This window comes from Equus asinus, chromosome 3 (assembly GCF_041296235.1).
Source record: "Equus asinus isolate D_3611 breed Donkey chromosome 3, EquAss-T2T_v2, whole genome shotgun sequence".
NCBI lineage: Eukaryota > Metazoa > Chordata > Mammalia > Perissodactyla > Equidae > Equus > Equus asinus.
The window spans coordinates 80,250,339-80,827,054 of record NC_091792.1 but is presented as its reverse complement, the minus strand read 5'-3'; the positions used below and the strand labels follow the sequence as shown (position 1 = coordinate 80,827,054).

Below are 576,716 nucleotides of genomic sequence, written 5' to 3'. Positions count from 1 at the left end.
TATTCTCTGTAGTCAGAAAGCAAATAACCAAATCAACCCCTGAAGTTTTTTACAACAGTTTTCTAAAATTTCTCTCTTATATTTTTAACCAGCAAATATTTTCTGAATGCCTCCTACATACAAGGTTTTATTAGACACCGAGGGAAATGCAAAGATAAGAGAATCATCACCCCAAGAACTTAGAGTATAGAGCAGTGCTGTCCAATAGGACTTTCTGTCATGAAGGAAATGCTCTCTATCTGCACCGTCCAATGCACTTGCTCCCTGTAGGTGTTCGACACTGGGGATGTGGCTCCTGTGATGAAGGAATTGAATTTTTTATTTTACTTAATTTAACTATAAACAGCCATCGTGGATACGATATCTCTATTGGATAAGTCAGGTCCAGAAGGTGAGAGATACTGCATACTGCTTTTTTTTATGACTTAAAGACTTCCAGCGTTTGTCAGTCAGTGTTTCTTTCATGCCATACCATGGTACTACTGTATCTCTTGCGCGTGCACACACGTGCACATGTACACACAAAAAACTCTGTTTTCTGTTTGGTGTAATGTTCATCAATTAAACTGATTTTCCTCGGCGCTGTGATGATCAATTTGGAAAAATGAAGCACAGCACGGTTTCTGGAGTGAAGAAGAGAAAACAGCTGCATAACAAATATTATAATTTTATAATAAGAAAATGAAAAAATACTTATATCCAAACTGTGGGAAAGTAAATTGGAGGATTGTTTGGGGGATACAGATGGTCCTCAGCAGAAAGCTGGGCCTGCTCACAAGGGAAGTGTCAGAATCTGGGAAGGACTAGGGGAGAGGCTCTGAGATTTTTATGTTGAACTAATTGGTGCATGAGTTTACTGACTTTAAGAAATACTACTTCAACTTAAAAACAGCTAAAACACATTGCTACCAAGGTGCTGAAGGGTCTTTTCAGCACATAAGCCAGTATGCACATAACCATTCTGTCAACAAACATCAGAAATTCACTGAGTTTTCTGGGGAACAACAGCTGGGTGGTCCCAGTGCTCTCCACAGAGTTGGTGACACAATTACTAGTTGTGTACATTGGAAAATATAATGTAGACTTTACCTTAATATTCTTAAATGAAAAAAAGGTGTTAGGGATGTAGTTGTGAAAAATTGGTTTTATTCAGAGTTTAACAAAGCACTATGAGTAAATATTATACGTTCAAAGTACAATAACAGTAGAACTCATTCAGGACAAATAATTAAGAAGTTTCCCCTTTTTTCCCAAATTCAAATCTATAATTCAATAAGAGTATTTTACAAGTAAGGGATAATTCTAATTCCCCTTACTTGTAAAAGTAAGGTAAATTTACTTCAGGTTGGGTAAATTTACTTCTTTTTTCAAGTTATTTTGTGTTCATCAAAGATGGATTTCAGATTCAACTATCTTCTTTGTTGAACCATTAAATTGTTTCCCTATTCACCCCAACTTTTTGTGCTTAGCTTGAACAATACCAATGTTGCCACCTATAGGTCAAAATGCTTTTTGGTTTCTTTTTCAAGATAAAGACTAGGAAAAACCAAAAACCCTTGTAGAATGGATCGTTTTGGGTAGTTGAGTTTGACAGCTTCTCAGGATTCATGCGTTTACCCATCATTTTCCTTTCTTTTTCTTTTTTTTCTTTTTAGTAATTTTGGATGCAAACCTTTTTCAAAGTTACCGTATAATTCCCTGACTCTCAGTTACCACACTGAAAATTATGAACATTTTTTGATGACTGAGAAGGGTCATCATCAGTACGAAGTACAGAGCTAGATTATGCAGCCCCAGGCAAAGTCATCCCGGACTGTCGCATCCTCTGAGAGTTCCACTCAGCAGAACATGCAGTCACCCGTCTGGACCCTCCACTCACATTTCACTGCTAACAGTATAGCATGTTGTTTAGTCTCCACATATTTGTCACTTTCCCAGCTTTTTTCTTGTAATTGATTTCTTTACAGCATTATGATCAGAAAAGATGCTTGATATGATTTCAATCCTCTTAAATTTATTGAGGCTTGCCTTATTTCCCCACATACGGTCTATCTTTGAGAATGTCCCATGTGCACTTGAGAAGAATGTGTATTCTACTGTTTTTGGATGGAGTGTTCTATATATATATATATGTGTGTGTGTGTGTATGTGTATATATATTTAAAGTCCATCTGGTCTAGCTTTTCATTTAAATCAACTATTTCCTTGTTGACTTTTTGTCTGGATGATCTATCCATTGATGTGAGTGGAGTGTTAAGGTTCCCCTACTATTATTGTGCTGTTGTTAGTATCTCCTTTTAGGTTTATTAATAGTTACTTTATGTACTTTGGTGCTCCTGTGTTGGGTATTTATATATATTTATAAGTGTTATGTCTCCTTGATGGAGTGTCCCTTTGAACATTATATACTGCCCCTCTTTGTCTCTCATTACCTCTTTTGTCTTGAAGTCTACTTTGTCTGATATAAGGATGGCAAAACCTGCTTTCTTTTGTTTGCCATGCGTTTGGAGTTTGGTCTTCCATCCCTTCACTCTGAGCCTGTTTGTCTGTAGAACTGAGAAGTGTTTCCTAGAGGCAGAATACTGTTGGTTCTTGTTTTTTAATCCATCCAGCCACTCTGTGTCTTGATTTGAGAATTCAATCTATTTACATTTAGAGTGATTATTGATATATGACGGCTTAATGCTGCCATTTTATCACTCATTTTCTAGTTCTGTCTTTCCATTATTTCTCATCCTGTGTATTTCAGACTACCAGTTCAGTTTGGTAGTTCTCTATGATGGTTTTTAGTTTTCTCTTTATTTATCATTTACTTCTCTTTTCTGATTATTTGTTTAGCGGTTACCATGAGGTTTGTGTAAAAAAAGTCTCATAGATGCGATATTCCATTTTCTAACAGTCTCTTATTTCCTTAGACTGCATGTTCCATCCCTTTCCTCTTCTCCCTCTAAGTTATTGTTGTCACAACTTGTTCTATCTTGTTTTGTGAGTTTGTGGTTAAAATGATGAGATTGCATTTATTTTTAACGTTTTCCTTCCCTTTATCTTTAATGTTATAATTAAGTGTTTGCTAACCTGTTATGATAGAGAGCTATAGTTTTCTGGTTTTGTCTACCTATTATCTCCTTGCTCAAGGCTTTGTAAACCCTTTCTTTTTTTTCAGGTACGAGGGCCTTCTCAAGCATTTCTTATAGGGAGGTTCTTGTGGTGATGAACTCCTTAGCTTTTGTTTATCTGGAAAAGCTTTTATTTCTCCATCATATCTGAAGGATATTTTCACTGGATAGAGTATTCTTGACTGAAAGATTTGTCCTTCAAAATTTTGAATATATCATTCCACTCTCTTCTAGCCTGTATGGTTTCCACTGAGAAATCAACTGAAAGCCTGATTGGGGTTCCTTTGTAAGTTATTTTCTTCTGCCCTGCTGCCCTTAATATTTTTCTCATTGACTTTTGCCAGCTTTTCTACTATATGACTTGGAGAAGGTCTCTTAACATTGATATAATTAGGAGTTCTCATAGCTTCTTTCTCTTGTATTTCCAGCTCCTTCCCCAGGTTTGGAAGTTCTCAGCTATGAATCTTTGAACAAGCTTTCTGCTTCATTCTCCTTCTCGACTACCTATAATCCTTATGTTGCATTTCCTTTTTTTTCCCCTCATGGTCAATTTATTTTTATTGTAGTAACATTAGTTTATAAAATTATCTAAATTTCAGGTGTACGTTGTTATATATTTCAGTTTCTGTGTAGATTACATCATGTTCGGCAACCAAAGGCTAATTACAATCCATCACCACACACATGTGCCTGATTACCCCTTTTGCCCTCCTCCCTCCCCACTTCCCCTCTGGTAACCACCAATCCAATCTCTGTTTTTATCTGTTTGTTTGTCTTTGCTTTTGTCTTCTACTTATAAGTGGGATCATACAGTATTTTACTTTCTCCCTCTAACTTATTTCACTTAGCATAATACCCTCAAGGTCCATCCGTGTTGCCACAAATGGCCAGATTTCATCATTTCTTATGGCTGAGTAGTATTCAATTGTGTATATATACCACATCTTCTTTAGCCATTTGTCCCTTGATGGGCACTTAGGTTGCTTCCAAGTCTTGGCTATTGTGAATAATGCTGCGATGAACATAGCGGTGCATGTATCTTTATGCATTCATGTAGTTCATTTCTTTGGAATAAATACCCAGCAGTGGAATAGCCGGATCATATGGTAGATATATTTTTAATTTTCTGAGGATACTCCACACTACTTTCCATAGTGGCTGCACCAGTTTGCACTCCCACCAGAACTGTATAAGTGTTCCCTCCTCACCACATTCTCTCCAACACTTGTTTCCTGTCTTGTTAATTATAGCCATTCTGACTGGAGTGAGGTGATATCTCACTGTAGTTTTCATTTGCATTTCCCTGATAGTTAATGATGAACATCTTTTCATGTGCCTGTTGGCCATCTGTATATCTTCTTTGGAGAAATCTCTGTTCAGATCTTTTGCCCATTTTTTAATTGGCTTCTTAGTTTTTTTCTTTTTGAGACACATCAGTTCTTTGTATATTTTGGATATTAACCCCTTATCTGATATATGGTTTGCAAATATCTTCTCCCAATTGTTAGGTTGTCTTTTCATTTTGTTGATCGTTTCCTTTTCTGTGCAGAGCTTTCTAGTTTGATGTAGTGTGTACTGCCTATGTTTTCTTCCAGAAGTTTTATGATTTCAGGTCTTACATTCAAGTCTTTAATCTATTTTGGGCCATTGTGCAATTTGCCACCTTCCTCTTTCCCTGCAAACAGAAACTGAAAGTATGTTCAAGGTGGAGCCTGGGTCAGCCTTGGTCAGAGAATAATAATGATGAGCGAGCTCCCTTCTACCTACAAGAGGTGAAAAGTGAGCAAAAAATAACTCTTTGTGGATTTTAAGCCTCTGAGATCTGAGGATTATTTGTTATGGTAGCATAATTTAGCTCATTCTGAAAGATACACTGGACTATGCAGCAAAAAAACTGAGAAGTATCAAATGAGTTACAAGATTCCCAAGATGAATAACAGCTACAGAAACAAATTTTAATGGGGTTCTGTAGCAGCTTTTCCTTCTTTAAAAATCTTAAGCATCTCAATACAGGAAAGGTGGATACATTAAGAACATTCACTTGGTGAAATTACAATCAAGCCAGAGGACCTCAGTAATGGTTAGACTGAAAGCCTGATGGTCTTGCAGGCATACAAATGCGACAGAGGTTAGCAATTATCTACTCTATTGGCTCACCTCCACAGCTGCATTTCTTTCTGCACACTATCCCCACCACAGCAATTTTATATTATTTCTGCTACTCTCATAGGATTAAGCATTCCTCCAAGTACAAGTAGGTCTATGAACTTGACAAAGAGGCTGACGTAACGTCATCATTGTTTTTCCTGAAACTAACTCTCCCCCTTTGCTTTCTGGACATTAATGAAAAGACTAAATTAAAAAAAAAAAAATTATTTTGATGCTCCACTCCCTAATGTGAGTTCAAATTTCTCTACTCAATAAAGTAGAAGTAAATGGACTTTAATCGTAGACTGAAGAAGAGACCATTGATGCTATGTGTGAGGATACCAAACAGCTACTCTTTCCTCCTAGGAGCCAAGTTTCTAATTAAAGAAAACGTCACAGCATCAGTTTACACTTTTATATGGTACTGACCTTTTCTAACACCATAGTAAGAGAAAACTCAACATGAAATAATCTCTCAGTTGTCAAAACCACATTTCTGTGGACTTTTTAAGCCACCCAAGTCTTTAATCCATGAACTTTTTTTGCCTCAGAACCCTGGAAAAACTGAACTGGTGACACAGTTTAGATCAAGCTAAAAAGAATACGAGCTTATTTTCTGCTAAAATGGAACAATTTTCCCTTGATTTTCTCAGCACTTCTGTAGAAACATTAATTCTCTAGTCTTCTAAAATTTGCTCATTCCTTCATTTAACATTTGCTGAGTAGTGAGTCTTCACTATGGGCCGGTTATTGGGCATACAAAGAAAGTGGTCAACACATCTCTGTTTTTAAAACAATTCAAAATTTTCAACTTTACTTTTCAATACAGTAACCACTAACCATGTGTCACTATTTAAATTAAATTAACTAAAATTAAAAACTTACTTCTTCAGTCACACAAAACCTATTTTAAATCTTCAATAACCACATGTAGCTAGTGGCTATTATATTGGACATTGCAGATGTAAAAAATTTCCATCATCACACAAAGTTCTAACGAACAGTGCAGAGATAAAACATTAACATCATCACAGAAGGTTTTACTAGGTAGTACAAGAACTAGATAATAAAACTGACATGTTTCTAAACAATAATATAGTGATGGCAGTCTTAAGTTAGGAGCACATAGTGTCAGTAATATATAACTTTGTTTGGGGAAATTAGAGGAATGCAAAGAAGGTTAAGTAGAAGATGGCCAAGAGGACAAAAGGTCATTCTAGAAAGAAATGTCAACATGTGTCAAGGCTCAGGTGCTTGACATGATGTATATTTTGGAACTAGGAGGAAGCTTAGTGTAGCTAGAATGGAGAATGGATACAAGGAGACGGTAGGAGTTGAGGCTGTGAGCTTCATCAGGGGTCAGATCTTGGAGGGTTTTGTGTGCTGTAATAAAAGTTATCAACATGAATCTCAAGGAAAGCCAAAAAACATATTTTAAGCAGAGGTGTAGCTTGGTCATATACTTTCTAGAAATATAATTCAAAATCTGCTAAAGATAGATCAGTAAGCTGAGGCAAACTTATGATTCAAATGTGTGGGAATGATATAAAAGAGAAGACCAAACAAAACCAAACCAAAATGCTAGATTTTAAAAGAATATATGCAATTTTGTGGACTAAAATAGAAAAATAAAAAGGAAAAAATGGAGAGCTTGGCTGAAGCCGTTGGTTTGTGGGGCTTCCTACTAAAAGTGCTCCAAGTCAGATGAAGACAAGACCTAGACTGACTACTTGAAGCCAGGGCCAGTAAAAAAACTCAAGCCATTTCCTTCATGCATGAGTAGGTTTGAAATACCCCTAATATCATGCAGAAAAGAAATAGCCAGAACTAATGGAGTAAGATCTTTGAATTTCTGCAGGAAAATAACTGTCAACCTAGAATTATAAGCCCAGTTATACTGTTATTTAAAAATCAAGTCAACCTGACTCAGCAGTTGGTCACTTGGCTCATGGGCAGAGGAAGAATGCCGCTAGTGTGAGAATTAATGTGAAGTACAGGACACACTGATCGTCAACACTTTGGACACACCTGAAGCCCTGGGTTCTTCTTACAGCTATGCCAAAAAAAAAATTCAAGGAAAATAAAGATATTTTTAGATATTAAAATAAATCAATAGATTTTACCACCTGGAGGCCCTTATTAAAAAATTAATTAAGGGATGTACTTAAGCAAAAAGAAAAGTTGAACCCAGAGGGAAATCATGAAATACAAGAAAGAATGCTGTGCATGGAAACTTAAAAATAGGTTAGTAAGCTTAATTAACTATTAACTGGAAAAAAGCAAATGGAAAGAAAGCTGTAAAACCTATTTTATTAACTATAAAAATGTAAATCCAATATTTTGTGTTAAAAATAAAATTAAGGACTTCCAGTTTGCAATCCAGCATGTAAAGAGCTTGGAAGACAACATACCGTCCTAACAAGTAAAAAGCTGAACAAACTGAAAATCTACAACTCTTCTTAGATTCATCAGAAAATTGAGGTCATGGGGCAAACCATTGTCCCCAAAATTGGAGAAACAGACAGGCATACACAGAGAATCACAACTTATTGTTGCAGAAAGCCACAAACATCAACCCCCACCAGAACCACTGCTGTAGTAGAAAAACTTAAACTATAATTTGGGGAATTATACCAAACATTTAAGGAAGGAATTATACTAAGACTCTATAATCTCTTCCAGAACATAGAAGCAAAGATAATGTCTCCTAACTCATTCTATGAGGCCAGCGTTACCCTAATACCAAAAGCAGACAAAGATATTCCAAGAAAAGATAACTACAGATCAATATCTCTCATGAACATAGATGCAAAAATCCTCAACAAAGTATTATAAAATTGAATCCAGCAATGTATAAAAAGAATTATACACAACGACCAAATGGAACTTATTACAAGGTATGCAACATTGGGAATATGGTTCAACAATTGAAAATCAATTAATGTAATCTACCACATTGACAGGCTAAAGAAGAAAAATCCCATGATCATTTCAATAGATGCAGAAAAAGCATTTGACAAAATCCAACACCAAATCATGATAGAAAAAAAATCTCAGCAAACTAAAAGTAGAGGGGAACTTCCTCAAATTGAAGAGGAAAATCTAAAAAATACCCAGTAGTTAACCTCACACTTAATATTGAGAAACTAGAAGCTTTCTCACTAAGGTCAAGTACAGGGCAGGAGCGTCCCGTCTCTCACCACTCCTTTTCAACATCGTGTTGGAAGCCCTAGCTAATGCAAAAGGCAAGGAAAGGCAATTAGAAGTATATAGATTGGGAAGGAAAAAATAAAACTCTTTGTTCACAGATGACATGATCAACTACATAGAAAATCCCAAAGAATCACACACACACACACACACAAAATCTGGAATGAATAAGTGATTATAGTAAGGTTGCAGTGTATAAGGTTAATATACAAAATTTAATTGTTTTCCCATATGCCAGCCATTGGAAATTAAAAACACAATAGCACTTACATTAGTACTCAAAGAAATGAAATACTTAGATATAAATCTAATGAAATATGTGCAAGATCTATATGAGGAAAATTACAAATCTCTGATAAAAGAAGTCAAAGAAGAACTAAACAAATGGAAAGCTATTCCAGGTTCATGAATAGAAAGAATAGTGTAAAGATGTCAGTTCTTCCCAACTTAATCTATTGATACAACACAATTCCAATCAAAATCCCAGCAAATTATTTTATGGATATTGACAGACTGATCCTAAAGTTTCCATGGAGAGGCAAAATACCCAGAATAACCAGGAAAATATTAAAAGAGAAGAACAAAGTTGGAGGACTAACACTACCTGACTTCAAGACTTACTATAAAGTCACAGCAATCAAGACAGTGTGGTATTGGTGAAAGAACAGGCAAATAGATCGATGGACCAGAATAGAGAGCCCAGGAGTAGAGCCACACAAACATGGTCAACTGATCATTGACAAAGAAGCAAAGGTAATAAAATGGAGAAAAGATAGCCTTTCAACAAATGCTGGTGAAACAACTGGGCATCCACATGTTAAAAAACGAATATAGAGACAGACTTTACATCTTTCACAAAAATTAACTCAAAATAAATCATAGATCTAAAAGTAAAATACAAAACTATACAACTCCTAAAAGATAACATAGTAAAATTTCTAGATGACATTAGGTTTGGCAATGACTTTTTAGATACAATACTGAAAGCACAGTCTCTGAAAGAAATAATTGATAAGTTGGACTTTATTAAAATTAAAAATATCTATGAAAGACCCTGTCAAGACATTGGAAAGACAAGGCACAAACTGGGAGGAAATATTTGCAAAAGACATATCTAGTAAGGAATTTGTATCCAAAATATAAAAAGGATTCTTAAATCTCAACAATAAGAAAACAAACATCCTGGAGCTGGCCCAGTGGCATAGTGGTTAAGTTCGCATGCTCCTTTCAGCAGCCCAGGGTTTGCGGGGTTTGGATCCCAGGCACAAACTTACACACTGCTCATGAAGCCATGCTGTGGCAGCATCCCACATACAAAATAGAGGAAGACTGGCAAGATGTTAGCTCAGGGACACTCTTCCTCATCAAAACAACAAAAAAAAGAAAACAAACATCCTGACTGATGAATGGGTCAAGACCTTAACAGACACCAAAGAAAATATACAGATGGCAAATAAACACATGAAAAGATGCTCAACCTCCTATGTCATGAGGGAATTGCAAATTAAAATAATAATGAGACACCACTACACACCTATTAGAATGACCAAAATCCAAAACACTGACAACATCAAATGCTGACAAGAATGTAGAATGATAGGAACTCTCATTCATTGCTGGTGTGAATGTAGGCACTAAACAAGACTGTCGTACTTAAGACAGTGTGATCTGGGCATGGTGATGGATAAAGAAAGCTCACGAAATACTATGGAAAACCCAGAAATAAACCCATACGAATAAGGAAATGTGTATACGTAAAAGATGACATTAAACTAATAAGGAATGGATAGGCTATTTAATAAATGGTGCTAAGACAACTGATTGTCCATATGAAATAAATAAATAAAATTGGAAAATTAAACTATATACTAACATTAGTTCTAGTTGTTGTGAATTTACAGTAAGACAGAACTGCTTAATCAAACACAAAAGATCAGATCCAAGAATGAAAGATTAATAAAGTTAACCACATTAAAATGATAAACACCTGTAAAGCAGATGCTTTCATAAGCAAAGTTAAAAGGCAAACCACAGACTGAGAAAAAATACTTGTAATGCATGGATCTGGCAAAAGATGAGGATTCTCATAAATCCTATAAAGAAAAGAATTCCTACAAATCAATAATCTGATAAGAAAAACAGGAAAGGATATAAATAGCCTCTTCACAGAAGATAAACCCCTAATGCCCAATAAATATGTACAATGATTCTCAATTTAACCTCAATAGTAATCAAACAGATGCAAATATGATAACTGGCAAAAATTTTACAGCAAGACCATGCTGAGATATTGGTGAATGTGTGAAGAAATAAATTTGTACAACTATGTCAGAGAACAAATTTTCACTAAATTTGTTGCAAACACGCACGTCTATAGTCCAGCAATCATACTTCCAAGTGTGTATTCTTAAGAAACTCTTACACGTGTGCACAAGGAGATATGCACAACAATGTCCATTATGGGATTATCCATAATAGAGAATGTCTTCAAATAATTTAAATGTCCATCGTGGTGGATAAATATGTTATAGTATATACATAGAATGATATCGAAGTGAATTCTATATGCCTGATGTGCAGAGTAAATGTTAAGAGTAATAAAGAATAAGTAAATCTGTCTCTTAGCAGCTAAAACCGAGATAGCAAATAACAAGATATCAATAGTAAGTCAACAAAACCCTCAAACTTGTTGATCACATCTGCACTCGTGGTATTTGAAATGTGCTCTTTCAAGGCGTCTGTCAACAGAACACAAAGAATAAAGTAAATGTCTGATCAGCACTTCTGGATCTCTGCTATAATTGTTCCAGCTTAAGGCAAGATCGCTAATTGAAAAGTTTAGTTCTGGCGTTGCCTTCTTTAAACCTTGACTTCGTCGTTTTTTAAAGTTCCAACTATTACGTCCCTTATGACACCAAAAGTCCTCTTTCTTAATACAACTAAGCACAGACAATACATCTCTTGTTTACCACATTATTGCCCTATAAGACGCTGTTAACCCTATTGTTAATTCTAAAATTGAAATAGGGAAATGCAGTCACGAAGGACTATAAAAGACTGTTCCACTTATAGCCATTTCTTTGCCCGGGAGAAGACTTACATCACACAACTGACTTGCATTCATTCCTAAATTTAGACATAGATAACCTTTTATCCTTTGTGACTAAATGAAAATAGCTTGTTTCCTTTTTATGGGGAATAAATCATTTTAAAAACATACCAAAAAATTCAGGGCTGGCCCAGTAGCACGGTGGTTAAGTTTGCACGTTCCTCTTCTCGGCGGCCCAGGGATGGCCAGTTCGGATCCCAGGTGCGGACATGGCACCGCTTAGCAAAAAGCCATGCTGTGGTAGGCGTCCCACATATGAAGTAGAAGAAGATGGGCTCTGATGTTAGCTCAGGGCCAGTCTTCCTCAGCAAAAAGAGGAGGATTGGCAGTAGTTAGCTCAGGGCTAATCTTCCTCAAAAAAAAAAAAAAAGAGAAAACAAAAAACAAAGAAATAGTAACTAGAAATTTTTTTACAGGGCACTTCTTGGTTATTCCCTGTCTCTCTGTCTCTCTCTGTCTCTCTCTGTCTCTCTCATCTTAGAACTGCTGACCTTCTGTTATGACTTTGTTAAATTAACATTTGTTAAGTGGAGCACGGGGTGCCAGATGTGAACCAGAGTTTTAACAACAGACCAACAAGAGAAACTGAAAAAGTAGAAGAGAGAAGTTTATTAGTCATAGGAGGAAGTAACTGAACACCACACAGGCAGGTCAAGGACCTGGGGCACAAGCCTCTATTAGGGTCTATGGGTGGAGTGCCTTGAGGTCCCCAGGCTAGGGCTAGATTGCTCGATTTAAGTCAAAAGACTGGGGTTTGGGTAAGCCTCATGGGAGTGTTATCTAAGGGGCCTATGAGGCATGCGTGTGCTGGGAAGCGGGGGACACTGTTGATCACAAGGGCTGTTGGGGAGTCATCTCGGGAACTTACATTTTCTTGTGACTCTAGGGGCTATCTAGGGCATGCACTTGCATGAGGGACTAGTGTCAGTTTAAGGCCCCTGAGGGCCGCTTGACCAAACAAAGAGGACATCGAGACACCTTCAGATGTGAAGAAAATCTAGGCGTGACCCTTGCAGCACTGTGAGGACCTGAGGATAGATTTGCTTCTTCAGTCTGGAGAGATGGTTTTCCTCTTTTTTCCTTAAGAGTTCTGTGTTCATCCCACCTAATTGCTGAACTTCCAGCAGCACATTATCTGCCAGGGTAATTCAACAGCTATAAGAGAAGACGTTATCAGTGCCCCTGGTCTCAGACCCAGAGTTCACCTCTCCATACATAGGCCATTGTGACCTGGCACTGGTCACTGAGAGTTTGTTTGTTTGTTTATTGAAGTATAATTGACATACAACATTAGAGTTTTATCATTAATGCACAGAATGCCTTACAGTGTAAAGTGCTTGCCTACCAGTGTCCTTCCTCAGCTCTTCTGCCATCCTGGATCAACTGGGTCTTCAAGCCTGATCAATAAGAACAATGAGCCATATAACCGAGATGCAGAGAGGAAAGCGGGTTGTGATCCAAGATCAGGGCATGCCATAGCTTTGTATGCACTAAGAGGAGATGCTGGGTCATACAATAGACTGAGCAAGGTCATTTTCATAACTCTAGTCAGAAATAAGGCAGAACAGAGTAGGAGCCCGGTCCAATTCCTGGGAAACGGATCTGGTGGGAACTAAACAGAAAGTGGGTTCTCTGCTTAATGGTCTGGGTTTTAATGCAGTGGCCTTCCTGTCCTTCCAGTGCCTCTCAAATATTTAAGCACCAGTGAACCCAAGACCCAAGTAGAAAGTGGCCAGATGGAGACTGATTTCTCTGAGGAATTATACTGCTCTTTCACATCGAAGTGCCTGTCGTGTTCTCCGTATTAGTAAGGGCAAAGTAACATTAGCTATCGTAGTGAATAACCCCAATCTCAGTGGCTTAACATGTGCAAAAACAAGAAAGTTTATTTCTTGTTCTTGACACAGTTCCATGTAGGTCCAGCCCTCTCCTTGAAAGAATGACTCAGGGAACCAGCCTTGTTCCATTGTGTCCCTTGGTCGTCTCGGGGTTCTTCTCTTCCAGTCACATAAAAAACAAGACTGAGCAGGAGTCGAGATCATGCAAGCTGTTTGTGAGGCCAGACCTTTGGGTAGCATACATCACTTTCGTTCACATTTTATTGTCCAGAACCCAGTCATATAGCCCCAACCTATTGGAGGCTGTGAAATGTGGCCTTTCTGTGTGTCCAAGAAGAGGAAGTAGGATTGGTGAGTACCTGGCAAGCCTCTGACACACTATCTTCTGATTAGACCAAGAAGGATTTTTCCACTCACTGGCACATGCAGTAAAAGCTGCTGGTAAATTGACCAGAAGCATTCTCATTGTTTCTAGTCAGCAAAAATATGGAGGCTGAGCTGGGTTAGGTGTAAGGCTAACTATATTTAGCTGTTGCTTGAAGGCTCAGCACACCCAGAATTCTGAGACCAGTCCTGATTCCGTTCAAGTCAATTTTGGAAATCTAGGTCACTGAGCAAGTTATCAGCAAGAAGCGAAGTGTTCTCTTACTACAGCTGTGATCTTTGCCTCTTAAAATGGTGGATCCCGGGGACAGACGGCCTGGTTTGCTTTCTGGATTGCTACCTATGTAACTTTGGGCAAGTTACTTCATTTCCCTTCTCTATAAAATTGGAATAATATACATAACACCCTGGGAGTTCGGGAGAAATAAATTTGAAAATCCGTGAAAAGAATTTCACACAGTGCCTAGTTCCTGAGCCATTATTATTACCATTATCATCAATATTTACCAATGTAAAGAACTGGGTCCTTGTCCTATTTCCCCAGAATCTGAATGACTGTCAATATTAATCTTTGGGTATGTCCAGGGAAATGCACTCTTTGGGAGGGCTTGGGGAAAGGGGACAGTGGTGGGGAGACAGTTCAGAGAGCGAGACAATGAGAGCAATTGTGAGTGAGCAGAGCTCCCGTATGAGAGCTCTTGAAGCACCTACAGCAAAAGCCAGCAAACAAGAGTGAGTCAAGAGAAGATGATCCAGCACCAACTCCAGGACTCAGTTAGCCTCCAGGATCCAAAGAATCGCCACTGAGCCTGGAGGGCAGGAGGGTTCAGGATTGAACAGAATCAAGAGAAACGCAATCTGTGGCCAAGTTGGATCAGATACCCAAAGAGGTACAGGCGCCATGAGCCTGTTGCAGCAGCGTGAGTGGGTAGAACAAAAAAAGCGAGAAAAGTGGCTAGTAGGAGGGACAACAATAACAGAAATAAAATTCTTGTATAGAATTAGAAACAATTTTGCTGAAGCTGCCCTTTATTCATATTTGACGTGCTGCCCTGTCCTTCTGAAAGCCTCTGCCTCAGCCTGTCGTTCCATCTCTGCATGAATGAGGCCCTGCCTTGTCTGATCGGTAATCGTGCCTCTCCGCCTCAGTCCCTGAAACTATTCCCTCTAAGGCTGCCGCGTCCCTGGTGTCCGTCAACTCTCTGGACCTTGGCTTGTAGCGTTCTAGATCCAGCACCTGTGGTTCTAATCATCCACTGACTCACCTATCTGATGATGCACCAACATTTATTTTTAACATCTACTTTTTGATGCTGGAAAAGTCTAATAATTTACAGATCTTGGACTTTCTGGCCCTGGCTAGTCCTGCCCCTGCCTCTGCTCTTGTTCAGGAAGCCCTCTCTCTAAGGAAGATACGTCATATTAAATTAAAGTTACATCAAGAACTCAATCAATCGATTGGAGGACATTTCCTTTATTGAAGCTTACTAGATTTTTTTTTAAAATTTGAGTTAAGCTTTCTCTTAAATTCTCTGGCATCTCCAAAAATAAATATTGGCATTTCTTTATTAAACAAGGTTTCACACTGAGCATTTGTTTTCACAGTTTGAATCAGTAGGTTTCAGACTAGGTCGGGGTTCTCTGGGTAACCCTTCCCCATGTTCATTCCTTGTGTCCCAAGCAAAACCTGCTTCCCTCCTCAGGCGGCCTGGAGATATGCCACACGAAAGGAAATTCTGAGATCTGAAGCATTATCAGCAACTGTGCTTGGTTTTTAAAGGGCTCCTTATACACACTTTCAACATGACTCATAAAGAGAATAGAATCTTTTCTCCCTGTCTCTAGGTTAAATACAAGGTTTATTTGGGCTGGCCTGGTGGCACAGCAGTTAAGTTCACATGCTCTGCTTTGGTGGCCTGGGGTTCGCTGGTTCAGATCGCAGGCGCAGACCTACACACCACTTGGCAAGCCATGCTGTGGCAGGTGCCCCACATATAAAGTAGAGGAACGTGGGCACGGATGTTAGCTGAGGGCCAATCTTCCTCAGCAAAAAGAGGAGGATTGGCGGCAGATGTTAGCTCAGGGCTAATCTTCCTCAAAAAGAAATAATAATCAGGTTTATTTCCTTTGAGGGTGTGGAGACAAAGACGGAGACTGCTGAGCAAGTTCCTTCTTTGAGTAATGATTTCTTAATCAAGACTTCTAATCCTATTTCCTCTTTGAAATAGTTTATTAAATATTTTAATCTACCTAATTACAAACTAGACAAACTGCTTTGGTAAAAGGTAGCAATGTCTTCGCACACAAAGTATTTTGTGTCTTCCCTTCACATCACCACTCACAAGCTTCGAATCTCGCTTCTTGTTAGTGGTTTAACAACCTCTAACATTAAACTGCATTTTTAGGATAATAAATAGAGACGAGGCCAAAGATATATTCCCAGTTGAATTTAGATTACACTGAAATGTAAAATTTTCCATAAAGAACAGTAAAATGCAGAAGCAAGTTTGAGTTTTCAGATTTCTTTATTAATGAATATAATTGATAACCAAAACAATGAATTTTCCTTGGCTCAGATTTTTTATGATATGATTTTACGTTGGAGCACAGTGCATTTGTTTATAAATTATAATTTTTAATTTAGGCATTGAAGATGTGGAATTCCTAGACTTGACAATGAATTAACATTTATTTTAGACTTCAGTAATTAGTATTCAATAAAATCAAAGAAAAAAATATATTAATCTCAGACAGTAGGTCTCCAACTTACTCTCCTAATGGAGAAAAGCACCATGCGTTCATTTCCATTGCAATTAATATGTTTTCTTTTAAATAAACTAAATATAATTTTACTTATGCATACATATATTGGTGATAGAAATATAAGCTAGCATTACCTCGAAAGAAAGCAATTTGGCATTATCTATCAAAATTAAAAATTCTCACATCCTTTGAGCCTGCAACTTTACTTTTAGGAATTTTCCCTAAAGATACACTGTCTCATGGGTTAATCGGTGTGTGTACCAGGATGTTCTTGGCAGCAGAGCTTGTAACAGCAGAAGACCATACACAACTTTAATGCCTATCTATAGGAGACTGGCTAAATAAATTTTGTCAAATGCGTGCAATAGAATAAAATGTAGCTATAAAATCTAATCTGTTCATTCAGTAAACAAATTCAAATATTTACTGTGTGTCTACTATGTGCCAAACACTGTACGAGGCACTGTAGATGTGTGCAGTAAATGAAATAGTAAAAAATATTTACTCCCTTGTAGTTAACATTCTAGTTGGATGTCAGAAGCAATAAGCAAATAAATGATGGTGATTAGTTCTGTTTCTAAAAAGAAAGTAAGAGAGAGAGTGCGGGGTGTTGAGCTATATTTAAAATGAAGAGAGATCGTCAATACTCATATGAAATAACTTCTAATTTATGTCGTTAAGTGAAGAAAGGAATATACATAACAGTATATAAAACATATGCATACACACAACCAGCGAGTGTTTGCTTATATAAAACATCTCTGAAACATACCAAGAAACTGGTAACATTAGTTAATGCTGCAGAGAAATATCGGGTGAACAGAGGCAGGAGGGAAACTTTCAGTTTACTTTTTCAATTTTGTAGCATTTAAATGCATTTATTTTAAAAATTAAATAAACAGTTGGTACAAAAAGTAGGTTTGAATTTTCCTGTACTCCTAAAGCCCTAATGTCAGAAGAGTCATTTTACACTTACAGGAAATATGAACAATTGCCAGTTTGGGTAAAGGATTTCTGATTGTAAATATTTGAACGATATAAAGAGAATCTCTCACACTTTTTCTGGAAGCCTGCTCTCCGGAATGCCTTTACCTGGCCAGACCCATGTTCCAACAGGAAAAAAATGAGATAAAAGAAGAATGATGAGGACGTTTTACATACTTCTTTTATCCCATGAACACTTTGCTTAACACTCAGAATGACTTGAGTCTGCACTGTCATTGGCACTTTGAAGATATATTCAATATTTTAATGGCTCCAGCCCAACTGCATGTCACATTTGAGAATTTGTGGGATTGGTGAGTAATGCGCAAGCGACTCTTTAAGAGCAGCAACAGGGCATGTGCCTCTCATGAACTAGAGCTCAGGGAACTGACTCCCCGGACACTCCCACAGTGCTCACAGGCTGGGAACGTAAGACCCCTCAGGTTCAAGCATGCTTTTCCTCTAAAATTAAACATATCTGCCTTTGGTTCCTTTTGTTTCTTTCTCTTTTCTCCTGAGAGCAATTTTCTCCCCTCCTCTGTCTCTGCCATTCTTAACTTTGCAACTTCCAAGGGGCTTGAATCTGTGGTAGATTCCTGGTGAGAATGAGAATAAGACTCAAAATTTTGCTTTGCTTCCCCAGTGAGATATCCGGTGCCCTTTTCGTAAGTCCTTTCGTACTCCACTGCTCTCCGCAATCCTTAGCAAGCTCTTGTGCTGCTGTTCCAGCAAGTACCCCTCAATGCTCTCAGATGTAGGGAAATAGAGCGCCCTGATATTGGTGTAAACTTTCCAGCTTATAAAGCTTCACATATGGCTATTCCTTTGGCTGTTTATGATTGTAAGCAAGGAGATGGAAATCCTAAGACAGAGCCAAAAATAAATGCTAGAGACGAAAAACTATAACAGAAATAAAGAATTCTTAGAAGCATGTATTCATACACTAGATACAACTGGAAACAGAATTTCTGAGTTAGAGGATATATCAACAGAATCCTTGAGAACCACAAAGCAAAGAGAATAAAGACTCAAAAACACAGAACAGAATATCCAGTAACAGTGGGGCAGCTACAAAAGCTGCAAATCTTCATAATGAGAATACCAGAAGGTGAAGAAAGAGAAGGAGGAACAGAGGAGACATTTGAAACAATAATGACTGAGAATTTCCCCAAGTTAATGTCAGACACCAAACCACAGATCTGGGAAACTCAGAGAACACCAAGCAGAAAAGCGCCCCCAAAATTATACCTAAGCATATCATTTTCAAACTACAGAAAATCAAAGACGAAGAAAAAATCATGAAAGAAGACAGAGGAAATAAACATTTTACTTAGAGAGGAACAAAGGTAAGAATTACATCCAACTTTTCCTCGGAAACCACGCAAGCAAGAAGAGAGCGGAGTGAACTATTAAAGTGCTGAGAAAAAAACACCAACCAGAATTCTGTACTCTGTGAAATTATCCTTCAAAAGTGACAGTGACAACCAGGATTTCTCAGACAACCAAAATTGAGGGAATTTGTTGTGAGTAGACCTGCCTTGCAAGAAATGTTAAGGGAAATTCTTTAGAGAGAAGGAAAATAATATAGGTCAGGAACTCAGATCTATATAAAGTAAGGAAGAGCATCAGTGAAGGAATAAATGAAAGTAAAATAAGAACTTTTATTTTTCTTGCTCTTAATTGATCTAACAGATAACCATTTGTTCAAAATAATAGTTCTAACAATGTACTTGATTATGTATGCTTATCTATATATCTTATGTGTCTATATATAGATATATGTTTAGATAAAAGTGAAACAAATGACAGCAATGATACAAGGGATGGGAGGGAGGAATTAGGATTATTTGGTTATTATTAGGTACTCACACTACCGGTTAAGTAGCATCGTGTTATTCGAAAGCAGCTTGGGTTAGCTGTAAAAGTATAGTGCAAACTCAAGGGCAACCACTAAAAAAAGTAAAAAAGAACTAAAAGTGAAATGCTAGGGAAGGAGAGAAAATGGAATCATATAAAATGCTCAGTTAAAAAGGCCGTGCAAGGTGAGTAAACTGAGGGCCAGAGAAGGAGCACCATGGAATTCATAGCCAGACGCTCAGCCAAGACTAGCATCGACTGTCTCCTCGGGTTCAGAGGCTTTCAGACGTCAATAAACCCCAGCCTCGCCATGCATCTACCAGCTCTATTGCATTCTTCAACATAAGGTCCCTGGCTGTTTCTTTTGCTCTTGTACGTCTGTGAATTACCTAATTTCACAATTTTGGTCATTAATGCCTCTATGGATTAATATGTCCTCCAATATATTAAGAAGTCTATAATCAAAAACAACTACCACCATTTCCTGTGATTCTACTTAGAACAAAGTTGGCTTGATTTACGCTTCACCAGACATCAGCCATGATTCTGAGTCCCGGCTGAAGGGTGGGGAGGGAGCACCATCATTATTTTATCTGGAAATTAGCATGGCATCCACATATAATAAAACTTCACATGCATGTGAACAACTTTTACTGCAATGATGTTTGAATATTGTCTTAGGTCGGCTTCCCAAGAAGAAGACAATGAGATAAAGATTTTTGTGCCAGTGATTCAGTGCAGAAGGGCTCCAGGAGAAACCTGGAAGGCATGAGGGATGTGGGGCAAGACAGAAGAAGACAAGCAAAGACACAACTTCAGGCAAAGCCTCAACCTCAGGCTCATCCTCTGGGGAGCTCTGGAATCTAGATTCTACTCCAGATCTTATCCCAACTTGAGGCAAGTTTGCTGAGCTTTCTGTGCCAGTCCGTCCTTGGTAAGAGCTATCGTGAGGACACGTGAACACCCATGGACCTGGCTGGCTAGGACTGCAGGAACCAGAGCACCAGTAGCTCAAGAGCCATCTTCCAAAAAGAGTCACAGGTGCCAGCCTCTAGGTGCTAAGCACACTGAAGCCAGGGGATGGGCACACAGAAACAGTCAGAGGGAAGTGAGGGGAACTGCTGGAGTACTGACAGCATCTCTTCACACGTTGTTACATTATCTATCCCAGATAGAAAAGATGAGGGTGCGATTAATCACTGGCATCTATTATCAAAAGCCAAGTCTTTCCCTAGGAAAACAAACAAATACTAATGATATTTGCTTTCCATTTAAGCCAAAGGCTCAATACCACTATATACATATATTTTTTTCTATAATGCTAACCTATTTTTTAGAATACCTCTGTATATAGATATAGAGAGATAGTCTAGAATTATACAAGCATTTTTAAAGGTGTTTGCATAAGTAAAACATTGCTCTTGTTCAGTCATATTATTTCATGCCCCCCCAAATTTTCCCTAAGGATTCATTTCTCTGTCTTTAAATCCAATCAACTCATTCACAGTCCTGATGATTTTACTAGAACATGTGGGAGCTCTTATTTTAAATACTTTCCAGTTTATAAAAAAATAAATGGGTAAGATGACCAGTTTTCTCCTCTATTGGGCAAGAAGTAGTCAAGGCTTTTGTACATTTGTCTACTCTTTGGCATGTTGTTAAAATGCTTTCCTCCAAAAAATTAAAGTAAAATGAAAAGTTTGAGCAGAAGCCTACCAAATCTTTAGCCACTGGAAAATCAGTCAAAGAACTGGAGAGATCCTCACTTCTTAACTGTACTATCCTCGTAGCTTTGAATTTTTCCTACATTATAGCTCAGGATTATCAACAATGAGAAGAGAGTAAGTTTAAGGGGAACAGTTCACTCATGACACAGTTTAGTTATTCCTAATTTAAGGTTTCAGAACCTCAGGGTATATAAATAAATATCAAAAGCAAAAAGCCTTGTGAAAATCATACATTTACTTGGGGCATAGATACATGGATTAAATAAGAGAGTAAGTTTTTCTGAACTAAAGATCACATAAACCCAACATGACAATACTCATCATATGCTCATCAGAAGCTCTGTTGGCAGTTACATCTGCTTGACTAAAAGATCAAAATATGCAAATAAATAGTTGCTTAAGGAATTCAATTATTTTGTTGGACCAATTATCTCCAAACATAAACCGTATGAGTGAAAAACAACTGTGGGAATTCTTCCTTGGTGAGAAAGATTGAGAACACCTTCCCCTCTCCTACCCATCTCTAGGGTGGGTCAAGTATCTGAGGCTGATTATTAATTTATCAATAATACTGGTCTCTAGATAAAGTTGTACATAAAACCTTCTGTAGACTTATTTTAGTGCTAGCCATTTAACATCTTAATGATCAGAGCACCCACATGCTGCTGCAAAGCTTGTGTGCTATATAATAGCACCAGGCTGCAGGGGGCATGGGGCTCAGTTCCCCCCACACCCGGAGCCCAGCTGTGCTCGCAGTGCTGCACCTACACTGAGGACGGCCTTTTCTTAATTAGCAAATGGCGCCACAGAGGCTCATGCCAGGCCTGTTCATCTTACTAAAGTAAACATATCTCACCAGATATGTTTCTCTTTGGATCTGAAAGGTTAGCCTTCAGCCTAGAAACACTCTCAACAACCTAGATCCAATTATGAACAAGTAGTTATGTAATTTACGGAATGCTCCAAACTTGGTTTCAAGCTGCTGAGGGAAAGTTGTGCAGCTTCACACACACACACACACACACACACACACATACAGATATGTTTATATATAGATAAAGATATACTCGGCTAGAAAACTGATTCCTACGGGAAAGAATATATTCTTCTTGTATGGGTCAGGTAATTGATCTGAACAGCCACACTCCGTAAGAAGACATTTTGTCATATACAATGAGGAGATTCTCAGGGTCAGAGAAAGACAGCCTTTATAGGTTCTGTGATTTCCTTAAATACTCTCCTGGCAACACGAATAGGATCTAACATTTGGATTTTATGACCCAAACAAAACTATCCCTTTAGGTTCTAAAATTAACCTAACTCTTTCATCAGATATTTATGACTAGTGTTTTGTATTCATTAAATCCAGATGCCACAATGTATTTTTAATAAATAAATATAAATAACCTAACCCTAAAAATATCCAAGCTATCTTCTGTGTCCTCAGGGAGCTTATACAGCTTCTGCCATTATAAATTGCGGACAGGACAAAGCTGTCAAGTATTTACCTTTCCATTTTCCATTTTCTAATTTCTTTCCATTGCTTCATTTACTAGATCTGTTCCAAAACTCAAAAATATCATACTTAGTAAAAAGGCCCCATTTTGTTATCCAAAACTTGACTTTTCTTCCTTGACAGAAAAAAGTGGTTTTATTTCATTGACTTTTTACTCTATCTCCTATTGGAAGATTCTTAAAGGTTTAACTCTTTCCTTTCTGACCGCTACCCAGACCCTTATCCAAATAACAGTCAGTCGTTCAGTCTCTCAATTTCTCTCTCTCCCCATACCCCTACAAACACACACGCACGCACGCACACTTGCACTCATGCACACACACAGGGGCTAGAGAAGACGTCTGCTACTCTGTTTACTCTTGCAAAGACAGGACTCAGGTAAATCGAAGGGTTCGTTTTTAGGGGGAGACAGGTAGAGAATAGAATGATGCTATGAAGAAATAATCTGGAACTATATAGGAATTTTGAAAAAAGATTATAAGAAAATAAATAAAAAGTAATTAACATCACCTAGTATGTGCCTTGAACTGGGCTGTCTCCCATAGTAGCTAAAAAATAATATAGTCACGTACTTAGATATCCCATAGCTTGCTATCTACTAATTGATATAACGTAATAACACCTGAAACTATCAGAGGACATTTTTGCGCTAACTAAAAGTTGAAACAGAATTCATAGATTCAATGGTTTGCAGAGGTTAGGAAAGCTTTTATGAATGTGAAGTGGCTTGAACTGAGTCTTCAAAGGAGTAAGATTCAGGTGGGTAACAAAGTGGAGAAAGCCATTCCTGGCAAAGAGTATGGCACAAAGTCCAGGGCAGAGGAGGCGAAGAAAACATTTGGGCAGGGAGAGGGAGACGGAAGGAGGAGACTAAACCAGCAGAAACAAAGGGAACATTCCAGAATAGAAGGTTGCACGCTTCAGGCAGGTACCACACTCCATGCTTGCCTGCTTATCCATCTTACAGCTGAAATTAGAGTATCCTTATTTAAAACTACAGATTTACATTTTTTCCCAATTGTTCTTTGATTGAATGGCCCGCCTCCAGCCCGGTTTGCTATTGGCAATTGCTCAGAGATGGAGATGGAGAAAAAAATATCTAAATAATTCAGTCCTCATTTCAAAATAGGATTTTTCAAAATGCACAAGCTGTTTTAAAAATACGGACACGAAGCGATCATCATTCTACTTTATTCAATGGACAATGGCCATCCTGTGGCAGAAAAGGGGTGCATGTGTCTAGGCTACCAAACGTGGAGGCCACAAACGCCACTCCTCCTCCAGAGAGTTAGAAGCCCGGCCTGTGCTGAACTGTGTTCCATAGATCACGAGTCCAGTCACGAGACTCGCGTACAGTCAGCGGGAGGCCTCTCATCCCTGGGGGAATCAGAGATGGCTCAAAGGCCAGCCTCCATGAGCCTATTAAAAGTGGAGCCCCATTCTTTGCCCTCTCAAACTGCAAATTCAATTTCTGTCTCCACCTCTCAGTAACAGTCCCTCTGCCCTTCAAAAAATGTGCAGCAAATAAGTCATCCCCACTATGCACAACTTTCTGGAGCTGATCCGGGGACAAGGTGACATTTGCTCTGTATTAGTCCTTGTGTTATTGACAACGATGTCTCCATCTTGTGTGAACTTGAATAAAACCAGGGCATCTGAAATATTGATGCTAATGATAACTGTGGAGGCACCTGGCATTTGCCCCCTGGTCTTCTGACATTTGTGTTTCCATTTTGATTGCTTTGGCTCACGCTCAGAGCTGGATTTTCTTCGTGGCACCCTGCTTGGCAGGAGGACCTTGTCTGATCCAGTAAGAGTGACACTGTGTTCTGGAGAAACCTTTGCAGGCTGTTGGATCAAAGGCAGCGATAAATGCAATTCTTCCCTCTGTTGGAGCCAGCATTGCTCCCTGCTGAGACTTTCAGTAGGAGGGACCCCACACGGCTGGGGGCATGCTGCTCGGTGGTGATGTGCACCACCTATTGTCAAAGCTGAGACTGGACACGACATCATCCCAGTCCCAGAATACATGTGAAACCTGCAAAACTCGTCATCAGATCAGAATAAACAGCACCACCTTTGCTGTTTTTACAACTATTTAAATTTCAAGGATGTCTTTTATTTCTTTCCTCTAGAAGGGGTATGATTTTTTAAATGTGTTGGTTCTATAGAGGTTTTTAGGAATGGTTCCTGGATTAAAAGCAGAGTGGAATTAAAAAGGTAAAGAACTTGGTTTTGTGAACCAGACCAGAAGAAGAAACGACTTCACTAGTAAGCTCGATAACAGAAGGAACTAAAAGTAGTAATGATAGCAAAGAAGAAATAAAAGGAATATAGCAGAATTAGGACTTCATGAGTACTTACTGTTTGTTCTTATTGATGTGTTTTCAAGAAATGCAATGGTCAACAATAGAAGATTTGAAAAAACATTTCATTGAAATTTATTTGAATTGCAAGTGAAGAGAAGAAAGAGTTAACCAAAACTTGTCTCATGTCAGCATTTGTGCAGTTTAGTGGGACCCCTTTGCCACTAGAGGCTGCCTTCTCCCCCCTCTCTGCCCTGGTCTTCCTGGGGGGCCGACCTCTGGAGACTGCATCGGCAGGCTTCTTGCTTCTGGTTGGGTTCAGCCCTTGCGGGGCAGGGCATTAGAAGGCTGGAAGAGAGGAAGGGCAGGACATTTCCTCCCGGACTCCTCCCTGTTTTGAAGCTGTACCTCTGGCTCTGGTTGCCTTCTCCACACGCATCAACTATAGCCCTTACCTGATAGCCCCGCATCCAGAATCCCAGCACTTCTTGGGCTCTAGTAAGTATTTCTTCACCTCCTCCCTTTACACGTAGGGTTGGTAAAAGTTTTCTGTATTGCTCGTGCCTCAGCAACTCGTCATCATTTGTTTGCTCACGATCTGAAAGTTGTCTTCCCAATGCAGTCTCTTTATTTGGGCCATTTATGGCAAATTCTGTCCCCTGACAGAAGCTTGACTGATACACCATGAGAGAGTGCTAGAGCTTGAAGGCATCCTGGGGAATGGACTCCAATATCTTCATTTTAAAAACAAGGGAACCAAGGATCTGAGAAGTAAAGTGACTGGCCCAAGTGCTCACAACCAGCAGCTAACCAGGCTAAATTGACTACACTTCAGGTCTCTTGACACATTGTCTGGCTCTCAGTTCCTTCCACAGAACCACGTCAGTTCCAGCATTGTTGGCTTGTAGAAGGGAGAGTAAACTTTAACTGAACTTTAACTAAACTTTAACTTTAAACCAAAGCAGTAAACTGAAGCAAATCAGATTGCAATGCAAACTTCATGTATAAATTGGTTTTGTATTTATTGATATGTACAAAGAGGACTTTGACCTGTGCATTAAATCAGATGGACGGCCACTCACGACACAGAGCAGAGGGCTTGTTTTCACTGTGGTGAATTCCTTGTGCTAATGTTACATTTCAGCATTCCAACTTTTCTACTCTGAGTATAACACTTTTCTAAATGACTCAAATACCTCAATTTTCACAAATTGTAATTTACTGATATATCCAGTAAGATTTTTTGAGATGCAGTGATATGGCATTTGAATCAAAATTGAAGGGAAAAGGAGGAAGCATTTTTCATCAAATGGACCCTGGAGTGACTGGAGGGGATCTGAAGCCTGAGTTCCAGCCCCAGCCCCATCACGGACTCAATAGCTTCCTTCTCTGGCTGTCACTTTGTACATCTCTAAACAAAGGGAGCACTCAGATGACTTCTCACATTCTCTTCCACCTCCACTGCTCCATAAGTCTATGAAAGAGAAAACGAACAGTAACCCCTCCTCCAGATCTGTACTTAGTAAAAGGAAGAAAAGAAATTTCAAATAATTTTTGGCTTGCCTTTTATATTTTTATCTTTTTATTTTAAAAATACAAAAATATGCATAATTACTGTTTCCCCACTAATGCTGGAGTTCATGGGAAATAAAGCATTGAAAATGGAGTGCTCTTGTCTCTTAGCTGGGCTGGTAAGAATATGACTATAGAGCAGTTTTTCTTATTGTTTTTAGGTCATCAATACTTTCCGGATCTTCTGGTGTTGTCTACATTTCAGGGGTTTCACAACTAAGACATCCATGGACTCAGGTAGAAGTTCCCTTTTTTCAGCACACAAATTATTTGATACATTTTATAGTTAAATTTCCATTTCCAACCTTTCCCCAATAGTCCTTTCTTATAATTGCTGAATATTTAACGTGGACTTTGTGTGAAAATAGGGGGTAATCCCAGTTCTGTTTCTCCCTACTTGGTGAGCTTGATCAAATTACTTGATTCCTTATGTCTCCATTTCCTCATCTTTAAAACAGAGTGAGCATTTTGTGTTTGTGAGATAGAAGGAGATAACATGAGGAGAACTGCTCTGAACACAGTAACGGGTTTATAGAAAGCGGTCACTGTTCTCCTGGCACCTAGCACAGTGCCTGGCCAAGTAGGTGCTCAGAAAATGTCTGATCGATGGATAGAAGGCTTGAATGAGTAAACAATAACCATTTCCCTTAGAACCCTGCTGAGATTTAGATTGTTGTCATGGGAGTCTGTGTTTATCAATCTGGATCTTCCACTTGGAAGCTGTTCATTGCCTTAGTTGCCTGTGTAGTAAAGACCATTGTGTTAAAAGATGCTAACGGATGTATGCTACTACAAGTCAGTTTTTTAAATACTGGAGTAGCCATAGTTTGAATTCTTTGGGCCAATAATTAGTAACAAGGTAATGAGCTGTTATGAAGCACCTGGCAGAGACATACAATAACCTCTAAATAAAAGCAGTGTCCTTTCTTCATTCCTTTTTTTCTTTTCCCTAGAGAAGTTCACAGTTTAGAGATGAATCAGTCAGCATAGTTTAATTAACACTGTGGTAAAAACGACTGTAAGATCTCAGTGTCTTAAAACAACTAAGGTTTATTTCTGACTCATGATGTGTGTCCATCATGGTTCTCTTAGGAGACCTGCTCCTTGTAATCTTTTATGGGCCCAGGTTGATAAAGCAGGTGTCGTCTCAAACATTTCTGGTTGCCGTACCAGAGGGATACAGTTCTGGAAGGTCTCACGTCAGCAACTAGACACACCAGCCCAGAAGGGACATATACCTCGTCTGCTCACAACTCATTGGCCGGGACTAGTCATGTGGCCCCACCCAATCACAAGCAGCCTAGGAAGTAGAATCCTACCATACCCCAGAATGCAGAGAACCGGAAACCCTTGTTCAGCCATACTAAGGACTAGCATAGTAGAGGCATAATTTGTGCTTGTTTGGGGCATCTCAACCTATAGTTAACTCACTCAGTCACTGAGAAATCTTGCTTCAAGCCAAGCGAAGTCTTCCTCACGTTTATTCTGAGGATAAAGAGAAGCAAGAGATGAGGGAGCGAGATGGTTAGGAAAAATGGGGAAAGGGAGGGAGAAGAGAGATGAGAAAGATATAAACAAGAAATGTCAGGAAGGAAAGCAGGAAGGTAGGAAAGGAGCCAGTCAAAGAAAATATAATTATTGCAGAACATTCATCATCAATGAAAGGGTACATTTAGCTATAGCATTGAGACTCTAACTTCTGTTAGAAATTTCCAGAATTACTAGAGTTCTTAGAAGGGATTTACTGTTTCCTGTTTCACAATCAGAGAATAATTGCAGCAAAAATTGACATTTGAATGTTTAACCATTTCCAAATTGATGTCACTGACGTCCTCCTGCAGGATGGTTACTATTAGCCCCATTTTATAAACCCCGCCTCTGAAGCCCGAGAGGTCTAATGAGAAGCTGCTCCACTGGAGAGTGATTTAGCGGGGAGGCGGGCCATGGGGCAGAGGCGTGCAGGTGGAAGAAAGGGAAGGAAGGAGGGTGAATAGAAACACAGGGGAGATGACACGGTCCCAAGAAACTGGCCCACGAATGAGGAAGCCCTGACTCCCAGGATGGGAGGGTAGAGTGGCAGAGGGGTTTCCGTTTGTGAGGCCTCTGGTCTTTTTCAGGAATGGCTTCTTGCACTTTGGATGATGCCCCAGATAGTTTCAAAGCCATAACAATAATCAGAGCAAGTGGTCAAAGATGGTGAAGTATGAATCAAATTTTCCCAGGACTTGTTCAGAATGCGGGGTACAGGAAAGCAAGCTGTGACAGAGCTGCCTGTGCCAGCACCCTGCTAGGCGAGCCTCGAGAACCAGGTGTGGAAGAGGAACCTCAACCTGCGGCCTTGGTCGCTGCCAGGAGCAGCAGATGGCACCTGCCGGACATAGATGCCCAATAGCCTGGGGTGCCTGCTCATAAAGGACAGCCCAGCAGCGTTCGTTATTACTCTGTGGATTCAGCTCCTCTGGGCAGGCCCAGGAGGCCCAGAAATCAGGAAAAAAATATTATATTAGGTTCAGCACTCTTTGCCCAGTGCAAAGAAGGTTCTTAATTCCATGACGTATGTTTTTCTAAATCTGTATTTTATTTTTGCATCTCCACTTTTCCTAAAAAATTTCCTTATAATCCTCAAATATTTAAGTATTTGAAGTAAACTATTATTTTGAAGGTGAGATTTCCATCTTTTCCTGGACAAAATCTTTTCCTGGGAAGAAGTTTTTGGCAGCTAGTCCCTTGACAAACAGCCCAAGAGCCAATTGTTGCATGTAGTTTTAAAAGTTGAAAAACTAATGATGATTTTATGGGTTCTTTACCCTTGTAGCAGTGTTGATGTGTTCTCCCCAAACTCGAGGAGTGGGTGGAGAGGCTGGAAAGAGAGTTCCTGGGAGGCTCCCAGAGGGAAAGTCTCTGCGAACATTTCCCCAAGAGCTGCATTACAATTCAGCCTGGGGCGGAGCCCCGAAATGCTGGCACAGCTCAGGGGAGGGGGGTTCTGCCCCATCCCTCCTCCCCGTCCCATCCCCAACCCTGCAGCTCCTGCTGAGGGCCCTGCCTCAGGTGGCTGTCAGAAAATCACACCTTTCCCACCCACCTAGGGTACCACCCACCTAGGGCAGCGCCAAGGCCTGCCAGATGCTGTGGGGTCCAGGAAAGCTTCTCTATCTAGGACTACGAAACACAAATTCTCTGAAAACTCCATTGTCAATATTTCATGGAGCAAATTAGCTTGGGGGGTTAGGTCTTCAAAATTCTCTGCTCATTTCTCGGCACAGTATATCAGAAAAGGACAGATGGGTGGGCATTTAAAATGTCATTGTTGTATTCTGGCCAGTTTTCTCATAACCTTGAGATACTACAGAGCAGAAGAGAATGTTCTCTCAGCCGCGACACTGTGTGGTAAATGTCTATGGGCCTGGGACCTGAAGTAGAAACACCTATTTAAATTGTTGCTAGATAATTTTTTAGATGGTAAAATTCACTTGGAGGTTGCTACACAAAGTGTGATCCTGGAACCAGCAGCAAGGACAACACCTGCAGTGTGCTCAAAATTCGGAATCGGAAGCCCCAGCCCAGGTTTTCTGAACCACAACCTCTATTTTGACAACATCCCTAGGTGATTTCTATACACGTAAACATTTGAGAAGCGATGCTCAGAGACACATTTCTACCCTTTGGAACATAAGGGACAATTGAAAGAACAAAGGATTTGTGATCAAAATATGGGCTCAAGTGTTCAGTGAGGGTGGCAGGACAAATGTAGTCCCAGAGAAGTCCCAGGTGAGGGAAAGAAAGAAAGCACCACAGAGGCCACAGAAACGGGGGCTCAGCAGACTGCCCGGTCATGCGCAGAGCCGGTCCTCCCCATGGTGAGAGCAAGTAAATGTTCTCAAAACTTACTACTGTGCTACCAGCTTAAGTTACTTTAGTGTATTTGACACCATACAGCACTTCCTGTGTGCCAGGGACAGTTCCAAGCACTTGGCAAATGTTAACTCATGTAATCCTTACAACGGGCCTGTGAGGCAGGTCCAGGAATTACCCTCACTTTACAGAGAAAGGGACTGAGACCCGGGACCTTCAGTAATTTGCCCACAGCCACAGTCAGGATTCAGCAAAACCAGGATTCCAACTATGCAGTCGGGTTGAGTCTGCTCTTGAACAATAAGCTGAGTTACTTCTCAAATGGTGGAGAGAATGGAAACTCGAGGCCAGGCGTTCTAAACTGACGTTTTTTGAAGTGCTTTGTGATATATTTAAAAATGTGTGCCACTTTTGCTTTTTATTTCATCAGACATCCATATTTGTTTTAACATAAAAGTTATTCTTTCAGTTGCCTTCTACTGGATAAAACTAATGTTTCTGTCACGTAGCATCACGTACAGTGTGGGGGACCTGAGGTGCCTGAGAAGCACAGACCAGTGCCAGCTCCCTGCAGCCGCGGGGCTGAGTCCTAGTCCCATAATGTGACGCCCTGAGGGGGTTCCCAGGCTGAAGGAAGGTGGGCAGACCACAGCTTTCAGTTGAAATCCCTGGGATTTAAGGGAGAATCCAGCTGAGAGCAACTGCAGCTGGGCAGACCTCGTTCCAACTCGGAGAAGCTCGTCAAAGAAATCCTTGCTTGACATTGTTTATATTGTTCATAAAATAAAGTATGAATTTATGCCTCCAGTATTCATGCAAATACAGCTCCATGCTTACAGTTTTCAAAGACAAAAGTTTTTTATCAAATATTCAAATATTTGATTTAATCCTCGATGATAGGCAAAAACCAAATAATAACTATTATGAAAGATTTCAGAAGACCTCTTAATGGATAATTTATCTTCTTCAATAGAAAAGTGTACACAGATTTTCCATGTAGTTTCTTATAAATGCAGGCGTAATGGAACGGTCTTGTTTGCTGGAAGTGTCCTCTACTTGCAAGTACTGAGCATAGCTAAGTATATAAAAATTTCTTAGTCAGCATCAGAACCAAAAGTGAAGATTAGAAAGGTACTAAAGAAAGGGCAAGACTGCTGCTAAATTCATTTCTACAGGTTTGAATCCTTTGGCCTTACAAACGTTAGAGAAAAATCAAAGTCCCCCTGTGTGCGTAGTGTAGCCTGGATCAGGGAGCACGCGATCGATGCGTAAGTAAGCTTGTAAAAAGTACAGGGACATCACCTTCTTCCACCTGGACAGCCTGGGGCAACTTTAGCCTGCTAGTTGAGAGCACGGAGTCAGGCTCAGCCAACCTGGCTACATGACTGATTTTCCCACATACTAGTTGGGACTCTAGAGGGTCGTTTGAAGATTAAACAAGAAATGCTTATAAAACATTAAACATTGCCCTGTGGTAGGGGCTCAATAAGTATTCCTTATATGGCTGTGTAATTTCTCCTGGATTCATTAAATGGTACTCCCCATTTCCCAGCCACTCAAACACGAGCCCTTAACAAAAGACTTATCAGTGCACAGTCTTTAGTTTCACTGAGCAACCACTTGGACAAGGAGAGCCTCAGTTAACCATTTGTGTCACATAACGTGGCTTTAGAACTTCTAGGTGAGAGCATAGCGAGGAACCACGGGCACTGGTGGAGAATGCTTAATAATTGTCCCCTTTATTGAGCCAACAAATATTTACCGTGCACCCACCATGTTCACGCTAGCTCGCTACTGTCTGTAGAGGATACAAAGATTCATAGCTCCCGACTCCTAAGACCTAACATCCTTGGGAATATAAAACATCTAAAACAAATCTGTGATTCAGGGTTTACATGCCAATTGCTGGAGGTGTATGTCTGTGAACGTTCTAAAGAAGGTGAGATTCCATTCATGGAAGCCAACGGGAACAGCTTCAAAGGGAGGCAGAACAGAGCTGGGCTGGGCTTCCCAATAAGGGGATCCAAACCTCTCACCATGGCTCGCCAGCCCGACTCAGCTTGGCTGCTCCCTCTGCTGTCACCTGGCATCACCCTCCCTGAGCTCACTCCCCATCTTTCCCTGCCTCCTCCCTACAAGTGTGTTCAGCCTCGGAGCCTCGATAGTTGCTGTCATCCCTCCTGGAATGTTTTGCCCCAAGTTCTTGATATGGATAAGTCCTTTTAGTCAGATCTCAGGCCAAGCAACTGCTTGATTCAGTTCTCTCTCCTCGTCACCAGCTGGCTTTCTTTGCTTCCTCACAGTTTCTACTCATCATGACAATGTCCGGCTTGTGGTTGGACCCGGTTTGATATGGCTCCAGCTTCGGCTTGTTGCGATCCTTGTTCCAGCCACAAATTCACCTAACAAGTCTTCTTGTCTCTTGGCTTAAATTCTCAAAACTGGCCTTCCTCTCTGGCCTTAGACTATGTACTTCCCTGGCCCGGTTGCTCAGAGTCATGAGGTGGGGGCTACAGTTGAATATATTATAAAAGAGCCTATAATGAGGGGAGGTGATAAATCTTGTCCAATACTTTTGTCTAATGAAGTATTCTTCTGATTCCGTTACTAAACTGTTTTATTAATTCTATCAGTTTTAAAGTTTGCTCCTTTGGGTTTCTAAATATTCAAATGTATCATCTAAAAATAATAATAATTGTGTTCTCTTTGTGCCTTTCTTGATTAACCAACTGGAGACAAATAATGATACCATGCTCCTGGTTTGTTGTGATGCTTAACTGAGTTCACAGGTGCCGAGCCCTGAGGACGGTGCTCAGCACAGAACAAACGCCCGACAATTACTGGCCATGGCTGTTATTATTATCATTAATTTTCACATCATGATCTTTTGTAGGACTTTAAAATTTGGACTAAGACATGGGGGTTGGTAGAGAAAGGATACCAGGTAGAAGAAGTCATCAGAAACGCGAAAATATAAGACGTGATAAAATTTTTAAATGTCAAGTTATATGCAGGTGTCTTGTTAGACACACTGAAAGAAATATTAAATTTAAAATCCAGCTTTACACGTTTCCCTAGAGCAATATTTCTCAAGACAATGTCTGCATCTTCCCTGGGCTGCTTCTGACCATGATGATCAACACTCTGTAAGCGTCGATTGCTTGCCAGGCCTTAATGCACATGGTAGATGTCTTAGATGGGGTTCCCCCAGAAGCGGACCCTGAGATAAGGGTATGAGTGTAAAGGGTTTGGGTGTATTTGATTGATTCCAGAAAGCATCAGTAGGGACGTGGGAAAGCAAGACGGGGAAGAAGGGAGGCCAACAAAAGGGGTTGTTGGTGCAGGTTCCTGCTCTGGGCAGCGGGCTCACTGCCACAGGAACCCTGGGAGGCAGTGTGGAATGTGTCTCAGAGCAACTTCAATCCAGGGGCAAGCCTGCTGCTCCCGGGAGGTGCCACCTCCTGGGCACTTCCAGCCTGTCTGGCACGTGGGCCAGCAGACTCTGGTCACCAGATAAAGCCACAGACCAAGAGGCAACCATGCTGGTGGTTGGACATGCTCAGGTGGACACGCACAAAAGTTAGGGCCAGGAAAATGATGGCTTCAGCTACAATAAGGATTCAAAGATGGTTCCTCTCTTCAAGATACTCCTGGCTCTGCAGAGAAATTAAAAAGAAAAAGAATTCTATGAGGTACCTAATTGCATGTGACATTTTTTTCTGCAGAGTATTTAATAAATTACCTAGACACTTTTATAAGTTACAAATAAAAAGTGAATGATGGAGGCCAGCCCAGTGGCATAGTGGATAAGCTTGTGTGCTCTGCTTCAGTGGCCCAGGGCTCACCAGTTTGGATCCTGGGCACAGGCCTACATACCAATCATCAAGCCATGCTGTGGTGGCACCCCACATAAAACAGAGGAAGACTGGCATAGATGTTAGCTCAGGGCCAGTCTTCCTCAAGCAACAAGGGGGAAGATTGTCAACAGATGCTAGCTCAGGACCAATCTTCCTCACCAAAAAAACAAAAAGTGAACCATGAAAAATAGCTACTTGAACAGGTTACTGAGTCTGTGGGCCAGGATTATATAAAATTTAAGATGGAACTGATTTTATTTCAAATTCTTTACCATTGCAAATATTAGCTATCACTTATGCTTGTTTTGATGGTTAAGTTAAAAAAGATATGAAATGCTTAAGATAGTGCTTAACACATGTAATCACTTAATATGTGTTATAAAATCTAAACTTTCTATATATCCATAGTTAAAACAATAAAACAGGGAAAGTGAAATAATACTTACAAGCTATATAAGGTAAATTGTATCATTTAAAAAAAAATATTTGCTGACCCTTCCTAATAGGAGGGTTATACTTCAGGCTGACTACGTGGCTGTTTTGGTCAATGAAATGGGAGTGGAACTGACGTGAAACCCTTTCAGAAAAAGGTTTAAGAGGCGACGTGGTCTGCCATTGCTCTTTTCTCTCTGCTGCAGGCTCGATGCATCCCAGACCAACACTGCTCTTTCCTCCCAGGGCTCAGCAGGAAGACACAAGAGGGCCCCACGCCAACCTGTGATGGTCACGTAACAGCAGGAACTTGCCTGTTACGGAAAGCCTCTACAGCTGGGGCTCCATGTCACAGTAGCATCCCTCGGCCCCAGCTGAGTGATGGAACGGGAATGAAGACAACACAGCCGTGTTTACAGGCAAACATTCTAAATTCTCTGACTACGAAGGGAAGTTAGAGATCATCAAGTCAAACTAGAGGGTTGTGACATCCTGGAGAAGAAAAAAACCAAAAAGTAGTTACAGACATAAGGTTTAAATCAGTGGTTCTCAAAAGTGTCTTAATGTCCTATTTTAGAAAAATCACTTCTTTAATATGTTGAAATGAAATTCATATTCTATGACCCAATAACACACATAACTTTTTAAAATTCTAAATATATCTTAACTATTATAAAAAGGAGAAATACAAAAAAGTAACTTATAAGGTAACACATATTTCAATGTTTTTATAGTAAGATAACGTACATTTTGACATGTAAATGCACAGACATGACTATACTAGATGCACCTACATCCTACACAGAAGTGTAAGAAAACGAAAGCACAGAGACCCAGGAGGCTGCTGCAACACAGCAGTGAGAGGACACACCAGCCAGTATGACAGAGAGAAAGATAACCTGGACTGAGGTAGTAATAACAAGACAAGATAAATTACAGACTGTCCAAAGGAGAAAATGCAGAAGTATGGTATTTTTCACAAATAAGCTGGGCCTTTCTTAAAACTCTTACAGAAAAATAATTCACCTTTTATAACATATAGTAAGAAAAAGTATCACTGAAAACATATCTCATTTTAAAATCTCAATACGTATCAATGCATAAATTTCTTATTTATAAAAAGACTTGATCATATAATGGGATACTACTTAGCAATAACCAGGCACAGACTATTGACAGATGCAACAATTAGTTCAATCTCAAAGGCGTCGTCCTGAGTAAAAGAAGCCAGTATCCGGAATTCGTCCAGGCGAGTCAATGTACATGCGGAATTCTTAAAAAGATGCAACTACACGGACCTTGACAGAGGACAGATGGCTCCTTATCAGAGGTTCAGAGTAGGGGAACAGTGGGGCTGCAGATGAGCCTAAGGGAGTTTTCGTAGTAATGAAACTATTCTGCATCCTGATCGTGGTGGTGGCTATATGGAATCCATGCATGTGCTAAAAACTCATACTGCTAACACCGAAAAAAAGGGGGCAACTTTATTGCATGTTAATTGAAAAGAAAGACCATTGTATTAGTCATAGTTCTACAGAGAAACAGAACCAATAGGATGTGTGTAGATATACACACATATACATACAGAAAAAGGTTTCTTATAAGGATTGGCTCATGGTGTTAAGGAGGCTGGCAAGTCCAAAGCTGCAGTGCAAGCCGGCAAGCAGGGACACATGAGAGTCAACGGCATAGGTGAAGTATGAAGACAGTCTGCTGAAGAAGTCCCTCTTGCTCAAGGAGGCTGGCCTTTTTGTTCCATTCAGGCCTTCAACTGATTAGGTGAGGCCCACCCACATTCCAGAGGGCAATTTGCTTTACCTAAAGTTCACCAATCTAAAATTTTTTGTTTTTGAGGAAGATTAGCCCTGAGTTAACTGCTGCAAATCCTCCTCTTTTTGCTGAAGAAGACTGGTCTTGAGCTAACATCCATGCCCATCTTCCTCTACTTTATATATGGGATGCCTACCATAGCACAGCTTTTGCCAAGCGGTGCCATGTCCACACCTGGGATCTGAACCGGTGAACGCTGAGCTGCAGAGAAGCAGAACGTGCAAACTTAACCGCTGCGCCACCAGGCTGGCCCCCCAATCTAAATGTTAATCTCATTCAAAATCACCCTCCAAGTTGACAAAATTAACCATCATGCCCATGGAAGCCACATCCTTCAATAAGCAATGGGAATTGATGGTAGAACAAAAAGAAGAAAAATAATATGAGGTCGTGGTTAAGTCAAGAAGCATCCCAATCATTAACAAATAAATTATTTTGATGTAACTTCAGATTTCTTATCATTTAACTTCAACATTTAAAGAGTATGTGATGGAAAATAAAAAAATTTTAAAAACAGACTTTATTAATGAAATTTAGTAATATTTTTGTGTTTTGTCTGTCCATGCATTTAATAATACCAATTCTAAACCAGACTGTGAAGGAAATTTCAAACTATCAAATCTTTTTCATTCCAGGTAGTCCTTGCTTTACACAGTACTGTGTTAACTGAAATGATGCATTTCAGAATTGCACAAAGTGAGGACACGGCTCCGATATGCACAGGTTTCAATACACACGGGGCCGCGCGAAGCAAGGAGCGCCTGTGCGTAGCCGACTGTGCCAGCCGCCGCTGCAAACTGAAACAGGCGGACAGGCTAGCAGCTCCAACACCACAAATAGCACTGTTGTCAGTGAAGTGCACTTCTAAAATTGTAAATTACTCTTGGTGAATTTCCAAACAAAACAGAGAACAATCTTTTCTTGGTTTTCATGGTGTTTGCATTCCTGGAAAATTTAGTATGTGTTAAAATTTACAAAGATCCTTTATGCATATCCCTAGATTTCTGTCTGCTAGATGTCTGTAGTGAGCCCCTCCCTTTGTGCTGTGATAAAATTCCCACAAACTTCCAAAGTTTTTCTAAAGAAGCTGGATATATGGAATCATCACCTACAGCCTTAAGAACTTACTGAAAGACTACCCACTAAAAGCTCTACTACAACTAAATTTCAGGAGACTTTTTTTTTAATATGATGATTGGACAAAGTAAGCATGCTAAAGCTTAGGAAACTCTGACATTTACCCCTCAGGTTAAAATTGCCCATAAGATCGTGTTCAATGAGCAGTTCAGACTGGGAGAAAGACCTCCTCGGTTCCTCGTGGATAGCAGGTGCTCAATAAACTTGATGCAATACTAGGGCAGGTCAACTTGGTTTTGGTTAAAAAATATTATTGGGATTATTAGTTATATAATTCCTAAAGCTGTCTTTAGTAAGATGGGAAATAATTCACTCAAAAACAGTAAATTTTCTTTAGTTTCTTTGGTTACTATTAGTTTTCTCATTGTTGCTTTAGATCAAAAGCAGTAACCCCTGTAAACCCCATTCTTGAGGTAAGAGGAAAAGGAAAATCATCACGAGAGGCTGTCAGACGAACCGGCCCAGGAACTGGCAGAGGCTGAAAACGACGTCCTTGGAGTCACGTGGTGGGAGCCCACGTGATTCAGCTCAGGGCAATCGACATGCTGTCGGGGTGTTGTTTTGTTTCTTTTAATATTTTGCTTGTAACCTAAACTTCCATAATACATTGCCAAGACGGTATAGTTGTGACCCATGTGAATGTTCTGGTAACTCACTAAAATGACTATTTACTACTTCAGTCATGCTTCTGATAACATGATTCACTTTGGATCATTCAGTTAGTAAAGACATCGAATTGGGGTCTTGATTATAAGATACTGTCACTATTTCTGAAAAAAAATAAAGCAATGTGCTTCTCAATGATTGTTTATCACTTGATAATTAAAGAGCCTTTCAGCTATTCTCTATATTTCAAGAACTCCTATTTTTTTCTCAGGATCCAGCAGTTCTTTGTTTTAATTTATTCTTCTTAAATGCCTCCTGCTATTTAAGCAATAATTCCTTCTAAGTCAATTGTTAGCAGCAGTTAATGACCAGTTGGTTAATTAATAGCTCAAAGCAAGGCTAATTGTGTTCCCTGTTCTAGGAAACCACTAGATTGACGAGGGTGTTGTCATTCACGCACCCTGGAATCATCTGCTTCTCGCAGCCTTTCTGCCGCATGTTATTTCATTGTAACTGAAAAGGATGAGTCGAGTGGGAAATAGGCGACAGCGCTGTAAGATCGATCATAATAACACGCATATCTGTAAATTACTTGCATGTCCAGATTAATCCTTATTTCCATAGGACATGCCGGTAGGCACGGCATGAAATAACAGCTGTACGGTGAGGAGCCTCATTTAACCAGAGCATTTCCTCTCTCCAGCCTCCAGGGCTCAGAGCCTGTGTGGCTGCAGCAGCCTCATGGCATTCTGCCTCATCTCTGACCAAACCTGCACTTAGGCGCTGCGCTCCCTGACGGCGAAAGGAGAGAGACTGTGCAGCACGTTTTCTGCCTGCTGAACCTACGGTTGGCTTAGCGACGGCAGAGATGCCTTTTGCACAGCTGATGGAGAGGATGCGTGCTTAATAACTAGTGCAAGAAATTAAACATCAAGAGTCCTCGGGTCTATTCCTACCAGCTTCTGCCTTGATCTCTGTGATCACAGGGAACTAATTTGGCAAGTTTGTCCTTCTTGTGCTAATAATTCTAACAATCAGCTAAAATTAAAGAGAAGATGAATATTCATCAAGGTCAGAAAAGAGTCTAGAGGTGCTACAATGCCCTGGAGTTTTTCCTTTTCTGGAAATATATTTATGAACATGTTGCATGAAAATAAAAGTAAGACAGATATTTCGTGATTTACTAAAGTAATGCTTTCATTTTCCCATGCCCTCCTTTTAACCAGGAACTCCTTGACACGGTATTGGCAAGATAGCTTTGGTTATATCATCCAATCCTCTCTGTGTATTTACAAGACATTGAGATACCAAGGGTAAATAACACTGTGGATGGTTAGGGTATGAATATTAGTCAATGTTTTTCTTCTATATTTCAATGTGATGCCTATTGCTGGATGAAATGGGATATTCCCATGGAATCATAAATCTCAAACCCCAACTTCAAGAATTTGCTGCCAACATGGTCCCTTGAGCTTTCATAGATGATAATGGAGGAGACGAGTTGATGGATCTAGAAGCAGGAAGGAAAAGTATAGGCTATTAATGGATAGGGAAGACTCTGAAGGGAAAAACACATAAGCACTAGACTGTCTCTAGTAAAAGAAAGGTATTGGCAAATGCACGGCCAGTAAAGGTCACGTTGTGCACTTAGTCCTGTGAGAACCACAAATAGTGCTTTCGGCTGAGTCACAAAGGAAATAAGAGCCGGAGCCCAGGTCCCTGATCTCCGACAGGATCTCAAGCTTGGTTTGCAGGCTGTTGCCCAGATTGTTATTAAAGGTTACTCACTGGAGCTCCATTCTCTCTCTGTTTTATTATTTTCATGATTTCTAAAATTTCATTGTTCACTGAAACTGCCTCAGATTGCCAGGAAATGCAAAAACATATCCATTAAGATAATAAATTTCCAACAAGCTCCCAGTCTACAGAGATGATTAACAACATAAAAGATCAAAATATCCACAGAAATGACTTTTTGGCTAAACTGTTCTCCTGAGCGCATGGTCTTCCATGAGACTACCTACAATGGTCTAAACTTTGAAATACGAGTTTCCTCAGAGATATAATAAATAAACTCTTTTCTCTGCATCAATTTAAACAGCCTTCTCAGATTAGGGAGAACATATTCAAATTTTGGTAGGGGATTATTTTCTTAACTTTATCACTACTATTAATATTAATGAAAAAAATATCTTCTGCTTGCTGAGTTTCTAGTCTATTCTAGGTGCTGGACCTTATTTCATTTAATCCTGACAATAAATATGCCTGGTTAGTGTTATTATATACATTTTATTGTGCATACTGAAGACACGAAGGTGCAGGAATGTTAAGTAACTTGCCCAAGTTCAGCCAATTAGCAATTAGCAGAGCCAGGGTTCAAGCAACAGGTCTGCCCGGCTCCACCACTGCCATTTCCAATGCATAGCACTCATTTCAGAACCCACATCATCTCTGAATCACAGTGTGTGGCTTATGATCAGAACACAATCATCTTTTTCATCCTTCAAGTTTCATTTTTGTACCACATTTGCGTTATGTTTTCCTAAAATTTATTTCCAACCATAGAATTATCTAGAGGAAAAAAAAAAAGAATGTGAGGTCATTCTTGCCTTCTGAAGTCTCTTGATTAAAATTATATGGCTGACCCTGAAACAGAATTCCTCACCTCAAAGCTCATTTTCACGGCTGAATGGAAATCCATGGGCAAGCAAACCAAGTCTGTGTTCCCAGGACATAGACCCAAGGGCCGTGGGAGCGCTGGGGATGTTTTACTGTGGTCAATAGGCTTTTGTGAGAATCAGCCATGGGCAAGTGTGCTTTCTGGGGTCCTCCAAGGGTGCTCGGTCTGGTAGTTCAACTGAAGGCAGCCTGACCGGCTCAGGAGTGAGCATAATACAATAATGGGAGAGTCAAAAGCAACCTTTGTACTTCTAAATGATTTGCAATAATTATAGCTGTGGGTCTAGAATCAACAACATTACTTCCACATTTGTCAAAGCAAGAGGAAAAAAATCCCTGTGCAATCCCACTCACGTCAAATGCAGAATTTCTTTGTTAAATTGGCTTTTGTTTCAGGCCCACCGCCTAGACTTCTCTGCCTTAAGGCAGGCTGCTGTGTAAGCCTATCACAGCTATTACTTAGTGATGGATTGAAAAGCTAAGCGTGATCGATGATCCTATGGGTCTGGGACAACCTCGCAGTAGATTACATAGCAATATTTCAGTCGACTGGGCTATGTTTGCTTTATGTAAGAAGCAATAAGCCATGCATAAGAAATTGATTTCTCACACACAACCGAATGAACATATTTGTCTTTTAAGCCACACTAATTATTCACATAGTTTGGCAAATATTCAAAATACTGCAGCAGTGGAAACTAATGCAAGAAAAATAATTTTCACACATTTTCATTTTCTGTGAAAATTGTTCTTCCAATTCCCTAAGTGTTTTCCTTACAGTTCATCAGAAAATGTTTAATCTCCACCAAACTGTCTTCAAAGCAGTATATTTTCTATTCCTTTATATTACATCACTGGTGAACAATAATCCGAGAAGGCGGGGTTGAAAAGTAAAGGCAGCAGCCTGGGGTCAGCATTTGGCTCTTCAAGCTTCGGCCTACGACCAGCTTCAGAAAAGGAAGTGAGGAGTGAGACCTCCATCTCAGGGATGCAGGCGCTGGTTTGGGTCTCAAGGACAGTTTAAAGGGTAGCCAGCACTAAGACGAGCCATCGAGTGGGAGAAATGCTGCTTGGTGAAGCCTGCCTCTGTCTGACTACCAGTGAGCGCCCCAGCGAGTATGGGAAGAAAAGAGAGGAGGCAGACCTCAGGGAAAGTCACGTCCTAAACTCCACCAGAGGCATTCGGATCCAACCACTGCAGCAGCTGAGAAAGTCAGAGCTCCCTCTCCATCGTTATGTGTAAGCAGAGGAAGAATCTATTCACTTTATCCTGTCGTTAAGTGAATAGCTGCTATAGACATCCAAATTATCCCTCAAAAAAAACCAAAACTGGCAAATATTCTCAGGGAAGTCTTCATGATTTACAGCAATATGAATTTCACCCTGACAAATTGTTTTTTCCAAGGCTTGCCTTTCCTAATGATTATTGTCCAAAGGTTATGCAATGATAGCCAACAGAATACTCTCTACAGAATTAGAGAAAGGATAGCATTCAAGAGCTCCATTTAAGTTCAGATGCATCTAGGCTAAAGCAGCTTTGTGCTAGATTGATCTCCAGACTTTTTCAGTCGCTTTTGATTCATTAGAATGTGTGGAGAGAAAGGAGGTTACTTGTAATGACAGATGGTTAATCACACTTTTTTCTCTCTCATTTTGAGGATGACCCATGTGGACAACCTTGGCACAGGCCTATCTTTTGCAGACCCTGAGACAAAAATATGAACAGAGCTCAAATTATTTAAAACGTACAAATCAAGCTTATTTTAAAAAAACACTTATTAAATAAAATATATTCTATCTTCTTATCTAGACAAACATCCTCTGAAACCACCTGGAACACCAGATTGAAATTTGGAGTTCTCGGATGTCTCAGAGTTGCATGCTGGGAAGGCAACAGGCTCAGGATCTGTGTCCTGGGCTGTGAAGCTGGTGGAAACATTTTCTAAATCTGCTCCAATTTTCCAACATTACTCCCAGAATGTGCAGATCAAAACTGAACAGAATATGCTCTGCTTCAGAAAGAAAGGCAATGTATACATATTTTGGAAAGATATCTATCCGAAATAGTTTGAGGACATAAGAGAGAAGTTTGATTTGCCTGAAAAAGCACTTACCAGAGTCAGCTCCCAGCGGAAAGTCACCAGACAGATGCGAGCGAGCTGCTCTGCAGCAGGCGCGGGCAGACGGCGACAGGGAAAGGCACTTTCTTGGCTCTCACAGGTCCTACCACTGCCACATCCATGTATCGGTTACATTTTATGGCACTGTCGCGGCTTGGTATGGCTGACTGAAAGGCTTTTTTTCCTAAATAGCTTTTTATATGAAAAATTCAGAACCCAATTTTTCTTTTAGTTTATTTAAATATCTTTTATTATTTTTATCTTCTATTCCTTAACTCTTTCTCTCAGCACCTATCATTTACTGGGTGTTCTGCCAGGTGTAAGATCTACAGAGATAACAAAGATCTCTGCCCAGTCAAGGGGCTTCAGGTGGCCTCTGGCCTAGCTGGGGTGAAATGTTGATCTCTGATAACATGATCTGAGCACTTTGAAAGATACTTCAACATTTTCTCAAGGCAAACTAAAACAGGATTTTGCAGAGACCCCATAAAGTAAGGCACAGTGAGAAGAGTCCGGCTCCACACAGGGGAAAGCAGCCTTCCCAGGCGGGCTGGCAGCCCCTCCGGGTGCCCCTCGCTGCTGTGACCGCTGCGGCCTGCCTCCCCTCCTAGAACTAATCTGTATTAAGTGCTCACTATAAGCAATTCTCATGTTTGAGTTCATTATCTCATTTATTTCCCGTATAAAGGCTCCAAGATCCACACAGCATCAGAAGCCTCCGGCCCTCCTCATAGGAGAGCAGCATCTGAGGCCAGCAGCTTTGGAAAACTCTCACGGCTCCTTAAACATTACTTCCTGGCTAGAGAAGGGTCTAATTCTATGTTCTGTACAGTGTGTAACTCCATGTTGGTGCTCGATAAATTAAATACCAATAATAACTATGGTGGTAATCAGAATTCCTTTTGATATAAACTAGTTTGTCTCAACTTTGTTTTTACCCTGTGTTTCCTAGTAATTGCCTGGCATTTTCCCTGCTGTTCTTGTCTTTTTTAATTACATCCTACTGACATGATTCTTAAAGCATCTTAAAGCAAATGGAAGAAAGGCTTGATTCTTTCTACACAAGAGGAGCAGCAGGCAGCAGGTGCCTAGCAGTCGAAATAATAAACTCAGAAGACACGGGCAGGGTCTTGCGCTCTTTCCTCACAAATACAAAAGGGGAGGATGGGCGAGAGTGAGTGCATGGCAGGAAGGAGAGAGGAATTAGCTGGCACGAGTGCGCTGATGAGGGCGAGCGTCTTTGCTTACACTTTAGTTGTATTGGGGAGAGTTGGTGCATTACAGCAATTCACAACACAAGGTATTTGCTCAGGGTTGGAGAAGGAAGATGTGTGTATAAAGTTACTTATTGACAGTAATTGAGCATCTATGTCACATAAACCACAAGTTTGTGGCCCAGTGGAGAAATACAAAGTTGACTTCATCTCTATACTTAGTGTTCATGCTGCTGATTGAAAAATCAGGTGTTTTCAGAGACCTAAGGCTGTGGTTGTGGGGCCCCAGCACCCTGGATTTCGGAGGTCCAGTTGACCCAGGATTACTGAGGTTTATGTTAACTGCTAAAGGACCACTGAGGTTGTCTTCATCTAGTGGGCAGTAGCAATAGCTTTCGGATAGGGAAGCTTATCATATGGATTGCTGAGATGACCAAGGAGCTGCCATAACTGTCCAGGGAAACACGAAAATAAGAACATGTATCGACTGCCTGCTATGTGCCCCCTTGTTTATGATGCTTCCTGTGATCGCGATGCCAACTCTACAAGGAAACACTCCCATCTTCATTTTTCAGTTGAGGAAATCATGTAAGAGAGGATAAATAACATTCCTAACGTCTTAAGTAGCCAAGCCAGGATTGCTTCCTAGTTCGATCTGACTCCACATTCAGCATGTTTCCTGTGGACAAGTGCTGGTGACTGATTTGAGAAGAAAAGGAGACAAGAGTGAAACGCAAGTCCATCCTGTTCTGGCTCTCGTAGGAGTAAGAGGCACAATGTGACCCTGAAGAGGCTCGGGAGGGCGGGATCTTGCTAAGAAGGGGGCAACTTGTATTTGATGACTGCAGATGGCGTCTTCTCCTTGGCCAACCGTGTTACAATTTCTGTAGACTATCATAAAGGGAGTGGGGCCAGCAGGAATGGACAGAGAAGTACAAAGCTATCAATATCGATGGAAAAAGTGACCTAAAGCACAGGACCAACTGTGGGTAGATGAGGACAGTCTCTGTAGGACAGCACCTCAATACAGTGTGATCAAGCCATTCTCCCTCATCTGGCCTGAGGAATATCTAGTCTTTTTCCTAATTGCTGGCCATTGACTAGGAGACAGCACCATCTTCCCTCACTGGGGCACTCACACTGATACTCTGTCTATTTTCCTTGTCTGAAATAGCTTTCTTTCACATTTTCCCTGTTTATGATTATCCTTCCAGCTGACCTGTGCCTGGTCTTCATTGTGCCAGCAAAATTAATCATCCTATTATCAAATTTTTTATTTACTCTCCATTATATATGGACTACTTATTAGATAATTTCATAAAGAGGTTGTTAAATCTATTTCTCCCACTAGATTGTGAGCAATTTGAGATGTCCAAATCATCTTTGCATCCCTAGCTTTGGGCGCACAGCCTACCTGGTACATAGTAGATACTCAGTATGTAAAAGAAAAAAAGAATAAAATTCTCATTGTAGTTAACTCTGGTTTAAGTAGGCAAGTCATGGAGGCCCATTCATCAACGACAGCTCTGTGCTGGTCTGGCTGGAATGAATAAGTTTTTTTTCCTGGTTGCTTTCTTGAGGATAGATGTTTATATTAAAAATAGTATCATTTTGGGGCCAGCCCAGTGGCATCGTTGTTAAGTGCAGTTCACTCTGCTTCAGTGGCCTGGGTTCACAGGTACAGATCCCAGGCATGGACCTACACCACTCATCACTCCATGCTGTGGCTACGTCCCACATAAAAAAAAGAGAGAGATGGGCACAGGTATTAGCTCAGGGCCACTCTTACTCAAGCAAAAAGAAAAAGATTGGCAATAGTTGTTAGCTCAGGACCAATCTTCCTTACCAAAAAAAAAAAATAAAGTACTTTCATTTCCTCAAAAATCAAGCATTAGGCAAGATTCTTCAGGACCTTCCAAGTTACGGATAGAAGCCCTAGCAAATTTATGTAATCTTCCAAAGTCAGTATATAATGTTAACCCCTTTGGTACATTTTTTTCAAACCATATTTATTAAGTGTCTATGTTATATCTAAAGAACTCATCAATGAATAATGACAGTCCCTGCTTTCAGGAAGCCTACAGTGCAGTGGGGAAGACAGAAATTTTATAACCTGCAAAAATATTTATTAAATTACATGTGTAGAATATAATTGGAAAAGTTCTTTATGGAAGAGTACAGGTGGCATGTAAGCATGTAACAGGAGGAACTCATTTCTTTGGTGAAGGCAATCTGAACAAATAACATGAGCGAAAGAAAAGAACTAGTCCGTGAAAGAGGTCATGTTGACTTAAGCTAGGGTTGCGACAGCACATATGGACAGAGTGAACAAATTTGATTCATATTTCAAAATTTAAATCAGTAAGACTTTGTGGTTGGATGGGAAAGAGTTATGAAAAGAAAGAGATAGCAAGGGTGACCCGAGTGAATAATGATGGCATCCACTGAGATCAGCAATAATGATTAGGGATAGTGGATAGATGGGGAGCAGGCATGAATGAGAAATTCAATTTTGGAATGTTTACATAAAGAGAGTTTATATGAATCCTAAAAATGGAAATGAAACTATATAAATAAGAATTTTTTCAGCCTTCAAATAAACTTTTAAAGCAACACTGTCCCTTATTCTTGAGAAGACCACATAGACCACAGTGAACTCCCACATCTACGACGATCTCTCCACATTTTCATAGCTTCCTATATTTTGAATCCTATTCTAAGTTAAAATTTAAAAAGAAAAAATATTTTCCACACTCCTTTACAGTTGGGTTCAAATGTGAACCTTAAATTCCATCAAGCAGATGTACCTGCTGAAACTTTGATTTGAAAGTGGGCTGCTAAAAGCAAGAAGCTAAGCATCCATTTTTTGGGTGTGCTGGCATTGTTTTGAAGCTGGTGGTGGCAGCAGCGACCATATCAGGCCGGTTAGAAACAAGGTTCTATTGCTGTTCCGGAAAGCTTAAAGCCTGTTTCTCCAGATCTTACAGTCATTCTCTGAGCTGGGTAAAATTCCCTAGTGACTTGCATTCTGTTTAAAGTAGCAAGAGTTGGCATCTTCAACTCAAACAACTCAGTCTGATAGATGCACAGAGCAATAATATATTAATATATTGACATATGTATTGAATAACAATACATATTGTTCTTAACAACTTACTGTTATCAACAATATGCATTGTTATTAACAATGCATATTGTTATGTGTTGTTATTCACTATGTATATTATACATATAATATATACTGTTGTGCAATATATAACAACATATATTATATGTTATATATTGAACAACACATCTACTTAAAGTGTGGACATATCACACAGAGATGCTTCTAAAAAGTAACCTAATAATTTTAAACTTAATGATTAAGTTCATAAAATGTAAAAGAATGCCACAAAAAAGAAAGTAAACTTCAAAAACTGCAGGAAATTAACATAAAAGCCAATTCTCAAGGTATATTTATAATCAGCCTCTAGAAGACAGAAAAGAAAAATAGACAGGAAATCTTTGTATATAATTCTAAGTCAGCAGATGAAAAGTTATTACATAAGAGGAATACCCACCCTAGGCTTTCAAATTTTCAGTTTACATTGAATCCAGAAAATGCTGCCATAGAAAAGTCATTGTAGAAAAATCTAAGAAACTTTCACGAAAGCAGAAAGTTGGCTGGAGCTACTCTTTTGCTATCTCAAGTCGAGATGCAGACTGTCTTAAGGAGAACGAATATTTATCTAATGCAATCTACATGCCGGGACCTGAGTTAGGCACTTGCCTCACAATGTCCTACAGATGAAGAGTATGAGGTTTAGGGAAAATTGACATTATGTAGCTGGTAAGGGGACAAGTCTGAGATTCAAACAAATTGCCTGGCTCCAGAGCTGTGCTGTCTCCATTCTATCATATCATCTCTATCAAACGGGAAGCATCTAGTGGCAGCCTCTACCCCTGCCAGTCAACACGCTTCTGACCAGGTCTTTCCCTCCCAAGATTGCCCTCTTCCCCTGAAAACTGGATGTGCCAGAAAAGCCTAGTTCCGTGATTCATTTTTCCAGTTGTGGCTTGCCCCACATCCTTTATTTCTGCCAGAGTTGAGCCCTGTGTTCAATCTTTTGGACTGTTGTCAGAACTCTTCTGCTGAATCAGTTCAAGTTCTCTACCTAACTTTCCAAGAATGTCCTTTCTGTATTTCTGTGCTGTTTCCCACCTAGTCCATCCAATCCAGACCCTCCTAGGGACTGTCACTCTTTCTTAATCTATTTATATCTTGAGGGACAGGGAAGGAATTCTTGATTTGACTCTGATTTTTTAAAATTTACCTCTAACAAATTCCTTTCACTTCAGCTCTGAATCAAGTGTTACCAGAATGCCAAACCAATAGGGCCAGTACTCGTCTTAACTACTCCAGAACCGGTTGTTTAAAAAAAATACATTGAAGAAAGGGATCCTGAAAGCAATTATATTATCATGAACAACAGCAAGTGACATTTCCATTATTTTACCCATTACAAAGCACTTGCGCATTCCTTATCCATTTCAAGGTTGTGAGTACGTGTATTAACCCGTCATTACAAAAAATTAAAATAAGGATCCTAAATATTAAATGATTTACCCAATGTCACAGAGTTAATTGATGGAGCTGGGTCTAAATCTAAACCTTTTATTCCAAATTCCATCTTTCTGAGAAATAACAGCATTTATGACAAATAAACCATCCAGTGAAATCCATTAAACCTTATTAGTAAAACTGATAATTTAACTTCAAGGAGTTTTTAAAATCAGGTATGAAGAGAAGAAAATAATGCCACTGTAGGTAAAAAGTTATTAATTCTTCTCTGAAGTGCAAATCACCAATTTCAGTGTTTTTGAAGAGCTCTAAATGTTTCTTGACAATTTGGGGATTGATTTGTCTAAATTGGCAATTACATGTAACTGAGGCTGAGTTATTGACAGACATGGGGGCCTAGAGATATTTACACAAACATATGTAGGTCTAACAACATTCTATCTCACTGACATGCAACAATTTATTCCTTTCTTTCTTCAACATTATGGGCCACACTATCAAATTCATCCCTGAAGAAGCTTATAGTAGAAAATATAACTAACAGCATACGGCCGTAAACTAGAACTAAATAGGTGGTTATGAAAATAGCTGTTAGTAGTGTTCAGAGAAAGGAAGCGATTGCTGTGATGTGGAGCAGGGGTCAGCAAACTATCCCCAGGGGCCAAATGTGGTCCACCACCTGTTCTGTAAATGAAATTTCGTTGGCACACAGCCACACTCATCCATTTACACATTTTCTATGGATGTTTTTGTTAGAGTTGAATACTTGTAACAGAGACTTGTTTAGGCCCACAGAGGTTAAAATATGTATCATCTGGTCCTTTCCAGATTAAGTTTGCTGACTACTGGTCTATAGTCATTGCAGGAGCATTTACGGGAGTAGAAGAAGAGCCAGGCCTAGGTCATTGGGAAGAATGTGGAGAACATTGAAAGGAGGCAATTCAAGCAGAGACTCTAGAAAGAGCAGAGGCATATCCATAGGATGCGCCTGGGAATGGTCACGTGATAGCAAAAAGTATGACTTGGCTCAAATAGAGGACTGATGCTGGGAACTGAGGGGATGTAAATATGGGAGGCTGACACAATTTGGGGTCTTTTATGCCAGGCTAATTAATTTGAATTTCTCCTGAAGGACTTTAATAGCAGTCTACTGAAGATGGAGCCCAAATAAATCCCAGTTCCCTCATAGCCCAGTTCTGAATAGAGTCAGATTCAAAGAGGAGCAGTTCAGAAGCAAAACACATAAAAAATAAAATGTAAAGGAATTCTATTTATTTGTATTTTTCTAAGAACACCAGAGGAGATCCCATTTGCAATGAAACCAACACTTCTAAAAATCCTCATTCCTTGCCTCTCCCGTTTTCTTATCTCCCCCTCCCTAGGCTTTTATCTTCTATTTCCTCACCCCAGCTCACACCACGCTTGACATTTTCTTCTCCCCACTCTCCTACTTTCTTTCCTCCCTGCTCCCTCTCTCCCATTGTCTTTGCTGCCCCCTTCTCCATCAATCCATCAGCTCTGCTTTGTGCACTCTTGAGGAGCCTGGAGAAGACTGGACTCTCCTTATAGCAGGCGCTTGTGACGTTTTTTGTGCCACTGAACTTGTTGGCAGTCTGATGAAGCCTATGGACCTTATCTCAGAACAATGTTTCTAAATGCCTAAAATAAAATACATTAGACTACCAAGGACACTCAATATTTTGAAATCGTGGACTAAATGTTTTCCTTAAATTATGTCCAAGTAATATATGTCTTTTATCTACACATTAATAGCAAGATCTAGTGAAAAGATTAATAACTGCTATAATTACAAAGTAGTGATTAGTGTAAATGATAGTTTGAGATATCCATAACAACTAAAATATGATATATAAATACCTATGATTCCTATTACTAAAAAGCCTCAAGTAGTATTAATATTACCGTTGTTTGTTGCCACTTAAATTCGTAATTGAAAATGTTTAGTTTTAATTAGAAATTAGGGAAAAAATGATGGAGGTATTTACCATCCTAGTTAGATGATCTCCTGAAACTTAGTTGAAAACTGATTCTTAAGAGGATGAAGGAGGAGGAATTAAACAACAAAGACCACAGTCATTTCAGTGGGTGGGGAAGGGGGGACGGCTAGGACCTCTCCTGTGGGAATAATTGTTATGCCACTGGGATATTTGCGGAAGGAGGAAGAGTATAACCACAGGACTTTAGAAAGATTAACTTGATGGTAGCCAAAATCTTTCAGGAAAAACGCAAATGTAAATAAACCAGTCAGAAAGTTCTTGCAACCGTCAATGCATGCGGTAAACTATATTGATTATATTATATTTGGAAATAAAAGGAGAGATCTCACTTGAATTTAGAAAATTGTTCACTTATTTAGCTGCCACACTTAAATCAGGGGTAGATGAGAATTAAGCAAATGTTTTCAAAGAGTATTGAATATTTTGTTTCAGAAAATAGTTCATTCTCCAAACTGTAACACTCACACACACGCACACACTCAGAAGCATGCACAACTAGGGAAATTAGTAAAGTTGTTAGAAATATGATACACTGAAATTATTCAACAGAAAATTGATAGAAAAGTTCCCCAAATACAGGCATTTTAAACAATGGTGTATCTGTACGGCACAGAATAAACGTTAGAGCTGGAGTTTAAATTCCCACTCTGCCACTTGTTAACTGTGTAATCTCAAGCAAATTACTCTAAGCATCTGTGTTTTGCATCTTTAAAATCAGAACAATACTAATGACATCCACTCCAGAGGGCTATGGAGAGAATAATTGCTCCGAATATGCAGAAGCCCTAATCATAGTATTGGATACATCAATATATGTTGATTGTATTTCAAAATAAGAGTCTACTCGATCCACAAACTGAGATGCTATCATTTAAAATCATCTCCAGATGAAAGGTCTCCTATGCTCCCTCTTTCTTCTTGGCTAAATCACACGTTTGTTGTCCTAGAAGGAAAACTGTCATTTGACTTCCCATAAAATGTCCTTGATCCTGAGGTAATACTGGGGCTATACCACTTTAGCGTTCAGGGTATTAAAAAGTTGATTATCTAAACAGAGTACTTTGAAAGAATTCTGATTACATTGTATACTCCCATCTTATTGCCTTGGTACAAAATAATTATACTCTTTTCAACGCAAAGTTTCCGTGCACCAACCCAGATTTCTGAAGCTGTGCAGTCTCTGGGCAGATAGAGCTGGATGTTTTGAAATGTGGTTTCTCCTTGTTCTCTTGATCACAAAAGCAATGGCTAAAATAAGGAATTCAAATCCCGGGTCATAGCTGGTAATTACATGGGTGGGGGAGGGATGTTTAAACTCTACAAAATCCACTTGAAGATGTGCTGGGTTTTCTCGGAAAACAAAACAAAACAAACAGTAGCTTTCATACTTGCTGTCTCGGAAGGAAGGTGAGGCGTTCTTCTGCTGGAGTGGAAAGAAAGGACGCACACATCAGCCATTCGAGACTCTGTCCGGGGAAGACAGATTTTAACAAATTAATCCTTTTTAAAACTGTATCTGCATTTTGTCCCAAGAGAAAATGTTGGCTGTGCCCCCTTGATTGGCCTGAAACATTTTCTGAGTCAAGCTTGCATTTATATTAGTTTTTCTGTTTCCTCAGTCTGGCTAACTGTCTTTTATACCTTCCACATTTTATAAAGTCATCATTAGCTTCCTGTCCGTCACTTCAAGTGAGCAAGACAGGACTACAGAATCGAAAATTTAAGCTAAGATGAAAGAAAAGTGTGATTTGTCTTGGCCCACTTCTGGACGTCAGCTTTCTCCCCCGGCCCTTCACTAAGTTTTCCTGAGAGGCCTCCAAGCCACAGCTGGTCATTTATGTGACCCCTTTCTCTCTAAAACCACGTCAAATCCTGTTCTCTGATCTTACATATTTCACGCCCCTCTGCTTACTGGAGTAGATTTTCTTTAAAGATCACTCTTGACTAAGACCCATGCTCAAAGATTTATTACTTTCTGCATCTTCCTTTCCAGCTTGCATTTCGAGAGTATCCTCATGTTCTGTCTGTAGCCCACACACTGATAGAGAAGCATTTTTTTTTCTGCTCCCCAAAGTTTGCATAATTGCCAGATCTATGTGGGAGCTGTGTCACCATGCTGCCACAGGAGGAAAGGGAAAGGCAGTTTTTATAATTCCGCTGCCACTTAGAAGCACAGCATTTTAAAAATGCAGAAACAGGACCTCAAAGAATGTGTAAGACAGAGGCCACCAATTCAAAGGCACTTTGAGTCCAGGTAGGTAAAATTATGATGTTGTGTGGCTAAATGTAAGACGATAGAGTAGTGTGACCTCTGATGAATTGACTTCGTCATTGGAACTAATTAAACAATTTGCTATGCAAACAAAACCCATAAATGAGCCAGATTTCACCTTTAGCATGTACCAGTTTATGATCCACAAGTGGTCAAACAGCTCTCCTACTGCTTTCATCTTCGCAGAAGAATATATTGTCTCTGTCGCTTCTTAAATGACAAAGTAGTAAGAGGACGTGATAGCTAAGAACACCTTTCCTGCTTTTCACACCAAATATTCAATCTAAAGAAGGTTCTGCATTTCTTTCTAAAACACATCTCAGACATAATCATTTCAGTTTTAAAGACACAATTACAGTGAAGACTGTGATCCTCTTGTATTTTGGTCTACCACAAAACCCTTCTTACTGATATCTCTACCTTCATCAATCTATGCTGCACGCAACCGCAGAAACCATCTTCCTTAAAGATGTAATGCCAATATTGTTTCTCTGCGTAAAACCCTGCAGCAGCCTTCGATAGTTCCTTATGCTCATTCTAAACTCTTGATAATATGACAGTTCTTGTTAATCCATCCGTCCATTTTCAATTAAGCTTCCTCATATTTTATTCCCATTTAAATCCATCTTTTGTGTCAAACAAACTTGCTCATTACCTCCAACACTCAGTCCAGTTTCTGAATTTTGCGTTCATCTGCCTCTCTCCCTTCTCCCGGGATTGTCTTTGCCACTCCTTTTTCATCCAGCTATGCTCCCTTCCTCTTTCAAAACATCCCTCAAAACACAAGATCTCAAGGAAGAAATAGCAGACAAACCTCAAAGATTTTGGTCACATAATCATATAAGCATCATCTCAGCACCCTGGGACACGTAGAGAGTTTTGTATTTCATAGTTAGTTGTGCACAGAATTATAGGGACCATACAACTACAGTATGGAAAGGTAGTTACACAGGCAGGAACTGGAGTCAGATTAGGTTCATACCTTTACTCCTTACTAGCATGTGGTTTTAGGCTAATTAACTCATCTGACCTTTTATTTTTGCCATTTGTAAAATACGAAAAGCATCATGAGATTCATTCACTCAACAAATGTTTACCAAGCATGTATTCCCTGAAAGGACCTGTTCTGTGCTAACGATACAACACTGAAAACAAGAGACAAAAACATTGAGCCTCCTGGAGCTTAGAGTCCAGTGGATGGTGGGAAGAATAAAGAATATTTAGCATAGAGTTTCTCTCCTGGTAAGCACTAAATAAATGTAAGCTACTAATAATATTTAAGCTAAAATTGGTAGTAACTTAAGGGAATTAGGAAATGTTTCATGGAGAAAATGTAATATGGATTTAGGACAACCTCTGCAAGACTTTTGTTAGGAATTGAACTAGATGTTGCACTTTAAGAACTTAGACAAGTGCTTGTGTCATGATTAACACAGCGAATAGTAACTGTTGATATCGCTGCTGCTGTTGTCACAAATGAAAATGGTCAAAGCGCTCCTGTCCCTAGCGTGGTGTGAGAAAGTTTGATTTGCCCGGTCACTCATTTTGTTGGGGCAAATACCTTATGCTCCCTTAGAAAAGGAGATGTTCCACAGAAATCCTAGGTCACTGGTCTCCCCGCTGCAGCCATCTTTGTTGCTGCCCCTATCTTATAGCCACCTTTTAAATCTAATCATATAATGAGAAAATTCTAAATCCTTTCTTTAAAATGCCAGTGATTACGTATCTACGGCAGAATTCACCTTCCCTGAAACACATGGCAGAATCTCCAGAAACAGCGAAGGAGCAGGATGGAGGAAATTCGTTCCAGAGAGGCTGGAAACACTATTTATTGGCAATTCTGTCTAAATCTGATTTGTTTGAATCAAAAGAGAGTCTTGATATCAAGTAATTACTTCCTTTGAGATAAGGTAACTGAGAGAAATAGCCTCGGCTTTGAACTGCAGAGTAGAATGAAAAGTGAGCTGCTTTTCCATGAGTGGCCTACAGGCGGAGGTAGATAAGAGTGGTCCAGGAGAAGGAGGGGCACAGTTGGCCCCTGAGGCTTTTATGCCAAACGCCCCTGGGCACCACCAGGCCAGAGAGGAGCTCTGTGTCTCAGGAACTAAACTGCCTGAACACAATCTGAACAGAGATTAAACGCTGTTTTCAAAACACCCTCTTCCAAATTGTTCTAAGAGGACCTCAGAGATCACCCAACTCTTTCCCTCTCTGACTCAATTCACTCGGTTTTCACTCACATCATTAGAAAGAACCTAATAATATTCTCTCATTTACTTCCCACAAAAAGTCTCATTTTAGCGATGAAGAAAATGAAGTTCAGGAAAAAGATGTTTCTTAACTAGCAAGTTGGTAAAGTCATAATGCAAACGTTGGTGGGTTGAGTTCCAGAGTCAACGCTTTATTCTGTCTTTTTTTGCTGAAGAAGATTTGCCCTGAGCTAACTTCCTCTTTTTTTGCGTGAGGAAGATTAGCCCTGAGCTAACATCTGTGCCAATCCTCCTCCACTTTGTATTTGGGCTGCCACAACAGCATGGTTTGATGAGTGGTGTAGGTCCCTACCTGGGATCCAAACCTGAGGACCCCGGGCTGCCGAAGTGGAGCATGCAAACCTAACCACGATGCCACAGGGCTGGCCAGGCCCTGCTAACACTTTATTCTTGTTGCTTATTATGAACATGTTAACTACTGCGGTTTGAGGATTGGTTCACAAGTATGAGTATGGGGGACCTTGCTGAGCTTCCGAGGATCTGTGCTCCTTTGCTAGAGTTTAAGTGCGTCATAGGAGGATGTCTCAATGGTGTCCATATGGGGTAAGTCAGACGGAGATAGAGCAAAGGCTCAGGATTCTAATGGCCTTGACCTCTGTTGAATGTCACCGGTCAAGGTACTGGTTGCTGACAAGGGGAAGAGTGGACCAGAGGGGAAGGTAATTTGCCCTGGACTCTTGGATGAGTTGAGGGTTGGTATTCTGTCAGTCTGAAGACATTTGAACAGTCTGCAGAAGACGATTCAGCTCACACACAACTCCTAGGTACTCCCTCTGTCCAGGTGGCCCATTCAAGTCCAGCAACACTCTATGCCATTGTCATTCTAAGCTTGCAGTTTGGTATCACCTGGGAGCTTAGTGGAAATGCAGAATCTCTCAGGCTCCACCTCAGACTTACTGAATCAGAGTCTACATTTTAACCAGATCTCCAGGTGATCCTTACATTAGAGTTTGAGAAGTATTCCAGTATGTTATTTCTATACCAAGCTGGAGACAGAAGAAATCTTTGTCAGGCTGTCTATGGTCTTATCTGCCTGGGCCTCCCCATAATCGGTCATTCTAACTGCCTCCCTAGGAATCTGCTTAAACAGACCCAGGGTTCCTCTCTGTGGGACCCATCAACCTCTCTATTCTCATCACCTGTCCTCCTGTCTCCTCTGCCCTGGCCTCAGGAATTTTTTTCTAGCTGGGTGGACCCTATCCTCTTTCTACTGTCTGTCCCCATCATTTTATCTATCTTCATTCAGGTCCACAAAGGGCTTAAGAGCTTTTGGAACAGAAGAGCCTAAGAAGCTAGGAATCTATTTCTGACTTCTACCTTGCCTCAACCCTGAGCTGAGGCAATTAAATAGAACCAACTCTCTGCTGGAATTAGGAAAAAAGAACAGAGTAAGTGGAAGGGTGGTTGACATTGGTTAATTATCAAAAAATTATTCTACCACACTTACGTACGATACATTTGTTTGAAGTGTATTCTCAATAGTGTGTTTCCGTCCACGTCATTGCTGTTTGTAGATTCCCAGAAACTAAGGCCTGTTCCTGTTTTCTACCTTGACTCTACATAGATTTTAGAAATATTTCTGGATAATTACGGTTGATTTAAAACATCTCTGGCTTTGAAATTACTGAGCTAGAAAATGAGCCCATTTCCTTACAGTCTGAGCACATGGGAGGTCATGAACAGTGTGAGCACTGATATCCAACTCTGTCACTTACCAGCTGAGTGGCTCTGGATAAGTCTCTTAATACCTCTAACCTTCTTCTTCTTATGCATGAGTATAATAATATTATATCTACCTCAGAGAGTTTTTATAAGATGAAGTGATAAATTACATGTAGATGTTAACGCATTATCTGGGATATGGTATGCCTCATAAAGTTGAGCTTCCCTTATTATTTCAGAATTACCCTCCATAAAAAGTTAATATTTACCCATGGCAACTGTAAAGTTATGAGAGATTTGAATCTAGACTCCTAGCATTGAAAATTATTTTTTAAAAATTTTCATCAGAACCAATATTATGATAATACTAATAACATATTTATTGAGCATTAAGTATGTGCCAGATTCTCATACATTATCATGTGTAATCCTCACAACTCTTGTGAGACAGTTTCCATTTTCATCTTTCTTTTTTGGGGGTGAGGGGTGGCAGTAGTTAGCTCAGGGCTAATCTTCTGCCAATCCTCCTCTTTTTGCTGAGGAAGACTGGCCCTGCACAGAAAGGCTTTTGCCAAGCGGTGCCATGTCCGCACCTGGGATCCGAACCTGCGAACCCTGGGCCACCGAGAAGTGGAATGTGCGAACTTAACTGCTGCACCACCGGGCCGGCCCCCTATTTTCATCTTTCTCTTTGACCTAATCACCAAACCTATCTCCTCTTTCCCTGGGCTCATAGCTGGGGATTAGATGGGCAGCTGCCCTCACACCTAGGTGTTGCCATGTAACTGAGTGGAATGTAGTGTGGGGGGCAAAGATTATGCTGCTTCTAGGCTTGGCCTATTAAAACCCACCATATACCATCCCCCGTACTCTTTCCTCTGCCATGGCAACCTTGAAAACTATATGCTGAAGATGGAGGATCTGCAAGACGGAGGAAGCCTGGGTTCTTCACTGCCTCTTAGAGGAAGTCACCAGCAGATCAAGAAGAACCATTTTGGATTTTATATAAGTGAGAAATAAAACTCACCACTGTGCTACATTTCTGGCATGTGTTTGTTACAGCAGCTAATCTGACCTTAACTAATTCACTTAAGAGACTAGTTCACTTAAGGACACACGGCTTATGATTACGACCAGGAATTCTAGATCAGTTGAACCCCGAAGCCCTGGCTCCCATCCATTGAACTATACGAGCATTACGTTTTCATTGAAAGCCAAGGAGTGGCTTGGTTTAGCCACCTATCAAATTATGCCAAAGAGGAAACACTAGAAGGGGGGGAGTCTGAAATCTAGAAACACCTGAACTGGGTTGTTTTCGGAAGCCAGTGCCTGAATCAGCCAATTCGTGAGCCCTGGGAATTTCCCACACCTGTCGTCAAATGTTCTCAGGCAATACCAATTTATTAGGAAAGCAATTTTGCCTCAAGAACTTGTCATTGATTTTCTGAAATCTGTTGTCAGTTGTACCTCTCCCTCTGTGGGATATTAAACTAGTGACTTACACATTTGGAGCCTCTGATGAGGTTAGTAACGGTCTTACAAACTCTCCATGGAGCTCTCTCACCTCTAATTGAGAACCAGACTTGGGATTGGCCAGAGCCCAGGGAATATTCTCAAAGTGTATGCTCACGGTGGCAACTGTTTGCCCAGAGGTCTCACGGGGACTTCTCCCAACCACAGCCTTAAGGAATCGGGGAGGGCATAACTCCGCCTGGTGGAACAGAAGGTCTATAGTGAAGCAGAAAAACAAGACCTATAATAACAACAATAAACTCTTGCATGAGACATACAGATAACAAAGTGTTTGCAAGTGTAGAGTCTCAGTGTCAATAGACATTGAGACGATCTCCATTTTATCAATGAGATTCCTAAAATCAGTGAAGTGGCTTGCCAAGAGCATAGTAAATAAGGTATAAACATTGGCCTTCTAATTCTAAATCCATCACAAAACTATTCCAGCTCTCTGTATCTAAATTCTCCAAGATCCTGGTAAGCTCGCCAAGATAAAAATCAATGGGGCTGACTCACACTCTTTCAGAGGCTGGAAGCTGACCTATCATGAGACAATGGGTCTGTGAATGCGAGTCTGTTCAGGCATCACGCCTGCCCACCCCCTTCCACTCAGGCCCTGACTGGTGGTCACCTCCGCTGGGCTTAGGACCCCTCAGGCTTCCCAGGCACGGCTGCTTGGTCTTTACAATTCTGTGGCTTCTGTGGCAGTCGATACGGATTGCATAATTAATTTTTCTAGCTCCAAAGTCAGGAAGCAGAATTCTCCCAGGGTCTGAGCTTTTCCCTTCTACTCAGGCCATAGCCTAGCAGAAGCCAAGTGAAAGATCCCTGGTAAGATGGTTTTCTGCTCAGCAACCCTCCCCAAGGCATATCCCAAGAATATTTACAACAGCAAAAGGGGGCATCGGTTTTACATTCAAAACGCTCGTTATCACCAGTTCTGTCTCCTCAGTGCTGAGCTGTGAGTCTGTCTCCTCTCCTTACCACGGTATATGGTTAAAAAAACACCCGAAGATGGGCTAAGAATACCTGAGCCAAATTCAGCACTGCTGTGAGAGGGCTGAGCGCCTGGAGACACCCACGGTAAAGACAGCACCACCTTAGCTACCAGTCACGTCCTGATGAGTTAACTGCCCCAATGGAACATAAGTGCAGTGGAGGAAAAGGGTATGTTCATACATGAGACTTGACGTTTTCACGCAGATAATCAAACCCCAAATGGAGATTTAACATCTTATGAAAACTTGTGCAAAGATAACTTTTAAGGAGAAAAAGAGCTGCTCAGATTTGTAGATGAGAATATCTCATGAATAAAAGATAATCATAGTTCATGAGTTTTAAAAGAGAAAAAAAAGACTCTTTAGCACAGTTCTGTGTCCTTCCCGCTCAGCGTGGATTAGTGGAAAGAGTAAGTGCTCTAGTCAGGAAGGCCTGAATTTCAAATCCCTCTGACCTCCTCTAACGGGTTATGTGGTGATGACCAAGTTTATTAACTTCTCAGTCTTGGTTTCCATCTGTGTGACATTGGCGATAAAGCCTATTTTTGAAAATCGAATGAGGTCACACATACGCGCGTGCGCATACACACACACACACACACACACACGCAGTGCCTGGAGTAGTACCTAGTACACTATAGGTGTTTAATGAATATTGGCCCCTCCTCCCCACTTCACTGAAGGGGCAGAATCAAGAAATGAGTCAAAGAAAAAAATATAGAGACACTCGAAGGTAAGATAGAAAGGCATTATGAAATCTGGCCAAATGTAGGTCAAAATATTGAAGAGGAAAACAAATAAAGTTCCTGCTCCTCAAAGCTTCTTCAAATGAAAAATGAAAACATTGTGGAATTCATTGTATTTCTCACTGGCTGAATTCTACGGACCCACTGTATGTGACCTCAAGTTACTACTAAAGGCAAGAACAGGCGGCTATAAAACAGGTGATATTAATTACTTTGACCAAATACGTGTCGATGTTGCTTTGGAAAATCAGTAGATATATAATACCAATATTTAAATCATAAAAACTGAACATAGAAACATTCAAAATCAGTGCGGTGGCAGAAATAAATTCTTACTTCTACTGTTGTCACTTAGGAAAACCCACCTTGGTTGGCTATTTTTTTTTCCTGTGAGGAAGATTGGCCCTGAGCTAACATGTGTACCAATCTCCCTCTGTTTTGTATGTGGGAAGCCTGCCATAGCTTGGCTTGACCATTGGTGCTAGGGCCATGCTGGGGATCCCAACCTGTGAACCTCGGGCCACTGAAGCAGAGCGCACGAACTTAACCACTATGCCACCAGGCTGGCCCCTTGGTTGGCTATTTTGATCGTGCACCAGTGTGTGGCCAAGGCAGGGTCTGCAGGGGCTAATCGACACAGAGGAACCTCAGGTGCTCAGCACACTTAATCAGGAAGCTGGAGCTGCTTGGGCATTGCTGAAGGATAACGAGGGACAGGTGGTCAAACTACAAAGACGAGGAAGGGGGAGATACAAGGTAATGTCTGTGAAGATCGCCAGGGTCAGAGAAAAGTCTCTAGTGGTGATGTTGGCTGAGGGATTCTTAAGATCTGGGATGTCTAATAGCACATGTGAAATTGGGCGCTGGGGTACCTGGTAATCCTTCACTGCCTCCAGCCTTTAGAAAAAGTCTGTTCCAACAACTGCCTTCTGATAGTGGATGCTATGTAGAAATAATTAAAAGAGCACAGAGCTCCGTTTTACAACTGGGTTTCCTTTGGATACAAAAAAAAAAAGGCAATCTAAGCAGAAAGATGAAGAAATGCAGGAAGGAACAAGAACATCTCTAGAAGTAGACACTGGAAACTGGAGCAAGAGGTGACTAGAAGCAAAAAGAACCCCCTGAAAATTGGATTCTTGCTAACTGTGGGCCAGGAGCTGGTGTCGGGGTGCCCAAAACCACCCCTAGGTTCAATATTTTGCTAGAAGGGCTCACAGGACTCAGCATTATCCAAGTTTCCGGAGACCAGTCAAGTGCCAGCCTTATAAGCAGGCTTTCCTAAGGACAGCTGTCTCAGGCCTGCTATGCCAGCTCTTCCACTCAGAGCTCAAGAGGGTTTTTAAAATGTTTTCAGAGAAGCATGACCCTCAAATCCTGGAAGACTAGAGATGCCAAGTGTCTTATATTTGGGTTACACCTGCATTTTTATAGCACATTTTACTGTAATAGACACTTTCATAGGTATATCAGTTTATTTTATGTTTACAACAATGCATTGTCGTCTCATAGACGGTGTACCCGAGGTTCGCGGAGTTTTAGTAACTTCATTATGGGCTCACATTCAGTGTGTTGTGGAACTCTGCTTCAAACTCACGTCTTCAGACACTCTCCTCTCTTTTTACATGATTTTAACAATCAAACAACAACCAACATTTAAACATATTTAAACACTCCCAATTTTACTGGACTCATTTAATGTTGTATCTTAGAAGAGATTTTTCAAAAAACCTACGAAACAAAAATGTTTTATTAGTAACTATTAATATTTTGTTAGGTACTATTAAAACATGCTGAAATAGCCTATGTTAAGTAGATTAAGCTACTTATTATTTGCCGTTTTTTTGTATCAGTGTCAGGTAAATCAGTTTTCGTTTTCCTGACTGGAGAACTCAACATCATCTTACGTACCAGTAAGACTTGTGGATTCTTTCTTCATAACACTTTTCACATATATTCTTTTTTCCCCATTTCTACCATATTGTTATTGTCTAGGTTTTTAATACCTCAAACCATGCCTTTTTCATAATCTCCCATTTGATCTCCATCATTCTGGTCCTTTTTCTAATCTATCTTCTAAAATTATTTCTGGTCAAGTACATCTTCCTGAAAGACTGCATACAATGCAATACCCCTGGCAAACAAAAGGAAACCATCACCAGATCCCTTCAATGACTTCTCATGCCTGGAGGATAAAGTTCAGACTTTTAAAATCCATTCACCCACCTAAAGCATTTGCCAAATGGGCAGGAAACTGCTGAAACTCTCTCCCAGGTCAGAGGCACCAGCGAGTGCCATTTTTTGCATTTCCCTGCCACCTTGACAGCGCATATGGGAACATGGTCGAGGTGATTAGCGGACCTGTCAAGGCTGCCCCAGTGCATCCAGGGCCCCCGGTCCACATCACTGCAAAATATGCCCAAATGGATTTTCTTAACTTATCTCTTTGGGGCATGGACTTTCTAATAGATCGAGATTTGCTCTCTGATCCCCAAATTTGTCTAGCACATCAAAACTTGTACATCTTTTGCTCATCATCACTAATCATCAGGGAAATGCAAATCAAAACTACACTAAGATATCACCTTACACCTGTTAGAATGGCAAAAATATCCAAAACAAAAAGTGACAAATGTTGGAGAGGTTGTAGAGAAAAAGGAAACCTCATACACTGTTGGTGGGAATGCAAACCGGTGCAGCCGCTATGGAAAACAGTATGAGATTTCTCAAAAAGTTAAAAATAGAAATACCTTATGACCCAGCCGACCCACTACTGGGTATCTATCCTAGAACTTGAAATCAGCAATTCCAAAAGTCCCATGCACCCCTATGTTCATTGCAGCATTATTTACAATAGCCAAGACGTGCAAGCAACCTAAGTGACCATCAACTGATGATTGGATAAAGAAGATATGGTATATATATATATATATATATATATATATATACACAATGGAATACTACTCAGCCATAAAAAAGGACAAAATCATCCCATTCACAACAACATGGATGGACCTTGAGGGTATTTAAGTGAAATAAGCCAGATAGAGAAAGATGAACTCTGTATGACTCCACTCATAGGTGGAAGTTAACATATAGACAAAGAGAACTGATTGGTGGTTACCAGGAGAAAGGGGGGGCTGGGGGGAGAGCACAAAGAGTGAAGTGGTGTACCTACAACATGACTAACAATAACGTACAAGTGAAATTTCACAAGGTTGTAAACTATCATAATCTTAATTAAAAAAATCTTGTACATCTTTATCTGTTGCTTTTCATCTAGTTTTATCAAATGGGGATTAGGATGTTCTGCAGTGCTTGTTCCCAGAAGAGGTCCAGTGATGGGGCTATGAAACCCTTACTGACAATATAGGGAGTAAATGAGCTTTAAGGAAAAAAAGCATAAAGCGAAAAGGAATGAAATTTCCTGTACATGGACCGCTCAAATTGTGGTCTACTTGGGGAAGAAATGGAGACCAACACCGAGCGCTAACCTGCAGAATGAATACGACTTATCAGACAAAGAAGATGCAGAGCCAAGATTGGGGGCTGTATTAGTTTGCTGGGGCTGCCTTAACAAAGTGCCACAGACTGAATGGCTTAACAACAAAAATTCGTATTCTCACAGTTCTGGAAGCTAGAAGTGCAATACTGAAGTGTCAGCAAGGTTGGTTCCCTCGGGGCTGTGAGGGAAGAATCTGTTCCAGAACTCTCTCTTTGCTTTATAAATGGCTGTCTTCTCTCTACATCTCTTTACATTGCCTTCTCCCTATACACCTGTCTCTCTGTCCAAATTTTCCCTTTTTAAGGACACCAGTCATGTTAGATTAGAGCCCGCGCTAATGATGTCATTTGTACTTGATCACCTCTGTAAAGACCCTAGCTCCAAATTAGGTAACATTCTGTGGTACTCTGGGAAAATATGTTATAAATGAAAAGAGACAGACAGATAGATAGATAAAGAGTTGCATTACTTACACTAAATAATTTCTATTATTCAGTCATTTTAACTTCTTGTCTCACATGCTAATTTATGATGTCAGCCACTGTTGCAAATGACAGTAATCTTAGATGTTTCCTGCTCCTGGAAATTTAACCAACAGCTGACTTCATCACCACTTTGTTTTCTGCCTTCAACTGAAGTAGCACAGGTTCTGAAGAGAAGACATGGAGGGGGAGATAGAGGGGCTCCTCCCAGCAGAAATTCTAGGGCCAGGATGAGTCATATTCTTGGCCCTTCTTGCAGCCACAAATAGCTGTGAAGTAAGAAAGGGATATGAGTATGTGTAGTGGAGGATTGTGGAGCACAGGAAATGGGTCAGATACAGTGTTCACCTTTGGTCAGCACGAATATTGCTTCTCACTGCCCTGAGTAAAGTAAATATCAATCTTGTTCTTGATTTTCCTTTCATGGGCACACAAAGTAGAAACAGGGAGGAGCTGAAAACATATTGAATCAGGTTACAGGACTGTAGCATAGAGTGGAAAAAAAGCAACACAGGATGAAATATTCAAAGACTGTGCCAAACCTCTAGAAATTCTATAGTTTTGAAAATAGTAATAATAAAATATATGCACACTGTGGTAAGAGCTATGTGATAGCGTCTTGAAAACAAGACTCAGTGGGGGTAGAAGTGAGAGTGGTATGGGAATTTTACTGCTATATAACAAATAAACACAAATTCAAAGGCTTAAAATAACGCCTATTTATTATATCTCATTTTCTGTAGGTCAGAAATTGGGTTACTATGTGGATAGTTGAAATCAAGGTGTCTGCTGGGCTGTGTTCGCATCTGGAGAACAGGGTCCATTCTGAGCTCATGCAGGTTGTTGGTAGAATTCAGTTCCTTGTTGTTGTAGGACTGAAGCTCCTGTTTTCTTGCTGGTTGTTGGCCAGAATTGCCCTCACTTTCTAAGAGTTGCCCTCAGGTCCTAGCCTGTGTTTGTTTGCAGGACCAGACAATTTCACAGGTGAATTCTACCAAACATTTAAAGAAGAGTTAATACCTATCCTCAAATTATTCCAAAAAATTCAAGACAAAGGATTGCTCCCAAACTCATTTTATGAGGCCAGTATTACTCTGATACCAAAACCAGACAAGGACACTACAGATACACACACACAAAATTACAGGTCAATATTCCTGATGAACATACATGCAAAAATCCCCAACAAAATATTATCAAACCAAATTCAACAGTATGTTAAAAGGACCATACACCATGATCGACGGGGACTTATTCCAGGGATGCAAGGATAACACAACACTCACAAATGAATCTGCATGATACACCATATTAGCAAAACAAAGGATAAAAATTGTATGATTATCTCAATAGGTGTTGAAAAAGCATTTGATAAAATTCAACACCGACTTATGATAAAAACTCTCAACAAAGTGGGAATAGAAGGAATGTACCTCAACATAGTAAAGGCCATATGTGATAAACCCACAGCTAGTATCATACTCAAGAGTGAAAAGCTAAAAGCATTTTCTCTAGGATCAGGAATAAGACAGAGATGCCCACTTTCACCACTTTTAGTCAACATAGTTTTGGAAATCCTCGCCATAACAATTAGGCAAGAAAAAAGGAATAAAAGGCATCCAAATTAGAAAGAAAAAGGTAAAACTGTCACTATTTGTAGATGACATGATACTATGCATAGAAAATTCTAAAGACTCCACCAAAAACTATTGGAACTAATAAATGAATTCAGTAAGGTTGCAGGATACAAAATTAATATACAGAAATCAGTTGTGTTTCTATACACTAAAACAACCTATCAGAAAGAGAAATTAAGAAAACAATCTCAATTGCAATTACTTAAAAACTAATAAAATACCTAGGAATAAATTTAACCAAGGAGATAAAAGACATCTACTCTGGAAACTATGAAAAATTGATGAATGAAGTTGAAGATTACACAAATAAATGAAAAGATATACTGTTCTCATAGACTGGAAGAATTAATATTCTTCAAATGTCCATACTGTCCAAAACAATCTACAGATCCAATTCAATCTCTATTAAAATATCAATGGCATTTTTCACAGAACTGAAAGAAAGAACCCTAAAATTTTTATGGAAAACAAAAGATCCAGAATAGCCAAAGCAGTCTTGAGAAACAAGAACAACACTGGAGGTATCATGCTCCTTGATTTCAAAGTATACTATAAAGCTATAGCAATCAAAACAGTGTGCTATTAGCACAAAAACAGATACAAAAAATCAATGGAATAGAATAGAGAACCCAGAAATAAACCCATGCTTCTATGGCTAATTAATCTATGACTAAGAAGGCAAGAATATACAATGAGGAAAAGACAGTCTCTTCAATAAGTGGTGTTGGGAAAACTAGCCAGCTACATGCAAAAGAATGAAATTAGACACATTTTGTGTCTTACAGACACAAAAGACATTTTGTCTGTCTTACATCAGACACAAAAATAAATTCAAAAGGATTAAAGACTTGAATGTAACATCTGAAAACATAAAACTCCTAGAGGAAACCATAGGCAGTCAGCTCTGTGATATTGGTCTTAGCAATATTTCTTGGGGCAACAAAAGCAAAAAATAAACAAATGGGCCTACATCAAACTAAAAACCTTCTGCACAGTGAAGGAAACCATCCACAAAATGAAAACACAACCTACTGAATGGGAGAAAATATTTGTAATCACACATCAGATAAGGGGTTAATATCCTAAATATATAATGAATTTAGGCATATTAATATCGAAAAGGCAAACAACCTGATTAAAAAAATGGGCAGAGGACTTGAATAGACATTTTTCCAAAGAAGACCTACAGATGGTCAACAGACACATGAAAAGATGCTCAACACCACTAATCAGCAGGGAAATGCAGATAAAACCACAATGATATATCACCTCACACCTGTCAGAATGCTATTATCAAAATATAAAAAGTAACAAGTATCAGGGAGGACATGGAGAAAAGGGAACTCTCATATACTGTTGGCGGGAATGTAAATTGCCGCAGCCACTATGGAAAACAGTATGGAGGTTCCTCAAAAAATTAAAAATAGAACTACCATGTGATCCAGTAATTCTACTTCTGGGTATTTATTAAAAGAAAATGAAAACTCTAAGTCAAAGAGATATATGTACCCCTATGTTCATTGCAGCATTATTTACAATAGCCAAGATATGAAAGCAACCTAAGTGTCCATCGATAGATGAATGGATAAAGAGATGACATGGTATGTATAGACAATGGAATGTTACTCACCATAAAAAAGAATTAAATCTTGCCATTTGTGACAACACAGCTGAACCTCGAGAGTATTATGCTAAGTGAAGTAAATCAGACAGAAAGACAAATACTATATGATTTCACTTATATGTGGAATCTAAAAAGCAAAACAAAACAGAACAGACTTATAGGTACAGGAAACAAACTGATGGTTAACCGAGGGGGAAAGGGTTGGGGAGGTCAGCAAAGTAGATGAAGAAGATTAAGAGGCACAAATTTCCAACTATAAAGTAAATAAGTCATGGAGATGTAATGTACAGCATAGGAAATATAGTCACTATTACTGTAATAACTTTGTATGGTGATAGATAGTAACTAGGTTTATTATGGTGATCATTTCATAATGTATATATATTGAATCACTATGATGGACACCTGAAATTGATGAGGTATTGCATATCAATTATATTTCAATAAAAAAATCATATGCACAGAATTTAACGTTTTTTTGAGGGGAGAGATGTTCACTGTTTCCTTCAGAAAGTAATAGAGAATGTCATTGTTCTTTATATCAAGAAAAGAACTTAATTACGCTTACTTTGTGTTAACTGAATAAGTCCTCCTCTGGGAAATTCTGCCAAGTGAACGTGTGCTCACAGGCATATACACACTCACAGTCACACATTTATACAAGTTTTCCTAGAACTGTATTTTAAATGACTCCCTTCTTCAGTCCTCTTCAGGAGTACCTTGAGGCATAGCAAATGTTCAATTATAATCTAAACAGTAGCCATGAATCCATTCACCCCCCCTTATTTCTAAAGAACCAAATTTAACAATAGCTAGACTGCCTTAAGGTAGAAGCCACAGGGTGGGCTTTACCATGAGAAGACAGTCTTGGCTGACCCTCTCAGATTGAAATCAATAACCTAACATCATTAAGGATTTGCTTAATCATGCAAGTCCTTGCTTAACATCATGTGAGTCCTTATTCATTTTCTCTCTATCACTTTCTTCCCTTGGATTCATTTGGTGCAAATAAAATGCAGAAGTTGACAACTAAAGAAAGCAAGAAAATGCTACACAAATATCAAGGGGAATTGAGGACTTTGAAAAAAAGGCGTAGACTTTATACCTGGCAAACATTTACTCATGGAAGTGTAAACATCAAGATTCTGGACATATTTTGAAAGGTGTCACTACTGGAAGCGTGACAAAGCAATGTAAACCCCAAAAGTCATAAAATAATCATTTGTTATTACATGACATCCCGAAGTGTCAGATCATTTGGATGTTACTTCCCCAGGCACAAAGTTCCAAGGTTTTTGCAAACTTTTTGACTCAACTCCATATCTCAATGTAGGCCAGGCCAGCACAGGGCTTACTGCACTCTAGAAATGAAATTCTTTTCACTTTAGAAGAAAAAATATGAAAAGAAACAGCCTTTGAAAAATGCTGATGAAATGTAACTTTTCCCCCCAAATAATTTTCTGGCGTTTATGACAAAGATCCTCTGTTACTTACAACTTCCAGTGAATTTCATTCTTGGCTTAGTAACAACCTGAAAAACTGACAGGGCAGGGATATTAATAAACCTCTGAGCAGTGAGGGAGCCGTTTTTCAAGTAAGACTGAAGCAACAAGTGTTTGGAGCCCCTCATACTTCAATGAAATCTAATTTTCTCTTATAGATTTCATTCAGTAGCAAGAAGGCACTCTTATTGCAAAGCATAAATTCCAACAGCATCTCTAAAAGAGAAGAGAAAGACATTCGCAATGATGTTTAAGAGTTTTTTGTTACTTGCAAATGTCCTTTCATCTTGTCCCGCTCCACTGAATTCTAACCAATGAGGCAAGACCTCAGACTTCAAATGATTAGTAGAGAATTATGTTACCAGTAGTTTTACATATTCCTCATGTCTGAATCCTCAAGGTTTTGTGGAAGCACACCACCAGGGATTTGCTGGCACACTGGGAAAATATTTTATAGCAAATGATTGGATGGTAGAGAAGGAGAATTTCAAAAGGGTGATATGGCAGGTAAGATTGGAAATATGGACATTTTCTGGTAGGGAGACATGAAAAGGTTCAATACGATTCATGGATTCAACAAATATTTAATATGTACCTATCGTATGTCAGGCCTTCAGACAGCTCCCTGCCTAATCATGAGGTCACTCCAGTCTATTTGCAGAAATGGGAGTTGGAAAACCTTTAAAAGTTTTAAACTTTCTGTTAAATCTTTGAGATACTGGGGAGAAAATCAAACATGAAGAAAGTTGTTTACAGTCATTGAGTTATTTCAGCGGTCCGTTCTGAAACCTGCCACCATATGCCAGAACTATGGTCAGGGGCTTTCAAATCTGAGAGAGCTCCCAAACGCCTCTTAGATTCCCTTGCACATGGATGAGAGTTACTGTTGTTGATATTGTTTTATCAATTGACAGAAAGCCAACCACACTTTTAAATATGGGAAGAACTTGGGAGAACATGAATCTCCCTAGTAAAATGAGATTCTCTGTTCAGAGGTTAGTGCACCCTGTTTTAGACCCCAGGTTTAAGGAAAGATTTGAAGGAAGGTCTTAGAAGCAAAGTCTTGGTCCGCTTTCTGAAGCCTCCACAGTTAATTACCCACAAGTATGTGCTACGTTCATTAAGGTTTTACTGCAGGTTTTAACATGGCTGAAAGTTAATAAAATCTGAATTTCCTTAAGCCCAAAGTGGGGTCTCAACTATTCTCTGTATTATTTCTAAAGCTCAGCTCACCCCGATTGAGGGGTGAACCTCAGTTCATTTATTTGGCTATTAGTCTACGTTAGACACAATTTAACCACTTTATATAACCTTAGTAAATTCCCACAATAACTCTAGGAGGCACAGATTATTCATGTCCCTGTTTTAAAACTATGTAAATTAAAGCCATGGTCAGGCAGCTAGTTTGTGGTCAAGCTCGGATTTGAACCCAGCAATGACCTGTTGACAGCCGATTTTCCTGCACCTGACGCTAGAAAGCTTGCTGCTCTACTAGCAGTAGAGTCTGTGGGACAAATCATCTCTATTAGAAAGGGAAATTATACAAAGACAGTGAAGGTAAGATCACCAGTGGCATCTTATCGTGGAAAATAAAGGCCACTGAGTCACAGTGAGTCTAAAGAAACTTTTCCCAGAATTTGTGAATAATCACACATCAATAGTTCAATCAAAAATTGACCAAAATGCACCATCTTCCACTAGCAGTAATCCTGCCACACAGCACATGATGGAGTAACTGTCTCTTCACCCGGACCGTTGAGCATCAGCAACAGAGATGAATATCAAGGTGATGGTTTAGTCTGTAAGTCTCTTCAAAGCAACAATGACTATTATTTAATTTTGCAAAAAGATTTAGGTGTTCTTTGAGAGAATGGAGCACTTGTCATTCTGACTATTTTGTTTGTTGTCTTTTTTGTTTTGATTGTGGTCAAGAGAAATGTTGATAATGGCAGATAAAAATAGCAAAAGTCTGCGGTTTAATCAATAGAAGGATGTGCGGCTCTGTGTTTGATGTGGTTTTTCCTTTTTGGCATATGAGCATTTTTTAAGGGTAAACTAAACAACACTTTCCTCTCCCTACAACTCATTGCAATTCCTTCTCTTCACTTCTTCCTCTCCCCAGCACCACCAAACTGCTGGAGGGATGACTAGGCCACTAGATCTAAATATACTCAGCTCTAATCGAATTACATCAGAAATTGAGCTAGTAAAACTGAGCTGTAACATATTAAAAACATCCAGAGATTTGGCTCTCAAGGAAACCGTGTTTTCCGTCTTCTGAATCTCAAGGAGGCTGCAGGAAAGCAAAAGAAAACCTGCTGATGCAGAGACTAAAGTACAAGTAGAAATGATAACGCTTTTTCTCCCTGGGGAAGAGAACTTGTGAGTTTTCCTCCTACAGAACAGAATGGCGTGGGATTCGGGCTGCTCAGTCCCTCCTTTTCCTTAACTTCTTCAGGAACTTTGTGTTCCTACTAAAGTGTGTGTTACATAAAACAGGGTCAATTGACCTGCCTATAATGGTTGCAGGAGTTTGTAACTTTGCTTTACTAATCAGTGTGTGCACTCAGCCGAGGATTAGCGGAAGCTGTTAGCTTTATTAGCATTGAAACTGACCTTCCTCTATCACTAGGGAACATAGCAAAGTGATGCTCACGAAGATGCCTTGATCTTCCCTTCCACCTCCACCTCCACTCATTCACAACGCCCTCTACAGTTACCAGCCAACTGTGAAATGGGAACAGGTGCTCTGGAAGTTTCTTTCTATACACACACACAATTTTCTGCAATAGTATCCCACTCTGGAGATCAACAAGAGCTATCACACCATTGAACAGAGCCCCTTCAAAATGGGAGATGGTGGAAGATAGAATTGCTCTACAGTTTCTGAAAGAATCACTCTCTAAGACATGAGCTGTGCTCTAAGCCAAGGATGATTCCATGTTCTTTGTGCCATGACTCATTTTCCAAATGGAATGTCATTTGTGCTTGACCACAGTAAAGCCATGTATAGCATTATTCACCTTGCTGGAAAATCATTACATCTTCAAACTCTGGGTGCCAAGGAGGACTTCCTCTTGCTGAAAACTGCAGCAACATGGGTTCACCAAAACTGGCTCTGCGCAGAAAAATAGAGTCCACATAAGAATCTTGGAATGAGGAAAGAGATATATTAAGGTTGCTAAGACTTTGATGAGAGTTGAGTAGTTTTTCAGCCTTTGCATGATCTGACAGATGGCTAGAAACCCTTATGGGAGCTTCAGATGCAGAGATTTCATCAGCAAAGATCTAGTTCTGGCAACCATTTTCCAATCCCACACTCACTTACATGGACCTCTTGTGTTTTAATTGTAAATTATCAATTTTGATTTCTTGGATTGTTTTGCATTCTCATTTGTTACAACCAAATATTTGCATTTCAAATACTAAAATAATAATAATAATAATAACAACACAGAGGTTCTTAGCTCATTCTAAATGAAATTTCTAGGTTTTTATAATGCAAATTTCTTTTGTGGTCCAGCATGCTAATCAGGAATGTCAGTGTTTCAAAATGATTCCAATTTTTGTGTGTGTGGAGAGAAGTTTATCATATTCTATTCTCTCTGGACTTGCTCCTGGCTTTCTTTTCCCCGAGGTTGAATTACATTCAGCCAAAGTTGAGAAAATTTCAATACTGAGCCCATTTGTAAATTGGGAATTGCCTGCCAGTGAAACCCACATGTAATCTCAAATCCTGACTTTAATCAGTAGTTTCAACTTTTTCACTAAGTAAACTTTTATGCCAGAATGCTCCTGAGAAAATCCTGAGGTGTCATTAGCATAACTGTGCAGCCCTAGGGATTCAGAGGAGGACCGATCTGGGCGCAAGTCCAGCTCTGCCACTAACTAGCTGTGTGACCTTGAGCCGGTGGCTTCATTTGTATGAACCTCAGGTAGCAGCCCTCTCATTTAACTTTTGTGAGGACTAAATAAGCCAAGGCATGAAGAATGCATTGTGTAATGCCAATATCGTGATGAGCACTCAATAAATCTTACCTAACGTTATCCTTCCCCCTAAGGATTCCCTAGAAATTGAATATACACCTCTTACAAAGGGATTAAGCTAGACTGGCACCAGACATCTCACCAGAAAGACTGAGGCTAATAGACAGTTAAAGCAATACTTTTGAAGTACTGAGACAATGAGATTTTTAACCTAAAAGTCTACATGCAGCCAAATTTTAAGCAAGCTGTGTCAATGTCTACAAGTCGAAAACCACTGGAACATACCTGTAGTTGAACAAGATCGGGTTTATTGATTTTTGCTGCGGGAAGTCAGGCCTCCCCCTGGGGAAGCATGAGTGTCTCCGTAGGAGGGTGGCATGACAGTGCTTGCTGTAGGATGTAGGCTTGTGTGGGATGATTTTGGAAAGAGTGCAAAGAAGTAAGGTTTGCTTTCATCTGAGTGCTGTAAGGACGGAGGAATGAAGCAATGATTAGGGATCTTAATAATTTTCATCTAGAAGTCAGCAGAAATGGGACAGGTAGGGTGAAGCTTCATTGGTACAGAAGCAACAGTCACTCATGTTAGCTAGGAGAGAGAATGCTGGGCATTTTTAGGGTTTGCTCTGTGTCCTTGCTGTTTTCCATAATCAGACACCATTACAGAGTCCTCCTGTTTTTTATTTGCTCCATCATGGTTGCAGACTTACCTTGTCCGATGTTGGTGTTCTTTGAAACTGTTTACATTAACAGGGAGCATCACTTTGAGTACCAGGCCTGCCAGCAGCTCACAGCACTTGTTCCTTCTCACTGAAGGGAAGAATCAGGACGTGTTCAGACATGCAAGGAGTCAGATACTATACCTTACATATACTCTTTCATAAGAAGTTACTTGAGGATTTGCTAAAGCAAAAACATTGGAATGAACCAAGAAAAAGGAAGATTAAGAGGCTGGCCCAGTGGCACAGCAGTTAAGTTTGCACATTCCACTCTGGCGGTGGGAGGTTCACCAGTTCAGATCCCAGGTGCAGACCTACACACTGTTTGTCAAGCCATGCAGGCGTCCCACATATAAAGTAGAGGAAGATGGGCATGCATGTCAGCTCAGGGCCAGTCTTCCTCAGCAAAAAGAGGAGGATTGGCAGCAGATATTAGCTCAGGGCTAATCTTCCTCAAAGAAAAACGAAAAAATTCTACCAATCCTACAAGGCCTTGTCCAAATGCTGTTTTCTCCATGAAAAATATTACAATCTCTACAAGTGGAAATTCTCTGTCTCTCTTTCTGTCTGTCTGTCTCTTTCTCTCTCATCATCATGACTGTCATCATCATCGTTATCATCACTGCGACCATCATCATCATCATAATTATCATTATTTTTGGAATATTTTAATAGTTCCAGATTCATGCTGGCACCATAATTATTATGTCTGTATCCAACACCCTCTCCTACATTCTAGAATATATGCATCATCAATGTTAAGCTAGCAAATGATAATCTTTCTCCTTTCCTCTTCTCTCATTCAATTCTGCAAGTGATAAAATGAGATGGAAGGATAAAGGGAGTACGGATTAAGAAAAGCAGAGCATACCAAAGAGCCAAAGTCTACTTTCTTTTTTTCTCCTCATTTGTAAATTCATTCTCTCTCTCTATGAATACTCCTTTGTAGGAAGAAAATAGTAATCTCAAGGTGGCATTTCTTGAAGAGAAAATTAAGGTATAGTATGTAAGATTGCAAGAAAAAGGAAAGCCACCATTTTCCAGGTTTTTCTTGTTCCATAATTCATTATATTCTCCATTTTCTACAGGAAGTACTAGAACAAGGCAAAACTATTCATATTTTAAAAGACAGATTGAATTCTGTCTTCTGTTTCCAAGATGAAACGAGTAGAAGATCAGTCAACCAGCCAGCAGGCAAGGAGGGAGATGCCCCCCACCTCCTAGCATATGCCCCTTTCCCTGAAGTGGCTCCTGGTCGAATGGGACGATGGTCCTTCCGGGATCTATCAGAACACACCCACCTCACCACGTACGTGTGTTAGTACAGTGGAATAGTCAAGTCAGTCAGTTCATTACAAATATTCCTCCACTGCCTACAATGCTTCTGGAAGATTGCAAGCCCCTGGGGATTCAGAGGAGAACCAAACAGGTGGCTGCTGCCCTCACGAAACTTTCACTCTTAATATTGCCAGCAGACTTCGCCCAAATAGTTAACCGGAAATGTACAAAGTGTTATCTGAGAAAAGCACTACCCACAGGTGTTGCAGTCAGTCTCTGCCACCCATGTGTGAGTGACCGTGTGCAAAGACACCCCCACCGAGCACATGTTTATTAAACACTCACTGCTGATGCTGCATTAGAGCCCCTTACTGCAGCGTGGGGCACATCCTAAGTGACAAGGAACATATAAATAGCCCCTTGTTAAGAAATTATGTGTAACTACTTTTAACTTCCACTTCTCAATTCACTCACATTAGAGTAGGAATATTATAAAAGGTACTCCACTTTACAGTGTTGGTGTACCATCCCCCAAAATTGGTGTACAAAGTCCTTAGTAGTGATGAGAATGTCTCCTCTTTTTTTCCCACTACCCACCCTATACAAGGTCTCTGTAGGCTCAATGCCCGGCTTATGACAGATGATAAAGCAGCAAGCACATGGGTTGAGAGTGAACGAGACTTGGCTATAAGCTGTGCTCCACCAGTGATTGGGCATGTACACCTAAATTATCTGTGAAATGGAAATAACAATATTTGCTGCAAACAACTTCTAGGGGCCTGAGATAAGGGTGCATGTAAAAGGACCCGTGAAGACCACTGACAGGGAGGGTTGGGATATTTGAGCTGTTCTTTGAGGACAAACAAGATTCAATTTTTAGAGGCCATAGATGCCAAACCAGCCATGCACTGATAACTTCCAAAGGTATCAGTATGGGGGAAGGTATTTCTCCATTTGTCCTAAGCACATTCCAAGCACAGATGCAAAACAGTGACTAACTTTCTACTAGCAAAGTGGCTCACGGAGGAAGACTGGAGCCGTCTGCTATGGCACATGTTAAAATACTCAGATGGAGCTGACCTTCCTCCTTGGAGCGCAAGTCAAACACAAAGTCATTTCAAGAGTGGACCTACTATCCCTGTTTCATCGATAGTTAAATGGCAGACCCTGTTGCTGCCTTACATACTGTCTCATACCAAACCCTCAGCTTCGGTGTCCTTTATCATAGGGCAGTCTCTGAATTGCTGTGCAGGATTTTCTGAGGACTCATCTGCGAGAACATCGTGGGCTGCTGGATATGTGCATACATTTAACACGAATAAGTACTGGAGAGCTGGCTCAGGCAGAGAACTTATACAGTTTTTCTCAAAGGACATATTTGAGCATTAAAAACAACATATTCCGTTCTCCTGCTAGCAGAATAATGAAGCCGCAGTGTTGCCTTCCCAGCAGCTCTCACTTTTGAATCATGCAAAGCAGATACAATCCTCCATTTGCAGGCAGCAACAGCCTCCAGAAGCTGTGGGAACATGGCCAAGAGCCCTGAAAAACCTCCACAGCTAATTGGGAACCAACTCATTAGTGACACTTTTGAGAGTCAAGTTGTCATTGAAGAAAAACGAAGGAGAACACGGTGGGTGCTGCAGCCTGGAACTAGGCCGTGGGAGGGAGGCTGATTCCCGCTCCTGCGGGAACATTGCTCTCTCAATTTCTCAAACGCTGCGCTCAACTGGCTTGCAAAAGCCCTGGATTTCGGGCGGCTGCAGGCAACACCTTAGCCCCCACACTCCTTGAGCGCTGCCCCACACCACGTACATTCAGAGAGCTCTGTGGCCATTTCAAAGGTACCCTGATGGAGTTAACACAACTGAGATACACATCTCATGCCCTCCCAGCAGCCTCTTGAACACAAGTCTACATTTTTTGTGTAGCTCACTGAAAGTGTTTTATTTCACAATCGTTGGACAAGTCCAGTAGCAAATAATTCCTAAGTTTTTGTGTAAATATTAAAAACTCACTAAAGAGAGAAATGAGTTGAAGAATTTTTAAAAATTTTTTAATTAACTTGTCAAAATACCAGTGAGAGCATATTCAGGAAGCATCACAAGAAATGAATACAACTCGTGCTTTCAACTAAAATCCCTAATTTATGTTTTAAGAAGGTGATTGTCATGTCAGGCCAGCCCCAGTCAAGTAGAATGCCATGTCTGGAGTGCCGCCTCTGACAAAATGTTGCTCCGATAACAAACTGGGTTTCTCAGCTCCCTCTCCACTGGGAGGATGCTGCCTGATCTGGATAACATTTCCTAACTTCTATACTAATATTCTAGCCCTCACCCAAAAGAAGAAAAATTAAGGAGAGGAATCTGTGCCATGGTGCGTTCTCAAGGAGAGCATGCGCCGTGGAAGAGTTTATGCCACTCAGTGACATGCTCCCTGCTGGGCGAATCCATAGGATCTGGCTGCTGCCCTGGCAGAAAGAAGGAAGCCTAGACCCTCGAGTCAACCCCTGAGTCTACACTGCCTGGAGTCTACAGCCCCAGGGAGCTTTCCTGATAGTGTAGAAGTCTGTCTGAGCACAGAGACAGGCAAGTGGAAGCGCAGCCAATGGGCACCCATTTGTGGCCTCACTCCACTCACCGCCTCACTCCTCCCTGCCAGCAGATTCACTCTTCTCTCTTCATAATAATGACGGAGCCTCTGCACATCCCCTTACCAACCCCACCTGAGACACAACGGGTCCCTAAACCTTAAGGTAACTCCATTTCCCTCTCTAGCTCCTATCCTTAATATCACACATACATACATGCATACCCACATCCACACACACACACACACACACACATCTACACACACATATGCACACATACACACCCATGTAGTGGTACACAAAATTGGATTAATTGCCTACCCAATAGTTGCACATTTTCTCCTCCTTTCTTCTTTGCTAGGACAGTTTGCCTCCTGCAAGAGAACCTAAAATATCAATTATCAGAATTCCCAGTTACCTTGACGGTAACTTCCCGCCTGGGAAGAGGTGGTGATATGATATAGTTTTAGGGTGGCCATTGACAGAGTCTTGTAGTGGCAATGTGACACAGTTGTGGCATGAAATGTGATAGAGTCCTGCAGTGGCAATTTGATGACGTGACACATTTCTGGGGTGTCTGTGACAAAGTTCTTGGGTGGCAAAGTGACACAGTTCTGTGAAGGCCATGAGGCACTGTTCTGGGTTGGCCATGTGACATAGTACTTGGGTGGCAGTGTGACACCATTCTGGAATGGCCACGGAAAAATTCCTGGGATGGCCGTGTAACACAAGTGTTGGCTATAGCTATATGACACAGTTCTGGGGTGGCTATGTGACACAGGAGATGATCATGTGAAACAGCCTCAAGGATGTCTGCGAGGAAAGGTTCCTCTCTATATAAAGAGGGAGATGGAAAAAGACGTTTCTCACCACTGGGACTTCCCCTTTCTCTTCTCATCTTTGAACAGATTTACATAAGCATACAACGCTTGGGGCTGCTGCAACAACCCTCATGCTGCAACCATGGAAGACATTTCCTCCACTAAGGATGGAAGACAAGTGAAAAGTTCCTGGAACTTTGATAGCATTTTGAGCAAGTGAAACAATGCTTGGCCTGTCTGCCAGTAGGTGTCTTCTTAAGTGACATAATAAACAAACTCCTGATATTTATATCACATGCACATGTGCACACACATGCACTGTTTATTTTTATTGCATATACCTATTTTATTGCATATACACAATTCTGCTAGCATAGGAAACTATAAGTATTTCCCTGTAGAAATCAAAATTATTTTTGTAAGCAATGATACAAGTTACTTTGATAAAAGTTCAGAACAAAAAATCCATTTGAGACTTCATACAGAATAGCATGAGTAGTTTCCTTTAGTTACATCAATATGAGGCAACCAAGCTCGCGGACCCAGAGTAAAGACACAGAACACTTTGACTGACCAAGTTTTGCGCTAAATACTTTGTGGTAAGTAGCTTTAGGGAGTGAGTGGCCAATTTGCAGGAGAAGCTCAAGGTCTTCTGGGAGATTAAAAGTCTCCCAATTCCTGCTCCCGAAAGTTCAAAATAAGGGAAATAACCAATTTGCGCTAAGGTGGCCATAGCCACCTGCAGTAAAGTGACCTTGGTCAGGGAGATACTAGGCTCACCATCCGGGGTCAGTGTACATCTAGCTGGAAGTTCCATGGATTTCATATCAGCAACTGCGATCTAGGAAACAACAGCTGAACGTGAAATCTAGAAACCACAGTGTCTATGTGAGGGGACCACAACTAGCAGAGGCATGCCAGAACCAACCAACAAAAGATAGCGCATGTCAATCTGTGCAGGACGTGGAAGGAGTGGCAGCGGTGGGATTACTAGATGACAACTCCCAGTTTGATTTTTGTGCATGCAAGTAGGCCGAATCCCCTTCCGCAACTCACTTCAACAGTATGGGCAAATAGACGGGTTCTTGGACAAATCGGGACTGGGGAGGCCTGAAGGAGGAATTAGTGAAATTCCCACTGATAGAAGTTGTGAACGTCAAAGCATTAACTAAAAAGGAATGAATGAGGGAATGAAAGCGTCAGTACTCTCACGTTATTGAGGTAGTGTATATAAACATTTGAGTCCCACGTATACCTACTTCAATATCGAAGTTAAGTAAATGACAACTTCTGATTGTCCCAAGATAAAAAGAATAATTAAGCACAGTTTTTATTTCCTGATAATAGTCTTTCTGGGTTTTGCCAAAATGTTTTATTCAGATAGGATTTCCTAACATGTTAAGAAATGTTTTTCAAGCAAGTTTTCTAAGGTCAAATAAGTGTGGAAAACAGTCTTTACACAAATTAAACCTGTAGTTTTGATGCAGATCTTCTGAAGCCTTTATAATATGCAGTGCAAATATCCAAGAGGTGATAGAGAAAATATCTCCTCTAAAAATTATGTAACCACTGATGCCTTCTTCGCAAAACATCTCCTGAGACGAGTTTTTTGCAGAACATAATTTGAGAAACACTGATTTATGGTTTTAAACCCAACCCACAGATAATAAATGTTTAATTTTTTCATATACTTCCTTTAAATTAAAAATATTCAAATTTACTATAATTATTTACAATTTGACCTTATGTTCAATTGCACCTTCACTCATCAGCACTCTCTTCCTGACTTCACCACCCTGAAGCTTCTAATGTTAATGCATAGCTTGGCCTATGGCAGTAGTTTTTTAAACAAGTTTTCCAGAGTGGTTCATGAATAGTACATTTTCTGGTTTCCCCACCCTCCCCCGAATATGTGGAAGCATTTTTTCTGTTGGCCATTTGTGTCACTTGATCTTGCCTATGTACAAAATTACTGGGTCCTGAAACCACGCCCTCAAAAGACAAGGCACAACTTGGTATCATTAAGAAGTCAGGAGCAGCCTGAAATTGCTCTTTTGGACCCGACTTTGTTTGGGGGAGAAACATGGGGCTAAACCTGGATACTCATAGGCTGTTTGTTTGTTTTGATTCATATTATTTAAAATGTTTGGAAGGATGTGTCTGGTGCGAATATACAAAATAATTTTTAATGAAATTTGCAAAACACTTTTATGACTATTTTACTATGCAATCTCAAATTGTTGGGGTATAAACATCAGAAGCATTCTTTTGATCCAATGCTTGGTACCTTCCGTGTTCAATAGTACCTCGTTTCCTACTGGGTACCCAGCTTCCTGCCTGGCATCTCAGTTTGACTTGATAAAATTTCATTTATTCTAGAAAGTCTCATTTCAGTTATTAAAAGACAAAACAAACATGTTCTTTTTAACTTGTAATCTATTAAATTCAAAGTTTACCCCTACTCACCCCATCTCCTTTCCTCAGGCTAGACTTGTGGCTCTAGGGTCTGAGGTGAAGAGGTTTGGAGTGAAGCAGTCGGAAAAACAGGAGGAGACAGATCTTTGTGTTGCTAACACTTGATGGTAACTCCTTTTGCTATGTGCTTCCTAAACTTGTTCATATCACACACTCACGCACATGTATGATTGTTTTATTTGCACAGAACACTGAGGAAAATAGGAGTGAGGTTGGGGTCTCTATATGACTTGGAGAAAAATATGAAAAGCAAAATACAAAATATTGAGATTATATTAAATATTGAATTTTCTTAACCCTTCCAATAAAAATTTGTCAGTGCTTTTAATCAGCCACTTGATCTTATTTCCAGGAAGAAAATTTTCCTTTAATCAGGTTTATTTTACAGCTTTTATTGAGGTATAATGGACATAAAATAAACTACATGTATTTGATAAGTTCTGACGTGTGTACACAACTGTGAAGCCATCACCAAAGCAAGATAATAAACACAGTCATTCCCCAAAGGCTTCCTGGGGCACTCTGTAGTCCTTTCTTCCAGCCTCTCCCCCGCCATTGACAGGCAATTACTGATCCGTTTTCCGTCATTTTATACGCTTGCACTTTCTGGAATTTTACGTAAATGGGATCATACAGCGTATACTTTGGTCCAGTCTTTCACTCAGCTTAGTTGTTTTGAGACGCATCTGTGTTGTTGCATTTATCAATACTTGATTCTTTTCCATTGCTATGTAGCATTCCATTGTGTGGGTATACCACAGTTTATTTCAGCATTCACTTATTGATGGTCAATTGGGTCGTTTCCACTTTTTGGCTATTATGAATACAGCTGTTACAAACATTCACGTACACATCTTCTTTAGAACACAGACTTTCATTTCTCTTGAGTACATAGCCAGCATCAGAATGGCTGGATCCTATGAGAAGGGTATGTTTACATTTTTAGAAACTGCCAAACTCTTTCCCAAAGTCATTGTTTCATTTTGCTTTACTACAAGGAGCATTTGAAAGTTCCACTTGCTTCACAATCCTCACAAGACTTAGTGTGGTCTTTTCATTTTTAGCCGTTCTAATGGGTGTATGGTGACAGATATTTCATTGTGGTTTTAACTTGCATTTCCCTAACAACTAATGATGATGAGCGTCTCTTCATGTACTTATTTGACATCTGTATTTCCTCTGTGGCGAAGTGTCTGTTCAAATCTTTTGCCCGTTTTATTGAGTTTTCTAATCTTATTACTGAGTTGTAAGTTTTTAATATTTGAGATGCAAGTCTTTGTTAGCTACATATTTTGTAAATATTTTCCCTCAATCTGGGTCTTGCCTTTTCGGTTTCTTCAGAGTTTCTTTTGAAGGGCAAAGTTTCTTAATTTTGATAAAGTCCAGTTTTCTAATTCTTTCTTTTTATACTTTTTGTTTTGTTGTTGTACTTAAGAAATCTTTGCCAAACCAAAGAGCACAAATATTTTCTCCTAGTAGTTTTATAGTTTTAGCTCTTACATTAAAGACTATGATCTATTTCAAGTTAATCTTTATATATCGCATGAAGAAAAGAACAAACTTCATTTTTCCAAATGCCTATCCAATTGTTCCAACACTATTTGTAGAAAAAGATGATTTTTCTCCTCATAGCGGTTTGGTAAAAGTCAATTGATGACATATATGTGGGTCTAATTCTGGGCTCTCTGTTCTATTCCATTGATCTATTTTTCCTGTCTTGATGCTGACACTACACTATCTTGATTACTGTAGCTTTATAAGAAGTCTTGAAATATGGTAGTGTTAGAGCTCCAATTTGTTTCTACTTTGTTAAAGTTGTTTCAGCTATTCTTCATCCTTTTGCAGTTTCATATAAATATTAGAATCAGTTTGTTAGGAAACAAGGCTACTGGGATTTTCATTAGTCTTACATTGAATCTATAGATAAAATGGGGAAAATTGTCATCTTAATATTAAGCGTTCTGAAACATCAATAGATCTATCTTTCCAATTATTTAGGTTTTTAAATTTCTCTCAACAGTGTTTGTAGTTATAGTGTAGATATATGCCTTTTGTCAAACTTCTCCCTAAGATTTTCATATTTTTTATACTGCTGTAAACAGTACTAGTTTTTAAATTTATTGAGGACATATCAGTTTATAACATGTAATTTCAGGTGTAGATTATTATATATCAGTTTCTGTATAGATTACATTGTACTCACCACCAATAGTCTAGTTTTTATCGGTCACCATACTTATTTGCCCCTTTACTCCTTTCGCCCCCAACTCCACCCCCTTCCACTCAGGTAACCACAAGCTGTTCTCTTTATCCATGTGTTTACCTTCCACATACAAGTGAAATCATGCAGTGTTTGTCATTCTCTGTCTGACTTATTTCGGTTAGGATAATACCCTCAAGGTCCATCCATGTTGTTGCAAATGGGATGATTTTGTCTTTTTCCATGGCTGAGTAGGATTCCATTGCATATATATGTATATATATATATACACACCACAACTTCTTTACCTACTCATTAGTTGAAAGGCCCTTGGCTTTCTTCCAAGTCTTGGCTATTGTGAATAAAGCCGCAATGAAGATAGGAGTGCATAAATCTCTTTGTATTATTGATTTCATGTTCTTTGGATAAATACCCAGTAGTGGAATTACTGGATCACATGATATTTCTATTTTTAATTTTTTGAGAAATCTCCATCCTGCACTCCATAGTGGCTGCACCAGTTTGCACTCCCACCAGCAGTGTATAAGGGTTCCTTTTCCTCCATGTCCTCTCCAACACTTGTTTCTTGTCTTGTTAATTACAGCCTTTCTGGCAGGTGTAAGGTGATATCTCATTGTAGTTTTGATTTGCATTTCGCTAATAATTAGTGATATTGAACATCTTTTCATGTGCCTGTTGGCCATCTGTATATTTTCCCTGGAAAAATGTCTGTTCATATCCTCTGCCCATTTTTTGACCAGGCTGTTTGTTTTTTTGTTGTTGAGTTGTATGACTTCTTCATAGATTTTGGAAATTAACCCCTTGTCAGATGTATGATTTGGAAATATTTTCTCCAAAGTGGTGGGTTGTCTTTTTGTTTTGTTCATGGTTTCCTTTCTCTTGCAAAAGATTTTTTGTCTGATGGAGTCCCATTTGTTTATTTTTCCTTTGTTTCCCTTGCCCGAGTGGACATGGTATTCAAAAAGATGTTGCTAAGGCCAATGTCAAAGAGTGTACTGCCCTCTCTTTGACATCGGTCTTAGCAGCATATTTTCAAGTACCATGTCTGACAGGGCCTGGGAAACAAAAGAAAAAACGAACAAATGGGACTATATCAAACTAAAAACCTTCTGCACAGCAAAGGAAACCAGCAACAAAACAAAAGACAACCTAACAATTGGGAGAAGATATTTGCAAACCATGTATCAGATAAGGGGTTAATTTCCAAAATATACAAAGAACTCATACATCTCAACAACAAAAAAGCCAACAACCCAATTAAAAAGTGGGCAAAAGATCTGAATAGAGATTTCTCCAAAGAAGATATATGGATGTCCAACAGGCACATGAAAAGATGCTCAACATCATTAGCTATCAGGGAAATGCAAATCAAAACTACAATGAGATATCACCTCACTCTGGTCAGAATGGCTATAATTAACAAGACAGGAAACAACAAGTGTTGGAGAGGATGTGGAGAGAAAGGAACTCTCGTACACTGCTGGTGGGAGTGCAAACTGGTGCAGCCACTATGGAAAGCAGTATGGAGTATCCTCAGAAAAATAAGAATAGGTCTACCATATGATCCAGCTATTCCCCTGCTGGGTATTTATGCAAATAGCTTGAAAACACAAAGGCATAAAGATACCTGCACCCCTATGTTCATTGCAGCATTATTCACAATAGCCAAGACTTGGAAGCAACCTAGGTGCCCATCAAGGGGCGAATGGATAAAGACGATGTGGTATATATACATAATAGAATACTACTGAGCCATAAGAAATTATGAAATCCAGCCATTCGTGACAACATAGATGGGCATTGAGGGTATTACGCTAAATAAAATAAGTCAGAGGGAAAAAGTCAAATACTGTATGATCTCACTCATAAGTAGAAGATAAAAACAATGACAAACAAACACATAGCAACAGAGATTGGATTGGTGTTACCATAGGGGAAGGGGGTAGGGGGAGGGAAAAATAGGTGATTAGGCTTACGCGTGTGGTGATAGACTATAATCGGTTTTTGGGTGGTGAACATGATGTAATCTACACAGAATTCGAAATACATTACAATGTACATCTGAAAGCTATATAATGTTATAATCCAATGTTACTGCAATAAAAAAATAAATAAATAGAATTAATTAATTAATTAATTAAGTCCTGAGAATGTAATGTACAGCATAGTGACTACAGTTAATAATACTGTATTGCATATTTGAAAGTTGCTAAGAAAGTACATCTTAAAAGTTCTCATTACAACAAAAAAATTCTGTAACTATGTATGGTGATGGATGTCACCTAGACCTACTGTGATCATTTCACAATATATACAAATATTAAATCTTTATGTTGTACATCTGAAACTAAGGTCATATGCCAATTATCCTCAGTAAAACAAAAGACATCTCTGATGATAATAAATTTGATTTTTTAAATATTGTAAAAAAGAATAAATTTAAAAATTTGTTTAAAAAGAGTATACTGCCTATATTTTCTTCTAGAAGTTTTATGATTACAGGTCTTAGATTCAAGTTTTTAATCCATTCTGAGTTAATTTTTATGTATGGTGTGAGATAGTGGTCTACTTTCATTCTTTTGCATGTGGCTGTCCCATTTTCCTAACACCATTTATTGAAGAGACTTTCTTTTCTCCACTGTATGTTCTTGCCTCCTTTCTTGAAGATTAGCTGACCATAGATGTGCAGTTTTATTTCTGGGCTTTCAATTCTGTTCCGTTGATCTCTGCATCTGTTTTTCTGCTACTACCATGCTGTTTTGACTACTACAGCTTTGTAGTATATTTTGAAGTCAAGGATTGTGATGCCTCCAGCTTTGTTCTTTTTTCTCAAGATTGCTATAGTTAGGGTCTTTTCTTGCTCCATATAAATTTGAGGATTCATTGTTCTATTTCTGTGAAGAATGTCATTGGGATTCTGATTGGGATTGCATTGAATTTATAGATTGCTTTAGGTAATTGGACATTTTAACTACGTTTATTCTTCCAATCCAAGAGCATGAGGTATCTTTCCATTTCTTTATATCTTGTTCAGTTTCTTTCAATATTGTTTTACAGTTTTGAGTATGTAGGTCTTTCACCTCCTTGGTTAAGTTTATTCCTAGATATTTTATTCTTTTTGTTGCAATTATAAACAAGATTGTATTCTTGCCTTCTCTTTCTGCTAGTTTGTTATTAGTGTTTAGAAATGCAACTGGTTTCTGTATGTTGATTTTGAACCCTGCAACTTTGCTGTAGTTGTTGATTATTTACAATAGTTTTCTGGTGGATTCTTTAGGGTTTTCCATATTAGAATCATATCACAAACAGTAGGAGTTTTACTTCTTTCCCTCCAATTGGATACATTTCTTTTTTTTTTTCTTGCCTAATTGCTCTGGCCAAAATCTCCAGTACTGTGTTGAATAGGAGTGGTGGTAAGAGTGGGCACCCTTGTCTTCTTCTTCGTCTCAGAAGGATGGCTTTCAGTTTTTCACCATTAAGTATGATATTGGCTGTGGGTTTGTCATATATGGCCTTTATTATGTTGAGGTACTTTCCTTCTATGTCCATTTTGTTGAGGGTTTTTATCATAAATGAAGGCTTTATCTTGTCAAATGCTTTCTCTGCATCTCTTGAGATGTGATTTTTAATCCACATTTGGTTAATGTGGTATATCACATTGATTGATTTGCAGATGTTGAATCATCCCTGCATCCCTGGAATAAATCCCACTTGATCATGGTGTATGATCCTTTTAATGTATTGCTGTATTATATCTGCCAATATTTAGTTGAGGATTTTTGCATCTATCTTTATCAATGATATTGGCCTGTAATTTTCATTCTTTGTGTTGGTCTTGTCTGGTTTTTGTATCAGGGTAATTTTGACCTCATAGAATGAGTTAGGAAGTATTCTGCCTTCTTCAATTTTTTGCAATACTTTGAGAAGGATAGGTATTAAATCTTCTTTGAACACTTGGTAGAATCCTCCAGAGAAGCCATCTGGTCCTGGAATTTTATTTTTGAGGAGGTTTTTGGTTACTGTTTCAATCTCCTTACTGGTGATTGGTCTATTCAAATTCTCTATTTCTTCTTTATTTGGTTTTGAAAGGTTTATGATTCTAAGAATTTATCCATTTCTTCTAGATTATCCAATTCATTGTCATATAGCTTTTCATAGTATTCTCTTATAATCTTTGTATTTCTGAGATGTCCATTGTAATTTCTCTTCTTTCATTTCTGATTTTATTTATTTGAGCCATCTCTATTTTTCTCTTGGTGAGTCCAGCTAAAGTTTTGTCAATTTGTTTATCTTTTCAAGAACCAACTCTTGGTTTCATTGATTTTTTATATTGATTTTTTTATTCTCTATTTCATATATTCTCTATTTTATTATTTCCTCCCACTACTGATTTTGGGCTTTGTTCCTCTTTTTCCAGTTCCTTTAGGTGCACTGTTAGATTGTTTATTTGGGATTTTTCTTGTTTGTTTGGGTAGGCCAATATTGCTATAAACCTCCCTCTTAGAACCACTTTTGCTGTATCCCATAGATTTTGGCATGTTGTATTTTCATTTTCATTTGTCTCCAGGTATTTTCTGATTTCTCCTTTGATTTCTTCATTGACCCAATCATTGTTCGATTGCATTTTTTTTAGTCTCCACAAATTCGTGGCTTTTCTGATTTTCTTCCTGTAGTTAATTTCTAGTTTCATACCATTGTGGTCAGAAAAGATGCTTGGTATTGTTTCAGTCTTCCTAAATTTATTGAGACTTGTTTTGTGGCCTAATATGTGATCAATCCTGGAGAATGTTCCATGTGCATTTGAAAAGAATGTGTATTCTGCAGTTTGGGGATGGAATGTTCTGCATACATCTACTAAGTCCATCTTGTTTAGTGTTTCACTCAAGGCCAATGTTTCCTCATTGATCTTCTGTTTAGATGATCTATCCATTGGTGTAAGTGCAATGTTAAAGTCCCCTGCTATTATTGTATTACTGTCTGTTTCTCCTTTTATGTCTGTTAATAGTTGCTTTATATATTTAAGTACTCCTATGTTGGGTGCATAGATATTTATGAGGGTTATATCCTCCTGTTGGATTGTTCTCTTTATCATTATGTAGTGCCCTTCTTTGTTTCTTGTTACAGTTTTTGTTTTAAAGTCTATTTTGTCTGACATAAGTATTACTACCCCAGCTTTTCATTGCCATTTGCTTGGAGTATCTTTTTCCATTCTTCACTTTCAGTCTGTGAGTGTCTTTAGGTCAAAGTGTGTCTCTTGTATGCAGCATATACATGGGTCTTGTTATTTTATCCAATCAGCCACCCTACGTCTTTCAATTCAAGCATTTAGTCCATTGACGTTTAAAGTAGCTATTGATAAGCATATATTTATTGCCATTTTGTTACTTTTTGGGGGGTGTTTTAGTAGTTCTTCTCAGTTCATTTCTTCTTCTCTTGCTCTCTTCCCTTGTGGTTTGATGGCTTCTTTTAGCATTATATTTAGGTTTGTTTCTCTTAACTTTTTGTGAATTTATTATATGCTTATGGTTTGTGATTACCATGAGGTTCATATATAATAATCTAAATATGTAGCAATCTATATTAAGTTGATAGTCTGTTTAGTCTGACCTCTTTCTAAAAGCTCTACTCTTTTACTCTCCTCCTCCCACATTTTATGTTTTTGGTATCATATCTAACCTCTTTGTGTGTGTGTGTGTATCCGTTACTCTCTTTATCATGGAAATAGGTAATTTTAGTACTTTTGTTTTTTGACCTTCATATTATCTTTCTAGGTGGTTGATCTGCTACCTTTACTGTATTTTTTACTTTACCAGTGATTTTATTGGCTTTTTTAAAAGTAATTTTCTTATTCCTAATTGTGGTCTTCTCTTTCCCACTTAAATGAGTTCCTTTAGCATTTCTTGTAAGACTGGTTTCTTGGTGATAAACTCCTTTAATTTTTGCTTGTTTGGGAAACTCTTTATCTCACCTTCCATTCTGAATGATAACCTCTCCAGGTAGAGTGTTCTTGGTTGTAGGTTTTTTTCCTTTCAGCACTTTAAATATACCATGCCACTCTCTTCTAGCCTGTAAGGTTTTCTGCTGAGAAGTTGGATGATAGCCTTATGGGATTTCCTTTGTATCTAACTTGTCGCCTTTCTCTTGTGGCTTCTAGGATTCTCTCTTTATCTTTAATTCTTGACATTTTAATTATAATATGTCTTGGTGTGGGCCTCTGGGTTTATCTTGTTTGGTGCTCTCTGTGCTTCCTATGCCTGGATGTCTGTTTCCTTCTTTAGGTTAGGAAAGTTTTCAGTTATTATGTCTTCAAATAGATTCTCTGCCCCTTTGTCTCTCTCTTCTCCTGCTGGGACCTATAATACGAATGTTAGTGTGCTTGATGTTGTCCCGGAGGTCCCTTAGACTGTTCTTGCTCTTTGTAATTCTTTTTTTCCTTTATCTGTTCAGCCTGGGTGATGTCCTCTGATCTTTTGTCCAGCTTGCTGATCTGTTCTTCTGTATCATCTACTCTGCTATTGAGTCCCTCTTGTGAATTTTTTATCTCCTGTATTGTATTCTTCATTTCTGATTGGTTCTTTTTTATATTTTCCAATTCTTTCTTGCAGTTCTCACTGAGTTCATCCTATCTTCTTCCAAGGTCAGTGAGCATCCTTATGACTTTTTGTTTGCACTCTTTGTCACGTAGGTTGTTTACTTCTTTTTCTGGAGTTTTGTCCTGCTCCTTTAGTTGGTACATATTCCTTTGCATCCTCATTTTGCTTCTTTCTCTGAGCTTAGATCCATGTATTAGGTGGGTCTTCTGATCTTGGAGAGGTTGTCTTATGTAAGAGATGCTTTATGAGGCCCAGCAGTGTGCTTCCCTCCTGTCACCAGTTCCAAATGTTCCAGGAGTGATGCCTGTGTGGGCCACATATGTCCATCTGTTGTGGCAGGGTTGCCCTTGATGCAGGTGCCCAGGGAGGCTAGGCTGTCCCCTTGACTGGCTTGATGTAATGCTCAGTTGCGTGTGGCTGCTATCCACACTTCAGTCACTTTATTGGGCATGGGGAGCCCCAGCACAGTTGGCTGCAAGGTCTAATAGCACATTCCTGTTGCAGCTTTTCTGTTAAGTGAGAAAAACCCCAGCATGGCTGGTTGCTAGGCTCAGGGCCTTACAATTGCTGTAGGCCTCAGGCCTGCAAGCCTCTTGTCAGCTCTCTCAGTATTGCAGCTGAGTGGGGCTGGCCCCAGGCATGGGAGCACCCAATTGTTTCAGGCTTGGGAAGGTGGAGCTGACTTCATACGTGGCTGTTTGAGAAGCACAAGTCTTCTTCAGCTGACAAGTCCCACCACCAACAGGGCCACATACACCATCAACACAGTCCTGCCCCACACACATGTCCTGACCCCCTGAAGGGGACCCAGTTGACCCACTGCAGAGCCCCACACACTCCACCAGTGCCCCACACACTCCACCCACTTCTTGCCCAGACCCCGTCCCACAGAGGTGGACCCACTTGACTGGCTGCAGAGAATCCAGGCACCCAACATATGCAGGCCCACAGGTTGCTTGAGGGCTTGCTGTTGGGTGGGCCAGTCCCTAGGGCAGGCTGCCTGCCCTGGCTGAGCTGGATTAAATCAGGGCTCTAGTGGGTGGGACAGATCCTGGGCTAACAGGTCAGGGGAAGAACTCTAATGTCATCTCCCAGCGTCTATGTTAGCATGTCTCAACTAGATCACAATAATGACTGCCACCAATATCTCAGTCCCTGCAGAGGTCTCACCTCTCACTGAGATGCACCTAGAGCTTATCAGGGGAGTCTGTCTTCACCAAAGGACTGTGCACCTTTCTTTCTGGTGATTTTAGATTGCTTTCCAAAACAGGAGAATTTGTGCATGGGCCCTTTAAGAGCTTGCTTTTTTTCTTATGTCTGATAGCTTTTGTAGGGGTGTTCCCCGAGGTTGTTAATAGCCAGCAAAGCCATCTCAGTTGTGCTGAGTCTAAAGGATGCTTATAGCCCCAATGCTCCCACGCTCAGCTCCCCAATCCTCCAGGGAAGGCTGCATACCTTAGGATTGCTCTTGGCCAGAGATGAAGTGCCATGACTTGTGAAGGTGGCTTTTTTTCTCTCCAGAAAGGAGTTTCTGCCTCTTCCACCTCAGTCAGGACTGACCCTTGTTGCAGGGGTTCTTTTTATCCAGCTTTCAATTCTCTCTCAGGGGTAATTGTTCCCAGAGTAGTTGTAAATCAGTTGTGTCCATGGAAAGAGATGAGTTCAGAGTCCTCCTATGCTGCAGTGTTGACACCTATTCAATAAATTTCTGATCTGATCTTCATTATTTCCTTTTCTCTGCTTACTTTGGATTTAATTTGCTTTTGTTTTTCTTAAAGTGAAAGTTGAGATCATTTATTTAAAAATCTTTTTTCATTTGCAATTAAACATTTTAAGGCTATACATTTTCCTCTTAATATTGCTTTAGATTATCCTACAAATTTTTGTGTGTTATGGTTTCATACTCATTCAGTTCAAAACAATTAATTTTTATTTTGATTTCTTCTTCAACCTAGGAGATTTTTTAAATTGTGTTGTTTAATTTTCAATGTTTGGATGTTTTCCAGATATCTTTCTGCTGTTGATTAATTCCAGTGTGATTAGAGAACATACTTTTTATCATTTGAATTATTTTAAATTTATCAAGATTTATTTAATGCATCATAATTTAATCTATCTTGATAAATTGTCCATGTGTATTTGGAAAGAACATATTCTAATGTTAGTGTTCTATAAATATCATTTAGATTAGTTATTTGATGGTTGCTGCTTAAGTCTTTTCTATCATTACTGATTTTCTGCCTCCTTGTTCTATCAATTATTGAGAAAAGACTGTTAAAATCCCTAACTAAAATTGTGGATTTGTCCATCTTTTCTTGCAGTCCTATAAGTTTTTGCTTTCTTTGTTTTGGAGCTCTGTTATTAGATGCATAAATGTTTAGAACTGTTATTTTATTTTGATGAATTAATCCCTTTTTCATTATGAAGTAAACATTTTACTCTTGAGAATATTCTTTACTCTGGACACTACTTTGTGTAATACTATTATAGCTACTGCAACTTGCTCAATACTAGTATGGTATATCCTTTTCCATCCTTTGACTTTTCATCTATTTGTGGCTTTGTATTTTTAGAGTTATTTTCTGGTAAGTATCACATAGGTGAGTTTTCAATAGGTTTTATGCTTGAAATGGCTATGCATAGTCTTGACCTAACTTTTTAATGAGAAACTTTTCTAATTTCATCCACAATCTTTTGTTTTAAAAGTAGATAATAAAAGATTGGCATCATTATAATTGTTTTCAAAAGTTTAAGTACTATTTATAGTATTTAACAGTATTTATTTTATTGACAAATATAATATGCATTATTTAGAGAAGATACTTTGCACCTAGCTTGAATGCAACTGAAAGATGGATCAGCCTGAAATGGACAGAAAAATCCAATATATGTACAGACAGAGATTCAAGCTGCCACCATTCATTTGAGTGTACAAAATCTTACTTGAATGTATGAAATATCAACACTTCCAGACAATCCACAATTGTGTAGTTTATGACAGGTAAGGCCACTCTCTGCAACTGGCTGCTCAAGTAGATGTCCAGTTGATAGTACACCTCCTTGATCACACTCAGCACATAGTAGTTGAGCATTAATTGCCAGCTTCAAATCACTTATACTTGCTGGGCTAAGCTATCAGGCCCTGTTCCATTTGAGCCACCCTCCAAAAATCCCATGACTTGACCCATGTGCTACAACTATCTCAGCTGTTCTGTTGTTCCAGTTGAGATTCAGCCACTCCCAGGTGGAAAATGCTCCCATACTCAGTTTCATAGTGATGAAGATTCAGTTCGTGTTTGACCTCTTCTGATGGATCGCAACTCAATACCAAAGACATTCCTCCAGTTCTTGTTTTAGGACCCCCTTACCCCGAAGATGGTCTTCTCTGAAAATTATCAGAAATCTAAAGAATCTATGTTGTCTACCAGACTCACAGACTTACATATTAAAGAGTGGGAATGTAGGCTGCTCCCCTCCCCTGCATTAATTCCTCAACTTTGTCATTTCTTTTCTGTCCCTTTTTCAAGGTGCCTGCAATATTAGCCCAATTTAGTGACTTGGACCTTGCAGATAAGTGTTAAAGCAGGGTACTCCCTCAGTTTTATTGAGTGGCTGTTGAATATGTAAAATGATTCCCTAATTAAGCCTTGTTGGTCAGTGGCTAGCACTCAAGATCTGGTTTTACTCTGGAATTAGCATCCCTTGTTCTTAGCTGAAGGATTCAATAGCCAATTTCCAGACAACAGGAAAGATGCTATTTGATACTTCATATCTTGTTATATCATCGTGCACTGATTTTCTTTCCTTTATCACATGAAATTCTGTGATTTTCTACTACCATAGGAAATAGAACCAGTGTTCTATTCTAATTATTTTTTCTCTCATGAGGAATAACTAACTTCCCTAAGGTAAGGCTCTATCCTCTCTCATTTATTCATTCATTCATTCATTCAAGTATATACTCAGCAAATATATACTAAGTAATACCAGGAACCATACTAAGCATAGAGAATATAGTGGCTAGAAAAATATACATGCTCTACTTTCTCACTTTAAAAAGCAGAAGAGAGACTGGCCCCATGGCCCAGTGATTAAGTTCGGATGCTCCACTTTGGCATCCCAGGGTTTCATGGGTTTGGATCCTGGGCATGGACCTATCACCACTCATCAAGTCATGTTGAGGAGGCGTCCCACACAGCAGAACTAAAAGGACCTACAACTAGAATATACAACTATGTACTGAGGGGCTTTGGGGAGAAGAAGAAGAAGGGGAAAAAAAAGATTGGCAACAGATGTTAGCTCAAGGCCAATCTTAAAAAAAATTCAGAAGAAATTACCGGTAATTAAACATACAATTCTATTAAAATATGATATCTTAGGATGTATAGAGGGCACTAGGGAACAATAAGTCAAGAGGGCTCAAATTAGGCCTTCAAATCAAAAAGAGTATTAGGTATTAGTCAGGCAAGGAGGTAAGGAAAGTGTTCTGGGCAGAAGAAGCAGACTGTTGAGAGGCCTGGAGGTAAAAGAAATTAAGTGTAACATATTTGAGGAATTACAGAAATTCATGTTGAGTCTACTAGTGAAGATAAGGGCAGGACAGTGGCCCGGTCACTGTGGGTCAACTCAGGCAGGTTATGCACTATAAATACTTGAGACAATGGGAGGTCAGCAAAGCATGTGAGCATGGAAATGACACAGTGAGATTTTAGGGAAAGCACCTGGCTGCATTGTGGAGCTCAGGCTGGAAGGTAGAAAGCCTTGCATCAGCACATCTCTCAGGAGATGTTTGTAGTGACCCAGACTGGAGCAGATAAAGGGCTGGACTGGTGAAGTTAGTGGCAGTGAACATAAACAAAAATGCACGAACTTCAGACATGGTTAGCAGGCAGTTTCAAAAGAGCGTAGATTGCTTCATTGTTGATGCCTAGGGTGGGATATTGGATGAGAATGGAGATGTCAAAGATAACTTGGTTTCTGTTTCTAGACAATTTTAGACCTGAAGTCTATGTCCGCCTAAACTCCAATGTTGAAGCCTTAACAAGAAAAAAGATCATGTGAGCACACGGCAAGATGGTGGCCTGCTACAAGCTAAGAGAAGAGGCCACAGACGAAAACGACCTTGCCAGTCTCTTAATTTTAGACTTCCAAGTTCTTCCAGCACTGTGAGAAATAAATTTCTGTTGTTTAAACCACTCAGCCTGTGGTATTTTTCATGGCAGCCCAAGCAGACGAATGCACCTCCATAAGACTGTTCTTGCTTTGGACGCCAGCCACACTCTAGGAATCCCTTCTGACTGACTGGCTATAAATTCAAGGGTTTCTACAGCCCCCTAAGGCTCAATAATTCACTTGAATGATGTATGGAGCTCAGGCAAGCACTACCTATGAGGGCAGTGTTGCTATAAAACACGCACACAGGATGACATCTGGGAGGGAGTACAGAGTTTCCATACCCTCTCCTTGTGCAGTCAGAGCATGTCACCCTCCTGGCATCAGTGTCTACAGTTTTATCAGGACTTCATGATGTAGGCTTGATTTGTTGAATCATTGGCTATCATCTCTAGTCCCCCTCCCCTCCTTGGAGGTCAGAAGGTCAGCTAACATCCTGTGGCTCAACACTCCAACCCTATAATCACATGATTGGTCTTTCTAGCATGGCTTACCAAGCCATCATGAGTCATCTCATTAACATAAGCTATCTAGGGGCCCACCACAAGTCACTCATTAGCATAAACTATCAGGACATACTATGAATAAAAAAGATCCCCTATCACTCAGGAAATTCCAAGGACTTAGTGAGTCCCTTCCAGGAACCAAGGACAAAAGCCAGACAAATATATACATATATATTTTTTTATCGAAGTATAAGTGACATACAATATCCTATTAGTTCCAGGTGTACATCACAGTGATCCAATATTAAAATGTATTATGAAATGATTACCACAATAAATCTACTTACCATCTGGCATCATATAAGTTATTACAATTTTATTGACTGTATTCCCTATGCTGTATATTACTTCCCTATGTTGTATATTACATCCCTGTGACTTATTTATTTTATAACTAGAAGTTTTTATCTCTTAATCCTCTTCACTTATTATCCCCCCCAACCTCTCCCTACTCTGATAATCACCAGTTTGTTTCTTTTATCTATGAGTCTGTTTCTGTTTTGTCTTGTTTGTTTGTTTGTTTTGCTTTTTAGATTCCACATATAGGTGAAATAATATGGTATTTGACTTTCTCTGTTTGACTTATTTAGCTTACCATAATAACTTCTAAGTCCATCCATTTCATCACAAATGGCAAGATTTCATTCTTTTTTACGACTAATATTCCATTGTATATATATATATACCACATCTTCTTTATCCACTGACATTTAGTTTGTTCCCATATCTTGGCTATTGTAAATAATGCTGCAATGAAAATAGGGTGCATATACCTCTTCAAATTAGTGTTTTCATTTTCTTTGCATAAATACCCAGAAGTAGAATAGCTGGATCATATGGTAGTTCTATTTTTAATTTTTTAAGGAACCTCCACAGTATTTTCCATAGTGGCTGCACCAATTTACATGCCCATTAACAGTGCACAAGGTTCCTTTTTCTCCATATCCTTCATGATGTTTGTTATTTTTTGTCATTTTGATGATAGCAATTCTGACAGGTGTGAGGTGATATATCATTGCCATTTTGATTTGCATTTCCCTCATGATTAGTGATGTTGAGCATCTTTTCATGTGCCTGTTGGCCATCTGTAAGTCTTCTGTGGAAAAAAAAAGTCTGTTCAAGACCTCTGCCCATTTTTTAATTAGATTGTTTGTTTTTTTGATACTAATATGTGTAAATTGATTATATATTTTGGATATTAGCCCCTTATCAGATGTTTGGCTTACAAATATCTTCTCCAATTTAGTAGGTTGCCTTTTTGTTTTGTTGATGGTTTCCTTTGTCTGCAGAAGCTTTCTAGTTTGATGTAATCCCATTTGTTCATTTTCGCTTTTGTTGGTCTCGCCTGAGGAGATTGTTCCAAAAAAATATTGCTGAGACCGATATCAAAGAGTTGACTATTTTCTTCTAGGAGTTTTATGTTTTCAAGTGTTATATTCCAGTCTTTAATCCATTTTGAATTTATTTTTGTATATGATATAAAATTGTGGTCCAGTTTCATTCTTTTCCATGAGTAACTGTCCAGTTTTCTCAATATCATTTATTGAAGTGACTGTTTTTTTCCCCATTGTATATTCTTACCTCCTTTGTCATAGATTAATTGACCATTGGTTTATTTCTGGTCTTTCTATTCTATTCCACTGATTTATGTGTCTGTTTCTGTGTCAGGCCCATACCCTATTGATTACTATAGCTTTGTAGTATAGTTTGAAATCGGGGAGCATGACACCTCCAGCTTTGGTCTTTCTCAAGTTTGCTTTGGCTATTCAGGGTCTTCTGTGGTACTACAAAATTGTAGAATTCGTCTAGTTCTGTGAAAAATGCTGTTGGGATTTTGATGGGGATTCAGTTGAATCTGTAGATTGCTTTGGATAGTATTGACATTTTAACAATATTAATTCTTTCAACCTATGAGCATGGTATATCTTTCCATTTATTTGTGTCATCTTCATCAACGTCTTGTAGTTGTCAGAGTACACATCTTTCACCTCCTTGGTTGAATTTATTGGTAGGTATTTTATTCTTTTTGATGCAATTGGAAATGGGATTGTTTTCTTAACTTCTCTTTCCGATACCTCATTATTAGTGTATAGAAACACAATTGATTTCTGTATATTAATTTTGTGTCCTGAAACTTTACTGAATTCATTTATTAGTTCTTATAGTTTTTGATGGAGTCTTTAGGTATATACAATATCTTTTCACTGGTAAATAGTGACAGTTTTAATTCTTCTTTCCAGTTTGAATGCCTTTTATTCTTTTCTTTCCTAATTGCTGTGTCTAGGACTTCACATACTATGCTGAATGCAACAGGTAAGAGTGGCCATCCCTATCTTGTTCTTGATCTTAGAGGAGAAGCTTTCATCTTTTCACTGTTGCATATGATGTTAGCTGTGGGTTTGTCATATATGGCCTTTACTATGTTAAGGTACATTCTTTCTATACTTACTTTGTTGAGAGTTTTAATCATAAATTGACGTAGAATTTTGTCAAATGCTTTTACTGCATCTCTTAAGATGATCATATGATTTTTACTTTTGTTTTGTTAATGTGGTGTATAACATTGATTGATTTGCAGATATTGAACCATCTTAGCATCCCTGGAATAAATCCCACTTGATCGTGGTTTATGATCCTTTAAATGTATTGGTGAATTCAATTTGTTAATATTTTGTTGAAGCTTTTTGAATCTATGTTCATCAGGGATATTGACCTGTGATTTTCTGTTTTTGTGTGATATCTTTGTCTGGTTTTGGTATCAGGGTAGTACTTGCTGTGTAGATGAATTTGGAAGCATTCCTTCTTCTTTAATTTTTTGGAATAATTTGAGAAGGATAGGTATTGACTCTTCTTTAAATGTTTGATAGAATTCACCTGTGAAGCCATCTAGCCCTGGACTGTTGGGTTTTGGGAGTTTTTAAATTACTGATTCAATTTCATTACTTGTAATTGGTCGATTCAGATTTTTCTACTTCATAATTCAGTCTTGGAAGGTGATGTGTTTCTAGAAAGTTATCCATTTCTTCTTGGTTTATCAATTTGTTGGCATGTAATTCTTCATAGTAGTCTCTTATGATCCTTTTTATTTCTGTGGTGTCAGGTGTAACTTCTCTTTCAATTCTGATTTTATTTGTTTGGACCTTACCTCCTTTTGTTTGATGAGTCTGGCTAAAGTTTTATCAATTTTGTTTATTTTTCAAAGAAATAGCTTTTAGTTTCATTGATCTTTTCTATCAGTTTTTTAATAGTCTCTCTTTCATTTGTTTCCACTCCTATTTTATTATTTTCTTCCTTCTATTAACCTTAGACCTTTTCATTCTTTTTTTTCTAGTTCCCTTAGGTGTAAAGTTAGATTTTTTCTTTGAGATTTTCTTCTTTCCTGAGGTAGGCCTGTATCACTATGAACTTCTCTCAAAATTGCTTCTGCTGCATCCCATAGATTTTGGAAATTTGTGTTTCCATTTTCACTTGTCTCAAGGTATTTTTCTTTTAAACTAGCTGCTTTCATTTTTTCTTTTTAGTGAGTAAGATTGGCCCTGAGCTAACATCTGTTGCTAATCTCTTTTTTTTCCTCCCCAAGGCCCTAGTACAAAATTGTGTATCCTAGTTGTAAGTCATTCTAGTTCTTCTATGTGGGCTGCCACCATAGCATGGCTTGGTGAGCAGTGTGTAGGTCTGTACCCAGGATCTAACTCAGCAAACCCTGGACCGCTGAAGCAGAATGTGCAAACTTAATCACTTGGCCACAGGGCCAGCCTCCTCTCAAGGTATTTTTTAATTTCCTCTTTGAATTCTTCATTGACTTATTGGTTATTTAGTAGAATGTTGTTAAGTCTGTATGTGTTTGTGTTCTTTCTGGTTTTCTTCTTGTAATTGATTTCTAGTTTCATAACATTGTGGTCAGAGAAGATGCTTGATATAATTTCAAACTTCGTGAGTTTATTGAGATTTGTTTCTATCCTAATATGTGATCTACCATGGAGAATGTTCCATGTGCACTTGAACAGAATGTGTGTTCTGCAGTTTGGGGTTGGAATGTTCTGTAAATATCTATTAAATACATTTGGTCTAATATTTCATTTAAGGCAAATGTTTCCTTATTGATTTTGTGTGTGATCTATCCACTGATGCAAGTAGGGTATGAAAGCTTCTTACTATTATTGTGTTACTGTGAATTCCTCTCTTTGTGTCTGTTAATATTTGCTTTATGTGCTTATGTGCTCCTATGTGGGGTGTATAAATATTTATGCATGTTATATCCTGTTTTGGGATTCAACTCTTTATCATTATGTAATTCCCTTCTTCGTCTTTTGTTATAGTCTTTGTTTTAAAGTCTGTTTCATCTGATATGAGTATTGCTACCCTACGTTTCATTTTTTCTGATTTGCATGTAATATCTTTTTTCATCCTTTCACTTTCAGTGTGTGAGTATCTTTAGGTCTGAAGTGAGTCTCTTGTAGACAGCATATAGAGGGGTCTTGTTTGGTTTTTTTTCAAATCTATTCAGCCACCCTAAGTCTTTTGATTGGAGCATTTGGTCTATTTACATTTAAAGTAACTATTGATACATATGCACTTATTGCCATTTTGTTAATTATTTTCTGGTTGCTTTTGCAGTTCTTCTCTGTCCCTTTCTTCTTCTCTTGGTCTCTTCCTTTGTGATTTGATGTGGTTTGATTCAGTGTTAATTTTGAGGACATTTCTCTTTATTTTTTGTTTATTTTTTGTGTAGGTTTTTGATTTGTGATTACCATGAGGTTCATATATACTGATATATATATCTACTTTAAGGTGATAGCTGCTTAAGCTTAAGTCATTTAAGATTTTTGGTTTGTGCTTCCAATGAGGTTCATATACATCGACCTATATGTATAGCAATCTCTCTAAAGGTGATAGTCATTTAACTTCAAATGCATTCTAAAACTCTACATTTTTACTACTCGCACATTTTATGTTTTTGACGTCATATTTTACATATTTTTATTTTGTGTATCCCTTAACTACTTATTGTAGTTACAATTGACTTACTACTTTTGTCTTTTGACCTTTATACTAGCTTTAGCTTTTTATGTGGCTGATCTCTGGTCTTTACTAAATATTTGTCTTTACCAGTGAGATATTTTCCTTTGTGTATTTTCTTATTTCTAGTTATGGCCTTTTCCACCTAAGAAAGACCCTTTAACATTTCTTGTAAGGCTGATTTAGTGGCAATGAACTCCTTTGGTTTTTGCTTGTCTAGGGAGCTCTTTATCTCTCCTTCAATTCTGAATGATAACCTTGCCAGGTAGAGTATTCTTCTTTGTAAGGTTTTTTCCTTTCAGCACCTTAAATATGCCAGCCATTCCCTTCTGGCCTGCAAAGTTTCTGCTAAAAAGTCAGGTGATAGTCTTATGGAGATTACCTTGAATGTGACCTGTTGTTTTTCTGTTGCTACCTTTAAGATTTTCTCCCTAACGTTTGCTATTTTAATTATAATATGTCTTGGTGTGGATCTCTGAGTTCATCTTGTTTGGAACTCTCTGTGCTTCCTTAACCTAGATGTTTGTTTCCTTACCCAGGTTAGGGAAGTTTTTAGGCATTATTTCTTCAAGTAGGTTTTCTGCCTCTCTCTCTCGGACCCCTTTAATGTGAAAGTTAGTACACTTGATATTGTCCCAGAGATCTCTTAAACTATTTCATTTAAAAGTTTTTTCTTTTTGTTGTTCTGATTGGGTGATTTCCACTATACTGTCTTCCAGACTGCTAATCCTCCCTTCTGCATCATCTAAAGTGCTATTGATTTCCTCTAGTGTATTTTTCATTTAATTATTGCATTCTTCAGCTGTCATTGATTCCTATATTTTTTAACTCTTTGTTGAAGTTCTTACTGTGTTCCTCCATTCTTCTCCCAAGTTTGGTGAGCATCTTTAAGACCATTTGAACTCTTTATCAGCTAAATTACTTTCTCCATTTCATTAGGGTTTTTTTTTTTCCCTGAGGTTTTATCTTGTTCTTTCATTTGGAACATATTCCTTTGTCTCCTCATTTTGTTTGACTTTTTTGTGTTTGTTTCTGTGAATTAGGTTAAACAGTTACCTCTCCTTGTCTCAAAGGATTGGTCTTATGTAGCAGAGTCCCCTGTGAAGACTGCATGTGCCATATGGCTTTAGCAGGCCAGTTGGAGCCTAGTAGGCACAGGCTCGGGGCGGGGGGGGGGGGGGAATTCTGCACTGAGGCTGCCTTGGTAGGATGGCTGGAGTGGGCTCAGGTTGAGGTGAGGTCCTGGGGCATTCCAAGCTGAGGCCACCTTGGCAGGGGGTCTGGGGCTTGGGCAGGCATGAGTGGGGGAATGCAGGATATGCTGCACTGGGGCCACCTTGTGGGAACGGCTGGAGTTGGTGTGGGCCTAGGGACCAGGGCATGCCAGACCATCCTTAGCATGTTGGCTACAGCATTTAGACCATGCTACCTCCCACACTATCAAGGTGGAGGGGGAACACAAAAAATAGTGCCCACTGGTGCCTTTGACCCCACAGAGAGTTCCACAGTTGCTCATCTGTTTGGCAGAGGTTCTATGGTTAGTAAATAGATTTCATTCCAATATAGTCTAGGTCCTGTACAGAGTTCATTGACCCCCTCACCTTTCAAGGACACTGGGCCTGGGTCCTACACAATGGAATGTGTCTGGGCTCGGGGCCAAAGATGGCCACTTTGGCCTTGACTCTAAGGCACAAGTTACAAAAAATATGTCCTGCACCATGTTCCTTGTCTGAGCTGGCCACCATGATGAGCACCTGACAGGATTTTAGAAACATCACATCCATGGGAACAAAAAAGATAAAAGCACCCCATCTGTGGGAACAAGAAGAAATAACTCAAAATATCCAAATGTCTAAAACCCTGAGTCAAAACCCAGAGAAACCTTAGGATAAAAGGGAGTCACAGGCATAGAACAATTGGGAGTCTCAGGGAGGAAAGGACACTTTGCCTCAGACCTGGACCATCGGCAGTCCCACCTGCCATACAAACTATTGGGACTTCCCCAGCTGATTGTGGTGTGGATGTTGTAAGTACCGATTTGTTGTTCCCCTTTATCCCTGCTCCTTGTTCTGTTTCCCTTTATCATTAAACTTTGATTGCTTAAACAACCAAGTAGCCTTGGTGGTACCTGTCATTCCTTGCCCTTTACAGCTGTGGGCAACAGGTGCCCTTTAAACCTCTGTTTCTTTTCTGTGCCCCACAGTGGGTGATCCTGTGTGTGGGTCCCTCAGTGATATCTCTCTCTGCTGCAGGTCACCACTCCAGGGGTGAGGTTCCCTTCAATACTGTGTCTCCATCTCTCCTACCTGTCTTTATGTGATCCCTCTATTGTTTGTTGTCCAGAAGCTGTTCAATCAGCTCTCAATTCTTCTTCGGGAGGAATTGCTCTATATGTAAGTACAGATTCTATGTGTGTGTGGGAGGAGGTGAGTTCAGGCTCTTCCTATACTGCCATCTTGGACCCTTCTTGACAAATTCTGTAACATAGCACCTCTTCATGTGGAAACAGTTGAATCTCCTTTGATCTAGATCTAGAAGGAGACTTGTTGAGTACTAGTAATTTCTCATTTATAGTGAGCATCCATTTGGTATATTTTTCACACTAAGAATCTTTCTGTTCCCATTCTCTGATCCTCTGAAAAAAATGGAATACATTGAAAATATATCCTGTTCTCAAAAGACACTGCCAAGAGAATAAAACAAGCCACAGACTGGGAAAAAATATTTTCAAAAGACATATCTGATAAAGGACTTGCATTCAAAATATACAAAGAACTCTTAAATCTTAACAATGATAAAACAAACAATTTGATTTAAAAATGGTCCAAAGACCTGAACAGATACCTCACTGAAGAAGATACACAGATGACAAATAAGAATATAAAAAGATGTTCCATATCATATGTCACCAGAGAAACGAAAATAAAACAATGAGATACCATTACACACCTAGTAGAATAGCCCAAATCCAAAACACTGACCTGACAACACCAAATGACGGTGAGGATGTAGAGCTATAGGAACTCTCATTTATTGCTGATGGGAGTGCAAAATAGTATAACCACTTTGAAAGGCAGTTTGTTACTTCCTTATAAAACTAAATACACTCTCACCATATGATCCAGCAATTGCGCTCCTTGATATTTATCCAAAAAAGCTGAAAACTTACATCCACACAAAAGCCTTCACACAGATGTTTATAGCAGCTTCCTTCATAATTGCCAAAACTTGGAAGTAACCAAGATGTTCTTCAATAGATGAGTGGATAAATAAACTGTAGTACATCCAGACAATGGAATATTACTTAGCACTAAAATAAAATGAGCTATCAAGCCATGAAAAGATATTGAAGAAGCTTAAATACACATTACAAAGTGAAAGAAGCCAATCTGAAAAGGCTGCATACTGTATGATTCCAACTATATGACATTCTGGAAAAGGCAAAATTATGGAAACAGTAAAAAAATAAATCACTGGGTTCCAGGGGTTAAAAGGGAGGGAGGAATGAACAGGTGAAGCACAGAGAATGTTTGGTGGAGTGAAAATACTGTGTATGATACTATAATGGTGAATATTTATCATTATACTTTTGTCCAAACCCATAGAATGTACAAAACCAAGAGTGCACGCCAATGTAAACTGCGGACTTGGGTGACAATGATGTGTGAATGTAGGTTCATGGATTGTAACAAATGTACGACTCTGTCGGGGGTGTTGACAATGGGGAAGGCTATGCACATGTGGAAACAAGTGGGAAATCTCTGTACCTTCCACTCAGTTTTTCTGTGAACCTAAAACTGCCTTTAAAAATAAATTCTACAGAAAAAAAAATGTATCATCAGCATACGTTACTTTCTTCCAGAATTCTTTACAGTTTTTCTGAAAGCTGCAAAGTCTAAATAAATGTAGAAACATGAAGGAGGAATAGTACCTTGCAGGAGAAGACAGATATCCTTGTTTTCTGGGTAGACACAGACCCTGAGTGCCTGAATGGAAGATGAGGCATGGGAGAAGCACACATGTCATGTTATCTTCTTTCAATGAAGTGGAATATTTTATTTCATGATTTTTCTCCATCCTGATGAATTAGCTCTATTTTTAATAGAAGTTTCCTCCAAGATTCTGGCAACAGGTTGTTAGTCAGTCTTAGTTCTCGGGGTTGGTGTGAATTTTTCTGTTTTAGTAAAAGTTGGGAGACTCTGAATAAGAGGAGGGGAACCAAGCACCATTTCAAACTATAAATCCAACCATTTCCTTTTAAATCACTCCTTTAAAAAATTTCACACTTAATCATATATCATTCCAGGTTTTTGTATCCTTTAATTTTTAACAACTTTTGGCTTGTCTTTTACTAGAAAAAATCCATATGGCAAAGTTGGCTGATATAGCTGCATCACGTAGACACTCTCCACATGTACAATTTGCTGTGGAACTCAGATAGACGAAATCTACACGCATGTGAGTTGCAGGCTTTCTCTCCACAAGACATCAAGGTTGTACTGAACAAGAGGCTGTTCCCTTATATTCTTTTCTTGTTTTTGTTTTGTTTTGTTTTGTTTTGTTTTTAATTAGAAATCTCAATTCAATACTCTATATATACATCAATATCTGAGTGCATGCGAAAAAGATAACCACATACCAACCCTACATCAATCTAACATTCTCCTTCCAGAATCTAATTCTCCCCTGAACTATCCTTGGAATTAGCTAACAACTGGTGTCATATTCTGTTCAGATTAACCCACTGAATGTCACCAATTTTGCATCCTAGGAGGATGAGTTTGCAGTTATGCATTAAGTATTTCATCAGGTTATGTAAAGCACAACCCATTGGGTTTAAAGGTGAACTGTCATCTCAAGCTATCACCATGAACTGTCTGTACCTTATTTTCAGGAGACCATCAGGGAAAAACATTATGCACAAAAATGATTTAAACAACATCTGCTTCAGTCACTGTTATAATCCTCTCAGAGACAAGTGAAAAAATAATCATTTTTGTCGTGTGAGAATACAGTGTTCTATTCTAAACGGATTAAGTACCCGTGGTAGCAGAACACAGACGAAAGTCAAAATGGGAAAATATGAATAGAAGATGATTTAGCTTTTAGCCATACCGACTTATTTCACAAAAATAACAAATTAGTCCACATAGAAACTTTCTCTGACAAGTTGTGAGTAGGTGAACCAACCTTGAGTCTTTGAGTCAGTTCCCTGGGCTGCGAGACACTAAAGACCCTCTGCTTTCACTTTCTAAATCCAAAATAATGCTCATCCCAAGAATGTGAGCTCCATGAAGGTAGGTACGTGTCATTCCTAATCTCTGTTTTATACCTGATTTTTAGCACAGTAGCCAACACTTACTCGGCCCTTAATCAATAGTTATTAAATCATTCACTCATTCATTTAGCAAACATTGACTCCCTTCTACGCACGAAGAGATACAGGTGAGCTACATACCACCAGGGCTATCACCAATTTAGTGAGAGAGAGCAGGGAAAAGAAGGAAACATAAACATAAGCAATTAGGATAACCTTCCACAATGAGATATGTACTGAGTACCACAGGAGCACTGAGAAAGGAACCACTCATTCTTCCTACAAGAGCTGTAACACATGCCCAAAGAAGCTGGTAAGAACTGAAGAATAACTGACATTGACCAGTTGGGGAAGAATGAGGCTATTACAGACTGAGGAAACAGCACATTCAATGACCCTGAGTAATGAAGAGTTCATGCTCATGCACCACCTGACGTTCCTTGTGCAGCACAGTGTGTGGGGAAAGAATAAGAGGAGAACGTTTTGGTAAGGCAACCCTGGGCCAAATTGTGAAGGGCTTTGTGTCTCACACCAAGGAGTCTGGCTCTTATCCAGTAGGTCATTAGGAGCCATACGCTTTTAACAAGATCAGTATCGTGGTATTGAAAGATAATCTTTGCGTTGAATGGTTTAGTTTAGAAAGTAGCCCAAAAAAAAAAAAAAAGAGAAAATTCTGGCATTAAATCACTCAATAAGTGATGGGGATATATACTAAGGCAATACTAGAAAATATATACAAATTTGAAAGATATTTAAAGGGAAGAGTAGTTAGGATTTGATGATTGAAAGATTATTTTTGATTATATGCCACACACTGTTCCAGGCCTTGGGGATAAAACAGAACAACATTGACAAAGTTCCTTGCTCTTGTGGAACTCATAAAAAAATGAAGTAGAGAGATGTGGTGGGTGCCATGGTGATGCTATCAGCTCCTCTTCAGGTCTTACCCATCCAAATCCAAGCTGCACAGAACATGACTGCTGATGCCCTACAGCTGTGGCCCTCACTGTGCATTTCCCTCACCCAAGGTTAAGGCCCCTCCCAAGGGGAGATCGATAACCTAAGACTATTTGGTAAAGGGATATAAGGGTCCAGCCCTTCCCCCCACTTCCCTCAGTTTGGAACAATGCCAAAGCTCCAGAGCTCCCGTAGGAGTAGCTAAAGCCTCCAATGCAGCCCTATTACAGATGAGTTTCCCTCTGTGCAATCCTGCCATCCTAATTCCCTCGTATGTGTATCTCTCAACCACCAGTAAACAATCTGCACCCAATCTTCCACGTTAAAGTTATTTCCAGGGAACACAATTGAAGATAGTGCCAAGAGTTGTCTCAGGAAACGAACTTTAAAATAGAATTTGGGAAGTGTATAACTAGCCAGAACCTGGCAATAAGAATCTCATTACTAGTGGTATGGGTAGGAGTATGGATAGGCCCTGGCCTGCTGTAACAGTGCAGTTATTAAAACAATCACCAGTGGTGATCTGGCATGAGACACAGAAGGAAGGGGGCACAGTAGCTGGTGAAATAGCTCTGGCACTTTAGAAGAATGAGAGAAATACTCATGTACAGACAGTGGAATTAGATGGCTGTTGTTGAGCACCATTAACTCATTGGAGAGAGACAATGACAAGCTCAGGATGATTAATCATCAATCAAGACAATATGTGAAAGCCATGGTGCCTTCTTGGTCGCATTTCAAGTTCCTGACTTCCTGAAGTTGGAGGTCAAACAGAACTGAAGTCCAAGTTCTATACTCAACCAAAGTACAGCAGAGTTTCAGCGAAGGAAGGAATCTCGGTTCTGAAAGTTCTCTTATTCCAAGGCCAGAATCCTATTATGGAAAGAGTAAGACATTAAAATTTGGAATGAGAATATCTATGAGAATGCCGAAGAATTGTGAACAGCCACAATCCCCTGAAAGCATTCAGCCTGCAGTAGGGGCCCACTCACCCTTGTTGGAAGATAGTGGTCCTCTCTTGCTTGAAGATCATGCAAAGGCTTCAGATGATGCAGGTGACTTACAAAACAATGCTTCTTCCCCTCAGGAGCTAGCCTCCCTGCTGACAGTTAAACTAATAAGGGTCAAATCCTGGGCTCAGGCATGCTGTGCCTGCTAAGGAACGAAAAGAGCTGCAGGAATCTGCCTAATAAGAACTGCCAAGAGCTGGTACACCATATGTGGACCTTGGCCCTGAGGATGCGAGATACTGTACATGAACTGGACCCTGAGGATGCAAGATACTGTACATGAAATGGACACTAAGGATGCTGGATCTTGTACATGAACTGGACCCTGAGAGTGCTGGGCAAAAAAGAAAACTGAGGAAGGGAGAGTTTATCTGATGGGGGCATTCTATAATGTTACAGAATTTAACACCCTGGCAAGGAGCTCAAGTGGACGTGTGAATGTGCTGCAAATATGACACTTGGAAGCTTGAAAAAAGTGATGGTTGCTATAAATGAAGCAGAAATGCCAGAATCGCTACGGGAGTTCATGGAGCAAGGGGTTCAAAGGCTCAGAGCAATGGACATGCTGGATTGGAAAGCCCACCAGGTACCTGTATTCTTTAGCAGGTCATGGGGGAACACTCCATCTACCAACTCCTGTAAGACACGTGCTGGTGAGAGAAACAGCAGCGTCAGTGAGAAGCTCGCTGTGGCTGTTATGTATAGCCCAGGACTTACAGAAGATGCTATTATAGAACTGAGTTACCTGATAGTGAGGAGCGTGATAGGACCAGGAACAACAGGTGGTGGTACTTAACAGTCAGAAGCAAGGTGAGTGCAATTATCACCACTAACAGCAAGGTCAGAGTGGCTGCCAGGAGCCCTGACACACACAGAACTGTTATGGTGGGATCCCAGAGGCAAGATGTATGGGCAGCCAACAAGGGACTGCTTAATTTACTCTACCAAAAAAATCCAGGTGGATGAGCATGAAGCTGAAAGCAATTGCCTCATGAAGAGTCATGATCCTGTGGCCGGTTTTTAGATATGGCCAGGTCTCAGATCCAGAACCCTGAATGAAAGAGAGGCTAGGTCCCTAGGATAAAGGAACCCCACAGTGACACTTCAACAAGCATTCACAATAATAATTCTCCTATTTTTACCACCAAAGGGACCCACGTCTATTTATTGAGAAGACCATGCACTAAGAAAAAAAGCATACCTGGACCTTCCATGGATTGCTGAACACAGGGTCTAAACTAACATTAATACCTAGAGATGCAAGATGCTGTCATGGCCCCCTTTTAGAGGAGACAAATAGAGACCTGAGGTAAATGGAGCCCGGCCAGTAGAAAATGATCTCATAGTGTCTCATAGTGGGTCCACAGGATCCATAGGTAGTCCCTGACGGTCATATCCCTGGTCCCTGATGTGTAAGTGGAGTGCTTGGTTGTTAGCAGAACTATTACATTGGTTTGTGGGCCTGTGGAGTGAGAGCTATTATAATAGGGAAAACCAAGTCAAGGGCTCTGTACCCATCCCCCAGGCAAGAGTCAGTCAAAAGTTCTACTACATACGTGGGGAAGGAGAGCTTGGTGGCACCCTCCAAACCGGAACTGCAGGAGTGCTGGTCGAAATGGAGGCACTTTCAAAGGAACCATGGGAGTAACAGCTGACTGATGTGGGTTCAAGAGAGAATGAGTATAGGCAACTTGTTTTAGGAGATTTGTGTAACAGCAAGCAGAAAAAATGACTTTAAATGTGGATTATAAAGGAAAGGAAAGAAAAAAATCAAAGTCTCTAACTTGGCAGATTAAGTATGTGTTAACACCATTAACCAAAATTAAAAATAGACATGGGAAGGGCCAGACAAGTGGCCCAGTGGTTAAGTTTGTGTGCTCTGCTTTGGCAGCCTGGGGTTCGAGGGTTCAGACCCCCAGGCGCAGATGTATGCACCACTCATCAAGCCATGCTGTGGTGGCATCCACATAGAAGAACTAGAATGACCCACAACTAGGATATACAAATATGCACTAGGGCTTTGCGGAAAAAAAGAAAAGGAGGATTGGCAACAGATGTTAGCTCAGGGCCAATCTTCCTCACCAAATAGTATACTTAAGAAAATAAAAGTATGGGGGCCAGCCCGGTGGCATAGTAGTTAAGTTCATGCTCTCTTCTTTGGTGGCCCAGGGTTCACAGATTCAGATCCCGGATGCAGACCTATACACCACTCATCACGCCATGCCATGGCAGTGTTCCACATACAAAATAGAGGAAAACCAGCGTGAATGTTAGCTCAGGGACAATCTTCCTCAAGCAAACAGATGAAGATTGGCAACACATGTTAGCTCAAGGCCACTCTTCCTCACCAAAAAAAAAAAAAGAAAGAAAGAAAGAAAAAGTTATGGCATAATGACTTTGAAGATTTGGAAGAGGAAATTGATGGGTTTGCTTTGGAGACTATTAGATTTGAATATAGAATTACCTAATCTAGCCCAGAATCAGGAGCTATGGATCTCAGAACAGAGCCACCATCTGAAGGGCTAAGACAGGTGTAAGAGAGACTGGGGCTTTCCCATAGTAGCCAGAGGGGTGCAAGGGATTTGAGCACTGGGAAGAGTAATATTGGTATCTTGAGCAGAACATATTTGGCGGGAAAAAAGGGAATTCCAAAAGGCTCAACACAAAGGAGAAAACATAGGGCAAATTGCATTCAGAAACAAGGTAAGAGTCTCAAGTCGATTTGGGAAGCAAAGCTCTGATTGTCGCTTACAGAGTGGTCCCCAGGAATGCCAACGGCTGGATCATGGGAAGGATGGAATGCTGGGAAGGGCAGAGACATGGGAAAATACAATCATTTCATGGTACACAAATAAACTATAATTATCTTCACCTCCTATCAGCTTTTCATTCTTCTATTCTTATTAATTTTGGTCTATTAAAAGTCCAGCCTAAACAGCCCTTGGGTTTTTCCAGCAGTTGGTGAACCTCTACCTTTGTCTTTGGTGCAGAGATGAGACTAGGGTACAGGCTAGGAGCAGAGCGCAGACACCTTGGAATCCAGAGACATAGCTGGAGTAGGGTCTGCCTCCCACCCGTCTTGTCTGAGGTGCAAAGGGAATTTAGAATCTGCGCAATCAATGGACATATGATGAGTTCCATATTGGACATGAGTTTGAATACCTGGCCAAATGCAGATGCAGGTTTCAAACTGAAGAGCTATGTGGTCAACAGAAATAAAAATTACTGGTGCTGCTTTGCCCCTTCCCACTTCCCTCCTTCCGTGCTTGCTCAGATTCTCACTCACGTTCAGGAGCTGGGTGATGAGCGAGCTCCAGGAAAGGGAACATAAGACCAAGAAGTCAGGTCAATCTACACCTTAATGAGCTCGGAGAGCAGGGTAGGAAAATCGGGCGGGCTGGACGCTAAAGCGATGTTAGGCGTTGGAGCCGAGAGTGGAAAATGGAGTTTCAGGGAGCAAGGCCTGTCTGCTGCAGGATCCCGAAAACTAAAAGACCAAGGCAACCTCTAACCTGCGTTGTGCCCAGAGAGCGCTCTCAGCTTAGGCCTTTCCCTGAGAGGCTATTTCAAAGATGGAATAATTTTAGTTATCTTAGAGTTAATTAACTAATTTTTTTAATTCAATACCTTTGCTAAACAGGTCTGCAAAGGGTCTTTATTTTAATGAATATATATTAGGTGTTTGCATAAGCATATCCTAGACAGTTTGCATGACCACATTATGCTAGGTGTTATTTGTGTGAGTTTAATGTCAAGTTTATTCTCCTGTTACCACCAAAAAGTGCTCCTTTAATTGTGGGCTAATGGAGGGAGGACAAAACAAAGCAGAACTGGACATAACACACAAAGTTGGATTTGTGCCAGGTGAAGTATAAATGTGACTACAATAGCCTCAACAAATAGAAGTTTCGCAGAGGTTTGAAAAGAGAAAAGTGGGTGAGAAAATGAGTTACCATACCTTCTATAATAGACCGACGTCCAGTTTAAAGGGCTCATGTCTCAGCATCTTCACCACATTTCTCTTTCAAGCAAGGACATAGCAGTGTCATCAAAACAATATAATCTACTACATTACATTAACACTAATTTTAAATATATTATTTTAAAAGTTTGTTTATAAGTTAAAATTTTGTACTTTTTTAAGGTGTCAATTTGTGCCTGAGTATGTTTAAGATTTTCACTAAAATAATCTATGTTAATAGGGGAAAACAAAAAGAATTTTGCCTCTACAAGTGGTCACTTTTACTAACTTTGACAAACACTCGGAATACAATGAGCCATTTGCCAGGCTGGATGAAAAGTGCTCTGAGACAGGAACCACCGTGGAGGGCAGCTGGTGAGAAGAGAGGAGATGCCAGAGCAGTTCTAGAGAGGGCTAGAGTGCTGGGGAACGTCCTATCAGATCCACTGAAATTCTTCTCACAGCTAGCTTTGTGAACTTCCGATAATAATATCTCAGAGTTTTAACTCAATAATACCCATTTATGACATTTTTCACCATATCACAAATTTACTTAGCTGCCCCAAATCATAATTTTGTGTTTTCTATGAGTGAATACTGCATTCATCAAATGTGAGAAGCATCCTGGTCGCCCTGGTGACCATAGCCTAAAATAACGGAATCCCATTCTAAACAACGTGCTGACAAGTGACGTAATAAAGGCATTATAATGTTGTTATGGCAATGGGAACATTTCAGTTAAAACACACATGGATCCATACTTCTGAATCACACCTAAGGAACAAAGATTGTATTGATACGTAATCTTATTCTATCATTTCTCTTCATTTTTGAACACTTCTTGCCTCTCTTTAACTCTTAATTAATTTGTCACTTACCCCATGTGAAATTTTGAGCAGTTACAGCATTTAAATCTTTAGTCTGGACAGAATTACAATGGATTTTGTCCCTTCCCTTCCTGACACTTCCTGTCGCTGTGCTTCCTCTTATTCAAACTAAGCTCCAGTCAATTGAAATTCTTCCATTTTCTGAACAATGAGATCTTTCTAATCTTAAAAATGCCTCTCAAATGACCACATGGAGTTCATCTCATCCAGCAGGTATTTCCCGCGCCTTAGATAGGGTGCCAGATTCAGCAAATAAAAATACAAGGCGCCCTAGTAAATTTGAATTTCAGATAAATAATCAATTGTTTTTTACTAGAAGTATAGTCTCTATGTTGCATAGGACATACTTATACTAAAAATGATTTGTTGTTTCTCTGAAATTCAAACTTGCCGGGTGTCCATTTTATCTGGCGACCTGGCGACTAAGAGGACTCAGTGCTGCAGCGTGGCGTCCAAACTGTGGCTCTAGCCAGTCAAATAGGAAAAATTGGGGAGAAAAGTCCTGGTCAAAGCGACTTCCGCTTCTTGAAACGGCTGACCGAGAATAACCAGAAAACTTGGAAAAAATATAAAAATCATTGGCTTAAAAACATTAGGAAACTAGCAAAGTATGAGAAATTTTCTGGAGCAAGATGTGGGAGAAAATGAACTCCAGAGATGAGCACTAACATCTGGGCTACTTTTGCACTTGTGGCACGTGCCATTTCCGGAGAGAGAGCTGAGAAGCTGAGTAGTGCCTTTGACAGCTTAAATGGTGAGGGAGGTAAAAGTTGAAGGCAAGGACCCACCAAGGTAGGGGACCTGGAAAACACCCCACATATTGGTTTGGGAAACCAAAGAGTCACATCTGAGGATTAAGGGTGAGCTGGGATGAATTAAACAACCTTCAAAAAGACTGCGACCTTACTATTTTTATTACCTTATCTGGGTGGCCCAGAAAAATCTCAGTTTCAGAAACTAGATTAAAATGGCCCAAGATTCCTTGCACCCTTGTAAGCTGTGGATGTGAATAAAAATTCTCTCTAATAAAGGATGACATCACCTGTGGTAGAATATTAGTGCTTCTCACTCATATTCTCAGTTCTCTTCTAGATACAAGGAAAAGATTGCACATCCCACCCATCTGAATTTGGGAATAGCCGTGCCACTTGTCTGGGCAGTGAAGTATTAAAAACCCAGTGAAAAATTCTCCAGTATTTCTTGCTGGCCTTCTATATATGGCCAAGAAGGATAAAATAAAGGAAAGAGCCTCTCAGAGGGCATGGCCAAGGATGACAAAGAACAGCGGACTTGGGGAAGCCTTCCCAGGGAGCAAAACTGTCTGAGTCCTCAGAACATGGGGCTATTGAAATGTATTCTCAGGATGATCAGTATTACCATGGCCCAGTGACATCTAGATCCTCCACTCTTTCTCTTTCAGAGTGAAAATGCTCGCTGTAATTACCCTGTCCCCGTTCCACCCCTACGTGTTGGTATAAAGACTATCTCACACCACACCCTAATGGAGAGACTACCATGCACACCAAAAGACCTTGGATTTTCAGCTCAGTGATAATATTGGAGGGGACTTGAATTAGTCACTTTCGGGGAGAGGGTGGGTGTATTTGACATGCAGGAAAGATAGAGAGCCTAACATTTGGTGATGAGAAGAGCAGTCTGTGCTTCTCGCCCCTCTTTCCAGTCCTCCTCTCTTTCCAGGCCAGTGAGGATTGTGTTTTCCTGTCCCCGTGCTTTAGCCAATGAAAAGTTAGTAGAAGTGATATGTGCACTTGCAGGTGGAATTATTTATAATACAGTTCTCCAATTTTTCCCCTATCTTGGCAATTGTAGAAGCAGTTGGTAATATGAAGATACTGTAAGATTAAGCAAGCTGAAATGCTAAATTGCTAAGTCAAACATGTGAATGATAGTGACACCAGAGAGTTACCTAGTCCCCCACGCATGAGAACAGAACAGCTTCTTTTTGTTAAGCCTCTGAGATTTTGATGTTGTTACCACAGCCTAACAAAGATTGTCTGACCAAGGAGCCAGCCCCATGGCCGAGTGGTAAAGTTCACACACTGCACTTCTGCAACCCATGGTTCACCAGTTCGGATCCTGGACGCGGACCCACACACCACTCATGAGGCCACGTTGAGGCAGCATCCCACATAGCAGAACTAGAATGACCTACGACTAGGGTTCACAACTATGTACTGGGGCTTTGGGGAGAGAAAAGGAAAAAGAGGAAGCTTGGCAACAGATGTTAGCTCAGGGCCAACCTTCCTCAACAAAAAGCATACTTAAAAAAACAAAAACCCAAAAAGATTATCTGACTGACACTTTCACCTAGACCCTAAACTATTTCTCAATTCCCTTGCAAAGTAATATTTTTATAGCATCTATTTTTGTTCTAGTTATAATGATAGTATTTGTCCACTGAAGAGAATTGGAGAAATCCAGATAAGATAAAAGGGAAAATCCAGATTTCCCACAGCCATCACTACGAAGTAATTTATCAACATGTTGACTTCTATTTTCTGTCGCCTAGAGTGGGACAAGTGAGCGTTTACAGATGAATGGAAAGTTATAGACGAAAGACTTCCAGTGGTCAATGAAGCATTATTACTAATTAATGGCCACAGATACAAAATACAACGAATTATAATAATTAACCATTCCTCCACAGATTTAAAGTATTTGTGAAGCTCAAGAACTACCCTTCAGCCTGCGTGTTTTTCTTTGAAGAGTGTCTGGTCAAAGTTTACTTTCCACTTTCCAGTAAAGCACTTGGCTTCAAGTGAGTTCTTCTTTACATTCATGACTTATTAATATTTTCTCTCTCCAAGGGTATTTTCCACATTAAATAATCAATCTTGACAATGTAGTAGAGTAGACCGAATGTGTGGTGAGTTGGCAGGAGCAAATCCACTTGGTTTTGAGTCTTCCTAACCCTGTAGTAACAGCATCAGGAGCAGATTAGGAGTTTAGAACGCGATTGCACTAGTTGATTTTTCTAGAGCCTCTTCACTGACGTGCTATTAGAAATTAATCTTTGAGGGTTAAATATTTTGCCCATGACTTAGTACAATGCCTTTAAGTTATATATTCTAAATGTATATCTTTTGCTGCTAAACCTATATCAGGGGGCTTTACTTAACCTGAAGATGCACTTAGCAAACCAGGGGACGCTTACTGAGTAACTGTTCTGTGTCTAACACTAAGGAAGTAAGAACACGGGGACAAAGGGTGAGTTGCTATGTGGTGCTGGAGTTGTTCTTAAAGAAAGATGACTCCTCTGGCCACATGTTCTTTCAGCCACATCTTACAAGCTGCTGCTTGTATACAGCTTTTCCAGAGAAGAATGAACAATTTATGCATCCCAATTTTCTTTCAGCCAGACTGAGAGCTCATATGCCATGCAGAGACTGAGAAATATAGATGTGTATGAATGTTCCAAGGATATGCTTGAAAACTGCCCTGGACTGTATGTTCTGACCTGTCCTTAATCTCACCACAGCCCCATTTGACCCTAAACTCTTGGCTCCACGGGCTCTTTCTGACCCCACCTCTGGCAATTTAGACTTGGTGTCTGTAATTGGTCTCACCGGGGTTAGCTTCTCACCTCTGCCTAAGAGATTTTGGTCTAAATTCTGATTCTCTCCTTGGTGTGTTGCCTCAGGGAGTATTGCCCATCCCAATCCTAGCCTCTCATGACTTGGCAGATGCCCAGCCAGACTCACCCTGGGACTGAAATGACACACTATGCCCCCTTTCAGAAGTCATGATTACTGCACAATATTCACTTCTCCTTCTGCTCTTCTTTGTGCCCCATATAGGCATACAAAAGCCACACATGGCTTAGGAAAATACAGTGAAAATAGTGTGTAATAGCTTTAATGAGAAGCTAGTTGGAAAAGTAAACTTTGGAGTTTATTTCGCTATTGAAAACACAGAGCTCATAAGCAGCGGCTGAGATGACAGCATTCCTGCCACACGTTGCCTTGCATTTGTTTCGTGGTGCTGAGCATGGTCTCACTTCTTCCAAACGAAGAAAATCACCAGGCCTCCCCGCACTTGGTGCCAATTTAACTGAGCACATTCAGTTCCATTATTACATAAAGAAAAGTGAGCCTACTGTTTTCGACAGGGAGCTAGCCTTATTTGGAGGCTACATGAGCACATTTTGCAGCCACCTGTCTTAAGAGCCAGCAATTATTAACCTGCCTTTTTCTATCAAAATGCTTAGAGTGAGATGGCAATTATGAACAGAAGAGTTAAATAACACATTTCTCAGAGCTGTTATTAATCACATGCAATGTCACCAAATATATAGAATGGACATTCAAAAATCGTTTCTCGTCCTTCTTTGCATAAATAGGTTTTAGGTTCAAGAGCTTCTACCATCTTTCCTATAAGAGAATTCCACCTATCCTGACTTTCACCAGAGCCTGTAAAGCTGGTGGAGATGGTCCTTTATGTTCACTTAAAAATGAGGACACAGAGGCACAAGAGTATTCAATATCTTATCACCATCAGAAAGAAAGAGGCCAAGGGCTGGCCTGGTGGCGCAGCAGTTAAGTTCGCACATTCTGCTTCTCAGTGGCCTGGGGTTCCCCGGTTCGGATCCCAGGTGCGACATGACACCGCTTGGCAAGCCATGCTGTGGTAGGCATCCCACATATAAAGTAGAGGAAGATGGGCCTGGATGTTAGCTCAGGGCCAGTCTTCCTCAGCAAAAAGAGGAGGATTGGCAGCAGTTAGCTCAGGGCTAATCTTCCTCATTAAAAAAAAAAAAAGAGGCCAAAAAAGAGAAGAAACAGACCAGCCCATTGTGAACTGCAGTGGCTTGGTATTGGCAGAATCTAGGTTTGACACCTGGTTTTGATCTGAACATGTTGTGGGACTTTGGGCACCTATCTCAAACTCACTATACTACAGTTTTATCATTAAAATAGGATTTAAAAAACTATATCACAAGATTGTTGAAAAATATTGAATAAAACCATGTGGTTAACACTTAGTAAGTTATGAATAAATGGTAAGTGTTTCTATTGAACTCTATTTTACCAAGCCTGCTTCAAGTCAATCCTAGAAACATCCGCCAGTAGACCTGAGTACTGAAGCGGAAAGAGGGTCCTTCCATCATGAAGGAGGTGAGCAATTACAGCACTGGCGTTATAACACCGTTCGGGCTGGGTTTAAGGATTAGAATTTGGGAGTGAAGGCTGGATGAATTGTGAAGGATATATATGTGTGTGTGTGTGTGTGTGTGTGTACAATGATGAGCAGTAGAGAAAAATCCCTGAAAAATGATTTTCTGGCTGTCAATGGAACCAAATATATTTCCCTGGAAGAATGGCTCTTTCTACAAATGCTGCCATTGACTCAAAATCATCTGGCTCCGTGGAATTTAAAGATGATTCTATATTCACTTGGGTTATCTACTTTGTGCTAAGTGTTCACATCCACAAACTCACTTAATTTCACCATGACTCTGTGAGGCATTGCTTCTTTCATACAGATGAGGAAAGAGAGGCTGTAGCGACAGAGGCAAGGAAACCCTGGGTCTGTCCTGCTAGAAAATTCAAGTTCTCACCATGCTACCACGTTTCCTCCCCAAGAACCAGGAGCTCGCCACCAACACCACCAACAAAAAAAATATATACATTCTATTTAAGAAGGAAATAAGATATTAAGAAAGTGAATGTGTTTGCTCAGGGACTCATTGTCCCCCCAACACACACACACACACACACACACAAACTCGGATATCATAAGATACCAGAGTATTTACTCAGAATAGGTTATCTGAGCAAGAGGAAAGAGAGAAGGAAAATTAGCTTGTAATCTATGAGAAAACAAGAGACTGTGGGGCTAAGCTTGCAGACTCTTTTATTGCCATATCTTTGTTGTCATCTTAGGATGATGAAGAGGGTCACTAATGTGTTTCCTATCTAGATGCTTCTAACTGCTATGGAGTTAGGTTTCTTGAATATTTTTCTCCTAACACATTTTCTAATAGCATCATTTATCACCCAATTATGGACTATGTGAACTATTCATAACATGTATTCATGTTTTCTTTCACAGAACAAGTTCAAGGATTTAGATTCTCTCTGAGGAAAAAAGAAAAAAAAAGAGAGAGAGAGTGATGGATTATGCAGGTTTCTGCGTCTCTCTCTGAAATTCTTTGAGCTATGTAGGAAGAAATGTAATCGATCACATAAGAAGGATCCATTGAGCAGCTACTGTTTTCAAGCGACTTTACTAAACAGTAAACAGAAGGGGAGAAGATAAGTTCCTGGCCTTTAATAAGTAAATAATCTTTATTGTAAGTGCCAACGCAAAGGAATCATCTAACTGCAAAGGCACGGAGGAAGCACGGCGCCTTTTGATCTACCAGTGTTCCTGATCCTCTGCCAGCCGGTCCTTCCTCCCCCAAGCCTAGGAACACCATTTACCATAAAACGCGACAGAGCGTCTCCATAGGACAGTACAGACCTTCTGAGAAACCTCTTCCTTTCCTGATGTTTGCGCCACATACCGAGGCCCAATTTTCAGAAAACATTCATGCCTTCTTTACAATTTCATACAACTTTTTGTGAGCACTTACTCTTTACCAGGTATTTCTCTAGGAAATTCCACATCCATTATCATATTTACTTTTATAGTAGCTTATGTTAATACAGTCACCTCCATTTTTACAAATGAGGAAGTCAGAAATGTGAAGTAAATTGCCCACGAGCACGCCACCAGTGCCTGGCAAAACTGAGATGTAGACCAAGGGTTTTTAGAAAATCTGGGTTCAGCGCTCTTTTCACTGCACTACTTGGTACTTAAGGATAAGTGGTGGGTCTCATGCCCACAGGCGGGGTCTCCCGGGAAGCAGATTCCAAGACGGAGATTTCTGCACAGAAGGTTACTGGGGAGTGAGCTCAGGACCGACGCGACCAGCAGAAAGGAAGGAAGCTGAGGAGAGTTGGGCGGTGATGCAGTCACAAGACGCAGACAATAAGACCTTGAACTTGCACGTTGATGAGGTGTTGGATGTGCACTCTCTCAGAAAGAGGGTTTAAACCTGGGTAAAGTGGTTCTCTGTGGTGAGGCAGTTCCCAGAGAGGGCTAACAAACAGCTCGAGCTGTCAGTCACATTCCCGGCAGCAGAGGGGGGGACACCCTTCAGTCTCCAACAGGGGCTGTGAGTGGCACAGAACAGCATTCACACCTTAGAGCTTTGTGGGTCACACTCCCAAACTAGTTTTTGGGGGTCTTTCAACTATTTTAATCCAACCATTCGCCACTGCAATAGATTAACTTACAGGAAAATATTTTATTTGCATGTTTTTCCGGAAAACACAACGCCCAACTAAATAAACAAGAATAAAATGAAAATGAGAAAACGTGGTCCATATTCAGTCAGAGCCACAGAGTGCCTGAGGCTCCTCTTCAGGTGATTCCATATTCGAAACCCTTTCACTCTCCTCAGTGACAGAAACACTGAAGAAAGGAGAACTTTATTTAATTTTTGCATCCGGTTACCAAAGATTCCCTCTAGATTTCACTCCACACACAAGATTCCCACTAATTTTCAGAGTTCCCTCCTCCAACAAATTTTACAATACGAACACAAAATAATACGATAAAAAGAAATCCAAACTTGTAATCCATATAATAGATTGAGCTAACATAGTAGTTTTTTACTCGAATTATAAAAAATGCTAGATAAAGTATAATAAAACATTTTAAATGCAGTCATGTTCAAAGTTGAGTAAACTTCCCAATGCCAGAAATAAACAATTCAAAACCAGAACAACAAGTCAGCCTTCCTTTTCCCCTTTTCTCCACATGGGTATCAGAAACAGATCTCACCTAAAAGGGCTGAATGTTGCGCTTTGTGGACACAGGAATCATGGCCACAGTTCCAATGTCAAATGCTGTTCCCGAGCTCTTTACGTAAAGTCATGAATCAGGAAGGGGCGACCCATCCTTGAAAAAGACATTACAAACCCTACCACTGCAACAAGGAGGGGCATGGAGGCCACTCCTACAGACAGAGGGTGAGACATGAGAGCCGAGAGATCCGGAACCCCGTCCTTCAACGTGCAGAGCTAGGAAATTCCAATTTGAGAAATTAAGACAAAACTAATTCAGTACTGGCAAAACTCTTAGAGCTCAGGCAGAGGCAACCAAAGAACCATCCCACAGAGATGCCTTCACGTGAGGCACGAGAACTTCCATGGGAACAAGTTCTTCAAAAAATGAATTCACAGTCAAACCGACAAAAAAGAAGTGAAGGAACAAACTGCCACAAAGCATAGTCACAAAGGCAATGCACTGGGGAATTCATACTACAGAAACAACAAATAACAGGAAAATGCGAAAGAGATCTTAAAATAAGTATGTTTACAGCGGTCAAATAGATAATAGTAACAGAAATCGAAGGCAAGAATAAGATAGTACGGAAATGAACAGACAGGCTTTATTTAAGTGGAACTAAAAGGAAATTCTGAAATGAAAGTATGGAAATCAAAATTAAGAAAAATAAATTTAGGTTAAATGGCTTACTAGTTGCAGCAGAATTAGTGAATTGGAAGCCAGATTTGTAGAAATCATTCTGAATGCAGCACAGAATGATAAAGAGATAGAAAATATTAAAGGAAGTTAATAGATAAGGAGAAAAGAAAGAGAACATACATCTGACTGACATTCAAGAGGAAGTAGTAAAGAATCTGGGGGATAAGCAATACCCAAGAAGAGAAACTCTTTAGATTGGAAGATTGAAGCACTAATTAAGTCCCAAACAGAATTCAAAAGAAAAAAAAAATCCATATTAGAGATTCACTGTAGTGAAACTGTAAAACCAGCAAAGAGCGGCGTGGATAATGACGTGCAGGGGAAACGGCCTTCCGAGCATGGACGCTGGGGCGAGAAGGCTTTGCCGCAGGAAGAGAAAATGAGTTCATCAGGTCACAATGAGTACTTCAGACAAAGTTGTCTCCTCTTTTTACAAGAAGCAAACCCTCTTTTGAAAGCCTGCTTAATTAGAGTTAGGGAATGCAATGATACTAGATTAGGAATTTTTGGTCTCTATCCATATGCATTCACCACACCATCCTACTCTGTATATTACCCTCCTAATGGAAGAGGATGCCCTGGGGCTGCCTTGGGTTCTTTTTTTTTTTTTTTTTTTTTTTTTTATTAATGTTATGATAGATTACAACCTTGTGAGATTTCAGTTGTACATTTTTGTTAGTCATGTTGTGGGTACACCACTTCCCCCTCCGTACCCTCCCCCCACCCCCCCTTTTCCCTGGTAACCACCGATCAGATCTCCTTCTCAATATACTAATTTCCACCTATGAGTGGAGTCATATAGAGTTCGTCTTTCTCTGACTGACTTATTTCGCTTAACATAATGCCCTCGAGGTCCATCCACGTTGTTGTGAATGGGCCAATTTCGTCTTTTTTTATGGCTGAGTAGTATTCCATTGTGTATATATACCACATCTTCTTTATCCAATCATCAGTTTCTGGGCATGTAGGCTAGTTCCACGTCTTGGCTATTGTAAATAATGCTGCGATGAACATAGGGGTGCAACGGACTCTTGAGATATCTGATATCAGGTTCTTAGGATAGATACCCAGTAATGGGATGGCTGGGTCATAGGGTATTTCTATTTTTAACTTTTTGAGAAATCTCCATACTGTTTTCCATAGTGGCTGTACCAGTTTGCATTCCCACCAACAGTGTATGAGGGTTCCTCTTTCTCCACAACCTCTCCAACATTTGTCGTTCTTGGTTTTGGATGTTTTTGCCAATCTAACGGGGGTAAGGTGATATCTTAGTGTAGTTTTGATTTGCATTTCCCTGATGATTAGCGATGATGAACATCTTTTCATGTGTCTATTGGCCATATTCATATCTTCTTTTGAGAAATGTCTGTTCATGTCCTCTGCCCATTTTTTGATTGGGTTGTTTGTTTTTTTGTTGTTAAGCAGTGTGAGTTCTTCGTATATTATGGAGATTAACCCTTTGTCGGATAAGTGGCTTGTAAATATTTTTTCCCAATTAGTGAGCTGTTTTTTTGTTTCAATTCTGTTTTCCCTTGCCTTGAAGAAGCTCTTTAGTCTGATGAAGTCCCATTTGTTTATTCTTTCTATTGTTTCCCTCAACTGAGGAGTTACAGTGTCCGAAAAGATTCTTTTGAAACTGATGTCAAAGAGTGTACTGCCTATATTCTCTTCCAAAAGACTTATTGTCTGAGGCCTAATCTTTAGGTCTTTGATCCATTTTGAGTTTATTTTGGTGTGTGGTGAAAAAGAATGGTCAATTTTCAATCTTTTGCATGTGGCTGTCCAGTTTTCCCAGCACCATTTGTTGACGAGACTTTCTTTTCTCCATTGTAAGCCCTCTGCTCCTTTGTCGAAGATTAGCTGTCCATAGATGTGTGGTTTTATCTCTGGGCTTTCAATTCTGTTCCATTGATCTGTGGACCTGTTTTTGTACCAGTACCATGCTGTTTTGATCACTGTAGCTTTGTAGTATGTTTTGAAATCGGGGATTGTGATTCCGCCGGCTTTGTTTTTCTTGCTCAGGATTGCTTTAGCAATTCGCGGTCTTTTGTTCCCCCATATGAATTTTAGGATTGTTTGTTCAATTTCTGTGAAGAATGTTCTTGGGATTCTCATTGGGATAGCATTGAATCTGTATATTGCTTTAGGTAGTATGGACATTTTAACTATGTTTATTCTTCCAATCCATGTGCAAGGAATGTTTTTCCATCTCTTTATGTCATCGCCTATTTCTTTCAAGAAAGTCTTGTAGTTTTCATTGTATAGATCCTTCACTTCCTTGGTTAAGTTTATCCCAAGGTATTTTATTCTTTTCGTTGCGATTGTGAATGGGATAGAGTTCTTGAGTTCTTTTTCTGTTAGTTTATTGTTAGTGTATAGAAATGCTACTGATTTATGCACGTTAATTTTATACCCTGCTACTTTGCTGTAGTTGTTGATTATTTCTAATAGTTTTTCTGTGGATTCTTTGGGGTTTTCTATGTATAAGATCATGTCGTCTGCAAACAACGAGTGTTTTACTTCTTCGTTACCTATTTGGATTCCTTTTATTTCTTTTTCCTGCCGAATTGCTCTGGCCAGCACCTCCAGTACTATGTTGAATAGGAGTGGTGAAAGTGGGCACCCTTGTCTTGTTCCTGTCCTCAGAGGGATGGCTTTCAGCTTTTGTCCATTGAGTATGATGTTGGCTGTGGGTCTATCATATATGGCGTTTATTATGTTGAGGTACTTTCCTTCTATACCCATTTTACTGAGGGTTTTTATCATAAATGGGTGTTGGATCTTGTCGAATGCTTTCTCTGCATCTATTGAGATGATCATGTGGTTTTTGTTTTTCATTTTGTTGATGTAGTGTATCACGTTGATTGACTTGCGGATGTTGAACCATCCCTGTGTCCCTGGTATAAATCCCACTTGATCATGGTGTATAATCTTTTTGATGTATTGCTGTAATCGGTTTGCCAAAATTTTGTTGAGGATTTTTGCATCTATGTTCATCAATGATATCGGCCTGTAGTTCTCCTTCTTTGTGTTGTCCTTGTCAGGTTTGGGGATCAGAGTGATGTTGGCTTCATAGAATGTGTTAGGGAGTTCTCCATCTTTCTCAATTTTCTGGAATAGTTTGAGGAGAATAGGTATTAAGTCTTCTTTGAATGTTTGGTAGAATTCTCCAGAGAAGCCGTCTGGTCCTGGACTCTTGTTTTTGGGGAGGTTTTTGATTACCGTTTCTATTTCCTTACTTGTGATTAGTCTATTCAGATTCTCCATTTCTTCCTGATTCAGTTTGGGGAGATTGTAGGAGTCTAGGAATTTGTCCATTTCTTCCAGGTTGTTCAATTTGTTGGCATATAGTTTTTCATAGTATTCTCTTATGATCTCTTGTATTTCATTGGTATCTGTTGTGATTTCTCCTCTGTCATTCCTGATTTTATTAATTTGTGATTTCTCTCTTCTTTTCTTGGTGAGTCTGGCTAGGGGTTTGTCAATTTTGTTAATTCTTTAGAAGAACCAACTCTTTGTTTCATTGATCCTTTCTATTGTCTTTTTTGTTTCAATATCGTTTATTTCTGCTCTTATTTTTATTTCCCTCCTTCTACTGACTCTGGGCTTTGTTTGTTCTTCTTTTTCTAGTTCTGTTAGGTGTCATTTGAGGTTGCTTACGTGAGCTTTTTCTTGTTTAGTGAGGTGAGCCTGTATTGCGATGAATTTCCCTCTTAGGACTGCTTTTGCTGCATCCCAAATGATTTGGTATGTCGTGTTCTCATTTTCATTTGTCTCCAGATAATATTTGATTTCTTCTTTAATTTCTTCAATGATCCATTGTTTGTTGAGAAGCGTGTTGTTTAGTCTCCACATTTTTGCACCTTTCTCTGCTTTTTTCTTGTAGTTGATTTCTAGTTTAATAGCGTTATGATCAGAAAAGATGCTTGATATTATTTCAACTCTCTTGTATTTATTGATGTTTGCTTTGGTTCCCAAAATATGGTCAATCCTTGAGAATGTTCCATGTGCACTTGAGAAGAATGTGTAACCTGCTGTTTTTGGATGAAGTGTTCTATATATATCTATTAAGTCCATCTGGTCTAATTTTTCATTTAATTCTATTATTTCCTTGTTGATTTTCTGTCTGGATGTTCTGTCCATTGGTGTTAATGGTGTGTTGAGGTCCCCTACTATTATTGTATTGTTGTTGATGTCTTCTTTTAGTTCTATTAAGAGTTGCTTTACAAATTTTGGTGCTCCTGTGTTGGGTGCGTATATATTTATAAGTGTTATGTCTTCTTGGTGGAGAGTCCCTTTTATCATTATATACTGTCCCTCTTTATCTTTCTTTATCTGTTTTGCTTTGAAATCTACCTTGTCTGATATTAGTATAGCGACACCTGCTTTCTTTTGTTCATTATTAGCTTGGCGTATTGTTCTCCATCCCTTCACTCTGAGTCTGTGTTTGTCTTTGGGGCTGAGGTGTGTTTCCTGGAGGCAGCATATTGTTGGATCTTGTTCTTTGATCCATCCTGCCACTCTGTGTCTTTTGATTGGGGAGTTCAATCCATTTACATTTAGAGTGATTATTGAGACGTGGGGGCCTACCACTCCCATTTTGTGTCTTGTTTTCCGGTTTTCTTCAGTTTCCTTTGTTTCTCGTCCCATGGTTTAATCTGTTCTGATGTAGAGCTGCTACTCTCTGTTGTTGTCCTTCTACTTATCTCCTCTGCTCTTGGTTTTGTAGCCCCTTTCCTTTTTTGGATTTTTCAGGAATGAGGGTTTTCCTGAGGATTTCCTGAAGAGGAGGTTTTGTGGCAATGAACTCCCTTAATTTTTGTTTATCTGGGAAAGTTTTTATTTCTCCATCGTATTTGAAGGATATTTTCGCTGGGTAGAGAATTCTCGGCTGTAGATTTTTGTCCTTCAGATTTTTGAATATATCATTCCACTCTCTTCTAGCCTGTAAAGTTTCTGCTGAGAAATCGGCTGATAGCCTGATGGGGGTTCCTTTGTAGGTTAGTTTCTTTTGCCTGGCTGTCCTTAGTATTTTCTCCTTGTTTTTGACTTTTGCTAGCTTCACTACTATATGCAGTGGAGTTGGTCTTCTTGCATTGATAAAGTTTGGAGATCTATTGGCTTCTGTCACCTGAAGATCCATCTCCCTCACCAGATTTGGGAAGTTCTCAGCCATTATTTCTTTGAATAGGTTTTCTGCCCCTTTCTCCTTCTCTTCTCCCTCTGGTATACCTATAATCCTTAAGTTGCATCTCCTAATTGTGTCTGATAATTCTCGGAGAGTTTCTTCATTTCTTTTAAGTCTTGCTTCTCTCTCCTCCTCTGCCTGCAACAATTCTATATTGCCATCTTCCAAATTGCTAATTCTTTCCTCCATATTATCGGCCCTACTGTTCAGAGCATCTAGATTTTTCTTAATCTCCTCTATTGTGTTCTTCATTTCCAATATTTCTGTTTGGTTCTTCTTTATCGTATCAAACTCTTTTATGACATAGCTCCTGAACTCGTTGAGTTGTCAGTCAGAATTCTCTCTTAACTCATTGAGAATCTTAATGATGGCTGTTTTGAAGTCATCATCATTTAGGTTATATATCTCATTTTCTTTGGGATTGTTTTCTGTGTATTTGTTACTTTCTTTCTGTTCTGGAGATTTAATGTATTTTTTCATATTGCTTGATGTTGTTGATTTGTGCCTCCGCATGGAGCTAGAGTTTAGTTGCTCCTTTCACTTGTTTCAGCTGCTGCGGTGGGGGGAGCAGCTGTTTATACTTCACCAACCAGGAACCCTGTCCGTAGTTGCTAACTGGGCCTGGGCCCCTCTTTGTAGCCACAGTGGCCCTTTGGATTCCCTCCTCTGCCGTGGGGGCTGTCACAGGGGGGCTTCAGGCTGCAGGTGCCTACTGTTGCAGCCCACCTAGATGTGCTCTCTCCTTGGGGTCTGCAACGGTGTTATGGGCTTTTCCAGCGGCCAGGGGTGGGATCACTTATATTTGTCGCTCCGTTGCTGTCGGCACCCACCAAATCTCACTTGTCCTCTATGGGTCGCAGGAGAGCTATTGGCATCTTCTACAGTCTGTGGTTAGTACACCTAGCTATGCTGCTTTTGCCCTGGGGTCTTCCAGCCTTGTGGCTGGTGGCTGGGTGCCTTCTACTGGTGCTGTGCAGAGGCTTTCCCTAAGGCTGCTGTGAGCCTGTAGGGTTTCCCCCTAGGCTACTAAGCTGGGTCTCTGGAACTCTCTCCAGCCCCAGTCCTCTCCGAGATCTCCAGCAATCCCTAGTCTCACAGGGCGGGCAACGGCAGCTGGGGGTCGCCCCGCCCTCTGGGCTTCTCTCTGGGCCTCTCCCGGGAGCCCTGAATGCTGGGCGTGGCCCCTCTGCTAATGGCAGACAGAGAGTTTTGTCTGCTGCCTGGCGGAACTCTGGCGCTTCCCCTCCGGGTCGCAGGACCGGCCTTTGAAAGTTCCCCCCACCCCGGTCCTCTCCGAGATCTCTGGCAATCTCTAGCCCCACGGGGCGGGCAACGGCAGCTGGGGATCGCCCCGCCCTCTGGGATTCTCTCCGGGCCTCTCCTGGAGCTGTGAATGCTCGGCGTGGCCCCTCTGCTAACGGCAGACAGAGAGTTTTGTCTGCTGCCCGGGCGGAGCTCCGGCGCTTCCCCTCCGGGTCGCAGAACCGGCCTTTGAAAGTTCCCCCAGCCCCGGTCCTCTCCGAGATCTCCGGCAATCCCTAGTCCCACGGGGCGGGCAACGGCAGCTGGGAGACCTCCGTGCCCTCCGTGACTCTCTCTGGGACCCTCCGGGCGCCCCGAGCACCAGGCTGGGTCTCCCCGCCAATGGCGGGGAGAGACTCTCCCCGCGGGCTCAGGTGTGCAACTCCAAAGTTTCCCTCTGCATTTAGGAGTAATTGCGGGGTGTTTAGGTAGGGTTCTGGTCACCTGTTTCCACCGTCGCTCCTCTGTTGTGTTCTCGCTCCTGCCCTAGATGTCTGTGGATCCTCTGGGGGCGTCCGTTGGAAGAAAGCCGCTTGCGGGTACTAGGCTGCCCGTCGGGGTCGGAGAGTTTTCACCTATTTCCACATCCTCCCGGAGGAAAGTCCATCCGCCTTCCGATGTATAGTCGCGTGGGTGTCTCAGACGTCCTGAGATGCTGTCTGGATATCCTTTGTCAAGCGATAAGTGTCCAAATAATTGTAGACTCAAAGGGCGAGAGACAAAGAGGACTACTCACGGCGCCATCTTGGATCTTCTCCTGCCTTGGGTTCTTTGACCCCTGTGTTTATCACATGGAAGCTAAAGAAGCCACCCTACTGGCTTTCTCACTTTTTACTTGAAGGCTCTCTTCCTTTTTTACAGAAATCACGGAGTATCACCCAAGTGAAACTGCAATTCTGTGACAAGCCGTTGAAGCACATGAGGTGTATCTTTGTATGCAGATTCTTGCATCTCATGAAATATTTGTATATGTCCATCATTTTTAAATTGCATTGACCTTCTGATATACAAACTTCAATCAGTGAGGAGCGGAATATTGTATTTGATGAAATTCCTAAAGATCTCAAAATTTTCAGCAAACATAAAACAGGAGATTGCCTCTCCTCTCAATCCATTTCATTATTATTTTACTCTTATTAGACCCTTATCAAAGCAGTGTTAATATTCCTTTTGGGGAAGTAGTCTGACATTTTAAAGAACTACTGCTTTTTAATTATTGGTGTGCAAATAAAGATGACTTTATTTTTAATTAAATGACTTTTTCCCAGTACAAATAATACATAAACAGCTCAGCAATTCTCCCAACTTTTCCTAAATTCTCTAAATATGCAAAGTTTCAACTCAATTATCTCAGAAGTAAATGAATGAAGCTGAGTTAAAAGCAGGTAGCTTCTAGAAATTTTTATAATCCATTGTCTACTACAGATGAACAAATTGCCCTTCATTATCTCAACATTTTTCTTGCTTGTCAGTGTGCAATATTTCTCCATACTTTAACATTGAAGGTGCCTTCATTCATTGCAAAGCCCAGAAATCCTGCATTTTTACTCTGGTCTTAGTTGCACAAAGATTGCTCTGTAAGGATAGTCTCAAAAGTGATGGATACACAACCAATGTGGTACACAAAATGACGCTGGCGTACAAAAAGCAAACACGAGGACCTTTGTTTCTGTTTAGCTTGCTTTCTGAAAGACTGTGTAGTGCATCCAGCAGAAGTGGCAGAGGCCCCTCACTCAGGCAGAGGACAGCACGCAGAGGGTCGGTGCCTCAGTGTCCAGGAGGACCACCAGCTCCCTCAGGCCAGCAGCAAGGGCTCAGACAGGTGCGTTTACAGATCATATCTGGTTTAAACTAAACTAACCCTCACACAATAGATGAGTGCTTTAAAAAGATTCTCGAAAAGAAACAGTTGATTAAAGGAAATGCTAATATTACAAACTTCCCTAACATGCAATACATCTTTACAGTTTTTTCAGCAATATTTAAAAATCATGCGATACTCAATTGAGTAATTTATAAATATTCACTAATCATAATGATAAATCTTTAAATACATCTTTTGGGGTTTCTTGCTTATTATCAAAACACAAAAATCTTCATACCTTTGAGGAACATCTTTCTGCTGTGGCAAAAGTGACCAAACAATATAAATAAATCAACACGATAAATCAACATTTATTCCCCTGTTAGCAAATACTCTTTGAAGATACACAGAAACGTAATTAAAGGTTTAAAGAAACAGGTATTAGAACTAATTAAGTATTGTGGGAAGTTTGCTATTCAGTCAGATCAAACCACTGATGTTTCTACTATGCTGACTTTATGGTATTTACTAGATTCTCTTTCAGTGACAAAATCCACGTAAAACTACAATTTGTGAGCCATTAAAGGACAGAGGTACTGTGGAAGAAGTTTTCTCAACACTAAATGACTTATTTACCTAAGTAAATAATCACCTTATCACCATAATTTATGAGACAAAAAATACTATATAAATTAACCCCTGTTATAGTAATCACTTTGGGATACTAAAAAGGTTCTAGGAGAAGGTTGCAGAAATAGCCAAACATCTGCAATACAATCACTAAGTCACTCGTGGACAAGCCACTGCAACGAGGAAATGAAGCCAAAATGCTTGGAGCACTGCTGTCTCCACCATCAGGTGACACTTGCCTTTTTTTTTTCGATGAGACCTTTACATAAAATGCTATCTTTACAATAGATGTAATAAGATGGGGAATGACTATGAAAATTCTTTGTTCCACAGAGAGATTTACTTGTTTTCATGTGACAAAGCACACAGAGCTGCAGAACTTCAAGACAACTTCCATATTTTTTGCCTTTAAAAAAGAGAACAGTGTTCCATGTTTCTTCCCTTCTGTGCTACAGAGAGGCTGCTGAATGATAGCAGATAATTAAACAGATAATTAAACAAGCCTGTGTCACCTGTCCTGTATAGGTAAAGGTGGCATTTTTAGAATGAATGAGAAAGTAACCTTTTATGAAAGAAAATTGAGCTAAGGAGAGAACATTTGCAATGGAGAGTTGAAAGTATTTCCCTCATTTCTTTGGCAGGAAATAACGAGTGTCACGTTGAAAACCCCATCTACGCTCTTTAAAAATGTGTTAGAACTTTCCAAATGAAGTTTTAACAGGTTTTGAATCCGTTTGTTAAAAAAAATTTTAATGCAACACCTTTCCCAATTAACCTGCAAGAACCACTGACTTACATCTGGGAGATGGGATGCTAAAGAATTTTTTTAAAACAACAGCATTTTGCAAAAACAAAACAAAATAAAATTTTGAGTGGAAGCTACTGATTTGGTGGCCACACAGAATGTGCCTCACTTCCATTTTCATTTATGGTTTTTTGCTGCAGTAACATTTTTAGCTATGAAAGCCATTGGAATGCTTACGTTTATTTAAATAAATTTTAAATAAATGAAACCAAATAATCACTTTCATATATCACAATGGGTTAAACCAGGACTTTTCTTTAAAATAGTGAAGGATCTTCCTTCACCTTTCTCTCAAAATATTGCTTTTGGCACCATTAATAAAATGTTATTTTTAAATTAATATTATTCCATCTTTATATTTGAAATGAATTTTGATATGTTTTATAGTATATAAACTAGTACTTGTACATAATATATAAATACACATATATTGTGGCTAAAGGCTTAAAAATTTTTACTGATGAAAGTCTGAAATCCAAAAGAGATCGGCGATAACTTCTTTCCCCTGGAGGCCTCTGCTTCATGCTCCTTTTGGGATGTTCGTCTTCTCGACCAGAAGGTGTCAATATCTGGAACTGCGGCTGCCTTTTTCCTGCTGGCAGAATGGAAATCTTACCTCACACAACAGGAAAACTCCTCTGCTCATTTAAGAAATGTCAGTAGCTTGAGTCTGTTCCCTGGGCAAAAACAGGGTAGGGCCTATTTCCATTGAGCAAAGATGGCAACCTGGCAGCGCATCTTTGCGTTCACATCTACTATATGGGTTTTAAGAAGAAGAGAAGTCTTATTGGAGTGCAGAAGGTACTGAAGGACAAAGGGCGCTGGAATGCCTGGCCAGGAACCCTATGGTTCTGTGGCGGGCTGGGTGTGGTGGCATGAGCACGTGCCGTGGCACAGGAGATGCCAGTCCTCTTAGTAGTGACCTTGTGTTCAGTGCCTCCGGCAACCCATCTGTAAAATATGCATAATTATTTCCAAATCACAGGTTCATCGTCAGGATTGCAGAGAGTGGCATGAAGGAAGTATCCACGGTTCTGAGGCCCTTTACACACTGACGTTTCAAAACTAAAAGCACCATCAAAATAAAGACTGATTAACAGAGTTATTTGCCTTTCTTGTTTTGAACAAGGAGCACTCAGGAATGAAAATTAAGTACTTCAATAAGCATGCATTCCAGCATCCACGGATCTCTCTCTCTTTCTCATTTACCAATCTATGTACACACGCAACTTTTCTAAGGTACAACTGACAAGCAATAAATGGCACCTAGTTTAAGTGTACAATCTTATGACTTTTGAACTATGTATACACTCATGAAACCATCACCACAATGAAGTTAATGAGCATATCCATCACCTCCCAAAGTTTCCTCATGCCTATTCATAATACCTCCTTCCTGCCCTTCCCACTCCCTCCCGTCACCAGACAATCATTGATTTGCTTTCTGTCACTATAGATTTTTTCGTATATTTAGAATTATATGTAAATAGGATATACAATATGTACCCTTTTTTTCTGGCAGTTTTTACTCAGAGTAATTGTTTTGGAATTCATGTGTGCTGTTGTTCATCCATTTTTATTGCTGAATAATATTCAGTGGCACAAATGTACCAAAATTTGTCTGTCTGTTCACCCGTTGATGCTCATTCAGATTCTTTCCAGATTTGGCTATTACAGTAAAGCTATTCTGAATAGCTTTAAGTCCCTGTGTGGATATGCGCTTTCATGTTGCTTGGGATGAAATGACAGTGTCAGATGGTAGGCATGTTTATCTTTTTAAGAAACTACAAACTGTTTTCCAAAGGGGTTGCGCCATTTTACATTTCCACAAGCAGTGGATGGATGATGAGAGCTGACATCCTTAGAAAGAAGTCTGTCTCTTTTAATTAGGAAGTGAGATGAAGATTTTTCTTAAAATATCCCTTTTCAGATTGAGAAATTTCTCTTCTATTCTTAATTTGATGAGATTTTGAATTTTAGCAACTGTTTTTCCTACGTCTAATTGAGATAACTGTGTGCTGTGTGTGAGTGTATCTGCTATTATGGTTCATTACACTGATTTTCAAATATTAAATTAACCTTGCATTTCTGGGTAAACTTCACTGATTATCATATATTATCCTTTTTCTATATTGTTGGATTTGATTTGCCAACATTTTGTTAAGAATTTTTGCATCTTTTGAAATATATTGTTCTTTACTTTTCTTGCAATGCATTTTTCTGGTTTTGATACCAAGATAATTCTGGCTCCATAGAATGAATTAGGAAATATTACTTCCTCTTCACTTTTCTAAAGGAAGGTTTGTATAACTGGTATTACTTCTTCCTTAAATGTTTGGTAGAATTCAACACTGAAGACATCTTGGTCTGAGATTTTCTTTATGTGAAGGTTTTTAACTTAAATTTTAAATTATTAAATAGACATAAGATATTTGTATTACATATTTGTTTTTCAATAAACCTTGATAGTTTGCGTCTTTCAAGGAATTTATCTGTTTCATCTAGGTTGTAGAATATATTGACGTAATGTAGTTCATTTGATTCCTTATTATCTACCGAATATCTGTAAAACCTGTATGACGTCACCTCTCTCATTTATGATATCGGTGACTTATGTATTCTTCTTTTTTCTTTTTGCCTGATTAGTTTAGCTAGAGGTTTATCAATTTTATGGATCCTCTCAAAGAGCCAGATTTTGGTTTCATTGATTTTCTCTGTTGTCTTTCTGTTTCATTTGTTTCTCCTCTGACTTTTATTATTTCCTTTCTTCTGCTTACTTTGGCTTCCATTTGCTCTTCTCTTACTACTTTCTTAAGATGGAAACCAAAGTTTGAGAACTTTTTTCTTTTTTAATATAGGCATTTTGTTCTAAAAATTTCCCGCTAAGTAGTGCTACATTGCAAATATATTGATATACTCTGTTTTAATTTTCACACCATTCAAAATGTGCCAATTACCATTTTGATTTTTTGTTAACCCATAGTTTATTTAGAATTGTTTTATTTTGTTGTCAGATTTTTGGGGGTTTTCAAATGTCTTTCTATTATTTCTTTTAAAATAATTCCATCGCGGTCAAAGAAGATACTTTGTACGACTTGAATTCTTCTGACTTTATTGAGACTTGTTTTATGGCCCAAATATGATCTATTTTGGTAAATATTCCCTGTTCACTTGACAAAACTGTATATTCTGTCATTATTGAGTGGAGTGTTGTATAAATGTCAATTAGGTCAAGTAGGTTGACAACGTTGTTCAAGTCTCCTATATGCTTACTGATTTGATGTCTACTTACTCTGTCAATTATTGAGAGAGGACTATAGAAATATCTGATTATCATTGTGGATATGTCTGTTATTTCTGTTTGCAATTCCACCATATTTTGCTGAATGGATTTTAAAAGTCTTTTACTAGATTTATAAATACTTAAGATTGCCAGGTCTTCTTGATGAATTGACCCCTTTATTATTACGAAATGAGCTTCTTAATCACACTGGTCATGTCATTTTCTCTGAAATCTACTATGATAATAATGCCTGCCTGCTGGTGGTAAATTCTTTCAGCATTTATATATCTAAAATATCTTTATTTTGCCTTCATTTTTGAGATTTTCTCTGGGCACAGAATTCTAGGTTAATAGTTTTTTCTTTCATTACTTTAAAGATCTTGCTCTACTGTCTTCTGATTTGAATTGTTTCTAATGAGAAATCTCCTGTCATGATTGTTTTATTCTTCTGTATGTGATTTAATCCAACTCTCCACCCCTCTGGCTGCTTTTAAGATTTTGTCTTTATCTTAGGTTTGAGGAATTGATTATGATGTACCTTGGTGACTTTTATCCATATTTCTTGCTTTAAGATTTGGGGGGATACTTTTCGAGATTTTTTCTCTTTTAGCTTCATGTACCTATGTACCTGGGCTTATTGTTTTCATCAAATATGTTTCTGTCTGTGTTTCCCAGTGGCCAAACCCAACAGAAACCCCATGGCAAGGAGTCCATGGAGGCCAGCCTTCCAGGGCACAGAGTATAGAAAATAAATTTAGACAGTGGATCTGAAGGAGCAAAGAGAAGAAATATTACACCAAAGGTTTTTTTTTCACATCAGCATTTGAGAAGAATTTGTGGTCACAGAAATGTCAAGGAGATTGAAAATACCAATCACTTGGAAACAGTCCAAACTAGTTTGCAAACCATCTTTACTTTGAATATTTTCATGAGCCCTTTTTTACCTTAACTCTCCTTTTTAATTTTTTTTACCACAAGAGAAATGTCTATGTTAGTAACTTTTCATTAAGAAGATATTGCTAATGCAGTAAAGTAACAACAGGATCCAATACATACTTGTATTCCCTAGAGATCTGACATTTTTTCACATTCACCAGAAAGGACCTTTTGATTTATTAAAGACTGTCTTTCTGGATGGAATAAAAAAATCGATTCTGAGTGTCATGATTGAGCACTCAGAGCAATTTACCTAAGTTTTGTCATTCAGATCTAAAAATGCCACTGTCCTATTTGCAATCTCAGGCTGAGGAATATAATCTGCACAGATGACAGAGCAGACCTTTATGCTGTCTTATGGAACCCAGGGGACTCACTTCATATCTCACAAGCTAAGCATTTTGTTCCACCTCTCTCATTTATTGACTTGGTTTACCCTGATCAAAACAATTTGTGGCAGCAAGAAGGTGGTAGGGTGGGACCATTCACTTTTCCTCCCTGTTTTCAGGAATGCTTAAAACTTCATGCTAATCCTTTATAGTTTCAGATTGCAGAGTAGTACACTCAGATTTTTCAAAATAAAATTGTTGCAGAAATACCATGCAAACATCTCTTGTGTTAATTGCTTATCCCTTGAAGGTTTTTTAAATGGCTGTATCATGGTGAATTATGCTGGCAATAGAAATATGGTTCATTTATAAAGTTCATATAAATGATGCATTGGGAAAAGGTTTTTTTGTTCTGGTTGATAAAAGTTAATCAAATGCAAGATGGCATAGAGCAATTCAGCATAAATCTTCCACGGAGCGCTGCTTACGCCTCCTATCTCCCAGGTGGGGAGACCATTTATCTGACTATTTTGAAACTGTCCTAATAAATCCTTGATTTAGAGAACCGTATCCAGGTAGCCAACTAATGACTTGTGTTTCAGAACTCTTCTAGTAAATATATTATAAATGGCATCTCAACTCTTCAGTAGCCTGAAAGCAGAGACATTTAAAACTTAGGTGAGAACCACAAATGATTCAAAAGGGGAAAAGATTTTCCTCAGATGCAATTTTCTCTTGATACCAGAGAACCCTGCTGTTCAGGTTCTGTGACACTATCAAACCACTGGGTTTCAGCTCCTTTAAGGCCTGGGTTGAATATCAGATTCATTAGTGGTGGTGTTTATAAGCTCAATGGCAAAAAATCTATTACTGTTCATTTCAGATACCATCCGAAGTCTGAGACGAAGCATTGATTTCAAAAGGAATGTTCTCTTCCTCTATTTGTAACCCTCAAAAGGAAAATTACATTCTCTGAGTTGAGCAGGCTTAACTAAACGGGAGCAAATGGCTGCTGTTTGAGACAGTAATACCTACCTCTACAAACTAGTTTCTGCCTCAGACAAGACGGCCTTGGCCATGCTTTTCTGCCTAACCACATGATGCAAAATTATCCATGTTTTAAAAACTTTTCAGTGGGCATTTTGACATCGTGTGTGCCCTTTCACACACAACCATATGAATTGAACTATGCTCATGATGTTTAGAGAAAAATTAAGATTTCTACTTCTAAGCTTTTTATTTTTCAGGATTAGAAACTTATATGACTACTGTTTATCACAATGCCTGGCAATCAGGACCCATTTGTCCACTTTCCTCTTCCTCTCCTCCACTATTCAGATGCTCAGTCCAAATATTCCGAATGTGTTTATTACAGCCTAGCACTTACTGAGAGTTTTCTGTGTGCTTAGGATTTCTCATCTGTGATTGTATGTAAGCCACACAACAAGTCTTCGGGCTCAGTACCACTCATCTATTGGTGAGTAAACCAAGATTTAGAGAGCTTAGGTCACGTAATTGAGGTCATAATATCTGTAAGTGACTGATCCAGAAACTGAACTGAGTTTTGTCTAAATTTGAAACCCCTGTTCTTTCCATTGCTTCTTTCTTATTAAACTGCTAAAGCTACTAGGTTTTAAGATTTTGGATTCCACATGTAACGAAGCGCAGCAATTAAAGAGCCTCAGCCAGGAGACTGGAATTTAGGGAGACCGATCAAACGTCTATTTTAAAAACATGAAAATTTCAGAAAGATTGTAAAATCCCCTCAGATCATCTGGTTTTTTTCCTTCAGTCTGATGAAATAGACTACGTGAAATTACAAATCCTAATCTGTGGATTCAGACAAGATGGCCCCAGTATGTGACTCTTAAGATGCTCTTCCCCAGGCCACAGCCCCGCCCACCGTGGCAATTGTTTGTTTGTTTTTCAATGTGGAAGAGAGAAGTTAACAAAACATAAAATCTTCTTGGCACTTGTATTTCATTTTTTTTAAGCCATCCTTCTTTCTATGTGATTTACTCAATTTTAAAAATGTTGCTTACATTTTGAGGACTAACTACAAAGGAAAGGGGCTAAAGACGCTAAAGGGTCATGATAATAAAAACAAATACCCTTATGCTTGCATTGCATGGTATGACTGCACAATAAGAAATCAAGTAACGTTCCTTGCTTGTCACATTTACAGTGGTTCTACGAATCTTTGAAAACCAGGACAACACTTCCCCACTTTTCTCTCTCCCATTGCATTTAATTAAAATGTGATCTTTTCTAAATTGACTGAGTCACTTGGCTCTGCTGTGTGTATTTCAAGCTCCACTCATAAATTCTTTACCAGATTTCCATTTGGGGAAGATTAACCATTTTGCAATCTAATTTCCTTCCAGCAGAATGCCTCTGGTTCTTTGTCATTATTCAGGGGGAAAAATTGAGATCTCCAAGAGTTTAGCTCTCTCCACACAAATGAACTCTCAGGTTAAGCTTGTTGATTACATTCTCCTCCCTTCACCCCCACCGGGCGAGTTTACATGTGGATGAGTTCTTCTCAGATGGATAAGGATTGCACACTCTCATCCCCCACAAGTTGGCCTTTGCCACCCATGGCTTATGCCAAATTTCATCAGACAAATTCAAATCTCTAGGCCAGAGTTGCAGTCCAAGGGATTTTTCTCTTGGACAAGAATCTGGGCTAATGATTTCAAACTTCAATCTCATTGCTTTCAGGCGCCTTAACTATTTGTATTGGAAAACTTTAGTGATCGTGCAGGCCAATGTTCTCATTCTTCAAACAATGACACTGAAATCCAAATAGGTGAAATAAAAATGTCACAAATGACTTAATGGAAAAACCTGGACCACACCCCTTATAATGCATCACCAATGATTTTTCTATATAACAGTGCTGCCTCATACACAATTTTTCTCATTTTAAAAAATTTTTGATATTCACATTTAATCCACTGAGGTCTGCTAACTGAACAGATATTTTGATAGCTCATTAGCACTGAGACATATTTTTCCACCTTTTAGCACTTCCAAGAGAGGGACGAGTCTTAGAAGCAATGGAATCTTACTGAGGCTGTTAGCCGGGTGTCAGTGATGATGTAAGTGTCACTGCAAATTCATGCACAATCCTGGTTGATATTCTGGTGGCATTAGTGGACAACTGCAACCCCTTGACATTTGGCTAAAAAAGCTCTTTAAGAACTTTTTTGAGGAATTAATGTAAGACTTGGCTGTTGAGTTTCATTGACTTTTTATGGTAAGATCAAGAAAGAGCCATCATCATAACTTGAAAAATGGGTATCTATGGCTTGAAAGAAAATCCCCAAAACAATAGAGAAGCACTCTTGAAAGAAATGCTATGTCCTCATTGTTCTCAATAGCACAGAGAACCAAGTTGTGGGAAAGCACAGGCTTCCACAACAGTCAAAAATGATTCAGAATAGTCAGAATCTGTGAAGTTTTAGGACTACCTTAACTAATACACTCAGCTTATGTATTCCATTTCACATGTACATAAGAGTGTTGTATAATCCAGAAACTTTTGAACAAGTCTAAAAGTTATTTTCAGGGGCCAGCCTGGTGGCATAGTGGTTAAGTTCACATGCTCCACTTTGGTAGCCCAGGGTTCGTGGGTTCAGATCCTGAGTGCAGACCTAGCACCGCTCATCGGGCTGTGTTATGGCGGCATCACACATATAAAATGGAGGAAGATTGGCATGGATGTTAGCTCAGGGCCAATCTTCCTCACCAAGAAAAGAAAAAAAACTATTTTCAATAAATTTAAAATAGAAATTCTAAATTAGAGTTCAATTTTCAGTGTTTTTTTTCTTTTTTAGTGGTAAATAAAACAATGGTATACCTTACAATGAATGGCAACTTGAATTCAATAAAATAACGTATGCATTTAGTTTTGTGTTGAGTACTTTAGTGACTGAAGAAAAGATCTAAGTCATATTCTTAATCTTAAAAAAATCTCCTAACGAGGAAAGATAAATCCAACCTAAGAAACATTCAGAAAGCAAGACAGAATATAACCAAAAATTAAATTTTATGATGAGAATTGTATACACGCTGTTCAGCAAATAGTACATTTTGAGGGCTGGTGTCCTCTTGCAGGAAGTAAGTTGTCAGCAGGGCCATGAAACTTGGTTTGGATTTCAATGGGCTGAGGGTAGATTGGAGGAGAAAAATAAATTCTCCTCAGCAGGGGCCACCCGGTGGCATAGTAGTTAAATCTGCACGCTCTGCTTTGGCGGCCTGGGTTTGCCAGTTCAGATCATGGGCTTGGACCTACGCACCGCTTGTCAAACCATGCCGTGGCGGGTGTCCCACATATAAAATAGGGGAAGATGAGCATGGATGTTAGCTCAGGACCAGTCTTCCCCAGCAAAAAGAGGAGGATTGGTGGCAGATGTTAGCTCAGGGTTAATCTTCCTCAAAGAAAAAATTAAAAATTCTCCTCACCAGTCAGGTCAACAAAATTGCCCTGGGATAATGGATTGGATAGGCCTGCCGTATGCCATTGTGCAATTTATATGCTGCACAAAGGCCCCCGGCAGAGGGAGGGAGGAAGTGGGGGCCAAAATCCAATTCTCACTTGTTTATCAAGCCAAGCATCCTAGCAGGGAGATGCAATAGTTTGAGGAAAGATGTGCTTTTATATAATCGATCCATCCAGCAAGGGCACATTTTTGCAGTGCCCACAAAGGTGCAAGATATGCTGGTGGAGGCCAAGGATGACAGATATTACAGCCAATCACCTTTCCATTCATCAGGGAAAAGGGGAGTGTGTTACAGAGTGGGTAGAATCTGATCAAAGTTTTGACAGCAGAAAAATGCATGGCATATTTATAGGACCGTGAGAAGGTTTTCCGGGGGAGTCAAGGGGCCTGAGATTGGAGAGTAGAATGGGGTTAGAGAATGAAGAGTCCTGAAAAGCAACCCTCTGAGGGAACAAGACTGAAGTTTTAAGTCAGGGGCTCTGAGTCATTCCCAGAAATAATTATTTGAACTGCAAATGAAGCCCAGAAATTAGAATTCGTCTGATGAAATCTGGCACACCCATGGTAGCACAGGCCGGACCCAGGGGAGAAAAGAGAAGGCAGTTCTCATGCAATTCAGCCAGCTCTAGAGACAGAAGGGAGCATTTTAGGCTTTGAGTATGGGAATGATATCATGAAACAAACCATGCTTACACCGGCCAGCCCCAGGGGCCTGGTGGTGAGGTTCAGCGCGCTCTGCGTCAGCAGCCCAGGTTTGGTTCCTGGGCGTGGACCTACGCTGCTCTGTTAGTGGCCATCCTGTGATTTGCTGGCAGCCCACATACTGAAAGATACAGGAATATTTGCCTGGATGTTAGCTCAGGGCAAATCTTCCACAGCAAAAAAAGAAACCAATACTTACAGGAAAAGCCCATCAGAGCATGGAGTGGAGGGTGGTGAAGGAAAGGGAAAGCTGGAGTCTGGAGAGCAACAGGGCTGTATTTCTGAGTATCTGCTCAGGGCGCAGGCAGCAGTAATCGAGGATGAAGGAGAGGGATTCGTCCACGATGATTCCCATCCTTTCCATTCTGGGGGACTAAAAAGTCATAGCATCGCTGATGAGAAACTGAAGGACACAAGACAGGCTGCTGAGAAAGGAAGAAAGACTAAGTATTTACTAAAATAGAAAAGCCTCATATAAATAAGTCTTTCAAAGGTCTATGAAAAAGAAATCCCTCAATCTCTAGCTGAGGCTATTTCTAAAAATGAAAAGAAGAATTATTCCTTATAAAGGAAATCATCAAGCTCAGGATGGGTGAAGAAAATGTTGATGGTTAACCTAAACAGATTAGCCATTCCATAAATGTTAAAGAAGTGAGAAATAAAAATGTGAACCACGGGTTTTCTCTGTGTGTTCTATATTATGCCACAGCCGTGACTGTAGGATCTGCTTTTCTCTCAATGGGAAAGACTGCAATCTCCTCTGAGGTTGAGGAGGGACCTAGTATTCTCCTAAAACAATGGCAAGGTGCACTTCACCTCAAGGACGTGAGTGGGATCAAGCCCGCTGCAGGAGACCCGAAGCAGGATCCATCCTGTGAAGCAGGGCAGACGAAGGGGCCTGGGGGGGACCTGAGGAAGGGAGATTCTGCTGCAGGTACCAGGAGAAAGCCCAGCCCAATTAGCACAGCACAGTCGATAGAAGGGAAGACAACGCACAGGTAGTACCAGGAAGTCTAGTGTGGCATCAGCAAATTCAGGAGGAAGGAAAATGCCGCAAGCAGGCAGGAAGCCAAAGAAGCCTGTCAGCAGACAGAAGGGGCGCCGATTCCTCCAGCTAGAGGATGCACTACCCAGAGGAGGCACAGCAAAATTAAAGCAAGACCCAGATTACAGGTGCCAGGTAGGCTAAGGAGACTCAGGCACACAGAAGGAAAAAAGGATCCAGCTTCAAGAATGGAAACAGAAGCACCGAGCTTCTGGAAGAAGGCAGCTGTAACAACTGGAGTATAAGGCACTGGAACTGAATGTAGAAGAGAAAGATTGCACGGCCTTCAGGGAAGCTTCTGTGATGGAAGCTGCTCCCTGATAGGATGAAGCTGTTTCATCTCTCTGCACTTCTGCGTCCTCACCTATAACATGGTAACAGGCTTTCTTCCCTCACGCTGGTTCCAGGATCTTTTGTTAAGTGAAAAGGAAAATCACAGAATTGTATTTATGATCCCATCTACATTAAAAGTCTGCATTCAAGTTTCTGTGTGCAGATAAGCACACGCACATGCAGTCTCACACACAGGACGTGGAAGGAAACACGTTCCACTGTAGTCAATGGGAACCCTGGGGCGAGAATGGGAGAGGCACTTTCAGTTTTATTATAAACAATCCTGTTTCTGTAAATATTTTACAACATGCAAGCATTAATATATTACTTTTCGAAGAAAACAAATTTTTAAATCTCTAATTCAGAGGGTTATCATGAGGTTTTAACAAAATAATACTTGTTTCTGAAGTGTGTAACACAGGGACAGTCACACAGTTAGACCTAGACAAATGCCAGTGCTGTTGTCATTGTCACTTTTCTTGTTAGAGGGGAAAGGCAAACACCCGCAAAATTCATAACCACACAGCAAAAGGAAAACGAAAGCAAAAGCACAGATCGGAACATAAACAAGCTACGTTTAAACACAGTGCTGAGAACGTGAAGTGACTGACGCATGTTGAGCAGTATGGAGGCCGCCTGGGAAGGTTCCGCGGAGATGAAACAGATTGAACTGAAAGCCGAGGGTGGGAAGAGATGTGGTTGCCAGTGAAGCATGGCGTGAAGATTATAAAAGTGGGTTGAAATTGCTAAAGATCTAATGATGCCAACATATCTAAGGCCACTTTTAGTTTCATACCCGTCAGAGCCTTTCTTTTCTGAGAGGAAAAGATCCAGCAGGCAGCAAGAAAGGTATATATGGGACTTCCGGGGGAAAGGCACACCCTGGATGTGTTCCTAGAGACTGCCATCCTTTCCCAAGTGGCCCGGGAAGAACCAGCATTGTGGGAGGTGAGCCAACAGGAAGTGAGTCCTTCACCTGCTGCAGTGCCTTATACGAAATACCCCAGTCACTGGGGCTTGATTCATGTAGAGTTCAAAATAATTCATCCAGCTACTCCTCACTTCTATCCTCCTCATGGGTAGCAACCTTGGGCCATGCTGCCCCTAGCCACTGGCTCATTGCAGAACTCCATGCATGCACTATGTGGCCTCACTGCCAGTTCCCTCTGCTTCCCAGAGTGGCTCTTCTGGGCAGGCCTAATGTGGTACCACATGTTTGTGTCCTGCCAAAATTCACATGTTGAAACCCTAACCCCCAATGGGATGGTAATAGGAGATGTGGCCTTTGGGAGATAGTTGGTCATGTATGAGAGTTCTCCAGAGAAAAAGAATATGTTTGTATATATATATGAAGAGAGAGAGGGAAAGAGAGAGGGAGGGAGAGAGAAAGAGACAGAGAGATATTGATTTATTGTAGAAATTGGCTCACACAATTGTAGAGGCCAAGAAGTCCCACAATCTACTGTCTGGTGACCACAGGAGCTGGTGGTATAATTCAATCTGAGTCTGAAGCCCGGAGAACCAGGAGTGCCAATGTCTGAGGACAGAAGATGGATGTCCCAGCTCAGGCAGAGGGTGAATTTGCCCTTTCTCTGCCTTTATGTTCTACTCAGGCCCTCAACGGATTGGATAATGCCCACTCACATGGGTGAAGCCATCTTCTTTACTCAGCCTACCCATTCACATGCTAATCTTTTCCAGAAACATCCTCACAGACATCCCCAGAAATAATGTTTGCCAGCTATCTAGGCATCCCTTAACCCAATCAAGCTGACACATAAAATTAACCATCACAGGTCCTGAGGGTGGAGCCCTCACGACGGGATTAGTGCCCTCATAAGAAGAGACACCAGAGAGTTTACTTCCTCTCTCTCTCTCTGCCATGTGAGGATACAGCAAGAGAGCCATTGACAAATCACAAAGCAGTCCTCACTAGACACCAGATTTGCCTGCAACTTGATCTGGGAATTCCAGCCTCCAGAACTGTGAGAAATGAGTGTTTGTTGTTGAAGCCGTCCAGTCTATGGTAGTTTGTCACAGTAGCCCCAGCAGACTAAGACGTGGTGAGTATGGGTTTCTGCTCCTGACTATCCACGGAGGTCTTCAGGTTTACACCATCGTTCTCAGGGTCATACACGGGGCTTTTGGGGCCTACCACCTATGCCTCCAGCAGAGTCACTAACAAAGTGGTAGCCAAGGCTCTCTGGTTCTCCAAAGCCAGCTCCAGTGTGTTGTTCCCTTTACTGATCATGAGTGTGTCCTGTGAGCAGCGAGCTTGTACAGCTTCTTATTCACACTCTCTTCCATGGAGCACAGTCTGAGCCATGGCTCCTCTTCCCCGCACTATCTGAATTTCTTAACTTCCCACCTCCCAGTTTCCAGGTCACTGGCAGCTTTTCCTGTGTCGGCATATTGAGGTCCTCACGCTGCGTGCATAGCAGGGATGCCCATTCAGCCAAGAGATCTGCGTGGGCGTCTGTCTCCCACTGCCTGGTGCTGGGTGGATTCCTCAATACACTGAGCTCCTCTTGGCCAACAGCAGCCAGAGTTTGGGAACCCATCCCAGCAGACTGACCAGTGCTCTTTGAATCCACAGATTGGCTTTTTCTACTTCACCATACCAACTCCCTTCAAGCCCTTGTTGATGGCTTGGAAGAAGACACGAAGAAAGGTGGCAAAATGCCTGTGGGACCGGGAACTCTGGGGTCCCAGTCTCATATTACGCAGGCCAAAACTCTCAGCACAACCTTGTGAGGCAGGAAAACGTGAATATCAGAACACTCCACCAAAGCTGGTCAGAGACTGCTACAGAATAATAACACAGGAGGGAGCGTGTATGCACCAAGCCCTGATTTCCGGAGAAACTTGCGGTGTGAAGTTGAATCCCCACAAGCAGGGCTTTGGTGCGAAGGAAAGGTGCTTTAGGCATTGCTAACACTGTCCAGCTCTGTGATATTACATCCTAGCTAGCAGAAGTTAGCTCAGAACTTGGCTAGTCAGCTTTCACGAGCCTAATGCTGAGGAACAAACCATGGGCCTTAGAGTAGTTTGCTCAGGTTGCCATAAGACACTACCACAGGCTGAAGGCTTAAACAACAGAAATGTACTTTCTCAGAATTCTGGAGGCTGGAAGTTCAAGATCAAGGAGCCAGCCAAGTAGGTTTCATTCTAAGGCCTCTTCTCTTGGCTTGTAGGCAGCCATGATTTTGCTACACATTCCTGTAGGCTTTCCTTGGTATAAGCACACAGAGAAAAGGAGAGAGCAGGGTCTCTGGTGTCACTGCTGAAAATGCCAACCCTGTTGGGTCAGGGCCCCACCTTTATGGCATCATTTAACTCTGATCACTTCCTTAAAGCCCGTGTCTCCAAATACAGCCACACTGCGGGTTAGGGCTTCAGCATGGGAATTTGGGAGGATGCAAACATCCAGCCCGTAACAGGCTCCTCAATAGAATGAGCTCTCTCAGGAACTTGTAAGCAATACTTGAGAATACCTGGAGGAAATTTAGAACTATTATTTGATTATTAGCATAATATGCAATATTTGCTTTAACCAACAGAATACCAGGGAGAAGAGGCAGACCATCCAGATAGGTCCACCTTCCCTAAGAAAAGGAATCAGGGAAACAGAAGAAAACAAAAAATGGGACTACATTAAACTAAAAAGCTTCTCCAAGGCAAAAGAAGCCATTAACAAAACGAAAAGACAACCTACCCACTGGGAGACGATACATGCAAATCCAATAAGGGGTTAATATCCAAAATATATAAAGAACTCATACAACTCAACAACAACAAGAAAACAAACCAATTAAAAACTTGGAAGAGGATCTGAACAGACACTTTCCAAAGATATACAGATGGCCAACAGACACACGAAAAGACATTCAACATCACTAATTATTAGGGAAATGCAAATCAAAACTTCAATGAGCTATCACCTCATGCCCACCAGAACGGCTATTATTACAAAGGCAGGAAATAACAAATGTTGGAGAGGACATGGAGAAAAGGGAACCCTCATACACCGCTGGTGGGAGTGCAAAGTAGTCCAGCCACTGTGGAAAACAGTATGGAGACTCCTCAAAAAATTAAAAATAGAACTACCATATGATCTAGTTATTCTACTTCCAGTATTTATCCAAAGAACATGAAAATACTAATTCAAAAAGATATTTGCACCCCTATGTTTGTTGCAGCATTCTTCACAATAGCCAAGACTTGGAAACAACCTAGGTCCCACCAAGGGACGAATGAATGAAGAAGTGGTATACATGAACAATGGAATACTACTCAGCCATAAAAAGGATGAAATCTGCCCACAACATGCATGGACCTTGAGGGTGTCATGCTGAGCAAAATAAGTCAGTCAGAGAAAGTCAAGGACCATTTGATTTCACTCACAAGTAGAGGACAAAAACAACAACACACACACACATGGCAGCAGAGGTTAGATTGGCGGTTACCAGAGGGGACAGGGGGAGGGAGGAGGGTGATGCACATGTGGACAGGGATGGATGGTAGTTAGTGTTTGGGTGGTGAACATGCTGTAGTCTACACAGGAATCAAAACACAATGACGTACACCTGAAATTTATATAATGTTACAAAACAATGTTACTGCAATAAAAAATTTTTAAAAAGCAGCACTGCTCTGGAGCAGGAATTGACGAGCTATGGTAGGTCAGATGCAACCAGCTGCCTGTTTTTGTATACAAAAATTTATTGCAACATAAAAAAATTGTAAAAGTAAATAAATGACATAGAAAGCGAAAACTTTAACTGTACTGTTAAAGATGAATGAAACTAAACTGAATATATTGATTTTAACACTAGTCACCTTTATAATGAATGTGCCTTTGGTCAATTTAGAATTTAGAAGATCCGGAATGTGAACAAAGTGGAAGGGGAGGATTTAGATTGCTTACTTTATTTTAAATATGTGTTCAGAGAGTTTGCAGTCTCTCTCCCCTCCCCTCTCTCGGCTCTCTCTCTCTGTTAACCTGTCCACACCAAACAGAGGCAATCAATGTCCTGCACTGACTTCTTTTCTTGGGGGTGGAGTGAGGGTTGAAATTTAGTGATCGTTCAACACTAAAGATGAAGGAGAAAATCTTATTTTTGTTAATGTTTCAATAATGTTTTTATTTTTTCAGCTTTATGGAGGTATATTTGACAAATAAAATCGTAAGATGTTTAAAGTATACCTCACAGTGATTTGATTTGCATGTCCATTGTGAAAGTATTCCCCCCATCTAGTTAATTAACACATCCATCACCTCACATATTTATCCTTTGTGTGTGTGTGAGAACATTTAACTTCTACTCTCTTAGCAAATTCCAATTACACAGTGCAGTGTTATCAACCATAGTCACCACATTTTACATCAGATCCTCAGACCTTGTTCATCTTCTAGCTGAGTTTGTACCAGCTTCACCCTATTTCCCTCAGTCCCCAGCCCTGGCAACCACTTTTGTAATCTCTGTTTCTATGAGTTTGACTTTTATTATTATTTTTTTAGATTCCACATATGAGTGATACCATGCGGTATTTGTCGTTCTGTGTCTGGCTTACCTCACTTAGAATAATGCCCTCAAGGTCCATCCATGTTGTCGCAAGTGGCAGAATGTCTTTCTCTCTCATGACTGGACAATATTCCACGGGACATATATACCACATCTTCTTTATCCATTCATCTCTTGACAGACACTTAGGTTGTTTCTAGGAGAAAATCTTTATATCTGATTTTGTGTTTTGAAATTTCCTACCTCACCATCCAAGGACAAAAGAAAATAAAAATGCAAACTTTATTAGTCAGTGGAATGCACTTCTCATTATAATTTTTTTTAATTTTACACACTTTTTCATACAAAACAGTCTATAGGAATCAAACTGCTGTTCAAATATTTCATATGTCTTACACAATTATAGAATCATAATATTTAAACAGAAGAATATTTGAAAACTGCTAGATTCCTACTGAAATTTTGATGTGTTATTTTTGTATTGACTAATTATTTTATATTGAGAAAGCTAAAACCTGTGGAGATTGATAACTAACCCAAAGCCATAGATTTCTAGGCAGTAATAAATGATATTAAAATCTTATACACAAAGATGTTGCATGTTAAGAGTTCCCTACTGTAAACATATTCCATATTAATTATTTCTTCTTAGACAATTCTTAATTGAGATGTAATTCACATACCACACAATTCACCCTTTTAAAGTGTACATTTCAGTGGACTTTCATATATTCACAAAGTTATGCAGCCATCACCACTATTTAATTCCAGGACACTTTCATCACCCCCAAAAGAAATCCTGTATCCATTGGGAATCACATGCCATTCTCCTCTGGCAACCGCTATCTACTTTCTGTCCCTGTAGATTTGCCCACTGTGGACATTTCATATAAGCAAAATCTTATAATACATGGTCTTTGTGTCTGGTTTCTTTCACCTAGCATGTTGTTTTCAAATTTTATCCATGTTGTAGCATAGACCAGTACTTTTTTCCTTTTTATGTCTGAATAATATTCCATTGTATAGATGAGATGTACCACTTTTGTTTACCCATTCTTCAATTGATGTACATTTGGTTGTTTGTTTACACTTTCTAGCTGTTATAAAGAATCCTGCTATGAGCATCACGTGTAAGTTTTTGTGTGGATATATGCTCAATTTTCATGGGTATATACCTGGGAAATTGCTCAGTCATATGAAAACTCTTTGTGTAACTTTTTGACAAGCTGCCAAACTGCTTTCCAAAGTGGCTGCACCATTTTGCATTCCCATCAGCAATGTGTGAGAGGGTCCCCATTTCTCCACATCCTCTCCGACACTGGCTGTTATCCGACTTTTTGATTCTAGCCATTCTAGTGGATGTGAAGTAGTATCTCATTGTGGTTTTGATTCGTATTTCTCTAATGACTAATGATGTTGGTCATCTTTTCATATGCTTTTTGGATACTCGTATATCTTCTTTGGAAAAAATGTCCGCTCAAATCCTTTGCCTAGTTTTTAAATTAGGTTATTTGTATTTTTGTTGTTGAGTTGTGACGGTTCTCCATATATTCTGCATACTGGTCCCTTATTAGATATTTATGTTTGCAAATATTTTCTCCCATTCTGTGGGCTGTTTTTCACTTTGTTGATGGTCCTTTGAAATACAAAAAGTTTTAATTTTGATGAAATCGAATTGATCTTATTTTGGTTGCATGTGATTTTTGTGTCAAATCTAAGAAATTGCCTAAGTCAAAGTCACAAAGATTTACAGCCAGGTTTTCTTCTAAGAGCTTTATAATTTTAGCTGTTATATTTAGGTCTTTGACTCGTTTTGAGTTAATTTTTTAATACGTCGTGAATTAGGGGTCCAACTTCATTCTTTTGCATGTGGATACCCAGTTACCCACATTTCCTGAAAAGATTGAATTGTCTTGGTACTTGTTAATTACGTTACACTGCGTATTGGACCTCAGCCGAATTGCCTACTGCTGGGGCAGTTTCCTCTTCTGCGTCTGTGGTCCCTTTCTTCTCTGGCCTCAGCATTTGAGTCCAACCACAGATAGCAATCATTCTGGCAATTGCTAAGGATGCTTTAAAAGCCACTTTAAAGCATTGGATTTCTCTTTTATTCTTTGCTTTATTTCTCTGCCCGGCTCAGTATTTGTTGGTGAAAGGTAGCTGTCAGGAGACTGGAACAAGGAAACTGCAGAGTGCCTGCACTGAGCTACGGTCGCCTTTCTTCCCCTCTTCCATTTGCCTCTAATCCTGCACAGACAACCCTTTAAAGAATGAGGTTGTCACGTCTCTGGACAGGTCATCCTGCACTCTAACACCCAGAAAAGAGGTCAGCAGGAGAAGGCCCAAAGATCCACTGAAGCCACACAATTGTCCTTTCCCAAAAGCAATTAAAACAGAAAAAAAAAAAATTGTGCTTTAACTTCCCCATTTTGGTGCAAAGACAAATTTTTCTAAATGAAATTACTTGAAAAATGTTAATGACCCAAGAGTATAAATTAGTGTAATCATTTTGGATACTAACATTATAAATTAGAGCTAATCATATGGCTATTCCATGACTCAATAATAATTAGTTCATGTGATCACCAAAAAAATGCACACAAATGTTGATAGCAGCTTTAGTCATAACAGTGCAAACTGGAAACAACCCACATGTCCAAAAACAAGAAAACAGCAAATAAACTGTGTATGCTCACAAAATGGAATACTACACAGCAATAAAGAACAGGTTACAACCACAGACATGCAACTACACAGTCTCCCAGACATTATGGTGACAAAGAAATCAGACAAAAAAGAATGCACATTGTCTGACAGTATTTATATGAAATTCAAGAGCATACAGAAGTAATCCAAGATGTCAGAAATCAGAGTAGCGATTACTTTGTTGGGGTGGTCCTGACTGGAAAATGAGGAAACTTCTGTGGTGTGGGAATATTCCATGTCTTGAGCTGGGTGCGATTATACAGGTGTACACATAGGAAAAGTAAATCCATCTGTGCATTTACGATGAGTGCCCTTTCTGTACTTTACTCATACGTGTGATAAACTTCAATAAAAATAATTTTAACAAGGTGAGGAAAGGGTCCTAGGAAAATGGAGAACTTTTCAAACTTTTTTCAACATGAAACAAAGAGCTACACTTCATCCACCCATAACACAAAGACAGAACGAAGACTAACGCTGGGGCACAGTCACATGGTTGGGCAGAAAAAAGAGGTGTTAAGACACCAGATATCAATCCGTTTCTCTACCGCTAATTTGAGTCCATTGATCCTTCGACTTCAACCAAGAAATAAAAAGATAAACAAGGATAGTCTTCTACAGAGGCAACTGAGTTCTTAGATGAAATTATGGGATGTTTCAAAAAAACAGATGCTAAAATTTCTAGAGTTCATTTCTTTTGTTCTCCCACAAACTCACTTCATATCCAAAGAATCAATCAATATTCAACTTCAGCCACACTAAAGTAAGCCATATGTTAGTTCAATTAGACTAGAATGGCTTTTACATAATCCCTAGGCAGGGATGTTGTCAAAATCTTTGCTCAGTACAATTCCTAGGACACTGATGACATTCAGTTGATAGTGTATATTATAATTAATATCATAATAATAATACATGAGGAAAATACATACCTCCTGCAGTTTGCAAAAATATTGGACTACAGCTAGCACAGAATTTTAATTCAGAATCAACAATGGAAACATAGATGAGAGGGCAGCAAGAGCAACTGGACCAATGAATTTGCAAACTCATCCTAAACTGCAGGAAAAACAATACTTATTAAGCAAACTTTCCTAGGGAGACAGTTAAATTAAGCAAGATAATTCACGTTCTTAAAGCATTTACTTGACCATGGTGAAGGTTAATGTCTTAGCACCTAGCCCCAAGCCTTCTTCTGAAGGTGAAAGGTATTGGAAGTCCGTGCATGTGTGTGAGCATGTGTGAGTGTGTGCATCTATGCATGTACATCTTTGTGCACTATATATTTGAAAATGTTTGAAAGTGTTGATGGATAAGGTGAGAAAGGGAGAAACAGTAATACAATCCTTTTGTGACTGAAAAAGTTTATTTATCTAATTAAAGAAATGAGTTACACCTTTAGCACTTCAGTCCCCCTATGAGGAACTGCTTGTATAACGAGGATTAATAAACCTTCCCTAAAGGTGTAAAGTTGCTGATTTTTTTTCCTTTGTAGAGCAGCCAACATCTATCTTCCAACCCTCAAATCAGGAGAACACATCTAACTTTGCCAGAAAAAAAAAAATTCTGCCCTGCATTTACAGAAACACCTCTCAAGAAAGCCCCAGGGCACAGAGGACTTCCCCCCAAATCCAGGTTTCATCTGAAAGGCTCCTTTTACAGTCTCTAACCAGTGATGTTCCAGATGTGGTCCCCAAAGAGCACCATCAGCATCCCCTGAGCACTCGTGAGAAATGCAAATGCTCCTGCCCCACCTCAGACGTACCCAATCAGAAATTCCGGGTGGGGCCAGGTAATCTGTGTTCCAACGAGCCCCCTAGATAAGGCTGACACATGCTCAGGTTCAAGTTGTTTCTCCTCAGTTCCACATCCTGTTCCACCCCCTCCAAAAGGACTGACCCAGATCTCATGTAACTGCTGCAAGTTTCTCTTTCTGCTCCATTATTTTTGTAGTTAACTATCCTTCATGGTGGAGTCATATTTTTCACTTGCCACTTTACACAACATTATTCAAACAGAATATGCTCTCCCCACTAGAAATCATTAAAATACCAGGAAAGCATTGTCTACCCCAAACTCTTGCCAGTATCTATTAAATTGTATTAGGGCCCCCACAAAGCACAAGAGAACTCTGTGACCCAATCCTAAGCATCATGGTCCAGAGCATCCCACCACAGCAACACCTCACCCCCAAAACACAGTTATCCTACATAGTATATGAATTTGCATGTAAGATTTCTGTGGCCATTTTACTGATTTCCAGATAATAAAATGTGAAGGAAGTAATTAAAGTGCACCATTTCTGGGTCAAGACTTTGAAGAAGCAGGTGTTCCTTTTTCCTATCCACTCACCTGATGCAAACAACATGGGGCTGGAGCTGTGGTTCTCAAACTTCACCTTGCCTTAGGATCACCTGGAGGCCTTTAAAAACTGCTAATTGCTGGACTCCACCCCTAGAGTTTCCAATTAAGTAGGATGAGGGTGGAGTCTGATTTGTATTTCTAATAAGGTTCTAGGTGGTGCTGATGCCGCTGGTCCCGGGACAACCCTTGGAGAACTACTGGCCTACACAATTGGCCTAGAGGATGGCAGAGCCAGAAGAAGAACTTTGCTTCCCTGAGTGACTGTGTAGAGAAGTGCTAGCTGATCAAGAACATCAGCCTCATTCTGTACATGAGCAAGAAATAAACACCTGTTGGTTTTGAGCCAATGTGCAAGGGCCTATTTTTTACCATATTTTATTCTATTCCTAACTAATAAAATTACCTAGAGAAATAGATTTCAATATCTTTGAGATCGTATATAAAAATTTATTTATAATATTCTATCATATGAAACAATAAAGACACTAAACAGAAACAAAAAAAGACAAAAATGAAATTTTAAACATCTTAAGTGAGAAATAACTGATTTCTATTTTTTATCTTTTGTTTGTTACACATCTTTTAAATTATTTGATTGAGGTCACATTGGCTTATAACATTGTGTAATTTCATATGGACATTATTATATATAGGTTTTTGTGTAGCCTGCATCATGCTCACCACCAATAGTCTTCTAGTTTTTATCTGTCACCATACATGTGTTCCCCTTTACCCTTTTTGCCCTCCCCCAACCACCTTCCACTCTAGTAACCACTAACCTGTTCTGCTTATCAGTGTGTTTGTTTGTGTTCTACATATGAGTGAAATCATACAGTGTTTATCTCTGTCTGGTTAATTTTTCTTAGCATAATACCCTCAAAGTTCATCCATGTTGTCACAAATGGCATGATTTCATCTTTTTTATGACTAAGTAGTATTCCATGCTGTATATATACATATATATAAAATCTCAATCTCACATCTTCTTTATCCATTCATCCATTGATGGACACTTGGGTTGTTTCCATGTCCTTACTGTTGTGAATAAAGCTGAAATGAACATAGGGACACATAAATCTCTTTGAATTGTTAATCTCATGTTCTTTGGATAAATACTCAGTAGTGGGATAGCTCAATTGTATGGTGTTTCTATTTTTAATTTTTTGAGAAATCTCCATACTGTTTTCCATAGTGGCTATACCAGTTTGCATTCCCATCAGCAGTGTACAAAGGTTCTGTTTTCTCCATATCTCTCCAGCATTTGTTATTTTTGTTTTGTTAATTATAGCCATTCTGACAGGTATAAGGTGATATCTCATTATGGTTTTGATTTTCATTTCCCTAATAATTCGTGATGTTGAACATCTTTTCACGTGCCTGTTGGCACTCTGTATATCTTCTTTGGAAAAATGCCTCTTCACATCCTCTGCCCATTTTTTTTATCAGAATACATATTCTTCTCAAGCACACATAGAATATTCTCAATGGTAGACCATATGCTGGGAAACAAGGACAGACTTGATAAATTTAAGAAGATTGAAATCATATCAAGCATCTTTTCTGACCACAGTGGTATGAAACTAGGAATTGACTACAAGGAAAAAGCTGGGAAAATCACAAATATGTGGAGACTAAACAACATACTACTGGACAACCATTAGATCAAGGAAGAAATCAAGGGAGAAATAAAAATACCTGGAGACAAATGAAAATGAAAACACAACATACCAACTCTTATGGGATGCAGCAAAAGTGGTACTAAGAGGGAAATTTATAGTAATACAGACCTACCTCAACAAATAAGAAAAATCTCAAATAAATAATTTTAAATTACACCTAGCAGAACTAGAAAAAGAAGAACAAACAAAGCCAAAAGTCAGCAGCAGGAAGGAAATAATAAAAATTAGAGCAGAAGTAAATGAAATAAAGTCTAGAAAAACAACAGAAAGGATCAATGAAACTAAGAGCTGGTTATTTGAGAAGATGAATAAAATTGACACACCCTTAGCTAGACTCACTAAGAAGAAAATAGACAACACTCAAATAAAATTAGAAATGAAAGATGAGAAATTCCAACAGATACCACAAAAATACAAAGGATTATAAACTAATATTATGAAAAACTATATGGCAACAAATTGGATAACCTAGAAGAAAGGGACAAATTAGACTCATACAACCTCCCAATACTGAATCAAGAAGAAATAAAGACTCTGAATAGACCAATCACAAGTAAAGAGATTGAAACAGTAATCAAAAACCTCCCAAAAAACAATAGTCCAGGACCATTTGGCTTTTCTGGAGAATTCCACCAAACATTCAAAGAAGATTTAATACCTATCCTTCTCAAACTATTCTGAAAAATTGAAGAAGACAGGACACTTCCTAACTCATTCTATGAGGCCAACATTATACTGATACCAAAACAAGACAAGGACAACACAAAAAAGGAAAACTACAGGGCAATATCACTGATGAGCATATATGCAAAAATCCTCAACAAAATATTAGCAAATCAAATAGAGTAATACATGAAAAGGATCATATACCAAGATCAAGTAGGATTTATGCAAGGATGGTTCAATATCTGCAAATCAATCAATGTGATACACCACACAACCAAAATGAGGAATAAAAGTCACATAATCATCTCAGTAGATGTAGAGAAAGCATATGACAATATCCGACATCCATTTATGACAAAAACTGTCAATAAAATGGGTATAGAACGAAAGTACCTCAACATAATAAAGGCCATATATGACAAACCCACAGCCAATATCATACTTAGTGGTAAAAAACTGAAAGCCATTCCTCTGAGAACAGAAACAAGACAAAGGTGCCCATTCTCTTATTCAACATAGTACTGGAAGTTTGGGCCAGAGCAATTAGGCAAGAAAAAGAAATAAAAGGTATCCAAATTGGAAAGGAAAAAGTAAAACTCGCACTGTTTCTGGACAACATGATTCTAATATAGAAAACCCTAAAGAATCCACCAGAAAACTATTAGAAATAATCAACAACTACAGCAAAGTTACAGGGTACAAAATCAACATACAAAAATTAGTTGCATTTCCATACACTAATAACAAACAGAAAGGGAAGACAAGAATACACTCCCATTTATGATAGCAACAAAAAGAATGAAATATCTAGGAATAAATTTAACAAAGGTGGTGAAAGACCTATACAGTGAAAACTATAAGACATCATTGAAAGAAATTGAAGAAGACATAAAGAAATGGAAAGATATTCCATGCTCTTGGATTGGAAGAATAAACATAGTTAAAATGACCGTATTACCTAAAGCAATCTACAGATTCAATGAAATCCCAATCGGAATCCCAAAGACATTCTTCTTGGAAATAGAACAAAGAATCCTAAAATTTATATGGAACAACAAAAGACCCCAAATACCCAAAGCACTTCTGAGACAAAAGAACAAAGCTGGAGGCATCACACTCCCTGACTCCAAAATAGACTACAAAGCTATCCTAACCAAAACAGCATGGTACTGGCACCAACACAAACACACAGATCAACGGAACAGAATTGAGAGCCCAGAGATAAAACCATATGACTATAACAGCTAGTCTTCAACAGAAGAACTAAGAACACACAATTCAGAAAGGAAAGTCTCTTCCTTAAATGGTGCTGGGAAAACTGGGCAGCCACATGCAAAAGAACGAAAGTAGACCATTGTCTCACACCACACAGAAAAATCAACTCAAAATGGATTAAAGACTTGAATGTAAGACCTGAAACCATGAAACTCCTAGAAGAAACATAGGCAGTACACTCTTTGACATTGGTCTTAGCAGTATCTTTTTGAATACCATGTCTACTCAGGCAAGGAGAACAAAGAAAATAAACAAATGGGACTACATCAGACTAAAAAGCTTCTGCAAGTCAAAGGAAACCATAAACAAAACTAAAACCCACCAAGTGGGAGAAAATATTTGCAAATAATATATCTGACAAGGAGTTAATTTCTAAAATATGTGTTACAGACTTTTTCAGTGTTTTTCTCCCCAAGCGTTTCAACAAGATACTTAAGAACTAATTTCCCTTAGTACATTAAGACATTTTGTACTGTCTGGTTTTCCATCAGTCAATACCTTTTTGTGAGACCACCAGGACAATATTGGGTCTGATTTATCTGAACTTTCCTCATGCCTACCACAGTGCCTGGCACAAGGTCGAAATTCAAAAACTACTCTTGTGAGATCAATAAAAAAATAAAGTAAGAAAAATGGACAAATGAATGATGTTTTTAAAACTTAGTTTTGTTGGCTACCAGATCTTAGGTTTCCTTAAGTTCCACAGATGCATTCATTAAATGTTTCTTAAACATATTCCAGGCACTGTTCAGATGCTAGGTAAAAAACAGTGGACAGAGAGTCAAGGTCCCTGCTCTCAAAGAGTTTAACTTCTATGAAAAAGACATAAACATGTAAACATTTTTTAAATGGAAGACAATCAAATAAAAACAAAGCAAGTAATGGTGAGTGTTAGATTCACTTGGAAAATTAAAATAGGATGCTATTCTCTAAGATGCTTGACATAGACAAAAGTACTGAGCAAACTTTATTTGGCACAGAAAATGGAAAAATCTCTGTTGTACCAGTAGGTAATACTTACTAATAGATTCCTGTACCAATAGCTTTCACTTCATGCATGGTTAGTTTGACAAAGCACGTAGGATGTAGCAGAAATGCTGACTTGACTGTCAGCCTTCAGTACAAGTTCTCCCTTCCGTGAACTCCCAGAGTTGGAGGAAGACGATTTCAAGCCCAGTTAACATTGTCAGAGGTTTGTTAAATCTCAGTAGGCTACACAGTGAAAATGTTGTCCCTATTTTGTGATCTGGTATACCTTCCATTTCCCCAGCATCAGTTTATTTTATAAATACCTTGACTGGAACGATGCTTGATTAAGAAAATCATATGGGCTATAAGCCCCAGTTTTGGGATCAAATAGACCTATTTGAAGCCACTCAATTAACTACATAGCAGTGGGTAAGTCTACACTGTCTAACATTTCTTTACTCATTGAATGAGATAATAGTAGTGACTATTTCATATGATTTGGGGGAAGATTACATGAGACAACTGCATGTAAAACATTTATACAGCAAATAATCACTAAAGTTGTGCGACTCCAATGAGAACAAAGAGTATATTCGGTAGGAGCGAGAAAATAAGGCAGTCACAGCAAAAGAGCACCAGAATTTAAGACCATAGCGGTAAAACCATTCTGGATTTCAGAGTTTTACGATGAGGCTACTGTGATGAGTTGTTGAAATTAACTTAGACGGAATAGAGGAGTATAGAAGTCAAGAAACTGAGAGTTGGGGTGTTGGATGTTAAAGAGAACAAGGATGATGCCAGAGGGTAGAAGTCAAGTGCTAAAGTTATTAAGAAAGTGGAAATGCAAATCAGTAGATGACTCTCAAAGAAGTGTTCTTCAATTAGATTCCTCTATTATATGCCGTTATAGCACCTAGTATTTTTCCTTTGTGACTCTCATCTAAATTATAATTAATTTATCTGTTTGTTAATCTCCATTTTTTGAGGTAATAAGCTTCGTGAATGTTAGGACCAAGCATATCTTGTTCCCAAGCAATTATATTCACTTGTAAAATACGAAGCCCAGCAGAAAGTTTAATTAATCTTGGATGGATGGATGGATGGATTGATAGATAAACAAGTAAGAGATGTTAATACAAATAAATGACATCAAGATCAACAGAGGAGAGTTTTATAAAACAAAATTACACCTAAGAATCCAGGTTTTCTTAGTGATGGTTTATTTCCTGTCTCTCTATTTAATCTCCACTTCCTCTTTCCCAGATTAATAAAGCACATCTTTAGAAACTTATTTGATAACTAGTAACTAGAGTAATTATCCTTATAGCCCCACCAAGGATACTCCTAAAATCTCTCAGCATCATTTATCGCCTTGGCAATATATGTAACAATTTAGAATGTGCATGACTTTGAACCAACAATTCTATTTCTAGAAATTTATCCTACAGATATACTCATTCAAATATGTATGATATGCATACAAAGATTTTTCTTTGCAAAATTATTTATAATATGTAAAACAGGGGGCGGCTCCGTGGCCGAGTGGTTAAGTTCACGCGCTCTGCTGCGGCGGCCCAGGGTTCGGATCCTGGGCGCGGACATGGCACCGCTCGTCAGGCCATGTTGAGGCGACGTCCTGCATCCCACAACTAGATGGACCTGCAGCTAAGATATGCAACTATGTACCGGGGGGCGTTTGGGGAGATAAAGCAGATTAAAAAAAAAAAAAAGAAAAACAGGAATGATACTAAATGTCCAAAAATAGGAGACTTGTTAAATAAATAAATACATTCATGCAATTGAATTTTACGCACCATTAAAATTGTCCTGACTTGTAAATATGTCCATGATGTGCTGTTAAATAAAAAATATGTATAAAATATGGAATAATCCTTATAGGATGACCCCAACTTTGAAGTATATAAATGTGTTGGGTGTGCCAACAGTTCTGGATGACACTTATGAGGTACTCCAGGTTCCTCCAGTTCTCCAGACCCTGTCCTCTTTCTCTCCATGACACCCAGATACTCAAGCATCAGGGTTTTAGTGAGAGTGACAGGGATGACCAGGGTTTCATGGAAGAGGAGAAGGAGAGTACCAGGGCAGGTACTCTCTGCGAGGGAAGGGATCTCTGTGATATCCCAAGTGTGGTCTGTGCGAATGGATAGGTGACAAGAAGAAAAAGTAAAGCAATGCTTTGCCCCGCACTCTGGACTCCAGAGGTAAGTGTGTCACTACCAGTCCAGGTGCTCCCGGCATAGTGAAGGGATAGAATGTGTACATTTACATATATGATTGCATATGCAAAAAAATCTTAAAAGAGATTTTAGCTGTTAGCATCATTTGTTTTTGTGGAGTGGATAGTTTCACTTCGGTGAGGGAGGGGGAGGCATCGGTGGGATGCAGATCATGAGGGAATGATAAGAGGGAACGTCGTAAACTTCCGCACTGTTTGCATGGTTTATGGCAACCATGTTCCATAAAAATGAAAAGGGCATTATTAAAAGAGATCAATCGAACCTCAGCTTGCTTGTGTGTTAATTAGGTCTGAGCAGGAGAAAGAGGCCCTGTTGTCAGTTTGACTTGCCTGAGGATGGTCCATCTGCCATTAGAGATGCCCCAAAAGTTGGAGTGAAATGGTACAGAAATCTGAAATTTCTGAAACTAGAAAAGCAATTGTTCAATCTTCTTGGAAATGACTATTTGGCTGCTCAAACAAATGAGATAAATATATCATGAGATTTATGATCACTTCCACCAAGAGAAAAAGAAAATCACATACACGACACCTGCCACATCCAGCACTCTACAGATTAGCCCTGTTCACTGACAGAGCGCAAAAATTTGGACTTTCTATTACTATCTAATTTAAATAGCTGGAGTTCTTTCAAAATAAGAAATTCTGTGATTATGATTTTCAAAGACTCCCAGCTATGTAGTGAACAAATTGCTCCTTTTACATAAATTGACTCACAAGGCTTTAGACATTAAAGTCACAAAGATTACCACTTTAGCTATAAAACTGTATATTCCTATTTCCACACTAGAACACAAGTGATTAGAAGGCCAGATGGAGTCTTTTTTTTTTCAATTTCCTATAGCACCAAGTAGAGCACATTACCAAAAGCAGACACTTGCTTCAACCAGGTAAGACTAAGTTCGTCACGCAGAAGTGACAACCAACCGCTCTTCCTTGGGCTCTCCGGCCATAACTTTTTAGTTTGTCCACTGACGAAGTGTAATGTTTTAATTCTTCTGTTCCTACGGCACCTGCTTTTTGGAAGCCTAATTTATTAGGACACCCACTCCATTGTGGAAAGAGGAAAAGAGTTAAAAACTCAACTAACAGATTTTGCTCTTATAAATCACTTTATAGGAAGGTTGGCTGGAGATTATGTGTTTAGTTCGTGGCCCCCGAGATTGCTGCCCATTAGACTGTGGTTAACCAAGGCTCTGCTATTGTCAGGAACTTCTAGCCCTCTGCAGTCTCCTTTCATGCTTCACCTGGAAATGACCCTGATGTTGATCCAACCAATAAGCTGGCGCCTAACCACAAAGTCACGGAAAATGGGTCTCATTTGCTCTCATGAATATTGAAAGAGCTCTTATCAGATTGGAGTTTTAAAAAATATTTTTTAAAAAGACTGGAATTTATGCATTCCTGTTCACTTCAATATGTATTTGTGTTCCATTTTTTCTATAAAACAGCTTTCCCATACTTCAGCCACAGAGCATGACTCTAAAACGAAAAACTCGTGACTGGGTGTGGGAGAGAAAAGACTAAAATTAGAGAGACCAACAAGTTCTAATATTAGGGATTTATTTTGAAAATGCCACTTCTATTGAGAACTAACAAGGAAATTATCTAAACATGAGTTTACTTCTTTAGTATTTGAACTTTCGTCCTAACCTAATGGGAGAAATAGATGGCCTTTCTGCATTATTTTTGAAGATATGTAGTCAGATTCAGAAAAAAAACTTCATCCACTTAATCATGTAGAGAAGAAAAATTAATATTTGGTCTAAAGAGAGAAGAGACAGACCAGGACAGAGATAGGGCAAAAAGAAAGAAACCTTGACAGAGACCCTTGATCGGTCTGTCTCTGGCTTCTAAGATCCTCCCCATTTTTTAACTAAATTGTTAGCACAAAAAATTAGGTATGGCATACCGCATTTAGAAAGGGTACTGTGTCACCATGGTAACGGTTCTGCTTAAACATAGCTCTGCATGCACATACAGTCTAAATTAGCTACAGAAGACATATCACATAAATATTCCTGGAGTCTATATAAAATCTGCCTATCTGTTATATTTTCCTGAAATAGGGTATCCGACTTTATCTTTGTAAAGACTTTTTCTTTAGAATTTTCCTTTCTAGGTAGAAAGTCTCTGATCACTCAGCTGTTATGATCCTGGAAGCCATATCATGGATAAAATTTCAGGTGATAATGCACATGAGAAAAGAGAAATTTATCCGAGCTGGCTTCTGTCAGTAAGTTCTTAGTACGGGGAATGTGAATTGTATAACCCACCACTTTAGCTTCCTACCTTTCAAATGCTATTTCTCTTGGCTCTTCCTTGTGGAGCATTTCGGATCACTTTTCTTGAAAGATTATCCCCAAATAGCATTCTCACCTCCACTGACTCCTCCTTATGATAAAATTGCTAAGAAAACAAATTGAAAGCGAATTGAAAGAACTCTTAAAAAGAAAAGAAATTACCACAACATGGTATGCAAGCAAAGAAGCATCCACAGCATTCCTCTAATAATTTGTACTTGAACTTCTACCAAAAAGAAAAGAAAAGTAATTTGTGGATTGGACTCCAGTACTTGACACTGTAAAAAGTATGGGATTCTTTGTGCTTTTCAAGCCTCTCTTTCTTTCTTTCTTTTTTCTTTCATTGTCTGAGAAGAGAATTAAATATGACACAATTTGGGAGAAATTATATCATTGGCTGGTTTACAGTTTTCAGGGCCACATTGATTTTTGTACTAAAATGGCATAATGTCTGTGGTGTTAGTGAATATTTGTCTGAAAGGAGAGAAAATTAATCATGGTATTTCCCCTGCTGAACACCAGTGAAATTATCCTTCTGCTTTTGGCTACAAGATGTATTCACAAAGTTGGTCCAGTGTTTGTAGCTGTGTCCTCAATTTTCTAAGGAAAATAGCTACCATTTAACTGAGCCCTAATTACATTCCAGTCATTTGGTGGGAAATTTAACACGCCCTGTCATTTAATTCTCACAAAACCTTGTGAGGTAGATGTCATTATCTCCACTGCAGATAAGGAAACCACTGCTTAGAGGGGTTAAGTTATTTTGCCTGTCTTACACAGCTTCTAATTTGGCAAAACTGAGATACACATGCAGATTCCAGAGCACATTTGCTCAGAAGATACTGAGCCCATTTCTAACGGTGCTACTACTAAGCGTAGCAGATAAGGGCTCATGTGCCCTTGATTACTTTGGATCAGCTGTGATATTTCATTAGCACTCATCCCTCTGTCGGAGGATCATTACTACCATCTGCGTGGAGGACCACTGAGAGGCAGAAGTAGTGTGAACCCAACACCAGACCTTCAAGTAGTCACCACTGGCTTGTACGAGTTGGGGTCTCCATCTCTGCAAGGAAGTGAGTATGTAACACTTTCTTTTTTTCTTTTATTATATTTATTTTTATTATTGCAGTAACACTGGATTATAACATTATATAACTTTCAGGTGTACATTGTAATATATTTCGAATTCTGTGTAGATTACATCATGTTCACCACCCAAAAACTAATCGTAGTCCATCACCACACATGTGAGCCTAATCGCCCCTTTTGCCCTCCCCCCTCCCCCATTCCCCCATGGCAACACCAATCCAATCTCTGTTGCTATGTGTTTGTCGTTGTTTTTATCTTCTACTTATTAGTGAGATCGTATGGTATTTGACTTTCTCCCTCTCACTTATTTCCCTTAGCATAATACCCTCAAGGACTATCCATGTTGTCACAAATGGCCAGATTTCATCATTTCTTATGACTGAGTAGTAATCCATTATGTATATACACCACATCTTCTTTATCCGTTCGTCCCTTGATGGGCACCTATGTTGCTTTCAAGTCTTGGCTATTGTGAATAATGCTGCAATGAACATAGGGGTGCAAGTATCTTTACGCATTTGTGTTTTCAAGTTCTTTGCATAAATACCCAGCAGGGGAATAGCTGGATCATATGGTAGACCTATTCTTACTTTTCTGAGAATACTCCATACTGCTTTCCATAGTGGCTGCACCAGTTTGCACTCCCACCAGCAGTGTATGAGAGTTCCCTTCTCTCTACATCCTTTCCAACACTTGTTGTTTCCTGTCTTGTTAATTATAACCATTCTGACTGGAGTGAGGTGATATCTCGTTCTAGTTTTGATTTGCATTCCACTGATAGCTGCTGATGTTAACATCTTTTCACATGCCTGTTGGCCATCCGTATATCTTCTTTGGAGAAATCTCTATTCAGATCTTTTGCCCATTTTTCAATTGGGTTGTTGGTTTTCTTGTTGTTGAGATGTATGAGTTCTTTGTATATCTTGGAAATTAACCCCTTATCTGATATATGGTTTGCAAATATCTTCTCCCAATTGTTAGGTGGTCTTTTTGTTTTGTTGCTGGTTTCCTTTGCTGTGTAGAAGATTTTAGTTTGATGTAGTCCCATTTGTTCATTTTTCTTTTGTTTCCCAGGCCCTGTCAGACGTGGTACTTGAAAATATGCTGCTAAGACCGATGTCAAAGAGCGTACTGCCTATGTTTTCTTCTAGAAGTTTCATGGTTTTGGGTCTTACATTCAAGTCTTTAATCCATTTTGAGTGACTTTTGTTGGCTAACGGTGGTAAGATAATGGTCTATTTTCATTCTTTTGCATGTGGCTGTCCAGTTTTCCCAATACCATTTATTGAAGAGACTCTCCTTTCCCCATCATGTGCTCTTGGCTCCCTTGTCGAACATTAGCTGTCCATAAATGTGTGGGTTTGTTTCTGGGCTCTCTATTCTGTTCCATTGATCTGTGTGTCTGTTTTTGTGCCAGTGCCACGCTGTTTTGGTTACTATGGCTTTGTAGTATATTTTGAAACCAGGGAGTGTGATACCTTCAGCTTTGTTCTTTTTTTCTCAGGAATCCTTTGTCCTACTCAGGGTCTTCTGTTGTTCCACATAAATTTTAGGATTCTTTTTTTCTATTTCTGTGAAAAATGTTGTTGGAACTTTGATGGGAATTGTGTTGAATCCATAGACTGCTTTAGGAAGTATGGACATTTGAACGATGTTAATTCTTCCAATCCAAGAGCACAGAATATCTTTCCATTTCTTTGTGTCTTCAATTTCTTTCAACAATGTTTTATAGTTTTCGGTGTACAGAACTTTGACCTTTTTGGTTAAGTTTATTCCCAGGTATTTTATTCTTTTTGTTGCAACTGTAAATGAGATTGTATTCTTAATTTCTCTTTCTGCTACTTCGTTGTTAGTGTATAGAAATGCAACCCATCTTTCTATGTTGATTTTGTATCCTGCGACTTAACTGTATTCATTTATTATTTCTAAAAGCTTTTTAGTGGATTCCTTGGGGTTTTCTAGATATAAAATCATGTCGTCTGCACAGAGTGACAGTGTCACTTCTTCTTTTCCAATATGGATCCCTTTTATTTCTTTTTCTTGTCTGATTGCTCTGGCTAGGACTTCCAATACTATGTTAAATAAGAGTGGCGACAGTGGGCATCCTTGTCTGGTTCCTGTTCTTAGAGGGATAGCTTTCAGTTTTTCTCTATTGAGAATGGTAGTTGCTGTGGTTTGGTCATATATGGCCATTACTATATGGAGGTATTTTCCTTGTATACTCATTTTATTTAGAGTTTTTATCATAAATAGATGCCGTATCTTGTCAGATGCTTTCTATGCATCTATTGAGATGATCATGTGATTTTTATTCATTTTGTTAGTGTGGTTTATTACGTTGATGGATTTGCAGATGTTGCACCATCCCTGCATCCCTGGAATGAAACCCACTTGATCATGATGTATGGTCTTTGTAATGTATTGTTATATTCGATTTTCTAGTATGTTGTTGAGGATTTTTGTCTCGAGGTTCATCAGTGATATTGGCCTGTAATTTTCTTTTTCTGTGTTGTCCTTGTCTGGTTTTGGTATCAGGATAACGTTGGCCTTGTAGAATGAGTTAGGAAGCTTCTCCCAATCTTCAATTTTTCAGAAGAGTTTGAGAAGGATAGGTATTAAGTCTTCTTTGAATGTTTGGTAGAATTCACCAGGGAAGCCATCTGGTCCTGGACTTTTATTTTTTGGGAGGTTTTTGATTGCTGTTTTGATCTCCTTACTGGTGATTGGTCTATTCAAATTCTCTACTACTTTTTGGTCCAGTTTTGGAAGGTGGTATGTTTCTAAGAATGTATCCATTTCTTCTAGATTATCCAATTTGTTGGCGTATAGCTTTTCATAGTATTCTTTTATTATGTTTTGTATTTCTGAGGTATCCATTGTAATCTCTCCTCTTTCATTTCTGATTTTATTTATTTGAACCTTCTCTCTTTTTTACTTGGTGAGTCGAGGTAAGGGTTTGTCAATTTTGTTTATCTTTTCAAAGAACCAGATCTTGGTTTCAGTAATTTTTTCTATTCTTTTTTTAGTCTCTATTTCGTCTATTTCTGCTTTGATTTTTTTATTATTTCCTTCCTTGTGCTGATTTTGAGCTTTGTTTCTTCGTCTGTTACCAGTACCTTTAGATGCACTGTTAGATTACTTATTTGGGATTTTTCTTCTTTGTTGAGGTAGGCCTGAATTGCTATAAACTTCCCTGTTAGAACTGCTTTTGCTGTATCCCATAGATTTTGGCACATCATGTTTTCATTTTCATTTGCCTCCAGGAATTTTTTGATTTCTCCTTTGATTTCTTCATTGACCCAATCGTTGTTCTGTAGCATTTTGATTAGTCTCCACATTTTGGTGGCTTTTCTGGTTTTCTTCCTATAGTTGATTTCTAGTTTCATACCATTGTGGTCAGAAAAGATGCATGGTGTTATTTCAATTTTCTAAAATTTATTGAGACTTGTTTTGTGGCCTAATATGTGATCAAGCCTAGAGAATGTTCCATGTGCATTTGAAAAGAATGTGTACTCTGTGGTTTTTGGATGGAATGTTCTATATATATCTACTAAGTCCATCTGGTCAAATGTGTCATCTAAGGCCTGTGTTTCCTTATTGATCTTCTGTTTGGATGATCTATCCATTGGTGTAAGATGAGTATTAAAGTCCCCTAGTAATATTGTGTTACTGTCTATTTCTCCTTTTATGTCTGTTAATTGTTTTATATGTTTAGGTGCTCCTATGTTGGGTGCATAGATATTTACAAGTGTTATGTCTTCTTGTTGGATTGTTCCCTTTATCATTATGAAGTGACCTTCTTTGTCTCTTGTTACAGTTTTTGTTTTAAAGTTTATTTTGTCTGATATCAGTGTTGCTACCCCTGCTTTCTTTTCTTTGCCATTTGCATGGAATATCTTTTTCCATCCTTTCTCTTTCAGTTTGTAAGTGTCTTTAGGTCTGAAGTGTGTCTCTTGTAAGCAGCATATATATGGGTCTTGTTTTTTTGTCCAATTGGCCACCCTATGCCTTTTGATTGGAGCATTTAGTCCATAGATATTTAAAGTAGCTATTGATAAATATGTATTCATTGCCATTTTGTTACTTTTTTTTTCTGGATGTTTTAGTAGTTCTTCTCTGTTCCTTTCTTTTTCTCTTGCTCTCTTCCCTTCTGGTTTGATGGCTTTCTTTAGTAATATGCCTGATTTCTTTTGTCTTACTTATTTGCTTACTTATTATAGGTTTCCAATTTGTGCTTATCATGAAGATCCTATATAATAATCTATGTACATAACAATCTATATTGTGTTGATAGATTCTTTAGCTTGACCTCTTTCTAAAAGCTCTTTTGTCACTCCCCTCCTCCCACATTTTATGTTTTTGAAATCATAGCTAATCTCTTGTTTGGTGTGTGTCTATCCATTACCCTCTTAGCATTGAAATAGGTAATTTTAGTACTTTTGTCTTTTAACCTTCATATTATCTTCACAGCTGGTTGATCTGCTACCTTTACTATATTTTTACCTTTACCAGTGATTTTATTGCCTGGTTTTTGCAGGGTTTTTGATCATTTTTATTTAAGTCAAAAGTATTTTTTTTATTGAGTTATTGATAGGTTACAATCTTGTGAAATTTCAGTTGTACATTAACGTTTGTCAGTCATGTTGTAGGTGCACCACTTCACCCTTTGTGCCCACCCCCCACCCCACCTTTCCCCTGGTATCCACTGTACTGTTCTTAGTCCATAATTTTAAATTCCTCATATGAGTGGAGTCATACACAGATTATCCTTCTCTCGCTGGCTTATTTCACTTAACATAATTCTCTCAAGGTCCATCCATGTTATTGCAAATGGAATGATTTTGTTCTGTTTTGCAGCTGAGTAGTATTCCATTGTATATATGTACCACATCTTCTTTATCCATTCGGCTGTTGCTGAACACTTAGGTTGCTTCCACATCTTGGCTATTGTAAACAGTGCTGCAATAAACATTGGGGTGCATAGGACTTTTGGGATTGCTGACTTCAAGCTCTTTGGATAAATACCCAGTAGTGGGATGGCTGGATCGTATGGTAGTTCTATTTTTAATTTTTTGAGGAATCTCCATACTGTTTTCCATAGTGGCTGCACCAGTTTGCATTCCCACCAGCAGTGTATGAGGGTTCCTTTTCTCCACAACCTCTCCAACATTTGTTGCTATTAGTTTTAGATATTTTTGTCATTCTAACAGGTGTAAGGTGATATCTTCGTGTAGTTTTAATTTGCATTTCCCTGATGATCAGTGATGATGAGCATCTTTTCATGTGCCTATTGGCCATCAGTATATCTTCTTTGGAGAAATGTCTGTTCATGTCTCCAGCCCATTTTTTGATTGGGTTGTTTGATGTTTTGTGGTTGAGTTGCGAGAGTTCTTTATATATTATGGATATTAAGCCTTTGTCAGATATATGACTTGCAAATATTTTTTCCCAGTTAGTGGGTTGTTTTTTTGTTTCCATCCTGTTTTCATTTGCCTTGAAGAAGCTCTTTAATCTGATGAAGTCCCATTTGTTTATTCTTTCTATTGTTTCCCTTCTCTGAGAAGGCATGGTGTCCGAAAAGATCCTTTTAATACTGATGTCAAAGAGTGTACTGCCTACATTTTCTTTCAGAAGCCTTATGGTTTCAGGTCTCACCTTTAGGTCTTTGATCCATTTTGAGTTTATTTTGGTGAATGGTGAAAAAGAATGGTCAATTTTCATTCTTTTACATGTGGCTTTCCAGTTTTCCCAGCACCATTTGTTGAAAAGACTTTCTTTTCTCCATTGTATGCCCTCAGCTCCTTTGTCAAAGATAAGCTGTCCATAGATGTGTGGTTTTATTTCTGGGCTTTCAATTCTGTTCCATTGATCTGCGCACCTGTTTTTGCACCAGTACCATGCTGTTTTGATTACTGTAGCTTTGTAGTATGTTTTGAAGTCAGGGATTGTGATGCCTACCGTTTTGTTCTTTTTTCTCAGGATTGCTTTAGAAATTCAGGGTCTTTTGTTGCCCCATAGGAATTTTAGGGTTCTTTGTTCTAATTCTGTAAAGAATGTCATTGGGATTCTGATTGGGATGGCATTGAATCTGTAGATTGCTTTAGGTAGAATGGACATTTTAACTATGTTTATTCTTCCAATCCATGGACATGGAATGTCTTTCCATCTCCTTACATCGCCATCCAATTCTCTCAGAAAGGCCTTGTAATTTTCATTATATAGGTCCTTCACTTCCTTAGTTAAATTTACCCCATGGTATTTTATTCTTTTTGTTGCGATTGTGAATGGTATTGTATTCTTGAGTTCTTTTTCTGTTGGTTCATTACTGGAGTATAGAAATGCTACTGATTTATGCAAATTAATTCTATACCCTGCAACTTTGCTGTAGTTGTTGATTACTTCTAACAGTTTTCCAATGGATTCTTTGGGGTTTTCTATATATAAGATCATGTCGTCTGCAAACAGCGAGAGTTTCACTTCTTCCCTCCCTATTTGGATTCCTTTTATTCCTTTTTCTTGCCTGATTGCTCTGGCCAGGACCTCCAGTACTATGTTAAATAAGAGTGGTGATAGAGGGCATCCTTGTCTCATCCCCGTTTTCAGGGGGATGGTGTTCAGTTTTTGCCCATTGAGTATGATGTTGGCTATGGGTTTGTCATATATGGCCTTTAGTCTGTTGAGGTAGTTTCCTTCTATGCCCATTTTGTTCAGAGTTTTTATCATAAATGGCTGTTGGATCTTGTCAAATGCCTTCTCTGCATCTATTGAGATGATCGTGAGGTTTTTATTCCTCAGTTTGTTGATGTGGTGTATCACGTTGATTGATTTGTGGATGTTGAACCATCCCTGTGTCCCTGGTATGACCCCCACCTGATCATGATGTATGATCCTTTTGATGAATTGCTGAATTCTGGTTGCCAAAATATTGTTTAGAATTTTTGCATCTATGTTCATCAGTGATATTGGCCTGTAGTTCTCTTTTTTCATGGTGTCCTTGTCAGGTTTTGGTATCAGCGTGATGTTGGCCTCATAGAATGTGTTAGGAAGTGTTCCATCTTCCCTAATTTTTTGGAATAGCTTGAAAAGGATAGGTATTAAATCCTCTCTGAAAGTTTGGTAGAATTCCCCAGGAAAGCCATCTGGTCCTGGGGTTTTATTCTTTGGGATGTTTTTGATTGCTGTTTCAATCTCTTTCCTTGTGATTGGTCTGTTCAAATTGTCTACCTCTTCTTGAGTGAGCTTTGGGAGATTGTAGGAGTCCAAGAATTTATCCATTTCCTCTAGGTTATCCATTCTGTTGGCATATAGTTTTTTGTAGTATTCTCTTATAATCTGTTGTATTTCTACAGAGTCTGTTGTTATTTCTCCTCGCTCATTTCTGATTTTGTTTATTTGAACTTTCTCCCTTTTTTTCTTTGTAAGTCTGGCTAGTGGTTTGTCAATTTTATTTATCTTCTCAAAAAACCAGCTCTTTGTCTCATTGATCCTTTCTACTGCCTTTTTCGTTTCAATAGTATTTATTTCTGCTCTGATTTTTATTATTTCTCTCCTTCTGCTGACTTTGGGCTTCATTTGTTCTTTTTTCTCTAGTTCAGTTAGGTGTGCTTTAAGGTTGCTTATTTGGGATTTTTCTTGTTTGTTAAGATGTGCCTGTATTGCGATGAATTTTCCTCTTAATACAGCTTTTGCTGTATCCCATATGAGTTGGTATGGCATGCTATCATTTTCATCTGTTTCCAGGTATTTTTTATTTCTTCTTTAATTTCTTCAATGATCCATTGCTTGTTCAGTAGTGTGTTGTTTAGTCTCCACATCTTTGTGCCTTTCTCAGCTTTTTTCTTGTAATTAATTTCTAGCCTTATAGCACTATGATCTGAGAAGATGCTTGTTATTATTTCAATTTTTTTAAATTTGTAGAGGCTTGCCTTGTTTCCCAACATATGGTCTATCCTGGAGAAGGTTCCATGTGCACCTGAGAAGAATGTGTATTCAGCTCTTTCAGGGTGAAGTGATCTATATATGTGTATTAAGTCCAATTGTTTTAGTTTTTCATTTAGCTCCACTATTTCCTTGTTGATTTTCTGTCTGGATGATCTGTCCATTGATGTGAGTGGGGTGTTGAGGTCCCCTACTATTATTGTGTTGTTTTCAACATCTTCCTTTAGGTCTGTTAATAGTTTCTTGATAATTTTTTTATCCCTATTTGTGGTCATCACTATCCCACTGAAATAAGTCCCTTCCCATTTCTTGTGGTACTGGTTTCTTGGTGTAGTTTTTCGTAGAACTCCTTTAATTTTTGCTTGTTTGGGAAGCTCTTTATGTCTCCTTCCTTTCTGAATGACAAGCTTGATGGATAGAGTGTTCTTGGCTGTAGGTTTTTCCTTTTAGCACTTTACATATTTCATGCCATTCTCTTCTCGCCTAAGGCTTTTGGCTGAGAAGTCTGCTGATAGCCTTATGGGCTTTCCTTTGTATGTCACTTGCTGCCTTTCTCTTGCCGCTTTTAGGATTCTCTTCAATCTTTAATTTTGGACATTTTAATTGTAATGTGTCTTGGTGTGGGCCTCTTTTGGCTGATCTTGTTTGGAGCTCTCTGTGCTTCCTGTTCTTGGACGTCTTTTTCCTCCCTTAAGTTAGGAAAATTTTCACCTATTATTTCTTCAGATAAATTTTTTGCCCCTTTGTCTCTCTCTCTTCTCCTTCTGGGACACTTACAATAGGAATGTTAGTGTGCTTGATATTGTCCCAGAGTTCCCTTAGACTGTTCTCATTCTAATTCTTTTTTCTTTTTTCTGTCCAACTTGCATGATTTCCTCTAGTTTTTCATCTAGCTTGCTGATCTGTTCTCCTGTATCCCTTCCTCTGCTATGGAGTCCCTCTGGTGAATTTTTCGTTTCCAGTATTGTATTCTTCATTTCTGATTGGTTCTTTTTTATATTTTCCAGTTCTTTGTTGATGAGCTCACTGTGTTCATCCAGTCTTCTCCCCACATCTGTGTGCATCCTTATGAGTTTTTGTTTGAACTCTTTGTTGGGTGGGTTGCTTAGTTTTGTTTCATTTAGTCCTTTTTCTGTGGTTTTGTCCAGACCCCTTTGTGGGGTCCTTGTATCCTTCTGCTGTGGCAGGGTTGCTCTTAATGCAGGTATCCAGGGAGTCTAGTCTTTCCTTCCCTGGCCAGCTGTTTGTAAATCCAGTTTGGGGAGCCTCAGCACCATTGGCTACAAGGTCTAAGAGCACACTGCTGTTGCAGTTTTCCTGTTAATTGGGTTGGTGCCCAGTATAGCTTGTTGCTGGGCTCAGGGGCTTACAGTTGCTAGAGACCTCAAGCCCACACGGCTGTTGTCAGTTCTCTCAGGAGTGTAGCTGGCCCTAGGGTCCTGAGCACTCAGTTGTTTCAGGTTTTGGAAGGTGGGGCTGATCCTTTTTATGGCTACTTGTGAAGCACACATCTTCTGCCACTGATAAGCCTCACCTCCCCCACACAACCTTACACCCATCAAAACAGTCCTAGTCCGTACACACTACCCAACCCCTGGAGCTTACCCCAATGCCTCACTGCCGAGGCCCCCATCTCTCCACCCTTCTCCCCCACAGTTCACCTGGTCCTCACACAAGCCCTGCCCCACAAAGGCGGACACACTCTCCTGCCTGTAGAACATCAAGGCACCCAGTCAGTGCAGGCTGACAAGTAGCCTGAGGGCTTGCTGTTGGGTGGGACCAGTCCCTAGGGTGGGCTGCCTGCCCTGGCTGAACTGGATTAAATCTGTGCTCAAGTGGGTGTGGCAGACCCCTGGGCTAACAGGCCAAGGGGAGAACCTCAATGGTGTCTGCCATGGTCTGTGTCAGCATGCCTGGACTAGGTTGCACAATGGCCACCCCCATTGTCTAGTGTCCAGAGAGGTCTCCCCTCTCACTGAGATGCTCTCAGACTCTACCAGGTGAGTCTATTTTCACCAAAGAACTGTCAGCCTTCTCTCTGGTGATTTTATGTTGCTGAAATGAAAAGTTTGTGCGTGGGCCCTTTAAGGCCTGGGTCTTTTCGGCTTTCATCCGATAGCTTTTCTGGGGGTATCCCCAGTGCAGTTAATAACTGGGGAAGCCAGATAGTTAGACCATTGTCTCAATTGCATTGAGTCTGAAGGATGCTCATAGCAGTATTGGGCCCCCACTCCGAACCTCACTCCTCCAGGGAGGGCTGTGTACCTTAGGGTGGATCCTGCCTGGCTGACTTGGAAACTCTGCTGCTCCTGAAGGTGGCTTTTATCCTCTCCAGAAGGAATTTCTGCCTCTTCCACCTTAGTCAGGACTGTCCCTTGTTATGGGGGTTCTTTTTGTCTAGTTTTCAGTTTTCTATCCAAGGTAATTTTTCCAAAAATAGTTGTAACCTGGTTGTGTTCATGGGAGGAGATGAGTTCAGAGTCTGCCTATGCTGCCATCTTGATGAGATGATCTATAACTCTTGACAATATCCTTTATTTATGACTTTATGAAAACATTTTTCCTTACCTATAGAACTCATCTACATCTGTTACTATACACTTAATTGTATATATGATTATTTCACCATTGCCCTCACTAGTTTTTTGCTCAACATCATAGTATCCTCCTTGTCTAGCTCATAACCAGCATATTCAAGAACTAAAAATATTTGACAAATAATAAATAATCCCATTGACCATTGTAACAGTCTCTCTCTCTCTCTCTTTTTTTTTTTTTTTTTTTTGCAGTGGAAAATTAGCCTTGAGTTAACATCTGCTACATTGTGTATGTGGGATGCCATCACAGCATGGCTGAGAAGCGGTGTAGGTCTGCACTTGGGATCTGACCTCGTGAACCCAGGCAGCTGAAGTGGAGCATGCAGAACTGAACCATTAGGCCATGGGGCCGGCCTCAACAGTCTCTCATTTTGTTTATTGGTTTTCCATCCCACCAATAGATCATTTTTCAATAATTAACTGCCTACAATTTCTCTTCCTTCAGATTCCCTTACACACTGTTTCCAAATAAACCTTTCTAACATATATCTCAAATCACATTCCATCAGTGGCTTCCATTGCTTTGAAAAGAAAATTAAAACCTCCCAACTTCAAGCCCCCCTTCCCTTCATTTTCAGCCTTTCCTTCTCTGTATGGATAGTTTCAGATCAAGTGTAAATTTTATTAGTAAAGAATTTGTTTCATTATACTGGTGACTAACACTTACTTAAAACAAACAAAACTTGGGTTCTGTGGTGTGATATGGTTTGTATAATCTTGAGAGAGACTCAGGATTTGCCTTGTTTATATCGTGTCATTTCTTAAAGCACATCATCGCTGTTGAGATGGACAGCGTACATAGCACATGCATAGAGCGAGACCATTAGGCATGTGTCCTTGCTTTGCTGGAATGTGATTCTTTTTGGGAACCTCTCTCCTCTTTCAGTGTTTACCTCCATTGTAGCAATGACTGAGGAGAAAATTCTTTACTTACTCTATGACTTGAACATATTTTCCTTTATTCTGTGGTTTATGTTTTGTTTTTCTATGTTTTAAACCTAGTAGCTCTCACTTGGTGTGACTTGATATTGCACAGAGTCTGACAATAGGGTCATACCAAGAAATGCAAAGCAAGCTGTATTGTTTGCTGATGGGGTCAGAGTGAGACAATGTCTCTCCCACAGTGTCATCTGATGATTAAAATTTTGAAAACAGTCTGCACTATTTAAAGGTTGTCACTTTTCTTATTTGAAATAAAACAAACCTTATTTAGAAATTTTAATGCACTATATAAATTTAGAGTGTGATCATCATAGTCCTTCATATTTTTGTAAAACTTTACAATGTACGAAACATTAACATGCAAAAGTTATTTTTAGATATCTCTTAAAGTATGACAGGCTGTATTTTAATGTTTTACAAGTAAAAACCCTGAAGCTCAGCCAGGCTGTAAGTGGCGGAGGGGAACACTGGCCCAGGTGTTCTGTCCTGAGAATTCATACTGCACCACAACTGTTCTCAACACAGTATAACCCTGTAAGTTCTTTTAATTCTGACTCCTTTGTCACTCTGCAGGTCGCTGTTAGGAGCATGGGGGAATAAAAATGTAGAAATACAGGATTTTTCAAATATATGTACCTAATTTTCCATGTTATCTCCCTTTGATTTTTGAAGTGGTGAAACAGTTCTGCTCAAAAGCTAGGGTTGTTGATCTGGCATAGGGTCCACTCAAAAGATACTTATTTACCCAGAGGATTCACAGAAAGTATGAGTTAACCTGAACTGCTCCTAGCCCACATGGCAACTTTCTTCTCCTTCTGGGTCAATGCAGACTTGGACTGAGTGCATGACTTGGTGAGTGAGGTCTGGAATGCAACTGAGCCCCGACTCACCCTCTCTCCCAATGCCATTGTGCAGGGTACCCCCAACTCGACTAGAAATACTGGTTCTGCCTTTAGGCAACATTAAAGGAGAGAAAGGTGTGCTTAGAATCAAGCTGGGTCGTTCCCTGGGAACTTAGGACTATTAGATCCAGAGGGTCACTCAAGTGTAGACTTAATATTCTCTTCATCATACACAGCATTGCAGAAGTGCTGGAACTATCTTATCCATGGAGTCATATGAAGTGGAAATTACCCAGGCCCATTTCTAGGAATCTTCATAGATGTTAAAGAAATCGCTTGGAAGTTACCTGGCTAATATAATTGTACTGCAGTTTTCTGGATGCCTAAGGGAGTCACAGATAACCAACTGATTATCCTGAGCCTTACCCAACTGATTATGGAAATTATGTCGAGGGATCCCATCGTGGCTCTACACAAAGCTAACACCTGTCTGGCTATGTCTGAACAACTCACAAGAAGCCTGTTTGCACAAGGGCAGAAGAGCTTCTCAGGAAAATTCATCCTGGGGAAACAATGACCCAGGCTGGAGCTTGGGTCCTTCTTTAATCAGAAAGAAGTTGTCACTTGGATGGCAGTGGTGATCCGAGTTTGATTTGCTGGCTGTCAGTTGAATCTATCCTGGGACGCTCCTGGAAAAAGATCTGATTCCTTGGCAGAAATAGAGTGGTAAATAAAATCAAAAGAGTATTCTACTAAGAACTTTGTAAATTTAGGGTGATGGTTAAAGCAGCTTAAAGATGGGACACTTTTAATATAATATGACATGGAGGGGGAAAGGCATTAAGTCTTACACATGCTTTAATATCCTATCATAACATTTCTCCAAGCTAAGATTGTATGCGGCTGGAAGAGGAGGTCTCTGTGCTTCTTTGCACGACTGTGAGCAAGCACATGCACAGTGAAGTGCTTCCTAGCCCTGCGGGATGAAGAGGTAAGGTATCAAGGAGGGCAGCAGTGCTTCTCTGCTTAGTGAGCGTCCCGGCCAATTAGTCTGAGGAAGAGATGAAGCTGCCTCAGCTAGTTACAAACGCTGCTCTCTCATTCCAGGAATCTTAAGCTAATTTCCAGTCTCATGTGGTTAATTTATGCTTCTAGTACAAGCATATTAAATACAAGGCATGTGTGCCCTTCTCTCCAAACATGCAGCCGTGGGAAATGTGGCTGATCCATCATGAAACTGTTTCCAGAGCCTGGACGTGCACTGAGTAATCTCCTTGACACAGTGCTCCAGGAAGTGACTAGAAACTAATTTGCACCCCGGTTCTAATATATTTTGGAACAAAAATATGGTAAGCTCCTGCCATCCAGGAACATAAGATCCTTTATTGGAAAGGAAAGTTGAGTCCCAGGTCACGCGTTATTTACACAGGTGACATGTTTAAGGCAGTAGCTCTCTACAAATAGGGAATCCTTGCAGGAGGAAGAGTCCTTCCCGAGCCCAAGACCCCATCTAAGTATAGCTGAAAGTTGAAAGGCACTAGCCTGCCCGTTCAGATTACATTTTGAAGCACTCAAGACACTGAAAGCTTCTTTTAGCCTGTAGTTGCTAAAGAGATATGTTTTGTAATAACACAAGTCAACACACTTTTGGTTTTCAAAAACACACTGAATAAAAGGGATTCAGTATACTAAAGACTGTGTCAAATATAGCAGAGATACAAATAAGGGGCCTCCCTGCCACAGCCTCATTAGATCCTTCTTAGAGGAGGTTCCAACCCCAAGCCCAACAAATGTGTGTCTTGGAATGCAGCCAGCTGGAAGGAAGTGAGTGCCTGTTCACCGAGGGGCATAGAAACCACTCTCCCTAGGTGAATGGTTTTAAAGTAGTGAGATGATTTTAACACTTTCTTTAGTCTGGAGCATAGTTTCTATTAGTTCATTCAAAAAACGCCATAGCCAATGGCTGTTCAGGACAGATACTGGACTCATCTGTCTATTAGTTATTGAAAAAAAAGGTAAAAAATTCTGTTATTAGCAGCAGAACCATCCTTGGATGGCATTACAAGTGGGCAAAAGAGCAGGAAGGCGGAAGGTAGGTGGCACTAGCAGGTGGGGTGCTTCGCTGGCTGGGCAGTTCCCAGCCGGGTGGGACAGTCTGGCGGGTGTGGAATTAGAGCTACAGGACGAGTGGCACATTGATCAAAGGGGTGAGGGAGGGAAGTTCCAAAACAGATGCGTATTTTTGAAGACTATTAAGGCCTTATCACATTTTTGATACTCAGGTAAGTGAGTTCCCTGGCGGCTAGAGCCCCCCTGATTTAGGTGTGCAGTCTGCAGCAAACAGAGACAACTTTCAGACTGACACACCAAAGTTTTGTCATTGTTAACTCAAAATCGCACTCATCTACGTCTTGTCCTTTTAATATTCTCCCTTGTGACAACATGGATGATCTCTGATGGCAGAGATAATGATATAGGCAGCATTATGGGAGAGAGATTGAGCAACATAGAGTATTGACGTGCAAACACTGAAATCAGGTACCCCGCACTTACCAGTGGAGTGACACTATACTGATGACAAACCTTGCTAAGCTTCAGTTTCGTCGTCGGTAAAAGGAGGCCAATAAGAAGAATAAAAATGACCTTATGATATTTCTGTGAGGATGAAGCACACATTTTATATGTATCTTCAATAGGGCTGCCAGAGAAAATACAGAACATCCAGTTAAATCTGAATTTCAGATAAACAATAACTTATTTTTCTTGTATAAGTATATCACATACAATATTTAGGACATACTTACATAAAACATTTATTTGTTGCTTATCTATCATTTTTATCTGCTAAATCTGAAAACTCTAGTCTTAGAGGATGAGTGGGCACAAGAGCTGCGCTCCCGGCAGTGTCGCTTCACACGACTTTGGTGCGCCATAGCTGCAGGCAGTGCCCCAGGCCGGCGGTGGCCATAGTGAGTTGTCTCTATGGGGCCTTCAAGATTTTAGTAGCCTTGGCAGCAAATATGCAGAGAGGAATCTAAAAGTAGAGTGAAAGAGCGGAAAAATGGTGGAATCTGCCTGGTAGCAAAAAATGCTCTGTTTATGACACATCGATTAGACACTCACTGGAGACTCACAAGATTGAGAGACTGGAAAGAGAATGGAGATGCCACAACTAGCTTGGGAGTCCCAAATAAGAGAAAATATTGTTTATAGATTAAAAAAAAAATCCCCAGGTAATGAGGCCACCTAGGGAAACACAGGGACGCAGGAAACAGTTTTCCTCTGTGTGGCTTTGTGGACAAACCCTAACTCTGTAACAAGCATAGCAAAATCAGAGTGCTGGGTGAGTATTTCTAACAGAAATGCAAAGCAACCCTGAGCTTCCAATGAAATTTAAAGTGGTTAACTCATTGTTCCCCTGTGAGGAAGAGGTAAGATTTAATAATTAGTCTACAGGCTGCCGTTTTCCCTGGTTCTGTCCTTGTGGAAGGCAGTCAGCAACAGGACTCCATCCTGGGTAATGTTTGAATTTAATTACATTCAGGGACTACACAGAACACATCAATTCATTAACCTTGTTTGCTTCAAGATACTAAATTAATGCACTTATTCAAACAAGGTGGTTTCATATACTCATCCTAGGCCACTCGCATAAGAAAAACATCATCTTTAGCAAGTAATTATAGCTCCAAAGGCTACAATAGGAAATGAGGCTTTAGAGAAGTAATAAAGATGCCATTAGCAATCTGTCCTGGGAGAACCTGGGGGCTCGGCTGGCACATTTTGAGCAGGGTGACCAACTGTGGCCCTCAGTCAACATGGCCCACATTGGCAGCCCACACTCTCAGTATGGCCCACGTGTGTTAGATTTTCAAAACTGTAATTTCTACCTCTGAGAGATGAACGATCAGCCTGATAGACTTCTAACAAGGGGGGGCCGGGGGACGAAGGAATTGTTTTCCAACAATCTCAAGAGAAAAAATTGCATCCACACAAAGTATTATTTTTCTATATTATTTTGCCTGTTTCTCTAGAAAAACCTCAAAGTGCACAAAATCTCTGATTCCAGTCACTTTAGGGGAGCTTTTCCAAGTCAGGACCCCTTCTCATCCTTTCTTCTGTAAGAGCCCATCTTGTAAGCGGCTTCCTTGACCCAGCTATACTTCTAGAGCATCTAAATCTTAGTGCCAGACATATGGACTCTTGGTGAGTCTAAATCGGCTGACTCCAGACCTCTGGATTTTCTTGAGAAAATTGGCCTAGATCATGTTTTTCTGGGTAGCTTAATTTAAAATTCACTTTTGTCTCAAGACTAAGGTTATTACAGGAGATCACAACAGCACTAAGAAGGCTACACCCTGTGAAAACAAAGCCTAATGGTTGAATGAATGCTAAAGACGGCAGGGGACACCCGTCAGGATACACACAACATGTTCCACCTAGATTGTTCCTTTTCCAACTTCTTCCTGAACTTTCCTCTGCTTTTTCTTCCTTCAAACTGATAACTTCCCCAGTCCATCGCACCAGTCACCGAGGCTCTGCAAACAGCCAGTTCTGTACTAAGTAAAATCTTTGCAGTGAAAGAAGGGGACAGTATTTTTCTCCACTCTCCCCCATCAGTGACGGCTAAAACATGTGCACAAAGCTGGGGCTCAGTACTTGTGTCCCCTTCTCCTAACACCTACATGGCCCAGGGCAGCGAGGAGCCATACCTGACATCAGTGCGGTCACTCTAACCACATCTCCATTCCTACACTCGTGATATTTTTCCCTGCTGAGAAGCTTCAGAATTCTTCTTCCCACAGCACTCAAGACGTCCACGACCTAGTAGAATTTCCCTGCTAGATGAAATCGCCTCTAAAACCAGAATAATATCCATACTGTGGGAAAATCACACAAGCCACCTCACTCCAATGCTGCATCCTTCTTTTAAAGTCCGATCGCACTGTGAACAATAATAAAAAAGTCTGGCACGAGCCACACATTGTCTCTAATCCTCACAATAGTCCCTCAGGCATTTACAGAGAAAAATGTGAGGCCCCCAAAGACTGAAGAACGTGGTCAATGGCAGACAGCTAGGAATTGGCCATGCTGGATTCACACTCAGGAATGTCTGGGTCCGAAGCTGCTGCTTTCTCTTCTAAACCACTCTGGTGCCCCAAATTATGGAAATTGTTTTCTTAGGAACACTTTGCACATTAATTTGCAAAAGAGAGATTATTTTGTCTTTTTCCTGCCCATATAAAGAGCCAGAGGGCTAGTTCAAGTATCTTTTCAATCCCTGGCTGAATTAAGGCTTCCTGCCTTGAGTTAATAGTACACAAAGTTACTCTCCTTAATTTTGTTTCCTTAGCCCTCAGCCCTTGCCCCTTTCTTGATGACGCGCTCAGCCAACTCTACCTTTGAATCTGCTTCTAATAAAGGAAGCCGATATTGCAGTTTCTGTCTTAAAGAGAAAGCAAAGTCAGGCTTTCTGTCATTGGTTTGTCTCAGGGCATGTAACGGCAAGACGTTTTGGTAGAACCGAGATGTAGACCTTAGGCTACTGCGTCGATCGGCATGTCCTCTGACATCCGCTCCTTGTAGCAGGTTTCCGAAGCTGGGTTGTGATACTGCAGAAGACCATGGGAATAAATATTTGTACTATCGAAAGGAGCATCCTCCAAAAATTTCCTCATGGTCCAAGACAGAAATATAAGAGATTGTCTCTAAGTCTCAATTTTTTCATTTATAAAGCAGTTTTCAAACTTTTTAAAACTATTGGTCTCTTTTATAAAATAAAACCTAAGGCAGAAACTCCAAAATATAAAGCTGCTAAAAATAGAAACATAGTGTTTGGAAAACAGAGTTGGCCTGTGCAACCAGAAGCCTCACCAGGAGTCTCCCCTGCACCCCTGAGTTGCCCTTGTGGCACCTGCATAAGGAGTTCTCCAAGACGTTGTGTGACAGCCACTAGACGAGATTTCCTTGAAGGTCGTCTCCAGCTCTGGCATTCGAGGACCTATGGATTCCCTCCCTCCCACATGTAGGTCTTGTCAGCTGCACGGAAGGCTGTTCTGACCTCCTCCTCAAGACAGACAGACTGGAGCTCTGTATCCCTCTCAGCTCACTCTTGCAATGCTGCTACCATTTTGGAATGGCCCATGACAGCATCTCTCCAGCGCCCATGCCACTGAACAGTGTGAGCTCAGGGCGTGGGGCTGACCCACCACCTCCATTTCCCCAGGCACTGCTATCACTGACTGAGAAACTTCTGCTGAACCACTATTTCCCTTCTTTTCATTGCATATGGAAGCTGGGATATTGCACATCCTTAAATAGTTTTCAAGAAATTTTTCAGCACAACTGAGTCTTGATGGTTTGGGGAAAGAAGAAAGTGTCACAGAGATCTCATCAAGATGGCAGCGTAGGCAGACTCTGAACTCATCTCTGCCCACGGACACAGCCAGGTTACAACTATTTTTGGAAAAATTACCCTGGATAGAAAACTGAAAACTGGATTTAAAAACCCCCGCAATAAGGGACAGTGCTGACTGAGGCAGGAGAGGGAGAAATTCCTTCTAGAGAGAAAAAAAGCCACCTTCAGGAGCAGCAGAGCTTCTCAGCCAGCCAAGCAGGAGCCACTCTAAGGTACACAGCCCTCCCAGGAGGAGTGAGTTCCGGAGTGGGAGCCCAATACTGCTATAAACATCCTTCAGACTCAGCACAACTGAGACGAGCATTCTTACTATCGGGCTTTGCTGGCTATTAACTGCACTGGGGATACCCCCAGAAAAGCTATCAGATGAAAGCCAAAAAGACCCAGGCATTAAAGGCCCCATGCACAAACTCACTGATCTCAGCAACCTAAAATCATCAGAGAGAAGGCTGACAGTCCTTTGGTGAAAAGAGACTCATGTGGTAGGCTCTGGGTGCATCACAGTGAGAGGAGACACCACTCTGGAGATTGAGACACTGCGGGTGGCCATTGTTGTGATCTAGTCCAGGCGTGTTAACACAGACCCCAGCATAACCCATTGAGATTCTTCTGCTGGCATTAGCCCAGGGGTCCGCCACACCCCCTTGAGCACAGATTTAATCCAGTTCAGCCAGGGCAGGCAACACGCCCTAGGGACTGGCCCAACACAACAGCAAGCCCTCAGGCTACTTGTCAGCCTGCACTGACTGGGTGACTTGATGCTCTACAGGCAGGTGAGTGTGTCTGCCTTTGTGGGGCAGGGCTTGTGTGAGGACCAGGTGAACTGTGGGGGGCACTGATGGAGAGGCGAGGGCCTGTGCAGTGGGGCATCAGGGGCTCCAGGGGGATGGGAAGTGTCCACAGACCAGGACTGTGTTGATGGTGTGTGTGGTCTTGTGGGGGGGGGGGGGTGGGAGGTGAGGCTTATCAGTGGTAGAAGACCTGTGCTTCACAAATAGCCATACAAAGGATCAGCCTCACCTCCCAAGGCCTGAAACAATGGAATGCTCCTGTGCCTAGGGCCAGCCCAACTCAGCTACACTCCTAAGAAAATTGACAACAGCCTTGTAGGCCTGAAGCCTATCGCTGTAAGACCCTGAGCCTAGCAACCAGCTACAGTGGGAACCTACCCAATTAACAGGAAAACTGCAACAGCAGTGTGCTCTTAGACCTTGTAGCCAATGGTGCTGAGGCTCCCCAAACTGGATTTACAAACAGCTGGCCAGGGAAGGAAAGACTAGACTCCCTGGATACCTGCATTAAGAGCAACCCTGCCACGGCAGAAGGATACAAGGACCCCACAAAAGGGTCTGGATAAAACCACAGAAAAAGGACTAAATGAAAGAAAAATAAGCAACCAACCCGACAAAGAGTTCAAACAAAAACTCATAAGGATGCACACAGATATGGGGAGAAGAGTGGACGAACACAGTGAGCTCATCAACAAAGAACTGGAAAATATAAAAAAGAACCAATCAGAAATGAAGAATACAATACTGGAAATGAAAAATTCACCAAAGGGACTCAATAGCAGAGTAGGGGATACAGAAGAACAGATAAGTGAGCTAGATGAAAAACTAAAGGAAATCACACAAGTTGAACAGAAAAAAAGAATTAGACAGAATGAGAACAGTCTAAGGGAACTCTGGGACAATATCAAGTACACTAACATTCCTATTGTAGGTGTCCTAGAAGGAGAATAGAGAGACAAAGGGGCAAAAAATTTATTTGAAGAAATAATAGGTGGAAATTTTCCTAACTTAAAGGAGGAAACAGATATCCAAGTAGAGGAAGCACAGAGAGCTCCAAAGAAGATCAGCCAAAAGAGGCCCACACCAAGACACATTACAATTAAAATGTCCAAAATTAAAGATTGAAGAGAATCTTAAAAGCGGCAAGAGAAAGGCAACAAGCGACATACAAAGGAAAGCCCATAAGGCTATCAGCAGACTTCTCAGCCGAAAGCCTTAGGCGAGAAGAGAATGGCATGAAATATGTAAAGTGCTAAAAGGAAAAACCTACAGCCAAGAACACTCTATCCATCAAGCTTGTCATTCAGAATGGAGGAGACATAAAGAGCTTCCCAGACAAGCAAAAATTAAAGGAGTTCTACCAAGAACAACACCAAGAAACCAGTTCTATAAGAAATGGGAAGGGACTTATTTCAGTGGGATAGTGATGACCACAAATAGGGATAAAAAAATTATCAAACCCCCCCCCCCCAAAGAAAGCCAGGCAATAAAAGCACTGGTAAAGGTAAAAGTATAGTAAAGGTAGCAGATCAACCAGCTGTGAAGATAATATGAAGGTTAAAAGACAAAAGTACTAAAACTACCTATTTCAATGCTAAGAGGGTAATTGATAGACACACACCAAACAAGAGATTAGCTATGATTTCAAAAACATAAAATGTGGGAAGAGGGGAGTGAAAAAGTAGAGCTTTTAGGAAGAGGTCAAGCTAAAGAGTCTATCAACTCGATATAGACTGTTATGTACATAGATAATTATATAGGATCCTCATGATAATCACAAATCAGAAACATATAATAAGTAAACAAATAAGTAAGACAAAAGAAATCAAACATAATACTAAAGAAAGCTATCAAACCACTAGGGAAGAGAGCAAGAGAAAAAGAAAGGAACAGAGAAGAACTACTAAAACACCCAGAAAAAAAAAAAGTAACAAAACGGCAATAAATACATATTTATCAATAGCTACTTTAAATGTCAATGGACTAAATGCTCCAATCAAAAGGCATAGGGGGGCCAATTGGATAAAAAAACAAGACCCATATATATGCTGCTTACAAGAGACACACTTTAGACCTAAAGACACTCACAAACTGAAAGTGAAAGGGTGGAAAAAAGATGTTCCATGCAAATGGCAAAGAAAAGAAAGCAGGGATAGCAAGACTGGTATCAGACAAAATAGACTGTAAAACAAAAACTGTAACAAGACACAAAGAAGGCCACTACATAATGATAAAGGGAGCAATCCGACAAGAAAATATAACACTTGTAAATATCTATGCACCCAACATAGGAGCACCTAAATATATAAAGCAATTATTAACAGATATAAAAGGAGAAATAGACAGTAACACAATATTACTAGGCGACTTTAATACTTATCTTACACCAATGGATAGATCATGCAAACAGAAGATCGATAAGGAAACACTGGCCTTAGATGACACATTTGACCAGATGGACTTAGTAGATATATATAGAACATTCCATCCAAAAACCACAGAGTACACATTCTTTTCAAATGCACATGGAACATTCTCTAGGCTTGATCACATATTAGGCCACAAAACAAGTCTCAATAAATTTTAGAAAATTGAAATAACACCATGCATCTTTTCTGACCACAATGGTATGAAACTAGAAATCAACTATAGGAAGAAAACCAGAAAAGCCACCAAAATGTGGAGACTAAACAAAATGCTACAGAACAACGATTGGGTCAATGAAGAAATCAAAGGAGAAATCAAAAAATTCCTGGAGACAAATGAAAATGAAAACATGACGTGCCAAAATCTATGGGATACAGCAAAAGCAGTTCTAACAGGGAAGTTTATAGTAATTCAGGCCTACCTCAACAAAGAAGAAAAATCCCAAATAAGTAATCTAACAGTGCATCTAAAGGTACTGGAAACAGAAGAAGAGACAAAGCTCAAAATCAGCACAAGGAAGGAAATAATAAAAATCAAAGCAGAAATAGATGAAATAGAGACTAAAAAAAGAATAGAAAAAATTACTGAAACCAAGATCTGGTTCTTTGAAAAGATAAACAAAATTGACAAACCCTTACCTCGACTCACCAAGTAAAAAAGAGAGAAGGCTCATATAAATAATATCAGAAATGAAAGAGGAGAACTTGCAACGGACACCTCAGAAATACAAAAGATAGCAAGAGAATACTATGAAAAGCTATACACCAACAAATTGGATAATTGTGGAGAAATGGATACATTCTTAGAAACATACAACCTTCCAAAACTGGACCAAGAAGAAGTAGAGAATTTGAGTAGACCAATCACCAGTAAGGAGATTGAAACAGCAATCAAAAACCTCCCAAAAAATAAAAGTCCAGGACCAGATGGGTTTCCTGGTGGATTCTACCAAACATTCAAAGAAGACTTAATACCTATCCTTCTCAAACTCTTCCGAAAAATTGAAGATTTGGAGAAGCTTCCTAACTCATTCTACAAGGCCAACATTATCCTGATACCAAAACCAGATGAGGACAACAGAAAAAAAGAAAATTACAGGCCAATATCACTGATGAACATCGATGCAAAAATCCTCAACAAAATATTAGCAAATCGAATACAACAATACATTACAAAGACCATACATCATGATCAAGTGGGTTTCATTCCAGGGATGCAGGGAGGGTGCAACATCTGCAAATCCATCAACGTAATAAACCACACTAACAAAATGAAGAATAAAAATCACTTGATCATCTCAATAGATGCATAGAAAGCATCTGACAAGATACGGCATCTATTTATGATAAAAACTCTAAATAAAATGAGTATACAAGGAAAATACCTCCATATAGTAATGGCCATATATGACCAAACCACAGCAACTACCATTCTCAATGGAGAAAAACTGAAAGCTATCCCTCTAAGAACAGGAACCAGACAAGGATGCCCACTGTCGCCACTCTTATTTAACATAGTATTGGAAGTCCTAGCCAGAGCAATCAGGCAAGAAAAAGAAATAAAAGGGATCCATATTGGAAAAGAAGAAGTGAAACTGTCACTCTTTGCAGACGACATGATTTTATATACAGAAAACCCTAAGGAATCCACTGAAAAGCTTTTAGAAATAATAAATGAATACCGTCAAGTCACAGGATACAATATCAATCTACAAAAATCGGTTGCATTTCTATACACTAACAACGAAGTAGCAGAAAGAGAAATTAAGAATACAATCTCATTTACAGTTGCAACAAAAAGAATAAAATACCTGGGAATAAACTTAACCAAAAAGGTCAAAGTTCTGTACACCGAAAACTATAAAACATTGTTGAAAGAAATCGAAGATGACACAAAGAAATGGAAAGATATTCCGTGCTCTTGTATTGGAAGAATTAACATCGTTCAAATGTCCATACTTCCTAAAGCAATCTATGAATTCAACACAATTCCTATCAAAGTTCCAACAACATTTTTCAATGAAATAGAACAAAAATCCTAAAATTTATGCGGAACAACAAAAGACCCCGAATAGCCAAAGGATTCCTGAGAAAAAAGAACAAAGCTGGAGGTATCACACTCCCTGATTTCAAAATATACTACAAAGCCATAGTAACCAAAACAGCATGGCACTGGCACGAAAACAGACACATAGATCGATGGAACAGAATAGAGAGCCCAGAAATAAACCGACACATTTACGGACAGCTAATATTTGACAAGGGAGCCAAAAGCATACGATGGAGAAAGGAGAGTCTCTTCAATAAATGGTGTTGGGAAAACTGGACAGCCACATGCAATCAAAGTAGACCATTATCTTACACCAGGCACAAAAATCAACTCAAAATGGATTAAAGACTTGAATGTAAGACCCAAAACCATGAAACTTCTAGAAGAAAACATAGGCAGTACACTCTTTGACATCAGTCTTAGCAGCATATTTTCAAGTACCATGTCTGACCGGGCAAGGGAAACAAAAGAAAAAACAAACAAAAGGGACTACATCAAACTAAAAAGCTTCTGCACAGCAAAGGAAACCATGAACAAAACAAAGAGACAACTTAACAATTAGGAGAAGATATTTGCAAACCGTATATCAGATAAGGGGTTAATATCCAAAATATACAAAGAACTCATACATCTCAACAACAAGAAAACCAACAACCCAATTGAAAAATGGGCAAAAGATCTGAATGGAGATTTCTCCAAAGAAGATATATGGATGGCTAACAGGCATATGAAAAGATGTTAACATCATCAGCTATCAGGGAAATGTAAAGCAAAACTACAATGAGATAGCACCTCACTCCAGTCAGAATGGCTATAGCTAACAAGACAGGAAACAACAAGAGTTGGAGAGGATATGGAGAGAAGGGAACCCTCGTACACTGCTTGTGGGAGTGCAAACTGGTGCAGCCACAATGGAAAGCAGTATGGAGTATCTTTAGAAAAGTAAGAATAGATCAACCATATGATCCAGCTATTCCACTGCTGGGTATTTATGCAAAGAACTTGAAAACACAAATGTGTAAAGGCACATGCACCCCTATGTTCATTGCAGCATTATTCACAATAGCCAAGACTTGGAAGCAACCTAGGTACCCATCAAGGAACGAATGGATAAAGAAGATGTGGTATATATATATATAATGGAATGCTACTCGGTCATAGGAAATGATGAAATACGGCCATTTGTGACAACATGGATAGTCCTTGAGGGTATTATGCTAAGTGAAATAAGTCAGAGGGAGAAGGTCAAATACCATACGATCTCACTCATAAGTAGAAGATAAAAACAATGACAAACAAACACATAGCAACAGAGATTGGATTGGTGGTTACCAGAGGGGAATGGGGGAGAGGGGAGGGCAAAAGGGGTGATTAGGCTCACATGTGTGGTGATGGACTATGATTAGTTTTTGGCTGGTGAACATGATGTAATCTACACAGAATTCGAAATATATTACAATGTACATCTGAAAGCTATATAATGTTATAATCCAATGTTAATGCAATAAAAACAAGAGTTATAGATCAGGCAAGTCATTCCTGAAGTGACATCCAAGCTAAAATAAAAATAGTCGAAGGAACTAATTTCCACAAAATGGCAGGGAATGAGCACAGGAAGAGATTGAAATAAATATTCCAAGTAGAGCAAACATCATGTTTAAAGGTTCTGTGGCAAGAGCAAGTGACTGAAATAAGAAAGTATGGCTGGATTTAGAGAGCTAGAGAGAGAACAGAGGACAAACAAATAGACAACCCACATAAAGTAAGTCAGGTGGTGGTGAAGTATTTAGAAGGACGATAAAGAATGAGATGAACAGAGAGAGATCAGGCAATAAGGTGACATTTGGGGCAGAGACCTAGATGGAGGCACAAGGATAGCTGTGGACAGAGCTTTCCAAGCAGAGGAATTAGCCAGCCACCTGACGTGAAAGTCGGCTTGGTGTGTTTGAGGAAAAGAAAAGATACCACTCTAGCTGCTGTGGAGTGAGTAAGGTAGAGAACGATGAAAATGAGGCCAGAGAAATAGTCGGGGGCCCAGACCACTACTCTGTGAAAGTGAAAGGTACTGAGAGATTTTTTGCACAAGAATTTCATATCTGGCTTGTATTTTGAAGCGTCCTCTGGCCGTTGTGTAAGGAACACACTGTGGGGGCAGCAGTGGATGCAGTCACTGGCTTAGGTGAAAGGAGAGGTCACGGATCATCACTCTTAAGCATCTGACTCAGGCACCAGGGAGCAAGGGCACCATTCCTAACGTGGGCAATCCTGGAAGAGGACTGAGTTTTCTAGACAGACGGCAGAGGAATCACTGAAGGAAAGGAGAGTAGGAAATATATCTTGGACGTTTGGGTTTGAGGTGCTTTGTAACGTCCAAATAGAGATGTAACTGTCACCATTGGAGTCACCAATGAGCAGCGGACAACTGAAATTGTGGGTGTAGACTAGATTGCCTAAGGGGTAAGAATCCACTGACAGGCAGAGGGCCTAAGACCCAGTCTTGAACAACACCCACATTTAATGGTGGAATAGAGGAGAATAATAGCCATGGTAACAACAGGAATGATGCATCAACTAGGAGGAGAAGGAGAAACCATAAGAGGTGCAGCAGCATCTATTGGGTGCTTATTATATTTTAGACACAAATTTTCATGCCTCACATGTATTAATTAATCTTCACAACTATCCTATCAGGGTTCCTTCACTATCCTCATTCAATAATTTCAGTAATCTGGTGCAGATATAAATTTCTGCTGTCAGCTCTGTACCAATTTCCCTCAGTCATCTGCAGAGTCAAGTTGTTCTTTGTTTCAGGAAGTGGTTTCATTATTCATATCTGTAGACATTTTTGTTGCTGATCTTCCACATCTGCTGAGCTCTTTTCCTCTGTCTCTTCTGTCCCTGGCTGTCATCCACATCTATTTCTCTTTCTGTAGTTGTGGCTGTATTCCTGTGGGTGTTTCTCCTTCCTTTTGAGTGATCTGCTCCAGCCCACCCACCGTCTCCCACTTGCCTTTATTCTAATTGTTTAAATATGGCTTTCATCTCTGTCATGATTGTTTTTCCTCTTCCATTTCCTTCTAGAAATTCCTCCTCCTTGACACACTCTTGACCTTCGTGCCGTCTCACACTGTCGCTTATGTTTTCTCCTGGCGTCATCATTACTTCTCAGGGTTCTTCTCTAGCTCCTTCTCTTCTCCTTGAGCTCTAAACCTGAGCCCATTCAGTGCTCAGTCTTCTGGCTTCTTATTTTCTCTCCGTTACTCTTTCCTTCAGTTCTGTAGACTTAGAGAGCACCTGTACTCCTGTGACATCCAAACTTAAACTTCTCGCCCAGCCCTCTCTGCAGAGAATTCTGTTTAGCCCTCTAACAAATCCATTTCCGTGTCCGCTGGCCCCTCAACTCTAGGAAGTTTAAAACATAGCTTGAGACTTTCTCTCTGAAATCGGCTTTTCTTTCTTTCTTAATTCTACATATGGTGTCACTCTCTGCCCAGCTGCTCACACCGAAAACTTCATATTTATTGTCGGTGTTCATCCCCAAGTCCGGCCACAGTTTGGAAGGCTTTGACTTGTCTCTCACGAGCATGAGAAAAATCGCTCTGCATGTGTGGTCTCTGCTGCTGCACGTCTCATTTCCTAACCACAGTTTGTCCCTTGAAAGGTAATGCCAATTTGCTTGGATGAATAATAAATTGCATGGGGAAGGCAAAATCTCTTAATTAGTGAGTGAAAATATCTTTAACCCTAGGAAGTTTGAGAATTAAGTTTAGAAATGATGAAGTAAATTAAATCCATAATATTAATACTTGCACCTTATCCTAAGGAATAACCCTTATACACTTTTTATTTCAGAGATTTGTAAAGTTTAAGAGAATTTAGCATATTAGAGTTGTGAATGCCATTTAAAATGTCTAATTACTAATTTATACTTGTGATTTCAAGTTGAAAATGTAAAAATATTTTGTCACCTACTTAAGACACACTGTATATATGTCTACATTATTAGAATTGTAATAAAGAACTTCTTATGCACTTTGTAAGTCATTTTTGTTAGTCATTTAATTGAGATAGTTAAAAGAATTAAATATCCTAAATGTATACATGAAATTTAAATATTAAAGCCCGTTAGGAGTAGCTGTTTCAATTTCTCAGACTTTGAATAGAAAATTAGATTTTAGTATAAGAAACTAGTATTTTCAACCCTGTTAACTTAAAGGAGGGAGCCAGATGGCACAAAATCTCCCTTAGGCAACACTGATATGCGCCCACCATGAAGTAATTCTTCAACAAATATCTATCGACTGAAAGAATGAGACCAGAGCTATGCTAAACTTATAGTCCACTGGAGATCGAGGCACACAATGTGACAATTTATTTAAAGGAGATAGGAACAAGGCTTTTGGGGGAATAAGTATGGAGGATCTGATGTATTTTGTTCACCTTAACACCAACCATATACTTAATTACTTCCTGCTATTGCTGGAGCCAAAACATCCACCAGACCCTACTCACCTTCCCATGTAGTTGCTAGACTTCCCTCCTCTCAGGAGGCAAAGGGATCAGAATTTTACAGCAGTCGTATGCCTCATCTAAGAAAGCTGCTCATCCACTGGACACCTCACTCCATGGGCCAACACTGAGATCTCATTTCTGTAGCTGCACCATCGAGAGAATCTGTGGCCTGTATAATAAATGCTGGACTCCAGAAACCTTTTCACAAAGGCTCATTTCCATTTTAGCAGCCAATTCAGATTACCATATTGTTGACTTGTCCAACTGCCAGAAAAATTTAACTTTTAAGCTTGGTGTAATTTCAGACTACACCATGCTACTGTTGTTAAAAATCTTGCAGAAACAACCTTTGACTTCTCTCCACGTTGATTTAAAAATAACCGTGGCTATGCCTAAGATTGTAGACCTAAAGCTGAAATGTTCTTTAGTCAAAGGCTCGTCTTATGTCACTTTACAAGAATCTCCTCAAAACCCAACGATTGCATCCACGTCGCTAGTACCAATTTTGTACGTTGGAAGCATTTATAGGGTAAAAATACCAAAATCTTCTCTAAGCCAGAACAGACTATCTTCCTTCAGTAATCTGTGTTTCTATGTGTAAACTTTGTAGATGCATCTGTTTTGAGTTTCGTAAATACATCAAAAAAGTATTTTATTACCGGAAAATTTATGCGTTCTATATTCTGACAGCTTGAAAATGGCCAAATTTATTCTCATGAATAAATGCTCTTGGGATAAAGTCAAAAGAACAACTCTAAAGCAATATTTAGAGAGATTTTGCCAGCATCACAGAAAAAGAAGATTCATAAAAACAGACACATGTACATAACACATACATCCCAATATCTGCCAGTTATGCTAAGACAGGGGGTATGTTACAGATAATTCCAAGTGATTTGGCCATTCAAAATTTCTTTATTTTTGGCTAGAAATATGTTTCCATGTGAACATTTATATTTGAATATGGGTGTGTTAATATTCTTGCATTCAGTTCAAAGCAAATAGGGGGATCAAGAGGGTACGAGGTGGACATACAAGGAAGGATATTGTGCAGCACTTGTGTGACTCCTAGAAGATTTTTGCCATCAAAATGGCATGAGCATTGAGACTGCCTCCCACCTCAGCTGCTGGGAGGCTGGGAGAAATGGATCTCCGTGCCAGTACTGTCCCTTACCTCCTTCTATAGGAAAATTTGTGTCTGGGGTGGAACCCCATCATCCACACTCTCTTTCTCCACCCTAGCCCAGACAACTGGAGCAGAAAAAGAATTCCAATCAAGATTCAAGACCAGGGACAGGTAGACGGCAGGTATGGGGGATGGGGTTCTTGGAAGGGGCAGTACAATGGTTGGACAGTTCTTGACGTAAAGCTACTGTGTACTTCAGGGACAAGAGATCCCTGACAATTTCCAAACCCAAACCCAGGATCCCAGCCATTAACTAGTTTTCACTGCTTCTTTACAATGCTTGGCACTCTCTCTTCGCTCCAGCCCATGACCACATATACTATATACTCCTACCCACAGCATGGGGTCAACACTGCTCATCCCAACTCCTGTCTCTATGGATATGCCCCACCAGCGTCAGTTGATATACTTTGGGAAGAGCATCTGGAGAAGCTGGAAAGCTGTTTAGTTTCTTGATTTTGTTTTTTTAGAGGGTAACCTAATTCAAGCTAAAAATTAGCTTCCTTAGAGCTATTAAGATTTTGTGTCTTTAATTTAAAAAACAGTCCTGAAAAGGGGAAGTAGTTTCAAAGATTTTCTCTGTGTAACAAGTACACAGAAAATCTTGAAATGTCAATGAAGGGGAAACAAAAGGTACAGGCAACAGCAGTAGAGACATTTATCACCAAGCACCTGGGCAGACCAGTAAGGGCAGTACATCTGGAGTTGGCCACAACATAGATCGTCTCTTTGAGAATACGAAAGAGAACATTCTTCTGATGGCCATGTCCTTTCTGGATTATAAACCTGTTATGTGGACGAGAACATCTCTCCTTATGCTGCCTCCTCTACTGGGAAGATTTTGCATACTCTGGGCTCCTGGCCCTCTCTAGACATCCTATCTTTCACTAACCCTTCACTAATCTCTTTCTGAAATGTATACTCATTTTCTGTGCTGCCTACTTCTGAAAAATTTACTTTTCCTCTTTCTTTCTCATCAGGGAGCCAAACATCAATCCACCCTGGCTGCAAAATGTGAGGCAGAGGTGGGTCTCTATCAAGAAAAAACAGCTAGAATTGTCCCATAAAATGGGAAACGAGGAAGAATTGACAGTCTCAAAATATAAATTCCTTTAACAATCCCAGAAGGTCTGTAACAAATTCCCACAAAGATTTGCATTTGTTACTGTTTTTTATTTTTCTCAAGAATCTATTTTTAATAACAATGAATTAAATTTTAGTATTGCTTTAAATTTAATTCCTAGCATAGTAATTGTATTTTGTGTACTATCTTTCATTATAAAAGTGTAATTTTTCAGTCATATTATGAATTAGATAAGTTTGTGAAAGCTGATTTGGTCAAGCAACAGTTGTTTATAATAACATACATGAAAAAAGACTATTTAAAATAATGTCAAAAAGACTTTTCAAACAGTCTTTTTTAAATTCAGTTGCACTTGACTAGATATTTGCAGAACATACAACCATCTATATGTCAAAGTTTCTCCATATAATTGAAGTTTGGTAAGTTTTCCCTTTTATTATGCCAGCTGTGGGATCAACAAAAAAATGCTGTGAACTCGGCAATTACCTTCACAGAAAGTCACGCTGAGAGCGTGGGGTGGTCCACTCAAGCTAACACACGTAGCCAGGCTTTCTGGGACACACAGAGATTGAAGAGGATGCAAAACAGCCAACTGCCTGATTTCAGCACCTGAAAACAAGCCACCGTGAGCTTCATTAGCAGCGAAAGCAACCGTTTTCATTTGCCTGGATTTGAAAACTTCTCGCAGCATCTTCTGGTAAAATACAATTTGACCTACAGACTCTACAAGGAAAATCCACAATCGTTTATCTCTGACAGGAATTTTTATGTTCGTAAAAGTATGTGCCAGAAGTTCTGCCAACAATTTTTATTGACTGAGCAGAATGTGCTTCCCTCAGTCCCGAGGGATCCAGCATCCGTGGGCAGCCCAGGGCTGGCGAGCCTTGCCTGCTCAGAGTTCAGGAGCGGCCTGGAGTAGACGTGGTGCTCTTTAATTTTTAAACATTTGCAGAATATGGTTTTCATGGCTCGCCAGTCAGAAATTTAAGATAAATTATGTATTTGGATATTTGACGTGGTTTTCTTATGGCCTTTTAGGTAACTGATGTTTCTCAAATTAATTATGTCCCAATGATTTCATCTTTGATTAATCTTGGTTTTGTGAAGAATAATTTAGGTTTAATTTCCAGAGAAATGATTCTAAAATTATTTTCTCCACCTATAAACCTCTAAACCCTCTCTTCCAAATTTGAGTTTATTCTTTAGAAATTCTGTTTACGTATTTTTTAAAAAATACATCATTAGAATGAAGTAAATTTTTTCTCAGTAGTTAATATGAGTCACCAACTGAACAAATTTTAACTGAGAACCTATTCTTTGCGGGATCCCTCATCCAGATAAAGGAATTAACTGGTTGCCGAGCCATCTGACTTGCTAATATTGAAAACCTCATTTATTAAGCTAATATTGATTGAGTTCCTCTTATGTTCTAGCTACTGTGCAGGTCATGGGTTTATAAAGAAATGATCTGAAAACCCTGCTCTTGAAAAGCTCACATTCATGCCAGGAAGACAGAAATAAACAAATAATCACAAAAAGATAAGGACCCCAATAGAGGTACTGTGTAAAGTATTATGCAAACAGAGAAGGGAGTGTCTAATTTTAATGTGAGGCAAAGATGGCTCAGGACCTCTTCCTAGAAGAGACAGCGCTTGAGCTGATTAATGAATGGCAATTAGAGATTTTCCAGAGAGAAAAGTGGAGAAAGGTACTCTAGACGGGAGTCACAATACATGTGAGAGTATGAAAAAATGAGAAAGAAAGGCAAGTATTTTGACGAAGCAGAGTGTAGAGTGTATATTGGGGAACAATAAGACGTGAAGATAGGCGGCTCTGAAGTCTGGACATGCTAAGGGATGCTATCCTTGGAAAATTGTCATTTGATTCACATGGCTTCAGAGTAAACACTGAGAATTGATTGACAGTGTGTTTTGTGTCCATTACTCGCTGAAAGTATCAGCATTAGCTGTACATTTCCACAGGGCACCTCTGCAGACCTGAGAGCCTGAACCAACCTCTGAGAGCCTACTGGCTTATCTCCTCCTTTGTGCAATCCTCCCATTCAGTTTTTTATTTTTTGCCCTTCAACAAAATTTTATAACTTGTAATTTTGTACTAGCATCTATCTACTGCAATGTGCCTCCTATAGAACTTGGATTTTTGTGTTATAGGTGATATAAATCCCAAGATAGGTTTAAGTAGGGGAGTTATGGCTGAGCTGGAAGTGATGTTTAAGGTAAATGCAAAGAGATTGAGGCAGAGATATTTATAGCCGGCCCTTAGTAATAATTCAGGTAGCAGAAGATTAGGGCCTGCACTAAAGGGTGTGGCACTCCACGTGGAAAGGAAGAGGCAGGTTTCAGAGATATGTAGAATTTCAGACCTTGGTAACTGGATGGATGTAAGCGAGGAGAGAGAAAATGATGAGCTCGCAGTGAGCTCACGGGACTTTACTTTCAATTTTCAAGATTAGCGAGCATCAAACCAAATTCACACCAAAAAAAAAGAAGCAAAACTACATGAAAAGAATCATTTGAAAGCATGAGAGAGCTTCCAAGAAGCCAGGACGTGAAGTGATCAAGGTCCCAAAGAAGAAGAAAACGCATTGGAGTATGTCAAGTATTCTCATTAGTTTCCCTTAGATGCGTTTGCCACTCATAAGTGAACTGAAGCCAAGTGCCACAGAGGCCAAACAGAAAGAGGTGGAGAAGCCAGACAGAGTGATTGGCACTCTCATAAATACTGGAGAGACATAGAGTTCAAGGCCTACCAGAAGGAAGCAGAAGGAGTAAACATCATAAACTTCCTATTGGGACTCCTGAGAGATGATTCCACAGAAGTAAAGGTGAAGTGGAAATAGATCAAACCTCATAGAATGAAACCCATACTTGATCAGCTTAATCCTAGGCTGGATTACATTATATGCCTCTTATCAAACTACTTGTCAAAAGCAAAATTATACTATATGAGGGAAAAATATCATTCGGAATCTTTCCAATTATTTATACACAACATCCATAAAATATTACGATGCATCTCAGAACACAGGACCAATTGACTGAAAACCAAAAGGAAACCAGATAACTAAAACAGATTCATAAGCCATAGGGATATTCGCTTTGTCAAACATAACCTTCAAAATAACTGCAATTGATATGTTAGAGCTTTTTGGCCAAAAACTGAGCATATAAAAATCAAATAAAAATTTAAGAACTGGAAAACAAAATGATTGAAATAAAAATTTCAATAGATGGTTTTACTAGCATGTTAAATAAAACTGAAGAGAAGATCAGTAAATTGGAAGTTACATCAATAAAAAATTTGCAACGAAACAGAGAAAAATTGATAACAAATACAGGTATGAGTCATATAGGACATGGTGAAAAGATCTAACATTTGTGTAACTGGGATCTCAGAATGAGAGGAATGAGAGAACAGGGCAGGAGTAACACTTGAAGAATTAATCCAGTCTCGCGTTAAGCTGATCAAGTATGAATTACATGGACTGACTAATTACATGGAATAGACTAAGCATTCAAATTAGAAGTCAAAAGTTGTCAGACTGGATGAAAAAAATAAAATCAAAGTATACATCTTTTATAAAAGAAATGTTTATGTTTTAGGTCACAGAAGTACTGAAAGCTAAAGGATGAAAAAAGATACCATGAAGACATAACAAAAAGTAAATGGTTGTCACTGTACTAATATCAGAAGTACCCTTTATGGCAAAAATCTATAGTAAAGGTAGAGAAGGATATTTCTTAATGACAAAAGGTTCAATTCACCAGGAAGATAAAGCAATTCTAAATTAAAATATATAAAGCAAATTTAAAACTAAAAGGAGAAAACTATCAAAACTAGAAGAAGACAGCAGTTGGGTTTGCGTACTCCTCTTCACCCACCTGGGGTTCACCAGTTCGGATCCTGGGCACGGACATGCGCACTGCTCATCAAGCCATGCTGTGGCAGGTGTCCCACATATAAAATGGAGGAAGATGGTCACAGATGTTAGCGCAGGGCTAATCTTCCTTGGGCAGAAAAAAAAAAGAAGAAATGTACAAATCCATAACTCCATGGAAATTTTTCACACACATATCTTACTAACTGAGAGTGTCATCAGACAAAAAGGACTGGCATTTTTTTATATTTTTGCAAACCTCTTTAAAGCTTGGAGAAAGAGGAAACAGCTAGATTCTCACATCCACTTCTGCATTCAATGTGATCACACATCAGGTGTCTCTGGAAAACTTCCCTGTGCACTCAGTAAAGAATGAGAGTGAAAGGAACCATCTGAACGAACTTGAGGAACCCCAGGGCTCCTCGGACCACCTTGAAACTGCTCTTTTAGATATTTGATGTTTTATGCTATTATAAATAGTATTATTTGCTAACATTTCATTTTCTAGCTGTTTTCTGCTTGTATATGGAAATACAATTGATTTGTGCATATTGACTTTGCATTCTGTGACCTTGCTAACTTTACTTAATAATTTGAATACTTTATTCATACATAATTTTGGGTTTTCTACATATACAGTAGGATCCATATGAAAAATGAGTTTTATTTCCTTCTTTCAAAATCTATTCACCTTTTATTTACTTTTCTTCTTCCTTTTTTGCAAGGTTGAGACCTCCAGCTCAACAATCTGAGGTTATGGAAATGTTCTCTTTCTTTATCTGGTGACACACACAGTTATCCTCATTTTGTGGTAACTCACCAAGCAGTAAACTTCATGCAGAGTCTCTGATTAAATTTTTTCTACTAGCCAAAGAAAATTCAGTGTCGTGAAAAAATTCAGCATAACATTTCCATGGTTCCATGGTTTTCATACTCCACTCAATTTTCCTTTAAGATTTTCCTAGCCAATCTACCTCTTGAGGTGCATGTTAAATGGTTAAAATTTGGATAATAAAATCATCATAGCTTCCAGAGAAAGCATTAGGCATGCTCATGAATTATTTAGTTTCATAATTTAGCTTACTTTGCCTGTACATGTGTGCCAGAAAAAACACCCCTTTAAGTTAATGCCAACTAGATTTCTTTTTTTAATTCCCACTTGAGAGTGCTGACTACTTCAGCAGAATTTAGATCGATTTACTTTGCCAAGTAATGCCAGTGGCCCTGCTGCTGACCGTCCTCTAATCTGCTCCGGGCAAGGTTAAGGTTAGAGGAGAGTGGAGGTGACTGACAGGTGTCCTGCGGCAGTGTCCTGGGGCCCGTCCATTCTCTTTGCCCGATGCCCAGAACTGCTTCCACTGTCTCCGGAGGCGCACCTGGACCCGCCCCATGAAAATGGAGATGAGCAGGCCACGACCTAATTGAAAAACTTGTGGTGATGTCATCAGAATAGTAAGAATCCATTCAAAAAGGAGGCGTTCTGGAGATTGGCAGATCTGCTGCTTATTGTTATCTGGGAAAGGAAAAACGTTCAGACATATTCCTTCAAAATTTATCCTCGATACTATGAAGTCTGTTCTGTTTGTGTGGCCCGAATTACCAGTAATAATATAAATAAATAGATAGATAGATAGATCTTTATATATATATATTTTCCCCAGACATTCCTCTGAGCAGTAAAGCTCCTTAGCGAGATCTTTGTTGTACAGGAAAATTTAGAAGTGAGTTCCTGGGCCTCTGAACACCTGGGGGCTGGAGGGAGGGCCCAAGCCACTCGGCCTACCTTTCCTGGGAGTTTCTCTTTTCATGCTACTCTTTTCTCCATGTTCTTTGTCTCAATTTCTCAGAGAAATTAAAACGAAAGAAGTCTTAACTTCCTTTCTGGGGAGAACAGTATTTGTGGTTTTTTAAAGTGTATTTCTTAGATAACACACCTAGTTTTTCCCTTCTATATAAAGTCCATCTTAAAGAAAACTCCTAGGTCTGGTAAAGGTAAATAAGGCAGCTCTTTATCTGTCCTTCATCCACAGTCAACACCGACAACTCCAGAACAAACCCTGCCAGGAGTGACAAAAGTAAAGAGGAGACATGGAATTCTGGAAAATGGAATCTCCTTTCTCCTTTCCACACTCTTATCAGGAAACCTTACCCCTCCTTACAGCAGCTGACTACAACCGGTGCTGACGGCGTGAGGGACGCAAGGCAGCGCCTGATGAAGCCACCACACTGGAGCCCCAGGCTGCTCTCCTCGCTGATGACAACGCTCAAATCCTCTTTCCCAATTGTAAGGTGTCATTAAAATCTGGAACATCTAGCCCCCTCTCTACAGGTCTACCTGACACCTGGGATTAAGGTCAGGCACGTCGTGGGTCCTCTTTGTGTAAAGGTAAAATAACGTTTTGAACTGAAATAGTGGATTTAAGGCAGTGAGGCGGAACACAGCTCTGTCCAAACCTCCAGTGACATATTTACAGAACCAGGTCTGGCTGGAAATAAGGTGAGAGAAACAGTAACTCTAATTGCAGCTAGCAGAATGAACACGCTGATTTGCTGAACCCTGGCCAAGCTCTTGCCATTAAAAATACCACAGCATTGCTGCCAGAAGGGTGTTGGGACAAACTGCCAGAGGTAACCGTTACATAAGCCAGAGCTCACTCTGCCAATTAGCCAGAAACCATCGCTGCATCTCTTCTGGCCACAATGATTCTGATAGGGCACTTGCAGACTCTTTAGCTCTGTAAGAACTGTACCAGAAGAAGTCCCTTCCTCTGTGAAACAAGAGAAATCACTGCTAGGCCAAGGTAGTTGGTGGGGCTGTCTCCTCGGGACTGGCGAATCTGCCCCACGGGTTGGTGGTAGTTTCAGCAAGAAAGTAAGAGAATCTCAGAGAACTCAGGCAAAGGATCTTCGTAAAATTGCTGCAGCTTTTTTAGAGGAGCAAGGGCAGTAAAAGCAAAGAAATGTGCCTTGGCTTGTAAACAGAAAGGAAGGAAATAAAACTGCATCGAATTGCCTTATTTTCTTTATTAAAAGATGCTCACCACTCTGATTAGCTTGAGCTCAGCAGCAGTTCCCTGAAGCTGTTCTCCACAAGCAAGATGACGGGAAGCACAGAGGGCAGCTATGCAGGTAAATCGGACGAAGCCTTCCCCTTATCTCAAAGCCCTGGAGAATGTGGGTGTCTGGATGGAATTACAGGTGATAACTCCCAGGCTCGTCTCCTCTCCAGGCTCCATGAGGCCGCCCTAGTTAGGGAGCCCTGCCACCACCTTAGTGCTATACTGTCCTCATTCCTTCCTGACTCTCAGCCATAGGCTCCCTCCACAAGCTCTCTCTATCTCCCCTTTTCCGGGATCACCCTCTTCTCCACCTCACTCACACACATCCACTCATAATGTCCCGTCCACAATCCATTCAACCGCCACCTATCTAAGTTCTCATTCTAATGTGTATACAAATTTGGTCTTGCCATTCTCCTGTACAAAATCCTCGAGGACTGCTTTGTTGCCTTTGTTCACTTTGACTCAGTGAACACCACCTACGTTACAAGCCTCATCTCTACAAATCGCTCACAAGATGTGGTCCAGATAGAGGATAGTTTATAACAGTAGTTCTCAAGAGGAGCGGCACATGTGTTGAAGTCCTAACCCCCAATATGATGATATAGGACGCGGGGTCTTTGGGAGGTGATTAGGTCATGAGGGCAGAGCTCTCATGGATGGGATTAGTGCCCTTATAACAGAGACCCCAGAGAGCTCTCCAGCTCTCTTTCCACCATATGAGGACACAACGAGAAGTCGGCAATCTACAACCAGGAAAAGGGCTCAACCCAACCATGCTGGTACTCTGACCTCAGACTTCCAGCCTCCAGAATTGTGAGAATAGCTTTCTGTTGTTTATAAGCCACCCTGTTTGGGATTTTGTTATAGCAGCTCAAAAGGACTAAGACAGCCAACTCTTATGCTTTTGCACATGATTTTCCCAGACTGGAAGTGCTCTATTTTACATCTTTGTTGTTTTTTCCTGCTGTTTTTGTAGGATAAATGCAAAGTATCTTCTCCTGCGACCCTTCAGTAACCTCCCCTAGTTTTCTCATGGTGAACACTGCCCGCCTGCCTCCTGACCCTTGAGTGCTCTCTTCTCGTCTTAGACTGGGTGAGAAAATCCTTCCAGGCAGGAACTGTGTCTCACTCATCTTTGTAGCAGCAGCGCCTGTTGAGGAAGGAGAGCAGACGCACACCAATACCAAGTGTGGACTTAATTCTCCAAGCTTTTCTTCCAACTTCTGGAAAGCAAACTGTCTTCTGCTTGCAAAACCTCACAGGCTTCCTAATTTTAGGAGGTTACAAAGTGAGTGGAGAAGAAAGACATCTGGAAGATACGGGCATCACAGCCCTTCAAGACTTCGGTGACACTGAGTGTTGCTACTCTGCTGTTGTTTGCAACTGGGTCAGAGTCTCTTGATAGCTTCCATTTCTAGAGACTTAAAAACAGAATTCTCAAACATCCAATCAAGTACGTGAAGGCTCATCAACAGTTTGATTTCCTGGCCCTCATTCAAGTGGATTTCGCTTTTCAGTGCATTTTGGCAAGGCATTCTCCACAACGTATGAGGCGGGAAGGACACTTTAGATCAGTGCAAACGGGGTGTTGGTTTCCATTAAAAGGAAACTCAGAATTCTTCCAAAAAAAATAAAAGGCTCCTGGACATGATGCAAGAAGGACATTGTGAGAAGTGAGCCAGATTTAGCAATAAGCGTACAAACATGAAAGCAATTCTTTGCTGGAAAGACATTTAAAAGTCCTGAGGTCTGCAGGCCAGGGCCTGCCACTGGAATTGGCAAAGGAGGAAGAAAGAACTGATTTTCATTTTGGCTTTTGCCACAAGTACGACTGCTTGGTGATTCTTGCCCAAATTCTCTAAATGAGATGCTTGGTGTGTGTTCCAAACTCCCTGCCTTCTGACGCTAGTAGGGAAGACACAGCACACTCTTTTTCCTTTCTCTCCAACGGAAAGAGTTTTAGAAAATAAGCTGCTTTGAACAAGATGTTGAAAATAAAGCTTATTTTCCAACACAGGTGGTGACCTGATCAGTCCTGCTGAGGAAAACCACCGGACCTCTAGCAGCGGCCGAGCACGAGGGACAACGTAGGAAGTAAAGAGCAAGTAAAGTGGAAAGAAAGAGCATTTTTTCTTCCATTTTTGTTTGTCCTTTTTTGAATTCTCCTAAGAATTCTCCTGAGAGAGTATTTACACTTTTTTTATGATATTGAGCTTTTTATGTTAAGGAGGCCCTATTTTCAGGAGCAAACATAGCCAGACACAGGAGCTGTCTTGTGAAGAACGTATATTCTAGTGCAGACCTAGCGTCTGGTAATCGCTTCGCTCTCGGGGCAGGTAGAGAAGGACTTGAGCGACATGGGTGAGTGCGTGCTAAACCGTTGCACAGATTCGACATCCTGCAAAACTCCTAATCAACAGGTTCATCCCTTGTCTTTACTTCTCCTTTGGACACAATGACATGGGACTGAGCCACATAAAACTCCCATTTCTAAAGGTCAAAACCTGTCAGATATCAGCATTACATGTAGTTCACTCTAATATTACACTGATTTCAAAGTAGCAGAGACATGGGGTGTCTGAGATAAATGAGGCCCCTTTGAATTTCACTTTTAAATTTCAGCCCCTTCTTGACATTGTAAACTATAGACAGTGAGTGAGTGTTGGTGGAGCGCTCTGATGTGCTCATGCTGTGCGGAATGACCTGCACAGGAAGTCTCATTTAATGCTTACAACAATTCTATTGGGTAGGTCTTATGAGTACTCCAACTTACGGATAAGAGAGCTGAGACGTATACAATTTAAGTAAAGTGTCCCAGGGCACGTAACTTGTAAGTGGCAGAGAGCTGGGACTCAAAACTGAGTTCTAACTGCTTCTGACCTCCTTCCAGATGCTGCTTCAAACCCCACGCAGGAGCCACTTGGGCTATTTCCAAGGGCCTATTTATAAGCTGTACTAAAACATGACGGCAAATGTAAGGACATGAAATAAAATTGTCGTCATTCTTCTCAGGATGAGCGCTGCGTGTTGGTTGGGAGAAATTCTTTGATAGGCTGCATGGTTTGGGAGGCGTGGTGGTGAACGGTGACAGCCCCCAAGAGATGTTGTGCTCACGTGGCAGCAGTCACTGGGTCGCTCGCTCAGTGCGACCATACCAGGACAGGAGAGGCTTGCCACCACGGCTGCTGGTTCATAGGTTTTGAAGTGAATGAGGTATCACTGGGTTATCATCCTCCATTCTCAAGTTTCCACAAGTTTCTCCAAACGGATCCCTCAATTCCATGACTCCACCAAAGGCTTTTGAATGGATCGGAAACCTTGGGGTACGACAAATGGGTGTGTCAATCCCTTGCTCCTTCTTGCTCTGTGTGGATACACCTTGCTACTTCGTGTTCTTTTTATATGACAGGCTCTCCAAGCAGCCGTCCCGTCAAATAGATACTTTATACAAATCCTTCAACGGAAAAAGCAAAGGCACATTTTGGAAGGTGCACATTTAGTGATCAAATAACTGAAAGCACGTTGTGGCAAAAGATCCAGAAGCGTTAGAAGCATCCCCAAAGATTTCTCAGCCAGTTTTATTTTTCCACTGCTTATATGCTGCTAAGTTTGCTTCTCAGCTGCGTGAGGACTTAAGCAAATTTCCAACTCAGAAGCTACCATTGCTGCACCGAGCACAAACGCCCAGACTTTGAATAGGAAGTTGCATGCGTGAAGACAGGCTTGTCTCCAAAATCGCCCATTGTGGACAATCTTTGGAACCTGTTACCTTAATTAGCTAACTGGGTTCCTGGGCTTCATTGGCAGAGCCAGCTCAACTAATTTGACTTCGTCACATTTTTCCTTGTTGGTATACAGTTTGGGTCACAGTAACTTACAAAGATGACTGAGATATGCAAAGACACTTCATCAGAGGAAAAATAACGCTATGATATTTAAACACCATTTCCTGTGACCTGTAACTTGAAGTACCCAATATGTTGTATATGGTAAGCTGCAGCTCCTGCATCTCGTTTGATTCCTACAACCATATATTTAACAAATATAATAACCATACCCAAGCACCAACGAATCAGAACAGCCTTGGTAATAACTGGTCTCTCCTCACCTCTCCGTACCACCTAAATATGAGCCCTGATAGTTAAGGTTGACTCAACGATGAGTCAGAAAGGCCGAAACCCTGAAGCAGGAGGACTTTAGAATTTTCTTTGCATCCATTATTGACTCCTAGGAATTTGATAACTTCAAAACAAATGGATTGACTGCCCAGATGTCTGTACACAGCTCTTCCTTCTGTTCTTTCCTTTGTTCAAATTGCGGATGTGCAAAGAAATCACTGCATAGGCTTGTGTGCATAGATTCATGCACACTTTATAGCTTGATTTAAGAGACTTACAATGGTAACTATTTCCATACTTTGTTTTCACTTTCTGCATTGATTTTAGAGATTAATGCTCATGATTCCTTTGCAGAAATGAGCTTACGGGTCTTCAAAGAATTAAAAAGCATTCAGACTGAACCACGGTGCTAAGCCATAAAAAAGTTTTTTTCATAATTAGTCTTTGTTTAGAACGTGGTGTTCTATCTTCAGCTATTTATGTGACAGCCATTTAGACTATTTATTCCTCTTGAACATGGTGAGAAAAACAGTTTTTTTAATAGAAACCCCTACCCAGACCAACTCCCCCTCATTCTGTGATGGCCTTTACTGGTAGACAGCAGAGAAGGCTCTGTGACTTCTCAGCCTGTCTTCAGAAAGGAAACTGGGGTGTGCCACCTTTTATCTGTCACCTAACTGTGGATCTAAATGTGGTCAAAGGATCTCTGGGGACAGGATAAGCCAACAGCTTCCTCGTTTTCTTTCTCTTCCTCATTCCTGGCCCAATTCACGTAGGTGGAAATGATCCCCTTCAACTTCAATGAAAAAGCAGCACAGTGATGGGCACTGGTCCTCAAACTTCTCCATCAAGTGCTCTCAGCAGAGGACAATGAACTCGTACCCTGGAGGTCCAGGAGTGTCACAAGCTACATGATGTATAAGTTCCAAGAAGATATACAATGTTTTTCCTGTGGAATCATGTGTCCTCTGGCATACCAGTTTGAGAATCCAAGATGCAGATGAAAGAGCATTGAACCTGGATTCTAATCCTGCCTCTGTCAGTAATATACTCTTTAATCTTGATTATTTTGTTTAACATGTATGTTCCCCCTTTTTCAATGAAGGAAAATATTTTCAATACATTCCAACTCTAAAATTCTATAAAGTCTTTATTTTTGTATTATAATTTTATGCATATTATCTTTAGAATAAATTAGGTCATATTAAAAATTCTTGAAAACATTTGATTCTCCTAGAAAAGAGAATGGAGTAGTCACAAAAAAGAAACAAAGGGAAGATTTCTTAGAGAGCAGCACCAAGAGTTTATTGAAGTCAGGGAGACTGACCTGAGACTCAGAAATCAACACCAGTGATTGGCGAACTTGAGCTTCAAGATTTCTACTATTCTCTGCCTCTTGCATTTAAACGTGGTCAATAATCAAGAAAAAAATATTTAGCAAAATTGTGTATGCATTTATTCTTTCACCTAGCAAAGGAATCCCACTTCAAGGAATCTATTCCCAAGATATGTTGGCAAAAACACAGGCATAGCATGCATGCAGTAGCAAAAGACTAGAAACAATCTAAAAGTTCATCACCAAGGTGCTGATTGAATAAATGATGGTTTGTCCATATGATGGAGTATTATAAAGCTGTAAAGAACGAATGAGAAGTATCTTTATATAGTGCAATGAATTGATCTCCACAATATATGAAGTAAAAGAAAAATGGAGAAAAATGAGTATGGTATACTTCCTGTAAGAAAGGGATGAATATAAATGTGTATACATATTAATTTTTTTAATGAAAAGATAAATTTTAAAAAGTTTTATTAAAAATATCATCTGTAGGGAGATGGAGGAAGTAGAGTGAAGGAACAGGTACAGACATATACTTCTTTGAATGTACTTTGCTTTGTAAACTTGACTTTGGAATTTTTGAATAATTGCAAAATTAAATTTTGAAAAAGCAACACCTAAAAGTCAAAAGCAACATTGGAAAACACAAACATAAGCATTTATCAAATTGGTAGCGTAATTGCATGGAAGAAATCATTTCAATCAATTTTACAAGAGTAAATTGATTGTATGTTCCTAACAGGATATGTCATAAAACAAAAGAATTATAGGAAACAAAATAATATATCTTAAAATATTTTCAATAGCCACATTGTTGGAGATAGTATTTGGTATTGTTCTAAGATTGTTGCACGTGAATTGTGGGATAAATCAAATGAGTAATTATGTTGGTTCATTGGAAACTGGGATATTCTGTGTGGGAGAAAAGAGAAACAGATGAAAGATAAAGTTAAGTAAAAACATTATAGTCCTGAATTAAATGGAAATTATCCATAGAAACTCCTAAATAAGTTATCATTTGAAAAGAAATACATTTCCTAGTCATATTTACTGAATAAGTGTAGAAACAAGAGCTTATTCCACAGCAATGTGCACCCATATTGACCAAATTTTCTAAATCCCACTAAAGGGAAAAAGGGCTGCTTGGAGAAAAGGCCTAGTCCAGGCCTGGGCCAGGAAATGTACAAGACAAGCCTGGAATATCCTGTCTTACAAAGCAGCAAGGAAGGACTAAAGGCTTCAGCGGTCGTACCAACAGGTCTCAGGGGCAGTGGTGGGCCGGAGCAGGACATATAGGCTCATCAGAGCTGACTGTTGAACATCCAGAAATTTCTGACCCTGTTGTTGATATATCGTTAGCTTGAAATCAGCCATGTCAGGAGAATTTACACCAAAGAAACTAACAAATGCTCCATATGACATTTCTTTTTTTCTCGAAAGCCTTTTGGCCAGCACAGTACTATAAGGAGTTGGCTTGAGGAGGCTACTGTGGACAAAGAGAGGACATTTTGAGCATTGTTAAGAATAATAACCCTAATGGAGTGAAATGCATCAAACATAATTAAATCTACGTGTTCACAATGGTACTGCATTCCCCCTACACACATTGGTTACCTTCAAAGCTCATGAGGTAATCAAACTTCTCTTCTGAAAATTGGTAAAGAAGGGGAAAGGACCAGGTGCTTATTTTGTCTTTTCTATGCAAAATATACAGGATAAACACAGAGTTGATAAGGAAAGCTGCTTTTCATAAATCTATGCCAGATAACAAACGATAAAAGAATGACAAACTGTCACCATTTCCAATCCCTAATGAATGAATGAGTCTTGGCAATGAACAATAATAGCTGCTAACATGACCGAATGGGAGAGAGTCAGCCATTTGCTTACCCAGCAAACACCACCCGTGCAGTAGGCTGGCCCCTCTCAGTGCACCCCCAACTCCAAAAGAAGCCTTTGTAGCTAGCTACCATTTTACAGGAATCACAAGGATAAAAAATATGCTAACGAAAATGATGCAATCATCAAAATTTAGACTGTTGGAAACTCTACAGGACAAATTATACAATTTCTTAAAAAAAGTAAATTGCAAAGAAATATAAAGAGATGAGATAATAGGGAGAGAGAAAGCGAGAACATCTATAGACTAAAAGAGACTTAAGAAACAGTCATGACAATGTAGGAGCTGTATTTCAATCGTGATCCAAACAAACTGAAGAAAAAGATTAAACAACTATAAGACAATCCGGAAAATTTGAACAATGACTAACATTTAATGTTATTGAAGAATTATTAATTTTTAAAGTAGAGCAAAGGCACCGTGGCCATGTTTTTAAAATGAACACACATTTTAGGGATCCATGCTGAAATATTCATGGATGAAGTGAGATGATATCTGGAGTTTGTTTCAAAACAATGAGTGGGCGTGGGTGAAAGCCGGGAAAGATTAGAGCTCTGCCACTCCCAGTGTAATCCACTGGCCAGCAGGATCCATGTCACTTAGGAGCTCATTAGAAATGGAATATCTCAGCCCCAAGTATAAACTATAAAAAACTGCATTTTAACATTCAAGTTGATTCTTATGTTCACTGAATTTTGAGAGGCTCTGGTTTAATAAAACACAAAGTTAGCCATTGTTTAAGCTGGGTGAGAGTTACACTGGAACATCATCCTCTCTACATGTATATGTATCTGAAATGTTCTATCATCAAACGTTCTCTAAAAAAGAAAGCCGGATTAGAGAGAAGGGTGGTTAGAGTGTGAATAACCCAAAAGGAGGCCTTTGCTTTCTCTCTTTCCATCACTTTCCCTAACTTAACCCCTGGGTCTGGTACTTTACCAACAGCATGTTCCCTGACCCTGGGGTGTCCTCACAGGGGGACTCTGAACCTCTTGAACCCTAGGGCCATTTCTGTTGTGTTCCCAGTCCTAAAGCCCGAGACTGCAAGTCGCCTTCATAGACGGAACGATTTCTCTGCTCCGGAGCCCTAACAACTTCTCTGTGAAAGGCCCTGGGGACTTTCCAGAGGAGTGGAGCAGACGGTGACGCCTCCCGCCGGGACTGACTGGCAAAACTCATGAGGAAATCACGTCTCCCAGCCGGCTCCGTGCCACGGCCCAGCTGCACTTGCTACGAAGGTCATTACTATCTTTTTGGTGATTTTCAAAAATATTTTAGCAGCGCGATGAAAAGAACAAAGAGGAGGTAAAGAGGATCTCTGTACATGTAGACGGAGCGCTGTATTTTCTGCTGCCCAACGTGGAATAGGAGTGAGGAGAAAGAAGAAAGCCAGGGTCATCTTGTTTGTGCTTTCTTCTGTTCAGCAAGGTTCTTTCAGTCCACAAATGCATTTTCACAATGATTCAAAAACCATCTACTCAACTTGCTGTCTTTATACATTGTTCCATCTCATTGTCAGTCTTCTCTCCTTTTGTCCAACTGATACAAATAATTGCCAAGTAATTCAGAATCCAAGGTCTTTTGGTAATCACCTTGCCCAGAAATTGAATAACCAAAGCTGATTAGCTAGACAAATTCCATCCTGCATTTGAAAACAGCAATAACATCCTTTTAAATATTTGAAAAAAGTAAATTTTACTGGTAAATCAAATAAATGCAAAGGAAAATAATGAGGTGTCCCCATCACCTCTCAGACTGGCAAGTGCTGCTCTCCAGGGCTGAGGAGAAGCCAGCACTGTCCTAGTGCTGATGGGAGTGTGATGGTGGGGCCTTCTGGGACAAAAGTATAGCATTATGTATCAGTAGGCTCTGTTTTTTTTTTTTTAAAGAAAGGCTTTATTGAAGTATAACCAACAAACAATGAACTGCCCTTATTTAAAGTAAACAATTTGATAAATTTTAACACGTTTATACCAGTGAAACCATCACCATTATAAAAATAACAAACATATTCATCACCCTCCAAAATTTCCTCATGCGCTTTAGTAATCTCACTCTCATGACCATCCTTGACACTCCCTCATGTCCACAAACATCACCTAGACTATGACTGAAATGAAATTATACAGAATGTATTCTTTTGTCTGGCCTCTTTCACTCAGCATAATGACTTGGAGATTTATCCATGGTGTAGCATGTACCAATGGTTTATTCTGTTTTAATGATAACTAGTTGCTGTGGAGTAAATATTTGTGTGTCCCCCAATTCGTATGTTGAAGTCCTAACATGATGGAATTGGGAGGAGGGGCATTTGAGACGTAATTGGTTCACAAAGGTGGAGCCCGCATGATGGAGTTAACGTCCTTGTAAGAGGAGGGGGAGAGCTAGCTAGCCCTCTCTCTCTCTGCCATGTGAGGATACAGGAAGATCGCCATCTGTAAGCCAGGAAGAAGACTTTCGCCAAGAACGCAACTATGAGGGCATGCTGGCAGCCTCCAGAACTGTGAAAAATAAGTGTTTGTTTTTAAGCCAGCCAGTCAGTGGCATCCTGTTAGAGCAGCTTGATCTGAGACACTAGCATTCCGTTGTGTGGACATGCAGGGTTTGTTTATCTATTTAGCTGTAGATAGAAATTTGAGTGGTTTCAGGTGTTTGGCTATTACAAATGCCGCTCTAGGAAGATGCATGTACAAGTCTTTGTGCACACATGTGATTTTTCTTCTTTTGGGTAAATGTCTAGGAGTAGAATGGCTAAACCGTATGGTAGGAATGACTTTTTAAGAAGTTGCCACAGTTTTCCAAAGTAATCGTACAATTTACATTCCCACCAATCGTGTATGAGAGTTCTCATTCCTCAACATCCTGGCCATAACTTGGTATTATCAGTCTTTTCACTTTTCTTCATTCTAGTGGGTGTGTAGTGGTATCCCGTGGTTTTAGTTTGCCTTTCTCTAATGACTAATGATGTTGAGCATCTTTCCTTCCATGTGTATATTTGCCATCTTTATATCTTCTCTGGTAAAATGACAATTAAAATCTTTTGCCCTCTTTTTCTAAAGTTTGGTTTTCTTTTCTTATTCTTGAGTTCTGAGAGTTCTGTATATATTCTTGATACAAGTCCTTCCATAGTTATATGATTTACAAATATTTTCTTTCAGTCTGCAGCATGTCTTTTTATATCTAATAGTGTCTTACAAAGAGTAGAAGTTTTTAGTTTTGATCAAGTTCAATTTGTTCCTTTATGTAACATGCTTTTGGCATGGTATCTAAGAAAGAGACACCTAACACAGATTACAAAAGACTTCCCCCGTGTTTGTGCCTAGAAGTTTTAGAGTTTTTGATTTACATCTAAGTCCACAGTTCACTTTGAATGTGTGTGTGTGTGTGTGTGTTTAGTGCAAGGTATGGCTCAAGTTCATTTATTTATATGTGGATATCCATTGTCCTAGGATCATTTGTTGAAAAGACTATCTTTTACCACTGAACTGCCATTGCTCCTTTGAGAAAATCAGTTGTCCATATATCCATATATGTGTGGGTTTATTTGCCTACTCTATTCTGTTCCATTGATCTGTTTGTCTTTACACCAGTCCCACATTGTCTTGATTACCATAGCCTTAGAATAAGTCTTGAAATCAGGCAACGTTAGTCTTCCACTTTGTTCTTCCTTTTCAAAGTTATTTTTGCTTTCTAAGTGCTTTGCATTTCCATTTGATTTTAATGTGAATCAATTTTTTTTCTTTTGAGATTAGCCCTGAGCTAACATCTGCTGCCAATCCTCCTCTTTTTGCTGAGGAAGACTGGCCCTGAGCTAACATTCGTGCCCATCTTCCTCTACTTTATACGTGGGACGCCTACCACAGCATGGCTTACCAAGCAGCACCATGTCTGCACCCGGGATCCCAACCGGCGAACCCCGGGCCGCTGAATGGAAGGTGTGCACTTAACCGTGGCCCCACTGGACTGGCCTGTGAATCAATTTTTTTAATATCTATAGAAAAGTCTGCTTGCATTTTGATTGGGATTGCATTGAATTTATAGAGCAATTTGGGGATAATTGACATCTTATCAATATTGAGTCTTCCACCCATGAACATGGTATATCTATTAATTTATGTAAGTCTTCTTTAATTTATCTCAACAGTGTTTTCTAATTTCCAGTATACAATACTTTCACAAGTTTTGTAGTATTTATCCCTAAGTATTTCATATTTTTATGTTATTATAAATAGCACTATTTTAACTTTCAATATTTGATCATTTGTGGCTAGCATATAGAATTGTAATTGACATTTACGTATTGATCTTGTACCCTGAAATATTCCTAAACCTACTTATTACATCCAGGAGCTTTCTGATAAATTCCATTGCATTTTCTACAAAAACAATCATGTCATCCGCAAATAAAAACAGTTCCACTTCATTTCCAACCTAGATAACTTTGATATCTTCTTCTTGCCCTATTCCACTGTCTAGAACTCTCAGTGCGACATTGAACAGAAGTGTTGAGAGTGGATATCTTGCTTTTCGTTCTGATCTTGGTTAGAAAATTTTCAGTCTTTCACCATTAATCATGATGTCAGCTATAGGTATTGAGCATATGATCTTCATTAGGTTCCTTTCTATTTCCAAGTTGTTACATTTTTTAAAAATTAGTACTAGGTGTTAAATTTGCCAAATACTTTTCCTGTAGAAATTAATATAATCTCACATTTCTTCCACAGCCCATTAATCTTGGTAGTTTACATTAATGGATTTTCCAATATTGTACCAGCTTTGTATGCCTGGAAAAACTGCCTGGTTTTGGTGTATAATTCTTTTTATATTTTCTTGGACTCAAACTGCCAGATTTTGATTAGAATTTGTGCATCTATGTTCATAAGGGATATTGATCTGTAGTTTTTTATAATGTCTTTGTCTGGTTTGGGCATCGGGGTAATCTCAAAGAATCAGCTTTTAATTTCATTTTTTTTTCTGTTTTCTCTTTTACCTCACTCTCTGTTTGATTATATCCCTTATTCTACTTACTTTGAGTTTATTTGCTCTTCTGTTTTTGATTTCTTAAGGTGGAAGCTGAGGTCATTCATTTGAGAGCTTTTTTTCTTTTCTGATATAGATGTTTCATACCCTATATTTCTCGCTGAGTACCACAAATTTTGATATGCTGGGCTTTTGTTTTCATTCAGTTAGAAATACTTTCTAATCCCCCTTTTGCTTTCTTTGACCCATGGGTTATTTAGAAGTATGTTATTTAGTTTCTAAACATTTGGTGGCTTTCCAGAGATCTTTTTAAAATTGATTTCTAATTTGATTCCACTGTGACCAGAAATTATATTCTGTATAATTTGAATCCTTTTCATTTCATTGACTTTTGTTTTATGTACCGGAATACGATCTTAGTAAACGTTCCATATGCACTTGAAAATAACGTGTATTCTGCTGTTAAGCGTAATGTTCCATAAATGTCAATTAGGTCAAGTTGGTTGATAGTGCTGTTCAACTTTTCTATATCCTTACTGATTTTCTGTCTTAGTTGTTCCATCAGTATTGAAATCTTTGACTCTTGTTGTCAATTTGTTTTATTCACCTTGCAGTTTTTTCTGGTTTTGCTTCATCTATTTTTAAGCTTTGTTATCAGGTGTATAAACATTTAAGATTGTCATGGCCTTTGAAGAATTGACTCCTTTGTTATCATGAAATGATCTCCTCCCTGGAAATATTCTTTCTTCTGAAATATACTTCATCTGATATTAATACAGTCACTCCAGGTTTCATTTGGTGAGCGTTAGCATGGAATGTTTATTTCTAGTCTTTTACTTTTAATTCATTTGTGTCTTTATACTTGGAGTGCTACTTATACACAGCTTATAATTGGGTCTTGTTTTTTAAAATCTAATCTCTGACTTCTAGAGTATTTAGACAATTCAAATTTATGGTGATTAAATTATTAGGCTTTAATCTATCATCTTATTATGCATTTTCTATTTTTCCAATCCATTTTTGTTCTTCTTTTCCTCTTTTTTTGCCTCATTTTTAATTGAAATTTTTTATAATTTCATTTGATCTCATTTGTTGTATTATTAGCTACAACTCTTTGTTTTGTTATTTTAGTGGTTGCTTTAGGATTCACAGTATGCATCTTTACCTTATCATAGTCTGTCTTCAAGTGACATTAAAACACGCCGTATATAGTATAAGCATCTTACCATATATATATTTTGTGTGTGTGTGTGTGTGAGGAAGATTGTCTCTGAGCTAACATCTGTGCCAATCTTCCTCTATTTTATGTGGGATGCTGCCACAGTGTGGCTTGATCAGTGGTGCTAGGTCCATGCCCAGGATCCGAACCTGTGAACCCTGGGCTGCTGAAGCAGAGTGTGTGAACTTAACCACTACGCCACTGGGCCGACTCCTAACCATCTATTTTCAGATCTTTCCTCCTGAGCTTGGTGCTATTTTTATCTTACATTTTACATATATTTTAAACTCTCACTACTGTTTTTATTTAAATAGTCCATGATCTTATAAAGATATTTAAATAATTAGAAAAAACTTGTGCATTTGCTCGTGTAGTTACTACTGTGAGGCAATTCTTAATAGATTTCCATATTTCTGAACATCTTTAGAGCAAAGGCATTGAATGCTTTTGTGCCAGACTATCTTTTCAATGATGTTTATGTAATGAACAGCCTTCAATGAGGCTAAAATAGTGTCTCCCTCTAGGACAGAGGGCATGAGTTTCTACTGTCTTTTATACTAAAGATAATGTCTTCCTCCTGGGCAAAGTGTGGACAGATTTGCTTGCAGCCCATTATAAAAAATTGTATTTTACTAAATTCAGGGTTTCTGAGCTGTGACACATGAAACCATGTGCATCACACGTCTAGAACAACCTACTTCACCACACGTGACAGGAGTGGCATTGAGAACTCGTACAAACATGCAGTTTGTGCTGTTTGCTGGGCTATGAGTAATAAAATTCTTTGTCTCTGATCCAGGCATCTTGTATCTTCTGCAGCACGCATGAAACTGTGGAAGGGAAGAAGGCTAACTTATTAACTAGCAAATAGAGTAAAAGCTCAGACCATTCACAGTTCTTGATAATTGCTATTTCTGGGGCTCTTTGTTCCTTTATGTAGATTCATATTTTCATCTGGTGTCATTTTCCTTCTGCCTGAAGGACTTCCTTTAATATTTCTTGGAGTGAGAGACTGCATGTCATGAATTCTTTCAGCTTTTGTATGTTTGGAAACGTTTTTATTCTGCCTTCCTTTCTGAAAGATACATTTGCTGAGTATAGGATTCTAGAGAGGCAGTGTTCTTTTTAAAAATTTCAGTATTTTAAAAACATTCTTCCGCTATCATCCTGCTTGTATTGTTTCCTAGGAGACATTGGTTAATACCTTTTTTCTCTGTATAATGTGATTTTTTTTCTCCTCTGGGTGCTTTTAAGATTTTCTCTCATTGCTTATGAGAATTTGATTATGATATGTCTTGATGTAGTTTTATTTATGATTTTTGAATTTGGGATTAAGCTTCTTGCATATATATGTTTATAATTTCCATCAAATTTGGATTTTTAACCATTATTCTTCATCTATTTTCACTATCCTCCAATCCTCTCTCCTTTATTTGTGGACTATAACTGAATGTGTGCTGAGGCTCTTGACTTATCCCATAGTTCATAGATTCTCTTCGTCAAATTATTTCATTGTGGGTAGTTTCTATTATTATGACTTCAGTGTGGTGAATCTTTTCTTCTGCAATATGTAATCTGCCATTAATCCCATTAAGTATATTTTTTTACCTCACACACTGCAGTTTCCATTTATAGAACTTTGATTTGAGTCTTTTTTTCCTCTTCTATGTCTCGACAACTTTTGGACATCTGAAATCAGAACCAGGTCTAGGATGAGGCATGAGACATGTCTGGGTACAGATTTTAGGAAGACACTTGCTCTCAGAGTTGTGTGTATTCTAAACTCACTCTGTTGGGGATATAGTTATAATTACTATTTTAATGTCCTTCTCTGCTAATTCTAATACCTACGTCAGTTCTGTCTTTTTCAATTGATTCATTGCTTGATTTCCACTTTGTGAGTCATGAAAAATCTAGAAGGTTATATGGCAAAAACTACTTTCCTCTTTTGGATACTGATATTTCTTAATTGAATTTTTTATCTCATTTGTTTACACTTTCTATCTTATTTCATCAATAGTGTTTTTCTTACGTAGTTATATATAGTGCCATGTTTGCTAGCATTTAATTTTAAAAAAAAATCTTAAACTTACAGAGAAGTTATAAAAAATATATTATAGACTTCCAATAGCCTTCACCTTAATTTACAAATTCCTAACCTTTTCCACAGAAAGTAAGCTGTAAACATTATTGTGAGCTATTTTAATCATACTGGCACTTATACAGAATGTGATATTAAATATTTGTGAACTTGATCCCAGAAGCATGGACTACCGCCCTCATCTACACTACTTCCTTACAAACACTGGCTGCTCGCCAAAAAAGCATCCAGGGTGAAGGGTGGAATGATGCAAGTAAATCCATCACTATCATTCAGAGAAAAACAGCGTTACACTGTGCTGGTGGTGCGTTAGAGCACACAGTTCAGATACGAACGAGAGTCTGTCTCTTCCAGATGACAACAGTCCTGGCTGTTCCTTTGGTGACTCTCTCTGACCAGTCTGTTTGCTTCCATCTGTAGCTTCATGCCTATGTGTTTCCTTTAGTATAGTGTCAATTCCTCTTCAAACAACATAAGGCCATGGGACCATGCAGTTAAGGCAGGGAGAAGAGAAAGCTACAAGCACCAAAATATTCAATTTTGATGTCCCTAGGGTATTTCCTAAGTTGGAAACAGCTAACGAAGAGAAATTATTTGGGGGCTGGATCTCATCCACAGACCAGTTTTCTAAGCTCTGTTGAGGAGATTTACGTTCTTTTGAGTTTTTCTCTCTTGGAGACTTTTCTTCAGCATCAGGAAAGGCAGTCTTAGAATGCCATTTGTGGTTGGTGCCTGGGGCCTCTGTCGCATCTCCTCAACCCTGCACTTCTGTTTCAATGCAGCTGCCGTGGACAGTTCTCTTTGCTCATAGGCTCACCTTATTGTCGGTCCCCAAGCAAACAGATGTCTTTCTGCATTCTGCCCTGTGTCCTTCTTAGACACGGCAGGAACTTGTGTGGCCCGCATGCAAACACAGAGCAAGAATCTGGAGAGTTTGTGCCCCCAGGGAGCAGCCCTCAAACAACGAGAGTGGGTGGAGAAACACTCCCATCTCTCAGCTTTCAAGGGGGCGGTTCTTGGACACACTGTGCACTTTTCAACACGGATCCTTGTGGCCTCCACCACCCAGACTTCAGCCTCACCCTCTCTGTTCCCTAACTCTTGCTTCCTGGGATAAACTATCAGTGTCCTAAGCTTGCTCTCAAGCTCTGCTTTTGGGAAACTCAAACTAAACACCATTCACTCCTTGAAATATTTAATGCCTGGTTTGCTGAAGGCAACTGGATTTAACTCTGCTTGTTTTACCAAATACCCAAAGAGCAAGGACAAGGCCTATTTTATTCACCATCTTATCCCCAGTCCAGTATAATCATTTGAGAAAGGAAATCCCTGGTTAAAAAATAAATTAGCTAAAATGAGGCAAAAGAAAATTTACTTCTTAGTCATACTTTAAAAAAATAACATGCACCCCTCTTGGAATTGCATAAATACCACTCAAGAATCTTTTATTTGCTTCGTTTAGTTTTATAACTAGTAACCATAAGGCTAAAAAACCCAATAGCTAGGAGAAATTTGTCAAATTATAGTGCAGAATCCATTAAAACCTAATAGTTCCCCTATACTCAGAATCCTTCAAGAAATTTAGTAAGATCAGGTTCCCATACGTCTGCATGGAAATAGAATGGAGGTACAGTGGCCTAGGTGACGTCCTCGCATTCTGGGATTCCTTATCAGCTTGTCCTGTCAGCATACCAACACTTACATGCATCACACCTTTCATATCACTCACTAGGTTGTCTGCCTTCCCTGCTAAACTATACGCACTCGGAGGACGAGAACCCTGTTTATCTCTTTCACTCCACAGCCAACAGTTCTTAACTCTTAATTTTGCAGCTTCGTGGATCCCAAGAGTTATTCACTAAATGAATAAAAGCATCATTTTCTCTTGCTTTGACATTTTTTTTGCTCTGCTCCCAATTAAGGACAGGATAAAATAGGAGAGAGGAAGATGGAAGAAGAGAAAAGAGAGAGGAAGAGACAGGATCAAAGGGAAAGGGAGGGTAGACAAAAGGATGGGAGTGGAGAGGAATGGAGGGGAGAGGCGGGGCCTGGAGGGCAGGGAGAGGAGAGAAGGGGAGAAGAAGGGAGTGAGGGGAAGACAAGGGGAGAGGCATCTCTCATTAGGCAGCTTCTGCAATCGCTGTTGAACATGAAAGCAGAATATAAAGATTTTTCTCAGCTAAAGAAATTGTTCTCCAAAATGAACAAAATAACGCAAACTCTCTGAGTTTTGAATTTATCTATTTTTGTGCCTTCTTTTTGATCAGATTGCATATTTCCTCCCACATTCTTTCCTTCCATATTTCTTCCCAGTCTGCTGTTAGTCTTGTCTGCACTTCTCTCTCATTTTATTCTTTCTTATAATGCTTCATAGGTAGGGCACAAGACCACCAGCACTGACTTCTTTCAAAGGGTTCTCGTCATCTAGAAAAATGCCTTGCATTTATTGCAGGATGGGTCTCGTCATTCACTCCTGGCTGTATCTAAACTCAGATTTCTAAAGGACAAATTACAAACTGTTTTTAGTAGGTCATACATCTCCATGTGGTAATAGGGGTTACACGTGACTCATTCATTCACTCCACCAGCGCGTACTAAGCAACTCTCTCCGGGAAGAGCCAGAGCATTCTTTAAATAGCTTGGAAGTTAATGTGCATATTAAACTCTTGCAACCACCTTGATTTTGTATGACATCAGGTCAATTAAAGTAAAATTTGATTTTGAAGCACAGAAGTTTGATATGAGACCTCTCACATAGTGGTTCAATTAAAAATCGCTTTTTAAATACACTGGACCAATTGGAGAAGGGTGCATTGAGGGAACGCTATCAAGAAACCATGAGAAGGCAACAAGAAGACCTAGGATATAGGTGAAAGGTATGGGTGAGAGAAGGGGTGGCAGGCTTTGGTAGTGATGGCCAAAGGCCGTATTTGGATAGGATGAAACTGCAAGGCCATTGATAAATGTTGACAAGGAAGCAAGATACATGTTCCAAACTAATTGTTTGGAAACCATGATTCGTTCTTCCAAGGTTCAGATTAAACAACATTTATCTAAGAGAAGAAGCTGTGGCTTCTGAGTGTAGATTTTTGCTAGAAATTTGCTTGGATTTCTCCACTCTTTCAAGTCAACTTCCAAGAAAGTATCCTACTTCGCTGTTCCCTCAGAGCAGTGAGATGAGAAGGCAGTCTCAGCCCTGGTCTCCTACTGTCATGATTGCTCTGAGCATCTTTCAGATCACCAAACTTTTCTCCGGGTAACCAAACTTTTCTCAGAATCAGAATGGGGCTGAGTTATACTTGGTCATGTGAGCAATTCTGCCTTCTAATTTATTTGTGTTTGTAATTGTACCAAAAATTGCTGTAGCCAAAAATGTTGCGCTACGCTTCATAACAAAAATGTGGGTATGAACACATAAATATTATAAAGAAGCAAAAAAAATGGAATGACAGGGGACCACAATATTACGTCAGCAAACAGGTTATTACATATAGAAGTACACGTCTACAGTGTACATGATCTGTAAAGACTGGATGTGGCAGAGTCGTGGGAGCGAAGGGCTGGAAGCAGCCAGAGGAAGCTGACCTCAACAGAGAACCTAGAGGAAAATAAAAATGCTAGATTTGGGAAGAAGCGTCTCAGAGCAAGAACAATTAACTCAGTGTTTTCAGGTGACTTCCGAAGAGCAGTGGGAGAGTAGTCATTTTTTTTCTACTCCTTCTTTCAAGAACCAACAAACTTGAGGAAATTGTTTTAATCACTGTGGTTGTAAACAAGGCAGAAATGAGAAATTAGACCTAAGTACTAAATTAAACACAGCAGCATTCCATAATTTTTCTCAGCTACTCTATCTATTGACCTAAGTGGCTTAATTTACACACAATATTTACTCCTCGTGAAAAGCCTTGGTAATAGGAGGTCAAAAACATTTGTTATGAAATTAATTAACCATCTTCTCTATTCCCCCAAACATCAGCTCTGCCTTAGAGACAGTCTGGGAGCCCTTAAAGCAGTAATGTTTCTTACAAGAGAAAAAGAATTTTCGAAAAGAAATTAAAACTGAGGGGGGAAAGAGTTTCAGCACAGATGGCCTGGTTTGTGATGGGAAAAGAGGTCAGGTGCAATATAGCATTCCATTTCATTTCCAAAATGAAAAATGCCTACATACTGGCAGGAAAAGTCTGGTCTTCTGATTCAGCCAAGGAGGTCAGGTCAGAACTTTATCTTTTAAAGAAACAGATCATGTAATTGGTTGCTGGAAAGTAATTGAAAGTTGGCACAATTGGAGAACCGTTTCCCCTGAAGACTCATTCCTCTTAAATTGAGCAAATGTCAGAACCAGCTAATGTTTGTCTTCTAATTCTCAAAGACTTTATTGTGTGGATTTCCTGTGGACTTGTGTACACGAACTTTCCTAGACTTGTGTAAATGGTTCACACCAGGCTGCCTCTGACCACTGATCCCTTAAATGGAAGCAACATTTCAGAAACTATTGGTGGACTCGAAATAGAAGGAATGGGTTAGAGCAGGGAATTGTGACTCTCTCAGACCCAGTGTGCTCTTTCTATAACAAGCATTCTTTGTGTGTTAGTATTTGATTTTTGCTAATTTTTTAAAAACAGGAACAAAAAATATAACACAAATAAGGACCTTAACCTCTTCAAGCCTCACTTTTTTCTTATGTAAGAAAATTATGTCTGTCTATAGGTGATTCAATGTGTCTATCACACTATTTTTTTAAAGAATGCATCAATACCATTCTGAGCTTTCTAGAAAAATATCACTAATTATGACATTACCAATGTCTTTGGGGGAATAAGGAGATGTTTTGTTATTTTTGGCTTTCCATCTTTTTTTCAAATATCTAATTAAAATATATGCAGCACTTAAAAAATTTAAGTACTGCTAAAAGGCTTTCAACATGGGCAACATTGTCACACGAAGTATCTTCCGGACCTCAACTCCTCCTCCTTAGAGATAGCTATTTTCAACTCTTAGCTGTTTATTCTGGTATATATCTCCATATTTATAAATAATATGCTTGTATTCTTCTTTTAGTTTTATTGAGGTATAATCAATAAATACAACTGTAATATATTTAAAGCGTACATCGTGATTAGTTGACATATACTTACATTGTGAAAGGATTCCTCCCCATCTAGTTAATTAACACATCCATCACCGCACATATTTATTTTATATTTTTAATTCTTTTTGGTAAGAATATTTAAGTTCTACTCTCAGCAAATTTCACTTGTACAATACAGTGTTATCAGCTATAGTCACCATGTTATACACCAGATCCTCAGACCTTTTTCATCTTAAAAGCTTACTCTTCTTATTTATCAAAAAAATTTGTAACTATGTGGTGATGGATGTTAACTAAACTTATTGTGGTAATCATTTTGCAATATACATGTGGCAAATCATTATGTTGTACACCTAAAACTAATATAATGTTATATGTCAATTATACCTCCATAAAAAGATGAATAAAGTTTTATTAATTTTTAATATTTTAATTTACATACAGTAAAATTAGCTTTTGTTTTGATGTGCAATTCTGTTTTAATACTGTGTATAGATTCACATAAGGACCACCATATTCAGATCAAAGAAAGTTCCATCACACCAAAAAACTCCCTCAGCCTGACCCAACCTTTGCCCCCACCCTGACCCCTGAGAACCGTTGTTCTGCCTGTAACCTGTCACACGATCTTTGCCTTTTCCAGAATGTCATAAGAATGGAGTTGAATGGCATGTAATCTTTTGAGATGGCTTCCGTTGGGGGTGAATTCTCTATTATGTTTCTACATGCCTTGTGACAGCATTTGTTCCAGACCATATATATATATTTTTAAAGATTTTATTTTTTCCTTTTTCTCCCCAAAGCCCCCCAGTACATAGTTGTATATTCTTCGTTGTGGGTCCTTCCAGTTGTGGCATGTGGGATGCTGCCTCAGCGTGGTTTGATGAGCAGTGCCATGTCCGCGCCCAGGATTCGAACCAACGAAACACTGGGCCACCAGCAGCAGAGCGCGGGAACTTAACCACTCGGCCATGGGGCCAGCCCCGCAGACTATCTTTCTGAGGCTCTCTGCTGTGATAGTTTCAAGGCTGTTTGCTATGATGGAGGTAGCAGCCCCGTAGAGGCGGAGGGCAGCCTGATTCCCTGAGCAGGACCGTGAGGACTCGTTCTCCTGTAAGGAGCAGGTCTGGCAGGGTCGCTTAGACTCCTTTGTAAGACCGGGCTTTTCTGAGGTGGAGTTTCCCAGCTGTGACAAAATCCACTGTATTTGTTTACCTGTTCTGCCTTGTGCCCACAGGTGGGGAGCTAAGGGAACAGATTCCAATATGAAGCTCATGCTGGCTGCTGTGCTGTGAATAATAAAGTCCTCTGTCTCTGACCCAGGAGTCGCCCGTCTTCCGTCCCCGTCTATGAAACTGCGGCGGGCTAAACTGTTCCTTTGCGAGCAGAGTGAGAGCTCAGATCCTTCACATTCTTGCTGCTTCCTCCAGTTAGCACGCTGCATTTGGGTTCATTAGGTCATTATGTGTAATCAGCAGTGTATGAGTTTCCTAGGGCTGCTGCAACAAAGTAGCACAAACTGGGTGGCTTGAAACAATGGGAGTTTCTCCTCTCCTAGCTGTCCAGGTTCGCAGTCTGAAATCCAGGTGGGGGCAGGGCCACGCTCCGTCTGAACCTGGTAGAGGAATCCTTCCTCGCTTCTTCTCAGTTTCTGGGGGTTTGCCAGCAATCTTGAGTGTTCCTTGGCTTGCACAAGCTGCCTCACTTCAGTCTCTGCCTTTGTCATCATCTGGCCTTCTCCCCGTGTGTCTGTCTTCACATGCTGTTTTCTCACATGGGCACGAGTCATATTGGATTAGCCATCCGCCCTATCCAATATGACCGCATCTCAATTAACTACATCTGCAATGACCCTATTTCCAAATAGGGTCACGTTCTTAGGTACTGGGGGTGTGGACTTCAACATATCTTTTTTTAGGGGGACACAATTCAACCCATAACAAATATTTGTTTCTTTTTATTGCTAATCAGCAGTCCATCGGATTGGATGTTTGATAGTTTGTTTATCCATTTGCCTATTGAAGGACATCTGGGTTTCCAGTTTTCGGTAATTACAAGTGATGCTGCTATAAACATTTGTGTACAGATTTTGTGCGAACAGAGGTGTTCATTTCTCTAAGATAAATACCCAAGAATGGGACTGATGTGTCATATGGTGGTTTTATCTAAAACAGTTAACTTTATAAGGAACTATTTTCTAGAGTGGCTGTATCATTCTGGACTTCCACCAGCAATGTATCAGAGTTCTGGTTGCTCTGCATCCTCACAAGCACTTGATACTGCCATTTTAAAAAATTTTGCTGTGTGTGCCATATAGTGCCCCTTGAGACTTTCATTTATATTGCCCAGTGACAAATGATGTTGAGCACCTTTTCTTGTGTTTATTTGCAACCTGTATGTCTTATCTATTCAAATCTTTTGCTCATTTTTAATTGGTTGGTTTGTTGTTGTGTTTGGAAATATTTATATTTATTCTGTACACAAGTCATTTGATAGAGATGTGATTTGAACACATTTTCTCCCAGACTATTATTTGTCCTTTCAGTTTCTTAACAATGCCTTTTGTAAATCAAAAACATTGCAATTTTGATAAAGTCCAATTTATCATTTTTTTCTTATATAGCTTGTGCTTTTGGTGTCATACATGTGAATTCTTTGCCTAACCCAAGGTCATAAAAATCTTCTCCTATCCTTTCATCTAAAGATTTTATACTTTGTGTTTAAATTTGAATCTATGTTCCATTGTGAGTTAACCTTTGATAAGGTGTGAGGTTGAATTAACTTTCCTTGCCAATGGATCTCCAATTGTTCCAGCATCATTTGCTGAAAAAGTTATCCTGCCTTCGTTAACTTGTCTTTGCACATTTCCCAGCTGGCCATTTGTGTGGGTCTATTTCTGGACTCTATTCTGTTTACATAAAAATTAATATTTTTATCGTTTCATCAATACTATACTATTTTGATTGCTGTAGATCTAGAGTAAATTTTAAAATTGGGTAGTGTGAGCTCTCCAATTTTGACTTTCCCAAAACTGTTTTGGCTATTCTAGTTTTCTCCTTCAAATATAGATTTTAGAATCAACATGTCTATATCTACAAGAAAATCCTGCTATGGTTTTGATTGGGATTGCACTACATCTATATTCCTTTGAGAAGAATGGACATCTTAAGTATATTGAGTCTTCCAATTTATGAACTCAGCGTCTTTCCATTTATTTAGGTATTCTTTGATTTACTTCATTAGCATCCTGTAATTTTATAATTTTTGCTTTCAATTGTCATTCATATCTTAAAGAGCTTACAAGACCAAAAAAAGTCTATTTTTTAACCCAGATATTTACTGATAACTCCTCAAAATCTACCTGGTAATTGTTCTTGCTGTTTCTACCAATCTTACACTATTATGTCATAAACTTTGTCCAATCTTATCAAGATACTGCATGGAAAGATCCACTTTAGCCAGAAAATAAAAAAGAAACCCTTGTAAATATTATGCTTTTGCCTTGCCTCTTCTAGTTTTACTATGAACTCTGCCAGGTGGTGGTTACAGGACTACGGTAAGGAATAAATTCAGATTTGCTTTACTTACAGGTTATTTGGTGATATCTTCTGGTAGTGTTACAGTGTTGTGTAAGGAAGTACCAGGAGCTGTGACAGTCCTTTGAGATCATGAGGACAGAAGCCAACAGAAGAAGAATATGAGAAAAAGCAAAGAGCGAGCCTAGGTCCTTGACGATAATGTTGAGCCATCAAATGTATCCTGGGACCAGATAGTCCCAGATGTCCTTGTTGGTGACTGCAAATGTCTGCATGGGGTGAGAACTGTTAATCAGATTTGGTTACTTGCAGCTGAAAGACCTCCTGATACAAACAACCGATTGGCTCCACACGTGTCTATTGTTCTTTTGTGCCCCACTCCTCTGATGCTTGAACCACAGTGGTCTACATATCACTATGTTTCTGGATCTTCTCTTTTGCTCTTACTTTTTCTCCCAGGCTGGAGGGACAGTGGGAGGGGTGATGTGAGAGAAGCACTCTTTTCAATATGAAAGCATTTAATTCTCTTCAAGACACATGAGGCTTTGTCATGCTTCTGCACAGAGGAACATCTAGACACTTTACCAGCCTCATCTCCTTTTCCAGATGAAGTCGTAAACTCAAAAAGGCCACTGCCACCTCCCCATAACCCATCTAGTAGCAAATATTAAGGTTTACAGAAATACTTAATTGCCATATTTTCTTCTAAATTCATTAAGGTCTGGAACAAGCAACTGTAAACGAAAATTAAATTCACTACGCAGAATTCTGTGTAGCAGCAATGGTAAGCTGGAAAATATCTGTCCATGCTAGATAATCTGTTGAATTGGAAATATAGGACTGAATTTTAAATTTGCTACAGAAACAAACTAGGGCATGGTTTTTCAAACTTGTTTGATCATAAGAATTTTGGTGGATGCTCATTAAAACGTGGGTTCCATTCCAGACCTTCAGGCCCTGGAGAAACTTATGAGAAAAAATGGGAAACACTGCACTGCGTGAGGGTTCCAGTGGTTCTTCAGCAAGCATTTGCCGCTTGGACTCTGGGGTAACCCATATCAGGAGGCCACGCTGAAAAGCATTTTTGTTCTTTCCCTACCTGCCCTTCTTCCAAGAAACATTGTGCCACACACTGTTATATGCTGGGAAAACAAAGGTAAGCAATAATTCTCACTGAAGTCCAAGACAAAGAGGATAAGCAATTAAACATGGTATATTAAGTGCTAAAATAGAGGTAGTACAGGATACTATGCACTCAGAGGGGAGAAAACACCTTGTTCGAGTATTTAAGGCAAATTTGACATCTGTGACGGAGAGGTTATTCCGCATAGAAGTAGGAATAAAGACCCAGGGGTTTAAGGAAACCTGGTGTTTTCTGAGGATTGTTAAATGTCTAGCATGGCTGAAGCTCAGGGTCAAGTTGGAGAAAGCAGGGTAGATGAGACTGGAGAGTCAGATTATGAACGGCCTTACAGGCTACGATGAAGAAGCTGGACTTAGTCCTTAGGCAACAGGGAGCTATTGGGAAGGAACCTGGATGTCCCCAGCTCTTTGTATAAAATGATTTTATACTACAACTTGACAAGAATGCCATCAGACCCGAGTTTGACTTTGTTCTGAGCTAATATTCTATGTGGTCAGTTTCGAGCTGTGTTAATCGAGTGGAGACTGTTGTCAGCTGGGATCTTAGCCAGAGGCACAGTGTAGAGCACAGGGCTGCTGTGGTGGATGCAGACAGCTCAGCCCACGGCAGCATTCCTGTAAACTCAGATTCTTGGGAACTATTTGCAAATCAAAGTTCTACATTCTCAGAAGACTGAATAATTGACGGATAACTTCAACAGTATCTTTGGAGAGAGCCCCTCCTACTGCGTCTAGTACAGCTCCTGCCACCCAGCACTGCTCAGGAGAGGCTTGTGACACTGAGTCGAGTCTGCCTGGTTTCACCGCTTCCAGAGAAGGGGAGGCATCCACCTTCTCCTGCAGTTTACTCTCTGGTTAAATAGCCTCATTCACTAGCAACTTCTGCTTTATGATAAGCAGGCATCTTTCTGATTTAAGCAAGGTCTTTGGGATTAGCCAACACAATATCATACTATCATGTCTCCTCCTGTTCACCTTGTAGGTTTCTTCAGTCTTTCCTTAAAACAGACCCTCTCTTCTGCTGGGTCTCCATTCTCCTACATGCATTCCAATTTGTCCAGAACAGGTATAACATTTCTTTCACTACTCCTTGCCTCCTGCTACTCTGGATGCAATTCTTAAAAAATGAACTTATCATGAAAGGGCCTCGTCAGAGGCTTTTCTGGTTAACATTATCTTAAAATACACACGAAAGGAACATCCATAAACCAGAGAGTAAAAATGGCCTTAAAAAGCAGCTCAGTGTTAAGCCAGACACGGACTCACTGTTTGACGGAATGCTGACATTTAACATCATAATGAAAACTGATAATGCTGTCAAGATTCCCAGACATTTTTTTTTGTGGAAAACATAAGAACCTAGAACAGTGAGAGGAACAGAGCAGAGGCTCAATTTTTGTGAAATGAATAAAGTAGAAGGCCACATACCAAGAGCAAAAGGAATTATCTTTAGTTTGGGGATCTCAAATTTGTCCCACTCAAAGGGCTTCTAGTCTTGATGAAATGTAGGCACTTAGGCAGGGTAAGCTGACAAGTCTCTGTTCCTTAATGGAGTGTGACAAGAGGGGAGACAGGAAGTAGTCAAAGAAAAGCATGAGACCTGTAAGTAAGGCCATTGCCATTGTCCCTTACATGACACTGACTTCATATAGGGGCTCTGGTTTCTCGGCAGAAAGATGGATGTACACTAAGATGTATTATTCTACATGGATGTGGTGGGGGTGGGAAGGAAAAGAAATGTTTCAGGACAAGATCACCCTGGGGCTTCAGCATCAACAGGACACTTTCTGGGCCAATGTCACAAGTTACTTCCCCTCTGACAATCTACTCTAGGGCCTGCCACTGTGGATGAACCCAGATGTTCCTCCCCCCTCCACTTTGTTCCCCTCATCACACAAGTTTAGTCTCTGAAGATTCTTCTTTCCTCAAAAAATATTTTAAACAAATGTAAGTAGAAGATGTTTTAGATGAGAACAATTGCTGACGTACGGTCAGTCAAATCTAGCTATTAATCCTTGAACAGCTGGATGAAAATTCAGCCCTGAGTTTGAATCCCATGAGAGGTAAGTCACCTTGGGAGTGGGTGGAGGAGAGCAAAGGACACTGTTTCTATGTGTGTGTGTCTGCACGCACGTGTGCCTGTGCGTGTGTGCATACAGCCAAAGGTTCACTGGCATAAGCAACTCAAGAATTCAACAGTTTCTCCCAAAGGGAAGGAGATAGATTCAGTAACTCATGATCTGGCATGTTATCCCATTTGGAGAAATAATTTCAATTCTACATTGATTTCTTTGATAGACTGACTTATTATGTAAAAATATACAGTATTACTTTTCTAACTACTGATCAGAAAGACCAAGCAATACTCACACCCACTGCTTATTTTAATGTCAAATGTTTATTTCTATGCCATAGTTGCCTCAGCACAATTTGCAAAAGAAAGGAATCCAAAAAAATGAAATTTTTTTTGTCAGGATATTTTCTCTGCAGTTATAAGAAAGAAAATAAATACACCTTAGTACCAGAATTACCATTTCTTTCACATCATTCCAATACGTTGCACCTAAATATTTTCCTTGGATGTCATTGTTTTTAGGATGGAAAAATATCCACAGGAAAAAAATGCTTGTATTGATTAAATTTGGAATAGGCTTTGTCAGAGAATATATCTAGAACATCTTTGTTTTGGTACACTATATCACTAATTGTCATACCCTTATTATTTAATATAACAGGCATACTTTATTACATAAACAAAGTGCACTAGAAATGAACAATGTTAGGAACAGACTGAAATGGGGTGTATCTTACACCTTCGGTGACTGGGTATTAGCTGAAGCGCAGGGATACAAATTCCCTATTGGTACAAATGCAACTCTCTCCGGGAGGAAAATGCAGGCAGTAGCTTAGAGTTTTTGCGTTAGCAGATAGGGCATCGCATGTAACTGAAACAACCTGATAACCAATCGGTGGGTTTTCAATAAAAAGGAATGCTCTGGTTTCTGAACTGGCTCCCACATTCAAGGGAGCTGGAAGAGGGCATTTGCTCTTTAAATAGATTTCTCTTGTGTGATTTGAGACACAAATCCACCGAGATTCTTACAGCAGAAGTAGGCACCACACCTTGGATCACAGGCCCTCAGAGAAGCCTGTGACAGCGAGCCTGATGCGCGGTGGTGGGCCCAGCACCTCGAAGACGCCAGGGTGGTCGTGCCCATAGATCCCTTCAGCAGACTCAGTGAAAGGATGAGAGCTCTGTAAGTTCATGCACATTTTATTGAGTAGTAATATAAAATGCTTTTTCTTTGTCATTGTTACAAGTGCATGCTTTGATTGCCAACATTTCAGAAGTCAAATTACAAAGGCAAGGCTTTAGGCTGTAGTGAATTACCTGGGCACTTATACAGTTGTTAAAAAATATGAAGGGACTTCCGCTGTTGTTTTCAGAATGAACCAGTTGTAACCCGTAACTGAGATACAAAGGGAAAAAAGTGAAAGAAAAGTACATGTTTTGTGGCACATGACAGAACAGAACAAAATAACTAAACTGTTATGACATTAACAGTTACCATGCATTTAGAGTTCCACATGTAACTACAAACTTATTTAAATTTCACAAGGTCTGCTAACATGCTAACCATCTATATGTGCACTGACAAGCTTATGTTAAAAACTTTTAAGAATACTCTCCCCTTCAGATTTTTTCAAAGCTTTTTTGATTACAAAATTTCAAAGGCATTAAGCATTTTAGAGAATATAAAGTACGCCAGTATACATACATTTCCTGTATATGTCAGACCACTAAGCGCGTTACAGTCCCATAGAGGCCGATACAGCCATTTTTTTTCCTTAAAAAACATGCATAGGCAGATTTTTTCTTTTTACAGAATATAGATGCTTTATCACTGTACTTAATATGGTGTTTTGTTCACTATACTTAAAAATGCACCACTCATAAATATTTAATTCAGCAAGCCACAACCAAGACTTGATTTATCAACAAAAACCTCTAAATATAAACAGCAAAAAAAGATAGATGTAATTAATTCCAGTTTTTTTTTTTAAACTTAAAGAAAAGAAAAGATACTCACTGCCAAATTAATAAGAGAATGTTATATGCAAAGAAGGGCATTCAAGCACACTAAAGTAACCTGAGGTAAGCATAATCTGTACAAAATTAAACTGTCCTTTTTGGCATTTTAACAAATTTGCAACATTCTTTTTTTTTCTTTTTCTGTTTTTTTTTAAGACTGCCTAATTCATTTTATAGCCATTGTCTGACAAGAGTAGCAAAACATTATCAATAAATAGTCCTTATGTAGTTTGTACATCGTTTTGTTAAAAATGTTTGCTGTCATCCATTTTTAGTGCTGCGACTGTAAACGTACAATAGAGTAAGAAATTAGACAAAGTTTTCGTGTCCAGTAACATAATAAAAGACCTTTCATTAACCTATCTAGAAGTCCCCAATGCAGTAGGAAAACATGTTCATTCCCCTAACATTGCAGTATATACTAGCATTAGCTTTCTTTTTAAAATTTTTTTCCTATAAGCATTTTTAAAAGGCATACCCCAAAGAGGTGTTTAATCACCACTCCCACCAAAATATAGTTTATTCTCTCTCTCCCTCTTTTTTAATGATAGTGTAAACTGAATCCGATTCCTGGCCCCAGAGCAAACAAGCTACCGTCAGAGGCAAGAACATCCAACTGCTGATATGCAGCAATCCCCAGCACGCCCTGCAGCTCAAAAAAAAAAAGTGAAGAGGATGTGGTCACTGGATATTGCCGCTATTGCTGCCATTGCTGTCCGTGCCGTTAGTCTCTGAGGTGAGCGCCTTGTTGATGGAGTTAAGGTTGGCATCCGAGGGCATGGCGTCTCTGCGAGGTGGCATCCTCTCGTTAATTCGGTCCAAACCCTTGGCCTCCTCGAAGCTAGTGATCTTATGTTGTGGTGAAAATCCTTTGATAGCTAAACAGAAAATCATTAAAAAAGAAAACTCGGGTTAGCCAGAGGAAGACGAAGGGCACAGCTGTGGCATCAGGTGAGGTTAGAGACTTCGCAGTGAGAAAGGGAGTCCTTTAGTAGAGAACAAAGTGACGGGACCTGAACACAACACAACAGACTCCTTACCATACCCGAAGATAACCAAAAGGTTCAAAAACAGCCAATGTCTCTTGCCAACCAAAATGTCCTCTTCAAGCTAGTAAGATATAAACATTTCTCCTGTCTTCATGAAAGTTTAGATCAACGAAATGCGAAGTGGATATGTAAGCAGGAAAATTACTATCAGGGACAGGTCTCCAGACCCAGTATCAACTGGCACATCATCAGCATGATTACTGCATCGAACGCCCTCACTTAGACTGGAACGTACCCCGCTTTCTCTACTCCACTGTGCCAGTAACAGCAAATTCAGTGGCGTCACTGAGGCAGGTAGACTTACAAACCCAGCCAAGAGCTTAGAGCAGAAGCTGAAAGGAGCTACAAAAGGAGTTCATTTGGGCCATTTCCATGGCACCTCAGAAACCCAGAAAAACTGTCTTGGCAAACAACTCAATGGTGATGAAAAAAATTATAAACTCCTGCTCCTCCACTCAACTTTAGAAGCATGTGGAGTGGGTGACAAGGTAAGAGAAACTCGGAAAAATGAAGACCAGATCACTAAGGAGAAAAAGTCTGTCTGCTCTTCAGCAGCGAACAGGTCAAACTGATGTTCGCCTGGGAGCCAGTGCTGCCTACACCAAAGAAACACTCTTTCTCAGCAGGTCAATGCAGATGTAAGTGATGGGTCAAGAATAACAAGGGGACAACGCCTTCCACAACTTTGAGTAAAAATGAACAGGACTGGTTCGGGCCGTATTTGATGAGAATATGGAATTCTCAAAGAGGGAGCATTGATATTTGAGTTTTTTTGGTAATCCTTAGTGTTTTCCAGAGATAGATAAGGCAGTTGTGCAAGAAACCTAGTAACTTCTTCAATGAGGACCAACCAGTGAGCTGAAAGTTAAGTACATGAATGGGAAATCAATGACACCAGTTTGCTTTACTCCCTGTGGATTGCAAGCGAGATATTGAAGCACCAATCATCAACGCTGATTTGGGCTGCATCTCCATGGCTGATTAAGGACAATTTCATGGTACCTTTATCCTCCTCACCTTATTTGGGAAAAAAAGGAAAGCAGTTTTGAGCTGAAACTTTGCCAGCCACTCCTACACAATGTGCAGTGCCTTTCATTAGTATGGATGAGATTCTTAAAAGATATACACAGTTGCTTCCAAACACATTAAACGAAGAGAAGTAGTTTGTTCCACCTCTGCATTTTAAAGGTGAGCATCACGGTGATTAGTCAACTGTGAGAGGAAGAAGATGGGGAAAGACCAAGGCCCAAAGCAAAGCTTCTTAATTCTTCTCTAATTTAGTAATACATTGCAAAATAATAGAGCTGTCGAATGAGCACCCACCCTGAAAACTAAATTATTATGAGGGGCAAAATAATGGCACGAAGTGGTACCATATTCTTTTTCTACACTACTGTGAATATCATTTCATCATAATTAATGAACATAAAAAGTTTGTCATCACAATAATTGAAGCAATTTTATCAATTTAAATGGTAAAAGTGGAATCTCTAGGTTGTAAAAGCCAATAGGGTGGGAGCATGGAAATTCAAAATCTAGCTAGAACAATGGATGTCTGGAATGGGGCTCCATTTCTAATCATTTTTGTCTACACTGGTATAGAAGAATGTGCTCTGCTGTAGTTGCTGGTCAGACAATGGGTATTAGCAATTTACATTGGTGGTATACTTAACACAACACAGAGTCACAGAAACCACAGAAAACAGCCAAACTATCAACAAGAATGCACACTGCAGATTAGAATTTGCCAAGAGGAATAGAGAATTCCCACATAAATAGCAGTTTACTCACTGCTATTTAGGAAGCAGTTGTATTTTCTCTTACAGTTCTATCATTCCCTACTATATCCAAATCACGACAAAGTAGAGAGTCTAAAGTGGCACTTTTTACATCATATCAAAGGACCGTAGGCACACAATTTTGGGAAAAATAAACAGTTATCTTGCAAGAACAAAATACAACTGAAGAACTTTGTTTTAAAGGGGAACTTCAAATTATTCTTTTTAAAATTTCCAGAGGGTATGGTATGTATAATGCTAAAAACTATTTTGATAAGCAATTCTCTTATAACTATACATTTAAAAAGCACTCAATTCAAAAGTACTTGCTAAAGGGTCCACTCTCTCATCCTGGAGCAGTGCTAGGCCAGGGTGGGTGACAACATTTCTCAGCTTCCCCTGCAGCACCCAGCACAGAACCTGGCGCAAAGCAGACCTTCAGTAAACGTTAATCAATTGAGTGATGCCTCGGCATCCACTTGGCATGTTACTGGCCACTTCCATGGCCACATCGTGGTGCTAACTGTCCTACAGATGCCAGTGGGTTCAAATTTGATAAGACTCGCAGAACTGTTTATCTCATCCACAGCTGTCTCCTGTTGGAATATTTTTTAGAGACATAAATTAATGTCGAACTACAACAAAGCACTATTCAAATGAACAATTTTTTTTCTTGCTAGAAACTTCTGAAGACTAGAATTAATACAGCTATTTTTATTCTCTCCTTTTCAGTGCTGACAGAAAGTGATTTGAGGGAGGGACATGGTTCAGCTCAAAGAATATTGTTTTATGTGTTATTTGTCAAAACAGCTGCCATAACCCCCACCCCACATCATTCAAGATATAGAATCCTTTTGTTTTCTGTGATTATACTAGGTTCACTGTATACAAAGTCAAACATAGCTTTAAGGGAAAAAAACAAACAAACAAACCATAAAAGGACATTTTCCCCTTTAAAGCAAGAACATTTCGGTTAATACTGAGCCACAACTGTTAGCCCAACACCCACACACTCTGTACAAGCTACAGCAAAAAAAAAAAAAAAAAAAAAAAAAAAAAAAAAATACACCCAGCAGAGCCCTTGTCTGTTGCAGGTACAACAGAAAGGGGACTGGCCAAATTACCTTCATCAGCCTCAATAGCCTCAACAGTAGCTGAAGAGAAGAAAGGGGGTGCAAAATGAATGAGAAAAATGAGCAGAGGATTTTAACTCTAAGAACAAATCAGTGACGATCAGGGAGCTAGGAGATTAATGTTCCTGTAAGTGCTGGATTCTGGCACAGACAACAAAACAGAAATGCTAAAAAGAAAGAAAAGACACAACGAAAATGATAAGTTTATTTTATGTATGAGCTGGATGCGCCTGAATGAACTGCTTTGGTTTTTGCTCCCTAAATAGGTGATAAAATGATTAACCCTTTAGGAAAGGCTTTAGGAACGTTTTGTGTTTTACTTGGATTGAATTGATAAGGTACTAGGTCCATCTAAAATGTGCATCTGACTCCCACAAAGTAGATAGAACCACTACTCTGCTTGCTGCTCTATAGTTTTAAAAAGCCAGACAAAATGGCAGAACTTGTCAGTGGGATAATTCGCACTAACGATTTCCTAATGCCATGGAAAAGCAAGGGGGTGCAGATTTAGAGAAGGAATAAAATCAGTGTGTCAGCTGATACTGCACGTGACTCTTTAAAGACAAACTCCATGTTAGAGAGGAGAGGGAGAGAGGAAAAAGGCAAGGAAGGGAGAGAGATGATTGGGACTTCTTTTGCGAGGCAACCCTATTTAGAATTAGTTTTCCTTACTGCAATACCATTTTTGGAAACAAAATTCTTGAAATGTTACAATCAAGTGGGAACATGCCAGCAGCAGCAATAATTCTATCAGCATTTTAAAGAAAAAAAAGTCTAAATACTGAAATCTCAGCAGATTTCAGGGGCAAAACCTAAAAATCCCATTGCTTTATCAGCAATTTTTAAAATAAGGCTAGGGTCTATATTTTCACTATACAGGTGTATGAGTCTTTCTATATTATGGCTAGTTGATATTTCCCTAATTAAGTGCTAAAATGAGAAACTTCTCTGTAACTCCAAAATCTTTAATATTAAAATTCTACTCCTTGGCTTTAATTTGCGTATTTCTTATAATTTAAGGTTTTAAAACTAGAGCAACTGCCATATGTGCACTATAATTTACTTACAGTGCATTCTAGATTCCTCTGATAAAAATATAGAACGGTTATCACCACTGAGAAGAGCTAAACAGTAAGTAGTTTCCCCTTTTTCACAAATTGAAGGGTATCAGACAAGGAATTTTGAAAATGTATTAATGTATATGGTTTAAAATATACACTAAGTTTTCCAATTCTCAGGACTAATGAGATTCCAATCGTATTTTGTTATGTGTGCATGTTTGTGTGAGTTCAACACAGAATAACACAAACCAATGAACTGAAAGGAACAGAAAAGGAAACTGAATAACCTAAGTTAAAACACGGGTGAAATCCTGAAAACCAAATAAAGAACTGTAAGAACTGAAATAACAAGTTTAAAAGTAAAGAACAAACCTGGACCCACACCAGCACCGACACAGTACAAACACGTGCTACCCATCACCGAGCGCGTCCCAGGCTGCAGGCACCTGGGGCTGCCAGACCCGCGCGGCTGCAGTCAGCGGGGGCCCTTTGTGCGCACGCGCACTCCACTTACGTCAGGGTTTTGAGAGCGTATTACTTTGGTGGGAAAAATTTCGTTTTTTTTTTTTAAAAGTTATTAAATTAATTTTTAGCTATAAATTAAAGGGGGAATTTATCTCAATACTATATATTTTCCTACCGTCATTTAGAAATTTTTGTCTTATTGTGGAAATTCAAAGACTGATTTTGGAGTAAATTCTCACGAAAATAAAATTATAGTGATGCTGCTAGGATGTGACCACTCAGCAGTATCATATTCATGAAGTCGGTCATTACTTTCTATATAGAGAGAGGTGTGTCTAAATAGTGTAACCATAATAATAGTGGAATCTTTTAAATTGAGAAACAGAAAAAAGAAAACACAAAAAAATCCAGGAAAATAAACGAGAGGCTGAGATTGTTTTGAAATATTATAGCGTATTTTTGTTTTCATTTTTTTCTGTCAAGGTCTAATCTAAAAGCAAAATTTCCAAAATGTATTGTTAAAATTGGACTCTAATGATAATATTAGTTGGAATAAATAACAAAACAAAAGTAACAAAAATAAATGAGTCTAGAGTCCTGTGCTGTCCAGTATGGTAGCCACTAGCTACATGTGGCTATTTAAATCAAATTAATGAAAATTAGATAAAATAAAACATTCAGTTTCTCAGGTGAACTCTATTTCAAGTCCTCGACAGCCAGAGGTTGCCAGTGGCTTCTGTGAGGATATAGAAATTTCCATCATTAGAAGAAGTTCTACGGGACAGCACGTAGCCAGAAAGCTACAAATTTTAATACAAAACCTTGATCTCAAAGGAAATATTTTCATTCTTTCTAAAAAATAAAATATGATTCTTCTCAAGTCTCATGTTTTAGATGCATAAATCAGAGAAAAGATGCATATGACTCAATTTCTATTCAAGTGGATAATGAAATCACCCTTTTTATGTTCTCCACTAAAGTCTAGGCTTAGGGATGTATATTTACGTGTGTGACTTTATTTCACCAATCAAGTAGAAAACCAGTACATTTAGTAAACATGTAATTAAAAAGTTGTTTTTAGCACCTGATTGGCTCAAAGCCGTCAAACCTGTTGTGCACGTCGGTCGGCACCTAAGCGAGCTGTCCTATGGGAGGCCTGCACCTGCGGGTCCACAGACACGAGGGGACAGGCCACAGTCCCAGGGGAGGGGTGGCCACGGCGGCTCTGGGCTGCGGCCCTCCCTGCTCCGAGGGGGCTCTGGGCTGGCGGCCCTCCCTGCTCCGAGGGGGCTCTGGGCTGGCGGCCCTCCCTGCTCCGAGGGGGCTCTGGGCTGCGGCCCTCCCTGCTCCGAGGGGGCTCTGAGTGACGGCCCTCCCTGCTCCAAGGGGGCTGAGGGGGCTGTGGGCGACGGCCCTCCCTGCTCCGAGGGGGCTCTGGGCTGCGGCCCTCCCTGCTCCGAGGGGGCTCTGGGCTGGCGGCCCTCCCTGCTCCGAGGGGGCTCTGGGCTGCGGCCCTCCCTGCTCCGAGGGGGCTCTGGGCTGGCGGCCCTCCCTGCTCCGAGGGGGCTCTGGGCTGGCGGCCCTCCCTGCTCCGAGGGGGCTCTGGGCTGGCGGCCCTCCCCGCCCGCGGGGTTGGGCAGCAGCGGCCCGCGCTTACCGCTCTGCAGCGTCTGCTTGCCTCCGGAGAGCACGCCGCTGGGCAGCATGCCGGTGGGCGTGAGGCCCTTCAGCGTCAGCACGCTCTCGCTCTCCTCCCTGCGAAGGCAAAGCAGTGGCAGTTAGCGGGCATTCTCTCGAAGGAAAGAAGAGAGGAGCACGAGGCAGTGCACACGACACCTCACGTTGGCCTCTGTCTTGGCTCCCGGAATTTTGTTCCCACTAAAAACATACTACATTTTATCGAGCAGCAGTTTGCATAAATGACAGGACTTCTACGATAAAGTTTCAGCTCCCCAGCTGCGGGGCTCGGCCCCTTCTGGGCACTGAGGGCGCAGCGTCTGCGCGGCCCCCGCGGCCCGTGCCCGCGGCCCAAGGAGCACGGGGAGCGCGGGTGTGAGTCCTCCAGCCGAGCCTCAGCACCAGCGAGGGGGCCCGTCTGACTGCGGGGAGAGCCGCGGCCGATTACAAACCCGGGCGGCCTGCGGGACCTGGCAGTGACTTTGGGCATGGTTAAGAATTTCCGACAATTCATGGCAAACACGCAAAACAATGGCAACTAGCCAATAAAGCAAAGGGTAAGATTTCCCAGCTTTTCGTTTTCAGCTTCTTTCCCCACTGATTTGCTAATATAAAAATGATTGTATTACTCATTGTGACAATCGTTTCACAATCAGTTTTATGTACCTCATTATTTCAATTATATTCATTAATCACAGCACCACATTAGTCATAATGATTAACTAACCATGAAATAGGAATAACTTATCTTTCCACAGAGCAGACACTGTAGTCCTACATAACTAGAAAACAACATTTACAATACATTTTCATACATAGCTCATGTTTATAATATGTACAAGTGCCTACTCCATATTTTCATGAAGTTCTAACATGGCCCAGGCAGAATCCTAACCCCAGGCCTGCTACTTCCACAGCCCTTCTCCCCGCCATCTTCTAGCGAAGCTCTGAGCAGCACCCTCTGACGCCTTGTCCCCTCTCATCCCACACCTACCTACCGGCAAATCTACCCTCAAAATATGTCCAGTATCTTACCACTTCCCGAAATACTACACCTCAACTCCTAAAACAACATTACTGAAATATAATTAACATACAATTCAGCCACTTAAAGTATATGATTCAACGGTTTTTAGCCATATTGACAAGAGTTGTGAAATCATCAGCACAATCTGTTTTAGAACATATTCATTACACGAAAAGAAATCCTGCGACCATGAGAGGTCACTCGGTTTTGGGGGTTCCACTGCCCACTACATTGCCCCCGGCTAGAGACGCTCCATGGGAGCAGGGGTTCTGCCGGCTTTGCTCGCTGCATCCACAGCAGCCAGACCAGAACAGCATCTGGTTCAGAGTCGACATCCAAAAAACATTTGCTAAACAAATGAGCCAAAGGGAAACAGAACGGAGAATGGGAGTGTTAATCCACATTTTAGACTTCTGTATCCTGTACTGCAGAGTTTTACTCAAAAATATTAGGTTTGAGATGGCCAATTAAGCACTGTTCACTTCCGTGCAGGTATTTCAACCTTTTCAGGCTTTTGCTGTCAAACCCATAGAGATCACATAAAGAAGAGATGTCTTAAATGCCAATATATAGATCTGAAAAAACTGGGAGTATCTCCAAAGAAATGAATATATCTTTCCTTTGCATTCATATTCACAATGAGGCTTTAACTTCAAGAGTGACTATAATTCCCTGTACATGATCCTGGTATCACATCCCCTATTAACCACGAGATTGCTTACATGGAACAATGAAAACCGATGATGCTCACACAAGATCAATTGAATTATTAGTTTTTTACCTACAAAAATTTTCTAGCAACCTGGAGTTTTTTTTTGTTAATCTTCAAAATTTTAATTTTCTACCAACTGTAGAAAGATCTTTTTGGGGAAATCACAGCTTTGGGGTCAGACTCACCTGGGCTAAAATCCTAGTCATATGACTGAGGTTGGGATGTTGTTTAACTTTTCTGGCCTTTAGTTTCCTCGTCTATAAAATCACATTCATAATTAGAAAGTTTCTGTGAGGATTAAATGATGTACTGTAGGAAAAAGGCCTTACCCAGAAAATGGCCACTTTCTCTCCTTCCTTCCTTGCCCCCTTTTCCCTTGTCACTCAGCTATTTTCCTCATCTCCATATATTCTGACTGCCACTCCTGCCTCACACAGAAGCCAGGCTCTCAAAAGCTCTGACAGCTTCTCCATCCCTGACTTCCAGCCACGCTGCTGAGTTCTCGCTCAATGGGCCCCTCTGCCCTATTGCCCACTGATGATCTTGCCCCACTTCTGGAAAGACTCCTTGCCCCCATCTGTAACGCTTTCTTCCCTGGTTCTCCTTTACCTTCTCTGGTGTCTCCTCAGCCCCTTGGCTGATCTCTTCCTGTCTGCGGATCGGTGCTTTTTCTGGCACAGCGGCCCCCAGCTGTGTGTGGCCTAACCCCTGAAACATGACTTGGGATGCGTGCTACGTCTAAGACACACATCAGATTTCAAAGACTCAGTACAAACATTCGAATGTAAAATGCCTCTTTAATAAATTTTATACCAACTCTATGTTGAAGTGATAAAATTCTGAATAGATGTGTTAATAGAATATATTGTTAAAATTAATTCCACCTATTTCTTTCCACTTCTTTTACTGTGGCTTCTAGAAAATTTAAAACTATAGATGCAGGTCACATTACATTTCTCTTGGAAAGCACTATTCTAGAGGATCTTGTCTTTTTCTCCTCCCTTCACTCTCCCTAGCAAGAACATCCGCTTATGCGGCTTCAGCTTTGTGTTCACTCCCGTGTCTGATGTCTAACCCTCACCTCTCTCTGAAGCTCCAGGGCAGAATTTCAAAAGTGCGTCTACATGAATATTCCACCAGCATCCCAGAGGAAAATGTGCCAAATTCAACTTATCATAGTCCTCCCAATAAATACCTGCTAGATATTTAAATGGAGTAATCCTTCCTCTCTCTTAGATAACAGCACTATTATCTTATCAATTGCATAGGCTAGTACCTCTGTGGAATATTCTTAAAATATTTCTTCCCCTCATCACCCCTTGCATAGGTTGGGTTTCTTTTAGCAACCATCAGAACCTACTCTGGCTAATTTTAACAGTAAAGAAATGTATTAAAGGATATTAGAGAGCTCGCAGATCCAGAGAGCCAGACCTGAATGCTCTGTAGCCAGCAAGAGCACCAGTGCCTGTCCACACTGTGGGATCGGCTGTGCGAAATGCTGTGACTGCGATGGAGAGCCAACAGCTAAGCTCATGCCAACTCTGTGGTGTTAGCCCCGACCACAAAAGAAGCTGTTCTACTGCTGGCCCCTGGGATTCCACACCTGGCCGGAGTCGCCTTCCCCACTTGCTGCTTCCCCATGATGCTCAGTTTGAAACAGAAGTCTTACATGCATTCATTTGATCCGTGGATGCTAGGCAACACACCTGCACCTCTCCCGCAAGGGCTGAGGAAAAGACAGTTTTCTGCCTCCTTTATAATGTCACAAATTACCAAAATGTAAGGAATGTGTTAGACAGATATACCTGACAAATTTGGGCCACCATCCACATTCATTCGTTATATTTTAAAACTTCTAGTTTCACAAGTTCCTTATATTTGTTTCTTCCTTTGTATCTTTCCTCCTATAGCCTAGCTTTGCTTGCATTATTTCAAGTTTCCTAAATGTTCTTCCTAACACCAGTAAATCATGCTTTCCAGTCTTCATGCTGCCATTAACATATGACATAGAAACATGCGTTAGAGCGTGCCTCTTATCCCCGGAAAATCATTCTGTGACTCCCATTGCCTACACACAAAAAATTAAACAGCATTCAAGGCTTTCAAGGATCTGGACTTAAATACATTTTCAGCCTTTCTTACTAGATTCCTCACTCTCCTTCACATCTTACTGCTTGCCTCTTTCAAATACTTAAGACTCCTTGACCACCTGAGTTCGCTCTCAAGTAAACTCTCCTTGGTGCTGCTCACTAGCTGAGTTTGGACACATTGCTTAGCCTTTCTCAGTTTTAGTTTCCTCACCGCAAAATGAGGCCAAACTGACCTTGCAAGTTTGCTGTGTGGATTACTGCCAAATGCGTTCACATGGCACCTGGAATTTAACAAGCATCGCAGAAAATGTTGCTCTTAGGACCATGTGACTGTGTTCTTGACGATTTCTCAGCTTTCAGGAATGCCTTCACCACAATTCTCCACCTAACAGAATCCAGTCTCTCCTTCACAGCACTGCTCATGTCAACCTCTTCATGAACACTCCTGTCAGGAAATATAAGGGCTCTTTCCCGTCTTCTTCCAGAGCCAAGCATCTCTTCAGGTATTTAGCACACATTCCACTGTCTTGTAATGAGTTTATTGTCTAAATGTCTGTGATTCCAATTTGGTGCCCAGATTGCCTAACTTGGTATGTGGCACACATTTAATGGTTAATCATTACTTACTAAGCTCAACTGACTTTTCTCTGGATCTGACCCCCTGTATTCTGCAGATTTACTACAGACGCTTTATTATAGGAGAGCAATAAAATATACCTCATTTTTACTTCCCATCAATATGTGCAATCTTAGTCAAGTCACTGACCATTGCTGGGTTCAAATGGACTATTTCTCAGCTGGGAATAATTACATCTTATGCACCAACAGGCAGGGGCCTAGAGAGGTCTTCCAACTGAATACTCACCGATGATTCTATAGCACTGCTCTTACTCCTTCACATGGTCTGAAGACTAACATAGATGGAAACAATTTCTTTTTTAATTAAGAAAAGCTCTTCCTTTTTCCCTAAATGTACTTTCACATGGAAATTCTGGAGCTATTTTTACTTCTCCTTGTAGAAACTTTAGGAAGAAAAAGAAGTAAGAGTGTTTATGGGTAAATCGGAGGTACGATAAATAAGCCAATGTCTGTGCAGCGGGACAAGCTGAGCTTATCAACTTCACATAGTCCTTTGCCACTCTTCTAGCCACAGGCCTTCTTGCTGGTCCTACAGCGGTTGACCTTGTTTCTCAGATCTTGGCACTTGCTTTGCCTTAGATGCTTACTCTGTATCTCCCCAAAGGTCATCCACACACTCGCTCAAATGCCAGTACTCAGAAAGTCCTTTGCCGATCATACATTAGAATAAGTGGCTCTTATCATGATGGTTTTGGATATAGAACCTTTTTCCTATGGTAGCTTATAAGTAGTGAAAATATTTAAATCTTGATTTCCAATATACTGTCACGAAACACTTTCATTTAATCAAATTATTATTTTTCTGTGGCTCTTTGGTGATGAACTAATTCAACTTTATTGTTGGGATTACACAGTCTCTTAGGCAACTAACTGATTATCAGGATTTTAAAACTTCATGATTTGTTATTCTAAATTTGTTGATTGCAGTCAAGTGAATTAAAAAACTGAAAAAGCTCTATTTTTTACTGTATTTTACTATTTCTTACATATGTGCTAATGCTCACAGAGATTGGTAATCTAAATGGACTTTCCCAGGTAAACATAAATACATAAAAAATAAAATAAGTGCCTCCCCTCCCACTTGCTATCTCCTACATCGCTTTACTTTTTTCTTCATGGTAACATAATCAATGCTTTAAGTTTTACTATCTTTATTATTGAACGAATGAATGAATGAGCCCAGAAGGTCCAGTTAGGATGTAAACACCAGAGCAAAGGCTGCTTCGCTCGTTGGGCTGTAGGGAGCAACAGTCCTCCAGGGTCAGCTTTCACGTGGCTTCTTGAGATTTGGCCGGCTACCGCAGAGCTCTCGCCGACTTGGATTTGGTGTCTTTGACAAAGGGTGGTAATGCTTTTCATCCCTCTCATGGCTCCCTGCTTTCAGCATCATCATTTAGCTACGCTTTAGTGACTCTACCGGGAATAGGATACAAATAGCAAGAGGAGAAATAAAAAAAGCCAAGGTAGCTACTTTAACAGAAAGAGTTGAGGTAAAAATTTGGCAAACACTAGGTTATGAAATTATACAATATGTAGATGGACTATTTCCCAAGGTATTCCTAATTTATCCTTGTTAATGTGTGATTATGAATTGACTATATACTCCTCACATATAAACATGCTGTATTTTAAAATAACTTTTCTGAAGAGAGATATACTTACTTTGTATTACCTAGGAAAAGATAATTGAATTTCAGTTAAAAAAGTATAGTTAATTCTCTTCAAGAAATGACTTATTTTCTAAATCTAGACTTAATAATAACATGATTCATGGTCTATTTAAAAAATAACTACTACATGGGAATTGAAATATTAAGTAATTATTATTATTATTATTTTTTAATGATCTCATTGGCGGGACAAAGAGCGGGTTGTATGTGGCAAGGTCCCTTTCCCTCAGGGCACGGCAGGGGTCTATCAGGCGGGTCACCTTACTAGCGCTGACCAGGTACCTCCAGATCGGCTGGTTCAGGACTCTGTTCCTGGGAGAGGCTAGAACTGTAATTAAGTCAGGTACCGAGTCCTGGTTTGGTGACGTGGGGCTTAGCATGTGTGACTCCATTTTGGGCCTGCTGTCTCTTTTTTTACAGTCCTGAGTGAAATTTTCAAACATTTGAATACATTTTCCGCTTGCTGGACTTCCGTTTGTTTTCCTCCACTCTCTGAGGTCAGGGGTTAAGTCTTTTTTTTTTTTTTTTTTAAAGATTTTGGTTTTTTTCCTTTTTCTCCCCAACCCCAGGTACATAGTTGTATATTCATTGTGGGTCCTTCTAGTTGTGGCATGTGGGACGCTGCCTCAGCGCGGTTTGATGAGCAGTGCCATGTCCGCGCCCAGGATTCGAACCAACGAAGCACTGGGCCGCCTGCAGCGGAGCGCGCGAACTTAACCACTCGGCCACGGGGCCAGCCCCTTAAGTAATTATTTTTTTTCCTTTCAATGATGTTTTAGAATGATATAGATTCACATAAACAAGCTTTACAGTTGATGTTCATTTCCTAGAAATCTAGTGAAATGTACCTGATAAATTCAACTTTCGCCACAAAACCAAAATGAGAAATAAAAGAGTTAAACAGCCTTCCTCCTTCACAACACGTTCCACCTATTTGGGAATACATGTTTTAAAGTCTGGCAGCAAACAGAGGGATAGAATGTGAAGCAGTCCATTTAGAGGCTTTCTCTGCAGAAATAATTTAGTATATTCCAATTTGACCAAAATAGTGAGGAACTGATAATTCCATTTGAAAGAAAAAAGTAATTAAGGAAAAGCAAATATTTTCTAGTACAATATTTAAATTACCAGATTAAAGTATTAAAATGTTTATTAAGTGACACATAATGAAATTCAAAACAGAAATAGAGGAAAAATGATCCCACCTGAGAACTGAGAACACTCTGGCCATTTTGCCTATTGCTCGGATTTTGTTCCTTATCACCTCCTTCCGGGCGGCAGCTGTTGCTCCTATATTTTAAAACAGAGAGTTGAGCAGTCAGTGACTTTTCATCTAACAATTATTTTACAAATTTACACATATAATAGACCAGTTATTTTTTCCCCTCCTCTAAAAGGATTTATGTGTAAATCAAGTTTAAAAACCTAATGCTTCTGGCCATTAACACTTGGATGTGATTCTTGAGAGGTCCCCAAAGTGCCAGAGTGGGTTCTAAGATTTCCAGGGGGCAGTGGTAAAGAGCTAACTGAACCATCACTGAGCAGACAGGTGAGTTCCAGCCCGTCTCCTAACGGAGCTCCCTTCCTGTCTGATTCTGCACAGAAAGTGTGCATGGCAGGCAGCGGGACGGGAGCCACCAGGGCCTTCTCCTCATCTCCCGTCTCCACGCTGGGTAGACGGGTGCAGGAAACCAGTTGGTCAAAAGTGCTCCCTGCAAGTGATCAGCCAGGGAGTCTCAGCTCCTTATGTTCCCTGCATCATCATTTAGATTATTTAACGGCCATAAAACATTTCTTTCAGTCCTTGATACTTTTTCATCTTCTGATTGGCTCATAAATTCTAGAGGAAAAAGCAGAAAACTACTGAATTGGATTTAGTGAGAGACAGTGGCACATGGTTTACATTCTAGTACTTAAGTAATAAAGTTACACATAGATCTGTCTGGATACATTTTACCACTTATTACATTTTCCAAATGGAAAAAAAATCAATCTACATAGGTTTTGTTACTATAGATGAAGTTTCTTTCTTTCTTTTTTTTTAATGAGGAAGATTCCCCCTGAGCTAACATCCGTTGCTAATACTCCTCCTTTTTTTTTTTGCTTGAGCAAGATTAGGCCTGAGCTAACATCTGAGACAATCTTCCTCTACTTTGTACGTGGGATGCCACCACAGCACGGCTGACAAGTGGTGTAGGTCTGCACCTGGGATCCAAACCCACAAACCGGGACCACTGAAATGGAGCATGTGGAATATAACCACTCGGCCACAGGGCTGGCTCTTGAAGTTTGTTTTTTATAATATTTTAAAAATAACACTACGTGATCTTTTTTTTTTAAAGATTTTTTAATTTTTCCTTTTTATCTCCAAATTCCCCCAGTACATAGTTGTATATTTTAGTTGTGGGTCCTTCTAGTCGTGGCATGTGGGACGCCACCTCAGCATGGCTTAATGAGTGGTGCCATGTCCGTGCCCAGGATTCAAACTGGTGAAACCCTGGGCCGCCAAAGCAGAGCATGCGCACTTAACCACTCGGCCACAGGGCCGGCCCCAATACTACATGATCTTTAATGGATCCATTCTGTTTCTTTCTTAAATTCCCAAGGTATGTTTGGAGAAGTGCAAAACACAGAAAAACACCTCTCTTGTTAAGACTTTTAGAACCCAAGGTAAAAGGAACGAGATGTCCTTTCTATACATCACACGGGGCTTTGTAGGAAGTGTGAACACAAGCAGATTGTCTTTCTAATTCTACTGCCACTAACAGAAATACTACAAAGATTCTGTTCAGATGATATCAGAAATGCTCTAATTCCAGTCAACAGTGTGAGCCACATAATTTGCTCCGAGACTGCACTCTCTAGATGATAACTGGTGTAAATGTTGGTCTTTTAATTTGTGATAAGAACAAGCTTTCTGACCTTTTTGGAAGGAAAGATTTCTGCTGTTTCCTTTACAGGGAATGTTTCCCTTTTAAGAATGTGACTTGGAATCTTTTTCATTGTTCCATAGGGTCAAACAGTTAATCACCACCCTAACATTCCTCTAAGGAATAAAATTCATACCAACACTCACATGATTTTGAAGTGCTGGAGAAGGCCTCCGCTTTTCGCTACATCCTAAGAAAGTGAAAATACAATGGGCTCCTTTCTTCTCCTGGTGGGGTTAATCTGTCAGAGGGGATCCTAACGCACACCCATGGATGCACCCACGGGTGTCCCCAGAAAGTGCCCCAGGGAGCTGGCTTCCCCCATCTCCCCTCTGACTTGACAGCCTCAAACGGCTCATATTCGTGTCCACTTCCTTCCCTGTGTGGCGATCACACCACGGCAGGTATCTCCCAACACACCTGAAAGGCAGGACTTACTAGTGCCAGCCATTCTGCCCAAAAACAGTGGAGTCAGCTTAAATGCATATGGCAGAAAGTCGTTCTCCAATCCAGTCTTTCTGATAATCAAGTGGAATTGGCTCCTTCAATTATACTCTATTGGCCAGAACATTGGAGGGGAAAATGGAGTGTGTGTAGACCCTGCGTCAAACTTTATTCTGACTTTCTAACAATATTTATTATCTATGATTTGTGATTAAAATTTTTTTACACAATAAATTCTGTCCTAGAGACCATCTAAAAGACTGAAGTTTCTGTGCTTGGATTTTCAATGATTTATGATCAAGAAACTAATAAAGGACACTTGTTAAGAAAAAATATGGAATGGCAGCTGGTCACTTAAGGTGGTTTTCCTATATATTTTTTTTTCAGTTATTCAGTTAAATGCTGCTTTTGGTCTAACTATGGAGTCCGCCATTTCTACTCTCAGTTTAATATTCCCCAGTCTGATGGACCCAGTCACTGAGAGGTCACCTTGTGGTAAGTGTGGGAAAAGACACTAACCCTCTCCCAGATTGTAAAATCAATCTGATAGACACAAAGAGTGGAAAGTATGGGAGAGCTCCAAAAATGGTGACTACGTTTAGAAGCACAACAAGAAAAGCAGCAAGAAGGAGTAGTTAAATGTCTAGAAATAAAATTGTATATATTTAAGAGAAATGAGAAGGGGAAAACGTAAAATCAAATAAGTGAAAAATATCTAAGAAGGATAATCTCCCAGCAAGTTCTCGATAAAAGACTTGTAAAAACCATAACCAGAGCAAAGAGAAGCAGGAAACTACACTGGAAAGGGAGGGAAAGCAATGATGTAGAGTCATTCTTCTCAGCTCAGTGTGAGCTGATGCTCACAAAAACACCCAAACAAATGCTGAATTTTCGGTGTAAAACGAACACTCTGACAGCCAAAGCCAATTTACCATTCCTTCTTTTTCAGATCTAATGCCTCCCTGGAGAGTTGCTGCTGGCGCCGTTGAGTCGATTTCGACTCCCAGCGCCCCTGTGGATGCCCAGTGGAGCCCCGCCCACTCTGTCTGTGCCATCCCTCTCCCCATGGAGAGCGTAACAGCCTTCGGCTTGCCATAGTCAGAGTCGTGCTCCCAACACAGGGACACACAGCACATCACAGCGTTTCTCTAAGTGAAGAATGTGGTCCGTTTTCAAATTCCTCAATAACCCCGGTAAGTAAGAGGTTTGACTACTCCTTTCATAAAACTGGAATATATTTACTCAAAAAGTCAAATAAGCTGATCATAAACAGTTATCAGAGAGATTAAAAACTGATGTCTCAAAGTTTTACCCTGGGGATTACCTTCAATATTTTCCAAAAAATCAAAATAAAAAATTAATACCACACATTTATAACCTCACAAAAATTTAAAATATCCAAATAAAATATCTGATTTAAAATGTAATTGAATTTAAAGGAGCTGAACAATAACAGGATAGAATTAAGTTTGGATACAAAGGTTCCTGCTTATTTAGCATTTCTATTCTTGGTTTTCTGTATTTTACAGAAATCATTAAAACTCTTTAAAAAACTTACGTTCCATGACAAATCCTCACAGTCTGTATTCAACAGACAGATCAAGGAAAAGGCATGTTTTTCAGAACTTTACCAGCTGCCACATGCATATACAACGTCATAGTCAACATCCTGGAATGCGCTCTGTTGAAGCTGTGGAAATGACCACGGCGGCTCAAATGGAAATTCACTATGTTGGATAAGGAAGGCATGTGAAATACCTTTTACATTAAAAATGTCATAACTATTTTTCACTGAAAACAATGTAATCACTCATTTTAACCTGAAAGTCCCAAACTTCTGAAAAGCAACATTTCATATATTTGAAAAAATAATTTTAAGTAAAATTTCACTTTGTGTTTCCATCAAATAATTATTACTTCTTTCTTGGACTTCTCTCTCTCTTCATCCCTTAAGTTCTAATCTTTTACGCCTGTGGTATTAGGCTACCATGTCGAGAATCTAGGCAACCCTGCACACTCAATCTTCCTCAGAGTGGAGGAGGCTGACGTACAGACCGAGGGGATCTTTAAGGATGTGCTCTCCCCGTGTCCTTCCTGACCTTAACTCAGCACCTTGCTGCTTCTCACAAGTCATAGCTGTCTGTGCGGAGCGGCCTGGTGGGTGAGGGCTGCACCCACAGGGGCATGCGGCCTCTGACGGGAAGAGGAAATGCAGCGGCGTCCTGAGACGTGGGCCCCGGGCCACGTGGGGTGTCCGCACGCACTGCAGATGCTGGTTCTGTCACCTGCGTACAGTCCCACCCTGTAAGCTTCTACGATAAATTCCTCAGTTTCCACTGAATTCAGGGCATGGAGACAGTGCTCTAGAGAACAGAATTTATTGCCCCTATCATTTTCTTTAAGTGTTCTTGTGAATTCTATCCTACATAGCCTGCCCTGTGCTAAGTGCTAGCAACAGAGATAGAATACAGCAAGGTCCCTGCTTCAGGAGAGCGCGGAAAGATGACAGTGGGCTGTGACGGGCGTTCCAGTGGAAGCTGCAGCGGTGTGCACAGCGGGCTGCTGACAGCTTCTCAGAGTGCACGAGGGCATCTCTTCTCAACGCACGTTCAGTAACTTCAGGCTGCGAGCCTGAAATCAGCTGCAGGTGAGAGAATTGATGCCATGGAAGTCTGCGAACGCTACAAACCAGGGCCATCCTCCCCCAGGTGAATGGGTTGTTAAAATGTAGCAGCCCATCTCTGGAAGTAGGTGCTAACTGCCCGGGGGCATGAAGAAAACGTTTACCAAAACAGTGACAGTTGAAAGATTAAAGTATAAGCGAGTCAAAGAGTAGGGAGAATGGATATTCTCTGCAGTAGGAAGAGAATTTTCAAACATGTGGAGGCAGCAACATTCATGTTTCGTTGACACGATGGGTGAGAAGTCTGGTGTGTATGGAGTTTGGATACATCGGGTGAGAGGAGAAGCAGGAGGTGCCTGGGGCTAAGCTGTAAAAGCTTTAGCGCAGCAGTACGCCCAAACACGAAGTCCAGACGTTAGCATACTGTAACAGCGGTAAACAGAATCCACTTGTCACTTGCTCCCCGAAAAAAGGAAGAAAAAATTGTATTGATGGATGGGCGGAGAGAGAGATATGTGACAAAGCGAATATAGCCAAATGTTAATTGTAGAAAGTAAGTGAGGGTATCAACTACACAATTCTTTCAACATTCCTGTATGTTTGAAGCGTATTGTGATGAAATGTCGAAAAATACTTGGAAGAGGCTGGGTTTAGAGGGAAAGAGAGAGAGCAGCTTTCAGAAGAGAGGTCTCCCTTTCTTTGTGGCACGTGGGGGATGCAGAGCTCGCCAAAGGAGGCACTGAAGGAGAAGTCTCCATTCGGGGACACTCGGCCTCCCCTCCCTCCCTCTCCAGCCAGCTCCAGGAGAAACCCGACTGGTAAGATTTTGTTTTATAAGCCAAATCCAACAGAATCGAATTGCTTTCAGTATCTTTTTGCAAGTGTAAGAAATGAAGATGATCAGGTACATAAAAACGTTATACACAAATATCTTAGAAAATAGGAATATTTTCATATTATTAGAGTGAAAAAGGAGCTTTTAAAAATTGAGTTGTTTACTCTTTAATGAAAATAGTAGCAGAAATTTTCTACTTTACTATACTGGTCTCAAATGTTTTGCTATTATTTAGGCTTCTTTCTTTAAAGAACTTTTAACTAATACAAGTATATCATAGCAAATTTTTAAAATGAAATATACTATATAAAAAGGTGTGCATATACACTAACATACACATACATCTTTTTCAAAGGAAAAATGTATTTTAAGAACTATATTTTGCTGGGAGGCTTTAAATCTCTTTAACCTTTTAATTCAAATTCTAAGAAAATAATACAGAAAATTCACCACTTTTCCAAACAGGTTAAAAGTTAAAGTTAATCTCTGCAGGAAACCTATTCTACTTGAAAGTAAAATTTTATCATGGTTTATTATTATTGACTCCAGATTTTATTTTTCATCAGAGTATAATTACTGAATTTAAATAAAGGCTATTGATGGAACAAAGCATAAGGCGTTGAGATAAGAAATATCTTTTGTTGTGTTATACTGAAGACAAAAATGTGTTTGGTTTCCATCCAAACTCAACAGTTTTGAAATACAAGATAGAGTGCAAAAACATATGTTTTCAGATGCCTCCAAAAGCCTTGCATAATTGGTCTCCATAGCCTTTTACAGATGATGATCAATTTATAAGGATACAGACTGTCTTATTTGGGAGAAGAAATGCCCCAAATTGGCCCCCATAAGGCTGCAAGGCCATACCACGTGCTATAATCCCTAAATCTTATCTTTCTTGTCTTTTCTCTCCCTGACCTAGTTTAACAAAAACAAATCTTGGGCTTCTATATCCCAACAAAGTGATGCTCTCCAGAAATTACTCAGACATCTGCCCAGGTATGCTCTTGGCTACATGTATAACAAGTGCTTCACTGCATTTCCCTCCACCAGGCACTGGTCCTTGGATTTAGGGACAGCACCATAAGCACTGAGTAACTGTGTTCACTCTGATGGACTAGTTTTAAAACTGCAGCCTTTAACTTTTTCTTTTTTTTTTTGAGGAAGATTAGCCCTGAGCTAACATCCGCTGACAATCCTTCTGTTTTTACTGAGAAAGAGTGGCCCTGAGCTAACATCTGTTGCCAATCCTCCTCTTTTGGCTGAGGAAGATTGGCCCTGGGCTAACATCTGTGCCCATCTTCCTCTATTCTATATGTGGGTCACTGCCACAGCATAGCTTGATAAGCAGTGCATAGGTCCACACCCAGGATCCAAACCAGTGAACCCTGGGCTGCAGAAGTGGAGTGTGTGAACTTAACTGCTACACCACCAGGCCGGCCCCTAAATTTTTTACTCATGCATCTACAAAAGAATATCCTCCAAATACTACTACTCCCACCTCCAAGTTTAAATAGTTGTAGAGAATATAATATTGTATAAAATTGTAAACATTGCTATTTTAAAATTAAATGACTACATTACTTTTATTAGCCAATGGCATATAAAGTACCATAGCAATTTCATCCCACCATCATCCATTGAGAGCAAAAAAAAATCTACGAACAAGATATTCATTGATATTTAGAAACTTTATGTTAGTCCTTTTTCTCTTAGAAATTGTATTTCCATTTCAATTTCCCTGATTTTACTCTAGTGAATTATATATTTATACTTAAAAGTATTTTTATATTATACTTTGCTATCAAAAATATGTTTAGAAATTTAAATTAAATGTACTTTAAAAATTTTCTGAGACAATAAGGCCATAAGTATTCAAAAATTCCTTTGTAATCAAGATCACAATTAATAGTAGTACATAATTGAGCTAGATAACATAAACGTATGATAAATGTTTACAAATATTTAAAAAGCATAGAAATAAAATTTTATTGGCATGCATTCCTTAATGACAGGGATGGGAAGAAGGTTACACTGCCTTGATTAAGGAGATTTCCTAGACACTGAGTTTGTCCGACATCTCCCTGTTTAGTATTCCAGTGCCAAACATCTCAAGGCAATGTTCATAGTGATTACACCTGGGGAGGACTTTGTCTTTCTGTTAAGATGGGAGAAGGGCAGTTGAGAAAGAGAAGGTGGTAAAGAAAAAGCTGCAAGGAGGCCTACAGCCTCCACAGGCTGATCACTTTCAGGGAAGAGGACATATGGAAGCTGAGGATGTGAAAATGCATTCCCTCAAAACTCCTCTTGAAACGTCTTTGCGTAACCCCAGGAGTGCAAATATTCTGGCCCAAAGGCTGCTGCTCTACCAAGAACTGAATTCCTTAGTTTCTAGAGTTGATAGCTGTTGGAAGATCTCCCTGACTAGCCATAACTTGGGAATCCTGTGTCATGCATTTAGGGTCAGTGCTGGTTAAATCTAGTCCAAAGAGATTGCTAGGAGCTGCCGATCACAAGATAGCAGTATGTATGCTTATGGAGGTTACGATACCAGGCAGAGGAAAAACCTTCTGGATAACAAATTTTATGAATCGCTGTAAAAATTCACCTTTTTGAGGATTATAACCTAAAATGTTTGGAATACCTTTCTAATTTTGATTCTAGCTCTACCATATTACAATAGATGACAAAATTGGGACATAATGGCTACACACTTCAAATCATTCCAAACCACATATTCTGAATTTCTTCCATATGTGTTTTAGCTCAACTAAAATCTCAGCAAGTAACAGAACCTACCATAGTGTGATATTTGGCATAAGGCTATTCTGTCTTCTATCCCATTTTGAAAGCAACAGAAGATCCTTTAAAATATATTTTTTAAATAAAAATTCTCTCCTGTGTAATGGATTTCAAGAAATGCCAGTATAGCCTAGACTGTTTTTTCCTCACTTCCCTCGTCATAAAACATAACTGAATTCTTTGGACAGGAAGTCTTAGAAACGCACAGACTACTCCCAAATGTCAAATAACTGTCATTATTTGGTTATCTTCCTATGTAGTCAAACGTTACTTTCATTTACAAGTTCTAATTTGATTCCATGGACTTTTGTTCTCTGAGACACTGTGTTCCATCTGTTCAATGACTCCTCAGTAGAGTCACAGAAATTGGCTATAAACATAATTCCAACTTGTGTAAAAATGAAAGACTTCAACATAGATTAGGAAGCTTCTATTGATTTTTCAAGAAACTATCACATATTTGGCCTAGGCCTTACAAAGGACATCTCAGTTTATTTATATTTACCAAAGAAGAAACTAATAGCACATGATATCCTACTTGGATTACTTCTTTATCACGACAGAAACACACCAATTTTATAAACTGACAAGTGAAAATAAAAGTAAAATGAAATAAAATAACAAATGTCAAGTTAATAAAGTAGATTTATTGTCTAAATGAGAAACAATCATAATGCTCAGATTTTTAATCTATCAAGGATTATTCTGGATATAGATGAGGATACAGCAGTTAAAAAAGGTATTTATTAAGGACCTAATTGTACATACCTGCTAAATGATGGAAGAATGCATTCAGACTAGAACTTAATTCTGGACTCTTATAGATTTATAAATTTATCAAATACTAGACTGATATTTAAATGTTATCTCTGAAATTATACAAATTGAAGGGAAGAAATCGACAAATATGATAAAATATTATGTTTGATTGTCCCACGTGTTACACTCTAGATAGAAAGTTAACTGAGTACCATGTGACAGAACAATAAAAAGCAGACTGAAAGAAGTAATGCAGCCCCTTCATGTGACAGAAGAGGAGGGCTGGGGCACTGGCATGCACTGAGCTCATCTGAAACAGTCACTCAAAGGTGTCCTGATGCTATTCAAGACCTAGGCAGAGTGTTCTGTCAGCACATGGGGGATGCAGTGAGGTTTGCCCAGGAAGGAGACAGGCATACGAGCATCAGGTTCTGGCCAATGATCGGTGCACAGGGATGCACAGGCATCTGACAGAGGCAGGAGGCTGCCCATGTCACGAGACTTCAACATCACCTAAATATATACAATCCTATCAGGGGAAAGGGATACGCCAATCCAAAATGTACTGGTCGGCCACTGAGGCAGAGTAAAGAAGAGAAGCTGAGGCAAACATCTGAAACATCTAGGGAAGAACTGTCCCGAGGCCAAGGACCTTCAAGTGTTCTGGCTCTACTGCAAGGCTTCAGATCACAAAAACCTGGCTAGTCCCCTCTTTTAAGACATATGAAGAAGCTGGCATCTGAGAGGCAGAACAGAACACTGAGGAGGAACTTGTGCTCTGGAGTCAACGACCGAGGTTTGAGTCCAGCTCCTCCACTGACTAGATATGCTACCTTGGGCACATCACTGAGCTTCTTTAAGTCTCGCCTTCCTCAACTATAAAGTGAGGAATGTTCTAAGTGCCTTATTTGCACTATTTCACAGAATCCCCTCCACAACCACATGAGGAGGTACTGTCAGTCTCCACTGTCCTTTGTTTGCCTAAGTCAACAGCTGGAAAGTGGTGACCCAGAGCCAGGGTTCGTTCCAGTAGTAGGCTAACTGATCTTCGTGGGCAGGCAGAAGAATTAAATAAGGAATGTGTTCATTCATTCTCAGCATTCAACAAATGCACGTGCCAGGCACTGTGCTCCCTGCTAAAGCATGTAGCACAGACCTCTGGTACCTGATAAGCACGTACTCAAAAATGTTTGCTATTACTATTAAGAAGGAGGAAATGTTTGTGCAGAAGTGAACACCCCAGTTCCCCTATCAGTTACATTTCTCACTGTAAAGTAAAAGATTGATTGTGTGGTCTTCATTAACATCAAACTGCTAAGTTGGGACCTCAGCTGTGTTTTGCGACAACCAGGCTAAAGGCTGGACCCCAGATGATGGTAAATTCACCAAGGGAGAATGCTAGCAGCCAGGATGCTGCTGGCTTTGCTTTGAGAAAAGAATGGACCACTCGAAAAAGAGGCTGACCAAAGAGAATCAAGACTTCCATTTCTAGAGTTCTGAGAAACACTGGGAGAAAAGTTTTACAGCTTCTTACAAGCTACAAGTAAAGATGAACGAGTAAAACAGATTTTTAGCAAAGTGAAAATAAACCTCTTTATAGAAAACACTTTAAAATTTAAATTTTCTGAGCCTTTATTAAACTTTTTCATAGCCTTTGAACCTGCCATCAGAGATCAAACCATTAATCTAAAGAGAATGTTTTCCAAACTCTGGACTCACAACAACTCTGTCTGCAGTTGTTGACTGATTATTGTCACGTAAGGACAATCTTCAGGCTGAGAACCTGGACCCAGAAAATGCTTTAGCATAAAGAGAATCGTGAAAGCTCTGCCAAAAATTCCAGACAAATATGTCTTATTGTCTTATGGTATCAATTTGCCACAAGCTGACATTACTCACCATAATTCCCTCTGTGAACAAGGCCTTGTTCATGCTAATTATCTCAACCTGTTTGTGAGAAGTGAAGGTTTTCTAAAATATAGAGACATGCGTATACACAAAATCTTTGTCTTCATTGAGGAAAGAGAGTTCTCTAACGCTTTTCAAAAGAATACGTTAAGGTTTATAGAACACACGCTTATTTCCCTTCTTATTATGCAACATGGATTTCCTTCTAAAACAAATTTTATAATACATTTAATTGAAGTGTATGCTTAGATATAATAGCTAATGCTTAGCCAACGTCATCATTATTTAAAGGAAGGCTCTGATGCTAAAAAATCAATGATTTTAAAAACTGTGTAAAAATATTATATATGTGTATAATACACGTATCTATGGAAATACAGTATAAAATCTGGAGTATTTTCTAGAGCCTTATTTTACTGTGAGTATAATATTCTGGCCATTGGAAGATGGTATCCAACTAATTAGCTATAATAGGGATATGGCTGTTTTTTTAACATTTAATTTTTTCTGCAAAGTCTGCACTTTCATGCAGTGTGAAAATTACACCAGGTAATAAAGAAACACATTTGTGCAAAATCATGGTAGTATAATAAGAAGAGAAAGCAGTACTTTTGACGCCTCTATTACTGATCATTTTAATGAGTTATTTAAAAGGATTTTAATTATTGTAATCAAATATGATGAGCAAGACTTGATGATACTGATTAAAATATGATGGCGAACCAAGCACCTTGTGTAATCGTTGGGGCCCCAAAACGTCAGCAGCCATAAATAGGATGGGAATTTATACCCCACTACCTAGAGATGCCCCTGCATGTTTTAGACATGTTTTAATTTTAATGATATACTGGATATAACGATTTGTTTCCTTTTTATGGCATAACCACAATGAAAAAAAGCAGTTACCTGAACTATAAAGTGCACAAAGCACAAGAGGATACATTTATCGTGACAAAAATGACTTAGCTTCAAGTTACACACTATTACAGGTAATTGAAAAAAGTATAAACCAAGAAGATATTAACAAAAGTCTCAAAAGAAATTACAAAGCTTTTTACAAATCACTGAATAATCTTTCTTTTTTATATCTTCCTTTTCACTTCCCCAATTACATCATGCAAACTCAGTTATTAGAAAAAGATAAGAGAACTTAAAACTGGTACACTGATATTCATCTTTGCATATAACTTCCTGAAAAATTATATGGATTTCTCATATGGCCATACTTTCTAAAGCAGCGGAATACATAAAGTGTTTTTCTTTTCCTTATTAGGAGTAGAAGAGGACAAGAAAGATGTCCTCTATGTTTCCTCCTTCAGTTATCAAATATTTTCTCTCAATTCATGCTCCCTCCTCAGCCCTCTGAATCCTCTGTAAGACCAGCAGGTGCAAGATTAGGCTCTTGTTGTGAGAGACGCTCAGCCTGATGAAGGCAAACACCATGTGTGTGTTTGCTGTTGAACACACAGAAAAGGTATTTCATGAATAAATATTTTTACATAGAAAGAAAAATATATAAAATAAAATAGAAATGTAATATTAAACTTGAGGTACTCTGAATTTTATTTTCTTTTTTGGCCTTTTTTTAATGATGTCAATTTTCTTTTTATGCTATTATAAAAATAAAATTTTGCCGTTCGCCTCTTTTCAATAATTTGATATCTGACAACCAGAGTTATGGCCCTAATATTTCATTTTCTGGCCAGACTTACATCTCACAGTAATTTTTCTGCACTGGGTGCAAATATTTTTCAACAGCTGCTGCCTGAACCGCTGCACAGCCCTGGTTCTGGCGCGCTCCCTGCTCACGCCTTCTTTCTCTGCTACTTGGTTGTCTCTCTTCCTCAGCTTCATGGAGAAGGGTCAACTTTAAGGATCAGTCCTCAATTTTCTTGTATTTCCTTCCACATCAGCAATTTCAGAGGCGTGTTTCACTCTTAATAGGTTCAATTGTGACTTTTAACTCCAAGCCTCTGTCACCAGCCCAGATTTAGTTCCCAATTTCCAGGACCCATTCCCAAATCTGCCTGGACACCTCCAGAGTCACGTGTATCACTTTTACTCAAACTCTTGTCTGTAACTGAAATTGCCTTTCTCCTGAAACTGAGTTCCCCCATAAATGTTATCATCTTCCCACGCACCAAGGTAAGAACCACCCAAATCAACCTTTGTTTCCTTTGCCCCTTCTCCAGGCCCCACTGATTCTGCAGTTTAAGTATCTGGACAGCCCGTTGGAGCAGCTCCCTTTTTACTTTATTCTTAACACTATCATTGTTCAGACCTAGTTACCTCAATTTTGAGACACTTTATTAAGCTCCTAAATTATACCTGTCATCATGTTTTACTCAGTTTCCCGGCACTTTTCCAACCTTGGAAAAAGTTATTTGCTTTTTCTCAAATATTGCTTCTATTATGTGACTCCTCTGCTTACCAACTACAGGTTATACCTGAGTGCTGACAGAACAAGAATCAGACTGTCACTGTGCTCCTCAGAGCTCTGTTTTGTATGTCTACACATTTCTTTCTATTTCTTATATTGAAATGTAATATTTTCACTCTATACTGTCAATTATTACAGGACATACAAGTTTTTTTCAGGTTGGGTACCTGAAATATAGGATGCTAAAATGAGTTGCTCAGAAACGACAATAATTACAGAACCAGGAAGAGGTCGAAATTAATGGCTCTTAATACACATGCTGCCAGATGGATAAAGCAGAGGGGCGGGGTTTAAGATGAAATTTATCTTGAACATTCATCATAACAATAAATACAGTTTTGATAGAAAAAAATATGACCAAACCTTTATAGAGGTATTCCTCCAGGACCAATGAGATGCCAGGCTAGTCCCACTAATTCCCAACTTTGCACTTTTAAAAGTTGGGAATGACTTTTAAAAGCTAGACAGAAAGAAGTAGGGAGATACTCTGGAACCTGTGATATTAGATATCAAGAATTATCTAATAATTCAAAGCAGATGACGGCAGATAATTTTCCTGTATACAATTTAGATGGTTTTGTAGAGGCATGCAAGAAACTGCTCTGATCCCATATTCAGTGACTAGCCTGTGGTTAACATTAGAATAAGGCAAAAATGTGGATAAAGGATAAGAGTTCTACCATGTGGTTTGCTCTTTAGATGAAAGCAGAGACATAAATTCCAATTTAATATTACGTCTTTCCAGTGCAGCCTGAAACTGTATTTGGCTTGAAATGTAGTTTTATTATTTTTTCTTTCCCTTCTTATTCTACAGGATTTCGGTTTCACCTCCACAATTCTTTCTTTTTAGCCAGACTTATCACATATTATAGTCTCAAACAAACTTTGTGTGTCTGTGTGTGTTTGTGTGTGTATATGTGATCTCAGAGTCTAAGATTTTAGGAACTAAAAGAAAGTTTCAAATAAATAAATATTTCTAAGACATGAAATTGCCGTTAGGTTTCTAATGCTTACCGCTATTGCAGACTTCCTTATTATGATAATTAACAATAAGGAAACCTTTGTGGTGTAGATTGCTTGATTTCTGTCAGCTTTTTCCCCTACTTTGGGATCACTTAGTAATCCTTGGTCTGAAATGAGTCTTCTTCATTAAGGAGAATTAACTATCAAATGAGGTACATCTACTTGGATTTCCTCCTTCTCTAAAATGTTCTGGTAGATAACAACCCCAAATTGAAACCAGACTATCATTTTGTCATCCAAAATCAGAAGAGGAAACAGGAAACAAAGACCCCAATACATAAGAATTAGATCCTCAAAAGACATTCATCGGCATCAGACTGCTTTAAAACTTTTACAAGGTAACAGAAGTTTTGTATTTTATTTTCAACATAAAAGAACCACAAACCAATTCAGAATAGCAACCTTCCTCTAGCTAGGCTATCAGATTCCTTGATTTGTAAGGCAGAAGCTAAGGAGGAGAGATTCATGACGTGCTGTGCAGCCAGCAGAAGCCCAGGGGAGCCAGAGGACTTCTGTCTCTCAGATACTCCTACATTTTTAACACGATGAAACACTTACAATGTCTTGGAGTAAACTAAGGTTAAAGAAATTGAATTAAACTGTTTTATTTGCATTTATTTGACTTTTATGGCCCCTATTTCTTTATTTTATAGTATATTTAATAGAACAAACTAAAGTATATTACGTTTAGTTATTAGTGTTGTCTTGTTAAAAAAAAAAAAAAGCATCATGCTGTTTCAAAGAAAAAGATTTCCAGCATTGTAATCACTGGTTGTGGAAAGTTCAACAGGCTGACAAGCAGCCGGGCGTTAGTGTGAATCCAGGCTCTGTGGCTTCCCCAGCTGCGAGGCTGCACGTTCTAACCTCACCTCAGCAAGTCTCAGTCGCTTCCTGTGTCAAACAGGGATGATCACAGCACCTGGATCACCAGGCTGTTCTGACGTCAGAGATGATGTAAGGCATCTGGTAAATTTATATATATATACACACACTTAAAATGAATGACAGTTAATAATTAGAAATTTTTGTTGGTTGAAAGGTAAAATTAGTGAAGAGTTAATACATATAAATGACTGAGAATGATGCCTAACATCCCAGTGTTAGCTGCTGTCATCATCATCATCATTAAATGGTAAAGGGGAGCTGACAGAACCTGAAGGAAAAGAAGCAAAATTAATCCCATACCTCTCTTTCCTCAAGGAAATGAGAAGAATCCCTATTTGCTAGAGACTTTATACACACTAAGAAGTCAGCCTGATACGATGAAAAGATAGTCATGGATTATAAAGGCCCTATTACTCTCTCTGACTTTTCAGTTGACACTGGATTTGGAACAAAATATTGAGAGGGGCTTGATAAATGACTCATGAAGAGATGCCCTCCCCCCTTGGAATAACCAGCAGTTTGAGGAAGAGCTTTGATTCAGTCCTCTGACGTCTTCCCTTCCTGCTTTCTTTCACCCCTGTGGCCCACCAGCCCAGGAGCCTGGCAGGCAGAGCAGAGGGCCTGCCCCCAGAGCACGTGCCTGCAGGAGGGGAGGGTGGGAGGACCGGGAACTTCATCTGAAGGTTGAAATAATTTTACCAAAAAACAAAGAAACTATGACTATGTTCTCAATAAACTCTAGTCCCAAAGAGAGTCAAAGAATTCTGGGAAGTTTTACAAGTTGTTCTTTGAGCACCTTTGAAGAAATCCATAGTTTTTGTGTCGTGTTAAATAAAGCACTAAAGAACACTTCTGACTGTTTACTCTGAAATGTATAATATCCTAAGTTAAACATACTTTTAATTAATACTTTTATTTCTGACATTTTCTTTTTTTTCCTTAGAGGTCATATTTATGAGATTTGAGCTAAAACCATTTAAGCATCATAGAGTGAGATTTCAGAGGTCTGCTTAGAAAGAAAAATTCTTCCAAATGCTTTGAAAAGGACATGCACTCCTATAGTTGGAATTAACAGGCTTAAAAGCAATTGCTGATGGGCAGAGCACATGAATTGGAACTAATTATTTTAAAGCAGAGTAAATCACAAAATACATCCTTTCATGTAAGTGACTGAGAGGATGGGTACAGAGAACTCACTCTACGTGAGGTAAACACTGAGTCAGTCTTGGTAACGTTCAGCCGTGCAGGAGCACCGTCTGTTGAAGTGTGCAGGCATTTCTGGCTACAGCAGCTGGCACATAGCAGGCACTCAGTATGTGTTTGCTGAGCAAACGGATAAATGTGTCATTACAAACCTCTGCAGGTCTGCTTATGCTATACAACATGCTACATTTTTATTATCTGGTCTAAATTATAATTATTGGCTCATGAACTTGACTATGATAGAGATTTGTTAACATAGGAGTATCGCTTTATTAATGCTAATTAACTTTCTTTTGAGGAATAAAAGGATCATAGTGAAAGACAGCTATTGAAAATGTTTGTTGACTTTTAAGATGTAGATTCCATCAGATTAGTATTCTTCCTTTAGAAAAAAAGTCTCTGCCAAGGGAAATACTCTCTCTTAAATGATATCACTATCCTCAGAAAAGAATCTGGATAAAGCACAAAATATCCACTGATCTCCTGATATTTCAAAATAGATCAATATATTTACTTAAGTAAATCCTTGCAACTATTCTTGAGCTAACTGTAACCTAGTAAAAGTTTATATATATTTAGACATATACACATACATATATATTTTTTTCTTTCTTCCCTAGATTGAACATCCCCTTGCTGTGTGATATATGACTAAAGAATAGTATATGGAGACAAGTAACGAAGACCACAGAAGTTGTGAAAAGGAGAAAAACGAGATGGTGGCAGTAACTGTACACTTTAAATTTACCCTAAGCACATAGACTCCATTTACATGAGTGTATAGATGCCTTTATTTTACTTTTGCCCGCAGCATTGGGTATTTTGCATTTATAAATGTGACCTGTATTAAACCCAAGTAAGCACTAAATCATGCTGTTCAGATACTAACTTTCAGAAAGGGCCACATTCTCTTTTCCTTTTACTGAAGCGCAATTTTTAAAGGTAAAAATCTTATCATTTTAAATTTGCCACAATATCTAGTTTCCCCTGCCACCTTCCCCGTTTATTTTATCATTTGTCTTCTTCTCTTGATACTATCTGTTCACACAGCAGTCTCTCCAGCCAGACTGCAGCTTCATCAAGTCGCAGGTGTACTGCAGCTGAGAATCCTGAGCGCCCCCGAGGACTCATTATTTAGGAGAGTGACGGTTTAGGGGAGTGAAGGTTGCTCATGCACTTTCCTCCTCTAACTCTATTTTTGTTAGTTTCCATTCATTTTGGGGTGCTTTTTTTAAGACCCAGAGTAATTTTTTTCTCTCCATCTTTACCCTCATGGATCTTTGTCTCTTATAGATAAAGTGTCTTCTTCAAGGATAACGAATACCAAATAGTATCTTAAAAAACAACAATCACAGCATATTCACTACTTCTCATTACAGGTATGAAGAAATATTAGGATTGATAGAAACACCAACATATCAATGTGTAAATATCTTCTGTTATCACAGACATCAAAATTTGAATAACCGACAGGAATAACCTCACTAAAGGGCACTTTTAAAAGTTACTCAGTAAATGGTAACATCTGCTAGAAAAGAAAGGATGACTTTTTTTTTTTATCAAGGAGAAAAAAAGTTACTTAGCAATGTGAGCTATCGAAAGATGGTTATTAACATTGTTCACTATTTCAACAATGTTTTCAGGGTAATGGAAAAATTCTCTCACGGTTTTTCTTTCTTATATTTCTTCAAAGTAAATAGAAAATATAATGATATCTTTCATCCTCAATAGGATGTTATGATTTAAACATAATGCAAATCTTAGAATTTATTCTTAGGGTTACCTAGGAGATGCCAAGTAATTACCTGGCAAATAGCAATCAGCGCAAAGACTAAGCCTCTTACCATCAAATCCGTCCTCTTCTGACCCTAGTTCATCATCTGAGCAGATGTTGAGGACATTTACCAGCATCTCAGTCACTGAAAAGAAAAAGGAAAGAAAGAAAAAAAAGTCCAGATTTTCTGTTATAACCTTAATTATCACTCTGGCATTGTGAATGAGCAAGCTCAGCAAATACATTTCTTACCTATATTGTATAGAGAATCTCCTGCAAAGTAGTTTCTATTAAATCCAGACTATAAAAAAGATAACAGGCTTTGTGATTCTATGCACACTTCATGTTTATAGAATTATTAGCTCATGCCTATGAAATCTAATGGTAACAGTTACTAGTTGTAGGTCAACAGATAATGGACAAATCAAATATGTGAATGAAGTATAAATCTATGAAGGAGAAAATGGTCACTTTAGAATTTTAATTTATTTGCACACTGATGCTGCTAGACCTAGCACAGATTGCCCATTTCTATTCACAGGGACTAAGTGAACGCTGGGTCTCTTTTTTATTTTTTTAACCCCTGGAGAACCTAGCACAGTGACAGGCATGTGGTTTTGTGCTTAATAAAAACTGCTGATTGATGAACTAATATATTTGTAGTAGTTTTGAGAATACTGATTTAAAAAATGAATGTGTTGATAGATATATCATTAAATTGTAAATAAAGCACAGGTACGTTTACAAGAAATTCATTTGAGTAAAGAGATTACAATAGGACTACATAAACGTGTTGTAAGGAGAAAATTCGTACTGCATCACTTTTACACTAAGGGGCATGCTATTCACATCTGACATCTATCACGAATGTGCAAAGAAGCTTGTCCACTATTTCTTCAAGAGCTATTTTTTAAAATCAATGTTTTTCTAGAATGGAAGGTATAGGATAAAGAGTAAAACTGCAGCAGAGCCAATGTTCATCTAGAGCTTCAGTTTAATTACAACAGTGATTTATGTATATACGCAAATACATTAATATGTTCTTTTAGAATAGATGTTCAAATCTGAGTAATGACTGCGAACAACCCAACTGAAGGGTGTTCAGAGTGGCCAGGAGTTGTCAGCATTCGCACTGCTTCTGTTTCCAAAGAAGCAACAGGTGACATGAACACATGCCACGACCCGCCAGGAGCAAGACAGCACAAACACTTATCAGACTGCCAAAATGTGCTTTTGACTTGTTTTAGAATCCAAAGGGAAGATTTTTTCATCGAAATTCATAACTTCCTGGTTTAATCATGTGGGGGCATTTAAAGGAAAAAAAAAAGAAATATTGTAGGAAAATAAATATTACATATATTAATATGTTACATATATTTATTAACATAAATAAAAATATTTCAGAAAAATGTGTACCTTTTCTCTAACCACCCCCTCAGGACATCATTTCCTGAAAGACGCGCAAACTCTCATCTGTGTAACAGTGTGCGCTCACTTCCCAAGCGACATGAGAGGTGACGCGCGAGGAATGGCCCAGTCTGTCACAGTAGGCCTCCTAACTAAAAGCTCAAGCTCAGTGGGTGAAGGCCTTTCCTTGAAAGTTTGGCTGAGGTTTAGGTCAAAATATAAAAACAAAACAAAGAAAGAAAGAAGGAAGGAAAGAAACGCCCAATTCTTCTGGAAAACTGGGGCAAGTTAATAGGCATCTTTAAAATGTAAATTTGTCTCACCTTGTAATACACTAATTGCCACTATATTTGTCATGAACTGTTCTTTGCCGGACACATTGTCTTTCAAAATGCTGTAGCCATTAATCACTATCATACAATGATCATTTTTAACATCAGAGAGGTGATTTCGGAAAGCATGGCCATCTTAACCTTTGAATTTGGCAGTCAGTTTGTAAAATAAAACAGCACTTTTGAATTATAATACAAAGGGGTAAGAAAAAAGGTAGCCATTACAGCTTGAAGCCAGTTAAAACTTTATATCTGTTATTTTTAAAAGAGTTCTATTACTCTAACGAGATTATATAAATTCTTCTAATATACCTCATTTCTTTGGTTCCCTCTTAACTCACTCTTTGCATTTTGTTAATACAACAGACAGTGACACACTTTCAAATCCCTTCTCTCCTGGTGCAGCCTGTGAGTTTCACTGGTAAGGCCAAGCGCTTCTCCTTCCGAGTGTTTCATGGGGAAAACGGCCGCATCTCCTCTCCCTCCCGCCTGAATCATTTTATTAGGACCTTCTCAGGACTCCACCACACACCTTTCTCCCCAACAAATGGCAGGGACCAAGTGAAAACATCCATGAAGTTTGGAAGCCAGTATGGGTGAGGAGAACAGTTGAACTGCCGGATATTCATGACGTTGTTCTCATACTTCAAGACTGCAGCTGAAAACGACAAAAAGAAGGATGTTAGATTCACAAGCACGCATTTCTGCTTCTACACATGGCTTCAGTTGATCAAGAATATTCAACTCTCTGACTTAAGTTCCAAAACATCAAGGCAAATAGCTTAATCAGTCATGAATGTTTATACTACTTATGGCCTTAAACTTCATTTGGTGGAATATGTAACTGCACAACATATGAATACTAAATGTGAATGGCATTATAATTTGGCAAATATTTATACAAAATAGTTAATTAAATGTCTGTCAGAAATTAGATCAAGCTCCTCTTGCAGCCAACAACATTCTAGTCTTAATATATGATGATACTAATAAAAGTGACATAACTAAGTTAGTCTGAAATAATTTAATAATCTCCTCAAATATCTGAATAGAATTTCTATTTCTTTTAAAAAGCACTTTTTTCCAGTAGACTTGATAATAGTTGTAGAAAACAGTTTAAAATTAGATTGTGTTCTTGACTTAATAAAGTAACATGTTTGAGTTGAATCTGCATAAAATAATATACTGGTATCTGACTATGCACTTGTCTCTTGAAAAGGATGCACCATCCAGGACTTAGAAGAATGAATCTGCCGGCTTCACTCTGCTTTGTATGGTGTCTGTGGGTTAGACACACACGCACATGGAACGCTATGGTTCCAGAGATCCTAAGAGTCTCACTTCCACCCGGATTCAGAAATTCATTCTTTAGCAATCCTGGGACAGGGTGAGCAGGTCTCCGTGCGCACTTTCAATGAGGGAAAAGCCATCTGTTTTAACGGGGTCACCTGTTCCACGGATACACAATTTTAAGTTGTGGGAAATTCTCAGGTTGAGCTTAAACCTTCTTTACCACTCACTGATTCTAGTTCTGCCTTCTTGGAGAATACAGAACAGTATACTGCTGTTTGTGAATGACAGTCTTTTAAATATTAAGAACAATACTGTCCTATCATACTTCCTGAGCTTTGGCAAGATTTCACTTTTACTATCCTGTCATAGCATCACTAGCATTACAGTAGTGGAGATTATCAAATAGATCCTAGATGATGTCAAATGAGTCTTCCTTGTTTTTGTTTAGGGGTTTAAAATATAGAATAAATTAATCATTTCATTACTTTTTGATTTTTAGACTGACTTTTAGATAAGGATATACTGTACCATATGGTTACAGATAACAGAACAAAGCCCTTAAAAATCTATGTTTTGAAAAGTTACTGAAAGTTTACTGGGTTTGAGGTTTTACATTAATGTCTGAATTAACATCTTACTTAACTTCCTACTTAACGATGTCTTTAACAAAGCATTGCTTTCAGAACTCTCTATTTGCTCTTCCACCTGGAATATTTTCTCAGAAATCTCTGAATATTCAAATTCTTCCTATCCTTTGGTGGCCAGCCCAAACACTATCCCCAGTGAAATCTCTTCTGATTTCTTCTGGTGGATATAATCTCTCCTTCCTCTAAATTCCAAAGCCCTTGACTTACATCTCCATATGGATTGCATGTATTATTCACTTTTGCGCATAGCTGTTCTTTGTTTACCTGTATGTCCCTAACTTCTCTCCATGTCTTTAAGGACAAGTACTACACAACAGGCTTTATATCCCTTTGTGCTTCACGGGTATAGATGCTCAGAAGCTAATGATACATCTTGATATTTCCCCTACAATCTTTTTAAGAAAATTCTTCCTCATCCCTTCAACCCCTCCGCATAGGGAGACTTCCAGAGCCTATTCCCTTTCTTGCTCATCTGTCTTCTGGATGCACGCCACACTGGCAATGTCACTGCTCACGTGCGGCCCAGAACGAGTACATTCTTCTTGGTGGTTCTGGTCAGTGCAGAGTATGGGGAGGACACCACATACATCGTATTGCAACCTGAGAGTGTGCTGACGTTTTCAACAGCCTGCAGTTAACTAAAATCATCCTTGAGAACAATCTTTGCTTTGAATCATAATTCTGGCTAACCACTCAGTTCCAGGGAAAGGAATCACAGCCACTTTGGAGACAAGAAATGCAGACAGAGCAGTCAACATTGATAAGAAGGGATTATTCTCTTCTTCCATGGAATTCTGAATCCCGCCACAGAGTTCTGTAAACTCATTCTTCTTTACATTATCCTATCATTTATGCTATATGTCATTTGGCCTAAGGGTACATTTGTGCCTGAACGTATTAAATACCTGCAAGTATTAAAAACATGTCAAATGAAAAACACATGGCAAATTACCATGCCAATACTTCTGATCTGCCAGATGGCAAAGGTACAGTATTTCTCACCTTTGCTAAGTGCTACCTGAGTACTGGCTCCATGTAAAAGGTCTTTACTATTTTTGAATAATGCATATTCATAGCAGAAATGGATCCTCATATCTTCAAAAGAATCTTTTAAGGTTTTAAGTTGTCTCTTTGAAGAGTAATTTCTCCTCTAAGTTTCCTCCACTTGTTATTAGCATTAGGTTAGTGCAGCAGGAGGAAGGAAAATAAGTGTTCTAACTAACAGTGCCCTGGAGGAAAGGGAGAGGCTTTATCTAAGACGTTATTTCATCCTTACTGCAAATCCGAGAAGAGGGGTGACGGCCCGTATGTTACAGACTAAGGAACTGAGGTTGAGAACTGAAGTGACTTGCTCAAGATCGTGCAACCAGTAACTGGAAGATCTCACTCATATTTGAACTCAGCTGTTACTGACACCAAATCCATGCTTCCCTTCCGTCTCTCATAAATTATAAACGTACACATGCTAGTCCTAGCTGTTAGGCTAAGTTAACTTTGAATATGGTATTCACAACTAAAGAGCTTTAAGCTTTTTCCAGAATACATGTTTGAGAAACATGAAATAGGATGCAAATTTGCAAGTCGGGTAAGACTTGTCCAATAGATACAACAGAAATTCTGTTTTGTGGCTGGTGAGATAAAGCATTTATTCATTCAACGCTGGCTCAACACAATTTATCTGACTGCCTACTGAGAAAGCACATACTGTTTTTCATATTCTATTTTTGTTTCTTAACAGCAGAAATAATACATTTTAACAGTAGCTACATCTACGAAGCACCTGCTATGCACCAGGCACTATGTTTGGTCCTTTACAAGCATAATCACAAATCTTCACAATATCCCTACCAAAGAGGTTCTTATCATTTGCATTTTGAAAATAAGCAAACAGGGAGAGGTTAACTTATTTGCCCAAGGTCAAATATGAGAAGCAGCAAATCTCAGTTTTGGCATGAATCTAAAGTCCCTGATTTTTCTAGTATTCCAGAATATTCTCAGTCTAACTGTTTAAATTGTTCAATGTCTACCAAGTTTTGGACACAGATTCCACATTTATTCTTTCTAAAAAGAACCACTGGTCTGGAAGGCGAGGAGTCCAGACCCCTAGATGGATTCTGTGGTTAATTACTCAGGAAACCGCAGGTACGTGCATCTCTAAGTCTCAATCGCCTCACCTAACTATCTGGGTTCATCTAGATAATTTATAAGACCTCTTCCAGATCTGAAGGATGTCAACAAACGCCTCATCATTAATGCAATGACTGGTTAATATTCTCAGTAATTCTAAAGGCTATTAACAGAATTTTTTCTTATTTTTCTATAGATTAAAAAGAGGAGTAACAAAGGAGTAACTTCAAAACGCAAATATACCAATATGTATTCTTTTTTCTTCAGTAACATAAAATATTCAGGAAAAAATACTTCTTGAGTAACCTTACATTAATAAATTACTCATGAATTTTTATGTTTTTGTATAATAAATATACCACAAAAATACAAGAAAAAAATTAAGTCAAAACAGTACCAAATATCTACAGTCATGACATTCACAGTTAACGTTTCATCTTCCACCTCCCCCATCCTCCGCCCCTGTGGCTGCCTCTGACTGTCACTGGGATTACAAAACTCAACTGGAACCCTAAGAGTGTGCTCTTCTCTGAAGTACTGGAAAGAAGTTTATCTCCCGTGCAGTATAAATAATACAAATGGTTGTACTTCAAGAATCACTCGAGACCACCTCCTGAGACCTTGTTTGAGAAACTGAGAGAGGGAAAAAGAACAAAGTCTACCATCAAGAAACTCCTCTATTCTGCCGGCAATTACACATGACTGCACACCATATAACAATGACATCAGAGGCTTGGAGAAGGATTATGACACATATACGGGCCTTAGATGATTAATCATGGTTTAGAGCAGACCAGACAGCACAGAAACAAATGCTCTTCTGTTGCACATGCAGTTGTGATGAATAGCTGGAAGAAAATTTGGTATAATAGAAAGAATACTAATCCCCATGAATCTAGAGGCTGACTGACTGCCAGTTCTTTCTCTGATGTCAAAATTATGGTCTTATGCAATTACTCAGTCCAATCATTTTTATTGTACCTGTAGAATCCTATATAAGCATGTAAGAATGCTTATGTAAAAGGTATAAAATGAGTAATCAAAGGATCTTCCTACTTGGGAATGGGGAAGAGGCCCTGGACCTCTAGTATTTCTAATTAGGGACAACTAAGTCCCCTGAATACAGCGAAACTCAAGAAACAGAATCTAGATCTTAATCCATGCCTCTGCCTACCAAACCCTGCACTAAATTGCTAAGCCACGTCCAAATCTGTAAATTAAAGAGGCCTCTCCTACTTTGAAATTTTGATGAGACCACAACAACCAATATTTCATAAGAACTTGATAACATTTTTCAACATCTTCTTTACAACTGCCATCACCAGGGAAGCTGATCACAGGACAAAAAGCGACAAAAATAGAAAGATTAAAAGACAGCTTTTAATTTAAGAGAGGTTATCAAAATATTGCTAGCAAGATGCGTTGACTAGCTCCACCAACCATGGGCTCAACACATTCCAAGTAGATTCCAAAAGGAATGCAGAGCTCGTTTACTGAAAAGGACATTACAGTAGTAACTGTCAGATCCCAACATACCTCAGGCGTCCTCAACACTAGTAAGGCTGTTTTAAGAGAGGGAAGAGGAGAGGCCAAAAGAACAGAAAGGACACATTTTACTCCCTTTCTCACCCTTCTACTAACAGTTTTTCATCTCCTTAACTCTAATTGACCATCCATTCCCATCTTCAAAAGAAGGGACAGAAAAGAAACGAAGATGAGAGGGAAACAAATGGGGGCACTCCAGAATCATTATAATCCATCCAGGAAAAAAGTGCCTAATAGATCCAGGATGTTTTTTCCTTTCAATTCTTCCACCTGCAGACACCCTAGCAGAAAAACTAGCATCAGTGTGTTCTTTTGGCAAAGTTCTACCATCAGAGGAGGAGGAATGTTGGCTTAACAGATAAAATTTTTGAGGGAGGATCTATGTACGTATAATGTCCTTTGGCAGTATGTTAAGATTATGTTGGTACGCTGCCAGAAAGGGTTTTTTTTTCTGATTCTGGGAGAAATGCTATACAATTTTTAAAATTTGCATTTTCCCATAAAGATTACTTATTTGGGGTACAATTTTCATTTAATATTTTGGGAAGATATACATGCATATTCCTATATATGCATACTTTTTGTAGTACATATTATATCATCTATCAACACAATCTCTACTGTTCCTCCCGATTGGAAATCTGATTCTAACTCTCATCTCCTTTTTTTGTTTGCTCAATATCCTGGACTTGCCAGATGGGTTCTGTTTTAAAAAAGATTCCCTTTTTATTATTATTAGTTACCTAGGTGAAGGGAAAGTTACCAATTCATGAGGGTTACTGAATTTGGTGAGCAGGGACTACACTTGTAACTCACTTTCACTCCATAATGCAGAAGGTCAGGCCCAAAGTAAGTGTTCAAGGCATTATGAAGACTGATTTCAAGTTTCAATTTTTAGGTAATTTTGTCGTAATCTTCAGCACGAGTTTCTTGAAAAATTTAATGTTTAAACTGTTTGATTCAGTATTTAACATAGGGTCTTCCACAGGCAAATTCTCAGTAACTTCTACGTAATGACCTAATTTCAACTATCCTGAAAAATTTTATTATTAATGAATACAAGCAGTATCTATACATAATTTCCTTGAAGCTATGAGCTCATGCTTTTGTATTTATCAAGATACACACACATGTTACTAGATATAATCCGTTATGCCCACATCTAGCCCCTGGCCCGCTCCCCTTATCTTGTCCATGCACCCTTCATGGCACCTGTAACTTTTTTTAATTTTGCTACAAGTCCCCTACATAAAATTTGGATGATGTTATCTTCCTTATGTGAAGGAAGGAGACTGTACCAGATATAATCATGAAATAATATGAGACCATCTTATGAATATGTGTGTGTGTTACGTGTTTCCCTTCTTAATATTCTGTCAGAAAATTCTGAATGAGGTCATTATTCAAATAGAGACATTTTGGTAGAGTGAGTGGAAGGAAGATGATGGAAGGGATGGAGGAGGCATAGATCTCGTATATTCTTTTATAGAGCTTTGTACCGTACCTGGCACATGATTAATAGTGAATAGTACTACATGAAGAAAACATCTAAGGAAAGGAAATACAGAAAGGAAGGACAAGATGGAGAAAGAGAGGAAAGAAAGAAAGAAGGCAGGCAGGCAGGCAAAGAAAAAGTAAAGAAAATTTTCAAAACCATAAAACATTTAACTTGTCAGGACACTGACAATGTAACTAACCACATACGAACAGAAGTCTGAAGCGAGCATGAAGGAATTTAGGAAAAAGGTAATGTGTCACTTCTAAGGCTCAACTCTGTTTTAAAATCGTAAAAGAGTCTCTAAGATAGATAAGAGTGGAAATAATATTGGCTCTGTGACATAGTCACTGTGTGAACTTAGGCAAACATTTCTCCTTCTTTGAGCTTTACCTTCCAAACTTGTAAGATAAGAAAATACCTGTTTTGTCACTGTCAAAGTATGAAGATCAAGTAAAATATGTGATCAATGTACATGATAATATATAAAATAAAATATTTGGCACCTGAAAAATGCAAAGTATCCTGGCTCAGTTTCAAACTCCTCAAGGAGGGGAAGCCTGTCAATTTTTAATATTTTGCCATTTTATAATTCCCATCTAATGTGTCACATCTAAATACTAGGATCCAGAGAATTTGGGCCAGAAACCAATCCCTGGAATTAGCTCAAGTCCAGTGAAACACTATGAATCATTTCTATCATTACAATTTCACATAGAAAATTTGAATTTCTTCCATTAAATATTTTTTGCTAAGTCAACATGAAAGAATTAGTTTTAAATTTCTTCCCAGTCTTAGCTCGTATATTCCTTTTAAGTTCTAATCCACATCATTATAATGCTAAAATAAGGCTTAAGCAACCCTAGACTAAGTGAGATAGAGAGATTCAGGTGAAGTTTTAACCTGCCAGAGGAGACAGCATGGACATAGGAAACACTGTGCCCATGACATGCTCTCACTCAGAGCAGCTGACACTCACCAGTTCCGAATGCATAACAAGGGTGACTATACCCTGGTGGGAGGTACCTTGAAAACTGTTGGTATCTGTGTGCAATCACAGAACACCCTTTTCATCTTCAAGCTTGTAGTGGTATGAAGTGAGGTTGCTATCTCCAATATATCCTTGGCACTGAGTTAATATTAAGCTTGTACACTTGATAGCTACATTATTTTCTGTGGAAGTAATGTCACTGCAGACTTTGTGACATTGTCAGGGGAAAGTTAGGATCTAGAATTTCTAGATAATGAATAGCAAGTGATAATGCACTGATTCATGTCTTTACCATTATATATATTGTCCCTGCTTTCCCCATGTTAAATGCTTTTACAGAGAATTAGATTTCTAGAGAAGTAGGTTTCAGTCCAGTGTAAGAACCTTCTAACCATCTGTCAGAAGGCGGAATGCAACACCTCAAGATATATCCCCCAGCTGATCCTGTCCAACTGGCAGCAGAAAAGCACTGACATGAATCTTGGAGGATTCAACATGGCCCGGGGATCCTGTCTTCAACCCCATTTGAGGTCCTGTACAGCTTGAGATCCAAAATCCTGCAATTCTATGGGCAAAGCTTTGTGAAAAGCAAGGATTATTTTACCCACTGTATTGTCACTTTGTTAAAGTTCCTCACTAACTTAAGTGCCAAAATTTACAATTATGCAGTGGTGATGGTTAAGAAACCCATAAGGTCGTTTGTTTAGAGCAAAGACACACAGATCATGTGTAGATTAGTTTAATTAAGATATATAGTGAGAGTAATTCTCATATAAAAAATCTTGAGAGATTTTTCTCTTTTCTATTTTATCCTCTATCTCATTAATTAAATGTTCAAACGTAAACAACTTGACCACTGGACTGAAACTAATCTATTAATAAAGTGGCCTCCAGCAATGACACTCTCACGGTGGCGCTGAATAAACAAAAGCAAAAGTATCAGCACTTCAGGAGACACTTTTCAAAGGAGAAATTAATTATTTATTTTAGAATAATATACAAAATACTCTGACTTTATTCTTTTAGTAACGTATACATGTGAATGTATAACGCTCATGTAATTTTAATGTGATAACAGCTGACTCTTCATTTCAAAACCTTAGTCAGTCGCCTAAACCTAATGGAGCCCTGAGTTGAATAGCGATGAGCGCAAACCTGGCCCTGAGAGCTTTCACAGCACAAAGCTGACACAGAAAAGCACAGACAGAGGTGAGCCTGTGGGCTCTGGAGTCTGTGCTGAGTTTCAGCCTCAGTGCTAGTCCCTGACCAGCTCGTTTGAACCTTGAGGAACGTACGTGAACCCTCCGTGCCACAGCTTTTCATCTACAAAATCAAGATGTTAATGTAACTCAGAGTTGTTGCAAGGTTAAATGCATTTATACACGGAAACGCAGAGCAGTGTCTGCCAGTGGCAAGTGCTCAATATATGTTCGTTGTTATTATTGTAATACACTACTTGCAGAAATAGAGCCAATAGCATTTGTACAGCATGCTATCCCAACTGAAGGGAAATATTCACATTTACTAAATATATTATCACCAACCGAGAAAATATACCAAGCTATATCCCAAAGTGACAATGATACTGACAACGGTACCGAAATTATAATCACAGACTGCGGCCACATGTTGAAGAGTCCTGTATGTAACAGGCAGCAAGAGGGGACATTCTGCTGGAAGCTCTCTGAAGTTAATCTTATCCATCCATCTCAGAGCAGCAACTCCCCTGAGAACCAAGCATGACCTCCCAGCCTCCACTTCTCCTCAGCCTTCAACCTCGACACACGTTTCCGTGCTACCATCTCATATCGAAAATAAAAGTACTTCACACTAGGAGTTTTGTTCATGCTTTCTGCTTTCTGCCTTCCTAAGTTCTTATATTCCATACATTTCTCAGTAACAGTCCTAGGATTAATAATCATTATGAAGAAATTATCTTCCTAGTGTGTGTAATTCTAGCAATACTCATCAGGATAAAGAATGTTTATCAAATAAATGAAGGGGAATGAATTTTTTTTGGTGTGGGGGTATCTTACTTATTGATTTGCTTAAGTAACAAAAAAAATACTTGGCCTACAATTCGTTAGCAAATATCAAATGACAAAATGATACCATGAGTATATCCTTACATTTTCTATACTGAAATAAGTGATCTGGGCAAATAGCTGCTCAAGATCAATTAAGAGGATCTTTAGATGTGAGATGATGGCAGGAAAAAGTAAGGGCTGGGAAAATTTGCCACTGGACAAAATCTCTGGATGAATTTTATCTGGCCTGTAAAGCAGCCAGGGACCATATACAAGCCTGTGGTTGTAAAGATACCAAATGCTTTAAAAATGCTGACGTCAATGCTAAAGGTTATGCTCCCGCCTACTCAGGCCTCAGATGCCACAGAAATGGCCCCTTGCTACAAAATGGGCGCCACGCTGGAGGGAAGGAAGCTTCTGACCCGCTGTAGAGAAACAGACAGATGCTACTCAGGGTTGCCTGGGCACCGACTCTACTCCCGTCCAGAGACCACCCATCTCCCTCTCCCACCCGGGATGAGGATGCGATCTAGTTCGTTCTGCATTTGGATCCTGAACCAGTCAGGTACCAGGTATCTCTAAGTTTGTGAAAATTATTCTGAATGGTGAAATAAGTCCTGGGGTGAGAGAACTGCGGTGCAGCACGGGAAGAGATTCTTGCGCCTGGAAACATCACACTGTGTTGACGGTGTCACTCAGGGCTCAGTGCTCCTGCTAGAAGTCAGGGACCAAGGCAAGCTGGCTTCAGATACATTGCATTCGCTCCTATATGTTCACTTCATGACTGTCAATAAGATTCTTACCTTGGAGTTCATTATATTAGCAATTCAGTCCTCCCTTACAATGTTATGCCAAGCCATAAATTATCTTTTTATTTGTGAATGCTATCTTCCGGAAGTCCGTGACTACTTGTTTTTTCCCTTGGTGAGGAAGACTGGCCATGAGCTAACATCTGTGCCAGTCTTCCTCTATTTTGTATGTGGGACACCGCCACAGCCTGGCTGGATAACCAGTGTGTAGGTCTGCCCCTGGGATCGGAACCTGTGGACCCTGGGCTGCTGAAGCGGAGCGTGTGAATTTAACCACTATGGCACTGGGCTGGCCCCCATGACTACTTTTTGATGGAAAATATTTGAGGATGTTGAAAACATCAAGTTCCGGTTTAAGACTGAAATGCTTTTTATAAGAAATTCTCCCAAGTTGCCTAGTTTAAAAGTCCAAAACATCATAATACATTTTTTTCCTATCTAAAAGGGTATCTCAGAACTTTAGTAAATGATGCTTTGCTTGTCCATCCTCAAAACCTGATTCTCCGCCCCATTTTTTGTTAATCTACTTTAATATTGAATTGATTTTTTTGCTGGTTGTCATTTTAATCTCTTGTCTTGGTTGCCAAACTAGTTTGGCTGCCATTTAGATTGTCCTCTCAAATCCAAAATATATTTTATTTAATAAATTTTATTTAATTACTTAATTCTACTGTCAGTAGCTTTTCCTGAAACTGAGTTATAGACCCCTGGTACGTATATTTATATTTCTCTACATCTATGTCATACATTCTTCCACCCACCACCCCACCACCCACGTGACAGCTTACCTAAACTACAGAGGAGTGGCACCACATGGAAACCCGCTGTAACCTAGCTCAGGTTTCTGAAGCACAGGTGTATCACCAGAGAGATAAAGGATCTACCTGTTCACACCAAGGTTTACAACACATTTTCTCAAGATTCATCATAGTTTTTGGCCAAACTGAATTGTTTAAAACAGAGATCACATCTGCCATTGTATTTCTCAATACTGAGAGATTTTATTCCAAGACTGCTTAAATGCCACTTTCTCAGTTAAGCTTTTTTTGTCCCCACAGACTAATTTCCATTCTTATTCCATACCATTCTTTTCTTTGTAGTATTTTCCAAATATATTTAAATAATTATTAGCGGAATAATTTATTTACTGTCTGTCACACTATCAGATGATAACCCCACTAGGGCAAAGATCACATCATTTTGTTTATTCTATGTCCCCAATACCAGCATGGCGCTTGCTACATACTAAGTCCTCAGTGAAGGTTTGGAGCATTGGTGAGTGGATGAGGTTGAAGACAGTGTTTTAATTTTTGAGGAAGATTAGCCCTGAGGTAATATCTGCCACCCATCTTCTTTTTGCTGAGGAAGACTGGCCCTGAGCTAATATCTGCCGCCAATCCTCTTCTTTTTGCTGAGGAAGACTGGCCCTGAGCTAACAGCTGCCACCAATCCTCCTCTTTTTGCTGAGGAAGACTGGCCCTGAGCTAACATCTGACCGCCAATCCTCCTCTTTTTGCTGAGGAAGACTGGCCCTGAGCTAACATCTGTGCTGAAATTCTCACTTTTATATGTGGGATGCAGCCACAGCCTGGCTTGATAAGCTGTGCGTAGGTCCATGCCTAGGATCTGAACCAGTGAACCCTGGGCCACTGAAGCAGAGTGCACAAACTTAACCACTACACCACCGGGCAGGCCCCTGAAGACACTTTTATAGGTTGCAAATTTAAAACAAAAAGAAGAAGAAGGTTACGTTTTATCGCTGCATTTTTCTTCTGTTTGGTGAATTTGGGTAATCATGAAATGACTTTTCCTTTAGGGCTACAGATTTATAGAAGAAAAACAACTCAAATATGCAAAGTGCTCAGCAAATGTTTAACTCCAATTTGGAAAGGGTGTTGGCACTGGTTACGGCAGGGTTTTAAAGTGAGAGAAAGCTCTGTGTTCGATACTGACAGGGTACTTTGGGCACTGTTTTGCTATTAACTCCCAGAGAGAAAATGCTGCCATCAATGCATGCAGTGACTGCCTACCAAGTATAAGGCACGCAACTTGGCTTCACAATGTGTATCAAAAAGCCCCTGCTTCAAACTAATTATAATCTGGGAAGTTACAGGAATGCTAACTATAGGAAAAGCTAACCAGAAAAAAGAAGTAAATGATAAGTATAAGGGCAAATGATTGGTATTGCAGGCATTCCGAGAAGGACTACCAACAGAAGCCTTCACGGAACAGACGGGGGAGGGTCCAGTCCATTTGGACGGGCAGAGAAAAGGGAGACAAGTATTCCAGGTGGAAAGAAGTGTGTGGGCAATCATGTGCAGAAAGGGAAAGCCAAAAGGTGTTCGCGGCAAGGAGCAGAACAGTTTGGCTAAAGTGAAGGGCTCCACAAGAAAGAGGTGGAGAGACAGGTCTTAATGGTAGATCAACCCAGGAAGCGACATCAAAAGGAAGGAGCTGGGGAGGAGGGGCGTTCTCCTGCAGCTTCTGTGAAGCCCTGCACTGACACGTGGCGTAATCAGAGCAACATCAAATATTCAATGATGATAATATCTTAGTACTGCATAGCATTTTGTTTCAAAGCAATTTCATCTACTATTCACAAAAGAAAACTTTTTTCTCATTTTACAGAGATGTCACCTCATGTCAGTGAATTTAGATGAGTTAGTTGTTTAATGGTAGAGCTGTGACTCAAATCTGCATCTTTTCTCCGGCAGCTGGCAGGAGTCAGCAGGAGTGGTCAGAGTGAGGGAAGAGAAGCAAAGGGATGGGTGAGTTGTTCGCCTATGCCCATGCAGACGAGAAAGGATAAGAACCGAAGGAATTAATGTGGGCCACACCAAGGGATGGGACACTGACAGTCCTCACCACTTTCTGGAAGCTGCTTCAGGTTGCAGGCAAGGATGAACTACTAATCAGAGCTCTTGGACATTTAGACATTTAGCGGATCCCACAACTATCACCTGTTTTAAGATGGTGGAATAAAACAATTTTTCTCCTCCTTTCATTTGCTAGAGAGCTATTATGCTGCTTTAATTCTCAGGAGATTTAAAAATCAAACCATACTGTAACTGTTAGCTTATAATTCCAGAGGCCTCTATGATCATCTGTTTCTAAGAATCAAAAGGTTAGCTCACAGATTCTTCACTGCAGTCTTTCTACTGATTGTGTTTTGAAGGTCCTTGCAACCCAGTTTTACTGCACTGCCTTCTGAAATTCTAGTTAACATTTATTTTATTCAAATACAGTAACCCTCACTTCAGCAGTGAATAACTGACTCCCGCCCCCACATACTGTACACAGTGTTAGCACAATAGCTTTAAAGTGCTGCAGAGAGTTACACAAAAGTCTTTTGAAATTATGCTCAAGCCGAAGAATATATCTTTCTTCTTCCTATCAGTTTATCTTTTTCTCTCGGGAGAAGTTTTTCTTTTATGAAAAGCTTCCCAAAATGAAACACTTCTATCCCCTTCCTGAGAGATTATGATCTACTCTAAAGGCAAGAGAAGCCAGTGAAAGCACTGAAAACTCAAAGACAGCATGCACTGACGTCTACTGTGCTGTTTACGATCGTACCTTGTTAAATCAGAACCATAGACAAAGAAGCAATGCACGAGAAAGAGCTATTGGTCTCAACGAGTCTGTTTTTACAGAGTGAAATCTCAGTTTTCTTCCTTTTTTTTTTTTTTTTTTTACTGTGTAGACTTTTTAATACTTATTCAAAAACTTGCAAGTATAGTACAGGCTACTTAGTAATCAGTCTCTGTCAAGAAAATTACTTGTTGGGCACTCCCTTCAATTAAGTGTAATAGAAAAGAAAATTTTAATGCCATAAAAGAATAAAAACATAAGTTCATATTTTACATACTTTTGGTAAATGAGAGGATCACGATGGACATGCAAGATGCCCTGCTGAGTCCTTGTGTCCCTTGCAGGTGCCCCAGAGGAACTTACTCACGGATCCAAGATGGAGAGCCCTCAGCCAATCAAAGGGAATTAGCTCTTTTTGGTTTTATACAAAAAGCTTCAAGATTCACTTTTTTGGGGGGAAAAAGTGTTTGTTGCTTAAAAATAAAAAAAAATCAAAACCACTGGCCTTGACTTTATTCTTCCCTCTTTCTAATAAAACGTTAACCATCCTTTAATGTCCAGATCATATTTACCTTAAACAAGGCTGGAGAACGACCATTCTAGAAAATTACCCCTTGTTGAATGAATACAGTGTTTGCCTCTCTTAGTTTTACTTAATGACTTTGTGTCTTATATTTTTATTAAATCACCCAAAAGTCTCACTTTGTCAACAGGCTTCTCAGCACTTGGCACACTGAGAACATGTTTTATTTTACTCTGCATGCTTCTTGCCACAGAGTACTAAAGGCAGCACCTCTTTTCTAGGAATGAGGCAACGAGAAAAGTGGGGACAACTGTCCCTTTCCCCCTGCCATCCAGTGACCAATACCGACTAGGGTTAATGACTTTTTCACATTTTATCACTGACTCTGCAACACTGCACATCATTTCCAAATAAAGAGATGACCCTGACGGAAGAAGGCAAGCTGGCCCTCCCTCCTGCTCTCTTCCTTGGGGTCAGTAATCACGTCCTCTCCCATTGCAGTCACTGCCAACCCTGTGTACACCAGGAGCTCCCGGAAGAACAGTTAAAAGAAACAGTGCCTGGGTCCCACCTCAGACGAGCTGACGCTGCAGCTCTGAAGACAGTCACGAAATTTGACTCAAACAACAAACACAAAAGAAAGTTGAAAACGAATGGTTAAAAATGCTTAATTAAAACCAGACCAAAATAAAACAGCTTAAGAATTATTGTACCTACTATACAAGACTGCCCGAGGGATTGGAAACCACTCACCTTTGTTATTGTATACATCTAAGTAATTTGGTGCTGAAAAAATTGTAATGAGAGAAGGGAAGCCTGTTGTTTGGCTTTTCCTGTACATGCGATACCTAAAAAGAACACACACAAGTTAAAACAAGGCTAGCATGGAAAAAGGATGATATCAAATTATAGATTTAGAAATAGAAATTTAAATGAGTTAAGCTTTATCATTCGAAGAGGATCCAATTACATAACACTAAAATTTTTTTCTCTCTGAAGTCTGTCATACACAGACATTCATTCATTTGCAGGGCTCCAACACTCCAACATATGTACAGTTTCCCAATTCCCAATAGATGTCTCCAAGGGTTAGGAGTGCTAGGGTGGGCTTCAGTGAAATCGCATCTCAGTTCCACATGTTCCACAGCGAGGACACAGGCTACTTTTTGTACAAAGATACCCTGTACCCACCTTGTTTTTCAGAAGTTTACCAATATTTTTGACATGAAAAAGACTGAATTAGCAGAATAATACATAACCCTTTCCCTGATTATTCAATACACCCACGATGTTGTCTCAGTTATATGCATCCACGAGTAGCTCTGCCTAGACTGAGTGATGTACTTTTCAAAGAATGTCTGGTTAAATGTACGGGTTTTATGAATTGAAATTGCTTCTATTTTAGAATTTTATTTATTACCAATCTCTGCTGATGTCTGCAGGTCAAAGATTATTGTCTCGGCAGGGTAATATTTAATCAATCAGTAATGAAACAGAACATCTGTAGGATCTTTGGAAAGAAACCAATAATCTAGTTACTTTTCTCCTACTAAGACAAAAATAAGACTCTAGTCCTCAAATAATCAAAAAATACAGGAGACTTTGGGCTCTTTTCCATCAGGGGGAAAACGTATCTCATGACTTTTGTGTAATAGATTTCAGGAGTATCAGTTTAGAAACATTCTTATAAAATGCAAAACAGAATGGCATCATTTCTTGGGGATTCTCTGTCAGCTACATCTGGCAAACTAACCATTCTAATTTAGCTGAGTTCTAAAGGTGCTCAAATAGTACCTTTAGATGGATAAATAGACATTTTAAAATTTATAATTTTACAAATATTTTGATACCACTTTTCTCAGAAGAAAATATCCTTTCGAAAATCTTTCGAAATGTTCTAGAAGTATTTATTCTGCTTATGGGACTGAGCTTTCTTGGGGGGAAAACAATCAGAACGTGAAAGACATTAATACTCTTAATCCGAGTGCCTTGATTTTACAAACCTGGCTATGCCTACTTGACAACAAGTAGAGAGAAATCGGATGATGTATATAATCTCAATCTTCCCCAATGAATCAATCAACGACTCATTTTAAATAAAAATATTTGTTGATTTTAATTGATGCACTTAACATACTTTCAAATAAGCAGATGGTTTCAGGTCTGTAGTGGATTTAAGATAAAGCTGCCTAAAATGTTCAGCTGGGACAGTCAGTAAAAAAAACATGGTGAGACCACTGCCCTGAAAAGTGCAAACATTATTTGAGGACCTGGGTGGTGGGTAGATCAAGAGGTTACTTCAAACATCAGCGAGGGCAGCAGTGAGCACACACCGCTGGGTCACTTCAGACCTGTGGATCGCTTGCTTGAAAAAAGCTAATTCTGAAAGGCACTTGGGGGGTGCCTTGATTCAGGGGCCCACCTCAGAAGGCAGGCATCCACGTTCCCAATTTCAGCACACAGGCTAGAAAAGTGAGTGCGCCTCCTTTTCGGAGAATCCAAAAGATAAGGAACTGAGTTTAAACATTTGGAGGCAAACAACGCCTTTCAGGGCAGCCTGCTGGGCAAGGCAGTGGACTTCCAATCTTAAAATTACTTCCATCTATTTCTCCCGAATGCAGACTCAATGCTCGATTAAAGAGGATATCGGATGTTTCTCAGTTTTCTAAACCTTTAAAATTGGTCTATATTTTAAAAATTTACCAGATATTAAAAACTCATGTTATGCATTTGTTAGTTAGAACAGAGGATTTTCCCCATCATTTTACTGTCTGTTTTTGTCCTTTCAAACTTTACAGGGATTAGCAATAATATTCTTTAAACAAGAGCACAACCTGCTATAGCTGTTAAATATTGATGTGTAATGCTTATTCACGTTGCCAACCAAGACTGAAAAGTAGCTGGTAATTACCCACTTATGGACACTGGGAAGAGCAAGAATGGAAAGAAATAAGAGAAGCTGCCCTTACAGTGTGTCAGGAAGCCAGCTGAACATCTACCTGTTCAAGCTGAAAATGGAAGAACTTACGGGGATTTTCCAGCACATCTGCAGCCACTCATTCCCCGGGACCCTGCCAGATCTGTGTTGTCAGGAGACAACTTTAAGATCTATTCCTTCTGGGAGAGAGCCTGGCAAAAGGGAACCTTGACAGCTGGAGCAGAGTGAAGGGGTTGTAACAACGGGGCCATGTGTGGTTGTCAGAAACCCACAAAACTGCTCACCCGGCATCTTGGGCTTCATGCGCTCGGAGAATAGACAACAAGTTATTGTGCTGTAAGAATTCACAAACAGCCGGGTAACTGCCGGAGACAAAAAGAAAAGAGAGGCACCTGTTAGGAAATCATCAAGAGTAGCACATTTATCTCTAACTTCCAGCCCTATGTGATTTGATCAAGCATAATCAAACATACATCATTCACAAAACAAGCCTCTTGGCTCTAAGGGCAGGTTTGTCTCTGTGGCAGAAAAAGCACCTACAGCTATACTTTCTACATAAGCAGAAAGGAACGGAGGTGTGTGAACTGGAAAAAGAACCCAGGCGACTGTACTGCAACACTGGAAGAGGGTTCACTCTGAGAAAATCAGTATTACCAGGTCTACATTTAAGCATAAAGTGAACAGAAGCATAAATAGAACATGAGAATGGAATTTAAAACATAAACCTCAATTTTCTCAAATACAGCACTATTTGTGTGGGAGAAAGTAGGACTTCTGGGAAATCAAGTTATCAACTTACTTATGGATACATTAACTGATTATATCATGCAAAATCTGAACAGAATTCTGGAATTCACAAGGTTTTAAAATGCGTACTTTAAATAAGATCAACAGAACTTTATCTTAAGGCTTGTCGTTTATCTTAATAAAAATATCAAATACACAATCAAGATGATTTTGTCTGTTAAGAAAGAGTCAAAGCCAAAGATAAGAATTTCATTAAAAATGAAATTCAATTTCAAACTAAACTTGAAAAACCCTTTGCAATCTCTTTGTCTCTGCTCTAAGAATTTGTAATGAGATAAATGTGTGTCATAAAAATGAATAAATTTTAAGTAGTTCAAATCAAGGGACAGCAAACCAATGCTCGTTATCATGTGAACACACTACAGATGTCTGCCAGCACCTAAATTACACACACCATAGGAAACAATCCAGCAATTACAAAAACGGCACTTTGGGGAAATAATAGTATATGTCACTCAAATAATTTATTATAAAAGAGAAGATGAAAATAGTTTCTATGCTGTACATTTTGGAAGAATTTCTTGATCAACAGAAAAAACATCATTAAGATGGCATACAGGTGATTGTAAAAAGGACTCAGTTTCAGTTCTTTGGCAAAAATAGGATCTGAAACCAAAAATAGTCTTTGTGCATGTGTGTACATTTGTGTGCTTGTGTGTACATTTGTGTGCATGTGTGTGAGTGTTCTGAAACATCCTAGCAGTTTGCTGGGCAGAGAGAAAGAGGAGACATACCTGAGGCCTCCACTTACAGGTGTCCAAGGTCTGCCCAGTAAGTAAACCAGCTAACTGATGAACATTAGTGTATCTTACAAACCAGAGAAGATGCCCAGAGTGCCCACATGGTAATGCAGCCATATGCTCCCTAGATCAAGAGCTGACCAACATGTGTCTTCAAAGGCTTCTGCTCTATTTTAGGAGAAGATGAGTATATGACCTTTGCAGATCACTGTGTGTCAGCAAAAGAAGTCTTAACTTCAGAGACACTGGCTGGTCTTTAAAAAATGGCACCCTTATTTGATACATATTTAGCTATAAGGAGTGACATGGAGTAGGGGTGCACTCAATAAATGCTCCTTCCCTATCTCTTTAGGCCATTTACTTATATTTCTCAGTCCTTGCAATGCCTCTTTACAAAAGACAGTTTACTGTCTTCTTGTGCCTCTGTAAGATGGAGGCTGTTTGTCTATGGTTGTCATGGTTTTGCCTTTGGGCAAATGGCTTGGCTGCTCTTTTTCATTTCTTCCTTCCTTTTGGAAGAACTTACACTAGTCTTATGAAGGCATAATTTTAATATATTGTCTTCACACTAAGTTTGAAACCCTTATATGTTTAAGCTAAGTTTTCCCCCATGGACATACACATCTGATTTTTAATGGGAATCTGAAGAAAATAAAATTAAACTGGCAGCAATCTGCTAGGTTTACAGCATTAAGTGAGGCACACTTGTATTATTACTTGGAGGAAACTCATTTTGAAGAAAATCTTTAGAAATTTGAAAGTATGCATAACCAAATATTCAAACTTTCTAAGAATTGCAAACATTTTTCTAAAGAAATTTAGAAAATGCTTGAATATCATCTAGATTTCCGTTACTGGTGAACGACTTACCAAGGATACATTAAAATCTCCAATAATGTTAGGAAAAAACCCTCTACAACATTTTTAAACTTTTTAATGGAAATGATGGTAAACCACAGTGTTTAAGCTGAAAAGCATTAAAAAAGATCTATGTAGGGGCTGGCCCGGTGGTGCAGCGGTTAAGTCCGCACGTTCCGCTTTGGCAGCCTGGGGTTCGCCAGTTCGGATCCCGGGTGAGGACATGGCACTGCTTGGCATGCCATGCTGTGGTAGGCATCCCACATATAAAGTAGAGGAAGATGGGCATGGGTGTTAGCTCAGGGCCAGTCTTCCTCAGCAAAAAGAGGAGGATTGGCAGAAGATGTTTGCTCAGGGCTGATGTTCCTCAAAAAAAAAAAAAAAAAGATCTATGTAGAATGGTAGGAAAAGCAGAGTTCACGACAAACTTAACACTATAGAGAGAGCTGGAAAATCACTTATTTACCAACAGTTTATCAAAGACTAGTTGGCGACGGTGCCATGTGTTAGAAGATTGTGTGGGACACAGGGCGGGGTGGGAGGAAGAGGGCAAGGCGTGGTTTCCGTCCTGAGGGTATTTATAATCTAGGTAGGAAGGTAAAACATTTAAAAAAAATAATTTTAAAAACCTTACACTAAAGATAAAATAGTAAATTTTTATAGACATTATAAAGCCAGAAAGAAAGCACATGGGTCTGAGGAAATCTTTTTGAAAAACATCCGTGTTGTGTTAGATCTTTTTTTTTTTTTTTCCTGTTTTCAATAATCAGGTGAAGCTTCTGTGCCCACGGAGGAGAAAGAGCCCTTTTCCTTCAGGCGGGGGAGCCCAAGCCTGGGCGGCGGCTCCTGAGCAAATCTCAGCCCCACTCACACACTCCGGGGCACCCTCATTGGGCACAGTCTCTCCAGGGCGAGGCAACCCTGAAAGGGTTGTTTAACCCAGTGTCTTGAACACGGAACAAGACTTGCTCCCAGGACTGGGGAGGCGGCGCTGCTCCAAGCTTTGTGACGTTCAACTCCCTGCAAGCACTGCCGTCTCAAGAAGTTCTCTTCTTCTCTGAAAGTGTGTCTTTCTATTGCAACAGGATTATTCCCTCAGCGCGAGAGATGCATCTCCTCTGAGTAGAAAGAGAGGTGGAAGTTTCCAGGGAATAATGGGACTCCTTAGATCTGGATTCTTATTCCAATTGCCTGGGCAAACTTTGGCAAACTGTTTAACCTCATTTGTAAAAATGCAGACAGTGTTATTTATTTCATGGACTTGAGATCAAGATGAAATGAGTTAGCAATACATGTCAACTTCCTAGGCTCAGCGCCCAGCCCACAGCAGAGGACAGTTAACAACTCTCCATTTTCTCCCACCACCACGGTGTGCAAGAACGAAGGCAGCCCGGCCTGGTGAGTCAGAAGCCCCAGACCCCATAGTAGCTGTGAAGTTCATTAGCTGTGACTTGTGTTAGACCTTAAAGCCAATGACACACAGGGGTTATCAGATAGGAAAGGAGTTAGGACAAGAAGCGCACTGAGTATGAACTAAAGGAAAGAGGGTAGTAAAGACAAAAATGTGCGAAATGGCAGAAGATTGGCTTGGCACTACAGAAAATAGCTATTATTAGACTGATTCTGTTTATTTTCTTATTTTTGTTTCTTGCTACACTAAACTATATTTGAGACTTTGAATTACATCTCCTAGATTCCGGGCTCTTCAACCATGATATAGCCCGTGAGCATTATTAAAATGCTTTGTTATGCTTTTATGCCTTCACATATACTTTCCCTGAGTATTCTTCCTTCTAGAAAGGTCTACTCTTTGCCAAGCCTAAGCTAAACCATCAGTTGCGAACCTTCCCCTTCAAACCTAGCTCACCCTGGGTGTAGAAAACAGCAGTATCCACCATGTTCCCATGTATATCTACCATATCACTCGTCATGCTGTACTGTAAATTAGGTTTATACATCTGGTCTCCAGCAATAGAGAATGCCGTAAGGCATGGACACTGTTTTATTTGTCTTCACATCCTGAATGCGACCTGTCAGCTTAGCGGAGCTCACACTCAATTGCTCAAGGAGCGTCGACACGGGCAGTTAAGCAGGTGAGAGATGGAAAGGGTTTCTGTCCCTCATCAGCTCCAGCAAGGCAGAGGCAGGCAGGCTGCAGGCCTGTGCCAGGGGCCCAGGAGGAAGCCTCTGCCCACCTCCTTGGTGTCCTTACCCTCTCCAAGCCCAGTGGCAGGGAGTACTCTGCCCAAATGTCCAGCTCCTCCTCTGCTCCTTGGGGCCTGGCAATGGGTACTTAGCTCTGGGGTGTCTGGTGTTGCTCAGATGCCGTCAGGCCTATCTTTTCCTAGGACTTGCTGTGTTTTCTCTTTGCCCCAGGGTTCTCCAACTAATTTCATTTTACCCACTAGGGATCAGGCCTGGAAGGGCTCCAACTCTTCCTGCCAGCACCTCCCCAGAGCTGAAGTTCTCACCTGCACCTGGCTGCCCGCCACCTCAGGAGCACTGAGCTATTTTTATTAAAGGCAAACTTTTTATTGAAGTCTAACGTCTATACAGAAAACTGCACAAACCAGAATATTACAAATCGATGACCTTTCACAAAGTGAACATCCTTGTAACCAGCTCTCACACCAGGACAGAGCACATTACCTGAAGCCCAGCAAGTCTCTGTGTCTCCTCCCAGCCACCCATCACCTCCTACCAAGGGCACCCACGATCCTGGCTTTAACACGACAGGTCAGCTTTCTCTAACGCTGAACTCTTATTTCAACGGAATCATCCAGGATGCACTTTTTAGTATCTGGCTCCTTCTGCTCATCATTACACTTGTGACATTCATCCATGTTGTTATGTGCAGTTTTGGTTAACAAATTCTCATTTGCTGTATTTAGTTGTATAAATATACCACAATTTATTATTCATTCTACTAAATGGACATCTGGGTTGTTTCCGTTTCTGGGCTAATATGAATACTGTGGTGTGAACAAGCTTCTATATGTCTTTTGGTACGTTATGTACACATTTCTGGAGTACATTAAGAATAGGAGTAGAATAGCTTAGCGAGATGCATGCTCAGCTTAGGGGCATACTGAAACAGCTGACTGTAATTTGGGATTAGAGGTAAGGCGAGACCATTCAGGTGGTCGTCCTTCTAGAATTGCCAGAGTTATCTCCCCTCATATTTTCATGAACACCACGTTCCCTGCCTGCAACAGCCTTTCCCGATGACTCTAGTCGGATATGCTCTACTCCCCCTCTAAAATTCAGGCCTAGTAACACTTCCACCACGAGTAGTCCCTCAAACCCCAGTCCATCCCTGTTTGGGTTAGGGCCCCCAATTCTGTGCGCGTGTGTGCACCTCCACATTTATCACAGCACTACTCACCTGGCATTTTATTTGTGAGTCTCTGCTCATCGGTCTCTGCCACTAGACTGTCATTCCCTCGAAGGCAGGGACTCCGAGCATCTATAAGGCCTCGCAAAGGCATGTAATGTAGGTGCTCAGCTAACATTTGTTAAATAATTGAATGAATCCTCAAAAGGATGCCCATGAATGAAACAGTGTGAACAGTGGGGAAGGGGCGGGAAGGGTGTTGTGAAATCAGCTGTGATTTCAACAGGCTAAGGATGAAGGTCTTGAACTCAGGGTGGGAGGGAGCCGGGCAGGATGGTCTAAGGCTGGTGACATTATAAAGAAAAGGTCGCTAAGACGCCATGACTGACGGGTGGTGACTTCAATGCCAGAAGAAAAAGCAAAGCTGTCTGCATGACTGAGAAAGAAGTGCTAAGGGACACAGAAAAGCCAGGAGGGATGCCCAGTGGGGGTTGTGCAGGGGGCGAAGTAACACGGCTCTTCAGGCACCGTGAGCTCAGGTTAAGGCGACAATGGAACATCTGAGATCAAAAATTCCAGCAGAAGGGGCCGGCCCAGTGGCGCAGGGGTTAAGTGCACACGTTCCGCTTCAGTGGCCTGGGGTTCACCAGTTTGGATCCCGGGTGCAGACATGGCACCACTTGACAAGCCATGCTGTGGTAGGTGTCCCACATATAAAGTAGAGGAAGATGGACACGAATGTTAGCTCAGGGTTAGCCTTCCTCAAAAAAAAAAAAAAAAAAAATTCCAGCAGACAACTAGAAATAGAGAATTTGAGCTCAGGAAAGAGAGAGAGATGAGGAGACTAGACAGAGATCTGGTGACGAACCACAGAGTTTCCAGTTTCCAGTGAAGCCAAGGGAAGGGACGAGGCTCCTGGGACAATCACGTAGAGAAAACATCAGAAGCAAAGAAAGCTGTGGCAGGAGAGGCGGGGAGCTGTGGGCGAGCTGAGGAGAGTTGGGGGATGGGACGGGGCAGAGGGCTGTGAGGTGGCGCCAGAGGAGCGCCCAGCCCAGCTCCCAGGCATGGCCGGGATGGGCTCCACTCCCGACTCCCAGTGCAGCGGAGCTCCAGGAGGTCCGGCCCAGCGCATCCTCTCGAAACACTTTAAACTGGAACGCAGGCTGCCATGACTCATCAGGGCAGACAGACACACTGACAACCCAGTCCCGAATCCTGCCCACAGCTTTGTTTGGTCTACATGGAAATGCAAGTTTTACCTCCAATTTGTTGTGATCCTCACTAATCTTTACAATCTAACACTTGGCCTGCTTCAAGTACCTCAATTACCCACCTAGAGGTTACACGCATTTGAGCATGCAAACTCTGGTGTAGGGTTGTAAAGATAATAGAGGGGTTTTTTTGTTTTGTTTTGTTTTTTTGGTGAGGAAGAGTGGCCCTGAGGTAACATCTGTTGCCAACATTCCTCTTTTCTTTTTCTCCTCAAAGCCCCAGTATATAGTTGTATATCCTATTTGTACATCAATCTAGTTCTTCTATGTGGGACGCATGCTTCAGCGTGGCCTGATGAGCAGTGCATAGGTCCGTGCCCAGGATCTGAACTGGTGACCCCTGGGCTGCTGAAGTGGAGCATGCGAACCAGACCAGTCAGCCACGGGGCCGGTCCCTGGAGTTCTTAGGGACTCCTTCCTCTCTGTCACATTGCCTAGCTTCCGTAACTCATGAACAGCAGTGATAAATTCTTACTGATGCATAACTTCGCTGTATTTAAATCATGGCCCAGATAATGTTACTCCGTGGATAGGGTGGCACAGCAAATTAAATATGCAAACTCTATATAAACATGTAAAATAAAACAGGGGGTTGTGGATCAAATAACTGTCAATAACTCAAACAGGTAACTGTCACCAAGTCTCTACCAATTTTATCGTTCCTTGCAGCCTTCTGGATCAGCTTTATAGGCCACAACCACAGAGGATCCTTGACACTTTCAGGATGGCACCAAAACAAAAGGAGCAAAAGCCCTAGCAGAACAAGAGGCATTGTTCTCTTCTCAGATAAAACAATCTAGATGGCTTTGAATTAGCCAGAGTCTGTTGGTTGTGGATTGAGATATTCAGCATTTGTCATGGACAAAGATCATTATCTATTAAGAGCCCCTAATGAGAGGAGTTAAATAATCATGTTGTTGAGCACAAAAGTGTGAAAACATGCATAATCCCCTAATTATCTAGCTGATGGATTTTATCTCTGATGTAAACACAACTGTGTCTATAGTCACAAAACACAAATACCATAACTCTATGTACGTTCCCTATAGGTCTTTATTTAGAATATGATTTATTTCAATAGCTGATGCAGAAAACTAATAGAAGAATGTGACAGTATGAATTAAAGAAAGATCAATGCAATATGGCTTGATATCAGAATCAAGGTTAGGATTTTGTTTGCCTTTGTACTATTGAAGCACAACTCAGTGTTATCAATAGGTAATTTAAACACTCATGGTAGAATAAGGGATTTAACACCAGATTCGAAAAATTGAGCACTTGGCTTTGATACATGTTAAGAATACTTAGCTTTTCATTAAAAGTTTGAATATCTTTAATAAAAGATTACTCCGAAATTAATTAATTTCTGAAAAGAAACCTTAGGCTTTTTAGAAACATATGCTTCTTCCTTTCAGCCAAAATAGATTCATTAGTCTTGGTGCCCAAATATCCAAAACATAGAAACAAAGTGTAAACTTTGTGCTAAATAAGCTTGAAACAAACCTCTTTATTAATATTTATAACAAAAACTATTCTTTCAATGATGCTTTACAGTATACAAGACTTTCCGCTCACAAACTTCAATTTCTCAAACACATCAACACATGAATAAAGGAAATCTTTTTTCCCCATAAGGAAAACTTAACTTATGGCACAAAGTGTTGGCCCGCTGAAGAACCTGATGGACGTCATGCAGAGGGCACCGGCTGCCCTTCCAGACAGAAGACAGTGGCTGCGCCCACACCAGCCCCACCAGCCGGCCGCCAGCGCGGGAACTGAGCGTACACTTCAGGGAACATCAGGTTTGGTTTTTACGTTAAAAAAACCCCCCTCTATATATTCCAGAATTTACAATCCTCAACTTCTCCATCACGTCTTTCTTCCTTTCACTCCACCTGCTTTCACATAAATTGTGTGTGTGATGAGAAATTAGAGAAACTGAGGGTAGTCAAACGCAAGAGGCTACAGTTAAGGTGAGGTGTCAGGTACATTGTGGGGACAGGCAAAAACCCTACTGTGTTGTTGATTTCTTTCTGAAGTGCTCTAAAATGATCTGGAATGAGCAAATTCCCATACACTGGCAAATATAAAAATTACCATGAAAACGTTTTCAATGAGTCTTGTCAAAGTGCTAAAAATAAATTTACCGTGGTATCTATATACTGGGTTGCTGCTAATTTTAATTTATCCAGGAAGTCTGATAAACTTAAGAAAATTTAAGAATAACTTGAATATAACTTAACCAATTTAAAATTGTTCTTCTCATTTAAGTTATGAAAACTGGTAAAAAGACTTTTAAGTGATTACATAGTCAAATGAAAAATCGAGGCTGGCACTGGATTTTTTTTTCTATAGCTCTTTTTTCTTTTTGAGGAAGATCAGCCCTGAGCTAACATCTGCTGCCAATCCTCCTTTTTTTGCTGAGGAAGACTGGCCCTGAGCTAACATCCGCGCCCATCTTCCTCTACTTTATACGTGGGACACCTACCATAGCATGGCGTGCAAAGTGGTGCCATGTCTGCACAGAGAATCCGAACCGGAGAACCCCAAGCCACCAAGAAGCAGAACGTGTGCACTTAACCGCTGCACCACCGGCCGGCCCCCTTTCTGCAGCTCTTAAAACCCAACACATTTCCACTAAATCCTGCTGTCTTCCCCAGCTGCCTCGCTGCCCTGATACCACAGACCTCTTTTCTGCCTGTTCCATCCTTCAGATATTGTATCCACATTTGTATAGATGTATTTCTTATTTATTCATATTTTCATTTTATAATTAAGTGCTGAGAACCGATGTGAACCAGGGTTTCAAAGTGAAACTTTCATTTATACTTGTTTCCTAGAGAAGTTATACAAACATCATAAATACATCAAACACACGGACTGACAAATTACAACACTGATGAAGCACCTGTGCTCCCGACAGCGAGGGGGGCTGTCTGCACCCCGCCTCCTTCCCGTGCTCACCTGTAGAAGTACGAACACCCTCTGACTGTGTTGTGAGTGAAATGTTCCTGAGTCTTCTCATTGCCAAAATCCTCCAGGGGGTCTGACCACAGGATATCACACATAGGTCCATAAGCAGGTGGTTCTTTGAATCGGTCTAACTAAGAAAAATAGAACACACAGAGCGAAATACTAATCTTTGGAAACTTGGAATTCAGAAAATAGAAGAAAGCAGCACTTGGCAGTAGCCAACCCCCTCTCCCCAGCACGGTGCTGCATGAGCTGCCCTCTGCCTCTCTTCCCCCGCTCTCCCTCCTCCGCCTGTCCTCCCCATTCCTCCACTCTGTCTCCCTCTCTAATTCTCCTTCCTTCTTCCTCCTGACGAGCTCATTTATGATCTGCCTTCCCTTCATCTCACCCTTTACCTCTCTCTTGCTTCTTTAATTCTTACTCTTCACTCCTTTTTTCCTTTCTCCTAATTCGCTTTTCTCTTTCTCTCCTTCTTATTTTATCCGTCCAAGTGTTTTGGTCGTTGCCCTTTGATGTGACTCTATCTGTGTTTCATTTCCTGAGGAGGACCTTTTATTTTCTTTTATCTTTGGGTAAATTTCTATTACTGCTCCCATTAAACTGTGACTTAGAACTCTGGATGGGGAGCAACTTATGGCAACACCACTAGCTATATGACATTTTGAATATTCACTTGTGAGGGGCTATCTAGATTTCTAATTAAAGTACAAGCCTATGTAGCTTATCTTACTGGGTACAAACCAAAAGTAACAGTAAGCAGTAAAATAAACCCAAACTTAGCTGGTCATTCTTCAGCTCAGAGTTCTACACCTTACAGTTTTACCTGAAGCCCTCATATGAAATCCATTTTCCAGCTATAAATATTTAGCAAAATCATATTTCAATTTTAAAAGATGCATTAAGAAGGTATGAGCAATGTAACAACTGGAAATGGCATTTCACCAACAATTTTACCAGTCACTTTCCTTAGTTTATCCTGATTTTACTGTAATTAAAGGATCTTTGGTGAAGTTAGCAGATAATATAGAGTCTCTTGAAAAAAGGCATGAAATAGCCATGAAAATCCATTAAGAGTGGATACTCTTCCCATTCAACAGTTTAGTATTTTAAAAACCTCATAGGGCCAGATATATAAGGATACATATGGATATATAAGGCTGACAGCTGATCAAATTCTCTTTTTTTCCTGAGACATAAAAGGTGATGTAAATAATGGTTTTGCTACATACCATTTTTTACTAATATCTAAAAAGAATGAAGCAATATTTCATGTTTTCAACACCCAATGAAAAACTTCAATAAGACAAGACCCTCTATACTTCAACCATTAGGTTATCTATAAAATATTCATTGCAATCTTGGACTTGTTTAAGAGATTTAAATAATTTATGCTTTTGGAACAATTCATTCAAGAAAAATAATGCTTGTTCATAAAAATACAGATTTCTTTCTGAGAAACAAAAGCTTATTATTAAGGGTAGAACTGCAGAGGAGGAAAGATTTTCTGATTAATGTGAATTACCAGCTAAAGGTTTGCTAAGGCAACTAGAATACAGAATTTATTCCAGAAAAGTTAAAAAGTGCATTCTAAAGTTAATACCATCTATATAAGAATAAACAACTACAAAATTAATTAAATAGAGTAAGTGTGGTGGAAACACTAATAGACATATGGCAAAATGCAAACCTAAAAATCATTTTATGACTAAGTCTAGAGCTTAACGACATTTATGAAAATTGAACATAATATTTGAAACATGCCAGAAAGTAAGTCTTGGGGATAGCAGATGATATTTTAAAAATCTACTTAATTTATGATAAAAATTTTAGTTATTGATTTCAAGGGTCCCTCAGGTAGTAGGAAAAAATCGGCTCCATTCATGCAGGAAGCGAACTGCTCTGGACTTCAGCTCCACCGCTGCAACGCAGCGTTACGCCTCTACCGCATTTAAACAGGGAGAAGCTGCCAGTGCTCCGCGTGCTGCAGGACACCAGAAGCAGACGTGCAACGGTGTCTTACAAAAACGACACAAACAGAGCAGAAAACGAAGTTTTATTTAATGTGCTTTTTGTTTGACTTTAAAAATAAAAATCATGCATTTCCTTTCTAATAGGAAAGTAAACACAATATTACTTTTACCCTTGAAGACTTGAACCTTAATGAGTATTAAGGTAGAATTTGATCGTTTTACTTCCCTAAATATAGTTTTTCTTTAAAAACCAATGAACTTTTAAAAGAACACTGAGCATAACCAAAGAAATAAAAAACCTGTCTCTTCCACTACATAAAGCTATCTCATACTATTGCAGTTTCTCAGGAAAAAGATACTCCACATTCAAACTAACAGTTTTTTGCTGGCTAAAATAACAGTACTAGCCGAAGTTAAATTAAGTGGGAAAAACTTCTTAAAAAATTCAACTGTTTTTCACCTAGCTACTCAGTACAATCAATAGAATATCATCATGGCCTTTGTTAGATTGTTAAAGTTTTAAGATGTAAAAATAGTAAATTTTAAAAAATAACATGGACACATTTTAAAAGTCAAGTTGTGATACTTTCTCAAGAGCAAAGCAACATTTTCTAACTATAATAACTATGAATACGCAATGGACTGTTTGAAACGAGCCAAAGGAGAACGAAAAGGCATACATGTTTTAGTGATCAGCTATTTTACATTTCCAAAGACACATGTCACATGCTAAGATGAATCCTGAAGTTTTAGAGATGAAAACTCTTCTGAGTATAAACATATCTTTCTTTCTAGATAAAAAAGAAATTAATGACCACTTTAAATCATTTTTATTCAAAAGGATAAAGTTAGTGACAAAGGCAGGGAAATTAATGTCTTCTATTTATTACTAAAGCGCACAGAATGATCAGACTTGGAAAATAACAGAACTTACTTTTCTGATGTCATCCAAAGTGTTAATCTCTGGAGACAAACCACCGTGGACGCACAGGAACTGCTGGTTCATGAGCGCGGCCAGGGGCAGGCAGTCGAAGGCGTCCATGCAGGCGTCGTAGACGCGTTCCGAGTACTTTATCTTACCTTTTAAAACAGGATCAAAAACAAATATTTCCTCTCATGATTTGATGGCTACCATCATTTTATTGAAATAGGTTATTTTCTTCTCAATGTTCTCTTTCCAGAATCATATTATTATAACTATACACTGCGAAGTTCCAAATATGATTAAATAAGACTTGAAGAGTTAGATATTAACCTTTACATTGACTGTTTTTTATTTTTGTTGTTCATCCAAATTTTACGGTTTTTAGGAACTTTCTATATAGCAGAGGAGAGAACTTTTGTACACATCCTTGCTATGTTTCTGCAGATGTGTCTCAAAAAACACACAAAAACAACGAGGAGACTAACAGGAAGGTGGCCTCCACGCTGGCTGGTTTTCCTGAATGATCACATAGAAAAACAGAGAGCGAGAAATTGTCTAAGATTGTTTCTTATGACTGCACGTTGCCTTTCCCTCATTGACTTGTATCTAATATTTTGAGAGAAGCTTCTACGCTCCACTGAATATAGGACTCAATGAAAGAGAGAAATTTAAGTTTCACTGGACAATGGGAGAAATTGAGAGAGGAGGAAAATGACATTTATATGAAGTACTCCTCATTCCTGGTCTAAAGGAAGAAGTCATCTTTAATTTTGGAAAATCCACTAGAGGCTGATTACTCTACTGGGTCTAAAAAGAGAGTCACAAGGTTGAGCTTGCCCTCTGTTTGTTTTTCTTGAGTGATTTGACATTAAAGGGTAGGATTATTTTCCCAAACAGTAGTATTCTGACTCAGTTTAAAAGATAGTTTAACAACTTGTTTCTTAGGATAAATTACATTAGTTCAAATTTTGAGATCACTTTATAGAGGATGTATAATTTAAAAAGAAATTCTGAATTCTCTTAATTGTCCATGCGTAGAAAGAAACATGGAACAACATAAAATAGTGCTGTGTTTTGTTTTTGACTTTTAAGAAGTGGATCATACTGTAAAGAGATCTTGGAATGGATTAAATGACTGTTTAGCACATAGGACGTTAAGGGAAGAAGCATGAGGTATACTTACATTCTTGTTTAAATGTGAAATACTCTGTTAGATGTCTACATTCATGATTTCCACGAAGTAAAAACAGTGTTTTGGGGTAAAGAATTTTCAAGGCCCACAAATACAGCACACACTGAGAAAAAAAAAATAAGAACGATATAAAAATAAATATTTTTGCATTATACTTAAGCATCCCCTTGCTCACATAAAAGGAAGACATGAACCAAACTCGCTTCTGTGTCCCAAAATCCCCAAAGGGGTAAGGCCTTTTCAAAAGGAGGACATTGAAAGGCAAACAGAAAACACCACTTTGGTATGAGGCCAGGGTTCATCTACACCTAAGACAAACCCTCGCACCGAGGACCCATACACCACAAGAAAACAGTGGGCTGCACACAGGCCACTGAAAGAAGCCTGAATGAAAATACACTAAAATAAAAACATACTGAAATGAAAGTATGAGAAGAAATGTGATTGGCAATTAATAAAGACACTTCTCTTGAAAAAGCTAATTATTTTTTTAAAATCAGGTAAGAAAAATGGAAGAACTGGAAAGGAAAGGCAAGACAGAAGTTGGAAGTGAACACTGACAGGCTCAGGCTGACTCGGACTGTGTGTCCATCTCCCGTGATGTCCTCTCCTTCACCAGCTGCCTTCTCCCTGTTACCTCATCTTTTCTTTCAGTGCCTTTAGCATACAAGGCCTTCAGCTCTTTTGTTTTATATATTAGTATAATTAAACTGAAGGCCAGGGAATCTCACTACACGTATGCTAATATTAGGGGAAACATGTCGTATACCTTAAAAATCTGAAATTGGGCATTGAAGTTTAAGTAAACATGAGGGCCAACTATGAATTCACCAGGTTTGGAATAAACCTGCATGGACAGAGTCCTCCTGGAGTGTGCATTAAGATAACTGGGATACTCAAGTATTAACGTCAATGTCACTAACCTCGACAGGCATTCATTAAGAAACCACAGAGAACAGAAAACCACCCTGAAAACAAGTACGCTTTTTTATCTCACTAAGTTTATGTTCTAAAAGGGAAGTGAAGAAGATACAGAACTACAAAAATACTGAAACAAGTCTGATTTTGGTTACTAAAATCTGAAACTAAAAAACACACAATATTCACATTTTAAGAAAGAGCTTTCCAACATATAGTAAATATGCCGGATCATGTCCAAAGGGAAAAGCTCCTAGCAATTCATTTGCTGTGCCACTTGTGAAGCATAATCGTCTCCATCAGCTTATATGGTAATTTATTAAATGAGTGGAAACAGTTATGTTTGAATACACAGCCCAAGTTTTGAAGAAAATACTAATTGTCAGAACAAGTATGTATTTATTGTGTTTTTCAAGGAAGATATTGTCTCCAACTATGTAATTATGATTGAAGTAAATAAAAATAATGGGTTGATATCAAATTATATATATGTTACTTTAATTTTCTAATTATCATTTTCTGATTATAGTTATTAACTAAAGTTCACGTGACAAATAATATTAATTTTTCTGAAAAGTTGACCAAATGCCCTATACAAGTGATCCTTGAAGCATCATGATCTGTTGATACGTATAAAAGTTCCCTGTTAGCTCAGTGGCTGGGATGGCGGCTCAGTGAGTCTCTGATTGCCGTGTATCCAGTTTTATAGTTTTACAGGTGCACTTACATGTTTTCATAAAAGGAGTCTGTTAAACTTGTCTCTCATTTCAGAGAAGCTATTTAGAAACCATTATTAATGTCAATGAGAGGACTATTCTCAATTTAAAATTATAAGGTTGTACCTGAGCATGTAATACACACACTCCAAATTGGTTAACTTTGGATGTCTAACGTGGAATAGGAATGGATACGTAGAGTCTTTTAAAAATTATGTTTACCTGTTGAAATTGCTCTATTTAATGTATTCTATTTATATACTGGGGGAAGAATATATGTTTTGGCTATACTGTAGCTAGTTTTTAAAAAGGTTTTCTTTTTCTTCTCTTTTCACTAAAGTATAACTTATATACAGTGAAGAGCACATATCATAAATGTACAGGTCAATGAACTTTTCTAAGTGGATACTCCCATGAAACTACGACCCAAATCCAGCTACATTTCCGCTCAGCAGCCTCCCTGTGCCCCTTCCCAATCAATATCCTTTTGGAAACATAACCACAGTTCCGAACGCTTTAGATTAGTTTTACCTGTAACAACTTATCTTAAGGCAAAGCTATTTTCTCTCCACAGGAAACCTAAAATGCAATTTTTTAACCCCACTTAAATACTACTAGAGGGATCACATTCTAGGACCCATATGTCTTTTCTGCCATCTATTGATCCACTTTTGACACTAGCACAAGGCTTTTTCACCTTTAGTCTTAATTACTATGGGTCTTTCATAACTGAAACCTCATATAGAAACAGTCTGTGATATTCTTATCATCCTTATTTACCTTGTACACGATTTAATACACAGCTAATGTCCCTTACTATTTAGTGGATGAAAAACATCTAGTATATAGCAGGAGTTTAGGAAACATTAGCTCCTCTCCTGTAAATGAGAAGGAAGGAAGGAACACGGAAAGGAGGGAGGGGGGAGGAGAGGAAGGAAGGAAAGAAAAAAGGAAGAAAGAAGCAAAGGAAGGAAGGAGGAAAGGAGGGAGGGAAAGAAAGAAAGAAAGAAAAGGGGGGAGAGAGAGAAGGAAAGAAAGATAGAAAGAAGGAGAGAAGGAAAGAAAGAAAGAAAAACATAACTCATTTTCCAAATTCTTGGCTCAAAATACTCCAAAAATAAAGAGTCCTGTTTTCACATTTTATTTCCTTTTCCCCTGTGGCAAGAATAAAATATCTTCCCAAACACTGAATAAAACCACAAATGTAGCCAATATGGAAGGAGTGGCATGGTAAATGAAAGGGCAAGGGTGGACTGGAGAGTGGAGCCCTGCCAGCTGTCGCCCTCGACATCTGGTGGGAGAGAGCCGCCAAGCACAACACTGCCTTGCTGGCATCTATTTTGCCATCTAAAGTTCTAACATTCTGGAGAGCTGAAGATCTTAAACAAAATCATAACCCGATATTATTCTTAAAAAAGAAAGTCTCTTGTAAAAAAATGGTCATAATAAGGAATGAAATACAAATTAGTTAAATGGTTATTTTCATCTATGTCGTATCAGAAGGTTAATTTGAATAAGCTTTTCACTGAATTAATTGGTTACGGTGGAAACAGAGAGGCAAGGTACACTGGGCTTTTTACATGGTGAGACGTAAATTAGTTGCACTAATCATTTTCAACCGGACCTCGACTGTCCTTCCATCACTCTAAATAATTAAACAAATATTTACAATTTAAAATTAACTTGGATTACTCAATATGAGAGATTGAGCATCCTCTCCCTCTTTATTAAATAATTTTCATCATAGACACAGTTTTCTCCTATTTAATTTATCTATTTTCCCCAATGAAGCAGCACTACGGATATCATTTTCTTCATTAGTTTAACTGGTTTGTTGATAATAGTAGTACGATGATTTACTTTGTAATTTTTGCCTTTTAATGATGAGTATCCTTGAAAATTTGCATAGGGGAGTAAAAGAAGGAGGTAAAAGAGGAAGCGAGGAAGTAAAAAAGAAAATATACAACTTCATATGTATATCGATCAGCTCTCTAAAATAACTCTCCGTGCTGTGACACGTCCCAATCAAAAGTGCTGTCTGAACCATGGGATGGATGATGAAGTGAAGGATGTGCACTTGTTGGGAAAAGATCCAAACTCCTGAAATGTCAAGTGCAGCTCCTCATTCGCCTGGTCTGACAAGCACGCAGAGAAGCAGCAGTGCCTGACAAAGACGACGGGCTGCACGGAGACAGGCAGGCGATTTCTTCCTTGCATCTGCAGCATCACTCTGTCACCTAACATCGCTCGATGCACCGTTTGCTTTTTCGTCTCAGGCAGAAGCAGGGAACATTGCCTGACTTGCTGTGGCTCGCTGCAGTCTGAGTTCATAGCGAATAAACACAACTCCTCATGCTTCGACGCGTCTGAGGCCTGGGCTGAGATCTGCGTGGAGGTACAGCAGGAGGGCCTGCTGGCTGCTAAGCTTAAGGCAATGCAGGGCGGCGTGGCTGGAAAGGGAGTGTGAAGAGTGGAAAAGGAGACAGCTGTGCAAGCCTGTCTGCAGTTCTGAGATTTTCCCTGTGTTCTCAGAGAAACACACTCAGACATGGACCTACAGATACACAGAGGCTTGATCAAAGAGATGAGGTAGCATAAGGCAATCATCAGACTGAGGGTGCTATTCGGTGCGAGACAAATTACTACCCAAAACAGAAAGACCTCTTTCATCACTCCTCAAAAGCCTGCTTGTTTTATTTGCGCTAACTTTGTGGGGAATAATTTCTAATCTTGCCTGAAATGGAAGATGTGGGGGAGAGGTGGGGAGGGAGAGCAGAAAATGCGTTCTATCCGCTTCCCAGAGCTCATGGCCTAGTGCCTGTAAATACCACCCAGCGGAGACTGTAGGAAATCCGAACCCACTTTTCAAAGCTGATTTGGTAAAATTAAACTTAAGTGCCCCTCTTTGCCCAGAAGATAGCCAAAGGGCCCTGAATCATTGAGATGAAGCAAGAGCATCTGAAGCCTGTTAGGATAGTACATGCTAGAAAACTGAGCTCGTATTAGTTAGGGTTTCCCTTAAACCAACAGTACCGTATTCAAAAAGAATATTTTATATTTAATGCTGTGACCTTCAGAGTACACAGGTGCAGGAGAGGGCAGTGTGCGAGTGAGTGCCCATGCACGAGGGGATGTAAGAGTGTGTATCAGTTTCTGCATTACTGATTTGTGCACTTTTTGTGGTCCGTTTAGTGAAAGTACGGTAGGGCATGGGGTGCAGCAGAAAGAGGGCAGACTGAATCTCAGCAGCGCCACTTCCTACATGTGTGACTCGCTCTGAGCCAAGCTCTCCACAGGCACGGAAGCAAGACATTTACGTGTTCTTTGCAGAGCTGTGAGGAATAAATGAGACCATTCATACCAGGCAAACAATATCAGTTTCCTTAATCCATAACAGAAAGCCCTAAAGTATTCTCGGTAAGCGTATTTCATACAAATGTTTGTTCTACTTTAAATATGATGATATCACTGAGCCATCGCAAAGCCCCTCAAAGCTCACAGTTTATTCAAAGTGGCTAACTTTTACATATGAGACCGCTGCATTTCTGTCATTTCTATATGCATGTGGAGAGTCCCTGGGGCTGCATCCTCAGACTCTCGGAGTTTAATGAAAGAGCTGTTTTCAAGATGAGGACTCTGATAGGTGCATCTCGGAACTTTTAATGTCCTCTGACACCTACATTTGATATGTCACAACATTTGGTTTCATTCTTTGATCCTTTGCTTGAATTACAAAAGGTGCATATTACACAAAATGTCTCAACTTTCATGGTTCAAATACATAGATTAATTGTGAACTAAAAAAAATCTGCTGAGGAACAAGTGAGTGATTACTGCATCTCACCTCTTCAATTTGAAAAGACTGATTCTAAAAAGTTCTAATTAGGGAGAGTTTAGGAAATTTCAAATGGTTTGAGGACAGATATTCAGAAGTCTGAACTATCTGAGTAAAAAAGTCATAGGTAAATAAAGACTGATAAGACTAAGAAATATTATCAAGATGGACCTGGTGAGATAAAGAAGTCCAGTTGTGCCAATTGTCACTCAAGCAACTCATGAGTTAGTGCTTTATCTTTATTACTAAATTAATAAGAAAGTGTTATTGTCTTTGATTAGATTTAAAAAGATGACAAATTAAGTTGTTAAAAATGACAAATATTATGATACTACATAAAAAATTTCCAACATAGCACTCCATCATTCGGCTGATAAAAATAGTCACTCCCAACAGACAGTCTTGGGCTCTGCTTGCTTGGAAGGTCAGCTTCAAGGAAAGTAGAATACCGATTCCATTCATCCTCAGAAACTTTCACAGGAGCACTATGCGTGTTAAGTGAATATGCTGAATTTAGTAGTTACTAAAATAATTTTAAAAGATATTTACTTAGACTCCACACAACCCCAATTTAAGGGAAGTAGCAGAAACGTTTTACCTCCCATTGCTGTTTTCTGCCTCCTGCAGTCTTTCTCAAATCTGGCTACACACTGAAATCACATATGGCCAGATCAACAAATTCTGCCCCATGGGATGCTAGTTGAAGTCATTGTGTCACTTCTGGGAAACATCCTTAAATGAGAGGACATGCCCTTCTCTTTCTCGGTCTCCTTCTAGCTGAATGTAGTGTAGGGACATGATGGCTGAAGCTGGTGCAGCCATCTTGGGTCATGAGGTTGACTTTGGAAGGAGGCTATGCACATCAGGGCAGTGAGGCAGAAAGAGTGTAGGCCCTGGCTCCAGCCGGGTCGCACCACCCTGGTCTGCCCAGCTGTGGGCTTTCACTGGAGAGGGACACAAACTTCTATCTTGTTCAGCCACCATCATGGGTGGGTTTGTGTCTTCTCTGACTCTCAGCACATCCTAGCCCTAGTGTGATACAAAGGTCTTACAAAATGTGCACTTGCTCACCCTTCCCTGCGAAGCTGGTCGGGTCAGCCCGTGCAAGAGGCTTGCTGATCTTTCCCTCTGTACGTCTCTCGCTTCAATTTCTCTCCTAGCTAAATCTTACTCTTCTTTGATTCAGTCTCCCCCAACCATGTGCGCTCAAAACTTTTTTTGAAAAGTGTTCTCCCACTTTTCCATATTCCAGTTGCAAGTATTTTCTGTACTTCCTTTATCACAAGATTTTAATAATCAATTCAAATATTTGAACCCTGAATGACCACCTATTCTAGGCTTCTGACAGTATACAGCTTTTTCTAGTTACATTTCCTACATAGATTTAGGTTTCTGGAGAGCAAGGATGTACACTTCTTCAAATCCTCCACAGTCCCAATCATAGTGCATATACGTTTTACGTGCTCGGTAATACTTTCTTCCAAATGGAAGAAATACTAAAAATTTACTTTCTCCTTTTGGATTTATATACCAACATCACCCCCTCTCCCTCATCATCATGAATAATTAAGAAATGTGTGATCCTTAAATGCAAAAAGGATTAATATATTGTTGGAAATATTATGTATATAGAGTCAACAACGGGAGGTGAAGAGAATAACCAAAAGTTAGCGTTGGTACGGTAGTTTTAAAAACAAAAGCTATTTAAGAATGACATGTTTTCAACATTAAGTATTCCTATAGCAAATAAAATATTATGATGAAAATTTAAAAACCTAGAATCTCTTTTATATGACTGTTATGAATATGTGATATTGGTGTGAGACTTCTGTAAATTTGATTTCTCTCTTTAATTAAGAATAATTGGGGGCTGGCCCGGTGGTGCAGTGGTTAAGTTCGCACGTTCTGCTTCTCGGCGGCCCAGGGTTCAGCAGTTCGGATCCTGGGTGTGGACATGGCACCACTTGGTACGCAATGCTGTGGTAGGCGTCCCACGTATAAAATAGAGGAAGATGGGCACAGATGTTAGCTCAGGGCCAGGCTTCCTCAGCAAAAAGAGGAGGACTCGCAGTAGTTAGCCCAGGGCTAATTGTCCTCAAAAAATAAAAAAAAATAAAGAAAACTTCCTTAAAAAAAAAAAAGAATAATTGTTTTTCTTTTCTAATGCTTGTTTCCCAGGAGCACATATAATGTCAGCTATTACAGCATGAGCTCTGATTCTTTAAAACTTATTCTTATTTGAAACCATTGCTTTTCATAAATATACAATGAACCCTTTCTATGTATGAGACACCATGTTAAGCGCCAGGAAGAACAAACACGTGAACAAAACAAGGTCCTTGCCTTCACTCTGAATGTAATGTGTACTAACCTGAGGCAGACACAGGTGGGAGGCTGAGGGAGAACCTCTATTCAAAGGTTATCTACTTTGTTTTAATTAATGAGTTTGACAAATTACCCTAGTTAGATGACAGGTATCAAAAAAAGACAAAACATAGCATCTGTAAGGGTGCTCACACATACACACACAAATGCAGACAGATACGCATGCACTTGACTGTCAGTTTACAAAGATAACTTACTGTCTCATAACTATAAGGTATAACCATGCAAACGCATTCCTGCTTATTTAATCACCTTTGCTTAGTTTTCTCAACAGGAAACAGAATTATCTAATGTAAAATATGATGTAATTTTTGCAAAGTCGCAAATATATAAAAGGTACAAAAGGCAAAATCTTCCTATTAGCCACTTCCTTGGCATCTCTACGCAGTAAAAAGCATATGGGAACCAACTGAAAATAGGATAAGTAATGTCCCAAGAATTAAGTGTATTAAAGTTCACTGTCACAGACTAGGGATTTCCTTAAGGCAATAACATTGGCCACGTTTATTTTACTAAGATATTGTTGATCCATTATTGAGCAGCTAAGAAGAAACGATGAGGACTTACTTCAATACTGAAGTACCCTCTGTCAACATAGTCCCCTAAGAAGAGGTAGCGAGTGTTGGCAGGAGATCCCCCCACTTCAAAGAGCTTCATCAAGTCAAAGAATTGTCCATGGATGTCGCCACAAACTGAAAGAAACCAAGAAAAGTCATTTTATGGTTATACCATGTTAAGACTCGGAACTCAATAATAAAATTATAAAACTTTAGAGCCATAAGGAATTTTAGAGTCATCTTAGCCAAAACATTCTTTTGCAAAACAGGGAAGTGAAACAGAGATTCCAAAGTTAATTAGTGGCAGAGCTGGCTCTAGCATTCAGGTCTACTAATTCACAGATTAACCAGAAAAATAAAGATAATAATAACAATAATGTCTCCTATTGTTGAGCATTTACCCATTCTCCACGAGACACTGTGTGAGGAAATTCATACACATTTTCTAATTTAAAAGCAACAGTGCTGTGGAACAGATGTTTCCTTCTGCAGATAAGAGATGAGGCAAAGAGAAGGGCAGGAATTTGGCATAATCTATATACAACTGAGGTCTGAATGTACAATTACTACATGTTATTGTTCCTAAAGAAAAAGACATGTATATATGTATCATAAAAACTGTATTTCAAGCCAGCTCTGACAGCCTAGTGGTTAAAGTTTGGCGCACTCCGCTTCAGTGGCCTGGGTTTGGTTCCCAGGCACAGAATCATACCGCTAGTCTGTCAGCAGCCACACTATGGTGGCAGCTCACAGAGAAGAACTAGAAGGACTTACAACTAGAATATACACCTATGTACTGGTGCTTTGGGGAGGGAAAAAAAAAGGAAGATCGGCAACAGATATTAGCTCAGGGCGAGTCTTTCCAAGCAAATACCAAAAAGCAACTTTATTTCATTGAGTCTAAAATGCCATCAATTATAAAACACGTCATTATTTTACGTACCACTAACAAAGAAAAAAACTTCAATTAAATTTAAATTATAAAAAAGCATTTTTATAAGATGTACTCTAATATCAGATGTTACAACGAAAAAAATGTGAAATTAAAAAAAAATCCTGCACAGCATTATACAAAAAAAAAAATCACTGGGAATTGATGTTTTTTAACTTTCTCACCTTCTCTCATAAACCAAACTTCTTGAAAGAGCTATGTACTCTCTGTTTTTAAAAACCACAGTACTTATTCTTAATTTATTAAGAATTCTTAATTTATAAGAATTCTTAGTTTATAAGAATTCTTAATTTATAAGTACTTTATTTAGTATTTATTACAATTTACTACTGTCAACACCCTAAAAACATAAATACCATCTACATTATCCAGATGAGGAAATAATGCAGCTAGGAGAGGTTATGTAGCTAGGCAAGGTGATTGTTAAAATGGATGATCCAAGATTTAAATTCAGATTTGCCTAAGTCAAAGCTTTTGCGGTCAACCACCATGTTATAATATCTTTGAAATTTTATGTTTTATATACATATATATTTTAAATATTTTAAAATAATTTTACACTTGAATGATGAACCTGCCGTTTCTTGAACACTAAGCGGTTCACAGAATGACCGTGTCAGTGAAGAGGAAATCAGGAGGCTGAAGCATGTTATCTCACGTTCGATGCTGCGATCACAAGCACGTTACAGAAATGTTTTAAACTGCATTCCTTTATCTGATGAAATTCGACAGATAGAAGAATGAGTCGAAGGAGCTCATTGATAAGACAACTGTGAAACAGTGGACGAATAAAAATGGCACAGAAATTTCCATTTTTCCAGGAAGAGCTGATAGGGACTCGTGGTACAAAAGGCCTGAAACAGGCACACGTAGACTCTATTTTAGAACATCTGCACTAGAAAAGCTGAGTCTAGCAGAACAGACGCAGATTACAGGGAGCTGTAATTGCTAATGCTTCCCTCTCGGGGTTCCAATCACATAGTTTCTTATCTGTCATGAGAACAGAGACATTGTAGAAATATCTGAAACATATTCTTCCATTTTTGAAATAATATCACATTAGAAGGCTATTTATAAATAATTTTTTATTATTCTTAGAGTTGAGTATTTTGCAAATGGATTCTTATCCTGAACTACAGTGAGGAATTTGGTTTGTGAGAGACATATCGTGTACTTTCTTGTAATAACATGCCATATTTAACCAAAGGGAGGGAAAGAAAGAGCATCGAGTGTGCCAGTCAAATGCTGCGGGCTCAGATCCAGAACCCACTTTAGAGGGACATGCACGATACATGTAGAGCTACGAAAACTGACGCAAATCATAAAGCAATTTTTAAAGCTTAAATGAGCTAATAACAACAAACAATTATCCATTTAAAAGGCTGAATTATCAGATTTTGTACTACCAAAGTTTTTAAAAGGCAAGGATAAAGCTTATCAGTTAACAAGTAATAAGATCATTCATCTTTCACTGATTTATCCTTTCAAATTATTGTTGGTATGGATTACTTATCACAAGCACCAGGTGGTGTCAAGTTGTAGGATTTTTTATACCTATCATCTGTATGTTTCAAACAAGAAATTACAAACAGAGAAGATGTGGCTGGAGACCATGCCTTTACATGACCTCCACTGACTCAGAAGTGAAAGAAGGAGCTTCAAGGACAGAAAGTATGAAGCAGGGTGTTTGTTACAACTGATTTGATGCAGCCCTGTCAACTGTGAGTGCCTGTGACTATGACACTTTCTACAGCCTAGGTCATACCACTGGCCTTCTTTCTATCATGGATCCTCTCAGAGGGATGAGGGTCAGCTACAGCGCAAGCCTCAGGTAAAACGTGAAGCCAAGTGCTGGGGTAGGATGTAGGCTTCAAACACTACTTGGGAATTTTATATTATAGTGACAAGTGTAATAATCATATTTTAAGCTATTATTAAAAGGTCCCCAAGTCAAAATGGTTGTAGCAAAGCCATTAGAGGCAGTATGGTGTAGCATGCAATGGCCTGGGCTCTGGAGCCAGACATTCAGGCTCCAGTCCCTGCTGCACTACTTACTATCTGAGTGACTTTGAGTAAGTTACTCAACTTCTCTGAGCCTCAATGTATTCATCAATAAATGGTGTGATTTTGGTACCTTACCTTATTGGGCTATTGTGAGAATTAAATGTGTTAACAGTGTAACAGACGTAGAAGAGTTCCTAGAACCTGATATGAACTCAAGAAATGTTATATCAAAGTGGCATTTCAAAGCAGTTCTATCTGAAATATCAAGGTCCCACAGAGAACGGGATTCTGGCGCTTGGGGCAGGGGGAACAAGACGAGTGAGGCATTCTGGAGCATCTTCTTCACCCCTCCCTCCCACCCTCCCCTGTCTTCTCTTTCCTTTTTGATCCCTCCTTTTCAATTTCTGGCCATGGCTGAAAATTCAAGGAAAATTATTTTTTATTTCTCCATGTCAATGATATAAATACCAAGACATTAATTCCAGTTGTGGATTGCGGATTAGGAATTAACTGATTTTGCAACTGACATACAACTGTAGCATAGTCTACGAGCCAGAACTACAAAATTTTTTAAATAAATGGGCTCCAGCTAATGCAAGCATTAAGGATATCTTTTCTTGTGTTGGAGTACAGAAGTACATTATCATGAATGCAATTTTATAAAAACTGAAAAATAAGCTCTTCTTTCTAGCCCGTAATAACTTTGTGATAAGAGATAGTCTCAGTGATTTACCAGATCAGTACAATTATTGGATGTTGGCTTGATAACGTAAAATAGCAGAAAGCAACTGCTGTAAACTTGGCATGGAAAACAAAATACCCTGAAATCCCGCTACTCGTGTGATGGCCACCGTATCACTGACTCGACTTTAGAACGGCCATCTAATACAAACCATGCTTCCACAGTAAGGATCACTTCTGATAACGTTCAGCAAAGGAAAACAACTTGCACACACAATTAGAAAAAACTCTCAAAGCCCAAAGAAGGAAAGCAGTAACTCAAATAAAACATAGCTGACAAACGGAGATATTTTATTAGGAGATTTAAGGAGATCAGTTAAAATAAAGCCATTTTCGTTAGTCACCCTCCCATCCCCCTCTTGTTCACTAGATGCCAGTCTTCTCTGTCTCAAACAAGCCCAGTTTCTCTCTTCCCTGGATTTTCGCAGGCTGACTCCTTTCCATCCATTAGGTCTCAGCTACATGTCCCATGTGCAAGGTCTTTCATGACCACACTATAGAAACGAGCTACCTCTCTCCAAAATCATTCTTCATCCCATTACCTTGTTTTACTTTCCAAACTGTACTTATTGGATCAGGAATTCTCTAGTTGATTCATTTGCATGTTTTTCCTCCTTGATTCCTCCCACTGGAATACAACTCTGTGAGAGTGAGTAACTTGCCAGTCTTCTGCACTGCAATCCCCAGTATCGAGGACAGTGCCTACCACCCAGTAGGGACACAAGGAACATGTACTGCCCTAGCATTCTTCCACTGGGGCTGTGCTGTGCTTAATTTGGAAGTCCACTAACTAAGACGTCAGAGATTCTGAGGTGCGCTTGCGACCGAGAGAGACGGAGGACAGGTCTGTGGAGTTTGCTTTGGTCGGAAGCTCAAGGTCGTCAACTTGTCTGAGATGGTGCCTGTTTTCAAAACGGTGTGCAAGATTAGGGTAGAATGCGGGGCCTCCACGCATCTTATGGTGGTTTCCTTATGGAGTTCTATATCAAAAACTCTTAGGGAGGTTTTGAAACGATAGATCCCTGGGCCCTGAATCCACCCTGTGCTGCATGCTGTGTAGCTCCCCGAACAGGGATACACCCTTGAAAGGCCACTTCTTTCAATGCCAATTCCCGGTGCGTGTGCACTTAGGATTTCCTATTATGTGAAAGGCTAACACTGAAGTGACTCTCTGATGGAGTCTAGGAGAGGGATGAACCTAAGAAAAGTGATCACAAAGAGCAAATTTCTTTGGGCATCTGTGGCCTGAAGAATGTGGCTATTGCTCTGGCCTTGTGCATTCCACCTTTAAGATAAAGGATTTATCCCAAAGTTCTGATATCTGGAAACATTTACTATTTTGATATCAAACTCAGGACAAAAGTGGTCACCAAACTGAGGTACCTGAGAGGATGGAGGTGGAGGCCATGGCATCACAGAGAAGTGGCCTTCCTTCTACTTCTTTGCGTTGCCAGGGTCCCCATGCTACATCCTCTTGGGTACCTAAGACACTGATGTCCACAAAGAACAACAGTACAGGGAATGCCAGCTAATGAGGTGAACCATCTGCTTGATTGCTCACAGCCTCCAATTCCCCACGAGGCTAGGTCTTTTCATCTTCAATGTCACTTGGTTTTAACAGTACTTCTAGAACAACCAGGCTTTGACCAGTTCTATTGTCCTTTCAAGGCAAGCTCATTCTTCACCAACAGACCTCTGCTTCCTGCATTCCGACACTTCCCATTATTAGTTTCTCATTCCCAATGGAACACTGCTGGTGGGCAGGGTAGCTAGCCCTGATAGAACCACAGTGCTGAAAAAGCACAAAATATAGAAACACAATACAGACAATAAAAGCACACCTAGTCTCTAGGAAAACAGCCATTTATCTGGCTGAACATTCTAAAAAATACACATATTATGTCTTCAATAGATTATTAACAGAACCGTACATATTTCCATCAGAAATGTATCGAGTTACGGCATTTAATGATATTAACACATCAAAGATAATGAATTTAAACAACAGGGGTTTTTTTCTGGTCCACTGCTACCCCTATCCATTAGCAATCTAATGTGCCACAACACGATGGCTATCTTCCCTATGAGAAGTAGTGTCCACTTGTTTTTACACCAAGGAAGTAAGAACTACCAGGGACACTGAGCAGCTGAATTTATTTGCTGAGATGCTGGCAATGTTGTCTTTATCTTGTTGGTTTTTTCCCTGAATGAGGTGACAAAGTGCTTTTGAACGTGGCTATTCCAGCATCCTCAGGACAGCCCAACGGTGCACGAGGGACCAACACCCTGTGATGCTCACGCATTCACTACCTTTCTCTCTTCTACCAGCAGGAGACACACAAATTACACCTGAGTAATCAACCGCTAAGTAATACCTAAGCAAACAATTACTTTTGAGTAATTGCCTTTCAAAACTGCTTCCCTCCCCGATGGCTCTTCGCCCACTTTAAATAAAACTTTATTGGAAGTGATTCTCCCCCAAGAGTGGTGCCAACAACTTCTCATCTAAGTCTTCTGAAGAGGAGTACAGAATTTTGAAGTAGCAAACAGAAAATAACATCCAGAAAGGATTTGTCTTTATTTTCTAGAGAAGGGAATAGCCTTTATTTTTAATATCATCGCTGGAGAGCTACTTATTAAGCTTTGAAATCACAGGCTTAGGGGTTCAGGTGTATATTAGGATAGACACAAACATAAATGTGTGTGTGTGTGCATGTGCACCTGTGTGTGTATGTATGTAAAGCCACTCACCAGAAAGCAAGAATTATTTGGAGCTTTGTGGCCAGTGTAGCAATTTGGGAGTCACTAAACGAGTTCAAGACGTTGCTCCTGCAGATCACAGCTGCTAAGTAGTGCTACAGAGAAGCAGCGACAAACAGCTGAGGCAAGAACAATGGGCTCTTTGTAGGTAGCTGAATAGGCTCTTCCGGTCTACAAACTGGACAATGAACCAGTCACAGCGCAAGTCTAAGGCTCCCTAAAGCCAGCACGTGCTACGAAGGTAATGGCCAGCACACGGAGGACAAAGAGACTCTGCAGAAAATACTCTCAGGCAGGGTAAGGAGGACAAGTTCAAAAGATAATCGCGATCAGGACCAACCTTTGCCTCCATCTCCTGACTAGAGAAAGGCTGGTAACTCTCTACTGAGAAGGGACAGGTGTTTGAAACAACCACCATGCATATATTACATGTATAATTAAGTATGCATGTCTAAATTAATGTAGCGAACCTGAAAATAAGTGTATCCATATTATAACTGTCATTTTTTTCATAGACTTCCATTGTTTCTTACTTCACACTGGCAATTAAATCACTACATTAGAAAATGTAAATAGCAGACAGTACTGAACCTGCGAGGACAAGGTCCCAGTATGACTGCTACACAACTGATAGCTTGACAAGAACTCTGATAAAGCTGCTAGCCTGAGTAGAAGAGACAATAACAAATGTAATAGAAAATAGAGACTTTCACGTATAACTACTGAAAATACCTTTGAGTTAACGCTCAGACTTACACAACTGCTCCTGTTTCCTTGCCTGTATAAAAGGTAATCCATCAAAGAACATCATTGGGTCAACTTCTTACTCACACTAGGCAAAAATTTTATTATGTCACAGAATTCCAGGTTAAAGGAAGCTCATACAAACTAGGATGCCCAGGGACAGAGGAGTACGTTGTGAAAAACATACAAACAAAAACTGTCAAACATTAAGTTGAAAAGTAGATTTTTAATGGACCAACATTTCAAAATTGCATCACTATTATGATTTAGAAGTCAAGTGCTTTTAATTCTTGACTCCTCATTTTCTATAAAGATGTTTTAGTTCCTCCAAAATACTGGCTTTGATCATCTTGGAAGACTTGCATGAAGTAGAATAACTTCTTCTGCAACTTTTTCCAGTTCATACCAAACTAACAGATTGTAATTTTTCTTTTAGAAAAGACATTACTGAATCGCCGGGCAATTTTCACTGTGTTCCACTCTACTTTCAGCTGCATTTACTTCAACCCAACAGCATTTTTTCTGTAATAGCCACATTTTCTCAAGACAATACAATTTCTAACATTAAGGAACTAACTTTATGTCTATTCCAGGATGAAGGGACTAACCTATTGAATTTATTGGTTTGTTTTTGAATCCTCTATCTGCTATGACCTTTTCTCTTCCCAAATCTGCAATTTTGCAGAGGATGATCTTGCATTTAGAAGTTTTGTTAGAGGTTAAACACAGTGGGTACCATAATTACATATCTGTTTCCCCTTGTTGATGAAATCCAGGCTTATGTAACCTTTAGTGCATGATAAGTTCAAGGACAATCCAGCCAGCCCTAATATATGCAGTTCCTTAGCAGAATGTGGAAACTTCTGAAGCCAGGCAATTACTGAGATAAAAGTGAGTTTTATTACAGCATTCACTTGTATCTAGAAATCTTCAACTGTAAAATAAACTAACCAAGAAAAAATAACAGGGGGCCAATTCACTTCAAAATAATTAATGCTTTCCCCATGGTGAATATTATTTCTCCAATGTTAAACACATATCAGGGTCTTTATTAAACACAAAATATGAATTATTAACCAGAGCACTCTGGTTTGATAGCATAAAACAATAATGAAAACTCTCCAAGTCAATTTAAAATTTGCTAAACACTGAAATTTCAAGAATTTTAAAAGGAAAAATAAAGCTATGAAATTAAATACAAAACAATAATAGCACCAGTACAGATTAATAGCAATAATTTCAGACATTTTCTTTATATTTATGATGCTGTTTTATAAAGATAAATAAGCTATCTGTTAGTCAGCATTAATGAGAAGTGTAATAGGACAACTCAAAAAACAAGAGCAGAAAATATTGTAGATGAAAATAGCTAATAACAACCACAACAATTCAGTACTCAATACTTAATGAATCCCCTATATCTTGGTTTATAACTATAATCAGATACAAAGAAACTAGAATAGTCTGCATTTTTAAACTATTTTATAGAAGGACCAAGCATACACAACACCATAGTATGTCCACAGTATATTCCAATCAAGAGAAAAATAAATTATTGAAACTTATGTTTATTTTTTTACCCTAAAGATGAGTGTTCTCATTGAGATTATTTTTTTCCTTCATAGGTTGAATGCTTTACAAGGTTTTCTTTACTAGAAAAACTTAATTTATTGAATAAGAATGCATTGGCTCCATCTGTAACCACTGTTTTTCCATTCCAGCACCAATCTAGATTTTAACAAAACGTCTACCTATTGAGGATTCATAATAATATTGTGAAATTTATCTAAGTCATGGTCGTGGCTGTGACACAAATCCTAACAGTAAGTAAGCATGTATAATACTTACAGAGCCATTCAATTAAATTTGGTCATCACTCTGTTCATGTGTTCAAGTCTGCTCAGTCCTGGAAACTACTGATTATTTGATACGTGGATTCATTTACATTATGTAGTTCCCTAAACTTGCTTTTCATCACCAGTCAATCAAGAGTATTGAATGAACTCTATGAGTTGATGTAATTTCAGCCAAATGTAAATAAATTTGATAACTTAGGTACTTATATACATTTATTAATAAATGAATAATTATTCTCTTCACTTTTTGAAATACTCATCTCAGGTTTCAGATCTCCATTAACCCCCTCCAGGACCCTGAAAGATGAGCTCTCATTACTGTAACCAGATAGCCACATCTGGGGGTTACAGATCTATGCCTTAGCCTTTCCATCTTGGGCCTTCCAAACCTCTATTTCCTGAGGGTTTTTTCCCCTCACTGTTTGGTAGCTGTGGCCACGGTATTATTTCAGTTCTGGCTTTTTGCTTTTTTCCGTTTTCCTGGATGTGTTATTTCTTCCTTGGGGAGAGGCAGCATAGTGTAATGGTTAAGAATGCACACTGTGAAGCTAGATTGCGTGGTTTCATAATTGCAGTTTGTTAGTTTTCAGTTTGTATGAGTATTCCTCCTGATTGACCTTAGTCAGTAAGCTGTGGCTTCTTCGGTAATCATTTTCTTGTTCACTCTCTCTGAGTCAGCTTTACTATCTACAGGATGCATGTACTCTTCCACTTTGCTTTTCCTAATCTCTTCCTTTACATAGTCACACACAGTTCTTTCTTACTATGTTTCTTTAGACTTTGACCATCTTACTCTGCAAATTGCCACATGTGTAATTAGGACAAGATACTTAATCTTTGTAGAAGAACTCAGATGCCCCATCTATAAGGGGCTTCCTAACAGATCTTTAAAAAAAAATTTCTTTTGAGGAAGATTAGCCCTGAGCTAACATCCTCCACCAATCCTCCTGTTTTTGCTGAAGAAGATTGTCGCTGAACTAACATCTGTGTCCATCTTACTCTATTTTGTATGTGGGAAGCCTGCCACAGCATGGTTTGATGAGCGGTGCATAGGTCCACACCCAGCATCCAAACTGGCAAACCCTGGGCTGCCGAAGCAGAGTGAGCGAACTTAACCACTACGCCACCGGGCCGGCCCCTAAATATTTTTTTTAATTAAATGAAATAATATATGGGAGAAAAAGGTCAGGATGCTGTGGCACATGAATGTACTAACAAAACATGAAATGGTAGACGTGGCATCTATCCCAGAGGTTGTCTACCTAAGACACATCTTGATTGTTTTGCCAGATTGAGAGAGATGATCTAAATACCCATAATCAATGTAGCCATAAATAAAACACATAAAAAGTTTGTTCTATTTTTTTTCCACTTTTTATCCAAACGTATGGTAAAGCTGTTAAAGCTGAAATCAAATAGATTAGGTCTCATGCTCCACAATTTCCATTTTCTAAGAGTGGAAATATCTCCAAATGGCTTTAGAAATACTACCAATCATGCAGCCGGTAGCAGCACCATGATGAGTTTCCAGTTAGTCTCATTCTCTCTGGAGCAAAGCTCATTTACAAGACCACTCTGTTCCACGGCTGTGTAATGGCAGTAAGGTTTTAAAAGCTGAAAGTGATACAGTAAATAGAAGAAATGTAAGGTATTTCACCAAATGGATTTAAAAAAAAATTTTTTTCTTAGATTTCTGGAAAACTCAGTAAAGAAAAATCTAAGTAGGAAAAAAGTGAGTCACTTCTTATTCCTGTCATGATACACCTCAAATTTTGAAAATTTAAAAGATTATTTTGTTTTTAATATTTTAAAAACTCAAGGAAAGCAAGTTAATGAGATTTAATTCTGAAGTCTATATATTCATCAGTAATTTGGCAATTATAGGCAGTAGGGATATTAGCAAAAGGGTTTTTATCTTTTATTGACTTTCAGGTAGTCAGCTCTATTTATGCCTACTAATAAGTGAAGAAAGCTAAAAAGTGCAGTGCCTGAAAAACACTATGAAAAGACTTAACAGAAAGCAGGATTAAATGGATCATATGCTACCATCTCCTCAGTTAAAATGTATAAGCTTACTTGCCACCTGAGGAAGACTGGGAAATGGAACTTTCAATTCTTAATTGAGTAGTTATAAAAACACATGAATAACTCAGACATGTTAGAACACATTCATTTAAAAATTAGTTAAGAAAAAGTATTTTCTGGAAAATAATTCTGACAAAGCAATAAGCCTACTTCTTAATTCTGCCTAGCTTTCCCTAATCTATCTTTCAATAAGTAGGTATTCCAGAATTATTTATTCAGTTAAATACCCGAAGAAAAAAAAAAAGAAAACATTACAACATGAAACAATTACTAAACGTACTATATTAAAAGGATGCATAAATAACATCGAAGATTGATTATTTTTTTTCTTGTGTTGGATTATACTGGGAGAATGACAAAATGGAAGGCGCGAACTTTGGTCTCAAGAACTTTAGAGCATACTTGAGAAGACATACATATATAAAATGGGATGACATATTGGCTTCTGGACATCAGAGTATTTCGCTTTCCATCCTGAAACTTCTGAGCGCCAGCGAATGGTCAAGACATAGGAGTTTGGACTTACTTCTCCCATTAACATCTTATATGGGTAAATCATCTCATTGCCTGTTTACCATTTGTCAAAGTTCTTAACAGAGCAGGAACATATACAGTTCTTCCAAAAATAAATTATAAATTTCAAACTATAAATATTTCACATTCACTTTTAGTAATGATGTTTTTATTTTGAAATTGCAAATTACATTGACAGAAAGTATGAGATTGTTTTGTTTATCCGAACGGAATGTCAATTTAAAAATCTGAAAACTTGTATTGGGTTACATCAAATTTCTATGTTAGAACTAATATTCATTCAATTGAAGACTCCTCTTATGGGGTTGATTATATTCCATAGTGATACAAACCATCAATTTTGATATCTCCATGAATACAAAGAGGGGTTGCAGTTACCTATATTAATTTAAATCATAGCATCCATAAAGTCCTTGTAGATTTTGTATATTTACACATGTGCTTGTCTCCTATATGAGCATGAAGTATGCCTTATGTTTCTTGTTTCTTCAGCATTTGACAAATATCTAATTAAATTATGCAAAATCCATGTTTACCTAACATGTTACATATGGCATATAAACTGAGTGATCATGGCAAATTAATGCAGGTGTTTGGAAAACAGAAAGTAGCTGCTGATAACTCATCCTAACTTGTGATTCATTAGTAATCATAATTTCAAATTTAGTTTAATTTTCATCAGTTAAAAATGATGAATGTTTGTTATATATTTGTATTGCTATTTAGACCAATCAGGATTGTCAATCAACTCCTTCCTTTCCCTTGACAAAATATACAAAATTGAAAAACATGTTCATAATGTGTTTGGTTAGTTATTAAACTGATTTTTATTAGTGACAAATGTGCTTTATAAAATCACAGAATTTCAAGTTATATTTCCTTATAAACCTACTTCTTTAAATTTCCAGAACTCTTTCCATCTTCTATAATCCTTGTTTAATGTATTTTAAGCAAAATTTTAAAAAATATTCTTAATACATATAAGGCTGTCTCTTCAAATACGATATCTCTTTGTTACTAGTTACATCACAAATTGAACCACATTTTACAAAAGAACACTTGATTTCTCCTAGGGTGATTTGATACTTTATACAGAAAGCTCACATGTGAGAGTAGACAAATTGTCTGTAATCCTAAACAATAGCTAACTTCACAGATCAGAGTATTGTATTCAGTCTTGATTAGCAGGTAGTTATTAAGTACCTCCTATATGATAAATGTTAGGGAGAATTAAAAAATAGTCATTATTCTTTCAAATTGGTGAGAAGACAATCTTATATAAATATGAAATAATTTAAAATAATACATAATTTTGTAGTAAAGGAATATACATACAATTAGTCCCTTTAAAAACCACAAAGTATACTTGGGATATAAGACTGACACACATGAATAAGGACCAGATAGGGCTTCCAGCTGCTTAACTGCTACTTGACTTGACCTTTCATCAATAAGGAGACACTGACGTTTGACTGTGGACTTCGCTCTGCTGCCCCTGGACATGTAAAGTGTGGATAGCTAAAAACATCTCAGAGGGGTCTAGTGTAGAGGCTCCCCAACATTCCATGTCTCAGAAGTTGAGAAAGCGGTAAAACCAGACTCTACTCTCTGTGCCCTACAGATGTTTCCTGGGAAGTGGTGAGAAGCCAGAAACACGGGGCTTGAAATGTTTGCTGTGGCAGGCATGGCAAGTAAGGTCCTTTCCTTCTGTTTCGTGACTAAGTCATTTTCCTCTCAGCAGTGCTAGGTCATCCCCACTGTGTGTGACCTTTCCCTGCCTAACAGCACGACCAAGCACAGAGCAGGGCGGCTGCGGTCGCACGTGAGCGTCAGGCATGTTCTGCAGAGCTAGAAGGTACACGAGACTGGAGGGGTCACTACTACCATAAGCTCTACTTTATCCCGTTTTACTCCATGGAGCTCCACATAAGAGTCTGTCTGCGTGTGTGTGTATAGGGGGGTGTTGGAGTGGGAGTGCTGCTGCCACAACTTGTTTATGGGTACCACTGATACAGACGGAAGTCTGAACAGGAAATCACAAGTGATGGAAACGCAGGCTGGCTGACATTATCTAAGAAGACTTAACCAAAGGAAAGTGACTTGCAGTGTTGATAAAATTAATAAACTAAGAATAAGAGGAAGGGTCTTTAGGTAGGAAGGTGCAAATTAACTAGAATAAGTGGATTGAAAAAAAAGGATTGATTAGAAGGTGTATGTGAAACAGCAGGAGATAAATTAGAGTAGGGAGGTGACATCAGATCACGGACTTGGGTTTCAGTACGAGATGTTCTGAGGAGAAGGAGAACAATCCCAGGAATGCAAGCAGCTAACTCTGGCAGCTCCATGGGGAATGCGATGGAGTGGAGAAGTTCAGAGCAAGGCTGCTGTCGATGCGAGGCTCGCTGCAATAATGCAGTCACCAGACAAGGAGGTCTGGCGTTAGGATGGGGCAGTGCAAAAAGACAGAAGGGGCCACGTGGTACATTCTTATACTTCTATATGACCACTGTAAATTAAATAGTAACTGAAGTCCTTCATTTTTGCCCTGATTCACTAATTATGAAATGCCTGCAACATTCCCACAAATCCATTGTGTTAAACCCTAAGAAGGAAACAGAACAAGTGAGACCTCATCAATGCTCTCAGGAAGTAAGCCTCTAACGAGGGACACTGAACTAAAACAGTAGTAATACTAGAGTACAAGCTATGAAGGCAGAGATTTTTCCCTTCTTCGTTCACTGTTATATTCCTAGTGCCTAGCATAGTGCCTGACACAAAGGGGTCCTCAATAAATAGTTGCTGAAGGAAGGAATGAACAGCGCAGCTGGCACGATGGTCTTGGTGTGGTTCCTGGAGGTGTGGTACTTGAGCTGAAACCTTAAGAATGAAGATCAGTTAGTCACAGAAAGGTGGGACAGGAACAGGGAACAGTGCTCACAGCAGAAGAAACAACCTGTGGTAAATTTTAGAAAGCAAAAGATCTGCAAACATGGAGTCTAGGTAACGAATGAAGAGAAATGGAGCTGAAAAGATTAACGAGGGCCAGAGAATAAGGGTTTTGTCATCCAAGGTAGGAAGTGTGAACTTCATCCAAAGAGGAGGCATTGCAAGGATGTGCGCAAGAGAAAGATATGCTATCCCGCGTCTGGTAAGTCACTCTACGTCTCCCAGCCTCAAGTTCCTAATGTGTAGAATAAGGACAATAGCAGCTCCAGGCACAGTGGTCGTGAAGATCAAATCTGACAAGGCTGTAGTAACTGCCACAGGTTAGTCACTCAGCTAAGTTTCCCATCTCTGGGACAGCACAGCTCTCTTCTGCTCCACTCGATTGGAGCTGTCCCTCTAAGGAATGATTACAACAATATTTCGAAGTTAAAATATCACTAGCATCAGTCTGGATAAAGAGTTTTGTATATCTTATATTAACATTTTCCCTTCTTTTATTTAATGCTAGGTAATGGGGGGGGGGGGGGCTGATGGTCCCAATTTTACATCTGCAGAAGCAAAGTAGAAGCAAGGGGACACTGCTTTCTCACTCAACCTCTTTTTCACACAACACGACTGAATCAGAAAAAAATAACTGCAGAAGCATTTAAAATAGAAATTACATATGAATAAATTATATGGAAATTACTTTGGAGTTCAGTAGCACATTTTTATTACCACAGTTTGAAATTTCCATCATTTATAAAGCCTCTTAACTGATATTCATTATTAAAGTACCTAAACATTCACAGATTTCTGAATTACTAATTGATGCACACAATGTTTTCCACTGTTTGTAAATAGAATGTATTTAAAATGAAGCAAAGAATTTCAATGTGTCTTAAAACACAGAGAGTTAGAACTGATCAAAGCCTCAAGGACAGCAATGAAGTCTAAATGCTTCTTTGCATATGGGTGGGAATGTATAAGCTACCATAGAACCTGATGCCACAGGAAGGACATATTCAACGGACCTTTGAAAATCCTGTAATTTACAAATCTTACTAAGCATATTATTTCCCCAGAAAATGCAGTATACCGCCTGGCTTCAGGCATGAGTGGATCTGGGCTTAGACGAAGCCTCCCGAACCCCTCTCCTATCAGCTTCTCTCTGCACATGGGTCTGATTCCCTCCCACTGCGGTTAGACAAACCCCGAGTGTCCTCAAGTCACATCCCGCCAGGACACAGACTTGAGAGGTGGATCCACAACTCCAGCCACACTGAGCCATGGAATAACGGTGATTGGCCCCCTGCAGGCACCCTCAGGAATCTCATTCCGGAATCAATCCTTGTGTCCAGGGAACAGTGTGCGCTGACCGGCCGCTCCTGGGTCACGTGCCCTCTCCCACTTGTTAGTGGGAAGGGGGCAAAGTCTATTGTCAAAAGGAATGGGGATGGGAAGAATATTCCAGACAACACAAACAGGGGTTTGTGCATTTAAGAAAAAAAAGGTTGAAATTCTTGTGCTTCTATTGACCCTGAAGATCATTTCAGTAATGCTTCCAGTGCCTTGCTAGTTTTAAGGTTTCATTTGAGCAATGTTGGCAGACCTGGAAAACTCACTGAAACAGTTTACTGTTCACTTTATCTAGTATCTGCACAGAACTTATGATGGATTCATTCATATCAGAGACCCAAATCCCTGAAGAAGACGCCATTCCACTCCTTAGTTTACCTCAAGCCTTTCTTTCCGGCAGTAAGTCATCACGTCATCACTCCTCCTGTTAAGGAGTTGGCTGCCTTTTCATGGACATCTTTTTTCGCAGAAAATAAACACATACACACATACACACGCATATATACAGGGAAACATACGCACACAATACTTAAAATAGAAAAAAGCGAACATGAAATGCAGGCGCTGAGGGGTCTGCTAGCCCAGTGCGCGACCTTAATTAATACATGTAAGGAACCACTGGGAAAGGTCAAGTCTCAGAATGAAAAAGTTGTGAATGCCAAGACTTTACTCTTCTCCTACTGTATCCCATGATGTCTAAAATATGGTGAAAACATTTTAAGTACCATGACTCATGTCTCTGAAGACGGCAGCCGATTTCATACAAAGATCAAGTGTTAGAAAGGCATGGAAACCTGGAAACGAAACGACGACATAAAAACCCACTTGGGGGATGATCTAACCTTCGTTGATTCAAATTCCTGTGAGGATTAGAAAATTCTACATTAAGCACACTTTCCATATTTCTTTTTCCACAGTTGTCATTAATATGATATTTACAAAAGACTTTTTGACTAAGATACAAAAGAGATGAGTTCCTTAATATTTCAGTCATATTGCTTCTTACTTGCAGTCAGAATCCTCTATTGGGAAAATCAAAACTGGTTACTCTGGAAATACTGATGGTACAGACACGCTGATGATCATAATAGACCTCTGTTTCTGATGCACCTTTCATCGACAGTGTCCTCAAACCCTTATAAACCCAACACACCCCTGCAGTCACGTCCTCAAGAGCAGATGATGCCTGAGGCTACACGGAGCAAATTCTCAGTTAAGTGTTTCAACCAGAAAATGAACGCATTCCCATCCCTGGGAGACTTCAAATGCATGTTACACAAGCAAAATCTAACTATGTGCGTTGGAAATTGGCCAGGCAATCAAAATCTACAATGCTGCTTTTATGAAGTCTGTTAAAACTATACTAACATCTCAAAGTTGTCAAGAAGTTAATTATTCCATGTTTGAGGAAAGGCACTTCCAAAAGTGAACAGGGTTCTCGTGCCAACTTTGAGCTTACAGTTTCTATCTTGGTAACCTCTTCAGTATGCAGGTACTCGAGATGTGGGTCCAAATTTGCCCCTATAGGGGACTGAAATCTTGTCTCCCTTTATCTTAGCCCAGGAATTTGGTTTGGGCTGTATTACTTATTCACAGAAACCCCTCGTGCCTATTCACTGGTTAAATCGCAAAGCACCACCTGTTCTTAGATCTCCCACGTCCCCATTGATGCCTCTGGGACATCCAGATCCTCTGCTTTGAAGTTCCCTGTTACTAGATATTAGGAGTTGAACTGTGTCCCCCAAAAGATATGTTGAAGTCTTAACCCCTGGCACCTATGAATGCAACTTTATTTGGAAATAGGGTCTTTGCAGATGTAATCAGGTTAACATGAGGTCACATGAGGTCATACTCCATCAGAGTGGGCCCTGATCCAATGCGACTGGTGTCCTCAGGAGAAGAGGAAATGTGCACAGAGAGAGAGGCCACATAAAGACAGGGGCAGAGACTGAAGTCATGCTGCCACAAGCCAAGGAAGGCCTGGGGCTACCAGAAGCAGGAAGAGGAAGGGAGCAATTCCCCGTAGAGGATTCAGAGGGAGCACCGCCCTGCCCACACCCTGATCTCAGACTTCTGGCCTCCAGAACTGTGAGACAATAAATTTCTGTTGTTTTAAGCAATTCAGTTAGTGGAACTTTGTTATGGCAGCCCCAGGAAACGGATACACTAGATTTATTGTTCAGTTATTTGAGTTCTATGCACACACACACACATACACACAACACTCTGAGTTCTTAAAATATGTCAAGCAGTGTTTGTAAGCATTTTAAATGCTTAAGTTCAATTAATCCTCAAATAACCATGAGCAGTGGGACTATTATTTGTCATCCTTTTCCAGATAGGGAATTGAAAAGGGTTAAGTAACTCGCCCAGGCTAACAAGCGGCAGAGGTGAAAGTCAACTGCAAGCCCCTCTGCTGCCCACGATGCCTGTTCAAGTCAGGCACCACCATGTCTCTGCCTGTAGACAGGGCTTCCCGCCTCCACAAGCGCCTGCGTCCTTATGGTGAACCATTCTCCACGTGCAGATGTCCAGGCCACAAACTTTCCCAGTCTGCCTATGTGCCCTGAGAGATGACATCAAAATCCTTCTTAAACATCAGGATGAGGGGAGCATGGCTTGATACACATCACCTGGATAGGGTCTTGGAAGTTTCTGATGACCAGAGACTCAGTACATCAAGACTGTGCTGAAATTCCTGCTGCAATAGTTGATTCTGAACTCTGCAGTTTTAAACACACATCAACAAGATACAATACCCTTGGGGGATATGATCAACATAATTTTTGGCCTTGAAAATACATTTTATAAGAAAAACAGGGACTACTTGGTCCAGAAAAAAATAGATGGCAACATGATAAGTATTCTCAAGTATCTGAGAGGCTTTTCTGGATGAGACATCAGGCTTATTTTCTGTTTGTTTATTGTTTTGGGGGGGTGGGGGTGCAGAATAAAGGCAAATGAGTGAAAGTTAAAAGGAGGCCTATTTGTCCAATATTTTTAAAAAAGATTCATTTCTAACAAGAAAACCATTCAGAACAGAATGGCTGGTGTTGTGGTATCATGAGCTCACCCAGACTAGAAATATTTAAGTCAAGTGAGAAGTAGCAAGTCGCTATTATTATTTCATCATATCCCTGTGTCCTCCTTTCTTTTGCTTCTTTTTGATTAATGGTTCTCATCACTTGGGGCAACTTACTGTGGGTAAACAACTTGAACTCTGGTTCAAACGGCAGCCACCACTAATCAGCTATTACCTTCCTAACCACTATTAGTTTTCCAAAATGTTGAGCTAGTCACTTCAATGTTTTCATTTGTAAAACTGAATAATAATATCTCACCTTGCAGGGCTGCCTGAGGATTCAAAAGCATATTGCATTGTGATTGTCTCTATCACAATGAATGATCTTAAGACATCATTGACTATATGATACTCAAGCATTGTATGTATTACTAAATTAAACAATGAAATGTTTTCTTATTGCTTAAAATCTTTACTTTCTTATCACTTAAAATCTTTATTTTATAATTTATAAGAGAAATATTAATATATTTCTAAATGTTCTTTCCATTGAGTTTGACTCATCAGAATCCTTTTTTTATATCACATTCATTGTTGTTTTTTGACCAAATTTCATTATCTGCATGATTAAAAGTATTCATAATGCAGTGTTTTTTAAAGGAGTGCTCCAGCATTATAATCAGGGTTTTGTTGCTGGATTTTCTTGTTTGGTGCGTGAGAGGCAATCCTCTGTTTGTAGGTTGATAAGAAAATATAATGGGCTTCATCAGATTATGGTAATCTTTATTTCTCAGGTCCTGTAAAGCACACAGTTTTTGCTTCTCATGAAAATAGAAAATTACAGACAGTCCTCCAATAGTGAATGTTTTCTTCTCTAATATTGAATGTGTATGTATCTCACTGTCCTGTTTTTGTGCCTTTCTACAGTCAACATTTCGTTTCAATGCCAAATAGTATTTTTTTCCTTTTTCCTTTTTTTTTCTGCTGAGGAAAATCTCTTTTCCTGAGCTAACATCACCGTCACAGCATGGCCACTGACAAGTGGTGTAGGTCCACGCCTGGGAACCAAATTTGGGCACCCTGAACTTAACCACTAGGCCACGGGGCTGGCCCCCAAATAGTATTTTTGAAGACATTTTAAACAGCAGTTAAACTCAACACATGGGGTTCCAAGAACACACACCACTCAAGGAGATAACAATATGACCAAACTTGTGCATGCGTAGGCAACGACAACTACATCATGACTATTGTTTGACCAGTGATTGTGAGACCCAGGCAAATTTCAGAGAAGAGTGTTTTAGAATATGCAAAGTGCATTTTAGAACTGGTGAAATACAGTATTGTTTGATTACTGTATTACAGTTTTCCTCAACTGTAAGGAAGCGTCTGTCTTAATATGCACCCCTGTAGTCACAGAAAGAGGACTCAATCAATATGTGCTTAATGGAGGGAGGCTAGCAGGCATATTAGAGGGGGTTTTCTGGTATTGTCTAGAGTAGGAGACTGCTAAATTACTTTCCGAACCTATGATTCTTTCTTCCCAAAGCAATTAAAAAGGCAAGATGGGGGGAGCGATGGGGGGGGTCTGACAGATCAAGCCTTGAAATGCACTGAAAGACTCATTAAATAAGGAATCACAAAGCTGGTTGTCTCTGGGGCTGAGGACCTTTGCGCTCCCAGGCATCGTGCTGGCTGGTGTGAGAATACATAAATATGCTTGCAAGTCTGCCTTTGGGACTCGTGCCATTTCCACAGTTCCCTATGCGCCATCTCAACGCCACCTCCCTTCCCCACCCAACCAAACCAAAGGCTAGGTCTTCTCAGGGCAGGGGTAGCCTGAGCCCTCTGGAGGAGCTGAGTCACCACTGTCCCTGGCTTCGGTGCCTGTCTGTGTGCTATTTTCTCCTTTGGGGGGTCATCACCCCACGCCAGTTTTAATTAGCCCATGCAGTGCTGCCCCTTCTCCCGACTTCTGATCTAAATGTGTCATGAGAACGAGCACAAGTGACTACTCTCCATGGACTGAGGGGAGCATGTAAGAATTTGGGAAGCTCATTATAACCCACAGCTGTCAGTCCTCAAAGAAAACACATAACCACTCACAGAACGAAACAAATAAAAACCTCAAACCAGCAAGGACTCTGTCTTCATTATCCTGTGCTACATCAGACAGGTCATTAATAAATGAGTAATTGTACTTCCACTTCTGTAAACTTAGATCTTACTAATTTTCTTAGACACTGCTTTTCCCATGTCATGTCTCTGCGCAGAAACAATCAATGGCTGGCTTTTGACTAACTGACAAAACCCCAATTTCCTGTCATGGCACTGCCACACTCTTTCCTCTCAGTCCTGTCTCATCTCTCCAGCCTCGTTTCCAGTCAATCCCTTTGAGAAGAAGTTGGTGTTCTGGTTAAGTGTGTGAGGTTGAGGGTTTATTAGTCTTGATTCGCATCTTGGCTTGACGGCCATTAAATGCATAATTTTTGGACAAGAACTAAACCCCAATGGACTTCAGAGTTCTCACCTCTGAAACGGGGATAAGATATCTACTCATCGGCTTATTGTGCAGTATGATATTTAATCACCATGCATTCCATCTGACATATAGTAAGTGTCTGTAAATGGTAGCTATTACTGTAACTCTCACTTGTCTGAAATCTCATTTGGCTTGCTCTTTCCACTACTCATTCCACACTTGTAATAAATACATATGTATTGATATATAGTTATGTATAAGGTTACATATGTAACTTTAAACATCATTATAGAGTTACATATATATATGGTTACATATATAACTTTATATGGCTAGTAATTTCATATATGATATGAAATTGAAATGAGATTATATATGAATAATATGAAATGCTATGAAAGTCTGACATATGAAAAACATTTTCTGTGTTTTTTTAAGAAAGCTTTCACAGTAAGCAATCTAAGTACTTTACAAAACTCGAAAGTCAGTCTTGAACTTGGATGATCTGTTCAAGGTGGTCTGGCGGGTTAGAGATGGGGTCTGGCCAGGACTCTTCCAATCCCTCGGACAGCAGTGTTAACACATCCCCAATTTGATTAGGTGACTAGAGAACAAAGACAGCTTTTGTGTGTTCTCCATAGCATGCACGATTATGCCTTGCATTTGCCCATTGTGGGAGCTCAATAACACTTTGCTTGCTCCCCACAAAGAATATGGCAAATGTACACCCAGAGCTTTAGGTACAAACCAAGAGAGAGTGAGCCTGAAGAGAGTCCTGATGTTTGTATAAAGCAGAATGGATTCTCTACCCAAAGCAGATTTTTCACTTTTTGTTTGTTTGTTCTCGTCCTATAACAACTGAAGAAATAAAAAAAAGCGCTTTGAGAAGCTTCATTCTGCTTTTTACTGGCTTTGAGTTTTCATCTGTTTCAACAACTCCTACTACTTGAAAAGGTATGCTAATGTACATAGGATAATACCATTAATTCTCTAAAGTATTTAACATTTCATTTTCTCTTGTGGTATTTTTAAGCCTTTCGACAAGATGACATTACTACATAATTCTAGGTTTTTGTCACAAATTATGTCTTTTGCACTGCTTTTCCATGAATTTTGCGTAGTACTTTCATGTGTTTTACTAACATAGTTTGCTGACTAGAAGTGAATGATTAGAGTAAGAATTCCCCATTCCAAGGTATTTATTTATTTACATAGTAAATTTTAAAAAGGTAATTGATAATTATGCAAACCTCATTGTGTCTCAATTTGCTAAAGGAGATTACTTATTAAAACGCTTGTCTTCAGTAAAGTGCAACACATGCTGTATTTCTCTTTGCAGTTTCCTTTTCGAATTAACTTTGATTTTAGCGTATATTACACCATGTTGAGTTCTGGGTGCAGAATTCAGCACTAAGGACTTAATACTTTTCTCATTTGCAAAATACTACCCTTTCAAGACGTAGACCTCAGCAGACAAACACATGCCCCATGCACACACCCCATCACGTCAGTGAGAGGTGCGGGCTGGTGGCCTGGAGCCGCTCTCCTCAGTGACACTTACAACAGCAGCCCTGCACTATTGGGCACGAGGACACCTTCCTTTCCCTCTTCTTCCCTTTTCCAGCACTATCTTCTCTGGATAAGAGGCACTGACTATGTGATTCAAAATAACGTGAAAAAATTGTGCTCTCACATGTGCCTTTATTTGGGAAGAAAAAAACTCAAGTTACCCTTTCCTTTTAAACTCACTTTCAGTAAAAGTCAAATGTGTCTGTGACCTGTGTGTAAACACTGTATTATGGACAAAGAGAAGCAATGCCAGCCATTATCATGCAGGTAGTTTGCAGCTCCCAAAGTATTCCAGGACAGGAACACAGCTCTGGAGCTACGGGGGCCCACCTCTCTCTCTATCCAGAGACACACCCTTCTTTAAAACATGCGATTAGCTTTAACACAAACAATATTACCTGTTTCTAGCATTCTACTCACATGAAGTAAATAAAAGTGGGTTGACAAGGATTTGAACTTAAACCATCTACAAGACACCATTCCCTAGTAGAACATCTCCATGGGATATTCAAAGACTTGGAGCAGTTGCTCATGATTCAGAGAAGAGGCTACCACAAAATGGAGACAGAAATAATACAATCTTGTCATAAGACCAAAATTTTACTCCTCTGTTCAAAACCCTGTGGCATCCTATTTGAATTCAGTAAAAGCCAAGGTCCTGCATGTTCTGGTCCCCCAGCTCCTCGTCTATCCTTAGCTTCCCTTTCTCCTGGGCACTAATGTTGCTCCGGCCACACTGCCCTTGCTTTCCTCAGGACACCAGGCCAACTCCTACCTCAGGGCCCCTGCACTTGCTACTCCTCTGCCAGGAGGATTTTTTTCCTAGACTTGTGCTCCTCTCTCTTTATTCAGTACCCTACTGATGCTTTATCTTCTCTGAGAGACCTTTCCTGATATTCCATCTCACGTTCCCTATGGGATATGTTATTTTTCACATTTCTGGAGGCTAGGAAGTCTACGATCAAGGCACTGGCAGATCTAGTGTCTGGTGAGGGCACATTTCCTGGCTCCTTTGGACAAATCAAATGGGCTCCTCCCATCTTCTCCCTGTGCCCTCACAAGGCAGGAGGGGCAAGAGAGCTCTCTGATGCTCTGTCATAAGGGCACTAATCCCATTCAGGAGGCCTCCACCCTCATGACCTAATCACTTCCCACAGGCCCCACTTCCAAATACCTTCACACTGGGGATCAGATTTCAACATACGAATTTGGGGGAGACACAAACACTCAGTCAGTCTGCAGTTTTCCACTTGTTTTTCTAGCTCTAACTTCTCAGTCTTCTCCGTGGCCCCTCTTCCTTCGACTGTTCCTTAAATGTAGGCATTATCCCCAGCTTTGTGACTACCCTTCTACCTTTCCCTTAGTAATCCCACCCATTTTCATGATTTTACCACTGCCTATATAATGATAACTCCAGAGCAGCACCTCTAATCCAAACCTCTCAGCTGAACTCTAGAGAAACATAAACACAGCAGCACAGGGTAACAGCATGGATGTCACACAGATGCCACATTCCACCTGTTTAAAATTAATCCTTGTCTTCTCACAGAAAGTTGTCCCTATAGACACATCCTATCTCGGATGGTGGCATCAGTCTCATAAACCAGAAAGCTGAAAATCATCCTAGATTTCTCTTTCTACCAATCCCTTCCTTCTTCAGATACCAAGTCTTAAATATTTAATCGAATTCCATCCTCTCTACCACCTCTGCTGCTGCTGCCTCTGCCTTGATTCAGACCCTTTTCTGGACCAGTATGATGACATTTCAGTTGGTCTTTCTGCCTTCAGCCTTTCTCCCTCCAATGCTACTTTCCAAGTGGTGTCCAAATGATTAAAACATAACAGCAACACACACTACATATGAGCACGTCTTTTCCTTAGTAAACACCCTTTGGACTGTCTGTACATAATGAAGTTTGAACTATTTATTCCTAGTGTATGAGACTTCTCCCTCCAAACTCTTCAATCTTTCTCCTGGCACTAAGGGTTTTCTAAACATACCAAGCTAAGACATCACTCTGCTCCTGGGACCACATTACTCCTTTGTCTAGAATGCCCTCTCCACTTACCCCTACGTGCCTCGAAGGCTCCTATTTGTCTTTCAAAACCTAGATCAGAAGTTACTGCCTCTTGACCTGTACCCATAGAGCTACTCACTTTGTGTCCTCTCTCCTTTGCAAATAGTTCTTGTTTTACACTTGCCATGTGTTTTATAACAGGTTTATTTCACTATCTGTCTCCTCTAGCAGACTATTATATCCGCCCTTGGTGGGCAGAGAGCATACGTTCATCAACACTGTGCCTATAGATGCTACAAATGTAAATGATCAATAAATATTTCTGAACTAAATAGAAAAATGAATATTCTATTTAGTCCACTTTAATTGACTTCTAGCTAGACATTCCCTGAGGTTGACTATTCATGTTCAAGGAAACCCCTTTCGTGGTATTTCCTATCCCATCTCTCTCTGAAAAACAGGAATTCTGTGCTGTGAGTAGTGTTTTCTAAAATTATTTATCACAAACCAAGGTTAGAAATAATATTTTACATCATAAACCATTATAAACATACACATATACAAATAAACAAAAATTTTATGAATACTTCCCCTTATTTTATATGATAAACTCTGATATTTTCTTTCTTACTTTACTCTTTTGCATTAAATTAAAAAAATACTGGATTGAAAACAATAAATTGCTTTTATGCCGCATGGATTGTGACACACACATTTTGAGAAACACTGCTGTATATATAGTGTTTTAGGAAAAACTTACCTTAAGGAATTTAAACTTCTGAATTAGGTAAGCATTTCTCTTACTTAACATTTCACTATAAATGTTATTGGAAAACATTTATCCTTTGTCCAAACTGTAGGAACATCCATGTAAATAAGTGGAAAAAATTATAGAATATTTTAAAAGACATAACATGTTCCTTCTTTGAAGTTCACACATTGCTGCAAACTATAAAAACATGTGAAGGACCTGGCATTAATGAATATATCTCCAAGCACTCGGTTTCCAAGCTATGAACTTACATTGATAAAAAATATCATGTTAAATGCTAATCATCTCCCTTTGAACTATGCTTCACATTTTATTTAGTTTAATAAGCCCTTTAATTCACAGACATTTTCAAAATAAACTTCAGTCTAGTCCAGATCTATGAGGAATCTAAATCTAGGAGAGTTCAAATTTCTGAAGTTTTCCTTCATTCACACTTAAAGCTGGACTATTCTCGCCTACATGTTGTATTTTCTGTGTCTTAGTTTCTGCTACTGTACCAAGTTGCTAAGGACACAAAATCCACCTCCTCCGATTTAGCCCCAGGCCATCGCTGAGCATGGGGACTGGGAGGAGCTCCGCCGAGGGGCTGCCACTCACGAAGTGTCTCTGCAGGGCAGGCGTACGCTGGACCATTTCGGTTACTCACAATTCTCATGACAACCCTGAAAGTCAGTCCTACCCTCTGTTTATAAAGGATGAACTAAGTACTGTGATTCAGAACATACAGTTAGGAAGCACAGAAATCAGTACTAAAACCAGAGAAAGTACCACATTTTATTATGCATTTACTATCTGTCAGGCATTGTGTTTCACATCTAGTATCTCACTTAATTGCACATCCCTCTGAGACAGTACTACTTTTATGCCCATTTTCCAGATTAGGAGACTAAAGGAGAGAAAGGCTAAACGACTGGTGCAGGGCACACAGCTACTCAGTGGAGAACTAAGGCTTGAACTCAGATTTCTCCGAAAGTCTAGGCTATTCCCATCGGACTCTTTGCTGTTAAGTAAATATACAGTCACAAACGGATAAGGTGCTGGATTTAGAGTTCAGAGTTTTTCTTTTGAGGCTGAAAATTTCCCCTTTCTTCTCTTCTTCTTTAAAGCATGCAATTAAATTCTAGTTAATTTCCTTGACACTCTGTAAAAAAGTGTATTATTAAATAATTTAAAATGAAGCTGAAGAATACGAATATTTCTCAAAGATTCCATGAATGAGAGTTTCTGCCTTGCTGTCGTATATGATCAAAGAATTCAGAAGGATGCCTTTTATCTGAGAGTATCAAAGGCCACGAACTATAAAAAGACACCAAGTTCCTATTACACTGAGGAGAAAAAGCTGAGTCCATTGAAATATAATACAAGAATGTTGGCATACAGGTAATTCACAGATATTATTACCTTTGCTACTTGAAATTGGACCAATCTGTATTTTTTCCAACAGCTCTTCTTTTAAAAGTGTAATACACTCGATTCATTTGTTAGAATTGCTACTTTTTTCCCATGGTGCTCTTCCACACTTCATCCACACCCTACAAATACACACACACACACACACAGAAATTTACAGATTCAAATCACACATCCGTATATTATGCTCCTTTTCCTCTGTGGCTAATAACAACCTGCACCATAAAATAGCTAGTATCTATCATTTTTAAAACTAGAAAATTAAAATTAACTTAATTATCTTTCCAAGTTGTCACAGTTCTTTAGTCACCGTGAGGGCAGATGGACATTTCCAAAATCTAGTCAATTAAGTAACTTGGTGTTTTCTACTAAGGTCCATGTTTCTGCATGAAATAGACACAATCAGGTAATTTCACTGGTTTGGGGTATATTGCAGGCAATAATAATCCCTTCTTAAAAAGTTTATCTCAACTCTCTTATCCAAAACATAAATGAAAGAACAATCTTTTTTCCCTAGGATACACCAAAAGCAGAATTATTATTGAAATACACTAAGAGTTAAATCTCATCATGATATCAAAAAATCAGTTCTTACATAATTTTTAAAACACAGCTGGGAAAAAATGTTCCCTTTGAGCTAGATACGAAATAAAATTAAGGGCCAGAAAAGGTGAATATGATTTATGAATTATCTGACTCCTTAAATTAAATGCACAGTTTTCATAACTATATCAACGTAAGTATTCCCATTTACAATTTGTCTTAGTCTGCTTGAGTTGCAATAAGAAAATACCATGGACTGGGGGGCTTAAACAACAGGTTTAGTTTTCACCCTTCTGGAGGTTGGAGTCCAAGATGAAGCTGCTGGCTAATTCAGTACCTCTCCTCTCCTCCTCTTAAGAAGCCACTAATCCTACCACGAGGGCCCCACTTTGTGACCTCATCTAACCCTAATTCTTCCCAGAGGCCCCACCTCCAAATACTATCACACCGGGCATTAGGGCTCGAACATATGAATTTCGGGGGGTGACATTTATTTATTCCATAACATAATTTGTGACATTTTATAGTTACTCAATATGATTTTTTTCATGTAGAATTATTTCTAAAGATTTAACTCAGTTACCCTCATTATGCTATTTACAAATTTATTAAATGTCTGGATTGTGATAGCTAATTTATGTTTCTAAACACAGGAATTTCAGATGTCACAGAAAGAAACATTACCAAAATTTATTTTTTATACTTAGAAATAGTGGATTTCTTAGAGACATTAACTCTTGATAGCCTATTCAAATGCAGAATCAGTAATTTAGTTTTGTTGACGGAATCAAATTCACACAGACATTTTAAAGGTAACACAAAGGCAGCTGGACTGCCACTGTTAGGAGTTTGATGGTGCTTCCTATGATCCCAGGGTCCCAGGGAGCCGGGAGCTGGGGCACCTGTCTTCCACCTGAGTGGGGAAGCGCACCATCAGCCCCATGAAGGGAGAGGAGAACAAGGCTGTATGTGTAAGGGTGGGAGGTTTCCAGGAAGGGGTCACTATGACTGTGCCAACTTGTATATTTAATTGCTAAAAGGGGTAAAGCCAGAGACTCTCTCGGGATATCCTGTTACCAAACTCCAAATTAGAAAAAATATTTTTAAGCATAATATATTCAGACAGCCTATCATATCAACTGTTCTGATGTTCTTTACTAATATAGCACGTTACTGAACAAAGACAAATTTTAAAAATGTGTCTCTTGTCAAGGTTTTCTATCATATTTTAAAAAAAGTGATGAAAAAGTTGATTTTCAGAAATTAGCAACCTGGAAAATGTTGCTATTGAAAATGCTGTAATTTACTATCTTTGAACCATGAGCACATATAAAATAAATTGTTAAATTCTAAAAAAAGTTATTAAAGGCAAAAAAAATAGATACGATCAGGAATAACGGTGACATTTTTGAGCACTTAGTATACGTAAGGCACTGCCTTTCCTTACACACACTGCATCACACCCTTACACCAGCAACTAGACAGAGCCACGTGCCATGCGGGCTGAGCCACATGCCTCTGGCTTCACACACTTTCTTACATTAACCACTTGCCTTAGAAAACACTGCTTTTCAAAACATCCCCAATGTACCTAGGTTATAGGACAACTAGGCATGCATTAATCAGAAAATAAGGAAAGCAACTGGTTTCATTCTCTTGCTTGTATAACTAAAAGATTAGCATTTGAAATCGTGTGTTAATTCAACCCCAGGGAAAAGAGAAAGTCAAACATTAACCAAAATGAAAGATTTTCGCTAGAAGTTATAAGTTCGTATCAGAAGCAAAACAATAGGAATGTTTGTTTTGCCTTTACTTGTGTTTTTCACACCAAGTATTAGGCATTAACAATCTCAACAATTGTGTCCTTCTCTGCACCTCAACTGACATGCTCTTCTCCAACCAACAGTTAAGAATTGAGCAGAGCAAATTCAGTCCTAATCTTTTCGTTCCTCAAACATTTCTCGCACACTGACAAACCATCAGGCACAGCTGCCGGGTTACCATTTAGACCTTTCGTGGCTGAAGATAGTGGATCAGCAGACTCCTGAGATCTCAGCTCTCTCACGAGATCCTTACCTACCAGTGGCCAGGTTATTGTTTGCGAAGGGCAAAACCCTGCAGATGGTCTTCATGTAGATTACCTCGCTTAAATTTCACAAGAACCCTATTACCCACATACAACTCTTACTCCACATAGAGGTAAGTAAAGTAAGGCTGGGAGAGAGAGCATAAGGGTCCCAAAGTCACAGGGATGCTCCTGGTGGAGCCAGGACTTGATATCAGGCCATGTGACTCCAGAGGCTGTGTTCTTGACCTTTAGCCCATCTACCCACATCCATTATTTTGGATAGAGTGTTACTGCACATACTTTCACTTAACTCCACTATACAAAGACTGGAACAGAAGGAATAAGATGATCAGAACTTCACAGGAGGTAAAAAGATTCAGAACAGGCCCATAGTTATTAAAAATCCAAAGCTCAAAATATTACTGACCTTTTCTAGAGCAGCCTATTCTAGAGGTTAATGAGTCCTTCCTCAGGTCTGACTACCTGGAGATAGGTCCAAATTCTGTGCTCCTACCCTGATAATGCCTGAGCTTTCCCTGTGCTTTGAAATTTGGGGAGTTCCAGGCAGCACTGTGTAGTGTGAAGAGAGCTCAACACAGTGACTGGTTTTGCTCTTTACTAACGTAGTACCTCTAACTTCCATGTGTCTCATTCACTAAATGAAGTGAACTCCTACCTTGCTTGCCTCATATATTAAATTGCTTTGAGAATACAGCACTTTATGTGACTATTATTATCACTATTAGAATATAATGCTAGACCCATAGAGTAGTTGAGATCTGTCATTTTTTCTATTACTAGAATCAATGTATTTTTTACTGAAGTTAAAATATTGCTAAGTACAGCATCATGTATGATACACAGTGTACAATAATAAAGCAGTAAAGAAGCAGAACACAGAAAGTCTAAGCAGTGATCACAAACTGTGAGTAAATACAGTCAAACAAAGAAAATCAATCAATTTAATTTCACCAAAGCTCTGCAAAAAATTTAAAAGAGTTTGCTTAAAGATAAAAACACAAAAACATAAAGGAAACATACGTGTAAAATCTCTTCAGTGGCAAAAGTTTCGAAGGTAAGTGAATTTAAAGGAATTTCAGAATTTACTCTCTGCTGGAAGTCAACTTCAGTTCTCCTCTTACACGTGCGCCTCATCAATCTGTTAAGATGCCCTGTTGATCCTTTCTCTACCACACCACTCACCCTTTTCCTTCCTTTCCACGTCCACTGCCATTGCCTGACCTTCAGTATTTATCAGGATTAATCCAACAGCTCTTAAGCGGTCTCTTAACTCCAGCTTTCCCTTCTTTTCACGTATCTACTTAATGCTAGTTACAGGCTCTTAGTTAGTATCAGCCCTGACATTGGTTCCCTACCATGAACCCAGCATATATGGGTTAAAACTAAAAGCACACATTCCCAGGTCCCTGGTTCATAGGCTACACTCATACGTAAATGTTTGTTTCTTTAATCTGGGTCTCCCCTGAGCGATAGAGCCAAGCAGAAGTTACAAATTGTTGAAGTCCAGATGACCTCACGCTGGGCTCCCACTAAAGTTGTGGCTAATCCCAGGACCTTGAAGTTCTTTACAGAGAAACTAACGTCCAGAGAATATCAAGAAACTGAAGCTTCCCAGGCCCAACTCCTTGGCTTCCTGTCATCAGAGTCTACCTTCCACCATGGAGATGAACAGCCAAGGACACTCATCTGAGAAATCCTTTGTCTCCTCCACTGGAAGCAGCCCCAGACACAGGCCGACGGGAAAATGCTGGCAAGAAGTCCATGGTCCCCCTCCCCTACTGAAAACCTCAAATAAAAACCCCTACCCATTTCTTAATAGGGAACAAGCAATCTCTGGGGCACTGGTCCTTGCTTTGGTCCCTCTGCCTGGCAAAGTAAAGCCTTTCCTTATTCACCCAATACTCTGTTCTCGTTATTGGGATTGGCATCGGGGTCAGAGACTGAACTTTTGGTAACACTACCAGGATTGTCATGATAAAGCAAGGACTTGACTCCAGCCCTGCATCAGTCAGGACAGTATAACCTGTGGTGCAGTAAGAAACCTCTCTCAAATCCCTGTGTGTAGCTCACAATAACAGAGGTTTAGACGCCTTACTCAAACTATACATCCATCTCTGGTAGCAGGACATTCTACTCATGGGGTAACCACCATCTCAAACATACCAAAGAAGAGAGAGAGGGCTCAAAAAAGTCTTTTATAGGTCACTAAATGCTTCTTCAATTCTAGTACCAACATCATTCTCAGAAGAAGCTACACGACCACAACAAACCAGAAAGAGGAGGGGAAGTGGGGTGCAAAAAAGTGCAATTCTAGTAAGTGCCTGGAAGGGAAGAAGTATTCGGTGATCATTATCAATGAGTATTATGTAGAGTCTCTTCTTTTCAGTTAAAAAAAAAAATCCTTAGCGGTACCTCCCTATTACCTACCAAATAAAGCCCAGTTCATTTAAGGTTCTCCCAATCCAGACCTAAGCAGACGTGCCAGTACCACCTCCAAGACCCAGCTCCAACAGTCTGTCGAGTCCCAGCGCATGGTCCCATTCCCCGAAAACAAAGGATACGCTAATCTGCTCCAGCGGCTCTCTTCTACCTGGAACGTTCTGTCTCCCATGATCTGTCTGTGGAAATGGTGTGCTCTATGGAGCATTCTCTGATTCTACAAATTCATACTGATCACTTCCTCCTTGGCATTTTCATATTATTTTCTTTTTCTTTTAATTTTTGGAATCTTTCATGGCACACAACATCTTCTCTGGGGAAACATTATTTAGGTTCCCTAGAATCCCAGTCCTTAGGGGGAGTTACCACGTCTCTTTCATTTGTCTATCTTCCAGGCCTAGCCTACTGTGCTATAATGAAAGTTGACTGTCTATGTACTAAATATATGTAGTCGAAGTATACAGTATACAGTGTGTGTATATATATATATATATATATATATAAAGCATATGTAGTCAACACAAGTTTGCTTAAAAAAGGGTTCTACAATTAAAGTTTAAAATGACTATAACTAACTACAATGCCACAAAATTAAATTAAGATTTTAGAATAAGGTGATTTTATTTTTAGCATCAGACAAACATTGTTTTTAATTAGCAGCTCTCCACAGAGTGCTACTTCACCCCGTAGAGACCTACTGCCCTGCTGGCCCATGCACCATGACCATGGACCTTTGGGAAGGATTTGAATATAAAGGTTGGAATATACTGTTCTGACCAAATCTTCATCTATTTAATTTATCTTGATGAGGCTCAACAGATTTATTTCTACATAAATGTTTATTCTCATTTTTCTACACCACGGAAGAAGAAATACAGATTATTCTCAAACTGTAGCTAAGCCAAAATTTCATATTTTTCTACATATATTCAAATATTCTAGTGTTCAGGAAATAACAACGTACAAAACCTCACTATTTCAGCCAAACGAGAAGAATGGAGTATATTTGAACTGTTAAAAATTCAAATCTTAAAAATATTTTCCAAATATTTTTAGAAAGTAGAGGCAGTATTTTATATTTCCTTTCAAATATCCACCCATAACTTCAACCTAGTATTAAAGTTTTTTTAATTAATTAACTCATTTATTCATTGTTCCATTCAACAAGCCATGACTGGGCAGATTAACGATTAAAATAGATATAAAAAATGCAATTAAATACTTGGAAAACACATATAGTACTTTAATCTAGGAGGAGATATCAGTAGAGGTCATTACAGGGCCTTATAAGGAATAGATAAGAATAATTGAGAATTATTGGCGCAATTGTTTAAAAGTAAAATAACATGTCTATAACGCTGTTGAGTGCTTGAAAAAGATTCTTCTTTCCATGAGGTATCTTTAAAAAGTTGTTAATTCAGACTAACTCATCAGTTCTAACGTAGTAGGTGCTTAATGAAGATATTTCACTTAATAAATCACAAAATGTTATAATACTATTATACTCTTATAAATACTATTTATAATTTAAAGAAAGAAGTCAATTGTGAATCCAGATTATACAATGGAAAATAAAATGCATAAATGTAACTTGAGTTAATTTCTACTACAAACAGTTTTCCTCATCATGTAGTAAGCAAGTAAGCACTTGCATAATTTTTTCTCCTTATCAATCAATCGGCAAATATTTCAGATAACCGACCACGGGGCAGGTACAGTATTACACACTGGGGAAAGAGACAAAAAGAGATGGATACAGTCTTTTCCTTGCAAGAAATAAACATAAAGTCTAGAAAGGGAACACAGATAATCGAGCCCTGAATGCTTGATTAAAAGTAAATTTAGGTACACTAGCCTTAACAAAAGGAAGCGTGTGAAGGCAGAAGATTGGCTGCTTCTGTGGATAAGGAAAGACTGCCTGCAGGCGTGACATTTCAGGTGAGACCCAAAGGGTGACTAAAACTCCTCTGGGTTAAAGGGGAGCTTAACAAACTCCAGAAGATATAAAGTAAGACTAGGGCATGCAGAGGAAGGGGAAAGGCTCAGAGGGGGCTGGAGAAGAAAGCAGACCTCTGGGCATTCAGAGCTGTAAGGAGTTTGAATTCTCTCCAAAGAGTGAAGAGAGCTATTGAAGGGTTTGCGCAGGAACAAAACTGACTGACGTGTATGTAAGAACCCTCTGTGCGTGAGCCTGAGTGAGGCAGGCATTATGTGAACAAAAGAATTCAGGCTTCTTCTCAATATGGAACCTAAACAAAGCACAATATTATACCAAATAAACGAGTATCTTTTGTTAAGTCCAATCATTAGCAAGAAGTAAAATACTGTTTCTTTCTTTTTTAAATAACATTGATTTCAACAGCACACATACAGCCAAAGATTTCTGAAGACATCATTTATTAGTCGCAAAAGAGAACTGTACGTTGGGCACATGGAATACAAAATTCTAGTCATCACCCCACATTTGTTTGTTTAGCTGCTAAAAGATCTCTGAACAAAGAGTCAGGTCGAGAGAGAGAATCAAAACATCAACGGAGAGAGATCTTGTCAGAGCTTAATTAGGGCTTCCAATTAGGAAACCAAATCAAGGATCCTATTAGCACTCAACTAGGCATTCTCCTTGATGGGAAGAACCAAACAGCACCCACATCTAATCCAGCTAACAAAAGGGAACTTTCTACCTGTACGATGACCTCCTCCTTTGGGCTTTAGTCAACAATGACAAGCAAATCATCCTCTCAAACCACAAAAAGAGACCCCCTGTGTGCTCAGGCACACCTCCCACAGTGTCTCCCAGCTCCCAGCACAGCCGATGCTTTAACACTAGGACAGTGTGAACAAGGCATGGCCTTGTCTGTTGCGTTTGATAGAAATTATTAAATAAAGCCCATGGCCACTTTTAACAGAAAAACAATATTTCAAGTCACAAAGAGGAAATTTTCTACCTAACAGTGGAGCTAACTCAATTTTTATGAAGTACCATATTTACTTGTATAGTTCATCTGCATGATGAATGTTGCGGGCCTGTCTCCCAGTTTTGAAGAAGCTATAGTTCTTTCCTCCTCTCCAAATTATTTCACGGTCAGAGTGCTGTAAGAACTGTAAATGGTCCTACTATTTAATAAGAAAAAGTTAACATTGTTGAAATAGTGTTTGCTATTCTGTACAAACTGCAGAGACTTTACCGATGAGTAAACAAAAGAAAGTTCTCAAACCCAAAGTAACATAGCCAGTAACATAATTCTGACTAGGAAACTTAGAAAATGGATCAAAACTTAAATTAATCCCAACAATCAAGCAGCAAGTGGCTTATAATGCACAGGAATTTGGAAATGGTTCTTTTCCCCAGCTGGTGGAATGGCTGGGACAAATGCTTTAAAGCTACGCTATGGGGCAATAAAAATATTTTTTACACATCTAAAAATTATATGGCTTAGGGGTAACATTTAAACTCTACCATCTCATCACAGAGCTCTGCAGAGGGACTGGGTTTTAGAAATCGCTAGTTAGGGCCTATGATTCCATCTCTGACAGGGTTTTTTCAGCTCAAGAAGAGATTCTCCAACTGCTCGAGTGCTTGCATTTTATGAATTTTAAATATGCATTACATTTGTTCCACTCGGCACCGAGTTTAGCAAATGTAAATCTGTTTCATAAAGTATTCATTCTCAGAAGAAATATTTTAAGATTTAATTTGACTTGCTATGTTAAAACACACGCAAACAAAAAAAATCTCCCTAACCTCAAGGCAGAAAATGAAATTTTGTTCTTTTCCTCTAAATGTCCACTACCTGGCACAGTGCTTGTCACCAGGTATGTGCTCAATAAATGGCTGAGGAATCAACCTAAGAATAACATAGCGGACAAACGTATGAAGGAAGGAGCAGATGCACACGTTTAAGCACCCTCATTGGCCCTTTTTCTCTTAAAGAGCTCAGGCAGGCATTTCTTTCTGCATCTTAGGCCTCAGATAGGCTTTGAGCAAGAGGAAGGTCCTTCCAGCTCTTGCTGCCTCACGTCTTCTTTCTCAAGGGAGAGGCAGGCATGCCCTGTTCAGGGAGGCAGCCCTGCTGGAGGGGGACAGCCTTTGTACTCCCAGCTTTCCTCAGCCAGGAGGGAGAGTTCCTTTCTCCTGGGAACAGATCCACTTGGCCCCAGGCTTCTAAGAGAAGGGATAATTACATGACTAATATAAGGAATTGTTAAGCTTAAATGACTCCTTTGTTCTAAGTTCCCACTTTGGGAAGCACATAACTACTTCAGTGCACTAAAGGCCTCATTATTTCTTAAGGGTACATTAGATGAATTTATATTTTAACTGGAAATGGATTTCATCCTCAAAGCAGGAAACACCTTTTAACTCAAAATTAAACATGGTGAAGTAAATGGTGAAAGAATAAATATCAAATTCATCAGAAAATAGCTATACTACTACTACTACTACTACTACACTAATAGCAGTAGCTAATACTTACTGAACTCTCACCATGAGCTGGGCTCTAACCCTCCCAACCACCCTGCGACGGACGGGGGTACCATTATTAAACCCATTTGGTGATGGAAACTATGCCCAAGATTGAACAGCTGGGAGTCGGAGTGAGGTTTCACACCAGACAGGCTGATTCTAGTATCTGCTCCATGATCCAACCATGGCTTTTCATATGAAAACATGAAGCCTGCTATACTAAAGCAAGAAGGACTACCAAAGATAAGCAATTATGGAATGGTTTCAATTATGGAATTATTGACTGGTTCTTTTCAGTGTGTGGTCAATCCCTCAATCCTAAGTCAATTAACTTTCCATATCAATAAACATTAATAACTGAAGTAATGACATTCGTTTATGTCATGGAATTCTCCCACATTTCAACTACTGTGGCCTTTACAACCACCCTGGTCCCTGGCCAAGCCCGGAGGGCCTAACACAGACACAGGAGAGATGAAAGAAAGAGAATCAGATTTGAAACCTATTCTAAAGAAAACTCAGAAAAAGGCAGAGATAGGAAAATATATACTACAGGGACAAAGAACAAATCCATTTGGCTAGATTTGAAAGGTTTACAAAGGAGAACAGAAGATAGTGGGTATGGCCAAATTGTGGGAAGTCTGAAACCAGCTTCACTAAGGCCTCTGAATTGATTTCTAAAACTAATGGTGAGTCACTGCATCTTTTTAAATAGCAGATGAGGAACACAAAGCGGTATTTTTGCAAAATTAATCTAGCAGATTTTTAAAAAATGAATTAGAAGAGAAAGAGACAAGCTACAGGCAAAACAGGCAGGAAATACCACAGCCCCTTAGCAATCACAGATTTAATGTCCAGAGTTTCTGCTTTTCCCAGGTGATCTCCCATGTTCCCGTCTCTCACTTTTCCAGGGCAGAGACTGAGGAGGCCAACCATGAAAGGCAAGTTGTTAGCTTAGCACCAGGCTTCTCTTTCCCAGGGAGACTGTGTTTTCTTCCCCTAAACCAGGGTCCTGGGCTCAGTCTACCTCACTAAGTGATGGACTCCTCATGCAAAGTGCCTCCCAGTAAAGGACAATGACAGGCGTGGAGATGAACAGTGAGTCAGTGATGAGACCGGTCCTCTAACCGTGAGGGCTCCACACAGTTCATCCCTGGGACGTCGAGGCCCTGTGGACTTACCACATTCCAGGTGTACTGTGTCAGGAAGAAGGCAAGAGGAAGAGTCAAGGAGAGGAGGGAGATGAGAAGACAGGAGAAAGAAATGGGAGGACGCAGTGGCTGACCAGAGCAGGGGCATGAGGGAAAAGAGGAAATCAAGACAGGCCCCAAGTTTCAAGCGTCAGAGTAAAGGAGCATGTTAGTCCGTGAGCACAAATCAGAAGTCCTCAGGGGAACCTAGCGCCTAGAAAAACCAGACAGGTGTCTGTGCACTGGATAAAGACTTTACACGCTGATGGAAGTGAGCTCGTGTGGAAAAAGAGAGGGACTTGGCCAATTGGAGGTTCTTCGAAATGCATCCTGGAGGATGGGGAGTTTATTCAACACTCTTTTCTTCTGCTCTTTTAATGTTGCAGATTTGGGGCCGTCTAATTTCTTGATTTTTCAAATCAAAATTTTATACTAGTTCTGCCTCATTTCAGAACACACTTTATAAATTCCAAACAGTTCCTTGACAGGCACAAGAACTCCCAGTCTTGATGGGCAGTTTCTAGATAGTTTATTTTCAATCCGTATCTAAGAGCTACAACTGCTTGAACTTTTGTGCATTTAAATATGTCATACTGACAAACATAAACGGAGAGAGAGAGGCCATTGGTGAAATAACTTCACTATGTTAATTTCTTGTCTTTGTTTTGCAAGAAAAGCTTCAGGGTGACAAACATTCCATGAAATAATTAAACCTAGATATATCCCAAGAAGGTAAAAAAAGAAGAAAAAAACTCCCACCAGAAACCTGGTTAATTGCTGAGAATTCCAACTCAGAGAACTGTCGACAACGGTGAAGAGTCAGGACCTCAGTGCACCCTGGTGGGTTCTGGTGGAGCTCCAGCCTCCTGGGTGTTCCCGCGGGAAGAGCCATAGTACCAAGGGAGAGGTCAGCGAGCAGGGAGGGTGTGAGGGGGATGGTTATTTCAGAGGGATCACAAATGGGAGCCAGGTGAGAAGAGGAGAGCTGGTGCAGTGTGGGACAAGGATGTTTTCAAAAGCAGTCCTTAAGAGGAGAGGGATTGTTTCATTTTTAAAAAATTTTTGGAGGTTCAAATGAAAACCGTGCATTAAGTGAGCTCTCCTTTCAGTTTCAATACTCAGGACTTTGGGCCTATGTACAATATCACAATTAAATAAGATGTCTGAGAAAAAGTGAGAGTCGTTAGCACCAGGGGTCACGTGACAGATCGAAATTCTCTGGGGCTTGGTGACCTCACCTGCAGCCTCCACTGCGAGTTCCACGGCAAGTGCTCAGTAAATGACGTTGGAACAAACCAGTCAACTGTAATACTCAAGAACCAGATACCCAAACCTGCATGTGCTATGAGTAAATTGCAGTTTACTAAACATAGTAAAAGCTTGCTTATTCAAATTGTGATACAATGGAGAATGCAAATTAGTTAAAGCATTTTAATGAGCTAAAAGTTAACTCACATCTCAGTAATATCTGCTAAGTCCTTTAGCTAATATCATCCATTTTATTTAATCTTCACACTACCCATTTTATGAACAGAGAAACTAAGGCTCAAAGTGGTTAAGACATTTAAACCATGAAGAAATAGCTGATTTGGCTTACTCTGGGGTTTGGCTCATTTAATCCTCACAATTCCCTGAGGAATGTACTATTATTATCTCCTTTATGCAGACGAGGAAACTGAGGCTCACAGAGTTTTAGGTAATTGGCCCAATTCTTCAGGCCAGCCAGGCACGTGGTCAGCCAGAATGGAACCAACCCCTGCAGTCCGGCCCAGGGAGAGCTTGTAATGAGGGGGCCGCTGAAACCAGAAACAGGTATCCTGCCTCCAAGCCAGTGTGCTTCCCACCCCTGCCGATCTAAGGAGGAACCGGGCAGTGTCCTCACACTACACCCTCCCACCCAGGATAAGAAGCCTGCAGCCCTGATTTCAGAAGCATTTACACCCTCTCAGGGGACGAGACCAGGGATTTGACAGTAAGCCAGCCCTTCAGCTCAGGAGACAGGTTTAGTCTTATGCGAGATGTTTTACCACAAGTTTTTTTTTTTTCAATTCAGTGACTAGGACTGGCCTTCTTTCTAATGTCAATAGAAAGACAGCTTTGTTAATTAATGGTCACTAATGCTCTAAATGGACAGCAGTATTTTCATTAAGTAAAAGACAAAACCTCACAATGCCTCTAGTCTTAAAATTATTCCTATACTGTATGCTGTATTGTCATTACTTAAAAAATTGACACAAGAGAAGGTAATCTTATTACAGGACTGCATAATTCCACAAATAAATCCTTCAAAAATATACATTTATGGATGTAAGGCTAATTCTAAAATAGGTATCAACCAGGACTGCCTTTTCCGCATTGCTCCAGATACCTGAAATACACACATCAAGACCATCTGTACACAGAAATGGGGCCACGGCTAGGGGCGGTGTTATTCTTGGAGCTACAAAAAGTGGAGCTATCTATAAAATGTGCTGTCTCGTTCTTATCGAAAATAGCTTAATAGAAAAAAATACTCATGTATGCATCGTTATAATAATCAAGATAGGGTATGGCAACAACTACCTTTGGAAAGTAGCAAAGGAAAAGGTAAAAGAGAAAGGAGAACAGAAAAGGATGGTTGGTGCACGCCCGCTCCCCTCTCTTTCTGAACTGCTACCTGCCATGGAATTTAACAGTGTGGTAAGCATAAGTCCACACAGCAACTGCAATCATGAAGCAGCTAACAAAATTGTGAAATACCTGTATCCATTTCTCCATAAACCACCCATTGGCATGGACCATTAACAGTAAATACTCCTACTCCTTACAAACAAGGCTTGGCTCACTTTAGGCAATAACTTATTCCTTTTCCCAAGTTCTTTGTTCTTTAAAGGTTTTTGTCCAGCTTTATTGAAGTATAATTGCCAAAATAAAATTATATTATTTAAGATGTACAACATGATGCTACCCCAAGTTTTTCATCTCAAGAAGCAGTGGAATGGCCAACCTAATTTCTTTAGTCTCTTCAAACTTTAATATTCATCAACCTGGTCAAAAAATAATATCCCCAAGTTTATGTATAAATAAAATACGTGGGAGTCAATCACATTAAATGCAAAAAGAAAGCTCACTGAAGGATGACCATGGTGAATTTTTTAGCAAAACATGTCTTACAAGAGGCTTCAGGATCCCCCCCCTGTCAGTTTCTTTGACGGCCGGTTTCATCCGGCTGCGTGCAGCCCGCCCGGCAGCAGACACCGAGCCAGGACTGTGCTGCCGACAGACGTGGAGCGCTTCTCAGCTTCAAATTCCACTAACAACGAAGTAGCAGAAAGAGAAATTAAGAATTCAATCCCATTTACAATTGCAACAAAAAGAATAAAATACCTAGGAATAAACTTAACGAAAGAGGTGAAAGATCTGTACACCGAAAACTATAAAACATTGTTGAAAGAAATTGAAGACGACACAAAGAAATGGAAAGATATTCTGTGCTCTTGGATTGGAAGAATTAACATTGTCAAAATGTCCATACTTCCTAAAGCAATCTATAGATTCAAGGCAATCCCTATCAAAGTTCCAACAACATTTTTTACAGAAATAGAACAAAGAATCCTAAAATTGATATGGAACAACAAAAGACCCCAAAGCCAAAGGATTCCTGAGAAAAAAGAACAAAGCTGGAGGTATTACACTCCCGGATTTCAAATTATACTACAAAGCCATAGTAACCAAAACAGCATGGTAGTGGCACAAAAACAGACACACAGATCAATGGAACAAAACTGAGAGCCCAGAAGTAAACCCACACATTTATGGACAGCTAATATTCGACAAGGGAGCCAAGAGCATACAATGGAGAAAGGAGAGTCTCTTCAATAAATGGTGTTGGGAAAACTGGACAGCCACATGCAAAAGAATGAAAGTAGACCATTCCCTTACACCATGCACAAAAATCAACTCAAAATGGATTAAAGACTTGAATGTAAGACCCCAAACCATGAGATTTCTAGAAGAAAACATAGGCAGTACGCTCTATGACACTGGTCTGAGCAGCCTATTTTCAAGTCCCATGTCTGACCGGGCAAGGGAAACAAAAGAAAAAAATGAACAAATGGGACTACATCAAACTAAAAAGCTTCTGCACAGCAAAGGAAACCATCAACAAAACGAAAAGACAACCTAACAATTGGGAGAAGATATTTATTTGCAAACCACATATCAGATAAGGGGTTAATATCCAAAATATACAAAGAACTCATACAGCTCAGCAACAAAAAAACCAACAATCCAATTAGAAAATGGGCAAAAGATCTGAACAGAGATTTCTCCAAAGAAGAAATACAGATGGCCAACAGGCATATGAAAAGATGCTCAACATCATTAGCTATCAGGGAAATGCAAATCAAAACTACAATGAGGTATCACCTCACTCTGGTCAGAATGGCTATAATTAACAAGACAGGAAACAACAAATGTTGGAGAGGGTGTGGAGAGAAGGGAACCCTTGTTCACTGCTGGTGGCAGTGCAAACTGGTGCAGCCACTATGGAAAGCAGTTTGGAGTATCCTCAGAAAATTAAGGATAGATCTACCATATGATCCAGCTATCCCACTGCTGGGTATTTATCCAAAGAACTTAAAAACACAAAGGCATAAAGATACTTGCACCCCTATTTTCATTGCGGCATTATACACAATAGCCAAGACTTGGAAGCAACCTAGGTGCCCATCAAGGTATGAATGGATAAAGAAGATGTGGTATTTATACACAATGGACTACTACTCAGCCATAAGAAATGACGAAATCCAGCCATTTGTGACAACATGGATGGACCTTGAGGGCATTATGCTGAGTGAAATAAGTCAGAGGGAGAAAGTCAAATACCATATGATCTCACTCATAAGTAGAAGATAAAAACGACAAAAAAAACCAACAAAACACGTAGCATTGGAGATTGAATTGGTGGTTACCATTGGGGAAGGGAGCAGGGGGGAGGGCAAAAGGGGTGATTAGGGTCACATTCGAGGGGATGCACTATAATTAATGTTAGGGTGGTGAACATGATGTAATGTATACAGAATTCAAAATATGATGTACATCCGAAAAAAAAAAATTCCACAGACTTTGCTGCTTTCTGAACACCCAGAGTGTACCTGTTCTTTACAAACAGCTTTAAAATCAGAGAAATGAGCGTGTTCTTAGACTATGTGTGAGAAGGAAAGTATCCAAATAGATAATAAGGGACAGGTTTTCAGAACATAGAGAAAATGGGCTAGGAAATTTACAAATGCCAACATCAAGAGTAAATCTGGATCCTTGCTGAAGTTTGAAATAACAACTCAGATTCCAAAGGTTTCTTTTTCTCCCTTATAAAAAGAACTACTAATATTTTTCTTGATTATTTGAACAAGCTCCCCCACCTGACCTCACTATCACAGTGAATGCAGCCCCCCACGAGTGCCATTACATGGCATATACATTACCCATTTCTCAGGCTATAATTTTGGTATCTAATGAAACTAAACAAATCGTCTGGTGTTGCTATGGGAACATTTCTCAGATGGGCAGGGGCTGGCAGGCAGCAATCTGCTGCCGAATGGGAAGGATCCATCAGCTGTGGAAGACTGGCAGCCCCAAGAATCACTTAAATACAGAGATTAAGAAAAAAATGCTCAATTGACAATTTGGTTACATAATCCTAACATAGCTTTTAACACATAAAGGTGAAAGCTGTGTAGATCCTGCAATACTTGCTAAAGCATTCTGAACAAATTCAACCACGGTTGCAAATTTCTGAAGAATCCAGGAAAAGGAACAGATGGAGGTGGTAGGAGAGAACTCATTTGCTCCCAGAGAAGGGGGAAGTCTGTGTCCTCACCAGCACATCATAACAGGGGTTGCTCTGAACAAGGCACGCTGACATGTTTTTCACAGGCAGAAGTCTGTAAATGACTCAGCTATCCATGCATCCTTTAGGAAAATTCTATCTTTACAGTTCACATTTCTTTAAAAAAAAAAAAATGTGAATTCTATCATTCCTAGTCTCCCTCCCTCTCCCCAGCCACTCCCTGTGCTGGTGAAAGGCCTAGACTGGGTTATGGAAGCAGAGCTCGAGGCCATGGGAAACATTCTGTGCCTCATTCTCTCCCCTCCTCCGGCTAGTCTCTGGGTAGGTGTACTATAGGGTTGAATGCAGGGTGGAAATAGGTGAAGTGAATCCACACTGCTCTTAAGTCTGCTGCAGGGAGGCAGAATGCAATTCTCCACGCGGCTCTGCCCAGCTCTTCAGGTTTAGGGCCAAAGGCTCTGCTCCCACCTACCTATCACAGAGAATCAATTTCTCTGAAGACCTCAGGTGAAAGCTGGCAGACGACAAAATTTCAGTATTTGTGATTCAACATCCAGGCCATCATTCTCTCTACCTAGAAATGTCCACTGAAACTTAAAAACTTATATTTGGGGAGAAAATATTGATGAAAATGTCATTCTTTTTATATGTAGCATAGTACATAATTTAACCCAAATTCAGGATTAATAAATATTCAAGTTTCCATTTTTACCAAAACAAATAAATTAAATAAAAGCAAGACACAATGTAGCAGGCTCTCAAATGTATCAATACACCCTAAGGAAATGTAAAATGTAAGTAGCAAGAAGTCCAATAAGAGGAGGACTAAACATTGGCTGATGGCAAAAAAATGTCCAGGTACTATAAAACTGAATCTTCTCCATGAAGACCACAGATGCCATTCTTTGGAAATTGTTTTTAGGAGCTGTGCCATCCTATGCACTTGTCTAGCAAGGAAAATCTCTTAGTATTAAATTAGCTATTTCCCAAGGCATTTGTATTTGCTACATCTGCTTACATAGATACAATGATACATCTGCAAAATCCACCACCTTAGCCTGATAAAGCAATAGTCAACCCCAGGAACTAATTCTCAATGATTCTATCATCTCCTTTACACTTATTTGCTGGATGATCAATAATATGCATTAAATGAAACAATGATAAATCTATCTCATAGACTTTAATAACGACAGCAAATAGGAAACTGAGACACTTAACTTTTCTACAAGGGCAACTAATTACAATAAGGAACCACAGATAAGCAGCTAAGCAATTACATCTAGACATGAGAGTCGACAACCAGGCTCCCTGCTCACTGAAGATCAAACTGAGTGTCTGGTATGGTAATCATGTGTAGGCAACCCAGTACACTGAACATTCTACCTAAATCCTAATAAAACTGCTAGGTGAAATTCATCACTCATACTTTCTACACGGATTTAGCACAGAGCCTAGAGAAGGAGCTCAACAGGCAGTGAACACGCAAACAAAGAGTGGGCCCGCCCAGAGCTACTACAAAAACCAATGCAGAGGGCACTGTTCACTAGGTTGCCGCCTTGTGACGTGTGTGGTGCATACCTGCCCAACCACACGTGGCAGCCCCGGGGAGCATCAGCCAGCCTCTGACTTCTATACCCACATTGAAAAGCAATCACAGTGATGGCGCGCCTGTGCTTGATTTCCACTGAGAGCAGTATGAAATGAAAACAGGCCTACAAAGATGCATGATGCAGGAAGAGACGCTCACCACATACCTACGTATGAGTTTGAGGATGTTTACCTTGCTATCTGTGACTGTAACATGTTTTCAGCATTCGATTATAAACAGCTAGAAGGCAGGGACCCGTCATGCCGATGCCATACCCCAGAAGCAGTAAACACCTTTTCAATGCTGACTCTCGTAAGTGATGACTTTGCAGCCTTAAAGCAATCCATAACAAGTGCCCTTAAGAAATGCTGATTCAGAACCCACATAAAAGCCCTGTTTTCAAGACCTGCTGGTGATTTTTCTCCTCTTAACTTTGGGGAGTCAGTGTTGATTCTGAAGAGAAAAGACTGTTCATTTTACCGTGAGTGCCATGCAGCATATTTTGAATAGAGGCAGTAAATTATCAGGCAGGCCTAAGTCATTGGCTTACTTCCCCTATTTCTATAATTTTCCGTGGAAAATTCAGTACTGATTTTCTAGCATCTTCTAATCTGCATCATCCCCACCACAGCCCAATTAAGAACTGTAACACAGGATACAACAGTGACTTTAAATTACCTGCAGACAATAACTTAAGATTTCTGGATTAGCAATTGAAATCACAAAAGAATAGTGGCCTTAAATCACATAAAACCTCAGCTATCTAAAGCCTAAAGATATTATTTTTCTCATAATTATATAAAGCTACCTAGACAAGTGGAAAAAATAACCTCTTGCTTCACCCACTGAGATCAAAAGCCAGAACAGACTGTGAAGAACCTAGCTGTGCGGCTCTAGCACCCTGACCCATGGCCCGCAGTCCTGACAGCTCTCAGGCCACCGTTAACCAGGCAACTGGAAAACAAAGGCAATGAACAGTTTATATGCTAGTTCAAGAAATTAAACACTATTCGGCTAATTGGAAAGGAGCTAAGAGCTGGGAAGGAGCACCGTGGGGTAAGGTGAGAGGTGGTATATTTGTATTTGCCAAGAATGTCCCCTGCCCCATCTAGCATCTCTTCTCTGTCTCTGCACCTTTCTCAGTTAAATCCAGGATTTTACTCAGAAAAATAATAGAATAATCAATATTTGTTTCATCTACCCTCACCAGAAAATTTCCACACAGGCAATTATAGCCTTACCCCTTCCAAAATATCTTAAGGTTTTCAAAATTCACTCAATTCATTTCAACTCTTACTTCCCAAGCATCTACTATATACCAATACAGCAGTGACATGGACAAAAATCCCCATCCTCCAGGAGCTCACATTCCAGACTAAACAAACTTATTTGGGCAATTAATAAATCATTTCGGTATTTTGAAAAAGTATTAAAAATTAAATCTCATTTGGAAAAACAACTAGAGTCTACAGGAATTCTTAAACGTTTTGCTTAGTGATGACACTTTCCCAAGTGGCTATCAGTACTCACTCAAGAGCAGGCACACAGAACAAAGTCCTTAGGTGGCTGTCAGTTTGATGTTCATGCTTTGCCATGCGTGTAAACTCCTTTCTGTGTCATTTCAAGACCACCAGGTTTCCCCTTGGGGTGTGAATCAGGGTCATCTGTGAAGCCTTGGAAATTTAGAGCTCCCTCCAGACTTACTGAATAAGAATCTCCCACAGAGGGGCCTGGACATGTGTATTCTTTAAAGCCTTATATTTGGTTCTGACGCACACTCCAGTTTAAGAACAACCCTTTTAACAAACTCTTAAAAGAAGGTGAACAACATAGGTGGTGCACTATACTTAAAAGAGAGTTTCCTTAGGGTACGTTTCCTGATGTTCCTTCATTCAGCCCGATGTTCAATTCCATGTTGTAAAACAACCATTATTATCCCCATTCTGCAGGAAACCTAACACGGGGAGGCTGAGTGACTTGCATAAGGTCCCCGTGCTCAGTCAGAGCAGGGCTGGGCTCTGAACCCCGGCACGACGAGGCTCAGGTCCCTGTGCTCAGTCGCCACTTTGTACAGGAATTCATTCCAACTATTCATTCATTTACTAATTCATTTGGCAAACAGGTGCAGCTTTAAGAGAGATGGATGTGTATCTGTTTTCTTCTGTAATACTTATCACAAGTATAAACAATTGTGTGATACCCATCTCTGCTAGAAGGTAAGGATCATACGAAAATAAACAAGTTTCTCATTTACTATGGTACCCCCATATTTAGCACAGTGTCTAATGCCTGGAAGCATTCAATAAATATTTGTTGAGCAACCAACTGATGGAATGAAGGAACAACAGCTTGTAGAATGCAGGTGTGTTTTCTACTGGAGGAGTCACACCCATAAACAGAGTTACCCCAGAGTGTTAATGCTCTATCAGACCGTCACAGAGAGCAGTGGGAGACAGGAAGAGAGAAACTAAACCCACCACATCCAAAGTACCGCTTGATTCTCACAATAAACCCAAGAGAGAGGCATAGACGTATTATCAACTGCATTTTGTAGGCAAAAACACTCAACAGGAGTGTGCCTAGCAATTCACGCTATATTCCCCAAACCTGGACTGTGCAATCAGAGACCTGTGCTCAAATCCCATTTGTGCCACTACTATCTGTGGCTTTAGGTGAGCTGCTTAGCATCTTTGACCTTCAGCTACCTCATTTATAAAGGGAGGTATGTACTCATCTTGCCTTTTCTTCACCGATACAGTCTAACGCTTAGTACAGCACCTAGCACATAGTTAGCACTCAATTTATTACTGAATTGCTGTGCTGTTGAGGCCTTAAATAGGAAAACGGGCAGAAAAGTGCCTAGCACTGCGACCAAGACATACTGTCAGTCACAGTACACTTGTGACTGAATGTTCCTAACACGTTATTCCCACTTCCCTTGCCTTTAAAATCTTGAAAGAGACTCTCTGTCCCCCTTTCCTACTTCATATTCCCTCTAAGCCATGTGGCCCCTTCTACAGGAGTTTTAGGAGGTTTACACCTAATTCCATGAAATCAGGAACAAACAGGGCTTTTGTCTGGTTGGTTGTTATTATTGGCGGGGGGGGGGGATGTGAAAATGTCCTGTAGGCCCAGCTACATCGCTATGAGTAATACGTGGAAGTGCAGTGGGCAGGGTGTTTATTCAGCCTGTGGTAGGAAGGAGAAGGCAGTGCCCGGATGTACAAGACTTTGCAAACCTGGTACACCAAGGAAAAAAATCCAAATTTTAGTGGGCTTATTTTTGCAAGAGTAAAATGAAACACTAGATGATTTCCATAGTTACATCCAGCTTTAGTAATCTACATTTTTATTAACAGCTAAAAAATAGCATTGTTCTATTTATACCACACACTTATTCTTACGCATCAGGAAAGGCAGTGATGTCAGGATTTATGTAAAGATACAGCTATAGATACCAAGATGATAACCCTCTGTGAGTATAAGTTTTAAATAACAGTTTGACGAAGAGGTTTTTTATCCAATTGAATTTATAGTAATTCAGCTTAATTTTTCAATCAAAATAATTCCTGATTTAATAATTAGTGAACTGAATATAATAATATTACCAATGACTACATCACTGCTAATAACAAATAACATTCATTGCTGTGCCAGCATTACAAAAATCCATTGAGGTATATGCCACTAGCATCCTGCCTACTTAACAGATAAGAAAATCCTATTCATAAGATAAGGTGCAAAGACTAAGTTGCTTAAGTGACAAAACAAGCAGATCTGGAATTTGAACCCAGATCAATCTAACCACAAAGTCCCAGCTTTTATAATCTTCCAAATAATTATAGTTAACTGTAACATTATTGTCATAGGGCAAGAGGAAGGAAGGATGGAAGTCATGCTTACATAGGAGTTCAGGCGGCTGATTTCTACACCCAGTTCAGCTGTTACCTAGCTGAGTCCTTGTAATGAAGCAGACCTCTCTGAGCCTCAGTTTCCCCAGAGGTGGGGAGTTTAGCCGAGCTGATACTCCTCAGTTCCGTTCTGTGCAGTCTCTGGCCGCGGAGAAGGGAGCCATCATCTGTCGGTTCCCTAGGGCCTCTCTCTTCTAGATTTGGAGTTTTGCATAATATTTCATTAAAGAAAGACTTGTGTTGTTAACAAACAGTTTGGAAATCACTGAATTCGATGAGCTCTAAGTTTTCAAACTCTTCATATTCTACAGTTTTATTAAATACTACATGTTTATGAATAAGGTTGGCTTTTTCTGTATTACTTCTTTAATACTAGCTCTTTTAAAACATGAACCTAAAAGATTTCTTTTCAAAGAAGCAAAACAACCAAACTATTTGGTGGATTAACTTTTCCAACAAGATATCACAAAATTCACTGAAGTTGGGGAATAAGTCACCAAAGAGTACAGTCTTTAGGTGCCTTTTATTTTTAAAAAAAGAACGTAGTAAGTCCTTTCATATTTACATATTCTTGTGGTCTGGCTTAAATCTTTTCTAAAACATTTTCTTGAATTAACACTTACATATACGTTCTATGTATAACATTCCCTCCCAACACTGTGAAAGCCGTAAGCGCTGTGAGGATGACTTTTAGGACCAGAGGAACATGAGGTACACAGGCTCAACCCTAAGCAGGAGATTATGCATAATTTGAAGTATGTAAGGGAAGCCTGAGAGCTCCAGTTGATGTGTCCTTCCTGACCAACGATAACACGAAAGGACATGCAGTCAGAGTCTGCGGAAAAGGAGACCCCCCCGCCGGCCAGGAAGAACAGGGAGGTGGGCAAGGGAGCAACGCCTGCAGAAATGACAATAGCCAGCAATCACACAGCACTTACTCTGTGCCAGACAGAGCCTTACGAGCTTTGCAGATACTAATTCACTTAACCCCTACAGCAATTCTGTGAGCTGGACCCTGAAGCACAGGGAGTGTAAGTCAACTTGAACAGTCACAGAGCCGGCAAGTGACAGGGCTGGGAACTGACTGGGCACCATATAGCTGTGAAGGGGTGTGCTTTATGAAATGGGGGTGAAGGGGAGAGCCAGAGGATTAGGGTCAGATTTAAAGGCCTGACAAATCTTGGGAGACATGAAAAAGATCTAAGAACTCTAAAATGATGGAAGAAAAGGAGATGAGAATGCCCTGGAAGCAAAGATCAAAAGAAAGGAAATAAAGAATTCCTAGAAGAAGCAACTGGAATGATACTCTTTGTTTTTGAAGCTATAGAAATCAGCAGGGGCTTACCGAAGAGAAAAGTCTTACTTCTGAGAAACGAAAGGGAGTGTTCAAGGTGATAGCTTAAATTAGGACTTAGGAGCAGACCCATGGCAGACTCCTGGGAAACAGTAACAGTCAATTTAAGTGAGTAAAACCAAAGAAAAGTGATGACGGGGTAATTCTTGCACCTTGCGGTCTGGCTCATTTTATCAATGAGAAAATTAAGGTATAACGAGTCGAAGTGACTTGCTCCGAGGTTATTCCAGCTGATTCGTGACAAGTCCACTATTTTTTCACTGTGCTACTTGAGTGGTTTTTATACTGAATGTTTCTTCCAGATTTAGTACGTTTTTATGATTCTCTGTGAGTGTCTCCTAAAGGAGTATCCAAGGAGACCAAAGAGAGTTAGAGCCGTTTGTAATACAAACACACTGTTTTGTAATTCCGCAGCTGCACACAATATTAAAAGATGATATACCTGAATCTGCTCTAAAGGCTGGAGGAGAAAGAAGGAACCAGGAAGTAATGGTCTTTGGTGTACTTTCAGTCGAGAGGGCTGGCCAGGAAGAAGGCTCAGCAAAGAGCGGGGCAGAATATTGTTTGCTCTTTAGACATAAAAATAACAAATAAGCTTGATTCCTCCACACAGAGGAGTAAGTTTGGGAAACTAAAAACATTCTATTTTATTCCATTTTCCACAGGAAACAGAGAACGGAGATCTGTGGTAGGCTCCCATTAGTATTACGTGTTCTCCACAAAACCCAACTTTCTCAAGTCTAAAGACATTTAAAGGTAATTATGGGGGAAGATGAGAAAAACTTTCCCAGCAGTTAAACAGGGATAATCATGGGATGGACAAACATCACGCCTTGCAGGTCGCCACCTCTGCCCTGCTGCCAGCTACGGCGTGAGAAGCAGAAGCAAGCTCCAGGCCAAGGACAGAGGCAGGAGGACAAGAAGGCCCTACTCTAGTTAACGGGCAGCAAGGAAACGAGAGTTCATATGGGACCTGCAGGGCACGTAAGAGTAGAAAAACTCAACTCTATTGCTAAAGAATAACTTTAAAAATGTTCTTTATGTTTATAAATATACATTAAATTCCAACAAAGGCAATAGAAATTAAATTGCAAAAGTAACAGTGGCATGCTGCAGAAGTGAAATCACCGATGTTCTCCATTGTCGTTCAGAAGGAAATAGAAGCCAGAACAAAGAAGGGCAGTGTGATGTGACAGAGGAGACCAGAACTCTGGGCCTAACTCAGTGCTAAGCAGCTGCGAGTGACGCTGCCAGACCACGCCGAGCCCCTGCTCCTCAGTTTCCTGATCTGTGAGGCTGGTGGCTGGATGGTCGCTAAGTCTCTTCCAAAATAAAATTAGATGACTATTCATAGCAAGAAAATAATCACAGGAAAAAGTCAAATATTCTGTAAAAGTCAAGAATTTAACAATAGGGACTGATTAATAACAAGGATTGATATGATCAGTTATCAGATATATGAGCAAATCATTAACCCTTAGAGGAATAATGAAAGTGTTCATTAAATTATTACTATTACTAAACATACAACTACTATGAACCCCTCACACACAAAAAAAGTAAGAGAGGCCAACATCCAATAAAATATCAGTAGCTATGGGATTAAAAGAAAACTCTCTCCTCACACACTTCTGATACCACATGTATGGGACGCTGACCAATTTCCCAACCCTCCACACATCAACTGGGTGTCCTGTAATTTAACTCAATTGTGATACTAACTACTCAAAGCTAGTGGAGTGCTCCAGATGCCAGTTCCAAATAACGGGTTCCTAGGGTACCCACCTTTTGTCAGACTTGGTTACAAAGCCGGGCGTTCCCACAACTTGCCATTCCCACTCCAAGTTCAATCATTTGCTGAAATGGCGCACAAAACTCAGGGGAACATTTACGTATGTTCGCTGGCTTATTATAATGGATATTATAAAGGATACAGACAAACAGCCAGATGAAGAAGTACATATGGCGAGGTCTGCAAGGCTCCTGAGCACAGGAGCTTCTGTTCCCGCCGAGTCGGGTGTGCTGCCCTAGTAGCATGTGGATCCAGAAGCCCTCCGAACACCACAGTTTAGGAATTTCTGTGGAGGCTTTCATCACATAAGCATGATAATTATCAACTCAATCTCCGGTCCCTCTCCCCTCCCTAGAGGATGGGGACGAGGCTGAAACTTCCAAGCTTCTAATCATGGCTTGGTCCTTCTGGTGACCAGCCCCCAGCATGAAGGTATCCAGGAGCCCACCAAGAGTCACCTCATTAGAACAAAAGATGCTCCTATCACTCAGAAAATTCCAAAGGATTTAGGAGTGCTGTTTAAGACACTCCTATCCTCTCATCTCTCAGGAAGTTACAAGGGTTTTAGGAGCTCTGTGCAAGGAACCAGGGGCAGAGACCAAAAATATATTTCTTATTCTGTCATAGTGATATATAAGAATATTTTACTTAAAACTCACAAATCCATTCCCTTTTCCCTATGCTTTTTTCTATAGCCACAATAAAATTACTCAAATAAAAAAGAAGACTCACTATTTATATTAGAGAAGTGTAAAGAGCATATACTTAAAAGAAGACAAAATATTTTGGTGAAATAGTCTTTCTCCATTTTAAAGAAAAAAGAAACCTGTGTGGGGATGGGTGGGGAAGCTTCAGCTACAACAATATAGATTACATTGCTAATGACAGAAGTCATCTGGATACTGAAGAACTCACAAAAATAAAACGAGTGGTTCTGAAACATTCAGGAAACCATGACACAATGGGAAGTGAAATCACACAGTAACATAAGTTAGGGTTATCTGTGACTTTGACACAGAGATGTTTTTAAAGGGTGGCAGGAGGAAACCCTGATAAGGTTAATGAAGTATCTAATCAAGATATTCACTTTGAAGTCATGAAATATGTACTCTGAGTAAGAAATAGATTCACAGAATCAGAAGTGAACAGGGCTTTGGGACCACCTAGAATAATCTGCTCAGGAATTGCAGGAAGAAATTGTCATCAGGACTGGCACCACCTCTCCGGTTCCTGACTCACCATCCTACACCCTTTCTCGGTGCTTCTAGACAATAGTTTTCAACAATATTATTCTTTTCATCTTCCTTTTCGTGTTAGGCGCAGAAAAAGGTACTCTTCTGGTATAATAATAAGTAGATTCTAAACAAGACAACTATACTACTCGGAACCAAAACAAATGTCAAGTAACTCATATGAGTCACATGGAAAGTAGAATTCAGATGATAAAGCACACCAAACAAGACAAGAAAAGAGTTTATGTACATTCTCTGACTTGAATTTTTGACCATAAATTATTTTAATGACTTCTGATTTGCACCAAAATGGCAAATACGAATTAAGTGCTGAATAAATCACCAAATGTCTGAAGTTTCTTACCAAAAACACTTGCTAAGTTTAGCAGACAAAATAACAACCCCTACAACCACAACCATCACTGTCCAGTGTAGGCCACTACAAAAGGAAAAATATAAGTTTTCTCTTCTTACTAAATATAAACATAGTTATCCAACTATGAACAGAGGGCTTGTGGCTATGAGTGTATATGCATCAAAGTTAATGGCAATAAATGCTCGTTTTTCTTCACTAAGTTCTACTGCACGTCAGTACTGGGTGAAGAACTTTTCAAACATTGTCCTACCGCAATGTAAGGTAGAAATTATTTCAACCATTTGAACATGAGTGAATGGAAAGGGATGTTAGGTAACCTGTCATCAGCAGGAATAACACTTACGTCTGTTTGATTCTAGAACCAATGATCTTTTCACTGGGCGACAACACTCCCATTACATACAGAATGCAGATTTTTCTTGAAAAAAATCCAGAACACAAGATAGAACACATAGACAAATGTTCGAATTTTATTATTTGCCAGTAGTATAGTGAACACTTACTATATCTAGCATTAGGCCCTTCTTAAACAGAAAATCAAAATCTGCTCAAAAAGAAACCCTGTCTTCAAATTTAAAAAATTTAAAATCATGATCATTACTGATCCTTAGAATAATTTATTCTGACAAATACAGTCACACTGTCTCCTATTGACCTCTACCGGACAGACTCTGGGTACTGCGCTCCCTTTCCTGAGTGGACATCTGACATTTCCAACTTCTTTGATCAATCAAGAATGCTTATTTTGCTATCACCCTTCTTCTCTTTCCCTCCACCATTCTAAATCAGACAATTACTCATTGTGAGTCAACCCCCAAACCTATTCCAGTCTATCCTCACAAGGGTCATGACTGTTTCCATTGAAATTTTACCACTAGCCTCTTTCTTGAAATGAGCATTTGTCATTATACTTATTTGGCTATCACTAAATTCAACATAAAATCCCTAAGCCACTCTGTGTCCCCCAGGCATCCCTCATATCAATGGACATGTCCCCATTAGCCCTCCTGGCCTAATTCCTCAGACTCAACCCAACCACACATAAACCACCTCTGACAAATCCTTTCCCCACCCTCAAAATTTGCATTCTTTGGTCACCTTCAGCCAACAGATAATTATTCCTATGACCTCTGGCTAGCTCCTGATGATTCTTACTTTGTCTGTGGAACCCAAGCCTATTGGCTGTTACTAGCCAGAATCTTGCTAGCTCGCCAATCTTGCTAATGCCCTCATCACACTCAATCCTCTACAGTTTCCTTCCTTTCTTGAACTCTCTCTAAAATAAACACCCACTCTCTCCAGTTCACCTCATTCTCACTGTAGAAATGAAAAAGGTGTCAGGACTTCATAGCTTCCCTTGTAGAGAGGTGATTTAGAAAAAACAGCTACAGAGTTGAGCCTAAATTCCACTCATGACCTCACTACTTTCTGGGAAAAGTTTGCCAACTTTTGGATACCATCCCAAAGTATCTATCCACTGGCTGAAGAAGTCTGACTCAACAACAGATTCATCTATTCACTGCTGAAGCAACTTGCCTTGTCCCTGGACAACATCTCCACTGGCCTCGAATATGTGACTTGCCAATTACAAGAAGCCCAGTGTACTGTCCTCCACAACCACGTCTCCCTGGACATGGAGGGAAGTGACGGCAGCACCTGTGTGCCAGTAATTTAACTGATGTCTTTGTCACAACCAGAACAGGTTGAGAGGCGAATGCATAAATTCCTTCCATTACTGCCATAGCCCTGATACCACTGAGGAAAGATAATGGGTTCTGGGACTTCTTCTGGAGAATCCCTAAAGGCCCATGAAGGTGGACATATAGACTGATGCGGCCCCGAATCTCTGTCTTCCTATTTACAGGTATCCCTCTCCCTAAATGTCTCTAGGTTGCACAGTGCAGCACATGTCACCTGTCACCAGGTCCCAACAGATCGTTCAGCTGATCCTTAATGAACAAAAGGAGACCAGAAAAAAAATGGACTTCTATCGTTCAGAGAGAAAAGGAATGCTTCTCCTTTCCTTGAACAAGAGAAGGGCGTCACAAAGACTCTCTCCTTGGTCTAACTTTATATAGGCTCCTCTGAGCCCTCTTTGCATCCAGGCCTCACCCTTTGGGCCATGTCTTCAGCCTGTCCAGTCCAGTTACGGCAAGAATCACCCCATCCTTAGTATCTGATCATCCTGGCCTGCTTTCAGCAAGAATCCCCCATCTCTGATATCTTCTCTTAGTAATTTTCCGTCCACTGACCCCTTGCCCCGCTCTTTGGCTACAAATTCCAACTTGTCCTTTTGTGTTTTTATCACTTTAACTGGTGCCAGCCTCTGGTTCTCTTTGACACATGGTATGTGTGGTCATAGGGAATATTAATAAACGTTATAAACTGAGATAATACCTATATCACTCCATTGGACAAATATTAATGAATATTCACCAAGAGGAAAACACTGTGCTACATGTGAGGATAAAATAGTGGGCACAGCAGGTCTGCCTTCATGAAACTGATAGTCTAATGAGGAAGAGAGACTTAAATGCAGTGATCTCACAAATAACATAATAGTATTACTGTGATAAATATTTTGAAGAAAAGGTACACGGTGCTATATTGGGGTAGCCAGGGAAGGCTTTCCCAAAGAACTAATGAAGTGACATTTAAGCTGAAATCTGACTATTCAAGATTATTGGGTGTGTGTTTGGGGGTTCAGCATATTCTAGAAAGAAGGAACAGCATGTACCAAGCCTCCTATTGAAAAGGAAGGTGGCAGGGGCAGGTCAGTAGCGTAGCGGTTAAGTTTGCACACTCTGCTTCAGCAGCCGGGGGTTTACTGGTTGGGATCCCGGGTGTGGACCTAGCACTGCTTATCAAGCTATGCTGTGAGGCGTCCCAGATATAAAGTAGAGGAAGATGGGCACGGATGTTAGCTCAGGGCCGGTCTTCCTCATATACACACACACACACACGCAACACAAAAGAAAGCACTAACTTTGAAAAAAAAAAGAAACGGAAAGGAAAGTGGTACATTCAAGGAACTGAAAGAATGCCAGTGTAGATGGGTCATAGAAAATAAAGAGATAAGGGGAATTGGTATTGGATAAGACTGAAGACATATACAGAGAACGGAACATGCAAGACTTTCTAAACCATCTTAGGATTTGTAACTTGCTGCTAAGAGCAAGCTAACGTGGCTGTATGTATATGCTCAGACAGTGCCCGGATCAGGCGAATGCCCAGCAAAGGAAGCTTTAAAAATATCTGAATCAGCTTAATTGATGTCAATGCATGTTACTTGTCTTATGGATAAGACAAATTTCCATTTATCAGTGATTTTTGGCCCTACGGTGGCCAGTGGGAGGAAAAAAAAAACCACTGGAAATCCCTGTTGCATTTTTCTGACTGAAATAGCAGAGAGCAATCTACAGTTGCACATTACTTGGGAAATGTAAAATCGAGATAATGTACACTTCGCTGATGGTTCCTTGAACTGTTCTTTAAAAAGTCAACTATCCAATTTGAAATGAAAGTCTATCTGCGTCAGAATGATTCTCAGCCGTCAAATATGAAGAATTATTACTTGATGTGGGAAGCCTGAGGGAGGCTCACCCTCCCATATTTGGTTAATTACTTTTAATTTTAAAAGACATCTTAATAGCTCATGTTTCAGTTTTTTTTTCATTTTCTTCTTTCTAATTGATACACTGACAGCAGAAAAATGTTCACGAAAACAAAATTTACTTTTCTTTAATTAAAATTAAACCTTGTCTGCAATTTAGAAAGGAAGAGCAGTGGAGAGCTGTGGGCATGAGGACCTGTCTGCTTCCTCCTTCATCCCGCAGCCCTCTGAGTATTTACTTGCATCCATAAAAAGGGAAATGCCATGTCTGCTACATCATCCAAATTAACACGGTTAAAAGCTCTCTACGATTCTCCACCAAACAATGGAGCAGAACTGAGAGCTGGAATATTAGCTACATAACAACAACAGCCACAACAAAAACAGCTGCAGCAATGACGACAGACCGGCTACGACGTCTTGGGCACTCACTCTAAGTGCCGTGAGCGCATTTCACTTCATCTGAGTGGCAGGCAAAGGCTAACACCAGCTCTTCAACGACAAGGCAGCTGAGCTTTACAGAGATGAAAAAGCTTGCCCAGTGGTAAACAGCTAGAGAACCGCAGATCCAGAATGCTAATCTAGCGATCTGTTATTTTTGCGTGATACCACACTGCAGAGGGTGGAAATAAAGTCACTGTCATTATTTAGGAGGTGCAGCTCAGGCGACCTACGCAGCAGGGACACACTCACACTGCCTTTCTCGCCTCTTCTCACTCCATTCTTTTTCTTTTTTTCTTCCCAGATAAACTGGCTGGATCAGAAGTTTGAGTATAATCTGAGAATGCTAAACAGACAACAGGGGAAAAGAATCTATAAATTGGCTCACTGACACCACGCCCTTAAGCGAACCAGCCACAAATAATTCTGAAAGGGTTTAAAAAAAAAAATCTAATGTATTTTTAACACTTCCTCAATTCAGATTCTCAAGTGGAATGGATATTTAAATCAATAATGCAGACAATTAACTTCCTAATTTTCGCCGGGCTTTGATATATATTTAATAAGTATTACCTGCTTATCTCTTGAAGAAGGCAAAGACAGCAGTAGTGAGGATTAAGCAAAGGTCCACCTTTGAAGGAGCTGGCCTTTAATGTTTAAAACATGAGGAAGAGAATCTCAAATGAATAATTTCTGTTTCATGTTTATGATTATCTGATAATCTCCTATTCATCACATGATATTCAAATAGCCAATCAAATCTTACCATTTAAAAACTAAATGGAAAACATATGCAGTTAGGGTTTTAAAGTGGATGCTGAATATCTATAAATTTCTGTGAACTAAATTGAGTTCTTAAAATTGGAGCCTGATTTTCAAAGTCAATGTTTTTTCAAGAAAGAATCAGATTATGTTAATAAAGACCAAAGCTAACATGCATATTACTTTAAGAAAACAGAAAGTAAGGTACAAAGGATCCTTTGTTTGAAATGGAAACAAATGTCTTTGCAAGTAAATTCAAAAACATTCTCCTTCATAAGCAATAAAGGATATAAGACTCTGCTGGCAGACAGAAGTACAACAGGACGTATCAAATGCATACCAGCAGATGGCACCTGAAATCAGACAGCACATTCACAGACCAGGAGACTTCATAATACTGCGCTTCTGAAATGGAATCAAATTCATGAATTCCAAATAGATTTTTTAATATTAAAATGTCTGACACCAATCATAAAATCCAAAAAGCTCAACAATACTGTCTTGAATATAAGAAAAAAGTATGAATCAAAAATAAAAGGCACTGTGAATAAAATGGTGATTTCGATGTCAATTTTTATTAAAAATAAAAAATCATTACAAATGGAGCCATAAAGAAAAAAAGAAAGTTCAGTTAATAATTTTGTTTCTTCCACTTTTACCTACAATTTTCCTTTCAACTGATGCTAATTTTACTCTTTCACAGGACTTTGTCTACCATAAACATAAAGAAAGACAGTGCAGAGGAGAGAGTATTTAAAAACAAGTTAAGAAAAGCTTATAGAAAGAATAAAATAGGTCAAGTTTCCTTTTACCTACACATAGGAATCTCATGACGTTGAAGTTCAAACTTTAAAACTTTCAAGTGTCCAAACTTTAAATATCTTAAGGAAAACAATGAAACAATGCTGCTATGTCTAAAACTGGCTGTTACATGGACCACAAGGTCAAATATGAACAGAAATTAATTACAGACAAGCATATTATACACCAAACTGGAGTCAAAAAGTAACCATATGAAAGCGGAAATTGAAATCTTGTTCAGCATATCAAAATATAATGTTGTTTCATAAAAATGAAACAGGGCAGAGGAAATGCCTCAGGGCAGAGGACCTGAATAGAGATTTGTCCAAAGAAGACACACAGATGGCCAACAGACACACGAAAAGAGGCTCAACACCACTAATCATCAGGGAAATGCAAATCAAAACCACCTAACACCTATTAGAATGGTTATCATCAAAAGAAGATAACAAGTGTTGTCATTGTTGAGGATGTGGGGAAAAAGGGAACCCTTGTACACTGTTGGTTGGAAAGTAAATTGGGGCAGCTGCTATGGAAAACAGTATGGAGCTTTCTCAAAAAGTTAAAAATAGAACTTTCATATGATCCAGCAATTCCACTTCTGGGTAGTTACCAAAGAAAACAAAAACAGTAATTCAAAAAGACGTATGCACTTCTATCTTCACTGTACCATTATTTTCAATAGCCAAGATATGGAAGCAACCTAAATGTCCATCGACAGATGAATGGATAAAGATGTGGCACACACAATGGAATATTATTCAGTCATAAGAAAGAATGAAATCTTGCCATTTGCGACAATATAAATGGACCTAGAGGATATTATGCTAAGTGAAATAAGTCAGACAAAGACAAATACCATACGATTTCACTTATATGTGGAATCTAAAAAACAAATGAACAAACACAACAAAACAGAAACAGATTCATAGATACAGAGAACAAACTGGTAGTTGCCAGATGGGAGGGAGGCAGGGGGATGGGTGAAATGGGTGAAGGCGATTAAGAAGTACAAACTTCCAGTCGTGAAATAAATAAGTCACGGGGAATAACGTACAGCAAGGGGACTACAGTCAATAATACCGTAATAACTTTGTGTGGTGACAGATGGTAACTAGACTTGTTGTGGTGAGCATTTTGTGACATATAAATGTCGAGTCGCCATGCTGTACACCTGAAACTAACATCATATTGTATGTCAACTTCAACAACAACAAAAATTTCTGAAAAAGACTTGACTATTCCCTGGATGTGGGGTTTGTTGGTTTATTCGACCATCATAAAATCAGTAAAATCCTATTTTTACAAAATATATTTAACTAGAAATGTTATTTTCATCTGATGAAAGCAACTTAAAGGAGGCTTGCGACCAGTTTGTAATTTTTCTTGGGTATGGATTTACGTATATCTACAGTATCCTGCACATACCTTTTAGGGTTTAACGTGAGGGAAAGAACATTGGACCTTTCTGAGAGATTTTCTTTGCCCTCCCCAGCACTGACGTAGGTTCTAACCATTCCGTGGACTTTCACGTTACTTCCTGAGGCAGGGCTCCCTCAGTGACGTGCGGGGGAGAGCTGGACAGAACAGCAGGAGAGGGGCAAGCCTTCTGACCCCCAAGAAAAGCAAAGCCAGGACTGAACTGCCTAAAGGCTTCTCTCACGGAATCTATTTTAATATTAGCAAGACGTGTGCATAAGGTCTTTAATGTTTTAAATAACATGTTTTCTATACCAGGATACTCATTTCAAATAGTGATAAAGCAGCTGCCTTGAAATTTAATATTATTTTACCTTACTAACCCACTGATTAAATTACAAATTCTTCTATAAGAAACTACTACTGACAAATACACATATTTTGTTGATCCAGGATCTCACATGTCCAAAATCCTCCACTTCAGATGGAAATCAACAAAAAGCTATTCAGGAGAAAAGAACAGAATAAAAAGAGAACTGCTTTTTAAATGATTGCACTGACACACAGCAACACACACATAAATAAATACGTATTCTGCACTAGGGATCCCTATATATTTCCGTTACATTCTTACTATAATTTACTAGGTTTAAATCAGCAGTGCATTGAAACTATTTTGAAAAAGAGGAACATCCACAAAACCATGATATAAAATCCATGTCCCCAGATGTTAACATTTAAGAGTACAATAGCATGAAACAATAAAAACTCATCAGTACAATATCGTTAAATGCCACACTATATGATTACTACCAGATTTAATGATTTCATGGACCTGTAAAATTCTACTCCCAAATAAAATGGGAACAGACATAGTTGAAACACCCAGGTTTTAATACCAGTCCTGGCACGTCTAGTGGGGTAACCTTAGATACCATACTCAATTTCCCCGAGCTTCAGTTTCCTCATTTGTACAATGGACCTGATAACAGAACTTCCTTCACAGGACTGTGTGAAAGCCAAGAGTTAAAAAATAGTGTTTATAACTTTAACAAAACAAAAACTTAAACGTTAGGCTTACAATAACAAGTCATTAATTTGTCCCCCCAAAAGCTATAAAAACAATTACCATCTACTATCATCATGGTTTCATAAACTGAAAGAAAGAATTCTCACTAAACAGAAAAGATAATTTCCCTCTGGACCAGTGCAAACTTCGCCATAAGACCAGTGCCAGTCTGTGGCCAGTATTTGGGAACATGCGTTAAAGCCTATGGACATTACTGGATCTCAAGAGAAGGAAATCAATGGAGTCTGAATTATTAGGGACACTTCAGTGAGGAAATGGAGCATAAGATGATATGAGAAACATGGATAGAATCTGGGTAGACAAAGGGAAGTACACCTACATCTTTCCTTTGAGGTACCTCAGAGGAACGCTCTTTCTTCAGCTGGAAGCATTTCAGCATTATTTGAAACATTACTTCTCTTAAAGCCACAGCAGCATTGGTTATAATATATTTCAACCTTCTCTAAAACCATCAAAATATTATTGTTGCAAGTGATAACTTTCAGATTTTAAGATTAATAGTTTTGGGGGATTTTTATCTTCCTATGGAAACTACAGGCACTGCTTTACCAATGGTGCTTAAACACTTCCTTATTTGTGAAAAGTACCGACTCATGGCAAACTGAAAAGGACAGGGTACACTGCGTCTTAAAGCAAAATACTGTTCATGCAATTATGATGTAATTGTAACAATTGCAAACGTTTCCTTTGGATGGTGGCTTACGCTTATTGACGTTAAAAGATTAGTACTGACTTGTATGTTACACACAAGTGCTGAATTACTATGGCTCAACTATTCTTAATATAATACTGTATTCATTACCACACAATTCACTTAAAGATGCTTTTGATTCCGGTCTTTCTTTTTTCCTTTATAAACTGTCCCAGCAGTAGCTTTCTATAGTCAACTTGCAAAGAGCTTGTAAAGAAAAGCACTAACGGGGCTGGCCTGGCGGTGTAGTGCTTAAGTTCACGTGCTCTGCTTTGGTGGCCTGGGGTTCACGGGTTTGGATCCCAGAAGTGGACCACACACTGCTCGTCAAGCCATGCTGTGGTGGCATCCCACATACAAAATAAGAAGACTGGCATGGACATTAGCTCAGTGACAATCTTCCTCAAGCAAAAAGAGGAAGACTGGCAACAGAGGTTAGCTCAGGACCAATCTTTGTCACCAAAGAAAAAACAAAAGCACTAAGGTTTTTCCCTGGAACAAACTATATAGATAAATTCTGTGCCCCAAGGATGCTAAGCACTATTGTTTTGTCTTTCTCCCTTGTATTATAGCAACATATTTTTATTTAAAATATAATAAATTATAATAAACAGTCAAAATAATTTGTTCCTTCTATTTCTTGAGAACCTTTAACAGCATTCTTGGTATGTCTTCTTCAGTAATAAGCAAGCACAAATTTTAGTCAAATGAACTGAAAATGTCTCATTTTTTAACCTTCATACAGAGGGAGCAGTGTGTACAGTACCAGTGTAACAGCTAAGCCTGAGTTATGTAGATGGATGGTCCGTCAAAGTGTTCAGCTTACTAGCTGTGAGGCCTCAGAGCAGTTACTTCAACCAGTGGTTCCTGCAGTGTGGTCCCCATGGAGGGTGTCCTCACCTCTGGGGAACTGCCAGACGCTCAAATTCACAGGCCCAACTCCAGACCTACTCGATCAGAACCCTGGAGGTGGGACTCAGCAATCTGTACTTCGTGAAGCCTTCCAGCTGATTCTGATCCAGGCGCAAGTTTGAGAAACTCGGAGTGAAACTCTGAGACTCCCTTTTCTCCTTGATAAAATGGGTTTCCTAAGACCATCCTTGCAAAACCAGAGACGCAAACAATTCAGGGAAAAGGACTTGGGCTCTCATGCAGTGACCTTGTATCAGCACTATCTATTTTTTTTAATCAAGGGCCCAAATTAAGGAGAATAAGAACACCAAAACGATGTGCGGCTGCCACAGGCTGGGACTGAATGTGCTGACTGCCAGCAGCAGGCCGGGTACCAAAACAGGCCTCTGGCTGTGGGGCAGGCCCTAAAGATTTGAACACTGAAATCACAAGTGGGCAAAATGCCCCAGAAGTAATATATTATTCCCTTATCAACTAAGGCCACGTTGCTTTGATAGTGACAAATGATAGTATGAGGAGAACAAACACTGGTCTTTAGCTCTCAAAAGACACTGGATTCTCATCCCCACTTAACTCTCCCCAGAGGAAAGGCATGGGGAATTCTCCTAATTGACGTCAGCTGCTGTAAGGGAAGGAATGCCATGACCTTAAACTTGGCCACGGGTCCACTCTCACATCCAGGAACAAAGCCAGAGGGTTCTCCTGGCAACTGCCTGACTTGCTAAACGGCAGGAGCAGCCACTGAGGGAATCCTTTGCTGCCCCAGGGACAAATCCCCCACTGCAGGAAACAGACAAACCGGAGAGATTAGCAGTCTGCCCAGCTGATGCTGGCCTATCCCCTCGGCCCAGAGAGCAGAAAGTGAGTTCTAAATCACTCTGTTCTAAGGCCTAAGCTCCTGGTTTGCTTTTGCTTTACAAATGAGGGAAATGTTCTCTGCTAGTCAAAGGGAAAACAGGAAAATATGAGAACTTCAAGGAAAAATGTAGTAAATTGGATCTGTGCACAAAGTATCCTAGCGTATTCCAGAGGTCTTCACTAGACGTTAAGCACAAACCAATCAAGAGTTTTAAGATCAACGGTAACTATTATTTTTAAAAGGTCATGTAATCAAAATCGAATCCAATCGTCTTACCCTGCTGAAGTCCTCATCATGGCTCCCTGGACAAGCAGGACGGATTCCTAACCAACTCCTCTCCACTCCACTCATCTCGCCCAGGAGGCTATTCTAGCCACAAACCCCTGCTCAAAGACCCTCTGGACTCCCCAGTACCTACAGAACAGTGTCTGAATGTTTAAGCGCTGCTATGAGAGGCCAGTATCTGACTCTGACCATCCAACCCCGGGCTCACTCCCGCCCCCAAACCCCTTCCCACAGCAAACCTCCAAGAGCACACCTCACCACTTTACCAGGAAAGCCAGTGCCTTTAATACGCTGCTGTCTCTGCCAGAATATCCTTCCCTAGACTTTTCACACAAAAAAATTTTACTTATCACACACGATCCAGTTCAAATATGAGGTAATCTGTCAAGACCTTCTTGGCTTTCCTGCATTCCTTTTTCTGAGTTCCCACACTAGTTCGTGGACACCTCCATTACAGCTCTGAACAAATTATTCAGTAATTATCTGTTTATGTATCTCACTCCCCAGTTAGACCTGGAGTAGTCCAGTCAAGGACAATGTCTCACGTGTTTTAACATCCACAGCTGCTAACCTTCTAATAGTTCTCAGTCCACATTCGGGACAGGTAGAACCCCAGCTTTGTAACAGTTTCTTTAACTCAAAGATGGAATAGAATAATCAATGGGCACTCTCTGGAGAACCTTAGCCATTTAGAAGACAAGAAAGCGTTTTGGTTTTAAATTAGTTATATCCAGTTGGACACTTCTTCATTTGCTTGAATAAATCTAGGTCATGTCCTCAATTTAATCAATAATTTGATGCACATATCTTCTGGCAAAGACCAGTGTTCTTGTTATATTCCAAGGCCCTGGAGAGCAGACGCCAGGTCTCACTCACCTGCATATAACCCCTACCACCCACGCCAGGTAAATGTTCAACAAACGACTGTTAAATTGAATTCCCAAAACGAGCTGTGTCTTATTTGGGGCTGCTGTAACAAAATAGCGTAGATGGAGTGGCTTAAACAACAAACATTTATTCCTCACAGTGCTGGAGGCTCGGAAGGCCCAGATCAAGGGGCCAGCACACTCAGCGTCTGCTGAGGGCCTCTTCCTGGTTTGGAGACAGCCGTCTTTTTGCTGTGCCCTCACATGGCGGAGAGAGAGGACTCTCATCTCTTCCTCTTCTTCTGAGAGCACAATCCCATCGTGGGGGCCCCACCCTCAGGAACTCACCTAAACCTACTACCTCCCAAAGGCCCCACCTCCAAATACGATCATGGTGGGGATAAGGACTTCAACATAGGAACATTGGGGCACACAAGGATTCAGTCCATAGCAAGCTGCCACACTGGTATTTGGCCACACGTTTTAATGTTCCATTTGTATATGTGCAAGGAAACAAAGGTAAATTCAACCTGATTTTCAGAAAAGAATCAAAGAGGGAAAATACCTTCTTTGACAAAATGCCTCTAACACAGAAACACACTCTCCAAATTAAATATCTGAAACAGCTATCATTCTAATCAGGTGCCTTAGTTTAGAGAAAAGAGCAGAACGTGCCTCATACCTCCCTTGCTTTGACTGAGGACCCATAACTAATCCTCATCGCACTCCCAGGGAGATGGTTCCTGGCTTATCTAAATCCACCACCAGGAGGGCCTGTACCATTGCTCACGTTGCTGTGTCCCCTTCTCCAGAGGGACGCACGCAGGGAGCAGGGACCTGTCCATTGATCACGAGGCTGTGTCCCCTTCTCCAGAGGGACGCATGCAGGGAGCGGGGACCAGGCAGCTTCCTGGTCCTTCTGTCTGCTTCAAAATAAAATGTACAGTACTTTAAGGGAAAAAAATCCTAAATGAACACAAATCTTTCACTACTTTATAAAGACTTGCTGTGGGGGAGAGGAGTGGAGCAGCTTTGTACATTTAAACATTAAAGAAATGCTGAAAGAATGAATCAATGTCCAGATTTCAAATAACCAGAATACTAATTTCTGGGTTTTTCTTAAAATGGAGGCAAACCACGGCACGGATGTAAGCATAACTTCTCTCTAAACATTTGACGGTGAAACATTTTTCTTAATGAAGAGGAGAGGAGAGGAGTGGAGGAGAAGCTGGCGAGTGGCTTTGTGTAACATTAGAAAATATTAGCCATTGGAGAGTTTACATATCTAGTACACTTCAAGGTGAATTCCACATAAGGATTTACTGGCCAGCTTCTACTGGGACCCAGTCACCTTGTCGGTTTTAGGAATCCATCATCTGCAGCGGAAAGACTATTTCTGATGCGCGTGGAACCACCTTGTGGCCTGGCTTTGGGCTCCATGAAAAGTCCTGCTCCCTTCCTCTTCTTTTCCTCAGGTTTTCACTTGCAATTGTTTCATCTTCCTTCTTCGCCCCCTCCCATGCTCCTTCCTTCTTCTTCCTCTTCTTTCCTCTCCTCTGAACTGTTTCTTAAGTTTTCCATCTTTCTTCAGTGTGGAATTCTGAACTATATAAAGAATACCCTACTCTGAATATTTTTCAGTGTAAACTATGCCTTTTACTGCACAGCCTAGTATCAGTAACGCAAACAACAAATTTAAAAATATATACTACACTGCTGGTTCAGCTGTCCAGACAAAATAAAATCTCAGATCACAATCACATTATCATAAAATTTCACCAATAAATTTTAAGAAATTTTGAAATACAAAGAGATTGTAATTTTCTCTGATCAACGCACTCTGCTTTTATTCTGCAGTCTTCCAAGTTTCAGCTTTTGCTCAGAAACTCATAGGCTGAATATGAAACTATGAATTTACCCATCTGGTGAATTATATGCAAAAGGGGTGTTTTTTCTCCTTTTATCCAAATGTCAATTTTTTTCCATTCCTCTGCCACTATTATTCCACGTCCTTACATTCCCAGGACAGGGGGTAGGAGACCCTGCAATGGAAGCTCCTGGAGGCTCCTTAGGACCCTGCCTTCATCATGAGATATAAATCTCCTCTAGAGAAAGGTTTCTGCTAGTGCTACACATTCGGTGATGTCTGCATAGCTGCTTCGGTCACTATCTAAAAATCTTTAGTTTTTTTCTCCCCCAGGGAAAGTTACACACAATTGAGTCCTGATTTCCAAAGTCTCTTTTTATCTATATCCCAAAATTTGCCAAAATGTCAGCTGGGATCTTACTAGAAAGAACAGTTATGACCTGTACTGAATATGAGGGCAATTACTCTGGACTCCAGAAAGGTTCTGGGTCAGAACGCCACAATCTGACTCCTCTAGAAACCCCCCACATGTCCTTTCAGGACAGAGCCTAGTTGAGCAGAGCTGACTGCATCCCAGAAAACACATTGCCCTACATACCTATTTCACATGTTTCTTTTAAGTTATAATTATCACTTCCATTAACATCAGCTGGCCTCATTAGTGAATTTAACATGAATTCTTCATTGGAAGTCACATGATGTCAAGTGGAATGAGAAAAAATAAACATAATAAAACACCAAGCCATGCTTTCTTACTAAAAACAAATAAGTTTAATGAGAAAGATTTCATTTACAGCTAATATTTTACCATTAATTTATATAGTGGAATTTATAGTCTCTTTTTTTGGTGAGGAAGATTGGCCCTGAGCTAACATCTGTTGCCAATCTTCCTCTTTTTGTTTGAGGAAGATTGTAGCTGAAGTACATCTGTGCCAATCTTCCTCTATTTTGTAAGCTGGATGCCACCACAGCATGGCTTTATGAGCCGTGTGTAGGTCCATGCCAAGGATCTGAACCTGTGAACCCTGGGCTGTCAAGGCAGAGCGCACGAACTTAACCACTATGCTACTGGGCTGGCCACTGTAGTCAATTTTTTAGAGTAGTTTTTTTGGCTGGGGGATGCCAAACTACTATTTAGACACTAAAAAATTTCAGTATTTTGGTATCTAAGAAAGTAAAGCACGTTCACATTTGTTTTGTCCGATTTTCACAGTGTCTATGAGTTGGAGACACCAATGCATAATTCCCTTCTAACACATGGAAAATGGGGTTCATAGTGACAGACACACAGAGAAGTCTGTGGCTTAACTCATTCACCACTGGCCAAAACTGAGTTAACACAACTGGAGCAATTTCTCCTGCTGCCTGGCCCCAAGCACATTCGGAGTTACAAACACAAGAAGAGCACTGCCAAACAAAAACAAAGTGTAAATAACATCGATTTCTTCGCAAGACGAGTCACTAGGGCCATTTTGACTAAGGAAGGACTAGTCTGATACTCAAGAGAGCTTATCTTTCTCTTAACAAATACACATGTGAAGGCCAATAATATAAGTAATGAAGATTTGGAAGAAAGAAGCAACCAGTAATATATGAAATATGTCTAAATGTCCCATTTGTTTTGAAAAGGACAATATTCTGTGTCTAAATTTTTTCCTTTTGCCAGAATGCTAATAATTAAACAGAAAATTAAATGTTTTTTAGCTTCTCTAAAAACGAAAACTAGCAAGTTTAGCAAACTCCACAAAGGGTAGATTAAAAATCTCTAATATTTGACACTCTACACCACGTAAAATTTTTTGACAAGATTTAATTTTTATGGCTTAAGAGAAGTTACACTTATACAAAACATTTACCTGCCTGTAAGAAGTAAGAGAACAAAAATACTCAAAAAGTAAAGACACGGGGCCAGCCCTGTGGTGTAGTGGTTAAGTTTGGCATGCTCTGCTTCAGCAGCCTGGGTTCACGGGTTTGGATCCTGGGCATGGACCTACACCACTTGTCAGCCATGCTGTGGCGGCACCCCACATACAAAGTGGAGGAGGATTGGCACAGGTGTTAGCTCAGGGCTAATCTTCCTTAACAACAACAAAAAAGTAAAGAGCAAAGACACATTTTTAGACACAAAATACTCTGGAAGAAGAGAAATTTGCACTTCTTCCTAAAATTCAGTGGTTCTCAAACGTTAATGTGCATCAGAATCACCTAGAGGACTTGATAAAACAGATTGCTGGGCCTGACCCCAGAGAATCTGATTCAGCAGGTCTGGGGTGAGGCCTGAGGATTTACATTTTAACAAGTTTCCAAGTGATGATGACGATGATGATGCCAGTCTGGGGATGACACTTTGAGAACCAATGCTTTAACTTAGCCACTTACTCAAACACTGTGGAAGTCTTAGGACACTTTGTCTACTCTCTCCCAATGAATATCTTGTGTTCCTTGCACCAGTTAGTGTTTCTACTGACAAACAACATCACTCCTTAATTAAAGTATTACTTCGTGATATCCTCATCATCTCTGAGTTGCACCAATTTTTTGAGCATCACAATCTTATAGATATTTAATACATATATAAAAATAGTTACATATGTGTAATGTCTTTAGTTCTTAATGTATAAATTGACAGTAAAGGAGTGAGGTGAATAAGGTATCTGAATTCAATGTGAGGTGAGAAACAACAAAGAGGGGCGGAAGTGGGCAATCTCTATCCTTCGGACTCACCTGTGACGGGTGCATCAATATCCAGCAAATTTTTCTCCTGTCGAAGGATTGAAGCCCCTTCTGTTATTATTCTTAATGCAACACTCTCTTCCAGTCTGCCTTCCTTCATGAGATGTGCCTTTAAGACATCCACTCGAGGTTTCCCATCATTATCAAACACTTCTTTTGCTGTAAGCCGGTGACTTGGAGGAAATGGGACAGCTGAAAGAGAAAAAGCCAAATTATTACATTAGCCAACTCAACAACAAAAGATTAATTAATACCCACCAAATATCTATTCCTACCACTAACCACCTTTTGGAGTATTTAAAAAATTCCCACATTAAAATATGATCAAGGGCTATCAAGAATTAAAGACTGCCTTCTTCCTTTGATTCTAGATGTAATGTGATTGCTGAAAGGAGACTCATAGTTCTTATTCATCCAGTACCTATCTCTTGAATCTAGAAGATCCCGATTGAGTTAATAAAGAAAAAGGAGGGAGATAAGTTTCTGTTAGGTAATAATCAATTCAGCAAAAGAAAACAATTCTGCACATTCAACCATAACTGACTCAGGAGACTATGTTTCTTCACTAGAAAGCGGGCTCGTTCTGGGATGAGAGGAGCAGGAAATGGTCTGCCAGACCAGGTCTGTCCCTTCAGCTGGAGTCATGTCTCTGAGTAAAGTGACTGACTCATTGTTTAAGGAGAGGGTAGGAATCTTAGAGCAAAAGGCAAAAACGCACTGAATCCTGAACAGGACATCAGGATTTGTGCATGCACGTACTGAAGGCACATCTTGAACAGTGAGCGGGCAGTATGACGCCAGCAAGGAGACCCAGGTATTTAAGAATACGATACAATGACAAACTCCATTTATTGCTCAGACTTAGAACCAGCCATACTCCCTTCCAGCCCATGCCTTCTTCACTGTAAGGAGCTCTCTTGTAACTACTATCATTCTTCACATCTGTGAATACATTCATTCATTCACTCAGCCAGGGAATAGTCACCAAATTCCTACAATGTGCCAGGACATCCAAAGGGCCATCGTCAGAGATGGTAATCATGAAGGTTACATTTCTGATAAATAGCCAAAAAGCCCCTTCAGTGAGGGAAATTCATTAATTCTCTATTTCACCTGAGGGGTCATTTCCTGGACAACTCGGATCTATTAGAAACATCTGAAAGGAGTATCAACACAGGTTCATGTAACTTTCATCTGCCAGGTGCACTCTGCCATATGCATGAGAACATCTCCATATGCTGGTTCCTCTCTTAAAAATAACACCTGATGTTAAGTAATAAACCTAGCCCTCTTACTTCCTAGAAGTGTCTCTCACAGAAGCAAAATTTATGGTAGACCTATGCCAAGAGATTTGCAACCTAATAGCACAGATTTGTCACCCAAGAGAAATTGTAACTACTTAGGGAAAAAGAAAAATCAGGAAGTGAACCTGTACTGATGGACGCAAGCTTGACTGTACTAACAATCCAAGCATATCTAGTTAACTCTGCTGCCAAAGGAGGTGGCAGAGGCAGACGCAGCAGATGAGGGTGAGGCTCGCGTGCTGAGATGAACCTGGGTGCAAACCTGGCTCTGCACACTCACCAGCTGGACCACCCTGGGCAAGTTAAATAACCTCCTCTGGTTTCAGGTACATCACCTGCAACGGAGGAATTAGATGTATCTGAGGAGCGTCACAATAACTAAAGTAAATAGCAATAGTAGTAGCTAACATTTATAGCATGTTTATTTTATGCCAGGCATTGCTTGGGTGATAAAGTCAAACACGACAGAGCAGCTGTAAGATGAGTAAGGCGTATGCACATGTGTTTATATATACACATATTCAGTCCTCATAACATTACCGTGGGGGAGAAACTTGAGGCTCAAAAATATTACAAGCCTTGCCCAAGATAATCACCTAGTGATTTATATGCAGACCGAATGAGCAAAAACCCCCGCAGTCTGGTGCCAGACACCTGTGTTAATGACCACACTACACTGCTTCCAGAAAGGACTTCAGACATGGCCTAATAATTAAAAAGTGATGAACAAATCATTTTTTAGAATTGAAATTCTAATGAATACAGAGAGGTGTTTCTTATAAATACCACTTTTATTTTCAAAAATTATCTTGGGCAGCTTGTGGTAGAATAAATATTATAACACAAAAGCATGATGTAAAATAAAAGACAAAATGTGTAATGCCAAAGCATACTATGAAATAAGAAAAGGAAAATTTAAGAATTAAACAAAGAGAAGAAAAAAGAGGAAATGAGCTCATTATACTTCAGGTGTTGGGTGATTATTTTGTTTGTTTTGTTTCTCTGCCCTCCCCCGTTTCTTGTGCCTGACTAACTAACATACATGCTTGTTAAGAAATCATGGAAACACTTTGATGGCCACAGCTCTTTACCTAGGTCTTTATGTATGGTTTGAAATTACAAAATATCCTACCTGGCAACTCCTCAAATTCCCCAGATATAGGATGGGGGATGGAATGAGGGAAATGTCAAAAGGACACTAGGGGTAAGGCCAAGAGCTGACTGTTTTAGAATGAGGTCTTAAGGTGTGAGTGAGACAACGCTGAAGCTGTAAGTGACTGCAAAACTGCCAGGCAAGAGTCCCGAGAGCCACGAGGGACGGTGGCTGACATAGGGTTGGGCAGATCAAAGCAGTGGGTCTCTGCCACCCGCCACAGCTGGCCATATTAAACTGAAGACAGACCAAAGGTTACAGCCGAAAGAGCCAAAGCGCTGACAAAGGGGAAAGGCAAAAGGAGAGCCCCAGGGAGGGCATCACCTTCACGGCTGGACTTTCTCCAAGTCCCCAGACCCCTGTAAGCCCAGAGCACTGCAAGAACAGATGCCCCACTCTTCGCTGCAGCTCTTCCACCTGCCAGTAACTGCTCACCCTCAGGAACGGCTCAGGCACAGCTACCTGCTCAGAAACACTGGAGCTCGTTCCAAATAAACAGAGGCCAGAAAACAGAGGAAGACTGCCAGTCAGAGGGCTCTATTTCCAACTAGAGGATGGGGACACTGATGCAACGGGGCCCTTTACCGGCTAAACAGATGGCAAGGCCTGCAGGGAACCAAGATGGGCAGGAACAATGCCAAAGACGGAACACAGAGATGATGTCGCCAGAGGGATGTTTTCTGGGACAAAAATATGAGTGGGCTAATATTTGTCTATTTGTGCACCTTTTGGCTTCATAAAGAAAATACCAGCCTTACAAAGGTCACATTTATTTACTTTCTCTATTCATCTGGAGTCTTATGCACAGACCTATGTCAAATATTGAGCGAAATCTACTTGGATTAAAGAATTCAACATGCTCAGAAAACATTCTTTTCATTAACTTGTTGTAAAAGTGGCTGTGCTTGATATGATAAAGTTGGATTTCCCTCCCTCCTTTGCCTGATTACAGGTTGCTTTCATGAGCATGAGCAGGCCAGGACTGGAGGAATTAAGTATGTGCATGCTAGGAAAAATTCAGAAATGATTGTTGATATCTGGGCTGACTCTTTCCAAAACAATTTTCTTATAATTGCCTATTAAGTACAGAATATGGTGTTATAACAGACTTCTTAGAAGAACCCTAAAAATAGATAGAAACCCTCTCAGCTTTCCCCACTTCACAATTCCCACTCAATGTCACTTTTTTTCCTCAAATGCAACAGCAAAGTAGCTAAAATTTGGGACACGTAAGTCCTTGGCTGACTCCTAACAAAAACCAACACAGAAGGCTTTAAAGGCAAACGACATAGTGGATTAGGATCGCGTCCCCACGTCCCGGACTGTGGAAACCTGGCAGAGACTGATTTCCAATGAATGAGATATGATATTGTTTCTTTTCTATTTGTTGTTGCCACCAGAGTTCACCTATCTGATATGGAGAAACGTTACTAGTCTGGGAACCAAAATCATGTGCATCTAATATTGGCATCTATATAACAACTACTGTAGTTCTCAATTACACATTCACTAGTAGAGAAACACATTCCATGTCAGCAAAGTCTTGCAGCCAGAGGAATCCCAGCCCTCGGGGCTGGCTGACTACAGGGAGCACACCTCAGACAGAGTCAGGGGTGTCCTCCTGACATTCAGGCTAGGTCAGTTTGAGACAACCGCTTTGTGTCTCGGCTGGCCTAAGTGATCTGTCACCACTCTGGGGTGGATCTAGGCATCTGAGATTTCTGTTCCTCAAATCCGAGACATTTGGGTCACTACTGAAGGGCTACCACCATTTGACAGGAAACATCCAAGGGTCCTTGTCCTGGTGATACCTTCAGTGGAAGGAAGGACAGGAGTTCTGCTGCCTGACCTCCTCCTGGAGTCGCCTTATGAATGCTGACAGGAGAGAATCACAGACTTAAGAAAACACTTAGCCTAGTGATTTTTTTCAAACCTTTGTTTTGCTTTAAAAAACATTTTTTTTTAAATTTTTGTCCTCAAACAAAATGACAACTGGAAACTCAAGTATATCCAAAGAAAAAAGAGCCCAAGCAGCTTGCCTGCCTCTCCGCTCCCTGGTGCTGGCCGCTAAGGCATGCTCACAGAGGCCTGGGGCTCTGTGCAGCAAAATTAAGAAAGTCCCAATTTAGACTGACTCCTGACCCCTCATGCTAAACCAAGGACACTGAAATCCAGAGAGAGGACCAGTGAGTTGTTCAAAGTCAAAGGCTTAGTCAGTGGCAAAACCAATAGCAACAGTCAGGTCTCCTGGTTTCTGCTCCCGCACTTTGCCCTCTGGATCTGCTCTGTCCAATACGGAATGGACAGCCACATGTGGCAGCTGAACACTTGAGAAGTGGCTAGACTAAAGCAAGTCTACAACATGCCCTAGATTTAGAACGGCTGACACAAGAAAAAAAAGGTATAAAATATCTCATTAATATTTTTATACTGATTACAGGTTGAAATAAGATTTAGGATGTATTGGGCTAAATAACATTTATTATTAAAATTATTTTGACCTATTCCTCTTTACTTTTTTAATACACCTACTAGAACATTTAAGATCACATAAATGGGGGCCAGCCTGGTGATGGAGTGATTAAGTTTGCGTTGCTCTACTTCGGTGGCCCAGGGTTCGCAGATTTGGATTCCAGGCATGGACCTATACGTCATTCATCAAGCCATGTTGTCGTGGTGTCCCACATACAAAACAGAGGAAGATGGGCAACAGATGTTAGCTCAGGGCCAATCTTCTTCACCAAAAAATATTTGCATAAATGGCTTATATTAGATTATTCCTGGACAGTGATACATCCTTCTCAACAAGTAAATGAGAACAGAGGGCATGGAAATCATACTGTTTAATCTTTCTTCTCTTCCAAATTTGGTTCCTACAAAATTTCCAAGTATCTCAAAACCAGCTGTACACTGGAATCGTTTTTAAAAATGAACGATGCTCAGGCCCAACCTGCAGAGATTCTGATTTCACTGGTCTAGGGTAGGGCCAGGGAAGTGGCACATTCTTAAAGAAATTCAGGGTAGACTAAAGTGCAGTCCAGATTGAGACTCACTGATCTGCAGTGTAAGGAAAGGCACACCAAACACCAGGCAGTTCACTTTTCCGCAAACATGCTCCACAAGATCAATCAACCACAGTAGACGCAAGTCTTTGCAAGTCCTGACACGTCTGTTCCCTCCCTCTCTGTCATCAGAACGTGTATACAGGAACAGCTCTTGTCCTGTATTTCATGTGGCTACTGTCTGCACAAAGGCTGTCTAAGATGCTTCTGTCAGCACATGTCAAGAGAAGAGCTTATGGAGATCACATGTCAGACACAACTTAAGACACACTCTGGCCTGACCTCCCCAGAGGGGCACCCCTCCATTCCCTCCTGGACATCTGGCTGTGCCACCAACTACTGTTCTAATCAAACCATAACAGCCAATCAATCAGTATCAGGCACCTATTAACCACCGACTGTGCACTGTGTTCTATGCCAGGCAGTGAGAAGGGCCGGGGAGACACGAGCAACTGAAAACAAACACCAGCAGATGGAGACTCTGAAGAGATTACTATGAGGTACAATGATTAGTTTTTGCTTTAGATGCAAAAGTGTTAAACTACGAAACTAAAGAACAAAATTTGAAGAACATGAGAGACAATATAAGCAGCAAGAAAAAAAAGTGTCTTTATCTACCTTAAGGTTACGCCTGGGTTCCTAGAAACTCTTAGATGCGGTGGCACATTTCTTTTATCTACAGTATATAAAAAATAGCTAAGCTTTTAGATGACGCCAGAAGATGAGCTTCTGTTTTTAAGGTAAGTAACAAAAAATAAGGTATGTAAGATACAATATGTTAGCTAAAATATACACAAGTAGCTCCACATCCGTTATTAAAGTATGTGAAATCTGATCCGACTTCTGAATAAAGAGCGAAGGGATACATAAAAGGACGGTGACTTTTCAGTCAGTTTGACTTGGGTTCTAACACTGAACAACTAGGTTTGACTCACAGTCTTCTGGGTTTAAAAACATTCTATCAATGTGGGGATACAGGTTTACCCATATACATAATGTCTATATGCAAAGACACACAAAACACGTTGTGTGGGAGAGAGCGCTTAGAAATTAGCCTCAGCTAGACTCTGAGAAAAACTCTATTTATTCAGGTCCGACGTCTGCTATTCCTATGGACATTCATCTCTTGTTTGGCTTTCATCATAGATATGAATGTCAAATTAAAACATGCTTGCCCATCTCAAGTGTGGCTGAATATTAATCTTGTAAACAGAAACATCCGGTCCCAGCTAAGAAAATTCTTCACAGTAGGTCTATAAATAAAACTCCAATTTATTAATTTACTGGTGTTTTTTTCCTGCTGGTGTGATGACCTCATGCAACACCTCCTTACCCACCCCCCACCCCCGAATAAAGCCACACAGATGCTGAGCCTTAAAATGCACTCAGTTACTACACACAGTACGTCTACCGATTATTTCACTAGCAAACTGAAATGCCACATGTGGTTTTCCTGAATGCTTACACGTAATATAGCACAAGTGTATTTTATGGACCCTCCCAAAAGTCTTAATAAAAGGGCACTAAGGTACTTGAAGCATTTATCAAAATAAGCAGGTTTTCTCTTCTGGCTTGCAGGATATACATTATACACAGTACTTTTTGAACCTAAATCTGAAATGTGCTACAAGCAATTCTTTAATAAAGATCAGACACTAACTAACTAAAAGAATTACTGTTTCAACTACAAGGGATTAATAATTAATTAGTGAAAATAAGTACCTTGACAGTATAATCAGAGATCATTTATCTGAATTTCAAAATAATTTTCATTTAAATATGTTTATTGATATGTAGTTACACCTATCATATCCATGGACAGTTTTTCTTATTCTCTGGCCACTATGCATTCTCAAGTCCAGGACTCATGGACATAGGAATGGTGACAGTTCACAACCCCTCCGCGGGTAGTCTTGAGTAGTTCTATCACAAAAGTCCTTTGAAGTTTTGATATTTTGGTTAGTTCGTTTATTTAGTAGAAAAATTGCAAATGACTTACATAATGAATTATGTAATAGTGATTCAACATGAAAGATGATTTGGCAAAAATTTTATTTTTAGTTTAAAAATATTTCAGCATTCCTGAAAAGCTTAAATAAAATCCAATTTTTTTGTTGTTAAAATAAAGCTATATGCACAAGTCCAGCAATTAACATGGGGCCACGCCAATAACAGATAATTTTATACAGTACACGATAAAAGCAAACTTATATTTACTGGCTTTGATACATGATATTGAATGTTCAGATTAAACTAAGAATTTTAATAAATACTGTTTTAATTTAAATGTAAGATAAATACTTAAAAACTTATAAATATATCATTGAAGATGTGCTGTTTCCTAAGGATCTATTCTATAGTGTCTTTTTAATTAAAAACATATAGTCGGCCACATTCAGTTACACCGGGAGGAAGCCCCACTACACTGGACCTCAGCACCTGATGGAGCAACTGCAGCAAAACTTTCAGCAAATGGTACCTAGAGTAATCTCTAGAATAACAAACTTACAGTAAGGCATAAAATTCTACTCACTGGGATGAATTTAAGCAGAAGGCTATTTATTTTTTTTGCCTTGAAAATTTTCCTTTTCTCTGGAGAAATATGTCACAGGGGGAGATTAAAATCAAGAGACAAACAAGATACTTTAGAACAAGTTGAATTTACTTCCCAAGTGAGCAGGTCCCTTTGAACATGATAATTATCCCTCAGAAATGAAGAGTACCCAGGGATTCTAAAACTTTATTTAACCCAAGACACACTCTACCATTCAGAAATCCTCAATTCGATGGCTTAAGACCTCAAATATCAGTAAGGATTTTACCTCCATTGGAGGTGAACTATTTGATTAGAAAGTCTTTAATAAATATAAACCTTAGAAATCTCTGTATGAAAAATAGCAAACCTGTAAAATATAATATGTACCTTCTTAGTCTTCAATCCTAAACTTGTAAGTTGATAAGACAAAAATCAATCTACACCCACACACAACTCCTGCCTTTCAAGTTCATCATTCAGCTCTAAATGCCCACACATTTTCTATGCCCACGTGCTTGCCCACGGTCCCCATCTCCGTGATTAAAACACCTACAGACATCAGAATAATTTGCTTTAATTGAATAGACTTTCTCTTCTTTGAAAGATCTTCATGAAACAGCAAATCTATGTCCCAAATGACACTGAATAATGTAAATCCTGGGTGGCAATTTAAGGATGTTACCACTTTTGCATATAAGGAGTGATTGTTTAAAAAAATAATAAATTTGGCATACAGCCTTAGATCTACGGACCACAGTGAAGCAAGATCGAAATATTTTGCCTAAGAGTCACCCCTCCAGAGAGCCAAGGGCAGGAGCTAAATTCCCAGGCTTGCAGTGAACTCCCCCTTGCCCTGGCTCTTGCTCCCTGCTCCCCATGGGCTGAATAGTGAAACATCAGGTCCTCTGGGCCTCCCCACGTTCAGTAGCGCTTACGCTGTTTGCTTCACTCTGATGACCAGACATGCTCTCATCCACTCTCTCTGGTCCGCCATTTCTAAGAGCCCCCCAGTCACAGGAGTAACACAGAAGCACACAGGAAGTCCCAGTTCTCAGCACCTGAGATGTGCACTCCCCAAACCACAGTCTTCACACATCTATTCAAATATTACAACCCTTTAGTGAATACCACCTACAATTGTAACCTCTTAAACTCCATTTTCATTTGTTACCTTTATCTTTAAAATGTACTTGTCAATTTTGATTTTAAGTCAAACATATATTTCTTAATCTATCAAGTGGAAAATGGCTAATTTCATAATAAAGGTGCAGCAGACTGCACTCCCTTCATCAATGAAGAGCCACTCTTAAGAGAGATCTTCCACTCTTACATGGCATCTTTTGTGCATAAAAGAAATTCTCAAATAACCAAGGAAGCAGATTGCTGGGATTATAACGCCAACTGCAAATTTACAGGTAACAGCAAATCTTACTCTTTAAATGAGTCAAGCAATCATCACTACTCAGAAACATCAGAAAAATTAAGTAGAAAGATTAATAATCAAGTTCCATTGAGAGTACAGTCCAATGCCCCGGTGTTTGATAGATATTCCACCAATGTTTTCAAATGAATGACCTTTTTTTTCCTTCTTGCTCACCTAGCATTTGAGTAAAATTTCTGTGCTACTAGAAGTAGTTTAAGAAGAGAGAATAGGCCTTGTTCAGAACTAAAAGTATGTAAACATAAAGAGAATAGTCAATAGCCAAAATAACTCAGAAACTGAAACCTTCATTTAGTAAATGTCCCTTATAAAGTACTCATCACAGGAAAGAGGCCACAGATGCCAGGTGGAGGGGTGGGAGCTGGGTGAGACAGACAGGTGGGAGGTAGATGAACCACCCAAGATGGAACAGACAGGCGTGGTCAGAGTGAGCAACAGAGAAAACTGAAGAGGGAAGGGGGGAAATTACCCTAAGAAGGTTCAAGTACTAAATGTTTTTTATCCCATATGTGAATATAGGATCATAGATCAAATTTGTTGTTATCTGTGATATAAAACTGACCCAATAACAATAAAAATAATATCATATTGTTACAATAGAGCTTTGGTACTTTTAAGCTCATAAAGTGCTATCCCATGGAATTTCAGAGAGCAGTTCAAATAATTCCTTTAAAAAGAACATTTTTCTAGTTTGTAAGAATGCTATTAATATAAATTTACTGACGTATGCTTCAGTAAAAAAGACGTTTTTTTAATTGTACAACTTGAGGTAACTGAGACGACTTAGACTAACCCTTTCTCAGCATCCCTAAGTGTCAGAAGTAGTTCAGAAGGAGAAAGCCCTCCTCTCCCCTCTTTGTAGTCCCTGCTTGACAAACTAGCACTCCCAGGCGGAGCCAATCCAAATCTCACTAGTAGGCACAAATAAAGAATTTATTGTGAAATGCAGTTGTCAAGAGCTGAAAACTAGGTTATCTAACTCATTCTAAACACATATAGAATGACAAACAGAACAATTCCCATGATACTTGACTTTGGTTTTGATTCCCCGAAACATCTAAAAAGCCTCACTTCCATAAATTTTTCACTGTCCAAGTTAAAGACAGTCATCTAAGCATGATGGTGAGTCATTGAGGAGGCATGTGAGTGCCTTTCTTAAAGTTACATGTGCAGAGTTCCCAACTGGCAGACTTAAAATACAGTATTTTTTATTGTTGTTGCTGTTGTTAGCGCTGTTGAGTTGATTCCAACTCCAGTGACCCCGTGGACAGCAGAGCGGTACCTGCCCGGTCTTTCTGCACCATCCTCTCACCTGCTGGTGCTCTATCAGAAGATGCTCTGCTGCTATTCACCGGGTTTTCATGGCCAACTTTTTCAGAAGTAGGTGGCCGGGTCCTTCTTCCTAGTCTTAGTCTGGAAGCTTTGCTGAAACCTGTCTACCATGGGTCTCCCTGCTGGCATTTTAAATCCTGGTGGCAGAGCTTTCAGCATCATAGCAACATGCAGTCGCCATGAGATGACAACCCACAGGCAGGCGGTGTGGTTTCCTGACTGGGAAACGACCCCGGGCCACGGCAGTGAGAGCACTGAATCTTAACTACTACATTACCCCCCCAGGGTTGGCTTCAATTATTTTATTACCACATCATTTAAAGTCACTCCTTGCCTTAAATTCCCACTCAAGAAACAGTCATGATCAAATGTAGAACTAACAGGTTAATACAAATGTAAGACATAGGATATGTCCAGTAAAAGTAATCACATGCACACAAATCAAATGGTGTAATAATGTATATTAATTTAACAATGGACTTGTGTGTGTGTTTTCTAAGTCCCCTCATACGTGGTAATTCTCCACTTATTCAGAGCTCTGGTTCCCATCATCCTCCCCAACCACAGTGCAATCACACTCCCAGAGGCAATCGGAAATTCAGCAGGGTTGAGAACACTCACCACAAAATCTATGCCCCATACTGCACAGGAAAGGAATGGAGCCATTCTCAGTATACGAGAGAGAAAGAGAAAACGAGGGCGGCCTCCATGTGTATAGCTCGATATTTCACAACCACCTAGGGGATATCAGGGCATATCCATGGTGTTCATGATGGTATATATCCCACATTTCATAAATATCGGATTCCAGATTGTCAGACAATACACTCTATTACAAAGAGGGAAAGGCGTAATACAATTTTGATACACTTTCATTAAATAGAATTTTAAATGATTTAATGTTTAAAAAAGACATGTCTCAGTTATCCGATAATTTCACTTGCAGTGAAATGTCTCCTTCCCTGATCACAGCACATAAACGAAGGTTTATATATATTGTCAATACTTTTTTTGGAACAAAATTCAAGTTATGAAAAGGTTCTCATTCCCAAAAGAGTGCATTCAATCATTCACAACGAAACCCAAAAGTGTCTTTGATTTGCTAATACTCTATGTATCAGGTGTGTTTTTAAAACAATATGTAGAGTACACACGTTCATTAGGTACTGGAGAAAGAAAAATGTCATAAAGCTATCCATTACACAAATGTAAACAAACTAAAAGCCACTTTCCTTTATAAGCCTAAAATCTGAGAAAATATAGAAACCTTTCAAGTTGTTTTTCTGATAATATTCTTCTTCAAAACTAACTCATCAATAACATGATTTTTGAGGATATTTTCATTTACACAAAGAAATAATTTATACTTTTACAATGGAGACTTTAACAGTCCAAAGTGCAGTAAAAGTTCAGGGAAAATTAAAAGAAAAGAAGAAAGAAAACAATTGGTTTTCATCACTTGAAGAAGATAAATTTGAGTTCATCCCACCAAATTGCCAAGTTAGATTGTATTAAAAAAAAAAATCCTAAATAGCATGTGAATTTTACTAGAGCAATTTCCCATAGGTATTGGCAATGCTCACTCCCCACGTAGCCAAGGGGGACCCAATTATTACTCTCATACCAAATGATAAACAAACCAAGCGATAATCAGTCACCCAACCTCTTGGAAGTCCCTAATCTCCAAAGTGTAATTACTCTAAGGGTTTCCAAGCTCAAGAAACAAAAACTGTGCCCTAGAAGCAAAGACAGAATTTTGGATCTCATTCTCCACAAGAGGCCATTTCAGTGCATTTTCGAAATAAGATTGATCTTTTTTTTTTTAATGCAAATTTTTTCCCATCCCAGATACAGCCATTCACATAACAAGTTGTTCATGAAATGAACACAGAACGATGCAGCTCACTGTAGAGAACAGCTACTGGCCACCAGGCCCATCACCACTTTTGTACTCACATAATAAAGGAAGCACATTCTAGGTAATTTCACTGCAATCATTTATTTATATATACTCATACAGTGGGGACACAAAGTTGATTAAGTCATCAAGAACTCTCCAAAATTATATTTTGTAAAAGTTAGTAACCAAAGGACAGTTATCTGAAGAAAGTGAAATGTTAAAAAATATGATTACGGAAAGAAAAAGAACACAAAACAAACACAAAAGAAAGAAAACTGTGGACTTTTATGAAAATATACAATTATGACAAAGGAGGAAAACCAAGCTGTGTAAAGAAATAAATTAAAGAGTTTGTGAAACTCTGTGGCAATACTGTATGTTGCACAAATTTGGGATTCTCCCAAGGGTCCTTGACCCAAAAAGGCTACGATCCCCTTTATCAAGGCTTGTTCGCCACTCCTATGGCTAACCATTCTCGTCTACCGTCAGTTACACTCTTCTCTAGATTACTAAGATAATGGTCAAACTATTTCTTCAAGTCCCCAGTTATCTCCCCTTAAGCCACCTTATCCCAAACCCTGTGGTCTGGTCACGCCCAATCACTTGCTTCTCTAGGTATCCCATACCTGTCTTCAAGCCTTTCAGAGACAGTGAGGGCAAGGGGCCAAAAACACCAACTCAGAAGCCCACTTCATCAACTGTATGATCTTGGGCAAGTTATTTAACTTCTCCATGTACAGTTTCTGGGTCTGTAAACTGAGGATTAAACAAACTATTTGTAAAGTGCTTGGAACGTTACGGCACAGTAAATACTTCGTAAGTATTCGTTACGATTAACAAATTCCTTGCTCGCCCCCTTTAAGCACTCAAGCTCCTAATCATCACTATTCAAACATCACAACTTCTGAAAAGACCGGGAGCCTTCCTACTTAAGCCTCCACGTCCTTGAGGACCACAAACTTAATAAAATGTCCTCTGATTGCCAAAACACAAAGGTCTTTTTTTTACTTTGTGTTTGTTTTGTGTTTATCTCTTTGCCCTTAAAACACAAAGCACTTGCTGCCTGTATTAATTTTCAAATGTTTGTACTTATAAGATACCCCATAAATGATTAGAAAAGTTCTCGGCTAAATTCAATAAATGTGTACAAATCTGAAATTTTCTTAAGTATCATTTAATTTCACCTCCTAATTTTCTAGTTGAAGGAACTGAGGCTCAAAGAGAATAAGAGTAGTAGTGATAATAATAAGTAAAATAATAATAAAACAATCACGAACACACAGCACTTCCTACATCCCAGATACCATTCTAAACGCTCTGTATGTGTTAACTCATTGAATCTTCATAACAATTCTGTGATGTGGACACTACTATTCTATTTTTCACATGCAAGAATTCAGGCACAAAGAAATTAAACGACTTCATGGAGTTCACATAGTGAATAAGCAGGGGACACCAGGGCTCACCCCAGGCCCTCCGGTTCTAGAGTTGTGCTTTTAATCCTTGCTACAGCGTCCCTGTAGGTAAGAAGTGACTCACCCAATACTCCAGAGGGAATTACTGGCAAAGCCTGAAGGACACACCTAGTTCTCTGGACTCCCTGAAGAGTGCTCTTTCCTTCTGAGTTCGCTACTCCCTATGCAGAGTGATGGACACAGCAAGCATTCAGAAACATTTATCCAATGATTCACTGATAGACGATTCACGTCTCATCACATAATTCTCTAAATGCAGTAATATTTAGCCCAAATGCACAGTTGCCTCCTTGAACAACTTATTCGGCTTTTCTGTCTTCTTATTTAACTGCTCCCAGCTTGAAAGAGACAAAAATATTACAAAGAACAATTGGTTCAGTATTTAGCTTGTAAAAGGTACAAGGTCTTTGTTGCAATTTGGTTTCTGATGGGTTGGTCCAAAGGGAAGAGAAGCCTCCGAAGTATTTCCACATATGAGCGCTGAGCTTGGGTTCTATCCAAAGCCCAAAAGTTTTCCATCAACGACTACTGGCTGCCTCTCAGACTAGCCTGTGATTCTGTGTAAAGGGTGCCTCCCCAACCTTTACTCCTTAAAAAGCCTGGTTAGTCTACCTGCTGTTGATAATTTTCAGCAATATGGAGCAGAATCTGAGCTCTAAATACCACAAAGTATAACAGTTATGAGTTCTGAAGTACCTAATCACCTATCTTCACATTCTAGGTTTAACAGCTACGTTTCCTTAAGAGATCTGTGAGAAACCAGTTTCCTCCACCTGTAAAATGGAGATATTTACCTCAAGAGGCTGTTGAAAAAATTAAATGAGACCATACCTGCAAAAGTGCTTAGTGCAATATTTGGTGAGAAGTACAAACTCAAATTTGTTAAGTATATAGATTTTTTTACTATTCTTTATTATTGCATTCAGTGAATTCCCACAGGATTCATTTTGTTCCATATGCCAGCATTTTGTTGTATCACCTGAAAACTCTCATTTACACTTGGCTTATTTATGCCTCAAAAACCCTGAGTTTGTACCATACATGCAGTCTAAGAGGAAGGATCTTATCTTGCCAGCTGACACTAAGCGTGACCCCAAGATGGTCATCTAATCAAGAACCGCTTTCATCATCAAGGGCAGACATGAAATTCTTACTAAGAGGATAATGTGACCCTCATCGAAATTTCAGAGGAGCAATTCACAGAGAAGCCCAGAGACGACTAGGCCTTCCAAGAACATCAGATGTGACGAAGACAGCAGCATTTTCCAACACTAGTTCTCGGCTAACAGATGTTTTATAATAAAGCATTTCTGGGGGAGAAAAAAAGCTCTGCAATGTCTATGTTAAACATGGTTAAATGGGCTTATTTCTGGCAAACTTTCTTAGAGATTTGAACATGGTATTGTGTCTTGTGACTCACCTAGGAGAGAGATTAATTATGCCTCAACTCCCAATTATTTTCCTATAAAACTCAGTCATCCTGACACATTACGTTTTGTAAAAGCCTACTGTAAACAAATAACCAGTTCAACTATTTTGACAAAGCGAGTCAGTTCATACAAACACGAATATTCAACACTAGAGGATAAAGTCAAATTGGCCAGAAATCTTAATCAAAATCACAAACATGTTAGTTTAAGCTGAAGATATACTATATTTGTCTAACAATTTCCAAAAAAGAAACAGTGGAAGCCTACTTATTTCTGATTTCTGTTTACTCATATATGCATCATATTGAACAGCATACTACCACGCAGTCAAAGTTAACATCTTTTAGTCTGTAACGCACATAGTGTCTACTTTAATGGTACATGACTACAGCCATATAATATGGGTTTAAGTCAAATATGATTTGAAAATACTAAATGCTATTAGGAAATTCAAATCAATAATGGATAAAGAAATTCCCAATATTTTATCTCAATTCAAAACCACTCTAGCCGTCTTAATTTGATTGCTCTACTAGGCAGAGAGAAATGTCATCATTTGGAATAAAGAACTATGTTATGTAAGGTTTTCAACTGTAAAAAATTAAAATTATCAAACATTAAAACAAAATCTGAACATGCTTTATATTTTTGAAACATTTTCATATATGTCATGGATCACTTAACAACGGGGATAACATTCTGAGAAATGCCTCGTTAGGTGATTTCATCATTGTGTGAATATCATAGAGTGCACTTACACAAACCTAGATGGGATAGCCTACTACACACCTAAGCTATATGGTGCTGATCTTCAGGGACCACCGTTGCATGTGCAGTCCATCAGTGACCAAGACATCATCCTTCTGTTGCACATGACTAGATATGACTTCATTCAATCTTCATAATAACCCTATGTGATAGGTGTTGAAATGTTTATCATTTTATAAGAAAGGAAAATAAGAAAAATGAGTTTCTACTCCATGCTAAAAATAACACAGCTAGTGTGTGGGACCAAGACATAATCCTAGAGTCTTGACTTCAAATCCCATGCCTTCTCCATTTAAGCTCAGGACATTAATCTGAACATGCGTACAAATTGTAGGTTGTCAAAGGTAGTTGCTATTTCTCTTTAAAAAGCTAATTAAGGAAGAAGGAAACCAAAGAATTCCAACCAAAGGAAGGAAAACCTTTGGCTTTTGACATGGACAGGATTGCCACAGTCACAGGCATCTCCCCTGTCTTCCTTCTACTTTCAAACCCAGTGTTTGCCATGCTACATCTGTGATCTGGGGGCCAGACCACCTTTAACATACCAGTTGGATACAACAAAGACTATAAATCATTTATGTGTTTACTCAAATTAATTACAATGGATTTTTGCTCTCAAATAAAAGATTTGTTCCTTCTTATTTCAGGTGCTTATGTTAAAGAAGTGTGAGTAGCACAGCTGTGCTTGTTCCAGGGCTCTGGACCCCCACTACCCAGGCTCAGGTCATCTTCTGCTACCTCGGGTCTGGGTCTTCAGTGATTTATTTAATCTCACTGCCTGAGTGGCTTCATCTGTAAAATGCGGACAATAGTACCTATCACTTGGGCTATCCTGAACATTCTATAAAAACGTAGAGCCATGTCTGACACGTACGTACTAAGGGTTCAATAAAGGCTTACCATTATCATTATGAGACTTGTCAAAATGAGAGCAAATGCAGAAAAACACAGTAACTCCCTGAGTTGTGATTTACCAAGAAAGAAACAGGAATCATTACAAGCCTTCAATCACAGATGACCCCCACACCACAAGACAGGCTGGCTTTCAGCACTGATAAATGTCTCCGTGGAGGAAGTTCTATTTCTACCTGTTAGATGAACAAAATCTAAAACCCGAGAAGGCCACTCCTCCAATCGCAGGATACTCTGTAACAGTTCCCCAGATGAGCTGATGTGCTACGGGGAGTCGTTCATGTAAGCGTATGGATATAACTAGCCAGTAAGATCACCTGGGAGAGCTCACTGAAACAACCAGTGATCAAAAGCACAGGACCCAACTGTGCGATGACAGTCTCACCTTGATAAACTCTGACTGCACAGAAATCTAAAGTCACTGGCACGCTGATTAGGCACATGCCTGTAACTAGCCAGAGAAATTTCCTTCCAATCAGTTCCTTTATTTTCACTCAAATTTATATAATTCCTTAGCTAAAATGCAAGAGAAAAATGTTACAGGAACACAATTTATTCACCCTAGTAGCAATAATCAAGAGTTTTTATCCTTACGGTGTAACAGTATAACTACGTGCTTCTTTGTGAAGGAAATTCTCATGTCCTTTCATTAGATTTAATCCTGTATAGAGCCACAAAATTGAGTTTGCGTTGAAGAAGGTCATTTTACTCAATATAATCTTTACATTTCTAATATTTACAATAATAATATTTACAACTAATAATGTACAAATATAATATTACATTTACTAAATCTAATATATGCCTCTAAGCGAAGAAAGAAAAAATTGTCTTGAAAATTTAAAAAATAAATGTAAATTACTATGAAAGTAAAGAAAAAAACTATTCGGCTATTCAAGACATATTAATCAAAATATAAGAGAATACAGATAGACTCCTCTTTATAAGGAATCCTTGTATGTAACTGAGCAAGGTTATTACCAAAACACCTAAATACATAATGCTTTCATTAACACACATTGCATTGATTTCCTCTAATCCTTCAATTCGTTTTTTTTTTAAAGATTGCCACCTGAGCTAACAACTGTTGCCAATCTTGTTTTTTTCCTGCTTTTTCTCCCCAACTCCCCCCAGTACAGAGTTGTATATTTTAGTTGTGGGTTCTTCTAGTTGTGGCATGTGGGACACTGCCTCAGCATGGCCTGATGAGTGGTGCCATGACTGAGTCCAGGATCCGAACCAGCGACACCCTGGGCCACTGCAGCGGAGCGTACGAACTTAACCACTTGGCCACGGGGCTGGCCCCTAAATCCCTCATTTCTAATATTAGAAAAGGAATCAAAAGTTTTCTCTATTTATTTTCCCTTGAACCTAAGTACCTATTAACCATCCAGTCACCTATTAAGCTAAATATACTTTCTCCCCAGTTTGTTGTAGTGCAAGCATTTTCTTTCCTTTGGTGAAGACAGATAAACAACAGTGAAGCGAAAGAAAGTTCAGTTGTATTTTTCAGAAACAAGGACTTGTTTGCCATTCTAATCCTAATGTCCCTTTAAACTAGATAAAACTAACCTCTAGTTATTTTCATTTAAGCATTTTTAAAATTCCTCATTTAATAAAGCTACTGCAATTTGCTCCAGAACAAACCGCATTTGCTGATATACTGAATTTATTCTAAAACACTGCCGATCTACTTAAAATGTGCGATTTACTTCACTGTATAGTATAAGAAATGTTTGTCATTTAGGAAACATAACAGATTTAGAAACATAACATGATCAGTTGAAGATTTAAGTTGTGTCACCAAAGGTCAAAAAAGCAGCACTAAGTAGCGCAGAAATATAAGACATATTCAGCAGATGACAGACTGCATCATCACCAAATTTAGAGGATCTTTTATTTAACAAGCATCTGGCTTAATTAAAAGAAAAAAGTCCCTAGGTCAGGAACTTTTGTGCCAACAATGGCTATCTAATAGAAGAATCTAAGAATGAAGGTGCTTTTTGAGGTGAATTTTTTGGCTGACCTACATATGAAGGAAAGTAAAGACATTTCACTATCATTAAATTGCACAGCATTATAATGATTTCTGATTTGGAAACATTTAGCCATTGTACCATGTAAGGGAAAATAGTAAGATGGTCCCCAAATGAACTTCAATTACATACAGTATTTTCCTCTCATCTGCAGAATGAACGGCACTGTCCCAAATTAAGGAACTAGTGGTGCTATTTTGGAGCACAAATCCATTAAATGGTACTAGCTCTCAAAAACACTTCTAAACTTTGTTGAAGAAATGAGCTGCACTAATGGGTAGAATTACACCGTCTTGAATTCTGAATTTTCTTTACTCTTCTCAGTCATGGTGCCATGAATTATATTTCACCAGCTGATCACTAGATCGGGGGCCCTGTGTCCAAAAACCTGTGAGTCCTTCAAAACTACTTTCTAGAACTGCTCACTTGCTATAAAATGTCCTGGTGATCATAACAGCCTACTTAGCATCACATAAAATCGCCACATACATCTACGGCAAATTATATCAGAAAACATTTTGAAAGAGAAGCAACTGGAAAATCCCTTTCCCAAAGTGTTTTCCAAATATTAATAATATACCTTCAAAGGCCAGGGAAAATAAAAATGCTTCAAAATTATGTAAGGATGCTATTTTGGAGCACAAATCCATTAAATGGTACTAGCTCTCAAAAACACTTCTAAACTTTGTTGAAGAAATGAGCTGCACTAATGGGTAAACTGAGGCTAGACATTCTACACAGATTTCATTTATCCCGTGGTCTGGTGTCAAGAGTTTTGAATACTTGGATTTGAGACCTGATTTTACCATAACCATATAAAATAAGTATTTACTGTCCCCATTTGACGGACTAAGAAAAAGAGGTTAAATACACTGTCCAAGTTCACCTAATATGAAGTGGCAGAGTGTGGATACACACCGGCACATCTGGTTTCAATTCTGTACACTAGATCATGCTAAAGGACCTAATTTATTAAATAAAATCAGTATTCCAAATACCTTTCAGAAATATACTCAATTTTTAGGCTACCAAATCGAATTTTGTGTACACTCTAAGTGAGTGACACAGTGTGGTCTAACGATTAGTGGTCCTTGAAGCAGCAGACGGAGACAGGCAGGGCTCTGCCACTCAATGGCCGCATAACCTCACTTTTCAGTTGGTCAGTTTCCTTCTCTGTAAAATAAGGGAATACCAGTAGGCTCCAGATCCCTTTCCATTTCGAAAATGCAAGCCTCATGGGGGTTCCAAGTATTCAACTCTGATATATAGTCATTTCATCTCTTTACAAATCCCAGGGGCATTCCCCAGGCTACGGTTTTGGAATGAACATTGTTAAAAACAGAAATCAGCATAACACGAGCAAGTATGCTCTGTTGCACAGTGTGGGTATTCCACAAGTGTCTACATGAGTCAGAAACTGACGGCTGAAATCCTATCCCCACTGAATGAGTAGAACACTGTGCCTTTTCTACTTCCTGCATGGGGTGGGCACAGGCCAGCTAAAGATCCCGAGTGATGCTAAAGAGATCTGCATCTTAATAAAGGATTTGTTTGTCCAGGTGGGCCCAGAAAAGAAATACAACATTTCTATCAGTCCTCTTCACCTTCTGGAGCTTGAGGACAAAGCACCTGTAGTGAAGAAGAGCCCAGCAAGGAGCAAGTCCTTAATAAATGCTGAGGGGAGGAAAAGGGGAGAAAAGAGAGGGAGAAAATGACAAAGAAAGAGTGTTATGGGGAAGGGGAAAGGAAAAGAAAAGGGAGGAGGAGGAAGAGAAAGAATTATTAAGTGGAGCTATGAAGAATATACAGTACTTGCTCAGGGTTTGCAGGTTCAGATCCGGGGCGTGGACCTACAAACCGCTCATCAAGCCATGCTGTGGAGACACCCCACACACAAAATAGAGGAAGACTGGCATGGATGTTAGCTCAGGGACAATCTTCCTCAAGCAAAAACAGAGGACGATTGGCAACAGAAGTTAGTTCAGAGTGACTCTTACTCACCAAAAAAAAATAAAGAATATACAGTACTCAAGTTTTCCTTCTCAAAGTTAATGGAAGAGAAACTAATGCCCTCCACCAAAGAATAAGATTTACCCTCAGCAAATCTTGAGTTGAATCAAAGGTGTTTGATCCTTACTAACAAACATTATTTAGATAATAGCAACTACTCTAAGAAAAATCCCTTAAAAACTGCATTATTTTATTGAATAACTCTTTAATTTTTTTGGAGTTAAAATGTGGAAAAACTAAAGCAAACTCTCCTGCCTTCATTGCTGAATGTTTTTTCCCTTCACTTCTAAAAAAATCTGTGTTCCACCCAAGTTTTCCCATAGCTCCTAACTGTATAAGGTCAACTTTTGTTTTCACAAACACTAGGAAGGTTGAATAATAATTACCCGCAGTTTAGATTCCTTTCTAGAAACAATTCATTTAGAGACAACAAAGGAAAAATCACGGGTAACAGTGGAAAATACAGTTCATCCATCATCCAGATGAGATAGGACACAAATAATAAGACCATTTCAGCAGTGGGATAAACTGTAGAACAAATCGCCCTATGGATGAAGCAGAGAACTGACGGTGGAAATGGATGCGAAGGAGAAAAAACAGCTTCTGAGGGCTGAAATAGGCAGAAACACACATTTTTTAAAATGTATACATATTTTTTAAATGTATACTTCTTTTAAAAAGTCTCAAATCAGACACAAGTAATCAGCAACCAATGAAGAATGTTTTCTTCCACTACTTGCCCTCCATAGTTTTTACTAGACATCCATATGCTCCTTCATATCACAAACACACACATAGTCCTTTTGAGAACATCTGCTGAAGATCTCAGTTTATCTGGTCATTTTAAAACCTTTTGTTAAGTGCCTATTATGTATCAGACACTGAGCTAGGTGTTACAGAATCAATGTTAAAATCTCTACTTTGCTGAAAGCATAAGAATGGGGAATAATGGAAGGGTGGGATTGGGGTGCTCAGATTCACTGTCAAAGGGGACCAGCCTAGAATTTTATCATCTTGTGCTCAAAATTTCCCTGCATACTTCATCAATTCATCTGGAAAGTATAATATTTAAAGAATAACTTGAAAATCCATTAATAATGTGGGCTCACAGAATAAGGAGGAGAAAATAAATTAGGAAAAAGGTCACACTAAGAAATATTTCAAATACACCTGATTTAATGACAAATATCCACATACACAGCAGGCACAATCTAGCTCTTAACAGAAAGGTACAGAAATGCCTAAAATCAAAATAAGATATTTAAAGGAAATCTAAAGGTAAAATTGGTGTTTAAAAATTCGTAGAATATTAATCATACGATTTCCATAAAAAGACTATTGTCTCAATGATGGTCATTAGATATATATATGATAATTCCAACATATACTTCCTTAAAGACTTCATCAATATTTTATACCCAGATTCTTCTACTTAGAGAGGAGACCACGCAACAATGAACAATATAGGCAGAAATTTTAATAAATCTTTTCTCTCCTTGAAAAGCATTCTACAGTATTATGGACACTGCAGATAAGTAAAAAATACAATTAAAAGTAAAGCTCTAGTAATATTATTTTTGAGAGACAGCTTCTGAAGCAAATCTTAAGAATAATATTAAAAACCAGCATGGAGGCAAAGACAGAAGAGAATTAATCTCATCTTAAAAATAATTAGATCGTGATAAAAATCTCGTCATTGAGTTAAACACATATTCTCTCTTTCATTTAGCTTTCAGTAGACCAGCCTATAAGGAAATGTCATTTACAAGTTATTCAAAAGGGAAATTAAATCATAATATTTTGAACCACCCAGTATGAACAATAAAACTTTTATTCCCAGGAGCTCTGTTTTCTTTAAATTAAAGCAGTCTTAAAAAGTAGTCCACACCTAGAAGGAAATGAATATTCAACACATCCATATGCCCCTTCATATCACAAACACACACATGGTCCTTTTGAGAACATCTGCTGAAGATCTCAGTTTATCTGGTCATTTTAAAACCATTTTAAAGACTTTTACAGACTTCAGTACTGTCATCTTGGGAGAGGCCAGTCAACAAACTGCATTCCGTATAACAATGCAGACTGATTTTCCAAATGTATTATTTAAGTTGCAAAACGAAATGAGAGAATTCAAACTCAAAATCAGAAGATTTCCAAATTTCCTTCATTAACGAGATACACAAATGCATAACTTTATAGCATTAAGAATGGAACTAACTTTACATGAAATGTAGCCAAATGAATGTTATTAAACATCCATAATGATCATTTTCCATGAAGTTAAATACTTATAATCATGAGGTTTGATTAACATGCTCTGGTTTCTTGCATGCCATGTTATCATTATAATCAGAAAACTGGAAGAAATTTTCTCCAATTAAATATAAAACAGATGATCACACTTAGGAAGAAAGCATTTCACTGCCACTTACAGAGTTAAGATTATAAATATATATGAATACTTTCATCATAAAGGGAGTCAGATTAGTTAGTATCTTAATTTTTAAAACAAAGTTTCAAGTCTTCTGAGACAAGTTTGAAGAATACATTCTTAATACTATGTGTACCAAAGGCTTTGTTTTTCACAATTACTTGACAGCATGTTTTGGGGTTTTTTTTCTTTTTGTTTTGTTTCTTATATTTGCTAAAATAATAGTCCAATGAGAAAGAGAAAATTAACCTTTTTCACCAGAAACATTCATACTCCTATTTTAATCCCCCTTTTTTATAATCAAACTAAAATATAATCTCTTAAATAGACAGTCTTAATACTAAATTACATTTAATAGAATTACCGATGCTTACTCAGCTGGAGATTAATAGGTTTTAATAAAAAGATCCAGCTTTTCTGATACTCAAAGAAAAATATATTTGTCTGGGTACAACTTGCACTATGCAAACAGCTTTTCTTTCCCCCCGGTGTAATTATTCTTCCTTCCTGCTACACGCAAATGAAACAACTTGGTTATTTTCCTCTCTAGTTTCCCAGTTTGCATGAGGATAGTATCTATTATCTAATGGCTCTCTTGTACATTCTCTCCATAACTCACATACACATGTACACACCCCAAGGGTCAACTCTGCATCCATATTAAATTAGAGCATGTCCATCAGTCACTTCAGTAAGTTTGATAAACTTACAGTTTTAACTTAAGGTCTGCATTAGAAAATGTTGGCTAATCCCAAAAGACCCCCTTTGCCTTAAATTCCTCTGGCGGTTTTATTGAGACAGACTGTCCTGTTTGAATTAAACCATGAGAAAGTCCAAGTATTCTATTTCAAATCATTCCACACCCATTGTGTACTAGAAATTTTGGGTGAACAGGGAAATTTTATTATAAAAAATGCTACCAAATAGAATTCAACAACTCTAAGCTAAAATCATTCATAAGATAAGAGAAAGTCTTCCAAATTCCTCCTTGTTTTATAGATTCAAGGTATCACATGTATTTTCCACTAGTTGCTAAGCGGTAGAAAGCACTAATTCCAACTGTGCATTGTATAAAGTGTTGTGACAGAAAGGCTAAGGACCATAAAAAAAAGTCACACTATAATGCCTCTTATAAGGGACTCATGTGGAATTACATAAAGTACACAGCTGCCTCTCTAGTTGCCATGTTTAATAGAACTAACTAAACCTGTTCATATTACCATGCAATGTAAAAGATTTCTAATTTTGTCAGATCTGATATATTCTAAGTCACATTACTTAAGAGTTTGTTTCAAAGAGAAATCACATTTTGAGAATTAAAAAGCATTCTATCAGCATCCCTTCACAGATGCAAAAAATAAAACCCAAACAAACCCAAAAACCCCACAACAATCTCAAGTTGGAATTCTAAGTCTTATGCTCACTTTGCTAAAAAACAGGAATGTCTAAGAAATTACTTCAAGCAGGCTACTTTTTGAAAAACCACATACAAAATCAAGTGCAACAACAGCATCAGGCCCATGGAACAGCGAGGCAAACTCAGGTTCCGGGTGGCACGCTTTACGGATGACTGCAGACTGGACACACGTGTAGCATGGAAAAATGTTCCTAACTCCAAATGTACTTACTGTACAAAACAGCATGTAACAGCATCAGCTGGTAACTTTTTAAACTGCTTCAAGGAACAAAACACACCTCCCTCTGAAAGCAAATCTCCATCTTAGTTACTACCCCGTAGCCAAGATTAAATTAAAGTTCACACAGGCCCTCTCTTCTAGGTGGTGCTCTTAACATTACCAAGACGCCGTTTAGAATAGGACACCCAACCAAGAGGTCAGAGCCAACTAATCTTTCACTTGTTTTCGTTTTCTTTAGAGATCTCCCCTCCTGAATTTTTCTCATTGCTTTTCACAGATATAAAATAACCTGTATTTAAATTTAGGAGCCCAGATTACACGTGAATTCTGAAAATACTTTAAATCATCATAAACACTTATCAGACTTCATAGGCCACTTGAAAAACCACCGCTCGGTTAGCGTGTATTACTTTAGGAGTCACCTGAAGTAACAGTGCTACCCTCGTGGCCAGCACGTTGTTACACAAACCCAGGACTTCTCCTCGGTACCCACGACTAGGAGGACCCAGCATTACCGGGCTCACCCGCTGGGTGCCGTGCTGGTGCTTCAACATGCATTATCTGATTCGACCCTCAGGGCAACCTGATGATGTAAAGCTGAAAAACACATAGTAGGTCAGACAAATCTGCTTTCTAAACAACAGGAAAGCAGATACTTGAAATCCATCTTCTACACCCAACATAACAGAGATCAAGTTTTAGAGCATTTTCTAGATAACACTGGGCAAAAAAATAAACATCCTTGGATTATTTTCCATAAAAATGATCAGTTGAGAGAATAATATTGTAAAGGAAATTACTGAAATCTCTATATTTTAAAATATACAAAATGATTAACACTTTTTATTTTTATCAATTCAATATGCTTTTCAGACAATGCTCTCTTGCAATGATGCATATGACTTCCTGTCTGCTTGGTTCAATGACATGTGCTATTAAGGACGAACTGTTGAGAATTACAAAATCTTTACCGTTTGAAATCTTCACCGTTAAAATCTGTATTTACTTATTCTGACACATCGCATTCAAAGGTAAATCTATTCCTTCCTATAACCACTGCCAGCACCACCACCACCACAAAAACTAGATCTGGAACAAGCCACACCGAAAACCCATCCCAGGGCTTATTCAGGAACTTTTGTTCATTTGTTCTCCCTCCTTGTTTTTCCCTTTGTTTCTCTTAGTGTAGGAGAGAGAGCCATTTACTTTCAATAAATATATATGGGAAGCACAATATAATATAAATGGCCAGAACTCATTTCCACACTGAATCAGAGCCCCAGCTTGTAAAACTTTCCACCCTCAGCCCCACCCCACACACACATTAAAAGTAACTCAATAACAATGGTACACCATAATCGCTCTTTTTAGTTGTTTTTCCAGTCCTTAAAAATAATTATCACACAAAAGGGTAACTTCATTTTTCCTTCATTTCTGCAGGTTTGAGTACATGTGCACTGGAGAAGGGACATACCTTATACTCTTTATCCTACCCAACATCACATATGGAAATCTGATTATTTTTCCCAACTGTTATTTTATCCCAAGGTCAGGACTATCTACTGGCAGGTATCCAGGAACAGATGATTCATTGCGCTGATGAAAATGTGGTTCATAAAAATATCATTTATATCAACGACGGGCCAATTGCAGGGGGACAGAATGAGGATCTACTCTTAATCAAATAATAAAAATATGAATGAACATTATTAAAAAGGAATATGCTTAAGCCTATTTAAATATAGTCATTCTTGCTCCAATCTCTCTGATGAGAGCTATGTCCTACATTGAAACAGATATCAAACTGGATTAGCTGCAAAGATACAGCTAAAATTTAATTATCTGTGCCATTCATGCAGGTCTTTGGTGCACATAATCCAAAACGTATTTGGTGTGAAAGACAGACATTTGGGTATTTCTGACAGCCTATTACTGCAAATTATTTTCAATAAAATAATGAAGTCATTCTGAAAGGTCTACTCCGTCTGTTTGCTCAGGCTCCCAAACTCCTCTCACTGTTCACATCGGCTCCTCATTCCCTCCATGTGAGGGATGAACCAAGTCGTCTCCTAGACTAATGGAAAGATTGGCTTCAATTTGACCTTGGCTCTCTCTTTATAATTAGCTGATTCATTCCCTAGGGGAAAGAGGTTATTAACTTACTGGTTCAGAACTTCCTCAGGAAAGAAATGTAACTGTCTCACTTAAAAGGGCTTTCCTTTTTTCTGCAAATCTAACGCAATCTCAGATTTAAATAGAAATGCTAATTTATAGAATTCTTTCAAACATCTTAGCTCCGTAGCTCCACACAAGAGCCCATGACTTAGTTTAGGCCAGAGAGCCTTAAGGCACAGACAGGATAAATGATATTGGCAAAATCATAACACCACTCATTAGATAAAACAAAACTAGAATTCAAGTTTCCTGACTCTCACTTTAGCTCTCTTCCACTGACTCCACAACACCACGTCCATGAGAATGTTATAGCAATATCTACGTTGCAGTGATGTTTCCAGTTGAGACAAGTATTAGCAAAGCAAATCTGGACACACATCTAAAAGTATCCATTCCAGAAAATCCCCTTTAAAATGAAACCTTTATTTTTCTCCTTGATCTCCTTCCACAAACCAAAACTCTAGTGCTTTTTAAAAATACATAAATATCAATTTTAATATATAATCATTTAACGTTAACAGCAACACAACAGAAACTACATATAACTTTGAATCTAAAATAGTACCTCATTCAATAGATAAAAATGTTAAGTAAAAGAAATGAATATTAAGCATTTTCTAAAATAAGAAGTGTGTATTTTCCTGAATTGCCTAGAAAGTGGACAGTCTTCAATCTCTTTAAACACAAATCTATAAACTATTCCCACAGAGGAAAAGAACTTTTTAAAGAGAAAACAAAATATTGAACTAAAGAACACTACACCAAACTAAAATTCTGAAAATATCAAAAACTGAAATGACTTAGAATAATATAAAAGTTATTACGCACAAATATTACGGACTTACAAGCTGGATGACCACATAATTTATCATCTAAATCAAGACACAGTGGGGAACGAAAGAGGTGCTATTAATAATTACACTGGGACAAGAGGCAGAAATGGGGATTGTCCTGGGAAATAAACAGGACATGTGGTCACTCTAATTTTATGTCTTCACCAGCTGGATTTTTTCAAGGATTCCCAAGCATCTTAATTTTTTTCTAAGGTCAGAATTATTCCTTCCCTCCTATCCCTACTTCTGTTTTACAATCCAGGAAAGTATTAGTCAAGCCACTTAACTCTTTCTTCTCTGCATGTCCTATTTTGTCTATTAACCAGGGCAAAAAATGTTTCTTAGTCTGAAAAATATCCTTTAAAAGAGATTACTTCTACAGTTTCAGCTTTATGACCTCTGTGTTTCCATTTCAAAATGTCATGGCCAGGGCACTGAGGAGAAATCAGCAGTCTGGTTTCTGCCTGCAATGGCACACGGCTTTGCATCTGAAGTCCCCTGAAACCGGACTTTGGGCAATCTGCTACAGCTGATTTGAGGTATGTATATACAAGTGTAAAGTCTTCTGAAATCCAATGTTTGGAATAAACAAGGAAATGTGAAGGGGAGAGGTTGAAGAACTAGTCAATACTACAAACAAGAGGTTTCACTGCACAAAGTACCGTCAGGGTTTCTGAAGACTTTTTCGTAACTCCTTATGCTTAAAGCCTTCCAGTGTTTTCTCATCTTCTGAAAAAAAGCCAAAGCCCTCACACAGCATTATAGGATGTCCCCCATTCCCCACCCCTCCTCTGCTCCTGCTCTCCCACTTCATTCACCAGCACCAGCCAAACCAACTCTCCAAGAGGCCCCGAAAAACCAGACACATGCGGCTGCCCCAGGGGTTTAGAATGGGCCCTGGTTGGAACACTTCCCCCATGCAGCACTTGGTTACTTTCTCACCTTCTGCAGGTCTTCCTCCAAATGCCACCTCCCACAGACCTTGCCTGGCCATCCTAGACTACACTGAACACCGCTAGCACTCCCCATCAACCTGTCTTGATTTATTTTTCTGCATAAAATCACTATATATCATATATTTTACTTATTTTTTTCTGTCATGTTCCCACTAGAATGCAAACTTCATGAAGATAAGATGTTTCTGTTGAATGTGCTCACTACTGTGTCTCCAGTGCCCAGAAAAACGAAGGCTAGATAAAGGCTCAATAAAAATTTGTTGAATAAATAAACAAACTAATAATACAAGAAACGTAACACAATTTGGGTAAACCGACAAAACTGGCTGGCAATCTGGCACATTTATTACAAATCCTTCTACAAGCCTTGGTTGCCAAAAGATGATTTAAAATTTACAAGTAAAATGTTGGTCATTTTGTAAACACCTCCTTGGGTGTCTCTGAAATACAGAATTCTTTGGATTTCAAAGAATTTATTGGTTCTAGAACGTTTCATCAGTAACAGGCACAGCGAATTAGAATTTTATTATGTGTTTAAGTATATTTCTAAAAGCAATACTAAACACATTTTTGACAGGTAAGAGGCATTTAAAACAGAAAAAATAAAGATTCCTTTATATGTCTAATATATAAAAATATTCAAAGGAAATTATATATAAAATACTAATAGGAAGACAAAGACCTTCCTTTTTGGTCTCTACAACATCTGCGGTAGATATAGATTTAATAGTGATCACTTTGTGTCAAACTACATTAAAATGCAAATATCAACATCAGAAACACTGGCAATCAAGAATTAAGTTTTTGGGGCTGGCTCCGTGGCTGAGTGGTTCAGTTTTCGTGCTCTGCTTCGGCGGCACAGGGTTTCTTTCGCCAGTTCGGATCCTGGGCCCAGACATGGCATCACTCATCACACCATGTTGAGGTGGCATCCCACACAGCACAGCCAGAAGGACCTACAACTTACAATGTGCAACTATGTACTGGGGGGCTTTGAGGAGAAGGAGGAACAAAAAAAAAGATTGGCAACAGATATTAGCTCAGGGCCAATCTTTAAGAAAAAAGAAAAAAAAGATTCCAGTTTTTTCCGTCAAGATTTGTGTATGAGTGTGAGGAATAAGGGAAAATGGTGCTGAGTGTCACAAATTTGTATTTGCTTTGAATAGAAAATACTTATGGAAAATAAACTGTGCTATATAATATAGTCATAATATTGATGTTGAAATGCCTGAAATTTTGAAATTCAAACATTAAAGTAACATTAATCTTCTTTCTATATAAAGAAAACCTTATTGATGTAGAACCTGAGCTTAGAAGGATTTTAATATAGGTGGTGAACAGATTTGTGCTGAGACAGCTCTGCCAAGACCTGAGTTGTAAAATTTCTGAGAATCCAGGCTCCTTGCAATCACTCACACACACACACACACACACACACACTCTCTCCTCCTTTTCTCTATCCTAGCTGTTATCACATCCAGCACCTAGGCAAAATTTCCCAAAAGAAGTGACAAAATTATAAACCTAGGACCTCCTGCCATCCCCAGGGAGCAGCTGGGAAACAATCCTGTGCTCCGACTTGCCCAGGCCTCCTTGTGATAGTGCGCATTCGCACTATAATGACGGAAGTCAGTGGCAGTGGATTGTTATGTGGGGAAGAGTTTTGCTTGATGAAGGCGTCTCTATAAGGACCCTTTCAACAACTGTCAGAAGCAAAGCAAGTTCTAACGCATGAACACAGCAGTTGAGAACATCACTGAGTTAACGTTCCAAGCCACACAGCTGCATTTCTTGCACTAGGGTTATTAGGAAGTAATTATAAGTTAGAACATCTTTCTTAAGCATCAATTTTACTCAAAGATTTAACAGGAAAAGATTTCCTTTTTCTGTATTAAAACAACAACATATATTTGGAGGAGAGTGAAATGCTTACATGATTTTTTCATATAAAGCCCAAGATTTCAAAATATGTTCCCACTTACAAGGGCCTCTCAGAGCTGTATCACTCGTGCAACCCAGAAGAACGTGGTCATTCACAGCACCCATCCCTGCAGGCGTGCTGTCTTCTGACAGAGGTGTTTGAGAAATACTGATCTCATGAAACATTATCACTTCAAGTAGAGAAAAGTAAGGAGAGATACAACCACAAGCCTGTCCATGGTTCAACAGCGTTATTTTTGTATGTGATAGATGGCAGTAGCATTGAAAACACAAATGTTTACAGTTCCTTTATAATTAAACCGACTCTACTATATACAAGCATTCCAAAGATAAATAAATGTGGACCTACTGCTAAATTCAGTGGTGACAATACAGATCTCTAGGGTAATGGTATATAGGTTTGTACATTCACATATCCACTCACAGACCACATTTACCTATAATATATATATTATACACACACATAAGTTATGTAATTTAAGAGAGACAATACACTTGTGCAGGAAAAGAAACACATCATACTAAAATTCCTCTTAGGGAAACAAATGTTCATCAATTTCTTAAGAGGTTCGTTGGGTTATGTACAACTTAAAATTTAACTAAATCTTTCTTTCCTTTATGTCTGACCCCTGCTCATAATCTGTAAACTCTCCCCTCTTGTTTCATATGCAAGATTGTGTGGTCTTATGATATACAATGGTACAATTATTCATTAACTGTCTTTCTCTCACTTTACAGTGCAATTGTTGAAAAGGCAAGGAATACTTTCGGTAATTGCTGACTATTTATCATAGTACCCAGCACAAAGAAGGTCACTCAATAAGTGTTTGTTGGATTAACTGAGTGAATAATGAAAGAATAAAGAAACACTCAATTGTAACTTCTCTTCCTCCTGTTTCCATCACACTATAGGGCTTCCAGGATAGTGAATGGAATTCCTTTCTTCACCCAACAGGCATTTTCAAGGGGATTCTCTCTTCAATGATTCAAGCTGTACTTGACTAAATAAAGTTAAGTTTTACAGCACATAAAATTTAATACGATAAATAATTTTAAATAAATGTAACCTCCTTTTCCTGAATACAGAACAAATACCTAAAATACTTGTGTTTCAGTGGAGCCAGAACACACAGTTTCTTGTCCATGATATGAATTCTCTAGTCATCTAAACAAGGAATTCTCTTTGAAATCACTATGAGGCTGCTCTTTCAGAGCACACCCCAGAGACTCAGCCGCAGAACCATAAAAATCTCAAAATCTAAGTGAAAATTGTTGAAATGCTGATATGTGGAAAGTGTTAAGAGAATTAAATCACAATTCAAAACTATGAACAGACAGCATCCATAGTGACTGTAGAAATCCTTACAAAATAATGAAATTTAATTTAAATAAAAACTTAGACGTGGAAACTTAAAAAACAAACACAATATAAAACAGCCTTGATTAAAGACACTATGCAATAGGGAATCTTACATTTTATCTTTTCAAATTGTTTTAATTTAGGACTCTTTCATTTGGTTCATGAGAAATCAAAACAAAATTTCTCCATGTATATCTAAAAACAAATCTTCACGCCAAACTGCTATTTTTCAAAAGATGCTTTTGTGAATTAGAAGTACCTGCTGAAATTCACAAAGAGCCAACTATCACAGATTTAAAGTTTGGAGCAAGGATACGGCCCAGCAACCCTGATAGAGGTGAAATTTATCCCTGGTAAAATATTTTTACTTTATTAATTGCCAGGGAACAATGGAAATGGCAAACAGACTTCTGTAAAAGAGAGCTATTTGATTAGAAAGATCTGGAAATGGATATAAACTCTACAGAAATAACCCCTCCCGGAAAGTCCAGTCCGTGCCGTCCCATTAGATGCTGGTTTTGCTTTTCCAATTAACACAGTAGAAGGGACTCTGGGGGGAAGTGACTTTTGATTGGACACACAGCAGGGAAACCGCCCCTCCACTTACCAGCACTGAAACAACAAGCCCGCTTCTACAGTAATATTCTATTGGCTTGCAAACGACTGAAGTATAAAATAGAACAATAGACTGAGTCTAACAAATAACTCTCTCCCCCCAAATATGTGCACAGAGTGGTACAAAACACAGGACTTTTTTTAGGGACCAACCAAAAAATAATTCAAGACAAACTAAGAAATAAAAAAAGAGAAGCAACACCTTCAAATATTAAAAATATAATAAAATTTTCAGACAAGACTTTTATTCAGTATTTTATGTACATTATTGACATGGGCACAAAAACAATACATTTGGGAGACAGTGCCTGGAGGCTGTCGCTGAAACTGCAAAGGTTCAGACCCAGGGAGAAGAGAGCTTGAGTTTCTAGGCCAGTTCTCTCTAGGAAGCCAGCTGTCTATTCAGGGGTCTTGCTGTTGCAGATTCCTCTGCAGAGAAAGACTGTTCAGGATTCATTTACAAGCATATGAGAAGCAGATAAGCCTCCTAGCAAAACCATATGAATCGGTGATGACCTCTTCTCTCTAAATGGCACTTTCCAAGTACCATATTTGTTTCCTATTTTGATCTATTCATTTTTCACAAAAGTAAACCTTGACTCAAGTAAACAACTAGGGAGTTTGGCAGCACGCTAGCAGGTGGAGAAAGTGAATCTAAAGGCAGCACTAACACAAATTGAGCCCTTAGGAGCTGGGCGCAAGCTAGTCAGTCTCCACTAGAATCCCTAGGCCAAATGTTGAGCTAATTTGCTCCCTGGAGTATTACAGATTATTCCCAGGGACGTCCACAAGGCAGCGGGTAAAAAGGGCAGCAGGAAAAGGGAGAGGGAGAAAAGGAGGGAATTAAAGGGTAGGTAGACAGTCCTTTCGGAGTTAATAGTTGTTTTTTCAGGCAAAGAGGACAAGAAAAGAAACTGAGAAGATGACAAATTGGGAAAGGATAGAAGAAAAAGCCCAAAGAACAGACGTTCAAGGATATTCAAATGTGGGGGGGAAAGCGTATATGTGAAACCATTTAACACTGGTCTCGAGTATATATATTCTTTCTTCATTAAAAAAATTTTCAGCTACAAAACTGATTTAAAAAGAAAAATCCAACTCCCATGAAAACAAATTGACCTGAGTTATGAGATCCTAATCAAAGAAACTTCACAAATCTTAAACATTAAGTTCTAACAACCTCTAGAAACCTTCTATCATAAGTCAAAAAACAAATTTACTATAGCAGTCAGATTTTTCTTCTCCAGAAATTTATCCCCACTTGCAGGTCCCACTTTTTTCATTATTATTAAAATAAAATTTAAAATGAGATTTCTTTTTTTTTTTTTTTTGCCCATCAGACCGGCAACAAATAAATAGCATCCAGTGCTGCTAAGGGTGGAAGGAAATAGCTAATTCTGCACGCAGCATTTAATGCAAAATTTTAAATATGCTCAGCCAGTGGCCTAGCAATATCAATCCTAGAAATTAAGTGGAGGTCCTACTTTTACCAACATTGCCTCTACCTGAATTACAGTTTTCACTGACTTTAAAATATATCATCATTTTACGTCTAAGAAAGAAAAAAGAATACAATTTATTACTTCCATCAATTATAAGATGCACCCCAATTTGAGAGACATGTGGGGGGGAAAAAACGTTCATTTTAGAATGGATGGCACCTCCCAACTGGCTGGCTGCTTCCCGCCTCCTCTCCTAACCCCTGCCCCATCCTCCTACGTGTAATAGCACTATCCAGCTCAAAGGCCCCTGCGTCCCTCTGCCCACATCCAGAAAAGCTAAATCAGACATTAACAGCGCGCAAAGCTTGCCACAATGGAACCCAGCAGCTCTCCAGCCTCACCTTCCACCACTCCCACAACATAACTCTACCCTGAAGTCACGATGAGGATCTCGACTTTCCATAAGCACTGCATGCACTTTTATGCACTATATAAACTATTCCTTTCTATGAACTGTCTCCCTTCCCACCTTGCTCAGCTAGGAAAGTCCTACTCACACTTCATAATCTGTCTGAAGCATTTTCAAAACATAAAGTCATTCCAGGGTACACATGGGGATGGACAATTTTATGAGAATCAATTTCCAGATCTTTAATTCCAAAATCTCCTCCATCTTAAAACTATCTCCTTAAGAACACTCCAGTTCTTCTTTCCCCCCCACACACCTTTTCTTTCACAAATGTTCTTCTCCACTTTACAAAGCTTACAATGACGCATTGCCCAGGGCTAAAAACCTCCAGAGCACCCAGCAACTGGAGACCACTTGGAGCTCTAGTCTGGACGACCAGTCCCATAAGACTAGAAGGCAGAATCTCAGTTCATCCAGCCATTAACTCATGGCCAGACTCCGCGCCTTTCTCCACCTGTAGGTTGGACTGTTTATCTGTCAGTCCGTCTAACTCAGAATTAGAAATCGAAATGAGATGCTTGGGGGAGGCACAGTTCATTTAAACTGAAAAATGGAGTCATACTTTTTCTTACCAGAAGTTAAGTGTGATTTGGCTTATTGGTTTGACACATAAAGATTAGTTTTAGTATTAGATGATGTGGTGAACATTTCCCAATTTGAACTGACCAAAAAGAAATAAAGATATTTAAAGCACATATATAACCTGCCATAAGCAAGAAATTATATCCTTTACAGGATAATATTCATCATATTTTGCCATAAATATTTGTTATACATCTATTTCGTTCCATTGGACCATGACTTAATTAAAAATCTAAACTGTGTTAGTCATCTCTTTATTCTCTTAAATATCTCATTTATTCTAGTGTTCAACAAATTTTTGATGGATTATTGGATCAATCAGAGCTAAAATTAAATCTCCTTGTTAAAAATTCCTACAAGAACATAGTAGTAATTACACTGTTGAATAAATAAAAGCAGCCCTCCCAACCAGGAGTACTCATTCCCTCCTCTGAACAGCCTTTTCACGCTACCTGTAACTCACTCAGCATTCCATGCTAAAAACATTACACTTCAGTATATTCATATTTTCTGCAAGATGAAAAGCTCCCCAAGGTTAGGAGCCATATCAGACTGGCTTCTGTCATCACCTCAGCACGTAAGGTAAACCTTACTCAACATTTTCCAGTAAACTACTAATTTCAGACAAACATATCAGCCTTTGCTCTATGGAACACTGATACCTAATTTAATCTTACTGCCATGTGCTTTGGCTCAGGGTAGAGAGGGTAATTCCTAAAAAGAAAAAAGTGCTGTCTGTCTATGAACACGATGCCACTGACTCGCCACGAGCAGGGCAGGCATGCTGAGTTATTTTTTCCAGTAGTATGATGAATTGTGCTCACTGAGCCACTTGGTTCCTCCAGGGACCAATGGCACACATTTTCATATAGCCTGCCAGGATTTCAAATATAATTTTTGGCCACTGAGTAGGACTGGCATTTTCTTTTTCTTAAAAAAAAGTGTAGCTATTTCAAAGTGACAATATTAAGAGTAAAATAAAATAACCAAGTGCACATGCAGTAGCCATAAATGCTTGATCTCTCGTTGGGAGCCTGTAAGACCTTCGGATCAGCTCTAATTGCTTCATACATGAGTCAGTTTTGGGTCTCAATATCTTATGACTGACCACATGTAGATCAAATATTTATAAGGTGAATTTTACATGCTTTCCTTTCAATTGCTTACTGGTCATACCAGAGATCTGCTTCATAGAAAAAGGAACATCCCACTGCCTTCCAACTTCTATATAAAACCTTCTTCCCAACATTCTTGAGTTTTACATTATTTCATGACCTTAAATAAAAAATACTAGTATTTGTTATTCATTTATTCTGAAAATGCCAATTTTAAAAACTGACGTAATTCCGTTTTTAACAGCATACATTCTGGTATTCCAACAGAAAAGAAATTCTCAGTAATAAATGAAGAATACATACACATCTACAGCTTACTAAAATATTGTTTAAGTAACTAAACCTACCAATGAAATAAAATCAGGCTGTTCTCTTCATATTCATTTAAATGACTTTAATACACTAAATTGATATCCCACTTTCACGCAACGTCACCAGCACAGAACACCACAATACAATTTTTCAGTTCATTACTGCCTCTTTCTCTCTCATTTTCTTGTTTCTTATTTATTTATTTGTCATTTTCACACATTAGACTGCCCTCTCCCAACATAAATTATCTAAATGTGAACTATAAAAATTTTACTTTGTTTTTTTTATAAAATCTGTGCCTACTTTCAAAGGAGAGGCCACCTTCCAAATAAACTTGAAGAAGACACTACATTTAAAGTATAAATGAATCTGTAAAAATTTATGTTAGAAAGAATTTTAAAATATACAGACATAAAGAATGGCTATCTAGAAACACGAACGGAACAGTGCGCAGGTAGAAAGATTTTCAACTTTGTATCTGGGTAGCCAACCACCCTGGTTTGCCCGGAACCAAGGAGGAAGTTCGCTCGAGTCAGGTCTTCCAGGGCTAAAACCAGAGAAGTCTTGGGCGCACTGGCACCAGCTGGTCTCTGACACACAAGCTGAAACAGATCTTCAGTTTCTCTTTATTCAGCAGTGAACTAAAAGCAAATCATAAACATTTTAAAGAGATGCTTTTAGCAATTTGACTTTTTTCCTTCTCCCCAAAGCCCCCCAGTACATAGTTGTATATTTTAGTTGTGGGTCCTTCTAGTTGTGGCATGTGCGATGCCGCCTCAGTATGGCCTGATGAGTGGTGCCATGTCCGTGCCTAGGATCCAAACTGGCAAAACCCCAGGCCGCCGAAGCGGAGCTGGTGAACTTAACCACTTGGCCACAGGGCTGGCCCCAGCCATTTGATTGTTTATAACAGTTCACAATAATGCTTGTTTTGTTTGTACAGTTTAAGGAAAATGTAAATAAACCCTACAAGGCTTTTGAATATCTACTCTGTAAATTAGGGAATTTAGCCTACAATATTTACTTTTTACTTTCTGTTATATCAAATTAATTGGCCTTTATGTGTGAGTTTAAAAGTCAAGAAAAATAAATAAAATGAACTAAACTATTAAGTATTTAACTTAAATGAAAACTCTGTGAAGCCTAATCTAGGAATTTTCCTTTTTTATTAAATGCTTTAGATTATGTAAAGATTTAGATTATGTAAAGTACCCATTAACGAATTCTTATTTTTTGTATCACAAAGTGGTACTAAAATGCTTGGTAAATGATTAAAAGTAATAGAAAGCCTGTCCATTTTACATGAGTTAAGGCAGTGAGAAATTGACATGTTCAAAGTGAAAAATGTACAGAGAGAAATACTAGAGTGGCATGATCACCTGTTACTAGTCATAAATTTTTGCCTGAAAAACAAATTCTCCTCTGGCTTGTTTTCTAGTCACAAACTCACAGAGTTTGAATATTATTCTGAAATTATTAAAGAAGCAAAGAAATGTAAAGCCTTCAAAAGAGTTACTCAGGAATCATTCCGGCAAACAGGCTTTCTGATAGCAAACTTTTCAATCACTCGTCTATTACCAGTGAATTAAATATAGGGATAGTGGGCTTTTTAATATTTAAACTATTAAAGCATGAAAGATATTGCCTGAGATATTACTTCAAAATAATAAAACTTTTTTAAAAAAATGATATACCTGAATTTTAACTGCCTAAATTATACATAATTTATACAATTTAAGAAACTAAACCCTTTTTACAACAAGCTGAGTCTAATTCACTTGTGTGGAGCTGAATTGCCTTAGAAGAAAATTTAAATGAAAATGGCTTTTAAAGGCATCTCATTTAGGGCTCAAAGAACCTTACTGAGGTTGATCATTCTCAATCAGCTTCAATCTGTCACTTCAGAGTTTTGAAAGTGTTACCAGATTCCTAAGTACATAAACAATATCAGAATGCGCCACACACATAACAAGGACACTGATGTGTGCTCTTGCATTAGGGCCAGCACTACATGAAGGTAAACTCCTGTGCAATGGTAAATGACTGCCAGCTGAAACATTCTCCCCTCACCAGACTACAAGCTTCAGGAGGGCAGGGGTTGCTCGAGTTTCTCTGCCACTTCCCTAAAGCCTACAGAAGTGCCTAGGCACACAGAAGGTGCTCAGGAAATACACTGAATTAATACATACCATATTACGGCCACTGAGATCTTGCCTTTTAGAATAATCGTAAATGGCAAACACTTTAGAACTTGAACAACTAGTTGAAGGAATCATTTTCTTGGGTAGCAATTTCTCATATATCTAATACTTACCCCAAAACAACACAGTATAATAATTTTACAGCCATCTTGTCTAAAATTGTTTTACCTCATCTTTAGACAGACGCTTTCTCCACTGACGTTACAGAAGGTAATACATAAATCCTTAACTAAAACAAACATTAACTCTTTTAACAGTAACTCACCCTTTGCATTGTGCAGGGCCCACATGACTTTCCAATAAAATCAACAATTTTTTCTGTATTTCCATTTAAATCTATGTTCTCCCTTCAAAGGATCTAAAAAAGGAGAGCGAGTGAAAAGTCAAATTCACTGTGGCTTGACTAGCAAGACCATTGCAGTACCACAGCTGATGGTTCATTCACATGGCACACAACATCACTCTGCCAGGCACTGGGCCAGCTCTGAAAAAACAAAGGGAGTAAGAGAGACATCAGGCCTTATCCTCACGGAGTTAGTGGTATTGTGGAGGACCCAGACAACAGTAACCAAAGGAACAAATAAAATAATCACAAATTATGGCAAATGCTATGAGGAAAATGGGGACAAAGAGGTCAAAGCAGAAACCTATTTTCACTAGTAGGGTCTGGACAGGCTCCACTGAGGAAGTGACATTTCACTCAAGATTGGAAGGACAAGAAAAATTTAGTCTGTGAAAAGCAGAAGGAAGCACATTTGAGGCACAGAACACAGCAAGTACAAAAGCCTGAGTGGGAAAGAGCTGAGCACTGGGAGAAGTGAAAGCAACCTTGTTGACCTGAGCCAAGCTGAACTGTGCAGCAGCTGCAGCAGAGGTGTGAGCCAACCCTGTGGTGAGCTCTGGGGCTTGGATGGCCCTTCAGGGTTGTCCCAAATGGAGGAGGCAAGGGGACTGGGCCTTTGCAGTCTGCATTGACCAGGGAAGTGGTACAGCCCTGACTGGTGCAGTCATGAGCAGTCAGCAACCTGCCCTCCTGGAAACGGGCAGGTGAGGGCCTTGACTGTGAAGGGGAGCCCTGGCCGGGGCTCTGGGCAGGGCACCACGGCGTCTACTACAGCTGCCCACTAAGAACCCGACTTCGATCCAGGCACTGGGGACACCATGCTGAACAAAAGCAGACAACGCTCTGTTCTTTCAAGAAGCCGATGTCTGATAGGGAAGAGACATTATTCAAAAACTACACAAACGAAAACAAACTTGTGATTGTTACAGATGCTAACACACGGTATTAGGAAAGCCTAGATTAAGAATATATATTGATGGTAGTCAATGTAATACATATTTTGACCTAAAATGTTTTGAATGTCTTACACAATTATTGCTTTACTGGCACTTTGATGACTCGTAATTATCTTCAGGATGAAAACTCTAATGTAACCATCCTCCTGTTTGCCAGGACTGTAGTATAACTGAAACATACACACCTATCGCCTTCACTTAAATTAACGTCCTCTATCTACAAACACGGTTAATCAAAGAAAGTTTAACGAAGGTCAGAAAACAGATTGTGAGCAGTTACTGAATCTCATAAGCAAACTTCAAACAAAAGTTTATTTCTGCCAATAACAAGAGGTGGCATACATAACTTAGATTGTTCTGTCCTCCTTTGTACCTTATATGCAAATTAAATATCTCACTCTTGTCAGAAGAAAATAATTTTCTTAAAAAGTCATGGTCTCACTGAATTTTACTTTCCAACAAGATTGAAGCATCTTGTTTAATCTTACTCCTTGAAGCACTGAAGCATTTTTGTCGTCACTGTTATTACTCCCTTTCTCTTTCTCAGCAATGTCAAAATCTCAATAGTCTAATTTTTAAAGCAAACAAACCAACAAGCAAATAAATGAATTTGAAACTCTGTCTCTACAAACGGAGGAAAACAGTTGTACCCAGCTCCAGGAGAGGATGTGTCCTCTCAACTACCCTTGACATCACAAGCGGAAGCAAGCAGCAGCAAGCAAAAACAAGTACACAGTAAACACGAGGGTGATGGTTAAACACCAAGTCACGAGTGGGTAGGAAAAACGCTAAAAAGGATGGCCATTTTAATGATTCATCTCTGCTTTCTCAACTCTTCTCCAATCACACTATAAGAACAAAATATGAAGGCACACTAAGGCTGCCATGGGCCTTGTACACAGAAAACACACTCAGTCCAAGAAGCTGGGAGCCCAACGCTGGCTAAAACGGACTCCTCAAAGTCATTACTTCTTTAGGTAATCAGTTACAGCAGGGACTCCACACACATGTCAAGCCAGGCCGAAATGCCGCTCTCTAGACTTATAATAACAGTTGAAATGTAGCTCCACTGTGGTGGTGGTCGTGGGCTCCAACTGGACACTGACATCAGCTGGATCTTAAGCAAAAGGAATCTTCTAGAAGAGTTTGATTAGGAAGGTGCAGGGTAAAAGGAGGCCACAGCAACTGCATTTTGGGTAGCTGCTGGAACCCAGGAACGACAGGTTTGCACATCACTTCACTCTACAGTTCCACACATACTTGTGTTCAGAAAGACAGCAGAGGAAAGCATTTCCAGAGTGAGAGCAGAAGCAGAATGAGAGCAACAGTGAAGATGGTGAATGCTCTGAAAATCTTTTGGCCCTTTAAGGTGTATGTACACAGTAGAGCTCGCCTCTCTCCAGAGAACATCACTGCACACAACCAAGGGGGACCACAAGCTTCAGCAGCAGCTACTGGCTCTTACCAAACCACACGAAATTAATGCGATGTGGCTCTTCACAACGAACACATTTATAAGTGAATGACGAGTGCCTCATACGCTTTATTGCACTAGGTGAATGACTAGAATAATCAATTCAACCAGGTCTACTGGAGAGGCCCATTACATGTCTGATGGGCAGCTTTACTTTCTTCCCCTCCTTATTCAGATTTCTTTCTGTGAAGGGAAAATAACCACGTTGGTGTTTGAATTTAAATCTGGAATGCTGGGAAGCCAGCTACGCAAACAAAAAATAAATAAATAAAAAGGAAACTAGGATTTGGATAAGTCAAAGACACAAACGGATAAAAAGAAACATCAGGAATATTAAAATGCTTTATGAATAAATCAGATATTTTCAATTTATTAAAAACTGCAAAATTCGGTAATATTTAGAAAATCTTTCTAAAAGTTAAAAAAAAAACTCAAAAACTTAAGGGATTTAAGGGAACTTAAGGGAATTACTGGACCCCAACCTTAGAAGAATACAAACCAATATAGACACCTGCAGGAGGTCTGAGCGATCCACAGATAAATTTGCAGAGGCCACAGTAAGCTCTGTGGGGTGTAAGCAAGGCTCTTGCAGTGAGGCGATGGTGGTGGGACGGAGCGAAAAGAGAACAGCCCAGGCTTTACTTCCTGTAACGGGGCAAATCTTTGCACCCCTATGTAAAAGTTCTTCATCTATAAACTGGCAGTATCATTTTCTTAGCTACCTCACAGTTTGGATGGTAAAGCCACATAAGGTAAGACGTGGAAGGGCCCTGTAATGCTAGAACACAACACACATAAAGGGCGGCACTGCCATTGCGGCCAGAATCAGCGCCACTGTCCCAACACAAAGCTGCTGCTCAACAAACATTTGTTGAACGAAAGAATGAACATTTTAAAATAATTTTTAAAACCTAAGACCAAATGACCAAATGAATCCAATATGTAACATTATATTAACAGACATATTCTGTAATGTTCTAGTTTTCTGTAATAATTGCCAATGCTGATCCAGTGCTTACTATTTGACAGGCCCTTTTGGAAAGACTTTAGAAATATTAACCTGACAACTCCATGAGGTAGAATTGACTAAGAGAATCTATCTATTAATCTTTGTCTATAGATGAAGAAAATTACCCAACCCAAAATACAGTAGTAAATAATTTATCAAAATTTCAGAGTTTTTAGGGCAAAGATTCAATTCAAACCTAAAAAATCTAGCTCTAGCAACGATGCTTTTAATCTAAAACGAATTCATTAACACAAACACTCAGTGGCAAACTGGTAAGTGCACCTTGAGAATGTTACAGCAAATGACCAAAGCAGCATCTGCAGATAAAGTCGGTTCAGGATCATCGTTATCTGTGCTACGCAGTCATAATCTTTTCATATTCTGGAGCCAACTTGACAGCATCATATCGATTATACGGCCTCCTGCTTCACTTCTCTCTGCCTTCAAAATACTCCTTCCCCAAGCCCCACATATACTCATAACTGCGTATCTTAAGGAGCTTTGTATAGATGTGAAAATGCTTAAACAGGCGGAATTCTTAAAGAAGCATACTAGAAATACCTAGATTACATAAACGTTTACAGTCATTAGTTCACTAACAATTTACTACTGACTGCAATAAGTATTATATTAGATACCGAATGAGGATAGACTAGCAATTAAAGACAGAATCTCAATCAATTATCTTTAAAATCTAAGACACAAAACATACTTACGTGAGATAGCCTGGAAACAGTTTTTAAAAACCACTTATCTCCACTTGAAAACTGGTATGTGACTAGTTGAATAAAAAAGTTCTAAAGAGAAACAGGAAGGGTCAAATTCTGGGGAGACAAGTGCCAGAGAATAGAAATGAAGTTTAGGGCCAGCCCCAGTGGCCTAGTGGTTAAGTTCAGCGTGCTCTGCTTCAGCAGCCCAGGTTCAGTTCTCAGGTGCTGACCTACACCACTCTGTTAGCGACCATGCTGTGCTGGCGGCCCACATACTAAAAAACAGAGGAAGCTTGGCTCAGATGTTAGCTCAGGGCAAATCTTCCACAGCAGAAAAAAAAAAAGGAAAGAAAGAAAGAAATGAAATGAAATGAAATTTAATTATTCCATGTGCTTGAGATGCTTCAGTGAGAAAAACATAAATTTAATAAAAAATATAAAACCTGGATTCTCTACCCATTTCTCACATCACGGATTCACACAACTTCCAGGCTATCTGTATGTGTCATTATCAGAATTAAACTTACTTAATTATCTGTATTCCGTCACCCACTAACATGGCACCAGCTGGTACAGTGGATCATTACAGGGTTAAAGTGAGCAGAAAGGCTGATGGTGACCATGGCAGTGACTCTAAATAAAGAGTGGTTCAAAAATGAGGAAAACATTTCAAACAAAACCATGTTCTCTTATCTCCTAGCCCTCACAACTACAAACTAGAAGAATCTTCTTCTGTTTTTTCCTTCTGGTCATCTTCCTAAAACTGCCCAACTCTCACCCCATCAATCTGTTTCAGGCAGCTACTTGACTCCCTGACACCACACATATGCACATACACACCAATGTGCACACACATTTCACAGACCAGATATGCTCTATTCACACACCTAAGGATATGGGCAATATCACCCGTTCTCAACCACCTATATAAGCTCTAGGCTGAGGAATAGCACACTGAGCTACAGGATGGAACTATGAAAATCAGTATATGCTTAACCATCCTCGGCCAGGAGTCAGACATTCTGAATCAAACCCCAGATCTTTCCTTGTGTCTGTGTGGTCTTGGGTAGTTATTTAATCTTTCCGACCCTCACTTTTCTCATTTACTGAATCTTGGATGAAGAAATAGCTAATATACTTTCCAGTTCAAAACTCTTAATTCCTGAAAACATAACAGTGAATTCAAAAGGAGACAGAATAGTTTTGATCTATAGAAGGTTTTAGTATCACATTTTTCTATAGGATCACAACTGTTCTATGTCATGATGGTTGGCTCCTACTCTCTTACTGAGTAACATGTTGGCTTCCCTATGCCAAAGGCAAGATAACAACATTTTCCAATACTGCTAACATTTGAAACCTTAGAGGAATACATCGGTCACTCTGCTTTTAAATTATCTGATTTTTAGTTCCAATGTGCTGTTTTAAAACATGCTTCCTATACAGAAGTTTCTTTCTTAAAATGCCTTCTGTAGAAAAGTCATCCCAGGACCAACCTCCGATAATATGAATATCTTTATTCTCCACGAGACAATGTCTACTCTCCACGACACAAAAGTAAGTTAGAGGCTACACACTTCTACAGGATCTCCTACTTTTGTACTTAATCATTTTTGTAATGTTAATGAGAGGAGTGAAACAGGGAGGCTGCATAATTAACCTCTCCAATGTGTGAGTTGAACAACCCAGAAACAGCATACAAAGAAGTCAGCATGCGCAGTATTCTGCTGAGAGCACCTAACACACAGCACGCTCACTTCAGTAAGTCATGGAGTGAGAGGAAGCGAGAGATCATTTCCTCATCACAGCGCTAATGGGGACTGACTAGGAGCACAATTGAAGAGTATGCTGCCCTCAGGCAGACAAGAGAGAGGCCACCAGCCCACAGACACAGGGACACACGAAGGCTACCCAGGAAAACAAAACTTAATAGCTCCCGTTATTTGATGGGACACACACCTCCTATATTTTAAAAGGGTTTAAAATACTTTAGTAGCAGTTCCTTGAAGATGTACCAGACATGATCCAGTTTCGTTAAGCATGGAATGAGCTAACATAGAATTCCAAGTCCAACTAGAGGAAAGTCAGAGCTCTCTATTCTGCACCACAGCACCTGCCTGTAAAAGGTCAGATGCCAAACACGTGGCTCTGTAACAAACAACTTTAAAGGAAACTATTTAAAATCATTGCCAAGCTATGTCATAATTTTACACACATCACTGACAAAAAAGAAAAGGTTGAAAAATTGACTCTACTTATGAAACTGGACTATTGTAACTGTCAGCCTGCACGTATTTCAAAGAAATCTCCTGAGATTTAATGAGATTGGTGAGTAGTTTCTCCTCTACCTGTTGGAGTGGATTTTTGAAAAATGGTTTCCCATAAAGGCTTTCACAAAGATAAAAAGAGATGCACTCCGATTACACAAGAGAGAAGACTCCCAGACTGCATGGGGCCACCTCCGCCCTGAGCGCACCTGCCCCGTCTCACCAGCCAACCGCACTGCACACCTCGTGGTGGACTCACCTCTCCTGCCACTTAGCACCAGCTCCTCTTCACCACTAGCTCAGTCTTACCAGTGCTGCCACCAGGCCTGCAATCTTGATAGATCACCTTGGACTGGTTTCTGATTTTCACCTTTTTATCACTAATAGTGACAAGAACTGCATTCAATCACTATATACCATACACTTTCACCGTCATTTTATTTAATTCAATTCATTACCATATCCTGTAGGCTGTTTGTTTGCTTGAAAAAGTCTTAAATTTACCTCTTACCCTCCAAAGTCACTGCTACACCCCAGACAGGCTGTCTTCAACCCTCTCATGCAGTGTCTCAAGAGCATCCACCCTTTACTCCTCTATTCACCTAGTTGATCTGCAGGAAACTGAGCTTCCTAAAACACAATTCAACACGTCCTCTAAAGTCTATAGTGGCTGCATCTACTTTCTATTACAATATTTCCCAGTGTATTTGTCACAAGAAAAATAAAAAAGCACCCACAGCCGACTAGGTTTGAGATATTCTGCTTGCTCTAGCATCCTCCAGGAATCTCACCATGTACAATAACCTATTAAAATCTCTTTGGTCTTGAGTTGCAAAAATTAGTTTACTTTAACTTATTCCATACTTGTTTGATCAAGGTGCCCTTCTTTCCTCCAGAACATGCATTAATAGAGCAATCTGGGAAATGCTATTATCATGTATCAATTCCAAACACTTCCCTGGCTTTCAATTCCCTCCTCTGTCCTTGTGAACCAATGGCACCCATTTCCCATCACCTTCTTTTGCCTCTGATGTAGCAGCCCACTTTCTTTAAGTGCGTTATACTCATCTCTTTCCCAACCCAGCTGCCTTATAGAAGCTTACAATAAAATGAGAGTGAAAAAAATAAATAACATATATATATACACACATACACACACATAAATAGTTGAATAATATAAGCAATGTCCCAAAAAAATATATAATTAAGTGCTCCTGAATGGCAGTGGAAAGGAGCTTTGAAAGAGCAAATATTAGGAATTAGAAAATTAAATTTCTTATCTAGCCACTATCTGTTTGCTATTGGCAAGTCCATGAACCTCTTTTGGCCCTCCCAAAGATGTAAAACTGAAGATTTTGACTAGATGACCAATAACATCCTATGATACTTTACCATTCAGACTACAGGGGAAGACACAGGAAGGTACTATAATGTGAAGAGAACTTGAATTTAGAGCCAGACAGACGTAAGTGTCGATTCAGTTTCCACATTAGAATTCCTTCCTTGTATTATTCTAGTTAGAATTAGAGATGATGCATTTAAGGCATGCAAAGCAAAACATAATTAGTACTACAGAAATGGTAGTTAGTGAATTAAAAGGAAACCACTGTTCTTCAGAGAAAGGCTGCTATATCACAAAATGTAAGAAGAATTCTCATCACTCAAACATTTAAATGTATATATTTATCATTGCTCTTAGTAAATAGTAAACATCCTATCAAATTCCACTGAACATCCAACTGCTCTGGGAAAAGGTTTTGTCATCAGCACTTACACTGACTGACTGACATCTAAGATCAACTCAGTCAATGCTGACTTACCACAGACAACCTTTGCTATTTCTAGGATTATCTGTCCTTTTTCCAAAGGAACTAATGATGCAGATCTGGATGCCCAATGGCTACAGACCGACAAAACTGTCAAACTTCTAATTAGTGAAATTCCCCCATTTTCTTCTGTCGGTCCCTCATTAATAGCTACTCTTTGTAATTAAAACCTGAATTGAAATATTCTGAAGACATCTGTCAGAGATTCTTAAGTATTGTGTAACACTTAGGACAAAAATTTAAAAATAAATTATTGCTTTTTTGAGTTTTAATATATTTTAGATGAATGCAGGCATTACTACAAAGTTAGATGATTTCAATTTCTTCTTTTATAGACATTTTATCTATCTTTGACGTTACTTTAATACTGTTAGCAAAAATAAGACAAATAAATTTATTCCTGCTTTTTTTTTTCTCCCCAAATCCCCCCAGTACATAGTTGTGTATTTTAGTTGTGGGTCCTTCTAGTTGTGGCATATGGTACGCCGCCTCAGCGTGGCCTAATGAGCGGTGCCATGTCTGTGCTCAGGATCCGAACCCTGGGCCGCCAAAGCGGAGCACGCGAACTTAACCACTCGGCTATGGGGCCGCCCCAAGACAAATAAATTTAGCTTTACATTTTTATTTTATGTTATATAATATAAAATATTATTAAAATAATGCCTTTGCTATCATTTAGGAGAAATCAGTGTTCCTTTTTTTTTTTTTTACTGCAGTCACTCCTCATTGAAATACCAAAGTTAAATAGGAAAAAAGAGCCAGCACAGAAGTTAAGGATCTATTATCTCGTGAGAGGGCAATATGTTAACATTCCAAGTTCTTGATATACTCACTTCAGTTATCAGACCCAACTGAGTTTTAAGAACATGATAGAGAACTTGCAGCAGATATTAGCTTTTAATTTCATTTTATACAGACAGACTTCTAAATATTTAGTTATCTGCTTTATTTTTAGTGTAGGACAAAAGTGACATTATATTATTAACTTCCTGTTTAGTTGTATGGTGCATTAGCAAACACAGCTTTAATATGACAAAGCTAAATTATCACAGTGGAAATAAGTTTAATATTTTTATATTATATCACATTTTGAAGAGTGTCCCCTCAAAATATTTATAACATAATACAAAACATAAACAAATTTCCTACTTAATTTTTCACCAGTTAAATAACAAATCACCATTTCTCTAATTTTCTCAGTGCTAAAGTGCAAGTGAATAGCCTTTTACCACTTGAGTCTGGACGACTGTGGACGGTGACTCTGAAATGCTGCAGAGGGTATCAAGGTAATAGCTACTGAATATATTATTTAACATGTAACCTCTGCAATGTTTTATAGTCACAATTTTAAACACAAAGAAAAAATGTGAGAATTTGAGAGGCGATGAGAATTCTGATATGAAGAGTCTAAATCCTCTCGTTATAGTTTAAGAAATTGTCCTCTAAATAAATCATGCCCCTTGGCCAAGGTGACACAGTTAGTGTGCTGTGGTGAAAAGGCCTGGAATTAAGAGTCAGACAGACCTGGATACGAAGCCAGGCTCCAACCCTGTGTATGTCACACACATTACCGTATCATGGCCTCAATTTCTTCGTCTGTATAAAGGGCCTATTAATGAGCATTTCGTCTGTTGCTGTGACAATTAAACTGAATAGAGTATTATGATGGTACACAAAGGATGGGAAGCACACAGGAAGTCCTATCCTTGTCAGAGAAACAGCTGCCACAGTCCAGGTTTCTTGTCCCTTTGTGTACAACTCACCAAGATGATATTCTGCTTAACTTGCTAGTGGCTTAAAATTTAAAATACATATAGTTTTGAAACATCCTAATTATGTGAATTTCATGAATTCAAAACTGTACCCTCTGAGGGGCCTGCCCCACGGCCAAGTGGTTAAAATTCCACGCACTCTGCTTCAGTGGCCTGTGGTTCACAGGTTCGGATCCTGGGTGTAGACCTACTCCACTTATCAGCCATGCTGTGGAGGCATCCCATGTGCAAAGTGGAGTGGGACTGGCACAGATGTTAGCTCAGGCCTAATCTTCCTCAAGCAAAAAAAGAGGAAGATTGGTAACGGATGTGAGGTCAGGGTGAATCTTCCTCACACACACACACAAAAAACCCTGTATCCTCTGCCACCTACATATTAAGTTAGCATAATTCACTAATCTGAAATGACTTTAACAAAGCTTTTTCATTCTATTCATTAGCCTCTGCTTTTTTTTCCGTGAGTTTAATTTTTTTCCCCAACTGCAACATTTTTAATAGGGTTACTGAGTAAGTGTAATTCTCTCTGTAAATACAATGGACTGCTAACCTCTGTATTAAGGGGAAATAAAATTTTTAATAGTCAGGTAAAATGTCTCAGTTGTGATTACCAAGTGTCCTTTTCCCTGAACAATTAAGTTAATACAATGATTAAAAAGAAAAAAAAAAAGGTTGTTCCTTCTTTCAAATAAGGTATCTTTATAGCCTATAAAGAATGCTTTCAATTTTATGAGAAACTGTACTTCCACTTAATCCAAAGAAAATTTTCATATTACTTATCTTTAACTTCTTTACTACACATTAATATTAACTTATGAGAAAGAACTAGCAGTGATTTTTTTAGTCCTCAAAGTATCATAAAATTACATCTATATGCAGACAAATGTGGAACAGTGAGAAGAAAATGACAGGAAATCCTCCATTGTTTCACTTCTCAGAGAAAAAGAAATGCATAACAATATATACACATACATATATATTTTTTTCTCTATGTTCTCCCAAAGATAGATAAATTTCTTTCATTACATATGGTACCTATAAAGGATGGCCTTAGACATTTTTACTTATGTTTTGCTAACCACAAAATTCAATCACAGAGATTTTTCTACTGTGTGAAAATGTGAGTGACACAGTATTCCCAGCTGCTGAAAGTAAATGGAAAGATCTACATAAGTTACACAGGACAGAAATTAAGTTGGCTCCAACAATGGCTATTGCTTTGGAATATAGAACACTTGACATTTCACTCTCCAGAACCACAGACCATTTGTTAAATGGCCTATAATTGCCAACCATAGGGATTTTCTAATGCTCTTCCTGAATAAGAGAAAACAAAAATGTTGTAGAGATTAAAAGCAACGTGCAAGTCCCAGATGAACTAAGGGTGTACACTAACAATTGCCAATTCAATAAAAGTACATTCTAACCCCCTTCCTTCTTCTTTTCCCAAGAAGTTCAAAGATAAAGTGGACACAGATTTTAGCCAGCTGGAAGAAACTTTTGCCATTCTCAAAAGCAGAGCAGGATCTTAATCTCTCCTATGAGCCAGCTTGCACGTAGATACCAAGGGTAGTGTCTGTGGAGGCGATGAGAGTCACAGGACAGTGACTCTCAATACTCCACCTCCTTGGCCAAAGGAGTAAACAGTGTCCCTGCAGAAACCGAGAACCAGATTCTCCTGCAAGAAAGGAACATACCCATAGTGCCTAACCATAGTCCTCATTTCTCATTCCTGAAACCATGTTTTTAACACAAAATGGGTTCCGAGGAGTAAATATGATCACCCCCAGTTCTGAGATAAGGAGACTGCCTACACGTCCAATTTTGAAGAGTCAGCTTACACGTCCAAAGACAATCAGCGATGTGCAGCCGCCTCCAACCCCAAACTCCAGACGTCTGACTGCAAACGTCACGTCCTTAGCCAGTCTCCCTATTACCAGGCCACGGCCAGTTTAACCTGTTCTTGTTTTTCTACCTTGCTCTCAAAAGAATTAAAGTAAACACAATCTTTTTCTTGGTTTGTCTGTCGTATGACTGAATATAGACTTTGGTATGGTTATAAATACAGTAAAGTATTACTAAAGGAATACAAACATCCACTCAACTAAAACATAATTATTCCTTACCTTTATCTTTTGATTTACATGTAATTTTTTTTCCTCAGTTGTCAATAACTATCCAATGAAAACTAAGACACACCACTACGGAACTGATGAGAGAAAGAGTCTGGGGAAAATCTCTCTATTCACATGGGTAACACCATGGTAATGGTTTTTAGCTGTGTGCATCTATACAAAAAATGCTGCAGAGAATTTCAGAGTTCCAAGACCCTCTGAAGACCATATATTGGCTCCATATAGGTCCAAGTATAACCCTGTTTGATGGATACCTGAAATCTCAAAGCAAGTTATTGTTATTATTAACTTATTCTTTATACATGTGCACCCTGGCTCAGAGGCTCAACTCCTTCTGTCACTTTTTCCCTCCTTTGAAGCACTTCTTAACGATCTCTCTCTCTCATTTGTCAGACAGTTGCTCTGACATTAGCCTCTCTCTACCGTCAAGCCCACACTTAACGTCTGGGTGAAGTGACACAGTGGATGGGGAGGCTGTTACTGTGGCTGCTCCAGGGGTTTGCCTCTTGCTAAGGCATCTGATGGAGGCGGACCCCCTGCAGGCCTGGGAAACCAGCCCTGACTGAGCTGGTAGGGACTGAGAGTGCCTCCACCCCCTCCCCACCATCGTCGCCTCAGGATGACCTGGGTTTGTTCATGACCAATTCGGAGAGAAATTTGTTTAGAAACCTCTATTGTTGTATTACATATTATATGTGAGAATGAAGCATTGTTTAACAACGTCCATCTTTCCTCTCATTTCAGCTTACATTAAGCCTGAAAAAAACATGCTTGCTACCAGTTAGGGCAAAGACACTTTGTAATCTGTCAAGCACTTGGTCAAACTCAATCAAGTGTCAAATATTCTAAGAGTCCTGGTCTCATATAAAGTTTCCATCAAAAACAATAAAGTTTCATATAGAAAGATAAAAGACAAAAACCACATACTGAGACTGCTCATCAGGAAAAGTTTTCTTGCGGGGCCGGCCCGGTGGCGCAGTGGTTGTGAGCACATTGCGCTTCAGTGGCCTGAGGTTGCCTGGTTCGGAGCCCAGCTGCGGACATGGCATGGCTTGGCACGCCATGCTGTGGTAGGCGTCCCACATATAAAGTAGAGGAAGATGGGCATGGATGTTAGCTCAGGGCCAGTCTTCCTCAGCAAAAAGAGGAGGATTGGTGGCGGATGTTAGCTCAGGGCTAATCTTCCTCAAAAAAAAAAAAGTTTTCTGCTTATGTTTATTTAATGAAGTTACTCATGCTGGAATATGATTATCCCAAATGGCACAGCTTCTCTAACCAACACCACTAAACATAAGATTCCTGCTACACTATCTGTTAGCCTACAGTATTACATGTGAGACGCAGATGGTGAATGCTAATGTGGCACCATTCCACCATGTGCTCTTTGTACACCTAGTCAGGCTCAGAGCATCACTTAAAGACTAAAGAAAGACAACGACATTGTTGGAAGCCAAGAATAGCCATCTTCCTTGAGCTCTCCTAAAATGTGAAATACATATACCCAAGCATCTTCAAGGGTAACAACTTATCTATGACATAGAAATCTGTTTTAATTTCATTTTATTAAATAAAACCTGAATAAAAACATTCATTTCTATAGTGCCCCAGACATATTTTCTGGACAAGAAAAAAAGGTATTTCTAAAAACCTACACTAAAAAAAAGATACAGAAAACAGATTATATATACCAGGGGAAGACACTTAAGGAAAACAACAAAGCATAAGAACTATTCATACTGAATTTGTTTCGTTTGCTACTAGAATGCATCAAGCGCATTAATGAAGAAAAGTCTCGGTAGCGAGCTGGCTTTGCATCCAGTTGCAGTACAAAGTGCGGAATTTTGCGCCATCACATAACCTCTATCTTGTAAATATTTTTACAGTTATTGAACTAAAAAATCCAAAATTGAAATCAGTAATACTTACTAGACCTCATATATTTAAGACCAATTAAAGGTTACCCTGTATTTAAAAATGATCTATTTCCATCTGAATGCAGTAAATATTCAGGACAACATGTACAAGGAAATGATACTGATGACCTCTTTTCATAAAGTGATTACGTTATATAAAGGTATTATAATACATACAATCAGCCTTGTAAATTAACTAGATAACAGGCTAGATTGCTAGTAAGTCAACCTTTCTGCAGCGCTGCCGGGCGCCGGGCAGGGTTCTAGTGCTTTACATCTATTAGTTCTTCAGGCCTCACAAAAACCCTATCCAGAGTGGGCTATGTAATTTGCAGGGCCCAGTGCAAAATGGAAATGCAGGGTCCCTTGTTAAAATTGCATGATGAAAGCTTTTTCCTCTTTTCTATGGGGTCTCTCTCAACTGCTCATAAGATATCCGCAGGGCGAAGGCAGTCTTCACAGGCGCCCAGACCCTCTCCTGTCCCTGACACTCATCACATGCACCCTAGCTGCTCCAACTCCCGTCCCCCGCTCCCCCAAACCCAGGCCCCACTGTAGGCAAAGACAGGAAGAGGAGGCAAGAGAAAAGGCAGCCCAGAACCCCTCCAGAGAAGTGGAGAGGCAGAAGCAGGCAGGACTACATGGGAGCCAAGGCTCCAAGCCCCCAGTGCACGCTTCAGTGTCCCATCTGACTTCATTACAAGACATAAATAAACCCACAGTTAAAATCATGAACAACATCAAGATGTGACTACAGAGCATTAAACACCAAGCAGAGGACCACATTCTTAGCGCCAGGCCATGTGCAATGTCACTGGCTGCATGCCCATGAAGCTGCTCCTGACCTGAACGAGAAACACTATTATCATCTCCATTTTACAGATGTGGAAACTGAAGCACAGAGGAGATAATTAATTTCCCCCAGAGTCACCCAGCATATAAGTGGCAGAGCCAGGATTCAAACGAAATACTGACTCTAGGATCTATGTTCTTCATACTACACTAAAAGGAAATTTAAAGAAGTACATTTCCAGTTCCTATAATCTAGCTGATTTACTATTTCTAAATGACTTATTTCTAGTCTATCCATGTCTAGAAGGCACATATACAATTATTAGTTATAAAACCATATACAAAAATACCAGAAAAAACTCTGTACCTTATTCATTTATTCAAATAAGACCCAGATATAAAAAGGTGACTATTTGCTAATTTTAATTTCCAGCAAGGAAGGGAGAGGGCTATATTGTATGCATTAGCAGTATAACCCATGCCTTATAAAGTGATGCTAGCATTTCAAAGATCTGCTAAATCATATTTCATGTCATACTTAGATGAATACCTGAGTCCTAAAACAGGATTCTAAGTACAACTTTAAGGTTTTCAGAAACACGAGAATAACTGCCAGTACTTGAACCACAAGCAATCATAGGACATCTCCCTGACACTTTCTCATCTCTTTTGTGTACACATTTCCTCCTTCCTGGCATTATCTCCTATGACCCCAAACACCTGTGGTCATCATCCTATCTAATTATAAAAAGAGCTGTCTCTTAAATTTCCCCATCACTTTTACCAATAAAAAATTCCAATGTCCTGGGACTGGCCTGGTGGCACAGTGGTTAAGCACACACGTTCCGCTTCAGTGGCCCGGGGTTCGCCAGTTCAGATCCCAGGTGCACACATGGCACCGCTTGACAGGCCATGCTGTGGCAGGCATCCCACATATAAAGTAGAGGAAGATGGGCATGGATGTTAGCTCAGGGCCAGTCTTCCTCAGCAAAAAGAGGAGGATTGGCGGCGGATATTAGCTCAGGGCTAATCTTACTCAAAAAAAAAAAAAAAAATTCCAATGTCCCAATCTGTTCATCTGTTCAATTAATATTTATTGAACAAAAACCTGATTTGCTCTGTAGACTTTAAACTGCATGTTTGCAGATTGTCTGATTAAGTTAACACATTACTTGATGTATTATGATAATGGTATGATTCCATAAGAGCTCCAGCACTTCCTCAGTCCCTGAGCCCACACTCACACTATTCTGGGCTTTCCAATGATCGGATCAGTCTTCTATCATATCAGCATGTCCATGTGAAAGGAAGAGGGAAAAAGACAGCATCTCTGTCTCAGGAGTCACCTTAGAAAAAGAGCAATCAATTCCAGTCTTCTTGGTGGGATATGGGAAAGAACATATCCTAGAAAATTTTAAAGTACAAGCAGGCAGTCACTTTATCTCTGTAGTCACTCGGCCCCTCCCACCTCCAATTTGTAACCATTAGACTTAATTTCTACAGTAACAAGTCATTTTAGAATTGTATCATACCCATGGCAGATAAGATCAAAAATCATTCTTTAAAGGTACATATCCAAACAGACCTACTCAGTATGACTCAACCTCTTCCAGCTCCCAGGAGAGCTTGCTCTTCCAGTTACAATTTTGCAAACTATCCTCCAGGTTTACAGATCTGCCTGAAGCACTGACACCAAGAGGCCAGGGGCTGGGTCTCTCTTGTCTCTGCATGCAGCAAGAGAGCCTAGCATGTATTAACTCCTTCACGAATAAGGAGAGAAAGAATTATCAGATATAAATGCTAAGTTCATTATTGCAATTTGTATACTGGGTCTATACTTGTGATCAGCAAATAAACTGGGGGAAAATAATTTTAATCTCTATTAAAAAAAAACTGTCTTGCATTTTAAATCTTTAAAAAGCAAGAGTCAGTGCTTTGATGATTGTACTATAACTTCAAACTCCTAAATGTTAATTATTATAAGAGTTAGTGCTGATGGTTCTTGGCAAAGTCTCTACAAATAAAGACTGAATAATATAATTTGTATTTGAAAGGAAAGGTACGCCCTCACCACTAGAAAATAGGAAAAGTGTTCACCAGACACTCACATAAAAATGATCAGACAGAACCCTGTCCAAATGGACTTTGACCATGAACTTCACTTCATAAATTTAATGTGATAAATCAATACGCATTGACTGTTTCCTAGTTAGGCTAAATGTTAAATACTCAGTCTTGCCCTTTGCAAGTTTTGCTCCTATTGCCACTATGATCATCTATAAATTTTGCCATTCAGTCACTCAAACATTTAATGACCTCAGCTTGTTTCTCTCTCTAAACTACACCTTGAAGACAAACCCTGTGTCCCACTACTCTTTGTAATTTCCATCATGCAAAACATAGAGCCTCATACTTAACAGAAAATGAGCAACATGGGCATGAACAAACCCTTCCACACCACAATTCCATAAAAATGAAAAACGTGAGTCCCAGGATCAAAACATAAAGTTCTATGGAAAAATGTTTCTTTCATTTTTTGAGGAGCCAGAAACCTTCAACTTTTACAAATCTGAAACCACTGAAATGGAAAAAGCTATCGCTGGGACTTGGGATCTTGTCTCTCCCAGCCCCTCAAGCGCCCTGCCCTCACCCACCGCACAGCCATGTCCAGAGCGCTACCCTGTAAGGTGTCTCCCACGGCAAACCTAAGACACCCCCCTTTTCACCTCTGGTCAAACATCCATTTCTTCAACAGAGTCCATGGCACTTCCAGAAAATAAGAACTAACTCACATCATACTGCAATATTTAATAACCAATAACTCCAGCTATTTGTGTTTATTAACGCTTATAAAACATGAGGCAGAACATCTTGCTCTGTAAAAAATAAAATTAAAAAAAGGTGGAGGAAGGATGTCAACAATTTAAAGATATGGCACTTTGAGGAAGGAAAATCATCATTTACATGTAATTTCCAACCTGACACCACTACAGTTCTTTCCATCTCTTCTCGCCAACTCAGTAAATAGTTCTGATTCCTATTTCATCAGAAAGCAGAGGTTCTCTATCGTCACTGTTATTTTTAAAGAGGCAAAAATACAAGGTCTCCATATCATATCAGCTGTTTTTAAGTGAAAATTATATTTCTTATTTTTTAGTTATTACCTTTTTCAGTGTGACAAAACAGTTCACCTGGCACTTAACGAAATACAAAGCCTGCCCTAGAAAAGCAACGATGGGGACAGAAAGCAAGTCCATACACAGACCCTCTTCTCCAGGATCTTATCACACTTATCATTTTTATAATTATCAATTTCATTTTTAAATCAATAAAACAACAACTCTGACAACTTCCTATCAACTAAAAGTGACAATTCTGCAATGAGAAAAGCAGTCTATTATTTAAATGTTAACCCTATGAAGGTAAAAAGCAAAATTTTAAAAATTTAAACTGAAGGTTGATTCATTTCCTCTCTTCTTTTACATTTTACACCTCTGTGTGGTGCCACCTGTACTGAAATGCTCTGTTCAAAGTGTCCTGACACATTAGAGGCACGTCTTGTTACTGTAATCACTGCTGGTATTGTGTTAATATTACTTTTTTATAAGGAAATCATAAAATAATCCTCAAATCTACCTTCTCGTTTAACTTTCTCTTCCCCTGACCATTTTTTAAAAATGAATCCTTTTAAACATTTTCCTCTCTCTTTTGTCTACACTATGGTCATTGAATGGTTAAAGTAATTGGTGAATTACCAATACTGGAGTCTAACAAGGTATATTCTTTTCTGACCTGGGGACTGCTACTGATTTTCTACTCACCACTGTTGCTATATCAAGACTTTTGTTGAAAATATGTATTACAAATTGTAACAAAGAATACGTATGGCTCCTTTTTTTTTTTTAAAGATTGGCACCTGAGCTAATGGCTGTTGCCAATCTTCTTTTTTTGTTTTTCCTGCTTTTCCTCCAAATCTCCCCAGTACATACATTATTTTAGTTATATTTAGTATATTTTAGCTGTGAGTCCTTCTAGCTATGCCACGTGGGACGCCGCCTCAGCATGGCCTGATAAGCAGCACCATGTCCGCACCCAGGATCCGAACCAGCGAAACCCTGGGCCGCCGAAGCGGACTGCAGGGACTTAACCACCGGCCACGGGGCCCGCCCCCACATGCGGCTTCTTAATAGAGATTTGTTACTAGCCCAATATGGATACTGTATTATTTTGGTATCAAACCAGAGTCAGACTCGATAGAGTCAACTTTTTCTAAATCATATAATGTCAGAAGAATTTCACACCAAGCAGGAAAAAGGATGTTATCTTTCAGATTATAATACTAAAGTCAGCAATGCACAATCTCAGCTATTGTTCATTCTGGCAAATCACCACTGGCTAGCTGATTTACAACAGGCTGCTAATTATACAATAGCACTTAAACATGGCTAGAAAATTGAAATGTCCACCTGCCAGAAGTGTAACTAAATGTGCTGTAAAAGTGGAGCGCTTGTGATCACCGGCCAACTCCAAAGGCAAAGATTTGGCCAGCAAGGCTGCCCATTCGCTACTGTTAGTATTCACTGATATCAAATAAACCATAGCCACAACAGAAATTTCCATTTAAATGACTGGTAGGAACTCTGATGAAGTTAAACTGAGATACGATGACTGCAGAATTTTAATGATGGACGGAGTCAACAGACCTGTTATCAAACAGCTGTGTGTGTTGAAAACGTACACCAGCAGGATTGTCTGGTCCCATGAGGAGCATGGTAATCGTAGGGTTGTGCCCTAGGGTAGCAAATTAAGTCATAGAAAGGACAAGAGACAGTGAGGGCAAACAAAAACTGGCATTTATCGTGTGCCTACTACGAAAGAAAGCACTGATACCAGATAAAGAACCAGATACTTTCCAGTATATTGATTTGTTTAGTGCTCTCGTTAATGTTGTAAAGTAAATTTTGCCATTGCCATGTTTTTCACACTTAAAGAAAGAGAAGCTGTGAAAGATTAATTTCGCAGGGTCACTCAAGTGGGGAAGGGGTGAGAATGGAATCTACATACTTCTGACTACAGGCCCATGCTAGCCCTGCTGTGTGCCCTTCCACAGGTCGCTCAACCTTTCTGAGATTCAGCTTCCACATTTGTGCAATGAGCACTAAAGATACTTCTACGTTATTATTTACTTCTGATTCTTTTATTTTTGTTGTCTTTCTTATTCTTTCATAAATGCACGGTGGAGAACTGCTTAATAGAGATAAGCATATTAATGTTCCAAAGGGAAAAATCATTAAATAAACGGGTTGGTTAGTTGCCTTCACCCCAGGTTAGAGAGTTAGAAACATACAGAATGTTACATAACTCCTGACAGACAATACTAACGGCTGTGTAAAAAGATTCATAATTAGCCATAAACATACCTTTCATTTATTTGTTTATTTTTGGTCTGAGAACTTTACTGATTATGCATTATTTGTATTTAGAATGTATCCCGGAACATTTACAACCTTTTTCTCTATTTTCTAACTAGAAAATTCAGCATGTATTATCATTGTTTCCCACAAGTGACCAGAAATAATTCTTCTCAAAACTATGTAAACAAATGAAACAATGTTCAAAACAAATTTATTAATATTATGTCCTCCTTGCCCAGAAGCAAGAAAGAATACCAAACGGCCTGCAGGCCATCGGTATTCAATAAATATTTACCGTAAAAACAAAGGAAAATCTAAATGAACACATAATTCTTTAAAAAGAAGGCACGATCCCAGTAGTAGAGAAGCATTCAAAACAATACACCATCAACTGGAAAAACAAGATCCCAGCTTCAAACAAGAACAGTAAATCGGACATACAAACACTAAATTCTCATAAACTGATTGGTGGAAAAAACACTGCAGACCATAGTAGCTAATGAAACCTCCACAGTCAAGTTGCCCAAATTTTCTGAAGAACCGCGAACCACCAGCGAGCAAAGGAAAGAGCAGGGCCCAGGGGGGGCGGGGGCCCTGCCCACGGGGACCAGCCAGGTGCCCTCCAATCTCTCATTGTTTCAGATACTAACTTCCCACGTGGAAGCAGTAGACACCATCTAAATCCCTCTGCTTTGACGGGAAAAGTGTGATTCTGACACAAAATCATTCATCTCCCTCTCCCCTGGGAAGTGTTGCTTCCTCTGAACTTCCCCTTTTTCTTCTCTACCTACTACTGAGCTAACGCAGCTCTCAACCGACTCTGTTTCCAGGCCTCCTCCTCCACCCTTGCCCCCAAAATCAGGGTGAGCTCTCCTTTGATAAAACTCAGACAGGAGAAAACTTGGCTCTTCTCTCAAGCTTGGCAATGAAGTCTTCAGTTTCCTTTCTTGAAAGAAATTAAACCTCTGGGAAATTAAGTCTCTCTGAGAAGAAAGCAGACAAGCATACCATTGATTCTAGAAACCCAACACACCACTCCAAATGAGGATTTTCACCCGGGTCTTCATAGTGCTGACGGGAGCATCTAGTACATGCCCAGAGTCGGAAGATCCGGTTTCTGTTTTTGAGACTTCAGCTGATCCATCTGGAGAGCAGATTATACCTTTTAATCTCTGCTCTGGGTTTCCCCATCTACCAAAAAAGGGAACCAGAGGCTTTCTTCAGTTTACATTTAAATATTTTTATTACTCTGAGCACTTCCTTCTCTTTACTCTGAAGAAAACAACACTACAAGTACTGTCCTCCTCTTCTGCCACCACTCTCCACCACCCTACATGCCAACTCTTTCCTCTCACGTGTCCTTGAGATAAATTCAACTTTGAAACTAGTCAGAACTTGGGTCATGAACCCACGCTGTCATGAATCTTACTGCTGAGCAATTTTGTTTCCATTTCATGGTTTCCTTCTTACTCTCCCCGTTGACCCGTAGGCAATCATTCGTTCAGCAAACATCTACAATGAGCCTGGATGCATCCTGACCAGGATCACCAGGGAGATCAAAAAATCCCAGCAACTTCGATCCCTCTTCACTCCCATAGACCAGTCCCCACACTGCGGACCACGTCCTCACAGCTACAGGCTTTGTTATACTAGGTAAGAATTTTCTTTCATGAGAGCTCAAAATGAGGTATGTGAGTACTAGCTTAATAACTGTACTCATTTGAGTGTATTTGGCATGATATAAAAGTAAGCTGGTTAGGATTATAAAGCACATTATTATAACACCAGAGTTATTTCACAGTGCTATACTGAAAGCATTATATTCATAACAACTTATAAACTCTGAAAGGTATTTTAGACTCCTTGGATAAAAACAACCACCCTATCCTAACAGACGCTGACATTTTACCAGGGCAGCAGATCTAGCCTGGCAAAGTGAAATAAGCACGTGAATCTCCTGGCACACGCTCCCTTCTCTGAGACTGTGCACTCTGTGCATGCTACCACCCCACCAGCCTCGCATCCCCGAGCTCTTTGACTTAATGCACACAACACGTCTCCAGAGTGTGTGCTAATAAAAAGCTAAGAGCTATCAAGGCAGAGAACATAAGAAATTTCCTGACCAATTTTAATACTAATTACTCTTTCCTTTCAAGGCAGAAACGGCTGTTTTCAGCCTTGGCCAGTTTTAGCTAGATGACCAGTTTAGAAAGCATTATTGTAAAAATGTGTTTGGTGCCAGTTTCTCGTAATGACTCACCCTCAGCTGCACAGGCTTCTGAAGCCAGGGCAAATCTTACCGACAAGAAAAGTGCCAAACTGCTCTTCTGATAAAGACCTTGGCATCATGGGATCTATACTGTCTCTAATTTAAAATTTCACTTAGAGAATTCTGAATGACAAAGAAATTGTGGTGTGTGTGTCGGTGTGTGTGTTGTATTAGAAATGTAGTAACTTAAAACTTCCTTAGCAAGCTGGCTTCCTTTCTGGTTTTACAGAGCACTTTCTAATCCAAAAAAGAGAATTCAAAGTCTAATACAAAATTCAACTGACCTAATAAACTCTTTCCTCAAAACAGCATCTCTGGCTTCCCAGGAAATCTTTTACTTTCCTACTACTATTCTGGTCCATAGAGGACTAGCAGAAGATCCTTCTAGAATGAAAGGTATGTCATCTAAATAAACTTTTAGCCAAGAACTTTCAAATAGACTTTCACCAGTAGAGGCAAATTCTGTTTCAACCATCAGAGGTGACCTCAATGAGCCCAATTATTAACTAAAGAATGAATGCCAGCAACACACCATGGCTTCCCCTCTCTGTAACTGCAAGTGCCCACTCTCTGCCTCTTCCTCGGGAGCAACCACTTCCGTTCATCTAAAGAAATTACTCCATAAGCAGTCCTCTGGTGGTCCTACAGTCACTCCTTAATTATTATCATCAGGTAAATTATCCTCATAAAAGATGTTAATTTCTGTTTCTAATTAGCACTGTCACCTACTTTCTGATTAGTCCTATCTAGAATAAGCTAGAAGGGAAGGCCCATTAAGTAAACCACTTAATTACTTTCACTGTCCCAGGAATACTGAGATCTTAAAAGAAGAAAATTTTTACAAGGTTGGAGGCATCATTTTCGCAGAGAGAGCACCAGCCAAGAGCAAAAGAACAAAGGATTTTTAGCACACAGGCAAGATAGCAATGACGTTATCACCAACTTTTACTGATTATTTACTGTACAGCAGTCTCTAGCTTAACACTTTACACATATTGTTTTACTTAATTTTCATAAAACTATAGGAAGTAGGTACTATTAACATCTCCAACTTAGAGACGAGGAAGTTGAGGTCTGGCAACCTAAGTGACTTACCCAAGATCTAAACAGGTCAAAGTAGCAGACTCAAGGCTCTCTGACAGTGTGTCGAGGGCAACTCCTCCAAGACCAAAGAAAAAGTCTCATGTGATCAATGTTCAGTCACAGTGAAAGAAAATTGTGAAAACTCCATAAAAGGAGGCAACAATGCACATATGCAGCGTTGAGCGCTGCAGAAAGAAATTCTTAAATTTGAAGCCATATTATGACTTTCTTTACTCTTGAGTATTTGTAGCAAGATATTCTGTCTATCTTAATGTAACATTATACCTCCACAACTTTTATAACTGTTCTAGACTTCTTAAAGGCATGTCCCAAAAAACGGCCTTTCTTCCAAAGAATTTGCAAACATCACATAGTAATTGCTTTTAGTACATCATTCTGAAAAAAAGCATGCACTATCCTTTATAAATTCCTGATGTAGTACAATTCTTCTCACTTAAAAAAAATCCAAATTTCATTTTCTGCAAGCCTATCAATGATCCCACTGCAATGCATTAGCCAGAGATTTATACGTTAGTTTAGAAATACATAATTAACTATGGGCTCTGCAAATTCCAAAATTAATTATAGAATCACCATGAGTTTTCTCATATATTCTTCTAAAGATCTCATTTTAAAAATAATTAGGGACCGGCCGAGTGGCACAGCAGTTAAGTGTGCACGTTCTGCTTCAGCGGCCTGGGGTTTGCTGGTTCGGATCCCGGGTGGGGACATGGCACCGCTTGGCAAGCCATGCTGTGGCAGGCATCCCACATATAAAGTAGAGGAAGATGGGCACAGATGTTAGCTCAGGGCCAGCCTTCCTCAGCAAAGAGAGGAGGATTGGCAGCAGTTAGCTCAGGGCTAATCTTTCACGAAAAAAATAAATAAATAAAAAATAAAAATAATTAAACTTGTCACATGTGTTGTTAACCTTCCCAAAAACCCATTAAAAGACAGAATCAAGCATTAATATTTACTCTCCCTAGAATTACTCAAACCAATCTACTCTAACTTCTTATATCTTTCTATTGAATTAAAGTATGAAATATGCAAGGAAGTTATTAACCTTGTTATATAATAACAAAAAATTATTTCAAAGATTTTTCTAAGAATTATTCATTGAGTTAAATATTGACCATGATCTAAAGCAGAATAAAAAGACTGACTTTTTAACAAAAGTTTTTATATTAAATTTTCTTTTTCCTTTAGTAGGAAATGAGGCATCCTCCAATCCCTTCCCCATTTCAGTAATAATTACCCTGCGAATGGGCAATCAAAGGCAATATTATCTATATTTTGTAGAAATACTTCAAGTCAAGTCAATAACAAGAGTACACACATACACCCACAGCCTTCACCCTCACCCAGATTATAAAAATATTTCTAGATTGGTGCAGTCTTAATTCATAACACTAAGACACATTCAAATTAAAATTCCTCCAAATCAAGGGTATGTATGAAATTACATCAAGTGTTGAAGTCATTAATTTTTATTTAATTTTTCCTTCAATTTTTCTAAGATTTTATTTTTTAGAACAATTTTAGTTTCACAGCAAAACTGAGAAGGTCCAGAGCTTTCCCACATACCCCAGGCCCCCACACACGCACAGTCTCCCACACTGTCAACGTCACTCACCGCCTGGTATATTTACCTGGATTTGTTTCTTTTTTTTTTTTTTTTAAGATTTTACTTTTTCCTTTTTCTCCCCAAAGCCCCCTGGTACATAGTTGTGTATTCTTCGTTGTGGGTTCTTCTAGTTGTGGCATGTGGGACGCTGCCTCAGCGTGGTCTGATGAGCAGTGCCATGTCCGCGCCCAGGATTCGAACTAACGAAACACTGGGCCACCTGCAGCGGAGTGCGCGAACTTAACCACTCAGCCACGGGGCCAGCCCTGGATTTGTTTCTTATGTTGGGAAATAGTGTTTAGCTGCCAAGTGGATGCTTATTCTTTAAACTAATAACAAAAGTAGCAGTTTATATTTTAAGAGCTAGAAGGAAGCTTAGTGATTACCAATTTGAGCTTCTCATTTTACAGAAAAGAAAACGAGGCAAAGGCAGGTAAACTCTGTGCTGAAAGTCACCAGGTCAGGTGGCCCCCAACATCTGAGACTATCAGGCAAGTCTCCTGACTGTCACAGCTTTAATTTCCTGGGACTACAGCATACTGCTTTCAACTATACATAATGCTTTCTAAGAATAATTAGAAAAATGCAAATCAGGCTGATGTTAGCTAGAACTATCCACCTGACCACCTCACTCCCTTAGTTAGTGGGCCAGCTACTTTGCTTAGAAGAAAATCTGCATTAAGCTCTAGGCCCCCAGTTGGCCCAGCGGCCCTGGGATGCTCTCAGCCGGTGGGGCTCAGAGGAGCCTGAAGGGATTAGGGATGCTGGGGAGCAAGCAGCTGGAGAGAAACCAGGCTGAGAAGGCACCTCCATCATCTACAGCACACATGAAGTTAACACACTTATGACGCACAATGTGCACCCCCAGGTGTGTTGTGCGTGTGTCCTCGGGAATATACATTTAAGCTGGAGACTTATGCCACACATTCCTAGGGATATTTTCATTTTCATCATCTTATCAAGAAAAAACTTGGGACACATATATATCACTAAGCAGTAGTCACTGCGCAGGATGTGGGAATATGTAATCTTCCTTCCATGTCAGAAAATCTTAGACTTGCACAAGACATAACTAGTCCAGTGGCCCTTAACCCTAGTTGAACATTCAAATTATCTGAAGAACTTACACAAAACACTAAAGCCAGGATCCACCCAGATCAATTACATCTGAATTTCTAAGACTTGGGCCGAGGCATCAGTGTCATTATTGCCCCAGTTACTCCAAAATACACATTACATCTGATTCAATGGTTCAATCAACAAACAAATGTTTCTGACTGCTTCCTTCAGAGAGGGCAATATGAAAGGCATCAAAGATATTTTTAAAATAAAAATAATAAGACAGATAAGATGTGTTTCTTACCTTCAAGGAGGGGAGCTTTCTAAAATCCTGGGTTCTTATTTTCCACTGTCAACTTTACACTTCTACTTTGATGTCATCTTGAGGATTTTTTGTTTTTGCCATGACTAATGGCAAAATACCAACCCTTCCAAATGCACTCAAAGGTCAGAGCCCTCTGCTCACCACTAGAAGCATTTCTCCAGACTAACACTGATCCATTAATTAAATTGTCAGCTCCTTTGTTCAAACAAGAAAAAATCCATTTAACTACATTATCATCTGACATTGGCTTCACTGTATATTGTGCCCATTAAGGTACCATTCAAGGGTTTTATAAAAGTGGAAGAGAAATCTAGATAAGCTCTACAAACCATCTTCTTCTGACCACTCTTCTCACTTTACCAAATTATTAGATGAGGGCAGTGAGCTGACAGAAGACAGTGAAGACACGCTTTAATCGGGATGACACGACAGCCACTGTGAAGAGCCTCCATCCAAGGCTGTCCTCCCACGAGATTATCTGAATGTCTGGACTCTCAGACTCATGAGCAATTTTGCCCTAAGAGACTTTGAAACAGGCAGGAAAAAAATCAATATACCTTCACATAAAGTATTTACTTTACAGCAAATAAATCAAATATAGTATAAATTTCTTTTCACATCATTTCTCCATATAATGAGTTCCTGTAACGGAGGTACTGTTTCTGTCTGGTTTTTTTTGTTTTTAATGACCCAGCACTTGCTTGGTAAGTGAGAAGTTACTCTAGTTCACAATTACATTGGAATTTTTGGAGTTTTCAATTTCAAGAGGAATTGAGTTTTTTAATCTTTTAAAACAAAAACTGAAATGACTTCTGAAGCTATGAAGATAAAAAAAGAATTTCCTTTTGAATTTTCTTTAGGAACTACTTTTTGGAAACCAGCAAGCAATTACTATTTAGGATTTGGAAAAACGCAAAATGCATGGAAAATTCAGTGTATTGTGTGACCGTTGTCATTCGGTCTCAGAGTTAATCTAGATTCTCAATGCCCTGTTGCACAGGCCAGCAGACCAGTGACCCTCAGCGTCTCACAATGGTTTGTCAAATTCAAATAATCATTAAACAAATGTCTTACTGAATCACCCAACAAAGGGCCGCAGACTCCAATAGATATAGAGCCAGGGAGGCAGAGTAACTGAAGGTGTATAAGGAGGGAGGAGGGGATGGAGGAGGCAAGGTGAGGTTCCGGTAGGACATGCCCTGATTAAAGGAGGCAGCTAAGAAAACTCAGATTTTATGTGAAAACAACTGAATCCTGCATGTTGGAAACTAAGGCAAACTATTTAGATCTCTTTGAAGGCCAAATAATTCTCTCTCAGCTGAGAGGTAGCCTTCACCTCTGATCTCGATGATAAAAAGAAAGACAACTCAGGAGAGGAACAAAAAATTTACATTCCTACTGTTTTCCACAAGCACTCTGCTGAACCTTCTTTTCTTGTGTCTCCAATTTGTCCGCCATAACGTATCAGAGTCTGCTTCCTTCACGGGATTCAAAACATTTCATCGAGAGCTTTTCTAACTAATTTGGCCTGAACCCCTCAGAATGTTCTAACAAATACAGATAGAGGCAAAAAGAAGACTGAAGTGTTTTTTTAACGAATGGTGATTGAGGGACTGGATAACTGAACATGAATCACGGAAACACACATAAATATAAACAGTAAGTTTTTGCTCACTCACGCTCTGTCTCTGTTTTTGTCAACATTTGGGGAGAGGAGCTTAATGAAAGGTAAGGAGTGGTTAAATTCCAAAGTAAAATGATAAGCCAAATAAAAATCACCCAAGATTAACAACAGATATACAAACACTGCCTCAGACCAAACGCGACCCATTTAACCTGTTTCTAAAAGCAGGGAACTGAACTAGCTGACAAACTTGCTTGGTCATCTGCTCATAGGACAGAGGACTTAAACATTAACATAGGTGAAGAAATCAACAAAAGTGACATAGATAAATGTGTCTACAGTAACACAGTTTGCATGTTCTACCTGGAAAAAAAACACCACTGTATTTTTGCAAAAGTCTTTGTGACAGCACACTAAAGGGAAGGAGGACCTGACGGCGACTTCTGCCTGGGATAGATCACCTCTATACGTGCAATGAGAAAGGAGAATACTTTTATACTTCTACTATAAAAAGTCTACTTTCTTACCAAAGTGCCTTAGATAGAATAACAACTGATAATTGCATACTGTTTTTAAAGCTTCTTACCTCCTCTCATGTACCCTACTTTTAACAAAACTCTGTACTTTCTTTCATCAGCCCCCATACTCTCATTCCTTTCCTTGAACTCTGTCAAAATATGTAAAGCCACTCATAACTAAAAGGAAGAAAATAAAAATAATGGTCACATACCTTCCTATATTTTTATTATCTATAGATAGCATCAAAAGTATAAAAAATTAGAATTATAAAGTTAATACACTTTTTCAATGAAGTTATTAAATTCAGATTTGGCCCTGGCTATGTGATGGTTACTAAGAAATTATAAAAATTAGTTTCACTAATATAATTGATTGACTATCTATTGTCTCTCATTTAAAATCATGGTGTTATTAACTCAGTCTACACCAGCCACAGGTTAAGGACAAAATTAAAAACCTATAACTAAGAATTATCTAATAAAATCTCAAGGAAAAGTCATAGTTGCAACTAACAAGAAGACAATGGCTAACACCGACAGGCTCAGAGACGACAGGATGAGAATCCAGAGCACAGTCCACTGAAGTCTCCCAATTGAACCTGAGTTCAACTAGGGAAAAAATTTTAAATCAGGGGTTATTTGTATCAAACACAAACACGGTCCACAGAAGAAAGGTAGGAGGACAGGCCTTCGGAAAGGAGAGCAGACATAAACGCTCAGTAACTGCTCATTACTCCTGTTTTCCTCCCCCTCTATGGAACCTGACCAGCTAACTCTTGTCTTCCGACAAGCTCGAGGAGCACAAGGTGCCCCGCACCGGACTGCCGCCCTGGTTGTCCTTTCAGACCACACACAGGGCTGCGGTGCAGGTCAGACAGAAGCCGCACGGCCTGTCCCTGCCCTGGGCTTCGTGGGTTACCCAGGAAGGAAGGAGCGTGTACATGGACGTGCAGACTCCCACATCCTCAGACTGAGGGCGGGGCTTGGGGAAACGCAGCTCAGTTGCCTGGCTGTTAGAAAAAGAAGTATTAGTAGGTAATTCATGCGCTGCACAGAATATACATTAGATATAGGATGGGTTAATGGTTCATTTAAAAGTTGAATAAAATTCTACTTCAATTAAATCAAAAGTCTTTCATATGTCAGCATAATATATAATATGTATGAATTATCCATAAATGTGAATAAAGATTTTCTTCCAACCAATATTTATTCAGGGTCTAGGCACTGTGTTAATACTTGGGATTACAATGCTCCTGTACTCCAAGTGTTTATAACCGAGAAAGACAATCAAGTAATCAAATAATGATAGTACAGAAACTGTGCTATGATGTCTGCTTCCGGTTTAATGATGGAAGTGCCTGAAGCCCACACTACTCTGAGCGTGGAGGAGAAAAGTAGGAGGGGATTTAAGGACAGGTTTCTTTCTTTTCTTTTCTTTTTTTTTTTTTCATGAGGAAGATTGTCCCTGAGCTAACATCTGCACCAATCTTCCTCTATTCAGTATGTGGGGCCCTGCCACAGAGTGGCTTCATGAGGAGTGTGTAGGTCCATGCCCAGGATCCAAACCAGCAAACCCGGAAACCCAGGCCACCAAAGCAGAGAATGTGAAGTTATCCACTACATCACCAGGCCAGCCCCTCAGGGAAAATTTCTCAAGCAGGTGACACCTAATCTGGCAAAGAAGTGGGGGGAAGTGTGTTCCAGGCAGACGTAAGACCATGTGTCAAGACTCTGAAGCAACAGTGGGCCTGGTGGAGAAGCAAGCAGGGACAAGCACAGGGGGAGCATGGACTTTGTCCTCTAAATAAGGGAAACCACCAAAAGATTTTAAGCAAAGGAATATTATGCAAGACTACTTCCAAATGGCACACTTCAGCCACTGAACTGTCTCAAAATTGCCTTTACATGAAATACTGGCCCAACAGATGTATCCACACAACATCTAAAATCAGATTCCAAGTAATCTTTTAAAATCTTACCCTCATCTCTTATTAAATAATTGACTAATACTTTCTGAAAGTAGAAGTATGCTGTGAAGAAAAAAAAAAGAAGAATTTTGAGAACCCACGTGGGAGTGGGCAGTCAAGACGAACAAAGGCCCCAACACAGGGACAGGGAAGGCACAGGGCAGCTCCCAGCTCCGGGGCCAGCGGCTGAGGCTCCTCCCACATGCGGGAAGATTCAGTCTCCAAGAGAGTCAGCACCATGAGTGGGAAAGTGGAGAGGCAGATTAAATGCTTTTAATTTCACTTAGAAGCTAATGGAGAACAACAAAAGTACGGTAAACTGAAGATAAGTTGAACGAGAAATCCGACTACGTCTGCAGACAGTGTGCAGGGAAAACCAGAATTGTATAAGGAAATGTTTAAGGTTTTTTAAACATTTTTGGTTTAAATAATTTCCCCTTTTTCAAGGACACACTAAATGGCCTGGATTAAAATCAATATCGAGAAGAAAAAAATGTATAAATTCTCGTTAGTCTGTTTTCAACTAAGTCAAATGGGAAAGAGATATTATGATTTTCTGCAAAAATATCTGCACACAGTTACACATCAGTGGAAGAAATCTGAGAAAAGACAGCAAAACTCGCACATTTTAGTGATTACATTCTTCAGGTGGTACACACTGATCAGTGGGCCTTCAGCAATGCAAGGAGAACTCTGATCTCTCGGCTCTCGATCTGACCCCACTGTGCTACGGGACCCCAAGGCTGGAACCAAGTCAAACACATTAAAGCTATGTTCATCTGGAACAGCAGCCTAGCCAGGTCAGCACCACTACAAAGACCTGCAAGTTAGACAGTCGACCACACAGACAACATTGCAATCACGTCATTCGTCATGAACTAAAGACAGTAACCTTTCAACTTCATCTCACCCACATCTAGACAAACCTAAAGAAGATTCAAATCCCGTAATATCCCAACAGCATATCCCTTGTATTAATGAGCTGAGACACATGAGGATTAGCATATTAGTCACACATGTAAGGAACATACCTATAAACCAAATGTCCAAGACTTGAGGGTATTCAAGATGTCTTCCTTAAGCAGCTACCGGAAAAACGCCAAGGACGTTATCATGCTGTGGCTCCTATGTCATACGCATGAACCCCATCTTGGCATTTGATTCTTTTAACTGAGTTGGCTCATGGGACTTCCTGCTCTTTATTAGCTGCCCAAAGTTCATAAACATTATCCATTCAGCCCAGGAGAAAACTGCTATAAAAATTATAGAAGGGTAATCACCAAATTCATTCATTATGTCTACCACTACCAAATTAGTCAGCATTTTTCATCTTGTTACTTTTTAGCAATGCTGGATGCCGCCTTCCAAACCTTTGCTGAGAAGACCGAGCCCTGCTGCCGTGAGACAGCACAGCGCCATCCCCACCACCACACCCCTCTGCTTCCTCCAGGCCCTCTCCCTTCACCCCATTCTCTGAGCTTAAGCATCCCTCCTCTTTGCCAAGGCGAACCTTCCACCCACCGTCGTGACAGTGCCTCTTTGTCTACTCCAGTCCATTGTTTCATCAACTATGCAGACCAGTTCTCTTACATCTTCAGATTCTCCCTGTGGACTGGCTGTTTTCTGTCTTCCTGCAAAAACTCTCAAGTCTCCTCTATGCTAAAAAAAGAAAAATCCTTTTCCCTGCTCCTGCTCCCTCTCGACACAATCTCTTTGTGACTGCTTCCCGTCCCCTGAGAGTGTCTTGAAAATGAAGACGGCCCCAGCCTGCTCCAATCCTCACTTCCCACTCACCCACTCAGCCCCCGGTTTACTTTGCTTAAATCCTTCCCCCAACTCCTCACATCTCTGTTTTTCCACACACCCACTATTCTATCTGCCGGCAAGTCAGCAACGTTGGGTCATCCAAGACCTGTCCAGTGCTGTCACTTTATGCATGCAGTAACTAAGTTCTCATACACGTAGGTGATATTTCCACTACTTGTCTCAAATATATCTCTCAGTGCCAGTATGTTGCTTCCGGTGCTTTTTACTTCCACCTAAAATATGGTGATCCCCTCAAACTGGTCCATCCACCTTTATCAATGCATTGCCTACAAGAGGCTATAAAAAATCTTTCCAGACACAAATTTGACCACTCCTCACTTAAATTTAGACCATAACTTACCCTATACCCTCTGGAAGAACGCATCAGCAACCGCACCACGAGCCTGCCCTCCATCCCAGCCCCACATTCACAAGTGAACCAAAAGTGCAGTCTTCTCGGTCTGTTACTCAAGGCTTTGCAGAGTATGGCCCCAAACTATCTTTTTATATCTGCTTCTCTCTAATTTATATCCTAGGATTCAAATAAACAATGCTGAATTGTTATCCCCAACCACAACGGCAAGGACAAGATGCTATTCACTTTTGCCTTCTCCTCTCATACACATAAGTGCTGTTATACAAACAGTGTTCAATAATCATCATTCAACAGACCACCTTTAGAATTAATAACCTAATCCAAAGAAAAAAAAGAATATAAGCTCTGTACAAGCAGGAAGTTTTGTATATACACATATTTTTTTAACTGTTATATCCCCATAAGCCAGAAAACCTCTTGGTTTAACACACTCACTAAGTTGGGGTGCTGAAGCGCAGGCGTGCTGTGCGACCCACTTTGTTCTACAGCTGTGACACACACGAAGTTACCGCTGCCATAATTAAGCACTGAAACATGACCAGCAAGGGGGAGACAACACACAAGTATTTGTAAGATAAGAGTCCAAATATGGCAGTCCTCCAGAGATGTGCTATCAGTAGAAAGACGGCCTTTACTTAGCCAGCCTCTAAAGGTGGCCATAGTTTCTCCTGGTACGTGGAACATCTCATGAAGTTTCATTTTTCTCATGGTAATCTCCACGGCATAGAGTTGGCTGCTGAGGATTTCATTAAATGTTAGGAGTTCCTACAAAGAGACTTGAAGGCACATAACACGTGAGACAGTAACGAAAACACAGTTCCCGTGCTTCAGAGCACGCTACGCTGCAATCAAGTTCTTTGAGGAATACCACATAAATACAACAATTTTCAAGAGGCCAAATGAAAAAGAAGGTGCTGAATTTATTGCATTTTTATTATCTAACATCTGTACCTTTTAAGGAAGCATCTATGAGATCCAAGAAGAACACAGGCCGTGCACACACGTGCACACGCACCCACACAACCACACACAGATTTTACACGTAAAAGCTTTCTAAATTGTTGTAAACGTGTATCTCAACCCATTGCTCTGTCACAAGGCAACGACTGACAAAGGTGGATTCCAGGAAAGTCTAGCCCCAGCACCAGGTAAGGATATTCAAACAAGGCTCCCTCCAAACTCTGTGGTGCAAAGGCAAGGCTCGCTGCGCAGAGTGTGCATGTCACACACACATACGCCCAGAGACACAACTGTTCACCATTACTCGAGACGGACTATGCTGTAAGAGATGAGGTGCCGAAAGCTGTTTGCAAGTGGACTTTCTTGGTCTATTTAAGTGCTCATATTAAGGTATATCTCCCAGAAATGGCATATCTGCATACTGGCAAAAAGGACCCGTCCAACTTCTTTGATAGTCTATTTGTTTAACTTGAATGGTTTTTATTTCTTAATTTATAGGCTGGCTGGTCCAGTCCCTGATTCCTTACCTAAGTTTTAACAATTGGATAAGATCCATTTTCAGTCAGCAGTGTCATTATCATTTGCATTCAAATAAAACATGGCTTAAAAGTGATTTTTGTAAGTTTATACTCTAAAATAGATTAAATTTAGTGTGATTCTATGAACTTTTAAGAATAGTTCCATAAACTACGTGTGAAAATCAGTCTAATAATTTTTTGCTAGACCCATGTATTACATGGACTGCCAACTGGCTTCCAAAACAGGCAAGACCTGTGGTTCTATCAAATTAACTATTAAAACTTACTCATTTTACCTATATCAAGTCACACTTCCATCTAAAATAAATTACTTTGTGACTGAACTTATAAAATATAATATGCATTATATTATAAAAGTCAAACAAAGAAAAGAGAAATTTCTGGCCTGAAGGGTATGCAGATACGTGAGATTTTGTCAGGATTAGGGCCACTGGCAAATCCACCTGCCGCTTCCTATCTCTGTGCTCCTCCAGGGCCCTCAGAGAATTACTGTTACACAGACACTACTCTCCGATTATTGGTGCTCCCTATCCTCCTTTTCAAGTCACCCAGATTTCACTTTGTAGAACTTCATATGGTTTCTAAATCTCAGTAATTAAAAAGCGGCCCTTAGTCAACAATAAACTCGCGACAAATTCTAACAATTCATGCATTTAGCTAGACTGTTACAAATATATAATTAAATCCATTCAACAATTATTTCTTTCACTCAACAAATAAGAATTTACTGGTGCCAAGCATGACTGGTAAGTGTTAGTTATCTATTTTCCCACATACACAGCGCCAATCAGAAGTGGAAGTTGATACTTTATCTGTAAACACGGTATTCCCCTTTCACCTTCTAAGTGGAGAAAGCAACCGTGAATGTGAGAAGCAGCAAGCGTCAGGAACTGTTTCCTCACGGGTAAGTCAGTGGGGCAAAAGCGAAACACAAAGAAAAATGATGCAAATAAAAAGGAAGACTTCTGCCCCGTGGCTTACTCGCCATCCTGTGTGCTGCTCTGCAGCTCGGGCCGCCCTGCCCGGCCGGGTCAGGCAGCCCCTGCCTTCCTGTGGCTGCGTGAGTCAGCACCGCCAGACACGGACAGCTTCCTGCTGTTTACTGAGAGGGAAAGTCGTCTCCCCGTGGAACGACAAAATGTAGCTGAAGACAAACAAGGGCCAAGATGGCCCAAAAGCGTGGTGGGAAAAATCAAACACACTCACGCAACACAAATAACAAAAATGCTATTGCTAAACTAATGTCTACGTTGCTCACTGGATACATTTACCTTTTTAAAACAAAAATTTTAAATATACTGCTATTATCTTAGTTGTTCCTAATAATAAATTAATGATGTAATGACTATTAATTCACTTAATAATTGGGAATAATGTCATTTTCTTTATTAGTAATCAGGCCTAACTTGCTTCAAAAAGACTTCCCTGACTCCCTACTCCCCACACCTGCAAGTTAGGTTGGGTATCTTGACACTTGCCTGGGGATGCCTCACTCACCGTCCTTCGTTGATAATATGGTAATAGTGAAACTCTGTTTTTAGATTTCTCTTCTCCACTACACGGCCTCTAGTTCTCTCACGCTGGTTATAGCACTTAATAACACTACACACCATTTAGTGAACGCCCTCAATACAGTTGGTCTGCCACGTTCATTATCTCATTTAATACCAGAACTACCTTAGGAAGTACTGCACTTTACATTTGAAGACATTTACCTAGAATTATAAGTAATTATAAGAATTATAACTAAGTAGCAGTCAAGATTTAAACCCAGTTCTGTTAAGCACCAAAGCCTGGGTAGCTTCAGAGATGGACTGCCTCACCCTGCAATACGAGAACTACAGGATAACATATACGACAGTAAGGTAACCATATTAGGATTCGTTTATCTATTAAATACAACCTAATTCAAGAAAAACGTTTTCCCCATCGTGGACCATTAGCTTTCTTCTCTTTAGTACTGACACTTCTCTCACACTTCAAGAGAAAGGAAACCAATGCAGAACAAAGATGACAGAGCAGCCTGGTCCCATTCCCCACCCCTACTCATTTCTCTGGCCTCCAACCCCTGCACGCTGTCCGCCTCCAACGACTAAATGAGCTGGCATTTGTAAAGTACTTGAAACAGCACCTGGTAGAGTAAGGACTGGGTAAGTGTTTGTTAAACATTCTCCATGGGTAGAATGTTTCAAATCGCTTACCAGCAAACTGTGTTGACAGCACCACATGTATTTTATTTACAGAGAAACACCTTGTAACCAAAAGACTTTCAAACATTCCCTTAGGGCAAGAGCTGGTGGAAAGGGTGCACAATGAGCAAACAGTTCCCAGAAGGAATGAAAAGCTAACAGCTAGAGTGAGAAGGGAGCAGAAGAGAAACTAAAATGGCTTCAGATCATCTCTAAAATAGCATCTTCCAGGCTGATTTTAGATCTTTAAGGTAGCATCAGACCTTAAGGTCACCCTTCGTTCAAAGGTGGATTTTATACATCTTGACTATGATCCTTCCATTGATGACTTAATTAATAGATTTAAGCATAGTATGTATTAGGTGATAATTTTGAAAATACGAACTATGTGTTACTTTCTAAATTAAGATTACTTTCTGTAACTTCCTAACGCCTGCATAAGAGTTTCTATTACTCTTAATTTAAAGAATTAATGAACATATTTTTCACTCTAGATTCTATTTTTAATAGAGAAAAATAATAATTAAAATTATTTGCTTATTCTATTAAGACAGCTCACATTTATGAAACTGAATCCCAAGTGTAAGTAGTTTTACTTCCCTCTTTTCAAAACTAAGCTTCAATATATATCAATCCTCTAGAGTCAGAATGAAGGAAGGAAATGAATGGATGACATCTTCCAGAAATGGCTAAGGATGCTACCACCTCCACGGGAATGACAAAACCTTTGTAAACACTGCAGGCTACAAGGAAAAAAAGATGAGGTAGGAAAACATCCTGGACCAAGAAGCAACAGAAAGTTGGCTATTATAATTTTTTTTTTTTTTTTTTTTTTTTTTTGGTGAGGAAGATTGGCCTTGAGCTAACATCTGTGACAATCTTCCTCTATTTTGTATGTGGGATGCTGCCACAGCATGGCTTGATGAGCACTGCTCCTGGGATACAAACCTGCAAATCCCAGGCCACCAAAGTGGAGCACACGAACTGAACCACTATGCCACCAGGCCAGCCCCATAACCTAAATTTTTTTTACTTTATTTGAGTAAATAAGATACCTGAAAAAGCTTTATATAAACAAACTGCAGAATAACTCTCTAAATGGTACAAGGTAGATAACAGGAGAACAGTAGAGATGAGAAAATGGATTTAAGTTTCAGTCTGTTCTACAGTCTTTACTCAATTAATATTGAAGAGTGTCCAAGCTATTATTTTGCTACAACTTCCAAAATCATCAATTATTTTACTTCAACTAACCAGATCAAAGATCTATTGGTAATTTAGGGCATAATTTATTCTGCATGAATACTAAACCAACATTACTTTCTGATTTCCTGATTTCTTCTTTGGAAATGAGACTCTTCCACAGTTCACAAATATGCCTTCTTTCTTCTTTCTTGTAAACTCTTCTTCTCTGTACTATATTAAGGCATGAAAGTCATGCATTATATAAAAAGAACAGTTGATGCATTTTCCACATTAGTAAAACCTTTGGGAGTTTTTCTGCCTTTAAAGATAGCCCTCCTTCCCACAAATCCAGTCTACACAATTCATTTAATGTTTCACTTCACTAACACTTTAATCAAACTAAAGTGAAGTTTCATTCAGATTATCACAAATCTAACAGGTGATTTATCATATTCCAAGCCGTTTTGAGCAATAAGACAATTTATATCAGATGAGATGTGTGAACAATAGCATTTAAAGCCTTTAAAAATCAATCATTAATATCTAATTTGTATTTCTTAATCACAAGATGTTCAAAAATAAAACTGAATGGCTTATAATGATTGGGTTCCAAAGGGTAATGACTTCACATGGCCTGCAGGGCATTCACCTGACCCTATTTCCTCATTAACCTCACTATTTCCTCATAAGCCTCTCACTTAACAACATATTCCAGCTGCAAAGAACACCTTTCTGTTCTTCAAACTCTCCTCAGCCTTGACTCTAAGCATCTGCACAGGCTATTCCTTTACCTGTACGCCCCTCCTCTCCTAGCACCTCCTCGTTTGGCTAACTGCCTCAGGTCCGTTCAGGTGTCACTTCTCGTAGGACACCTTCCCTGACTCCCCAGGGCCGCAGGGAAGCATCCTCCCTCTGCTCCTACAGCACCTTCTCCTTCTCTGTAATAGCCCACAGAAAGTTACAGCAGGGGCCGGCCCCGTGGCCGAGTGGGTAAGTTCACGGGCTCTGCATTGGCAACCCAGGGTTTCGCTGGTTCGGATCCTGGGTGGGGACATGGCACTGCTCATCAGGCCATGCTGAGGCGGTGTCCCACAGAGCACAGCCAGAAGGACCTACAAGTAGGATATACAACTATGTACTGGGGGCTTTGTGGAGAATAAGGGAAAAAACAAGAGAGAGAAGATTGGCAACAGATGTTAGTTCAGGGCCAATCTTTTTTTTAAAAAAGAAAGAAAGAAAGTAAGTTATATCTACTTTCATGTCAAATCCTGCAGAAACATGTGCAAGATGTTACAACCGTGCGCTACCCACATTCCCATAGACCCCTGCAAAGACGTAAGGCTGGGAAGAATACATTTCTACCAAAGAGAAATCATTACAAACCTATTTCTACAATTATTTCCAAATACAACAAGAGGCTTACTCGAAAAAGACAGGAAAACACCTTCAACATATCTGCCCTTAATATTACTGAAGATAAAACTAAAAAGCCAAGGTTATTCCAAAATCTACCCAGAACTTAACAAAAGAAGCTATAAATCTTCTTTAGACCAAAGACTCAAAATTATAAAATATTATGCCACCTATACCACCTATCTATTTCTTTTAATGGCCTTTCAACCTTCTTTGCTGGAAGCTTGTTATGTAAAGAGGTCACATTTACATCTTATCAAGGTTTTATAGTAAGGTTATGGAAACCTGACCACATTAAAGAACAGAGGAAACAAGAAATGCCTCCAGAGAAGGCCCCCCTCTGAAACCTAGAGCCTGTAACCCCTAGAACACAACCAAATGCATGAACAGTAATTTCAGTCCTGAGGGTGTCTCTAACACACAATCTGGAAGCACAGGTATCAATCTTTATTTAAAGGAATCTACACTAATTATTTTTTCTGAAGATTAACCTTTTTAAATAGTTTCAGTCTTTAATTCAAATTTCAGTTCCTCTTATGCCGGCTCAACCTTTTTCACTGAATTTTTTTCACAATTAGACTTTTTCCTTTTTCTTTACTCTTTGTCTTCACATGTATGAAGCACTTTATTGTTTATATGGTTCTTTGACATACATTATCTCCTGGTCCATTTCTTCATTCATCTCATCTTGCATTCATGTACCATGTATTCATTAGACATCCACTATGTACTTGGAAATGAGCTTGCCCGTTTTTTCCACATATTAACAGACTATTTTTTAGAGCAACTTTGATTTATAGGGAGACTGAGCAGAAAGTACTGAGTCTCCATGCGTCTCCTGCCTCCCTCGCAGCCTCCCTGTTATCAACACCTTGCGTTACTGTGACATATTCGTTATAATTGAGGCAATATGGTTCCACAACTACTAACTCAAGTCCATAGCTAAGATTACAGTTCACGTTTTGTGTTGTATAGTTCCGTGGGTTTTGACAACTGCATAATGTCATGTATCCACCACTAAATAGCATACAGAACAGTTTCAATGCCCTAAAACTTCTCTCTGCTTCCCCTATTCTTCCCTCCTACTCTCCCATGCTCCCCTTTAACCCTTGGGAATCATGAGGTTTTCACTGGTTGATGGCACACACAGCACACACAGCACGGGACCTTTTCAGACTGGCTTCTTTCCCCCAGAAGAAGCTGTTCTTTCGCCTAGCAATATGCATTTAAGTTTCAGGTTTGCAGAAGGCAGTCCTTGTTTTTGCATGTTGCACTTTTATCGTCAAATCGCCTGGTCATAAGCACCTCCTCCCTCTACTCATCCACTTCCCTATTCCCCACCAGCCTCTGAACAGCCACCCCTGCTGACACCGAGCCCCTCCTGGCACTTCCAGAGCTCTGACTACGAGAATTCGGCAGCCACTGTGCCTCATACACACTACATTCTATGCAAGGCTCTTTGAAAATATGACGGGTTTGTTTGATGAAAACCAAGTGGTTTCCCAATAAAGCATTTTTTCAAACTAAAAAATGTAATTAAAACGTCTTCTATCAGACTTAAGAACATAACACTCTTCTTCAATAAAAGAAGCTGAAGCCAATCACCTTCTCACTGAGAAAAGTTTGTTCAAGGTTCTAAAGCCAAAATACGAATTATTATAGGGAATCCAAGACAAATGTAAGGATGAGCACCTAGAATTCAAGTCAATTTAAAAAAGAATAAACCTTGGCCACAAAACACACAATTTAATTTCATTTTACAGATGGCAAGGCCAAAACATATGTGATCCAGGAGCAGCAGAGGGGTGAGTACAAACAAGGTGGGAAATGAGTCTGGGGTACTTAACTAAAGGCCCAAAGGAGGACAGTGAGAGAGCAGAATGAAGAGCAACAAAAATGCCTGATGAGCTGCCAGAGGGGTGGGAGCAAGGAAAGCCAGGAAGCAGATGGCCAGCAGCATCAGACACCTGCCCAGGCTGCACTAGATGGACAGCCAACACCACTTAGAATTGCCTTTAGTAAGGGGTGCATTCCTGGGACTTGCATGTGATAAACGCTAAACGGGCAGTGCTGTATGTAACTCACTGTTTTGTGTCAGAACTAGGCTGGCCCCCAAAAAGATAACTTGCAGAGTCACTCACCCACTTCAACTGTGCTCAGTCAGAAACCTGATTAAAACCAGCTGAGCCAATGACATCACCACAGGCTTTTCACTATAAAAAGGGCAAGCTCTGTGAGGTCAGGAAGCAGAACTAAGCCCGGTGGACAGAAGCCAAGCTGGAAGAAAGAAGAGCCAAGTAAAGTTCAGAGGAGGAGAGACTCAGTCCAAGAAGACGCTGGGATGAGCCATTTGCTCAGAGACAGCTGCAGAGGAAAAAGACACACAACGGAAATTTCCTTTTAAGAGCAAGGTGCTGCTGTCTCTCCCAAAGACGTTAGTTACCTAAAACAAAGCCTCGAAGGAGAAATTGATGGCAGCTCTTTCCAACTGTCAGTTCCCACAAGGGAAGTGAACCATATCGTCATCCTGGTAACAGTGTGCATGCAGTCTTTCATATGTTCATTGACTTACGTTAATTGAGCACCCGCTATGGATCAGGCACTACTACAGGAATGAAATACAACAGTGAGTAAAATGGACAAAAGTAGATGCCCTCAAAGAGCACATATGCTTGGAATGAAAGACAGTTAATAACAGACAAATATACAGCATGTCAAATAAGCATTACGGAAAAAGTGAACAAGAGAAAGCAGGTTGAGCGTGGTGCTATTTGAGCAAAGTCTTAAGGAAGTGGGGAGACAAGAACATGGCTGTCTGGGAGAAGAACATGGCGGGCAGAGGTAACGGCACATGCAAAGGCCTGAGCTGGGAGCGTGCTCTGTGTCGGAGCAAGATCAAGAAGGCCAGTGTTGCTGGTCAGAAAGAACAAAAGGAAGCAGGAGTCAATCCTCACATGCAAGTAGAGTGTCAAGCAGGTATCTGGATAAAGTATGAAACTAGATGCTCTGGGGGAAGATGCAAACAGTAGACAAAAATTAGGAACCATAATGGAAACATGATATGAGGGTGGATCCCATCACTCCACAAGTGCATATACATAGAAAAGAGAAGGGGACATCCCAAGGGTTAGAGGTTGGACAAACAAAGAACCAGCACAAGAATACAGAGTGAGAACAGTCCGCGAGCTGGCAGCATACTCTGTGTTGTCCTAGGACTCAAGCACAGAAAGTGCTCCCTGGAGACAGTAGGATCGACTGTGCAGACACTGCTGCTGTATGACGTTCGGCGGGCCTACCACTGGACCTGACACCAGGGAGGTCAGCAGACACCTGACAAGATGAGGTTCTGAAGCAGATGGGGAGGAAAAGCATTTGAGAAGGATCAAGAGAAAAGAAGAACTGAAGACAGTGAATGAATACAACTCCGAGAAGTTTTGCTCTAGCTGGATAAGAACATGCGCTCAAGAGATTTATTTTAAGACAAAAATTATAGCATGTCTTTCTGTTAATGGGAATGATCCAACAAGGAGGGGAAACGATGCAGAAGAGAGAGGGACTTGCTGGGGCAATGTCCTCGCATAGGTAAAAAGGTGGCATCTAGTGAAGAAGGCGAGCCCTTCTCTGGTCTCAGTGGAACTGAATGTGAGCTGGTTACAGGGTAATTTGGTTTGTTTTGATCTTTTTTAAATGAAATTATGTTGGCTATGAGTGGGAAAGGGTCAAAAAAAACATGCCACAACTTTCTGAAACTCTTAAATTATTTAGGCTATTCACAGATGGGTTTTAAACTAATCAAATGTAATAACGAGAATGTGCTAAAACATACAGCACCCAACTTACATGGGAAAACAAACTACTGTTTGTTTTTAAATTTCCTTTCCTTTTCCCTTCCATAACTTCATTTTAATTTTAGATAGGAAAATAATCTTCTGCCAGTTAGGGAAAACGCATGACTTTACATAACAAAGGCAGACTTGCCAGTTACCAAGGGCGTCTTTTCTTATCCTAGCTTCCCAAGTGACAAACGACAAATCAGGAGAAGGGAAACAGGAGAAGACTTTCATCAACACACACTCCATTAGATCTTAGCCTATGAGCACACCTTCATGGGGCTTCCATATCTACAAAGACGGACATTCAACTTGGATAGCCCTCCACGCCACGTCTCTTCCTGGGAAGAGCTAGTCCGGGCAAGAAGATTTGATTATCTTCTCATCTATGACACGGTTAAAAGCGACTTGCTGTTATTCTAGGTGAGCAGAGATAACCCCACCACCAAAAATGCTTAAATCTGGCTAAACTGCTAAGACCTGTCTTGACGGGGGGTGTTTCTGACAGTCTGTGCCCTGATAACCACTTCACACCCATCTGGTGGTAGCAGAGCCAGAGCTGGATGGCGACAGAAAAACAGCATTTTTCTATCCTATCTGTGAAAACCAGAAGATGGCGAAGATGAGGATGGGAGAAATGTGATGGATTGACTTCATGGGAATGCAGCTGAAGACTTAAATCCACGAGGTATATCTCTAGAGCTCTTCCCAGATGATTGCTTCAAGTTGGTCTAAACACACGGAGGATTCCTGCATTCCCCAAGACCTATTCTAAATGGGAGGGTGTGCAGCACATTCTGTGATCCAACTGACCTCTGGGCTTCGAGATCTGCCCTCCCACGTAGGGCTAGAGAGTGACTCACACTTGCCATGGCTTCTCCTCCACTAAACCCCATTTCTCCTCTGACCAACAGCCTGTTGATCTTGCACCCCAAATAACTCCACTGTCGATACACATCCGTGGAATGCTATGAGGACAACTCAACAGAAGGGATCCAAGTGCTCAGCACCTTACAAGCCTCCCTTCTTGGGCCTGCCGGGTGCAGGCAGCCAAGTGAGGCTCCCGCCCGCCCTACAGAACCAGGGCCGATCCAGAGAGGACAGCCTGTCCCAGCCGAGTCCTCAACACATTTACCACCGGCTTTTAAACAGTGACTCAAGCTGTAACTCATAAGCTCAGCCGTCATCTGAAGTGGGCGCCTTGCCCTTCTAACTATTCTTGACTTACCTAGGTCAAATTATTTGGTTCAAATGTGTTAAGTAAGAAGAGATGATTTTATAAATTCACATGACACAAATATCACAATTTCAATCAAAACTCTTTCTTCATGCCTTACAAAACTAAAAAACAAAAAACTTGAAAATCAAAAGCTGCACTACTCAGGTTTCTCATAAATTTCTAGCATTACTATTTTACAAAAAAGTAATAATTTTCAGGAAATACCTGAACTTCAAAAGGTGGTTTTCAAACACCTGGTTTTAACGTTTAACTGGTCAACAGCATAGGGTTCAGATGAAAGCGAGCACCTGCTCCTAATGAGGCAGCTCAGTTTGAGACTTGAGGGGCCACGACATCTAAGCCTTGGTTTCTTCCTCCATAAAAAGTGAGCATTGGCTACCGTACTCATATTATTGCCTGTAGCTAGAATGTTCTGATTTCCTTCCACACAATGTTATGAATTATTAGTATTCCAGGTTAGTAAGTTTTATCAACATATAGTGGAACCATTTTAATCTGTAATAACAAAAGGTAAATAGGTGCAACACAAGTGAATTAACAAAATTATAGAGTGTTTTAAATTTAGAAAATCAATGCTTACAGAGAGAAGAAGATTGAAGTAATACGGCAGACAATTCTGAAGACTGCTGCCTGGCTCACCCTCCCCCGTCCCCTGAGAACTGTCATTCACCAACTCCTTCCTACTCCCCACCCCCATCTCTTTCTTTTCCACTTATTGTGTAAGGTAGATTCACCATGGTTACTATTGTTTTCAACAACATAGTTCCCCATATCTAAAAGGCACAGAAGACATTCTGTACTTTCAAATCAGGGAGCAAATACATTTTTATTGTACTTTTTACTTTTCACTAGAACCTTTATGTTCAAATCTGCCACATGCTTAGTCATCTGTACAGATTGAAATCTGGATAGCTGGAGATGTTTTTATTCAGTTGCTTTCAAACAAACAGTAACCAAACATCATTTAAAATACGTGGACTAAAATGTCCTACTTATGCATCAATAGATTTAAACTTGCTAAAGCAAGTTCTCTCGGCATCTTCATAAAGCAACATGTTCTTTCTATCCTTCAAAACACAAATCCAAATGCTGACAGTACACAAGCATTCTGACGCTCTACCATACTCGCTGTCTCACGCCTGACGGCAGTGAAATCAGTAATCATCCACCCAGCAGAGAGAATTTACAGGTTGCTTTCAGGTAAATATAGAATTCAATATTCAGGTAATATTAATTTTGACATGAAGGCTCATTTTTAAACAATTCTCATTCTGTACTTGCTTTCCTGAAGTCAAGTGCTGCCAAGGGTTGGAGGAGTTGATGACCTCCCAGCCGTCCTTTCCATTAACGATAATGTTCTCCCCGCATGCAGATCTACATCTAACATGACTAGTCCGTAAAGAAATGGGGTCAAATGGTTACAACCCCCGCACATATCAAATCACTGCAGACCCCTACTTTTGTACAGCTTTTCCTTCTTAAATGTAGACAAGCAAAGATTTCCCCTACTTATATCACATCACATAACTTGTAAAAAAATAATACATATTTTGAAGAATTAACCAAGACTACTTCCGTTTCCCTTCCCTTTCAAACACCAGAGTGTGTGTGCGTATGTGCATATACAAATATATATATATATATATATATACATGTTCCACAACCTCTTCTAACACATAGGGATGCTGGCCATTCCTATCTCGGGGAAACACCTCTCCCAAGATCGTCAAGCATGACCCATAAATTCAACAAGGGGCAGTCGTGAACTTAGTGGCTGTTCTTTGAATCCTGCCATTAATCAGTGGTAGCATGAATCACAGAAAAGCAGTCCGGGGACCACAGACCAAAGACCTGCAGTCTTTCAACAAAGGCTTTGGCAGATAACTTACACAACAAAAACAAAAAAGCAAAACAGCATAAATTCCAATAACTAAATCGCATGGCTAAGGCACACGCTTTTTAGAGAAAATGTGCTAAAGCCAGTAAATATATCTGAAAGCAAATGAACACAAATGCCAACCACAGTCCTGGCATGGCTTCCACACAGACACCCAACTCCTCTGAAATACCCGCACACACCATGGAGGGGATCACAAATGAGTTAGGTCATAAAGTCTGTACCTGGAAATATTTACTATACTAGTAAGTTACCAAGAAGGTAGAAAAATCGTGGTGTCTTATGAACGGAAGCTATCGAGCTGATTATTTCAATAAAAGTTTAACTTTATTAACCACTGATTAAAAAACAAAAACTTCCTTACACAGCTGAAGGGGCTCCATAACCAAATTCATAGCATCTTCATTCTGAAATGGAACTCTAATTACTACTACACGCTACTCTAGGTGGCAGAATTTTGCCAAAGGTTCATTTTAACCATTACTCCAATACTGATTAGTTACACTAAAGCTGTAAAAAATTAAGTAGAAGAGATTCAGCTTTGGCAGCCCCAGTCAGTGATGGCAGGCCCTCGAGGGAGAATCTGGAGGCCTACATATGGAACCTGGTCCTTTAACAAGGTTTGAGTAAGTGGGTCAGCTGTCACGTGTGACAGAGTTCAGCCTCTTGAAGGAGAGTGCATTAGCTGCAGCAGGCCAGGATCAGTTTTCGACAGCTGGGACTTGAATGTTTAGGCTTTTAAAAGTCGTTGATAATTTCTTTTCTAGTGTAAAACATATATATTTTTTCATCAGATTTTAAGTTGTACACAGGGGGGAAAAGTATGTGTGTGTAATATTAAAATATCTTTTAAAATAAGGGGAAAAATGTACTTTAAGGCTATATTTACTAAACATTTAATATTTAAAGATCAAATAAAAAGGTCATTCTCAAGTCTAGCAACTGCGGGGTGAAAAAAACAGCTACTAGCAGAAATACCTTAGGTAATTTATCTTGTTTTAGTGAAGTTTAAAATTTTTGGAACAGCCATCAGCTTCACATCTCTGACTACTTTCAACATATTTAAATATACGGACTTAAGCGTTAGAAACACAACTGAAAAGTCACACTCTTTTTCTACGCTCCTTTTAACGTGTACACTTAGTACTGCACCAACAGAGGAAAGAGATAAGTCTTCAGGAAGAGTCAATGTTGAGCTTTTCTTCTTGACAGAGATCTTGTTTTCAAAGTATTCAGCATGGAAACCTGAGTTTCTGATCAAAACAGTGGGAAGGCCCTTTAACTTTGTTAGATACACAGTCCAGCTCTCAGCTGAAGTGAGAAGCTCAGATGACCTGGGCTGCCTCCTCATCAAATGCCCAGTCTTCTGCTGAAAGCACCCTCATCATTCTACATGCAGGGCAACAAAGGTGCTCACCGTGTCAATTAGCACACGCACACAATTATTTTTTTGCCTTAACTGATGTGGGAAAAGTGCCTAAATGGATTTTCAGTAAATCTGTCCAAGGACAAACTGTAAAGGTATTTTGCTAATCAACGGTTGGTAATAAGTTCTACACAATCTCAAAAAATGCTGATGGTTTGAAACCACAGTTTCCAACAGCCCTGTTCCTGCTGCCTCGTTTCCCTCCTCGCCCCGGACTGCTGAAATCAGACAGGCTGAGGAGACAGTCACCTTCAAGAAAGCCCTTTGCCCTGCCAGGCAACCCAAGTGGAATCTAATATAAAAATAGGAGTCTAAGGAATCCAGGGAGAGCAGAGCACGTTGTGAGCCAGAGCGCAGCCGGCCAGCCAGGCGGAAGAGGTGATGGAAGCTGAAGGCTCCCTCTGGAGGAGCTGGAGAAGGGCCCTCTCCCACCACGGCGGTCGGTTCAACTCTCCACGACAACGGCCGCTGTCACAGTGAAAACCAGGGAGCAGATTATTGGGTGCTGCAGAGTCACAGGTAAAGGACATTAATCTTCTACTTTTTTACATGTCTTAGTTTATATATAAAAGCCACTTATTTTACTGAGGTAAAATAATTGGTACCCCCGCCAAAAAGATTGCAAGGCTATCAATACAGAATACTAAATGTGAAATTAATACCACTTAACGTCAACACAGGATACCAAATACGACATCAATCACTCTCATGTCATGTCAATTTTCAGGCACCCTGAAGTCAAACAAATTCATAGATGACAATAATTTTTAAAAAAAGAAGAAGAAGAGAAGAAGGAGATGATATCAAAAGAGTGCTACCAAAAGCGGAAACAAAGTTAAGGAGTTTACAGGAGTCAAAAGCACGCTAGTTACAATGGCATGATGATGTCTATGAGGCAGTAAAAATATTATTTGTATATTTTAAAAAATAAAGGAAGCAGCTGTGTAAACATTTTAGCTTTTTTCCCCCCAAAAAAATGTTTATACACTTTCCTGAGGATAGAAATAATCCAAGCTGAGGCAATGTTTTATCCCATTAGAACACGCACACACAGTATCACATACAGTAGAATGTCTTGTATCCCAAAGTAGAATGTCTTCTTTCCCTTTTTGATTTGAGGCATTTCCTCCCAACTTGGCTACCAGAAGGAAATCCTGAAAGTGAGGGTCATCAACAAACATCTGTCATTCTGCAACGTGCATGATAAAAGGAAAAAAAGCTCTTACTTACTTTTTTCTAGAAAAAGAAAAATGACATGGGAATGCTATCTTTTGTAAACCATTATAAATTTCATGCCAATTTGATTAAAAAGATACATCTACATTGAAATACACTTAAAAGTAAAATTACAACAAAAATAGCTCCAATCTAGAGCATGCATTTTTATTTGGCATATTTCCTTCAAATTGATATCAGTATTGTGGTTGCATAGCTGTAATCATGGTTCCCTTATAATTTTCTATTCTGCATTTTCACTTAACATTTTATTATAAACATTTCTATATGCTCCACATATTTGCAGTTATAATTTCATCAAGAATTCCAATTTTTTTCTCCCATTGTAGCTAAACCTTCAATGAGCAACCTCATGCAACACAGCTCCTTTTCTCAGTTGAATTATTTCTTCCTAATGAGTCAAAGGTTGTAAATAATTTCTTAGTAACTATAATGCCTCATTGCTTTACAGAACATTCCTACCCATTTACAATATCCAGAGTGGTGAAGTAGAACAAAATATCCAGAAATTATTTCAGTATTGAGACAACCCTGGGGTCAATTTTTAAAATGCTTTTTTTTTCCACTTTTTAGAATTAATTAAATAATGCATGCTTTTAGATAAACTTCAAACATGTATCTGCCAGAGTCAAAGTAAAGTTAATACTGTCCCAACTCCTAAAACCCATTCTCTGATGTGAGCACTGTTAACAATTTGGTGTGTAACTTTTCACACTTTTGTATATATAAGCATATACATAGTATATGTAAAATTTCTAAACTTTTCTTACATTTTACAACACTAAATGTCTCCCTACCTTCAAATATGAGCTCATAACATGACTTCTATAATATGACTGTCTCTTTCAAATATCACTTGATTCCAGTTATACACTCAGTTTAGCAACATCATTAAGTACTGTGCCAATTCTTGGTTAACTGCCACTCATGAATAACCTAAAACAGAAGATAATCCTCAAATTACTTTAAACACTGGTGTGTGTGTGTGTCAGAATTACCTTGCTAATTATGTTTAAGACCACTACTAAAGTGGGCTTGCATGCCCTAAGATCATGTTGCTGGGGTGGTACAAAGAAGCATTTAGGAAGCAAGCTGACCTGACATCAGAAATGTGTCACCCACACGTGGATAACCAAGACTGTATAATACCAACATTGTACCCAGCAAGACAAAAGTGACCTACAGTTTTAAAAGAGATGAGTGACATACAGTAAAAAGTTCATGGGGTTGCCAGGAAGAAGCTAGCAAAAATCTTGGAAATAGTGGTTTCTCTAAAGGGTCTAACTGTGCTCCTAATTTGATCAAGCCATAACACACCCTCTGTAAGGAACATCGTTTTTACCATCTCTGTAGCAGTCTGACTCTTTCTGGTACAGTCCTAGGAGCTTCCTTTGGCAAGCCCTGCCTCTCCTGTCATCAGCCATACAATCAAGGTGGAATTGCCACCCAAATTAAACCACCCCTTTTGCATTTGCTGTCCCATGGCTCTGTTTTATTTTTAAGAATACTTATCAGTCTCTGGTATTTTCTTATTTACTTACTCACTTACGACATCTTCCCTTCAAGAATGTAACCTTGAGAAAGTAAGGGAATTGTCTCTTCATTCTTCATTCACGTCAACGAATTATTTATTGAGCACTTCAACAAGCTGGACAAAGGGCACAGAGTAGTGACCAAAACAGGCAAAAATGCATGCCCCAGTGAAGCCCACATTCCAACAAGGAGAGAGAGACAATCCACTACAAGAGTAAAATACACGGAGGGTTAGGAGGTCACGTCTGCTGTGGAGAAAGAGAAAACAAGGAAGGGAGGTGGAGAGTGCCCGGGTGGGAGTGAAGGGGCACAGCTGCACTGCAAACACCATCTCCAGCACCTACAAAAGAACATGCGGGCAGTTGATAAAGCCTGGCTCGAGGGCTGGGGCCAGACCGGCGACAGCCAAACAGCATATCCCCACTCCCTGGATTCAGTGAGTGGTTCTGAGATGTGCACATAACAAGATCAGAGTCACTCAGATGCAAAGGACCTTGGGGCAGGCAAGCTGCACAGTTATCTGGAGTTGCGAACAAGGGTTAGGGCTACTGTAGCCATCCTGCAATCATGAGAAGAAAGCCGCCACAGTAGGAAGGCGGAGCCCAAGACAGCAAACAACCAGCACTGGTCACATCATTTGACTGTCTAGTTCGAACACTATCTGAAGATCTGCACCTTGACTGAGCTATTCAGTTACGTAGGGCAGTAAGAGCATCTAAATCAACTAGGTCAGCTCTTCCATGTGAGGTAAAACAACTTTCTGCTTCACTTTCACTAACAGGTGCTTTCCTGGGGTCATTTCCTCATTTGGAAAAGTCAGTTACTGCTGCAGTGGCATTTAATGCACTCCGAGCTGGATTTCCTATTCCTTGCAATCTAATGAGCCAGTGCCCACACGCATTCCAGTTTATCACATAAACCTAACACAAACTGTCTTCCCCAGCACACGTCATGCTCATCACTGACCCTGTTTAGGTTTGGAATACTCCCTCTACCTTCTCCCAGCCTCAACTCCCTACCAATCCATATCCTACTTCTCCATCTCTTTCACAAAGCTTCACCTGGTAATCAATTCATTATTCATTCAGTCATTAAATCCAACATATGTTTAGCCGGCACCGACAGACACTGAGCATAAGGAGACTAACAAGGCACAGTCCTTGTTCTCAAGCATATTTCCAAAAGGAAGGGAAATACTCGAATAAGAGCTGCAGAAGCAGATGCAGGCTAACAGCTGCTTGAACAGAGTGACATGTAGGAGCCAATGGGAGTGTGAAGGGAGGGGTGATCAACCATGTTTCTCAGACGCCCCACAACTTCCCTCACCCCCTCTAGACCCACTGACAGTATGGACTTACTGTCCTGTATACAAACGGCCCCCACCATGGGAGTCATCTCGTCTTTAAACGTTCTTCTAAGGTCTTGAGGGCAGGAACTATGTCCAATCCTTCTTTTATATCTTCCCAACTTTCTAGAATATAATACAGAATAAGCCTCCAATAAATGTTTATTAAATTCAAATATGGGTATTTTGTACTCAAACTTTTGAAAAAGACCATAGATGCTATTTCTAGCCCTAGTTATGTTTCATTGCTTTTTGACAGACTACTAATTTTCTCTTATCTGTTCTGACAGCTGAAAGCGTACCAGAACTGCTCATCCCGAACTCCATCAGGATAGGCGCCTCTTCCCAGGGCATCGCCACGTGGCTTCCAAATCAGCCTCTTCTTTGTGGGTCGAAATAACTTCCTGCTTTGCCTTCACTAACAGGAGTTCTCTTAGGAGCCAAGGACATAATTACTTTACAGCGTTTCACTTTTGAGCACCATATGCAGAAGCCACTACACTGTGGCAATGAATTAGAGAATTTCTACTGCCACAATACTTCTTAATCAGGCTGTTCTCAATTTAGAAAAGAATTTTACAAGAGTGATGAACTAAGTGGAATTAAGTATAGCTTTTAGTCCTCACAACAGAGCAAACAACCAAAAAACAAAGGGAGGGACGGCGACACAATATGCTCCTAAACAAAATTTTACGAATTCTTAAGAGCTGATGTGATTCAAATGGAAAAAATATATATATATTTTTCTCATATGGTGAATAGTGAATCTAGTTTGGATTGAAGTGTTTTTCCATATAGTAATCTCATCTATCAGATCCTAAAACTTAAATATTTTTAAAATGTTTTTCCAGATCTATGTGGTCATTCACAGGCTATCACTTGTAAGTTTCACAGGACAGGATGCTAGCCATACCGCCCAAATCTCCTCCACTCTTTCAAAATGTTATAGGACTAAGGTCCTGGTACTATACCAGTGACCCCCATACCTAGTTATGATAATAAAAAGTGTCTCCAGATACTGCCTCCCCCACCGCCGCCACACTGGGAACCACTAGGGCAATAACATCACAATAATTTAACTAATTATCTAGGGTCTCAGAATACAAAGCATCCGTCATACACAAGGTAAGACCACGGCACCAACAGGCAATTACTTAAGGGAAAGAGCTACTTATTGGAAAGAATATTCACTCATTTGTTAGTGGCTTAAAAGCCTTTATGAATAATCAATTAGTTTTATCAAAATAGGCATCTATTTTCTAATTTGTACATAAAGCATACACAGGTGGAAAACCTCAAACAGGTGCTCTAGGACTATTAAGGAATTCTAAATAACTATTCCTGAACAGTTCTGGAAATTTCCTTTTGGAAAACTGGACACCCTCATTCAAAAGCTCCTTGTAGATCTCATGATTTAAGACCACATCTACACAGAATAAAACAAAATGGAAGTTTGACAATTCTTTTGATATGATTACTTTGCTTCAAACTTTTTTCTTGGGGTCTAAATTATACCTTTTTGCTGTCAACACTAACAAATTTAACCAGATAATTAGCAAATCTACAAATGACTTTTTGCCTTGTAGGCATTATCTAATGTAATGATTTAAAGATGTTTCCATCTCTTTCCATGAGTCCTCTTAACTGGTTCTGAGTCCCAAAGGAAAGTGTGAAAAGAAAATCACTCAAATTCTGCAGGTCTAACACTAGAGAGTGGCATCTTCCTCTTTGATGGACCAGACCCAGCATCTTATGAACTTCAGACAAACTTCTTTGCAATTGTATGGCCTCAAGAATGGTTCCTTCTCATAGAGTCTTCCTTTCTAACAGATTTGAAAACAGGCAAAGATGTTTTTTTAATTTCTTCTTAACAAATATAATATGTCTTTCAAACAAAATGTGTCAAGAGGAGAGAGATATTGACCATTTAACCTCAAAAAAACAAAATTATGCATTTTAAAGATGTTTTTACATGGTAACATGAGAATAACTTCCAAATTTTAAGAATTACCAACCTTGCTAAAGTGGGTAATTTGCTCAAATAAAATTCAATTGATTTCAATTAAAGTAACATTTAAATCATCTTAAATTCTATTTGTGTCTCATTCACAGTGGAAAATAGGAGATAAACATTATCTATAGGCTAGTATGTTTGTTTCTACAATTAAATACAGGCATTACATATATGCAAATTTTTAGGTTTAGTATTCACCTAGAATCTAACACAGTCTGCTTTTCTCCCAGTGCCTACTTTTGTTCATTTTACTGCTCCTTAACAGCTTGTATGAGAAAGCTAAAGAGGAATAAAAGGAAGATGAATGAACCATTTCATTAAACTCCAGGTTTTGATAAACCAGTTCATCTCCTTTTTTTGCTTTAAGTTAAACCCTTACAAAATGATTAGGAGGTAATCAGGATAATATGTACGTTCTCTCTTTAAAGATGAAATTCCACATGTCCCTATTATTCCTATAGATTCTGGTGACTATGTCATTTTATTCATGGTTTTAGTCACAGTCTTATTTTCCTGAGGGTTTCAACTTGATTGCTCTGTTTGTTTCCCAGTAACTTTTTTTTAAATAAGGGAGAGCATTTCTGAAGTTTATTATTGCAGACATATGCAGAAATTTACATTTATGCATAGGTGAGTACCACTGGTAAAGTAAACAATCATCTAAAAGTCAGGAGACAAAACTACTGCTCAAGTTGGTCACTGACTCGTAGTGAGACACTGCTAAGTCACTGAACGTGTCCTTAACGGGCCTTCTGCAACACAAGCCTGCAATCAAGCCACGGTAAAAATGTTCTGAAGTTATATAAGAATATATGATATAACAATATATTTAAAATGCTGAGAGCTTCTTTAGAAAAATTTTAATATTTGCACAATTGGATACAATATCATTCTAGGAATTTATAAAGTTCATATCAAGATATCACTGGTTCAGAGGGAAATCAAATAATACATAATGACAAAACAGGAAATATTTATACACTGCTGTCTTCCTCATTGCCTCTTACTGTCAGTGAGGTTTGCTTGGCTTCTGTCAATGACACTAGCAAGTGACAAGTTCCCTGAGCCTCCCTAATCTTCTCTAATCTAATTCTTTTAGAGTTGCAATGGGATACATTCCAGATAATAAATACTATCTATTTTAGCACAGTGACTAACACATAGTAAGTTCAAGAGTAACTATAAGCTTCCATTTCAAAATGAAGGGCCCAAGGCATGGAGCAAAGCACACCATCATCACACTCATTTACCATGTCCTAAGTGATTACTGTATGGACATCAGGAACTGGCTTTGTAATACAGGTCACTGCTTAACTTAGCCAGGATAACATCAGCAGATCTATGCAGGCTGACGGAAGCTGACCCAAGGTCTTTTAAGACCTTGTCTGACTATGCAGGGGGCATACTGGCCGATTGCCTCGGTTGCCAGGAAGGAGAACTCACTGGGTGAGCAGCCCTGGGAAAGGGCCGGCCAGGCCAGCCTCCACACACAGCACCAGCTGTTAGCAGGAAACTCTGAACATAATCTACCATGACAGAAGCTGTTACAGGCTTTTGCCCCTGTTGTTCTGTGCAGGAACACTGGTCTGGGCAATGAGGATAACCTAAATCTCAGATACTGAAGATCTGCTACATACTATGTTAGTCATTCTTAAGTAAAATGATGAAGGTAGTTTTGTTTGATTGGTTTTTCATGCCTTATCATAATGTTTTGATTATAGCTCCCTTTGTTTGAATAGTTCAGCTGTTTTTACTTTTATCTCCACCATTTCAGGAGAGAGAGCACACTGCGGATGCAAAGTACCAGGAACCAGACAGCCAGCTCTTAAAGGAACTGGCTCTGCTCAGACTACTTGTGTGCCAGGGGAAATGCCTGCTGGGCTTTCTCGGCAGGGACAGGCCAGTGCCAACGAATGATTCCAGAGGTTCCTCTCAGCTCCAAAAACCTAGGTTCTAGTATTTCCCCCCAGGTCTAAGAACCCGCACAAGCCCATAGGTCTCACAGCTCCTTCTACACCAGCATCACAGAAAGGTGCTCCCCCAGACAGGTTCAAGAGTCCCTAAGGTGCAACCCAGTCATTCAGCACCATGAACTCTCGTGGACTGGACCGAGGCAGAGAAACCTTCATTCAAGGTCATCTGACAACTGGCTGTCAGTAACTACACTGAGCAGCAGTTTGTTTTTTTTTTAATAAATTTTATGTATCATAATTCTATAGTTTTGTCCTCCGATTCTGAAATGCTGGAGGACAGGGACTTCTTTTTTGTATCTTAATACCCAACTGTAACAGCCATGTAGTAAGCATGGATAAGTGATACAGAGTAAATGATTTATAATTTCTATTACGAAACGTCTAACTTGTTTTCATCAGGTCATAAGCATTAGTAGACAAAGATATATTTATACTACTGTCTCCCTTGATCATCAAGCACTGGCATCCTGCACATTCTTACAGCTACTTTACAGGCATTCTTGCAACACACTGTCATAGAATACCTGTATGTGCCTAGCCCCACGCTGGGTGCTAGGATTGCAAAGTCGATTAAGACAATGGTCTCTGCCCTCCAGGCACGTTGTCTACTAAGGAGGAGGAAAAATGTAAAGTAAAAAGGCAAATAACAGACTAACACGCTGACTGCTATTTCAGGGAGAAAAATAATTTGGGCCATAAGGACAAATAGGATAAAATATTACCAACATTATTTAACAGAGACAAACTAAGATTAGTGCACATACATATTAAACATTTCAAGCTGTCAAATCAAACTACCCATATAAATACTTTGTATCCAAAAGATGTGAATCACAGTAACATTGTAAAATATGTTTAGCCAGAAACATAGATTTGGATCAAAGATTGGCAAAGTCTCACATCTCAGCTTAGGTTTTCCTGACACATAAAGGACAAAGATCAGATCAAAAACATAAACTGTGATGACAATCTACCAGGGAAAAAGCATCAGTGTTACCACAGTGACAAAACAATTTTTTGTAATTACTTTCTAATTTTTTAAATCACTTTATGCCACATAAGATATTATTTCATGTAGAAGTCTTAAATGTTATTCCAGAATGTACCATATATCCACCTCCCCAAAGGTAATGTAATTCTGAGTCATCTCTGTACCAAGAATAACATTGTTTCTATCACTATTCACCGAAACTTGAGTGTAAAAGAAGAGAAAAAGTAAGGGGAAAAACGCATTAAACTGTTTCCTAAGACTGAGATACTTTTAGTTTGAGACATAGGATTTTACCTTAAAACATTTCAAAGGTCCTAGACAGAGGTCACCATCATTCATCACAAAGAGAATCACCTCAAATGCCAACACGGTAAACATATCTATACACACTCTCATCTATAAACTTACATATACACATACATACATTTATATAGAAAATGTCTCAAATATATATATAAGAATAAACTCTGATGACATATAAAGCAAGCATTCATGCCTTCAAATGTCCAAAACGTACTGAGACTACAAAGCTCAATTCATTGAATATCAAAAACAACATGACACTCACTGCCTGTTACATAGTAGGGCCTCCCTACTCAAGCGCTTCCAATGAAATTAGTGTATGGGTCACCCAATGCTCTGGATCATTCCTCACACAACTAATGCAATAACCATGCTCACTTCTGGAAAAAGTAATCCTGTTCAGGTTTTTAAAGGATGGTTTACATATTTAAAAAATTATCTTGTACTTTTACATATACCTAATGATTTGGTGCTCACTTCAAATAACTTTCTATTTTTTAAAAAAAATACATATATTTTTTAATTTTTTTTTGCTGAGAAAGATTTGCCCTGAGCTAACATCCATGCCAATATTCCTGTGTTTTTTAGTATGTGGGGCACCAGCACAGCATGGCCACTAACAGAGCAGTATAGGTCCATGACCAGGAACCAAACCCGGGCTGCTGAAGCAGAGTGCGCTGAACTTACCCACTAGGCCACCACAGCTGGCCTCTATATACATATATATATATATATTTTAATTATATATAAACTCAAAGGAAATCACTAGATAATGGTCCAACTAAAATAAAACATGCAAATAAATATTACTTATATATGTTTTCTGCAACAATTGGTCCATTTAATACAGTTTATAGAACATCCTAAAGAAATTTCAGTTTGAAAGAAAAAAAGTAAAAATGAAAGCAAAGCTACCCAGGTTCTAAAAAAGCTACTGCTTTTCTTTTCCATAGTAACCACACTGGCTGAGATTACCTAGACTTTCGAAGAATGTTCATTCCATGTATGACAAGAAGGACATACTAAGTAAAAGGTATAAATGCTATAGAAAGAACCCTATATTGAGAGGAAAGAGATGAATTTACTAATTCATTTACACCAGAAATACTTCCTAGCATCTTGTCAAATGAAGTCCCAGCTGTCGTCAACCAGCTGTGTAACAATGAACAAGGAATTCACCTCAGTTTGATCTTCTTTAAAATGAATTGCAGCCTCATCTTCAAAGGTTCCTTCTGGCTCTAACACTATGAGAAGATCAAGCTGCAATGATATATTATTATAAGCAGCTTAGTATTACATAATCCCATAAGCAAAGACAAACTTTTCTAAGTTAGCATACCACCACAGAGTAATAAATAACTCTTCATCTGTAACGACTGTTTGTTATAGCATCTACTAAGAAGAAGATAATTAACAGAATGTGCCATCTCTAAGTCTGTCATTACCATATATTTTTATGGAGAGTTTCAAATAATCTAAAAAAACTAACCAGTTAATTCTCAAGATTATCATTCACATTTGACAGAAGGAGAAACTGAGTCTCAGGAACTAAGTTTATCCCGGCCCTATGTCAGCAAGACAGAGCCCACCATGACAAGCCGAAAGCTGCTGGGCACTCAGCCACTGCCTTTTAGGAGTCCCACAGTAAGAGCCTCCTGAATCACTGAGGCAGAGTTATAACCTAAATGCAGGAAGCAAGCTCAAAGTTTAGGGCCAAATGTCTGTCTCACTTGAAAATTAGGAGTGGCTATTAAATTTAGTTTGACTGTTCTCCAAAGCTATACCTGACTTCAAAATTCATCCCTTCATTAAGAAACCCTGGAAGGATGTTTCATAATCAAGAAGGGCTTCAATCTCCCTGGGACTGCGTCAAAAAGAGAAGAAAGCACAATGGCAGAACCTACAGTTCTGTATATTCGCCTCTAAATTCAGTAATAATTTGTTCATAAAATGTGTACTTCTGACTTTTGTCAAAATACCATGTTTCCTTAAAGTGAGATGGTCAAAATTTCCATTTAAAAATTTTATTGATACTTTTAAAATACAAATATAATAGATACTCCTATTTCTTTCACCTCCACCTCTCAAACAATCTCACATTAACCCACCCCAAGGGAAATATCCCTACTTTCTCTATGTGCACCCCAAAATATACAAATGTATGCATTTTATAGGATGATTGTTTTTAATTAACAAAAATGATATAAAATACAGGATCATATGTTTATATGTACATAAATATCTTCAATTTCCTTTGTGCACTTAAAGAATATCATGTACATTTTTCTAAGGGTATAGCTATCTACCAACTATTTTTAATACAGCATCATGATATTCCATAGTTTGAATGTACCATAACTGATTCAAACAGTTTTCACTGACTTGTTTTTTTTAAAGATTTTTTTATTTTTCCTTTTTTTCCCAAAGCCCTGGGAAACACAGTTGTGTATTTTTAGTTGTGGGTCCTTCTAGTTGTGGCATGTGGGACACCGCCTCAGCATGGCTTGATGAGCGGTGCCATGTCCGCGCCCAGGATTCAAAACAGCGAAACCCTAGGCCACTGAAGCGGAGTGCGTGAACTCAACCACTTGGCCACGGGGCCGGCCACTTTCACTGACTTTTTGTAATTGATAAAAATACGTTTTGAACAATTAACTTACATTAACATATGGGTTATTAACAGATACCCTTGTATTCCATCCTTATGTACTGGTACTTTCTATAGGATGGATTTCTAGGATAGGATCATTGAGACAAAGAGTAAGCACATCTTAGGTGTTAAAAATGCACATTCTTATCAACATATATATATAAAATGTCAGTTACCTCATATCCTTACCAGCATTAAAAATTATAAGTCCTTTTAAGTTTACCAATCTGATGGGATAAATGACAGCTTATTGTTTCTGTTTGCCTTATCTGGACAGCTCATGAGTTTGCACATATTGATAAATCTTCACTGGCCATGTCTGCATTTTGCCTAATTTTCATATCCTTTCCAAATTGTTTTGTTTTTCTTTTTATCCATATGAAGCCCTTTAGATAACAATTAATTTTTTGCCTACCAAATATTTTTCTGCCTTTGTTTGTGGTGTCTTTTGCAAATGAGAATGTTTTATTTTTTTATGTAACCAAATCTGTTGATCTTTGCTTTATGAATCAAAGTTTCTTAGCAAGCTTACAAACTCCACCTTCATCAGTTGTTTTACTAATATTCTCCTATATTTTCTCCTAATATTTTTTATTTAATCATTGGTTTTTAGTTTTATTTATGCTGTTAATATATTGGGAATTTATTTTTATGTAAGATATTGAATAAGGCTAAAAGCTATGCTATATATTTTTTTGAATAATCCACGCTTTGTCTATTTAATTGAAATGTCATTTTATCCTATGTACAAGAACCTGTTTCTGGATTTTGCCTAATGATGCCCCTTTCTGTGCCAATACTGCCCTGTAGTTTGTAAGTTTCAATTCTTGCTATAAGGACAACATTCTCCTGTAGTTTCATTTTTACTTTCATTTCTACAGATAAAAAAGTTTTCATTTATGGTTTTTAAAATTTATGCGATAAAAATCTAAACATAGTAACTGGTACAGAGCCATCAACTTTGCTCCTCTAGATAAGGAAGCCATTGATCAACCTTCTAAATTCCTTATTTTACAATTTTAAACAGTAGTATATTCAAAAATGAATTAAAATGTATATATTTACATATCTAATAGGCTTTAAGATAAAAACTTACAACTTCTACAGGTTCTAAACTCTAAACCCTATTATTTAACTTACCAATACAAGTAATTAAAGAATATAAAAGGAAAAATTATCTTTGACCTTACACTTTTTAAATAGGAAAACAAATTTAAAATTTAAAAATCTCTAACAAACGTTACTTACTTTTATATGCTGCAATTTATATGAGACTTTCTAACTTTAAACAGGCCCAGCAGTCTGGCACAATTTAAGGGAAAACATTGAGGCCATTGAAAATTAACTAAAATGTCAACCCACTTTAGAAGAAAGCTATTGGTAAGAAAAGGGTGAAGTGACAGGCACTTGTGAAAAGCACAATAACTAAACAATGGGACCCATTCAAAGATGCTGGAGAGACAGTCAGGCTTTGCAGAGCTAGAACAACAAAGAGCAGAACCAGTTCCCACTTGGGCAAGAGTTTGTTTATTTACTTTGCTTATCTGAAATCAGACCAAATGATGCCAGTGGTGTGGAATGGCTGAAAATGTTTCTCAGCATGCAGGCAAGAAAAACTGCCTGATTTTCAAGTAGTTTAGCTGCTTCGTACTAATTGCTTTGCTCCTGTGAACCCTAAAGCTCATGTTTAAAAATTGAACTATTTGAGACCACAAAAGGTGTTATTCTTCCATCCTGTCATCCTCTACCATTTTTAGTCACATTTTTAAGAAGTGATTGAAAGAAACAAAGAATACTTCTCCACTACAAAGTACTACAGCCTGCACCCATGAATTATGGTTTATGGAAATGATTTTACAGAATTAGTATGTTTCACACCTCAGGAAAAGGCGTGAAACAAACTTAAATGGCTACTTTTAACCACAACTGAAGTCTTCTAGAAAAACAACAAATATTTAAAATGTGAATTATAACAACCTATTTCCATGATTTAATTTGGGGCCAGGCTAATTGATGAGAAAGCCTAGAATAAACTGCTCTTAGAGACCAAGTATGGAGACAAATGATAATTATCCTTCGTTCATATAAACGGTGAAAGCACGCTATATTCTTTGAATAGGATGAAATGAGATTAGCAATATCAAAACTTTCTATTCAAGTGCAGTTTCAGAATGAAATCATTTGCTGCAATCTTCCTACTTCAAAAGCAGAAAACGGCAGGTTATCAAAGGTTTTCAGAGGAGTTTAGAAAAAAAAATCAATGATGATAAAGTTTTTAACTTCTATACATATCTTCTTCTAGCATCTGTAACAGTATAAAAAGTATTTTTAAGAACATATACTTAATTATCAATAAAATATATCCAGCCTAAAAACCAAATAGTTTTCTAAGTGTTTTTCATGGTTCACAAAAATGATCATATATTCAGTAAATCTTAAATGATGGAAATACATCCATCTCCAGGACCTGAGAACTTCATTACAACTAAAATAGTTAATTTCAAAGCTTTACACATGCCTTGAGAGCAGAGGATGTACTGGAAAAGTATATTTCATAGATTCTTTTTCCCAGTGAGACATCCTCAGGAGGAAAAAGTTTTAACTCTGCCTCCCAAAACAGAGACTGTGCTTTGTCTTCGCAAGCACGAGGCAGTCTACCACAAACACAAGAGGTGACGCTACAAATCCTTTAGGGCAGGACAATTAGCTCTCGGTCATGTCCTTGGAACACCTATTGTTTGGTTAGCTTACTCTGGAAGAGGTTTCTAAATCGGCTGGCTGTCATTAATCTAATTGCATATTGGGGCAGCTAATTAGAGAGCACACTTTCCTGTTGCAAAAATACTGCCTCAAGTGAGGCTTGAATTAGAAGCCAACTTTCACCGTGTCCGCACCCCCCACCCCCACCCCGCTCGCTCCAGAGTCAGCTCTCTGTCTGGAACACCAACCACTCCACTGCTGGAACTCGGCCTGCCTCCTCCACCTGACCACGGAGGTTCCCTGTCCGGAAAGCCACAAATTACAGGGCTAAATTTCAGCCAGCAGAAGAAGGCATTTGGAGGTAAAGCCAAAATGAGGGTGAAAGAAAAATTTCCACTAAGCAACCAACAGTAATTGATGTATGAGCAACATAAAAAGCAAGTGAATATGGGCTATACAACCACTACCATCCTCACTTCTCAGAAGAATTAAAGGACAGACGACACAAAAAGGCTCATATTCTAACCTGAAAGGAGAAACACTCAGCAGGAGCAAATCAGAAAGTAAACCAGCTGAGCTGCAGATCTCATTCTGACCAAGCCTCTGAAGTTGGGGGGTCAAGCAGCACGGAATTACCGACTAAGGGAGCAAACCCAGCCCCTGAGCTCACGCAGACTGCTTGTTTTGTGAAGGCGCACTCTCATTTCTTTTCTTTTTGTCTTGTTTAGTCATTGTCATCCCCTGTAGCTTTAGATGTGACAAGTGTGAGAGCTACGGCTCAGATAAGCACGACAGATGCAGAGTGCGCGTGAGGTCTCAGGCTGGGGCAGCGGAGGGCAGGCAGGGGGCTCTGTCTTCCGGGCGTGAGCACGTGTCAGCGTCTCAGCAACCCGCCACCTCTTCTCCCCTCCTCTCAAGCACTGCTGCGGGGGCCGGCACTAGAGGCATCGCAGCTCTCCCAAAATGCCAAATGACTTTCCCAGCAAAGCACACAACTCAGACCATGGTGCACACTCAAAGAATCTAAAATGGAATTAAAAGACATCACTGCTCTAATTTCATTTTAAATCAAAGAAAACCAGATTTTGTTGGCATACCATATTTTTACAAATGACCCCACATTATGCGGAAAACAAGCAAGTCTGAGGGCACAGAGTCTGCCCTGTAAACTTTTGCCCCAGTCAATGCTGTGATTACAGCCTTGCTTTTCCTGATCCGCGGGAACTTGCAAACAGAGTATGTTGAAATGAGGATGAATAATTGCCATATTTCCAGTGTTGTTAGGCTTTTACTTCTGCGAAACAATTCTGAGAATGTAGTTTGGCAGCACAAACCTAGGAAACCAGATAGGTGACCGTGCTTAGCTGACGTATCAGCTGAAAACGAACCTTCTTAGTGGAACTCAAACGTCTGCAGAGAAAGAAGTGAACTCATAAAACCATTTGCTCCTAACAAATGACTTCCCTCCCTTGATTATAAATGTAGTTCTAACTGGTCCAGTGTTAAAAAGGTTGAAACGTGGTCAGCTACATGCCAGTGTTGGGTTGGAATTGTCTCTACATTTCTAAAGCTCCCAGAGCTGCCTGCAGCCAACACTCGCCACGCAGCGCCTGGTATGCGAGGCCTGCCTTCGTAGCTGAGACTGGCTCAGGGTTCTCCACAGACCAAAGGAACCCATGAAGTTAGACCCGAAGCACTCACTGCTTCTTTAAAGATACACTTTCTTCTCTAAAAATCTTATACTCCAATTTTATGATGTTTGTTTTCATCAAAGGACACACACTGCCACTTCACAATAAGAATCCCTCCTATACAACTACTGAACCTATTATCCAAAACTAATTCATGCTGAGGAAAGCACAAGGTAACTAAGTGATAAAGGGAGAATTCTGTAATCACATCTCACCCATTTTTTAGCCTTTTCATCTATTGGGTGTGTCCCAAACAACTCAACAATACATCTTGCAATGACTCATGTCTACATGTCACAGGGACTCCTATTTGTGCCCTTAAAGATTCATACTCCTAAAGTCTGGCCTGGAATGTGAAATTAAAAGTAACTTATCAAGATTTTGATGCATTTCTCACATTCAAAGTTCTTCATGCCATGCAAGTGGAATTTTTAAAAATTATTTTCTTCCAAAATGACTATACCTGAGCCAAAGTAATCCTAAATTTTAAAATGGGAAGGGAGAAACTGCTCCACAGAAGCCTAATATTTTGTTACCATCATCATCCAAGATATAAAGTGTACTAAGTTACAGTTTTATTATCGTGATACCTGGCACACAGAATGTTCACAAAATCCCCTTGAATGTAATATTTCAGAATTATTTTTACTAAAAAGCATATTAGTCAAAAATTTCTTTAGTATTCACAAAACACTTCATTATTCAATCAAAGCTTACTTTCTGAGATGTGAAATTTCATGCGCACACACACGAGATTAGAACACTCATATCAGCAAGACGATGTTATTTCCCAGAAAAAGAACGCCAAAGCCATACCAAGAGCTCCCACAGCCCCAGCCCCCTCCTCTGCCACGCTCTCTCTGCACTTCGAGAGCAAGGCCATTGTCATCTACGACTTACAGAACTAAGGGAACAGACAGGAGGAAAAGAGACCCCACATCAGATGTAATCCTGGTGCTTCCCGAGGCTTCCAGTTGCAAGAGGCTTCTTTCCTGAGGATACTGTCAACCGACACAGCTTTCCACTTGACAATAACCCATAAATAACAGAACACAGGAAACATAATCCTTCTGAAGTGGAGGCAGCCAGGCTCGGAAGTAGTTATGTTGTGATGTAGGTTTCATATAAACATATGAAACCCGAAAGGCAAAATGTGTGTGGGCTGGGGAGAGGGGGTCCCTCACAGTCCCATGAACTTTGTCTTGTTCTAGGGCTCAGGGAAAGTTTTCTTAAATATGATTAACTGGAACACTAATTACAAAGACAGAAAGGTGGCCCTGCCTGAAAATAAAATAAAGAAGCTAAAAGAAAAAACATTTATCTGCCATGCAGGGCCCTGGGAAAATTCCAATGTACGTTTTTTTTTAAAAGAAATCCAGGGGCCAGCCTGGTGGTGTAGTGGTTAAGTTCACGCGCTCCACTTCAGCAACCCGGGATTCACCGGCTCACATCCTGGGCGCGGACCTAGCACCACTCATCAACCATGCTGTGGTGACACCCCACGTAAAAGAAAGGAAGACTAGCACAGATGTTAGCTCAGGGACGATCTTTCTCACACACACACAAAACAGAAATCCAGATGTACCTGCATGAGAGGAACAGACTTTATCCTGTTGATTGATTCTCTCTGGAGTCTACACAAGGATGGGTAACAGTCAGAATCAACCCAAAGAGATCCTCTTCTCTAACATGTAATACAATTGAGTGTTTTTACAGAATATTCTTACATTGATCCTGTAAGAAAAAATACTTTAAAAAATGCTACATTTTACTCTATTTTTAAAAAGAAAGTATGTATTTATCAATTTATACTAATGATTTAACAGACTCAAACACTTTTAATTCGATATTCCCTGTCCTATATAAAAAGATCAATATATAAATAAAGATTTGCTTAGCTAAGTATAATTATGAAAACTCAAGCAACTATCAAGTCACCTAACATCTACTCAAGTTTAACCAAAGCATGCCAGTTGTACTTTCTTCAACTATAAAATTACTGATAATTATACTTGTATAAGTAAAAAGAAAAGCTTTCCATGATTAACTTCGTGTTTCTACATACTAGTTTGTTTGTCATTGCCAAGGTTTTTTAGATCTCTCACAACTAATACAATGCTACAAAATAAAAATAAGGCTTAAATCAAACACCATAAATTTTTAGTAGCCAATAATAATGATTATCAAGCTCTATTCTAATTTGATCAACTTGGCTCACAGGAATTATTAATGTAATCACATAACCACTCAAACTTTTTCAAAAAGAGTGATACTTGTCCTGAGAGAACAATATTGAAAGTAAACTATAAAAACTCCATTTTAAAAGAAATAAGGAATTTATGTTTGATTTTGCAAATTAACAGCATTTACTTTAATCAAAAAGAAACAAAATTACTTGAGAATAACACATAAAATCCATGACAAAATTCAGTATGGTAAAAGTAGGCATAAACATTTTTTTGATTGAAAGATCTTGTTCAATTTAAATAAAAATTATAGATTTATGAGGCCGGCCTGGTTGCATAGTGGTTAAAGTCATGTGCTCCGCTTAAGCGGCCGGGGGTTTGTGGGTTCAGATCCCAGGCGCAGACCTACACACCTCTCATCAAGCCACGCTGTGGCAGTGTCCCACAAGCAAAGTACAGCAAGACTGGCAGATGCTGGCTCAAGGCCAATCTTCCTTACCAAAAAAATAAATAAATAAACTGAAACATAAGACAGGTTATTGGAGAGAGCATTCTAATACACTTTCAAGAGTTTATTTCTTCTTCCCTTCTCTTCTTCCTATCTAACCAAATCCTTCACCTTACAAACCTCTCAAATTCTTGCATTTTCCTGAAGTTCCATCATTTTTTATTACAAAAGATTCCACAAGTGGGAATGCATTTTATTCTATTAGAAAAATCTCTCTTTTAGTTTTTAATACTAAGAAATTCTGCGTTCTCAGAGGATCCAATATATGGAATTAACCTCTGGGACATACCAGAGGGGTTCTGACTTAAAACAAAGGAAGAGTCATCTTCTTGTCCAGGATGTATCACATTTTAGAAGGGTCATTTGTCAAAGGTTCAAATTAATGTTCCTATTTGTATAGCTGACATCTGCAAACACAGCACACACGGAGATTTTATAGGATTTTCTCCTAATTTCAGTTTCCACTCTGTTCTGATGGCAGCCCACACTTTCCGAGCGAGCTTCCTCAGCAGTGTGGGAGACCAGCACCCCATGTTGGTGGAAGCTTACATCAGACTGCACAGCTGTCCACTCAGGAATCCCATTAAACAGACTTTAAAAGTTCCTAGAAGAAGGCATGACTTATTATAAGCAAATGGCTATGCTGGATTTTTTAGTAACAGAATTTTAAGTGAAAATAAATATATAAGATACACCCTGTTTGGATTTTTTTAAACTCTATTAAACTTAATTTTAAATGGCTGTGAATATGAGGGTTGGAATAATTAAACGTCAACCAGAGCTGATTAATGAACATGGAAAATGGGGGCACTCATCCCAAAAGCTCTCCTATTCTAAGGAGCGCTTCCTCGAGGGGCAAACGGCAGGAGCACGCGGCCACTGCTGTCCAACAGGAAACACCCAGCAGAGGCTATCAAGCAACTGTGAGAGAAAACAGAATGCATTTGCAGTTTGTAAGTGCATTTAATGCCCAGCGATTTCATCACCAACCCTGCATTTAAGACTGGGACACAATCCAGAAACTGAAGGGAATCAGATATTTGCAAAAATGTTTGCACTACACTAGCCAACACTTGTACTGACAACATTACTGTAGATATTTCAACATATGTTGATTTTAAAGAATAAGTTTTGGAGTTAGGCTTCTAATTTATCACATTTTAATTAAGGAGATATTAACAACCAAGTTACTAAAAGATTTAATTTTCAAAATGCTAACTCTTAAGTTGCCTGTTACTCTGCTGTGAAAACTACATGGCATTATAATACCCCTAGCCATTTATCATCTTAAATACTTTACTGAAAAATGTCTAACAATATATTTTTAAGAGAATAAATGTAATCCCTAGGAGACGCTTTCTACAGCTTTCATTTCAACCTCAAGAGGAGACTGGAAGCAAAATACCAACACTGCTCCAGTCCGAAGTTCCCTCGAGTTATCTGAAGGGCACCCTCCTTTGCTGTGAGACTCCCTGCTATCTTCTTCTTCGATAGAAACTGCTCTGCAGCACAACAGGATTCGTATTTCTTCAAAACATGATTAGAAACAACTAGCTCTTGACTTGACTGAACTTTCATTTAAGCATTACAGTCCTACTCAGTGAGAGAAGTCCTAACTTAACTTACATCCCTGAATGGCTGTTGCCTGTAAATAAAGCCCTGAAACTAGCCTAAAACATAAACATTAGGTCTTCACAGCCCAATTTCCCTCGCACTGCGCTGACCTCTGCACCCACTGTTCTGTCTGCAGCCTAGGGCTGCTCTTTGCTGGAAGCCCTCTTCTCTGACATTAAGTTTTCTTCACTTTTTTTTCTGCCAATAACCTTACTACATTCCATTTTCTGACTTCTTCATTTCCTCTATGCCATTAGAGGAAAACGCCATTTGACATGATCTCAAATCCCTTCGGGTAAAGGAAAAATAGGAAGTAATAAATGTAAATTCTGAGCCCACTATGTGCTACACTTTGGAACAAATATTTACATTTTGTTCAATAATAACCTTTGGCAAACACTGCAACTCTAGTTTGACAGAAGAGGAAACTGAGACTCAATGTGGTTAAGCAGCTTACCCAAGATGATATAATCAGAATTTGAAATCCAGTTCATGCTTTTCCCCCATAAGTACTTTGATGCCTCTGGTTATTCACTGACATTTACATGTGGGAATCAGAGTCTGTCATTCAGGATGTAGAAATATGCCCATGAGAATAAAGTATCCAAGAAAGATCCTATTCACTGGCCTTTTTGTACTGGAAGGAAATTATATTTGCTAGAATTAGATTCAGCTGCATATGACAAACCCAAAATAACAATGGTTTAAATAAGATAGAAGTTCAATTCTCTCTCATAGAAAATAAGTCAAGGTGGGTAATTCAGACTTTTATGGCAATTCCACAAAGCCATCAAGAACCCAGACTCCTTTTAGCTGACTATTCCATATTCTCTATAGTGTGACTCTTATCCTTATGGTCCAAAATGGCTGTCAGAGTTCCAGCCATCATATCTGTGTTCCAGGAAGCAGGATGAAGGAATCAGGAAAAGAAATGTGTTGCCCTTCCTTTTTACAGCCCCGTCGCAAAGTAACACTCACTATTTAAACTTCTTCCCACTAGATATAACTTAGTCACATGCACTCACCTGGCTACAAAGGAGTCCGGGAAAGGTAGGTTTTCTGCCTGGGCAGCAAAGTGCTGAGCTAAAACCCAGAGTTTTATTATTACTAAAATGGAAGGGAAGAATGGATATCTGGAGGCAACTAAATAAACCTGCCACAGAAATGTGCATATATTCTCCAATTTATTCATTATGTTATCAAATTTTTCAAGCAAATCAGAGATAACTGAGACTGACAGACCGAGTGCTACTTCCTAGGTAGACTCTATTACCCCCTGGATTCATTTCACTCTAAGCAATCAAATGGATAAATGTGGTTTACATGTTTGGAAGTTATTTTCAACATTTACATTACAAAGAATCACTGGGTCTATCAGATAAAACCAAGTGGGATTTATTTTATAAATGGTAATCTTTTCCCAGGGTTGGAACACAGGACATTGGATTAGATGAGAAATTTTACCAGTGGGAGTGCCGCTGAGATTAAATGGTCATTTATCTCCCAAAACTCTTCTAATATCCAGAGATCATGAAAGAATAACAGAAAACATAGGAGAAAATGCAAATGTTGATAAGGAATCAAACCTCACAGGTGCATCAATGACTATCGTAACCTAGGCCAAGTCTTTACGTAGATTTACAACCACCCTTCAACACGTTCCAGTTACATCAGCGCTTAGAACACCACCAGGACTCTGTGCGTCTATAAGGCAAATGTAAGCAGGCTTGCTCCGTCCCTGCTGCCACATACAGGTCAGTCTTTTCTCCTAGAAGCCAGGCTTCCATGATGAGGCACTTGAAAAAAATACAAACATAACTTCAAAAGCACTAACCAAAAACCAGTCGATTTTTACAAACGTTTTTGAGAAGAGAAAGGAGGGAGTCATTTCATACACAACAAAGCAATGTCCTTGAAATTCTCCTTATTTGCCCCCATTCTGCACCCCGCATGACATGCTCCCTACCTCCTCTCCCATCTCCTCTCTCTCACCCCTTCCCAGCTTCCCAGAATCGTTTCCATAGTCCATCTGACTGCACTCAGGCAGACGGAGCCGTCCACACAGTCCTTGGCAAAGGAAAACCAGCTCTCGTGCCACCCCTGAAGTCTGGGCTCCTTGCCTCAGCACACACACGCACACAACCACACACACCTGCAACCCTTTGATCTCTCCAGTGGGAAAGTGATGTAATTTCTACTAACTCAATCCATAATCGAGAGAGTAAAACTTTTCCTGCCATTTCATGTATCTGTGAAAAGTTATCAGACAAATGAATTTTCCTACCTCTCCATAATCTTAAATGCTAGACGAAACATTCTCTGCCTCTTCAAACTCTCTTTATATGGGTCTATTTTATGTGTTTTAGTATATTCTGTCACTCTTTAGATTTAGATAGATTTCCGTGGATCATGATTAAAATGTGAGCCTCGAAACTAAACATAAAAATAATGTGCTATCAAAATACATATGATACAATGGGATTACCTGTCATATCAAGTAACACTTGGATACTGACAATACTATTTGTCCACTGTTTTCAGAATCAGAGAACACTGTTTAATAAACTGGATTTTTGCGGACCTCGGTCTATCTGCCGGCAGTTTCAGCAGTCTTAGTCTTCTGAGAGGCACACTGCACCCCAGCTGACCGGGGGGCTGCAGAGCCGCACACAGCCTCTGGGTTGAGATGCCAATGTCACCACCTACAAACTGTGTAACCTTGGGCAAGTTACTCCCTCGGGGACCCAGTTTCTTCATCTGTAAAATGGAAATAGTAACAGTTCCCACCTCCTGGAGTGGTTCTGAATATTCAACTGCTACATGAAGAATAGGCTGGAAGAATACTCGACACACACAACCACTTCACAAGTGTTCCTATTATTACTTCTCAGTTTCTAAAAAACTGTTTAGTGTAGCAAAAAACAGATCAAAGCAATTTTGGAATATAAATTGCCTACTAAAAATAATAGTATACGTGCATGCTTTGGAGTAAATCCTGGATTTGCATTTTTAAGAAATGAATCCAGAAAAACTTAAACCACTAAATGGTATGAAAAAAGTTCAACTCCTGAAATAACCTAGTGACATTTGCTTCTAAGGCCTAGCGTCAGAAAACCCCAGCACTAATTAAATTACTCCTTTGAAATAACTTTACAGCACACTTCAGAAAAAGAACTTTAGGTTTTAAATCTTTTTAAAAAAGCAAAAATGATTTTCCCATGAAAGAAAATACAGAGAAATATGCACTCTTCTTCAAATAATGAAATGTTTTTGAAAGACATCATGGAAGTGGTAAGCAAATTCGCTTTACTAACAATGTGCTTAGATTTAGGTTAGATCAACAGATAAGAAGCAGGCATCAGGCTTACCCAACCAATCTTAAAATAAACCATTAATCTAGGAGCCTTAGTAAAATTATTAGGCTTATTAAAATCATATTTTTTGGATTGTTTATATACATAGCACTGCAACAATTGCTGTTTGTACATCCAGCACATAGTACTAACATAAAGATACACAGTAGACACCAAGAACAGAAATAAGATACATGTGTCTCATTGACCGAGTCATTAAAGTTTTCATTTGCAGCTATAGAGGGAAGAGGTTAACATTTGCCAAGTTTCTCAGAGTTGGGGTCTAAAACCTCACGCTTGAGTCTAACCTAATAGCATTCTCTGACTGTTTTCAACGTGAACATAAAACCCACTATAAATTCAAGAGGATTCTGATAGTGCAAAGTTCTGTCTCTACATTAGTACTTGCATGTCACTTTACGCAGAAGGACATGGAATCCAAGAAATCCACAGGACAGTTTGGAAAGCCTCACTTTTTCCAAACCCGCTTTATTCCTAAATTGTTCTACACAGGCTTCCACATTTATCAAGGTAGACTAGGTCCATTTCTGCCAGACAAGCAACCTCTTGACTAAAAAGTTAAAAAGTTTTAAATTGGCAGCAAATGAGAACATAATGAAGAGAGAAAAATTATTTTAAAAGCAAGCACACATTGAGAGAATTTCTTATGAGCTACTGAGCTTTTCAAAGCAAAGAACACTCTCTCAGAGTTATACCAGATTGAAAAAAGCTGCCTGTCTTACAAAAGGAACAGCAGAGACAGTTACCTCACCTTCCTTCAGTAACGCGGCCCCCAAAAAGAGGAACAAACTACATCATCACTTTTAAAAGCTAGTGATATGTGATAAAGAAGATGTAGTGTGTGTGTATACACACAAACACACACAACGGAATACTACTCAACCATAAAAAAAGGTGAAATCTTGCCATTTGCAACATCACACATGGACCTTGAGGACATTACGCTAAGTGAAATAAGTCAGATGGAGAAAGCGTACTTCACTTACATGTAGAAGATTTAAAAACAACAACAGACACACACACAGATGCAGAGAATAGACTGGCGGTTAGCAGAGAGGAAGAGGGGAGAGAGGACAGAAGGGGTAAAGGGGCACATGTGGACGGTGACAGATGGCAACTAGACTTTGGATAGTGAACACGAAGTAGTCTACACACAAGTCGAAACAGAATGACGTACACCTGAAACTGATATGTTATAAACCAATGTTACCTCAAAAATTAAAAACTATGAAACAATAAAAATTAAAAAGTCAAAAAAAATTTTAAAGCTAGTGATATGCTATTTAAAATGTGACAAAGCTTCTATTCTGACTACTGGTTTGCAGCTGTTTGGCATGCCTCCAAGGAAAGGCTACAAATCAGTGAGGGACCACAGTCAAGGCCCACTCACAGCCACGAGCACAGGCTGAGTGTCCACCAATCCCACAAATCTCCAGACCGCTACAAGCTGTATGCACTAACCTCACTCAGGAGTACACAAAATCATTAAATCTAAGAACGAGAGCACGACACAGTATTCTACCTTATGGAAACTACTAAGAATTTACTCCCACAACATTTGTAGTATATGTTTTTAAAAATCCAGAAGTAACCTATCCCAAATTGTGATTAAAAGACTTTACATTTGAGATTAGGTATTAGCATTAAGGGAGGCATTCCCTATAAGCTACCCAAAAACAGCTTCCCTGAAATGTCATCAATTAAAACTAAATTGTTCACCTACATATTCTATTGATATTAAAAGAGTACAGGTACTAGGGTCAGCCTGGTGGCGCAGCGGTTAAGTGCACACGTTCTGCCTCAGCAGCCTGAGGTTCACAGGTTCGGATCCTAGGTGCTGACATGGCACCGCTTGGCAAGCCATACTGTGGCAGGCGTCCCACATATAAAGTGGAGGAAGATGGGCACGGATGTTAGCTCAGGACCAGTCTTCCTCAGCAAAAAGAGGAGGATTGACAGCAGATGTTAGCTCAGAGCTAATCTTCCTCAAAAAATAAAAAGAGTACAGGTACTAAATGAAGATATTTTTAAAAGAGATGAGCACAGCCATGGAATAGTTTCAACGGCATATTAAAAAAAAAAGAGAGAGAGATACTATTTCCATGTGCTCCCTACAGTGGAGACGGCTCAGATTTCAGGCAATGGGTCACGGTTCTTAGAAACAAACGTATTTGTGGTAGAAAAAGGACAATGCTTCAGGCTACAAGAGCTTGACCAAAACATGACAAAATCAAAGCTATTCCTTCATTCTAATCTTTACCTCAACGATCAACACTACTTTGCAGCTAGGCCATCATTACTTTGTACACAGGCCAGCCTGTTGGACCTGGACACAACCACTGATCCGAGAGCGGGCCTATAATCCAGCTGGAATCTTGAGAGAGGGCAGGTGGATTCTGATGGATCCTGGGTCAGGCCTATTCTGAGATCTCTAGTGAAAAGACCATGTAAGTCTGGATTTGCTCCAACAAGAAAAAGCCGTGAACTAAGAGCACACCATCACAGAGGCCTGAAGAGAACCCGAACGTGTGTTTACAGCAAACCCATGCCTGGGATTTCCAGGTACTAGACAAGCTATTTGTGATGGATTTCTGTTATCTCTCCAAAGCCTTTTATCCAACACAGCAGACATGATCCCGTTCTGCGTCCACCAGTGTGACCTGTGGGATCCAAGGCTGTGATTCTCTTTCCTCACCTGGACGTTACAGCTGACAACGCTTCTCAACAGCCTCCAGGACAGCAGGCCTACAGAGATAAACCTGTCCATACATGGTTATTCTTTATGCATTTTTAACTCCGAAATAAACAGTAGAAACACAGGTCCTCTGGGACAAGTGACTGACAGAGTTACACTTTTTATTCAGAAACTACAAACATTTATTTGAAAAAATAAATACGAGAGCATTTCAGAGTAAATGAGTGCTGGGTGTTACCATGGAATGCATTATTACATCACTAACAAGGAAAAGCAATCCTTACCCTAAAGGCTTAAAAATATCAGCAGGGACCAAAAAGTCCATCAGTGGGAGTGAATGTCATTCCATCTTCAGTGTTGAAGAGTACAGCTTCTTTTTCAATTTTCTTTCTCTAAATTTTCTTCCCAAAAAAGGTAACTATACAAGGACCAAGGAGCAGGATTCATTTGTTGTTGTCTTCTGGCATGAAATAAGGGAACCCTTCCAAGGATACCAAGTACCAGTGAACAACCCCCAAGATGGGAATAACAAGATGAAAACTAAGGCCAGCAGCCTGGGACGAAGGCAGCACAAAGCTTTACTGGTAAGAGCAAGAAAACGTAATTGTACGCAGGAAACAAGAGGAAAGCAAAGAGTCAAACAGCAAAGAAAGGTGTTTTTAGCAGCAACACTGCAAAAAAAGGGGAAAAACAGACCAACCAGAAACGGGAGTTGTTGCAAGAGAGGATGTCTTAACAGTAACGACCATGTATAGTCATTTCCCTGCAGAAGGGGGCCCTTTCCGCCAGCCCTGGGGAGGAATAAAACTCCCGGCTTCATTTGTCCTTTAATGCTTCTGACTCAGAACCCTTGTCAAACGAGCCCTTCCGAATATATTTTGACTTTCAGGTTAAATGTTAAATAAGCAGTAGTCCCTCTCTTCACATAGTGATCTTTTCTATGCCAACAAAAACATGCCTAATCTTGCCCATAAAAAGATATCACAGTCTATTCCAAAATGCATGCAATCACTGTGATAAAGAAGTAATATATTTTGTTGACATCACAACTTTGAAGAGATACAGAAATGGACATAAAAATCTTTTACTGTAGAAAAATATTCCATGTAGCTATTACATTACTTTTCCTACACTTGACATATATGTACATACGTGCATAAAATGTATTCATGAGAAAAGTATCAAAAATAAGTAAAAACAGAATGTGCATTTCTCATGAGAGCATTAAAACCTTCCCATTTCAGCCACAATTTCACCATCTGTGAAATAAAAAAGTCTAGCCAGGCACTGAACTATAACGGCATCTTCAGGTCCCATGGAGCACCCGTTTGAGGATTCCAATACTCAGTGACCCCAGCCTACGGTGTCTGCCTCCTCATCTGTCAGCCACATTTCCTCTATGTCTAAAGCCATGCCTCAAATGGAACCAACCTATCAAACGCTATTAATCTAATGAATAGCTTTGAAATTACTCAAACGTGCTACCACAGGGCTTTTGAGAAAGCAATAATTTTAAAGACTAACATTTGAATTTCTTCAGTGCCTCTTATTCAAGGAACATAAAGTACTTCAACAAACTAAGGTTATTATGTCCTGTGGCAATGTCACTCACCCCCACGTCAGTCAAGGCTGGACGGATGAACCCATCTACCCAAAGTGATGAGGAATAAATGGAGTCAGAATATATGTCTGAACGTCTTGTGTCCCTGCCCTGACCAGGGACCCAAATTTCCCTGAACAAAAATCCTGTTTTAACCTAAAGTCTCTCTCAAATGTTAAAAGCATTACATGGAGAGTGTGTGCTTTCATACAGAAGCCATCTTTTCTCTCTGAGGTAGGGAATATTTAAGAACAGTAACACTACCAGCAAACACCTACCCAGCACTTACTATGTGCCAGGTGTTTTTCTTTTTTTCCCCAGTAACTTTATTGAGGTCATAATGGTTTATAACATTGTGTCATTCCAGGTGTATGTTATTATTTATCTGTTTTGGTATAGACTGCATCGTGCTCACCACCAGTAGTCTAATTTTTGTCCATCACCATACATATGTGCCCCTTTACCCCTTTCACCCACCCCCCAACCCCCTTCCCCCTCTGGTAACCACTAATCTGTTCTCTTTATCCATGTGTTTGTTTACCTTCCACATATGAGGGAAATCATGCAGTGTTTGTCTTTCTCTGTCTGATTTATTTCACTTAACATCATGCCCTCAAGGTCCATCCATGTTATTGCAAATAGGACGATTTTGTCTTTTTTATGGCTGAGTAGTATTCCTTTCCAGATGCATTCCACATCTTCTTTATCCAGTCATCTGTGGAAGGGCACTTGGGTTGCTTCCATGTCTTGTCTATTGTGAATAATAGTGCAATGAACACGGGGTGCATAAACCTTCTGGATCACTGATTTCAAGTTCTTTGGATAAATACCCAGCAGTGGAATAGCTGGATTATACATAGATCTATTCTTAATTTTCTGAGGAAATCTCCATACTGCTTTCCATAGTGGCTGCATCAGTTTGCACTCCCACCAGCAGGCTATGAGGGTTCCCTTGTCTCCACATCCTCTCCAACAATCGTTGATTTTTGTCTTGGTACAGGCATTCTTCTAAGTGCTTTACATATGGATTAATTCATTGAATTGCCACAACCCTACAGGTAGGTGCTATTATTACCCCATTTTACAGACTTAAAGAAAAACACACACACAACTGAGGCACCTAATTAACTTGTCCCTGGTCACACAGCAAATAAGCAGCAAAGCCAGGATTCGATGCAGGCAGTTGGGCTGCAGAGCCCATGCTCTAAAGCACTCCACCACATGCAACTCAGAGTCAGGGACACATGACTACTCCATTTCTCTCCACTGTTCAGGTGCCTTCTTCTACTTTGTCCATGTGGATGCACGAGGCACTCAGTAACTGCAGCTGAATGAACAGTATATGCCTGGAATTGAAGTCACTGACTTAAAGATAAACAAACGTCCATGTACTTACAGGAAAAAAATCTAAGAACAAAGTTAAAATACTTAGACTCCTATTCAGTGCAATCTCATGAATGTATTTAATGACTCCTAATCCAGTTTTTATCCATTTGCTATTCCATATCTCCCTGCCACCCTCTGTATAATTCTTCTTCACTTGAAGGAAAAAACAGAACAAAAATCGGCAATGAGTGTTGGCAGCATTTTCATTCCCTAGTACCAAGGAAGGATAAGAACAATGAGGAAGCCCAGTCCTGCATATAAGGGAATTACTGTCTACAGAGTTATCAGTGAATTACCGTCACCAAAAAGATTAAGTGCAAACCCAGAATTTCTTTCATCTTCCATTCTCACTTATATTGATAGCATCATTTTCAATATATGATTTACAAGATGAAATGTTTTGTTCAGAGGTAAGTAGCTGAAACAGAATGGAAATTATTAAACCAGTGTATTTTAAAGCCTAGTTGAACTTAAGAATCACCTGGGAGACTTCAAAAAAACCCCAACTGATACTGGGGCCTCCCCCAGAGTCTAATATCATTGGTCAGGGCCAGGTACTGGGAGCTTTACAAGTGTTCCAGGTGACTGGAATGTGCAGCCATGCTGGGGAGGCATTTTTAAATGCTATCCAGGGCTTCTCAAACCTTAACATGCACACAGATCTCCTGAGGATCTTATTTAAAATGCAGATTCTGATTCAAAAGATCTGGATCATGGCCTGAGATTCTGCATTTCTAACATGCTCCCAGGCAATGCCGACACTGCTGGTCTATGGCCTACACTTCTGAGCAGCAACCTCCTATCCCTCCGTCGACATATCATTGTAACTAATATAAAGGGGAGGAGGAGGGGAAAAGATATTCCAACTTAGGGCAATGGAGAATATTCCACTTTTATGTAAATAGATACTTATTTTTAAAAAGAAACGAACCCACAAGAAATGATTCTAGAACGCAGGGTTATTGTGAACTAAATGAACTGAGAAGAGGGGCTGTTCCTAGCCCAGTATCAGTACTCAAGAAGTATTAGATATTTCATTACTATTTTATTAATAAATTAGTAAATTATGACTACCATATCAAGAAAACTGAATGCGGATACCATATTTGTTTTCTAGAAAAATATGACTTCTATTTGTTTACAGTCTTCATATTATGTCATTCTCTCCTATATTTAGACCATTTGGTACAGAGATAAAACGTTCACCCCAGAGTCAAAATTTGCACATTTGATAACATGATGTCTGGCATCTGCTTTAAAATACTTCAGCAAAGAAAAAAGGAACAGATAAAGCAACTGTAGTGAAATCTGGACATCTCGATGATTAACCGGTGGGACACTCAACTTCTATGGATATCTGAAATCTTTCAACATAATTTTTAAATGTTCTGTTTTTGAATCTCAGCTTCACCACTGATTAGCTCTGTGATCAGAAACAAATGATTTAACTTCTCTGATCCACAGACCACTCTTCAATAAAACAGGTTTTCATATTAGCCACCTCACAAAGATAACCCATGGGAGTTAAAGGAAATAGCATTAAAAAAATAAGTGACACCAAGCAAGTCACATCATAAATTTAATTTTAATCCAAAAGGGTTCAATTTAAAGAGAAGCAAAAAGAATGGGAAAGTGTTTCTAAAACAGAAACAAGTGGGTCTGTGAAGAATGAAGATGGTGTGCCCTCATCCTGCTATTTCAGCCCTTTCTATTACCTTTCTTAACATTCTAGACCAGATTCCCTCAGAAACAGCAACAAGTAATGTGTACTGAATTTTCCAGAATGCTATGGCCTGAGGTAAATGCATAAAAAGGTTTCTTGCATGACAACACAAATCGAGTAAGGGTGACCTACAGCCAAACACACTTGCAGCTGCTACACTATCACCCTGACTATAGCTACCACGGCTTTTCCTCCAAATCACTCCCCTCATTAATGAACATCTCCCAACAGCAGCCGGGGATAGCAGCTCAGAAGGAAAGTAATGTCTTGAATACATGCCAAATAATCAAAAGCAAAATATCACTTCTGGTGCTCTCTCTTCACAGGACAGGAGTTCAAATAAGGACTGATGGTACCTTTATCATCAGTAACGTAACAACAACATAATTACATAATCATCTATAAATTTACGTTATTGAAGACAATTCTATCATTCCAGAAGTCAAATCATTCACAAAGCCTCATAGTTGGAAACCTTGCACAGAAGGAAAGTACACAATTACATAATATACCGTTTAGCATAGTGAAAGGGAAAAATTATTAAAAACAGTGGATGTACGAAAAACTATGCATATTTCCATTTTTTAAGACTATGAAGCAACAGTGGCACACTGTGTCTCAGGACGTCCATTCCAAGGGAGGTCTAATCAAACGCTGTGACTGAATGGGACTCCAAGGGCACAGGCCTCTTCCGTCCTAAGGCCAGGAACACACGACACGTCAGCCTCCGAGTTCCAGAAAGAGCAACCACAGCGAAGTGAGCGCAGAAGTCGTATTCCTGGGGAAATTCTCAAAAGCAGCACCCTCTCTGCTCATCTTCCACTTTACAATCTCACTCTTAGGACATGAGTTCAGACCACGTTTTAAAATCAGTATCCGAGCCTGTTTCCTACGTCTTTCTCACATGGTCCAGACAGGGAACGAATGGGATGCTTCGTCACTGGTTCTCGTACTTAGATATTCCTATTTGAATACAGACTTAGCTGACAGTCTTCCTAACCTAATGATAAATTATGTGTGCAATAGTAAACACGAGGCATAATCACATCTGAGTATCAATTTCCTTAAAAGGTAAAGCTTATTTCAGGCAAGGTCTGGCCCAAGAATTAAAACACACACACACGGCCGGAAAGTTGTCAGGTCTGTTTTGTTTTTGCAGACCATGAAATACCTTATATTTCAATAAATATATATATATATTAACAAAACAAGAACTGTCAAGAAACCACCCTGGTTGTACTCCTATTTAAGAACTAAAGTTATTCAAATTTTTTCTTCTTTGTGTCTATGAACACCTTTAAACCACCACCAAAAAAAAGTCATATTTGAAGTCCAAGGTTCAAAAAAATGTTACAAGGGGAGAAAAGGAGAGGAAAAGAAAATATGAACCTAAGCGGATTCTAGCAGAGAAATTTTCCCACACACAGAGCTATTAACCATGAGGCAAAGGAAAGCCGGAGCCCCAGCCGGAAACGGGAGCTCCCTGAACGTGCAGACTCAGGGGCTCCCCAGGTGCTAAACCCTCGGCCTGGCCGGAGCCAGCGGCCGGCAACCACTGCAGCCCCGGGGCTGCTCCCAGGCGCTCAGACCAGCTTCAGGTGGGCCAGAAGTGCAGTCAGCAGTCATGTGAACAAGGAAATAAACTTCTCTAATCATCTGCCCCAGACAAGCGTTAAAATTCTGAATCATCACTCTTTTCTTTTAAATAATTACAACATCAGTCTAAGTGCAACTGGGCTAGTCCTACACATTCGTCACAGTACGGAATAGTTATAAGTGGTAAATGAAAAATTCTGATCTCAAAACAATTCGCATTTGCATCTAAAATGGTGCGATGAAACCACATAACTCCCTCCTCAAAATGTTTCATGTGACGTCTCCTTGAAGTGGCTTTCACTTCAGCTATGTGTGGCTTCCTTTATTTGCTTTAGTGAGAAAAGTATGAAAATGAACATAAAAAAGCAAAGTCTCTCAAACAAAGGCCAACAGCATAACAGGAGCCAGTACTAGATTTTTTTTTCATAGTTTTAACCTAGAGGAAAAACTAAAGGTCCAATAAAAATACCTCGTCTGTGTAACCCACAGTTAGCACTTCTTTTCATGTTTTAGGTTAGTCTGTCTTGTACCACTATGAGGCGGCCAGTAACGCCAAGTAGAGCCTCGTTTACAGTCCACTCTCATTATTTGTGAGCCTCAGCTACATATTTCCAAAAAGGAAGCAGAAATGCTTGCCCCACCAAAGTGTGAGATTTTTCTCCCACAGAAAAGGCCAATGATGTTCCAGTAAAACGTCCAGAAGCAACAATATTTTATATAAAAACAAACCCCCAAACCAGTCTACTTTCTATCAAGTCATTGATACTACTTAATGAATTTGGCCTCACGCGCACTTCAACATAGTGTCGCGGTGGGAAACACCCAACACCTGGAGTCGAAACCGTTGGGAGTCCAGATCCCTGTGGCACGGCTTACTCGCACTGCGACCCCAGAACCACTGAGCCCCGCCAGCCTCCGGGCCGCGAGAAGGACCAAATCAGCCGAGGCACGTGCAGGGCACATACATTAATGTCACTGACACTTTTAGAATAGAATGCTCAAAAAAAATATAAAGGCCCTTTATTATCTTTTTACTTACTTTGAGCAAGATCCTATGGAGAAGTAAAGCAAGTGACAAGTTAGCCAAGTATTCTCTTTAACTGTAATCGTGTGAAACAATGTATTACAAAACATACGCCAGTAACAAAAACACCAGCTCTCTAATCATTATCCCCGGAAAATTCCTTTCTTGCACTTCCTGAAATGAAAAGAAAGATTAAAATAAATCTCAGGGTAGGCAAATGCATTGAGGATTTTTAAAAAATGTATCATTCCAAAGTAGAGCCATAGAAAAAGACACCAATTAGGCGAGGAAAAGATCAAAGACGACAGCTACTCAAGCACCTCCCTTTTTTCCTGCAGAAGCCACAGCTTCTGATAAACACAGGTGGGATTTTTTCCCATGTTACATATGCAAACCTAAAAAAAAGGTGTGTGAACTCACTCATCCAAACTGACTGGCTCCAAAAATTCATTTGGTTGCCAGGCTTACATAAAGGCCTGTGCAAATCTACCCAGGACATAAATTGGGGCAAATAACTAAAAGGAAGAGGTAAAAGAATCCAGAGATTTAAATAAAACAACTAAAAAAACTAGGACCAGGGGACAATGTAAGCAAGATTAAATCTAATTAAGGTGCTAAGCATTTTATAAAATAATTACAAAATTCAGAGTGAAGGAGACCTGGCTTACAGGTTTACAGGAAGATGCCCAGGGAGGGGGAGGAGCAGTCACGGGCGAGTCACGGGCACTGGAACTTGGGCTACCTGAAGAGAAAGTATAATACTGAAGGGGAAATAAAGGAAGTACTAATAGCATTATGTTTTTGTGACGAACAGGTATATCTTTTCCAGTTGATTTGTTTGCTGGGGGTGGAGGAAAACACAAGATTAATTATGTGCCAGGCATCATGCTGAGCACTGACAAGATGAAGCAGATAAGGCCTTGCCCTCAATGATTTCACACTTCGAATATTTACTGCAATTATTTGTCATACATTGTATGTACAAAGTATAAGAAGCAGTGCAGACAGCTGTGCCTGAGGGGATCAGTGTTACCCAGAAGAGGGACACAATAATGAGCCAGAGTGTTCCATGCAGAGATAAATACAGAGCCTGAAAGGTATCGTTGGGATTTTTAAGTAGTTCAGTTTACTTCAGTCAACTTTACATAGACCAAACCCAGGAAGCACTGAGAATGCACATATGAATAAAAAATGTTCTCCCTGCTCCCAAGACCCTGTATTGGAATACATTGGAGAGACTTAAAACAAATTCAGTACGATGTGACATACGCTATACATACTTTTAAAATTCATGCAATAAGGGGCAAATTCCATAATATATAAAGAGTTCCTAGAAATTAGTAAGAAAAAGATCAATCACCAGACACAGGATTAGCATAATCAGATGTGCATTTTAAAATGATCACTCTGCTGACAATGTGGGAAAATTAACGGATGAGAGAGGACAAGTTTGAAAGCAAAAAGGCTAATGTTGGGGCTACTTCAGCACTCCGTGAGGAATCTAAAAGACCTGAGTTGAATGACAGGTTTAATTAACTGGATGGATGGAGGTAACATCACCCAGCAGGAAACACTGAGCAACAAGTACCCCACTTTATTTTCACCACAGCCATCCACAGCAACTCCTATAAATAGGGTTGAGAGAAAGCTCCAGAGAAAAGACTAGGTTGCAAATACACATGTTGTTAGTCATCTGCCTATAACCAGTAGTCAATCCTCTGAGAGTAAGGAGATGAAATTGCCTGGAAGAACTCGTAAAGGGATAAAGCAACATCAGGATTTAGGATTCAGTCAAAAGGAGCTGGAAAACAAGTCAGAGACAAGAGGAAATCCATGAAAGCCAATAAGGACATTTCAAGAAGAGACAGCTCATCATGTCAAATATCACAGAAGCCAGCAACTGGACAGTCATTGCTGACCTTTGCCAAAATGTCTCAGAGAGGTGGCAGAGGTCCCCAGACTACAATGGATTGGACAGTGGGTAGAAAGTAAGGAAGTGTGAATTTTAATGCAGGTTACTGCTAGACGCAGAAAGCTTCGCTTTCAAAGGAGCTGTCCAACAATAAAAAAAACAATAACTAACATGTATGGAGGGCTCTTTTCCAGCAGGCACAGGGCAAGCATTTCACATACAATTCCCCTTATGTTACAACCACCTTGCAAAATTAGTGTTATCGTTTCCACTTTTCAGTAAGAACAATTGGATTCAGTGTAGTTACCTGACTTCCCCATGGACACACAGCTGGCACACAGGGAAAGCAGGATTTAAATGCAGGTTTGTCAAACTGTAAACCAATATTCTTTTCACACTCTGATGCTGCCTACCCATCACTGGAAATATCTGGAGGGGTCAGGGGAGGCTTACTAACCATTTAACAGGAAGGTCTTTTTTTTTGGAAGACAGTTTAGTTGATTTCTAAGGCTTTTTCCAGCTTCAACAGCCCAGGATCCTGCTTCATACACCTTGCGGGCAGATGAGCTACAACAGCTAGAGAATTCCAGGTGTCACTGGTATCATCACTCCTTTTGCAGCACCCTTTATGCCATCTTCATTTAAAAATAAGCCCATGTCCTAATGATGTGCCTATATATACTACACACAGAGAAGATTAATAGTGGTTCCGTTTGCTTTTGCCAAGAAAATCCAAGTACAGTCTATGAAGACAGTTAATTATTCCCTTTTCTGTACTCCATAGCATGTTGCAACTTCTGCTATTAAAGTAATTACAACTTATATTGTGATCTGCTTCTCCACCCACCCCCCCCCACCCCCCACATTGGACAGTAACCTTCAGAGATTGCCTACTTTATATTAAGCCTCGAGAACACAGCACAGAGCCAGGCAAAAGAGGGCACTAAAACTTTGATGCATACATGGACAGGATGGAAGGATGGATGGTTTGGTAAGTAAAGGAAAGAATATTTTTTCAACAACCATTCTAAACTCAATAATGGATTAGTTAATCTGTTTACCGACTGGGAAATCACAATTACATCACACTTCAGAGCAGCAGTATGGAAAACTGAGTGATACTTACAAGAAGCATGGGATACGGTTTAAAAAGAGACGTGAAAGTTCACTCTCAAAAAGGCTCCTGAAATACAGGATTTTTCCTGGATTCAGTATCACCCAAAGGTAAAAAAATTTAGTCAATTCCCTAAATTATTTTTGAAAGATCAGTTACTTTTGAAACTTACATTAAAGGTCATCTTATCCTAAATAAATAACTAATCATGGAATTTCAGACATGACATACTTTGAAATCTCCCCAGAGGTGCCACGCTGTACGTCTCAAGATCTACTGAACCCACAGATCTGGCTGGCAAAGGCAAACTCCCTAGTCACAGGCCTGTTTTTCTTTCAAGACGCACATGACATGACATTCACTCGCATAAAACACTAGCACGAGTGAATCCAGATTCTAACAAACTATCCCCAAAAACGTTCACAGAAATAAAGCAAACACTGCCACAGATTACAAGAATGCATAATTTTCACTGTGATGAAAAGGTCTATGGGTATGATCGAGAAGACTGCATGATGGAGAAGACTGCAAGTTATGCCAAACACCCGCCATGAAAGCTCAGCTTCACCCCTTCCTCACCTGCACGAGAAAACACATCAGAATGCAAGCAAAAGCAACATTTTACTGTGGAACTTGAATCCACCCTACTTTATATACAGATATTTTTAAATAAGTCATTTGCAAACTTCTGAAGGTTGCTATCAGCGGCTGTTAATACTTCACAGCTGAGTGTAACACAGAAATGTGTTGTGACACCATAGTTGGAAGTCACTGGCCTCTTTTAGGCCTCAGTGAAACTTAAACTAGTTATCAAATTACAATGGAACTCACTGGGTTAGCCACATTCAATGGCCTTAAGAGTTGTTTATCAACAACCTCCAAAGACTAGGAGCCAGAAGTAAGAGCAAGCAGAGGAGGCAGGTTGGGCTCTGGTCAAGTGGGGTGCCTTCTGAGTTGCCTTTGTGATGGGATTTGAAAAGTAAACAAGGGACTTGGCTGGTCCTCAATGACCCCACTGCCACCATCATGGTGTCATGCTATTATGCTGTCTTTATTACTTGCTTGTATTACCAATAAAAGCAAGCAAAATGAAAGCAACACCTCTAGAAAGTCAGTTAAACTTCATCTGCCATCCAGGTTTTCTGAAAAGCTCCTACTTATAGAGTCAATTAGGTATTTGACGCCTTAGAGCTGTAGGGGGACTGGGAGAAGACACAATCGGAGGGGATTTCAATAGGAAGGGCATGAGGAGTAAGCACCAACACAGCGCAGTCCTCATCCAGCCAAGTGACACCATGGGAGGGATTCTGGACGGGGCAAGCCAGTGAAGGACCTGCGCTCCAGCAAGTTTAAAGGTTAGCGTGAAGACACAGAAGGACAAGGCAGAATATGGACACCACCAAGCCCAAGGTGCTGGAGGCTCCACGGTTTCACAGGGATGAACCTTTGCTCACTTCTCCATCTTCAAGAGACCCTGACAACCCAACACGGTTTTCAAGGAAGGATACTAGGATGCAGAAGGACCCAGACACCATGCCACGTGGGGAATAGCTAGAAGACTTACATGAAAGCTCTTTTTAATATCTAATAAGCTCTCTTGTGGAAGACAGATAAGGCTCATTTTACAGACCTCTATAGGGCAATACTAGGAACAATGGATGTGAACATTGAGGTCAAACAGAAGGAAACATTCTGGCAAGCAGAAATGGTGAGGATAGAGCAGGAGGTCTTAGGAAGCAAGGAGCTCCTCCTCACGCGATGTGTTCACACAGCGGTGGGATCATCATCCACCAGGGAGAATGGACAGGGCGCTCCACGCTGGGGATGGCCTGAGCTAGATGTCTGATGCACCCTCAATTCTGAGAGTCCAATTTGTTTGTTTTGCTCAGCCTCAGACACGAGCAAGGGTAACAGATGAAAGGTTCCCCATGCCTCCCAGCCCCTCTCCCCAGGACAGCATCAGAGCACTGGCTCTGGCCACATGGGAAGTCAGATTTCCAAAGTTTCTTCCAACTTCAAAATTACCTAATTTTAGATTTAGATCACATTTAATAACCCAAATAAATGAGAATCACTTATTCTCTCCGTTCAAAATATCCCCGTAATCCATGCCCATGTTAAATGCCCTTGAATGGTTAAAAAAAAAAAGTCAGCTAAATCCCTGATGCGTTCAAATAGCATTTTCTCTTACTCAGCTAATAGTTGCGAACATCTGAGTGGGACCCACCGTAGAAAGAGACTCTTTAATACTTGAAATCTACAGTTAAATCACCACTCAACTTTTTCTTATTCAGACTGAATAATCTCTCAGATCCTGTCATGACTTTATGTCCTTTAATCACTCAGGAGAGGACCTTTCTTTTTTTAACAAACTCCAAATTTTCTACATCCATTTCCAGAAATGCACATGGAATGAGACAGAGCACTCAGGTAGAATTCTGACCAGAGGTGGGGGCAACAGAGAGGTTCCCTCCTGGCTGCTGAAGGCTAACTGGTAGAAGTTGACAACGATGAGCTCTTCTGTAGGAAACTACAGTTTCCCCAGTCTTACACTCCTTGAAAGAAAAGTACCTGTGCACTAGTGGGACAGATGAAATCCTGGCCCATTAACCAGAGCTTGGAGAGCCCTGGTCAGCTTGCTGTAATGGGGAGCCACATGACCAAGTCTGGGCGAGGGCAGGTGCAACGGTCCTCTCTAAGAAGCGGGACGAGAGCAGGTGCCTCACTGCACTGCCCCCTGGTGCAGTGGATCCCAGAGCCGAGTTTTCCTAAAAACATTCACCACACAGACATGCCATCAAGAGAGCGGACTCACAAGCAGCCTGTACTCATGCGATAAGCCTGAAGATTTTTTTTCAGTATCACACAGACATTTCTGATTGGGGCCTGTGGCCTGTTTTACATCTCTGCTCTGATTCCTAAATGTATTCATTTGCATTTGTGCATTTCTCTAAGCAAGCAATATAACTGAAGTCAAATCTGGGCCTCCCAGATGCTTGTCACAACGTTGTATCCCAGCCTGGCATCATCACCAGCCCTCCTGAGGAAGAAACCACTGCCTACCTGTATGCCCTGTAACTGACAAAGAGCCACTGAGAACCAAGCACCTCGGGGTAAGGGAGCGACTCCTCCAGTTACGCTTCCACAGGCTGGCTTTCTGGGCAAAAAGCATATGATCCCAGTTAATGAAACAGAGTATTTCAAAAACTCATGTGAAAAACCTTCTATAGGACTGGCACCTAAAGATCCAGAAACTCATCAGATGTTTGCAAGCTGCCCATGACATAAGATCCACCAAACTTCCTAAGAGAAAAAGAACTCTATAATTTAGAAATATAAATTCCTCTTATCTTTTATCTCTAATTTCATGCTTTCAACAACCATGCATCAAATGCCTATTCCTTAGCAGACACTGTGCTAGGACTAAAGATAAAAGGTAAATGGAGACAGCCCCCTCTCCTGGGCTCTCCACTTTCGGGGAGGAGGGGCAGACAGGTAAAGAAATCATCACAGAAGATGCTCTGTTCCAGACGTCCTCTGTGGGAACCAAGAGGCTGAGTCCCTTTACTCCAGGTGAGGGTTTCAGGAGATGTGGGTCCCAGGGGAGGCGACAATTGAAATGAAGCTTAAATGAGGAGAATTAAATGATAAGAACTCTTATCATGCCAATAATCAGACCCACACAGAGAGGTATGTGCATACTTTATTAGCACTGAATATGCAAAACAGACCAACAAGGCCAGGCTTAATAATAAAAAAATTTTTAATTCCTTTGTAAAAAGCAAAAAAAGCAACAACACAAACTTGAAGTCCCAACTCAGGTTCTGTCATTTTAAGAGAACACATAGTGCTTTTAATTTAATTTGATAAAATGGCATAGCCTACAAAATGTTTAAAAACAATGTCAGTGGATGGCTTAAAGCCCACTTAGCGAATACAAGGAGTCAGCAGAGTTGCTGCCACTTCTTTTTTAACTTGTCACAGCCCAGATGTCCACCCACAGGAGGGCATCCAATGACGTTTTGGGGCCCAGAGGAGGGCAGGAGGTTATGTCGGAGAAGGCTGCATTTCTGGATTACAAAAGCATTACAGAAAATGATAAATTGAGATGTAAACAAAGGAAGAGGGTTTGGTTTGGTTTTCATGAAATTTGCCAGGCCATTTTCTCTTCAAGTCCAAGTCTGGACAATAATTAAAATATATAAATCACCCCATAAATCAAACACTGAATGATTAACATATCTTTTTTCACTTGTCAAAAACTGACCAGCCTAAGGAGAAATGCAACAAAAACAAAGAAAGCTTTCAAGTTCAAGCTAATATGCTAAGTTGAAAAGGACTGACAAAAAGCCAGTCCAAATGACCAAACGACAAAACTGCCCTCAATCTAATTGTGTCACCTTATTAATGCCTGCTTCTCATACTCAACTCCCTGATACGGCTGAAGAAGAAAGCGTTTCAATTCACCAGTCAGTCACCACACAGAACCATTTACAAAGAATCGGAACTTAACATAATGTACTCAAAATAAACATGTAACTTGTTTCCATTTATTGTTTGAGGCACATGAGAACTTTGCAATGCCTCAATCATTCATAAGAATTTATTCAGTGCATAATAATCAAGGCATTAAGTTAGGCACCATTAGCTCAATGACCAAATTATTCAAACTAAAACTTTGAAGACACATGTTAACAAATAATTTTATGTAACTTCCAAGTATATGCAGCCACCTGGGAGACACAGTTTACACACTGAGACACTAGAATTTCTAAAACATTCTAATGCTACAGAGAGACAACTGAACATTTTAAATCAGTAGTAGCTCCTCTCAAAAAAAATAACTGGGGCTATATAGAGACTCTTTAAGTCTTAGAATCTCGGAGCTGATGGGAATGTTTTCTCAGTTTAGCTCCGTATGAATAAAACTCTTTAAACATCAACCATCATTCTTCTGGTCTCATAACTGTAGAAAGTACCTGAAGTTGACAAACATTTTAAGGCGGTCCATCACAATGTGGAGCAGCTGCTAACATAAATCTCTGACGTCGACTTGCCTGCTCGCCTCCTTTGCAGACATGCACAGAATCTCCAGTTGCAAGCAGCAGAAGTTCACAGAAAGTCAGACAGACCATCTTTTTAAAGGAGACTTGTAATATCCTTTGCTGTGAGGCAAAAGCATGGATTATGGGAATAAAAAAAGAAAAACAAAGTTCTATTCCTCTTTAGGATGGTCTCCAAAAGGATCCATCTAATTCCAAAAATGCAGGATTTGAATAAACAATTCCTGCTTCCTCAGTCAGGGTTTGCATTTTGTTAACATCCAAGGCTTCACCTACCTGAGTGCACATTTATGTGAAACAGAGTTGAGATCGCAGCAATAGTCTAGGCCCACAAGCTGATAGTCCCTCTGATTAAGCCATTATTCAGAACACCTAACCCCAGAGAAACAGGAAATTTTTTATTTTACTTCTTACATGAAATAAAATTGACGGTTTATCAATGAACACAGCTTGATGAATTCATGAGATGGAAATAGTGCTAAATAAAATGGGTTGAAAATGCTGAAAATGTTCAGACTACTGAAGCCTTAGTTTACAGACTGAAATCCTGTTTCACTGGCTATATCATTCCCACCTGATGATTGTCCTTAAAAAAGAAGTGGAACACTGAAGCAGCAGTGGCTGCCATTTTCACTTGAGCTGCCTCTAGAAATTAACGGAACCCTCAAACCAGAGCAACAGTATGAGTCCAAAGAGACTTACCATAACACCCTTCAAAATAAAAGTAAATAAAGCTCCTCAGCAGGAGACTGTCTTACTTCTATTTCTGTGCATGTATTTACCTGAATAGAAAACAGCATTTAACAGTTTTCTGTTAGGAACCTCATGCCAAGATCAAACCAGATTGTAACATTTATCATGAGACTTTATATTTCTGCTAAATACAGAGACATAAAAGCTTCTCCTAATAAAGCTATTTTATATAGCTAGTAATTCAGTATAGCAAAATTCAAAACAAAATGTGATTATCTTAAATATAGGAAAAGAAGTGACAGTTTCAAACAGATTTTCAAGAGAGAAGAGCACCTTTGCTAAAGGAAAGAATTTGCTGACACTTACCTGCCTTCAGGTCCCACCTGTGACCGGCCGTTCTATCTATTCTCTCTCCATTTCTTCAACCATAAAGTAAGCGTCACCATAAACTACTGTTGTCAACCCAAGATATTTATGGATTTCAATATTAATGGTTCTGACTACTCTTGAGTGACCCTGAGAATACACTAACACGTTGTCATTTGTAATTCCATGTCAGCACTGACTGAATTGTCATGCCCAAGCAAGAAGACCAAGTATGACCACTCGGGCTCTCAAATCCCATTTAATGATCCTCTGGTTCTCAAGTAGTGAGTGCAACGATTACCCTTTTATGTACGGGGAAAGTAGCCAGAGACACTGTAATAGGTAACAGTGGAATTAAGAAAGGTGGAATTCAAAATATCACTCTGTCTCTCTTGAATATCGAGAATGCTACACCAAAAAGTTGCTGAAAAAACTGACAAAATTTTTTTTTAGTATTTATCAAAGTTTCATATCATGAATCATCATCATTCTTTATAATTCTGGAGGTGTGCAATAGTTTCACAAAACTTTCAAAATGGTAATTTAACTGGATTTGCTAAAAGGAGAGGATGTCTAGAAAAATGTTGTTTACCAATGAGGTCACTCTAAATGGATTCTTTATTTGGTTTCATAATTAGTTTCAACTTTACACATAGCTGACACAAAAAAGATAAGGAAAAGCACAAGAGACCAATTATGAAAGTTACAAATGTACAGTTTATCAAAGTCATATTTCATATCTCTAAAATTACAATAAAGACAGGTCATAAAGAAACATTTTAAAAAGGCATATTTTTAAACTAATATAAACAAATGTTGGAGTAAACTTTTAACTAGATTCTAAGGTGTTACTTTTTTCACATTTTAACCGGACGTCTTACAACGAATTACTCGTTTAAAGTAGAGGTTCTTCCCCACAGTTCCTCAAAAACTACTATTTTGTAAATGTTAATTCTTCTAATTAATGGCATTTTGGAATCACTGGAATTTCTCTGAATCCCAGTCTCAATTGTTGCTTTAAGCCTTAAGTTTACAGAATGTTCTGAAAACAATGCTCTTGTGTTATATCTTACAGTAGAAATCCTGAAAGGAAATATTAATGAACAGATCAATCTAATTTGTAGGTAACAGCATTAATTTGCATGTCGTTCACGAAGTCCTGAAAAGAATTTGTTCTCTTAAGCACACTATATATGCTCAAATGGTGCTGTTTATAGTACTAAAACTTAGATTAGCAGAGCCCTTTCTCCACATCCAGTGCTGATGTAAACTTCAGCACCAAGCACTGATGTTTAATCACAGTAGGTTTCAATTAATGACACTGAATTAAGGAGGTTTTATTATACTCAAATGGAAAACCAGATACATGGAATAACTCGACCAACAGTAACAAACGTCAGTAAAATAAATTCACAATGAGCTCTTCTTGACACACCACAAAGAAATGGCATTATTTAATACTCCATTTCAAGATCCAACCACAACACTTCACTGATGTAGCATATTTTTGTTTTCTTTTTAAGTAGTATTGCCAATTTCACTCAACTAGAAACCCTGCTGGCTTAAATCCTTGTTTACTTAATATTTTACTTAGCTACCATCTTCTTGCTTATACGATCTTAGATATGTTTTCAGAACTTCCCTACACGCACTGTGTCTACAGAATAGTATATAAGCTGACAATACAGAGAAAGACAACTCCTTTTTTGCATTCGCTGCATCCAAAAGCAATAATGACACACAGCACTGGAGTTCCCTACCTAGAGTTTTTGAGAAATTCCCCAAAACTCCTCCCAGGAGTTTATCCCTCAAAACCACCTGCCGTGGCATCTGGAATTTCTACCATTAAAATCAGTTTGGGTTAAGGCAGAAGGCCCCTTACAAAATACCTGGAGATGGGAACAAAAGGAAAGGCAAGAGACATAACACAAGGCACTCATCACACAGTTCAATCTCCTCCAAGTATTTCACGGTCACAGCACAGCTCCACAGCCAGGAGGCAATTTTAGGGCCAGACCAGACGAGGGGTTCAAGGCAGACACAGGCAAGAAGAAAGGAAGAGAGGCCAAAGTTTGGAACGAGGCCTGCGGAGCACCACTGCAGGGAAAAACCCGACTATGTGGGTGTCGAGGGGGAACAGTTATTCCTCCATTTATCACACTCGGTCTTTTGCCTTACAGTTATGCAATGTCGCTTTAAAAGAAAATGTGAAACAGTAAATGGATCAAATTATTCTGATTTCCAACAAATGGCATTACCAAGACATTTTCTCTGAATTTTTACACTTTCCATTGTTTTTATCCAAGAACAGTCAAAAAGAAACAGCACCAATTTTGCTAAATGAAGTAACTTTTTCCTGAGGTAAATGAATGCTTTTCATCCTCAATGCTGCCATTCCCTTTCATTTTTAAGGTTTAGAAAACTGATTAGGGACTCTGAACACACTCCAGAAGATGCTGCAAACCTGAAAAATTGCAGAATGAGTTGAAACAAACTCAATCCACCTTTCTAAAGTTGCATTCTGGAAGTACAAACCAAGAAAGCCAACACATCATCATACTACTGCAAACAAAACCACAAGCACAGCTTTATTTGTAAAAAGCAATTTGTTAAACAACAAAAGCCAGGTCACACTAATGAAGATGACTCTGAACAAACGCCATGGCATGCCATGGTGATAATGATCCAAAATATTTCTCACTTCCGTACATAAGCAAATACTACTATCTGTACACTGCGAAAAGAGAGAAAGCTTAAAAAGCTCATAAGTTTTGCCAAAGATACCCTTTACTGCATTAAAGAATAAGTCAATTTCAGACCGCTGACAAGAAGTTCTAACAAAATTTAGCGTAAAGTCATGTTTTCGTGAACTATGTATTATCTAATTCTCGTAAAAATGAAAAATCATTTGGTATTCTCTTTTCCATTCAGTATATCTGTACTTCCTACTCATATTCAAAGGGAAGTGCTATTTCATAGAAGACTGATAATCAAAATTATCTCAAATAATCGTAAAACTCATATGTGTGACAAAATGTTTAATCCAGTATTTTAAAAAGCCAACAACATAAAGTCTATAAGAAAGCATAGGAGAAATAGGAAGAGTGTGTCCATCTTAGGATCAGGATTCAGCAACAAAACTTTTTTCTAAATTTCACATTTAAAATTTCACATCAAGATCTGTATCAAAACAAATACATACTTAATTTTTCCTATTTTGAGTATATTACCCACACTTGCAAATCAGTTCTGCAAAAATATGCAAACCAGATTTGTGGAATTATGGGTGGATAGGTACCCTTACAATGAAAAGCCATTTATAATAATATTTATAATATTGCGTTGGAAGAAAGCAAGATGAAATGGCCATGGAATGGTTGAATGGGCTCTTTCACATTAACTAGTAAAGACACCTAGCCAGAACGTACGAACAATTATTTTTACATTCTTCGCTTGATGACAATTTTACATTTACATTAAGAATCCACACTTGTGATTTAAAATAAGGAACATGACCTTATGTGCACACGACTGTTTTTTATTTAACTGCAGACACGTTTACTGCTATCATTTGAATTGTAAGCTTTACATTAATTGTTTTGAAAACAGGTGGTCGTAACATACAGACTGGAGTTACACCTAAACAGCACACACTAGAGAGAGACTTGTTGGTCTCTATTTCAGCAGAGTCTTAATTTTTGAAAACGTCAACAAAAAGCCCTTAATACAAAACATAGTTCTGCTGAATGAATGTGAACTGACTGTTGACATGAGGATCCACACCTGCAGAAAGAATAACTGTGCATCCGTAGTCCTATTTCAAGTCATATTTGCAGAGGTATTTCCTATTTTCTTAGGTGTATGAATACTGCACTGAACCAGGAATGGTTCTAATATAACCAACACAAAAGAAGATATTTATTCTCTGTTTCTTAAAAAAGAGAACACAATTTCTCCCATCACCACGAACGAACACGCGCATTACTTTAAAAACTGAGCAAACCTGAATGGAGCGATGAATAGTTTCAAAGCCCCAGAAGAACTTATGCATCCTAGTCTTTAGGCTGCTGGGTTACTTCACTAAGTGCTCATGGTGCAAATGACTTTATTGCCTTGCGCTCTAGTTGCATGCTCTGGCCACATTAGATCCTATCTCTGTTCTACATACAACACACACACTCTCTCTCTCTCTTTCCAATTTCAGAGGCCAGCTCCGCGCCTAGCCCAAGCCCGTCCCTGCTTTGCTCTGGAGTCCTGACCCAGGAATGAGGGATACTACTTAATCCTGGATGATCTGCTCTGCTGTCTCGTCCTTCCAGGATTCGTAGCACGGTTCCTCCCCCACTCCACACAGAAAACAACGAGGACGGCGGACGCCCACCGCGCGACACTGCCTGTTCCGTTGCTCACCCCACGCATCCCGGCTTCTCTTCACCAGAAACCCCAGAGCCATCCCCGCCAGGGGTCTGCGATCCCCGGGCAGGGGAGGAGGGCCAGCCTCAGGAATCCACCAGCCCGTGGACGAGGGGGTCCCGGAGCAGGGAGGGGGCGCGCGGGCGAGGTCACCCCGGGAGGTGTGCTCCACGCGGACCTGGCAAGCGCCTGACGGGCCGGCGGGGGCACCGGGGGCGCCGGGGCGCGCGGCCAGGGCCCGCGGGGGAATCCCAGGCGGGGGCGGTGCCCCGGTCGCCCCCTCCCCCGCCCCGCTCCCCCGCGCTCCCCCGCGCTCTCGCGAGCGCTGTGCAGGCCCTTCCAGGGCGCGGGCGAGGGGGAGGGGGCGCGGAGGGAGCCCTGCCCGAGCGAGGCGGCCGGCGGAGAGCCACGGCCACATAAAAATGCCACATTAATTTTTTAAAAGCCATAAATCACCCCTCCCTCTGCAAAAAAAACCATAAACCCGATCCCATGCAAGCCTGCAGCAGCCACCCACTTCCTATTTCTGTCACAGCAGCTACACCCTGCCAGCAACCACCCCCGGGCGCCCCCTCCCGCCGCCGCCACCCCCGCCGCCGCCTCCCCGCGGCTCAGCCATTTGCCAAGCGACGCCCCCGTCCGCAAAAATGCCCCCCGCGGGGCGGGTGGGTGGCGTGGGGGCAGGGCGCGCGTGGGAGAGGCTCCAGGGTTGCACAATATCCTAGAAGGTCGGCGGCCGGAGCAGAAGCCGGGGCGGGGGAGGGGCGCGAGCCGCCGGGAGCTGCGGCACGGCCCCCGGGCGCCGGGGCGCGCAGCTTACCTTTCACCACCCTGTCGGTCGTCGACAACTTGGGGTCAATTGCCTTGGGCTCGGACATCTCCAGCCGCCGGAGCACAGCGACGCGCTGCTCGTCCGTCCGACTGCACACCCCGACCGGACCGGCGGGCCAGACCCTCCGCGCCGCCGCGCTGCACGCCGCTCGCCGGGAGCTCCGCGCCGAGCGGCTGGAAAGTTGCTGCCTTCTCCGCGCGCGCCGCCGCCGCCAGCCCCGCCGACTCCGCTCCGGGCTGCGCGCGTGTGGTGGTTATTTATTTATTTTCCGAGCACGCCTCTCGCTTCTTCTTTTATTCTTGGGGGAAGGGGGATGGGGAGGAGGAGCGCAACCGAGCACCCACCCTGGCGCGGAGACCGGGCACCGCGGAATGGAGCCCCACGCGCGCACACTGCCGGGATTAAAGCCGATCACATGGGGAGGGCCGGGGGCGAGCGAGGAGAGGCAGGGCCGCGATGTCAGTGCCACCAGCCGCGCCTCGGCGTCCCCGGCGGCGGAAAGGCGGCCGCCGCTGCCGCCGCCGCCGCTGCTTCCCCACACCGAGCGCCGCCGTCCGCAGCCGCCGGAGACGTCCCGCTCCGCGCTCGCCACGCTCCCCTCCGCCGCCCGCGCGCCTTCACTCACAGGCACAGCGGCGGAGCTCGGCAGACAGTCCCGGCGCAACCTCCCCGCCGCCGCCGCCACCGCGCCCGCCTCCACCGCCGCCTCCGCCCCTTCCTCCTGCCGGCCCCCGCCTCCCGCGCCCCGGCCGCCGCCTCCTCCCCGCGGAGCCCACCCGCTCCCGCCCCGACGTCGGAGCTGCGGGCGCTCGTTGGCTGGCGCGCGCGTCACTCACGGCCTCCCCGCTCGCCCCGCCCCCTGCCGCGCCGTCCCCGCCCCGCGCGCTGTTTTCTCCGCGGCCAGTCGGGCGGGCGTGCTCCTCCCCCGCCCGGTCCCCGCTCAGGTGTCAGTGTGGCTGCAAGGCTGGGATTAGGGAAGGAGAATGGGCGGGGGGTCGCGCTGGGAGGAGAGGGGCTCCACCCCAACCCACTGGGCTTCCGCCCCTGCCCCGCGCACACACCCCGGCCGCGCTGGCAGCCGTGCCAGGCCAGCCCGGCTCAGCCGCAGTGTGAGTAGCCCGGTGCCAAGGGTGTCCCGGGTGTGTGCGTGGCCCGCGAGAGGGCACGAAGGGAGGAGGCGGGGAGAAGGGAAGGGGTGGGGCGAGCGGCCGAGGGAGGGCGGGGGAAGGAAGAGCGCTGGGGGCTCGGGCCGCCGCACCGCGGCTGTCGCTGCCTCAGCTGTCCTGGGGGCATCGCCAAATCGGCGACGAATAAACAGCTTACCTTGGGGAGACGGGCTCTGCCTGTGATGAGTGTACGGTGGTTTTTGCTGTTGGGGCTTTTTTGTGGGCGGTGTGGTGGTTATTAATGTTTCCCACCCATGCACCCACACCTTCCGAGGAGGGGGCCGCCCTCGAGCGCCGAGGGCCGGGGACGTGGCGGGTGTGCGGGGCGCTAGGGGACGTGGAAGCAGGCTCTCCAAGGAGGATGGGGACGGGCATCCAAGCCACCCCGGGCAGCTCTGAGTCACCCGGGGCAGCCCTGCCGGTCTCCAGGGAGAAATGAGAGGGCGGGAGAAACGCCGGAGAGGGGCGCCTTTTCCCTGTTCACACGCGCTCACGCAGCCACTGGTCGGGACTGGTGACACCACATCTCCCTTCCCCACTGCTTCCAATCACCCGACACCCACTTGGTGCTCCCGATGCCTGCAGGGCCTCGAAGCCCACGGTGGATCGGCACTCGCGTTGGAAGGAGACCAAAGGAAAGAATGCGGGATGCGGGAGGCCACAGAGTGACAGTAGCCCAGATCTCCTCTCTGACCTGCCTGCCGCGCCACGGAATGAGGAGCAGGTCTCCCCCTCTGCCAGAAGGTCACCTCCGCACAGACCCTCGCAGACTAACCGCAACGCCAAGGACGAGCCAGGAGGTTGGAGCCTCTTTGGGAATAATGGAGAGAGCTGAATAAATTTCTCACCCTTCATCCTTCCTGTTTTATTTCCAAATTCCTTCAATATCAGGTTTTTCCTGTTTTCTGGATTGGACCATGAGCCCAGTAAAAGGCCTAATGAAAGACTTAGGGAGCTAGGAGATGGAGCCAGAAGTGTTTTGGGGACAGGGATTAGATTAAAATTAACACTTGGAAATAAGGTTTAGGAATTAACTGATGGCGCTGGAGTGTGGCTTGAACAGTGTGGCCTGCAAAGAATAGGAGTTCACACTGGAAGGCAGGTGAGCCTCTGTGGAGGGCTCCTAGCAAAAGGAGACCATGCGGGGTGTGTGCCTCTGGCTCCAAGATTTTGCTGCCCAGCTTGCAACCGCAGGATAGTGTGTGGTAATTAGGCAGATAGTACATTTAATAAATATGGATTGTGCTCCTTTTATATGCCAGACACTATGGTAGATAATTTGTCTGGGAGCAGGGGGTGGTATTTTTAAATGGTCCTTGCCCTGAATAAAGCCTAGAGTCCAGTAGAACTGTCGTAAAATTTGAGCTCTGAGAGACTGCTGTTTTGCCTCAAGAAGAGCTTGTTGAAAACAGCCTCCTGAGCACAGCAGGGCTAGTTGCTAAGGCAGATTTGGGAAGTTGGTCCCTGGCCAGATGGCACAGAGGGAGGCAAGGATGCCAAGACCTGTGGGTGAAGAAGAGAGCCTGCTTGAGGCAAGAGAGGAAACCCTGTTCAGGGATGCTCACTTCCAAGGCCACAATGTTCTCTCCCACATGTCGCAAACAGAGATGCAGTTCCCACCGTTATTTGGACTCACTTTTCAGGTTTAGGAAAAACATCTTTGAACCAAGATCAGAAGGCTTAAAATGTCAGCACCATAGAAAAGTTTTATGATACAGATAGGAAATAAAGGCACACCTTTGAGGCACACCCTTCAGTCCGCTACAAGTCTAGGGCACCTCCTAGCTGAGGTATGTGTGGGAAAAAAGTCATGAATCATAATCACTTTACAAGTCATCTAATTATCACCAGGTACCTGTTAGGCATGCGTGTGGTTCCATACAATTGCAGCACAGGCACATCTTAAACAAAATTCAACCCGGGGACTAACCATGTCCACATACCTGGCGTACTGCAATAGCCAAATCATCTTTCTTATTGAGATTTTTTCAGATGTCCTGCTATCTGCTACTGCCGTTTTTTTTAATCCTGTTAGACTGCCCACGTAGTCCTTGATTATATTACCACTTCCATAAGATTACCTTACACCTGGAATTTACATTTTCAAGAAGTTACTGCAATTCCTGAATGCTGACATTAACAATATCCTCTGCTTCTGAAGAACACAAAAAGAGAAAAGACAAAAAAATCTTGGCAAGAAACAACTTGCTGTACTAAAAAAATGTATTTCTCCTTTCTTAGTATACTTCTCTCTGGGAAGCATCTGCCCAGGAAGGAATTCCGTTGCCTGGCCTGCCCCTGCTTGCATCTAAGTAGGTCCTTGTGACTAGTTCTGGTCAATGGGCTTAAGTGTTTCATCACATTCGAGCCAAGGCAGTTAAGCATCAAATGTACGTTCACCAGCCCATGGGCGCCTAGCCTTTAGCTGAATGCAGAGGTTTCTAGGACCCAGGGAAAGGCATAACCCCAAATGGAAAGAGCTGAGTGTCTGAATTACCACATAGATGAATGCTGCCTACCTACTAGGAAAATCTGCATTAGACTTTACACAAAGAAGAAATCAACTTTTATTGTGTTGCTGCATTGAAATTTGGGGATATGTTTGCTAGGGTAGTTAGTATTACCAAACTAATACACAGAAGTTATTTATTATATTCGTTCAAAAAGTAAAATCCAGAATTACTGTATATCTGTTATATAACAGAACTTCCAGAAGATTAAAAATATTTCTTTTAATACATGAGCATCAAATTTTGGTCTTTTTGTAAATGAATTATTCATTTACCAGTTGTGTTTTGAACACCTGTGCAAGGTACTGTGCTAAATGGTGCATAATGTATAGAGTAAAGGATTCAGAGATCTAGTCCCTTCATTCAAGGATCTCAAAGTCTTGTCTTACAAGAATTGTACATATATTATCTTTGCAAACATTTAGGTTTAAGGTGCTACTTCTTCTCGCTATTGGAGAAAGCAAACTAATTTTACTATTCATTTCACCAAAACTAATTAGGAAAATAAATATGTGGAAAGAAAGAGAAAATATTGAGGATTTGGAATTATCTATGCATTCAGACGTTCCAAGTCACAGCTCACCTCCATTGGTGCAAATCATAGTACATGAATGATATTTTAGCTTGCTATTGGTGCTCTGCTATATCTAGAGGCTTTTTTTTTAAGAAAAAAAAATGAAGATATTGTATTTTATATCCTGTTTTGAGAAGAACCTCTTTTAAAATTTTGGCCTTCCTTTGGTTCCTGGATGAATTGACTATCATTTTGACATTAAGAGTTGAATAAGAGCGTCTGGGTTTGGCTCTCCTGAGGCATGCATTCCAAGGCAGCTTTTTGTTGTTTATCTTTTTGGATTGCTCTTGAAATGTTATTGAGTCTTGTTTTTTTCAGGAGGCAATTTTACTCATTTAGAAAAGTTATTTCTCAAAGAACATGAAAAATTGTTATACCAAATGTATTCAGGAATAAATTTAATTTTTTTCCATCAGGGACCAAACTATACCTCATGTAATTGTATACTCTGTCTAATATGGAGAGGATATATTTTACAAAAAATTTGGCAAGACTATGTGTGATCATTATTCATTTCAACTTAATAAACATATATTTGTATTGTTTTATTTGTATTTGTATCTTCATCTTATATCACAGTTCTGGTCACAGAGTAGGTGCTCAACAGATTTTGCTGAGTGCATTTTAAAATTTAAATTTAAAATTTAAAAATGTATTGGCATCCATTACTAGGCCAAGTACCACAGTCCCTGCTCTCAGGGACATTTCAATATTACTAACATGCATATTAATAATAGCATATACTTATACATATATATACACACGCAGGAGAGAAATCTTAACCCTTTCTCCTATATTCTAATTTTATTATTAATTTTAAAATTGTGAATAGATTAATGGTGCCAAGTCATAAATGTTTACATTTAACATAGCTATCTATGTGCTATTGAACATCCAAGAAATATTCATGCTGTAAAATTTTATGTATTTTGGCTTCTCTGAACTCAGAATTTCAGAATATCTGATCTGAAATGAGCTGAAATTTACATTTGAAGTCCTTTGAGGCAACTTCAACAACAATAGCAAAAGGCTTAGTAATCAAACTAAAAGGACTACCAAATTGTAGCAGACCTGGCCAAGCAATTTAGGAGAAAGTTTGTCAAGTGCTTTAAAAGCACATTTGCGTATACAGAATCAATACAGTAATTAGAAATGAGTTTCTCTCATCAAAGCTAGCAGAAATTTAACTTTACTGGAAGTAAGTTTTGCCCATCATTGATTGAAAATCCATGAGTTTGCAAGTATTTGTTCTTCAATTAGAAAAGAATCTTGCACTCAGACTAGCCATCTTTCCATTTACTTATAACTAGTGAGGTTTTGTTTTGCTAGTATTCATGGTTATTGGAAAGCGTGTATTCAACAGACATTTATTGAACACCTACACATATACATATACTGGGAATATAGCATGAAAAAAACAAAGTCTCTCCCCTCATAAACCTTACATTCTAGAGAGGAGAGACAGATGTTAAAAAGGAACGATCAAAAGCAATTGCTCACATACACATGATGTGTCAGCTGGACTAAGTGATAAGCATAAAAATAAAGTTCAGTGGTAAGGGCACTGGAAGGAGCAAGGGGCAAAGGGAGGCTACTCGTTGTCGTACACAGATGGGTTAGGGGAGACCTCTCTGAGAAGGTGATATTTCAACAGAGATTCGAATGAAGTGAGGGCAATATCTATGCAGCTATCTAGAAACAGAGAGTTTCAGGTTAAAGGAACAGCATGTGCAAAGGCCCTGAAGTAAGAGTCTGTTTGACATTTCTAATTGTCAAAGGAGACCAATATAGCTGGAGTACAGTGAACTAGAAAGAGTGGTACAAGATGAGGTCAGAGAGATGAAGTAAGGTCAGATCATACAGGGCCCTGTAGACCATAGAAAAGATTCTGAATGTTGTTCTGCTGAAATGAGAGGTATTTTATTAGGAAAGTGATATGATATGATTTAAGCTTAAAGAAAATGGTCACTCTTGTACGAACTGACTCTGGCTGTAGTGGTGGGAAGGGAACAGGGGTAGAAATGGGAAGACCACATAAGAGACTAGTGTCATAATCCAGGCTAGAGGTAAAGTGGTTTGGATTACAGCATTTAGAAAGAAGTGGTGAGAAGTATCTGATTCCAAATATATTTTAAAAGTAGAGCTAACAGATTTGCCCATGGTTTGGATAGAAACTGTGGGAAAATAAAAAAGAGAAACCAAAAACTCCAAGGTTTTAGGTCTGAGCAATGGAAGATGGAGTTACCACTTCCTAAGAAAAGGAACTTTGGAAATGGAGAGCATATCCTGTGGAGAAGACCTAAAACTAGTTTTAGACATGTTAACTTTGAGATGGATATTGTGCATGAAGTGGAGACAGCATGTACATAGTTGGATATGTGAGTCTGGACTCGAGAGGAGAGAGCCAGGCTGGTGATGTATAATGCTGGGAGTCATGGCATCTTAGTAGTAGTACTTGACTTCAGTTAGAGGGTAGGGAGAAGAGCAGGGACCAGCAAAGCTGACTGAAAGGGGCAGCCTCTGGGGGAGAAAGGTGTGTCTCTGAGGTTGTGTCAACAATGCTGGTGGGTTGAGTAAAATGACAACTGAGAATCGGCTATTGGTTTTGATGAAAGATCACTGGTGATCTTAACAAAGCAGTCTTTATACCTACCTAAGATAGCACCTCATCGTTTTCTGCCCATTTATACTGACTTAGCTCCTTGTTCGTGTGTGTAATTATTGACGTTACACGTGTGGGTGTGCTATGGGTGTGACGTGTTTATCTGTCTTCTCGCAACTGGATGTTATGATCCTTACAAGCAGGGACTTTGTCTTGTTTCCATTTGAATTTTCAGTGCCTATAGTATGCCTAGCACAGCTAGGCACTTAATAAATGTGTGTCTAAAGAAGGAGTATTTGCCTACAATGCTAGCCACCTTAGTTTTTCTGATTTTCTCAATAGCTGAAATAAACATTTCAAGGGGGTGGGAAGTCAGGGAATTAGGTGACGGTGGTCAAGAAATACAAACTTCCAGTTATAAGATACATGAGCTCTGGGGATCTAAAGTACAGCATGGTAACTGGGCTTAATAACACTGTATTGTATATTTGAAAGGTACTAAGACAGTAAATCTTAAAAGTCCTAATGTGAGGTGATGGATGTTAATTAATCTTATTGTGATAAACATTCTGCGATATATACAAATATCAAATCTCGCTGTACACCTTCAACTTATGCAATATGTCAATTATATCTCAATACAACTGGGTAGGAGGGAAGAAAGAAACATTTCAAAGAATTTTAGGAAAAAATTAAAATTCATGCTTAAATTTTTTTAAGTTACGAAATCCACTTTCATAGAGTAAAGGGAGTTGACGCAGGCCTTCAGGATTCGAAGCGGAATGGGGGTTCAGGAGCGCAGGTTGAGCATGAGGTGTGTCTCTCACCTCCCTCACGGAGTAAATCCAGGGGCGGGCAGGGATGACTCATAGCTCCTTGCTCTCCAAACACACAAAGGGTTCTATTGTTTGCGACATCTAAGTTACTCCCTGGTGGTAAGTTAGGCCAGACATTAGCAATTTTTAGGGAAGAAGTGGGCAGGGATTGAGTTATGGTTGTTTAGAAACAGTCCCTCAAAAGAATTTCCTTCTTTTTTCCAGGGTGTCCCTGACACCCAGCCCAAAGAAATCAAGACAGTCATGGAAATTGTGCTAGATGTGCTTTAGAGTGCCTGTCCTGCCCACAGCCCTGTTTTAGATAAAATACCCAGCCGCAGCACCTGCTGAGTGATCATCAGCTCACAGATTCAACTGCTGCCATCACAGAGGATTGGCCCAGGAGGGCGACCATCTAACTAGAGGACACCTAAGGCCTGCTGACCTTTAACCTCCCTGACCTAAGTTGCAAAAGTTAACTAGGCTAATCTGGTACCCTCTGGGAAGAACTTGCCTTAAAAATTCAGAGGAAAGTTGGTGGTATTGTTTGACTGAAAGGTCTTGCAGTCTGGGACTGAGATGGACACTAGCAAAGGATTCACATGCAAGGTGAGTAAGCAGATGAAGCCATTCAAGCCAGAGCGACCATAGGTCAGATTTAGCAGGGGTGAAACAAGAAGAGAGAAGACAGAGAGAGATTCCATATTTTTAAAGATAGGCCCTGAGCTAACATCTGTTACCAATCTTCTTGGTTTTTTTCCTTCTTCTTCTCCCTAAGGCCCCCCAGTACATCATTGTATATTCTAGTTGTAGGTCCTTCTAGTTATGGCATGTGGGGTGTCGCCTCAGCATGGCCTGATGAACAGTGCTAAGTCCGCACCCAGGATCTAAACCAGTGAAACCCTGGGCCGCCAAAGGGGAGCGCGCAAACTTAACCACTCGGCCACAGGGCCAGCCTGAAAGAGATTCCTAAATCTGTTTTCCTTTTTGTCCTTCCTAAGACACGATTGTTTGAATTTTTCCTGGGTTTATGGGACCCCTCAATATCCTTACAATACACCCTGTTTTGTAGAGCTGGTTTAAGAGTTACATTCCTTACAACCCGAAGACTGCTTACTAAATCACACAGAACACAAAAAGAGCAGCTAAGATGGTTCCTCCGTGCCCTAGGTAGGTTTTCGAAAGTTGACACTTTCTGGTCCTTATAGAAATCCTTTTCTTCATCCAAAAAATAACAACAATACACTCCCATCCTTGCCCGTTCCAGTTTTTCTGTAGCACACCCAATGCCAAACATTAAAAAAGGAGCAAAACAGTGTGAGTGGAGACAGAGACTACGGAGTCTTGGTAAATTTTGGAGCTATTTAATTGTTTCCAAGTCACCATCAGGCAGGTAGGTTATAGGCTATGCTGCAGGAAAAGTAGAAACATCTCAGGAGCTGAACAAAGTTTGAAGTCCTGTGCAGGTCTCGGCCACCCTGTGGGGCAGCAGTTCCCCGTATGCTGACCCAGCATTCCAGCCTCCTTCAATCAGACGAGCAGCCAGCACCCACTTCAGCGTGTGCTCTCACCATCACCAGCTGGGAAGGGGAGCCCTGGAGAGCCAAGCTTCAGCAATGAAGCACTGCTGCCTGGAAGTCATCCTCATGAAAGACCACACTCACATCGCATTGGCCGGACTCCTCATTTGGCCACACCTCATTTCAAGAGGGACAGATCCTCCCACATGTCCAAAGTTAGAGAGAGACCAAATATTTACGAAGGACAGTAATGCCAATTAGATTTCTAAGTAACCCATCTAACCCTATGGGTCTTCCATGCGACTGTTCGACACCCAGTGACTAGGGCATGTGTCTTATTTCTGTCTTACCTGCCGAGATCCTCCTGCATGACTGTGGCTCCTGATCTCCTTGTCTTGAACCTCTCCTTCCATCCCTCTCGCACAGCCTCCACTGGACTGAAGCCAATACACTCCACTTGGGCCACTTTGGATGTTACGATGACTTCCCTGGGCCTTGCGGTCCTTCACCGGATTCCCCGCATTGCTACTGCTGCTTGGAGTCTTGCTGGCTGTCTCTTAGGCCAAGACTTGGCCCCCTCACTCTCGGCACTCTGGTGCCTCTGGAGATGGGCAGTGTGGGGCAATGGTTGATGCTTATTAATATTACACAAACTGGACTGGAAAAAAACGCCCTTTTAATGTGTCTTAGCTAAGCTAGAAGCACTGTTCTTTTCTAATTTGCAAAGATGTGAGCAGATTACCTGGAAAAACGAATATACCTATGTGTAGATACAACACATATATAGTTTATTTTTGTGAGTCTCTGCCTAACTAGGAAGTTCATGTGACGAGCTTCACAATATGCAAACTTATTATACTGCAGAAATACCAAGCAGTTCTGTGAAAGCCATGTTTTGGTACTATTTTGACACAGCAAAACACACTTTTCCTCTTCTTACTTTGTCAGGCCTATAGTGTGATGGGTAGTCTTTTGTGTCAACCTTACTAGGCCATAATACCCAGTTATTTAACCAAACACTAGTCTAGGTGTTGCTGTGAAGGAATTCTGTAGATGTGGTTAAGATCTACAACCAATTGACTTTAAGTAAGGAGATTCCCCTCAATAATGTAGATGGGCCGCATCCAATCAGTTGAAGGCCTGAAGAGTAAAGACTGAGGTTTCCTGGAGAAAGAGGAATTCTACTTCAAAAGTGCAGCATCAGCTCTTGCCCGAGTTGCCAGCCAGCCAGGAGTCTGTCCTACAGATTTCAGACTCAACAGCCTACAATTTTGTGAGCCACTTCCTTAGACAAATCTCTTTACACACACGTACCGACACATAAAGATATATAGATAGATGTATATTTATATATTTTTCTCCTACTGGTACTGTTTCAAACCCTAACTGATATCTATAATGTATATTTTTCTTCTAATTCAAGGTCAGCAGTTATTCTGAGTATCATGAATGAATGTCTCTCTATGCATCCGTGTCTCTCTGTCTTTCTCTCACATGTGTGTGCACGCACATACACACACAACACATCACATAGGAACACCTCATGTATTCATTAGAAGATAAAGTTTCTGACTTCATTCTCTAGGGTAGAAATTCATTTTGCTTTTCTCACTAATGGCCTGAATGAAGAATTTCTGTTCTCCCAAATACACCAACTTCCCAGGTAATTCTAATGGATACTCAATTATCTAAAGTTGGGGTCCTCAGATGTAGACCCTGAAATGAAGATTCATATAAAAGTGATTTATTAAAGAGTATTCCAAGGGAAAACCAAAGGAAAGTGGGGCAAGTGACAAGAAAGGGAAGGAAGCCGAGCAAGGGTGAGAGGTCAAGCAAAGAGCCAGGGGTGGTGACTTTGGCTGAATCCTGCAGGGGACATCTGCAGACCTGTACGCCACACCTCTAGGGAGCTGAGTGTCTTCAGCCAGCAGTCACTGGTAGAGACGTAAGTTCCTGGGCACTTCCGGCTCTCTCCCCACTCAGGCAAAGGCCAGGGGAGTCTGAGGCCAGCACTTGGACAGAGATGCGGGTGGAAACACACTGGGAGCTGCCATGCATGGAAATGGAAAAGGGCTGGAAAGGACACGGTGCACACCGCCAGTCAGGATTGAACACCACTGGGAGAGAGGGACGGTGCAAGGGAAACAACCAAATCACCTCACCAAAGGGAGGCAGTTTCAAAAAATAGGCATACCTCTTCTCATGTCACTTCACATCGTTTCCTTCTCCACCCTCCGCAGTGGACTCAGCAGCCTAGGAGTAAGCATGATGTGATTCCACGGGCGGACGGCCTCTCTCCTGCCCCATTTCCAATCCCCAGATTATGTCCCTTCTGTTGTATGAAATTCTCAAGTCTTAGAATATAGCATTTAGTCCTTTTATGAAGAGACTAATGCAAAAATATTCCTAAGACAAGAAATACATCGACTCAGCTCAGAACTGAGATCTGTGCTGGGTGTTTGTGGCCAGGTCCTCTGCCCGGCCTTGGAAGGCACTGGGTGTGTGCTAGCTGTTTGTCTTTCAAGCCTGACTCATCCCCAGGGTTCCACATGAATCAAGGGGCCAAAGTTCCATGGATCAAGATTGGGAACATGATGTCATCTTCCCCCATCAGATTCCTTTCTGTGGAGAACTGGATTCAGTCTTTCTCTGGAAGACAGGTCAAATTTATACTAAGGCATTTTGAGCAGCCGTGTTAGTCTACCCTATAGATCAAGAAAGCAGAGAAAGAGTTTCCACAGAAAGAGAGAGAGAAATACGAATCAGACATGCAGAGATGAAAGAAGAGAGACAGCTAATATTCCATTTCCCCATTTCACTATGTTCCTGAGGCTCAGCTGCACGATGGCCCTTGGGCTCCCTAAGACCACAATATAATCTTATCGTTTATTCCAATTTTGCGCTGAAGTTCGGTTGAAGTTCAGTTGCATGTAACCAAACAGAAATAAACAACAAGGGGAAACTAAGAGTAACAGATTTCCTCAGCTGTGGGCTCTGCCTGCGGGGGATCCTGGGTAGAAGGTTCCTAACTAGAGACCAGTAGAGACCCCTCACCTCCAGGCCTCTGGCTGGACGTGGGGCGCCCCAGAGGCTGAGGTGGTGAAACGCTTAGCCGTGGAGGTGTGAGGAGGCTTTCCGGATGTTAGTGGTTAGAAACCCTTTTCAGAGGACTGTTTCCAGATCTTCAAAGTCACACTCTTCCTTAAGACTGGTCTGTCAGAGAATCTCCTGCGACCTGCCACTCCTCCTTTCCCATATCTCTCTTTGCAGACACTCTCGCCTTCCCCTCACTCATCTGAAATCAGTAGGGTGCATTAACCCAAGGTGTGAGAACGTCTAGGGGGCAAACAAAGAAACTCTCTGGGAAGTGACACTCAGGGAGTACCACAGGACGGTGAAGCCAGACAGGCAGCAGTGAAGACACTGGAGAGGACGGGACCTTTCTCACCAGGTGGAAGAGGCTCCTGCGACGTTGTCCACCCCCCGAAAACCACGTACTACTTATGCATCTTAAAGTTCAGAAGTGAGATGACAGTTGGATGCATATTTACACATTTATTGTGGTTGAAAAACAAAGTCAGGTATTTTTTTTCCTCACCTAATTTAGAGTATTGGTTTCACCATTAACAACTGGCTTTGCCAACTAAGTTCTTTGGCAGATATCTTTTCTCTAAATTAAATAAGTTAAATTTGCCACTCCTGGGGCTGGCCCCATGGCCCAGTGGTTAAGTTCGATGTGCTCTGCTTTGGCAGCCTAGGTTTGGATCCCAGGCGTGGACCTACACCATTCCTCAGTGGCCAGGCTGTAACTGTGGCCCACATACCAAATAGAGGAAGATTGGCATAAATGTTAACTCAGGGTGAATCTTCCTCAAGCAAAAAGAGAAAGATTGGCAAGATATGTTAGCTCAGGGCCAATCTTCCTCAACTAAAAAAAAAAATTTGCCAGTCTAATGTTTTGATGAAAAATATTTAACACACAAATACAATATATAATTTGCTAGAACTTACAATCGTGTTTAATATAAAACTTCAGTTACCAACTGAGAAATAAAATTTTCCAAAATTATTTTAGGAGGTACTCAAGCAAAAGCATTAAATACCTCTAGATTAGCAAAATATGTTCACCCGGACTAAACCACTTTGTCCAAGGCAAGCTGGCCAAACCTGGTTTTTCCTTTTCATACTCTTTAACACCTCGTGACCTTAAGACCACAACACTGTGATTGACGAGGAGACTGAGCCTATATAAAAGCAATCACTAATTTCTTGTTTTGACATGTGAGAGAGAAGAGAGAACACAAGTGTACTAGGTACCTAAAAAGTGGTAGTTTGATATTCAAGGGAAAAGGAATAAAAATCATGAACTTTACTTGTTTTATAATTCTGCATCGTATTAATATCAAACTTTTATAGTATTCTACAGGTAATAAAATGTCTCCTATACATTTATTTCATTTTATTCTTATACTGTTTGAGGGGATGTTTTTGTCTTAGGTTATCTAAAAGCAAAGCCTGAGATGGAGATTCTTTTCAAATAATTTGTTGAAAAAGCGCCCTCAGGAGAAGCAGGAGTGAGGAAAGCAGAACAGGACAGGAAATAAAAACTCAGCTGGAAAGAGGTCTCAGCTGGTCATTAGCTTCAGTCTAATCCCACTGAAAGCCCTGAGCGCCAACCGCACTGCAGAGCTGGCCCGCTGGATGCAAGGGGCTGTCCCACTGTGCCCATCAAGCATGGCCAATACCTCCCGGGACAGACAAGGATTCCTCTTTGACCGACACTCTGGGGCAACTCTCTGGAGAAGAGGCCCTTGTCAGTCAACACTCAGCCGACGGGGCATGGGAGCTCCGGATGGCAAGTGGGTTCTGGGAGGGGCTCCAACAACATCTCCAGTTTTCTGCTTTAGAAATGAGGAAGCCAAGGCTCAGAATGGTTAAGTAGCTTGCTCTGGGTTTCTACAGGCCATAGATGATGGGCTTATGGCATAAGTTCAGGTCTTGTGACAGTAAAGCCAGCTGGGGAGGTTCAAGTCTTTCCCATGCCACTCCATTTCCTGTCCAGTGTACGGTCTACGGAGCTGAACCACCTGACGTGAACTTGGACTCTGACACTTACTGGCTATGTCCTTGGGCAGATATCTTTTGGATATATGACCTTAGGCAGGTTATTTAACATTTGTGAGTCTCAACTTCTTAATCTGAAAAATGTGAACAATAATACCTCCCATGGTATTCTGATAATTAAAAAAAACATGTAAAGCACCGATCGTTGTGACTGACTTAGTGTATATGCTCCAAAATATCCATTTCCTGTACTTTTCTCTTTTACCTGTGAATGTACACATTAAAGCAGTGTAGAGAATATATTGGACAACACGTAAATACTAACACACGTCACTAAGAGGGAACGTTATCAAACTGATTAGATTTTCTAGAAAGTCCTTCTAGTCCAAGTTACCAACACAAAAGCTTTAAAATTGACTTCTACAATTTGGTGACCACCTTCTTCCCTTGTTTGAATCTGTATAATTAAAAAAATAAAGCTATTAAATTATAACATAACATACAGAAGGTGAAAAAGTCATAAGTGTATAGTTTAATGAGCTATTGCAAAGTACACACACTTGCGTAACCACGACAGACACAAGAAACGTATCATTACCAGCAGCCCAGAATCACCTCCTCTCCATCTTGGATCCCCTCCCAATTATTTATCCTTTCCTTCCCCCTAAAGTAACCACTCTCAGGGCTTATAATACCATGGATAAATTTTTGCCAGTTTGACATTTATGCCAATGGAATCAAACACTATTAGACTGCTATCTCTGCCTTCTTTTACTCAGCTTATCTGTTTTTTGTGTGTAATTCTGTTTTTTTATTTTCACCGTGGAATGGCATTACTATGTATGCATATTTATTTAAATATTTTACTGTTGGTGAACATTGCGGTTGTTTCCAGTTTGGGACTATTACCAATTATACTGCGGCGAATATTACTGAACTTTTCATTTGGTGCATATGTGTTGTTTTTTGGGGGAATAAAAGGTAGGAGTTAAGTTGCAGAATTATAAAGTATGTCTGTGATCGACCCGAGTCAGTACTGGCGAGCAGCTTCCCACGGTGGCTGTAAAGATGGACGCTCCACGCCCCGGCAACTTAGAGCAACTCTTCTTGCTCCATATCCCCACCAACACTGGGTTTTCTGTGTTGTTCTGTTTTTACCATTCTGGTGGCGTACCACTGCACACCTGCCAAAACTGTTTTTACCTTCCATTTCCCTGATGTCTAAAGATATTAAGCACCTTTTCATATGTCTTTTGGCTATTTTGATTTTGTGTGTGTGTGAGTGACTTTTGAAGTTTATTGTCATATTTCTATTGGATTGTCTTTTTCCTACTGATCTTTGGAACTTCTCTCCATATTTTGGATACCAGTCCTCTGTTGGTTCTCTTGCCCCCTATTCTGGAACTTGCTTTTCCTCTCATAATGGTGTCTTTTGATACAGAGAAATTCGTAATTTAAGGTAGTCCAATTTGTCAATCTTTTCCCTTATGATCAGCACATTTTATGTTTTCAGAATTTTTTCTTTCTTCTTCTTCTTCTTCTTCTTCTTCTTCTTCTTCTTTTTTGGTGAGGAAGATTGGCCCTGAGCTATCATCTGTTGCCAATCTTCCTCTTTTTGCTTGAAGAAGATTGTTGCTGAGCAAATATCTGTGCCAATCTTCCTCCATTTTTTTGGATGTGGTATGCTGCCACAGCATGGTTTGATGAGCAGTGTGTAGGTCTGAACCCGAAAATCCCAGGCTGCCAAAGAGGAGCACATAAACCTAACCATTATGCCACCAGGCCGACCCCAAGAAATCTTGATTACCCTACATTTATGAAGATATTTTCTATGTTATCTTCTAGATGCTTTATTCTTTTACATTTCACATTTTGTTCTCTAATCCATCTGGAATTGATTTTTATTTATTGTGTGAAGTACTGGTAAAGCTTTATTTTTTCCATATGGATATCTAATTAACGTAACTCTACTTATTGGAAAGACTGTCCCTATGCCACTGTTGTGCTGTGCCACATTAGACACACATCAAGTATTCCTATCTAGTCAGGTCTACTTCTGAACACTGTACTCTGACCCATGAGTCTGTTCATCTGTCCTTGCGCCAATACTGTACTTTCTTTACTACAGTAGCTATTGAAGAGGGCAGGTCGCCCCAATTTGTTCTTCTTCAAAGTTTCCTTGGGTATTTGCATTTCAATATATATTTCTACAATAAATTCGCTGGGACTTTAATTAGGATTGCATTTGATTTTTAGATTAATTTCGGGAAATCTTTATAGTATTGAGTCTTTCAACCCGTGAACATGGTATATTTCTCCATTTATTCAGGTCCTTAATTTCCATCAATATTTTGAAGGAAGAGGCATTGTACGTATTTCCTTAGATTTTTTAAAACTAGATTTTTGAAATTTTGGTAACCGTGTCTACTTTGGAGGAAGAATTAACCGACGTGGGATATGCCTCTGATATTCCTAAAGCCCAAAGTCAGGCTCGTGCGATTGCACACAGGTGTGAAGCAATAAGGCTACTGTGAATGTGCTCATTTCTGGGATTTAGGATTTTAATTTTCTATAGCAATAACTTTGATGAATTACAAGTCAGTATTAATTCAGTATTATGAAAGTTTCCCAGAGAAATGGTTATATGAAGAACATTTCACATATTCAATATATTTTAGGTAAGAATTTATTCATGCAATAAATTGTGTCTGCAACTTAGTATAAGGAAAATATTCATTTTTGTAATGAATGATATACTACCTATATTAGTCAGGGTCACTTCGGGAAATAGGTAGAAAACTTAATTTGAGTATCTTGAAGAAAGTTTAATCAGGAAACTCTTTACAATGGTGTAGGTAGGATGTGTGCTCTACCATGAAGCTAGTAACAGCAAAGCATTATCACCACTCCTCCTCCTGAAATGACAAGAAGAGGGAGCAATTACCAAACCCTGAGAGAGTGGGCTCCCTGATGCTCCTGGGCCCTTCAGAGCAGACAGAAACCCCACAGGAGTGGAGTTTTTGCTTATTATTCTCCTTCCAGTGATCCCATTGACCCAACCCAATCAAAAGCCAAAGATCAAGAGAATATTTGATGCAGTTCATACATTCCAGCTTCCAGGAAATTCAGCCCAAAGCAGAGAAGGATATAGAATGGCTCCAGAGGGCCCAACAGAAGACATCCAACATATTACTTTACTAAATCAAGAAAAACTTTAAAATCCTATTTTTCTTGACTTCTAGGAAGCTAAACTATTAAGCAGTCAATTTCCTCTCTAATAGTACACCTAGAGCTCTTGTGTACATCTCACCTTCTGCCGGGAAGTGCATGCTGGCGGTGTACCACTGAGGGTGCCTTCACCCATCTGTGCCCATCACCCTGGATTGTTGGCTAATAGTAATTCATCCTTGCCCCTTCTCCAGAGAATCGCTCTTGGCCAATAGGCAGCTTCTTGCTTAGGGGGCTGACTCCCCTTCTTCCTTCCCTCCAGAAGTCGACCTTTGATAGACTGACACAGCTGGCCCGTGCACCATAATGTGGGACTAACTCTGTGGTGCAATTTGTGCTTAGAAGTTTCCCCAAGGAATCAGACTGAACCTAGCATCCAACTAAGACTCCATTCTTGGTTGGTTTGCTCCACTCTCCTACCCTGTTTAGCACAAACAGTGAGATGTGCGTATATTTATATGTATGCCTTCATCATCTGTGATGGCCATTTTTAGCCTACATCGGTTAAGAACAATACAAAGAGCCAGCACTGATTGAGTCTTAATAGATGTCCAGCATTATGTTGGGAATTCTACATACCTGATCTCATTCCGCCATCCACATGGTCCTATGAGAGCAGTATTGTCACATTCTCCTGTTAGAGATAAAGAAATTGAGGCACAGACGAGTCAAGCGCTTACCCAGCTTATAAAACTACCAAGTGGTGGTTTTGAGTCACAAAGTCTTGACTCCAGAGCCTTTCACACTTTAAACACTAATACTAAGGAGGTTTGTTCTAACTTTTACGATCCATAGAAATTCTGATAGAAGATAAACATTTCTATTGCTTAGCAAGAGAGTCATTAAAACCAAGAAATGTCAGGTTCAACTTTCTCCTTCTCTCATGGAAAATCACTGCTGGCATCATATAATCTGTGACAGTTTTCACACCAGCAAGGAATCAAAAAGGAACAAATATTACGTATAAAAACAAAAATCACTGAAATTTTGCTACTTAATAACAAGAAAATCACATTTTTAGTATAGTATAGTTCTTACTATTTAAAATCAAAGAAATTTTACTTATTCTGTAACTCTATCATAGTTGTTTTTCTAATACAAGTGCTTTTTAAATGTAAAATAAAGTAGAGTTATTTCTACTGATTAGATAGTCCACAAGATATAGACTATAAGGCAAAGAAATTATTTCAATGAAAATTATCATCAACATACATGCTTGATGTTGTGGAAATATTATAAAAGTGAAGAATAAGAAAATGTTTAATAAAGCTTTGACAGTAGCGCACCCTTTATTTACAGATTGCCACTCTTATTAGGGATCACGTCTTACAATCGACATTTCCTAAGGAGAGAGGGGAAAGCATATGTCGATTTGTCAAAAGGCATCAAGCCATTCTCAGTACATGTTAGATGTAAAAGTGAAATTGATAGTGGATTTGTCTTTAATTCACATTTTTCTCTAAGAAAATATTACCATATTTCTTCAGCTAAGGCCTAAGCAGAGTATACGTAATTAAATGTATTATTTGAATTTGGTTGCTCTGAAGCAACTCCTGAAAACAAACACTGTATTTCAACTTTATTTATGAACTAATTGAAGGGAATGGGAATAAGTCAGTTGTTCTAACTATATTTAATGTAGCAGAGACATCGGCGTGGTCCTTCCCCTCCTTTGGAAATTTGAATAAACATTGCCTATACTTGTAGGTCTAGCAGCAATTCAAAGCTCCCTCTAAATTTTGTGTGTTTCCCTGCCGTGTTTTCTCACGCTTCTCTATCCTCTGAGCTCCTGTCCACGTGTGCTCCTCTGGTTCTCCGCCATGCCAAACCCTGACGTGAATATCCCCTCCTTCAGTACTTCCTCCAAATTTCCATCTCAGTCAGCATTTTGTGATCAAGTGAGCTGACTGGATGTTTGAGGATTTCTGAGGGAGGATCATATCACACAATCCACAGCATTCTGCCATCTTGCTCACTCCTTTGTTTTCCGTTCAATTACCTTTCAAAGCCTGAGGTCCTTGTCTGTCCCCTTTTCTGTATCGCAGTCCCTTCACAACAGATCCCCAAGGGGAGCAGCACCGCTGGCTGCTCAGCCCTCCCCCTCGCCACCTAGAACTCCAGGAAGCAAAGACTCTCAGTTTCTTAACGGTAAGGTATAGATCCTCTAAATCCTTTCGAGTAAATGCCTCTTTTCTTTCATTTAAATCAATTCCTAAATAAGACATTACTTGAGTGGAGAAAAATATATAAAATGTAACCAAATTTATTGAATAATGTAAAAGTCACAAACAGAGAAAACATCCAATTAAAAAGATAGAACTCAGCTGTAACCATACCGTCAGAAATATCTAACAAATATGGTTAATTTTATATCTATAGAGAGAAAAACTTTAAATGAAGGGAGAAGAGAATTTAGGCTTGGAAGATGCTCTGGCTTGTGGACGAGGTGAGGATGACCGACCACTGCCATGGTCAGGAGGCGTGGAACATACGTGGCAAGATCAAGTTTCTTTTTCAACCATTAAGAAATAAATTATGAGAGTCAAAAAATTGAGATAATAAAAGAAGCACCCATGCAGCCCACATCAAGCCTAAGAAATAATTGTTATAAAAACAATGGAAGCGTCCTGTGAGCTCTCCCAGACCGCATTCCCCTGAATTTGGTATCACTCTTCTGAGTGTTTTCTATTTCTACTACGTATGTATGAATTCCATAAAAATGTAGTGTTATTTTACATATTTTATTTTTTATTTTTGAGGAAGTTTAGCCCTGAGCTAACTGCTGCCAATCTTCCTCTTTTTGCTGAGGAAGACTGGCCCTGAGCTAACATCCATGCCCATCTTCCTCTACTTTATATGTGGGACGCCTATCACAGCATGCCTTTTGCCAAGCAGTGCCATGTCCGTACCCAGGATCCGAACCAGCGAACCCCTGGCTGCCGAGAAGTGGAAGGTGCACACTTAACCGCTGGGCCACCCGGCCGGCCCCTAATTTTACATATTTTAAAAATTATAGAAATGCTATTATACTCTATATTCTTTAGCAGCTTGATTTTCAATATTGTTTTTATTTATTCATGTTCATATATTTAGTTTTAATTCTTCCATTTTAACAACTATATAGTTTCTTTGGTTGTTGTATGAATAAATAGATGTTTATCTAGAGTACCATTAACAGACATTTAATTTTCTTTTGCTTTTTTTTTTGGTGAGGAAGTTTGGCCCTGAGCTAACATCTGTGCCAATCTTCCTCTATTTTGTACATGGAACACCGCCACAGCATGGCTTGATGAGCAGTGTACAGGTCGCCCACCTTTTTTTGCTATTAAAATGAATGCAACTATGAGCATTTAGCAAGCCTCTCTCTGTGTACATATGCGAAGAGTGTATATCTAGCAGTAGAATCACTGGGCTGAAAGGTACACATATCTTGGGGGCTGGCCCCATGGCTGAGTAGTTAAATTCACGCACTCTGTTTCAGCGGTCCAGGTTTTTGCCGCTTCAGATCCTGGGCCCAGACATGGCACCACTGATCAGGCCATGCCAAGTAGGTGTCCGAGATAGCACAACCAGGAGGCCCTACAACTAGAATATACAACTATGTACTGGGGGGACTTTGGGGAGAAGAAGAAAAATAAATTAAAAAAAAAAGATTGGCAACAGATGTGAGCTCAGGTGGCAGTCTAAAAAAAAACAGGTATGCAAATTATCAACTTTATTTGATATTCCAAATTGCTTGTTGATCTGGCTGAACTAATTTACACTCTGCCAGGCATATGTGATCTTCATTAACACTTTAAATTTTACCCAATCAGATGCATTTGAAAGAGTATCTCATTCTGTTTCCAAATTGCATCTTTCTGAGTAAATGTGAAGTTTAGCATCTTTTAGTATGTTTACTGGCCATTTGGTTTCCTTTTGGGTAAACTGTCATATCTCTGGTGGTTTTGTACTGTGTCAACTTGGTTAGGCTAGACCTATGCTTCCCAGAATCCCCTTCCCTGTATGGTTCTAATTAGAGGTGGCCAAAGAGACATTTGCATGAGATATGGAGGGTAGAAGAGAAGCGGCTGGCATTTTGCTTTGAAGATTATCATGATTAGATATGGTGAGAAACAGATGCAGAAATGTCCATGGTTTCCACCTTGTCCTTTCTTTTCTCCACTGTGTTAAGCTCTTCTTCATGATGGTTGACCCTGATGACCAGTCATGATGCAAAGCTTCCCACCAGATCCAGAAGCAACAGACTTCCATAGGCCTCTCTATCAACACTCCTTTGTGTTCCCACCCCAGAGGCTGGAAGCACCTGGCTTCAGGAGCACTAGTCAATGACTTGTCTCTGATTCTCCAATTTCTCTCTTTGGAATTTTGGTTCCTCAGTTTTTCCTACAATTGCATAAGTTCTTGTTACTATAAATTTCTTAGACCAAACAAAACAGAAAACTTTTAAAACTTGAAGCAATTGTGGAGCTCATAAGGTCGTGAGAACCTAATAGGCTGCGATCTGAGTGAGAAGAGGGAGTGAAATGAGCCCAACATCTGACATAGTTTTTTCCTCAAGAATTTGCCAAATCATAAGCACCTATCCAGATTCCAAGAAGATGAATGCAATAGGAGCAGAGTGAAGGGTAAACCAGGTGGAAAGTGACCAAAAGGCCAAGAAACCATGCAAAACTTTTGGCAGTTTCATAGAACTGGGATGGAGAGAGAGGGAGGTAAGGAGAAAAATGTTAGAGTCTGATGCTCTCCAAGGAGAAGCAGCCCCTGGCTTCAATTAGATGACTGAAGCGGTACTCTTCATGTGTGATTGCTAACCAGTAAGAGAACAGAATTTACAAAACTGAAGCCCATCTTCAAATCCATTTAAACCTAGACTGTATAAAGGTAATCTGCCCCATATTCCTTAATTGATAGCAGTAGAAGTAAATCTTTTATAGAAAAAGGTAGCATCATTCTACTCCTTAAATTATTCCTAGAATTTTTATCCTGCTTTCAATAAAATTACCATATTCATTGTACTGTGCTATTTTACATAGGGGACTTGAGCATTTGTAGATTTTGTTATCCACAGGGGTCCCCTGAACCAACCCTCTAGGAGTACTGAGGGACGACTGTATACATTCGATAAAAATACTGTATAAAAATAAAATGTATACCAATAAAACATTCAAATGAACAGAAACTATAGAAAAAACAAACAGTGAAAACAAACCCATAGCAAATGCATATATTGGCGTTTCAGACAGGGGCTTTAAAATGTGTGATTGAGATATTTAAGAAAGTTGAAGAATTTTACCAGAAAATTAAAATTGATAAAAAGAAGTATAAAGGAAATTTTGTAAGTGAAATATACAATAATTATATTTTAGAACTTAGAGGAGTTAAAAGCTGATTAGTACAGATGAAAGGAGGATTAGTGAACTGAAGCAGCAAGAGAAAAAATGTGGAAAAACACAGAAAAGAGACATATGGATACTTGGTGAAAAGTAATAACATATGTGTAATTGATGGTGCAAAAGGAGAAGAGAGAAAATTGGGAGAGAATCAATATTTGAAGAGACAATAGCTGAAAAATTAGCAAAACTGATGAAAAATCTGTAGCTATTTAAGAAGCACGACAGACACAAAGCTGGATAAATACAAAGTATTCTATCACATGTAGAAACATCATAGTAAACTTCTCAAAGTTCAAGGGAAAACACTCTTAAAATCAGCCAATTTTTCTTTTCTTTTTTTGCGATTTGAGCCATTTTATTGCTCTGCTCCCAGAGGCCACCTTCTGTTGCATTAGGGTCATGGACCAGGAGCTGAGCAGGCAGCAGCAGTGACAACTGGCTTAGTTGGTTGAGGGCTTGACCCACTTGACACTGAGGATGAGGTGGTCACAGCCACAGCTGGACATGTCAGCAAGGGCACTTGAGGTGTCCTCATAGCTGTGAAATCTGATGACGGCAAAGCCCTTGGACTGGCCAGTGGTCTTGTCCTTTGCCAGGTAGATGCATAAGTTGGAGCCAAAGGACTGGAAGAGCTCCTGCAGGTCAGTATCATGAGTGTCCTCTGACAGGGTGGAAACGAAGATGATGGCATTGTCATCAACTGTGTGATTGGGCTGTGTGGACTTCCCACAGTGGCTGGCCCTGACCCGCAGGCTCACGGCACATACTTCCCTGTCTTGTTTTGGGCTGTATACATAGGGTCCAACTGTTTGGGCAACTTTGCCTTCTTGCCAGTGGACAGTCCCACCTTCTCGGCCAGCTCCTTTTGCACGGGCCACAGTGTATCCTTGTGTGGGGCAACGAGTCCTCCAGTTGTTGCCTTGCAGATGCGGCAGAACTCAACCTTCTGGCCCTTGAGCTTGTTCATCGGGTCCTCCTGGCAGTTCAAATCCTCTTTGATGAACAGTCACGGGCACATCACCACTGACTGTGCTGGTGGCCACATTGGTCAAACTTTGAGTTCCCAAACTTCTTCCAGTTCTTCCTCCTTGAAATGGCCTTTGAGCTCTTCTAGATCTCAATTCTGAAGCTGTGGACAATGTATAACTATGTGTGGTGATAGATGTTAATTAGACTTACTGTGATGATCATTTTGCAATATATACATATATTGATCATTATGTTGTACACCTGAACCTAATATAATGTTGTTATACATCAATTATATCTCAATCAAAAAAATCATCCAATTAAAAAAACAGAAGATAATTTAAAATGTAATTTAACAAGTTGAGTCTACAATTTACACAGAAATGCAAAGGGCTGAAAATCACCAAGACATTCTTGAAGGGAAGAACAAAGCAGGAGGATTTATTTTCATGGATATCGAGACTTGTAAAGCCATAGTAATTTAGACAGTGAGGTATTGGTTCAAGAAAAGTCAAATAATCAACTTCAACAGATGAAGGAGCCCATAAATGACCTTTACATCTGTGAACACAATGTATGACAAAAGTGTCGCTAAAGAGACACGAAGAAAAGATGTCTTTTTAATAAATAGTAATGGATCAACTGAATATGAATATGGGGATAAAAAGAACTTTGACACCTACCTCACACTGGATACAAAAGTTAATTCCACATAGTCTACAGATATTAATGTGAAAGCAACACCAGTAAACTTCTAGGAAAACAGAGGAAAATCTCTTGAGGACTTTGAGTGTAGAGAAATATCTTTTAAAACAGGACACAAAAAATATTGACAAGTAGCACTACATTAAAATGCTGTTCGTCAAAAGATTCTATTGAGAGAGTAACACAGAGTGGAGACGGTATTTGCTATGATATGACTAGTAAGAAAAATACACATAAACCAATAGAAAAATGGGTGAGAGATGTCAACTGGCACTTTAAAAATTTAGAGTAACCAAATGGCCCATGCACATATGAAAAAGGTCTCCACCACGCTAATCACCAGGGAAATTCAAATTGTAAATATGAGATTCCTCTATGGGTAGCAGAATGGTTTAAAATGATAAAGTCTCGTAAAGCCTTGTAATGGAGAGGATGTGAAGTGAGAGGCTCTGTTACAGACGGTTGAGAAAGGGGAGAAAGGGCTGGTAGAAGGACTCTGGAAAAACATTTAGCATTTTCTACAAAACTTGAATGTACATATTCTTGAAGAGCAGCAGTTTCACATCTGGGTTAATACTCAGTAGAATGCATTAAAAGACCTTTTCAAAAATGTTCTTGACAGCCTCATTTTGTTTTAGTCAATGGAAACAACTCAAATGTCTGCTAGGCATAGAATGGGTGAAATCTGATATATTCATACAGCAAAATAACTTTAAAAAGAAAATATTTGTGGGCAATCTTTCGGCTACCACCTGAAATCCGGCCCCAGGCTGGAGCTGGTCTGTGAATCGCCCTGCTTGCACTGGGGCGCGACTTTGCTCAAGGGGCCGCGGGGCAGCTCTGCTTCCACTAGGCTGTAGAGGCTGCGAAGAGCCATGTTTCCACCTTGACAAGAGAAAATGCAGGTAAACTACAGAGTCATGACTCCCCTCACACCCACCGTAGAGCTGAGATTGAGGGCAGCCCAGTAGCCGGAAATCTGAGGAATGCCAGGTCCTTCAGGGAGAGACAGCGGGGAGTAGCGGAAGGGCTGCTCTCTGTAGTTCTGGCTGTTGCACGGGGAGCAGTGGGAGTTCCCTCCCTCAGGCAAAAACCTGATCACTGCTGAGCTGGCCCGGGCAGGTTCCTTCTTTCAAAACTTGAGATCGCTACAAATTTTTCTCTTTTTCATCTCTCTTCAAAAGATAGGTTTTTAAAAATATTTTTTTTCACAGAATCTATCGTTGTTATAAGAAAAAGGGTCAGTCCAATACAAGCAACTCTAGCACTATTAGACACTTGCAGTTAAATTTTTATCTTGATCTTATATCAAACAACGCTGCTAAACTTTCTCGTTATTTCAGTAATTTTTTGACATGCTTTGTGAAAAAATGTATAATGCATAATATCTGAGAAGTAGAACAGTTGTAGTTTCTCCTTTTTAGTCTGTATGTCTTAGTTTTTAACGTTTTTATACTATATTGGCTAGAACTTTTGGAAAAAGATGTAAAAATAATAACTGAAAGCACGTGTCCTTGTCTTGTTCCTGAGTTTAAAAAAAATTCTAAGTTTTCATTATTCAATATTATGTATGGGGCAAAATTTGGTAGATATTTTTATTAAGTTATGGAAATTTCCTTCTATTCCTAGTTTGCTAAGAATTTGCTTCTTCGTCGTGTATCACATATAAGAGTATTGAATTTCATTAATGTTTGATCTTCATCTATTGTGATATTTATATGAGTTTTCTCCTTGAAATTATTTTTATAGAGACTTATTATATGGATAGATTAAATGGATTATCTAAAGTTAAAGCCAACTTACATTCTAGGGATAAATCAAGGTTTGTCATAATATATATGCAAATATGTGTGTGTGTGTGTGTGTGTCTCGTAATATATTATTTCTGGATTCCATTGTCAAATTTTCTTAAAAGATTTTTAAATTTATGTTATACATGAGCTAAGTTATAATTTTATTTTTTATAATATTTTTCCAGTTTTGGTATCAAGATTATCATAGTCTTTTAAAATTAATTGGCAATTTTTTTTCTTATCTTTATTATGTGGAACAGAGTGCATAGGATAAAGTTTACCTGTTATATAATTCTTGAAAGAACTCCACTGCAAGATAATGTGATCTAGTGTTTTATCTGTAGATTTTTAACTACTTTTTAAATTACTTTAGTGGTTGTAGGCTTATTCTCCTATAGGTCTAAGTTTTCTTAAGACATCTCTGGTAAAACACATTTTTTATAGCAATTTGTTCATTTTGCATGAATTTGAAATATATGGGCATAAAATATATTATTATTGAATCTTTTATGTATATAGTTCTGTCTCTTTTTAATGTACAATAATTTTACTTGTGCCTTCTCTGTTTCCTTGATATATCTTTCTATGAATAATGCCTTCCCTGTTCTTTTCTCTCCTTCTGTGACACCTAATTGGATAGACGTTGGTCCTTCCACTTTATGCTTCATGTCACTTTTTGTGTCTTTGCTCTTTTTTTTCTCATGTGTTGCATCTAAGTAATTTCTCCAGATATATACTCTACTTTATTACATTCTTCTTTATTTATTTTTGCAGGGGAAGATTCATCCTAAACTAACATCTGTTGCCAATCCTCCTCCTTTTTTCTTTTTCCTTCTTTTTCCCCTCCAAAGCCCCAGTACTTAGTTGTGTATAGTTGTAAGTTCTGGTTCTCGTGAGCTGCCGACACAGCGTGGTTACTGACAGACGAATGGTGTAGTTCCATGCCCGGGAACGGAACCCAGACCACAAAGCAAAGTGTGTCGAACTTTAACTGCTAGGCCATCAGGGCTGGCTCTCATTAGGTTCTTTTCAAACTGTTTTTAACCTAATCCTCACCTCTAAATTTATTTATTTATTTATTTATTTATTTATTTATTTATTTATTTATTTATTTTGGTGAGGAAGATTGTCCCTGAGCTAACGTCTGTACCAGTCTTCCTCTATTTTGTACGTGGGACGCCTCCACAGCATTGCTCAATAAGCAGTGCCTAGGTCTGCGCCCAGGATCTGAACCCACGGACCCCAGGCTGCTGAAGCAGAGTGCACAAACCTAACCACTATGCCACTGGGCTGGCCCCCATTGCCTCTAAATTTTTTATCATTTATTATGTTTTTCATTTCTCACATTTCTATTTGTTTATTATTCCAAATTGCCTGGTCCTTTTGGGTAGCATCTTATTTGTTTCCCACATGTTTAATTTCTTCTTTTATCTCTTCTGTAATTTTAAACATTATTATATGATATATCTGGTAAGATTTTTATCTGAATGCTTTAAGAGCATATTTCTGCCGTTTGTTTTTTTGTTGACTTTGGCTCATTGCAGGTTTTTTGCTCCTGTGTTTTGTAATTTTGAAGGGGAAAATCGTGTTCAACTGGCCTGATCTGTTAGAATCCTGGAAGGATGGCTTGAAGTTTTATCCTTACACAGAAGTTTTGGGTTTGCACTTGCCAGGCTTAGAAACATTACCACTTTGAGAAACACAGTTCATATTAATTTTCCAGGCCATGAAAACTGTGTGAATTAAAATCTCTAACCTTGTTAAAGCAGGCCTATGGATACAATGTTTTAGGGGAGATTTTTTTTTCCTCCTAGAGCCAAGGGTGATACAAAGTTCCTTTGTCGCATGCATTTCCAGTGAAGAGATTTAGTGAAGGCCACACTTTCACGGTGGATGATGTCCGTCAAGGGCTGCAGTTGTATGAATCATCTTCATTCCAGCTTCTCAACTCGCAGATGCCCAGGGCTGCCTGTGACCTCTAAAGGCCCAACCTCTACATTGCTCACCCTCACGAAACCCCTGGGGCTGCCAAATTGCCATGCCTGATTGTTACGCTGGTGTTCAACTTCTGCTCTGTGAGGCACGAGACATTTCCTCGAGTTACTTGTGAACTCAAACATTTATGTGAAAGGAGTTTATCCAGAATTTTGACAGATTTGCTTCAAGAGGGCTTTTTTCCCCCATCGAATACACAAAATTCTTGGAAAGAAAAGTTGGCCTCTCAAAACTTCGATTTTAAACCATAAGCTGAGTTTTTCAGTAGCTGATGGTCACTGCTGAGAAATATAAAGTACTGCTTGGTTAAGAAAATGGCTTAATATATTAAACTACACTATACTAAACAGACTAGGGTTTTCTTTGAATAGTGTTAAAAATATATGTATAATTCATGAAGAAATTATACTGTTCAAAATTATCAAGGACTTCAAAGGTCTTTCATTTTTGTGGGTTATAGCTATCATTATTTACTACGTTATTAATGAAAACCAAGAAATTTAAAATGTTTTGTTTATTAATTTATGTTAAAACAGTCATAATAAGGACATTACATTTTACCATAAATAAGATATTTCCATGAAAATTATATTTTCCAAAGCAAAAAATAATGAGAAGAGTGGCATTGTTTTATATTTTTGCATGTCTCCTTAGTGTCTGGCATAATAGAAAAAGAGCTGGGTCCTTGTATGTTTCTGCATTCAATGTGTTGCGATGTCTGGTTGCCCATATTGATGAAGAGGTTGCATATATTGCAAATAGATGAAGAAAATCCAGTCTCACAGAGACGTGTAGTTGGGAAACGGGGGCGTATCTTAATAACTTTTTCAGATCATTATGGACGTTATTCTTTGACTCAACATCTTTCTGCCCTGCCAAATTCAAAGGGGCATGGCCAAACCCGTGGCTGCCTCCTTGGAGTAGGGTAGAGTGGGGAAAGAGCTAGAAAACCACCCCACTCTGTGTCCCCATAGTCCCGTAGTTACAGACTCAACAGACAGTGCCTACGTTTCTGAAGCTCCTTCCTCACCTTCAAGCTTCCTCTTCTCTGCCTTTTCCTGTAGCCCCATTTTTTCTCTCCAACTTTTCTCTCCCAGAGAATTTCCAGAACTTCAGATAACAAGGGTTGGGAAAAAACTAGAGGGAAGAGAAGATGCAGTATGGCTGGAACACTGGAGATGGAAGAAATTACACAGAGTAGAACTGAGAAAGAGCGAGAAAAGAGGCCCAGAAGGCACTGCTGTGGGACAGAAAATGAAACACCGTGGGAAGAGAAGAGAGAGGGAAGGCAGCAGCAGGGCAGCAGAGAGTCCAGACGGGACAGGCGTGGGTCCCGAAGGACAGGGGCAGAGGGCTGAGCACATATAAGAATTGTTTTCTTTAATTTATCAGAAAGAGAGCTTTCACAGACAGTAAGAACAATTACAGAAGAAAATAGTATGGGATATCCAGCCTAATATTTTGTTGATAAATGAGGCCCCAGGAGACTCTGGTGGTCATCAATGGCTGTCCTCACTCCAAAGATGGAGGAACTCCCAGTAAAAGTCTGCGCCTCCTCATTTCTCTTTAGAAAGAACATCTTGTGACCACTACCCATGGAGGTATAGAAACCTTTCAGAGTGTTTTCATTTTTTATTAACTTGTTGTAACTCTCAGGATAAAATATTATTTTCCCGTTGTGTAAAATAACTGTTTTATTCTCATCTTATATCCTTACATATTTCACATTTCAAAGAGTTATATATCACACGCCAACATCTCATTTTTCAGGTCGAAAACTTTTATCTTTGAGTTCTAATCTAATCAAACATCACTGCCATTTCCTTCACGCTCTCAGATTCCCATTGTTGGACTTCATTTCTGTTGTGTCCTTTTGTATGGCTTTGTGCAATATCGAGACAATTTTTTATACTTTTATTTTCTTTTAAGAATAACTAACTTTTGAATTTTTTTCCCTCAGACATCACAGAGAGCCAATGTCTTCAGAAAAGGGTGTATAGTGATTGCCTTGTTGTTTACTTGAACTATTGTTGTCTCTAAGTTTGCCATTCCGTGAGTAAAGTCTGGATTATCCTTCCATAAGCAACTTTCTCATTTTGTTATAAAGAAGCTCATTTGCCATTTTTATACTCTCTCATACCAAAAGAGATTTCTGCAGTTTATCTCCTTTAGCTTTGAATTTCACTGTAATAAAAAGTCTATACCACTTATAGACTTGGAGATTTGACTATGGACTGTTTCCTCCATATTATTTATAAATCTATAGAAGAAGACCACAGAGATGAGTTTACTTATTATCCTGCAATTCCTGTTCAAGTCCATTATAAAACCACGGCTCTCACCACTAGGTGACTCAATGCATTTTAATAGTGTTTGATATAGAAAAATATCCGAAAATCTGAATAGGTTATAAAACTACTCGTTCTCATTTTTCTCATATTATCCCAACTAAGCACCAGTTCTCTTAAAGGAACCATGTTAGTTTTGCATAAGTTTTGTACATACACACACACACACACACACACACACACACACATTGCCTTATATGTTCAATGCTCCAATTTCTTACTGTAAATTCTAACAACCTCTGTGAAATGGAAGACAGAGTTAGTAATCGGTGGTTCTCAGTATTCCCTCTGGAGCCCTGTTATAAATGATTATCACACTGAAAAATCACCAGCTGTCTAGTATAAAAGCTTGAAAATTCTTGGAAATATTCCACAATTGCACATCTTAAATTTTTTCAATCTTATATGTCAGTGACAGCCAGGTGAATTATTTATATTTTCTTAGTGATTTGGTATAGAATAACTTGTAGTTTTACTTTTATCTAACTTAGAAGTCCCAAAATATCAACTTCTAAAACAATGTGGGAGTGAGGAGCTCCCCAAACCTTTCCCCGGTGAAGACTCAGAGCAATAATTTGTTGTTCTCCAGTTGCTTTCTGTTTTCAATCCCAAGGTCTCCTTTTATACCGTGATCCTCAAGTAATTCCACGGATTTCTTAGCTGAATTTATCTCTTTGTTACATTATTAGTTTAGAAGCTCCTATAGTAGACTCTTCAAAATATATTTTGCCCACCTTGTTTGTAATTGTGAACATTTCAGTGAAATATGGAACCAAAATTATCCTATGAAAGTACCATATTAGAAAAACCAAAGGGTTAGATGCCAGGGTCAGCGCAGGGCCCTCAGAAGCCCGTCCCCTCCTCCCCGCCCTGCGTGTGCTGCCTCTCACCAGCGAAGGGCTTCTTCCCAGATGGAGCTTCATAGAACAGCTTCCTGTCTGAGCCACTGAGGAGGAAGTTCTCCCCGACACAACGAGGGAGAACTCACAACTTCCCGAGAAGTTTTGTTTCCCCTCAACTTTAATGCAATGTCTTTTTATTCTAGAAAGTCTTTCTTTACAGAAGTCTTTGAAGACCTAAAGTGAAGTATTCAGCAGGAAGGATAAAAGGACGAGTCTGACAGGCAACTTTTCACACAAGTCACTTCCCCCAGAACTGATCTTCAAAATGCAGACTTCACTCTCTTCAGTGTTTTGGAGGCGTGCTGGACCCGGGCAGCGTGCCTTTAGGCAGAAAAGGGCTGCGTTCCTCCAAGGGCACTTGCTTCTTTCTTGACCTGCTGCAGCCTCTGTAAACGAACTGACTAATTCTGTCAGAAGACACAGGAAGGTAAATTCCCAGATTCCTTCAAGTCTCTTAAGGGCCTGGGCTTTCCACTGCACTTCAACAATATTCTCAGATCCATCTACACTGCTTGATTTTTTTTTTATTATAAATTTTATTTTTGAAACAAATAAGTTTTATAGTTTATTTTTGCAGCCTTCAATTCCCACTCCTCATGTTTATTATAAAGTTTAATAGAAAGGCTTTTTGTTGTTGTTTTTTTAAATCAAAAGTTGACTAGCTAATTCTTTTAGCAAATATTGTTTGCTCACCTACTATGAAAAGCACAGTTTAGTTGTGATAATATAGTGCTAAATCAGTCAAATTATCCCTAGCATTGCTGGTTGTTTTTTTTTTTTTTTTTTTTTGCTGAGGAAGGTTCTCCCTGAGCTAACATCCATGCCATTCTTCCTCTACTTTTAAGTATGTGGGGCACCAGCACAGCATTGCTGCTAACAGAGCAGTGTAGGTATGAGCCGGGAACTGAACCTGGGCCACTGAAGTGGAGTGCACCAAACTTAACCACTTGGCCACTAGGGCTGGCCCAACTCACTGGTGCCTTTTTTTTCCTTTTTCCTTTTGGCCCCCTTCACCCATTTCTCCCCTATCCCCCATCCCTGGGCACCTCCAACCTGTTCTCTGTATCTAGGAGTTTATGTATTTTTTTTTAGATTTCACATATAAGACAGATCATATGGTATTTGTTGTTCTCTGTTGGACTTATTTCACTTAGCATAATGTCTTCAGGGTCCATCCAGGTTGTCGCACATGGCAAGATTTCATTCTTTTTGATGGCTGAATAATATTCCATTGTGGTGTGATTTAAAAAAATGGACAATTTTTTTATCCATTCATCCATTGATGGGCACTTAGGTTGTTAGCATACCTTGGCTATTGTAAATAACAAGGCAATGAACTTCAGGGTGCATGTATCTTTTTGAGTTGATGTTTTCATTTTCTTTGGATAAATACCAGAAATAGAATTGTGGATCATATGGTAGTTCTATTTTTAGTTTTTTGGGGAACCTCTATACTGTTTTTCATAGCGGCTGCACCACTTTCCATTACCACCAACAGTGCACAAAGGTTCTCTTTTCTCCACATCCTTGCCAACACTGGTTATTTCTTGTCTTTTTGATAATAGCCATTCTAACAGGTGTGAGGTGATACCTCATTGTGCTTTTGATTTGCATTTCCCTGATGGTTAGTGATGTTGAGCACCTTTTCATGTACCTTTGAGCCATCTCTATGTCTTCTTTGAAAAAATGTCTATTCAGATCTTCTGCCCACTTTTTAAAGGGATTTTTTTTTTTTTTGCTATTGAGTTGCATGAGTTCTTTATAAATCTTGAATAATTAATCCCTTATCAGATATACAATTTGCTAATATTTTCTCCTATTCAGTGGGTTTTGTTTCATTTTGTTGATGGTTTCCTTGGCAGTGCAGAAGCATTTTAACATGATATAGTACCACTTATGTATCTCTGCTTTTTGTGTCAGATTCAAAAAATCATCACTAAGACCTACGTCAAGGAGCTTACTGCCTATGCTTCCTTCTAGGAGATTTGTGGTTACAGGTCTTATATTCAGGTCTTTAACCCATTTTGAGTCAATTTTTCTGTATGGTGTAAGACAGTGGTTGTTTCATTCTTTTGCATGTGGCTGTCCTGTTTTCCCAACACCATTTATTGAAGAGACTATCCTTTCCTGATGGTATATTCTTGGCTCCTTTTTCATAAATTAATTGACTGTATATGCATGAATCTATTTCTAGGTTCTCTATTCTGTTCCATTGTTCTGTGTTTCTGTGCCATGTCCGTGCCCAGGATCCAAACTGGTGAAATCCTGCTCCGCCAAAATGGAGCACACAAACCTAAGCACTTGGCCATTGGGTCAGCCCTTCTGTGTTTCTGTTTTTATACCAATAACATACTGCTTTAATTACCATAGCTTTGTAATATAGTTTGAATTCAAGGAGTGTGATGCCTCCAGCTTTGTTTTTCTTTTACAAGATTGCTTTGACACAATCAGTGTTTTTTGTGGTTCCATACAAATTTTAGGATTATTTCTTCTATTTCTTTGAAAAATGTCATTGGAATTTTGGGAGGGATTGCATTGACTCACCAAGGAAAAAAGAGAGAAGGCTCAGATAAGTAAAATCAGAAATGAAAGAGGAGAAATTAAAATGAGCATATCAGAAATACAAAAGATTATAAGAGAATACTATGAAAAGCTATACACAAACAAACTGGATAATCTAGAAGAAATGGATAAATTCTTAGAATCATACAACCTTTCAAAACTGGATCAAGAAGAAACAGAGAATTTGAATAGATCAATCACAAGTAAGGAGATCGAAACCACAATAAAAAACCTCCCCCAAAATGAAAGTCCAGGACCAGATGGCTTCCCTGGTGGATTCTACCAAACATTCAAAGAAGACTTAACGTCCATCCTTCTCAAACTCTCCCAAAGAATTGAAGAGGAGAGGAAGCTTCCTAACTCATTCTACAAGGCCAACATTAGCCTGATACCAAAACCAGACAAGGACAACACAGAAAAAGCAAATTACAGGCCCATGTCACTGATGAACATTGATGTAAAAATCCTCAACAAAATACTAGCAAATCAAATACAACAATGCATTAAAAAGATCATACATCGTGACCAAATGGGATTTATTCCACGGATGCAGGGATGGTTCAGCCTCTGCAAATAGATCAATGTGATGCACCCCATTAAGGAAATGAAGAATAAAAATCACATGATCATCTCAATGGATGCAGAGAAAGCATTTGACAAGATACAGCATCTAATTATGACAAAAACTCTGAACAAAATGGGTATAGAAGGAAAGTACCTCAACCTAGTAAAGGCCATATATGACAAACCCACAGCTAATATCATTCTCAATGGAGAAAAACTGAAATCAGTTCCTCTAAGACAAGGATGCCCACTTTCACCACTCTTATTTAACATAGTATTGGAAGTCTTAGCCAGTGCCATCAGGCAAGTAAAAGAAATAAAAGGGATCCAAATTGGAAAGGAAGAAGTCAAACTGTCACTATTTGCAGATGACATGATTTTATATACAGAAAACTCTAAAGAATCCACCAAAAAACTTTTAGAAATAATAAATGAATACAGCAAAGTTGCAGGATGCAAAATCAACATACAAAAATCAGTTGCATTTATATACAATAACAACGAAGTAGCAGAAAGAGAAATTAATAGTACACTCCCATCTACAATTGCAACAAAAAAATAAAATGCCCTGGAATAAATTTAACCAAAGAGATAAAATATCTGTACACTGAAAACTACAAAACATTGTTGAAAGAAATTGAAGAAGACACAAAGAAATGGAAAGGTATTCTGTGCTCTTGGATTGGAAGAATTAACACAGTTAAAATGTCCATACTTACTAAAGAAATATACAGATTTAATGCAATCTCTATCGAAGTTCCAACAACATTTTTTACAAAAATAGAATAAAGAATCCTAAAATTTATTTGGAACAACAAAAGACCCCAAATAGTCAAAGGAATCTTGAGAAAAAGGAACAAAGCTGGAGTTATCACACTCCCTGATTTCAAAATATACTACAAAGCTCTAGTAACCAAAATACTGTGGTATGGGCACAAAAACAGACACGCAGATCAATGGACAGGATCGAGAGCCCAGAAATAAACCCACATGTCTATGGACAGCTAATTTTCAACAAGGGAGCCAAGAAAATACAATGGACAAAGGAAAATTTCTTAATAAATCGTGGTGGGAAAACTGGAAAGCCACATGCAAAAGAATACAATAGACCATTATCTTACATCAAGCACAAAAATTAACTCAAAATGGATTAAAGACTTGACTGTAAGACCTGAAACCATGAAACTTCTAGTAGAAAACATAGGTAGTTCACTCCATGACATTGGTCTTAGCAGCATATTTTCAAGTACCATGTCTGGCCAGGCAAGGGGAATAATAGAAAAAATAAACAAATAGGACTATACCAAACTAAAAAGCTTCTGTACAGCAAAGGAAACCTTCAACAAATGAAAAGACAACTTAACAATTGGGAGAAGATATTTGCAAATCATATATCTGATGAAGAGTTAATATCCAAAGTATATAAAGAACTCATGCATCTCAACAAGAAAACAACTAGCAATGCAATTTAAAAAATGGGCAAAAGATCTAAACAGACATTTCACCAAAGAAGATATACAGATGGCCAACAGGCACATGAAAAAATGTTCAAGATCATTAACTGTCAGGGAAATACAAATCAAAACTACAGTGAGATATCACCTCACTCCCGTCAGAATGGCTTTAATTAACAAGACAGGAAACAACAAGTGTTGGAGAGGGTGTGGAGAGAAGGGAAAGCTTGTTCACTGCTGGTGGCAGTGCAAACTGGTGCAGCCACTATGGAAAACAGTAGGGAGATTCCTCAAAAAATTAAGAATAGATCCACCATACAATCTAGCTATTCCACTGCTGGATATTTATCCAAAGAATGTGAAAACACAAATGCATAAAGATACATGCACCCCTATGTTCATTGCAGTGTTATTCACATCAGCCAAGAATTAGTAGCAACCTAGGTGTCCATCAAGGGAGGAATGGATAAGGAAGATGTGGTATTTGTATACAATGGAATACTACTCAGCCATAAAAGAGGATGAACTCTGGCCATTTGTGACAACAGGGATGGAACTTGAGGGTATTATGCTAAGCAAAATAAGTCAGAGGGAGAAAGTCAAATACTGTATCATCTCACTCATATATAGAAGATAAAAACAACAACAAACAAACCTACAGAGACAAAGATTGGATTCATGGTTGCCAGATGGGAAGAGGGAAGAGAGGAGGGTGAAAGGGGTGATTAGGCACATGTGTGTGGATTGTAATTAGTCTTTGGGTGGTGAACATATGTAATCTACAAAGAAATTGAAATATAATGATGTACACCTGAAATGTTTATAATATTATAAACCAATGTTATTGCAAAAAAAGTCTTACTAGAGAATTGGACTAAGCAAAAAAAATTATTCCTAGGTATTTTATTTTTTTTGATGCAATTATAAATGAGATTGTTTTCTTTATTTCTTTTTCTGATAGTTTGTTACTGGTGTATAGAAATGCAATATATTTTTGTGTATTGAGTTTATATCCTGCAACTTTGCTGAATTCATTGATTAGTTCTAACAGTTTTTTGATGAAGTCTTTAGAGTTTTCTATATATCATATCATGTAATCTGCAAATGGTGACAGTTTTAATTCATTCTTTCCAATTTGGATGATGTCCCCCCTTTTTTCTTGCCTAATTTCTCTGGCTAGGACTTCCAACACTATGTTGAATAATAGTGGCAAGAGTGATTATCCTTGTCCTGTTTCTGGTTTTGGAGGAAATGCTTTCAGCTTTTCATTAGTGAATATGATGTTAGCTGTGGGCTTGTCATATATGGCCTTTATTATTTTGAGGTAATTTCTCTCTATACTCACTTTATTGAGAGTTTTTATCACAAATGATGTTGAATTCTTTCAAAGGCTTTTTCTGCATCTATTGAGATGTTCATGTGACTTTCATCCTTTATTTTGTTAATGTAGTGTATCACATTGACTAAGTTGTGGATGTTGAACCTTGCTTGCATTGCTGATATAAATCTCACTTGATCATTGTGCATGATCCTTTTAATGTATTGTTTAATTTGGTAGTAAGAGACAAAGATAGGTGTTACATAATGACAAGGGGTCAATCCAACAAGAGGAGATAATATTTGTAAATATTTATGCACCCAACATAGGAGCACCTAATATATAAAGCAAGTATTATCAGACCTAAAGGGAGAAATAGACAGCAATATAATAACAGTAGGAGATTTTAATACCCCACTTGCTTTAACAGATAGATCACTTGAACAGAAAATCAATAAGGAAACATCAGCCTTAAATGACACATTAGACTAGATGGACTTAATAGGTATATTCAGAACAGTCCATCCAAAAGCAACAGAACACACATTCTTCTCAAGCGTAATATTTTATAGGATAGATCATATATTAGGCCACAGAATGTCTTAATAAATTTAAGAGGATTGATAACACATCTTTTCCAACCACAATGGTATGAAACTGGAAATCAATTACACAAAGAAAACTTGAAAATTCACAAATATGTGGAGATTAAGCAACATGTTACTGAACAACCAATGGGTCAAAGAAGAAATCAAAAGAGAAATTGAAAAATACCTTCAGACAAACAAAAATGGAAATATAACATACCTAAACTTATGGGATTCAACAAAAGCAGTTTCTATGAGGGAAGTTCACAGCAATAAATGCCCACCTCAAGCAACAAAAAAAATCTCAAATGAACAACCTAACTTTACACCTCAAGGAACTAGAAAAAGAAGAACAAAGCCCAAATTTAGTAGAATGAAGGAAATAAAAACTAGAGTAGAAATAAATGAAATAGAGACTAAAAAGACAATAGAGAAGATCAATGAAACTAAGAGCTGGTTCTTTTCAAAGATAAACAAAATTGACAAAACTTTAGCTAGATTCACCAAGAAAAAAAGAGAGAGGACTCAAATAAATAAAATCAGAAATGAAAGAGGAGATGTTACAACTGATACCACAGAAATATAAAGGCTCATAAGAGACTTCTAGAGAAGTTTTGAATACAGAAGAGGCGAGAATCCTGCAAGAATTAGAGCAGTGGTTTTCAAAGTGTGGTCCATAAGTCAGCAGCAGCTGGGAACTTGTTAGAAATAAATATTTGGTCCCCCTACCCCAGCCCTATTGAATCATACACTCTACAAGTGGGATCCAGAAACCTGTGTTTTAATCTCCAAGTGATTGTAATGTCCACTAGAGTTTGAAAACCACTGCATTAGAGACAGGTCCATTTATCGAAGGGCAGGCAATGTTTTGGCGTAGTGCTTCTCAAACACTGCTTCTCAAATGTGACATGATAGGAATTGTAGGTTTCGGGTGGGACTGAAGAGTCTCCATTTCTAAGAAGCCCTGGGTAATGCTGCTGCTGCTGCTGCTGTTTTGTAGACCACGTTTTATTTCAAGGCCACTGATAAAAGTCTAGGGAGAAACCATATAAGGAGGTGCCAAGAAAAACAGGCTAAACAGATGATTGTGACAAGTTTAGCCCCAAACTGAGGGAGACGGACTAGACTTGGCTTTACTGGGAATCTTGATAGTTGACACAAGGTAAGGCCTTACGCTGAGTCCATTTTAAGAAAGGTGTTCTGACATGAAAGGTTAGTAAGTAAAGAAAAGAGTGTAAAGCTTTAAACTTATGCCAGGTTAGGTTGTATGGTTTCAGACTGCATGATATACTATATGTCAATTCTGTATAGTAATTTTTGGAAGAAATAGATGTACACTTGAACTTTCCAGAAGCTATACTAAGAAGACACAGTGGGGCAAAGTGTACCTATAAAGGACAGGAAGCAGGCCTAAGTCATGCTGATGGAGCCCAGCTTAGAAAGCCTACAGTTAGGAGACTGCTGTGTGACCTTGGGCACATTACTTAGTATCTCTGTTCCTCTGTTTTATCATATCTAAAATGTGAATAAAAATGAAATCTATCTTACAGAATTCTTGTGAAGCTTAAATGAATGGAGTTTTGCAAGGCACCCAAAAGAATGCCTAGCACGTAACAAAACTCAATAAACAATATCTTCTTCATCGTCTGTATCTTTGTCTTCACTTTTTAATTTTCATCATTATTATTATTACATCTGCCACATTCATCTTTCCAACTGAAGAAGTAATAAGGCTGAAGAAATTATAAACTTATCAGGACAATAAAAAGTTCGGTGGTAGAGAACAAATTAAGGTGATTGAGAAAGAGTTCTTTGACAAAGGGGAACATTAACCACACTAACAAATCCTTATGACAAATATTTTCATTTTCATATAATGAAACTGAAAATCCCCTTATTTTATGACTAGCTCCGAAAGGAAAAATACTTAATATGAAGCTATTGTTATTAGAGTTACCTTCAGAAATGTCAAGGTAGCAATATTTTCATGATACGTAAGAGAAATAGGTCCCAGCATTGGTTCGCTTTCCTTTGGCTTTTCTGAGGTCACTCTTGTGGCAGACTTCCTGTCCCGTCAATCCTTTGAAGTGGTGAGCTGCCAGAGAAAACGAACAGTTCCTCTGGGGACCATATCTCTGTTTTTTTTTTCTTTTTCTTTTCATTGTTTCAAGCAAAGTCATGAATATATTAGTCTGCTGAGGGAAAGAATTGGTAAAACGCTTTCTGCAACCATCTCTCAGAATATGAGACTGTTTTTGGATAAGAGTCAGAGGAAGAGAGTTTTTCCCTAAAATTTTGTACTGATCATTCAATATATTCCCATGATTATTTATTTAGTATTGGAGTAAATGGATTCCATTTCTGAGAATATAGATTTATTGCCGCAAAACTTAGGATTTCTTTTTGGGTTTTATTTATTGATCTTAAATTATGTGCTCTATTTAGAAAACACTTACTATCTAAAAATGACAAGCTAATTTAAAATACCTTAATGCGCGTGCCTGTGGCTCTACTGTCACTTTCTCTTCCCCTTTCTCTCCCTCTTTCTCTGTCACACACACATACAATATTATTGATTATTCTCGGCAGTAATTTTGATCTGCATAAATTTTCAGGTGTTTTCAACACACTACACATACCAATTCTCAGTAAAATAAAATAAAATTTAAAAATCCCTGAAAAAATATAAATCAATTAGGAGTTTTCAGGCTTTACTAACTTCTCCAAAAAACATGTCTTTAAAAATGATTTTCAGTATTTAATGTTTTAAAGAATTGTAACTATTTGATTCATAATTAGGAAGAATTTCCATATGGCCCTCAATGATTGCAGTGCAGGGTAACAACGCAAATAAATCTGTTTTCCCCAAGCAGAACTGTTGTCTTACCCAGTGGTTCAAACAGCCAGTGATATTTAACTTGTATGCTTCAGGTAACAATAAAACAAATAAATGGCCCTCTCAAAAGTTACACCCTGCATTGTATAAATATTCCTCTTTAGCACCTTGTAACCTGCCTAGCCACAAAGTATTAGGGCCTGCCTAGCCACAAAGTAAGTCCTCTCTGTATTGAGGTCGAGGCGACTTCATTGATTTTCCTCACATCACAGTGAAATAGTCTGTGTCAACAAATTAAGTGACAGTATTTAATTAAGATTTCCAAAGCGTCTTATTATCAATTACTATCTAAAATAGCCAACAGTAGCGAATGTAATGGATCTTCCTAAATGAATTAATTAGCTTGTACTTCAAAAGTTATTCGGGAGTGGAGCAGTGACCAAAGAATCTGCTCTGGTGGGTCAGCATTTATCCAGCCGATGTACAAAGCACCCAGAAGTTTGGCAGAGGCATTTTGAGAGACTCCTAGCCACCTGGCTGCGTGAAGGAGGCTGGGTCCCCCGTCTGTCAGTCACACAGCAGTGTCAGCAGAAGTCAGCCCACAAAGCTCCAAGCCCGGAAACGCCGCATTGTTCTTTCCAAAGGGAGGCTGATGAGAGGGCAGGTGTTCGGGAGAGTCTCCACGTGGATGACAACAGTGCAATCTGAGGCCAAAAAAAAAAAAAAAAAATGAAAGAGGGGTAATATCCTGCCTGTAGTGTTGCAACCCACTTTTTTTTTTTAACTGCAGTTTACTCATGGAAATAAACATACAAACCTCCCATTCTGAAAGAAGAACAAAGTGAAGCCCTTTACCATCTCTTCCTTTGGTAATTAATAAATAAATCAGCTATAAATAAAATGGTTTAAACTTCTCAGAATATAGGTGGAAAAACAAAAAGAATGTCTTGCCCCTAGAACTGACTGTTGAATTAGACGTATTTTGTTTAGACTCGATATAGATGGCTTTTGATCTACAAATAAATAAGGTGCTAATTAGAGTAATAATACTATTCCAGAATATTGAGAACACATGCAATTTTATATGCCTACAATAGGATCAAATGACCTATGCCTTTAAGAAATCATTGAAAATGGGAGAATGAAAGTGTGTGGTTCTTAAGTCAGCAAGCCCAGGTTGGTCACTAGTCTTCAAGCTTAATATCCACCTGCAGGCTTAGGCTCAGTAGTGCCCCAGACTGCACTTGACAATGAGGGCTGTTACTCCTCCGCTTGGTAACCTGCTTGTGTCACGCTCCAGACCTGACAGCCGGGCTTCTGATTGTCCCTGAGCACCCTATCTGTATGACACTTCTCGCCTCCTAGCTGGGCAGGACTGACGTCACCAGGGATTGTAGGAGGCCTCTGGACTGTCACCAGCTTCAGGGTTGGATTCATATTTTTGCTTCATTTTTTTCTTCTAAAATGTCCCTCACTTTCCAGCTGCCTCGGGAATGCCTTTAAAAAATTTTCAAAATATTTTGCCCATAATTTTTAGAAGTTTTGTGATGGATGAAACTCTTAGCTTTTTGGTTAACATGTTAGCTTGTAAGGAGATTGTAAAATCTGAGAGTCTTCACAGTTCATACGTATATTTTATATGATTATTTGTTTTCACCTCATCTTTTTAGATTACCTGACCAACTATTGCTCCTGATCTTATCAGGTCAGAGTGTTGTTCTGTATTCACTATGGTAGTGTGAGGCCCTTCCTTCCTTCCTCCCTCCCTCCCTCCCTCCCTTCCTTCCTTCCTTCCCTTCTTCCTTTTTAAATCTTTCTTTTTCTCATGGGAGTGAGAAGGCATTCAGGATGCTTCAAGCACTTCAGTAATGCTCCGCTCCACTCACCCCCATTTCACAACACACCTTTAGGCTAGGAGAGAGCTCATTTAGTTGTTTATTACTTCCTGTTTGACAGCTTCTAGCCACTTTTCCATTCCTGAACCCTAACTTCAAATATTTCTCCAAAATCAGTTATTAAAACAGACATTGTTAATGCCCACCACTCGTGGCAATTTATTTTTTAAATTTGTTTGGGAAGATTTTTATCCTTCCAGAGGTGGAGACTCTTTTTTAAAGGAACTTCTGTAAAGAGCTCTTTTTTAGTTTTTTTTTTTTTTTAAAGATTGTCACCTGAGCTGACATCTGTTGCCAATCTTCCTTTCCCTTTGTTCTTTCTTCTTCTTCTCCCCAAAGCCACCCCCCAGAACATAGTTGCAAGTCCTTCTGGTTGTGCTAGGTGGAGACTTTAATTGCAATCGTGTAATTATTAGGTTGTTGAAGATGAGACATTGTGGAGAAAACAAGAAGAATGAGTAAAATATACATTTTGAAATTGAAAAGCCCAATTGTATTAGAGGACTTAGATTATATCTTTGAAAACTCTGTGAGAATGGACACAAGTAGGGAGCACTTTTATGTACTAACCTGTGTATCTTCAGCTCTTGTGTCAATCACGTTTCGACTGTGCTTTGCCATTTTGCGACTTTTTATACCCAAATCACCTTTGAAAGACTTCCTGGAAAATGACTTATTTTGAGAGGACATTTGGCTTAAAAAACAGATATCTTTTGAGAAATACACATTACATACACATTACATTAAAATCTAGTCTTCTGGGGCCATAATCTTTATTTTCTCTCATTTCCCTCACCTCCAATACTTTTTTCTGTCTACTGTTGTATTTTATCAAGATTCTCTTAATCCGTCTTCTCAAGTAACCACATTCCTTCTTTCTCTGGGAAGTTTCACACTATTTCCAGAAAATTTTATTTTTCCTTGCCTACTCTATAAATTTCTAAGAGACAATCACGTGCTCAGGAAGTGGAGGGAGGTTTCCCGCTGTGACTGTGAGGGTGCCACGGAGAGCCAGGGAGCATGAGGGCTGACGAGCGGATCCAGTCTAACTTATGAAAGGAAGAAGGATTGGAGAGAAGACAAGCTCAGCCTCAAATTATGCAAAAAAGGGTGGAAATATGGAAAATCTTTTTTTAATTGATAACCTTTATTTTTTAGAGCAGCTTTAAGTTCACAGAATATGGAGCAGAAAGTAGAGTCCCCATTTACCTCCTGCACAGCACACATACAGAATCTCCCCCACTATCAACATCCCCTACAGGGCGGCGTATTTGTTATGTCTGTGAACCTACGCTGACACACATCATCACCCAAAGTCCATAGTTTACATTAGGGTTCAGTCTTGGTGTTGTACATTCTATGAGTTTGGACAAATGTATAATGTTATGCAACCGTCATTAGAGTATCATACAGAATGGTTTCCCCACCTTAAAAATCCTCTGTCTTCTTTCTGTCAACTCTTCTTCCCCCAACCCCTGTCAACCACTGATCCTTTTAATGTTTTCATAGTTTTGCCTTTTCCAGAATGTCACAAAGCTGGAATCATACGGCCTTTTCAGATTGGCTTCTTTCACTTAGTAATATGCATTAAGTTTCCTTGATGTCTTTTCATGGCTAGATAGCTCATTTTTTTTAGCACGAAATAATATCCCATTGTTTAAATATACCACAGTTTATCCATTTAGCTACTAAAGGACATCTTGGTTACTGCTAAGTTTGGCAATTATGAATAAAGCTGCTATAAACATCTGTGTGCAGGTTTGGTGTGGGCATTAGTTTTCAACTCATTTGGGTAAATACCAGGGAATGTGATTGCTGGCTCATATGGTAAAAGAATATTTAGTTTTGTAAGAAACTGCCAAACTGTCTTCCAAAATGACTGTACATTTTCCCTCCCACCAAGAATGAATGAGAGTCCCTGTTGTCCACATCCTCGCCGGCATTTGGTGTTGTCAGAGTTTTGGATTTGGCCATTGTAATAGGTACGTAGTGGTATCTCATTGTTGTTTTAATTTACAAACCCCTAGTAACGTATCATGTGGAACATCTTTTCATATGCTTATTTGCTATCTGTATGTCTGTGGTGAGGTGTCTCTTCAGATTTTTGCCCATGTTATTTGTTTTCTTCTTGGTGAATTTTAAGAGTTCTTTGCATATTTTAGATAACAGTACTTTATTAGATTTCTCTTTGCAGTTATTTTCTCCCGATCTGTGGCTTGTCTGCTCATTCTCTTGACATTGTCTTTCACAGAGTAGCAATTTTTAATTTGATGAGTCCAGCTTATCTGTTATTTCTTTCCTGGGTCGTGCCTTCAGTGTTGTATCTAAAAAGTCATCACCAAACTCAAGGTCTTCAAGATTATTCCCTATGTTATCTTCTAGGAGTTTTATAATTTTGACTTTACATTTAGGTCTATGATGCATTTTGGGTTAGTTTTTGTGAAGTGCATAAGATCTGTTTCTAGATTTATTTGTTTTTTGCACGTGGATGTAGAGTATCATCTGTTGAAAAGATGATCTTTTCTCTATTTTGCTGCCCTGGATCCTTTGTCAAAGATCAGTTGACTGTATTTATGAGGGTCTATTCCTGGGCTCTCCATTCTGTTCTATTTGTCTATTTGTCTATTCTTTCACTTATATCACACTATCTTCATTATAGTATCTTTAAAATAAGACTTGAATTTGGGTAGTGTCAGTCCTCAGACTTTGTTCTTCTACTTCAATATTGAGTTGGCTATTCTGGATCTTTTGCCTCTACATTAAATTTTGGAATCAGTTTGCCAACATCCATGAAATAACTTGCTTGGATTTCAATTGGGATTGTATTGAATCTATATATCAGTTGGGAAGAACTGAAATCTTTACAATATTGTGTCTTTCTGTCCATGAACATGGGATATCTCTCCATTTATTTAGTTCTTCTTTGACAACTTTTATCAGAATTTTGTAGGTTTTGTCATATAGATTTTGTACATATTTTATTAGTTTTATACCTAAGTATTTCATTCTTTTGGGTGCTAATATAAATGGCAATCTGCTTTTTATTTCAAATTCTGCCATTCATTGCTGATATATAAGAAATTAATTTACTTTTATGTATTAACGTTGCATCCTGCAACCTTGCTATAATTGTTTATTAGATCCAGACATTTTTTTGTTGATTTTTAAAGATTTTTTACATAATTTGGTCATGTCATCTGCAAACAAAGAGTTTTATTTCTTCCTTCCCAATCTGTATAACTTTAATTTCCTTTTGTTTTTCTTTTGGTCCTTTTTCAATGGCTAGTACTACCAGTATAATATTGACAAGCATTGGTAAAAGGAGACATCATCTTTGTCTTATTCCTGATCTTAGTGGGAAAGCTCTAGTTTCTCACCATTAAGTGTGATGCTGTCGATTTTTGGAGATAGAGTTATTTATGAAGTTTAGAAAGTTCCCCTCTATTTGTAGTTTGCTGAGGTTTTTTTTTTTATCACAAATGGATGTTGGATTTTGTCAAATGCTTTTCTTCATCTGTTGATATGATCATGTGACTCTTCTTCATTAGCCTATTGATGGATGGATTATATTAATTGATTTTTGAATGTTGAAACAGCCTTGTGTACCTGGGATAAATTCCACTTGGTTATGGTGTATAGATTTTTATATACATTGTTAGACTGTTTGCTGATATTTTGTTGAGAATTTTTGCATCTGTATCCATGAGATACACTGGTCTGGATTTTTTTTTTTCTTGTAATGCCTTTGTGTGGTTTTGGAATTAAGGTAATCCTGGCTTCATGGAAAGAGTTAGGAAGTATCCGTGCTGCTTCTATCTTCTGGAGGAGATGTTGTTATAGAAGTGGTATAATTTCTTCCATTAATGTCTGGTAGAATTCACCAGTGAACCCATCTGGGCCTGATGCTTTATGTTTTGGAAGGTAAGTAATTATTGATTTAATTTCTTTAACAGATCTAGACCTATTCAGATTGTCTATTTCTTCTTGAGTGAGTTTTGGCAGATTGTGTCTTTCAAGGATTGATCCATTTCTTCTAGTTTATGAAATTTGTGGGCATAGATGTCTTTATCTTTAAAGAAGATTCTTGTTGACAACCTGAAATTGTCTTATTTTTTGAATCCACCCTATGATCTCTGTCTTTTGATTGGTTTATTTAGACCATTTACCTTTAAAGTGATTATTGATATAATTGGATTAATATCTACTATATTTGTTATGGTTTTCTATTTGTTGCCCTTGTTCTTTGTTCCAATTTTTGTCTTTCATGCTTTTTGTGCCTTTTATGATTTTTTTTTTTGGGGTGAGGAAGATTGGCCCTGAGCTAACCTCCATGCCAATCTTCTTCTATTTTGTGTGTGGGACACTGCCACAGCATGGCTTGATGAGTGGTGTGTAGGTCCATGCCCGGGATCTGAATCTGCAAACCCTGGGCCACCAAAGTGGAGCATGCGAACTAACTATGCCACTGGGCCAGCCCCTTTGGTCATTTTAATTGAGCATTTTTTGATTCCATTTTCCCTCCTTTTTTAGTGTATCAATTATAACTCTTTTTTTTTTTTACATTTTATTTTTTACTCTAGTCCACTTTCAAATGACACTATACCTCTTCACAGGCAGTGCAAGGAACTTATAGCACCAGAATCTTCCTAATTCTTCCCTGCTATCCCTTGTGTCTTTGCTGTCACTCATGTCACTTATATATAATCATATGCATGTATATACACACACATAAGTATACATAATCAAATACGCTGTTGCCATTCCTTTGAACAAACTGTTGTTTGTGACCAATTGAGAATAAGAAAACTAAGAGTTCTTATTTTACCTTCTCTTATTGATTCTCTGTTGAATGTAGATCCAAGATTCTTTCTTTATGTAGATTGAAATTTCTGGCCTGTGTTGTTTTTCTTCTCTCTGAAGAACCTTTTTTTACATTTGTTGCAAGGTAGGTCTACCAGTAACAAATTCTCACAATTTTGTTTGTTTTGGAAAGTCTTTATTTCTCCTTCACTTCTGCAGGATAATTTCACAGGGTACAGAATTCTAGGTTAGTGGGGTTTTTTTCTCTCATTACTATAAGTATTTTACTGTACTCTCTTCTTGCTTGTGTGGTTTCTGAGGAGAATTCAGATGTAATTCTTATCTTTGCTCTTCTATAATAAGGGTTTTTATTTCTATACTTTGTTTCAAGATTATTTCTTTATCTTGATTTTCCAAAGTTTAAGTATAGTATACCTAGATGTAGTGTTTTTTGGCCTTTATCCTGCTTGGTGTTCTCTGAGCTTCCTGGTGGATCTGTGGTTTGGTTCTTTTCTTCTTTTTCTTGAGGAAGATTTTCCCTGAGCTAACATCTGCTGCCCATCCTCCTCTTTTTGCTGAGGAAGCCTGGCCCTGAGCTAACATTCATGCCCATCTTCCTCTACTTTGTATGTGGGATGCCTACCACAGCATGGCTTGCCAGGCGGTGCCATGTCCACACTTTGGATCTGAACTGGCAAACCCCAGGCTGCCGAAGTGGAACTTGAGAACTTAACCTCTGTGCTGCCGGGAGGGCCCCTCCTCACTGGTTTTGATTAGGCTCCCAGATAGAGTCTTTCTTCACAAAACATGTGGCATAAGGAATGAACAATAGATGTCTAAGCTTGTATTTCACTATAATTAATACTCGTTTTAGCCAGGCAAATGTTGACGTCATGTTATCAGGAAAAATCTGGATCTAACAGTGAGGCTGATATTATGAGGGTATCTCATATGTTGTTTTGGGCTTCTCAGGTGCTGTTCCTTGGGGAAACTACTCCTCCATCAGTTCATGTAGTCCCGATAATGCCCTCATCCACCTATAGCCTCCCTTCCCCAGGCCACAGGATGAGCACAGAGCACATAACCCTGGCATGGCCAATCTTAGTGTCTTATGCACATCTTTTTCACCACATTTTCCTGAGACCCTCTCTTTTCCATCCATTGTATAGGTTCTTCAAGGTGTTCAAGATCTTTGAGAAAAAAAGTTGTCTCTCTAGGCAAGCAATAAAAGCAAACTATTGAATTCAGCATGATTTGAGGGGTACCACAAACACTTCTCAGTGACACGTATGCATCTCCCTTTCAATCATGCCTTTGTTTCTTTTCAGGTGAGTTGTGCCTTTTGGTGACGATGTTACCTGGAAGGATACTGAAGTGATTTGTTTTCACTCATCAACCTGCCATGCAGACAATCCAGATTCCATGACTTTGATTGACCAATTTTGGAGATATGTATCACCACTTCATTTCTGTCTCAAGGTGACAGAAAGTCATAAGACTTTAAAGCTTCCTTTAACATGCATAGGTGTACACTATTGAAAAAACCATACCATGTCAAATAACTACAAGAAAACTGGTGATTTCTAAAATATAGGAGCTTTTGAGCTAAGAGGTCTATCAGAGAGCGAGATGTGAGCCTTTTTTGTTTCTTTGATGACACGTAGAGGCCTTAGTGAGTTAAGCACATTTTGACGATCTCCCACGAGTCAGCTGGTGGTGAGCAGTGTAACAAAGGAATCCACGTGCGTGGACTCCAGTCCTGAGCACTTAGTGCATCCAAGTGCATCATTTCAGTTCTTCTTTCGAAGAAACTTCTGGGGAAAGTATTGTGATACTGTTCTTTATGGATTAGCAGGCTGAGGTTTCATGATCTTAAATAAATTGATTAATCCTATTCCTCTCAACAATGCCTCCCAAATTCCAATCTGTGAACAGGCGCAGGGCTGGCTACGTGATAATCATCCTGGTGAAACTGTTTAAATGTAATCCAGGCCCTGACTCCTGAGATTCCAGCGTGACGGGTCTGCTTGGGTCCAGGGGCTCTTCTTTCGTGCCGAAGGGCTTCTGTTATGCAGCCAGGTTTGGAGTGTCTCTTCCAGACCCCACGCTCAGGGAGCTGACTAGATTTCATCTCTCACACTTACTGAAGTAGATGGGAAAAGGCTGCGCAAAGTCCTGTGTTGAGAGAGTCCTGAGGCTGAGGGGAACGTATTCTGGGATCCATTGGTGACGGCCGTGATGGACCCAGAGGGAGGAAGTAGAACCCCACTGCTAAACATTGGCCAACTGTGACCTAGATTGTGACAGTTGGTAGGTGGGTGAGGAGAAAAAAAGGGAGCTTAGAGAATATCAGTTACATTTTGATTCAAAATTGCCTGAGAATATACTAAGTATTTTATACAGCTATATCACCCTCTTAGCTACATCAGAAATGTAAATGTAGCTCTTGGAAAAATACTAGTGATGACCACAGTGTGGAGAGCCAAATAAAGGAGAGAAGCCAAAATACTCTTGCAAATCTCCACGATGCTGGATTTCTCTGCTTCCCCGTCCTGCAGGAATGCTGTGCCAGGAATACTGGGGACTCTGTAAGAGCAGCTGCCATGTGCCAGTGTTCTGTCTGTTGCAATCTTATTTCTCATGGAAGAAAAAAATGTAGCTTTATGTATTTTAGCAATTGATCAAATATTTCTTATTATTTCAAAACTTTCAAGGAGAAAGCAAATGTATTTTGTAGCTTTCAATTGTGTGTGCTTACTTTTCATATTTTGTTATTAAATTTTAATATTAAATGTGTACATTCTATTTGGAAAAAGAGTTTAGAAGGTGGGCCTATAAAAAAAATTTACCTAAGTAGATAGAATGGCTGTCATTATTTAGATTATATTCGTAGAAAAAGGTGCATAACGCTGCGCCATCCAACAGAAAAAGCTTTCCTTTTAGGGTCTAGCTTTCCATGACAATGTATCCTTCTTTAAGAGAGAACTCCATCCTTCGGATTCATTTAGTCCTGGAGAACTGTGCACACAGCTCTTTGCTGTAACATCAGCAACAAGGGGGCCTGCAATCCTCATTCTTTCCACGACCATCAGCAAGTAACCTGTAGCATATTGAATAGACTCTTAGGAGTCTCACCCAATTCTTACTCTGCCTTCCACTCTTGTGGACACTGTTACTTCCTTTTGTTCACTTAGAGTTGAAAGGAAATGCTGCATAAGTTTGCTTCCCTCAATCAGATTCAGGGTTGACCTTTGAACTGCTGAATTACCTCCCTGCCCTTAGAAGAGCTGTGAATAAGACATATAGCAACTGAAAGAGAAAAATGTTGCAATTGATTAGTGATATCCATCATCACATCAGAATTGGGAAGCTGCCACACATGATTCATACATTTATCATCTTTGATTCGCATCAGTAATGGTGGCTAGGTGAGTGGGGAAAAATGAAAATATATCAGGCATGATGTCACTTTATCAGCATGAAGGTAGGAAAAGGAAAGAACTGGACAAGAGGGATGGCATGAAGTGTCTAGATATAATTTCTGCAAAATTCAAACAGACTTCACAAATTTCTATAGTGCCAGAACTATTAGAAATAAAAACTGTCTCAGACACAACTGCTAATGCATTTAAAAAATATAATTGATTTTGAGTTGCACATGCATTATTTGTTTCTGTTAGTAACAATGCTCCTTATTTTCAAATTCATAAGATGTGAGTTCTTAGAAAAATCAAGTGGGAAAAGTGGTTTAGTCCGTTGCCGTTCGTCCGCCGTGACTTGGAAACTCATCGTTACCCTGGTTCGCAGTCTGAAGGTCTGGCATCTCTCCAGTTTTATCATTATAACAACTGAGTCTCAATGTTTTAAAGATAATTACTTTTATTGTAGGAGCTGACTGAAAAAGTGCTGAATAATTGTCACTCTTTCCGGGATTAGATTTCACCGTGATATTTTCCTACTAGCACTGCATTGAGGCGCGTTTGACGGGAAGGAGCCACAGTCATATTAAAGAATTGTTGACAACTACTTATGAGACAAACTTTTACATTTGTAAACAAAACTTGACTTTATCAAAGCAAATGTCAAGAGGTTATGTTACCCTCCGTGATACATCATGATGCAGTTCTGATATATTCTGAGAGTGAGGTGGGTGAGAAAAGTTTAATACAGTAGACTGAGAAAAGCCTAGTGTTTTGCAGACCAAATGACAAGGAACTAGACAAGGCCAGACAATAAAATATGTTCTCTGTGCAAAGATGCAGTGGGATTTTAAAATATGAGTTCCCATTTGCCTCAAACTCCAGGAAACACAGTCAATTCTCAAAAATTGCTGAAGGCAATGAGAACTTTTTTTTTTTTTTTTTGGTCTCTTTGAGAACAATATCTTTGAGGCAATGAGCAAAACAAGGAAGCCCTGTAAACAAGTGATTGGAAACCTAAGCTGAAACCAAGACACGTTGAAATTAGAGCCACCATTGCTTTACCATGGCTTGATTTCTGGCTTTCTCATTAGCTGTCATGCATGTGTTTCCTGTTGTGCTTGCTAAAAACAATATCTTATATCACGTCACATTTCTTACAAATACCAACCAAGAGCTATATTTCCAGCTTGCAAATGAGCTTTTAAATGCGATCGTACATCACATTTTGATAGCAAAAGGAATGGTTATTTAATAAATGGTACTGGGTAATTAATTGACTAGTTGGGCTTCACTTCACATTGCATAAAACAAGAAAGAAAGAGAGAGAGAGAGAGAGGAAGAAAGGAGGGAGACAAGGAGGGAGAGAGAGGGATAGAGGGAGGGAGGGAGCGGGAGGGCAGAAGGAATGAAGGAAGACACATTCCAGAATGGTTAGGGAAGCAAATGTTAAGCATAAAACCACAAGAAAAAGAAAAATTGGGGAAAATATTTAGATTATTTTAGGACTCCTATTTCCTAAGTAATAAAATAAATCTCAGAGAAAAAAGTAACTTGGCTACATAAAAATTGAAGAAACAAAACCACTCTGTCAAAAACAGCAAATTAAAAAGCAGCAAACAATAAAGTGAGAACAAATCTATGGCAAATATGACAAACTAGAGATTCATACCCTGAAAATAGAAACAGTTCCTAGAAACACATAAGAAAAATCTTAAGATCCCAACAGTTTGAAGAAAACAGCCATGGAGTTTTGTTCATAGTATTTTCAAATAGATATTGAAGATACGAATTTTTTTTGAGGAAGATCAGCCCTGAGCTAACTGCTGCCAATCTTCCTCTTTTCGCTGAGAAAAGCTGGCCCTGAGCTCACATCCGTGCCCATCTTCCTCTACTTTATATGTGGGACGCCTACCACAGCATGGCTTTTGCCATGTCCGCACCCGGGATCCGAATCAGCGAACCTCGGGCGCTGAAGCGGAACGTGCGCACTTAACTGCTGCACCACCGGGCCGGCCCCCTGTTATGAAATATTTTACTTCACGGTAATCAAAGAAATGTAAATTGAAATAAGATGTTATTTTGATTAAATACTGAGAAAACATAGAGATACTAAGTAACAAAAGGGATTTGGTAGAATAAGAGCATCCGTACACAGTAGAACCTGGTACAGGTTTCGGGATCAGTTCGCCCATACACATTGAAAGTATTTTAAAAGCTTGTAACTTTTTGAGTTGGTTAATTCCATTATAGTAACCTATCTTATGGAAATTGTCATGTACACAAATTGACACTCTGGTGTTATTTATAACAAAAAAGCTAAATATCCAATTTTAAGGGAATGTTTATATAATCTAACCAACTCCTCTGTGGTCCCCAAAACAGCAAGATCAGCATCACCAGGCAATTTGTTAGAAATGCACATTCTTGCCTCTACCTGACAGCTATGGGATCAGAAAGTTGCGGGGGAGGGGAAGCCAGCATTCCCAGAGACTTCAAGATAGTTTTGACGCCATACTAAAGCTTGAGAGTCAGCGATGTAACGGAGTATTATGCAGACATTCAAAATGTTTTCAAAGAACACTTAACATGGAAAAATTCTTACAACCTGTATTAAGTGAATAAAAGGAGGATATAAATTGTTCATATTTAATATGATCATATTTAATATGATGTACAATAGAATTTCCATTTTGTAAATACACATGAGCATATATTGTATATTTATAAAATCAAAATCATTCAAGTATATTGTATGTTCACATATACATACATACATACATACATACTAGCAGCAAAAACTGCTATTCTTAATATATCATGAGGGGTGACTTTGAATTACTTCTTCTTTGACCCTTTATGTATTTTTCCAAATTTTCTTCTATAATGACATTATTTTTGATTAGCAATAAAAGATCTTGGCTACAAACATTTTCACATTGTATACATGATGTTCAAAGCCCCAAGTTTTCTATAACCCTGAATCCTTATTAAGCTTTCATGATGACATTGGTTTATTGCAAAGAAAGACCCCTTCTTCAGTAGTAGATGGTATTTCATCATTCAAGAAAACAGTAAGATGTGGGACTTGGGTTCACCTAGCCACAGGCAGGATGTGGCTGCCAGAGCAGAGCCGTATGTCTTTGAGCAGCCAGCCACATCCTCCTCCCACTAGTTCTTTTTTTAGCTGATGGCAACTCCCAGCATTCTGACGTTAACCTAAGTTCATGTCTTTGTATTGCTATCATGCCCCCTTCTTTCATTAGCACTTCTCACAAAAATCTTAGTACAGAGCACAGGGTATAGAAATTAAGGAAATATTAGGTATTAGAAATTTCAAATAACCAAGCTCATTTAGCCAAAATGTTCCAGAAGGGAGGGAAGCAAGAAAAAGTGATAATCAACCAACTTGTCTTCCTATGTTAAAAATTAACTGTCCTTTTTATCTCAAAAAACCATCAGAATTTCTTCTCTCATTGATTTTAATCAACAACTGTCTGAGCACACAGAAGGTTCAACCTGTTCTGCTAGTACGTGGACAATGCGGTGAATCCAATATTGATTACCATGTTATTGAAAGCCCTTCAGTGTTGGAAACTTTAAATGTCATAGAAAATAAGTATTGTAGCATGTGTCTCTTCACTTGTCTAAATCACTGGAACAAGATAACTTCTTTTTTGCTTCCTGCTCATGTTAACATAGATTTTAAGAAGATTAAGGGACAGCCCCAACTGCTCCAGACTGACAGCTGCCCTCACTTAGGGTATTTAGGGACTAAGAAGAGGCCTGATTCAGCCTGTGTGCTATGATCTGCTTCCACCTCCAGAGTTTATGTTGGGGAAATTCTATGGGCAGAAACGCAGTTCCGCTGCTTAAGGAGGTGCAGAAATTGCTAGGATTTGAAGGGATCAGTGTGTAAAAGAATGGTGACATATTAAAAGAAATATCTCAAATTCTCATAGAAAGTAGAAATGAAAGAATATAATTTTATATAGTGATCTTGAAAGTTAAATACGCTTACTGAGTCTACTTAGCGGCCTACTTAAGTCTTAGATTTCCTAATATCTGTTATTCATAACGTGTGGTATACGAGTAGGATCAGAGACTAATTTTGAAAACCTAAAATTTCTCAGACGATGGTTGATATTTTGTGGCGTGTAGATGCTGTCACCTGAATGTTATGGTCATGCCCTCAGGTTTTATTACCGAGGTCACGTTTGTGACTTCCTACAAAAGCACTTTGTGTCTCTGAGATATACTTATAAATATTTGACTAAGTTTGGAAATAGAAAGTTTTCAAAAGAAATCTATGTGATGTATGGAAACTGAATGTGACATGTAAATGCTGAAGATAAAGTAATTTTATGGAAAATAGAACAAAGGTCAATACAGCAAGGATCTGGATGGAAAGCCCAGTCAAAAGTGAGAAACTTAAAACACCTGTGTTTTGTCAACAGTGGCTTGGCAGCTAGAATAGGAAGGACAGAGGAAATTAAACCCATGCTGGCTTCCAGAAGTCAGCTACGAAAAACAAACCTCTAGAGCCAGATGGTTTTATGGCTTTAGTAAACAATAGATTTGCATAATGCCTTCTCAATAATTCTGCCAGGAAGAGTGTTGAGTTAGAAAACAATGTACAATTGTGCTTTTTTTGAAAACCAGCTCTCTAAATGGCCGACAGGTAATTAGGGAGAAACTGAAAGGTTGGGAAGAACAGAGTATATAAAGGGCTATTCTCAGACAATCTTGACTACAAGGTAATTGTAAACAGCAACATGTGTGAAAGGATTGGGTCTCCCCTGGGGGTCACCACGCAGGAACTAGGGCTTCTCACGCAGGAACGAGGGCTTCTCTGATTCCAGGCACCACCTCCTTAAGGTCTCCTTGTTTGTTCTGATTTGTAGCTTCCTTTGACTTTTGTTTCTAAAGCTTGGATGACTGCCATTTGGTTTCTCTTCAAGAAGAATCAACAAACCATTTAATGTTGAATTCCTTTCTAGTACACACATGCATCGCTACTTCCTATTGATCTCAGGATGTGGGATTCCCGTGCATCTTTTGAACAAAATCCTCTGTTTCAGCAAGCAGATGGGAACCCTCATCTACTTCATTCGTTCAACTGATTTAGTTGACAACAATTATTCCCACAAGTGACTTTTCTACATGCAAATATAGATTTCTACCTTTTTTGTTTTGGTGAGGTAGATTGGTTCTGACCTAGCATCCATTGCCAATCCTCATCTTTTTGCTTGAGGAAGATTGTCACTGAGCTAACATCTGTGCCAATCTTCCTCTATTTTGTATGTGGGATGCTGCCACAGCATAGCTTGATGAGTGGTGTGTAGGTCCATGTCCGGGATCTCAAACTGTAAACCCTGGGCCGCCAAAGTGGAGCATGCAAACTTCACCACTGTGCCACCGGCCAGCCCCCAGATTTCTGTCTTTTAACACCTGAATCAGAAAATGGGCCAGTGGAATAACACATGACTAAAATCCACCTTTCCTACCCCCAAAACTTGGCAACAATCCCCTCCTCACTTTTAAGTCAAATGCCAAAATATTGGTCTTAAAAGATAGGGCTTACAAATTCAAAAGCCTGCCACGCTCAGGTAGGCAACATAACTAAATACAGCTGGTGTTGAAGGGAGTCAAGTCTAACAACAGGGCATGTTGGTGACTGTGGTGAAGTGGCAAGCCTGGTCTAAAACAAAGTCAACAGTTTGCCAACTCCAGCCGAAGCACAACGTGCGAACCTAACCGCTTATTGTCAGAATTCTGTGAGCACTTCTATTAGCAGTATTTATCTTACAGAGTAGCAGGCTGTGAACCCTACCTTAGTCTCTAAGGCAGAGCTGCCCAACTGAAATACAATGCGAGTTACATGTGGGATTTAAAATTATTCGTTAGGAGCCAGCCAGAGGCATAGCAGTTAAGTTCACACGCTTTGCTCTGGTGGCCCAGGGATCACAGGTTTGGGTCCCAGGCGTGGACCAAACACCACTCATCAAGCCACATTGTGGTGGCATCCCACATAAAACAAAGGAAGAGTGGGGCCGGCCCGATGGCCGAGTGGTTAAGTTCGTGCTCTCCACTTTGGTGGCCCAGAGTTTTGCCAGTTCAAATCCTGAGTGGGGACACGGCACTGCTCATCAGGTCATGTTGAGGCAGTGTCCCACATGCCACAACTTGAAGGACCCACAACTGAAAATACACAACTATGTAGAAGAGGGTTTTGAGGAGACGAAAACTAAAATCCTAAAAAACAAAACAAAACAAAACAAAAACAGAGGAAAATTGGCACAGATGTTAGCTCAGCAACCATCTTCAAACAAAAAGAGGAAGATTGGGGCCAGCCCCGTGGCTGAGTGGTTAGGTTTGCATGCTCTGGTTCGGCAGCCCAGGGTTTTGTCGGTTTGGATCCTGGGGGCAGATACGGTACCGCTAGTCAGGCCATGCTGAGGCGGCGTCCCACATGCCACAATTAGAAGGACCCACAACTAAAAATACACAACTATGTACCGGGGGGCTTTGGGAGAAAAAGGGAAAATAAAATAAAAAAAAGAGGAAGATTGGTGGTAGCTGTTAGCTCAGGGCCAATCTTCCTCACGCACACAAATCATCCATTAGCTCCATTAAAAACTAAAATGAAACAGGCAAAATTAATTTTTGTAATATATTCTATTTAAACCAGCTACCCAAAATATTGTCCTTTTAACATGTAATCATTACAAAAATTATTATCGAGCTATTTTGCACTCTTTTCTTTGTGCTGAGTCTGAAATTCAGTGTTTCATACATACAGTACATTCCACTTTCACCGGCCAGGTTGCAAATGCTAATAGCCAGACGGCGTCAGTGGCTCCCTGTGGGACAGCGCAGCGCTCAAGCTTCGAGCGCCTGCTCATAGACACGCACCAACAGGGAGCAAGTGCTTGGTTGGGCGAGGTGCCGTGGTCTTCAGGCACCAGGGCTCCACGTTCCTGCCCGGCACCCCTCTGCTGCCACTGCGGCCACATCTAGTTGCAGCTACCAGAGTAGGTTCAGGAGGCAGGCAGGAGGCGCTGTGTGTATGAGAGATGTTTTTCCAAGGAAATAAGTGTAAGGAATTTTGGATATTGCTTGAATTATGTGAAATACAATCTTACAAGTGTCTTGAGAAGTCATTTAATGTATATGACCTTCCATAGCATTGTGAAAAATTATAATTCATCCTCTACTTGTGCACATCTAGTAGGAGCCTACTACCTAGTGAATTAACCTTTATGATTACTGGGTTATTTTAATTTATAAAGTATTTGTCTCAGGTGAAAAGAAGATTTGACTCATTATAGAACAAAATTCAAGTTGAAAAAACAAGGAAAAAATAATTAACAAATACTAATTCAAAAATAAAGCAATCGATCACAACAAAACAAGAAACAGCAAGAACTTTCTAATCCTGCGTTGCTCAAAGATTGAATAGATTTCCCTGAGTTGCTTAGATCTAGAGATGTCCAAGCAAGAATTGGACAAAGAATTGGTGAGCTTATTGTAGCACACTCATTGCATGAGTGGATAATTTTTTCTGCCCTGAGATTTGAGGTAGATATAATAATAACGTGTATATAATATACACATAGGTACATTTATAGTTTCAAAATTCAGATAAATATTGTCACATCGTATGTGTTATTTTATTTATTTATTTTTTATATTTCTTTTTTTTTTTTTGAGGAAGACTAGCCCTGAGCTAACATCTGCCAATCATCCTCTTTTTGCTGAGGAAGACTGGCTCTGAGCTGACATCCGTGCCCATCTTCCTTCACTTTATATGTGGGACGCCTGCTACAGCATAGCTTGCCAAGCGGTGCCATGTCCACACCCAGGATTCAACCAGCGAACCCCAGGCCGCCGAATGTGCGCACTTAACCGCTGTGCCACCGGGCCGGCCCAAGTATGTGTTATTTTAAAGTTTGAAATGTCATCATGTGATTTTAGTCTGCATCTTTCTATCACCAGTGAAATTGAGCATATTCGCATGTTTTTGGCAATTTAGATTTTCCCTTTTGTGAATTGCGGGTTCATATTCTTTCCCCAATTTCCTATGAGGTGTTCGTCTTTTCTTTTTGAGTTTTATATATTTCAGATACAAGTAATTGTGGGTTATATGTGTTCTACATATGTTCTCTCACTTTCATCTTATAGTTTTACTCTTTTTAGATGTCTTTTGAGAAACAAAGTTCTTAATTTAGTCTAAATTATCAACCTTTTTCTTGAATGGTTATTGCTTTTTGTACTCATTTAAGAAGTCCTTTCCTACTCTAAACTCATAAAGATATATCTTATCTTAATACTTTATTTATTTATTTATTCTTTGGTATGTAAGACTTGCATCCACTTGGAATTGATAATCGTGTATGGGGAAAGTAGGAATCCACTTGCGCTTTCCCAGTTGGATACCAAATTGTCACAATTCTGTTTACCATTCTTTCTCTATCGGATTGTCTAGCCAGCGGGCACTAGTGTACACAACCTGGGCTCTCTTTCCTGGTCTTTTGGTCTACTTGTTGGTCCTCACTCTAATACAGAACTGTTTTCATTTCTGTGGATTGATGTCTTGACGTCTAGTAAGGCAACTTCTCCCAGATATGTCCTCTTCACGGAATCTTGGTCATTCCTGCCCTTATCACTCTCGTATGTATTTGAGAGTCTGCTTGTTAAGTTCTGGAGTTGGAGAGAAGGGCTGCAGGCTGGGGACTGCGATATGGGTGCATTGAATCTATAGACCAATTTGAAAGGATTTAACAACTTTATATTAAGTCTAACAATCCATGTTTATGGTATGTCTTCAGTTATTTAGTTCTTCTAATATTCCTTAATAAAGTTTCTCCATTAAGGCTTTGTACTTCTCTTACCAGATTTGTTCTTAAATACTGCATGTGGATTTTTGTAAAATTAATAGACTTTAATTTTTAGATTCACAGTAAAACTGAGCAGAAGGTACAGAAATTTCACAAACATCTCCTGCCCCTACACATGCATAGCTGTCCCCATTATTAACACCCTTCAATAGAGCAGTATGTTTGTTATAATTGATGAACCTACATTGACACATCCTTATCACCCTAAGTCCACGGTTTACATTAGAGCTCCCTATTGATATTGTACATTCTATTTACTGCATATGTTTTAATACAATGGTAAATGTTTTCTTCTGAGCTTTCGTTTTCTAATTGTTTGTGGCTGGTATAGAAATGCAAATTCATACATCTTAATATTTTTGTCTTACCAACTTGCTAAACTATTAGTAATCCTAATAATTTATCTACAGATTATTTTGGAGATTTAAAAAATATATGTAACCATATTATCTGCAAATAACGACAGTTTTGTTTTTCTTTCTACTTCTTAAGCCTCTATTTCTTTTGTTTGCGTGACTGTGATGGTCATATAGAGGCCAGTGTTACTTGCCTGTGACACAGAAGTCGTGACAGAGTCATGCTGATTTTGTTCCTAATCTCAAGGGAAAGCTTTTCATGTTTCACTGTTAACTATGTTGATTGCTATAGATTTTTGTAAATATCCTTTATTGGATTAAGAAAATCCTCATTTCAGGGCCAGCCTGGCGTAGTGGTTGAGTTCATGTGCTCTGCTCCAGTGGCCTGGGGATTGCAGGTTTGGATCCCAGGCATGGACCTAGTACCACTCATCAAGCCACATGGCGGCATCCCACATAAAAAAGAGGAAGATTAGCCCAGATGTTAGCTTAGTGACAATCTTCCTCACCAAAAAAAAAAAAAGAAAGAAAAAGAAAATCCTCATTTATTGTTAGCTTGCTAGAATTTATATCATAAAACAATGTTAACTTTTATCTTTTTTGTCATTTAGTGATAAGATCATTTGATTTTCCGGTTTCCTTGTTTACATGGCAGATCACAGTAATTGATTTTCAAATATTAACTTCTGATTCCTGGGATATCTGAAATTTAGTTATGATGTATTGTCCTTTTCTGTGTTTCTGAATCTGATTTGCTAATATTTTGCTTAGGAAATTTTTCATTCACATTCATGAGTTGTCCTGTCATTTTCCCTTTCCTTCCTGCCATTTCTGAAATTTGAGATCGAAGTTATGCACATCAAGATAGGAAGTAAGGCTAACACTGGCAGAGTGTTAACTCTTTTTTTGTCTTTCAGATGAGTTTATGTAAAATTGAATACTTTTTTTAAAAATTTTTCATTTATTTTGAAATAATTTCAGTTTTCCAGAAAAACTGAAAGAATGAACAAAGAAATCTTGTATATGCTTCACAGGGTTTCAGTCTCACTGGTTGTTAACACATTGTCACAGTAGCTCTATCATTCTCTATTTTTACTGAACTATTTGAGAATATGTCACAGATATCATGCCCCTTCACTCCTAAAAATTTCCTCACGTATTTCATAAGAAGAGCCTTTTGTTATATCACTGTAGTACAATTAGCAAAATTAGGAAAATTAACATTGATAAAGTACTCTTGTCTAACATATAGTACATAATCAAGTTTAGCCAATTATTCCAGGAATGTCCTCTATAATATTTTTTCTCTCTGATTCAGGATCCAGTCTAGAGTCATGAATTGTATAGTTTCTACGTTCCTTTAGTCTTGGTAATCTGGGACAATTTCTCAGATTTTCTTGGTATTTTGCAACATTCGTGATTTTGTAGGGTAGTGGTCAAGTATTTTGTAGAACCCCCTACAATTAAAACAGGGATTATTTCTCCCTTGAACAGCTGTGGAATTCATCGATGAAGACCTGCATCTGGGTTTGTGGATTTCTTTGTGGGATGATTTTTAATGACTAACTAATTTCTTTAAGTATCATAAGACTATGAAAGATATTTCTCTCTTTTAGCCATTTTGTTTAAATTTTCTAGGAATTCATCCATTTTAATTATATTTATTACTGTAAAGTTGTTCATAATATAATTTCATGATCTTTTTAATGTCTATAGAATATGTAGGTATGTCCTCCTTTAAATTTGCAATAATGATCATTTGTGCTTCTCTTTTTTTCTTAATCAAAATTGCCAATATTTTGCTATAATTTTTCGTCTATTCAGAAACTCAACTTTTAAATTTGATAATTCCCTACATTTTTTTATTTGTTTTCTATTTAATTAGTTATTCATTTTCATATTTTCCCTTCTTCCCTTGTTGTTTGGATTCTTTAAATATTCTTATTAAAAATTTCTCTACCTCCTTAGTTTGTTGCCTTTCTCCTTTTCAATACATGTAATTAAAGAAGAACTAACTTTTCCTTAAGCCATTATTTGTTTGCAATGGAAAGATCTTGGTATAAAGTATATTTATTAGTGTCTTGTTCAAAATATTTTCTAATTTCTATTATGATTTCTTCCTTGGCCCATGGTTTAATAGCAAATGACAATTTTCTAGTTATGTTTATGTTATTGATTTCTACCTGAACTCATTATGTTGAGAGAACATAATTTGTATGTTTTCAATCATTTGAAACTTGCTGAGACAAGTTTTGGCTCCCAGCTTAGTCAATGTTTGAAAAATTTCTCCATAGTCTTGAAAAAAGTGTGCACTCCACAGGAACGCAATGTTTTACACGCAGCCCTCAGGCCAGGCTTGTTTACTTACGGATAAAATATTTTATATTCCTATAATATTAGGTAAATTTTCAAAATCATGTAGCTAAATATTTTATGTTCCTATTGATATTTTGCCTGCTTATTTTGTCAATTAAGATGTATTTAAAAATGTCTATTTCTTTTCCAATTTTGTCAATTTTTGCTTTACGTATTTGAAGTTATGTTATTAGGTGAATTCAAATTGAAATTTATTATATCTCTAGAAAATTAAGCTCTTTATCATTATAAAGTGACTTTCTTTATACATAGTAATGCTTTTTGCCTTCAATTCCATCTGTATTGCTATCTTCCTTTTTGAAGGTATTGCATAGTATTAATATTTTAATACTTTTACTTTTACTTTCCTTATTCCTTAGATTTTTAACTGAAACACTTTAAAATAGCAGAGTTGAATTTTAAAAAATCTAGTTTAGCAATGTTTGTGTGTTACTACATCTTTAGATCATTAATATTTAATATAATTACCAATAAATTTGCATTTCAACCTATCATTTGGTTTCGTGCTTTTGATTTTTTCTATCTGTTTTCTTCTTTTTCTCTCCCTCTTACCATTCCTAGATTGCTTAGGAATTATCTAGCCATCATTTTTTTTTCTCCCTGAACCACTTTGGATATTATACACGCTATTTCTTTTTCTTTTAGTAGATATCCTAAAAATCACGGGATACATACCCAAGTGATCACAGTCTAAACTTAATCAATGCCTTTACCTTTCTTCTGAAAATATAAGGATCTTGGAACACTTCAACATCATTTACTTCATGTTAATTTTATGTTATTAATTCTATCCTTTTTCAAAACCATGTAATACATTATTGTTATTTTATATAGGCAAATTTTATTTCTGCTTAGCTTCATATTCAACAATTTCTTTATTCTTGCTTTCCTTTTGAATTTCAGACTTTCCATACAGGAGTACTTTCCTTTTGATTGAAGTACATCCTGAAGAATTTCCTTCAGGGAGAATTTTATTTCATCATCATCATCATCGTCATCCTTGAAAGATGTCTTTTCTGGGTATAGAATTCCAGGTTGACAGTTATTTTATCCCCTTAAAGAAATCTGCCCAGAGTTGATCCATTTGTTGTATGGGAAGGGAGGCCATATTGTACAGGATCTTATCCGCTTTTTAATAGATACTTCCAGGTTATTCAATTGAGAGATTATAACAATTTACTCCCATTAGCAATGGTTTTGCCCTGACATGTACTGCAGTATGAGACTCTTTTGGCTTTTCTTTTTCATCCCACCACCCTGTCTTCCTAAAGGAAGTGTTATCTTCATCAGCTCAAATTTTTTCTTTCTTTTTTGCTTTGTTTTTATTATAATTACACAAATAGGCCAACTCCCAAATGTTAGTGGCTTAACACCATGAAGTTTCCATTTGAATATGGAAAGAATGAAAGATACACAGTGGTCACTTGTCCACAGCACTTCTTAGATCCCACTAGGCATACATGGTAAAGTTTTCTTTTTATCTTATTCAAAGATCATTGTAGAATTAAGTAATGGCCCTCCTGCATATTTAGGCTCAGCCTTTTGGAACTTGGGGCCACCAACATTGCTGCAACAGAGGAAGAGAGAAATGGAAGAAGCACTCACTTTGGTAGATATTTGATAGGTACTTACTTTTCTCATCTGATACAGAACAGTTTTGTGCTGTCCCTTCCACACAGAAAATACTCAACCCTTCTCCATGGGAGCCAACCTCAAAATCTCCTCTTGTTGCTGCATCCAACACAAAGTGCAAGGTCACTAGATGATGTGAGTTAGTCGTAGCCTCAGGTCCAGATTATCTCCTCTGTGTCTGGAGATCTAAAAAAAAGAAAAGAGAATTAATCTCCTTCCATACCCTCATACTGTCTACAAGGACAGGACACTGAAAAGAAAGATTTTTTGTAGTCAGCTCTACCAGCTTTCGAGTTCTGACGTATCCCCTGGGGGGTGTGAGGATAGAGTCTGTGTTTGTTATTATAAGGATGACTGTCTTTTTCCACAGTGTAAGAATACTGTTTATTGGAAATATTCTAAACACCTGCAGTTATTTTCTATTCTGTTCCCCCAAATAATGTGTTAGTAAATATAATCTACTTTTGGCTAATAGAATAGAGTGATATAGAGCCACAGTCCTTTAATTACAATTCTAAAATCCAAAATTTCAAGAACAAAACAAACCCCTAAGTTCTTTGATGTCTAGTGATAAAACTTACCTTGGACAGAAATGAGGATATTTATAGTCCTTTCTTATCCCGCTACATGTGAATATTCACATATTCCACTGCAGATGTATTAATGTCTTGATTATGGGCTGCTGCTTCAGATCCCCAGTGGAAATGTCTTGTCATCCATGCTATGTGCCCAGGATTATACTTCTAAAATTGAAAAACTTTTGAAACGCAAAACACATGCTCCTCCAAGAATTTAAGATAAGGGACTATGGATCTGTATTTAGATTTTTTTTGGTTAGTTTTTTGACTTGCTAAGTATTTGACATTGGGACAAAGTATTTACATGCTAACAGTGCCTTTAAAGTTTCAATGCTGATTTAATCTTTC

The 576,716-nt window shown here is 39.5% G+C and overlaps 2 protein-coding genes, 1 long non-coding RNA gene and 1 pseudogene across 17 annotated transcripts; 1 reads left to right on the top strand and 3 right to left on the bottom strand.

Moving 5' to 3' along the window:
• Window positions 1-128,832: 128,832 nt before the first annotated feature.
• On the bottom strand, window positions 128,833-142,883 carry LOC139044979 (uncharacterized). Its single transcript, XR_011502466.1, has 3 exons — window positions 142,774-142,883; window positions 140,799-140,972; window positions 128,833-131,439 (listed from the first exon to the last, which is right to left on the bottom strand). It is a non-coding gene; the product is annotated as an uncharacterized lncRNA (long non-coding RNA).
• Window positions 142,884-228,363: 85,480 nt separating this feature from the next.
• Window positions 228,364-513,061, bottom strand: PPP3CA (protein phosphatase 3 catalytic subunit alpha). Of its 15 annotated transcripts, XM_070505283.1 has the most exons (15): window positions 511,493-511,605; window positions 480,991-481,039; window positions 375,586-375,786; window positions 305,221-305,345; window positions 296,791-296,902; window positions 295,617-295,762; window positions 292,704-292,843; window positions 283,011-283,088; window positions 280,542-280,636; window positions 265,276-265,401; window positions 263,075-263,149; window positions 244,584-244,668; window positions 237,221-237,318; window positions 234,029-234,058; window positions 228,364-230,955 (listed from the first exon to the last, which is right to left on the bottom strand). In XM_070505283.1, the coding sequence occupies exons 3-15, from the start codon at window positions 375,692-375,694 to the stop codon at window positions 230,759-230,761; spliced, it is 1,416 nt and encodes a 471-aa protein (XP_070361384.1). In that variant the 5' UTR covers window positions 375,695-375,786; window positions 480,991-481,039; window positions 511,493-511,605; the 3' UTR covers window positions 228,364-230,758. The 15 variants fall into 15 exon arrangements, with proteins under 15 accessions (XP_070361384.1, XP_070361385.1, XP_044622317.1 ...); XM_070505284.1 differs by lacking the exons at window positions 480,991-481,039; window positions 511,493-511,605 and adding an exon at window positions 512,828-513,041; XM_044766382.2 differs by lacking the exon at window positions 480,991-481,039 and having other exon boundaries at window positions 511,493-512,227.
• On the top strand, window positions 511,961-513,539 carry LOC123283863 (serine/arginine repetitive matrix protein 1-like). The gene is made up of 2 exons (XM_044766383.2): window positions 511,961-512,613; window positions 513,256-513,539. Exons 1-2 carry the CDS (start codon window positions 511,961-511,963, stop codon window positions 513,503-513,505), a joined length of 903 nt encoding a protein of 300 aa, XP_044622318.1. The 3' UTR covers window positions 513,506-513,539.
• Window positions 513,540-534,819: 21,280 nt separating this feature from the next.
• LOC106834452 (eukaryotic translation initiation factor 3 subunit G-like) lies at window positions 534,820-554,928 on the bottom strand (annotated as a pseudogene).
• Window positions 554,929-576,716: the final 21,788 nt, after the last annotated feature.

Coding starts and splice junctions, on each gene's coding strand:
- PPP3CA (XM_070505277.1), bottom strand. CDS start 511,090: ATGTGGCCGTGGCTCTCCGCCGGCCGCCTCGCTCGGGCAGGGCTCCCT. Junction 283,089..292,703: donor GGGTGTTCGTACTTCTACAG/GTGAGCACGGGA, acceptor TGTCTCCGGCAG/TTACCCGGCTGTTTGTGAAT. Junction 280,637..283,010: donor CATGAAGCCCAAGATGCCGG/GTGAGCAGTTTT, acceptor TGTTCTTTTTAG/GTATCGCATGTACAGGAAAA.
- LOC123283863 (XM_044766383.2), top strand. CDS start 511,961: ATGTCAGTGCCACCAGCCGCGCCTCGGCGTCCCCGGCGGCGGAAAGGC. Junction 512,614..513,255: donor CAGCCCGGCTCAGCCGCAGT/GTGAGTAGCCCG, acceptor CGATGCCTGCAG/GGCCTCGAAGCCCACGGTGG.